The 576716-nt window shown below is 39.9% G+C and overlaps 3 long non-coding RNA genes and 1 other non-coding gene across 4 annotated transcripts; 1 reads left to right on the forward strand and 3 right to left on the reverse strand.

Moving 5' to 3' along the window:
* Window positions 1-23233: 23233 nt before the first annotated feature.
* Window positions 23234-455632, reverse strand: 6530403H02Rik (RIKEN cDNA 6530403H02 gene). The gene is made up of 19 exons (NR_130170.1): window positions 455413-455632; window positions 366492-366569; window positions 341582-341687; window positions 263320-263457; window positions 259361-259475; window positions 241640-241721; window positions 241449-241544; window positions 221800-221958; window positions 219105-219157; window positions 205543-205645; window positions 189786-189860; window positions 184137-184213; window positions 33791-33932; window positions 32659-33550; window positions 31756-31883; window positions 30906-31183; window positions 30051-30218; window positions 27200-27398; window positions 23234-24038 (listed from the first exon to the last, which is right to left on the reverse strand). It is a non-coding gene; the product is annotated as an RIKEN cDNA 6530403H02 gene (long non-coding RNA).
* Gm25013 lies at window positions 178866-178993 on the reverse strand. Its single transcript, XR_003954820.1, has one exon. It is a non-coding gene; the product is annotated as a small nucleolar RNA SNORA17 (small nucleolar RNA).
* Window positions 381282-383040, forward strand: Gm52615. Its single transcript, XR_003954547.1, has 3 exons — window positions 381282-381340; window positions 382835-382888; window positions 383010-383040. It is a non-coding gene; the product is annotated as a predicted gene, 52615 (long non-coding RNA).
* Window positions 455633-501029: 45397 nt separating the features above from the next.
* Window positions 501030-503611, reverse strand: Gm40133. The gene is made up of 2 exons (XR_867591.1): window positions 503293-503611; window positions 501030-502360 (listed from the first exon to the last, which is right to left on the reverse strand). It is a non-coding gene; the product is annotated as a predicted gene, 40133 (long non-coding RNA).
* Window positions 503612-576716: the final 73105 nt, after the last annotated feature.

Below are 576716 nucleotides of genomic sequence, written 5' to 3' on the forward strand. Positions count from 1 at the left end.
CTTCTGTTCATCTCCATAAAAAGCCAAGAAGGCACAAAGCTTATCAATTTAAAAGAAGATGAATAAGGCACTATGGCCACATGTTCTATATCTCCAAGGGAACCAATTAAATGAGGAGTGATAATTATTCATATTCAAAACATGTTATAGGATCCAAGCTGAAATTAAACTATTAGAAAAAATAATATTAGCAGGTAAATATGCTGAGTTAACAAAGGAGCCATATACTGAAAGGACAGGTAAAGACAAAACTACTAAAATATTTAAAGGGTTTTAAAGATACTAAAGAGTTGCTCTCTGAATAGTGTGATTTCGTACATGCAATTCTTTTTTATTTAAAAAGGTTAGTAATTAAAATGAATGTACATAATAAACTGGAATTTGAATCATAAAAATATCTTGAGATCCATTATTCATGCTAATATGATAAATGTGTTACAGTTACCATTGAGAAAATATAGATTTAAGAAATGCACAAAATATTAAGACAAGTCCTCTGTTTTTCCCTTTATATTGGTTTGATGGGAAAACTTCAAAGATGGGATACTCTGAGCTTCTCTGTGCTTCTCCAAAGTTCCAGGCTTTAGTGGCAGAAGAACTCAATAGCTCTGTAGTTGGGGTAATTGGAGACAAAGGCAGCGCCACTTTCTCTTTGGAGAGCATTGAAGGGTCAAATCAAAAGCATTTGATTCGTGGCTAGGAGATGCTGAGCAGCCTTCACTTGATTCAGGACTTTTGGGTGGGAATCAGGACTTGAACTTACCTTTACTGAGTTTGACAGTGAGCAGAATTGGGTAATGACCGTATGACTTGATGCAATTTACAAAATCCATTGACTTGTACATCAAAGGGGGTGAATTTTTAATGCATGCAAACTAAGAAAAAAGAAAGCAGCAACCAGGATTGGAAGGGCAAACGGATTAAACTTTTAATGTACTGCGACAGATCTGCTCTGAAAAAGTGTGGATAAAGACATCTACCCTGACTAACCTTGTAAAAAAGTGTGTTCACTGCAAAGCTAACCTTTATAGCTCAGTTAAAAGGTAAAGAAATCACAGGACTAAAGACAAAGGGAAACTGTCTATACAGCCTGTACTCCACTGTGTATTTTTTTTTCTCTCATATGGAGGCACAAAGTAGCCCTTCGGAGATGGGTGTCTGACACCTGATTTGAGATTGAAGTCACTACACTGACTAGAATTTGGTAAATAAGTTAAAGAGAACTGGGTGGTGCCAGGTTTCTCATTGTTGGAAGAAGCACACACGAGTTACACCTGAGTTTGGAGGGAAGGTTGGAATAAACTCCTGGGACGCCAGACAGGACCAGAGTTAGAACTACTTTAGCAATCCTGTACACTTTCCTATGGGTCAGGTATTTATTTCAATTTGTTGGGTTTCTAGTTCTCCATGATACATTTCATTGCCTTACTAGTATTTTTGTAATGTTCAAACCAGACTAAGCATAGCTGTCTTTTCAAATATTTGACATTCTCCTCCTGGTGAAACCATCTGAAACCCTCTCTTGGTTCCGAAATCAAACACCATATATTCTTATTTACAGACACCACACTGAGCAATAGAACACATTTCTTCTATTACTCGTTTGTCTGCTCTTGTTCCTAGCTTCACCTCATTCTCCACATTAGCATCTCGACCTCTGCTCTCAGCTTCTTTGCAGGATCCCATAGCTTTGAGATCTCGGTGGCATGTTGTTTCCTGAGTCCGACTTAGCTTTTTGTGCAATAAACTCCAGTCATTTGGTGTTGCTAGCGGCAGCATGAGTTCCTGAATGATGTCATTCTCTTTCTGGTTAGTTTTGCACTGGCTCTTTATTTTCAACCTATTTATCAACTAATGGACATAAAGGTTATTTCCAATTCTTAGTTAATTATTGTGCTGCAATAAATAGGAGGTCTGGGAGATTTGCTGTCTGGTTGTTTGTTTGTTTGGTTTGGTTTGGGATTTTTGTTTCCTTAGACACCCAGTATCATATTATAGTGTGATTTTTAATCTTTTTGTTTTCCATCATGGTTGCACTAACTTACATTCTCACCAACAAGGTATAGTTCCCCTTTCTCTGCATTGTCCCCAGCACTGAGTATCTTTTGTTTATTGGTTGGTAAGAGTGCCTTATAACTACAATGAGGCAATACTCCACGGCAGTGGGTCTCTCCTTATGTTGATATTGCTAGATTGTGTGTGCATGTTTGTATGTGTACTTCTGTACATGTGTGGGTAGAGTCCAGATATCGTTAGGTGTCTTCCTTGATCACCTTGTCCATTATACATGGAGGCAAGCTTGACCCTAGAGCTCACTGATTAGAAAGAATAGCTCTGCCTCTTGGGTGCTAGGGTTACAGGCAGACTGCCTATCTGCCTGGCATTTACATGGGTTTTGGGTAGCCAAACTTAAGTCCTTTCACTAGTTCAGCCAAACAGTCATTTTTACTCCCGAGATCTCTCCCAGTCTCTCATTATATTTTTTTTGGCTTACAGTTCTCTGATGACTATGGTGAACACTTGTTCATGTACTGATTGCATACTTTCTTTTGCAAAGTATCTGATTGGGACCATTGTAAATTTTAATTGGATTTTTATAGTTTTACTTCACTTGGTTGTTCTTGTTTTGTTATTAGATAGAGTTCCCTTTCTGTCCTGGATATTAAACTCGTACCAAATCCACAGCTTGCAATTATTGTCCATTTGTAGGTCATAACTTCATTGTATGTTACTGTTTTGGGTGTTTGTTTGTTTGTTTGTTTGTTTGCTAAGCACAGGCTTTTTGTGTTTGATGTTCTTTTTCTATTAATATGTTAGTTAGCTGTCTGTTCAATCACATTATTCTATTTGTCTATTTTTTTCTTTGTGTCTCTTTACCTCTGTGTTCTTATTTTAATATACCTCCTTGATCATTATGTATCCTGAAATATTTTCCTAGGATTTGTTTTAGTAGTTCCATGATCTTACATATGAGTCTTACATGTAAGACTAAGAGTATTTGAAAAGCCACATGGATCATAATCTTTTACATTACACTTTTTAATTCATTTTATTTGACTTTTGAAACTGAGAAGAGGACTAAGTCTGGTTACACCTTACCAGTTGTCCCAATGCTACTTCTTCAAGAGATTATATTTTTTTCAATGCATGTTCTCAAAACAATGGTTGAAGATCCATTAGCTGTTGGTGGGTAAGCATGCTTGAATGCTATTTTTATGTGCCATTATTCTGTTTCTATGTGTCTGTTTTGAATGCCTTAGCTTTGCAGTGTATTTTGAAGTTAACTAGTGTGATACTTAGAATTTTGTTCATTGCTGATAAAGATGGCTCTGGCTATTAACATTTTGTGCAATTCTACCTAGATTTTAAATTTCTCTATTTTTCTGAATCTGTGAAAGATGCCATTGGTATTTGACAGGGTTTATATTCAGGATAGATAGATAGATAGATAGATAGATAGATAGATAGATAGATAGATAGAAATAATACACATTTTTCATAGTGATTCTTCTCTATGAAGATGAAATGTTTTCTAGGTTTGATGGTGTTACTGTTGTGTACTCTTTTAAAGTTCCTTCAATCTTTTATAGTAACCATCATAGGAAGCTTTTGCTCTTCAGTTAAATTAATTTCTGTACTTCTTTTATGATACTATAATTGAGATTGTTGCCTTAATTTATTCCTTGACCAGTTCATGATTGATACTATTGATTTTGTTGCCAATTTAAAAATATTGAACATTTACTAGGCTGTGTATACATTGATGTGTGAGAGAGCATGCACATGTCACAGTGGTTGAAAGACAGCTTGCAGCTAATTGATTTTTTGCCTCTACTGTGGTGGTTATGAGGATGGAAGTCAAGTTGTCAGGCTGGGCAGCAAGCATCTTTGCCTGCAGAGATGTTTCACCAAGCCCCCTAGTAGCTGATTTTAATACCCTGAAACTTTACAGAATTTATTTATTTGTGTTAAGGGCATTCTGTCCATTCTTGGTGCATTCTTTGGTTTCTGTATTTGCCTGATTGTCCTGGTTAGGGATTCCAGTACTTTGCTGTATAGAGTGGTAGAAGTAAACGTTCTGGTCTCAGAGAGGATGGTGTCTGCTATGAGCTTACATGTGACCTTTTTTATCAGGTACATTCCTCTGAGGTGAGGCTTGCCTTCTCTCCATAATTTCAGATAGTGAGGGATATGGGATGTTAGTAAATACTTTTCTGTATCGAGATAATCATACCCTGTCATACTCCCTTCTGCTAATGTGTTTATCACATGTATTGATTTGCATATGGTAACCCATTCTTGGTTTTTTTTTTTCCATAATCAAATTCCACTTGATTATGAGGAACAGCCTTTTAAAGTGCTGCTAGATGTTGTTTGATGACTGCCAGTACAAGGTTTTATGCTTTTATTCATTAGCAGCATCGATCTGTAATTTCTTTTTTTATCGCGTTCCTTGTCTATCTGGGTTTTGGTATCAGGTATCAAGGTACCAGTGACCTTGAAGAATGAGTTTAGAAGAATTCACTTCTCCTCCCTTGGGAGGAATAGTTGGCAAAAATTGTTATGTTTCTTAGGGTCATTTTTGTATTTTAGTAGATATACTTCCATTTTTGCATAAAAATCGGCAGCAACACTCTCTGTTTCTGACTTTATCTGGTGAGAAGACTTCTATTACTGGTTCCATCTCTTTAGTGTTTCTTTTCTAGAGTGTATTATAAAGTATCTGACTAGAGCAATTCAAGAAATAGGGGGTTCATTTTGGCTCACAGTTTGAAGGGATATAGTCTATTACATCAGGAAAGATACAGTGTCAGGACCATGAGAGTGGCTAGTCACATTTTTGTCAATAATCAGGAAATGGGAAGATGAATGCTTGTTCTATGTCTTTGCTCCCTTTCATTCAACCCAAGAGCCCAGTCCATGGGATGGGGTCATTCACACAGAGGATGCTTCAATCTTTCCCAGATAAACTTCTCTGCAAATGCCCTTACACATCCATCTCAGGGCCATATCCCAGGTGCCTCTAAGTGCAAACAAGTTTGCAGCAAAAATGAGCCTCCATCATCCCCAAGCTTATTGTGGATATGTTAAGGTTGCCAATTTCTGCATTCAATCCATTACGCTGAACACCTCAAGGATTTCTTCTAGCCCATCAACATTTGATATAAATTTGCTAACGTTAGTTACTGATGCATCTTTGACTGTTGATGGGCTTTCCTTAATCAATGATGTTTTGAGTCTTCTTCTGTTTTTAAAATTTCCAGCTAACACTTTATTGATTTTAACTTCTTAAGAAGTCAAACCTTGTTTTGATGTATTTTGTAATGTTTCAATTTCTCTTTTATTAATGTTTACTCTTAATTTGGTACACCCTTTTGCATCTTCTTGGGTTGTCTGTGTCATAACAAAATGACATAATATCAACTTTTAAATTATTTGGTATTTTCTTCTTTACACTAAAGATAAAAATAAAAAAAATATTTCATATGTCATACTTGCAGCATCAGAACATGAGTTTGTCTCTATATTTATGTTACTATTAAATCTTATTATTTCTGAGATTTTCCTCTTGACTGTCAATGTCTTTTAACTCAAACAAGTTCAATTTTAGCATTTTTATAACATATGTCCTGTGATGATCATTTCTCTCAGGTTTTCCTTTTGTGTGAATGTTTTTGTCTCCCCTTTAATTTAAGACTTTTTTCTCTAAAGGCTTAAAAGCTTATTTTATTCTATGACTTTATGTGTATGGGTGTTTTGCCTACTTGTATGACTGTTCATCTCATGGGTGCCTTGTATCTAAGGAAACCAGAAGAGGATGTCAGATTCCCAGGAACTGGAGTTACAAACACTAGTGAGTCACCATGTCCGGTGCTGGAAATTGAACCTTTGTACTTTAGCAAAGCAGCCAGCACTCAGAACAGATGAGCCATCTCTCCAGGCCCTTTTCTTTAATTCTGAGGGATAACTCTTTGGAAATAGTCATCTGTTTTCCTTGTCATCTTTTCTTTTCCTTTAGCATTGTAAGTAAGGACCTCACCTCACTCTGCTTTCGCCTGTAAGCTTTTTGTTGGAACGTCTACCAAGTGAAGATTAGAAATCTTTTGTGTGTTGTTTATGTCCCCTAAAGATTTGAGGGTTCTTTTGTCTTTTAGTCTTTGATTATAGTATCTGGGAATAGTCTTTATAGAGTTTAATCTGAAAAGTAACTTAATCCTTACTGTACCTATATACTTTACCACTGAGAAATTTTATGTTATTACCTTTTAAAAAGAAAACATCTATGCCTTTAGTATACTCAAGTTCCATTTGAGCCCCGGTGCCCCATATATTTTCTGCTTTATTGCTCTTCCAAAGAACCATTTTCATTTATGTTTGCTACTTCTCTGTTTTTAGACTCCAACTTTGCATTTTCAAATATCTTCAAGCTCATGGAGTCTTAGGGTTTTGTGATCAAATCAGGTGTTACTGGTGCCTACTGTGTCTTTTCCCATTTATTACACTATTAGGCCCAAAGATTTGGCTTGTTTTTTTCATTTATTATATATTTTCTCTGTTTTTCTTTGATGAAATATCAAACTGTTTTGACGTTAAGTCAATAGAGCTCATTAAGTTTTCTTAAAATTGATATTTTAAATTCTCTTTCACAGAGATCATACATACCAGTTACTTTATGGTCATTTTCCTATACTTTAAGGTTTTTAAAATTACTGTGTGTGTGTGTGTGTGTGTGTGTGTGTGTGTGTGTGTGTGTGAAGTCTGTTCTCTTCTTCCTTGTGGGTCCTGGTAATGAGACTCAGGTTGTCAAGCTTTGTTAAAAATGCCTTTTTCCACAGAGCTTTTGCCAGCCCTTTCGTTCAAGTGTGTGGTGCTTGTAGACACACTCCAGTATCTCCACACTCAAAGCATTATCTATTCCAGATGCCATAATCTGGCTGTGTTTGCACTTGTCTTTCCAGAACTTCTAAGCAAACTACTTGCAGCTAATAGTTGGTGCTTACTCTATGCTTGTCACAAACTCATACTTTATATACTATTACTGGATACCTGTAAAAGGCTCCAAAGTCTTGTTTGAATTCCTAAGAAAAAAGGCTCCAGTATATCCCTAACATACTGCTACAAGATGGTAGGTATCTCATGTATGATCAGAGGTTATACCATGCCAGGAAACTTTCCTCTTTATGGATAGACAGGCCCTAAGTTGGTATGGCTTTATACTTCATATACTCTTCTTTCTCTGTATTATGATTTCTTCTCATGGACAATGATATCCTGGTGGAAGAAAAGCTATGGGATTTGCATTTCAGAGACCACAAATACTGTAACACGCTGTTGTATCTGAAGTTCACAACACACTCTGACCTTTGTAGCACAGGAGTAGGAGCAAAACGTGCTCTTCGTGCTCCGTAACCAGCACCACTGCAAACAACCACAGGCCCCTCTCACTGGAATAAAAACCAGGCTGTTGATCCCTGCCTATCACCAGGATGCATTTGGTAGCTTCATAAAAGGGCGTTGTTCTAAGGACAGAGAATATTGGTATCTTCTTCAGGATTTCCCACCCTGTCATCCATTTTCAAGGTAAAGTCTATGTGTATTTCATTGAACTATTCTAAAACAGATGGATTCCTTGTTTGTGTTGTGCTACCCCCTGTTGATGGACAGCTGTTGGATGCAGTTCTTTGAATGTTGAGCCAATAGGGGTCCAGAGGATTGACCCTGGACATGGAGCTCTGTTTAGTACTGGATTCCAACATGATGGGTTCAATGTCTGAGACCGAGTCTTAATTTCCTCTTTGACTCTGAAGCAAATGATATTTCTCTTCAACCTGTATTTGTATTTGTTGTTGTTGTTGGTGGTGGTGGTGGTGGTGTTGGTGGTGGTTTTTGCTTGGGGTTTTTTTTTTTGTGTGTGTGTATTTTGTTTTGTTTTAGTTGAGAGAAGAAGGGTAACTTCTGTTGCTCTTGCCTTCAAGATAGAATTCTTTATTACAGTGACAAAATGAAGTACTGCTGCTTCTTACATTCCTTTCTTAGCTCCCACAAAGGTAGTTTCTGGCATAAATTGATGTTTCAGTAGAGAGGTGACCACAAGAGGGCCTTACTCTGGTCACCTTTCTGTAATGCTCCTTTGCTTGTCTGGCCTTTGTTTGTGAATGTGTTTTTGTTTCATATAAAGAAAGATAGTTAAAAGAAAGGAATGAAAGAGGAACAGAAGTGGAGAGAAACAAGGGGCTCCAGAAAGTAGGACAAAAACGAAGAAATGTGGAATAGCCCATAAATTGTGAGGGGATGATGAAGGCTATGTTCAACCACTTTTCTCCACTAACACAGTCTTATGGCAAGAAAATAAGAGTTTGTGTGGGCTCTCTTAATGGGAGGCACAGAAAGCAGGAAGTAGGAATCTAACTTGAATCACTTCTCTTGCCCCAGTTAGCTCACATTTTAGACGTGGACACAGCTCCAGTAACAGAAATAATTCCCTCTAACTCTTCCCCATTTCTCTCTGGGACTTTCATCCAAGCTTTAGACCAATTGGGTCCTTTTGTGTTTTGGATCAACCTACTGCCATCTGGAAAGAGATTTTCGGAGCCACAATTAGTAATTCTCTGGTATGAAACCAAGTCTCCCAAATAAAAGAACGCAGCCTTCAGTCTGTTAGAGCAGATCTTCCTTAAAACAGCCAGCAGCCCTACCTTTCAGGTCTATCAAAACTAGAACCAGTGAAGAAGAAATAAAAATAAGTAAAAGAAAAAAGAAAAGGAAAAAGAAAAATTAAAAATACCTACCACTTGAGGTTCCATATCCATATTCAAACATGAGAAATCCTGGCCTTGGACATACACTTCCTTGGCATGATAACTTGGATTACTGCTTTTCTGATGTTTGTTCAGTCTTCCAGAATGACAACTATGAGAAAGCCTTGGTAAATGAGTTTATTTTGGAGATTTGTTAAGAGTCTGTTCACTGCTGGAACAGTGTACACAGGGAAAAAAAAAAAAACCTAAAATCATTAACACTTATTCCAAAAATAAGCAACTCAGCCTGACACCCTTTCGCAAAGCTACTGAAGAGACAGCAAGTGGGAAAGTTCGCCTTTTCACTATGCTCTGAGGATAGGAGATGTGGGATCTGTGGTACGAAGGAGAGCATTTCCCCAGAGCACAGAGTGACACTTGCCCTTGGGCTTGCCAGAAAGCTATGTTATAGACTTTTTTGGAAAAGTACTCTGTGAAAGTTCAGGCCCTAAGTAACTCAAGACTGTTCGGTGGTCTACTGAGTTTAACAGTGTCTAAATTAGTTCAACAACATCAGAGTGATAGTGTAGTGTAGGATCTTGGGGGATGCTATAAAAAGCACTTGAATAATGGTCACCTCCTTAACCTAAGGAGACAAGAAGAAACAGGTGGGTACCACTCTTGTTGGCTGCCTATATTACTTTATCTCACTAGAGTCTTCCTTCAATCCATTATTTTCACTCTCCTGGTCTCCTGCATGACCAACAAGGGAAAATTATGTTTTCATATGAATCCTATCACTTTCATATGTGTTAAAATAGATTCATCAATTTCTTATTAAATATATGTAAATTTTCAGATAATTTACTTAAAATGTGGCATTTGATTTTTAGACTAGCTTTAGCTCGGCAGAGAGATTGGGCAGAGGGTAGAGTTCCCACTTGCTAGTGACCCAACAACCACAGCTACCCTCATTGTCAGAGTCTTGCACTCAGAGTGGCATGTGTTACAGTCAGTATAACTACATCCACACAATATTTTCACCCATAGTTCATGTTCCACACTGGGGTTTTTATCCATATTGTCTATACCACAGATGTGCGTGAATGTTAGCAGGTTGTACTCATTCTTATGGAGGTATTCTTATGGAGAATACTGCTACTCCCCTACAGACACTCTTTGTTTATCCTTCTTCCCACCCACACCCCAAGCCTCTGGGCTTCACCTCTATTTTACTGTATCCTTGATTTTGCCTTTCCCAGAGTGTCAGTTGGAATGTGATACCACCGAGCCTTCTCACATTGGTTTTTCTTGCTTTAAGAATTTCATTTTATGTTCTGCCACCACGCTTTTTCCTGACTCCACAGCTCATTTGTTTTTAGTTCTGACCGACATTTCACTGCCTGGATGAACTATTTATGTATCCATGGATGGAAGCCTAGTGTAGTTACTTGCAAGAAGTTTCAGCTATGAATAAAGATACTATAAACACCTGTGTGCAAGCTTTTGTGTAGGTGTAAGATTTCAACATTTCTATGTTAATCTCAGTAAGTCTAACTCATGTACGGTAGGTGTGTGTTTGGTTTTATAAGGTTCTGTTGAGCTGTTTTACAGTCCTCATGCCAGTCAGCATCTCTACTGGAATGACTCATGCTTTTAAAAATCTATGGATCCGTGCTCTATCCAATGGATGACTGTGAGCATCCACTTCTGTATTTGCCAGGCACTGGCAGAGCCTCTCAGGAGACAGCTATATCAGGCTCCTGTCAGCAAGCACTTTTTGGCATCTGCCATAGTGTCTGGGTTTGGTTGTCATTTATGGGATGGATCCCTAAGTGGGGCAGTCTCTGGATGGTCATTCCTTCAGTCTCTGCTCCCAACTTTGTCTCTATAACTCCTTCCATGGGTATTTGTTCCCCCCTTCTAAGAAGGATTCTGAGCTTCTAGGCTAATATTCACTTATCAGTGAGTGCATATCATGTGTGTTCTTTTGTGATAGCTGAGGATGGCCTAGTTGGTCATCAATGGGAGGAGAGTCCCTAGGTCCTGTGAAGGTTCTATGCCCCAGTATAGGGGAATGCCAGGGACAGGAATGGGGGTGGGTAGGTTTGAGAGCAGGGGTAGGGGGTAGGAGATTTTTGGAGGGGAAACTTGCAAAGGGGATAACATTTGAAATGTAAATAAAGAAAATATCTAATAAAAAATATCTATGGACCCATATTCCCCTAGTACAGGATTTTTGCAATATTCTGTACATATTCAGACTTTAACCTGATCTAAAACCCTTGAGGTAGCTCCCTTTAAAAGCAGTCCTGAATTTCAGTAGACTCAAAATAAAACATCTTTACTCTGCCAGTGGGTGAGGTTTGGTACTTCTATTGTTCGTGGTGCTCAGAAACTAATCCAGCATCATTTTTTAAAGGTCAGTTTAAGGTCATAATGTTACTCAGTGCTTTTAATATAATTTGTTAGACTTCTGTGTGGCAAGCATTCTTTTTATCTTATTGTATTACCTACTGAGAGATTTTCTTGAACATTTTTATACTACTGAAATCCAATCCAGTTACAAATATTGCATGCTTGCTATTGACTCAAATAACTTTAAGTTTCAGTGTGTGTGTGTGGGGGGGGAGTGTTCAGCATGTTCTTTCACATACATTTAACATAGAATGTAACTAGAGATCAAGAGGACAAATTATGGAAGTAATTATTTTTATTCTTTTATTCCAATGAATTGAACTAAGTTCAACCTTGCCAGCAATTGTTCTTCTTCCCCACTAAGCCAACTTTGCCAGCCCTCAACCTAACTTTAAATGCACTAGGGAAGTCTGATGGACAGTTCATAGACCTGTGTGATATAAACCAAGTATTTGTATTCATATAATTTACTTAAAGTGGTTTCTTGAGCTAACTTCCAGGTCTTATTAGTAAACAAAGTTAACCGATCAGGTAGAGTCTAATACGTCTTCTTATCTACTATGCTATAGCTTACAACACTTCTCCCTCATAATAATAAGGGGGTACTAACAGAATAGAGGGGGTACATGTTGTACAGATTATTTACTTGTATAAAACTTAATTCAACACTGAGGCTTTCCCTGAGGAATTCAAGTGTTCTACACAGACAGAGGTTGGTGACAAGTTATTTGTGAAGTCAATAATAATAATGCGTTGGAATAACATCACTTACCATCAGTGGGGCCCAAAATATTTCAAGCAACGTATCTCATGGATATTTACAGTGCTCCCATGAGAAAAAGCAGATATTATTTCCACTTCACAGATGAAAAAAACAAATCTTGTTACAAATTTGTTGTGAAGCCAGTCAGTCAGAGACAGTGTGAACCTGTGGGTAAAGGAATGGGGCAGGCAGAGTCACTGTTCTTCCACCTACATGCTATTTTTGTGACCATTCTTTTCTGAAAAAAGGGAGTAGATTGCTTCTGCCGAAGAACTGTACAAGTAGTCTCAGCAGTCACATGACCACCACCATCTTACTTGCTCTGCTGACAATGGCTGTTTCTGAGCAACACCCTTGAAAAAAGTTGTCACAGAGGCCTTGCAGACAGACCTTTGGATCAAATATATGATAAGTTCATTGGGCTGTGAATGGCCATGCCCACTCATTCCTTCTTTACTTCATTCTCAAGTTTTGATCAACTTTTCTCTTCATTTTCGATTTTTTTTTGGGGGGGGGTTCTCATGTGTAGCTACTTCTAAAGATTTACAAGTATTTCTTCTTTGAATCTACAACCTGCCACATCATTTTGAAAAGTAAACACTTCAAGTGGATGTTACTTAAGATTGGTGTGCAAAGCAGGAAATAGCTTAGTTTCTGTTTCCATCACTGATCCCTGGCCCCGTAACTCTGACAAGGCTTTCCTATCTGTACATTTGAGACAAGGAAAATCAGAATATGCTTCTGTCCAGCACTGCTGCACTTGGTGGGAATGGAGTCGGCCATGATCAGGCCAAGGCACATCGATCCTGTTCTTAAGTTCTTCCTTGAACGTTACCAGATTTTTCTAGACATTCTGAAATGGATTCTAAAGTAAAATAGAAGACATTTATTTCAGCATCTGCAAGACATGTTTACATGGTGCCTTAAAATTCTTCCTCCCAAAGAGCTCTTTCTAGAAGAGCAGTAAGATCATTCTGTAAGAGAAGTAAGGTATAATGCCCAGCAAATAGTAGTCAGTCATTTCCCCAATGTCTCCTCTCTTGAGGGAGAAGGGTTCCTGAATTCCCTAGGGGTCTTAATTAGTTATTCAATGTGTTAGTCAAGACTTCTTTCAGAGAAAGAACCAGTAGAACGAATGTATGGAGTTAATCAAATTATAGAAAATCAGTACAAATTGATATAGATATAGGCAGATACTATCTATAGTAATTTGTAATATGTCTATCAAATTGGGAGACAGAACTCATCCACAGTGAAAACAATAGAGAGACTACAAAACAAGGACAAAAATGTTCTTTATTTCTAATATACCAAGTTTCCTCTGTATTTATCCATCTTTATTGTACTTACCTATTTACTGTGTAGGGGTAAGTGCGTGTGCCACAATACACTTAGGAAGGTTGTCTGACAATTGGGCAGTCTTTTTTTTTTTTTTAACCATGTGGATCTCAGAGGACTGAACTCAGGTCACCAGGCTAGACAGCAAGTACCTTTACCCACTGAAGCATTTTACATGCCTTATGCCTATCTCTCTTATCATGCAGCCTATTGATCATATTGATCCGTTCAATAACAAATAGAAATGCTTCAAAATATCTCTTGAACTTAGATAAGAATAAATCCACTGTAAGTTGAAAATATCCTAAGCAAAAACATACCTAATACCAAGCCTACTAAACATCATAACTTAGTGTAGCCTGTCTTTCAATAGTTGGAACACTTTGAGTAGCTCATCATGGACAAGACGGTCTAACACAAAGATGATTTCAGTACAAAAGGCTTAGTAACTTACCTACCTTATTAAATACCTGCATCCCAAACACACTACTAACATGTATGTTTGATTATCAACTGTTCATGCTTATGATCTCAAGAAAGACACATACTTTCTCTCTCTTTCATATTTAGTTCATGTGAGTATAAGTGTGTAGGGCCATCTGGAAGGCTGGAATTTATGGAGCCTATGTGGAAACCTTGAGCACTATAGCAGGCTAGACATCACCACCTCCTTTTCATTAAACCTCTGATGACCCTCTAAATGGAGACAACCCATATTATGGAGAGCAGACTGCTTTACTCAAAGTCTACTAATTTGATGGTAATTTTATACATAAAAAGATCCCCTTAAAGAAACCTTTAAATTGGTGAGCCAACATCTGGATAGTAGAGACTGAGAAGGTTACCATTAACAACTGGCCTGATAATTTAAGGAAGTTTACAATATCACTGAAAGATGTTGAGGTTGACGTGCATAACTCTTTTCTAAGGAACAAAAATCTATACCTTTCCCATGGACTAAACCACCAACCAAAAAGTACACATGGAGGGCCCCCTGGCTCCAGCTGTATATGTAGCAGAGAATGGCCTTATCTGGCATCGGTGGAAGGGGAGGCCCTTGGTCCTGGGAAGGCTTGATACCCCAGTATAGGAGAAGGCTAGGGCAGTGAGGCAGGAGTGGGTAGGTGGGTGGGCGGGTGGGAGAGCACCCTTATAGAAGCAGGGGGAGGAGAAATGGGATCTGGATTTGTGGGGGGGAAACCAGGAAAAGGAATAATCTTTGAAATATAAATGAATCAATAAAATAATCTACACCTTTCATCAAACTAAGGGAGATTTCTTTTTTTCTTTTTTTAATCAGGCTAAGATACATGACATAAAAATCAATTTACAAGCTATAAAAAAGAAAAAAAGGATTGCATCAAATGCCTACTGTATGCCAAGGATTCTACTCTCTAATATGTTGTATTGAATTCAGTCCTCACCTAAACCTTACTGATGGTTGATGGCTGTAAGGTAGTATTAGAGATTCAACTCTAACACTATACTCTCTATTCATTACATCACAGGACATAGATAAAAAAGACACAATCAGAGTTAACTCCTTTCCTACCCATGCTATGTCTCTTTAATCATCTACAAAGCAAATGATGCAGAAGATCTTGCTCAGCCCAATGCCAGAACTTAAACTTCAAAGCTGACATTCTCATGGCTAATGAAGCAGATGTGTTATCAAAAGATCCTCACATGAAATTAGAGGTGGCAACTCAACTGCAAAGGTCTGTTATGTTGTGTCACCGAAAGAAATGAAGGTGCTTCGAACATTTTCTCAGAGGCAACTGTATCCTTTGAAGGCTGCTAGTATAACTCAGGAACTGCTTCAAGTCATGGGTCTTTGGACCTGGGAGATTTAGACTCAATAAGCTAATGAGTGCCTTTGGATTTAAAGCAGTATGTTTTGTTGTTGTTGTTTGTTTGATTGCTTTTGGTTTTTGTTGTTGTTGTTTTAGAGAAAGCTATTGGTAAAATTCTCACCTGAGTGGACATTGGTATTTAATGTTGACAGCTCCTTCTCTCTAAAGGAAATCAGAACTCTCTGTGCTAAAAATACTGAAGAAATACTCCACATGACTGACATTTTACTCATGTTCAACAGTCATTCTCAAATTATTACCACACATTGCATGATGGGTATACTGGCTGGTTTTGTGTGTCAACTTGACTCAAAAAGAAAGGAGCTAATGCCTTCATGAGATCCCGCTGTAAGGCATTTTTCTTTTTCATTTTTTCTTTTTCTTTCTTTTCTTTTTTTTTTTTTTTTTTTTTGGGTTTTCGAGACAGGGTTTCTCTGTATAGCCCTTGCTGTCCTGGAACTCATTCTGTAGACCAGGTTGGCCTCGAACTCAGAAATCTGCCTGCCTTTGCCTCCCAAGTGCTGGGATTAAAGGCGTGTGCCACCACGTCCGGCAAGGCATTTTCAATTAGTGATCAATCAATCGGGGAGGACCTGGCCATCCCTGCGCTGGTGGTTCTGGGTTCTGTGAGAAAGCAGGTGGGCTGATCAAGTCATGGGAATCAGGACAGTAAGCAGAGCTCCTCCATGGCCTCTGTATCACCTGCAGCCTCCAGGTTCCAGCCCTGACTAGATTCCCTGTCTCCTGACTTCCTCCATTTATGGACTGTGATCTGGAAAGTGTGAGCTGAATAAAACTTGTCCTCTCCAACTTGCTTTTTGGGGTTTTGTCACAGTAATGGAAACCCTAACTAAGACAATGGGCCTCATCTGCCAAAGGAGCTAGACACTCCAGGTGTGGTCTCATAGCTTATAGAAGACCTTCCTATGGCTTCATTGATAATGGTTAAAACTCCCAAACCATAACCATATACAGTTAGAATTGCACATACAAAGTGCAAATATTCTTGGAAAAAGTAATGAGACACGGTGAACAGAAGTTCCACTTCATTCCCTCCATGATAATGAAGACCTGGAAGAATGTGTTGGTTACATGAACTGAGGCAGATGAGACAGAAGAGCAGCGGGTGCCTAAGGGAAGGATGAGAAACTCGGGAAATGTTCAAATCAGAATTTCTAACTTAATCTAGGGAAACATGGACACGCATGCCCACTGACTTTGGTCTCTGAAAGTAGGACAGAAGTGAGCTTCATTACTCTTTGATGCTTTGATCAGTATTTCACAGGCATGTCTCTCAGCATCTTCCACAGTTTTGTCTAATGAGTGAGTAATCCCATTTCCTCATAACAGGCAACCTGGCTTCTCTGTGACTTTAAAACATATTTTTATTTTTTGTAACTGTGTGTGTGTGAGATGTGCTATGTATGCGTGTAGTGTGTATATGCATAAGCATGTTCATATATGTAGGCATGTTTGTGTGTAATTACGTAATTGTGTGTGCATGCCATGCTATGACACATTTATGGAAAGCAGAGGACAATACTGTATGTCAGTCCTATCCTCTGCCTTCTAAATTAATCAATTAACTATCTAAGTAATTAATTAATTTTGAGATGTCTCACTGTGTATCTTGAACTGGCTTCAAATGCAAAGCAATCCTCTTCTTTCAGCCCTCTGAGAGCTAGGATTATAAGCATGAGTAACTATGGGAGACCATTCTTTCCTTGCAAAAATAAATAAATTATAAGTAAGTAAATGAATAACCAAAACAACATTTGTTTTTGTTTTTGTTTTTATGCAGTTGTGTGGGACAGGGAGCCTTTACTGATCCTCAATCCAGTTCTCTCTGATTTGCTGAACTTACCTAAGAGCTCTCTGAGGTGATACAAACTTTGCCATCCTCATTTGAATCTGCTCAGAGCACTAAATGAAGAAAGGTTTTTTAAAGAAGGATCCAATATAAAGCCATGGTCCTTGCATGTGCTCCTATTTCTCACCCCTGCCTCTCTGCACATGCTTTGATGTTGTGGTTTAGTTTGGTTGGTTGGTTGGTTTTGCCTAGAAAGTGTTTGGTCTCACCTGTTGTCAAACATCCAACTCAACATTCTCTGATCAAGTTTTCCTGGATTGAAAATGTTCCCCCTCTGGATTCCCATTCCAATCCACTTGCATTTTCTTGAAACACAACCATTTCCATCTTGTCTCAATATTAATGACACTCTTGTCTTACAACAATCTAATAAAAAGCCATGTGGGAAGCTATGTATTTCTTGGAGTGATCATTATGTGTGTGTGTGTTTTTTTAAAGTTTCAGATCCCAAGCACATAGAAGAGATTCAATAAAAGTTTATTAAAGAAGTGGAAGAAGGTGAATATGAGCTTAATTATATAATGAATCAGATACAATCTCAAGAACTATTAACTCATTCTTTGTGCTCATGTCTCTTTTTATTATTTTTTGACTAGTTCATACATGTACAAACATGTTATGCCTTGAATCACCTTTTACCCTCTCGTGCTTCTCACTGGCTCCTGGTCACCCCCTTCTTCTGCCTTAGCATCCAGGTTTCTTCTCTGTTGCCTTATTGTTCAGATAGGCTTAGCTGCTATGTGTCCATAATTGTGTTGGTCACAATGTACCCCAAAGACAGTGTTCCATAGCATCCATCCCTATCTTCTGATTCTTATCTTTGTGATCCCCTCTTCAGTTATATTCTCTGGCTGGATCCATTATTTCTTGATCAAATATAAAAATATTTGTTTTGATCTCCAACCACCCATTTCTAGAAACCCAAGTCACAACCTTGTAGATTTTGGGTTGAATCAAGGCTAACACTGCATGTACTGTCAACATAGAGATTAGTGAGACTAGATTCAAACATAAATTGCAGAAATGGCATTAGTTGATATAGTCTCCAAAGGTGTTATGATTACGAATGATGAAAATGATACTTTAGCACCTAAGTTGAATAAAAGTAAAAAGCAAGAAAGAAATCTTCACACCAAATCTGTCAGGTTTTGTCTGTGAACCGGGAGAATAATCCATGCTTGGAAACCAGGAATAAAATGCACTTTTACCAAGCCATCGGTGTTCTTGAATTTAGACAGGCATTTGGGAACTGCTGAGATGTAGAAAAAGCACCAGGACATAAACCCCCGCTCCTGATTTAAGATGTGTCAAAAGATACAGTTACCTTCAAAAGACATAGAGCATCTGTCAACGGCATTTGCTGAAACCAGCTTATAATTGCTTGCAGGGTCTGGGGGCCTGCTAAGGACAGCGACTGCCCCCCTTTCTACCTCTTCCCACTTTTCAGTTTAAGAAAGCAAGTTCTCCATGCTGCCTTAGAATTTCCTGTTTCATCCGAAACAAAAGCAAAAGCAAACGAACCAAAAAAAAAAAAAAAAAAAAAAAACCTTAATATTGCTAATGACTGTGTGCCTCAGTTTGTCAAAGGGAAACCAAAGCTGTCATCGAACCTTAGACTAATTTCTTCTTCACATGCAATTTCATTTATTTAGTTTACTGTGTGTGCTGACACACATGGATGCATGCATAGCACGGTGTACTGGTTGAGTTGTGAGGACAGCTTACAGGAGCCTGTTCTTGCCTTCCTCCACATAGACACATATGGATGCATGCATAGCATGGTATGGTGTACTGGTTGAGTTGTGAGGACAGCATACAGGAGTCTATTCTCGTCTTCCTCCACATAGGTTCAAGAGACTGAACTCAAACTATCAGCCTTGGCAGCCAGCACTTTCTTCCACTGAGCCACCACCCCATCCTAACATTAAGCCCAAATTTCTGCTGGGCATCAGAAGACTGACTCAATTAAAAAATCTTCCCTGTGCTAATCAACAGGATTCTGCAGCCCCATTCTGCAAAAGCACTCTCTCACACCTGCAGAAACTATGCATTTTGATGCTAGGGCATGATGTAATCCCGTATCCCTTTCACCCAGTGAAGTATTTAAGATGGCCTTGCTCTCATCTTCAAATAAATTATCTGCTCATTGAATGGGTCCAAATTGTCCAGACAAGCTTAAGTAGCAATAAATCCCATGAGTGACCACAGGTCAGAAAAATATTCCTGTGTGACTCCAGTTGGTAGCGACCCATAGAAAACCCCATAAAATCATGCTTCCCTCGGCATAGCTGTGTCAGATTGGGTACCCTAAAGTTGAGTTAACAAATCTTCATCATTTTCTGCTCTCAGAATCATACAAGCAATAACTATTTCAGGCATTCTACAGACAAATTAATGTAGGGAATGCACCCTTAAAAGGAAGACACACACACACACACACACACACACACACACACACACACAGAGAGAGAGAGAGAGAGAGAGAGAGAGAGAGAGAGAGAGAGAGCACATAGTTTTCTTGTTCTTCAGATAGCCAACTGAGAGTCTGTCCATTTTCATTTTAAGAATAAAAGAGTAATTCCTGGCATGACCCAGACACACCAGGAAATGAAGTATACATGCCACACATGCATTCTTAAAATGAAATATTCTATTCTTTTCAATAAAAGTATTGTATTTAAAGACCTGTGGCTTCAAGAGATATTATTCAGCCACTGTGCCTCTGCACCTAAGACAGCTTTATATTAAATTTCTATTCCATTTGTGTCTTCACCCTTTGTCAACAACACGTAGAAGAGAGAAAACCAAATAAAAGCCATACTGACCACCATGTATGACCCTCAGAATTTAATGTTGTGAATAACTTTGATTTTTTTTTCTAGCCAAAGAAAATATTCCAGCCATCAAATATTCTCGAGGCTAGATCATCACCTAAAGCAGAGAGCTCCTGACCCTGACGGTTTAGATAACTGGGCATTGATAGCAGCCAGTCTTCCTGTAGCTTATACTCAGTGAGTGGCACTCTGTTATTAAAGGATAATGTGGTAGATCATTGCTTCTTAGGTCTGTCTGGAAGGTATAAGGAACATTTCATGAGATGGGAGGCAGATTCCATCATGGCAATGACTCAGAACCCCTGGAGCTTTCAGAGGCACCATATTTAAGGAAAGAGAAGAGGCCCACGTTTACTCTCACAGAATGAGAATCAGAAAGCACGTGGCTGTAGTAATTAGCACATACTTAATAATTTCAAGATGTCTCATAACTGCCTTCTGTTCTGCATACTTGAAATTCCTGTATCTCAGAGTATACTAACCAGACAGTGTGGCCACAATCTGACCCTCTGTACCTTTGAATCTTACCTGATTGTTTACCTTCCACAGTATTAGTCATCTTTCCCTGCAACTAGCAGCTCATAGCCTTAGTTCCCCACGGATGGGCCTTTGATGCTCTCTGTCTCTGGATGTTTGGCTCTTTTAAAGAGCACGTGTCTACAAAGTTTTGTGTCCAATATCTTGCATTAATCTTGTTAGGATCTATTTACATAATCCTCTTACTTTGGTTGATGATTATGAACCCATGAGTGTACATTCCTTGGGCTCTCCAGATGACTTGTGCACGTTATTGGCTTTCCATTGCAGTGGGGTTATGTGTCAAAGGCCTTTTCCAATCATCCTTCAAGGTATTAAACAGCCATGAGAACCTAACATTTGGCCATGAACTTTGCATCACTGATGTATATGCTTTGTCTATGATTTAAGTATGAAGAACAATTCTGTATTCTGCTTCTGGCTTTGCACCTCTTCGACATGTATAGCAGTCTCTTAGCTTCCACTCTGTTCCCTCTACCACCTTTCTAAGGCCATTAACCATCTATACTTCATATCTGCTTTTCTCCATGACTGAATTTTCTGGTCTGGATTGTCATTGTAACTGCATCAATGTGCAAACTGCCAATCCGTTGCTTCTCCACCCCTTACTTGTGTTTAGCTAGGCATATCTCAAACGTGATAAAGCAAAAATGTCAACTCTGAGCATAAACTAATAGAAAGTGATTATTAGTGTGTGTGTGGGGGGGGGGATCTACAGAAAACATACTGACCACCACCATCAAGTGAGTTCCTGGCACTGCTGGGTGTCTTAGTTTGGGTTTATTGCTGTGAAGAGACACCATGACATCACCACTCTTAGAAAAGATAACATTTAATTGGCTCTGATTTACAGTTCAGAGTTTCAGTCTATTGTCATCATGGTGGGAGACATGGTAGCAAGCAGGAAGATGTGGCATTGGAGAGGTTGCTGCGAGTTCTGCATCTTGATCTGAAGGCAGCAGAAAACAACTTCTGCACTGGAAATGTGAACATCGGAGACCTCAAAGCCTATGCCCAGTGACCACTTCCTTCAATAAGGCCACACCTCCTAGTAGTGCCGCTCCAGATGGGCCTATGAGGACCATTTGTCAAACCACCACACTGAGATTCCCGCTATCTTACCGAATGTGTACTTACTTGCTAAATAGGAAAGCACTTTTTCTTTCTAGTTACTCAGGCCAAACCTCCATGGTAGCCCTGACTTATCTCTCTTTTGCATATCCTCTATTAAATCTATTACTAATCACATCAATGCTACCTTTCACCTATATTTATAGAACCCAACTATATCTCATTACTGCGGCTGCCCTGTTGTTTTGGGCCTTCACTGATATTGCAAGATCTCTCTCTCTCTTTTTAAAAATTTTTTATTAGATATTTTCTTCATTTACATTTCAAATGTTATCCCAAAAGTCCCCTATACCTTCCCACCACCCTGTTCCCTCCCAATTCTTGGCCCTGGCATTCCCCTGTACTGGTGCATATAAAGTTTGCAAGACCAAGGGGCCTCTCTTCCCAATGATGGCCGACTAGGCCATCTTCTGCTACATATGCAGCTAGAGACACGAGCTCTGGGGGTACTGATTAGTTCATATTGTTGTTCCACTTATAGGGTTGCAGACCCCTCCAGCTCCTTGGGTACTTTCTCTAGCTCCTCCATTGGGGGCCCTGTGGTCCATCTTATAGATAACTTCGGGCATCCACTTCTGTATTAGCTAGGCACTGGCATAGCATCACAAGAGATAGCTATATCAGGGTCCTTTCAGCAAAATCTTGCTGGCATATGCAATAGTGTCTGGTTTGGTGGCTGATTATGGGATGGATCCCCGGGTGGGGCAGTCTCTGGATGATCCATCCTTTTATCTCAGCTCCAAACTTTGTCTCTGTAACTCCTTCCATGGGTATTTTGTTCCCTATTCTTCCTACTTCTTGATTTTCTTGTGTTTTGCAAATTGTATCTTGGCTATTCTAGGTTTCTGGACTAATATCCACTTATCAGTGAATTCATATCAAGTGACTCCTTTTGTGATTGGATTATTCTTAACCAGTTTTTTTTTTTTTTTTTTTTTTGGTCACCTACTAAGTATTCTTGAAATACCAAGAAAGCTAACACATAAAAACAAATGAGACCCAGGGACATATTTAGTCTTCTTCAAAGCCTCACCACCTCCTACTTCGTGTGTTGTCCATATACCCTAGAGGAATTTTTTTTCCTTACTAGATTAAAATGTCTCAGGAAAATAAAATGCATATTATAGATAATAATGTATAATTATATATTAACATATCAATATATACTTATAAGTTATATATGTATATGTATATATGTATACACATATACAGCATGTGACACATAGCTGAGAACCAGGAAAATGAGAGAGGAGGAGAAAGAGGAAGTAAGGAAAATGGACCAGCAATGTTTACCAAAGATTTGTGATCTTCACTTCACATAATATACAGAACTAATTAAAATATTGGGATTATAGAATGTGTAAAACAATAAAACAGTGAAAAGAAAATGGTAGAAAATAGATGAAAAATTGAAAATGTGATGCACTCCTTGTCAATAATATTTAGAAGTATTGGGACTGGAGCGATGGCTCAGTGGTTAAGAGCACTGACTGCTCTTCCACAGGTTCTGAGTTCAATTCTCAACAACCACATGGTGGCTCACATCCATCTGTAATGGGATCGAATGCCCTCTTCTGGTGTGTCTGAAGACAGCTACAGTGTACTCATATAAATAAAATAAATAAATCTTTAGTATTATAAAAAATGAGTCCATCACAACCAAGCTGCTTAAGATAATAAAAGTGATACACATGAGTGAAAATGTTCATACCACATAGCTGTAAAAATGGACCAGCACCCAAACATATAGTGAACTGTTACAATTCTATAATTTGAAAGAAATAACATGATGACAATTGGACAGACATCTGAACAGATAAATCACAGAAAAGATGAAAAGGAGCCAATATCATAAACTGTTCAGTATCAGCTGTCATAGGTTAACATAAATGAAAACCGTATCCATTGGGATGGCTCCAGGCCAAAATAATCCAGATATACGGGAAGAACGCATTGTATAATTCTATTTTTGATGAACTCTTTACATATAAAATGTGGCTGAGTACCCTGGATTCCTGAGCCAAGAAAGATGAAAGGAACCGCCTGGGTAGAGTCACAAATGCATATGTTGGGGCAGTAAAAATAATCCTTACCTGGATTGTGATAGGAGAAGGTATACATCGGAATGTCTTTGTCAACATTTTCAGAGTGTGCAATTAGCAAAGTATATTTTACTTTTTCGGAAGTTATATCTCATGGCTCAGCAATTAAGAACATTTGCTGACCATACAAGAGAGAGAAGTTCGATTCTCAGCACCCATGTGGTGGCTTACAACCACCTGGAACTCCAGTTTCCAGGGAACCTGATACCCTCTTCTGGCTTCTGCTGGCACTAGACACACATGGTGCACAAACACACATCTAAGCAAAGCACTCGTGCACATAAAGTGAATATGAGGAGTATTTTAAAAGTCAAGTCTCTCTCAATAGAGTTGATTCAAAAGGAGCAGTATATAATCGGCTTAAGCGAAGCTCTTCCTCAGTGACCAAAGGAAGATCTCGGTACGGAGACTGGAAGATTCTTCATTTGCCTTCCATGTTGCTCCTTTTGACCACCTAGAAAACAGCCATAACAATTGTCATTAAATATGACTACCAAAAAATTGTCATCTACAATTTAGAAGATTCCCAATGTAAGACATATGTATTACCACCCCCAAATTTATCTAACTTGAGCTTCTGAAGATGTTCCTACACAGGGAATAGTAAATGTAGATACTTGCACATGTGCGTGTGAGCATTAGGTTTTAAATAAAGAGTGCAAGCTGTTGTTTTAAATACAAAGAGTAAGCTTAGGAAATACTTTCTTAATGAAATTTTGTTTCCCGAAGAAACCTATTTGGATCACGCACAATACTGGGATGACGTCACTGGGGAAAAACGTAAGCAACAGTTTGAGTCAAAGTTCAACCCTCTCTGGCTTTGGGAGGAATTGAAGAGAGCCTTGACGGAGGAAGAAAGAAGCTGGCCCATGGAATATGAGGGATAGGAAATGCTTACAGTTGTAGATTGAGTTAATGAGTGATGACTGGTCAAGTGGTAGAAAACGTGGCTGACAGCTGTATTTTGGGGACATTGAGAGGATAGATACTCCTGAGCCACATATGCTAATTTAGAAAACAATATTCAGGAGTATCAGACACAACCATCTTGTTTCTCTCTGAAGATGAATTAAGGAAAACAAATATATATTTAAATTAATGTACAAAATGTAACATGTAACGTGTAATATGTAATAATGTATTACATGTGATATGTGATATATGATTTGTGATATGATATATAACATGAAATATATAATATATAAGATGTAACATGTGGTATATAATATGTAACATGTAACATATAACATGATATATGATTGATATAAAGAATATGGTATATAATATACAAATATGTACTTGTTCTTAGAATTTATACTGAGTGGGAAATTATAGACTAGTAGTGAAATTTCCTGTGGCCCCATTGAATGAGATTTTATATAATTATATGAGGAGTATAAAAATTCTTAAAAGAAACTGATAACAATCACTAAACTAGAAGAACGATATAAGCAGGTATTGTAGAAGTAATGTGTTTGGTGACAGGTTCACAAACTATCAGGATGAGTGTCTTTTATTACTCATAGTGAAATTATATTTTATTATTATAAAGTGAGAAAACACTGTCGAAATTTCTAAATTCAAACTAATATTAAACTAGAAAGAATCCTTTCCACATGCTTGAAAACAAAATTTTATGTCACACTATGACTCAGAATTACGACTTGAAGCATCAAAAATTGATACTTTATACCTGAACTTCATTCCCCTAAAAGCAAGTAATATGAATTATTTAAGGGTAATATCTCTCCGAGAAAAATCACCCAGCATCACTTGCCTTTGAGAATACAAAACATTTGTTTGGTGACTCAATTTATAGATGCAGGGTCGGTTTTATCCTACAGTATGAACTTTTCTCTTTCTCAATTATATATATATAAATATATATATATATATATATATATATATGTGTGTGTGTGTGTGTGTGTGTGTGTGTATGTGTGTACGTACATATTTGTGATATATATATGTGTGTGTGTATGCATCTCTGTGTGTGTGTATATCACACATATATGTGCATATATATATGTGAATACATATATTATGTGCAATATGTATGCATATATATGTATATGTAATACACATATGTATATATAAACATTGCAAATATATACACAAATACTAAGTTTTAATGAAATATATTTTCATATATATGTAATATACATATATATGCAATGTAAGAATACACCACCAAACATCAATGCTAAAGACACATTCTTACTGCCACTTACAAATTACCACTTTATTTATTCAACAGTGGCAAAGTTTAATGAGAACAAAAGTAAATGTATAAGGTCACTTGAATACTCAAGAGAGCCCACTGAAAACAAGTAATGGAGAATTAAATTGATTTCAGTAAATGTCATGTTATTTTAAATTAATAGGCCAGATTAACTTTATGTCAATTGATTTTGTTTTTTTTTTAATGATACATATGTGCTATGTACATTGGTCACTGACAATTATCCTACAGCTCTATTTTTCTTTGTTTTGATAAATCCACATTTATTCAACACCTTCCATTGCACAGGAAAGCAGTTAGTAATAACTCAGCAAGGTTAGTTACTCTATCCTACCAGAAAAGAATTAAGAAAGAAAATTATTTTTAGTATTAATAGACTGAAATTTGAGGATAACATAACTGGGGAGCAAAGTAGCAAGGACTAAAACCAAAAAAATTCCCAACAGCTTGTGTTGATTTCAGTAGAAAGTGACATGGGAGGCTAACCATAGTGCATGAACCGCAGGGAAAATAGTTCCTGCATATTATTGTACTAGTGCAAATGTTACAAATGTCTAAACATTAAGCAGGAGGTTCTTGAGTTTAAGGTTAAACCTCACCGCCTGCTTTTATTCTGAAAAGCAAAAGACAGACGTATGATGGAGAGGAAAGACTTCCGTGAACCACGGTGGCAGAAGAGGAACACTTGAAGCTTCCTGTGTTTGCACTTGTCTGAGGGAGAAAAGTCCAATTTTAGGTTAGAGAGCATCAGAGAGCAAACAGGAGACGTTACACTGTGTTCTTCATGCAAGACAACAAACATAACGAGAATTGAAGGGGTTGAGGGTGAGCCCCACAAGTGTCTGTCAGTGAGAGACTCTGAAGCCCGCAGCATCAGGGCAACAAATAAGATGCTTAGAGCTGGTGTCTGCAGAAAAGTTAGCTGACTCCAGTGTTTAGCTTTGTAAGAAAACAACTTCTGCACTTTGCCCTGTTTGAAAAGTTTCTAGAATTCTAGTTTCTTTTCCAACTGACAATGGACTCACTGAACTTTAGTGGTTGTCTCTAAACGGAAATATTTTAGCTTGACTTTTATGCAATTCTCAAAATAAAATACACTTAAAGCAGGAAGTTGAAGGAGTCCGTTTTACCAACCCCTGTTCCTTGACGTACAGTTTAAAAGAATCTGAATTGCTGACAGAACTATCATGACATGGAACGGCATAGACCAAACCGGATGTGGAGGTTGCGAGGATGTTCTTTGTACTCTCTCTTGCTGGGTTCAGGTCCTTAGTCATTTGGATAGCCCTCTGCCGCAGATAACAGCAGAATAATTTATAGAACATTTCTCTCCATTTAGCATTAAGAACAGAATGTTTACAAAATGTCTCTACCTGTTTCTTTTCAGTGACTTTGCGATCCACGCCACTTATGTGAATCCCCACTTTTCTTCACCACAACCATCAATGTAAAAGCAGGTTTGGGCTCATAGTTCCAGACTTGTCGTCCATTCTTGCTTGACTCAGTGCTCTTTGGATAGTGGAAAGGCTGAACATCATCACAAGGCCTCATGTCAGAAGAGGTGTGGCTACCCTGTGACAGCAAGCAAAATGAGAAAGACGGGGAGGAGAGAGGGTCTCCGTGTCCCCTTCAAAGGTAACCTAACTTCTTCCTACTAACCTTACTTCTTAAATTTTTTTTTTGTTGCCGTTCAGCACAACCTGGCTGGAAACCAAGTCTTCAGCATAGTTCATAGACATTTCAGATAGAAATTATAGATCATAGACAAAGTAAAAATTGTCATCATCTCACGACCTTCAGGGAACCCAGGAGAACTTCACATAGAACTCACTGGCTCCAAATATCAAAAAAAAAGTTGGCTATGACACCCAACATCTGGCATGGCTGTATTTTTGTCTCCTATGAGGAAAACATAGACATGAGAGACAAGACTGATCAGAGCTTCTTATTCTGGCCTTAGAAGATGCATGCGCACAACCAAGGCATTCAACTGGGGAACAGCTTCAAAGGACAACATAGTGGTGGAAACAAAGCAAATATTCAGCGAAGTAAAGCAACGTGGTAAGAGGCAAGCATCAATTCATATTTAGAAGCTGGAGGAATGAAAAGGGCATAGAATGACCTCTCTAAAATTGCTCTGGGGCTGGAGAGATGGCCCAGCAGTGAAGAACTTTTAGTGCTCTAGTCCAAGACCAGAGCTCTCTTCCCAGCGTCCACATCATGCAACACAGCTGCCTATAACTCCAGCTCCAGGCTGACCCACTGCCTCTGGCCTCTACACGCTCCTGTTCTCACATGCATATATCCTCATGCAAACACACACGTGCACGTAATTGAATAGGTCAAGTGCAATGGATTCCTACTGAGGGTCCACTTGAGCTGTGCGAAGAGTAGCAGTGGCAGTGGTTTGGCATCACCATGAAAGATTAGATATCCTCCAAAGGTTCTTCTATATTTTCATTTTTAAATTATCCTCAAGGACTTTAAGAACTACACATGTGTATCATATTTGAGGAAAAGCTGAAATAGTTAAGGGCAAGTATATATTCCTATATTAGCTAGTTTATGAAAAACTATTTGTGAATCCATTTAAATGAAGCTGTTAGTCTATAAAATGTTACATGAGAAGATTCTCATGGAAACTTCCTGTGAACAATATAAAGTAGACACAGATATAATGCTTATGAATATAACCAAATTTATACTTTAGATATTATTCATAGCACAGAATAAAACTGGAAGTAAAAGACTTTATATAGAGGATCTTTAAATACAATTTGACAAAATAGACAATAATAAATTCAAATGTTTATGTATTATGCTAAATGAATCCCAATCTGGCAGTTATGGTTCAATTTAAACTTATCAGAATGGATAAGGTGGCTCCTTGGGTAAAGGCACTTGCTGTCAACCTGAGATTAATCTCGGGGACCCTCATGGTTGGAAGAACTTACTGCAGTAAGCCGTCCTCTGACTTCAGCACACAAAGCAGCATGATTGCACCCCAACACATACACACATAAGATAAATAAACATAATAAAAACATTTAAATTAAATATTGCTATTTTACTACAAACTTCTGTAGGGATAACATATATTAGAGCTTCTTCTTTAAAGGTAGTTGTTAAATTAGACATATAACAACATGGCAGGCATGCATAATTATGATTTGATATGTGGGAGCCAACATTTTCAGTAGAGAGCATTTTACACTAAAATAATTTGGAACTTATATCCCCATTCGAACATTCCGGGCCAAACACTAGGTAGCATCTGACTATAATCAGTGGACTATCTGGTTGTTCTCAAATTGAACATACCTCAGAGAAACAAGAAAAAACTAAAGGACAGATGTCCTCAGCGCAAAAATAATAAGAGATCACTCTTCCTAAAGCTTGTAGCAATGGACACACAGAACTAAGTTTTTAAGATGAAAATGAGAACACTTGACAACAACAGCCCTGATTTCATGATCATTTTCTTCCACATTCAGGAACAAAAACATGCCTTCAAGTGCTACTGATATGACAGCAACTCTAAGTCCAATATATGGTGAATGTATTAATTGCCAATGCTTTGCTCCATGTGGTCACATATTCATGGAAATTTAGAAGTACTCATGAATGATATACCACTTTTAGTCTTGAATATTCAATACAATGATTTGGTATGAAGTATTTCTCTCTCTCTCTCTCTCTCTCTCTCTCTCTCTCTCTCTCTCTCTCTCTCTTTCCCTCTCTCTCTTTCTCCACACACGCACAGGCACACACACACACACACACACACACACACACACACACACACACACACATATCTAGTTAACTCAGACACCACTTGTGTTTCTTCTGTTTCCACTTGGGAAACATTTTACAAAGTGTTAGAATCAATGGCACCTGGTTCTCTAGCCACCCCTAATTAGGTGTGACACTGGAAAGATTTTCTTGGCTCTTGCTTTGCTTTCATCCCTCCTCCTGGGGGTAGAGAGGAATGCAAAATCACTAAGCTCAAGGAAAATCCATGATTCCTGTGTCACTCACCAAGTATTTGGTTACATACCTCTTTGAATTATTCAGTAGACTTCCCAGCTGGGTTTTAAGTGGCCCAAATATATTTTCCATTATCTAGTGCAAGGTTGGTGATAGACTAGATATTTTAAAAACACTACTCAATGGACTGTACTCACTGGGAAAATAGTTTAGACCGCAAAAGGACCATTGGCTTACTTGAATAGGCCCTAGTCCAGAGCTGCCTTCTAGCAACGCTGTGGATGGTGGAAGAGCTTGATTGAAGAGAAAACCTTTTCATTATCACGTTAGAATGCACCGCCTTCCAGTTGTTACGATACATTATCTAAAACCTAGAGGACTTGTTCACGCATAATTTTTATGCATCTGAAAGTAAAATGAATTAACGTGTGACCTACCTACAGAAATAGCAGAAAGTCATTTTAAAACAGCTGGGGAAAGGTAGCGAACTTTTCAAAACCTTGTTCCTACATAGATGGTATTGATTGAAAACCATCTTTGAAAACCCACAAAATCAGGTGTAGGTTTAGAAGCATATATATATATATATACCCTGGATGTGTGTGTGTGTATATATATATATATATATATATATATACATATATATATGTATATTTCATAATTAGCTTCTTTCTTGAACCCAATAAAATGTATCTTTTATCAGAATGTTGTAAAAGTCCCATGTTGGGGATGGGAGTGGTACAGATTAAAGAAGTGTCAACTACTGGTGTATCACAGAAGTTCAGATATAAGCACAGGGAAGTTTTCATATACTGAAACGTTTATGTGAACACAGCAAGAGATCTGTGCATTCCCTGGGGAAAGAAGAAGTGATGACCACCAAACATGAAGAGAAAGCTGCTAACTGATGATTATTTTTGTCCTTCCCCCACTCAATTTGCTGCAACCAAGTCATATCTCGTTGTGTTGCTTCTGTCTACAAAGGTTGCTTTCATTTTTAAAGTTAAGTAAGTAATGTGATGACTCTATAAAATGTATAGTATAGCCTAATACACTTAATGGTAGAATAGCATTTTGAAATATTTCACTTACCACATTTTGTGTAATATGGAGTAGTTATAACATCTCCCTTGCTGTAACACAATGACTGACAAAAGCAACTTCAAGATAGAGGGATTATTTTGGCTCAAGGTTGGAGGGGATACAGTCCATCAGAATAGAGAAGGTTCAGCAGCTGTGATGTGATGTGCCTGATCACATTACATCTTCACTTAAGAAGCAAAGATATGTGGATGTGAGTGCTCATGCAATGATACAGCTCACTGGGTGGTGCTGTCCACATTCAGGCTGGGACTTCCATCCTTAGGTAACTGAAAATAGACAAAGTCAGAGGCATGTGTTTTCTGTGATTCCAGTTTACTCAAGCTGGTGCAGAATATCAACTTTCGTATCTGTATAAGAAGTATTGTTTTACCATCAAATCACCAAAGAACGAGTATAGGAATGGATGGTTTCATTTATTGTCAAGTCATGGAATTATGCTACCTGTGTTTGGGAGTGGATCAGTCTTCACTGGGCAAAACTGGATGTGTGTTTTTCCCTATCTTAAGAAAGTCAGGACATAAGGGAAGTATCCTTATGGATTTGTTCCCTGTGAACAGACCTCCAAAGAATTGCCAACCTTTGTATAAGTCATGCCCACTCTGTTAAAGTCACATCTATAGTTTTAATGTGCTCAGAATTCTCTTCCTTGGCTTATGTGCAAATTTCTGTAGACCGAACGTGTCACATCATTCCATGCTTAATCTATATTAAAAGTGCAACCATGAATTAAGCTTTCCATTGGCTTCGACCCAGCTTCTGTCACTATTGGGATAAAGAATTCACCCTTTACAATAAACTCTCTGACTTAGGAGATGTCTCCAATGATTAACTGACTTACCTTTTCCTAAGCAGATGAGACTTCTTTTTTGCTTGCGTATTTGATTGTGTGAGATTCCTAGGCATCCCAACCAGGAAGACACCAGTAAGGAGCATGGGATCACAAAGAAACTTCTAGCTCTGGAAAGGCTACAAAACAAATGCCTAGATACAGGTTTTGTTCTTTGCAAATTCACACATTGGTAATGTAAAGAAGAATGTGGTAAGGGTGTACACATTATGTAATAATAATAAAGATCCATAGCTACTTTTAAAGAGGAACTGCTGATAGTTAGCTGTTGTACCTGACTTACAGTATTGTTCCAAAGGCTTAAAAAGCATGAAAATAATTGAAGGCTGGAAACTCCATATACTAGCAAAGTTTCCAGGACCAGGCAATATCTTTATATATACCGAATATCTATAATTAGAAATAGATAATTCTGCTACATATGCAGCTAGAGACACGAGCTCTGGGGGTTCTGATTAGTTCATAATGTTGTTCCACCTATAGGGTTGCAGACTCCCTTCAGCTCTTGGGTACTTTCTCTAGCTCCTCCATTGGGGGCCCTGTGTTCCATCCTATAGATAACTGTGAGCATTCACTTCTGTATTTGCCAGGCACAGGCAAAGCCTCACAGGAGACATCTATATCAGGGTCCCTTCAGCAAAATCTTGCTGGCGCATGCAACAGTGTCTGCATTTGGTGGCTGATTATGGGATGGACCCCCCCGGTGGGGCAGTGTCTGGATGGTCCATCCTTTCGTCTTAGCTCCAAACTTTGTCTCTGCAACTCCTTCCATGGATATTTCATTCCTGATTTTCTTGTGTTTCAGAGGGTGTGTCTTGGGTATTCTAGGTTTCTGGGCTAATATCCACTTATCAGTGAATGCATATCAAGTGACTTCTTTTGTGATTGGTTTACCTCACTCAGGATGATATCCTCCAGATCCATCCATTTGCCCAAGAATTTCATAAATTCGTTGTTTTTAATAGCTGAGTAGTACTCCATTGTGTAAATGTACCACATTTTCTGTATCCATTCCTCTGTTGAGGGGCATCTGGGTTCTTTCCAGCTTCTGGCTATTATAAATAAGGCTGCTATGAACATAGTGGAGCATGTGTCCTTATTACCAGTTGGAACATCTTCTGGGTATATGCCCAGGAGAGAGGTATTGCTGGATCTTCTGGTAGTACTATGTCCAGTTTTCTGAGGAACCGCCAGACTGATTTCCAGAGTGGTTGTACAAGCTTGCAATCCCACCAGCAATGGAGGAGCATCTGTAATCACCTGAATTTTTGATTCTAGCCATTCTGACGGATATGAGGTGGAATCTCAGGGTTGTTTTGATTTGCATTTCCCTGATGATTAAGGATGTTGAACATTTTTTCAAGTGCTTCTCAGTCCTTTGGTATTCCTCAGTTGAGATTTCTTTGTTTAGCTCTGTACCCCATTTTTAATGGGGTTATTTGAATTTCTAAAGTTCAGCTTCTTGAGCTCTTTGTATATATTGGATATTAGTCTCCGATCATATTTAGGATTGGTAAATATTCTTTTCCAATCTGTTGGTGGCCTTTGTGTCTTAATGACAGTATCTTTTTCCCTACAGAAGCTTTGCAATTTTATGAGGTCCCATTTGTCGACTCTTGATCTTACAGCACAGGGAGGAGAGGCCCCTTGGTCTAGCAAACTTTGTATGCCCCAGTACAGGGGAGTGCCAGGGCCAGGAGATGGGAGTGAGTGGGTAGGGGAGCAGGGCAGAGGAGGGTATAGGGGACTTTTGGGATGTTGTTTGAAATGTAAATGAAGAAAATACCTAATAAAAATGTGGGAAAAAAGAGAAAGATAATTTAAAACCAATTATTATTGCTGTAAAAATAATGAAATTTTTCAGCTTGAAAAAAAAGAAATAGATAATTATATATCCTATCACAGAAGTTAGGAATTTAGGACATAGAATTCATAGTAGCAGAGGTTATACATGCACAAGAATTGAATAAGACCAAGCCAGCTAAGATTTCCAGCATGAGTAAGAAAGGAGTTTTCAAGATCTCACCCTTAGCTGAGGCTTCATTGACAGTTGATGGCTGCTGGTGGAGAGTCATTTTCTTTGGGGCAGTAGCCAGTTGTTGCTACATGTTATCCATTCTCCAGTGGATGACCCTACAACCCGGTTCACACAGACATCACTAATTGAACTTGGTGAATTATAAAAGAAAAAAAATAGGACAGGAAATTAGGGGGGAGACTAGGTGTGGAAAGTTAATGGTGAGTTGGAGGTAGGGACATATGGAATGATGTCATCAAGATACATTGTATACATGAACATAATTTTCAAAGAATAAATATAAATTATGCAAGTATTTTTGTCACAAAATAACTGAACACAGGCATTTGTATGTATCATTCTTCCTGAGTTATTGTATACCTTGTTTTGTGAGACTGGGTCTCCTACCAGCCATCAGGCTGGTTCACTAAGATTGGCTGTCTGGCCAACAACCTCTATGGATCTGGCTGTCTCTTCCTTCTCAACAGTGGGATTTATAAAGTGATTCCTTGTAGCCTAACTTTGGCTATTTTGTGAATTCTTCTTTCTTCCAACTTTCTCCAATCTTGCAACCCCCTAATACTACATAGAAGAACAAAAGCGATAGGGGGGAGAGGCTGTGACATTATCATTAGACTACTTACTGATGATTAGGGACATTGAGTTCCTTGGGGCAAGGTTGATCTTCAACTTCAGAATATCTAATTTCTTCTCTCTTCTTTGTACACAAGTACCATGACCAACAACAACTAACAGCTACCAACCAACAATCCACAACACACACTGCCTTTTGGGGCCCTAGCATTTATATACCTTCTGAAACGTCCCCAGAATTCCAAATGTCACACAAATTGCATAAACTATCTGCCCCTGGAAAAATCATGTCCCTGCTGGAGCATGAGGCAAATCATAGTCAGCTGCTGTGGATAATCTGAGGCAGCCCCCTATATCCCACACCTGGAATTAAAAGGAAAACATCTTCACAATACTTCTGCAGCTTTTTTAAAGATACCAAACTCTAAAATTGTCACTGCAGTTCCCCACCTTGGGCGAGCGACCCTTAGTTCCCGTTGGTCAGGAAAGTAAAAGTAAAATGAAGGAGAGGAACCTCAACAGAAGCAGACTGCCTTTTATTCAAAAGATGAAGGACGGCAATATCTCAGAGGGAGCCTGTGTATTAAGGCCTTAGGGTGTTATTTTTTTAGGGTGGAAGATTCCATCTGCAGATCAGCTACCCTCAGCCTCAAAGCTGTAAATACCAATGGAGGTTGGTGTGCTGACCTTCTTGCCTGAAGCTTCCTAGCTCCCCCTGCAGATGTTATCAGCCTGTCAGCTTTTCTGTAGGTAGTTTCTCAGCTACCCTGATGCTTTTAGTTCATGAACTTTTCAGGGCCCAGGGGGCCTCGGAATTGAATTAGGGTCCCCAGGTTTTTAGGGCAAGTATTTTATGAACTGAGCCATCGTTCTAGCCTAAGAATGACTCACTGCAAAAGGCAAGTTAAATCAAATTCTTCTTCTTCTCAAGTTCTTTTTCTTCTCAACAGGTCACCTTAAACTTTACATAAAAGGCTTTCGACACTCTATCAGGTTCTACCTCAATCCCTTCTAACATTATCTCCGAATACCGTTTCTCTTGGCAACACCAATTTGCTGCAGGCCATCTTAGACTTACAGAATACACAGACATTAAGGGATGTCTTACCCTGAAGTCCTCTTTTCCAGTATCTTCATATAGGGCACTATTCCTCTTCTTTTGAGAGATTTTGACAAGCATCATTGTGTCAATAAAGTTTTATTAAACTCTACATAAATTAGCCCATCATCTGAGTCACTCTCACCTGTTTCTTTACTTCTCTTCAGTGTTTCTCTCGGAAGCATCTTTACTTATATTTTCACATTCACATTTCAGTGCACCTACATATTGAATTACCTTTATTTAACCCATTTTACTGAAATCAACATTCCCTGAAGGCATGAGATTGCACTCTCTGGTCCCTACTAGCTGTTTTCTAGAGGAGTCCCTTACATCTAGTGTGAGCTCTGTAACTATTATTTGAAAAGAGAACTTGTCATCTCTTGCCTGAGCTTATTTAAGAGAACCTTCCATGGTTTACAAATCCCTTATTCTAAGCATCTTCTACAGACCTTTCTTGCCTGTAGGCTTAGTCCTACTTCTTGTGTTGTGCTGCTCTTTAAATCTTTCAAACATTTGAGGAAAGGTACAAATCACTTCCCAGAAAACCTATTGGTCCCTTTCAGTCATTACTGTATAGCAGCTTCTTCCTATTGTAACATCCTTCCATGGTTTAGAGGGCCACACAATAGACTCAGGGGAAACACAATTCAATGTTCCTGAGCACTTGGGAGGGCAGAAATTTGCAAGAATTTTAAGTTCTCCAAATCCTGCCTTGAGTTTATAAGATGTATGGGCTTAATTATAAAGGGCATAAACAGAAGTTGGTACAGGTGACTCATGTCAGATAAGCTGCCTAGAAGACATTCCTACTGGTTGCCTGCCTATTGTGTAGAGAGCTCCAGGACTGCAGATTCTGCATTGTCACCCATGTTGGGGTAGACGCCTGTTTTGTGTTATCCCTGCTCCTGTAAGCATTGCCTGATTCATACTCTAGTTGGTAATACAATACTAGTACAGCAGTTCCCTAACTTAAATTTCAATGTCTCTAGTTCTCTTTCTGGATTGAGTAGGTGTGTGTGTGTGTGTGTGTGTGTGTGTGTGTGTGTGTGTGTGCTCAGATCTGTGCACCCACTGTGTCTTCCCAGGAAAAAAACTCTGATGCATCATTCATCAAATGATGTGAACGCAAATGACATGAGTGGGTATGTACCTCTGTCGTTTTCCCCTGCATGCACTGCATTCCACTATGACTAAACACTGTAGATGATGTCCTTTGAATGGGGTCCTGATGTGCATATATTGCCTTACTTTAAAAGTCAGTGTTGTCTCATGACTATCAGATCATGCAAATTCAGTCATCCCCAATGTGAAAAATGGACAATTGACTCCACCTGCTTTACTCTGATTCCTCCTGTACAAACAGAGATAATGGTAATAGTATCTTCTTTATAGGGACTTTGTAAGAATAGACACATGAACACCAAACAGCATCTACTTCATCTTGTTCAAAGCCTTTTGTTCTGTGGGAGAAGAGGCTGGCTACAATGAGAGAAAGAAAGAGACAAAGACAGACAGAGACCCAGAGAAACAGACAGAAAATGAGACAGAGAGAGATGATAATGAAGATAGATGGATAGATAGATAGATAGATAGATAGTTGAGAGATGGATGATAGATGAATAGAGTGTGTGTGTGTGTGAGAGAGAGAGAGAATAACACAAAGATACATAGACGGAAGGATGAATCAATCCATGGATGGATGGATGGATGGATGGATGGAGTAGAGCCAGACTATAGCCAGCATCCTGGGTAAAATCTGGGCTACATCTTACTTCTTTAGGTTTAGGGGGAAAGATAAAAGCAAAATCAATTGGGTGACTTTCCACCTCAAAAACAGCAGCCACGCCTTATCACTCAGACATTGGAGAAACGAGAGACAAAAGCTATCCCCAAATAAAAGCACCAAAAAATATTTTCTTTGGACATTTTGCCATTAAGCCATGTCAAAAAGCACCACGGTCTTAAGCATTTAGTTCCATTACCACTCACATTACAAGTTATATCTGTCTAGGTCACAGACAAGATTTCTGAAGGGAAAAATATCATGTCAACACAATAATATTTTCCCTAATGCCCTTTAAAGAGATAAACTCAGGCTTCTAGAATTCAGTAACATGAAGTTGCATGTTAAAGCATTTTGGTTCCTTACAAGGGGTTTTGAAGACCCCTCCCTGCCCCAGCTTGTCATTAACCTCTCCAGTGTTGTTCTCTGTACCACACAAGAATTGCCACATGACTTGTCCATGAAGTTATAATGGTCAGAGGTGATGTGACGGGCTAGCACAGGTGCTAGTTTTCTCCATGGAGCTGAGAATTACACATTAACTCTGGTCAACTCTCTGCAGACAGAATTCTTTTCATGGCTTCCAAGTCAGCTTTGTGCTGAAGCTCTGTAAATTGAATTAAGACACAGCTTTTCTAAGAACCGGCACTCCTGGGATAAGAAACAAGGAAAGGCTCTCCCCTTTGCCAAGAGATTTACAGTCTAGTGATGAGAAAAATACACGCATGTGCTCTCAGTGGACACCAGGGCCCTCCACTCCAATCCTGATTTTCACACTTGCCAGAACAGCTGACACAGAAATTCTAGAACTATTTATTGTTTTAAACTTTGCACTCTGTTACTGTATGTTAATTGCTCAGAATATGTTGTTTCATTGTGGCAATTTCATACATATATCAACATGAGTTGCTCATGTTCAAATCCTACTACTTTGGCTTTCTTCCCTCCCCTTCCTACTGTCCCTTTCCTCATCCCAAAGATCCTCTTTCTACTTTCGTTTTATTGTATGTTTTGTTTTCCATCTATAAGAGAAAAAAGCTGATCTGTGCATTTCTGAGCCGGGTTTCTCCTAGCTTAACATGATGGTTTCCAGTTCTACCTAGGTTCCTGAATAACAGCATGACCTCACAGGGAGGATTCTTGATACTCTTGTCCTAAAGTCTTGACTGAGCTTTATATCATTCACGAGAGTTTTATCATAGCACAAGGAGAGGGCTGGGAACATGACTTAGTTTATAAAGTGCTTGCCTTGCACACACAAGGATCTGATTTCAAGTTCCAAATCCAATTAAAAAAAAAAAAAAACCTGCCAGGTGTGGGAGCACTCATTTCTAATCCAAAGGCTACAGAGTTGGAGCTTGGTGGATCCCTGATAGCCTGCACAACCAGAAAAGCTTCCTGGGTCCCAGTGAGGGACTCTGTCTCAAAACAAACACAGACAAATAGACAAAGAAGCAAATAAAAAAAAATCTGAACTGAAGAAGAGCAATAACCATGATTGACCTCTAACTTCCACATGTACAGACACATGCTACCAACACATGTGCATCTTCAACACATAAACACACACATATAAATGTGTACTCCCCCCAGGCATACACACACACACACACACACACACACACACACACACACACAAACACACACACACAGGAAAAATAAAGAATGAAATATGACATTTAATTGTAGCAGCGTTACATCATCGCTTGGACTTTTTACTATATCTTTGTATTTGAGCTTTTTGTCTGTGTTGTTTTATTCAGATATTCCAAACTGGCTATACTAACAAGGTCTCTCATTTATTCTCTGCAGGCTTTAGGGAAGTGCTCAAGCAACCATTTGCTAACCGCATCCCAGCAGATAGCATCTTTCATCCATTTCCCCTTTGCTGATTGGAAGAGACCAGGGCTACCATCTGACACAGAGCAGTCTAATTCCCCAGTACCTGTTCCTTCCTTATCCACATTGTCAGCTTCAGAAACCTGATTTTCAAGACTCTTGTGTGTTGCTTTCTTCACTTAGGCCTCCTTCCTCCAACCCACCAATTTCATCGTTGGCTTTGATTCTGCACAACTGGCAAATGCCATCTATTCCATGAACCCTTCCTTATAACTCGTTCTTGAACTTAATCCCCTCTCAAGATCAACTCCTTAGGCCTGAATTAATCTATTTCCCTGGACCTTTGCAGACCTTATCTGGTCTTCCCATAACAAGGTCACATTTTGACCTCAGGTGTATGCAGGCACCTGTTTTACCAGCTGGGGACATTATCTAACAAGAGCTTCACCTCTTGTAACTTTATTTGGTTTCACTGTATCTAACACAGTTTGGTACATAATATATTTCTTTCCTGAGAGCAGGGAGGTGTAATATGTGTTTGTGGATATATTTGTACCTGAGCTCAGATACCCTCAGAGGCCCAAAGTGGGTTCCCCCTGGAACTAGATTACAAGTAGTTGTGAGCCATCTAACTTAGGTGCTGGGAACCTAACTTGGGTCCTTTGTAAGAACATTAAGCTTTCTGAGCCCCTTAGCCATCCCTCCAACACACATAATATATTTCTTTATCTAATAAATAAATACAAATTTTGTCCATTAATGTCCAGATTATAAGCTGTTTCAAGACTGGGGAAACATGTGTATATTAATCCTCTTTATAATCAGCTCCCCAACATTGTACCTGGGACAGAATAGTACTTAATAAATCCTGGCTGACTCAAGACAAAGAACCCACACTAAGACCAACAGAAAAAAGTAAGGCCCCCATAACCCTTCTCAGTGCCCTTTTACAAAAGTATTAAGATAAGTATTTTCAATAGACAGGATTTTAAATATCAGTGCTTACTATGTCATAGAAAATCATCTACAAAATTAAAAAGTCTCCACAACAACGCTCTTGATTTCATTTTGGTTTTTTTATTATTATGATTTAGAAATAGAAGCCTTGTGGTGCATGGCTTTCAAGCTAAAGGAAATATCTCGGGCATTTTCTATTTTGCCTTTTCTAGATGCCCTGGATACACATCTTTTCATAAGCATCTCAGCCTTCAGTAAACATTTTTTGCAGATAATACAATGGTCACTTGCACACACAAAAGAGAAAAAAGATAAATAAAATGGGAAAAGGGAAGGAATATGGGAGTTTGAAAAGTTGTATTTCTTGTAGATTCTAAAGGTTTCTAGCTTCATCTCAAACAACCAAACGATGAGGCCAGGTGCCACTCAGTCACTCTCCCGGATTCTCCCTTTTCCTTTATGCTACTGAATTTTCCTAGGCTAAAGTATTTATGCTTAGTAAAAGGCCAATTCTTTCCCTTTTATTGAAAAATTATGTACAACAAATTGCAACTATAACCCAATCCACAAAGTATGATGTAGGTGGCTTTGATTTACTGTCTCATTCATAATCTGCTGCTGATTAACCTCCTTGAAAACAACCCACTCCCTTGTCTAAGTGATATCAAGGTGTTTGTTTTCAATCTGTCTAAAATCATCCTATGGACACATGTGTTATTGAAGAATTATATTTTAATTTATTTTCATGCAGTGCCTTTGATGGGCATTTGCATTAACACAATATGATTATGCCTCTTTTTTTTTTTTTGCTGGTATCTATTCAAATCGGAAATTACCTGCATACAGTCTCAGATGGTGGTCAAAAACTGTACAAAGAAGTAAGAATGGGACTCCTTAATATCACACAGCCCTGCTGCTCATCAGCAAGGCCCTTTCTGTTCCAATGCTTTTGTCATGGATATGAAAGTCATTATGTAGTTTAGAAAACAGAAGATGAAGTGAAAGAGGAGGCTCGTGGACCTAGGATGCATTAATATTCCACCAGCATCAAAGATATTTCCCTGGAGGGGCTCCTTCAGGCCACACTGTTATTACAGTGCCTATCTATTATCCTGTGCTGTTCTTAGTACTAAGACAATAATGGGGAGAATAGGATTATGCACAGATGATAGGGAATGTGAAGGCAATTCAGCAAGATAGGAAATGAATGGAGACATGATTCTTTCATCTGAGCTGGGGATGGTTTAGCATAGGGTAAGAGAGAAGAGAAATGAAGCAGAATGAAATCTTTACAGGTTAGCCGGGTTAAAGTGAGTGTTTTCATATAATCTTGTGAGTTTAACCTTCTTGATAGGAAACGCAGTGGCATCTTTCTTTAACATCTGGGTTGGTGTGCCTTAGGAGATGATCTGGTTTTGTTCTAAAAATTTCACTTCCTGGAAAGAGCTGTCCAGAGATTACATGGTCAGAAAGGTGGCCTTAAGGAGTATGGTAACCTTTTAATTCACTCCCATCTCCGAGAAATCTGGGCTATTTTTTAAGAATCCATAGTGAAAACAGAAAAACCTCCAAAGTCTCCGAGTCCCGTGCCTCGAAAACATGCCCAGTAATGAGGGAGGGTAAAGGACAGGGGCGCTGCAGTCAGGAGGGCTCCGTTATAGAAAGCATTCCTTCTGCTGGCTCGGAGCCTCCTCTTCTTTTGACACTGTCCTTCCTGGTTTGCACGCATCCTCAGATATGTCATCCGGACAGAGAGAAAAGCAAAGCCCCAGCTTTTGCAAAACATCACCTCTATTGGATGCCCAAGGCTAGTGTGACTCAAAGCCTGGCATTTCATACCGACGGTGGGGGAACAAGAGGGGCAGATTGTGTTATTTGCAGGCTGGGCACTGGCATAAACAAAGGTTTCTGTTTATATAGGAAAAAAAAAAAAGAATGTTTAATTAAATGAAAGCACACTCATCCGAAGACAATATGACAGGGCCAGAGAGGGCACATTCTGTGTTCACACACTCTGCTTACTCTTCAAACACTGCTTTTGATCCTGATTTAAATTGGATAGAAATTCAACCAAACTGAGATCAACAATATAATAACATCGTCTAACTCAGAGAGTTACCAAGGGGAATTGAAGAGAAGGCATTAGAGAAAAATCAGGGTGTAGATACACTCTCTCTGTAAGCTTGTCTAAGAATGTGAAAGCTGTGGATATGTAGGCTGCATAGGAAATGGAGATTAACATATCCAGCATGGGACTGGAGCTCTGGGAAGGCAACTTAGGTTTGCATCCAATCGCTGGAGACAGGACTGTGAACTGGCTTTAAAAAAAAAGAAAAAGAAAAAAAGAAAACATGAGTGTGGCTATGGGTGTGTACACAGTCAGGCAGACAGACACACACACTCTGACACACACACACACTTAAAAATACACTAAATAAAAACTAAGCAAGAACTGAAGGAAGAGATGAATAAAAACTAAGCAAGGAGAACCGAAGGAAAAGATATGTGGGTTTTTATCCAAAGCCTGGACCTGTTATCTCTACAGGAAAAAAGAAGCATAGATAAAGAGAATATGTAATCAAGGCCTTGGCCAGTGTTTAGTTTTTCTTTCCCCTCCCCCAGCCCTTTCTGGGCTCCTTGGCTCTCTCTTCTCTTCTTGGCTTTAAAAATGGCTCCATACTGCTCTCTGCTGCTGCTGGTTAGTCAATTTCTATTCAGAAAACTCTGAGCAATTCCTGTGTATCAGGACTTGATCCAACTTCACAGCCAGCTCAGCTCTCTTCTGCTTCCAAACAAGACAGGCTGGTGTATCCTTGGTACGGAGTTACCCAATCCTGAATCCTGGCTTTTTTTTTTTTTCTCTTTCTTTCAGGTTCTCTGGAGTCTAGCTCTTATGAAAACCTAATTCAAGCCACAGACATCAGTATGCACAGAAATGTGTCCTCTTAAGGAAAAAAAAAAATTTTTTTTTGAGAATAGCACTGTGGACTCAGAAAGTTGAATGGAAAAAAAAAAAAGACATTTTTGGAGATAAATGTAGAGATGCATTCCCAGAATTGTTTGATCGCCATACCACAAAGACTTCAGCTTCTACTTAGTAAATCAATAAAATACCACATACAAGAGAAAGTATACCAGCATAAAGTGTGTACTCAGCTAATGCAGAAGATATTTGAATCAAATTCAACCAATTGCATATCAAGGAATGGTCTTAATTTCGGAAGAAATTTGCTTTGGGTAAAATATACTTCAAGCATTAAATTATTTAAAATATGTTTCCTTGAAGCCAAAGGATTTGGTAAAGAATAATTATTGCCTTATTTGTTTTAATATAAGACACCTGAATGTTAGGATTTTTAACTCAGTCTATTTTGTTTCATGAAGGTAGTAAATTCAAGAACAACAACAACAAAAGTTACATATTCTGTGAAAAACATGTGGAAATAAAGATGATTGTGGACTACTTGCAATTGCAAGTTGGAATGTGTGGCATGCGACCCCATGACTAAAATCCTGTGTACATGATCAACTGTGTGACTCTGTATGGCAGACAGGTCTCCTTATACTCAGCTTCATTACCTTGAACTAAACCTTCTAGGCCTGCTCACCAAAAACAGAAATGAAGAAAATGACAAGAAAAATGGGAAATAATATGTGTGCTTGGTGGGACCTTTGCCCTGAAATTCACAGTTAGCTAGGGAGCACTGTTGTGTAAACACCAGGCCAGAGTCCTTCTCAGAACAAGGTTATGGTCTTGAAACTGATAGGAACACTCACATACAGAAAAGGAGCTAAGAAAATGTTTATGCCTCAAACCTTAGGGCTCTCTCCAATGTCCTAAGAATGCACTGAATTCTAGAAAAAAAAAATGGCTAGACTAAGGAAGGAAATGACTAGCATGGGATGAGATGGGTCAAGCAGATGGTTCCAATGTAGGCTTGGAAGTTCCTGCCAATGGCAGGACTCTTATCAGCTCATCCAAAGGTGGGACAGAAGAGGAGCATGGATAAGTAGGACATAGACAAAACCCAGGAAGCTGGAGTCATATCTTCTGTTAAAAACGTTCTCATTCCTGTTTCCAGAAGTTGTGACACATCTTAGCAGAAACGTTTCTAAACCAAAACTGGACAGGTAATCAACTAAAGTAAGAATATGGTCATTATGCTTCCAGGTGTTCAGGGCTTCAGATGATATATATGCATGCGTATCACACATTATACATGCTGGAACTAGCTGACAAGGTAACAGTTTACAATAGATTCTCAGGTTTGTAAGAGGGAGGGAGGCAGAGAGAGGAAGAGGGAGACAGAGAGACAGAAAGGAGAGAAACTGTTCTGTTTTCTAAGCACTGAGTGGGTTTTGGGCAATGGGCATATATATTGGAGAGCCTGTTCTGTTCCAGGTGAGGCTCATGAATAATGCACCTGTGTTGTCCTCAAGGATTTTCCAATCCACACATACAGAGCTCATCCGTAAATAAATGATGCCATTCTTGGCAGTGTGAGACAGGAAGACCAGTCAGAGCATCGTCTCTGTCCTGAGGGCTGAAGACTAAGGTTTCAAAGCAGGATGTTATCTGACAAATGCAATGCTGCCAAGCAAATACAAAAGCGAGGTATTAGAGGGAAGAAAGCAGTGTATTAATGTAAAACAGGCATAAACTCCCTAGTCATCGTTGCAGCAACTCCAGGCCTAGTGCAACGGTATTAGTGCTTTGGGAATGGCTCCCTCCGATCCCTGGATTGAGTGAACACTTCAGCAGTTTCTAACTCATTTCTTCAGGCATTACTAGTAGTAGAACAAAATGTGATTATTAGTCTCCAGTACGGACTCAAGGACTTCTTAAATGATCTCTACTTATTAATTTCATTCTCAGATATCTCAAGCCATAAATAACTCCATATACCAAGAGCATTGTTTAGGATATTTCTGAGTTGATAATTCTTAAGAACTTAAGTATAACTAAGAAATGAGAAAATGCAAATACCTAACTGGGAAGATGGCTCAGTGGTTTTAGCTCTTGTTGATGAAACAGGAGAACCCAAGTGTTGGTCCCCAAACTCAAGTAAATGCCCAGTGGCTATGGCTGCCTACCCAAAATTCCTGTGCTCCTGATGTAAATACAGACATCGTCCAGGAGTAGGCTAGTAAACTGACTGAATTGGCAACTTCTACATTAAAGTAGAGACTCCACTTTAGTATATAAAGTGGAAAAAGTCCTGGGAAAGTATCTGAGAACAGCCTCTGACTTCTAGACACATATGTGGCCAAAAGCATACAAACAGGTACACACAGGCACACACAGCTCCTGTGCTTCCATGCACAAGTGTGCACACATTCACACACACACACACACACACACACACACACACACACACACACATACACACAGAGCTAACCATAAACAGTACAGTAACTAAACATAAGATCCAGCAAACCATTGAGTAACAATTCTGAAAAGCCTGAAAATTCACTTAAAAGAGGTTTACTTATTTTTAATGACTTATTAAGCCTCCATTACTTTATCTTGCCTCCCCCAATCCCCCCCCAAACACACACACACACAGACACACACATTAAAAGAAAGCTACTTTCCTTGGTTGAGACAAAGAAAGCAGTTTTCCTTTAAGTAGTCAAAAGACTAAATTTATACAATTTGGGTATCATGACAAAAAAAAAATTCACAGTTGTTTACAATGTATGGTCAAATGGGGGTCATGTAATCCATTGCAGGGACCAGCCTCAATGCCTCACATATGGCAGGAGGCCTACAACTTAATCCATAGCTCAACATTCTTGAGTCCTTAAGTAAATCCTTCACATGGACTTGCTGGAGTGGCAGCCACATGTTCCTAACAGGGACATTCCACTTAACATCCTAAGAAAGCTTTATGCAACGGGGGAGTTCATGGTGAAAAAATACTCTGTCACCAAAATATTAAAATAAAACAAAAAAATAATCAAGTGTCCAGAATTTCCCAACTATTTACCACAGCTAAATATTTAGTAGCACAGCACAGGATTAAGACGAAAGCACAGGAAAAGGCATGTATGCGCCCGAGGTGTCATGGTGTCTGTGTGGATATCACAAGACATTACATACAACTATTCAGTTAGAATCTGGCGTCAGATAACCACTCAGGAAACTTTGCCTCCAATAACTATAACTAGTCAATAAACTATGTTGTTAAATTCATAGGTACACATGTGTAACCAAGTCTGTACACTGTGCAGACAACATGGTTAGCAGCATGTGAAGTCACACTCCATAGAGGAGACTGGCAACTAGCCCACTCTGTCGGAAGTAATCTTATAGGAGAGGATTTCTCAGGATTGAAAGGAATGCACAACAAATGCTTAAGTGCCTTTTGAAAGCAAAGCCTTCAGTGTTGGTACCTGCAGACACTGAACTTAAGGAATGCATTTCCTTCTGAACCTTCAAGCTCCCAGCTCCAGCAGAGAAATATAAGAATCCTTTAAATTAATATACACTATATTTGAGTAGGTAAATGTCAAACGTAGGGCATTTTAGTGTTTTCTTTTTTAAAAGCATTAATTTATTTTAATGAATGTCCATATTATCAATTGTTACAGTTTTCTTCTCCATTATGTAACAACAGTTGTTGACAGACATAACAAAATATGGACAAATCTTGTATGTGAAAATCTGTTTTTCTACCTGAACACAGACATACCATCCAATGATTTATTATAAAATCATTCATACTTTTCAAAGTCAAAAGCTAAAAATGACCCAGATGAATATGACACCTGAATGGGAATTAACTTAGGGCAAATGGAAAACAATTAATTTATTTTATAATTACTAGAGCATGGTCTAACATGATTCTGAGACTTTGCTGGACAGCTTTCTTCCTCAGTAACTATTCATGGCCCATGAGATTGAGATATTTCATGGCTCCATTCTGACTCATGGGCCAAGAGTGTCCAAACATGACACAAAAAGCTACTGTGAATGCAGGCTGCTGCACAGTGAGTACCCTCTGCTCACCCATTAATGGGAATGACGTCACCAGTCCAAGTCAATAGAAAACCTGTTTTATGGGAAACTACTTTTCTATTGATCAGGAGGTTATAACCTTTTGGTGCTCTTTTGATTTAACCAAGTATTCCTTCTGCTTTATTTCTACACTGAAAAGAAAAGACCTTGTAAATGAAATTACAAGCCTTGAAATCCCCTAAGATCCCTCCATTCTATTTTACAACATTGACTATATGGGCTTTTGTTTCCTGGCTTTTCCCCTGTCTTTATCTAAGTGTTTTTACATTTTTCCTTCTTTTTTTTTTTAAAGCCATACCCCACCTTTTAATACTCTCTTTTTTGACACTACTAATGTCCTCTCTCTGTGTTGCCTTTGGAGTCCCTTGTTTCCAGCTTGTCTTGTGCACATACTTGAATTGTTTTCTACCCCCACTCTGTGTGGTGAGATTTGTCCATCGAAAAGAAGCATTTTTTTAACTTCCACCCAGTCAGCTTTTCTATAGACATGGCAGTGACTGAAGGCAAGGATTGCTGAGGGGTTGCTGAATCAGCAGAACCTCCGAGATGAATCCACTATGGCAATGTCAAATGTAGAAAGCAGGAGAAGCTGAAGCCAGTGCTCCAAAGACAACAACAAAACACATCTGCCGATTCCAGGAGCACAGGCCACACAGTCTCAGTGCCGATGTCTTATTTAGAGTCATTCATTTCTAACACCATCGTGTATTATTTTATTAGATCTTGCTCTACCTTACTCCAGTATATGGATTGAAGCTGACATATTTAAAACTGTTCAACTACGGAGTGCATTAATCTTATTTCAGCTCAAGACTCTTGCATGTGTTTGAACAGAATGTTCAGAAAATAGGACATTGGTTTAAATGGGATCTTCCTAAAAGCACTTTGTCTGTTCAGTGTTGAAATAATATTTCACAAAGTCCATTTTATGCATAATAAACTAAATACAGTATATTACTTCTAGGGGATTAGTAACAAAAACTTCCTGTTTACCATCTTTATTTTAGCAATGGAACTATTGAGAAAACTACTGTACTTCTTGTAATGAAGCCATGAAGCTCTTCTCATGCAAGAACATTACAGAGGAATTATGATAAAAGTTTGAATGTGCACACTAATCTCCCTGGTCTACATCTACATCTTGGAAATGAAGTGACCCCTCAAAATGCTCATGGAATTGAAGGTTTTAACCTCAGAGCAAACAGAGTGCAAGGGTGGAACATTTAGTTGGTGATTGGACCATTGAGGTTCTGACTCCATCAGTAGATTCAAAATCCACGTAGACTGTTTCCCAGTGGTGGAATTGTGAACCTGGTCGCAAGGAGCAATCACGTGAAACTAGTCCTTGAAGCTGATATCTTCCCTTCTATTCCTGCTTCTTGGCCACCATGAAATAATCAACTCTTTATGATCATGGACCAAAATTCTCTGCCTCGCCACAGCTCAGAAAACAATGCATTAGCCAACCATGGAATGAAACCTTGAAACTATAACCGAAATAACTCCACCCTCCTTGAATTGGCACCTCAGGTACCTGTTCACAGTGATAGATGGTCTGACTATTGTTTCTAATGAGGACATCAGAGAAAGCTCTAGGTACATAAATGACTTCAGGATTTGAAATGAATCCTGAAATTCACTGGAGATGATGTATGCTCATTGAAAATAGTATAACAATGGCATTGTTTTAAATATTTCAAGTACATAACCCAATGCAATATTACCATATGCCACATCAAGTTAAATTTTACTATTCCTATGTTAATTAAGGCTCCTCGAGGTTAATTGATGTGCACAAGCCAGAATGAGCAGTAAATAATGGAACAAGAATACTAGTTTGGGTGACACTTTCTGTTAATATCTACTGTGACAAAATGCTGTCTAGCTTAGAGTCAACTTAAACATTCTTGTCTTGACATTTAATTTTAGAATCTGTGTGTTGGACTGAATTACTCATGACACATGGGTTCTGTCAAATTTGTCACCTAAATAACACAATGGGAACAGGGAGCACTATACCCACTACCCAAGAAAAGGGAATATTTTGGCAGTCCTTGACCTACCAGAACAGTAGATGTCTTAGCCAGGGTTTCTATTCCTGCACAAACATCATGACAAAGAAGCAAATTGGGAAGAAAGGGTTTATTCAGCTTACATTTCCACATTGCTATTCATCACTGAAAGAAGTCAGGACTGGAACTCAAGCAGGTCAGGGAGGGATTTTCTTTACTGGCTTGCTTCTCCTGGCTTGCTCAGCTTGCTCTCTTATAGAACCAAGACTACCAGCCCAGAGATGGTCCCACCCACAAGGGCCCTTTCCCCCTTGATCACTAATTGAGAAAATGCCTTACAGCTGGATCTCATGGAGGCATTTCCTCAACTGAAGCTCCTTTCTCTGTGATAACTCCAGCTGTGTCAAGTTGACACAAAACTAGCCAGAACAGTAGACATGTCATCAGTGGTTAAATTAAGAGGTCTGGATTCAACATGCATTTCCATGTTCTCTTCTGTGAGCTTTTGCCTATAAACGTTCATCAGGAAGTTTCATCACTTTAGCTTCTAAACTAGCTGCAACTTTAAGTGACACCCAAAGAAAATTCAAGCAAACACCTGTAAAACCTCAGTGGCTCCTGATGTCCAATGGGAAGTGAATGTCTAAGAGACTTGATTGGGTGGGCAGATATGATGCTTAATTCCAACAAGTTGATAGCACCTACAAACACTAAAGAAAATGCCCTTGGGCATGTCTCTGAGGGCTTGAAGGGGAAAAATCCACCTTACATGTGGGCAGTGCCATTTCTGTGGAATGTGTTCCTAGACTAAATAGAAAGGAGAAGCAAGCTGAGTGCTTCCTCCACTCTCTAATTGTGATCTTTGGAGACACCATAAATACCCATCTCCTGTTCCTGCTGCCATACTTTCCTGTCCTGTATCTCCTGAAGTTAGTCATTCTTTCTTCCTTAAGTTGCTTCTGTTGGATATTTTATCACAGGTAGCAAGACACACAGTTTGCGAACTTAATGATGGATTGTAACTTGCAGGACACATTAACCCTTGCCTTCCCGAGATCACTTTTGGTCAGTGTTTTGTCACAGAAATAGAATGCAAATTAAGCACATAATGCCATTTCTCCACTTGCGAGCATCTACACAGTTTTCATGGTCAATTTTAGTAACTATTTGAAGCTTATTTGTTTGTTCATTTATTTACTTTTATGGTTTTATTTATTTGAAACAGAATTTCTCTGTGTATCGCTGACTGTGCTGGAACTCACTCTGTAGACCAGGCTAGCCTTAAACTCCCTGATTCTGCTTCCTGAATGCTGAGATTAAAGGCATGTGCCACCACACCTGTGCAACTCTTTGAAAATCAACTAAACAGCCACTCAAAGTGCATTCTTCTAATGGAAGTTGTTGGACATTTGAGCACTGTTTTCTTTCCTTCCTTCCTCCTTCCTCCCTCCCTCCCTTCCTTCTTTCCTTCCTTCCTCAATGTCTCTCTCTGTCTCTCTCTCTTTGTCTCTCTCTCTTTCTCTGTCTCTCTCTCTTTCTTTCTCTCTTTTATTCTCTTCTCATATATATTATATCCTGACCTACAGCAGCTTCCCCTTCCTCATTTCCTCTCAGTCTCTCTTCCCGCTACGTCTTCTCTTCCTGAGTTCCACTCCTCCTCTACAGGTCTGCTAAGAATATCAACTAAACAGGGCGTATCCAGCTTCAATAAGACAAAGTAACTCTCAATATATATCAAAGGAAGAGGAAACCCACTAGGAGGAAAAGTGCCCCAAAAGCAGGCAAAAGAATCAGACAACTCTAGCTCCCACTGTTAGGAGTGGGACTAAACTACACAACCATAACATACAAGCAGAAGGTCTAGAGAAACAACTGAACATGGAGGGCATTTGGGTAAAAAGGTAGAAACATAGCACTGTGGAAACTCTCAGGAATATATGAAGGTGGCCTAACACTCCTACTAATGGAGAATATGGAGCCCGAACCAGCCATCTCTTGCAACTAGGCAAGGCTTCCAGTGGAGGGATTGGGACACTAACCTGGTACAATTTGTCCTGCCTGCAAGATGTTGTACTGGAGTAAAGGTGGCCTAGAAATTGTGAGAGTAGCCAACTAATGTGATAAGATGGAGCCATACCTGATGCTGTCTGGAGGACCAGGACCCAGAGGCTGGATAGCCCATTGACATAGAACAGAACTAAACACAACCTGCAAAAATAAGGCAATGAAATGATTCCTACTGATAGCCTGCTCTATGGAACTAGCATAATCACCTTCAGAGAAGCTTCATCCAGCTACTTTTCTTAAATTCCAAGCCCCCTGCTCAAGAATGGTACCACCAATGAGCTTGACCCTCCAACATTAATCAACTAAATGTTCTACAGACAGGCTCACACTCCTATCTACTAGAGGCAAGTTCTCAGTTGAGATTCTTTTCCTGGGTAACTCGTGTGTGTGTGTGTGTGTGTGTGTGTGTGTGTGTGTGTGAAGTTATGTGAAACTAGTCAATTCAGTCCTATTCAATAGAGATCATTTACAGTATGCATATTGTTTCAGTTAGGGTTTCCATTGTTTGAAGAAACACCTTGACTAAGGCAACTCTACTAAAGGACAACATTTAATTGCAAAGCAGCATCCAGGCAGACATAGTGCTAGAGGAGTGAGGAGTTCTATATCTTCGCTGAAAGGAAGCTAGGATCAAACTGTCTCACAGGCAGCTAAGAGGAGGGTCTCTTCCTCACAGGGTGGGGCCTGAGCATATGACCTCAGAGCCTGACTCACACAGAGACACATTTTCTCCAACAAGGCCACACCTATTCCAACAAGGTCACACCCTCTAATAGTACCATTTCCCAAGTGTATTCAAACCAATACACATCTTATGATCCCTTAAAAATAAGCATGATTGTGAAATGGATATTTGAGAGAAAGGAATTTTGCATGATCTGTACAAGTGCAGCAGAAAGTACCAGTGAGGAGTGAGATTATACACACTGCAATGTTTCTGTATTCTATTGTCCACATGACCAAAAGTTTGGACAATAACTACCTATAAGATTATAATAAAGTATCTTAAGAGTATGTAGTATATGTGAAAATAAAATGGCAGTATGAATTTACATGTGCACCAAACATCAATGAAAGAGTAGCTAAGATTCAGAAGTAATGAGAGGACACTATATACGGAGAGCTCTGAGTACTGATTTTCCAGCTCTATCCCAGATTTGCAAAAGAAGAAACTTACTATAAGCAAGAACTGCAAACAAGCCTTTGCAACAAATTTTCATCAATCACTGGGGGAAAGGTGATACATAAATAATCTATAACCTTACATCCCATCAGATCTATGCAGTACTTTGGATACACAAATTCAGCTAACTGTTTGTGAGCACCCACACCTTATTATACAATATACTGTGTATACTGTGATTTTGTGAAGGGACTATAGTTGAGAGACTCCCTGGCAATATGGTGTCAGCTGGGATATTGCTGTTAATCATGACAGCAGCAGTGGTATAGCAGAATCATCTTTGAATAGTTTTAAACCTCTCACTCCTAGATCCGCTGCAATGCTCAGTTGGAGTCCAAGGTCATCTGAAGTTAAAGTAGGTTTGGGAGTCACTGGGTTAATTCACTTGGGTTGTCAGTTACACAGAGAGATGTATCTCAAAGGGTAAATATTTGCAGTTATGAAGATGAGTAATTATAAAGAACTGGTGTGTTATGGGAGATCTATAACAATAACTCTGCTGCATATTGAAATTTTGCTCGAAGATTAGAGTTTAGGTGGTCATGCTACACCCACAAAGAGGTTACTCTGCAAAGTGATGCTATTCTAATTTCCTCTGTCATGACAGTTATTTCACTTATGTATGTATTTAAAAATATCTATTTGTAGTCCCTAGGTATGTACAGTGAAATAAAATTTAAAAGTAAACATTTAGAAAGATTTAAGGTATAAATCTCTATACTGATGTATCTTCCTCGTCTGAAGTGTGTTTTAAACTGCCAAGAGAAACTTGAGTTATTTTGTTGAGCCTGTACATCTCAAAGCATAAGAGTCAAAATTTTTAAGGAACATAAGATCCCTTTGCCACTGAAGGCTCAGTCCCCCTACAGAGCAGGATTTATAAGTCTCAGACATAGCTTGTCCTTGCATAACATAAAGACATTTCCAAGAAAGTCCAAGAGCCTGTTCTCTTCTTCTCCCATTCATGATTCTGGAGAAAGGCACAGATTGTTAGGATGTTCACAGTCATTGTATGGAGTGGCCCAGCAACATTTTTCAAAATTCACTGATTGATATTACTCTCAATTATGTATGTCTGTGTCTGGATGTAACATAATTTGTTTTAAATTGTCATTTTAAATGTATTTTGGCCAGAGTAGAAGGTATAATTTACTCAAACTTCTGCACTGGTTTTGACCTTAAATATTTGAATATTTAATATATAATCCATATGTAACCTTGTCTTGTAGCCACAAATGGCAGAGTGGAATTGTTTTCAATGAACCTCCAAGGCAAACCTCACTCTACTCTTGGTGTAGGCAACTGGAAATTGATTTTTTCCTACCATATCTTACTGAGCTTGTGACTGTGACACCAAGCTTTCAGATGGAACTTTCTTTAATTTTCTTACACACACACACACACACACACACACACACACACACACATTTTCTTTTATATATTTAAGAATATATTTTGACAATACTATTGGCTTATAAAACACATTGGTAATGAAAAACATATGCATTCCAATTGAAGATGGAATTTGGGTCAAATGTGTACTATATATCATTATACTTACCCCAGTATGCTTCCCTTTGTAATATTTCATTATCTCGGTTCCTATTATTCCTTTTAATTATTTATGTTCTAAAACCAATATATTTGCTTACAGATATGTATCATATTTTTGAAAAGTTATATCATAATATCAATAAATGATAAACAGCAACTCACATATAGATATAATAGAGATATGATCTTAGATATTATATTTGTCTTAACAACTATATTATATACATATATTCAATTGTAGTTATTGTGAATTAAATACAGCCATACTTGGTCTTTCAAATATTTCATTTTCACATAATTATCAAATTCATTATTTTATTCACTACTTGATTCCCTCAACGATATATTTATCAAGCAGTTTTGATTTTAGACTAAGATACAGCTCCCATTGACATTTAAATTCAAAACTTTGAAACAATATGCACATGTAGTAAATTAGAGGACACATAAATGGTTAATAGTATGGTGGGTAAAATGAATGCAGACAAATGTCAAGAGAAGATGTGTTAGCCCCGTGGCAATTACAAATTTAAATATGATGATCAGGGAACTGAAGAGATGACTCAGGAGTTAATAGCACTTATTGCTCTTCTAGAGGACTGACATTATGTTCCCAGCACTCATATGGCAACTGAAAACCACCTGTAACTTCAGTCCCAGAAGACCGTACACCTTCTTCTGGCTTCCATGTGCACCCAGCATGCACATTCCACACCTTTATATGTACAAGCAAAATACTCATTACCGTAAAGTATATAAATAAATGCATTGTTTCAAACATGGTGGTCAGGTAAGTTTAACTAACAAACAAAGAGCTTTAAAAAGAACTGAATAAGTATGATACTGTTAGAGAAGAGGACATCTGGAAGGAAACGTTTCTAGGCAGAAGCCATGGGCTGGTCCTGATGAGTAGCTGTAGATGAAGGGACATTTTAACCTCTCCTTTCTCAGTCATGTTAGATTCTTGTTAAGAAGTCTATCAGTGCTAGTATATGTTTGCAGATTAGTTGTACTTTCTGGCTTGTCATCTTAACGTAATCAAGGTAGTGTTTGCAATTATCTCCCTGTGTTGCACAGCTGGGCTTACAAGTGCCATTCTTCTAAAGACTGGTGGCTGGACAAGCCCCATGAGCTTTGCCTATATGGCACAGTTGGAGCAGTTGTCACCGTGCTGACTCAGTCTTCCAGAAGTCATTATAGCCATTGGGGTTCTTTATAGCAACAGGAGCCAGGGCTAAAGAGAGATAAATATATAAGGTGACAATTACGGGGTTTTAAATATCTACATTTTAAACGTTTACATGTGCTTTGGGAAAGCAAGTCTCCCAAAGAAAACGACTTGGAAAACTGAGTCTACCTTGAAGTTGTCCAGTACCCTCTGTTGGGTTCAGTAAGGGTGGCACTAGAAGGTCTTGCCCCAGAAACCATGAAAGTTTCTGTCTAGCTTCTTAAAATCCAGAGGCATTTTCTATTTGTATCTTTGTAGTCCATGAATTCTATGGGTCTCCAGGAACAGCATATTGGCCCAAAATACAAAAATCTCTTTTGCAATACTTTCAGAAATGCATTCATGAAATTGGGAGATGGACCTATCATTATAACAATGTTTTTATTTATTCCCATGCTGGTAAAATAGCTACACTGACAGTTTTCCCCTCTTGTTTACTCCATATCCCTTCTTGGTTGTGTAGTGGAACTGAGAGGTTTGGACTGGATATCAGCAGACTTGTTTATGGTTTCAACTGCATCGTAACTTCATTCCCTAATCTCAGACAAATTATTTAGCTTCTCTGAACTTTAGTTCCCTCCAACCAATAATAGAGATGTTAATAACCACCTCAGCAAATTGTTCTGAGTATTGCAGGAGCATTACAGGAGAGAGCTTTGAGCGTGGTTAAGTCTGCATGAGAAAGTAACTAGTTTACTTAAGACATATGAGCTTAGGAAAACACAATGGGAAGCTGGACTTTTTAAGCTCCCTGAAAAACAACTGAATCTAATCATAAAATAGCATTATTCATTGCAGTTAGATAGCAATCTTGCTCCTAGGAGGTGCTCCGTTTTGTGGAGAACAAAGGCACAATGAAGACAGGCAGTCACAAACAGGGTACCCATAAACAAGTACTATTAGTGAAACAGAACACAGAATCTGCACCCTTGGGAGTTAGTTCTGACTGTAGCATGGCTGCTGTGGAAAACCCTGCAGTCATTTCCCTCCGTCCCTCGGGCTTCTCTCCGTCTCCATTCTCAGTTCATTGTTATGTCTGGAAATAGAAATCATAGTAGAATAGTTTCTGGTGAAGAATCTTTCCGTTTTGGCATCAGTGTTGAAAAAAAAATCAGGAAGGAAAATGTCATTAAGTAATAGACCTATCACTGCTGGCCTTTGAAATTCCCCTTGGATTTATTTAAAACAACCCTCCTTTGGTTTCCACCAGCAAAGGAAGCTTTCTGGTGGGGTTTTTTTTTTTTTTCTTCATCTGTCTGGCAAGGCTTGCAAAAGCTCATAGGTATTTTCGCATCTCTGAGCCAGACAGGTGCAAATCTCTCCTCATGATAAAAAGAATGAACTGTCCATAAAGATACTGGTTTCCATCTGTTGAAACTACCAAGTGTGAGACAGAGAATCATCTATTGTTGAATTTGCAGGGGCTTTTGTTTTTATCTGGCTTCCTGTATTTCTTCAAATATAGCTTCTATAGTGAGGATTCTGAGGGGTGGGGTGGATAGAGTGGGAGGTGGGAAGGAGACAGGGGATAAGGGCATACCTAAGCCAGAAGGATAAATCTTGCAATACATCTTATAGGAAATTCACCCTTACAGCCAGACTGGGCTGATAAAACTCCAAGCTCTCTGGCTGAGGTGGGGGGGGGAGGGTAGGGGGTAGCAGGATATGTGCAGAAAGCAACAGCTCTTTCACCTCGAGAATTGCAGGTCCTGAGGCTCTCAGGTGAAAAACTAATGAGTGATTCAGGTGAGATGCATGATTGCATCCTTGAAGCTTCGAATTGAGGGCAGTTTTTATTAAATCACAAACAAGATTATTGCCCATCCCCAAGCAAAAAATAAACGGGGGGAGTGGAGTGCTGGTCCCCAAAGGAGCACAAAACCAATATAGTAACTCTTTGTGGTCAGCATAGACTGAGATTGTCTACTTCCCAAAACTGGTATTAGTATTTTAGACAGCCCTAGTATAGGGTGAATGTTCTTTCATTACAAAAAAAGAAAAAAAAAGAAAAGAAAAGAAAAGAAAAACCATCTTATATAACTATTTATACCTAGATGTGCCACACCACGTAGGGTATCTCAACAACTTTTAAATAAAAAGAGACTTCTTCTGACTCCAACACTTTCTCAATTCCCATTATATAGGATTGCATCTGTATTTGTTATATTTACATAAGTACACACATATTCATGAGACAAAGAGTTTGAAAGGACAAAGCAACAAAAGATTGCTTTTACTATTCACATCCACTCCAGAGAATTTAATTCAAGGATAAGCTATAGGACAATTGCCATCAGTGTCTACTAACTGGCAGGTGTTTTGATGGCTACCGACCCAGTAATTCAGAATTGAAGCTCCAATTCCTTCTTTGTGCTTAGGTAGATCTGAAGAGCATTCTATACAATAGAGCTGAGTTATTCTATGCAATAAAGTTATAAACACTGTTGTAGCCATACTTTGAAGTCTAACTATAGCCCTGGTTAATATGCAAATCAGTATATATTTGGTAAGTATTGTATTAATGATGACAGGTGACAAATGTGAGGTAGTCTGGTACAGAATTTAGCCATGACTATAGAGAAAAGGATGGGCATGTCTTTAGTATGCACAGAAATATTGAATCTGTCTGATCCAGCCAATCTATATGCAGTGGTCACTACACAGGAAGAGGGATGCTGAGAGGAGCTGGCATAGTTTCACTTCCGTTGTGCTTGTCTGCAAATACATGAGCAAAATAACAAACAAACAAAAAACCATATGAGATAATTTTCTGGAGTCATAATAACCTGAGTTCTATAATTGATTACAGTACTGTGTCTTGCAATTATTAAGTACTTCCTACATGTAAAACCTACTGGGGTAAACTTTTAGTATTATCTTTGTATAAAAAAATCAATATTAAAAAAAGAAAAAGTCAATATTTTTCTTCTGGTAAATTCATATCCAAATCTGATTCTCTTGATGGGCACATAGGAGACATGAAACAATTATTTTGACTGGGTTTTGACAGGAAAAACAGCTACAAATTCACGGACGTAATTTTCAATGATTACAAGGGTTTTAGCTATTGTATTTTCTTTTGAGAAAGTGTCTCAATATGTGACCAAAGCTGGCCTTGAACTTACTGTGTAGTGTGGTTAGCTTTAAACTCAGTATGTAGTTCAAACTAGCTGTGCATATCAACACTCAGCCTGTCAAGTGTCAGGATTGTAGGCATACGCTATCATGCCTGGCTGATTAGCTACAACTTTTCTAAACTCGCTCTTTCATTGAAGATAATAAACAATAATTCACACACATATACACATATATAAATACACACACACACACACACACACACACACACATATATATATATATATATATATATATATATATATATATATCCACATTGATAGATAATGACTGTATTGTCTACTTCCAAGATGTGCAACCCTGAGATTTGTGGCTCTAAAGTTAGCATGCTTGCAAAATACCACTCTTCTGGCAAAAGGTAATTAGTGATAATTTGACTCAACTCTCTCTTTCTCATATATATTATTATTGTTTTTTGTGATATATATGTAAAATGTTTATCTATTCATCACTTTCAGTCTCAGGAATTTTACTCAAGTTTAATTCCTGAAAAATGACTCAATACCTAAAGCTTTTAGAAAAGAATGACCGACTGAGACCACTTCCACCAATTAGACACAGTAAATGTTAATAGCGAGTAAAAGTAGAGATTTTGAGAGACAGTAAGAAAATGAGTCACAGGCGGCCTACCATTGTGAACAGTACTATGCAGTATTTTAATTGTGCTTTACCTCTTAGTTATTCTTGTCATCCCATCTATTGTTTTGCATTCCAGGACAGCAGAAATTAAAAGGCAGACTGCTTTAAAAAGTAGATACTGTCCCCTTGATCTTTGATACCATCTGTGCCATCAATAAAGCAGATGTTTAGAATGGCAGCTATTCCGACTGCACACAATGGGCTTCTACTCCAGCAGATCTCTCCTGAGAAAGCCCTGGACATTACTTCTTTCTGCCCTTTAGCCTGCCACAGTTTCACAAATCTGCCTTTCTGCATGAAAGCTGACTGGGAGAATCCGAGGAACAAATCAGGTTTTAAATTCAAGGAGCAGAACCACACTTTAAAAGGGAAGTTTTGTTGTGTTTCCCATCCACTCCATACTGCCAAAGAAGACATATGCAGGGTTTCCTGCATCTCAGCCTATCTCTATGCTGGAGACAAGGATATTGAAAATTACACAAAATTGAGTTTTCTTTCAACATGTGCCTGATGCATATAGCCACTGGACCATGAGACAGTAGCAATGCAGTCCTGTGAGCATCCAGATAAGAGAAATATCTTTCCACTTCTTCTGTGTATGCATGCAATGCATTGCAGTGTGGAGAGGACCCAAGTCCACGGGATTTATGCTAAAAAAAAAAAAAAAAAAAAACTTTGCACACGGGTGGGAGTGGACTTATTAGAAACGTTTTTCTTTAAGGCTCCAGAAGAAAATTCATGAGACCATTAGATGGCACCTTATGGAATAAGTCTATCTTCTGTGATTACATACATCCCTTTCAGACCAATTCTAAATACATGAACTAAGAAGTCTACTAACATAAGAAAAAAGCCAGTCTGGGCTGCTGAGATGGCTCAGCAGGTAAAGGTGCTTACTTGCAAACATGAGTTTGAACCATAGGACCTATTTATAGAAGGAGAGAACCTCTTGGCAAGCTGTCCTCTGACTTCTGTGGGTGCACACGTGAGTACACACACACACACAGAGAGAGGGGGGGGGGAGAAAGAGAGAGAGATAACAAAATGTGATAAATTTTTGAAGGTTTAGTCATAAGAATAATACACTCTATTTCAAGGACATGTGGCTTCATCATCAATGTCATCTATTTTGGAATCTCAAATTTGAGAGCCCTAAGTTCATTTAAGGACTGGAAATTCTATTGAGCACCAACTGCAAATTTTGGTATGTGTACATATATGAATGCATTACTGTACATGTATGTATACATGTAGGCTAAATAAAGTTAGACATGCCAATTAAACCAACCCTGAATCTTTCATGACTTTAAAACCAAGATTTTTAAGTTAATTCACCACCATTCTGTTGATCTGATCTTACACTTACACCTGCTGCGAGAGTGAAAAATCAGTTTTCGCCAATAGAGTGACACTGGGTTTATCAACCATTACAGGTCAGGCCTAATGCTCAGGAATAGTTGGCCAACACACACACACACACACACACACACACACACACACACACACACAAGCACACACACACAAATACAACAACAAAAACCTAGCCTTAGTACTTAATTGAGAAGAGGCTCTTTATAAACTTATGGCTATAACTTTTTACACACTTGGTGTGGATATTCATATATTTCTTTCAGAGGTATTAACACATTCTTAGTAGCAAGTGCTACCTCAGAACCTACTGAAGATGTTCTATAACACAGGATATTATGTGATATCTTCCAAAGAGAAATATCTCCTAGATTCTTCCATTTGGGATAAATATCAATAAGCAGTGATGAATTTGTACTGTTAGTAAGTAGTTTCCATACAAATACAATAGACACATTTTTTACAGAGTGCAATATTTCCCAAAGACCTTACCTAGCACAAGTAAATATTTACCTAATAGATTTAGAACTTGCCTGAATTTTTACTGAATTTGTACGAAATTCTTAATCTACGTTTGCTAAATCCAATAGCATAGCTTAACAGGTGAAATACTAGGCAAAGACCAGTTGATAAGTAATCTAAATAAATTATTAATATATAAAACACACTCATCAAAATCTTCCCAGCATCCATTTGTAAAACCCAGGAGGCCTGAACTCTTCTTAACATCCAGGATCGTTCAATGTTAACCTGCAGAGATCCTCATTTGTACACCCACACCACAGTGATGACTTTAATAGACAAAGTATTACCTGACCCAACATCTTTACCTTTGGGAGTTCAGTATGTTCTATTTTAGTTAGAAACATCCTTGGACGGAGTGTATGTGCTATGCACATTTTACTGGTGCATCTGGGGCTGGCTACATAAGGGAACTAAGGCTTTTCCTGAGGGAAATTCAATAAAATTATCTCCCATTACATTTCTCAACTACTACTCATTAAAAGCTGAAATAAACTTTGATGCTCATGGTTAACAATGCAGAAAGGAGTTGCCACCCTGCAGCTTAGCTCAATTTCAGAAAGCAGACAGGATTTCCAGATGACTCGTCGTTTGATTTGATTTTTCACCCACAATTATTACCCAGACAATCTTTCCTTCCTGGCTTGTTTTCTGGTGTTTTAAGCTTTGTTTTTAATACTCCATTTTCTGAATAAATGTGTCAAAAAATGTGATTCAGTCACTTACCACTCATGAAGTTTAGCTCTGTCTGCCATTTCATCTCTGGTAGACTTTCACAATTTAGAGTCATGCGTGCTAAAAGAGAAGGAGGGAGGGGGAAGAAAATCCCACCCCACCTCCGTGCTCCTCCATCTTCTTTCCTGCTGTTGAATTCATTGTTTTGATTTCTCCAGGAGCTGAGAAACTTTCCAGGCATGCCAGATGAGAATTTTAAAAATGAAGCTCTCATTTAGGAGTCACACAGTGGTGGTACACACGCAGAGCCTCAATTTAAACCATTATTGCATACCATCTTTCTCCTTTTATAATAATCCATTAAATGCTTTCAAGTATGGAGAAGGAATTGCAACCTGTAGCTCCAAATGGAACCCAGATGACCTATAAAGCACACACCGACTCCCTGCCTGAGTTGTTAGAGCTCTCATCTCTAATGGATGGCGTTGTTATTTTACCATCCAGACAACCGCACACATCAATTATACATTCACCAATGTCATGAATCACTTTTTGAAGGAAACCTGTCTTTCTAGTTCTATGTGTCATCTCCCCCTTAACCTCTGAAGGAAAACTTTGGTGTGTACCTGTGTATTGCAAGGGGCGATGTCCTTGTTTTAAATTTACTAATCAATAACTGGACAAGACTTTGAGAGAACATTTAATGTTTATTCTTTCAAGAAGAGACTGTACCAAGATTGTCTGGTAATTGCCTATGACAACAATAGAACACTCAAGAGTACAATGGCTGTAAGATACTTTTCAGAGTGAAATGCTCTTTGCATTATGAGGAATTTCTGTGTTGACTCTTGATTTCTCAGACACACACACATTCATAACACACTCATTCAAAGCACACACACACATGAACACACATTCATTGTCTCCATATATATATATATATATATATCTTATCAATAGAACATAATTAAGGAAAAATTATAAAAACCACTCTTAAACTTTGAAAGTGTCTTCCAACATGTGTTAAATGGCATCACACACTGAAACCTTTTAATCTTCATTTGCAGTATAGTTACCCAAAATTCTGAATGATTTCATTAGTCTAAGTCAATAGTATATCCACATAAAGAAAAATATATATAGAATGCATGTGTGAACACTGGGAAGATTACTACATGAAACAACCATTGCTTACCATGAACACCCTCAGAAAGTTTTAGAACTGTGCTAGGTGGCTCACTCCTGTAATTTACATACTTGTAAGGAAGAGTCAGGAAGACGGCTGAATGTTCAAAGTCTAGCCTGAGCTACACTGGGGGGCTTATGAAATATCTCAATTTTCTTTCACATTTCTTCTACTTTTCAATCTGTAACTCCAACTCCATGGATTCTTTATTGTATGTGGAAATGTTCTCTTTGTTTCCCTGATTATCAGACAACCACATTTTGAAGCCAGTGCAAGTCTCTTCCACAGGCTGGGGAAATGACTTGATGGTCATAGAACTTGCTGTGCGGAAGTGCGGTCCTGAGTTCAGATCCCTGGAACCCAGGAAGAGCTCCATGTGATAACACTCATCTGCAATCCCAGTGTTTCCACAGCAAGATGTAGTATGGAAATATGGGGCTATCCAGAAGCTTCCAGGGGAGCTCGCCTAGCATTAACAGTTGGAAGCAAGAGAGCCTATATCCAACAAACTAGAAGGCAAGGAGCAACACCTGAGGTCCTCAGCCTGACTGAGTGTGTTGGTACGTGGGGAACTGCACTGATGCAAACATGAACACATGTATGCTTGTACACTATACACAAACAAAGATTGTTAGGGTAAAAATAAAAAAAGAAGTTTCCTCCAATATAAGCTTCTCCAGTTATTTTCTAAGCAACATTATTGTCTTGCTGTTCCGACTTCCTCTGGAATATTGTTTTTCTTAAGATCCAGCCTCTTGTAATACAACTGGTCACACTGGACTGTTATAGCTTCTCTTTGTAGCACTGACAAGTGCTCTGTGGTAAGGATATGTACTCTATCCTTATTTGTCTTTCCTGTAGCACTTTGTCTAGTGTCTGGCACTGAGTGAACACTTAAGAATATTTCTAAAATTGTACCATAAAAAAAATCTGTACTTGCAGAAAAACTTGGAAATAAATAAGCATCATTTCTGGGGAGATCCCAGGGTCATTCACACGGTGACGTTCTCATGCAAACACTGGGATCCATATCATATCAATACTCTTCTTTGCTAAGAGCAGGGAGATAAAGAATCACAGCTTTATTTACTTCGAGGAGGCACTGGGGTGGGAAAGATTCTCATTCTCATAATGTCAGGAGAGAAACAGCTTAGACACGTCACTGGAGAACCGGGAAAGCATCATGGACTAGAACTTCAGGTCTGGATACCTTTGATTATTTCTTCTTTTCAAAAAAACTTTAATGATATGTATGCTTCAGGGTGTGGAGGCATGGATGCATGTGCATGTGTGCATGCATGTGTGATTTCCAAGGTGGGGATGTAGACATCAGAGGACATCTTTCAGCAGTCTGCTCTCTCCTTCTGCCATGTAGGTACCAGGGATGTGGTACTCTGGTCATCAGGCTTGGCAGTAAGTAGTCTTAGGCACTAAACCACTTGTTCATCCCGTGTTTTCAATGTTCTTATCTCATGTATACCTGTTCTCTGGATTATCTGAAGTATTTATTTCTCTGGGAATCATCCCTAAGGTCTGCTTTCCCTGAAGCCTACATTTCCCTCTTTTGTGAACTCCTCAGGATCTTGTACAATCATGAAAGTTTCTTTGAATAATCTTGATTTTTGAGATCACAACAATTACCCCTTAATCTTTGTATATTCAACTCTGCTCTTTGTCTGGCACAAGTAAATGTTTAGGAAATATTTATGGATTGAACTAATTGCTTAACATCACTGTTTGAGCTATCTTTTGGGCTAGTGACCCCAGATTAGTGGCTTGGTTTTGAACCTCACTTTTCAGGTCTGCAGAATGGAAACCAAGACTTAACTGAGTCCAGAGTTATAATGGAGACAAGCTAAGATAAATTGTATACAATTTATGGTGCTGTTCTTACCTATGCATTATAAACTGTTGTTAATATTATATAAATCATTAATTTTTAAATTAATGATGGCACTCTGGTCTCATTGCTAGCATATGCTTTCGGAATTTGTCCATCTACAAATCAGTCAACTCTCAACATTAGATTCAGAAGTAAATTAGAGGATTGCCCTCATATGTCCATATTTGTCCATATTATTTGATAGACATGTAATTTTTATTCTCCAGCTCATTGCTTTATGCTATTATGCAGCCGATTAAAAACTGGCACATGGATTTACACCTCTGCCATGAAGGAAGAAGAACAGAGAAAAGAAGAATGATTGATCTTTAGAGAAAGTAAACGAAGTGAGCCCCACATTTGTACCAGTTGCCTGCCAGCAGACAGGTTCCATACAGTATGCAGTAGTCCAGGTGAGTCGAGAATACAGAGATCCAAATTCATCAATCGGAGCTACTCAAACTAGCAAGTTGGAACATGAGAACGTAAGGAGGCACAATTGTGATTATCTTGGAATGTCCTTCAACTTTGAGCTGAACAAGAGGCTGGGCATAAAGGTGGGGAAATCCCAAAGACTGACAGAATAACCACAGGAGTCAACATACCACACAGACATAGAGCTCACAAAGTTTGTAATCTTGACAGGAAAGAGAGAGAGAGAGAGAGAGAGAGAGAGAGGTCAAACATGATTACTACCAGAGGGATCTTCAGCAAGGTACTGGTTTAAAAATACTATTTGAACCAGAAGTAGGGATATATGCATATAACACAAGCACTTGAGAAGCTGAGAGAGTAGAGTCAAGAGTTTCAGCCAGCAGGGACGTTATAGCAACACCTTGTCTCAAAATATTATAAGTAAATAACAATAAAATTAAAAATGGTGTTTGGAAGTATCAAAATTATGCCAGGAAATTTAACTAATAGATAATTTATTGAAGAGAAATGAAAAGATACATCAGTTCTGAGACACATTCTTGTATTATTTCAGTAACATTATGCTTAACAGCTACATTCCAGAAATAACCTAATGGCCTCAACTGTGGAATGAATACAATAATTTGTGTCCACACAGTGAAATATCACTCAGCAAACCGAAGAGAAATGAGCACACGTCCACATAGGAAAAAAAAAAAAAAAAAGGTAAAACTGTCAGGCATTGAGCTAAGGGTGAGAGAATACATTATAGAATTGTGGGGAAATTTGCATTAAAGGAATGCAGACAAGTGTGTCACAGTGGTTTGAGATGTTCAAAAAAAATCTGTGTGTGACATGAAATAACTCTCAAGGAGAATTTAGATGTTCCTTATCTCTATGGGATAATATATGAATATATGTAGTTTTCAAAACTCATGAAATCTTTGATTAAAAAGAACAAAGCTCATTTCTTATTTTTTATAGCTATAAGTATTCTTTTAAATTGGAAAAAATGCATTTTGATTTACTGTGCATGCACACACACACACACACAAAGGTATTCTGTGAACAACAAAGGTCAACAACTCATAGGAGTTAGCTCTTTCTACCATATAGAGCCAGGAGATGAGTCTCCGGTCCTCACGTTTGGCAGCAAGTCCCCTTACCCACTGAGTTGTATTGTCAGCCTGTAATAAACACTTTAAACAAACAAACAGGCAAGCAAACAAGCCCCACAAACTTACTGAAAATACATTTGCATTATAAATATATTTTTATTTCTCCACAAAAACCCTCCAACCAGTGTTGTGTGCCAATGCTTCCCACTAATTTTCAAACACAAGCCAGGATACTCGTTAATATCACAGATATTAAAGTTATCCCAACAGAACCTGTCAGACAGAATTACTGACTTAGAGGCACACTTACATCTAATTCAGCTATTCATTTGTTCATTTAAAACACTTTTTGTTTAAAGCCATGACAAGAAAAAAAAAAAACCTTACTTAGGTACCTGCATATTTTTCTCTTTTTATAAGTATAGGAAGTGCATTTTAATCTCATTCTTAATTAAGAATGGTTTCTGCAGTGCTCACATTCATAACTTTGAGCATAAACAGTGTTTGTAAAAACGGAAAGAGATGGATATAATGACTTGTTTCCATGACAGGCTGATCTTGTGAAGTCCGTTCCCTCACTTCTTCCGATAATTAATTATATTTGTATCCAGTAAATCCTTGACAGACCTTATAATGCCATAGAACATCTCATTAAAATATCTGAAATAAACGTCACATAAAACTCATCAACTCTGTTTCATTTATTTCTCTGAATAGAAAGATTATTGTAATTCACATAAAATTCTTAATCAGGATTGCCCAACACAACATGCTACTTTTGCTATAGAGATTGCATGAGCTCAGGCTAGCCTGAGGTAAGTATAGATTATTACCTAGCTGATAGCTCACTAATGACCATAAGCAATCTTTAACTGCCTCAAATCTCTGAAATCTCTTTTATGGATCCGCACTACAATGTGAAGATGTTTGTGTAAGAACCAGCATGTTTTCTGTAAGGCATCTTCCACAGTACCTCATTGAGTGTATACTTCCCACAATCCTAATTTATCTTTAACTCATTTTCACCATCATCATCATCATTCAATATTTATGTCCAGGGCCTCTAGAACTTGGATTTTGTTCATTGCAGTAATTTCCCTGGCTTCTTCATTTCTTCTTAAATTATGCATTTATTCTGTTCTAAATGGGAGGAATCTACTTAATTGTAGTTTTGATTTTAGTTGTTTTCTAGTTAATCAAAGACATATTATACTTTGGACAATAGAATCTTTTTGCTGTTTCAGTGGGGTTATGGGAGTCTAACAGAGCTACCTAAGGTGTCTCCAGCTGAAATCAATTTCGTAGTGTGAATTTAATTGTCTCTTATTCTGTGGAAAAGAAAATTCTTTGATATTATCCCCACATCCATCATAAACACCTGTAAAGATTTTAGGATGGTTGAGCTAATGGGAGGACCATAATAATGTACTATGACTATGCTGGGTCACTATAATTAAAAGTTCTATTCTGTCCACATTTTCCAGGAACAATAATAATAATAGATGGTGACAAAAATAATAAAAAGCAATCTTAATATTTTATCCTGTAAAACACTGGTTGTTTAAGGTTGTCAAGGAGCACTGTCTAAATAAATGTTTTCATAAAGCAATACACAAGCTCTCTGAACCATTCTGTAATGCCAGGGAGAAGGTCATATAACTTTCTCATAAAATCTCCTGGTTTTGCATCAGGTAAAATGTTCCACAATAATTGTATCAGCTGTCCATCACAGTACCTCAGGGAAGCATGCTGTTAACAGGGTCATTTCAACTTCACAGTTGACGGTACCAAAGCACAGCCACATTAGTGCTAACTTGTCCAAATGAACACCATGAACTAGTGAACCAAATCTCCGTGTGACAAGGACACCTCTCAGAATCAGGTGCCACACAGGAAATGGCACCATGAAGGTTAATTTCAGATTAAACTGGGGCAGCATGAACATTGGGTCATCTTGGGAAGATGTGCTAAAATGCACAGGGACAAGGTTGGTCATGGTTCATAAACCGTGCCTGGCAGTATTCTCCTCTGTGCCTTAGCACTCAACTTTATTTTCACAAAACATTTGTGCCAGGAAGACTATTTCTTTTATCATTAAAGCAGAGACAGAAAGTAATACTTTTTCTTCCTCCCGATAAGAATTAAGCACTTCACTCACATGGGCTTACCAGGGTTCTGTTTACTCTGTTTTAAGAAATAATTTTCAATTTTGGATAATTAAAGTCACACAAATAAAATAGTGCCTTCTACACAACACAACTGGTTTTCACAGGCAGACTGGTAGTAGTTAGGTTAACCTAGACAAATAAGTCAACTACTGAAAGCAAGAGAAGACTAATCGGGACATTGAATTTAACAAGTATTAGGTAGTAGTTAGTTAGGATTTTAAGGTCCATATTAATTTATACTATATTTGGAATTTTCTGAGTATAACATTCAAACGGTATCGATATGGTTTGGGGTCTCTCTAACATTATGAACATATACTCTGAGGTTGTTACCAGACATCCCTCTGCCGACCCCTGACCTCATAAGACCACAATGCTCATGTGTGGGTAAAGGGCACAGAGATAAACCACTCACATATTTTGTACATGAACAACTACTTACACAGTGCAAGCCTATCAGCTATGATCAGTTAGCACATTACCTCCAAATTGAGCAGTGAATGCTCACATCACAAAGGGCTTTATGTGGAAGATGCACATAAAAGGAGAGAGACATGGAGGGTGCTGACTGCCAGGTCATGCCTGTGTGTGTTCTCTGACACTGCTCCCTGCACAAACAGACCCAAAGTCTGGTCTGCTGTGCAACCCACTTCAATATATTTCAAACTGATCACAGACTTTATGTTGCTTGATAATGACAAGAGAGTTCCTCGAATATCATACCAAAATCTCCCTCTCTCTCCCTCTCCCTCCCCCTCTTCCTCCCCCTCTCCCTCCCCTCCCCCCCCCCCCCATCTTTCTCCTCTTCCCACTCTCTTCCTCCTTCCCTTTAAAATCACTTCCTATTTCAAAAGTGACAACTGGAATCCATTAAAGATCAGGTCTTTTCCAGTTGAAGAAATTCTTTTTCTTTCATATAATGCTGTTTAATAGTATAATTTCCTAATTCCTTCATGCCTCATCTCTGTGCTATTTTCTAATGAGGCATAATATCTATACACATATATGGGGTGCATTATAATAATTTATTATTTATCTGTAACATGAAGTAATCAAATCAGATTTTGATGTTTAGTATTAATTATCACTATGACAGGACAAATCTCCAGGCACACCTGTGAAGGGATTATTCCAGCTTTGGGCACTTCTGTGAGAAATTGTGTTGATTGGGTTAATTGAGATGGAATGACCTAAAACGGATGACTAAAAGTGAGCAGCACCATTCCCTGGATTCAGATCCTGGAGTGTAGAAAATGTGAAATGCTGGATCCTAGCATTTATCACTCCGTCCTGGGAGTGGATGCACTGTGACCGACTGCCTCCAACACCTGCTGACTTGACTTCTCCACTATGATAAACTCTGCCTTCAACAGTGGGCCAAAATAAACCCCGTCTTAAGTCCCTTTTGTCAAGATATTTTATTACAGCAACAAATATATAGAGCACTAGGTACCTGCATCTCTTCAAACATGATTTCTTTTCATACACAGGGAATTTCCTCTAGTCATTTTTTAAATACATCATAAATTATTTTAACTTATAGTCACAATGCTCTACTAGCGAAGAACCACAGATAATTCTTCTAACCTCACCTTTTCCACCAAGGCCCTTTCAAGTCTCACAACTATTATAGGATTCTAAAGTTTCTGCAAATAAATGACACTGTGGCATTTGTCTTTGTGTGACTCTTTTATTTAAGATGATGATCTCTAGTTCCAACCCCATTGCTGCAAAAGACAGTGTTCTAGTCCTTTTTCATGTGAGTTTGTATGTACACACACATATGTGTGTATGTGTATAGATGCTACATACATGTGTGTGTTTGTATATGTGTGTGTGTGTATGCAAATGCACCAGATTTTCCTTATCAGTTTATCTACCAAAGATATCTGGGTTGATCTGATATTTTTAGGTATTATGCATAGTGCTGCTCTTTTGGAATAAAATGATTTCACCTTTGACGATGCATCCAGTAGTGAAACTGCTGGATCCCATGGTCAGGCTGTTGTTAGGCCTTTACAAGAGAGAAATTTATAACTGTTAACATGTACATCTCCAGACTCCTTGCAAGTTTCAAGATATTGAGCATAGCAAATATTTCATTATGATGGGGGTTCAGGGTCTGTATTAATTTCAAGCACATTTATAATTCAGCAGCATCATTGCTTCTCGGCCTTTTGGCTAAGATTAAGTACAATTCAGCATCATAACATAGTTTTTATTTTCCTTAGCAAGTTGATAACATGATACCTGACTGAGATAATAGGTTCTGCCTCTAGTTTACATGTGATGGTTAGGATTAATTGCCAGTGTGACAGTCTAGAATTACCTGGGAGATGAGTCTCTAGACTTGCTTTTTGGGGTTATCTACATTATGTATGTTTATTGCTAGGAGAAGATCCAGTTTAATTTTGGAGTTGGGGTCACTTCTGGGCATGGAATCCTGAGCTGAATAAGACAGGGAAAGTAAGAACTTACATTTGTTCTTTTCTGCTTCCTGATTGTGCGTGAAATGTGACCAACTCTTTTTTTTCCAATTTTTTATTAGATATTTCCTTCATTTACATTTCAAATGCTATCCCAAAAGTCCCCTATACCCTCCCCCTGAAAGACCCACAACGTGAGGACTCCCTCACCACGTTCTGACTCAGGAGAGGCGACATCCCAAATCACTCACGAGAAACGGTCTTGATGCAAACTGCAAGAGGTTTTATTCGGGAAAGACCAGTGCACTGGGGACAATTCCTATCCCATGCAGGGGTAGAGGAGTCGACGACTAGCTCAAGCGGTAAGAGGTTTATAAAGACACAAAACCCACAAATACCTGGCATTGGACTATAGAAAGGCAAAAACTGCAAACACCTGGCAAAAAACACAAACAACTGGCATCCTGAAACAATGGGGCAAATTCTACTCCCTGCCGTTAGTGAGGTCTATTTTGGACACAGGTCTAGGGGCTTAAATAATTTTTCACTCTCTCTCAGAATCTTTCACACTCACCCTGCTCCTCTACCCACCCGCTCCCACTTCTTGGCCCTGCGCTCCTGTGTATACTGGGGCATAACAAGTTTGCAAGACCAAGGGGCCTCTCTTCCCAATGATGGCTCCTTGGGTGTTTTCTCTAGCTTCTCCATTGGGGGCCCTGTGTTCCACCCAATAGATGACTGTGAGCATCTACTTCTATATTTGCCAGGCACTGGCATAGCCTCACAAGAGACAGCTCTATCAGGGTCCTTTCAGCAAAATATTGCTGGTATATGCAATAGTGTCTGCGTTTGGTGGCTGATTATGGGATGGATCCCCTGGTGGGGCAGTCTCTGGATGTGACCAACTCTTTAAGCTCCTGTTATTGCTACTTTCTCGACATGACTGAATATATTTCCTTGAACAGTGAGCTAAATCAAGACCTTCCTTACTTAACATGTTTGTTTCAGTGATGGAACAGCTACTGGATTCTTGGGCTTTCCATTGGTAGATAGCCATTATTAGAAGCAACTCAATAATTCATCTCTTAGAATAAATGGTAATGATCTGTCCATTGATGAGAGTAGAGTGTTGAAGTCTCCCAATATTACTGTGTGAGGTGCAATGTGTGCTTTGAGCTTTAGTACAGCAACATAGAGCAAACCAGTAGCCAACTAAATGGATAGAAACTTCAAGCAATCCCACTAAAATCAGGGACTAGACAAGGCTGCCCACTTCTTCCCTACCTATTCATTATAGTACTTGAAGTCCTAGCCAGAGCAATTAGACAATGAAAGGAGATCAAAGGGATACAAATTGGAAAGGAAGAAATCAAACTATTACTATTTACAGATGATATGATCATATAATTAAGTGAACCTAAAAATTCCACCAGAGAACTCCTAAACCTATAATAGTAGCTGGATATAAAATTAACTCAAACAAATCAGTAGCCTTCCTCTACCCAAAGGATAAACAGGCTGAGAAAGAAATTAGGGAAAGGACACCCTTCACAATAGTCACAAACAATATAAAATATTTTGGTGTGACTCTAACCAAACAAGTTAAAGATCTGTACAACAAGAATTCAAGTCTCTGAAGAAAGAAATCGAAGAAGATCGAAAGATGTCTCACGCTTATGGATTGGTAGAATTAATATAATAAAAATGGCTATCCTGTGGAAAGTAATCTACAAATTCAATGCAATCCCCATCAAAATTCCAACTCAATTCTTCATAGAGTTGAAAGAGTAATTTGCAAATTCATCTGGAAAAAAAAAAACCTAGGATAGCGAAAACTATTCTCAACAATAAAAGATACCTCTGGTAGAACCATCCCTGACCTCAAGCTGTACTACAAAACAATTGTGATAAAAACTGCATGGTATTGGTACAATGTCAGGCAAGTAGATCAAAGGAATAGAATTGAAGACCCGGAAATGAACCCACACTTATGGTCTCTTGATCCTTGACAAAGAATCTAAAACCATCTATTGTGGATAGCCCTGGGGCTAATTGTATTTGATGTTGATTCCGTTTCCCTGTGAGGGACTGCAAACAAGGAATGAGTCAGCACTCAGATGATTTTCTGTAAACCTTCTTTCCACCCTAATTTATAAATAAAGGCTAGAGCAGGTCATTGAGCAGAGAGAGAGAGGGTGACAGAGGAGGAGGAAGAAGGAAAGTGGAACAGAAGCACTTGGCTTGGAGAAACCACAAGTTACAAGGGGTCTCTTATGTGGGAAAGATGGTCGTGTAGTGGTAGATCTGCCCCATCTAGGTGCACAGCATGAATTCATAGTAATTGAGTTGTGTTTTCATTGCCTGGCCTTATTTGAGTTGGAGATTTACACCAACCACCCTCCAGTGGGAAAAAGACATTTTCAACAAATGGTGCTGGTTCAACTTGTGGTTAGCATGTAGAAGAATGCAAATTGATCTATTGTTATTTCCTTGTACAAAGCCTGTGTCCAAGTGGATCAAAGATGTCCACATAAAACTAAATACACTGAAACTAATAGGAAAAAAAAGTGGAGAAGAGTCTTGAGCACATGGGCACAGGGGAAATTTTTCTGAACAGAACACCAATAGGTTATGCTCTATGATAAAGAATTGACAAATGGGACTGTTGTAATCCCAAATTACTGATACAAGAGAGAGACTTCAGTGTTGTACAGACAGTATGCCTCTGTGTTCCAGTACAGAGGCTCCCATCCTACATCCCCCCCAAGGCAAGCAGGATATGCATACAGCTGGAGTCTGTGCAGCATCCTCCTGAGCATCCCAGGGCTCCCTCCCCTTCCCCTAGTGTTAGAAGGGCACCTCCTCTGTGTCTCCAAAGACCAACATGCCTCCTGATAAATCTCCAGGTGCTTCTTCTTGAGACCTTAGAGAAATAACAAGCTCAAGGGAGACCATGGAAAAAGTAAAAGTTAAACAGAGGTGAGGTCACTAACAGTTACACCTGGTCATAAAATTAGTGCTTGAACCCATTAAAACCCCTCCCGCTTCAGTACTAGTCTACCCTCTACTCCCCTTTTCTGTAAATAGTCACACTATTTCTAACTATACTGTATATAAACTCAATCTTTTCTGGATTCAGGTTTGCTTGCCAGCATTCAAAGTGAGTGCTAGGTGGACAAACCAAGTTCAAACTTGAAAATAAAGACCCTTTTGCTTGCAAGTTGCAGCAGACTTCACAATTCTTGGGCTTGTCAGGGTTTCCTGTGAACTTAGGGCATAACAGGACCTCATAAAAGTACAAAGCTTCTGTAAGGCAAAGGACACTGTCAATAGGACAAAATGGCAACGAACAGATTGGGAAAAGATCTTTACCAACCCTACATCCAATAGAGGACTAATATCCAATTTATACAAAGAACTCAAGAAATTAGACTCCAGAGACCCAAATAACCCTATTAAAATGGGGTGCAGCATTGTACAAAGAATTCTCAACTGAGGAATACCAAATGGCTAGGGAGCACCTAAAGAAATGTTCAACAGCCTTAGTCATCAGGGAAATGCAAATCAAAACAACCCTGAGATTCAACCTCACACCAGTCAGAATGGCTAAGATCAAAAACTCAGGTGACAGCAGATGCTAGCAAGGATGTACAGACAGGCGAACACTCCTCCAGTGCTGGTGGGATGGCAAGCTGTTACGACCACTCTGAAAATCAGTTTGGTGGTTCCTCAGAAAATTGGACACAGTACTAACTGAGGACCCACTAATACTACTCCTAGGCATATACCCAGAAGATGCTCCAACTTGTAATAACGGCACATGCTCCACTATGTTTGTAGCAACCTTATTTATACTAGCCGGAAGCTGTAAAGAACCCAGATGTCCCTCAATAGAAGAATGGATACAGAAAATGTGGTATATTTATACAATGGAGCACTACTCAGCTATTAAAAAGAATGAATTTATGAAATTCTTAGGCAAATGGATGGAACTAGAAAATAACATCCTGAGTGAGGTAACCCAAACACAGAAGAACACACATGGTATGCACTCACTGAATAGCGGATATTATTCCAGAAGCTTGGAATATCCAAATTACAATTCACAGTCCACATGAAGCTTAAGAAGAAGGAAGACCAAAGTGTGGATACTTCGGTCCTTCTTAGAAAGAGGAACACATTTTACCCAAGGGAGGAGTTACAAAGTGTGGAGTAGAGACTGAAGGAAAGGCCATCCAGAGACTGCCCCACCCAGGGATCCATCCCATATACAGTAACCAAATCTAGACATTATTGTGGATGTCAACAAGTGCTTGCTGACAGGAGCCTGATATAGCTTCTCCTGAGAGGCTCTACCAGTGCCTGATAAATACAGAGATGGATGCTCTCAACCAACCACTGGACTGAACACAGGGTCCCCAATGGAGGATCTAGAGAAAGGACCCATGGAGCTGAAGGGGTTTTGCAGCCCCATAGGAGGAACAACAATATGAACCAACCAGTACTCCCAGAGCTCCCAGGGACTAAACCACCAACCAAAGAATACACATGGAGGGATCCATGACTCCAGCCACATATGTAGCAGAGGATGGCCTTGTCAGTCATCAATGGGAGGAGAGGTCCTTGGTCCTGTGAAGGCTCTATGCCCCAGTATAGGGGAATGTCAGGGCCAGGAAGCAGGAGTAGGTGGGTTGATGATCATGGGGAGGGGTAGAGGGTAGGGACTTTTTGGAGGGGAAAACAGGAAAGGGGATAACATTTGAAATGTAAGTAAAGAAACTATCTTATTAAAAATGTTTTTTTAATATTTTTTATTATTAAGTATTTTCCTCAATTACATTTAGAATGCTATCCCAAAAGTCCCCCATACCCTCCCCCCCACTTCCCTACCCACCCATTCCCATATTTTGGCCCTGGCATTCCCCTGTACTGGGGCATATAAAGTTTGCCTGTCCAATGGGCCTCTCTTTCCAGTGATGGCCAACTAGGCCATCTTTTGATACATATGCAGCTAGAGTCAAGAGCTCTGGGATACTGGTTAGTTCATAATGTTGTTGCACCTACAGGGTTGCAGATCTCTTTAGCTCCTTGGATACTTTCTCTAGCTCCTCCATTGGGGGCCCTGTGCTCCATCCAATAGCTGACTGTGAGCATCTACTTATGTGTTTGATAGGCCACGGCCTAGTCTCACAAGAGACAGCTATATCAGGGTCCTTTCAGCAAAATCTTGCTAGTGTATGCAATGGTGTCATCGTTTGGAGGTTAATTATGGGATGGATCTCTGGATATGGCAGTCTCTAGACGGTCCATCCTCATGTTTTTAAAAAGTAAAATGTTAATATCTATAATATAATACTTTGTGAAATAAACTACTGCTATTTTTAGCAGCAGTATTATGAGTCTCAAAAAAACATCTGCGTAAATAAAGCTAGATATGGAAGTATGTGTCTGTGTGTACCGGCATGTAGCAAAAATAGCATAGGTTTCTATGCTGATAGAAAGGAAAATATTATTGTGTTTAAGTGACATGCATTTTTGAAAGAGGCACAGAACTTTTTCAGGATGATGGAAATATTCCAGATATTTCTAGATCGCATGATATTGTGACTACTCTTGGTCATCAACTTCAGTACAGCTGGAATTAACTAAAAGCCAAGAGGCTGGGTATGCTTGTGAGAGATGTTCCTTAGTTAAATCGTTTGAAGTGGAAAAATCCATCATAAATCTAGGTCTTCTGAAGTGGGAAGATCCAGTTTATATCCGAGCCATACCTTCTGGTGACAGCCTATATAATGTGTGGAATTACTCTTGCTGACAAGCCCTTTCCATCACTGGCATTATCACCTATTTCTTCTGGATCCAGTATATACTGAAGACCAGCTGAGTCATCCAACCTCATGGATTGAACAGCTCCTGAATCCTTGAACATTTCATTGGTAGATAGCCATTGTTGGAATAGCTGGACCACAGCCAGAAAGTCATTCTAATAAATCCGCATAATATATAAATAATATACATTCATATTATAATAAAATGTGTTATATATGCTATAATATTCATTAGCATTTGTTAAAGTATGCCTTCTCCACTCCACCCCTAATCTATAGAGCAGTAGGGCTGCCTCTTTTTTCTGATGCTTGATGGTGTTTGTTTGAGAAGCTCCCACCCCTCACTGGGACCTCATATACCTCACCAGAACCTCCATTTGCCCCCTGGGTTTCCATAAGCTGCACATCTCGTGGGCTCATCACTTATTTGGTCTTTGTTGTGAAACATCTGCTTCAACCAGCTTTGTCACCCTTCTGTGATTTCCCTTTTTTTTTTTTTTTTTTTTTTTTTTTTTTGCCGGGTAATGCAATGGCTTTATTGAGGTCTTCAACATTTCGCCTTGCTCTCCAGGTATTGCATGCTTGGGGTTTTTGAATATCTGTACAACTTGGCATACTAGATTGATGGAAGTTTTCTTTTTTTTTCCCCTTTTTAACAGTCATAAATCAATAATAAAATGTCTTTTCTTTTTCTTTTCAGCTAGGGCTGCAGGACCTTAAATCAGGACAAGGAAACTTTAAGGAAGTGTTAGCCTCCAACATTTTACTAATTCACAGGCAAACTTTAAATAGAAAAGGATCATTGGTTATTACACAGTGTAGATGTAAAGCCATTGAACATGAGAATTAAGAATTTAATCATTACTAATGATTATTCATATTACATATCACATATTAAATTTACTATATATTATTTATTTAATATACTACTATATAGAATTACTATATAATATTAATAATATTATTATGAAAGTAAGCCTGAGATGGGCAGGTATCTCTTGTATCTGTGTCATTTTGTAAAGAAAAGGCTGTCATTGGTGTCCCATGATGTTGTCTTCTTTGACAAGAGAGAGACGACAGCTAAGATTCACCCCTCACTGTCGTAATACCAAGCACTTCATATGTAGTAAACATGGGCATTCTAGGTAATCTTGGTGAGAGTAGGACAGTTCTCATGGTGAGGATGACCATAGCTCTATGTGAACCTCTTCCCTGGCCTCACCATGATGTAAAAGCAGAGTGAAAAACTTTGTGACCCTGACCTTATCAGAGTAGAAACAAGGGGAAATTCCCAGGCATTTTATGAATGGTAAAATACCTGGTACTTCATAGTCTTGCCTGGAAACTCTGAATAGTTTCTGGAAAATTCTGAAAATCCTCGTCTGCAGCATGAGATTTTCTTCTACATAAAATAGTACCACCAAGTCTGCAGGCATGAGGATAGTGAACCCCACCCCGCACTTCATATATTTGGGGCCATTGTCACTTTAGCATGGCTTCTTTATATCCCACTTTATTATGACTCTATCTATGTAAATGCAAGTACGGCTTCCCTGGACATAATTTCATAAAGCAAGCTATCTCCTATCTTTAGCAGTGAAACTCAAGTGGCAAGCCTGACAAGCAAAGAAAAATGAATGCAGTTAACTTCAACCGTCCCTGTTCATCTGAAAGCTTATGTCAGTTTCTAAATAAGCTTTTCATTTTTTCTATTCAGTCTGCTGATCTTTGTTGATTTACAGCACGAATGAGCATGGCACATGGCAACTTGTAGAGTGAATTTTTCCTAAATAATAAAACATTTATTGCAGACACATCAAGCTAGCTAGTGGCTCTAAATTATTGTGGCAATGAAGTGCCATGTTAACAACTCATTTACATCCTTCCAGAGACTCTCCATTACCAAGGTAAGTAATTTAATTCCATCTGAGAAGAATGACTTAGCAAAGTATATTTACTGCAATTTGGAAAAAAAATACATACTTAGATCATATTAGAAATTATGATGAGGATCCCTCTGAACTGAGTGCAAACAAAATAAACTAGTCAGAGTGGATTGAATTATTTCATATAATTTTTGCTAAAGAGATACTAAAATAACTTCAGAAAACATTGAGATATGAAGTCAACTAGGCTTAGCGTGTGTTGGCTGGGAAAGTTTAAGCTTTAAATGTAATTTGATATTCTCTCTCGTTTATCTTTGTTTTCCACTCTTCCTTCAAGCAAGGTGCGAAGTGTGAAGTTTATCCCGTTTTCTATCATCAGTTACAAGTCATAAACTTTAGTGACTTACCGAGTACTTGAGTACTTCTGTTATTATTAAAGCAAGGGACTTGCTCGTTTAACACACCCATCAAGTTGATTCCAGATCCACTCACTAAATCCTCCTATACCTTGACCCAAGATTCTGATTTTCTACTCCAGTCTGACATTTGGCCAATTACTCATTACTCTCTGTTTCAAAATATCCTTAAATACATCAAAACTTTTATGTACATTTTAAAATTATACAAATACTGTTACTTTGTCTTTTATTTTATCTACCCCCAGTAGAATTTTTATAGACATGCACTTGGCTATATGTGTTAGGCATTAGCTTCTAATTACAGAACTATGACCAAAGCACGCATCGTGCACATACACCTATCTTCCTAAACTAGAGTGACTCCAATAGCCAGCTATAGTATCTGATAAATGCCAACATCTTAGTTCTCCTATGAACCTATATAACATATATTTCTCTTGGGTTAATTACAAGAGTTAGGCTTCCGAGTCACATGGAGAAATCACATAAACAAACTAAGCAGGAGGAAAATGTGAGAGCATGTATGAAAATATACAAACATGGCTACAAATACATCAGGAACATAATAAACTGGTGAACTGACTCGGGCATATGCAGTAAATTCATTAAGTTCTTCAAGGTTGCGCTAAACGTGGGGAGTGACAAATTTATCCTGTACAGTCACTGTGCCTACATTCACAGAAAGTTTATGCATGTACTGTGTTAAGCCTATCACAAGCTCGGCAGCTGAGTATTCAGAAGAGCTGTGATCTCAGCACAAGGGCTTCAGTGCTCCTGCCTCCACACGCTCTCTACAAATTTAGTTTAATTATTACAGATTTGCTTACCTCGAGGCTGCAAATTATCTTTATTTTAATCACCCAATTACTGAGTTGGAGTTTCTCTGAAAATTATTCATGATTGGTTTAGACTCTCCCTTCTGTGCATCGTACACACATAGCTACTTTGCACATTTTGAAATGATTTTGTGTTCCTTTGTTTTATAACTTCAGAAATTGCATGTGTATGCTATATGCTAAGCGCTGTGTACATAATTTATTTCATGTGGTCAGCTCCATTCATATTTATTTACTTTGATATTTACTTTGGAAAATTTAATGATTATCTCTATTTATGTCCCAGAGGACAATGTAATTTTTTTTCTGGTCTGCTAAAATCCCTTATTCACATTGTAATGCTTAGGACAATCAAATTCCACTTTTGTGTGTATTGTTAATTAGAAATCCATGTCTATTTTTTCCAGATGGTAAATATTTTTCATTCTTTACTTTATAATCCAAGTATACACTCATGAACTCCATTTGTCAATCATTATTCATCTATAATCATGTCTCTGAGTCTCATTCTTGGAATCTGCCTCTTAGCAAATCCTACACTGCATTCACTAAATAGCTTTGTTTAAGGAAGGACACAGTTTACACCTCTGTTTTATGGGTTCTTCATATTCTACATACAATTTGGAAAGACTTTTCAATGCATCTCAAAAATCTCTGTTTGATTGAGTTTAATAATGAATTTAATTTAGATTTGGATGTATCATGATAAACTGAGTAATCTATCAATATAGGTCTGCCTTATTCAGACTTTAACAGAAATATGATTACAAAAGCAGGGTTTATTTGGATTAGGATAATTTATAGGTTTGTGACAGAAAATAAATATAAGCATTTTTTTACCTTTACAATGGAATCTTATTTTTCTGTCATGTTTTCTCTTTGATTCTTTTTTTTTTTCAGGTAGTGAATAATTTAGGCTTTGTGGGCTAGTCAGTATATCATAACCATTCAATTCTGTCATAGTGATGAAAAAGAAGCCCCCAGACAATAAATCAACAGTTGGACATGGCTACATTCCAATAAAAGTTTATTTAGGAAACCAGTTGACAGCTGGGTTTGGCTAGCAGGCATTAGCTGGCTGAACCCTGCTATAGAGGAATAAAAGCTAACTTGTTTAAGCCATTGTGAGCATCAAATTTGTGAATTCCCTAATTAGTAGGAATAATTAGATTGCTGATTAACTGTAGGGGATTTTTATTATATAGACACATGACCTGCAAATAATGACAGTTTGTATCTTCCATTTTAATTATGGAACTTTTCCCCCAATTACCAAGTTGGCCAGAATTTTCACTTTTGTGTTAAAGATCCAGTGGCGGTGGGTAGCCTTGTCTCGATGCTCGCTTTACCAGGAAATCAGAGTCCTTTTAACAAATGCAATATTGTGCAAAGAGCTGGCTTCATTCATCTGTGATACCTGGTAAATTTGTGAAGTTTTATCTTTTATCAGGTAAAGATATATTAGTCACTGATCATCATTGTATTTTTGTAATAAGCTTCAACATAACATTTTTCTCTGGAAATTATTTTTGAATCAACATTATGTATAATGAAGGATATACAGCTTAAGCATTCAGTGCAATGAGTTGTAATAAATGTAGACACCCAAGTGTTCATCATTGCAGTAAAGACATGGATCATCTTCATTAAAAAGAAAAGGGTATTCCTGGTTTCAGTCATTTCCTCCATATTTCAAAACCTAGGATACAACAATATTTCTATTATCAAAAACAAGGCTTCCCTGTTTTAGAATGTTCTAGAAACTAAGTCCTTTCTCCGATCATGTCTTTTCTCTGCATTTATGCTACTGAGAATATAAGTTAGTCATCCTTTTTATCATTTTATCTCTATTCTATGAATCTAGAGAATTTTGTATGCCATCTGTTAAACAATAATAGGAGTAGTTCTGGATTTCAATTATTAGATTTATTATTAACAAACTTACTATGAATGTCTGCTTCCATAGTATTAGGTGCACATATGGCTTCAATTTCTTAGATACATACCTATGATAGCCTAATATTCTTAATGTGGATTTTTTTTTAGCTTTCTTATCTATAACAGTATCTAAAGCTATATATTTCCATCTAACTGTTGTTTGAACTCCATTCAACAATTCAACATTATGTTGGTATGGTCAAACAACTCCAAATATTCAATTTCATTTTTGATTTATTTATTTTTGTCACATGAGATAGGTAGAACATGTTTTTTCAAATACTCAATAATTTTCTTAATATATTATTGCTACTTATTTATAATTTACATTTTGTCACGAATAAATCATGTGTAATCACAATTTTTAGTTTTTTATTGGGTATTTTATTTATTTATATTTCAAGTGTTGTCCCCCTCCCCAGTTTCTCATTCCCCTTTCACTTTTCCTCTATGAGGATGCTCTTCCACCCAACCACCCACTCCTGCCTCACTGCTCTAGCATCCCCCTCTGCTGGGGCATCAAACCTCCACAGGACCAATTGATGCCAGATAAGGCCACCCTCTGCTACATATGTATCTGGAACCATGAATTCCCTCCATGTATACTCATTGATTGGTAGTTTAGTTCCTAGGAGTGGTTCTGGATAGTTGATAACTTTTGTTCTTTCTATGGTGTTCCAATCCCCTTCAGCTCCTTCAGTCCTTCCCCTAGCTCTTCCATTGGATTCCCTGGGCTCAGTTCACTGGGCTGCCTGTGAGTATGTGCATCTGTATTCGTTGGGTGCTGGCAGAACCTCTCAGGGAACAGCTGTACCAGGCTCCTGTCAGCAAGCACTTCTTGGCATCAGCAATAGTGTTGGGGTTTGTTGTCTGCAGATGGAATGGATCCCCAGGTGGGTTGGTCTCTGGATAGCCTTTCCTTCAGTCTCTGCTCCATTTTCTTGTCCCTGCATTTCCTTTAAATAGGAACAATTCTGTGTTAAACATTTTGAGATGGGTGAGTGGCCCCATCCCTCAACTGGGAGCCGTACCTATCTACTGGAGGTGGTCTCTACAGGTGCTCTCTCCCCTTTGTTGAGTATTTTGGCTAATGTCATCCATGAGAGATGGCTCGGCCATGAAAGGCTAGGCTTACAACTGAAAATAACATTTTTAGATGTATTGAGAATCGTTGTATTTGCTGCTATACCTTGCTAAAAGTTCCACTTTATTGAAAAACCACTGCTTTGTTTGGGGTGTGTATGGGTGAATGTGGAGGTTGTGGTGCACTGAGCATGCATGCACCTATGTACTGATTCAGAGTCACCCAATCTCAGGCTTCATTCCTCAGATGTCATCCTCCTTGTTTTTGAGAAAGGATCTTTTATTGGCTTGGGCGCTAGGCTGACTAGTCAGCAAACCCCAGCAACCAACCTGTCTCTGCCCATATACTGCTGATGTTATAAGGGTGCTGCACCATCCCTGGCAATGTGTGTGTGCGTGTGTGTGTGTGTGTGTGTGTGTGTGTGCCTGTGTGTGCCTGTGTGTGTCTTTGTATGTGTCTCTATGTGTCTCTGTATGTAGTGTGTGTCTGTGTCTGTGTCTGTGTGTGTCTCTCTGTGTGTATATGTGTGGTGTGTGTGTTTGTCTGTGTGTGGTGTTTGTGTATATGTGTTTTATATGTGTATGTTTTTATGTGTGTGTATTTGTATGTGTGCATATGTGTTTGTGTCTGTGTGTGTGTGTGTATGTGTTTATGTCTGTGTATGTTTTTGTCTGTAGGGTGTGTGTGTGTGTGTGTGTGTGTGTGTGTGTGTGTGTGTGCATGTGCATGTCTGTGTGTGTTAATTTTGTTCTGGGGATCAAACTCAGCTCTTTCTGCTCGCTTCACAATTTACTGATTGAGTCATCTCTCCAGCCTATGTTTTCTGCTATCACTTATTGTTCAAGGCAGCATTTTTATAGTATGCTACAAATTTAAGTATGTCAAGTAATTACTTTTGCTTTTCACTACACATCACTGTCTTGATTAGAAATTAATAAATGTCTTGACATTAGTTGACATTAGTTCTTCAGTTCTGATTACTTCAAAAAGTATGATAGACATTCCATGTATGTTTCAATAACCTACCTCTTAATGAAATAAAGGGTATATGGTGTGATTGCGTTGGATCTGCAAATTAATTTTAAAAGCTGATAGCATAAGAAACTTGCATTTTAAACCCATAAACTTGCCATATCTCTTCATTGTTATTAATTCTTAAGCAATTTTTAAAAATCTGCCTGAGTTCCAGGACTCAATTTGTCAAGATTACCCTAAGAATTTCACATTTTGTGCTATTTGTCTGGATGGCATTAGAACGTTCATTGCTATCAGGTAAATTATAACTAATTCCCCCATTTTGCTGAAAATTTTTACTCATATTTTTTATTCTATTTCTTCTTGATTGAGACAAAATATGCTCTTCTCTGGCTCTCTGGCTTCTTAAAGCGTTGTGATTGTGCCTCTTTCCTTAGCCTCAATTTAAACTGAACACTTCTTTACAACTTGCCATTACTCACAACTTGCTTACTACCTATATTTACATAGTGATAGCAGTGGGGTGCACAAAATGCATACGAAACTTACAGAGATGCCTTGGAATTGTGTCATACCATGTCATGACAAGCATTCGAACCTTAAAGTAATGGAATTAACTTATTTCTCCTCTCCTATTTGGGGGGTTATTGACACATACCTGCACATATTTCATAAACTATATTTACCATTGCTATCTTTTTATTTATATTGTCATTATCTGTTTAGAAGACTAAACATAGTAACATAACCACAAATTTAGATTTATATCTTTGTCATCTTAATTTCTTCACACATTTTTTTTTTCATGTGAAGTTCTATTCCTTTCTTAATTCTCATGCCAGTCCATCATGGGTGCAGTCCCTCTGTTTTTATCTAACTTTCCTTTCTAAAAGATATTTTATTGAAGTGTTCAATTCTCAATCTATGGAGCACACCCCCAGTGCTTTTCATCTTTAAAAATATTTCCTCTTGCTTCATTTTTTTCTGGTATATATAGACTTAACTAGAAATCTAATCTAATCTTTACATTTGTTCTTCCTTTCTCTAGTTTCGAAAGAAGCATAAATTTTGAGGCTGGATCTTTTCATTTAACTCTATCTCTTTATACTTTGAGCTCTTTCTCTTTAATTTAGAGAAGTATGTGTTTTCTACTTTGGGACAGTCTCTTTACATGATAGTCTGGGAAACGCCTCCAGGAAGAAAGAGAGCAAGATAACATTTTCATTCAGTCAGTAAGGACTTATCTTTATCAGAGCAGAAACTCATCACACTCTCAGGAGTGTTTTCTTCACGTAAGAGATTTAAGTGGGAAAATATTATTAAACATTCTTTGTGAAAATAAAATCAATTATTACACTGTCTATTTGACTATATCTATCAGTATTAAAATAAACTTGCCCTATGGCAGCCTATATAATTCTCCTGTATAGAAATTCATTACATAAAGCTTTATACCTTCAGGTAGGAATGTCGATGGCTACAGTATTTACACTAACAGTGACATGAAATAAACATAGGTTTGTAAATGATGGACAGGCAAATTGGGTAATTTTTTAACCTGTAACACAACAAAATTAATCCATGTGCTATTCAATATTTTCATTGGCTAAATAAATCATAGGACACATTTTTAATAATCATAAATTTGTATTAATTGCCAATGAATATTGATTGCATAAAAGCTATGCCTTATCATATGTAATTTTGTAAAAATGGAGTGTGTATTGATTTTGAGTGTTACAGTAGAAAACAGTACAGGAGAGAATGCCCAACGCAAGTACAGTTGGTATAACTCACCGATTTGAAAGGATAAACCAAAGACACATTTTTAAAAAAACATAATTTTATTTTTTAACTTATTCACTTTGCATCCTGCTCCCAGTCAGCTACTTCCAAAATCCTTCCTCCATTCCCGTCCCCTTCTTTTCTGAGTGGGTGGTGGCCACCCCTTTTTATTTCCCCCAACCCTGGCACTTCAAGTTTCTGTGAGGCTAGGCACTTCCTCTCCCACTGAGGCCAGACAAAAAAGCCCAGTTAAAAGGCATACAGGCAATAGCTTTTGGGACAGCCCCTTGCTACAGATTGGGATTTATATAAAAACCAAGCTGCACATCTGCTACATATGTGCAGGGAGGCATAGGTCCAGTTCACATATGTTAGCAAAAGAGGCTTTTCAAAATATAGCAAAATCTCTCTTTATCTTAATGTATTGCTGCACTAAGACACAGGACTCAGGCATTCTATAGAAGAAAGTGTTTAACATGGCTTACAACTTCAGAAGAGGGGGGGGGGTCGATAGCCCTTATAGTGGCAACAGGCAGGCAGGCATGATGCTGGAACAGCAGGAGAGAGATTACAAGAAACCCACAAACAGGAGGCAGAGAGACACTGGAACTGCCATGGGCTTTGGAAAACTCCAAGCCTACTCTAGTGACACAGCTCCTCCAGCAAGGTCATAGCTCCCAACCCTTCACAAACAGGTTTACTCACTGGGGATCAAGGGTTAAAATATATGAACTTATGGGGACCTTTGCCATTCAAATCACCACACTCCACATTTGCAGCAGCTCCACCTTGTGATGTAGGTGACTTTGTCATGATTCCCTATGAAACCTTCTTTGATTGTTTGTTCAAAGAACAACATGGGTTTCATGTTTCCCAGTATGTGACAACACATGATTACACTAAAGCATCAATCTGATCTACATTTAAAGTAAGAAGTTGTACACTCAACTAAAACTAAGGCAAATAGTACATCACTTGAAAACCAAGGTATATGTTGTATACATCTTAAAGGCCTTGTAGGAACAAACTCTACAAATCATATACTAGCTGAATAGATAACATTATCAGAACTGTGTGCAATTCTTATTCATTGAATAGAACCAATAAATAAACGAATTCTCCTCCATGTGAGAGAGTTTTCACCTTGAAGGCCAGGAGTGACAGTCTCAATAAACAGTGTTAAAGGAGTTCCAAGCTTATAAACATCATTTACAGTAATTGATTGCACCAAAGATTTGAAAGAAACATCATTGGAGCATGGGTCTTCATGATAAGCATATTTTTGTATAAAATGAAATTGCTTAATAATATGAAAGAGCTTCCTATCAAGCTTTCCCAATCCTCCTGTTAATAAAATTAAATACAGATTTAGATATTTTTTGGGAAAAAAAATAGTGTGTTATCCTAAATTTAATTCTACTGCTTAATGGAGTCTGTGTCTTCTGATTCTTTGAAGCAGTACAAAGAGGAGAGAGAAACAGGCAATTCAGAGATAGCACTGCCTCAAGTTTACAGCCATCCAGACTGAAAACACAATGAGGTGCACGAGATTACAGAAAACAAAACAAAACAAAACAAAACAGTTTCTTCTTATTAAAGTTTAGCTAGTAAAATCCATCCCGTAGAAAGTCCTGACACTCGTCTGTGTTTGGGGCCTCTAAGATGGATTCTGAATAAGAGGTAAGAAACAGAGCTTCAAAATCTATCTTGCTAGATAAATTACAATAGGAAACAGTTGTCTTTTAGCCCACTGCAGTTAATTCTATTCTTTTTTTTTCACTCTTAAAAGAACAACATTTAATTGGGACTAGCTTACAGGTTCAGAGGTTCAGTTCATTACCATTAAGAAAGAAGCATGGCAACATCCAGGCAGGCATGGTTCAGGAGGAGCTGAGAGTTCTACATCTTCATCTGAAGTTAATTCTATTCTTAAGGGTGAGCAATTGAAAAGCAAGACAAAGGTTTATGTCTGAGATTCCTCCTTCACTTTGTGAAAGTTACATCCACACACAGAGTACCAACCAAATCCAGCATATTCCTACTTAAAGGACATTCAAGGTTTTTGTTGCTGATGCTGGTGGTGGTGGTGGTGGTGGTGGTGTGTGTGCACCTGTGCGTGTGCGTGTGCGTGTGCATGTGTATGTTTAAGTGTGTGTGTTTTAGGACTGGATTCTCTGAAGAGGAGAAACACCTGTGGATGTGGGCAAGATGAAAACCCTCTGGAAAACAGGGTATCTCCCTTACCACATAATAAACACTCATGTGGCCAAGAAGACGTTTAAGAGCCTGAAGAGCCACTGTATCAGGATGTCCTTGAGTCTGACCCAGCTGTCTCCTGAAGCACTATCGTTTCCCAGATCATCTCTATGGAAACACCAGGGGCGCTTCCTCTGATGGGGAGCCCTCTTGTTGCTTGCTTTAGAAAGGCTTTTTCATCTGGTCCAAGAGAAAGCAATGTCTCTGACCTTTGGAATTACATCCTCTCCTCCATCTAGGCTGTGGCTCACACCAAGCCAGGACTACTAGGAAATCACATTACAGTTGCATAATCATTACTAGTCATTAGCCATTTTTTCCAGGAATGATGCACATTTTTATATTATTCACAGACTTAGATGGGTGTCTGACTAGCCACATTTAGAACAACACATTTACCCAATACAGAGACACTTTTAAAAAAAAAAGTAAAACAAGCTTAAACATTTTTATAGTTCCTTTTCTGTTGTAGTGGAGGTAATTTCTCTTTCAGTGAAAATGATTTCTAGTTTTAAGCAAAACGAATACCAAATTCACTGCTTTATATCTTAATCATTTCAAGATTCATTTTGCTATTTCTCTAATAGAGATACATTTTTCAACCACATAGAATGCAAAAATTTGAGATTATCTACCAATTAATCTTAATATCATACCACCATAAGCCCAGAAACGATATAAATGTTTAATCTGAATGTGTCTGAATGCTCCCCCTTCTTTAATAAAAAACACTTAATGAGGCTTTTGCTATATGGAAATATTCAAAAAACATAATTCACAAAGTACCCTGTTTCTGAGAATAACTTAGCTTCATTACTTGAAAGATAACAGCATCCAACAGACATTGGGAAGAGAAAAAAAAGGTTAGATACCATATTACACTTAACACCTGAGAAATGATTATTCATTAAATGCAAAAAAAGAAAACTGAGACATCAAGAGAAAGAGGTCATGGAGTAGGGGTACGGAGAGAATTGGGGGGGTTGGTTTTTGGTTGGTTGGTTGGTTGGCTGGTTGGTTGGTTTTGCTTTTTGCTTTTCAGGAATGTTTGAATTTCTTAGGCAAGATGTAAGAATCATAAGAAAATGTCTGATAAATGAGACAATGTATTGGGCAGAATAGCACAGATTGAAAATAGTTCTAGCAGCCTGATTTGCAAAGAAAGAAACCCTGTAAAGAAATAACCCACAGTGTTCTGTTCTAGAAAACAGAAAGGATTAGATTGAAAATCCCTACATAGTGATTGGAAGGCTCTCAGATAAAGTCAGCCAAAATGGGGGTATCAACAAGGCTATATTATATATTTAAAAAGTAAAGCAATACGTATACACACTTTAAGAGAGCAATGTACACCATAAACTCAGTCCTAGAGAACCAGTTTGTTACCTATACTTAACATCTTATAGACTACATTTATAAATAAATATCTGGATAAGCTAACGGAAAACATAGAAGGATCATTTCTTTTTCCTCTGCCTGAAGAAGAAACTGTTAGCCCAAATAAGATTTCAGTGGAATTACCATTGTCTTCATTATCTGGGCTCTGCCATTTAAACAGAACAAAACAAAACAAAACAAAAAATCTTCTTTACTGCCACTGGGTGAATTATGAACAGGAGAAATTAACAAAGGCAACTAAAACAAATGAAAGTGCACAACAATTGAAGCCTCGCTCACCTGTGGCCTCGGGGTGCCTGGTAATATAATGATGTCAATTAAAGAAAAGTTCCCCATTCCTGCTCAGGACTCCTGCCCATAAAATGATTAGCCTGCTCCTCAATGCTATCTTTCCAATGATTACCTGAAGTCATCTTGGCATGACAGTTGCCATTAGAGCAACTTGTTTTAAATTCTGCCTGTCATTTTCCAGCTGAGAAACAAAGCAGAGTCAAACAAAACCCTAGAGGTTTGCAGCTTTCAAATGTTTCAAATGTTGAAGCAGAAACAGTCACTGGCATCAGAGGGTTTGTCCTCTCCCCATCTTGCCCCAAAACTTCAAATTACCAAGCTTCCTAAGATTTTAATACAATAGAGGATATTTACCTCTTGGTATTTTCCCCCACTTAATTACCAGTATTTTGTAGCACTCTTTGTAAATACCCCTTGATCAATCCTTTTGGTTGAAGCCCAGCCCAAAGAAGAATAAAAAGGGAACATCACTCAGTTGGTAGAGTGTAGGAAGCCCCAGATTCACTACCCAGCACCCATAATTCTGGGCAGAGTAGAACATGCCTGTGATTCCAGCATTTGGGAGGTGGAGGCAGGAGGATTATAACTTCAAGATAATCTTTAACAACATAGTGAGTTTGAGACTAAGTTGTGCTACAAACAGCTTTATTTTGGAAAAGAAAGAATTAAATATTCATACAGATATCACAACTCATTGATATAACTTCTATATTCTAAGACTTGAGACACATTAATTGCAAGGCTTTTATTGGTGAATCTCATTATAGAGAGTTGGAGTACACGGTCTAAGTCTTTAAAATATGTAAAGCTATGTAAATAATATTATATATTAGACATTAGATGCATATCTATATATGTATATAGAATTATATAATATTATATATACTATATCTAATAGATAGATAGATATAACCTAAATATTGATGAAAACAAAATCTCTCATCCATGTAAAATAAGTGATCTAAAAGGATACATACAGATATACACATATGGGTGATTTTAATTGCAATGCAATCTGACAAACGCCATGGTAAGAGCAGGCACAGGGCACTGCATGTACCCTGAAGTGGAGAGAAGTTCAGGAAATGTTAGTCCAGTGGGTCACACCTGAGCTAGGTTTTGAAGAATGAGTGGGAAGTAGCCAGTTGGGTAGGAATGGAAGGTGAGAAAAGCATTTTTGTGCCGAGTGTGATGAGCAGAGGCAGAGGCATGAAACACCTGGGTGTGAGCACCGTGGATCTACAAGCAATTTGCTATCACTGTGCCAAAAAAATGTGGAGTAGAGAGAGGAGAGGAAAGGAGAGGAGGGGAGGGGAGGGGGCAGGAGGAGGGAGGGGAGGGAAGGGGAGGGGAGGGGAGGCTGGAGCAATAATCAGAATGGCTGTTTTACCTCACAGAGTAAGAAATCAAGAAGTTTAGTAAAAGAAATATAAGGAGGTTTTACTGTCACCGAAGCTTTTTGGAAGTTGGGTAAAGAGAGGAGACTCAGTGTGCCTGACTATATTATCATCCTCTACCCTTCAGCCACCACTTAAATAAAAGTAACAGCCATGGGCCATGTGTGAGAATTGCAGACCAAACTCCAAGAGGCATAAGAGTTACATCCCTACCCCACTGGGTCTGGCAGATGCAATAGAACAAAATCAGGGGTTACGGTATGGTATGTGTCTTTCCATGCTGAGATGTTGGGGGACGGAACAACAGGTTTTTTTTTTATTTGTTTGTTTGTTTGTTTGTTTTTAACTCTTTGAAGATTCCCTTCTATTCCATGATAATGTACCAGCTGGTCATTCTTTATTCAGTCATTTGCAGAAAGGCAAACCTGACCCAGAGTCTACAAGGGATCAAAGCTCAGATGAACTCAGACCACAGCAGATCTGAAGATTGGTGAGCACAGAATGAGTATTTCTTCAGGAATTAAAGCTTAGGGGCTTATTATTAAACACTATTGAAAGTGATTTGTTTTTTTTTAAAAAAAATACGATAAGAGTGTATAAGTACTGAGTCCTAGCCAGTTACACACTAGAGCTCCAAGGAAGAGCAAGCTACAGACAAAAACTACTGAAGAGGAAAGAAATGACCAAGTCTCAAAAATGGGAGTGACAGAGGTGTAAGAGGATGGATGTGGCTTCAAGTGATGCTCCAGAAATCATGGTTAACAATTGAATATAGGGCAGTACCAAGAGGGACAAGAATGGGAAGGTGGCTCTCAGACTTGTAGAACAGATAACTGGATGGATGATAGTGTCATTCATCCACAAAAAAAGCAGAAAATGCATCTACCTATTCAATCTTAAGGGTTTATCAGCAGACTATTTCTTTCCAACCCATAGGTGCTGACTACATGGACAACATGTCTAAAATGATCGCAGTCCTCATGGAATTTACATTCTAGTTGGGAGGATGTCACCTAGATATGTACATGAGAAGATACAAAGGTTTTTTTTGTTTTGTTTTGTTTTGTTTTGTTTTTTGTTTTGTTTTTTGTTTTTGCTTTTTTGTTTTTGTGTACATGGGAAAAAATTAAAGGAGCTAACAAACTGAGTACAAAAAGATTTTTATACATGGTGTTTGGGAAAGGACTCTTTCAGGAAATGTTCCTATAAATTAAAACTGGTGGGTGGTGATGAATTACTAACAGCAATATGTGGTGGAACTAGGAAGAAGGTAGAGAAACAAGGAAGGAATTAAATGGAGAAACGAGTTTATGTTCATTTCCGAGGTTCATTTCTAAAGGGAAGCAGGTTTGGGCTGTATGTTTTTGACTGTGAGAATCTTTGAGATGCCCACCAGTATCCAGTGGGGATTACCATTTTACTCACCATGCAAGACTCTGTAGTCCTGAGTGCAGGCACAATCAATAAGGTTCAGTAGTAAGAACCACAACCTAGGCTGGAGAGAAGGCACAGAAGTTGACTACTTGTTGCTCTTGCAGAAGACCTGAGTCTGGTTCACAGCATCCACACCAGATAGCTTAGAACCAATTGTAAATCCATGAAGGTCTAACATGTCCTGTGGCCTCTGGAGGTACCAAGCACATCAGGCACATGTGGTGCTCATTTATTCAAGCAAAACCCTCATATACATAAAATAGTAAAAAAAAAAATTATAGAACCACAACTCATTATAATGTACATGGTAGCTTTGGATGTACAGAAACATTCAGCCATTGAGTTTGGTCATGATAGAGTGAAGAGCACTATTTTTTGAGGAATAAATTTGTGAAAGAAGCAAGAGCAAAGGAGGGACTAAGAAGTAAACTTAACCTCTAGGAGAAAGCACAGCAATGCTGAAGTCTGCTCGTTAGGATCGATGGTGGGTCTGCATTCAAGGCAGCACCTGGCTTATTGATTTCAGGTTCTTCTTGCCTTTGCTTTGATGAGCAAACGTGGACAGATGACAGAAACTCACGGATGCTGAGATCTTGGCTTGAGACTGGCACATCACCACTGCACCAGTGCTGTAGTGTAGAGCAGAGCATGGGCAAACCCAGACCAATCTATATATTGGGGGTGGTGGATATTTTCTGTATTCCAGAAGGAGATGTGGCAAAGACACACATAGTGTTTGACATATGTAATTCAGTTGAAAGAAATAAGATACATGAAGTAATCTATTACATTGAGAAAGTAGTTTGGAGAAAGAGGAATACATCAGCAAGATCAACACCTTCACAGGTATGTAGACACTATCATTTTAGTCTAAAATATTTGTTGTTACTATTCCTACTGAGAGTATATACTAGAGGATGGTAGTGATGAAGGCTATGAAAAAAAATGAAGTAATTAAGAAAGGGTCATAAACTTGTAAACATGTCAACCATACTGGAACTCTGTCCTTTACATAACTTCCTGAGAGCTTTGGGGCCAGCGTATCTTCCGTACATACAAAAAGAAGAGAAATCAAAGACAAGTTAAGGGTATTTATTTATTTATAATTGTTATTTAGGTGGTTGTTTCTCAGAAAGAGAAAGAACAGATTTCATCTTCATCACTACCACCAGTGGAACCCCCTGAGGTTTATACTATGTGGCACAGAGAGATGAAGACGATGCTGTACATGGCTATACTACCAATACACCCAGCGAGCTACTAGGGGATTAATAATTTCACAGATGAGGTAAAGCTAGGACATAATGACTTAGTCTAGAGTCCGAAGTCAGAATGCTGGTAAGTTGTTACAAAGCCGTGTGACAGAGACCTAAAGCCTGAATGTCATCTGGAAGCCTCTTAGAAGTTCGCAAATCAGACCCACCTGAAGCAGAAGCAGTGGGTTTTGTAGCTGCGCTAAGACCTTAGTCACTTTCACTCATTCTGATCTGAGACATGCCCTTTAAGGGGACTTTTTTTTTCTCCTAAAATTTTTTTTACCTTGTCTTAGGGTAACAACACCCACTGAAAACTTCAATTTTTTTCCTTGATTCCTTCTCTGCAATATTAGAGAGTCGATCTCCCTTGTACTTGGACTCCATACTGGCAAAGTCATTCACTTGTTAATATTTATTTGCAATCTCAAAATAAGTGTTCACTACCCTTCATAGCTATGTGTGAAAATTCACAGAACAGCAAAAGATTTGAGTTAATGTCATGCAAATTTCCATCTAAAGTCAGACAGCAAGGCTATTCCTTGTTCAAGCCATAATTCTTTATCTTTGTATTGTTTGTTGATTTTTTTAGAAAAAAATTTACTTCTGTGAGAATTTCATATATGTTTTTGTCATGTTCATCCCTCCCCCAGTTCTTCTCACATCCACTTTGTCCCCTGTTCACTCAACTTAATGTCCTTCTAATCTTAAGGCATCAAAACCAATTTGTGATTCCCAAATATTCTTGGATGTGTGACTTTCCAATGGAGCACGTTGACTTGCCAGAGATGACTCAATATCTCTCTCTGTCTCTCTCTGTCTCTGTCTCTCTCTGTCTCTGTCTCTCTCTGTCTCTCTCTCTCTCTCTCTCTGTCTCTGTCTCTCTCTCTCTCTTCCTCTCTCTCCCTGCAGTTAACATCTGCCAATAGCCTCATGGCTAGAAAAATGATTTGGGTCAACTCAGCTCTTCATGCCTGAGTTTGGTCTGACTTGGTCTTGAACAGGGATAGTACGTGCTGTTGTGATCATTATGTGTTCAGGTGTGAAGCAGTTCTGCTGTGGACAGAAGACACTGTTACCTTCTAGTCATCAACTGCCTCTGGGTCCTCCACTTTTTCTACCTGTTTCTCTGAGACAATCCCTGGGTCTTAGGAGAAAGTGGTACTGTATAGATGTTCCATTTAGGAATCACTATTCTGCCATCTCTTATTCTCTGAACCTTAGTCAGCTGTGGATCTCTGTGTTAATCATCAATTACTGCAAATAGAAACTTTTCAGATAACACTTGAGAGATGCATTGATCCATGGGTATAAATATAAGCTATGAAGAGTCAATTTAACACTAAGTTCATTTAGCAGAATAATAGTAGTGATTTCATTGTTCAGAATGATTTTCTAATCTAATGCCAAAATTCTGTCTCTTGTTCCTAAATACAAGGACTTTATAATGTGCTTTGTAGGGAAATATGCATATCAGTGGCATTCAAGGATGTCTTATAGTGTTCCTGACCATGACATATTATTCAATAATGTATTAGATCCAAAAAGTGTCAGGGAGAATTTGAATCTCTGTATTTGAAGCCACTCCAGAAATTTCTAAAGTAGCCTTCTCATGCATGATGGAAAGCAGCTAGATTTTTGCATTTGTGGGAACATAACCAATTCCAGAAATTAATAGTGGAAAAACATTGATTTCAACACTAGAAACCAGATAAATGTATGGTCCCACTGTACACAGCAAGAAAAAAATGCTAATTCTTTACCCACCAATGTTTAATGAAAACAATATTTTCTATCATTTCTGATTAGATTTGAAGTCTGATATGTAGGGGAGAATTTAAATCTAGTGTTATAAACCAGGTCAACGGTCCATAGCTGAATATGTCAAAGGTCCCAGAATAGAACTTACTATTGTTATGTTGATAAAGGATCATATTGTCAAACTGCCTTCTAAATATTTATGTTCATACTCGAAGGCCTGGACCACGGTAAATCCAGGTCACAGAAGCATCTTTTGCCGGTGGTCAGCAGTTAATTTAGAAGTTCATAACTAGTCAGAGTTCTGAAAGCAAGTGATTTTGAAGGTTCCTTTCTAGAAGGCACATCTTTACTTCCCACTATCATGGCCTAGGTATCAATGTGAAGGAGATTTGGAGGAACAAATGTTAAGCAACGGTTTGTCTCAACATGATAAGCCTTCTGTGTTCATGACATCACAGCACCTTTGATTATATGCATGAGATCAAAACAGCCAGTACTCTTTTATAGATGGAGGAGGAGCACATGAAACACCACCTCCTAACTGAGGAGCTACAGGCAATTGATCGCTGTGGAGGGGGAAAAACATTTTAGGGTTGTATTAATGACCCCATATCCATGCACATATGGAGTGCTCTAAATGGATTTAGTCAGTTATTTAGGAGGATGAGGAGGAAGTGGAGGATGGGAAATAGAGAGATGAGGAATAAGAGGAGGAAAAGGAGAAGAGAAGGGGAAGAAGAATACAGAAGAAAGAAGAAAGAATTAAATATGAAGTTGTGAAGTAGACTTATTAAGGAAAATCCTAGAAGAGATGGAAGGGGCATTGGTGGGTAAATGTGATCAGATTTCATTACATACGTATATGAAATTCTCAGATAATAAAAAATTAAGTGTAATTTCTTATTTAAAAAAAAAAAAACCCTTACATGGAACAAGGTATCTTCAAACCAACACACCATTAAGCAGTGTGATGTACTAACTGAAGATGTGATCAAAGGCTAATTCTGCTTTCTTTCTAGGAGCAATGGCACAGTGTTCACTAATTCAGTTAGGTGCCTATATCAAATCACATGAATCAACTACACTTACTATGAGCCAGTCATGTTCCCAGGTGTTGGAGATATAATAATAAACATGCCATATGGTCCCATCTCTTTTTGTGTTTCATTGATTACTGAGTGAGATAGATATTTATTATAAAAAGATAAATTTATCAAAAAGCCTAAACAACATAAAAGAGAGAATGTAGCAAGACTTCAACATGTGAGTAAAAAGACCTGTTCTGACCTCTCTGAGATGGGCATTTGAAAAGAAAGCTCAGAGACATGCCAGCAAAACAAAATACATAGTGTTCCAGACTCAGCATGAAAGTAACTACAGACACCCAGAGATGAAACATGACTGAATATTATTCATCTTTTGCTTCCCAGACATATAACACAAAATTTGGAACCTAGTAAGCATTTGGCACTATCTTGATTGACATTCTCCTTCTTCTTGAGTACTGTAAGGTATCTGTAAGCAAGGAATCTAAGGGAAAAGAGACAGATACTTTTGTTGTGCTATGTAATGTAATAAAATCATAAACCTGAAAGTTGGATACATCTATAAACATGTCTATAGGTCAGGTGGTTGGAACATTATTTAAACAAATGTGGAGTTGGTGCCGAAGAAATTTATGTAAAGTTCAAAGATGGGAATTATTAGCGTTGTATTTGTGTTTCTAAATACTGCATTGGGTGCCTTTGTAGTTTAGACCAGGATTTCAATTGGCCATGAAATAAATCCTACCATGGGCCTACACTGTTAAGTGTGTTCTAAGGTATACTTGAGTGATCCTACTGTGAAAGTTGTTAATTTACTGTTTGTAATTTCTTCCCTGAGCATAAGTAAGATCAACTTGCTGTAAAATAATATGTTGATCAATTAGGCATAGGGCTGAGTTTTAGTTGTTCATTTATGTGTTTATTTATTCAGTCAATGGATGATTGAGTTCCTACTGTGGAACAAATACCCAATGTGATACTTACTGAGGATAAGTAGGCAATTTATGTGGTGGACAAATGCTAATAAAAGCAACAAACAATAAGCCAATAACTGCATACAAGCTAAGAATAACGATACAGTACTTTAACTGTATTTGAAATTTCACTTCATCACAGGAGGTTATAAACAAGATGATAAGTAAGAAAACAAAGTTATCAAAGATACTGGTGATCAAACACACATGGATTCTGTGGGGATTCACACTGACGAACTGATAGGATCTAGACTCAACACAGAAGGAAGCATATGAGAGAATGTTTAGATTATGCTAATTGAGATGGGAGGACCAATTCGATCTGTGGGTAGCATCACTCCATAGCTGGGGTCCTAGTCTGAACAAAAAGAAGAGACTAACTTGAAATCAGTGTTCCTCTCCTCTGTTTTCTAATTGCCAGCACAATGTGTCTAACTGCCTCAAGCCCCGGCTGCCATGACTTCTACGCCATGATAGACTGTATCCTAGAACAGTAAGCCAAATTATACCCTTCCTGATTCAAACTGTTTTTCATCAGGTATTTTGTCACAACAACAAGTTAAGTAACAAGTTCAGGTTTAAATGCATTTTCAGGATTCTCTTTTCTTGGATAATCTCATTAGAGATTCAGTTTAATTTTATCAAATTAGTATAGTTTAGAAAATTGAGAAATATACCTTGTCTACAAACATTATATCTGAACCCTAGAGACATATTGTATAATAAAAGATGTGATGCACAAGCTACATCAATATAGACTAGCATGTTTGTATCTTCTCACAATGTTGGAGTTTACTGAATAACAATAAACTCACTAGGTATAACACTTTCAATGGGAGAAATTTTTCTGGATACTTTCACTTTGCTTAGTATCCCTGGTCAAGGTGAACCCATTTTATTTCAGTAATTTACTAATACTGGTTCTCAAATCAAATCACACATTGCATGTCACAAAATAAATCTATTTACCTATTTATTTATCTATATACATATACATATACATATACATATACATATACATATACATATACATATACATATACATATACATCACATGAACATGTATATTATAGGATGGTTATGTAAGGCAGAAAGGTCATAGAAGAGCTCAAGAAGTCTCAGAGGATTGGGGTATACGAAAGATGAGTGACAGGTATCTCTGGGAGAGTCAAGAAAACCAAACACTTCTGCTATGCTTAGTCAGGCCACTGTGGGTCAGACTCACAATGAGGCTTGAGAGAAAATCATAGAGTTCAGACTTGCTGGTCAGGTGAAAAGGCTAGACTAGGTCCAGATGAAGGAATAGATAAATGGAGGGATGGCAGGTCAAGACGAGAGAGGAGGATGGGCAGATAGCAATTTGAATAGACCATGTCAGTTGCATAGACAGAGCTAAGCTGAAGACCCTGGGACAGCCATGAGATCTCTGCCCATCAGTCTGCAATGTGCATACTCAGGGATCAAATAACAGCCTGTTGGGGCCACTGCCAATCAAAACGCTGGGTGTTCACTTCTTTGGGGAGTTTAGGTGAAAGAATCATACACTCTCCTTGATCTCCTATGTCCAATAGGTCTAGTTTTCCTGATATGATTTTAACGTGTTCCTGCAGTCTTGGCTCACCCTCAGGATCTACGTATTCGCTTTCTTCCTACTCCTCAGAATGAATTGCAGAATCATCCTCCATGCTCAAAATGGATCCAAAGCTATCCTTATAGTGGAACCTCTCTAGTCAAGAAAGTCTAAGCAACCACTGCATTATGCAATGTGGACTAGCTTGTGGCAGAGCATGGCCTGGTCTTGACAAGAGCCAACACAATGCCTGCTGTAGGACAGATGCGGAACACATGATCTCTAAATACCCCATCATCTCATGTTTATCTCTCTCATTATGCTCTTACTCCAATGGGAAATACTGAGGAAACAGTTGTTGTTTTTTAACAAAATCTCAATTGCTCAATTTTACCAATGAAGATTCAGGAGCCAGATGCTGGGGTGAAAGCTTGCTAGCTCAGAGAGGCAAAGAAAGCACCCAACTGCCCTTCCTCCTTAGCCAGTGTCTCAAAAGAAACTACTCCTTCTCCATGCAATCTCCAAAAACCCTTCAAACTCAATGTCCCTTTCATCTACTTCCTGTTTGTCTCTCTATCCATCCTCCAGATTCCCTCTTACTCTGTATGCCTTTCCCCCCTGTGTTCACTCCCTGTCAACTGGTTGGTTGTTCTGCCTCTTGACCTATATTGTTGACCTTATTTAATCCTGATGACAATAAACAGAAAGCTCTTAGTCTATAGGTATGTGCTGGGGCTGAGCCACACCACTCTAGAAACAGGTGTTTTGTTTGGTTTGGTTTGGTTTGGTTTGGTTTGGTTTGGTTTGGTTTGGTTTGGATTGGTTTGGTTTGGTTTGGTTTGGAATAACACAATCTTGGGGATCACACTGTGATCAAATATCCTGCAACAAATTGTAGTAATAAAAACAGGTCTGGCTAATCCATAGAAGAGGTATGAAGCATATCTCTTCACGTCTTCATGGTTGACAACAACCAATATGGAACACCTAAATGCCATCCTTAGCAGGGAGAGACTGTTCTCTCTGTGTGTAGTTTTGAGAAACAAGTTGATCCAAATACAAACTCGCATAACAGGCTGGCAAGACAGCTCAGCAAGTCAAGGTGCCTACCACTCAGCCTGGCAAACTAAAGGACAGGTCTGGTGGAAGCAGAGAACCGATAGCCACAAGTTGTCCCTTCCCAATCATGTTATGACATGAAACATACCCCACACACACACACACACACACACAACCTGACACATACAAAATAGATAGGTAGATAGGTAGATAGATAGATAGATAGATAGATAGATAGATAGATAGATAGGTAGATAGGTAGATAGATAGATATTTTAAAGGTAGCTAAGAAAACTAACAAAGCAGTATCCATTCGGCTATACTGCCACATGTCTTCAATTTATTAGCTATAGTTCAGCATTTCCAATTATGTCCAGATATATCAAGAATGTCTCCCTTTAGAAAGCACTATCAGTGAATATTGCCATCTTCAATTGATGTTAATATACAAACCTGGAATCATTTAACTATTTTTCTGAATACATTTTTCCTTCTTATTATAAATAAATTACAAAATTATCTCAACAGTAAGGCATAAATAAATGCATTAGTGTTTGCTGGTGGAAAGGATAACCTGTTAAACATCTAGAGGGGAAGTGGAGGACAGCTAACATCCCAGCCTGCTCAATTATCACACAATGCCCACTTTGCAGGGAATTAGAGCCATTGCAATCTTCGACTAGGAATGAATGAGTATTTTAGCCCTCTCAGGGTAATACAATAGTCTTGAAAATAATCTTGTTATAAGATTGTGGCTTTATCAGTTAGTCTACAGTCAGAATAAACACTGACCATGCTTCGAATTATAATGGCTGCTGGAGGGTGCTTGCATTTGGGTTTTCAATATTGTTAATTTCGTAGTTCTTCCTCGTCTTGTCTAAAATGCTGTGCAGAATAAGTCTCAGAAAAAGAGACTCCAGCTCACTTTCAAGGCTGTCTCTCTTGGCGAATTTTTGCAGCAGATAAATTAAATTGTGAACACTGCCCAAAAGGAAATGTTTTCTGAAGTACTTGTGGCACGATGCTTTTCAATGTAAATGGACTCGTAGGACAACATGGTCTCTCTGACATGCAGCCGTGCTGAAACCACTTAGGGCCTGCTTAAGCTGAGCTCCAAAGTGGCAGAGGAACAGCGGAGAACACTCTGTGCGCTCTCAGCCTCACGCAACGCAGAGGAGCACTTTGTTTGTTTGCAGTGTTTAACAAAAATCTTCTTCCTGGGACATTTTGACCCAGTTCTTTGAATCTTTATCAACTGAGTTGCTGATTTCTTCTGCAGCTGCCAAGGTACAGAGGGATTTTTTTTTTCCTTTCTTCATTTGACCAGCAGACAAAGGAAAAACTAAATATATGATAGTGTTAGAGAAGACTTAACTACAAAAGAAAGCCTTGGAGGGCCCCAAATAGTGGACCATATGTGAAATCAAATGGGCCAGCCATTAGCATCAGCTGTGAACATATTGCACCAACTGGGAATGAAAAGAAAACATTCAACTACCAACTGTTATAATCTGTAAATAGTCAAACTAATTCCTGTGGGCTCCGCAAATACATGCAAAGGGTGCTCCTCTGGACCCCATTGTTCCAAACCCAGGTAAAGTGGCTTATTTGTTTCTTGAAAAAAAAAAAAACCAACAACAACAACAAAAAAAAACCACAAGTAGAACAGAAAGGCTGAATAAAAACCAAAAATCTACAGGGTTTTAAAAACCCAGGGATTCAGGAAACTCTATCCAAAGATTACAAACTGATGCTAATGAAAGGGTAGTGAATTTCGATGCAAACTTTTAACACAAATATCCCACGCCTAAAATTCCCTACTGTCAAAAACTGGCAGGGAACCCTCGGAAATTTATAGAACACACCAAAGCTCCTGAGAATGTAGCTTGCAGCTGGCAAGGGTTCACCTACCTTCCAGTTGCCTCTCGTTCAATAATGTATGTAAGGAACAGATGGGTAGAGCTCCTAGGTAGACCAGTCTCTCTACTATCAGTAGTAATGAAAAACTGGACTTTGAATATTTAATGGCAGAAAAGAAATGAAGTCTCAAGAAGAGAATTAGATGCCATACTTGCAATACATTGTGTTGCTTTAATGAAGGTATTAAAATATGTCATATTAATAAGAAAATTTCACAAACCTAACTATTTGAAATGCACATGTATAAATGCACACATGTATACATGCACGCACACACACACACACACACACACACACACACACACACATATTGCTTCCATACAGATCAGTACTAATTACCTCTAAGTCTTATAGTGGTAAAGTTTCTCAGAAAGTCAAAATATCCTTTGTACAGGTTAAATATCAGGTATTTATTCAGCTCCAAGTATTATTCAGCTCTGTGTATGTGATGTAGTGTGTATGTCTGTATGTGAATATGTGTGTGTGTGCACGTGCGCACGTGTGTGTGTGTGATATGTGTATAAAATGTTTATAATGTAAAATATGTGTAATATGTATGTATGCGATTTGTGTGATTTGTACATTCACGTATCACTCAGTAGCATTTCTGGGGGATTGCCAAGGCAGCCCAACTCAAGATAACAATTACAATGGTTTTTCTGAGCTGAATATTCTAAGACAAAACTTTAAACAGAGTCTGCAATGCTAATTCCTTACTAAAATGGAAGCAACAACACTCTACAGAGAAAAATAATAGAATATCAAGTCTTCACAGGGAACAAAAAAATAGAAGGTTCAGGAAGCTATCCAAAGCTACTCAACTTATGAACAACTAGGAAAATGTGCCTCATTTTTTCAAACAAAGGACAATTAACCACTGTAACCCCAAGACGATTCAGATGCTGGAATTAACAAGTAAGAATTATGACAGAGCTAGTAGAACTGTATTCATGTAAGGAAATAAAAAGATGATTGCAATGATTTGACAATAGGCTTGACCAGTCAAAATGCAGAAAGGAAAAAGGTGACCAAACAGAACTTCTAGAACTACACACTATTAAATATGAAAAAATTTAAACCCAGTGACTGAGCTTAACAGAAGCCTGGTGCCACCAGAGAAACAGGAAATCTCAAGGGCAGAGCAATCGCGAGCATCCAATGTCAGAACAGAGGAAAGGCTGAGCAGACCCTTCAAGCCCTATGGGGTGGTTTCAGAACTTCTAATTTATGTGTAATTGAAGTACCAAAAGAGGAGAGACAGATGGGATGGAAACATATTGCTGAAAGACATAAATTTACAGATCTGAGGAGCTCAGCAAACATCGGAGAGGATAAATATGTATAAATCCACAGTTAGGCACAACACATTTATGCTACTGGAAATCAAAGGGAAAATTCTTAAAAGTGGTAAAAGTAAAATGGCATTTTACACAGAATGAGCAGTGATTCGACTTTCCACTCCCCCCTTATCCTGAACCATGGAAGACGGGGGATGGCCTTGTAACATGCTCAGAGTGCTGAAATAAAAAAACTGTCGGCTCAATCCTATACTCAAGAAATAGTCTTCAATAATGAATGTGGCATAAGAAATTTAATATTTCAAAAACTGTAAGGATCTGATTCCAGTATGCATAAATGAAAAGAAATGCTAAAGGAATTTGTTTAGACTGAAAGGAAATGATACTAGATTTAAAAAAAATCAACTCCAAGAGGAAAAAAAATACAGCAATTGAAAGCTTAAATGTCTACAAGTAAACTGTTTTCCTCCAGTTCTGTAAAATGTGTGTGATCGATTACAACAAACATTCCGTTGAGTTGTATTGTGGCTTATAATTTATCTAAACATATTATAAATAATAAACACAGCATAAAGAACTGGGATGATAAATTAATCTGAAGAATACAAATTACTATAAATATAATGACACTATATCTATATTGAGAGTACAAAAAATGAATATATATTAAGATCAGATTTGATGGAAAGTCAAACATTCCAAAAGAAGGAAGAATGCATGAATATAATGAACAAAACCATAAAGAATTAATATATATGTATATATTAATGTGTGTATAATATATTTATACATATATGTACAATCACATAAAGAATTAGAAACAATATTTATGGGATAAAAATTAAATATGAAATGCCAATATTTAAAATTAAATGAAAATATAAAACCTAACTGTGTACTATCTAAGGAGATGTACTTAAATTATAAAGTTTCAGGTCAGTGGAAATGAAATAGTTAGAAAATGGTAGAAAACTCACAGAATTAACAAAATAATAAGAGTAGCTGGATACTAATATGAGATAAAAGAGACTAAGATAAAGAATATAAAAGTATATAATAATAATTTCAAAATAATTAGTGGGCTAGTTCAGCTGGAAGACTAACCTAAAACCACAATATACTGATGAAAAGTGGAGGAATTTAAAAATGAAAACGGGCAAGCAATATTAATATGATAATTGGGGATTGCAACACCATTCTCTTGTCAGTTTAAACAGTTTTAAATAAACATATAAATAATCTATAAACAATCATCAAGACTAAATTAATATTTATAGACTATTATAACCTGCAACTAGATAAAGCAGAATATTTTAATTGTGTGTATGTATGTGTGTGTGTTTGAGAGAGAGAGAGAGAGAGAGAGAGAGAGAGAGAGAGAGAGAGAGAGATCATCGTGCCTAGTAAAAGAAATGGGTAAATTCAATCTACCGTCTTTAGGCATGAGTTATAATGCTGCTCTTGATAACTTCAATATAAAGGAATCAGTAATATATAAGAAATTAGTTACATATTCATTGACTTTAAAAAGTATTGTAAACGGAGGCTCACAGAAACCAAATTCTGTCCTGAGTTGCAGTGATCCAATATCCATAAGTTCATACTGCACTAGGAATCAACTGTATGTGAATGGGCAGTCAATGCACTACAGTATACCCAACAATACAAGGGAAACACAACGTAAACCTATAATGACAAAGCAGTACAGACTCATCCAACAGGATTGGCATTGAACTGGAGTAAGTAAAGCTCATACATTGGCAGAAACTAAGCCAGGTGCAAAATGACGTGGTTGTTATAAAGTACACCATGCAGCTATGCAATTACTCATCAGTTCCACTTCTATTGATACAAGACATAGACGTATTTCATAGCAACTCTATTAACGATAGAGCAATCTGGAAACAGCACACATGTCCATTCTCAGGTGAAAGGATAAAGAAAATACATTTATAGAATGGAGCAGACTACATCTTGGATATTTGGCCATTTAAAAGGAAAATGGCTGTGCACACGACTAATAACATGAATGTCTGTATTGTTACATGGCCAGTAAAATGAACTACACAAAAATGACAAACCATATGGTCTTCTTTCAACTAAACTCTGTGGTGGAAAAATGTATCTGAAGTGTCTCTGAAAAGTGGAATAACATTGAGAGCACAGACTATCTGGAGCATTCTAGGGTCATGGTAAAACTATAGAGAAGGAGTTAGCTTATGGGAATTATTACCTTATTGGAAATACATTATTGTGTACTTTATTTCATGTAGATTATATACAGAGAAGTTGTTTTAATTCCATACAATTTTGATTAATTAATTTATTTACATCCCAAATGCCGCCACACCTCCTGGTCCCCCATCACAGAATCCCTCACCCATCCCCTCTCCCCTTATCCTCTGAGTGGGTGGGGCCCCTTGGTTATCCTCCCACCCTGATGCATCAAGTCTCTGCAGGATTAGGCGCATCTTCTCCCACTAAGGCCAGATAAGGTAGTCATGGAGACTGAGGTGCACATCTGCAACCTATGTGCCAGGGACCTCAGTCCAGCCAGTGTATGCTCTTTAAACTTCTGAATAATACACACAAATTGAATCATTTAGTAGGACTGTTATGTGACATTAACTAAATGTGTCTAAAATGCAGTTGACTTATAGATGACTTATAGGTAGATATTTAAATGAACAGGTATGTGATGAACAAATCTCAATATCATTCATCACACAGAGGTAGGAATAGAAACTTATAGGACAGTCAATGTGATGTTTTTCAAATTTTCAAATGGTTGACACCTTTTGTAATAAAGTACTGAAAGTTTAATAAAAAGAATGACAACATGCTTGTAAGTGAATATCCCTAAAACAAAGACCATGTGAATCTATGGACATTAACTCTGTACCACTTGGATTTTTTTATTATTAAAAAAAAAATGTGCCCCTTTGTAGAAAACTCTTTAGAAAAGCTCGTAGACAACTGTAGGAAAATTCGTGTTCCCACTCTGACTCCCTACCTTGCAAGTTTAAGAAAAAGACACAGAGAGAAGATCTCATGATATACTCCAGGCTGGCCTGGAACTCACCATGTAGCCCACGCTGCCTTTGAACCCTGGGCCAGCTTTGAACCCAGAGATACACCTGGCTCTGCCTTCCAAGTGCTAGGATTAAAGGCAAATGCCACCACTGCCCAGCATACTGTAGGTTCCTATGTTAGCATCAGATTGATAGCGATTTACAGTTTTGTCTCAATTCTCTAGTGACTGGAAAAAAAGGTATCTGAAAGAAATATGAAATTGAGCCGGGCGTGGTGGCACACGCCTTTAATCCCAGCACTGGAGGCAGAAGCAGGCAGATTTCTGAGTCGAGGCCAGCCTGGTCTACAAAGTGAGTGCCAAGACAGCCAGGGCTATACAGAGAAACCCTGACCCTGTCTCGAAAAACCAAAAAAAAAAAAAAAAAAAAAAGGAAAGGAAAGAGAGAGAGAGAGAGAGAGAGAGAAGAGAAGAAAAGAAAAGAAAAGAGAAATATGAAATTGATTGAAAAGGAATATTTGGGTTTTTTACCCAAATTATTTGGCTGCTAGATTGCTAGATGCATACTAAAATATTGATTAAATGTATGGTTCATGTTCATCATCCTCAATTACCAGCCATACAATAATATTGAACCTTAAAACTCATCTAAGCATGCTTGCAAATTGATAGCTTCTATTTGATTCCTGTATGCTATTGTAAAGAGTGACCTGTATGGTTCCTAAAGACTGGGCTGCAGTCAACTTTTGATTGTTACCTCCACAAACAAATCCACTCTCCAAAACTAAAACCGTTTTGCTACAGAAAACTGTTTCTGGAAGCATTTAAGTTCTGGAGACTGTTTCTAAAAATGTCCCAAAATTCTGCTTAGTTTTGTTCAAATGGTTTTCTAATGCCATGGCATAACCACTCTAAGAAGGATGAGAAGACATCACCTTTAGCCACTACTCCAGGCATTAAAGACCTCAACTGAATAGGAGCACAAAACACTCAGAAGGCAAATTACACCACCACAGTATGAATAAATACTATCTGCATGTGTAAACTCTGATTATTTAAAACCCAGTGCAGTAATTTGTAGTCAATCTGATAAATACATGTTATTGTTTAACCTTTAATATATTTAATGTTCTTTATATTTTAGTCCTAATTCATCATTATTTCTCAAGCATTCTACCTGCCAACTACCATTTGGGGAATAAAGATTAGATTTGTCTCTCCTTTTATTTTTTTCTTCAAGTTAATAAATATTCATCTTCACCTTCCCCATTATCATCACTGTGATTACTCAAATCCAGGCCTCATGTGATGCATTTCCTAGTTACATCTGCTTTATGTCTCATAATTAATTTTTGAATATGTCTAGATAATTATTTAATTATTCTTTTGACAATATGATTACAAGGCCTTAAAATATATAACAGTGTATACACATACTATTCTAAAATGAATCAATAACACAAAAAGCCAAATATTCAAACATCTGAAAATACACATATAGTCAGCTAACAATGAATGTGATAATGAGGAGCTTTATCGAAATGAAACTATAAAAGAAAATAGTGCTGTGATAAAGATGGTGGCAGTCAGTGCTCTACCAACACTGTGGAGCAGGTAAGTGAGCAAAAGACATGCTAGGCTATGTCTTACTAAAGAAACTAAAGGAGAGCCGGGAAGTTGGCCCAGTCACAGACTTCAAGCATGAGGACCTGAGCTTGGATCGATGTTTCATATTGCCCAACCAAGCCAAATCAAGGAGGTCTGAGTTCACTGAGAAACTCTGTCTCAAAAATGGAGACTGATCAAAGAACGCACTTGAGGTAGACTTTTGGAGCACACAACACACACACACACACACACACACACACGGAGAAGAAAATAAAGAATGTAAAATGGAGCAAATCTGAAAATTATTAGCAGTGGTTAATTCTGGATGTTGACAGTTTGGGTTATTTTTATTTTGTTATAGAAAATATTTAATCTCAAACTGCATTTTCTAACCCAGCATTCAGTTCCCAGATAAAAGACACACAACATTTATATTTATAATACTCTTTCATCAGCATTAGAGCTGGGCAGTAATCAACCCTCTAGACTATTAGAATAGATTTACACATCAATAACCCCAAATGACAACTTGCCATATTCCATCTGGGCAGTTCTTAGCTCCAATTGGCCAGCCCTTGTCACCATATTTTCATAACTCACGTAACCTATGGCATTTCTCCTCTCTCCATCTTCTTCTCCTTTCCTTCTTCATTATCTCTCAGACCCCAAGCCCAGGAACTGGAAAAACTCTACCTTTCTCCCTTCTGCCCACCCATTGACTGTAAGCATCTTTATTCACCAATCAGGAGAACTTGGGAGGTCAAGGTTACAAGCAGATTCTCTCATCCCTGGGGGCAACCAGACCTTGGGAACCAGTATTTAGTTTTACAATACATAGCAAAAGATCAAACCTCAACATTATTGCCTTCTTGGGGATGTTGTCCCGTTTCTTTAAAATTTCAAGGACTGTGGTGACAAAAAGAGAAGGAAGGGAGGGAGGGAGGGAGGGAGGGAGGGAGGGAGGGAGGGAGGGAGGGAGGGAGGGAAAAAAAAAAGAAGACCAGGAGAAGAAAAGCAGTAAGGAAAAGAGGAACAATGTTCAGAAGAAGGGAGAAGAGGAGGTGTTAAGGGAGGAATTCTCTCAACGATTGCTTGGATAATATATTTTAAAAATTAAGAACATTGAGAAAAGGTGGAAATTTGATGTTAACAGCAAACATGAGGACTGGTAACAGAGTTCAATAATGATGAGCTTGCCTAGTTTAATCCTCAGTACTGCAGAAAGAAACAAAGACAGTAACAATGAAGATGAGAGTATATTAAGAGGGAAAAAGAAAGGAAGGAAGGAAGGAAGGAAGGAAGGAAGGAAGGAAGGAAGGAAGGAAGGAAGAAAGAAAGGAAGGATGCCTTTAATCCCAGCACTTGGGAGGCAGAGACAGGTGGATTTCTGAGTTCGAGGCCAGCCTGGTCTACAAAGTGAGTTCCAGGACAGCCAGGGCTATACAGAGAAACTCTGTCTCCAAAAACCAAAAACCAAAAACCAAAAACAAAAAACAAAACAAACAAACAAAAAAAGGAATTGTAAACCACTCTGAGCATTTGAAGGACATAATCTCTTCCCTGAAAGAAATTCAGAGTAAAATCTACATTCAAAATTGAAAGTAAGGTTCAAAAGTTGACAGGTCTCCTAGGGACTGAACTGAGATCCATGCTAAATGTTATCAATTTAGGTTAAAATGAACATAAACAAGACTGGATGTACCAGGGAAGCTCTGAGGGACTGAACAGACATAAGAGAGGAAGGCAATGCTCCCAGGTTATTTCCCTCCATTTCCATCCTCACCCCACCCCCTTGTAAAGGAAATCAACTCCCTTGCCTAGCCTTGCTTTAAGCACGGAGCTTGTGTAAGGTCCTTCTTGCTCTCCAAGTACTCTGTCACATCCAGTGCTCCTGTCTCGGTCTCTCTACGCCTAGAAAGTCAGACCCTTTGCCCATTTGTTTCCATTTGTTTTTGAGAGTTCCTTCTGCCTATAGTTATTGCTTTCTGCAGAGTTCAGCATTCTGTGCTTCTGTGTGCCCAACCAAGGCATGTTCTTAATCTACCTGTTCCAAGAAGCAGCTCTTAATAAGCCCTAACCTTCAGTGATCACACACTTATATCTTCCTAAATTGATGGCCAGGTTTGTCTCCACTCTTTCATTTTCCATATTAGTACCTAGGAAAGAGTATTTCTCAGTGCACATCAGACACTTACCATGTCTATTTAAGCACATTTAAATAGACACTTAACCCAAGTGTGCCTAAATATGTTTTCAAATATATCTAGCAAACAGAGGTGTCACAGAGAATACAAAGCACCTTGAGGGAATCATACATCTTGTCTTTTATATAAGAAATAAAAAATATGTCAACATTCAAAGTTCTCCCTTCCTGATTGTCTTAGCCACAGCTTTTCTCCTTTAATCTGTGTCCTGCAGTCACAATACCACACTACCAAAGATCTCATTTATTTCAGGTTTAAGAAAGCCAAGTGACCTAGATACTAGAGTTTTTCTAAGGGAGCTATATCAGAACTCTTTGGCACAAAAGAACTTCCATTCTACATTGCATATGAAAAGCAAATTACCATAGCAGTTCCCCTCCAAGAGTGGATAATGAATACAATGGTCAGAATCCAGCATCAGTATCACGTGTTCCCTCCCCTTTCCTTTTTTTGCTTTCACAGTGTCACTTTTGAATCTGGCCTTTATCAAAAATGCTTATTTCAAAAGACCCAAGGTAGGCAATAAAACTGGGTTGCACACAGGATATTGTAATTCAGCTCTTACAGCCTGTCAGTGGGCACCGCGGAGCACAGTCCCTGCTCACAGTTAATATAGAAAATTATCAGAACCAACAGAGGGGAATGGAAACAGGCTACCTCAGATAACAAGTCCCGGATCTCCGTTTTTAGCGTATGTCGACTTAAAAGGGCGCACTCATACTATAGGTGTGGACGTGGGTTTCTGACAGTCTGTGGGGTTAGCACTCACTCACCCAGGACTTTTAATTAAGCAGAGTAGGTGTTTATGTCAACAGGAAATGAAAGGCAAGACTTGCCAAGCCTTCCACATTGCAGGCTTCAAGTTTTAGCCCACATCAGTGAGAATGTGACACAATCTGGGGAAGGCTTCAGTCACCATAGCCCATAAGCACATGTCCCCCAAGGAAAGAATTTTTTAAATGTTCCTTTTTTCAGCACTGACAGTGTTTTGAGACCGAGTGAAAGGAAATTAACCCCAATTCAGAATTTCCCTCCCTCCTCTGCAAATCTCCGAGCTACCAAGGAGAGATTATTTTAATGCGCTGCTCTTCCTGACTCGATCTTGATTGTTGTTCTACGATTTAATCTCAGACCCTGGCAGCCCCATCTTCCTCATCCTCCCACCAAACACCGCATACAACCAGGGAAGGCAGAACTCTTTGTTGCCTTTTCCCGTGGCCTACTTCTGCAGCTGGCACCTCATCTCCCGCTGCACTAAATCGACACTTCTGGAGGCAGCAGCTTCAGAGTGACTGACGAGAGCCATTGCTTGCACAAGTGTCAATTTAGTGCAGCAGGGGACAGAGTCGCAGCTGTAGCGGGAGAGAGGCCTATTCCAACTTAGAAAACAATTGCAAAAAATACCGGAGGGAGGGGAGCCTAGCTGAGGAAGAGAAAGGATGGGGAAAGCAAGAAAGGGATGAGGCAGAACAGAAATAAATGGAGTCGGAAAAACAAATCAGTAAATAAACACCTAAAGAAGATTGAATTAGTTTTGTCCTAGGATAAAAATATCTTGTTTCTCTAAACTTAGATATATACCTTTTACATAGCTATATTTTATATGCATTATGAAGCTACCATCGACCTGTACCTCTCAAAAGCAAAACAAATCACCAAAGGGTTGGACCAATAAATTCTAACCTAGTGTTGAGCATCATCAGATTGGTTGAGTGCTCCTAAGAAATGGTTCTGAACTGTTCCAGTAAAGACATAAGAACACGGCCAGGAAAATGGTGTGACTTTATGCACACAATAGTGTGCTATCCACACATAAAGAAAAAAATCATTAAGAGATGGAAACAAGAGAAATAGCTGCAAATAAGCTTTATTAAGAATCAGTTCTACTCTTTTGTTTTCTTCTTTAGCATTCTCTGAACATTTCTACTCAAAGTCACACCACGCAGGGACTTGTCTGTAACAGATGTTTCACACAGGTCATGTGGTATCTTAGTAGTGAATGCTGGTCTTTCCAGACATGAAGGCAGATAATTCCAACAGCTCTTTCTGAAAAGGTGATAATTTGTTGTTCACATCCACAGGAGTATAGGATATATTAATGTGTATGTATATATTAATGTACATGTATATATGGTGATATATATATATATGTATATATATATATATATATATATATAATGTTTGTTAACATGCACAGAGAAATGCATATGAACTTGCATTTGCAGACATACATATCTACACAGATATCCTGTATGAATATATATATATATATATATGTATATATGTATATATATATATATGCACACACACACACGTATATATACTCACATGTGTATATCATTTGATATCTCTCAAAATTCACATTGTGACTCCAGCATTTTAAGGAGGAGTGTGCTTCCTAACATGCTCATATAATGACATTTTTATCTATTTCAGAGATTCACAACAAATTGTCCTCACATTTACCACTCTGTCCATCTGCTCAGCTTTACTTTTGAGGAAGATAAGAGCAAATACACATATATGTGAATGCTAACTTGGTTTGGGCACTTGAGTGCATTAACTCATTGAATTCTTGTGAATTCAACACATTTCAATTTTTTCCTTGTGCTGCAGGGAGATCATCCTATTGTCAAAGATGTAGAGCGTCCTCCATGGTGGTGCAGTGCTTGGAGCCATGAGGATCGGCAGTCTGCATCCGTAGAACTGCCTTCATCTCCTATTCCCTGACTGCTTCTGTAAGAAGACAGATATTCAGCCATAGTCAACAAAAGCATCCTACACACTAGTTAGCCAATGGCCCAATGCATACAGAACTGTGCGACAAGTCAGAAGCCATTTCTACTCAACACTGGGAGCAAGACACTTGTTTGCCACAGACACCCTATGTAACTCAGTAGTGCCTCTTTGACACTTTGCTCTTCCTGCTTCCCTCTCCAATAAAACTATCCTGGAGCATACATCACCCTTCCCCAAGAAGAATGACTTCATTTCATGGTCCCAAATGAACACTTCCCATTAATTTCAACTATAACATATTGCCAAGTCCAATAGTTTGCAGTTACAACTAACAAGATAAGATGGAATCTCTCATGTGAATAATTCCGTAAAGCACCCCCTCCTCATGTAAAACCAACCTTTGGATGACGCAATAGAAAAACCAGTAGAAAGAAAGAAAGGGTTAAATTAATATAGAAATGAATTTATATGTCAATATATAACAGTGAAGTGTGAATTTACTGGATGAAAGGGTGTGGATATATGCACTTTAAGCTTTGATAAGCATTCCCAATGTGTCCTTCATACATCTTGAGCGAGTTTTCACTCCCTCCTATATTTAGATATGCCTGTTTTCCCACTCTATGGCTAACATAAACTCTGGCTCTTTGCCCATCAAAGTGGCAAAACTTATGTCTTAATTTTAGCTTTCATTTCTCCCGCATGAGTAAGTTTGAACATCTTGGAGTCTAAGAATCTGCTCTCCTGGTCTTTGAAGATATGTTCAATACTTTCCCCCAAATTCTGTTTCCTTCTTCATCTTATTCTCATTAATTGTGGGTATTCATTTGGAATCAAGGTAGTTGTAAATTATTTTAAATAAAATTAATATCTCCATGCTTTTGAATTTGCAAATCTAAAATATACTAATTTTTTCTTTTGTACCACTTACTGTGATTTTTTATAAAGCATAACTTTACGGCTAAAAATGTGTGTGGATTTTATAGCTACTTTATATTTTCCCATTGTTGCTATAAACCACATGTTTTTCTACTATATCTTCTATCTGGCTATCATTTGTATCTATGTGAGCTGTTAATTTCTGTTTATTCATTTTATGCATAGACAATTTTTTGAGTCTTTCTGAGATTTCCAAGTAATGTTAATAATTGTGATTTTAATTTCTTCTAGAATATCTATTCACTATCTATGCTATATATATATGTATCCTCTAGCATATATAAATATAATCATATAAATGATATAAGTGATAATCATATATATAATTTCTTTCTCTTTCACTTGACAGTCACAAAAGGTGGTTTGATCTCAGCCGTAAAGCATCTGCCCAGAATCTCCCAAATGATTAAAAATTAATTGATTAATTAATTTAAAAGTGTTTAAAAAGTAATTCCTCAGCCGGGATTTAATCCTCTTCCCATGTAGGGAACTGAAACTGATGCTTCATTTCTGTTGGGATAGCTGACATTACAAAAGTAGTAAGGAGAACTGTTGATGAGGAGGTGGGGAAATTAGATTCTGCAGATGTTGTTGGTCTGAAAAGATTGCAGCTGTTTTATAAAACAGTTTTGACAGCGCCTCAAATATTGAAACATGGAAGGCTTATATAACCTAGCATTTCTAAGCCTAGAAGAAATGAATACTTATATGTGGTTTGCTATTCATGATCCAAAATTTGGGCACAACACAAAGTTTATCTGGTGATGGATTAACAAATAATGTGGTATATCCATACAGCAGATAAAAATGAATGGAATCCTAATAAATGGATAAACCTAGAAAATATCATACTAAGAAAATGTGTTCACTGAACAATGATAGCATGCCTATGTTATTTTGTTATGTGAAAATATCTAAAATAGACAAATCTACAGATAAGAACATAGATTTCTGGTTGTTCAGAGCAGAAGAAGGATTGGAAGGAATGGCTTCAGGAAAAGAAAGGGGCTTTGAACAGTATAGATTTTCTTTACAGGGTAAGAAAAGTGCTATAAACTTCAATGATGTTGAAGGTTTCATGAGTCTATAAGTATACTAAAAGCATTAAATTGTACAAAATCAGGGGTGAATGCTCCTAAATAGATGCTCAATTAATACTGCAGGTGTTAATTTTTCCTTTTGTTTTCTAAACGGGAATCAATTCATTTAAATTATTCATCAATTAAACACTAATGTATTTATTCAACAATCATTTGACAAACACTATTTATCAAATGCTGAATTTGTACCAACAGGCAAATACAAGAAGACAAAGGGTTCTGAAAGAATTGGCAGAGGAGATTGAAATCAATGTAATTGAAGTCAGAAGATGATATATATCATATGAGAAGTCAATTCACAAAGGTTAAAGGTCAAGAAGGGTCATGAAGGTCAAAGAGGAAAGGACGCTAAACAGAAATGTGTGCAATTCTAGACTTGAAGTTCATAGAGGTGATGGGAGATAACTGACTCAGGTAAAGTAAGTCCCACTGTCTTCTACTTCCTTGGTCACACATAGGTCAGTTAGCATACAAAAGATTTGATGATGGATTAGCTTTCTCATTACATGGGGAAATTGAGTTTTCCAAAACAACCATTCAATTCTTTGACCTTTTGTTCTAATTCTGGTGGACTTATACAACAATCTTTTTATAGTTTGTAACTTAGACAAGACTCAATCCAGATGCTAGATGGAAGGAAAGCATTGAACGAGTAAAGTGGAGAGGCATCTAATATCCAAAGGAAGAGAATTGAATTTTTGATCTACTGGTATTCCTATTAGTGCCTATCTTATTTGACAGACCTACCCTATACTGGCTGTTTCTGGTCTCATAAAATGCAATACTTCCTCTTAAATTTTTCCTAAGAATCTAGTATCATAAGTTACTTTTGCCTATTGCTTTTGCCGATTGCTTGGGATGCATTGATTCATCTCTGCAGTACCTCAAATTTTAAGAATAGTCATATTACACATGGAAGACACCTGGAAGGGCGTTTAACATAATTCAAATGACCATTCTATTGAGAACTTCTAAATTAAAAAATAAAACTGCCTCTTTCCAAGGATGTCACACCATTGTCTCTCTTTTGTGTGCAATAGAATGGGAGAGGGGAGACAATACCTTTCAGATAGAGGGTTGATTTCTTTATAGACTCAAATGGATGTAACCCAGACCTTGGACTGGAAGCTTAATTTGGTAACAGAGATGGCCAGTTAGGGCTCTATGTCCTATTCCCCCATATTCAGTGATTTTATTTAGATCAATTTCATATTTGTATATATTTTAGAAAGCCTCTATCAGAAATTATACTTTTAGCTTCATATTACACTCAGAGTCTTGACAGATAGGGTTTCTCTTAGTCTCTCAGTCCTTATTATCTCAAAGAATTGAGAACTGACACAGTGCATAGGGAAGAAGTCAGGAGGACTTCATTTCAGCTCAGAGGAAATCACACCCTTAAGTGGCAGGAGTGGACAATGGCCAGAGAGACCATTGTGCTACCTATAGTTTGGCAGACTTAATTCTCCTTCTAGTACCCCCTGAGCACATAGCCTGTTTAATTTGACCATTTCAAGGGGAGGCAATGTTATGTCCTTATTCTTTAGCAGAAAGGTTTTTACTGGCACTAATCTTTTAAGGCTCCTGGAAATCAGGTTGATTCCTAATCAAGGCTTTTCCAGATAGGTAAAAATATTATGTCACTTCCCAGGCCCAGAGACATGACAAGCTTTGTACTTCTCAGACCAGTCATTAGAGTCCTACCAGTGAGTCTGGGTCTTACAGACTGATGGTTATGATGAAAAAGAGTCCAGCACAAATGTCCTCTAATCCTGCTAACATCTAACTAGCCATAACATCATGTCTTAGTTAGGGTTTCTATTACTGCAATGAAACATCATGACCAAAAGCAAGTCTGGTAGGAAAGAGTTTATTTGGCTTACACTCCCATTACACTGTTTATTATTGAAGGAAGTCAAGACAGGAACTTCTCAAATATAACAGGAACCTGGAGGCAGGAGCTGATGTAGAAGCTATCTATGGCTTGTTAGCCTGCTTTCTTCTTCTTCTTCTTCTTCTTCTTCTTCTTATTATTATTATTATTATTACTATTATTATTATTACTATTATTATTACTATTATTATTATTTTCATTATTATTATTCAATGTTTTATTAGATATTTTCTTCCTTTACATTTCAATGCTATCCTGAAAGTCCCCTATACCTTCCCCCCGCCCTGCTCCCCTACCCACCCACTCCCACTTCTTGGTCCTGGCATTCCCCTGTACTGGAGCATATAAAGTTTGCAAGACCAAGGGGCCTCTCTTCCCAGTTAGCCTGCTTTCTTATAAAACCCCGGATTGCTAGCCCAGGAATGGCTCTCCCCACGATGAGTTAACCCCTCCCCCATTGACAACCGATTGAGAAGATGCCTTATAGGTGACCTCATGGAGGCATTTCTGTAACTGAGGCTCCTTTCTCTCTGATGACTCTAGCTTGTGTCAAGTTGACCCAAAACCAGCCAGCACAGATCACATGCCTAGATCTTTACTTCTTAAGATGATAACAGCTATTGTTGATCTCTAAATAAATGTGAAGAGAGAACCACATTCATATTATCAACTCCACCATTTTGGCTTCTTCCTTGGCTTTGGTGTGTATTTATAGAGTATCATAGTCTATGTCAATCATTGCTCTTATTTAATGCAACTTTGAATCAAAATATTTAGCAGTTCTTTCATTATATTGCACATCTGTTTTTATTTATTTATTTATTTATTTATTTATTTATTTATTTATTTATTGAGACAGGGTTTCTTTGTGTAGCTCTGGCAGTCCTGGAACTCACTCTGCAGACCAGGCTGGCCTCGAACTCAGAAATCCGCCTGCCTCTGCCTCCCAAGTGCTGGGATTAAAGGCATGCACCACCACCGCCCTGCCCTGTTTTTATTTTTAAAATATTAATGAATTGCTGAGTTATGGAGGATGAGGTTTTTATTTTTATTTTTATTTATTTATTTATTTATTTATTTATTTATTTATTTATTTTTGACAAAAGTTTGACAGCTCAGACTGGCCTCAGTTTCAAGATCTTCCTGAATCAGCTTCCCAAGTATCTGGGATAAGAGATCCCATCTAGATTTAAAATTATATTTTTTCCTCTTCATTTTTTTAAATTAATTAATTTTTTATTTATTCACATTGCATCCTTCTCAGTGCCCCCTCCTGGTCAGCCCCTCCCACAATTTTCCCAATCCCCCATCCCTCCTCCTTTTCTCCTCTGAGAGGGTGGGGGACTCCCTGGGTATCCCCTTCCCCCTGGCATATCAAGTCTCTGCCTGGAACCTGGAGGCAGGAGCTGATGTAGAAGCTATCTATGAGGCACTGTATTCAAACCCATGCTTTAGGATCTTTTAGTTATGGAGTCTACAGTGTCCTGTTGAAGTTACTAGGCTAGGTTTTCTACAACTTTAGTAGTAGATTAATGTTACTATAAGAATCAGAACATATGAATAATAAGTGTCATCCATCATGTAAAACTATTATGAAATCTCTGTAGTCATTCTTCCTCGAGGTGAGTACTTATCCCTTCTTCCCATATATCAGCTAGTTCCTTTTCCAGTATCTCCTCCTCCTGCCATGTTGTCTCCTCTTTGTATTTTATTTAGCAGAGTCAGTAGTAGAAAGCACAAAGGAGTTTCACACCATTTCCTTCTGTCCTGAGGTGTCACTCCCTGTCATGTCCTTTTGACCTTCAGTTTCCATGCCATGTTCTTTCCTTTCATCGGTTGTTTTTATAGTTTCATGTGACTTTCTCGTTTCTTTCTCTCTCTTTCTCTCTCTCTCTCTCTCTCTCTCTTTCTTTCTTTCTGTTTGTGCTAAAGTTGCTTAATTACTTCTGAATATGCACTGTACCTCACTTCATATATTGGTTGTTTTGATCAATGAAATGAGACTTGAGTTACATCCACACAGCTTTCCCACCTCTATATAGGATGAAATTAAAGGTGACAATTTTTTTCTAGCCCAGCTAGCTCATTTGGTGGAGCATGGGACTCCAAATGACTGCAAGATTGTGTGTTTGAGCCCCACATTGGGTGCCAAACACAGTCATATTTTGGAGGAGTTACTATACCACTTTTTGCTCCGGAATAACTGCAAGGTTTTCTACACCCACTTTAACCCTTATCACTCCCGAATAAAAGACACAAAGTCCTGGTATTTTTATTGACAAGATGCTGGCACAATGCTGGGCAGGTTCTGAGCTATTCTAATTCAACTAGGCTGTTAATACCCATAGACATGTCCCAGCACTTGCCACCTGAGCTGGCTTGCTCTGCTCCATGTGCATCCCTGTGGTGAATTCTCCTGGTGTCTCCACCTTGTCTATACACACCTTTATTCTCTTTCTGCTCCTCTCTCTCTACCTGGAACCCTCTCACTGGGATCCAATGTCCAGCTTGTTCTGCCTCTCCTGCCCAGTTACAGGCTGATTATCTCCTTATTAACCAATCAAAGATGATAGAGAACAATTTTTACAGAACATGAGACAAGAGATGCTTGACTATGCCATTGTCTGGTACTGTAACCAGATAACTGGGCACAATATTCAGCATCTGAATATACAGTATGCAATCCCAACATCCAACACCTCTATGTGTTAGAAGGCTAGGGGGACAAACTGCAAGCTTATACTTTGGGGGGTTATTATATTATTGAATTGCAAAATGGTTAGGGAAGAACAAAGTGGAGTAGCATCTTGATTACCAATGCTTTCTCTTCCAAAGTTGTTGCCAACTTTTCCCTAGAGCTTTGTTGCTGCTGGAGAGGAATGGTGGAATATGGATTTAAAGGCCACGCCATTTGCTCTGATGAGAAATGTTGATCTACAGGGTTTGAATATTTTGTCTGATTTCTTCAGCTCCAGATAAAAATCCCTCAACATTTTGCTTTGTTTCTCCTTTAAAATAATATGGTACCTCATCTGTGGGAGATAAGTGAAGGTCTAAACAGCACTGCTAAGGTTAAGTGACTATTAGGAAGGTAGCATGCACAGCATGGTTGATATCAAAGTTAAATAAATGTAAATAAGATATATTAGCTAATGAAAAGCAATGAAATCAGACAAAATTCTTAAAACCATCAGATGTCACTTGAGTCATTCTCAGAACCAAAATATTCAGAAAATTTATAATAGAAATAGGAATTAATTGGAACATAGTAAACATTAACAAAATAAAGCAGTTATTAATCATGAATCAATGATATAGATAGGAACTTAGATGACCACAACAGGCTAAATAAAATAAAAAGCATAAAACATATTTCTCATGGGCCCAACAAGAAACAAGACACTGCTAGCTAATTGATAAGTATGTGAGGAGGAACTGTTGACTTGGGCTGGATAGGTGGAAACCACCAATGTGGGCAGTAAGAGCAGGAGCATCTGCAGGGAATGCAGCCCATACCCATGTGGAAAAGGGGCTCACTGAGTCAGTCACAGGGCAGTAAAAAGCGTGTTTGCAACAGGGGAATGTCTCTTCCCTCCTTACTATCTCCTTCCAGTGTTTTGCACCATTCAAACCTTAGAGAGTCAGGGCAAGGAGGAGTCACTCTCCTAAGCTGGCAAGCAGAGAAGAGTGTGTCCGTGAGGGGACACATGAAGAGCGAGCAGCCCTCCATGCCACTCCCAAAAAGACAAAGACAAAAACAGCAAAGAAAAGCATAACAAAGAAGAAAAATTAAAAGCCAGAAAGCCCTGCCATTCATTCAGTTCACCTCCCATGCTCTCTCATTTTCCCCTCTCTCATATCTTTGTGTTAATATGTTTGGCAGAGGAACAAGAATGATTGATATTTCAAACAAGAAAGAGCAGAATTTACAAGAGTTCTGGAAGTACTATAGCTTCTTATTTATTTGTGTTATTTGTTTCTCGTGCATATTTCAGTTTTATGTCTTGTAAATAAGTGAAATTCGACCACAGTATGTCAATTACCATGTGTGCTAAATTCAATTTCGCAGTCACTGTAAATGTTAACAGAAATGGCTCAGGCTTGCCCCACCCTCTTCTAGTGGATTTAGGCTTCTATGTCATATGCTTCACTTTCTCACTTATCCACTTGCTGAGCTTTCAAGGATTCGCATCCACTGCAAATATATCTGCACCAGTATCATGCACTCGGTATGGTGCTTGGGCTACATGACTGGCACCGCGGGGGGTACATTCATCATTCCTAAGTCCTTCAACATTCTATGATGTCTGCTCCAGCATTGTAGCTTATCTAACTACCATCTACCAGGACCTGCTCAATGCCACAGAAATGATAATATATTCCCTCTGTTGTATCAGTGAAGGCATGATCCAGCTTACTGCCTCCTATTTTAGTGAGAGAAAGGTTAGGCTATTTCCCCACATTTCAAAGAGGTGTAGAGAGCCATCAGTCAGTAAAGGCCTCACATGCACTTAACAAATCTTGTATCTCTGGTTTGGATCCAGTACCAACTACCATACTGAATACATGGTATTAGCATGAGTATATCTAAAGTGCCCACTCACGATCTCTAAAACCCATTCAGGGTTACACAACCTTACAAGACTAGCAATATTAGAATTCATGGAGATTTTATTAGAGTTCATGGAAATTTTCTTTATATGCTGTTAAATTTAAAATGCATCAGTAGAGAGGCTTGAGTGATAGCTCAGTTTGTAAAATGATAGTAACCATTGCCAGAACTCACATTGAAACACTTGAAATGGAGATCAGAGATTGTAATCCTAGCACTAAGGAAACAGACAAGTGGGTCCCTGGGACTCACAGGCCAATCAGGGAGTGCCACAGCAGTGACTGTCTCAAAACACAAGGTGGATAGTAGCGCCAACACACACATGCACGCACACATATGCGCGGTAAGTAAAGTGAATAGGTAGTGAGCCACGTGTGAGAGTGTACATCTGGACATGCATACACATGTATAATTTGCATATATTTCTGCATAAAATGAAATGTTGCTATGGAAATTAACGAAGAGTTCCCAATGGATTTGATTCTGCTTCCTCTCTCGACATCCATGCCTATTGTTCTCTGTAATTTCTCCCTCTATGTGTTCCTTGTCCCTCATTTTCCCAGCTTACATCGAATGTCGGAGTGCTTGCCCTCTTTGGGGACAAGAAGTGCTGGTCTGACCTGATTTCTGCTTGAGCAAGTCTGGGAGTCAGAAATGTATTTACTATAAACTCACCATTATTTTGACAATGTCATTCAATTAAAAAAAAAACCTTCAATTTTAGGATCTATTTGTTTTCAGGACATTTCATATGCCAGTAAGCATACCAAAAGTTTGTTCTCAGTCATAGTTCTCAAGTCAGATTGATTTATTTTCCTCTGGCTTTACTGCCCTTCTCCTTTAGTGTAATGATGAATACCTTTAGGCCTTCTGAAATAAGAGGTAAAAAGATCACATTCTTTATCTGATCTCTTTTGTAGGGATAAAACTCTTTGTTCTCTGAGAAGTTTTTCTGAGCCTTTGATGCTCAAAGTATTTTTCAAACTTATCTCTTACTCTCTAAGGTCTAAGGATAATTCACCTTTTCGAAGCTGTGGAATCTCCAGCTGTATAGCCACACTCTTGCCTCTGATTTCTGCTTACAAATTTGTCTATTTTTCCTTGCATTTGTCTCTTTGTTTTAATACTCAACTAAAGGCAACTGAGAGTGGCTATTATATATTATTATTTCCAATTACTTCATCCAGAACAACAGTTCCTATGAGGAGGAGATTATGACCCTTAGGGAATATTCGGCAATTTCTGAAAACACTTTTGATTGTCATAAGCTAGATGACAGAGGCAATGTCCAGTGCTAGTTGTTGTTGTTGTTGTTTTGCTTTTTTGTTTGCTTTTGGTAAGATGGCCATAGCCACTATGTTAATCCTACCAATCCATGAGCATTGGAAATCTTTCCATCTTCTGATATCCTCCTCAATTTTTTTTCTTCAGTGACTTGAATTCTTATCATAAGTCTTTCACTCATTTGGCTAGAGTTACAGCAACATACTTCATGTTATTTGTGGTTCTTTTCCTAATTTCTTTTTTGGCCTCTTTAGCATTTGTATAAAGGAAAGCTACTGATTTTTTTTTGTTAATTTTGTAGCCACTTTGTTGAAGGTGTTTATCAGCTGTAGGAGTTCTCTAGTAGAGTTTTGGGCGTCAATTGTGTATGGTATCACATTATCTGCAAAGAGCAATACATTGACTTCTTCCTCTCCATGGATATTAGTAAATAGGATTCTCTAAGACTCAGAACTGTCCCTGTGATTAAGCATAATTTACTCCCAAATATCAAGGTTAAAAAAAATACTATTGTAGAGACACAGAGTCAGGAAGTATATTGTATGGTTTTATGTTTTCAATAATTTTACATATGGTATTCATGAGTATAGTAGTCATGTGATCTACTTTCTCACTACCAACAAAGGTGTTAAATGCTGCCAAGTAAAAGGAGACACCATTTTCCCATATTCCTCCTACTGCTGTCCAATCTAAGCTAAAGACATAAAGCTCAGGAGTTTTGTTACATTAATCCCCCAATTTTAGATCATAATTTCTGCCTCAAGGATATTCCATGGAACATATAATCATATTCCCTAAATATAATAACTCACTGTGTTGGCTAATGTTCTATCAACTTAACACAATTTGGAGTTATCTGAAATGAGGGAACTTCAACTGAGAAAATACCTTCTATAAGACATTTTCTAAATTAGTGATTGATAGAGTCAGGGGGAGCACACATCCATTCTCTGTGTTGTCATCCTGGGCTGGTGGTCCTGGATTCTGTGAGAACTCAGGCTGAACAAGCCATAGGAGCAAGCTGGGAAGCAACACCCCTTTATGGCCTCTGCATCTGATCCTGCCTCCTTCGATAAGGAACAGTGATTTGGAAGTGTAATCCAAATAAACCCTTTCCTTCTTAAGTTGCTTTGGGGTCATTATGTTTCATTGGGGCAATAGAGGCCCTAACAACACTCACCAAAATTACACGTTATTAACAATGGCTGTGTGATTGTTTGTGGAGACATTACTTTCCAGGCATGCCCCCCAAAGACAGGTTTATTATCTCCCTGGTAGTTCAGAATCCTCTACTGGAAAGACAGATGACAGAGGTGAAGGAAGTCCTGAAAAGAACAAGAGAGGAGTTTTAGGCCTGAAACAGCACTGGTGACTTCCACAGACTTCTTGGCTCTGAAGTATCATCTGTCCTTGTTTTGCCTCTGAGGTCAATACTAGTGTCACCATTAAGTGCTCTCACCTCTTCAGAAAAAGATAGATACATGCTCCAAATTTCAAGGCTTTCAAAGAATGCACATTAATCCCAAAAGGAAATAACTGTGTAGCAAAGAGTGATTGTTGCCAAATTTGCAATGTGATTCCTATATATTCTTATTATCACAATTACGGTCAACTACAATATAACTCTGATCACTCTTACTAGTTGTATCTCTTTAGACAGCTCTGAGACAGTCTATTCTGTCTTATTTGTGGTTTTCAGGGGTGGATATTTAAAAAGCAAACAGTCTCTAGACCTATGAGCTCTTGCAGTTGGCTCTCTCATGACATCTTTATATTGGCAAATTTATCGTTTTCCTTTGGCTTCAAAAAGAAGGGTACAAACATTTCTAGAGAGAATTCTGCAAAAACATTAGACAATAGGCTTTGTGAGACAGCTTTACCTAGTTTACCAGATAATTTGCTTTCCATGACTGTAGATGACAGATAGATAGATAGATAGATAGATAGATAGATAGATAGATAGATAGATAGATGGATGGATGGATGGATGGATGGATAGATAGATAGATAGATAGATAGATAGAGACAAAGACAGAGACAAACAGAGAGAGCTCTAGTGATAAGGACTAATAGGGACCTCCAAAACCAACCTAGGAGAGAAAAAGCCAGCAGGATATTTGCAGACTACAGGAAACATCAACAATATAGTGCACGTTCTTCATGTCCTTACTCACACATCCACTCAATAGGGTCTTATATCCACCCATCCACTTAATAGGGTCTCCAAAGCAGAAGCCAAATATCTGACTCTATGTTAGCGAGTGAAAGAGAAAAACATTCACTCTTGGAACTTACACTCTCATAGGAGAAAAGTGGACAATGGGCATAGTAAAACTATGAATGATATATAATAGTATAAGTTGGACATAACAATTAAAAAATCTGTAAGTATCTTGACTAGAGTAAGAAGATAATTTTTGGTAGATGAAAACACAAATGCAGGGAATATTCTTTCTAGAAAGCCCTTCTGAAAGCCAGGGACATATGGTTATGAAATAAATTTCAACCTTCCATTTTATTTGTGGTGATTTGTGTAAGGCTGTATATGAACACATGCATGTGGGTATTCATGGAAAACCACTCAATGTGGGCATGTCTTCTCAGCTCAAATTAGCCTAAGCAAGATAATTTACCACAGACATAAACAGAACTACCTCATCTAGATAAATCTTCAGTGAGACTCTGTTCTCAGATGACTCTAGATTATGCCAACTTGACAATTAAAATGAACATATATATGCATATATATGAACATGTATATATACATATATGTGTTTTCAATCTGTGTGAAAGTAGGATAAAGTTGTGATCTATACAATATATCACAGGGAAATATTTTCTGAATGTAAGGTTTTTAGTATGTTTCAATTTTCTATTTGTTTTTCAGAAGTTCAGAAGCCTACTTCCTTCTGTTTTGTTTTTGTTGTTTTTTTTTTTTTGTATTTTAATATGAGTAACTTTAGAAGAGCAGGGAGTGAGAAGAGAATTTTACCAACTTATTCTAGTATCTTTTTGAATCTTGAACATAGGGCTTATCTGATCCTGCTTTTGAAAACCTAGCCCTCAGTTAAGCCTTTGTATCTGCTCTCACTACCTCATTTTCTTTTCTTTGCAAATGGCACTGATCACATGTCAGGGAATAGCAAAGGTTATCCCACTCTGCAAATAAAGTAACTCATCTAAGTCTAATAACTGTGCTCTAATCTTCACTCTTCCAATAATACTAAAATAATTGAAAACCACACCATGAACGGGTCTAAAAGCATCAGAGTGACATAAAACTAATTAATCACTATCAATTTAATATGTATCCTATTCGTTGAACCAGCTCAGCTCCTCTTGACTTTCTGGGTGATATTCATTCTGCTCAGTGTGTGTATCAGTTCTCCAGAAAACAGTGTCTGTCTCTTCTCCACTTATGAAAGTACTTTAATACAGTGAACTCTTTCTGTCATTATTCAGTAGGTCAATCCCATCATCTTTCACAGATGATCTCCTCCTCAAAGGGGCTCATGAACCCTAGGTGCAAATTTGCATCACAGACTTTTGAAAGTATTTTTGGGCTATATTCCCTTTCTAAAATAGCTCATCGTCTCTGAAGTTCACAGTGAGATCTCTTTGGTGTCATTTCTATTTCTTACAAATCACCACAAATTCAGTGGTAATTTTCCCTTTATTTGTGTGGTGTAAGTAATAGTATGCAAAAAAGTAGCCCATCTATTTGTAATAATGGGCAGCCATAGTAACTCTTTCAAAGCTATTTTTAAAGTCTAACATTGTCGCAAGTATATTTGTTATATTGTCTTCCTACCTTAAACTTAAAATCCAGAGAAGCCGTTCAGTTTTGAACTAAATAAATCCTCATTGTGATCTTAGGGAGATGCCTTAACTGTTCAAAGTATCCTCTTTTTTGTCTGTGATGAGGGAAAAACAATAGCATTTACTTCATTCAGTAAAGTGTCCAAAGTGTTAGGGGAAATATTTGTATCATTACGATTATTTCTCAGTTATTGTAAAAGCCTGTAATAATCACACCTGACTTGGGATCTAGGCTATATACTCCAGCACCAGTCTCTCCCCAGCAACAAAGCAAGACTATAGGAGAGGCTCTTACTCTCTTACCTCTCTGTCCCTTCTCTTTCCATTCCCCTCCTCCCTCTCTCTATGTGTTCCTGGCCAGCCTTTCTCTCTCTCTCTCTCTCTCTCTCTCTCTCTCTCTCTCTCTCTCTCTCTCTCTCCTTCCTACTCAAGTCGCCTTCTCATGCCCTAAATAAACTCTATTCCATACTTTAAAATAAGACTATAGGAGAGGCTGACAGTCATAGGAAAACAAGATTGTTCCAAGGGCTATAATGCTTTGGGAAGACAATTGAAGAACATGAAAAGTGAAGCACATCCTTGTGCTTTGGGGTGAGTTTCTATGTCTCCTACCCCTAAAAAAATAAAGAGCTCCATGATATTTGCACAGTTATCTAATACTGAGATTATTCAGTTGGCTATATCTTCATTGAATCAGGCTCTAAAAAGTATATCTGCCCAGCAAGTGACAGATTCCAGGCTTAAGACTTCACGCTGGAGCATCTTCAAACACATTGTACAATTTGTGCTATTAGTCTGGATATGCCAGAGCAATCACTATTTTCTGGTCGTCATGCCTGAAGCTGGTGAGATGGCTAGAAAAGTGGCTTTGTCTTCATAATGTCCATACTCTGAGAGTTTAGTTCTTGTTCATGCCCTTTGGTTCTGCTCTTGGCTGAGATAAGTTTGGTCAGGAAGATATTAGTAAACCGGACCACAGCAATGTCTTTGTGAGTGGTGCTACCTTCCTGAAGAAATATGACAGGAAACTTGATGGTCCCAGGAAAGAGGTGAGAAACAAGCAGAGAGATGCAGAGCTCCTATGATAAATAACCCAGACTAATCAGTTACCCACAGCTCTCTGAGAGTAAGGGATTGTTATTTCATTCCACTGAGCTATCATCTTCTGAGGGAGCATTTTTGATATATAGTAGCAATTGACTTCATAGTCACAACACATCACATCTTACCATGTGGTCCAACTTGTGTTAGTTTGCATATTTAATTTATTGAATATTTAGTTACACTCAGCTTGCATGCTGAAGACTGGTCGGAGGATCTACTGACAAATATAGTAAATAACACATGATATGCAGTTTGATAACTCCCATTTCCTTCTCCTATCAGAAACTCCTGTGTTGCATACTCTTCAAGATGAAAACAATACATCCAACCACTCTGATTGCCCTTGACATATTTGCTAGACACTAATTAGTGATGCACTCTTGTGCCCAAGCTCACTCTTGTGTTCAAGGACATGTCTTTAAGATTCTGTTCTGGTTGCAGACTGCGAAGGGTGAGCAAGCAGACTACAGAAGCTGCACAGCTTCTGGGACAGATCCCGTTTCAGGCTCCAGACATCAGGGCACCTTCCCCATCAGAGGAGAGGTGTCCACCCGGGAGGGCTCTGACCTCCAGAGCAGGTGAGAGAGCCATCTTGTGTCCCATGTCCCTCAGAGACCAGTCTATACAGGTGAGTGTGCAGACTGCAGAGGCAACACATCTTCTGGGACAGGCCCTGTTTCAGGCCTTCATCTTCGGCCAGGAGGCAGGTCTGAATGCCAGAACTCTGTGTACCTTCCCTGCAAGAGGAGCGATTGCCAGCAGAGAGTACTGTGACCACTGAGACTCAGAAGAGAGCTGGACTCCCAGGACTGCTGACAGAGGCTAACAGAATCACAGGAGGAACAAGCTCCAACCAGAGACAACTATAACAACTAATGCCAGAGATTACCAGATGGCAAAAGGCAAACATAAGAATCTTACTAACACAAACCAAGACAACTCACCACCATCAGAACCCAGCACTCCCACCTCAGCCAGCCCTGGATACCCCAATATACCCGAAAAGCAAGACTTGGATTTAAAATCATATCTCACGATGCTGGTAGAAGACATGAAGAAGGGCATTAATAACTCATTTAAAGAAATACAGGAGAACACTGCTAAAAGGTAAAAGTCCTTAAAGAGGAAACACAAAAATCTCTTAAAGACCTATAGGAAAACACAACCAAACAGGTGATGGAATTGAACAAAACCATACAAGACCTAAAGAGGGAAGTAGAAACAATAAAGAAAACCCAAAGTGAGACAACTCTGGAGATAGAAACCCTAGGAAAGAAATCAGGAACCATAGATGTGAGCATTAGCAACAGAATACAAGAGATGGAACAGAGAATCTCAGGTGCAGAAGATTCCATAGACAACATGGGCACAACAATCAAAGAAAATGCAAAATGCAAAAAGATCCTAACTCAAAACATCCAGGAAATCCAGGACATAATGAGAAGAGCAAACTTACAGATAATAGGAATAGATGAGAATAAAGATTTTCAAATTAAAGGGCCAGCAAATATCTTCAACAAGATTATAAAAGAAAACTTCCTAAACCTAAAGAAAGAGATGGCCATGAACATACAAGAAGCCTACAGAACTCCAAATAGACTGGACCAGAAAAGAAATTCCTCCTGACATATAATAATCAGAACAACAAATGCACTAAATAAAGATAGAATATTAAAAGCAGTAAGGGAAAAAGATCAAGTAACATATAAAGGCAGGCCTATTAAAATTACTCCAGACTTCTCACCAGAGACTATGAAAGCCAGAAGATCCTGGACAGATGTTATGCAGAGCCTAAGAGAAAACAAATGCCAACCCAGGCTACTATACCCAGCAAAACTCTCAAATACCATAGATGGAGAAACCAAAGTATTCCATATTCCATGACAAAACCAAATTCACACAATATCTTTCCACAAATCAAGCCCTTCAAAGTATAGTAACAAGAAAACAGCAACACAAGGATGGAAACTACACCCTAGAAAAAGAAGAAAGTAATCCTTCAACAAACCTAAAAGAAGACAGCTGCAAGAACAGATTACCAAATTTAACAACAAAAATAACAGGAAGCAACAATTATTTTTCTTTATTTCTCTTAATATCAATGGACTCAATTCCCCCAATAAAAAGATATAGACTAATAGACTGGCTATACAAACAGGAACCAATATTTTGCTACTTACAGGAAACCTACCTCAGGGAAAAATACAGACACTACCTCAGAGTGAAAGGCTGGAAAACAATTTTCCAAGCAAATGGTCTGAAGAAACAAGCTGGAGTAGCCATTCTAATATCGAATAAAATTCACTTCCAACCCAACCTTAACAGAAAAAGCAAGGAGGGGCACTTCACACTCATCAAAGGTAACTCTCAATTCTGAATATCTATGCTCCAAATACAAGAGCAGCCACATTCATTAAAGAAACTTTAGGAAAGCTCAAAGCACATATTGCACCTCATACAATAATAGTGGGAGACTTCAACACCCCATTTTCACCAAAGGACAGATCCTGGAAACAGAAACTAAACAGAGACACATGGGTACTAACAGAAGTTATGAGACAAATGGATTTAATAGATATCTACAGAACAATTTATCCTAAAACAAAAGGATATACCTTCTTCTCAGTGCCACATAGTACCTCCTCCAAAATTAACCATATAATTGGTCACAAAACAGGCCTCCACAGAAACAAAAATATTAAAATTATCCCATGAATCCTATCAGATCACCACGGACTAAGGCTGATCTTCCATAACAACATAAATAATAGAAAGCCAACATTCACGTGGAAACTGAACAACACTCTACTCAATGATTCCTTGGTCAAGGATGAAATAAAGAAAGAAATTAAAGACTTTTAGAATTTAATGAAAATGAAGCCACAACATACCCAAACTTATGGGAAACAATGAAGGCAGTCCTAAGAGGAAAACTCATAGCCCTGAGTGCCTCCAAAAAGAAACTAGAGAGAGCATACACTAACAGTCTGACAGCACACCTAGAGGGTCTAGAACAAAAGGAAGCAAATTCACCCAAGAGGAGTAGACAGCAGAAAATAATCAAACTCAGCCCTGATATCAACCAAGTGGAAACAAAAAGAACTATTCAAGGAATCAACCTAACCAGGAGCTGGTTCTTTGAGAAATTCAACAAGATAGATAAACCATTAGCAAGACTAACTAGAGGGCACAGGGACAGTATCCTAATTAACAAAATCAGAAATGAAAAAGGAGACATAACAACAGAACCTGAGGAAATCCAAAACATCACCAGACCCTACTACAAAATGCTATACCCAACAAAACTAGAAAACCTGGATGATATGGACAACTTCTGTCTTAATCAGGGTCTCTATTCCTGCACAAACATCATGACCAAGAAGCAAGTTGGGGAGAAAATTCAGCTTACACTTCCATACTGCTGTTCATCACCAAGGAAGTCGGGACTGGAACTCAAGCAGATCAGAAAGCAGGAGCTGATGCAGAGGCCATGGAGGGATGTTCTTTAGTGGCTTGCTTGCTTCCCCTGGCCTGCTCTCTTATAGAACCAAGACTACCAGCCCAGAGATGGTCCCACCCACAAGGGGCCTTTCCCGTTGATCACTAACTGAGAAAATGCCTTACATTTGGATCTCATGGAGGTATTTCCTCAACTGAAGCTCCTTTCTCTGTAATAACTCCAGCTGTGTCAAGTTGACACAAAACTAGCCAGTACAACATCCTAGAGAGATACCAGGTACCAAAGTTAAATCAGGATCATATTAACGTATTAACGATCTAAACAGTCCCACTTCCCCTAAAGAAATAGAAGCAGTCATCAATAGTCTCCCAACCAAAAAAAAAAAAAAAAAAAAAAAAAAAAGCTAAGGATCAGATGCATTTTGTGTAGAGTTCTATCAGACCTTCAAAGAAGACCTAATTCCAACTCTCCTCAAACTATTCCACAAAAAAGAAACAGAAAGTACTCTACCCAATTAATTCTATGAAGCCACAATTACTCTGATACCTAAACCACACAAAGATCCAAAAAAGAAAGAGAACTTCAGACCAATTTCCCTTATGAATATGGATGCAAAAATAGCCAATGAAATCCTCGCAAACCGAATCCAAGAACACATCAAAATGATCATCCATCATGACCAAGTTGGCTTCATCTCAGTTATGCAGGGATGGTTTTAATATATGGAAATCCATCAACGTAATCCACTATATAAACAAACTCAAAGACAAAAACCACGTGATCATCTCATTAGATGCTGAGAAAGCATTTGAGAAAAATCCAACACCCCTTTATGATAAATGTCTTGGAAAGAACAGGAATTCAAGGCCCATACCTAAACATAATAAAAGCAATCTACAGCAAACCAGTAGCCAACATCAAACTAAATGGAGAGAAACTAGAAGCAATTCCACTAAAATCAGGGACTAGACAAGGTTGCCCAGTTTTTCCCTACCTATTCAACATTGTACTTGAAGTCCTAGCCAGAGCAATTCAACAACAAAAGGAGATCAAGAGGATACAAATTGGAAAGGAAGAAGTCAAAATATCACTATTTGCAGATGATATGATGGTATATATAAGTGACCCTAAAAATTCCACCAGAGAACTTTTAAACTGGATAAACAGCTTCAGTGCAGTAGCTGGATATAAAATTAACTCAAACAAATCAAAGGCCTTTCTCTACACAAAAGATAAACAGGCTGAGAAAGAAATTAGGGAAACATCACCCTTCACAATAGTCACAAATAATATAAAATACCTGGGTGTGACTCTAACTAAGCAAGTGAAAGATCTGTATGATAAGAACTTCAAGTCTTGAAGAAAGAAATTGAAGAGGATCTCATAAGATGGAAAGATCTCCCACGCTCATGGATTGGCAGGATCATTATAGTAAAAATGACTATCCTGCCGAAAGCAATCTACAGATTCAATGCAATTCCCATCAAAATTCCAACTTAATTCTTCACTGAGTTAGAAATGGCAATTTTTCAAAATCATTTGGAATAATAAAAAACCTAGGATACCAAAAACTATTCTCAACAATAAAAGAACCCCTGGTGGAATCACCATGCCTGACCTCAAACTGTACTACAGAGCAATTGTGGCAAAAACTGCATAGTACTGGTACAGCAACAGACAGGTAGATCAATGGGATAGAATTGAAGACCCAGAAATGAACCCACACACCTATGGTCCCTTGATCTTTCACAAGGGAGCTAAAACCATCCAGTGGAAAAAAAGACAGCATTTTCACCAAATGGTGCTGGCTCAACTGGCGGTTATCATGTAGAAGAATGCGAATTGATCCATTCTTATCTCCTTGTACTAAAGTCAGATCTCAGTGGATCAAGGAACTTCACATAAAACCAGAGACAGTGAAACTTATAGAGGAGAAAGTGGGGAAAAGCCTCAAAGGTATGGGCACAGGGGAAAAATTCCTGGACAGAACAGCAATGGCTTGTGCTGTAAGATAGAGAATCGACAAATGGAACATCATAATATTGCAAAGTTTCTGTAAGGCAAAAGACACTGTCAATAAGACAAAAAGGCCACCAATAGATTGGGAAAGGATTTTTACCAATCATAAATCTGATTGGGGACTAATACCCAATATATACAAAGAGCTCAAGAAGCTGGACTCCAGAAATTCAAATAACCCCATTAAAAAATGGGGCTCAGAGTTAAACAAAGAATTCTCAACTGAGGAATACCGAATGGCTGAGAAGCACCTAAAAAAATGTTCAACACCCTTAATTATCAGAGAAATGAAAATCAATACAACCCTGAGATTCTACCTCACAGAAGTCAGAATGGCTAAGGTCAAAAATTCAGGTGACAACAGATGCTGGCAAGGATGTGGAGAAAGAAACACTCCTCCATTGCTGGTGGGATTGCAAGCTTGTACAACCACTCTGGAAGTCAGTCTGGCAGTTCCTTAGAAAATTGGATATAGTACTACCGAAAGATCCAGCAGTATCTCTCCTGGGCATATACCCAGAATGTGTTCCAACTGGTAATAAGGACATATGCTCCACTATGTTCATAGCAGCCTTATTTATATTAGCCAGAAGTTGGAAAGAACCCAGATGTCCCTCAACAGAAGAATGGATACAGAAAATGTGGTACATTTACACAATGGAGTACTACTCAGCTATTAAAAACAAGAATTTGTTAAATTCTTGGGCAAATGGATGTATCTGGAGGATATTATTCTTAGTGAGGTAATCCAATCACAAAAGAAGTCATTAGATATGCACTCACTGATGAGTTGATATTAACCCAGAAACTTAGAGTATCCAAGATATAATTTGCAAAACACAAGAAAATCAAGAAGACTGGGCAGTGGTGGCCAAGCCTTTGATCCCAGCACTTGGGAGGCAGAGGCTGGAGGGTTTCTGAGTTTGAAGCCAGCCAGGTCTACAAGGTGAGCTCCAGGACAGCCAGGGCTATACAGAGAAACCCTGTCTCAACAAAACAAAAACCAAAAAAACAAAACAACAAAAAAAAAAAGGAAAAAAGAAAAAGAAAATCAAGAAGAAGGAAGGCAAACCTGTGGATGCTTCATTCCTCCTTAGAATAGGGAACATAATACCCATGAAAGGAGTTACAGAGACGAAGTTTGGAGCTAAGACAAAAGGATGGACTATCCAGAGACTACCCCACCCAGGGATACATCCCATAATCAGCTACCAAACCCAGACACTATTGCATATGACAGCAAGATTTTGCTGAAGGGACCCTGATATAGCTGTCTCTTGTGAGGCTATGCCAGTGCCTGGCAAATACAGAACTGGATGCTCACAGTCATCTATAGGATGGAACACAGGGACCCCAGTGGAGAAACTAGAGAAAGCACCCAAGGATCTGAAGGGGTCTGCCACCCTATAGGTGGAACAACAATATGAACTAACTAGTACCCCCCGGAGCTCATGTCTCTAGCTGCATATGTAGCAGAAGATGGCCTAGTCGGCCATCATTGGGAAGAGAGACCCCTTGGTATTGCAAACTTTATATGCTCCAGTACAGGGGAACACCGGGGCCAAGAAGTGGGAGTGGGTGGGTATGGGAGCAGGGTGGGGGGAGGGTATAGGGAACTTTTGGGATAGCATTTGAAATGTAAATAAAGAAAATATCTAATTTAAAAAAAAAAGACTCTGTTCTGACTTATAAGATGCTTAAACCAAAATAACTTCCATAGGACTACTATGCCTAAGAAAAAATGATCTTTCAGTCACTTCCACCTTTCTGCATGGACTTTAAGTGTGTGAAACATGAGGGGAATATCCAGAGACATACAAAGTTAGTATTTCTACTGTCACTGGGCATCTAAATGAGGGGTGCCAATGCCTTGTTGTCTAAACTTCTGGTTAAATGTTAGACTCTTCCGAAGTGCCCTTGATCACCCATGAGATAGTAAGCCTTCCTAGTTACATTTTAAAGCAGTGACTTTCAATATCTTGGTCTCAACCCTTTGGGGTTACATATCAGATATTTACATTATGATTCATAACAACCACAAAATTACAGCTATAAAGTAGCAACAAAATAATTTTATAGTTGGGATCACCACAACATGAGGGCATGGATTAAAAAATTACGGCATTAGGAAGGTTGAGAACCAAGGATTTCAGACACGCTACAAGAGAATACTAAGATATACCATGGAACACACACCCATGTCAGTCTTATTAACCTAGATATTCTCAATAACCAATATCATCATCATCATAAAATACTTGTCGCTATCAAATCCTCAATACCTTTGTTACCTGAAAAAAAAAACTCATTAACACTTGAATTATATGGATTCATACCTAAAGGATTTTTTTTACTATATTTAAAGAAACAAAAGATGCTTTAAGATCAAGGTCTATACCCTCAGTGCGGGAACAAAAGAGAAGTGATTAAAGATGAACTGATTTTGAAAAGGTTATCCATATATCAAAAGCTCGAAAGATCAATATCAAAGAGTCAGTCCAATTTGGGCACACTGTAGGATACAATTAACTTGTCCTCAGAGTATTAGATATTCTCCCACAAACCTAATTGTGTAGTCTTGCCATGGCTCCTTGTAGTCGCAATAGAGATTAGGAAATCATTAGCTTAGTCGTTAATTGGTAAAGATTTCTGCCTACCAGTGAATTTTCATTGAATTTTAACACATGATAGACCACACCTGAAGTAACAAGAAAAGGCATGTGAAACCATGTAGAACCCTGGAAATTCCCTGTGCCTGTTGAAACCTATGAAATAATTCTAGGCCAGGTTTCCAGTGCTTTTCTGTATACGACATTGATGCCCTTGCATTTTATGGGAGATACACAAGCCATGCAATTCCGGAGTTTATCAATCTCTCCCTAGAAACAAATCAGTAGAAACCTACTTGAGTCCTTATTTCTTTTTTTCAAAGTACTTAAAGCAAGAGAGTCTGAGTTATATATGGCCATGTATTTTTGACTGACACCAAGAGGTTTTCATCTAAATTTCAAACCTGTCTGCTTGGATATATTTGAAAATTGTTATGTGTCTAGTCATGAGATTTAAATCCTGATAGGGTAATACTAGAATATATGATGTGGCTAGATCAAATGAGAAACCTTTGAAATTCATTTGAATCAATCGTAGTTTTCAAAGGCAGTGAAGCCAATTTTTGCTGCAATTTTGTTTTGAAATAAAAATCAAAACACTCCAAATGAAGGCTTCTTTCATCTAAAATGTAATTTGCAGTATATGCTAAATATGTAAGAGAAATAGATAGCAACTCAAATAGACAGATAAAACTAAGCGAAGATGCTAAAGGCAAAAAAAAAAAAAAAAAAAAAAAAAAAAAACAGCCATAGACACTGAATTTTGGACAGCAGGCATCCTAGCCAGCCCTGTGAGGATGTGAATAAGCATGTTTTGTAGCTATCCTTCAATCATGGACACCTGCTGTAAAGGATATTTCCTTCTCATTAAATGGCTACAAATGGAATGCTTACTTACATCGGGGAGATGTGGAGTGAGTATCTTGTCAAAGAGGTTCCTGCTCCCTCTTTAAAGAGGGTAAGACTGAGTGGTAGCAGAAAGCAAGAGCTTAGGAGGGCAGCTTGCTAGTGATTAGCCTTCCTTTTTCTGCTTCTTACACATTAAGAGGATAACAACTGGGAAGGTGAAATCTGGGGACTTACGGTTTCCAGAACTTGGACATTTTCCTAAACATCAAAATGATTTTTTTAAAAAACCCACTGGGGTAGAAGAGGTGAAGTTTGTTTTAACAAGGGGAATAAGCCAGACTTTAATGAGTTAATCATGCAAAGTCGTTTAGTTTTGTGTTTGTCATGGTAACTGGACTTCAGGGATGATCTTTCCATGGTATTGCTTTCTGTGGATGTACACACTTAAGAGTGTTTACTCAAAAGCTTCCATCCTTCTTTCTCCCTGGACACAGTATATCTATGGAAACTCTCATGCCAGAGAGATGGCTTAGCCAGTAAGTGTCCTAGCCATCTTGCCTGACAACCAGCATTTGATTCACAGATCTCACATGATAGAAGGAGAGAATAGGCTTGTCCGAGTTATCTTCTGATCTCCAAACAAGGTGTGCACATACACATTCCACCACCAACCCCAACACACAAATGGAATAAATGTAATTAAAACTTACTTTTAAAAATCACTTAAAATTCTGATTAGATAGAATTACTTCTCAAGGATGAAGGATAAATAGAAAGAGACAGAGGAAGAGAAGCAGAGAATTGGGACACAACTTTCCTTTGCTTTCTTCAACAATCCAAGATCTCTGAATGAAAAACAAAGCAATGGAGTAGGTAACCTGAGGGGAGATGTGGGCAGCCAAATATCCACAGAAGCATCTGATATTAAGCCTCAATACCTTTTAACCACTGAAAGTCCCCTCAGATTTGCTTTTCTACCTGTCATTAGTAGCCATGATGCTAGATGAACAAACTCTGTCCTTAGACATCTGCTTGCTCTCTTCTGTGATTGCTACTCTGCTAGTATATGAGATGAGTTCTCACGTTCCAGCCTGTCACACCACAGTTCTGCCCCACTGAGGAGGTCTTCAAAAGTCCCTCTGCCCAGACAAACTACATTACCCCCTGTCTCTGATACTTTTGTGCCTTAGAATGCACTGATAACAGCAATTTTATGTTTTTTTTTTACTCAACTAGTATTTTTTAAAGATTTATAGATGAATGTTTGTTTAATCAGTTATTTTTCTCCATTATGAAGAGCAAACACAATTTAGATGGTCCGAGATGTTAAAATTTTAGTGAATCCCTCTTTCTTTTATATTTTATTTGATGTCATTTCTCTTCTTTGGAGAAAGTCCTTGTTGATTAATTTCAAATGAAACAACCCATGTTTCACCCTTGACAGTAAATTCCCCACCTGTTTTCAGAATATAGAAATAGATTTTTGTGAATATTCAGAATGATATCCTGGGTGGTGAGCTTTCACGGAAAGAGTGAACAATGTATATGCTTCTCTGTAGTATTGTAATGACCTGAGCGCAGGTGCATGTGAATACCAGAAGAGGGTGTCAGACCCCCTGAAGCTGGAGTTGAAGGTGGTTGCAAACTGCCAAAAGAGAGTACTGAAACTCCAATTTCTATCCTCTGCAAGGGTCCATAACCACTGAGCCATCTCTCCAGGCCCTCTGTCTCTATTTAATTCGTGCTTCTCCCCAGTAAAAATGAGTCCTGAGTTCAGTTCAAGAATCATCAAAGTTCTTGCTCTTTAAGAACAGCACCTCCCCACCTATGGGACTGTGACCCCTTTGAGGGTTGAACATCACTTTCACAGAGGTCACCCAAGACCATGCTGCATGTCAGATATTTATATCACAATTGATAACAGCAAAATGGCAGTTATAAAGTAGGAACAAAAACAATTTTATGTTTGGGGGTTCTCCACAGTATGAGGAATTGTTCACAGATGGCACAATAGGGACCTTACTGATTCTCAGAAGTGGCATAGAATCCACAGAAGCAAATTCAACTCCCAGAGAGCAGCATGGACAGTAGCTCACTTAGTCGGGGCTTATTCAAATCAGTCTCCTCCCTTTTCTCTCTGGGATAGCTGTTCCCATTTCTAAACATCATGTCTGATATTATAGGGCTGGTAAGAAAGAGTTAGTTGGGTTTTGCTGCTTCAAATGACACGTTGTTATGAAAACAAAGGGAAAACGGTCTTAATCATGCACCTCTTTACATCATAAATACCTCTCTCATCATCCTCTCATCCTCTCTCTCTCTCTCTCTCTCTCTCTCTCTCTCTCTCTCTCTCTCTCTCTCTCTCTCTCTCTCTCTCTCTCTCTCTCTCCCTCCCTCCCTTCCTCATTTTTGGTTCATTAAACATCCTTTCTTATTCATTTGGACCAAGAAGTTACCCAGGGAAAAATAAGGATTTCCATTTATTCAAACACAGTAAGCTGAAGTGATTTTATTAAATTACTAGTTAGATTGTCCAGTTGTGTGGGTTTGGCATTGATGAGTAAGTTTCTTCAGCACAGAAATTTCATCATCACAGCTGGGAGCGATGCTGTGGTCCCATAGAATGAGGATAGATTCTTCATAAGGCAGAGGGGAATGAGAAGTCAGCGTGACTCTGGTCACTCTGGTGACATAGAGCAGTGTTTCTCAAAGTTCTGATACCCTAAAAGGCACAAATGAATATAGCTCCATAAAAATCAGTTTCCAGGGACTGAAAAGTGACTCAGTATAACATCATAGCTGTGTAAGCCTGAGTATTTATTCTCAGAACTTCAGCACCTATGCCAAAGCTAGATGTGACATGAGCATCTGTAACCCGAGTTCTGCATAGGCAGAGGCATGTGAACCCCAGAAGTTTGCTAACTAACCAGTGTAGTCAAAACAGCCAGCCCCAGGTCCAGAAAGTGACCCTATATCAAAAAACAAAGTGGAACATGATAGAGAAATATACCTGACATTGATCTCCACTCACTAGACATACACATGAGCAAGCATACTTGCCTACACATGTACATAACAGAACACACACACACACACACACACACACACACAGAGGGGGGACTGATAAAAGTGCAGTTTCCAAAGTCTCCATTGTAACATTGTCCAACTCATCCAGTTGTGGAAAATCCAACATCTCTGTACAATGGTGTGACTCACTGACACATTTGGTAGCGGGAAGATGTTGCTAGCTATCACTCTATACCCTACCAGTGTCAGAGTCACTAGGTTTTAATGATACAAAAGTAATAAGCTAGGAAGTACATCTATTGATCTGACCACGAATTACCAAAATGGGGGCGAAATAGAGAGACCTTTCAAATAAACAGCAGGAGTGGTCCTCTCAGCCTAGTGCCAGTGTTATTCAATAAGTTCACACCTTGCAGAATTCTCATTCATATTTCACAGACTTCTCTCTCTGGCCCTGTGCATCAGCAGAGCAGAATGTCTGTGGAACAGGTGGTCTCCATGTACACACCCCACTCTTAGCCCTGTGCCAGGCTTATGCTTCCCTCTCTCTCTTCATGAAAACAGGCATGCTGAAAATATGTTTGCAGATGGCACAGAAATGCTGTGCACATTATAGCCATCATGTCAAAGCAGGAGAACTTCAGCCATAACAAGTAAAAACAAAAAGCACTGAAAAGTCCACCCACCCCCCACCCCTGCCACACACACACACACACACACACACACACACTTCCACCGAACATAGTTATTCCCATGCCAAGATACGGTGAGTCACCAACACATTTTGTTCAGCTTCTTTCAAAGAGGAGAGGGGTGGGTGTGACAGGCGTGAAGACAGGAATTCTTGGACTAGGATCAGGTGTCGAATGCTGGAACAAAGGTTTTTCTGTGCCTCTTGATTTTGAAACGGGAAGCTCTTGCTTCCTCAGTAAAGGAGTAGAAGAGTGAGAAGAGGAAAACGTGGGGCGAAAGAAATGTCACCCACATTCCCACTTGGATGTCTGGTCCGTAACTGATTTTGTCTGGTTTTCATTTTAGCATTTTAAATGATTGTAATGAAGAGCCCCAAGAAGGAAGTGAAGTCCACGAGTTAAAAATAATGACATGATTCAAACAGTAAACATTAAAAACAATCAAAACAGCTGAGCATCTGTACCATTAGTTAGCTTGCCTGAACACACTACCTCTGAATCTGACTGTAGACTGCCTCCATAGATTAGATTTTGGGTTACTCTGACATTAAGGAGGCAGACAAAAAAAAAAAGGCATCCATATTCTCATACCCTACACAGTAAATACTCATGTGTACAAATCATTGTGAAAGGCATTGTACTGGTAAGTGTTTACCTATGGGTCATAAGCACCATGGATAACTAGCCCACCAAAATACTTAGTGTTGAAAAAGACCTTGATAATTCATTAATTCAGTTTCTCTCACATATGAGAATTTCTTCCATAAGAAGCAGGCTGTCCACCTAGACCATATGGTGTGATGTAATGCTTGTACAGACAATCAATATCCTTCTAACTTCTATATGTGACAGGCAATGGAGTTCACCTACCCAAGAAACCAATGAGGCTCATGATTTTTTTTTTTTTTTGAACACTGAAAAAATAGAAAAGAAAAATTCAGAAGTCCCTGACCTCAAGGATCTCAGAGCCTTGCTAGGGTGCTTCATAAGCCATTTCTGGACAATGTGCCGATTCCTGTGAGAGAGGAATCCAACGACAGCCATTTGTCAACTCACTCTTTACTTTCCCTTTTTACCTTTGCCCCAGCTTGTAATTACATATTTATCAGTATAATTATCACTTTAATTACTGCCTCCCTGGCTCAACTCTGAGCTTCATGCAAGAAAGAACTAAATATCTCCTGCCCAGCAATTATCTCCCGAACCCAGACAGTGTCAGAAACATATAATCAATAGTTGGGGAATAAATGTGAGCAAATGATTAACTGAAGAAGGGCACATTCGCCAGGTGAGACATAGATGGGCTACGGGTGTCTGAAGGGCACAAGGAATGTAGGTAAAGGCAGGAGATGAGAGGGCAAAAGGCACAAAGGGGCCCTGAATGCTTGGCTTGGCAAGAATTTAGGGTAAGACAGGAGAAGGGCAACAAAGAAGAATGTTCAGCTGACAGTGGATCATGAAGAGTATTTTATGCTGTGTTAAGAAAGAAATATGCATCTGCTCTCATGGCAGATTGCAAGCATTATGGAGAAAGTGTAACTTCACACCTTAGAGAGACTGGTCTGGCAAGACTGCATGAAGCCTGGTTTGAGGCAGAATAAAGGTTGGTGTACATGAAAGAGGCAAATGTGGAGGCCAAGAGCTTATGCTTCTAAGAGAGAAGAGAGATTATAGGGGTGGTTGTGTAAAGATGAAACTCTACCTTCAAGATTTTTGCATGAACTCCACTATGAGATTAAAGTACTAAAGGAAAAGGAAATGAATTTTTCTTGGGGGATGATATTATGTAGATGCTACAGTTGACATCCAGATGCTAGCAATTATGTAAGTCTGACTTGAATAGAAATTTCAACTACAGATGGAGCCTATGGAGGGGTCAATATATACATGATCATTAAAACTCAAGCAAGAATAATTGCTCAGAAAATAAACCATGGAGAAAGAGATGTAAAGCATGCTACAGAATGGCAGCAAAGTGGCTGTCACTAAAGAATGAAGAAAGCAGGACAAGGACTGAAAAAATCTTCGGGAAATAGTGACCTTCTGAAGACACACAGCAGTCAGCAGTCATGAGCAGTTAGCTTTGCCAATATGGCAAAGAAGGAAGACAGGGCCTGGGCTGAGAAATGTCTAAGATATATTTCAAATTTAGTCCCCAAGTGGTTTTCATAGGAATCATAGAAAATGATAAGAACTTGAAGCCAGAATACTAATTCTCACTTCAAGGTCACCTCTGGATAGTCTAATGTCAAGTCCTGTTTATTACTGTAAATTAAGCTTTTCCCTTCATATAGATGGTTAAATATCTAGGGAAGAAGGAAGTACAAATTTTGGGTTTCAATGAAGAATGGCAGTAAATACTTTACTTTGTTTCAACAAATATTTGCCAAGCATCTGCTATGTGTCAGGCTCTATTCTAGCTGTTAGAGACACAGAGATGAATAAGCCATGATCTTAGGGACTCAAAATACACTTAGGGAGACTGACATATCCACACTGTGTTGTGGTTAAGTGTCACGGTAGAGATTCATAAATGGAAGCATACACATGAAGTGAAACAGCAGGTTTTATCTTAATTAGTCAAGAACAGAGGTTACAAAGAAGGGATGCTTTGAATGGAACTTTCAAAGGCTGGAGCATAATGTGAGCATAGTGTTGTTTGGTGCAGGTTGTGCATCTAAAAATGAATGGACTGCCATTGAAGCAATACAAGCAGTATTCTCTTTAACACTATTAAAAGAATGACATCACTACGTATTTCTGTATTACAACATATATCAAAATCACTTCAAACGTCATTTTTGCTTGAACTGAATGAAAAAAATTAGTTGCGCATAAATATGTGCTCTCTGTAACTAAAGAAATATCAATAGGCGAGATTGAGATTTTAGCATTGTGTTTTATTAAGAAAAAGAAAAATCTAAAGCCTATTATGTTAATTCTACTTTCAGAAACTAATGAGCAGTTATAGAACATGAAAAATAAGCTGGAAAGATCTTATAAGAAGTTTAAAATGTGGGGATAACTGCCAGTCTTGGGGAAAACATAAGCAAATCATAATTAATAAAGACCTTGGATCTAAAACACATAAAGAACCTTCAAACTCAATATGGATTTCAACAGTCATAAGAAAAATGAATCTTTGATAAGGGCAATCTGTGGATGGTGATGAAGTACTTACAAATGCTCAGCATTTGTCACTAGGAAAGTGCAAATTAAAACCAAAGTCAAAGTGGCTTCCATGGAGCCACATGCACCTCTTCAGAAGGCATCTTTTAAGAGGCAATGTGAAAAACAAGTTGCAGGTCACCCTCAGATACGGAGTGAGTGTAAGGCCATACTAGGCTATATGAGATCCTGTATCTAAAGAAAACTAACACTAAACCAAGAAAAGGTACCATTGTGTAGCTAGTATAATGGTGACAATTAAATATATTGATCATCATATGTTCTGAAAAGATGCAGAATGATTGGAGCCCTCATAAAGGAGGGGGGATCTTATATGGTTGATAAAAGAAGTTATTCACATCTACAAATGTGTTTATATAAAATTATAAGAGTTGAAAATTATAATGATGGAATAGGCCAGTGCTATGCTTGGCTGCAGTACATAAAGGATGAACTAGAAAGGTGGAAGGAAGGGTATTGTGAAGGCACTGGGGTCCAAGGTTATGTGTATTATTTTGCCTACTAAGATAGTTTCATTACACATGTAAATATGCAGGTGTACATAAAGATGTGTTTATAAAGGTCACTTATACACCAATCCACCTAAAATCTCTCATATTTTCTATTATAAATTGGAAGCTGCCTATGAGTTTGTGCTACACATTCCTGCTTATTTGAGCCACAGGTCAGTGTGTAGTGTGATTGGAGCCTGACAGGGCTGGAAGTTTCTCCTAGACCCACATATCTCCTCTACGTCCTCTCTTTCCTCCCAATGCACTTTCTAGCTTGGTGTCTTAGCTGCAAACCTCCCACAGTGCCTCCCCCACTTAAAGCATGGTCAAGGACTAAAGTGAATGCTGTGGCTGATAAGCAACATATAAGTGAAGACTGCAATTCCAATTCATCCTTTGTGTTCCTAAGAGAAGTGTTTGTTATTTCTATGCACGCTCAAGGTAAACTTTAAAATTAAAAACAGATAAAGTGATTATAGAATTACTCATGGTGTTCCTTCTCCTGTAGTATTTATTTATTTAACAGTTTTTATTAGAAATTTTCTTTATTTACATTTCAGGTGTTATCCCCTTTCCTAATTTCCCCCCTGAAGACCCCCTATCTCATCCCCGCTGCCCCTGCTCACTAACCCACCCACTCCTGCTTCCCTGTCCAGGCATTCCACTACACTGGGGCATCAAGCCTTCTCAGGGTGAAGGGTCTCTCCTTCTATTGATATCCAACAAGGCCATTCTCTGCTACATATGCAGATGATGCCATGGGTCTCTCCATGTGTACCCATGGAGGCAGTTTAGTACCTGGGAACTCTGGGGGTACTGGTTAGTTTATATTGTTGTTCCTCCTTTGGGGTTGCAAGCTCCTTCAGCTCCTTGGGTACTTTCTCTAGCTCCTCCATTGGAGACCATGTTCTCAATAAAACAATTGGCTGTGGGCATCCACTTCTGTATTTGTCAGGCACTGGCAGAGCCTCTCAGGAGACAGCCTCTAAGGCTTCTGTCAGCAAGCACTTCTTGGCATCTGCAATAGTGTTTGGGTTTGGTGACTCTATATAGGATGGATCCCCAGGTGTGACAGTCTCTGGATGGTCTTTCCTTCAGTGTCTGCTCCAAACTTTATCTCTGTATCTTCTCCCATTGGGTATTTTGTTCCCCTTCTAAGAAGGACTAAAGTATCCATACTTTGGTCTTCCTTCTTCTTGAGCTTCATATGCTCTATGAATTGTATCTTGGGTATTTTGAGCTTCTGGGTTAATATCCACTTATCAATGAGTGCATACCATGTGTGTTCTTTTGTGATTGGGTTAACTCACTCAGCACAACATTTTCTAGTTCCATCCATTTGCTTAAGAATTTCATAAATTCATTGTTTTCAATAGCTGAGCAGTATTCCATTGTGTAAATGTATCACAATTTCTGTATCCATTCCTCTGTTGGGGGACATCTGGGTTCTTACCATCTTCTGGTTATTATAAATAAAACTGCTATGAACATAGTGGAGCATGTGTCCTTATTACATGCTGGAGCATTCTCTGGGTATATCCCCAGCAATGGCATTAGTGGATCCTCAGGTAGTACAATGCCCAATTTTCTGAAGAACCACCAAACTGATTTCTAGAGTGGTTGTACCACTTGCAATCCCACCAGCAGTGGAGGAGTGTTCCTCTTTCTCTACATCTTCAGCATCTGCTGTCACCTGAGTTTCTGATCTTAGCCATTTGACCTGTATGAAGTAGAATCTCAGGGTTGCTTTGATTTGCATTCCCCTCATGACAAAGAATGTTAAACACTTCTTTAGGTACTTCTAAGCCATTCAGTATTCCAGTTTTGAGAATTCTTTGTTTAGCTCTGTTCCCATTTTTAAATAGAGTTATTTGGTTCTCTGGAGTCTAACTTCTTGAGTTCTTTGTATATTTTGGATGTTAGCCCTCTATTGGATGTAGGATTGGTAAAGCTATTTTCCCAATCTGTTGGTTGGTATTTTGTATTATTTACAGTGTCTTTTGCCTTTAAGAAGCTTTGCAACTTTATGAGGTCCCATTCTTGATCATAGACTATAAGCCTTTGTTGTTCTGTTCAGGAAATTATACTCTGTGTCGATGTGTTAGAGCCTTTTCCCCATGTTCTCTTCTATTGGATTCAGTGTATCTGGTTTTATGTGGAAGTCTTTGATCCACTTGGACTTGACCTTTGTACGTGGAGATAAGAATTGGTCAATTTGCATTCTTCTACACATTTACTGCCAGTTGAACAAATAAGATATGTTGAAAATGCTGTCTTTTTCCCATAATAAGCCACCAAACGCAGACACTATTGCATATGCCAGCAAGATTTTGCTGAAAGGATCCTGATATAGCTGTCTCTTGTGAGGCTATGCCAGTGCCTGGCAAATACAGAAGTGGATGCTCACAGTCATCTATAGGATGGAACACAGGGCCCCCAATGGAGGAATTAGAGAAAGTATACAATGAGCTGAAGGGGTCTGCAGCCCTATAGGTGGAACAACAATATGAACTAATCAGTACCCCTGAGCTCGTGTCTCTAGCTGCATATGTAGCAGAAGATGGCCTAGTCGGCCATCATTGGGAAGAGAGGCCCCTTGGTCTTGCAAACTTTATATGCCCCAGTACAGGGGAATGCCAGGAACAAGAGGTGGGAGTGGGTGTGTAGGGGAGCAGGGCGGGGGATGGTATAGGGAACTTTTGGGATAGCATTTGAAATGTAAATGAAGAAAATATCTAATAAAAATTAAGAAAGAAAGAAATAAAATGCTGTCTTTTTTCCCCACTGGATGGTTTTAGCTACTTTGTCAAAGATCAAGTGACCATAGGTGTGTGGGTTCATTTCTGGGTCTTCACCTCTATTCCATTGATCTACCTGTCTGCCACTGTGCAATACCATGCAGTTTGTATCACTATTGCTCTGTAGTACAGCTTGAGAATGTACATCCTGGAGGATGCTGATTCCCCCAGAAGTTCTTTTATAGTTGAGAAGAGTTTTTTGCTATCCTGGGTTTTGTTATTCCAGATGAATTTGAGAATTGCTCTTTCTAACTCTATGAAGAATTGAGTTGGAATTTTGATGGAGATTGCATTGAATCTGTAGATTGCTTTCAGCAAGATGGCCATTTTTACTATATTAATCCTGCCAATTCACAAGCATGAAAGATATTTCCATCTTCTGAGGTCTTCTTTGATTTCTTTCTTCAGAGACTTGAAATTCATGTCATACAGATTTTTCACTTGTCTGGTTAGAGTCACACCAAGGTACTTTATATTATTTGTAACTATTGGGAAGAGTGTCATTTCCCTAATTTCTTTCTCAGCCTGTTTATCCTTTGAGTATAGGAAGACTACTGGTTTGTTTGAGTTAATTTTATATCCAGCCACATTGCTGAGGTTGTTTTTCAGCTTTAGGAGTTCTCTGGTGAAATTTTTGGGGTCACTTAATTATATGATCATATCATCTGCAAATAGTGATAATTTGACTTCTTCCTTTCCAATTGGTATCCCTTTGAATTCCTATTGTTGTCTAATTGCTCTGGCTTGGACTTCAAGTACTATATTATATATATATATATATATATATATATATATATATATATATATATATATATATATATATAGAGAGAGAGAGAGAGAGAGAGAGAGAGAGGGCACCCTAGTCTAGTCCCTGATTTTAGTGGGATTACTTGAAGTTTCTCTCCATTTATTTTGATGTTGGATACTAGTTTGCTATATATTGCTTTTACTATGTTTGGGTATGGGCCTTGAATTCCTGATCTTTCCAAGATTTTTAACATGAAGTTTGTTGAATTTTGTCAAATGCTTTTTCAGCATCTAATAAAATGATCATGTGGCTTTTTTCGTTGAGTTTTTGTAGTGGATGACATTGTTGAATTTCCAAATACTGAACCATCCATGCATCTCTGGGATGAAGCCTGCTTGTTCATGGTGACTAATCATTTTGATGTGTTCTTGGGTTTAGTTTGCATGAATTTTATTTAGTATTTTTGCATCAATATTCATAAGGGAAATTGGTCTTAAGTTCTCTTCCATTGTTGGGTCTTCATGTGGTTTTGATATCAGCATAATTGTTGCTTCATAGAATGAATTGGGTAGTGTTCCTTCTGTTTATATTTTGTGGAATAGTTTGAAGAGTATTGGTATTAGGTCTTCTTTGAAGGTCTGATAGAATTCTGCATTAAAACTGTCTGGTCCTGGGCTTGCTTAATTAATGAATTAATTAATTTTTGGTTGGGAGACTTTTAATGATTGCTTCTATTTCTTTAGGCGTTATGGGTCTGTTTAGATGGTTTATATGATCCTGATTTAATTTCGGTATTTGGCATCTGTCTAGAAAATTGTCCATTTCATCCAGATTTTCCAGTTGTGTTGAGTATATCTTTTTGTAGTAAGATCTGATGATTTTTTGAATTTTCTCAGTTTCTGTTGTTATATCTCTCTTTTCACTTCTGATTTTGTTAAATTGTATACTGTCTCTGTGCCCTCTGGTTAGTCTGGATAAGGGTTTATCCATCTTGTTGATTTTCTCAAAGAACCAGTTCCTAGTTTTGTTGATTCTTTGAATAGTTCTTTTTGTTTCCACTTGGTTAATTTCAGCCCTGAGTTTGATTATTTCCTCACATCTACTCCTCTTGGTTGTATTTGCTTCTTTTTGTTATAGAGCTTTCAGGTGTGCTGTTAAACTGCTAGTGTATGTTCTATCCAGTATCTCAGAGCTATAAGTTTTTCTGTTAGGACTGCTTACATTGTGTCCCATAAGTTTGGGTACATTATAGCTTCATTTTCATTAAATTATAAAAAAAAGTCTTTATGTCTTTCTTTCTTGACCAAGTTATCATTGAGTAGAGAGTTGTTCAGCTTGCACGTATATGTGGACTTTTTGTTGTTTTTGTTTCTATTGAAGACCATCCATAGTGATCTGATAGTAATCCATAGTGATCTGATAGGAGGCATGGGATTATTTCAATCTTCTTATATCTGTTGAGGCCTGTTTTGTGACAGATTATATAGTCAATTTTGAAGAAGGTACCATGAGGTGCTGAGAAGAAGGTATATTCTTTTGTTTTAGGATGAAATGTTCTATAGATATTTGATAAATCCATTTGTTCCATAACTTCTGTTATTTTCACTGTATTTCTGTTTGGTCTCTGTGTTTCCCTGATCTGTCTATTGATGAGAGTAGGGTGTTGAAGTACCTCACAATTATTTTGTGAGGTACAATGTGTGCTTTTAGCTTTAGCAAAGTTGGTTTCTTCTTCTTCTTCTTCTTCTTCTTCTTCTTCTTCTTCTTCTTCTTCTTCTTCTTTTTCTTCTTCTTTTTCTTCTTCTTTTTTTTTTTTTGAACATGGGTGCCCTGTATTTGGAGCATAGATGTTCAGAATTGAGAGTTCATCTTGGTAGATTTTTTTCCTTTGATGAGTATAAAGTGTCTTTCTCTATCATGTTTGATGCCTTTTGGTTGAAAGTCAATTTTATCTGATATTAGAGTGGCCACTAAGCTTGTTTCTTGGGAATATTTGCTTGGAAAATTGTTTTGCAGCCCTTTACTCTGAGGTAGTGTTTGTCTTTGACACTGAGGTGGTTTCCTGTATGCAGCAAAATGTTGGGTCCTGTTTACATATCCAGTCTGTTAGTCTGTGTCTTCTTATTGGGGAATTGAGCCCATTAAGAGATATTAAGGAATAGTGATTGTTGCTTCTTTTCATTTTTGATGTCATTTTTTGTGTGGATATCTTCTTTTGGGTTTGCTGGAAGATTACTTTCTTGCTTTTTCTAGGGTGTAGTTTTCCTCCTTGTGTTGGTGTTTTCCATCTATTACTTAGTTAACATTTAATTCTCACTGAATATTTTGCTCTCTTGTTGCATTGTTCTTGGAGCCTAACAATGTAATTTCTAAGAGTTCACAATACCCATGCTGTGATGAAATTATTAGAGTGTCATAACAAGTCAAGTAGAAAAATCATAAAGAGACTATTAATGATTTAATAGTTCTAGTTCATGTGGGACTGCTAATCCCACTGAAGTGAAGAAGTTATGGTTATTATAATTGAGGAAGGGGAGAAATGTAAAATATGGAATTTATGCTGAAAGTGTGATATAAAATGTAATTATTATAAACTGACTGTGACTATATAGTAAAATGTAAGCTAGCCTTTCCAGTTAAACACTACCCACTCTGATTTGGAGAGATTAAGTTATTTATGTATATGTGCCAGCATACACACACACACACACACACACATACACACACACGTGTGTATGTGTGTGTGTGTGTGTTCTAATGAGCCTACCCTCCCACTTACTGTGAAATCATGTGTGTGTGTGTGTGTGTGTGTGTGTGTGTGTGTATGTGTGTGTGTGTGTTTGTACATATGCCATTGTGATGCTTAGTGGTCATTGTCAGCTTGCTCATAAAATTTTTATAGCACAATGATAATGACTCTTAAATTTACCTTTTGATCAATAGAAGTGGTTTTTAGATTTGAGGGGTTTTTGTGGATTATCTCATAGTTGAATCTTTAGCCAATAGGAAAGAGATTGCTTTACTTTGTGAATAGAAAGAGAGAGATAGAATGAATGGAGGGAATAGATGGATGGATATAGATAGATAGATAGATAGATAGATAGATAGATAGATAGATAGATAGATGATAGATATAGACAGAGATAGATAGATTAAATATATAGGTATTATTGACAGATAAACAAAAGAAAGAAAGATAAAGACACACAGACACATAAAGACATAATATATGCAATGTATAATATATTTATAATATGTAAAAAAAGTATGATTAAAGCCATATTCAATCCACAGTATCATAAATAAGTAGCTAGATTTTCAACTTACTCTATTGAATTTTAGAACAGAAGAAATACATATTTTGTCTGAATGAGTTAAAAGCTGAGCCACTCCAAATTGTTTGAGCTGTGTTCTCAGAATGTTAATTCATTTAAGCTGTTCAGACTCCATCTCTGGTCACATCCATCATAATAATGCTGACACTTTTAGATTCAGAACACAATTTATCATTTAAAAGAAATGCATGGAAATGCTATATTTAAGACACCTTACTTTAAATCACAACAAATCTCTAAAGCAAACGTCCCCTGCCTCCAGAGCACCATGTACTAATTCTCCATTAAAATGCATCCTTTCCTCACTTACTGTTCTAATGAGCCTACCCTCCCACTTACCGTGAAATCATTATTAAATATTGATTAGAATTCTCACTCCATCCAATGCTATAGTATGTAGTTAATCATCACTTCAAACGGGAAGCATTTTGTATTTTAAACGCATTTTGGAACTTTCCAGGAAAAAAAATTGTGTAAAAACTAGATCTTTGGATTTAAACAATGCCATTAGCAAAATAAGATTTCCTTAAGAGTGATTTATTTTAACATATGAACTAAAAATTTGCAATGTTTCTTCATCAAAGCATTTGAAATAAGAATTAATTTCCCACTTCTTACACTATGTGTTCTTTTCCTTGTGTGGCTTTCTATACTTACCAAATGATAAGTAAGTTGTTCCATTGTTGATCTGATTGCACAATATCTTTATCACTATCAATCAAGAAAGTAATTCTAAGACTTGTTTGGCTGGAGTCTGTAGAATATTACCAGATGCTCAACCCACGTCCATCAATAGGAAATAGGATTATTTTAAGCTGGAACCAATGCAAGGAAGGAAAAGCAGATACAGAATAAAGTTCTCTACCCTCCTCTAACTGACTACATGGAGACTGACATTACATCTACAAAGGCTTCTTTCTTTTCACTGTAAACAAGAGTACAACTCTAGACTCTGAGTCATTTGAAATGAGTCCAGACTCTGAGCATAGAAGACAAGAAAGGGAACTGCATTGCAATCATCTCTAAGCATCCCCCTGAACTTCCAATATTTTCTGCATTTATCTCCCTCTCAGAGTTTGCCACTCTTGAACACTGTGCTGGATAGTTTTATGTCAACTTGATGCAAGCTAAAGTCACCTGAGAGGAGGGAACCTCAGTTAAGAAAATGTCTCTATAGTATCAGGTAGTAGGCAGGCATGAAAGCCATATTCTTAATTAGTAATTGATGGAGGGCTCATCCCATTGTGGGTGAAGCCAACTCTGGGCTGGTGGTCCTGGATTCTATAAGAAAGCAGGCTGAACAAGCCATGAGGACCAAGTCAACAAGCAGCATTCGTCCATGGATTCTGCATTGGCTCCTGTCTCCAGGTTCCTGTCCTGTTTGAGTTTCTGTCTTGACTTCCTTCAATAATGACTGTAACTGTGAGCTAAATAAACTCATTCCTCCCCAAATTGCTTTTCGTTGTGATGCTTCATGGCAGCAATAGAAACCCTAAGACATGTTCTCTATTCTTTCATTCTGACAAGCCTCAATGCATCTGTTATGCTTTGGTTACACTCTAAGTTGCCTTTCTGCCCCTTGTTAATCAGTTCATCCAGTGTATATGTGTAGGCTCCTTTCTTTTTAGTTTTAATTCCCAAGGTCCCCATCACAGAATCTAGAAACATGGAGATGTTTGCTTCCCCTGAGTTACCTGCACTTGTAAACAAAGACAGAGAAGTGAGTGATATAATACACGAGGGGTGTTCCCACTGTCTATCATTTTTCTCCCCACACAATGCATGGAAGAACTATGGACAAAGTTCTGTGAGATAAAGCAGAGTCACTCCATTGTTCTGTCTACTATCTGTCAGAGGCTATAAGAGCAATTGTCTAGGATGTAGAGCAAAAGGCGTTCATACCAATGAGAAGCTGGATATTATCTGTGGAGTATGAATCTCCCTGATCAGAGGGTGTGTCTAAGAAAGTGTGCTAGTACCAAGAAAACTTAAGCAATGCAGTTTTTATCTACAGACAGTGGTTTTGACATGTCTAAATATCTTTCTTCCCTGTGAAAAAAATACGTTGCCTCCATTTGCAAACTCCTTTCAGGTTTGTTTTTTTGTTTGTTTGTTTGTTTTGTTTTGTTTTGTTTTTTTTCTCTTAGAGGGCTCCGTTCTTCATACCTCTTTAAACACCTTTTTATATGTATTTCAGAGTCAGAATTAGGGATGGCAACAGCAGCCGTCTGATAGTCTTACAACAGAGCTCAACATGTCTTTACCCATCCATGGTCTGGGGTCTCACAGTAGCAGACATTCAGAATCCAAGTTCCACCCTCTACTGTGTAATTATCTTTAGCACCAGCTTTTACTTAAGTGATTCTTAACCATGTACTTTTCCTTTATGCCCTTTGTTTCGATTCACAGCTATTGCTGTTGCTGAAATGCCCATCTGTTCAAAAAGTTCTTTCTTCTCATATGTAATTGTCTGTCCAAGACATCTTATATTTGTCTTCTCAAATCACTGCTTTTTTATGATCTCTCTGAGGAAAAAAAAATGGTTTCTTGATTTCAGCTTCTACTACCTCCTACACATATCTACAGGGAGCAGTAGACTAAGGACTTAAGGAACAGGCATTGTAGCTTGGTTGTCCAAGCATACATAAAGGTTCAATTCTGAAACATCACATAGACCAGGTACATATCTGTAATCCATGCACTCAGGGAGTAGGAGGATCAAAAGAAACTCAAGTTGTCCTCAGCTTTTGGGGTTTGAGACCAGCCAGGGATACTGGAAACAATACCCGCAACAATAATCATAAAGTGAACAAAGAACAAAAATAAAACACTTTGGAAGAAGAAATTGGACTCAGTGGAGAACTCATATTAGTCCCAAATACAGAATGTATCAGGAAGGACTTATAGCCAAGAAACAAGGTGGGAGGAAGTGAAAAGAAATTTGCTGGAAGGGAGCAATACAGGTGAGGAAGGGTCATATACTGGTTGTAGCATTTTGACAAGATTATTGATGATGGTATCCACAGAGAGAGAGAGAGAGAGAGAGAGAGAGAGAGAGAGAGAGAGAGAGAGAGAGAGCGCCTGGTAAAAGGAATTTCATCTGACAACGGGACCAAGAAGATATTGAAAATGAAGATTATTGTTAAACTGGTTTAGCCAAAATTTGGCTAAGACTAAATGATACAAAGCCAGTCATATGAGTCTGAATCCTGGGACTAAGCTGAAAAGGGGCCTCAGAAGAACCTGAGGAGAATGTTTTTCAAAACTGTGGATCATGCTAGAAAATGTGTGCGAAGATCTGATAGAGTGGGAAAATGTGAGCAGATGAGATCATGGAAGGATCATAAACTGCAATAACAGGTTCAGTGTATCTGGTGGAAGGACATAAGAATCTACTCAACTCCATGTAGGTCAGAAAACAATTTGAAGATTCTTTTCTTCATGAACACACTCAAATTATTCAAGTGGGAAAAGCTCCTATTATAAGAACATGATAATGAGAGATTTGAAAACATACTTCTGAGCCAGGCATGAGAGTGTTTGTCTGTAATCTCACAACTTCACAGAGACTGTGGCAGCAGATGCATAGACCAAAGCCAGTGGGGATATGTGGAAAGCCTATCTTTAAAAAAAGAAAGGAAGGAAGGAAGGAGAGAGAGAGAGAGAGAGAGAGAGAGAGAGAGAGAGAGAGAGAGAGAGAGAGAGAAATGAAAAGAAGAGAGAAAGAAAGGAAGAAAGAAAGAAAGAAAGAAAGAAAGAAAGAAAGAAAGAAAGAAAGAAAGAAAGAAAGAAAGAAAGAGAAGAAAGAGAAGAAAGAAAGGCAGCTTGGGTTCTGAAACCACATGTATATCCTCAAACCTCAATCCTACTCCTCATGGGATGAACAATATTCACAATTCACTTGACTTCCTAGAGGCTTCATAAACTTTTGTGTCAAATGCAAACAACAATAAAAGTTTACTACATGAATAAGTATATACAATAATTTTAACAATATAGAACTCTTTTACGACCCAACTGTATCACTCTCAGGCATTTACCTACATCCTACACTTTGTCCTATACTAGATCCTACACAGGTCCTACACTAAATCCTACATTAGATCCTACACTATATCCTACCCTATGTCCTACACTAGATCCTACACCTGATCCTACACTAGATCCTACACTAGATCCTACACAGGTCCTACACTAGATCCTACACTAGGTCCTACACGAGGTCCTATACTAGGTCCTACACTAGATCCTGTGTCCTACAGTAAATCCTACAGTAGATCTTGCACCTGATCCTACACTAGATCCTACACTAGGTCCTATAGTAGGTCCTGCACTAGATCTTAAGTCATGACTCAAGATTTCTCATGGTGGGACTGTGAGAGTGAGTATGAGCTAAATTTGAAATCCTCTCTTATCCTAAATGTGTGTATTCTTCCTCAAGGCTGCTTACCATCTAATGGGCTTTGCTGTTCTTCATGTACATATTATATATGCTAAAAATCATACCTCCTTCCTCCTGTAGACTGCAGATTTTTGACAAGAAGCTCATTATCAGTTTCATCACTATTTGTCTTTTAATTTTCAGCAATTTAGCACCTCATACACAGCAGGGGCTTGGGGGTGTGTGTTTTAAATAATTGAACATTCGCTTTTGCACCCATAGGCAGGTAGTTTTTCAGAGAATTATCCTGCCTACCTGTCTTTGCCAGTGAAACCCACATGCCATGTGCCCCCAAGGGAGCCATGAGGCTGATATCTAATGCCACTTAATTCTTATGTTTATGTGTTGCTAATAGTCAATGAATTTTACAGAGTGATTCTAGGGATGTTAATTCAAAAGGATAGATCCTTCACAGGTGAGCCCAGGCTAGTTAAGCTTCAGATTCTCAAGGTTTAATTTTCTCATTTACAACTCTAATCAAATATTAGAGGGACAGTCAGTCAACATTATAGAATGCTAAGAGGGGAAATCAATAAAAACCCAGGAGTTACTATATATAATGATGAAAAAAGAGATAAATAAGCACTGACTCTTCTTCAGAAAGTATTTCTTAATAACGTAGGTTAAATTGATAATCCTCAAACTTGAGGAATCAATTAAAATGAAATGGTACATAAAAAGAGATTGGATTAAAAATGAATCCATTAGATAAACAAGAGGGTGAGTGAAAAAAAAAGTGCTAACATACCCCCCCAAAAATTTGCTAAAGGCAGATGGTTTAGCAAGGTAACAGAACATGTACTAAGGTCTGAGGGGATGCAAAGTGTACAGCCAGAATCAAACTTCAACTACAGAGCAGCTTCGCACATGCCAAGATGTTCCAGTGAGTGCTGATAAGCAGACACACACGTGGTCTTTTTTGTCCAATATGTAAGTGTTAGAGTTTCACCACTTTTACTCTGTCTGGAAAGACGTCAAATGAGACTTGTTCTACAAATGACACAGCACACTGTGGTCATACTCACTGGGACTGTGGTTCAATTGATGTGTGTGGTGCATAGCTTTTCAATTGTCATTTGTCAATCAGCCATATAGTGCATGTCTTATGAATCCCCTTCCATGCATCAAGTGCTCCCTGTTAACCATGCCTCACAAAGGTTCCCTGACCTCATCAAGCTTATAATCTACTGGGCATAATGACTGATTCCAGGAATAGAATTCACCTCCCTCATATATCTATCTGCCTATTTTAATGTTACAAAGTAGCCAGGGGGTTATATACTTGAACCAATACATCAACCTTGGATAATTCCTAAAGTCAACCTGGTTCTACTCTGTAGCATTAATGATGCTTTAAAATTCACTCAGCCAAAGCCAGATCATGGAGGTGCATTGAAACGATGGGTTGAAGTTTCCAGACCTTTGTTGAAATTATATAGGGCTTCTCAGATAGGCTGGACGAACAGTAGTAAAATTATAAGTAGTTTTTCTTTTACAACCTGTAAGTAAATACAAACTGTAGCAATGATTAACTTTTTTAATATTCTTACTGTTTCGAGACTATTATATTAATAAGGCCATCATGGATCACTGTTGTACGCCAATGAAATTATTAGTCTCTGTATCATGCTAGTGTAATTACAGACTAATGGTTTACACCATTATAAAAGCACTAAATATTTTACTAAACTGAGTACAGTATATAAAAATTAACTTGAATGGCTCCAGGCTTAAAACAATAGCATCAGTGGTGAGAAAGTCTTTCTTCTCTAATAAAGAAACAAAGCTTTCAAAGGAGAATATGTTTAAATATTTGAGTTGAAAAAAACTATAGAGCTCAACGAAATAAAAATCTGAATGGCATCTTGTTGTATGTTGATTCTATATTAGCAAATATTCTTTATATAACATGGGAAAGAGAAATGCTTTCTTTTGTTTTATATTTATTATTGTATTTATTTTACATTTATTATTACATGTGTGTGTGTGTATACATGCACACCCATGTATACTCTCAATTGCACTCTAGTGTAGAGGTCAGAGGACTATCTGTGGGAATAGATTCTGTCTTTCTACCATGTGGGGCCCAGGAATCTAATTCCAGTTGTCAGGCCTGCTGGCAAGTGCTCTTACCAGCTGAGCCCTGACCTATCTGTCAGAGATTAAAGTTTCTAAGACAGTACAGTTTAGAATCTTTTTCTTTTCATGTGGATAAGACTACTGGATTCCTAAGAGATTAGGGAAAACCACGTAATAATATAAATTTTGCCTGAAAGTTCAGTCCTCCTGAATGGCCACATCTTGATATGGGATGATACACGTTCTAAGTAAATACAGGGTTACAAGTTTAATGGTGATTTTCAGGAGACAATTTAAAGAATAGGACATTTGATTATTTTATTATAACACCAGGGCAAAATACAAGGAAGTCCCTCACATTAGCTCAAGTTCACCTTCTTTCCTTTCAGAACCTCTGTCATCACTAAACATTTGCAAAATCCCAGACAAATTTTTTTCTACTTATTGCCAGATTTTTATCCTTGACATTAGGTTTCCATCTCAAACTCAAACTCATTGAAAATCTGGTTCTTGCTTGTTTTGTATGATTTACCCAAGTCACATAGTTTATTAATTTGCAAATTATGCCCCGGTCATGGTTTGGCAGCTTTTGAATCATAGCTCCCCCCCCCCCGCCTTAATTGCTACATTTATTTCATGGAGACGATTTTATTCTTTCTAGGCATTGAACAGCAGCTCCCATAATATGGGTGGATACTAGAAGTTACTAGTTTGGTTGTCCTTTGTATGAACCTAATTTGATTGTGCCAGCCCTGTGTATTGTCGCTGGCTCCTTAGCTCAATGGGCAGCCCTGTATATTGTTGCTGCCTCTACGGCTCCTTACTGTAGAGTTAACTGCAAGCTAATGCGCATTCTTCAAAAACCAGCTTTAGTTGAAAAGCAGAATGGTGATCAGGGCCAGTGTCAGGGCATAGAAAATATATTGGTCAAGCACTCCAGTTTTAACACTTGTTCTAGAGACTCATGTACAGCGCATAGTACTTCTGGAAAATTCTTTTCTAGGTTTTACTTTTTGTCATTGTCACACATTTATAATAAATTTTACTCATGTTCATTATTGATTTTCCTCCTTTACTCCCCTTCTCTCACTTACCAGAATCCTCTCTTCAACCCTTCCCATGGTTGTGCCTTATGTGTGTGGCCCATAGAGATCAATTACAGTTTCTTGCCCAAGTATGGGTAGGAAGTGATCCAGTAGAGCAGCAGCGATTTATCTGCTATGGGACTGAAGAAATGGACACTCCACCCCCCCCCCCCAACAAGTATTAATTGCTCATAGTTCCCTGGAATGGGAGGAGCCTCATTGGTCCCCCTTTCATCCATGATGAAATGTCAACAGGCTCAACCTTGTGTGTCCATGAACTTGCTGCAGTGCTGTTGAGTGGCTGAGATGCTAATGCCTGGTGAATTCAACACCCTGAGCTCCTGCTCTTGCTGGCTCTGCCCCTAAGTAGATGCAAAGCAGAGAAGGGTGTTCTTTCACCCTGGCTGGCTCACTTGAAGTTTGGATGGATAGTCACTTGGATGGTATCTCCTCTGTCTAACACTGTGGCAAGATGGCGCATAGCTAGGATGGAACTAAGCTTTTGGGTGTAATTTTCCATTTATTTGCTCTCATTGGCATCCAGAAAACCACATTTTATCACCACATTTATCAGATATTTTCTTCATTCACTTGGGTGAAGCAGAGGGTGAATAGAAATGTTGATTTAAAATTATTTAATGATCTGAGATTTAATTGGACTGTCTTATGAGTCTTTAAAATCTAAATTACAACCAATGCAGATACGGGTTTCTAGTTGAGCCTAAACTTAGATTATCATGGAAGTGGAACTACAAAGTAAACTTTATCCTCATTTCCATTCTGGCACCTTCTTTGCTAACATTTTGCATATTAAACTCCCTTCTGTGTGGGATGGCTGGGGCAGAAATACAGAACACACTGGTGCAAATCCATCCAGGCAACATTTCAGGGCCCTGAACCAGCAACTTAATTCCATCTCTGAGAGAGACTTAGAAGCATGGAGGGAAGGGGGTTTAAACACCTGAATTCACTTCAGATCTTTACATCAGTAATCCAATCTTTAACCAAAGTCGCTATTGCACAGGTGTGGAGAGAATGTTGACTTGCAGTAAATTATTTTGTTATACATTGAGAAAATATTTAGGAATTGAAAAACAAAGAGGGTCCAGCTTCCCCAGTACAAAAATAAAAAATAAAGTAAAACAAGATTCACTACAACATACACCTTAACGTTTCAACTTACATTTTTTTTTCTCATTGAACTGTGTAAGGATGTCTATTTTATTTTGGTTTACAAAAGTAAAAATCTCCGAATGTGCATAAAATAATAAATACCCATGCTTATTTTGTAAAGAAGTAATTAAGATATTATTTGCTAACAAAAAACAAGTGTGTGCCTAATACATAAAACTAATTATTTTGTATTAAGTGAATGTTGTATGTGGTGTTTCAGGGGTTTTAGTTTTTGTTTAATTAACCACACACACACACACACACACACACACACACACACACACACACACACACACGCACGTGCACACGCATATACATATGCACATGTGCACACGTATACTATACACACACCAAATAACTTCCCCCACCGTGACTCACAAGAACCTTCATCATTCCTTCTAAAGAATTAAACAGCCTCTGCTTTGATTTTAAGGCATTCTTAAAGTATAACTCCATTTTCCTTTATTATTGCCACGGTAATGTGGTAAAAGTAAATTTCAACTTTAAAATGTATAGTGCCCATCTCCTGAGGGAGAAAAATGGAACCTATTTGTACTGTAGGCAACACGAAGTCCTTCTCCGAAGAACCACAGTGCAAAACAGTGCAGAGTCTGTGCCCAGTGATTTAAGTCAACATTTAAATAAAATCCACCCCTTTCTGCACTGCCTGGGATACTTTCCTTCATGCTAAATAACCCAAATCTCTTGAGCTTTGCCTCAAAGGACCCATTTTCTAAACTAATCATTTTCAGTCATTCTCTTTTGAGCTCTCTCCAAATTTTCCACATCTTGCTTCAAACAAAGGGCCCCAAATTGGACCCTGCACACCCATAAAAGCCTGGTGAGTGCTGATCACAGAGCAAGTTCCTCTGGGCTGCTCTTTTCTGGGTAGGGAAACGGGTAAGGAAATTCACTTCTCCGTTGTCCAACACATTACCACCCACACTCAGTCACAGGATGACAGGGAGTGTATAATCTCTTCCCCCTTTTTAAGCTCCTCAGTAATAGTGGCAATGGATACATTTATTGCTCAAACACACAGTGTTTGTTATTGCCTACACAGTCAAGCCCTGTCCTAGGCACTAGGCACTGTACTGGTTCTTGAAATAGAAAAAAGTAGCTATTTTCACTGTTATAGGAAGAGTGAACCTGTCTGGGGTCACAGTAAGGAAGAGGAGTTTAACTATAGGTATAACGGTTCTAAAGGCCATGGGCACCATAAATACTCTGTATCAATGCTTCTAAGTATAGCACACTAACGTGTGCTGTTGTGGGGTAAGGAGTGTTTTGAACAAAAGGCACCTGAGACAGAGCAGACTCAGCTGTGCTTTGTTTCCTTTTACATCAGCAAGGTCAGTATGACTTCCCATCACTACCCCAAACACCAAACCCTTATTAGCCCACAGATGGTAACCAAGAAAGCTACATGGCAAAGCTTGGAATCTAATTTCCCCCTCCTCTCTGTCAGTTACCTGTTGGGTTGACTTTCTTGCAGTTTGCTGACCCCTCGTTCAAGCTGCTTAGTCACAATGACTAATGGTTCATCCTTTTGTTCATTACATGATGTTTGCCATCCTTTGCACTTGCCCTATGATGTCACTACATCACTACAGGTTATGTTTCTTTGCTGTTCCAGTCTAAGCTCTAACCACCCATCTGAGATCACTGAGTTTGCCATGTGTGTGAATGTGTGTGTCACTGTGCTTCTGTTTGTTGATCTCTCCTCCCACTTTGTCCCCTCTCTGAGTCACTATCACAGCCTCAGCAGGAGATGTTAGACAGGTAGAAAGAAAAAAAATGCTTTTCCCCCTTTACAGCCTCCACGTTTAATAACATTACAGCAGTAAGCAATATGCTTAATGGAGATAAATTCTGAAACTCACAATGCATAATTATTTTGTAATGAGAATCCATGTTTCCTGACTTGCATACACAGGAGAGGTGACAGCAGAGAAGCAAAATGTTTGGGTCCTTATATGTGACTGTAAAGTAAGACCAAAGCATGGTCTAGCACTCTCCTCTAGGCATTATTGAAAGGGACAGTATGTATAGAGTAAGGCCACTAGTTTAGGAGAACCTCATCAAATTATTCAAACCATCTACAAGCATGTTATGAGATAACATATATTAAAACAAAAATTAGATTTAAAATGCAAAAAAATTGCAAAGCACCTGGAACAAAAGTGAACAAGTCCAAGTTTGCCTCTCTTAAATAAATAACTATTAATACTTTGTACTTTAGGCTCAACTGTAGTTTCTGGTGTTTTGAGTTGCATATGATAAGGTGAGGGATACTGACAAAAATAATAGCAGCAGAGAACTATCAGTTATTTACTTTATGAAGTGAAATAATTGAGATCGCAAACCATTATGAAGAATTTGGTTAATTGTGAATATATTTCATCACTGTTTATTTTAATATATGTCTGTATTTTTTCTCAGTAATTTAAAAACTTAGCCTACTTGTAATTACGATGATCTCTAACTCAACTTTGAGAGAAACCCAACATAATGTGTTCTTTTAATTCAATTAAGGGTATTGTTTTCATTGTAAACAAGGTGTTGAAGGTCATTCAAAGCCTTGAGTTCTTTTTTCATTATCAGATGAGTTTGAGTAACAGTAGATAGGTTCTCAGATGTCCAGCTCCTACGGATGATGGAAGAAAGAGCAACAAACCACTGTAACATACCAGTTTGGTCCACACTTATAGGAGAGTGATGTTTATTCTTGCTTATTTTAAAAGACTAAATATCATCCTTCAGATTTTTTTCTCTTGTTTATTTAGTGTGTGATGTTCGAGTTCTCCTTTTAAATTCTTAAATTCCTGGTATCCATTATCTTTCTTTCCATCTCTTGAAGTTGATGAAGTTATTCATTTATGAAAGAGGCTAAACCAAGTTTCAGATTCTGTGTTGTTTTCAGATTTGTCCTCATTTATAAAACAATCAGATACAGCCATGACCAGAGACTTTTCACTTTCTTCCAGCTCAGCTCTCTGTTCTTCCCATCAGTGGTGCCTCTGGGCCCTTGGTTCTTCACCTCCTTACAATACCTCCTGTCTATCCTTTGGGCATCGTTTTTTGGGTGGCTTCTATCCTCTCTCCAATAATGTTCTCCTCCTGAGGTATCTTAGTTCTCTTTCTTCACTGCAGCTAGTTTGGTGTGTATAAGAAGGCCTTGGGAATGGAACTGTCTGGATCTCGATCTGTGCTCATACTACTATACGGCCAATAAATCCTGTCTTTGCTTCAGTGTCAAACTTGAAAATAGCAATAACAGTACCTATCTATTGTGATGGACAACAATGACACAAGTCCGTAGAAGAGTTTTCATATAACTCATTGTTCCATAATTATCATTATTATCATTAGTTCTAATTATGCCTTCTCAATTTAATCAAGAGAAGCAAATAGTTTTGAATATAACTATTTAATTTATTTCTTTTCACCCTATCAAAGTTCTGAAACCCGAAAATAGGTAGGCTCTAAATGCTATGAATAAAAAGAATGTAATCATTTAGTAGAAGGGGGTGGCTTGGAAATATAGTTATTTTTTTCTTAGATTCTTAAAAACCACTGGATCACCTAACTTATTAGGAGTATATTACTGATGAGAAACAAAACACCGCAAAATATCTTCCTCTTGAGTTCTGCCATTCTGACTCACATTTCTCTGGAAGACAGCTGCTCCCCCAAATCTTACAAGCCATCCACATTTCCTAAGCTTAAACCTCAAAGCTTTTTCATTTCACCCATCCAGTCTCATCTCTCTTAGAGGTAAGGTTCATAGCAAGGTCCCATCTGTGTCCTAGTGATATCACTGCCACCTTCCACTCATAAGTATGAGCGTCAGAAAATGGTGAACAGCACACACTCCCTTCCACACTATTAGGAAGTACTCATCTGAGTTCTGCTTGCCAATTGAGAAATTTCCAACATCCCCTGGGTGATTCTGATGTCCAGCCAGGGTTAAGATCCAAGAGTCAAGCTCATTGTTCTTCTAGTTCTGACTCTGAGGTGGAATTTTCTTTTTCTTTTCTTTTCTTTTCTCTTCTCTTCTTTTCTTTTCTTTTCTTTTCTTTTCTTTACTTTCTTCCTTTCTTTCTTTCTTTCTTTCTTTCTTTTTTTCTTTTCTTTTGTTTTTTTGTTTGTTTGTTTGTTTTGTTTGTTTTTCGAGACAAGGTTTCTCTGTATAGCCCTGGCTGTCCTGGAACTCATTTTGTAGACCAGGCTGGCCTTGAACTCAGAAATCTGCTTGCCATTTTTCATATTTGGTGGTGTGAAGGTACATAAAAACACACACCAAACTAAAAGTAGAAAATCCATGTGAAGTTCCATAGCTTCCACTGAAATGGCTGCTCTAACTTTATATATATAAGTTTAGAAATTCATAAGGTGAATAGTCTTTGGATCACCAAAATTTGACCAATATAACATATTTAACCATATATTATACATAATACATAATCATTTTAATAATAAAATTTTAACAATTTCAATAAATTTAACATTTAATTTAATGTTCCTTAATAATTTTTATTGTTTAATATTAAATTTAATAATTTGTTTAATAATAAATCACTTTAATAAAATCATTTTAAACTTTGTGATATATATATCACAAAATTTTAAGTGATTCTTTTAAAAAAATCCTCAAGTTATTCTATTTCTCTCCTTTCCCAATGTAAACCTCTTAAATTCTTCCTTTCTTTTCACATGGGTCTCATGATAGAGACCTACAAGTACACAAGTGTTAAAAGTCTCATGCCAACTTTCCCTTAGCAGTAACAGAAAAGAAGTCTCCTCTGCATAGTATTCATGTGTGATTTTTTTGACTGTTAGACTTTCCTCTTCTTTGCTCACTGAGAATTAATGCCTTTTCTCCTGTTAGATTCCATGTCTGCAGTGCACACACAAGCAACTATACTGTAGTATTTTTTAATGTCTATTTTTTTCATTTGCCAGGAATGCTTTCATTAATCAAGAAAAAAGTTTGAGGTTCAAAGGTAATCAGATACCATCATAGTTCCGACCATAAACAATGCTGACTGGCGATGTAGTGGCATTATTCCCAAGACCCTCTGGGCAGCTTCCAGAAAACCAAAGTCTTTGGGATCTGGCGGGGGGGGGGGTACAGTTGCAAAGCTGAGACTTAAAGAAATTGACAGAAGGGCACCACCAGGAAAGGAGCCTGTGACTTAATTTGACTCGACACGAGAAACCTCACTCAGCCCAGACACAGACAGGATGGACAGATTGATAGCTCTTTCTCAATTCCGTGGGTGAGGGTACATGGCCTTTATTTAAATATTCTTAAGGAACTGCAGATAGGTGTCGATGTGGGTAAGTGCATAATGCTACTTGGACTTTGTCAAGATAGCATATTATCAATCTGTGTGATTTTGAAGTATAGCTAATGTGAAAGATTAAGTGTTTTATATTGGAGTAAGGTCAGGATAAGGACGCTTATCATCCACGAACTTGGGCATCATCTCCAGAACAGAGGTAATGGCATTTCTTCTATTATTCTGTTGTATGGTTCATGTCAATTGAATCATTTTCCTATGTACATTTATTATGTATTGCTTTATGCACAGTATGATAATTTATTGCAATAATAATTTGTTCCATAATTTAAGTTGATCATAATTTTCTAACATATTTAAGGAAAATATGGATATCAAATGGAATGCTATAGGACTTTAGTTTTTGAACTCTCAGAATAAAGCCACTCACAGGAGTCAAGAGAAAGCATGAGCTTCTAGAAACATCTGTGTCACACTGCCTTTATGTCCTTTGACTTCTTTCAGCCTTTATAGTTTTTCCTCCACTCTAGAGAGTGTCAAACATTCATGGCTTGACTGAATGTCTGTGCCTAATGCTCTCATTTAAAGAGGACTCCAACACCAGACATCAGCGACAAGGATTACTTCTCTCTCAACTCGATTCACCTATTCCAACATTGCTAATGAAATCCACCTACGACTTAGTTGAATGTTTCTAAACCCCCAACCGCACAAACCTTTTGTGAGGGTTCTGTCCATTGACAGATCAACACAGCTAAATGATAAATAATTTTTGTTTAAAAAAATAGTTTTTAAATTTCAAATGTAGCTAAGTTAGCAGCCTGCATGCTTATATTACTGACAGATACTGCACGGCTTTCCAAGAGCTTCTACTGAGATATCATGAAACTACATTTGAGCGTTCTACTACCTCGTTTTTGAACCTGGTACTCTTTCAGCTACAGAAAGTCAGCTCTATACCACTCAACCTCAGAGTGCCTGTTTTAAAAACAAACTGGTTCTTTATGAGTTTCATACCATGAACACCAGTCCCACTCATCTCTGCATCCCTTCAAATCCACCCTTCACCCTTGCAAACTCCGCCCCCAAATAAACAAAAACAAACAAGCAGCAACCACAACCACCACCACAACAACAAATTCTATGTCCTCACTTTAGACTGAATAACAGCTCCACAGCTTATTAACCATGGCCATAGGCACTGGTGTGTCACAGTGTGTCCCACAGCACAATCCTCTGTCCGCATTATGTTCACTTGCAGATGTTCACTGCAGACTCATTGCTCTGGTTTGAGATCTCTGGCTTCAATGACAGCATCAATATTGGATCCTTACCAGGAGGGTTATCCTATTGTTGCCCTGCATCATGGAGATTGTGCAGCTTTGGAATGGCTGGACTGGCCCTTTCAACACATCCCAACCATTAGCAAATGATATCGATTTGGGGGTGGGCCGATTCAAAACCCAGGATCTAGTTCTGAGAGCAGTAGCTGAGCTAGACAGCACAACCTGTCTCCTTTATCTGTACCACCAGGGTGAGTTCTCCAGCACTGCTCCTGGCTAGTGTACTCAGAGCCTCAATCTGCAGGAGGCAGGGGCAGCTCTCCTGACCTCATACCCTCGGGGCTAGCCCACCTGCACCCACACCTCCAGAGCTAGAACCACTGTGCCCAGAGTGTCTGTGGGCTATTCATGGGTGTCTAAATGACTTTGTGGAAAAAAAAAAAGAAACCCTGCACAAGATGAGAATCAAATTCGATGATTCAATGTCTATAGGAGGAACCCTGTAATCTATTACCAGCTCATCATTCACCTTCCCCTCATCTCAAATCTTACTCTGTTAGCTAGATAGTAAATTGAACATAGGCTATGTTTATCTAAATACATTTGAAATCATTTCAAATTAGTAGTCCTCAAACAAAAAAATTAAAAGTCTCAATCTTCTTTATTAAGAAATCTGAACTGGAAAGGGTCAGAGCTATTGCTTGATTTTCTGAGGTTATACTTATCATTCCTGTCTTTCCCTCTTCCTTTGTGTGTGTGTGTGTGTGTGTGTGTGTGTGTGTGTGTGTGTGTGTGTGTGTGTGTTTGAGCAAAAACAGTGGTCCTGTTTCATGTTTAGATATTTAACCTTTTGTTAGGAAGAATTCCTAACAGAATCGCTTTGTGAACTGATTAGCAAATGGTAGTTCCCATTTGTATGTGGCACCGGTTGTACTTCTAGGGTTAAATTCTGTGTTCTCACTTTAGATTGAAAGACAGTTACACATCTTTTTAACTGTGGCCATAGCAAGCATCTCAATGTCTCAAAACTGCATTTTACACACACACACACACACACACACACACACACACACACACACACCACATACACACGCACACACACACACACACACACCACATACACACGCACACATGTACATGAGTACAATAGACACTGACTTTATACCACTGTTGTAAAAGTTATAAAAATCATGTATGCAAAACAGGAAACATTATTACTATATCATGTGACTGACTCTTCCTAGGGAGACTTAACTCATACACATCTACTCACCTCCCAAAAAAGGAAGCAATTATAGACCAAATTAACAATTGGGCCACTGTCCAGCTGGGTGAATCAATGAGTTTTTATTGAAGTTTCTAGGAGTGTGGGTGAGGGATTACTTACAAGGAGCAAGAATGACCCAGAAGCATCTCATCATAGAAAACTGCACCCTGACACAGGATAACTCAGGGGAGCTGTAACCTTGAAGCTCGCTGCTCCAGTTTGCAGGCATCTCCACTGTAGTTCTGTGGTTCAAATTGTCAGAGTCTACTCCTTCAGCACTCTCCTCCTTTATCCCTTTACATACTACTGGGTGCTCCATCTGGTTCTGAGAACATTCCTTTCTGTTTTCCAGGACAGTACCCTCTGCTTGCCTCCTAAGGATCAGCGGCCTCTTCCTTCCTTGGGGAGGGAATGTTTCAATTCTGAGAAAACTGCCTTACAACATATTGACACAAAAGAAATATTTAATTTGGTTAGGTATCAATACATGTATATGATTATCATCATAACTAGTCATTATTATAACCATTATAATTCAATGTACTGGATTGGCCTTCATCTGGTGAGAGTACTGAGATACCCATTGCCCATGCTATTTTCTATGAGAAATATTCCAAGTTTAGTACTAGCAGCTGGCAGTTCCAAGTTCCACCCAATAAGACACAATGGCCAGGTCTCTTCACTCTGAGAAAACTACCTTGAGCTTATCTTTGAAACATGACAATCATTTGCCTGACTGTTCAAAGACTGGGCCCCGTGGCTATCCCAGACCCACCAGGACCTGTGAGGATAAGTGGAAGAAAGAGAAACAACAGAAGACTCCTTATCTCAAATTCCCTAACACTATTTCTTTAATACCTTTTCAGTTTATGAGATTTGACAAGGAAATGAAGGCGTTGCTTCAGGCCATTCCAATCTCACAATGTAAGGATTCCCTTAAAATTGCTACATCTAGGAAAGCCTTTATATCCATGTCATTACTCAAAAAAAATTGTGAAAATCTGGGAAGGGATGTAGAAATCTTATTAAAACATTCATACGCAAGGAAAAAGAAAGTAGCTCACACCCTTCTGTTGGAAAGATCATCTTCTACTTAGTTCATATCACTCATCAAAAATGTCATAAGAAGTTAGATGATGAGTATCCTTCCAAATGATTTGGAAAGGTGTAGTGCATAAAGAGAGGGGAAAATAGATTAGTGTGCCAGTTGTGGTGAAACAGTCATGAAGCACATGCTGATATGTGATTATATAAGAAACCCACACAAGTAGAGTAATATAAGAACAGACAGTTGAGGCATATGTGTGAATTAGAGAGAATCTGAAACCGAGAGTGGGAATAGACTCCTGGAACTGGATTTGAATCACATTAAGAGAAAACTTTATTTAACACATTGTGCTAGTAGAAAAGACAGTGTGTGTGTGTTTGTGTGTGTGTGTGTGTGTGTGTACTTGCACACACAGACATGAATATTTATATATCTTATTCAAACTCCACATAGAAAATGGTTTTCCAAAATATGCAATACAAATATACTTAAAGAACAGACAAGACAGAACCCCCTGTCTAACTATTGACAGATAATGGTGGCTGGGGTTGGGGGAGACATCTCCTTCAGTGGTGTAGCCAGTGTTCAGTTGCCTATACTTAAATAAAACCTGTCATCAATGCTGCTGTAAGAAATTCTAATACTCTAAACTCCTGTTCCCACCACAGGAAGCAAAGGAAGATTAGTTAGGAAGATGAAAGGATCAATGGGAATGGATAGAGACAGGGGAACATTAAAAAAGGAAGTGGTGGGATCAAAATATATTCTATACATGCATAATAATATAAGAAATAAAATTAAAAGGGAAAAACAAAAAATTTGCAGTAGAAACAATATTAGGATTTGGGGTAAGAAGGCAGTAGAACGAGGTTGTGTTATGAGAAATGAAGGTATCATTCTCAGACAGCTGACCAGCAATGACAAAACAATGTCTCCTAAGTTTTGGAGTGAAATGGTTTTAAATTTAGAATACATTCACATTCCAATTGACAGTTTAAAACGTAGGAGGACCACAGGAAAACAAAGATTTTCAAGGTAGTCAAAAAATGAAATGCTTATTTCTAATGTTATCTGAAGACAGACTCTGGGGAAAAAAATCTTTAAAAAAATGAAACCATGGGGATAAACATCAAAATAAAGAAGCAAGCCACCTGTGATAACAAACTCAGACTTGTGATGTATGACACTAGAACTAGAGCTGTACAGCTACCCAGAATGCATTAGGTTTGGTCAAAATGGGACAGTGACCTCTGACAATAATATCATGGGGAAATTAATGTCTTCCATTCAGTTGACAATTTCTTTACAGCTCTATAGGATAGAGTGATAAACAATGACTGTTTATTCAGAAATTCTAAAGAGAACACTTAGAAATTCTACACTAAAAATAATAGAACAAATTAATTTTCTCAAGAGAAAGCAAATACAAATATAGCATGAAATCAAATTCTGACTGAGAAGAAAAGATCTTTCATTTAATTTTGATGGTTCAGTAAGAAGAGTTCAGAACAGGCTCTTATGAGTGGTGTGCCAACTTGACAAGATCTAGATTTACCCTATAGACAACACTCTTGATGCCTTGTGGGATTATCCAGATTAGGCTAATTGGAGTGGGAAGAGCTACCTTAACTGTGGGCACCACAAATTTGTAGACTGAGGTCCTGGACTGAAAAAATAGAGAAAATGGATTATTGTATACCTCATGGAAATATGAATATAACATCCACTATGGAGAAGAATGTGGAGATTCCTCAAACAATGGAAACTAGAACCATTGTACATATTGTAGCATTACTCACGATAGCCAAGGTAAACACCAAAGTATCCATCAAATGCTGAATATCTAAAGACAACATGGTGCCTGTACACAGTAGGGTGCACATTGTCTTTCTTACAGAAGACTTGACTATCTCTGTGTACCAAATTGAATTGTATAACTTGATTTTTAGTTTAAAAGGGGGGGGGGGATTCTGTTTTTACAAAAGTTATAATCTGTAACCTTTGAGGTAATTCTGTATATCCTCTTCATTGTCTTCATCCAAATACATTAAAATTTAGTAGTTATTGACTTGAAATTTTGTTTAATGTTTATGTCTCAGGGTTCATTTACTTTGGTGTAGAGAAATCACTTTCCTGTTGTCAGCTACGTGGCTATGACTCAAGAAATTATTTTTTAAATCAATATTTTCTTTCTGAAAAGGAATCAAAGCTCAGTCATTAATGGCCCTTCACTGGGAAGCTGTTGGAAACCCAGATGTAGGTAGAAAATGTCACAGATCGCTTATGTACTGGCTGATTTTGTGTGTCAACTTGACACAAGCTAGAATTATCATAAAGAAAGGAGCCTTCCTTGAGGAAATGCCTCCATGAGATCTAGCTGTAAGGCATTTTCTCAATTAGTGATGAAGGGTGGGAGGGCCCACTGTGGGTGGTGCTGTCCCTAGGCTGGTAGTACTAGATTCTAAAAGAAAGCAAGCTGAGCAAGCCAGGGGAAGCAAGCCAGTAAGTAACATCCCTCCATGGACTCTGCATAAGGCCCTGCTTCCTGACATGCTTGAGTTCCAGTCCTGACTTCCTTTGGTGAAGAACAGCAATGTGGAAGTGTAAGCTGAACAAATCCTTTCCTCCACAGCTTGCTTCTTGATCATGATGTTGTACAGGAGTAGAAACTCCTACTAAGACAACTTATAAACATGTCCCTTCTTGTATCTTTCAGGTTCCAATAGAGTACTATCTTTGAGAAGTGTTGACTTTCAAATATTTGAATTAGGTAACAGAAATTATTCTAGGTTAGGAAGGTTGGCAACCCCTTTCTTCTCTACCAGAGGACATCACTTGTGAATATCTACCTTATTCTTTCGACCTGTTCATATTCTCACTCTATTCATTAACCAAGGAAGACAAGAGGCTCATGCACATGTGTACATGCAAGGCAGATTTTGTCTGTGAAGAAGCTTCTTGAGAAAGAGGAAATATAGAAATGTAACCTGAGAGGAGCTGAACTGTGTAGGAATTCTAGGAGAAAACCCCTAAAAGGCAGAGCCATAAACTATCAAAAAACAAAAACAAAACAAACAAAAACTAAAAACAAGGTACAGGACATTAAATTGGACTTGAGAGAAGATTGCACAGGCCATGAGACACAAGCCAAGAAGTCAGGTGACACAACACAGATTAATAATAAAAAAAAAAAATGACCAAAGTGGGGGCTGAGTGCCTGGACTTGAAGAGACGCAAGTGTGGATGGAGAGCAGGGAGGACTTTCAGGATCCAGTACAGAAGGGGATGGGAGGTTGGGATGACTCTAAAGCTTGGAGATGAGAATGGGAGAGTCAGATTCGAGTCCTAAAATGTATACTTCAATGACAGAGCTAAAGACTAAGGAAGAAGAGCTGTCAAAAGACAAGCAATAGGTTAAATGAAAGGCCCTGGACATGCATTTCCCAGAAGTTTTGCATATTTTGAGTTGGGCTTTCAAAAGAAGAAAAGAATGATTTATATATGCGGAAAACAGTTATCCTCTTGAATATTTGCGAGCGTGTCTACATACATCATTTCCCTTGCAGCAAATTAGAAAATAAGGATAATGATTCTGCAGAACTGAGAGACTGCTGGTGACTCATTATCTAATTAATAGATTTAAATAAATTGGGTGAGTCAAGCTGAAGGAGAGGAACTGCACACAAACAAGAAGGGTTATTTATTGGGCTTTGCCTTTTCATCTTGTATTGTCTGTGGGTTGGGGGAATTTTTTGTGTTTTGTTTTGTCCAAAGTAGCAAAACCATGGATCTTGTAGCTCACTGGGAAGGATCAGGCCTACTATATCCCCTGAGATCCTGACCATGAGACTAAGCATGGGGACGGAGAGTAGGATACACTGGACTGGAAACTGGTAGGAGTCCTGGAAGCCTCTTTGAGCACTTTGATCTGCCAGGCACTAAATGGCACATCTTACCTCAATGAAAAATAGCAGACTAGAAGGGAGATATAGGGTAACTAATAAGGGCACAGGGTATAGAAATGACTTCATTTTCATCACTAGGAAGATGTGTCTTAAACAGTATCTCAGTTCATTCAGGATCCTGTGACAATATACCATGAAGGAGGAGCTTATAGACAACAGATACAAATTCTTCACCTTCCTGGAAACTGGGATATTCAAACTAATAACACTGTCAGGCCCCAGGAACTTCTGTGAACTCCAGACATGTTCAATTAACTTCCACATAGTAGAAGGGGAAAGCTCTGAGTCTTCATTTAAGAGCAATAATCCCATTCTAAAAGGAGGAACTAACGTAACCTAACACAATCATTTCCCAAATTCTGTCACATTAGTTATCACATCTTCCCATATGAGTGCAGAGGGGGAAATAAACACTTATATCAAAGAATAGAGAAGTACTTGAGAATGAAGAAAGATTATACCACCGTAGTCTTTGTTTGGCAGGAAAGACGGGAAAGTCTCATGCTACTAGCCTTGATGGATAAGTGTCTATCTTCTAAGAATAGGTATGCAAACAACAAAACAGTCAATTTTGCTTCATCATCTTACTGGTTAAAACAGAGTATTAGCATCAAAATTTTTAACCAAGGAAGGAAAAGAAGTCAGGTTATCAGCCTTGAATGTTTGGTACTTGCACATTTTGAACTGGGGACCCTATCAGCATCCCTTACATTTTTGTTGCTGTTATAAAACACCACAACCATGGTAACTTGTAAAACAAATGGTTTATTTTAATTTATTCTTGAAGAGGTGTAAGAAGCATTTATGGCAGGGAGGTATGGTAGTACCCAGCATGAACACTGGCAGGGGCAGAGAGCCGAGAGATCATTCTTTCTCTAGGACAAAGCAGAGAGAAACCAAAAGCAGGATAAAGGTAGATGCATTCAGAGCTGGTTCCCAGTGATGTATTTCCTTCAGCAAGTCTGCACCCCATACAGAGTCACCATGAGGACCAAATGTTCAAATACCCGAGCAGACCTACAGGGGACATTTCTCTTTCAAACCAGAATGGTGCCATTTCTAGCCTTTTCTAAAGCCCATATTCATGGGCAAGGAGGACAGGATCTACCCTTAGATGGGAAGAGGGTCACATAATTTTTCAAACCATGCCAGTTCATCTTCAGCCAAAAACCATTTAAACTTTCCCTACAAGCTCCTCAAAGAATCATCAAGTTACAAAATCAATGCCATTCTTGAGGGGCAGGGTGGGGTCATCTAAATCAAATTGCTCCAAGTCCTTGGATTTAGTTCCATAGATACAATTCATTTTGGCTTGAAAACCTGTGAGTGGAATAGGAGGCAAGCTATTATCCCTACATGCATACCCAGTGTCCACGGAGGGAACAAGCATCAGGAAAACATAATAGACCTACTCTCTCAGGGATATGTAGAACGGACACAGTGATTGGTCCCTAGCAATTCACAGCAATGTAAGGCACATCTCATCAGTTCCTTGATTAGGGACAAGAAACTCTCTCTCGGAGTGAATCTGTCATCTAGACTTTTGACTCTGCCCTCTGGCCCATCTTTCATTTTACAGAAATAGCTTATGTTTGCAGTTGAGTGATTTTCTTTGTACTCATAGACGTTCAATGACCCAGAGGCCACTTTTTAAATTCATATTGCCTTCATCCATTTTCTGACCAAACTGTTATAATTCTTTTAAATAACTTTATGGGATCCTTGTATGCCAATTTATAGTCTGCATGAGACTAGGAAAAAATACCAGTAAGTCTTTTCAGAGTATGTCATTCCCTCCTTGGGCCTTCCTTTAAGCTATACAATGCCCCTGAGATTCCTCAAAGCGCTGATGTGATAGAGACATATACTTTATAGTCCTTAGGAGACATTTTGTATAGTGAAGAGCCTTGGAGGTGGTAGTAGAAAGCTTTTGAGGACTTAACCAAGGATTTTACAAGCTGTGTTCTTAGTGTTATGGTTTCTAGATAATGCTCTGCCTTTGACCTTGGCTGACCTTCGATGTTGAAGACCTCCCACAAGTTGGTAAGAATATCTTGAGGCTCTGTGTTTCCTGTAAATTCTCTTCTCGAATTTTTATTATGATCAGCTAAAAAAAGCCTCTGAGTGTTTCCACAACTCTTCCTATGATCCATGATACTCCGTGGGGACAGTTATTGTCCCCACCCTTGTGATTTCATGCCCTCAGTGGCAACCCTCTTGAGTTCTGACACTTTCCTCTCTACCACCAAAACACAAAATAAGTGCCATGTATATCAGGATTTATTGTGGTAACATCTTTCTTCTATAGTACAAAGAATATTTGTTTATCTATTGTGTTTAATAAACCATAAAGGAATTATTGAGAAAATTAGAACCACTTTTTACCAAATAGCTCCACCTTTTATCATCTAATTGTATCTTGTGATTCCATGAAGAGATGTGTGCTCAAGCCTGTGGGGCATTAGGGTGCTGGATATCCCATTTTATGTTTACCACATTATTCAGTCTTATTGATAAAGACTGATGATAGAGGCTCATCACTCTGCTAGGACTGACTGACATAGGTTGGTTGGGAAAACAGAGAGTCAGATTGTCCTGTCTCTTCTAATCTTGTTCAGCTTCAATGTAGCCAGCAATTGTAGAATTTGGTGGGTCTGTGATGCTTCAGTGACATCACAGACTTAGTGAAGTTTAGTCTTCACCTAGTATCCATAATCCATCCCACTCCATCGAGTCTCAGAGATGCTGTGATGGTTAATCTTCATCAGCTATTTGATGGGTTTAAAATCACCATGGAACCACAGCTTTGGGTGTGTCTCTGAGAGTATTCCTGGAAAGGTTTAGTTGAATGAGGACGATCCACCCTGTATGTGGATAGTATAGTTTCTTGAACTAATGTCTAGGAATGAATAGAAAAGGAGAATGTGATAGAATATAAGCTTTATTGGTTCGCAGATTATAATTGCAATATGAACAGCAGCCTTAAATTCCTACCACCATGCCTCTCCCAACATAATGGACTGTGTACCCTCAAGCTATAAGACAAGCTGCTTTCACTGGGTGTTTTGTCACAGCAATGAGAAAAGTAACAGCTATACATACCGTGGTGATAACTTTTGAGTGTCAACTGGGCAGAACATAGACTCAGTTGTGATTTGTCTAGATTAAGTTAACCTAGGGGCATGCCTGTGATGGATTTTCTTAATTGGGTTAGTTGAGATTCATATGCCTACCCTGATGTGGACAGTACCATTTCATGAATGAAAGAATGGAAAGGAAAGGGGAGTCAGACACAAGCATGCCTGCATTAATTCACTGATTGAATGCAATATAACGAGACACTTCATCCTTCTTTCAGCGTGACTTCCCAGCAAAGAGTGACTGTACCTAGAAGCTACCCAAATAAACCCATTCTCCCTTATGTTGCTTTTGTCAGATTATTTTTTTTAATCAGAGTAACAGGAGTGAAACCAACACAGGTGTTAAAAGGTGTTTGAAGTTGATCTCCTCACTTCTCTACCTCAGCCCCGAAGGTGAACAGAAAAGTTAGCCTTGTCTCACAGCTCCTTATTATGGGTTAGAAATTATGTACAGCCACAGTTCATGACTCTACAGTACACAGGTTCCTTTTGTCAGCAAGACAGAAGATCAGCTCTAGCATTGTCCCAGCAGGGGATGGACACACTGCCACTTCCTGCTGCCATGAGAAATGACCAGTGAAGAGACCATTTGGGCTGCTAACAAAGCGCCCAGCAGCAGAGGGATCCAAAGATAACTACTTGTTCATGACTTTTTGGGGACATAAGGATGTTGATGCTTCCTGCCCCGTCCTGTTGACTCTGAAGTGGTAAGATCATGTTGTTAAGAATGGTGATGGTGATGTCTGTTTGGCAAAAGACACATATTGCTCAAATAGCTTCCTATTGTTAGATTGCCCTCTTATTAGGCTATGGTTTAGCTATTTGTGACAGGCTTCTGTTGGAACTATATTATCAATGGCTTTTTAGGTTCCAGGCTAAATCACATGTAGATGAGGCATTTAGAGGCCAATTGATCTCTAGTAATAAGCATATGAAATCCAATGTGTGATGTATTCAAAGACTGATGGTGGAATAGCCATGGGAGAGACCATTCAATTCTGATGGGGTGGACGAAGTAACAAGTAAAATAAAAAGAGGAAATATGGGCTAAGTAAGTTGAAAATCTTAAGGCTCAAAAATAATCTTTGTTTTTTCCTTGAGAATCATTGTGATGGAGGTCCTAGCTCATCGCATCGGATTGGGGAAGGTCTTGCATGGGCTTGTCAGTTTTGCTGAGTAAGAACTAGAATCCCAGGTTCCAGAGAACTAATCCCCACTGCAGATTTCATATGCTAAGGTCTCCAGCCTGGGGCTGGAACTGTTCCTTTGTATCTGTATAAGTCTGATTACAACCCCCACAGCGTGATTCCATGTCTTCGGGGAGCCCCATTCTTTGATATCCATTGAGGCTCATACATCCCATGTGCTAGTGTCAATAGTACAGGATGAAGGTTACCAAAGTTTACATCAATGGCCTCCAGAAGGCCAGTTGCTGCAACCTGTACTGCCCCTGGGTCCTCTGGAGCTAAACACAGGGTGCTAAGAACAGTATGGGGTAAGGCGAACTGAGCATTTAGGTAGAATTGAACACTCTCTGAGGTCCTATTTGTACCTATGTCCCTTCCTTTGATGTTGTCTACCTCCCCATTCATGCCCTCTGAGTCCTTGATGGGATTGACAAGCCTAATAATCTTCAAAGTGACTTAGGGGTCAGTCTTTCCTTATCTTGATGTACACTGTGATACATATTAATTTTCTTTATGACACCTTTGTTCTCTTTCAAGCACCCTTCCTCATTTTTTTTAAAGATGACTGCTGAGAATTTTTCCAGCCTTTACCTCCTCTGATTAGAAATTTCATCTTTGTCATATTATTTTATTTCTACCTAAAACAATAGGAAATACATATAAATGTATGTGTTTACACACTCTTTCTCTGTGTCTCTGTCTCTGTGTCTCTCTGTGTCTCTGTCTCTGTCTCTCTGTCTCTGTCTCTCTGTCTCTCTCTGTCTCTCTCTGTCTCTGTCTCTGTCTCTCTCTCTCTCTCTCTCTCTCACACACACACACACACACACACACACACACACACACACACACACACTGTAAAGGAAGTTAAGCCATGTGAGCTGATGATGCTTTGCAAAAGAACTGTAGGTTGAAAAAAACCCACGCTACCAGGCGTAAGAGGCTTCCTTTGGAAAGATCCGTCAGTGTAGTATAAACCTTTGTATTGGTTCTTTGTGAATCTCACATCATGCACCCCAATCACACTCCTCTCTTCCTCCCCCTCATACTCAGTCTTGTAGCCTCCTCTCCAAGAGAGGAAAAATATATCTCGTTGTCCACATACGCCCATCTGTATTGCAAATTTGTACACCTTTTGCTTGCAATGTTCATTGCAATGAGTCACTGGTCTGGAGAGAGGCCTCTGGTTTCTTCTGATCTATCAACACTGGAACCTCACTAGAACTCCTCTCAGATATCCTGTTGTTACCCTGTGTCATGGAGATCCTGTAGCTTTCGCTCTGTAGGACCAGCACTTTCCTGCACTCCAGCAGTTCACTGATGGTGTAGATGTTGAGGTGGGTCAATTCAAAGCCCTGTATCTGGGTCTGAGAAGTATATGTGCTGGTCAGCCTGATGCTTCTCCTACTCCCAAACCCTTGTAGCTGGCTCAAAGCAACCCCTGCAACCAAAGCCAGCTCTACTCTGTTTCTCAGGCAAGGTGCTGAGTCTGCTCTCCCAAGTGCTGTAGCAGGTGAGAAGCAGGACAAGCTCTCTTGCTCTCATGATCCCAGCGCCAGCTCTCCAGACTGTTGTAGGTGACAAAGGCTAAGCGTGAGGGAAGGCATCACACCCTGCTCACTCTGGCACAGCAGACAAGTTGCTAGACAGCTCCCCCATGCTCTGACTCAAAACCTGATCTTCTGCAACGCCTACAATGTTCAGGCCCACTCTCCAGAGTACTGACCTGATGAAGGGTGCAGGCAGCTCTCCTGCCCTCATGTACCCCAAGGACAGCTATCCCTGGATGCTCAGGCAGAGCATAGAGCCAGTTCTTCACAACCTTCAGCCATCAAAATGTTCCTAGGCAGTATCCCAGACCAGAGACATCTGCCTGGCCTTTTGTGGTAACAGACCCTTGCTGCTGCAGGGCCTTGGATTCAGATGTGGTCCACAGTGGCAGCACAGGCCAGGACCCCACAGTGGTCCCAGCTGGCATCACCTGCTATTTACATCAGGCTGTTCCTCACTTTACTTGAGTCTCCAGTTCTGCCTCTCTTCAATGAGTCCACATCCTACTGTTTCTCTTTCTCTTTTATTTTTCCACTACTTACTTGCTTCTCTTAGTGGCTCCCGGGGTCACTCAGTGTCGAAGGATATCGCAGGAGTGGACTCAAGAATTCTATGACTCCCTCCTGCATTCTGGTTCCAGGTAGGGATCTTGAATATAGTGTGACATCCCCCCATCTTCCATCGGCATGGAACTAGACAGATAGTCATCTCAGGCTAGCTTTTTTCAGGGAGTGTTAGGCTGCTAATCATTCAAATATTCATAGACTAGAATGCCAAACATAGACATATCTTCTCTCTCCCCTCTGCCACCTACTGACATACATATGACACAGCAGCCACATCTGCAATCAGAGCAAGACAATCTTATTCTTATATGTACAGATAACTGTAGCTACCACCCCTTATTAATGAAGCCTCTCTTCACAGAAAAGGAAGACCCTAACTGAAAACAATGCAGAGGTCAACAGGTCTTGGGGAGCCAAGCTCCAAACCCCAATAGACAAATCTACATCCCAGTCACTAAGTCTATGGCTCAGTGAATATTGAGAGGAGACAACAAAAAGATTGTAAGAGCCAGAAAATCAAGGTATCTGCTTTCTAATGGTCTCTTCTAGAAAATGCTACATACACAAGAGCAGAACAATGGCACTATCAGTGGGCATGTTAATGAGAAAGAAGGAAATTTTCACAGAGCCTGGAGAAGGAGCTACAGGCAGCTAGTGACTGCTAGATTAAGGAGACCCAGCCTTCCCAGGGATGAGTCTCTTTATTGGCTGTCTAATGAAGGGTGGTCAGCCTTGAAATGGTATATACACACAAACAACACAAACTGACTCAGCCAGCTGTACTCACATATACTTGTAAAAACACATAGCAATGGTAATCAAGAATCCGACAACTCACAAGTGGGGTAAATCTGAAGGAGGTTAGCTGGGAGGGTCTAAAGGAAAGGAAGGGGAGAGTGGTGTAATTCTATTTCAATCACAAATGAATTCTTAAGAAATTGTATCTTTAACCTAGGCCTGTTTGTACAGACCTATAACCTCAGCTACTGAAGGGACTGGGACGTGCCTGGGATATAGAATGAGTTCAAGGCCAGCTGTGTAACTAGAAGACTCTATTTCAAAATTTAAGAAAACTGAAGGAAGGGCCACCCAGAGACTGTCCCACCTGGGGGTCCATTCCATAAACAATCAGCAAACCCAGACACTTTTGTGGATGCCAACAACTGTTTACTGATGAGAACCTGATATAGCTGTCTTGGAAGAGGCTCCACCAGTGCCTGACAAATACAGAGGTGAATACTCGCAGCCATCCATTGGACGAAGCACAGGGTCCCCAATGAAGGAGCTAAAAAAGGACCCAAGGACCTGAGGGGGTTAGCAGCCTCATAGGAGGAACAACAATATGAACTAACCAGTACCCCCAGAGCTCCCAGGGACTAAATCACTAACCAAAGAAAACACATGGTGGAACTCATGGCTCCAGCTGCATATGTAGAAGAGGATGGCCTAGTCGGTCATCAATGGGAGGAGAAGTCCTTGGTCCTGTGAAGGCTCTATGCCCCAGTATAGGGGAATGACAGGGCCAGGAAGTGGGTGTGGGTAGGTTAGTGTGCAGCGGGAGAGAGCAGGAGAGCAGGCAATGGGGGGGGGGGTGTTGGAGGGGAAATCCGGAAAGGGGACAACATTTGAAATGTAAATAAAGTAAATATCTAATAAAAAAAAGAGAGAGAGAGAAAGAAGAAGAAAGTCTGGAGCCTAGACCCATGGTCAAGCACTTTCCTGGCATATAGAAGTTCATGGGTTTAATTCCCAGTTCCATACACTAAACATTAAACAATGACATGTCTATATAATTTCTTTCCTGACATTTTGTCTTAAGCATTTGGGAAAAGTCAATCTACTTCTTAATATTTGGGTAGACAAATTTCTTCAGCTAGACATCTGATTCCAAGGTCTAGCTTCCATAAGACACAACGAAAATTCTGGCAAATTTTGTCACTTTATAATGTCTTTCCTTGAAGCAATGTCAGTTCCAATAAACTATTTCCAAATTTCTTTATGAAGTCTCACCAAGAGGGCCTTCTGCATCTGTATACCTCCCACCACGCTCCGTTCACTTCTGCTAACTTCTAGCAGAGCAGTGACTGTACAGCAGCAGAGAAGTAGCAAATTTGTTTTAATCCATTCAGACTTTAGTCTATTCACGCAATGGCCCAATCATCATACCCTGAGTGACAAACAATATGAATACAGTTCTCCTTGCTAATCCAAGAACAATGTTCTTCAGGGTTGGTACCAGACCCAGACTCATGGTCCTGTCCATAGATGTTGCCTTCTTGCTGTGCCCCTTGTGGTTGGAGAAAAAAACAATTTCTGAGATTTCCTTATAAAGGCAGCTGTTCTCAATCTGTGGGTTGCCACCCCAGGGCCTCTTGGGGGTGGGGAGGGGAGGGTGATCCTTTCAAAGGGATTGTCTAAGATCCTCAGAAAACACAAATATTTACATTATGCTTCATAATATTAGCAAAATTACAGTTAAGAGGAAGCAATAAAAATAAATTTTTGGTTGTGATTCAGCACAACATGAGGAACTGTATGAAAGAGTCTCAACATTAGGAAGGTTGAGAACAATAGTCTTAAGACTACTAACCTTCTCCAGGCGGGGAAAACTCACCTGCTAACACTATTGCTATAATGGCTGGGATTTCATTTGTATATGCTTGGGGGAAAACATAATAAATCACTCTGACCATGATAAGTGGAATTTTGCTGTAGTATTCATATATTCAAAAGAATTTATGAGCTTTATTTAAGAAACAAAGACACAAAGACACTATACTATAACACATCAGTATTCAAATTAGCTACTATGTGAGAGTAATTATGAACGTCTTCAGGATTTTGAGAGACAAGAAGTAGGTTACTTAATCTAAATACTTCATTTTCTCATTCTGTGCCTTCCTTAATTAGTTTAAAATTATGATATCAAAAAAAGAGAGAAATATTATTTGGTTAAAAGCTTAAAATTGACTATTCTAGATGAAAAGAGGGGATGTGTAGAAATTATTAGTTCCCAAGAGAAAGACTTCACAGCAGTGTCAGAATTTATGATTTCAATAAACAATTTGTCACACTGTCCTTTAATAGCTGCAAAATATGTTCCTTATGTATCTGAAGATAAAAGTGGGAAACGAACACCAGGATTCCTCAGGATGCTTTCATGGTCCACCTGCTTTATTTTATTTCTTGGGTTTCTTGCTTGTCATAGCACGATTATATTTCTATGATTCTTTATGTTTATGAGTGATAAACACCCAAATGCTTTATCTAGAAGGTCACCACCCTGCACTGAACCTCACTCTGACTGTGTCTAGGAGATTGAAAGATACCGAATGAATAGAGGCCAGGCAGCAGTGAGAGGTTTCATTCCTGCATCTGCTTTCATAGAAAATCCCCTGGCTCTGGCTTAGGGCTGCTCAAAGAGAATGATGATAGACTCGGGGTCACATCTGCCTCCAGATCTGTTCCTGATGTTCTATAAAGGGCCAAAGAGCATGTTCTTGAAGTCACCAATAGATCTGTCCTTCCTTTGCTTGTAGGAAGAGATTACAGCACAATCTATCTTCACAGAACAGTCTTTGAGGGAGGGCCCTCGAAGCGCTTGCTCTCCAACCTCAGCTTCTACAACTTTCTAATCTCCTCTACAATATGGGTCTATAAGGTCATGCTCTGCACCTTCCCACTCTCAATTTTCCATCTAATAGTGTTTGCCTCTGAAATTCTGGCTTTTAGCCTAAGAACTAATTTATATAAAGCAGAAATTCCCAAATTAAATCTTCTTAGAATAATTCTGGATTTGGCTTTTCTTTTAAAATTCTGTCTCTATTTTGTGTATAGGCTTTACAAAGCACTTCACAGTGGCCCTTTATTTAAATACCAGGGTTTAAAGCCAGAACTTCATCTGCTCTGAAGTGAGTTTAATCTTAGAAAACATTGGAGATGGTTCAGGTATCCCTTTAGTTAGAAATTAAAGGAGATTAGTCAGGAAGAGTAGGGAATAAGGTGACCAAGGTCCCACAATGGAATAAGAAGAGGAAGAAAAAGAAGAAGGAGGGGGAAAGGTGACGAAGAGGAAGAAGAGGAAGAAGAGGAGGAGGAGGAGGAGGAGGAGGAGGAGGAGGAGGAGGAGGAAGACAGTTATATTCAAGTTTCAGGTCAAGAGACTCTAAGAGAAATGCATCTAAAAGGGGGACACACTCCACTCCTTTAGTTTCACTTCCTGTTTGCCTTGACTAAGGAACTTTGAAAGCATCAGTTTTGAAAGGCACCTCCTTTCAGAAACCTCATTTTGTTTCATATTGTTTATTTTTGTGCCAGTCATAACTGCAGACCATTCCCTTCAAATGCACCTTTCAAATGAAAGATTTTGTTTAAATTAAGAGCATACCAAACCAGTATTCTACTTCTAGACTGTTATTTGTGAAATTATGCCACTGATGTGCATAAGGAAGTGAACTACAGTTCAGATAGACAGACAGATAGATAGATAGATAGATAGATAGATAGATAGATAGATAGATAGATAGATAGATAGATAGATAGATGGATGGATGGATGGATGGATGGATGGATGGATGGATGGATGGATGGATGGATGGATGGATAGATAGATAGATAGGCAGATAGGCAGGCAGGCAGGCAGGCAGGCAGGCAGATGGACAGACAGATAGATAGAAGAAAGATACAAGATTGATTCACATGATTATGAAAGTTGAGAAACCAAATATTTTTTGATACACAAAGTAGCAACCCTAGGAAATGAGCAGTAGTTCAAATTCAAATCTCTGGAAAACAGAAGAGCTGATGTTATAAGATCAGCCTTGAGTCTAAATGCCTAAAACTAGCCATGCCAAGTTTGCAAGTAGAAGATGCATGTCTAAACTCATCAAGAGAAAGGTAATTTGTTCTTCTGCCACCATTGTCCTATTAAGGTTCTCAAAAAATTGGATGAGGCTCATTCATAGAGGTTTGTCTCCTCTATACTCAGTCTATCAATTCAAATGCCAGTTCCTTCCATAAATACTCTAAAGACACATCCATATACAGTTCATATCAACAATCCTTAGCCTACTCAAGTTAATATAAAAATATCCAACCCTAAGATAGTTAGAACTTGCCTTGACTCTGGCTATAGTGTGTTAAACAAAACACACAACCAATTATCATAAGACTTCAATGAGTAACAAATGGGAATTGTCAAGAAGCTGTCAATAAGTTTTTCTGAACCCCTCAAGGGATAGTCTTATCAAACTTATCTGTTTGATGATCTTAAATAAATTCATCAGCAAGTAAGAACACAGAGACAATTTCTTTAATCATATGACAGCTTTCTCCGACCATACCATCAGAAGATTTCTATGCAAGAATTTCTTATTCCTAGGAGACATTTGGTAGTTGAAAATAAAACAAATTATAGCTCTAACTCAAAGACGTACCTTTTCAACTCATTGCAGCCAGAAAGTCTCTAGATAAGAAGCCCAGGGGATCTCCATTTCTAGTATTCCCTGAGAATCTAGACAAGAAATACCGGGGTCAGCATCAGCCTTAGCTCCTGAAACTACACATTTTATGAGATTCACGAGGATTTTTGACTGGGTCTATTCTCAAAAGATCACCACCATAACTATAACTACTGGTCCAGGAAAGCTAAATTTCTTAGTACCTTATGAAGATAAGCATTGCTTCAATAGAGACTTAGTTGTGTCTAAGCAAAGAAGGGCAAGATGATGGAATAATATTTATAAGGTTTATAGGATGGGATGACTTTAGGCAGGTCTTGCAAGGGAGAGAGTAGTTACGATTCTGCCCATCTGATGAAAGAGTAAACTTGGATTGGTGGCACAGTGAGAAGGAACCTTGAAAGGGGTCTTGATCCCTAGGCTGTCAGTCTGGATAAGTAATCTCTGCCAGATTCAAGTCTTATCTCTGAGGAGCAGGTATTTCCTGGAGCAAGGAGCTAACTTGCTGTGTCAAATCACCATTGTTTAACACAGAAGTTGAAAAGCAAGAATTGCTTGGCACAGAAGACTGAAGTTTCCATCTCAACATTCATTTGCATAGAAAAGAGTTTTAAACAGCTCACATTTTAAGATACTTTATTAATAAATGTCTTTGGCTACATATAACCCAATCTGAAACTCATTCCTTTTGCATTGTTATTAAAAAAGGATTGAAAGTCTGGGAAGTGGCCAAAACAATTGCTGAAGCTCTTTAACAATACTAACAAAGGTAAGAAAAAGAAGGTAATTCACTTATGCTTAAGAGCATGTTAAAATGGCCACTTTTACATTGGTGGCTCAAAGATAAGAAAAAAATTGTATTCAATTGACAAAAGAAGTAAGGTTGTGATTTTAAGAACCTATATTGCTCATAGTTTGATTTGGAAAGTGAGCTTCCAAATCTCTGTTCATATGGGAGAATGTGTGTGTATCTGGGTGTGTGCTATGTCCATCATGAAGAAACATATCCAGTATGGAAACCCAACCACTTTTCTGAAGGTGTGGCTGGGCTGAATGGTCACGTGCACAGGTTCTGAGGCAACCTTTTGATATGTATGGAGGGTCCTTAGTCTCAAAGATTCATAGCAGCAGAGAAGTCACACCACCACGTCAATGAGTAATCATAAGAAAAATAAGATATTGGAATCCCAGAGGGAAAAGTGAGTTTCCCTCCAAGGGACTGGGAACACTGGCATGTGGACCAACCTCTTAAAGAATTTGTAAAAATAAAATGTCCTCGCACAATATGACCTGAACGTATATAGTTTGATACCTAGTGCACTGAGAAAAGATAGTGGAAAAATATTGAGTATATTTGTATTATGTAATTAAACTACTCACTTTCTGCAAAAACAGATTACTTTGCATGTGTAACAGAAAGCCCTACGATTGATAACATATCATCATCTAAAATCTGAGCTGAGGTATTTCAGGCAGTGTTTATAGTACAATACACAGCACAGTGTTTATGTTGTATGTTCAGAACCAAAACCTCAGTGAGATATACCATGGGCAAACCCTTCCAGAAATGCTTCGGATTCATTGTTTGATTGTAAGTTAACTTTTTTGTAATGTAGTCAGAAACCATCATCTGCTGCCAAACTTTCCATGATGCCTATCTGCATCACGGAGTTATACCTCACAGGTTAAGATACTGGACCTGGATCCTGTTGATCTCCCATTTAAAATCTGGTTGATGTGTTTCTCTCCATAACACAGGAAATTGTGGGCTTTGCTCAGTTTCACATAAAGATTTTACTGTAAAACTAACTAATGATGTTCTGGAATGCCCTAGTTAGAGTTTCTATTGCTACAATGAAGCATCAAGGCTTGCTTAGCCTGCTTCCTATAGAACCCAGGACCACCAGAGCCCAGGGATGACACCAGCCAAAATGGGCTGAGCCCTCCATCATGAATCACTAATTAATAAAATCCCCCAAAGGCTACAGATCTGCCTGCAATGGAGGCGTTTGTCAATCTTATGTGGGCATTTTCTTAATCAAGGTTCCCTCCTTTCAGATGACTTAGCATGTGACAAGTTGACGTAAAACTATCCAGCACTTGTCGTATCCACCACAGAAGACTGCTAGGACATGAGTTTAAGATAATGGAAAGTCTTTATTAACTGGCTGACAACTATACTAGGTGTTTAGGATCCTAGGGTACCCCCAAGCCTTTCTTGGGGTGAGGTTTTAAGCACAAACAAACATGTTCTGGGTTGCCATACTTCAGCTATCAAGAACAGTTAGTCAGAAGCAGAACTTTATAAGCCAACAAGCAATGTAAGTCCATTCAGAGACTTTCATAAATGATGGGCTTTATGGCTTAGGTCCTTATTTTAATTTTGGTTGATGCTACTGTCTATGTGATGAGTTTTATGGCCTGAGTGGTATTTCCATCATGACATCCGTTGTGCTAAGGTCTGGGAGCCCGTTACAATGACAGGTATTGAAAGATGTGCATACCCAGAAAGCTGCCCTTCAGAGCATTCCCAAACCTCTGAGGAAATAGCCAAGACCACTGTATAATTGGATCCCTCAAGGCTTCATATCCCAAATCTTGAGCTTACTATATTTCTTTTCTGTTTCCATAGAATCTTCAGCCTTTTCCAAAGTACTTATCTCAGTTTATTTTATAAGTTAAAGCACCCTACTTTATCTTTCCTCTCTGTAAGTTGATTGTAGCATTTAGCCTACTGAAGGCATTCAGTAAATGAATTATCCAAAGGCTTTCTCTGCTTCTAGCCAGACGCCAGTATAAAAAGGTACCTCTATCAAAGGCTAAGGCCAGCTGTCTAGGATGAACTCACATGGTACCCACTTACTCACTAAATTATCTTGTGAAAGTCATTTGAACATGTCAAGCCTCAACTTCTTGTACATAAAATGGGGCTGAACATATCGAGTACCTTACAAGTTGTGGTGAAGATAAAATCACTGAGTATAAATCGAGTACTTAAAAGTGTTAAGTGCCTGGCTAGCATCCAATAAATGGCAGTTCTATCTACAACCCCCCCCCAAAAAAAAAGCTCCCTGCAATTTTCTTCCTTATATGGGAGAAACTAGACCAAATGTAAACAGTACTATTCAATATTTCTTCTCATGCAACAGTAATGAACTTTAGTTTATGGCAAATTTGTGATTAACTTGGCACTAGACTCGTTCCTAATTGAGCACACATACATAAATCGTGACGTTAGCTGCTTGTCTGTTGTGTAACTAGGGAGTATGTATATATTGCCAGTCTGTGCCACTTGGCAGCTAAAATTTTAATTTAATTTATTTAAAATGGGAGAAAGGCAGTACATGTGAGATGCGTACTGTGTAAATATGCTTAAGTCTCTTCCCATATGTTTTGTTCAAAATGTTTTACACTGCTAAGCAAAAAGAGGAAACGGATCTGATTATCCATCACTCCTGCTCAAAATGTGTCGAGATGGGTCCCACAAAAGGGGAAAGTGTTTAAATTAACAGAGCATCCCTTCATAAGAAAGGGAATGAACAAAGGGAGTGACACAGAGCTTTGAAAGTTATCAAAAGAATAAATAATCATAAAATGAAGCTTATTAGGAGTCTTAGAAAAGCAAATCAATTCATAGAACATCTACTAAAAATGAATTTCTTAAAAAAGTGAATATTCAGAGCTGGCAGAAATGTAAAGGATGCAAATTCCTATATAATGCTGCAGTGAAAGCAATTTTATCTCACTCTGAGAAATGGAAATAGATATGAAGAGCATTTGAAAAATATCATCTCATATACACTTGAAATTTATTTCTCAGAACTAATAGGAAGAAATAAACAAAAAGTTATAATTCTTCTGTACATTTTTTATATATTTCTTATAGTAAAATAGTAGAATGAGCCTAATATTTAGCAACATCAACTTATGATAATGCACACAATGATATATATGAAACTGAGGCAAATATAATGAAAACTCATGTCTGTACTCATTCTATTATAGAAAAGGTGATGTGGGAGCCAATATCCACCAGAGAGATTGTAGTGCCCAACAGGTACTTGAGTCCTTCTGTAAATAACACACTATCTGAATGTAATCTATGTCCATCTTCCTGTATGCCTTGAATCAGTGGCTCTCAACCTTCATAATGTTGCCATCTTTTAAGACAGTTCCTCATGATATAGTGACCCTCAACCATAAAATTATTTTCGTTGTCATTTCATAACTGGAAATTTTCTACTGTTATGAATCATAATGTAAATATCTGATGTAGGATTTCTGATATAGGACCCCTGTGAGAGGGTCATTCAATCCCAAAGGGGTTGCAACCCACAGGTTGAGAACCACTGCCTTACTTCTAGACTACTTCTAGTATATGTGTGTGCTACGCAGAGTTTTATCTTAAGGTTACATTTAGAGAATGATGCCCAGATAGCATCTGTGCATTTTCAATGAAGGTATTTTGTTGTTATCAATGTGGTTTTATTTAAGTTCCAAGATTATAATTTAATTACATTTTCTTCTTCCCTTTCCTCCCTCCAAATATTCCCATATACCCTCTCCACTCTCCTTCCAACTCGTGGACTCTGTCATTGCATATGCATATGTTTATGTATGTAAATATATTCTCTTAAATATAATCCGTTCAGTGCATATAATGCTAGCTATACATGTGTTTTCAGAGCAACTACATCTTTTAAACAAATCCAACCCATGGTTGGTTGAATCTGAGAAAAATTAGCCTGTAACTATGAGGAAGGATTATGTGTGTATGTATGTGTAAAACTGACAATTATATACAACATATGTGTGTGATGTTGGAAAGGAAATATTAAAAATATTTACAATGAGCAGCACATAGTTGTTAGGGTAAAAGATGTAATTTTATTGCTGCTGTTGTTGTTGCTAATGTCTTTCTTCTACATTTATAAATATTTTACCATAGACATGCTTGAGTTCCTAATCAGAAAAATAATCCCATTAAAGTTATTAAGAACAAACCCTTGACATCGCATAATAAGATTCTCAAGACTTAACACAATGTACTTGACTAGAACATGAGCCACCAGTCAACATGGAAATGGTGAGAAACACAGTGTAGAATTTAACAAAAGTTTCTACTTTCCAACAGTGCAAAAGCTTTAGTGACTTGGAAGAAGAACTGATCTTGGTTTGGGACTAGGACTCTGCTCTGTATAATTTATCTATTGGTTTTGAGTGATCAGAGTTCTAGTTCCAGTGACCCAAACTGTGCCAAACCAGTACATAGTCTCGCCACAATAAACACTTGCTAAAAAAGTAACAAATGTAACAATGATTATTCTAGTTGATTAAATTAGGGCACCATTTTTTTTAGGAACTTCATCTATGATTAAGAAAGTTTCCATCAATGGACCATTACCTAAGGCAAATTGTTGAGTCCCTAGATAGACAATCCATCAAGAGTCGTGTTACAATATACAGGCAGGCAAGTCTCTCACAAACACTAGAGAAGACGCAAGGCACTTGTCATAAAGTCCATCTTGCTCACACTAGGATTAGAGTTGGATTATGTACACCACTGATGCTGGTGGACGTGTCACATAGGATGTCCTATAGGATAGAAGGAAAACTTTAAGGTACCTTCAGGAAAATCACTCATGTCAAATACTGTGTTCTTAGAGAGGATCGATTCTGATATTCCATTTTGTCTGTGTACTGTAACAAAACAGAATAGCAAAGTTAGGCTTCAGTTTGATTCACATTTATTTTCTCAAGCATTAAAGCCAAATATGTATTTCTTAACATCCTTGAATTGAGCCTTTGATTAATAATCTCAGTAAGAATATATTCTATTTATTTATCATCTCGTGTGTCAAAATACTTTCATATAAAGTATCTTAGCTGGTTCTCATAACCACCAAGGGACATGCTGTAAGCAGCTTTTCCCCAAGGCAATGGTGTCCCACACAGTCTACTAGATCTAGCTTATATCAGCAGCTTTCCTCCAAGGCAATAGTGCCCCACACAGCATACTAGAACTAACTCATACCAGTCAGCTAAAGCAAACTGTAATTGTTTTAGAAATTTTGCAAGATGATTGTTGACCACAGGTAATATTTAAAATGACTTTATAAGAACTATATATAATAAGCTAGGTGGTTTGTGATGAAGTGATACTAAAATGGTGATCATAATACTTGAGACACTTCACTTCTTCATGATTTTATTACATTTTACTGTTGTACATGCTCATGACTCTATACCCACTGTGCCTTTGCATTGGGAAAACTTCATAATACTTTACCAACTACATGCATAATGACATTTCACTTGCAGCTTGAAGTCAGCCCTGATAGGAGTATTTATATAACTAAAATTAGCAAACATCAGAAATCAAAACTTGATTTATTGTTCCTTTGACTGTGTGGATGAAAGAACATGCTAGAAAGATGTTACCAATGATGATGAAACTTCAGTGTGTATCAATGCTTGTAACCATTCAGTGTAAATGACAAAAAGGAAAAAAAAAAGAGAAAATATACTGTTTTAATGTTAAAGCTGTCATTACATTTGTGAATGCATTTATGTTATTGATGAGGTGTGATCCTAACATACACTTTTATTGTTTCACTTTGTCATAAGCATTGGCACAAATGCTCATACAACTCAGGTTTTCTTTTTTTTTTCATTTTTGTAATTGCAAATAGATTCTCCTCCCATACAATACATCCCAACCAGTTTTCCCTCTCTGTACTTGCCTCAGATTCCCTCTCCACCTCCCCTTTCCTCTTCAGAAAAGAGTAGACCTCCAAGAGATGACATCCAAACAGGACAAAATAAGATAGAATAAGTCAAGACAAAAGCCTGGGAAAGGCAACCCAATAGGAAAAAAGAGACCCAAGAGCAGTCAAAGAGTCAAAAATATACCCACTATTCCCACTGTTAAGAGTCCCACAAAAACACCAAACTGACAACCATAACATATATGCAGAGAAGACGTTGTAGATCCATGCAGGCCCTATGCTACTTTGGTCTCTGCGAGCCCAAGTGAGTCCAGTTCAATTGATTTGGTGGGCCATATTATCCTGCTGTCCTCCATCTCCTCTGCCTCCTACTATCCTACCATCTTCCCTGCCCATCCTTTACAAGATTTCCTGATCTCCAAAGGGAGAGACCTTACGAAGACCTCCAATTTAGACTGTCTCTTCAAATAATGTCTGGCTGTGGGTCTCTGCACCTGCTCCCATCTGCAGCCAGAAGAAGCCCCTTGGGTGATGACTGGCACCAATCTATAAGTATTACAGATATCATTAGGAATTCCTTGCCAATCATGTTATGTTCTACCCTAGGTCTCTGTCCTATCCAGACTCTGGTTCCTAGACATTCAAGCTATGTAGGGCACTGGCTCCCTCTCATGATATGGGCCTCAAGCTAAATCAAACATTGATTGGCTAGTCTCACAAGTTCTATGTCCCATTGCCCCAGCATATCTTGCAAGCAAGACAGATGTAGCTAGAGTTGTATCTAGGCTTCTTTTCCTATAGCCCGCAGATTGCTTAAGAGACTAGAATATAAGGATGAAGGCCCCATGCGAACACCAGCTTGACCTTTCTACATTCAATATGCTGTCCTCAGCAACTTGGCCCTGCTGTCAGAGAGCAACATTTCATTCTAGCATCATCCTGGGTTGTTCAGGGATCTCCATGGGACCCCAGTGGCCAACAGCTTAAACAAATGCCAACCCAGTCCTACCAATGGAAGCTTTGCCTAGCTACAAAAGATGACCAGTTCAGACTCCATATCCTCTATTACTAGAAGTCCTCCCTAAGGTTGCCCTCATAGATTGCAGGAGGTTAATACTGCACTAGATTTCCACAGCCCTCACATGCCCCCTCAATCTCAGTTATGACCCTCTACACTCTCTTCCTCTATCCTTTATCCCCCAGTTGCTGGTTCCTCTGGCTCCCATCACCATTTGCGCCAAGTCTACCCACAAAAATATATTCTATTCATCCTCCATAGTCTTCTTTTTCTCTTTCTTTCTTTCTTTCTTTCTTTCTTTCTGTTCTTTACACTATGACTTTCTGGTTTTTTTTTTCTTTTTTATATTGGATATTTTATTTACATTTCAAATGTTACCCCCCTTTCCCAGTTTTCCCTCCAGAACCCTCCATCCCATCCTCTCCCCCCCTGCTTCAATGAGAGTGCTCAACCACCCGCCCACCCACCCACCCACCCACCCGCCCACCCACTCCTGCCTCCATGCCCTGGCATTCCCCTACACTGGAGCATTGAGCCTTCCCCAGACCAAGGGTCTCTCCTCAGTGGAAGTTTTCTTTTTTATCTAACCATTTCTCTGGGTCTCTGGGTTGCAGCTGGATTGTCATTTACTTAAAAGCTAATAGCTATTTATTTATAAGTGAGTACACACTATATGTGTCTTTCTGGGTCTGGGTTACCTATTCAGGATGATTTTTATTTTGAGATTTATTGCTCGGAAAATTTCATGATGTCATCTTTTTCTACAATTGAGTAGTACTCCACCATATGTATGTACCACATTTTCTTTTTCCATTCTCACTTGAAGGATATCTAGGTTGTTTCCAGTTTCTCACTATTATGAATAAAGCTGTTATGAGTGTAGTTGTGCTAACTGCTTTCGCCTTCCTTCTCCTGGAAGTATATCTAGAGAAAGATTTTATTATAGTGTATAGAAGAATTCAAAGGACTTTGTGGAGAAAGTCAAGAAAATCATATAGAATAAAAATGAAAACACTACCCTTCTGGTCCCCACCAGCACCGGGGTAGCTTGGGTGCGGAGTTTGCTGACACCCGCAAGCTACCCACAGGACCCTCCATGGGATCTTAAGACCTCTGGTGAGTGGAACACAGCTGCTGCTCCAATCCAATCGTGCGGGACCTGAGACTGCATTAATTAGGGAAGCAGAAAACCCGGCCTGATCAGGGGCACAAGTCCCTTCCAATCCCCACCAGCACCAGGGTAGCTTGGGCCTGGAGGCTGCGGACACGCCTAAAGTATACACAGGGCCCTCCACGGGATCTTAAGACCTCTGTGAGTGGATCACAACTTATGCCAGGAGGCAGGTTCAAACTCCAGATATCTGGGCACCTTCCCTGCAAGAGGAGTACTCTGAACACTAAAACTCAGGAGAGAGCTAGGTCTGCTGAGGCTAACATAAACACCTGAGGAACAATATCTAACCAGAGACAATTACAACAACTAACTCCAGAGATTACAAGATGGCGAAAGGCAAACGTAAGAATCTTACTAACAGAAACCAAGACCACTCACCATCATCAAAATGAAGCACTCCCACCCCACCCAGTCCTGGGCACCCAAACACACCAGAAAAGATAGTCCCTGATTTAAAAACATATCTCATGATGATGGTAGAGGACATCAAGAAGGACTTTAATAACTCACTTAAAGAAATACAGGAGAACACTGCTAAACAGGTAAAAGAACTTAAAGAGGAAGCACAAAAATCCCTTAAAGAATTGCAGGAAAACATGAACAAAAAGGTGATGGAATTGAATAAAACCATCCAAGACCTAAAAAGGGAAGTAGACACAATAAAGAAAACCCAAACTGAGGCAACGCTGGAGATAGAAAACCTAGGAAAGAAATCTGGAACCATAGATGCAAGCATCAGCAACAGAATACAAGAGATGAGAGAGAATCTCAGATGCAGAAGATTCCATAGAGAACATCAGCACAACAATTAAAGAAAATACAAAATGCAAAAAGATCCTAAGTCAAAACATCCAGGAAATCCAGGACACAATGAGAAGACCAAACTTACAGATAATAGGAGTAGATGAGAATGAAGATTTTCAACTTAAAAGCCCAGAAAATATCTTCAACAAGATTATAGAAGAAAACTTCTATATAGAAGAGATGCCCATGAACATACAAGAAGCCTACAGAACTCCAAATAGACTGGAACAAAAAGGAAATTCCTCCAGACACATAATAATCAGAACAACAAATGCACTAAATAAAGATATAATATTAAAAGCAGTAAGGGTAAAAGGTCAAGTAACATATAAAGGCAGGCCTATCAGAATTACAACAGACTTTTCACCAGAGAATATGAAAGCCAGAAGATCCTGGACAGATGTTATACAGACCCTAAGAGAACACAAATGCCAGCCCAGGCTACTATACCCAGCAAAACTCTCAATTACCATAGATGGAGAAATGAAAGTATTCCACGACAAAACCAGATTCACACATTATCTTTCCACGAATCCAGCCCTTTAAAGGATAATAAGAGAAAAAAAATCAATACAAGGATGGAAACCACACCCTAAAAAAAGCAAGAAAGTAATCCCTCAACAAACCAAAAAGAAGACAGCCACAAGAACAGAATGCCAACTTTATAAACAAAAATAATAGGAAGCAACAATTACTTTTCCTTAATATCTCTTAATATCAATGGACTCAATTTCCCAATAAAATGACATAGACTAACAGACTGGCTACACAAACAGGACCCAACATTCTGCTGCTTAGAGGAAATCCATCTCAGGGAAAAAGACAGACACTACCTCAGAGTGAAAGGCTGGAAAACAATTTTCCAAGCAAACGGTCTGAAGAAACAACCTGGAGTAGCCATTCTAATATCGAATAAAATCGACTTCCAACACAAAGTTATCAAAAAAGACAAGGAGGGACACTTCATACTCATCAAAAGTAAAATCCCCCAAGAGGAACTCTCAATTCTGAATATCTATGCTCCAAATGCAAGGGCAGCCACATTCATTAAACTTTAGTAAAGCTCAAAGCACACATTGCACCTCACACAATAATAGTGGGAGACTTCAACACACCACTTTCATAAATGGACAGATCATGGAAACAGAAACTAAACAGGTACACAGAGAAACTAACAGAAGTGATGAAACAAATGGACTTAACAGATATCTACTACAGAGCATTTTATCCTAAAACAAAAGGATACACCTTCTTCTCAGCACCTCATGGTACATTCTCCAAAATTGACCATATAATTGGTCACAAAACAGGCCTCAACAGATACAAAAATATTGAAATCGTCCCATGCATCCATCCTATCAGACCACAATGGACTAAGGCTGATCTTCAATAACAACATAAATAATGGAAAGCCAACATTCACGTGGAAACTGAACAACACTCTTCTCAATGATACCTTGGTCAAGGAAGGAATACTGAAAGAAATTAAAGACTTTTTAGAGTTTAATGAAAATGACGCCACAACATACCCAAATTTATGGGACACTATGAAAGCATTTCTAAGAGGGAAACTCATAGCTCTGAGTGCCTCCAAAAAGAAACTAGAGAGAGTACACACTAGCAGCTTGACAACACACCTAAAAGCTCTAGAAAAAAAGGAAGCAAATTCACCCAAGAGGAGTAGACGGCAGGAAATAATCAAACTCAGGGGTGAAATCAACCAAGTGGAAACAAGAAGAACTATTCAAAGAATCAACCAAACAAGGAGCTGGTTCTTTGAGAAAATCAACAAGATAGATAAACCCTTAGCCAGACTCACTAGAGGGCACAGGGACAGCATCCTAATTAACAAAATCAGAAATGAAAAGGGAGACATAACAATAGATCCTGAAGAAATCCAAAACACCATCAGATCCTTCTACAAAAGTATATACTCAACAAAACCGGAAAACCTGGATGAAAGGGACAAATTTCTAGAGAGATACCAGGTACCAAAGTTAAACCAGGATCAAGTTAACTATCTAAACAGTCCCATATCCCCTAAAGAAATAGAAGAAATCATTAATAATCTCCCAACCAAAAAAAGCCCAGGACAAGATGGGTTTAGTGCAGAGTCCTATCAGATATTCAAAGAAGATCTAATTCCAGTTCTGCACAAACTATTCCACAAAATAGAAGTAGAAGGTACTCTACCCAACTCATTCTATGACGCCACAATTACTCTGATACCTAATCCACAGAAAGATCCAACAAAGATAGAGTACTTCAGACCAATTTCCCTTATGAATATCGATGTAAAAATACTCAATGAAATTCTCGCTATCTGAATCCAAGAACACATTAAAACAATCAACCATCCTGACCAAGTAGGTTTTATTCCAGGGATGCAAGGGATAGTTTAATATACGGAAATTCATCAATGTAATCCATTATATAAACAAACTCAAAGACAAAAACCACATGATCATCTCCTTAGATGGGGAGAAACATTTGACAAAATCCAACACCTGTTCATGATAAAAGCCTTGGAAAGATCAGGAATTCAAGGCCCATACCTAAACACGATAAATAAGCAATCTACAGCAAACCAGTAGCCAACATCAAAGTAAATGTTGAGAAGCTGGAAGCAATCCCACTAAAATCAGGGACTACACAAGGCTGCCCACTTTTCCCTACCTATTCAACATTGTACTTGAAGTCCTAGCCAGAGCAATTCGACAACAAAAGGAGAACAAAGGGATACAAATTGGAAAAGAAGAAGTCAAAATATTACTTTTTCAGATGATATAATAATATATATAAGTAACCCTAAAAATTCCACCAGAGAACTCCTAAACCTGATAAAGAGCTTCGGTGAAGTAACTGGATATAAAATTAACTCAAACAAGTCAATGGCCTTTCTCTACACAAAGGATAAACAGGCTGAGAAAGAAATTAGGGAAACAACACCCTTCTCAATAGTCACAAATAATATAAAATACCTTGGTGTGACTCCAACTAAGGAAGTGAAAGATCTGTATGATAAGAACTTCAAGACCCTGAAGAAAGAAATTAAAGAAGATCTCAGAAGATGGAAAGATCTCCCATGCTCATGGATTGGCAGGATCAACGTTGTAAAAATGGCTATCTTGCCAAAAGCAATCTACAGATTCAATGCATGAACCAAAATTCCAACTCAATTCTTTAACGAATTAGAAAGAGCAATCTGCAAATTCATCTGGAATAACAAAAAACCTAGGATAGCAAAAACTCTTCTCAAGGATAAAAGAACCTCTGGTGGAATTACCATGCCTGATCTAAAGCTTACTACAGAGCAATTGTGATAAAAACTGCATGGTACTGGTATAGTGACAGAAAAGTAGACCAATGGAATAGAATTGAAGACCCAGAAATGAACCCACACACGTATGGTCACTCGATCTTCGACAAGGGAGCTAAAACCATCCAGTGGAAAAAAGACAGCATTTTCAACAAATGGTGCTGGCACAACTGGTGGTTATCATGTAGAAGAATGTGAATTGATCCATTCCTATCTCCTTGTACTAAGGTCAAATCTAAGTGGATCAAGGAGCTCCACATAAAACCAGAGACACTGAAACTTATAGAAGAGAAAGTGGGGAAAAGCTTCGAAGATATTGGCACAGGGGAAAAATTCCTGAATAGAACAGCAATGGCTTGTGCTGTAAGATCGAGAATTGACAAATGGGACCTCATGAAACTGCAAAGCTTCTGTAAGGCAAAAGACACGGTCAATAAGACAAAACGGCCACCAACAGATTGGGAAAGGATCTTTACCTATCCTAAATCAGATAGAGGACAATATCCAATATATATAAAGAACTCAAGAAGGCGGACTCCAGAAAATCAAATAACCCCATTAAAAAATGGGGCTCAGAGCTAAACAAAGAATTCTCAACTGAGGAATACCGAATGGCTGAGAAACACCTGAAAAAATGTTCAGCATCTTTAATCATCAGGGAAATGCAAATCAAAACAACTCATGAGATTCCATTTCATCCCAGTCAGAATGGCTAAGATCAAAAATTCAGGTGACAGCAAATGCTGGCGAGGATGTGGAGAAAGAGGAACACTCCTCCACTGTTGGTGGGATTGCAAGCTTGTACAACCACTCTGGAAATCAGTCTAGTGGTTCCTCAGAAAACTGGACATGGTACTACTGGAGGATCCCGCAATACCTCTCCTGGGCATATATTCAGATGTTCCAACTAGTAACAAAGAAACATGCTCCACTATGTTCATGGCAGCCTTAGTTATAATAGCCAGAAGCTGGAAAGAACCCAGATGCCCCTCAACAGAGGAATGGATACAAAAAATGTGGTACATTTACACAATGGAGTACTACTCAGCTATTAAAAAGAATGAATTTATGAAATTCCTATGCAAATATTTGGACCTGGATGGCATCATCCTGAGTGAGGTAACCCAATCACAAAAGAACTCAAATGATATGTTCTCACTGATAAGTGGATATTAGCCCAGAAACTTAGAATAACCAAGATATAAGTTACAATTTGCAAAACACATGAAACTCAAGAAGAATGAAGACCAAAGTGTGGATACCTTGCCCCTTCTTAGAATTGGGAACAAAACTCCCATGGAAGAAGTTACAGAGACAAAGTTTGGAGCTGAGACAAAAGGATGGACCTTCTAGAGATTGCCATATCCAGGGATCCATCCCATAATCAGCCTCCAAAGGATGACACCATTGCATACACTAGCAAGCGTTTGCTGGAAGGACCCAGATATAGCTGTCTCTTGTGAGACTGTGCTGGGGCCTAGCAAACACATAAGGGATGCTCACAGTCAGCTATTGGATGGATGATATGTCCCCCAATGGAGGGGCTAGAGAAAATACCCAAGGAGCTAAAGGGATCTGCAACCCTATAGTTGGAACAACAGTATGAACTAACCAGTACCCCAGAGCTCTTGACTCTAGCTGCATATGTATCAAAAGATGGCCTAGTCGGCCATCACTGGAAAGAGAGTCCCATTGGACTTGCAAACTTTATATACCCCAGTACAGGGGAACGCCAGGGCCAAAAAATGGGAATGGGTGAGTAGGGGAGTGGGTGGGAGGGTATGGGGGACTTCTGGGATAGCATTGGAAATGTAAATGAGGAAAATACCTAATGAAAAAAAAATGAAAACCCTACCAGTAAAGAAAATTTAATAACATCTGAAATGAAAACAGATGGAAATTCTTGGGTCAATAACATAACTGAAAGTGGGGGTGGGAAGCATATCTAGGATGGGTCAGAGACCTGGGATAGGGGAGGCTCCCAAGAATCTAGGGTGTAACCTTAGCTAAGACTCACAGCAATGGGGATATGGAATCTGAAGAGGCCACTTTCTGTAGCTAAGCCAGAACCCTAGTGGAGCAATAGGGACACCAATGTAGCCACAAAATTGTGACCCAAAATTTATCCTGCCTACAAGAAATGGCAGGGACCAGGGATAGAGCAGAGAATCAGGAGATGGTCAAGCAATGGGTCCAACTAGAGACCCATCCCATAGGCAAACACAAATCCCTAACACTATTAATGATACTTTGTTTTGCTTGCAAACAGGAGTCTAGCAAGGCTGTCCTTTGACTCACACAAATATTGGGTGGAACTTGGGGACTCTTAAGGAAGATTTGAGGGAAGGTTTGGGAGTCCCTAAGGGGGTAAGATTAACCCATTAGAGTCAATTAACCTGGACCCTCAGGAGCTCTCAGAGACTGAATCACCAACCAAAGAAGATACATGGGCTGAACCTAGTCCCCACCCCCACCCCCACCTTCCACCCACACACACATATGTAGCAGATGTACAGGTAGGCCTTCATGTGGGTCCCAAACAACTGGGGCAGAGACTATACCTAAAAGCTGTTCCCTGTCTGTAGAACTCATTCCCCTAACTTGACTATCTTGTTTGTCTTCAGTGGGAGAAGAGCCTAGCTCTGGAGATACTTGATGTGCCAGGGTTGGAGGATACTCAAGGTAGACCTCTCTCAGAAGAGATGGGGAAGGGGGATGGAAGGAGAGACTCTTGGGAGAGTGGGGACAGGGACAGTGATCAGGATTTGAAGTGAATAAAACCTGTAAAAATAAATCAGCTTAATAAAGTAATATAGCTTAAATGAAATTTGTTGGAAGGACTCAAAGACATATTTGAATAGACTGAAGAAAGAATTGGTGAAGTTGAAAACAAGATAATACGAATTTTCATTCTTACTGTGTCCTGAAGAACACAACAAAATATATATTTTTTTAAAAAAATCAGCAAACTGAGGAACCTTGGGAAAACTAGCAAGGACTGTTTTAATCTGTGGAATTTCAAGAAGAGTAAAAAACTGGATCAAAGAGAATATCTCAGAAATAATGGGTGTTACCTTTCAAAATCTGATGAAATATGAATATACTCATCCAATAAACTGAATAAAAACTACTTATTACACACTTAAAGATGCACACACTGAGACACACTGTCATTAATAATAAACAGTTTAAAATTCTTAAGTACATAAATTGTTGGAAGTATATTCTCTTCTTGTGGGTTATGATTTAATATGACATGGATAAGAACTCCTGGACAGAAGTTGTATGTCTACAAAGAAGGATTGATTGATTTGAACTGCTGTGGTATGGAGAGGTTGGAAGGTTGCATGCCCAGAGTCTAATCATTTCTGAGCTGGCTTTAGCCCTCTGAGTTGTCCTTGGTCAACTCTAAACCCAAACTAACATGCTGTAACTAATACATAAAAAACCTTTGGGAATCTGTTAAATGAGCAAATCTCCAGCTTCCATCAACCAAAAGCTAAGAATGTTATCCGGTAGCATCTTGGGATGATAGAAAATCTTCCTCCATCTTGTTGTAACCACCCTTCTAATGTATGCAACAATGCGTTGTAAACTAGCTTTGATTGGATTTTTTTTTACTTCCTTTGTTCTGTAGAACTAAAAAGCATTCATGAAACTGCTTCCACATTGGAACATGGAATTTTTGAGGTACTCTATATCTACGTTTCCAGGTTGTTGTCACTCCAATTTGGTTCTAGAAGAAACTATATTTTATTTCCTTTAAGGTGAGAGCTATGTAGGTTGATTTGTTTGTTTTTTCCATCAACGATGGTATGCCTATAGTTTCCAAAGTGATGTACAAATTTAATACCATCACTACAACAATCCTTGTATGGCTTTATAGAAACAGAAAATGGAAGCTTAAAATTGATTTGGAATCTCAAGGGATCCTGAATAGGTGAAATGACCTTGAAAAAGAGCAAAGCAGAAGTACACACATGATGTTCCTGACCTCATGATGAAGGTACAGTAATCAGGACAAACTGGTGCAGGGGAGGCTATGGCTTAGTAGGTACAGACCAATGGCATAGAAGAAAACAGCCCAGAAATGGATATTTGCAAAGGTAATTTTTTTTAAGTGGCACCAAGACCATCTGTCACTATGCAACTTCTTTGTCAACTTGACTGTATTATTTTTCCTAGGAATGTATAATGTTTGTCAGGATCTCTCCAGAGATATTTAACTGGGGAGGAAGACATATTCTATACACTTAACATCATAGACCTGCATTGTTTAGATGTTATGCTGCACGTCATACATGTGTTAATACCATCCCATGGGCTGGGGGGGGGGGGTTGTCTCTGTGTGGTTTAGGCAATGAAGGGAAAATCCAGTGGAACTCGTGTTTCTTATTTGTCTCCTGTCTTGCTGTGTTTTGAAAAATAGCTGCATTGTGTCCTCCCTACCATGATGGACAGACACTTGAAGATGTGAACCCAAATAAACCCTTCTTCTAGCACATCAGAATTTTGTGAACAGTGAAGAAAAGTAACTCACACACCATTCAGGGAAGGAATAGCTTCTCTGAGCAATAACAGTAGGAAAATTATATTCATATGCAAGAGAATGAGTTCTGAACCTGACCTAATCCAGATACAAAAAGTAGCTCAAAATGAAGCAAAGCCCTAATTTTAAAGCCTACAGTTAACTTAAAAAGAAAACTCTCTTAAAAACAGGCAGAAAATCTTTTCTAAAATGCAATAATAATATATGTTTACTATAATACAAAAGTACAAGAAACAAAAGACAAAGCAATCAAATTGTGCTTCACAAGATCTACCAAGAGTAACAGACAAGCCACAGAATGGAAGAAAGTATTTGAAAGTCAGGGGATTAAGATCCATAACATTAGAGAAGTTGTAAAACTCAACATATAAGCAAACACTATAATCTAAAAGTCAGCACATGTGTTCAAAATATATTTTGCCAAAGATCTAAAAATTACCAGTAAGTGCCTGAAAAACTGCTCAACATGAATAGTCACTATGGAAATGTAAACAACTGTGAGATACAAGCTCCACCTATTATTGTGCATCCTATCAAATATATATATATGAATGTTGCAGAGGGTGTGGAGAAAGGAGACTTCTTTAACTGAAGATAAAATATAGTCATTCTTCATGGCAGTTCAACAGTTGCTGAAAAACTAAAAATATATCATTACATCATAGAGTAGTTCCACTCCTGGATGTACACCCAATGGAACTGAAAAGCAGAATCACAAAGAGAAATCTGCACATTTGTGTTTAAAGAAACATTAGCAGGTATAACGTGTAACTCTTTTTGGATCAACAGAAAACCACAAATGTGGCATGTACACACAATAAGATATTATTCAACATTAAAATGGAGTGCAGTTGATATGTAGTCACACTTGAGACAACCAGAGAAATAGTTTCATGAAGTTATGCCACTGCAAAGTGACAAGTGTTATATGATTGCACCTGTATAAAATATTACAGAGTCAGAACATAGAATTAATGGTGTCTTCTGGCAGGGTTGGGGTGAGAGTATGGGTGGTAGGGCAGAGAATAAGAAGTCATTGTTTAATAGAAATAGTTTCAGTTTTACATGTTGAAAGTTATGGAAATGAAAGATCATATTACATTATAAATGGACTTCATGTGATTTACTTGTGTGGTTTGCAGGCCCATAGGAGGAACAACAATATGAACCAACCAGTCCCCCCAGAGCTCTCAAGTACTAAACCACCAACGAAAGAGTACACATGGAGGGACCCATGGCTCCAGCCACATATGTAGCAGAGAGTGTCCTTTTGGGACATCAATGAGAGGAGAGGCCCTTGGTCGTGTGAAGGCTCAATGCCACAGTGTAGGGGAATGCCAGGACAGGGAAGCAGGAGTGGGAGGGTTAGTGAGTAAGGGGAGCGGGAATGGGACAGGGGTACTTTTAAAGGGGAAATGAGGAAAGGGAATAATATTTGAAATGTAAATAAAGAAAATATCTAATAAAATATTTTTAAAAATGTTACGTTTCATGTCATACATATATTTAAATTATTTATAAGTTGGCATGTACATATTAATAAATATGATTCATCATGGGATCTTCATACAAATGTATCTTTCTTCTTTGTTTCACTCCTCTCCTCCTAACTACCCTTCCCCATACCTGTTTCTCACTGCCTGTTCATTCTTCTCCCTCCAGTTAGTGCCAAATTCTGTTTTGATGTGCACGTATTCCACTCTCTACCCCCCACCTCCAGTAAGGATTCTTCCTTTCCTCTCATGAGCCACTTTCTAGATTCATGACCCCTCCCCCAAACACACACAAAATGATACATGCATGACCATCATAATGATAGAATAAAGATCATACTGTTAATTTTAATGACCATACTACAACTTGAAAACATTGTGGTCAACAGAGCAAAGCAATGTACATTAGACGGTGTTCTCTATCATGTTTGAAAACATACTCAGATTTGGAAACACAAGTGTGACACGGTGTGCCCGTCACTGCCCGTGATACTCATGGAGTCCAGCAGTTTGCTCAAGGTCTCAGAGAGAGAAGACAACTTAGTACCTCAAGATGCTTGCCCACTTCCTACACCCAGCCACAATTACTGTCCTTCCAAATTAAATCCTTGAGCCTGAATGAACCGACTTCCTGCCTTTCAAATCTACACATGCCTATTGCCCTTCACTTCACACTAGTGACATATAACCCCTCTGAGAACCATGGGCATGGCTTCCTAGGCCATCAGTGAGGGAAGAATTGCTCAAGTCCACACTGTTTTACTGTTAATGGAGCTTGACCATCAGGCAACAAGTAGGGACAATAGACAGGGCAATCAACTTTTATTCCTTCTATTGGTTTTTAAATTTCATTTTGTAACACTGAGTTTGTTTTAATATTTTATTAACTCCTTGAGAATTTGATGCAATATATTTTGATCATATTCACCTTCCACAACTCTTCCCAGAACCATCCCCATCTTCTACCCAACAAGCCTTGCATGCTCCAGCCTTGAATTTCTACCCCTGGTGGCATCTCAGTTCTATGCCTTGTGGCACACTGAGTTTCAAACATTCTCTACTCAAACTTCCACACAAATTGCTGGCATGTGAGACCATTCCAGTGAGCTATGAGCACACAACAGAGATACATCAGGCTGAAATGTGAGAGCTGTCTTTAACAACTGGATCCCAAATATTAAGAAACCTCACCAAAGTATTCCAAGCACAATTTTTCTTAACCTGGCTTATACTTCCTGTAAAAGAGTCTACTATCTTCCAAGTACCTCTTTCCTAGATAATCTGAAATTTATCTATTTAGGTTGGAGAGATGGCAACACAGGTAAGAGTGCTGGCAGCTCTTGCAGAGTTTGGCTCCTAACATCAGCATCATGTGGCTCACAGTTGCCTATAACTCAAGCTTCAAAAGATATGACACCATCTTCTGACCTTTGTAGTCACATGGAAGCACATGTGCACATCAATCCACAATCAATCTCTCTCTCTCTCTCTCTCTCTCTCTCTGTGTGTGTGTGTGTGTGTGTGTGTGTGTGTGTGTGTGTGTGTGTTTGTGTGTTTGTGTGTGTGTGTGTAAGGCAGCTCTTGCAGAGTTTGGCTCCTAACATCAGCATCATGTGGCTCACAGTTGCCTATAACTCAAGCTTCAAAAGATATGACACCATCTTCTGACCTTTGTAGTCACATGGAAGCACATGTGCACATCAATCCACAATCAATCTCTCTCTCTCTCTCTCTCTCTCTCTCTCTCTCTCTCTCTCTCTCTCTCTCTCTCTCTCTCTCTGTGTGTGTGTGTGTGTGTGTGTGTGTGTGTGTGTGTGTGTGTGTGTGTGAGATTAAGGGGACTGGAGAGTTGGCTCAGTGGTTAGAACATCTGTTGCTCTTAAAGACCCAGGTTCAGTCCATAGCAGCCACATGGTAGCTTACAACCATCCCTTACTACTGTTTCAGGAGATATCACTCCCTTTTCTGAGCTCCTCAGGCATCAGGTGTGCACGTTACACATATATCGCTTGTAGCTCCATTTCTCCAATCTCTGCCTTCATGATCACATTGTCTTTTCTTCCTAAATCCCTCTGTATCTTTCCTCCTATAACATATATGAAGACATTTAAGATTCACCCAGAAAATCCAGTAGAAGGTCTTTTTCTCCAGGAAGTTAAATTAGCCCCATCCTGTTCCCTAAAAGACAGTATTCAGGGATCTCAGGCATAGGATGTGGATAAATACATCATTTGGATTGTACTGAACATCACTGGACCAGAAAAAATAATTTTATCTCATAGTCTCATATCAATCACCTGAGGAACAAGGAGAGTTTTCTGTACTAGTTAATTCGGGATATTTTTTGAAGTCTGATGCTCTTCGTGACAGTATAATTAGGTAGACATTTATTCGAACAAACTGCAAAAATCAAGCACAAGAGAAAAAGATTAAACAATGCAAGAAATTATCCTGTTATTCATCCCCTAAAACATCAGGGTCCCATCAGTGCTCCCAGCACAGCAGCCACAGCCAGGCCTTTGAGATGCAGAGTAAATGTTTTGAAGTGTTCCTGGTTAGGAGGGAGTTTCTAATTTTAAAGCAAAATCTTTTTCAAAAATAACTGCGTATGATTCGCCTTCCTCTTTATAGTGATTTTTTTTCTTTACACAAAAGATTTTGGCTTCATTTCTGCCTTTTTGAAACAAAAATGAAGGAAGCCGGTGTGAAGGGTTCGTGGAGGGAAGGAGGAGGCAGGCTCTGTGAAGCTGCAGCCGGGGTGTGGCTGATCTGAGGGTGGCTGCTAGTATTACATTGTCTAAGATCCCAGGGAGAATTCAGCTGTGATCATGTACTCTCTGCTCTTCATCTGCAGTGTGTACAAAAGAAAGACTTATCATTTGCATATTGGAATTCCACGTGCATTTTTATGCATTTGTGAGTGTCTTCCATTTTCCTTCTCCAATTTGCTTTATAAAAATAGACCCCCTTCCTTGAGCTAAGGGTGGGAAAAAATCCTTGCACAAAATAATCTGATGTGTTTATATTTGAGTTTCTAAATATAATTCATACTATGTTCATCTATCATGGGCTCATTTATCATTTATTCTTTGTAGTGTGGTTACAATTACAACATTCTGGAAGAAAGGCAGCTTTTCTGACTCCTAAATGCCCCTGGGTCTTTCATGGCTCGCTGAGCAGTTATAAATGAAATACATTTAACTCAATGGGTTGGAGATTCCCGCAATGCAATTTCAGTTTACAGGTAAAGCTGGTTATCACTACAAGCTGATAAACTGTGCTGGCAGAGTCATTTACAAGGAACTGCTTCTATTTTTCGGCGCTCTTTATATTAACTCATAATTCCATAATACGGTTTGTAATTTACGTTTCTCATATTACAAGGATGGCTGTGACTTCACCCTTTCCTCACTCCTGGGACTCAAGTAACAGCAAGTTTTGTTTTGAAACATGGAGGGGGTATTGTCCCTTCTGTTGTTGCCATATAACTGACCCACTGCATATTCACTGAGAGTGGACCTAAGTGCCCTGCACCGGGCAGACAGCCATTATGAGCATCCTCCTGCATCTCCTTTTAAGTATCTACAGTTGTCGGTCCCAGGAGACCTGGAAAGCATTATATAGCCACACTGGAGGCACTTTCCTCTTTGTAAAAAGTTATCATTTTCTTCAAGTAGTTAACAAACTTCTTTTTTTCTGCATTTTTACAAATCGATAAAATTTTAGGTGTTTATTGTATATATCATGATGTTGAATATATATTATAGAATAGAAGACAAACAGTAAATAAATATCTTTCACATGGAAAGTAATTTAAAATTTAAGTTATGAAAGATAGTTGACAATAAGCCAAGGGTTAATTTTCATGCAACTTGAGAAAAGTCAAGACTTCATGTGTGAAAGCAATTAGTAAGATCTATCACATCATTGGGCTAGAAAAGAAAGACTGTATGGTCATGTCAGAGAGGGGAGAGTGGTGTTTGAAAAATATAACAGCTTTTTACATTTAAGAGAGAACTCAGCAGTAACTAGAGAGGCTTCCTTAACTTAATAAGGAGCGTCTATCAAAATCCACAATTAATCTTATACGTGGTGACAAAACCATGGATTCTTTCATTGCCATACCAGGCATTACACAAGCATACTCTCTGTCATCACTCTTTTCAATATCTTAGTTGATGCAGAAGTATAAGAGAAGCTAATAAAACATCTATAAATTTAGAAGGAAGTAAAACAGTCTTTATGGACAGATAAAACAATTGTCTATGTAAAGAATCATAAAGAATTAATTTGAAAAGAATATTTACTCATGCCCCTGCAATGCACAATTGAAGTTTGAAATAAGAATGTGATTTTTTTTACTTCATCACCAATGGAAATGAATCAGTGAAACAATTAAATTTGCTGTGGCCAAACTATGTGGATCAAAATTTATGAAAGGATGATGACAAAACAAATGAATGAGTAAATTCAGAGGTAGTTAGTATACACTGTAGACTGTGCCAAATGCATTCGATGACCACTGTAGTCTGCTCACTGCAGTCTTTGCTCACTCTAATCTGTGCTCACTGTACTCTGTGCTCACTGTACTCTGATAGGAAAACTTTTTTTTAACAATCCTTCCAACATGTTCTATATACTCAACACTGAGATTATTTTATGGACTTTTATTAGCTATATTTTAAGTTAGCATGTGAAATAGTAGGTTTCAGCATGGCATTGTCATTCTCATTAAATTTTATATTTTATTCTTATTCTTCCTTTCCCTTAGCCATTTCTTCCTCTTCCTCTGTATTTTCTCCACTTGTACAGATGGCTCCATTTTCTCTCAGTCTGCCCCACCGTCAACTTTACTATTACATGTATTCCATTCCCTTTTTTATTTACTATGTCTCTTGACAAAATGATCTAAAATGTATATGGAACGATATAAGGTCCAGAATAGTCAGCACAATATTGAAAGAGTAGAACAATCAGAGACCCATATTCAACAGATGTTTGAACATGTAAGAATGTCATGAAATTGAAAAAGGAGAATATCTCCAATAAATGCTGCAATATTATTGATCATTCTCATGTAAAATATGAACACAGATGCCAAATATGTACCTTTCAAAAAAACTAGCTCAAAAGGGTTCACAGTCCTATGTAGAAAGACAAACAATTTTTCAGTAAAGCTACAATCTCTCCCCCAAATTAATTTCATTAGTTAAAGAAAAAGTGATAGCTGCACTAAAGAGTTAGAAGAAACATGATGTCTTAGAGTGTGGATTATTTCCATTTCAATGGTAAAATCTGAATTTAAACACCAACCATCTATTTTTAATGGTACTATTGGAATCTTTATTCCCATTCTTACAGACTACTGTCCATGTTTCTTTGCTATGAACCATTAGAAAACAAAATAAAATATAGGAAACAATTGTTTACTGATATAGGACAATATGCAGAATCAGACTATGGTCCCAGGAAGAAGGAATGCAAGAAAGGTCAGCACTCACATGGCAGAGGCAGGTGGATCTATGTGAGTTCAAGGTTAGGCCTGCTCTACAAACCAAGTTCTAAGACAGCCAGAGTATTATACACAGAAACCTTGTCTCACCTGCCAGACCAGCAAAAGAGCTAAGGATGTAACACAAGAAACATATACAGATACAGAGACACATACATTTGCTTACGTGGAAATCCCAATTCCATAAACACAAAGTTGGAAATCAAAATATATAAGCAAAAAAAGTAAAGTTGAAGAAATGCCCAGATAAAGCATTATCAGACATACACACACACACACACACACACACACACACACACAAGAAAAGAAGAGGAGAGGAAAAGAAAGGAAGGGAAGGGAAGGGAAGGGGGAGGGAAGGGAAGGGGAAAGGGAAAGGGAAAGGGAAAGGGAAAGGGAAAGGGAAGGAAAGGGAAGGAAAGGAAAGGAAAAAAAGGAAAGGAAAGGAAAGGAAAGGAAAGGAAAGGAAAGGAAAGGAAAGGAAAGGAAAGGAAAGGAAAGGAAAGGAAAGGAAAGGAAAGGAAAGGAAAAAGAAGGAAAAAGGAAAAAAGGAAAAAAGGAAGAAGGAAAGGAAAGGAAAGGAAAGGAAAGGAAAGGAAAGGAAAGGAAAGGAAAGGAAAGGAAAGGAAAGGAAAGGAAAGGGGGAAAGGGGAAAAGGGGGAAAGGGGGAAAAGGGGGAAAGGGGAAAGGGGGGAAAGGGGAAAGGGAAAGGGAAAGGGAAAGGGAAAGGGAAAGGGAAAGGGAAAGGGAAAGGGAAAGGGAAAGGGAAAGGGAAAGGGAAAGGGAAAGGGAAAGGGAAAGGGAAAAGAAACTTCAAAATTACCATGGGGTTTGATCTGTGTTGGCCTGTTAGTTTTCTAATGGAAAAAAGAAAGTGAGGTGGATGGATAGGTAGGAAGGATCTAGGAGGAGTTGTAGGAAAGTAAAGTGTGATCAAAATACATATTGTATGAAAACCAACCTGTTTTCCATAAACAAAGAACAAACATTTTCTTACCATAAAAAGATGAAGATGAAGACAAAGAAGTAGTGACAGACCACGCACGGAAAAGCAATAAGTATTAAATATCTATTATAAACATGTTCAAGTATTTACAAAAATAGAATATATTAAAATAAACTAATAATAATGAAAAGACATTATATACTACTTAATATATATTCTGATAAATATATAAGATATATTATCTGATTATATATATGTATATATATAAAATGCAAAATAAGAACAGAAAAATAGAGAGGAAGGAGAGAGAGACAGAGACAAAGACAGAGGCAGAGAGAGACACAGAGAGAGACAGGGATAGATAATAGGTAAATAAACAGGCAGGCAGAGGAGTGATTCTCAAAGAGAGCAAAGCATCCAAAACATATGGGATTGCACCAAGTATTCTATCATAGGTATTTTTAGTCCCAAAAGGAGTCAGAAAAAAATGTTGAGAAATTGAAACACAAATCTTTCAAATTTGATAATAAATATAAAACTACAGGACTCCAAGAACTACAAGAAACTCCAAGAACACTTAGCAGGATAAATATCTGAAGACTCTCAGCAAAGTGCTTCTCAATTACATAGCTGAAGTGCAATGGTAAGGCAAACGTTTATAGCAGATAAAGAAAGAAGACACACTGTGGGAGGAAACAATGAACAAAGTGAACATAGAGTTCCAAAAATGGCGCAAACTGGGATGGTTAATGTTGTCTGCACACTCCACCTTATCTAGGATCACCTAAGAGACAAGCATGGGCATGCCTGTGAGTGATCACATAAATGATGTTAGCCACTGGGTATTTGTGTGAGGTGGTAGATAAATTAGAGTAACTCAAGTGGAACCACTCAACCTAAAGGTGGGTGATAACAATACAGGAGCTGGGGATACAGGAATACGTTAAAAGTAGAAAGGAAGGTGAGAAAGGAAGGAGAAAAGGCGTTTATCTTTCCTGCTTCCTAACTGTGGGTGCAGTGTGACCAGCCACACAAGAGCCCACCACCATGCTGTCCCTATCATGATGGTCCAAAAAATGACACACAAAAAAATGACAGTTCTCGTCTTAAATCGAGTAAGACGTAGTTTATTGTGGAGCCATTTTGAGTGACAGTGGCCTGGGAACACAGATTTAGGTTATACCAAATTCCATGCTCCAACACTGAAGCAATTTCATGAAGTTTCTATAGTTTTACAAATCAAAGGAAGACATACATCAAGGCAAGTTGGAAATACGTTGGGGCTATGTCAGAGTGGCATGAACAACACTAAGATGTGTGTGTGTGTGTGGGGGGGGGGGTTCTCTTTAGTCCCAAGACGCTTTCTGCTGACATGCTTGGCTTTGGGATTGATGGTAGCCACAGGTCTGCTAAGTTAACAGATTCCATGAGAGTTATCTGTTAGCCACAGAAAGGAGCAAGGAATGACTATCCCATTATGCTAAAATTAGCCCAACCTAAGGTACTTAGCCTCTGGACCTGTAATATTCAGATCTCTTCCCACTCCTGAAGTTCTTTCTATGTAGTCAGTATCTGCAGACACTGCTTCTGTCTAGGAATTGTCATTCAATGTACACATCATAAAAATCACAAAACTAACAATTTTTAAAATAGAATATTTATTATTCAAGTTTTAGGGAACGTGGTCTAGCCACTCCTAAAACATTCCACTATAGTATTCTAACACAATTGCATCCAGGATGCTCAAATAAGGCTATTCATGCACACATTCTGCCTTTCAAAATTATTGTGATCATGTAGAAACTCTTACTACACATGGCTGAAGTCACCGTACCGCATCTTACTGTCATTTTTAGTGTTCAACAATTTAGCATAAGTGGATAATTCCTTCTTTCCAGAAAATGTATCATCATTCAGGTCCATATTTACCTTCACTCCCCTGGCCATTTTTCATAATTTTATTTGCTGGATCAATTTAATCTCCATAGATACAGTACCCTGGTTATCAGATCCTTTTTCTTTATCTAAACTCACATTGTAGATTGCCTCCTGTAAGCAATCCGAAGCATCATCAAAATATTAAATGGGTCTCAGTTTATATGAATGATCTAGACTGCCCCCTTGGGTTTTACATATTAAGATGAGTGCTTCACATGCTAATTTGTTTATTTAAAGGAGATTTTAAAGTTCTCCCAAATAATCCTGGTAACAGCTTTGCCCTCTGAACAACTTCATCCAGTTTCCCTTGTCTTAGTTAATGTCCCTTCTATCATCCTAGTTGATCGTACCAACACCTCATTTCATCCTACAATATGGTCTAAGGATATGATATTGGCTGTTATTCACCAGCATACTCTTTATCCAATAACTAACCACCTCCTTTGCTATCACATCCTATGTCACTTTAGGTGGTGACATTTAGGAGGATTGTTGCCACCACCTCTAATTAGTGTTCCTATCTATACCATTGTCGTCTCAGTCTATCATTTACAAGCACAGTGGGGAATTTGTCCACCCTCTGCCTATTTTTCTCATTTAGTCTTCTCCTTTTCTACTTGCCCTAAACTCTATTCCAGTCACACCAGCCAACATGCTGTCTTTCAAACACACTGGAGCGTCCCCTTCAGAGCTTGCTCTTCCTCCATGTCTATATGACTGCCTCCCTCCTGTCATTTCATCATCTCTCCTCAACCATGCCCGACCCCAGGCATCCCCAACCCCCAAGCACCTCTGCTCATTTGAGTAGCTTAGAAATCACTCCTCACATTCTGTATGCTGTCACCTGACTACTATGTGCTCTCACATGCCTTGCAGCTATAGAATGTTAGCTCCATTACTGAAGGGTTTTCTTGGCTTGTACCTGTGCTACTACTCACTACTGTTTCCTTGACACCTTAACGAGTATCTCATTGTACACACTCAAAAAGTGTTTTTGACTTAATGAATGATGAATGAATGAATGAATGAATGAATGAATGAGGCTATGGTCCAAAAAGAATGATACTGTGTTTTAAATAATAAATCATAAATACACCTACAAGGTCTGATTTCTTACCCAATTAAAAAGTGATTTGAAAGAGAATGAGATTTTAAAGACGGCAGGGGCTGTCCATTTTGTGATTATTAGATTTTTTAAAATATTTTTATTAGGTATTTTCCTCATTTACATTTCCAATGCTATCCCAAAAGTCCCCCATACCCTCCCCCCTACCTCCCCTACCCACCCACTCCCACTTTTTGGCCCTGGAGTTCCCCTGTACTGGGGAATATAAAGTTTGCAAGTCCAATGGGCCTCTCTTTCCAGTGATGGCCGACTAGGCCATCTTTTGATACATATGCAGCTAGAGTCAAGAGCTCTGGGATACTGGTTAGTTCATAATGTTGTTCCACCTATAGGGTTGCAGATCCCTTTAGCTCCTTGGGTACTTTCTCTAGCTCCTCCATTGGGGGCCCTGTGATCCATCCAATAGCTGACTGTGAGCATCCACTTCTGTGTTTGCTAGGCCCCGGCATAGTCTCACAAGAGACAGCTATGATTATTAGATTTTTAATAAAAGATTTATAAAGTCCCATTGCTGAGTTCAACACGTAAAAATGAAGGTTGCTTCCTAAAATGCACCATTGGTCTCCAAACCACGGGGACATGTGTTGCTTTTGATAGGATAAAACTAAATGGTAGAATAAAACAAAGCACCTATTCCTTGTCATTTCGGTCATCTAGACTGTTTTCCCTTTATTTGAAGGGAAATGCATTTTCCACAAGAACAGCAGCAGGTAAGAATACACTAAGGCAGAAAGTAGATAGATGGAGAGCAGTCAAGGGAGATGTTTCTCTTTTCCGGAGATATTGTAAGCTTCAATGTTTATTTATAGGTGTTCTTTCTAGTCTATGAAAATAAAACCTAAACAAATAAAAGTATGTATCAACATGCCACATCCATTTTATGGATTACATGGATGTGACTGTCACTGTCTTCCCCTGGACTTGCTTTGCTCATTGGGATGAATTCACTGGGAGGAGGCTGTTCTGTCTTCATGTGTTCTTAAGACCACCTTCAAGACTCAACGATGGCATTAGTGTTTCCTAGGTTGACACAAAGAAGATAAAATCCAAAACTTCCCTCTTCTCTTCCAGGACACGTTTGGTCAACATTTCTGACATAAACAGGCTGGCTACAAAAAGTGCCCTCCTTGTGCTTGCTTGGCAGTTTCCATCTCTTACATGTTCGGCTGTTTGTCACATTTATTTTCTCCCTTACCTCAATGTATATAACTGTAATCATCAAAACTTTTAATTAAAATCACTTGCCTGAAATTACCTGTTCCAATAGACATGTGTAACAGACTACATTTTAATTACTTTTCCCCACCAGAGCCAGAGATTGCTTTTGATTTATAAATATAAACCTGGATCTCTGAGGATAATAAAGAAAATTACATGTAAACAAGTAATATGCACAATCTTTTATCTTCATAAATCTAATAACTTAACCTTCCTAGCTTATTTCTACTGCTTGCGCTTCTTTGAAACTAAAGGAGTATGACAGTCATGCTTCGGCAAGCCTGGTATTGCTATCAGTGTGCTTATTTGATGTGCTATATTGAAGTATTTTCTTAAGGCTATTCATAGTTTTATATTTAACTCTCCTTTCCTTTTCTAGTGTGGTTATTAAAATTGGTTTCTCCATCAAATCTCAGGCCTCTTGGAGGTGATCAGTGGATCTGCATCAGCCTTGACTCTCTTCTTCAAAACTGAGTTATTCCAACAACTGATTTCAGTTCACTGATTGAGGGGCGAGGATGCCACACATCCTTTCAGGTTCTCCATAATTGCACATTGCTGTTATCCTTGGTTCTCTTCTGGGGCTTTGCTACTTGTGAACAACGAGTCTCACTTTAACATGTATTATATTTCCTTTTACTTTGAGATTATAATTTAACTACATTTGTGAGACCTTTCGCTCTCTTTCTTCTAAATTCTCCCATAATAGCCCTTCTTGCTCTCTTTTACATTTAAGACCTTTTTTGTTAGTTATTATTACATGAACACACACACACACACACATGCACACACACATACACACACATACACACACACGTACACGTACACACACACATACACACACACACACACATACACACACACACACACACACACACACACACACGTTCCTAAATGTAAACTGGCCAGGATGTGTACTATTACTTGTGTGTATGTTTTAAGGGCTGACCATTAATATTGTATAACCAGTAGACATGCCTTTCCCTAGAGAACCTAGAGAAAACTATTTTCCCCACTCAACCTTCTTGGGTTGCCTGTAGTTGTGTGTGGAGTTGAAATTCCATAGTTGTTTCTCCTGTCCACTCTGGCATGTCTATTGGTGTTATTCTCATTCAACTCATGCTTAAGCAATCATATAGGTGAGGCTTTATGGGTACAGCTTCTGACATTAACAGAAGATGCAGTCTGACAGCAAATTTTCTAGTCTTCCAACTCTTACAATCTTTCTGCAATGTTTCCTGAGCCTTAGGTGTTGGAGTTGTTTTGTAGATGTTTCCATTTGTTCTGTGTTCCACAAATCTTCAGTTTTATTGGTGACAGGTTTCTGTAGTCTCCATCTGTGACACTGAGAACTTTCCTTGATGAGAGGTGAGGACTCACTCTCTCTCTCTCTCTCTCTCTCTCTCTCTCTCTCTCTCATTATTTTATTTATTTACATTTCAAATGTTGTCCCCCTTCGCAGGTTCTCCTCCACAAACACCTCATCTCATTGATCCTGCCTCTTCAAGGGTGTTCCCCCATCAATTCACCCACTCCTGCCTCACCTCCCTAGCAACCCCCTATGCTGGAGCATCACACCTCCACAGGACCAAGGGCCTCCCCTCCTATTGATGCCAGATAAGTCAATTCTCTGCTACATATGCACCTGGAGCCATGGGTCCCTCCATGTCTACTCTTTGGTTGGTGGTTTAGTCCCTGTGCGTTTTGGTGGGGGTGGGTCTGATTGGTTGATATTGTTGTTCTTCTTGTGGGGTTGCAATCCCCTCATCTCCTTCAGTCTTTTCTCTAACTCCTCCATTGGGGTCCCCGTGCTCAGTCTTATGGTTGACTGTGAACATCCACATTTGTATTGGTCAGGTACTGTCAGAGCCTACTCTTATGCGTGTGTCTAAGTACAAATACTTAGATTGTAGTTAGGGATTATGCTGGTTTAGTGAACTGGTGATTGGCAGTTCTCCTCCAATTGGCTAGACTTCCAATACCAGGCATGATTTCAATCTTGATGCCTGGGTCTTATGTTCAGTTAGAAAACTGTTGAGAAATTATCACAGACGATTCTTCCTTGTATACACTTGTTTAGAGCTCCCTGTTTTCCTTTGTAGAACAGCTTGTTCTAGAAAGCTTGTTCTGTCTTCCCAATGTTTTTTTTTTTCTTGTCGTGATACTGGAGCTTATATTACTGTAATATATGATAAAAAAATGAATAATTTGACTCATGTTTCACTATTGTTTGCTAAAAATTATTAAACTTTAGTGACAGAGTAAATAATTCATAGGTGTTGTTGAGCTAAATTACAAAGAAATGAAGATACTCAGATGCTGGCATTTTCTAAATTCCCTTGAAAAATTATGAAAATATATATATTTACCAGGGTTCTGCAAAAACAAACAACTGCTCAGATATATACACATACAGAAGAAGGAGATATGTTATGGGAATTAGCTTATATCATTAAGGATGGAAAAAGTCCTGTGAATACTGGCTGTAAACTGGAGAACCACTCAAAGTCAGTGAAGGATAAAGGACTAAGGCTGTCTATGGAGCTGATGGTAACCCACTCAGTATGAGACTAAAGCTGAGCATGAAACTGAGGAATGAACGGTGATGGCAGGAGACAGTTAACATTATACATTCCAACGTTCAAACTAGGAGCTCTGACGTTTAAGAACAGGGACAGATAGATGCCGTGGTATACGAAGAGACAGGATTCATCATCCTGCCTTTTCTTTCATCCTTGTTTTCAGTAGGGAAGCTGTGAACCTACACTGGTGGGGACATATATTCTTGATTGTCTACTGATGTGTGAATACTCTTCTAGTGTATTCACACATTAAAACACATTCAAACATCAGTACAGACAAACCCAGAAATAATCTTCTAACCCACTTTCTTGATATCTTTAGCTCAGTCAAGTTGGCCCACAAATTAATCATCACTGTACACAGTTGTTCAAAAGAAGAACCAATTATTTTAAATTAACATCACAAAAGCACTACAGGCAAAATATCAACACAGAAAAAGTTTCTTGCAATGCCTTCTAAAGTATAAAAACATTCAATCATATTCTTTGTGATATTTTGGACAGCAGTGGAATTGGTTTGGCCAGCCAGCACTAATTTATCAAAATTATATTTTCATATTCCATTCTAGTAGCATGAACATTGCTTTCTTAGCTTGTAAGACACAACGAAATATTCTATTTCCAGTGGAAAACGGGAATCCAATAATAACCATGGCCTGAAGTTAATGATACAGTGGAGGACAAAAAGATATAGATTTAGACATAGTTTGATGTCTTTTTTCTAGAAAAAAAAATAGCAGCAAGTGCCACGGTTCTTATAATACTTGTACTTGTTTGTGATTTCTGAATGTCTAAGGCAAATAGATATGCATATTGGCTACAAACATGCATGAAATGATTATCATATCCTGGATGGCAGTAAGGCATGGTAGAATGAGTCACCCTAGGATGTAGGAGCTCCAGAAACCTGCTAAATATGGGTCTGAATGAGTCACTTAGTTCCTTTTAACCGCAATATTTCTAGCTGTAAAAATAAATATATTGTCACCACAGAGCTGTCTCGGTGGCTGCCGTGTTTTCCGTACAAGCATGAGGACCTGGGTTTAGATGGCCAGACCCAGTGGCACATGTCCAAAGTCACAGAGTTTCAACAGGCAGAGAGGAGGCAGAGACAGGAGAATCCATGAGAGTTCATGCTGCGCGAGCCTGGCATATGAAAGAGTGAAGAATAAAAGACCCTAAGTCAAGTAATGTGAAAGCCAAGGACTGACACCTGAGGCTGTCCTCTGATTACCACAGGCACACTGTGGCATCCATATGCCCATACATGTGGGCACACAGTATACACATCATATATTCATATAAAAGATAAGTAAACTAGAATGTTCAGCCACTTCTGCTCCTAAAACACTTGGACTCAGTGCACTGTGTGAAGAGGCTGAAGGCTCACTAGGGTGGATAAGCGTCACCTCCGCTGAAGGCATACGTGGAAGACAGACATAACCATTGTCCAAGTTATGACTGCATTCCAGGTTTCATTGCTAATAGAACGATGCGTTCTCACCAGCCAGCACCAGCATGTAATAAAGTCATTACGCAGGAAAAGTAAAAGGCCACGTGGTCTCTCCTTGCATCTTCTGTGGTTTCCTGGGGTGATGGGGATACAATACAGTGACACCGTGACCCAGAAAGGAAAGGGAACTTCAGAAAAGGGCTTTGCAGTGGACTTTCAAGTATCTGAAGCTTTGAGGCTGAGTCAAACTTCACTGGACACATTGTCCAGAAAGTCATTATCCTGGCTACATAGGTCATGGAGATTAAATAGGCTCTAGTCACCATATCACTTCCCCCTACTCAACAGACTATATGCAGCCAGGATGCGATCAGCCTTGTGAGCTGATTAAGTTGCAGTTTCTGGACTCTTGTCTCCACTCTTCCAAACTCTGTTTTACACTTGGTAATTGTAACCCTGAAAGTGAGTTAACTTGTGTTCATGTGCTAGTATTAATTTATGTGTGTGTGTGTGTGTGTGTGTGTGTGTGTGTGTGTGTGGTTCTGTAGAGTGAACAGTGCACACTCACTAAACTGTTCTCAAGGAGTTAATGCCACAACTTTCCCTAACGTTGACCCTATTGGGATTTCTGCCATGTTTTACAAGTGAGAAAACGGAGATTACAAATATTGCAGTAACTCAAGCAAGATGTCCCTTCCGAGACAACTGGATCTAATCTGTTGTCAGAAGCACTTAGATAGCTCTGTCTAGTCTGAGTCTCATAATCTCTCCATGATAGTAAATCACTTAGAAAATATTATATATGTGCTAATAATTTTAATAGTTTTAATTTAGTATATTTATTTCATTTTTTTTACTAAAAGTCGACACAACATGAGTCATCAGAAGAGTATAGTGTTCACTTAATTGTTCTATAGCAAAAACTAATAATATCATACTTAGTATAACCAATAAGAACTTACTGAAGATAGAAAGAACACCAGCTGTGTTTAAATTACCATAATGGACAATAAGGAACAAAGTTTATTCCGTGACTCTAAGAAACCATTATTAAGCAGATAAATAATGAAAGCAAACCAATTCTTACCCATTCCTTTTAGAGAATAACCTTGTCTAGCCTGGACAGTATGTTATTAGCATCTGAAAGAAAAAAAAAATCAGGATTTTGCTCGTAGCAGCAGATTCAAAGTTAATGCGCAAAGGAGACTGCTGCTTTGTGATTCATTCAATAACACAATACTTTATTCAATAAAAAGAGTCGTTTAGACTTTACATATTGAACAATTGTTCCTCATGGAGATGTCAGAATGCCGAAAAAGCAAAGGAGCAAGGTACAAAGGATTTTTAGTTTCTTAGATAAGACCTTAAAGTGATACAGTGTCATTCTTATGAGAAGTCAGACATTAATAGCAATGGTGAAGCCTTCCTGTTCCAGGCTCAATAGCAAAGGCTAAATCTGGAAGCCCCTCAGTCCCCACTTTCAGGAATTCAGTCCGACTGTTTCAAAGCAGATTCGGGTCAAGTACCTGCCACGCTGTTTGATTTCAAACCATTGTCTATTATAAGAATCAATATCAAAAGATTTTTTTTTATTATTTTAAACCTCAGTGATAGTTTAAGTAAGTGAAAAGTTAGCCCTGGACGTCTCTGGAAGCTGCAGATGCAATTGAGGATGTGAGTGGTTTGTATTTTATTCTGTTGCCCTTGGTCCCCTGAGGCAAAGTCTGTGTGATATGCATGGGATTTCCAGTCTTGGATGAATCCTGGGGTCCAACCTGATGCTTGGTTCTCACTCTTGAGTCTCTGTCCAGGGAGGGTCAGGTCTTGACACTGTATTCCTCAATCCTGTGCCACTCACTAGCCTGTTGGGCTATGCTGGTATCCCGCCCTGGATGGGAAGGTTTCCTATAAAATCTAACTTGGAATATAATTGGGAAAACCACCTTCACCTTCACATGAGCCTTACTCATTTAAAAACCTCTGGGGCCTCCCTGCTTCAAATCATGTAGCAGGGATTCTGGGATAGCTTCCATTAAATTCAAATGATTACACGTACGGATGAGACCGTAAGTGCCTTAACTCCTAGGTGAACCCACAAGATCAAGACAGCAGAGCACGGGTGTGAGGATGAAGCAAGTTGTTTGGGACTGTGGCAAGGGACTTACATGAGATAGCCCTGGAAACCCACATCTCAGGAACCCCTGCCTCCATGTCTCTGCATGACTGTGGAACTCTAGAAGATGGGCCATACTGATGCTCACTCCGCATCAAGAGGAGGCTGCAGGCCTCAGAAAATGATTCCTAACAAACAGTGCTTCGAATGCCTAAGATATAACTCGGGATGAAGCTCAGTCAAGTGCTCATTGTTGAATCCTGAGGGCCTGAGTTCTAGCCCAGCACTGCAGTCAAAAGCTGTGTGCAGCAGTCTATGTCTTAAGCCCAGCACTGGAGTGGTGCAGGCAGGTGAAGCAGGCTGACCAGGCACAGTCACTCACACACACACACACACACACACACACACACACACACACACACACACACACACAGACATACTCACAGACAGACTTACTCATACACATAGACATATTCATACACACAAAGACGGAGAGACAGACAAACACACACACACAAAGAGAGACACACACTCATACACAGAGAAACAAATAGGCAGACAGACACAAACACACACACATACACCCAGAGAGAGACATACACACAGACAGACAGATGCACACATACACACACACACACACACACACACACACACACAAAGAGAGAGAGAGAGATACACTCATACACACATATACAGAGACACACACACACAGAGGCACACGCATACATACGTGCACAGAGAGACAAATAGGCAGACAGACAGACACACACACACACAATTATTAAAGATCTAAGACACCTCTGATTTGCCCTTATTTAATCTTCTCTGAACACAGGAAGAATAAATTCTGTGTAGTTCCCAAATCTGACAAAAAGAAAGAGGATTTCCTTCCTCCATCCTCCCAAAGTTTCATTAAACTGAGAAGGATAAATAAACTCCAAGGACGAAGGGGAGATGTCTGTGCATACAGCTGAACAAAATCTCACCACATACCATTGCCCTCTATTTTGATCCTGTTTGATATTCGATAAAGAGTAGTTTACAAACCATTCCCTGTCCTAAGGCCAGACAGGCTTTTGTTTCATGTCACTGTATTTTTTCCAAGCTGATGGCATCACCCAAAAATTAATTTGCTATCTTCCTAAACATGACTTTCATCTCCACTGCCCTCTTTCATATTTAACTTGAGATGTTTGACTGTTTTTCAAATCTTGGACTGTGCGAGGCTCCATCTTTTTCGCACATTGAGACATTTGTGTCTTTTCGCCTGTTTTATTTGTGGTTATCCTTGTGAACCTTCAGAAGATAAAAAGGAAGGTTTCCTGTTGGTCCCACAGATTCAAAAACTTATGTATATGGGGGCCCCCCTTTATGTACCTGTCTGCAACTGGTGGAACCATCTGAAAACTCCAATAAATCCCCCTAAGTGGAATTAATGAGAAAAGGTGTTAGAAGGCGAAACTAACGTATTCCCTAGGAAATTTGTAAAGCAATTCTATCACTTTTTACCCACCTACTGAACACAGAACTATGGGGCAGGTTTGCCTAGGGAGCCCCTAGACCTCTAACATTAAGCCTATCTCCTCAAAGACTCAAGTCTGAGAGAACAAACATCTGGTGCAAGTTGACTGGGGAGAGCGTGTGCATATTTTAGGAACTGAACAAGTACTAGAGAGTTGGATGTACTTTCTCGTTGGCCTGGGCCCACAAGTGAAGGTAGGTACATGGAGCTTAGGTACAAGGAGCCCACAATTCCACTCCGGAATTTGCTTCTTGATGCAGCAGCTTCGTGTTTCTATCCTTGAATGAATAACTGGTTTGAAGTTTTCTGCAGAAAAAAAAAAAAAGTTTTACCAAATAAGGAAACACGAATGTAGACTATTTCCCGTTGCCAGGTCCAGAGATCCTGTAGTCGGGTCAACATGTGAGACTGGGGTGGGGGTTAAAGAATATACAAAGGCAGGGCTGGGAGCAAGGCAGGTAGCAGGAAGATCCTGGTAGTGCAGGAGAGTGAACTGAGTCTTAGCTCCCCTGTCTCAGGTTCTGGTTCCTTCCCAGGCACAGAGCCAAGGAATTCTATGTGCACATTTTAAATATCATTTAATCCTCAAAACCCTGAAAGAAGCTTTCTTTAAAAAAAAAAAAATCTCCATTTCACAGATGAGCAGACAGGGGCACGGATGCTCTGAAGCCGTGTGAACAAAGTCTCAGCCCTGAGCTTGCGCTCCCTCATCCCCACTCCCTCGTCTTCTCCTGGGCCTTCCCCAGGACTCCCCACCATCCTTGAGAGAGAATCAAGACAAAATACTGGGGGAAATGTTGCAAAAAAGAAAGCTGAGGTCCTATATGGGGTGACTAGAAGAGTTCTGACAAACTAGTAGCAAGGCCACTGGCCAAGGGATGAGAGGAGGGGAAACAGAAATGGTTATGAATCCGGTATAAAGAGGATCCCACCACATCAGTCTGCAGAGAAGAACCGAATCCCTGTTAAGCAAAGTCCAGTTTGTATATCTAGAGTGGGACCTTCCCGTTAAAGCATGTGTAATGAAGAAATATTCACAATGACCACAAATTACTATTGAAGTGTCCCCTCCAGACAGCCTCAAATCAGAAAGCAATGTCTCCAAGCCCATCAGACACCAATTTGCAAGCAATTCATTTGATTTCATGAAAAAGTCTAACCTGTTCTTATTTGTGCTTTTACACGTGCATAGGTTGTTCGAACGCTTCTGAATTGGTTGTTGTTGTTGTTCAAGGCTTTTGACACACACTTTCAGACAAAATCAAGTCACACTAGCCTCATGTCTCTGCCAGGCATTTTCTTGGTGTCATTAATGGTAGCAATTTCTCATGTTGACTAAGTTTTGTGATTTGCATACAACTAAAGTATATTCGTTGAGCCTTTTGTTTGGAAATTTTAAAATTTCATGAAAGTTTAAATATATGTATGTGTGAAACTATACGTAGTTTACCTTTGTATACATCTTTGAGATTTATTCCTGTCTCTTTAACTTTTGAAAGGAATTACCAAGGTGTTTAATGCGATCACCCATCAAAGCCAGCTACATTTTGGGGGTGGATTCAGCAAAATACTAAACTGCAAATACTAAGACTTGGAGTTTTCAAACATTACTTTTAAAAAATCTGTGTCAGAAGCTTTAGGTATTTCAGGATTAATTCCATCTATTCTTTTCTGTTGACCTGTTAGCCTCCGGCCCTGGGGCTCTGCTCGGTGAGGAAGAGCAAAGGAGAAGAAGCTACAAGTACCGTGTTCAGATGTGCTTCGCTTGGGGCATAAGGTAACATTTACTCCAGGTATTAATGGCCACAATCCACAAAAGCAAAAAAAAAAAAAAAAAAAAAAAATTGCCCTACTTTATCTCCCCTTAGATATCACATACACACGAAAATCACTTTCTTTCAAATAACAGCTTCCAGAGGTCATGGAGAGATGAAATTGTCACCATGGTCTGCCCACTGTGGGGGCAAGGCCACCCTCAAAGAGACTAGTGCTTTAGTCTTTGTATCATAATGGAAAACCTATGAGCCACCCAAACCCAACTGAAAGCTTCTCTAGGCAGGAACAATAATAATCATCAGATTCTCTGTGACCCAGAGTAAAACAAAAACGAAAACCGTGCCTGCATTGGGACACATCCTACAATTTGCCCTGGGAGAGAGGCCTTGATCAGAAGATTATCACTATCATCCAACCTATATTTTCTCTAGAATTATAATTACCTGTAGAGTTAACTGGGCTATAATTGAGATAATGACCTCTATACATTCTCTCTCTAGAACTGCTTGGGAGAATACAATGAGAAAATTAGATTAGCAACCATTTCCAACAAGTTTTAAGACCTGGTTTCCAGAATGCGTTTGTCTGTAGGAATTTTGGGTCCCTTCTAAGAAACTAAACTACAACCATGGCTCACGATCAAAGCCCTGACTGCACCAGCTTTGCACCAGCATTGCAAATCCAACTGTCAAAATAAAAATGTGGCATGATTTATTATTTATTTCTTTATGTCTAAGGGATATGTGAATAAGACTGAAGTTGAGATTGGCCTATGCCACTCAAGCTGAGAAAGAAAATTCCTGAAGGCAGTGATACCTACCCCCAGCACAGGTTAAAGGTTCCTAACGTTTTGAACAGGGGAGGAGAGCACTGTAATGGCTGGTGTGCTAACACAGCATCCAGATCATTCTGAGATATGAATTTTGGGCTATATATGAGACTTGAAAGATGGGGGAATTGTTCTGGTGCCTTGGTCTTTCAAGAGAAAATCCTGGGGATAGAGAGGAGCATATAAACAAATCAATCTCAAGGCCAAGTTCCAGAGTAGAGCTCTACACACATCTTCACAAGCTACACATACCCGAACACATATGACTTCTCTCTTTCTAATTAAAGCTCATTTTGAGAAAAGTCAGATTTACTCTCAATTAAAAGTAATATTACCTAGGATTCTTTCTCCCTCGCTGTTCTAAAGCTACAGTATTTGTAAGGGTAGCTCTATAGCTGAAACTGTAAAAGTCTTACCATAGCAGCTACAGAAATAATGCTTTTAGGGTAGAGTAAGAAAATCCACTTTTGAAAACAGAGAAGAGAAGCACTGTATGTGTTAGGGTGGAGTCCAGGAAAAGGGCGAGACAAGACCCTGAATTAACTTAGGTTATCCTTGTCTTTGAGAAATCACCTGAAAAAAAGTAACAACAGTGTTAGTTACTTCATTTTTGAGTCTCCTTCCTTCATCAAAGAAGTATCTAATTATGTTTACTTTTCTTCTACTTTGTCAAATCAATGAAGACATGGAAATGAATCTGTCACTGTATCCTTAACAGTTAGAATAATGTCGGGACCAGGACAGGACACATTAAAAACTGATTGAGTGAGTGACTAAATTTTTAATCATAAATATCTATCACCAGAAACAGTAAGAAAAATTATTACCTAACTCTGTGGACACTAAATGGTACTACATTTTTTTCTGCTTATTTGTTTTGGTTTCAAGGTATCATAGGGTCTAGTGTCTGGCCACTAGCCATCATGTAGATTGACCATCACATAAGTTGGAAGAGGTCAAACAACATTTCATGAAATATGCATGGTAGAACTAAGACGAAAGACACAAACCTGGGTGGCACTCATTTGTTTGACTGATATATGGATTTATCATTTCTGGTATCCTTTAACTGGAAAAATATCACAGAAAATAAAATTCTACATAGAGAGGCCTGAAATGTAGCTCAGTTGGCAGAGTGCTTGATTAGCAACTATAAAACCATGGGTTTTATCTCCAGCACCACAAAAATCAGATGAGTTGGCCTGTATCTGTAATGTCATGTTGATATCAGGAGGTAGTAACAGGAGAGACAGTCAGAACTTCAAGGCCATACTTGCCTACATGGCATACACAGCCTGGGCTATATGAGACTCAAAATCAAGAAAATCCAAGTAAGTATACTGCATGCATACATATGTAGAGATATCTACAATCTACTTGCAGCAACATTTTCACTTCCTTGATGAGCTGCCTGCATAAACAAACTTCTTAAAAACAAAACTATGCCAATGGAGGAGCTAGGGAAAGTACTCAAGGAGCTCAAGAGATCTGCAATCGTATAGGTGGAACAACAATATGAACTAACCAATACCCCCCCTGGAGCTCGTGTCTCTAGCTGCATATGAATCAGAAGATGGCCTAGTCGGCCATCAGTGGAAAGAGAGGCCCATTGGTCGTGCAAACTTTATATGCCTCAGTACAGGGGAATGCCAGGGCCAAGAAGTGGGAGCGGGTGAGTAGGGGAGTGGGTGGGGGGAGCATGTGGGGGACTTTTGGGATAGCATTGGAAATGGAATTGAAATAAATACCCAATTAAAAAATATGGGAAAAAAAAAACAAAACTATGGCTCAGTATGACATTAAGTAAGATAAGCTATGAGAAAAAAGGAAGCAAATTATTTAAAAGCTATTAAGAAAATGATAATATTGACTTCCACTTGAAGAACTTATTTTATCTGATTAAAAATAATATAGCAATAAAAATCAAGGACATTAGCCTGGTTAGCTCCAGAGTCTCAATTACCTGGCCTCTATGTCTGAGTTCTCACTTTCCTTTTAAGAAAATTTGAGACTTGGTGGCTTTGTTTGGTACTTCCAATGGTCAAAAGCATTTCAAAAGCTGTGAGACTTTGAAGCTTCAGTGTCAGTATCCACATCTTAAAAGAATTCATCAAGATGCTTTGTACTAACACTGAGATGCAATCATGGACTGGACACTGTCATTCATAAATGTCCCCTTTAGACAGCCACACTGATGCAAAGCATGGATCTTCCAGGGCAGACCCAACATTGCTTTGGAGGTGAGCATTGACTAGTATTGAGCAGTTTACCTGCAATAGAAGAATTTGGGAGAATCCTGCTTTCTCCTTGGGAGCAGAAATGAGCTCCCTGTCCCATGACTGCTCCTGGAGTAGAGTCAGTCCTTCTAGAAACCTTAGACACACATGTCTAAGTGCATGTCTCAGAAAGCAAACTTTGCCTCTGGAGATCCTTGGTTATGTTTCGTTAAGAAGCTAGAAGTATGAAGAGAGTCTCTCTGCTCATCTTTGTGTTGGCAGAAAATGGCTGTGTCGAAACTGTTGTACAGGGAATAAGCTAAGACATGGCAGAAGTCTTCAGGTAGTGTTCAACTCTGTCTGCAGAGGTTATGGGTTTAATAACAGTGCAAGAGTCTTGTCAACATATTTTTTCTTTGCTCAAATCCATACCATTCTGTTTTTCTTTTTCTTTATATATTGACTACATACCTCATTGGTTCAAAAATGATACTCTTCTGCCTTATTTTGTACAAGGAATGCATAGGAAGGTTTCTGTTTTCATTGACCACCAAACTTCATTTCCGTTCTTATGTACTGATGGGGAGAACTTGCAAAATTGTCAAAACAAGCCATTCTACTGACACTGGAAATGGCTTTTTCTTACTTGGTCCTAGACATTCTTAGTGATTGTCTTATGGTAACCATGAGACAGGAACCAGAATTATCTGATAGTAACATTGTGTGGATTGTTTGTGACTATACATACAGAGAGAGAGACAGAGACAAGGAGATAGATAGATAATAGACAGACAAACAGCAAACAGACAGACAGACAGATGACAGAAGTAAGTAGATAGATCTAGATGGATATTGTTTAATTAAATAGAAAATTATAGCAATGTAATGGTGACAGTGACAACTTTGTGTCTCTACCATGTGCTCTGATCACCCTACATCCTCTTGTTAATTCATAGGTTATCTAAGGCTCCACAATGAGCCCATGAAAGCCTCCTTTCCTGGAAAAGATGAAGACTCTGAGATCTCAGAATAGTAAGTGACTGGCCCAAGGTCATTCAGCAGGCAGATAGTAGATCTAACTGGGAAGAAATTATTTTAGCTATCATTAAGTTCAAGGATCAGCACAATGTATTTTTTTATAATGTATAAGTGTATAACCTCAGGCTTTGTGTTGGGTACAGTTATGAGGCTTTTAATCCAGTTATGAGGGATGTTAAAAAATGATTACCAAATATCATGTGTTCAAGTTCAGCCTAGACATATTATTTCAACAAAAGCTTAACTGTGTTGAAATGTTTTAACTCTGCTCTTGTAAGTAAAAGGAGCCATAGATATATAATATATTAGCAAATAGCATAATATATAAGCAAATCAGAATAGTAGGAATGCAATATTACAGAGTCCACATCAATCATTTATACAAAGAAACATTGATGCCCAGAAGAACAGGGAACAATTTACAGTATCAGAAAGAAGCAGAACTCACACTGGTCTCTGTTCCAGATGTTTTAATTATACCTAATTCAAAAAGCTTCACCAATCAATATGGCAACAAACTACAACATAGTGCAATAAAACAAGTATAAAATCCACTTAATAAAAGCCTTAATATTATGTGATAGGCCTGTATGGACAATGCAGGCCAATTTTGAATTGGAACTTTCCTGCCTTCGGTGTTTTGCATTGATGTTGTATGCAGAGCTCTGATACTAAGCAGAAAGATTCAGAACACATCTCATTAAGTGAAGTCAGGAATGAAAAGACACTGGAGCTCAAATTGTCACAGACAAGATGATGAAGCTACCTGAATATTCTATTACCACCAGTGAAAAATTTAATTGTGTGGATGCAAGACACAAGCCCTTGCTCCAATCCCACCACCTGCAGCTACTGTCCAGACTCTTTCTAAGGTTTCATGTAGACTCGTCCATACATTCCCTAATTGGAAAAGACACGTTTTCACTCTCTCCATCTCTGTGACCAAAATTCAAGGCCTCTGAAATCTCTCTTGAAATGTGATTGACCACAAAATTGAGTAACGAGGCTTGCAGGGTCTCACTCCTTGGAGCATTTTTCATCAAATTTCACTTAAAATTTTATCAAATAACAAAGCCACCAAGAAAAGGAAAGCTTTATGATGTGTCAAAGAAACAGCGAAGAGTTGATGGCAGAGGAAAAGAAAGTATCTAACAGCTGTCGTGATTCATAACAGAATGTTAGCAGCCAGTGTTTACTGCATATTTAATCTATGTCAGAAATTGCACTGAGGAGTTTGTAATTGATCCTCAAAAGCACAAATAGAGATGTATATGTTCCGAGAGGTGAAGTAACATACCAGAAGTTGCCCAAAGTGGAAATATCATGGCTGGAATTCCAGCAGCTGACCTGAGAGTGTGAACAATTGACCTAATTCCAGAAAGCCTAAGTCCTTAAAAGCAGACCCAGTGGCAGCCCCTGAGGTCCCCTTTCCAGATGATTTCGAATTGGATTCTGTGAGCCTGTTGCATCATTTTTAAGATGTGCCTACTATGGCATGTTCCCTATAGTATTGGTGTTTACATCGATGAGTCAGCACACTAAGTGCTTAGCAACATAATTACTATAGAATTAATATTACTAAAAGTTTAAATGTATAAAGATTCTCTGACATATACCTCTAAAACCATTTGTCTTTCTTAATTGACCAGATGTATTTTTTTTTCTTTTTACTCATTTGCTTTTAAGAAAAGGTCTCATTTCACAGCCCAAATTGGCCTAAAGCTAAGGCAATCTCCATGCTTCAGCCTCTTAACAGTTGGTACTATCGGCATGAAAGTATCATGTCTAGATAGCTATTTGATTTCAAGTTAAGTAAACATTCCTATCTTCAACCAGTTGGGATACTACTCTGACAAAGGTCATATGGTGATACAAAGAGGTACTGCCTCCAGATATCTATCCAAAGACGGCACCTTTGTCAGCCTTTTAAAATTGGAATGAAACATCCAAGGCAGAGTATATGTGAAGAAATAATGCTTATTTAGATCATGGATTTAAAGGTCAGGGAGCCTGATTCGTCCTACCGTGAGAATCACAGAGGGCAGCAATCATGATGGGCACACATATGGAAGCCAGCAACAGCATTTTCATCTAAGAAGTGAGAATGCGTGTGAGGGTAGGCTTGCTCTTTCTTGAAAACTGCCAAAGGTCAGGCAAGAATGACATCACACTTTCAGTAACTTAAGGTTCTCCCCCTCAGGACTCACACAAAGATTCTGACAACTCCACAACTGCAGGTAACCAAGACTCCAATCACATGGACTCCTGGGGGAACACTCAAATCATATTCAAACCATACAGAGAGAACCCCGAGAACCTTCTAGTCCTGCTCCAACTGTTTCAGCTGGGATAATCTCACCATGCTTCATTAGCCCTTCGTGGACGCTTCATAGAGCACTGTTCTGAGCAGCCTGTAAAATAGCTAATGGGGTCTTCACCCCTGATGGCGTGTTAAGCCTTCTTGGGGGGGAATCACTAGGAAATGACAGAACTAACACTAAAGTTGGTGCAAGAAGCCCCAGGGAAGCACTAAAGCTGGATATCAGGCTCAAGGAGTGTCTTTTAAAATCTAAGTGTTAGTTAGAACAAACAAAGCCAAACAACAACAACAACAACAAAAAAAAACTACAAAACGCAAATGTGCCAGGAAGGAATGTCATAAGATAAAACTGTGAAGTATACAAAGTAGAACTTTGAGACAGACAATGTGACTAGAACAGTCATCAAGGGGGACTAAAGAACAAAGCTGAAGAAGAAAGACCAGGAAGGGCAGTCGTTGAAAGTGTTCTAAAGGAGGTAGGATGTTCTACAGGGTAGGATGGCATCACCAGGCCATCAGATTGTCATTTTACAAAGATCTCTCTAGGTCTGAGATGCATTGCAGTAGAAGCACATCCACCCAACATATATTATAATCTATGTGCAATTCCTCGTATGAGAGAAATGAAGGGGAAGGCACTAAGAAAGACAGAAGAAAGAAGAGGAAGAGAAGACAAACAATGGGACAAGGATGGGAACACTCTGGGTGTACCTTCTTGCATCCTTTTCCATCCTATAATATTTTCTCTATATATAAAACACGCCTCTGTCCACTCAGACATTTAACAGGAAATCAGGAAAAATGGTTACTTTAATTATAACCAGCTGGTAAATATTTACAGTCTTTCACCTCCCTTTCAGGCTATTCTAATTAGTAATTGCTCAACCATTTTTGACCTGTCCTATCACTCCCTAAAACCAAGGCTGAGTCTTTAATCCTTTTACATCTTCCATGTTGGTGAGGAGAGCTGTGTATAATTAGGTAATATTGGAAAAGAAAATGACACAAATTATTCTTGTCTTTTTGTTTTCCTCATTTATAGCTCATCTTAACCCACATTGCTTTATATGGATTTAAAAATGCAATAGTACATCCAGAATAGCACAAATAAACCAGAGACAGAAACAGGCTGTTGGCACACATAGTGTCATCACTACTAGCTCAAATGATTCAGGACAATTATAAAAACACAGGACCTATAAAACCAGAAAGTGAAAAAAGGAAAGGTGAGTCAGCTGGGAATCGATGGCAGGTAGGTAGACTCCTTAACAAGGATAAAAAGTATAGCCAAACAAATACTATTGTTCTGCTAAAGGGACATAGCAATAAAATGACTCATAAGGACATTCTGCTACATCCATAGATCAGTGTCTCACTCAGCCATCATCTGCGGAGCATCCTTCTACAGTAGTTGGGAATTAATATAGAAACACACAACTTGACAATCTACTGAGGGTGAGAGACGTTGGAATACAGTCCTCACAGGGGTGTCTCTGTCAAATCCAACTCCTCAGGGATCAGGGAGCTATGTGGACGAGAAGGGAGGAAGCTTGTAAGAGCCAGAGGGGATGGAGAACACCATGGAAACTACATCAGACACTACGAGACTGACACACTTGTGAACTTACGAAGACTTTGGCAGCATTCATAAGGCCTGCATAGATCCAAACCAGGTGGAGTCACAGTGCTAAGCTGGAAGTTGACATAAGCCCCTATCCCTAACCAAGGATTTCCAGTTAACAGCTACTCACAAAGGAAAAATTAATTTTGGCAAGCAAGTCTCACTGGGTATACAACCCACACTTATGCGCAGCAGCAGATGGCCAACAAAAAAAGGAACTGAAAGGTATTTTTGGAGATTTTTTTTGTGTTATATTGTCTTGTTTGTCCATTAAAAATTTTTTACTGCTCTTTTGCTTGAATATGGTTTTTAATTTTTTTTATTTTTTGGTCTTATGGAGTGAGGGGGCATGCGAGTGCATGTCCTACCACTGCCACAGGTATATGCATTTCTTGGAATCTTTCTTTGTTTCTCTTTTTTCTTGTTTATTGGTTTCTTTGTTTTGTTTTATTCTTGCTTTTCTTTGCTTTATATTTGCCTGTTTGTTTTTTTTTAAAAAGAAAGAGAGGGGTTTTCTGGAGTAGAAAGGGTAAGGGCTCAGGGAGGAGATGGGAGAAGATGGGAGGAGATGAGGAAGCAGAAACCATGATCAGATTATATTGTATGAAAATATATTTATTGTCAATTAATTTTTTTTTTTTAGAAAATAGCTCATGTGAGGAAATCCCAGGCCATATCTGGAAGGAAGAAGCAGACTCTCTGACCTGATGGCTCAGTGCACAAAATGGCCAGTTCTGTCATTGATCAGAGAAACACTTTGCAGGCAGGCGGGTAAAAGGCAGGTCATTTGCCAGTGAAGGGTTAATTAAACAAGTCCAGGTCTCAGGGAGATGGTGGCAGCCGTGACATTGGGTCACTTGCTAGAAACAGCATAAAAACAGTGCCAAAGAAAGGCATTGCATTCACATGAGCATGTGACCTGCCCATTTCTGATGGCCTAGTGACATTTCCTATAGCGACTCAATGGAGTCCACCAAAGGGGGTGTTATTGTAACTCGGTTCCTCAATGAAGTATAAAATTCCCATTTCTCCCCAAGTAGTTCTCTGATTTAAGAGGTGACTTGAATTTCTCTTCTGTGGCTCATAACAGTATAAACACTAAGTCGCTCTGAACCTGAGATAGATAGGTAGAAGCTGAATATAAGATGAAGGGATAGAATATAAGATGGGAGGGTGGGTCTGGAGTCTGAAAGGATGGGCAGCCCAGCCACTTGGTAAGGGAGGAGAGGAAGTCAGACAATAAAAAGTCATCCCAGGTTTGTGTTAAAATAGAAAAAAAAAATCACTAAAGTCCTTCATACTGGCATTACTGTGACTGCAATGGAATTAATGTTCCTTAAGAAGAAAGAGAGTATCCATAATCTATCCATGCATGGGGCTGGAAGGATAACTTGTTCTGACAGCAACTCAGATTGGCTTCCAACACCCATACAGTGTCAAAGCCATCTGTAACTCCAGATCAAGGGATCTGATACCCTATTCTGATCTCCATGGGCAACAAGCACACGTGTGTACACTTATAGACATGGAGGCAGAACACTCATAAACATAAAATAAAGCTTTAAAATATAAAAGCAAAACCTATATTTTCTTCAGACCTTTAGCACATGGCCCTAGAGGCAACAGTTAGTGAGACCTCCAATGTTATATGTTGAAAGCTACTATTAGCACATTTTTCTGCAGGTGCATAACCTTTGTTATTGTAAACCTTTTGCAGAGTTTGAAAATGGGTTCGGTTGGAAATCATGGAATCCAGAAACAACTACTAGAAGAGAAAGAGGGTTTTTGTGTGTGTGTTTTAGATTCGAATATGAGAACATTTCTTCAGTTTTCAGTAGAGCTATATATGAGTGAAGGGTGAGAGAAAGCTTTACTGCTGCAGGCAGTGGTCTGCGGTCCTTGAATAAACCTTTGAGTACGCATCTTTTGCTGTGCCAATTAATGGAGTTGAAGGCTGAAGGATCTTGGCATGATGTCATTGATGATATGGATACTAATAAAGGTCATCATAGTCATAGCAACAGCCACCTATTGGTTTTCTTATGAGCCAGGCCCTTTGCTCCTATCATTTATGATCTTATTCTCAGGAGGACACTTAATTTCAATACTTTCATCTTCGTTGGTAGGACCAGGAATGTATCAAACACTCTTCTTGAAAAGTTTCTCCCTCAAAATATGGACTCTAAAATTTGCAAGATATTATGCAGATCTGGTAGGAACCTGTGTAGTTTCAAGCAATCCCAAACAGACTTCAATGAGATCCTTTGAGTATTGAAGGGCTTGTTGAGTCCAGAGCAGGGTGGTTTTGCATTTGTATATTAAAGGATGACAGCATGCATACACTATATCTGCCTCTGATATGTTGACAAATTGAATGCCATTTCTTTCTTTATGTCTGTCAAACGCCCAGTCCAATATAGAAACCAAATAGGAAAATGTCCAACCCCATGCTCGTTAGGACACAAACCTTTTCAGGATTCAAAGTCTGGATACCAGTAACCTCATCAAACAGCAAAGCTCATTGGATTTATTTTCATTTGAAGTCATTTGACACACAGTTCTACCTCCACGGTGACAAATCTTACCTCACCTTCAAGGTCTCTTGTATGGACTTTGATCCTTCCTTTTCTATGTGTGGTTTCACAGAGCACATTATCTATAGTCAGGTCTATCCAGTCCCAAGGAGCTATTTTCACATGGCTAAACTAGAATGATCTAGGACTGCAAAACATACACTGGGAACTGGAGGATGGCTCAGCAGTTGAGAACACATACTGCTCTTTCAGAGAGCTGAGGTTCAGTTTTCAGCACCCACCTGGTGGTTCACAACTGCCTGTAACTCCACTCCCATAGGATCCAATGACCTCTGTTAGTGTCAGTGAAAATATATATATACTCTGACATGCAAACAAAACAAAAATACATACATGTAAAACAAAAATAAATTTTAAAAAATGTATTGGGTTTTGAAGTCAAAGTAGGAAAAATATAAAATATGTTAGTAATTTATATTAGTTATTGTTTAAATGATTTTTAATATATGAAATAAATCAAAATAGAATTTTAACCTCTGTAATAGGATCACGAGAAGACTGACCTATCCTGCGACTGAATTTTGAGGTTCAAATTATATGTCTATCAGACAGTGATCGTCTGTGTGCTTCCAACGCAGTGCAGTCCACAAACATGCATCATTTTACCTGGAAACATATCAGAGATAGAAAATGGAAGCCCTGTCCCTGACTTCCAGATTCAGATCACCATTTTGATTAATTTTTTTATAATTTTGGCATATTTCTCTAATGTTGGTACTATTAGCATCTGCAGTTGTAGGTCATCTATGTCATGTATACATATGACACCTTGACCTATTTTTTAGTACAAATCATAATTTATATTTATTGTATGATTCTCATAATATCTAGGAGAAGAAATGTATACTTAATAGATGCTGATTGAAAAGATACTGACATTGTAGTATTTCACACAATTAGCATCTTTCAAATGACTGCAAGTCTTTTTCTTAACTCATTGGTACCAAGAAGACCATTTATATGTATGTATTTGTACCTAGTAGAGAATAAGATGACACCACTGGCAATTTAAAAGTTACTTATTGTGAAGTCAGATGATTCCACTTTGTGTACACATAATAATTTTTATCTGTGTTCAAGAATATTCAAATTAAGTACATGGAAAATAGTTCGGCTTAATTATCAGATTAAGCTCACTTATGTGCTTTATAGTTCTATCTCAAAATTACATTTGGAGAATTGAAGGAAGAACTTACTAAAATTGTTCATTTTCATTGTCAGTTTGAAAAGCGACATAAAGTTACATTCACAAAAAAAAGCACATCATTTCCCCCTTGGAGTTGTCATCTGTCACCAAATCTGTTCTTTCCTTTTATTAAAGACTTTTTAAACATTTTTTTGTGGGGATGGGCTGTCTGTGCATGCCACTGTGCATGAACAGAGATCAAAGGACAACTTATGGGAGCCAGTTCTCTCCTCCCACCACATGAATTCCAGCGATGGAATCATTTACCGTCAGCTTGGTAGTAAGTTTCTTTACCTGATGAGCCATGTTTTAGCTCTGCTCTCTGTTTATAAACAGGGAAATAACGCTAGAAATAGACATCCATATCAGAAGTAATTATAGTCAAGGTTTCCATCAGTTGTGTACTTTTTATGGATGAGAAAGTGAATTATGGAAGAGGGAAACTAGCAAGTTGGATACAGTCAAGGAAATTTGCCACAACATTCATATATACTGGTGTTCTGCAGAAAAATACTGTAAGCTCATTGACACTTGAGGGAAACATTGACAACAACCAACATGGGAGAGGAAAAATACTTTTTTCATCTTAGATTAGATATGAGATTCTTATTTGATCCAAACTTCCCATTAGCTTGTAGTAGTGACTGTAACTCCTACATTATTATTCTCTGTGTGTAATATACAGAAGAAATCCAACATTCCTTATTTTGTAAGGACAAAAGTCATCAGAAGATTGCCTCTTCATCAGTACCTCTGGAAGCATGAGGGTTACCCCTGAAGCTCAGCTGACCCCAAGGAAACAGATCCTGAGTGTCATAGCCCCTTCTACTATGGCACTTCTTCATTTCCCTTACCAGTACAAGAAAGAGAATGAGAAAGGTGAAGCTGTGGACAATCTGATAATTCTCTTTAAGTGGGTTTTTATAATCTTTGGAGTGTTTCTGGTACCAGAGTGCTTTACCATAAATATTTCCAAGTGGATACAAGCCTTTTCAACTCTTGGATGCCAAGAGTACCATCTTATGTGCATGTGTTTATACCTGGCAGAATAGGATGACAGAAACAATTTTATCCAGCAACTACATGACAGGCAAAGAACAGTACCCTAATCACAAGGAAAAAGCACCCTAGACCAAAGAGCTGCCTCTGTTTTAGACTATTAGGTGAAGTATAGCAGAGTTGGGACCTGCCGCAGAGCTCCATCTGCATGCCAAAATGAAATCACCAGTGCTTCCCGGTATCTAAGGTAACGGTCTGTAAGTCACACCAGTTTCACTTATACACACACATACATAAACACATACACACTTAGGACTTATGACAAAATAAAGAATGTAAATAGGAGGAAAGAGTTGTAAGGAAGACATGGGCTTGAGTTAAGCATACTAGATGGAGAAAGACAGAAGACTGGTATTGCTATCAGCTCAGGAGATGAAAGAAAGGGTCAGTAAAGGTGTTGGTAGCTTGGGCTGGAGGGGATGGGAAGTAATGAAGGGGCAGGATGGTTTATTCTAGAATATTCTAACATTGCTCCTTCCTCACGGTTCTTAGCACACTGGAACCACCAATGTTTGTAGCTTATAAACACCAACTGGCATTTTGGTAGTAAAGGAGGCAGACACAGAGCTGTAGGCAAGTATTATCTGTTTTAATGTTGACTGTAATTGTGGTCTTTGGTAATTATTGCTTTAAAAAAAACTGGTTTGTTTTTAGCAGCACTGTGCATAATTTATTGCCTGTGGCATATCAATTGGAAGAAAGCTAAAACTTTAAATACTGGCTAACAAAATGAAAGCCATTTTATTACACAAAGGAAATTAACAAAAATAAACAAATACCCACAATTTACAAAGCTAGCCTTTCCTTTTGCTCCAAACATTTGTAAACTACTTTCAACAACTCAGAAAACTCTAGCCACTTTAGAAGACCATTACACCCTCAGAATTCCTACTTCTGACCTTGGTAATAATAAATAATCCACAGGCTTTAGTCTTCTACCCTGCTAACACCTCCCAAATATATATGCCTATAAAATCCCAACCCAGCATGCATATTGCTTTCTCTACTTTTGATCTATCGAAGCCAATTAAGTAGTTAAAGATCATTTGCACAGTCAAAATCTTTGCTAAATAAACAGCATTTCCATGGCCCATTTCAGTCAGAATGTGTAAAAAGAAAATGTCCCAAGGATATTGTCTTATATTTGTATTATGAATATAGAGAAAATAGTAAGTACAATAGACAAAATTTTTTGGATGATAGCCTTGGAACTGTGCAGCTAATGTTGGGACACACACACACACACACACACACACACACACAACCCTAAGTGATCTCCAGGCATTCACTGTTGCTTTCATATCATCCTCTTCTCTAAAGAAAAGAAAAAAGAAAAAAAATCTATTTGGGAGACGAAAGATGGCTCTGCAGTTAAGAGCACTGAATGCTCTTCCAGACACCCAGGTTGGATTCCCACACTCCACATGGCCACTAACTTCTATTTGTAATTCTAGTTCCAGGGTGATTCCAGTGCCCTCTTCTGGCCTCAGTGGGCTCTGCATGTATGTGATGCACATACAGACACATACATGCAAGCAAAACACCCATACACGTAAAATGAATAAATCTAAAAATCTTCTTTTCAAAACTTTCATCTCGATATCTCAGGAGACAGTAACTCCATGCCTTTTTCATTATAACTGTCATTCAGTGACTTCCTCCCAAGTCCCCAGGCAACCCATTTCTCCTAACTTCCAAGCCTTGTCAGTCATAGCTCACACCCACCCTTATCCTGCCTGTCTTTTGGGTTCATATGCAAATTATCTTTCAAATTCATCCATCTTTCAGTGCTTTGGATTTTTTCAGGAGCTGTCCTCCACACTAACCCAGATACCTCTCTTTGGTCCCACTCTGATAAAATTCCTCTCTGATCCCAGTTCCACGCTTCCCTGGTCCCTCTAGTTCATTCCTATTAGCATCTCAACCCCAGCAGAACCTATAATCCTGACTACTCGGCCCTGTTTCGTTGGTCATCAACTCTAACATCCTCTTTACCCACTTTAAATCACCTGGTCCTTCCGAAAGAATGCAGACTCCTTTTCATACTATGATCTCTTACCAATTCTGGTGAAGGTCATCTCTCCCCTCCACTACACCCAAGTACTCATGTGACTAGACCAAAATGTGCAACCACTTTAGAGGATCCTGCTACTAATTTGTGAATTACCAGTGGTGGTTTAATGGTGCCAGACAACCCTATCCTATATAGTACATTGTATTATATATTTGCTACATGCCACATCACATAGTATAAGAATATATATTCTTATTACATATATTCTAATTATTTTCCCCTAGTTTATTCATTTTCCACTGGTCTCAAAGACTACTTTGTAACTCTCTCTTCTATCTGGAAACTCCATGCCTCCTTTATTCTCCTCATTCTGATGGCTCTCAATCTATCATCACTAAAGAGTAAAAACAGACACATTTTACAAATTCATATGTTCGACATGCCCACGATCCTAAGTGAGCTCTGCTTGTATATGAGTTCTCTACTCTGCCTATGATCTTGCATCTACTGTCTATTGGCTCATTCCTACAATATATATTTGCTACTATTATTCCCATCTTCAAAACAATTCTGATTACAAAACCCCTTTCTTCACTTCAATTTTTCTATCTGCTACTGCTCTGTGAGAAACACACACACACACACAAAACTAAAACAACAGTGTCTACTCACCTCCATTTTTCCCTCGAGCTTCTTGAGGTCACTTGAATCCTGTGTTCTACCACTTCATGAAACATATACTTATCTATCTTTGTTACCAGGGCATCTTTATTTTGTCACCAAGTAGTTAAATCTGATCTTCCCTTGTCCTTGTTCTACCTACTAAACAACGTTTAAAGAGATGATCCCTTCCTCCTCAAAACATTCCTTTCTCCTGATGTATAGAGGATCAAGGGGATCAAGGTTTCCTCAATGCTGCTCTATATTCTCATCACTCTACCTGTCTCCTCCTTCTTTTTTTTTTTCAAAATCATACCTGTGGTAATGCCACATGGCTTCTTACATTAAGAAAAAAAACATTCATGTTGAGTTTTAAAAGTGCATCTGTATCCCAAACTTCTTTAGTATTTAGGCTTGTAACTATAAACCTCCTTAACTTGTATATCATCAGGCACCTCTGAACAATAACTTGGAAAAATGATCTCTCAAAGACTAAAGTATGCACAAGAAAGAAAAGCAACAGATGGTGTGATTTAACAATATATATTTAAATATGTCCTTAGTTCAGGTTCTCAGTCCAAGAGTTCAAAAAAAAAAAAAATACTTAGAGTAAGCTGAGGACCTGCCTCAGCTTGGGAGAAGGTCCTGAGGAAGGAGTGTTTGGGAGCAGCACAGAAAGTACTTGGAGTCAGTGATGGATGTAAGCTGACAGCTCTGTGTTCTACTTGAGGTAGCTCTCTGCTCAAGTTCGTTTTCTCTCTCTCTCTCTCTCTCTCTCTCTCTCTCTCTCTCTCTCTCTCTCTTTCTCTCTCTCTCTCTCCCCAAAGCTCTCTGCTCAAGATAACTGTCTCCTGCAGACCAAATCCCAGTCTTTTATTTTATATAAGCTCCTTCCGTAGGATTTGAATATCAATTCAACCATTTAACCCAGGTTCCCATAGGTTCCCTTATGATCTTAGCCTCTTGCCTTTAAGCCAAAGCCACATGGTGGAAGCTGCTGAGTTCTGCTGCTTGTTGGGGCTGGAACATGGCCCCCTTGTTCTATTGCATGATCACCAGTTTTGTTTCCTAACTTTCACTGCCTAAGCTTGGCTGTCCTGGAACTTGCTCTGCAGACAGACCTTAAACTCAGAGATCCACATGATTCTGTCTCCCGAATGCTGGGATTAAAGGTGTGTATCACCCTGCCTGGACCTAGGCTTTTCTTCACCTAGAACTTGCTCTGCATTACAGGCTGGCTTTAAACTAAGAAATCTGCTTGCTTTTGACTCCTGGGATTAAAAGTGTGTTCTACCATGTCTGGACCTAAACTTTTCATGGTCTCGAGATCTGGATCAAAAGTTTGTGTCTTCTAGTCTCAAAATTTACATTACAAGTGTGGCCTCCATTTCTGGATTGTAGTTCATTCGAGATTAAAAGTCCAAACTATTCCTTGAGTCCTTGTTCAACTGCAAATACAAACATTAAGATTAAATGGATGGAATCTTGCCCTGAGATCACCACTCCTTAAATCTCTTTATCACCTCCCTTAATATCTTTCTAACAAAGCTGAATTATTAGTTCAGCTGCCTCTATTCTTTCAGGTCCATGAAGCCCCTCATATAATTCATATTGCATCCTTATATTTTGCATAGTTGAGAAATCCTGTAAAGAACAGTTCTTACAGTAATTTACGTATTCTTGAACTCATGTTTTCAAAATTCTTTCCCACAGCCTTAAGTGCTATCCTGAAGGTCATAACCACCATATTGTTGTGGAACACCAGACACATTCTTGCTTTCTGAAAGACCAATGCAGATCTCTGATTTCAAGGTCTGTCTACAGACCAGGTTCCAGGAATCATGCTGTTTCTGATTATCATGGAGTCATTAACCTTAGCAGGGAGGACATTCCCTGAAGGGGAAACATAAAGTAAAATATATTCATTATTATACAAACAATATGTATAACCATCAGCATTCAAGAAGCTTCACACCCTACTGGCTCTGTCACTCTGTGACACTATCCCTTCCACAGCCATGCTGGACCTGACAAGGACATCCTGAGTGATAGGAAAATTCTGTGTTAATTGAACTGAGTTCCTGTATAGTTTTAACCACTAGACCTCTTCTGGGGAGAAGAAGACTAGAGTTTGAGATTATCCATCAATCACCAGCTAAGACTGAGGAAGGAAGATCAGAAGTTCAAGGTCATTTGTGGCCACAGTTGCCAGACTGCGATACATGATATTCTGTCTCTAGCTACCTAATGAATTAAACAGAAAAGGAATTCCATTGAAACTCTTGAACCATGAAAGTGAAAGCTCTATGTTCTTGCTTTACCTCATTTCTTGCCAAATGCATCTCTTCTACTTGGAGTTCCTGAATTTAGCTTTAATTACAAATTCATAATTTTAAATATAGCACCTTTGTGAACTGTGTAAGTCATCTGGGTGAATGATCACATATGAAAATGGATCATTGCTTTAGTGAACCTTTACTTACCCAGGAAGAAGAATAGGTGGATTGCAGCTATGTGGACATCTGGCACCAGAAGTGTGGAAAGCCTTGTGATGTCAATCCCTTCACTTGTGCAGTATGCTGTAACATCAGATACTGTCAGAAGTGAATTAAACAGCAGGATACACAATTGACTTCAGCCTAGCAATGAATAACATAGGAAAATGCTCAGTTACCTTTTAGGGATCACCTCATGTAGAACTTGGGAATGAAAATACTCAAAGAGAGAGGCAATGCATTCCTGCAAAATATGTAAATGTTTACCAATAGGAAAATAATAACCACATATATGAGCCATAACAAATACATTTTATCTCAGAAAATAAAGTTTCTCACCATCTTCAAGAAGAAAGAACTGAAGGTTAAAACAGAACTGCATCCTAAGTGTTTTCAAATTTGTCATATACAATCTTTGATATATAATCTTCTTACATTTTATTCACTATGTGTTGTGGATGTGCCACAGTGTATGTGTAGAGGTAAACTTTGCAGGTCTTGGGTCTTTCCTTTTCCATGTGATTCCTGAGGAATGATGCCTGGCAATCAGTCATGATAGGCAAACACATTTACCCACTGAGTTACATTGCTGCTCCTGTTATATATAAATGTTCTCTAATTTTTCTCAGTAGTAAAATCAGATCAAGTTCCTGTATTAGGATATGAGTTTTATTGTTCTCACATCATTTCATAACTTCCACAAAGCTCCATTTTTTAGAATTAACACTACATCTGATAGATGGTAGACAGATATGGAAGAAGGAAAGGTATAGATATTAGAGAGTCAAGGGTGTGGTCTGTGAGCCAAAATGAGAATCTAAAGGAAGTCATGATCAATAGCAGGAACACTGTAGAGGCAAACAGAAATGATGGTACTTAATCACTACACAGCTCTTTTCATGAGACACCATTTTAGGGGTGGTCAATTCTTTTGTTCAAATGTAGTGCCACACATTAGCACAGTACTATAGAAACTACAGTCTCAGGACAGAGTATAGTAACTAATATGTAGTATATATGCTTTGTTGACCCTGGAGACATATTTTAATATTTAGCCTTAGAGCAAGTTTCCAGGTATGAGCCACCAGAAGGCCTTTTGAAGAGATTACCAAGCCATCGAGGAAAACAAAGGTTCAACAAAAACTATTGAGTATCCTAGAGGGAAGGGGGTCTTAATCTTGTAGTTAGTCACAGCACTAGTTTTTAATAGAGTGTCTAGTTTCAGAATCTGGTTTCCCAGGATAGGGATAGCTGCTGTGGCTGAAGTCATCAAGTGGCTCCCAGGTGAGAGGACAAAAGAGCAGAGGCAATGATGCTGAGTGACATAAAACTGATACCTTGACCTTCCTGGTTGGATTCGATGACCTTAAGTCCACTAGATTAGAAAACAGAAGTTAATAATTTCAGGCTCTACTCCATTCTGTGTCACTTTGAACAAGACATCTGACCTTTCCGCAGCTCACTTTTTCTCCTCTCTAAAATGATAATGATATTTGCCACCTGTCTCTTGGCACTTTGTGGTTCCGGATCTTTTCCTTTCTATTCTGCACTCATGCCACGTCCATGCCGCTGCATGCCATGTACTGCTCTCAGAGGTTAGCTTCCCAGGTGAGCTAATATGTGTGTCGTGAGGGGGTGTCATAGTTTTGTGTAAAGCTATTCTTATCTGCAGAATTTAGGCTCCTAGAGTCAACTCCTGATGCCCTAGTGCTGAGCACAAAAGCATGAAATGCCATGTGCAGACACAGAACTGATCGCTGATAGCCGCACATTGTAGGCTGCTTTTATTCCAGTCTTTCAGAGTAAACTTATTACTCTAAAGAAAGTAGTATTTCCTGAAAGTGATTGAAATTGAAAGTTTTTTCCTTCCTAGGAATCAGATGGCTCCTTTATTTAGTCAGCTCGGGAAGCCATAAGAAAATAATACAGACAAGAGAAATAGATTATCTCACATACTTGGAGATGGAAAGCCCAAGATCAAGGTTTGGGCCAATGCTTTTTCTGGTGATACTTCACTTCTGGCTAGAAGGTGACTAATTGTTTACTGTGCCCTCAGAGGCAGTCCTGGGTCATTCCCTCACCTCATCCCAAATCACATCCCTTCCCCACTCCCACTCTGACAGAGGAAGAAGAGAGAGATCATTTCACTAATGATTCTTCAAATAGATATAATCCTTTAAAATGACGAAATAGAGAACTGATTATACACATAAATGAAAAGGTATAAAGGGTAAAATTTGCCTTCAATTAGAAGAATATGTGTTGTTAGGGGTTCCATTCTGCACAAATAAATCAATAGATGTTATGTGAACTCTTAAAATTCCAAAGCCATTGTAAAAGAAAATAAAGGAAGTCAAAAATTAGGCTTGCTGAATACTACAGCAATCACACTTCTCAGGGGTACGTCTGAAGGAAGTAATTCAGTGTGCCAAAGATACACCTGCATTTCAATATATGCTATATTACAATTCACAATAGCCATAAGTAGCAAACAACCTCACTGCCTACAGTTAAACAAATGGATGAAGAAAATCTAATAGATGTACACAATATAATAGTACCCAGACTTTAATAAAGAAACTCTGTCACTCATGGCAACATGGATTTGGCCCGGAGGGCACTGAGTTAGGTGAAAAAAGCCAGGCATGTTGTATCTTTACTTAGATATGGAAACTAAAAATATCAAACACAAAACTTGAGACTGAAGTTGTCGTCATCAGAGCCTGGGGAAGGATAGAGAATGAAGACATGAGAACTATTAACCAAAGGACACAGAGTTTGAGTTAGGCGAGGAGGAACAAGCTTTAATGATCGAATACAGAGAATGGGAACTGTAATAAATAGTGCTGTGTTGAAGAACAAGTAGGTGTTAACTGTTCTTTGCCCCCCAAAAATTATCAGTCTGAGAGGCTGTAGACCCATTTGTAAGTTGCTTTTAATAACTTCATAATGTAAATATATATCAAAGCATTAGACTGTACATCGTAAATATTATATTAGAGCTGGGGACATGGCTCAGTAGGTAAAGTGTATGGCACTCAAGCATGGGGACCTGGGTTTGGATAATTAGCATCCATATAAAAGTCACCCACATACACAAACATGAGAGAGAGGTAAAGATCTTAGTCTATCTGACTCTAATAATATACAAACATGCCAAAGTCTGTTACTGACCATAACCTCAGAGTGCAGCTTGCAGGTATAAGATTCAGGCTCACCTCTAGCCTCAGCACTCTTGCCATCATCAGAACAGTACATGGAACATATATATATACTGTATACCTCCATTCCAGCCATCATTTCCTTAGGCCATTAGTAGTCCCAGAATTCATTTCTTGTCACCACTGGTTCCTATTAGGAAGTGTGTGTGTGTGTGTGTGTGTGTGTGTGTGTGTGTGTGTGTGTTAAATTTTACTCAAGGGCCAGGCCCTCGGCAGATTCAAAGTAAACCTGGAATGCTTGTGCGGTGGTTTTCATTAAACAGCTGACATTTGTCTTATAGAGGTGAGTTTATCTTACCACAATTCTTCATTGCAGTCATGGGAAAATAGCAGCAGTTACCCTGTGAAGGTAAATATTATGGCAAGATAAATATTAACTTTTAAAGGAACCACTATAGCTAGTTAAGAACCACAAATGGCATCAGTTGTATAAGGTTTACACTTTCATAGAGTCTCTGGATGACAGTTTTGTGAACTAAATCTGTTCTTCTCATAGATCTAATACCAGGCCAAAGGTGCTCAGTACTTTGCTCAGTACAAAGAGATGTCTCTGTAGCTATGGCGGGTATGCAGTGAGGAAGGGCTCCTACATGCTCCGCCTCACTCTATATGTCTGTTTCTCTTCTCACTGGGCTCAGGCTTTCCTTGTCTCTGAGAATTAAATCAGAGGCACACAGAAAGCCCTGCAGACCTAGTGTCTGCTCTAGCAGTGTCAGAACAAGCCAGAAACTTGCAAGGTTTTAGTCAGAATATGACTTGGAGATGCCTGCAAATTACATATCTGCTGTTTGCTCCTCCTTGTAACTGAGGGAACAGACTAGAATGAATAATTAATCGGCCCTGCCTCACTCACCACGCTGGAGGAAAGGATAGAGGGAGTTATGTTGGATTGTGCTATGTTCCCAAGAATAGCCTATGAACTATTGGGAGAAGACTTTACAAGCTGGTATCTCACTAAAGGTCCTTTCAGCTTCCTATTCACCCTCAAAAACGTAGTTTTTCCTGTCCTCAAGTTAATCACCTTTACAGGCGCTTGTAGAGTAGAATGTCTAAAAAGTTTTGCCATGCAAATGCTTAAAACAATATTGCATCTACAAAAGCAACCCTCTAATGGAAAAACATGTGCTGTGTGGCTGTTGCTTGCTTTCCCCACTCCTAGAAATTCCCTGCCAAAGGAAGGAAAGGCAAGTCTAAATAGAAGACACGGTGTTAGCCCCATGAACATGCAGACATTGGCTAATGATGCATGAGCTTGTTAATGAACAGGAATGCTTTCAAAGAGGTGTATGTGTGTGTGAGTATGTGTGTGTGTGTGTGTGTGTGTGTGTGTGTGTGTGTGTGCGCGCGCGCGCATGCGTGTGTTTAGGTGCACATGCCTGAGCATGCATGCTCATCTGGGACTGTTTAGGGAGCAAATGATTCATAGAAAATACTTCCAATGGAATGAGAAAACTATCAACCTGTAATGTCCTGACAGCTTCGGGTGCTCACTGTTTACTCGCAGGCAAAACAAATCGAAATGATCAGTCAGGGAAAAATTCTTTTATATAAATTGTAGCTCATATTTCTGAATAAAGATAAAAATTTATCTAAATAATATACGTAATTTTATGCCCTTTCCCCCCCCCCCCCCCCCAAAAAACTATTGGAGATATATTGTTCCTAGCCTGGTGGTAATCTCATAGATTCAAGATGATTTCTAGGGACTGGAAGGGGGCTCAGAAGTAAACAGCACCTGCTGCACTTGCAGTAGACCTGACTCCAGTTCTTAGCACACCTGAGAGAATCACCATCGCTTACTCAAGCTCCAGAGACTCCAGTGCCCTCTACTGGCCTCCCAAGAAAACTGCACACACACACACACACACACACACACACACACAGAGAGAGAGAGAGAGAGAGAGAGAGAGAGAGAGAGAGAGAGAGAGAGAGAGTAAAATTTTTGTTTAAAATTTAAAAAGCATTTAATCACAGAATCAAACTGCATATGGTGACAGGAATTTCTTCATTCCATTTCATCCCCCCAAGTATGGTGGTTCTTTGTCCTTCTGTAGAAGAAGGTTTTATTTACTGTTTTGAATTGAAATGTCATTGCAGTCAATTCTTATAACTAGACCATTGATAGAAAAAGGTAATAATGATGACACTTAATAACACTGTCAGCAGATAAAGTTGATTGATTATGAATTAGTAAGTTGGGAGATAAACAATGAAGTGGTTTCTCTGCATTTATATTCTGGCTCCAAAGAAAATTCAAACACAGAAGTTTAGAAAAGTTGAGGCGATGGTTAATTCTTGGAATTGGTACATAGACTTCCAAAGATACTGTATATATATGTGTGTATATATATATACACATATATATATATATATGCAATACTCACTTGTGAGGAAAATTGCTGCCTACTTAGAAGGAAGAAGGCCAGCTATAGCTTTAAGAGTTTTACAAGTAGAATAAACACAGATGAGAGCAATCATGTTTTCACAGACTGCTAAAGATGTGTTTGTAAAAAGACCTTGTGGTGATCATGTAAAACCTACCACATTGTAAAAAACTATTGTTTATGTAGAATGTTACCAAAAAAAAAAAAAATCCAACTACGAAGAGGAAAGGTATAAAAAGAAATAGTGCTGCCCTCCTCCCCAAAGCCAGGCTGCAGGAACCTGTGAACCTGTGAGCCATGAGTCTCCTGAGATGAACGAGTTCATGAGGGTTCACTTGTGTTACAAACTGCAAATCGGGTCTGCTGTAAGGTAGTTTCACGTTTGGAATTTAGGGTTCCCCAAGGGTTCTGCTTCAAAGAAAGAGCCATCTATAATGATGAGTAGTGGAAAGCCATACATCAAACAATATCTTTATGTGCTCGGTTGGGCTTTAAATCACTCTTTCACCGCAGAGAAATGACAATAAGATGGCAGACTTTAATTCAAGCACCACAGGAAGTATTTAAATAGTGATAGTGATAAAAACAGGTCAAGAGAAGGCAAAAAAAGAACCCCCTGAAGTCAGAGTCTCGCAGAAGCACACCAAGGCACTGGGCACTAGGGATTTTCTCGGGGAAAGAACCACCTTATCTGGTTTAGGTTTGTGAAAATGTTCAGAATTTTTACTTTGATGATAAGGCTTTTGGTCGGTTAATAAATCAAATAAAGCTAATGTATCAAAAGATGATGAAAACACCCATGGCTTTGAACACTCAGATGTTAGGACCAACCATAGATTGAGCCAGTGACTGTTAGCTTGGACTGTCTGAGCTGGAGGAAGCAGGCATGTGCTTGATAGCCAAATGAACATCAGGCACCTAGAGGCTAACCCTGAACACTCACAGCGCATCCTCTGAGATTCATCTTAGTTGCCCACTTCGTTTGGTGGATCCGCCCATTGAATAATTTTCTAAGCCTGCATCTTTTCATTGCTAACAGTTTTTCATCTACATTGGCACAGCTTTTCACCTATGAAAGTGAAATGCTGAGGCTTATTGGTCTTTCTGTTAAAATCTGAGAATTACCAGCAAGTTGCATTTATTTGGAATATTCTGGGGAATATTGGCTAGGGGGGAATAAAATGAAAAGAAGGGCTCTCTATATGGGTTTTTTTTTTTTTAATCAACTCTTCTCCCAAAGAAATTTGACTTCCTTTTTGAAATCTCCCCAGTAGGAACCATAGGAAACTGACAGGGAGCTTCTGGTTGGTTTTTCTTGCTGCTAAAACATATGTTGTTATGTCATGTCCTAAACAGAAAACTGAAGCATCCCTTTCAAATTCTCAGCACCACTGACACTTCCAACAAGTGCTCTCATATTGGTTTTGGTCTTATCTGTTCCTAACAGACAGCCTCATGCCTTGGAAATTTGACCTGAAATAAAAATTCAGCCCCAAGTATCTGCTGTCAATTGTGCAGAAAATAGGAGATGACAGCAAAGTCACTTCTGCATGCTGAATTAGATCTCCCTCCAACATCTTCTAATGTCATTATTAGCACTCAGATACACTGTGTCAAAATGTGTCTGTGTAGGGAGACGGACGGGGCAACTCGGAGTGTTCCTCTTAGTCGATTTGACAAGCTATTTTTAATATGCACGTCTGCATAGGGAATTATTTAGGAAAGGCTCCTAACCCGTCACAGAGATTTATAGATGAAGATATTCAAATGGAACGCAAATCATCAATAGGGAGTCAGCCTTTACAATCCAGTTTTAATTAGAGACTCGTAAATTTGGGCAAGACAACTTTCGTTTGGGTCTTACAGAATCCAGAGCCCATAGAAAGAAACTCTGCTTGAGATTTCTGTAACTTTCAGAGACTCCCAAAGCTTAGTGGTTTTGACTCAGGATATTTCAAAATTGTTCCTTTGAAGATGAATTTTCTATCTTCTGGGTGAATCTGAGCTACTTGTGTGGAATTATGCATAAGTGATGGAATGAATCTGCAAGGAGCCAGCACCCTTCCTCTGTCTATTATAGGATATTGTGTATAGGAGAACAGGTTACTTTTTCAAACCCCATCACCAAGTATTCACTGTAAAGATACGGATATGTGTCATAAGTCTAATAAAACTACCTAGAAATGTATGCAGTATATAGTATCCATACATGATGAAAACTATGTCCTTATGACTACATACAGAAAGCATATCATAAAAAGATGGAAATGTCAGTCAGCAGACTTAAATATAACATAAAAGAGAATATTTCTCATAGATTTCATTATCTTAAGAAACAAAATAGTATATTTAAAATTAGTAGTACTTATACTAATTGAATCTGAAGGTTTTGTCCTCAGAACCTTGAGACTAGTTCAATTAAAGGAAAACACATATCCTTTGAAAACATTAAAGAAAATATGTGGAGACTATAGGGAAATATCACATGACCCAGCAACCCACATTTTGGGGATCTATGCACAGGGTATGGAACGCATATCAGTGTGACGTCCACACCTATCTCAGCCCCCATTCGTTGCAGCATTATTTACAACCAAGATGTAAAATAAGTAAACCTTAATGGCCTTCAACTGATGACTTCTCCGAGAAAATGTAGTATATACTCAGGAAATGGGGCCTCAGAGGATAATTCCCTTGGTAAACTGACCACTGTACAAGCACGAGGACCTGACTGTGAATCCCCCGAGCCCACGTTCACATCGGCATGGTGAAAAACATGTCTGCAAGCCCCTCACATTGAGTGAGGATGAGTGGAGTCTGGAACTCATAGCCAGCCATTCTAGCCATTCAGTGAGTTCAATGAGAGACCCTGTCTCAAAAACTAAGATAGAGAAAGAAAAATGTCTATTATCCCCCAGCCTCCACATACACACATATACATGTATGCGCATATGCTCATGCACAAATACAGACAGATACATTACACACACACACATACACACACACATACAACACACACATACACATACACACACACATACACACACATACACACACATACACATACACACACACATACACACACACATACACACACATACACACACATACACACACATACACACACATACACACACATACACACATATACACACATACACACACATACACACACACATACACACACACATACACACACACACATACACATACACACACACACACATACACACACACATACACACACATACACACACATACACACATATACACACATATACACACATACACACACAAATACACACACACATACACACACATACACACACATATACACACACATAAACACACACACATACACACACATAAACACACACACACACACATACACACATAAACACACACACACACAGAGGAAATTCTATCATTTTTAACTTGAAGCTAGAAAGACATTGAGTTTATTAGCCAGGCTAAGAGGAAAAGGAAACATAATAAAATTTCAAAGGACTAACAATTTACCTGGGAAACTCCTTGTGCTATTTTAACAGCAATAACGATGAAGGCATGAGCTGAGAATGTACCACGGACCCCACCATTCCCCTCAGCAAACTCTGTGCTGCAACCTTGCAAGTTGGACACGGCAGAGTTTCTATCCCTACCTTCAAGGGCTACAGTCTTTACCAGGCGTCAGTGTAGGTCTGCCTTACATCACTTGGGTTTGGTGCCTTTAATTCAGAGAGACTCTCCCACAAAGAAAGGGGCGTTTCTGTCTCTGGAATCCAGCTTCTTCAGGGGTTGAGGGGCTCTTCCGATCACTGTGAATATTTCTGAGGGAACTTTTGTTTCTTCCCTGAACAGTGTTGAACAGTTTCTGATTCAGCAGCCCTTCCCCCAGGAATGGCTTTTTGTGTACTAGTTAGCTCTATTTAACATGTTCACTTAACATCTCACCTTACCCATTAAATCATCAAAGTTTCCTTAGCTGAAAGTAATTTCCACTCTCCATGTACCTTTTTGCCCCCATCAGCATGCAGTTACATCACATTTTATGTCATTAGAAGTGACCTCACATGTAGCTTTCTCTTATACAATGGTAGTGGATACTTTCTTTTATATGATTAGTTTTGCTTTGACGCATCAAGACCATATCAAGGAGAAGGAGAGAGAAAGGGGTGAGAAACAGGCACATATGTGTGGTTTGCAGTAGCTGTTCCTCTAATTGGTCTCATTGAACAAAATGATCATTTGTAGTGACTATGTAACAGAGGCAACTAAACCATGCTGCCCAATAGATTCAGCACTCGTGCCAGCTCTGCAACCTACTTTGTGTCAGGTGGATGTCTTCATGAGTGATGATACATGCTAGACCTGGAGGCTGGAGTTCAGAAGCCATATTTCAGATATGTTGAGATAGCTGAATCTCCTCCATGAGTCAGACTCAATTCACTTACACTAACATGGGGAGGTTTAACAGAAGGCAGTGACCCAGCACAAAGCATGGATTTCCATGGTGATGGCCCAGTGACATCATCAAGAAACTCCTTCTGCCCATCCAGCCTCATCGTCTCTTTCAAGCCTTAGCTTAAGAACTCTTTAAAGAAGGCTTGCCCCATCTACCATATTAAAGTGTGTCTTTCACACTTACACATTTCTCTCCTACTGCTAAGCAGTATATGGTACTCATGTCTTTTTCTTATTTTTAAAATGTATAAATATAATTGTATATAACTATAATTATACATATAAGGATCATAGTTTTCTTTCTTCACTGGGTGACCTGGTGAAACATTTCAGAGTCATGGATACAGTCTCTATATAAGGATGGTCTATCTATTAGGGGAGCACTAGCCATGGTGACTACTGAACACTGTAAATGTAGATAATATGATTAGCCAATTTTTTTATTTTATTTGGGTTTAATTAATCTCAGCTTAAGCCTCTGCATTTAGGCAGCCATCACATTGGTCCCCACAACTTTAGGGTGTACCCTAAAGCTAGGCACATGATAAATATCACATCTTAAGTATATAAGCCAGATATAGTAAATAGAACTTAGACAAATGAATGAATAAAACTAGCTCATGTATCAACGTGAGGATATTTTTATTTGAGTTTTTTTTTGTTAGTGGGTCTTTTGTTTTATTTTGTGGTTGTTTTAATTAATTTCTTATCTTCCATAGTACTGAAGCCAGAGCTCAGACATGTCATCCAAAAGTAGGTGTTTGTAACATTTTGTACTAGCATCTTGGCCTTTTTGCTATTGTTATAAATAGAGATCTATTAAGGTCAAGTCAGTTTGACTCCATCCTTGCCCTTATCAAAAGACAGTCCTCAGTGGCTCCCTCTTATTTTTATATGCTTAATGCTTCTGCCATTTGGATGGCATTTGTGTATATCAATTGTTGGTCTTTTCTCCATGTCTAGTATAAATGGTTGAACATTTAGAGTTACATGGTTAATATGCAGAGAAATGAACACATAAGAAAAAGGGAGTCTCCCTTATGCTTGGGTAATTCACCCTTGGTACACAAATGCACGTGCACACACACACACACACACACACACACACATATACACAAAGAGAGATACAGAGACACAGAAACAGAGAGAGACAGAGATAGATCTGGGGAATTCAACCCAGGGTCTTGACAAATACTATGCTGTTAAACTTCCACCCTAACCCAAGTGTCCAGTAGCCTATAAATTATTTTATTATTATACACACAATGTAATATCACCTCACTCTAATTAATGCTGAAATGTTGCATAGAATATTTCACTTTTTATGACTTATTCTAGGCCTCTCATAATCACTGTTGACCCTTATAAAGTATGGGGTGTGGATTTTATTTCTGACTCTAGAAAACAGCTAAGTAAATGATGGTAAAGATAAGGGAAAAAACAAAGACATTGTTCTGCCTTTACTGTCAAAATTCTACAGCTCAAAGTCCTAAGCCTTGCTTAATTATGTCAAAATACTAAGAGAAAAAAAAAAGATTAGGGATAATGTCTCTCTTGCTTGTTGTTGCTGGTCCCTTTCTTACTCTGAGTCACATAGGCTACATCGGGCTGTGATCAAACACTGAGATGGACATTGATTTTGTTTTGTTTAATAAGGTGCATACAAAGAATCCAGTGTGAGCTGTGCAATGTTACCCTCACACTGTAACATCTTCTCTTGGACCACAAGCATCCATAAGCTAGCCTACCTAACGAGGTAGTTTACTGCTCCCTCTGTGGACAGGTTTCTCGTTGTGGGTATGAAAGGAATGCACAGGAAGTGAATTCAAGGGAAGGCTTTACAAAGGTGGTCTTGGAAGAGGACCAAGTTTTTGTTTGGCAGCTTTCTGGAAAAACTAGCACTCTCAGTCAAACAAAGCAGAAGCATCCTAACCACTTGGCTGTGGACCACAGCTAAGAGTCTCTACATACCTCAGGTACCCACAAGCCATCGGGGCAAGCAGACAGGGCACAGAAGAGCTAAGCGAAGGCAGAGTGGGAGGTGGAGACTCCCTATAAATAGTGTCATTTTCCCTGAGCACCTTGTTTTGAAAATCTGAGATGTACTTCGCTAGACAGAAAAAGAAAAAAAAAAGTCTTTGAAACATGTACATATCCATCAAGCATCTCTGATGCTCTCTAACAACAAGCCTTCTCTGGCCATCTCTAAATAAATAACCTGCTTTATACCTGGCCTAATGTGACCAGCACTTCAGGCCTACTGAAAAGTCGAGCTAAATCAATGTCTTTACTCCCAGCAAAAAATGTGATGGAAAAATACCTCAGAAAGAAGAACAAGAGAAGGACCTACCTGACTCCAATTTCAAATGTAGTTTAATTAACACTCCCTTTACCCACGCGTGTGAATTCACAATAGCTTCCTTAATCTTCTATAAAGAGTCTTTAAAGATTTAATTTCCTTTTTCTTCCATAGACATATATATCAAACTAACTCGCCCTAAAACTAAAGCAAGCTGTGATGATATCGGAAAAGGCACACTTGATGCCCATGAGGTTCCACCTGGGAGACAGTAATACAAGCACTTAGTATAACTCCTGCTTCCTTCAACCGCCCAGAGAGACTTAAAATCCTAACTATCTATGCTACATGGCGTACTCAGATTTAGTCTGAATACTGAGTCAGCTGACAGGCACTGTGATCCATGGATGGATCGTGAGGTTTCTCTCAGCCTCTCTTACTTTATCTGTGACATGAGGAAATGCCTCGCTGAGAGGATAACAGGAAGTGAAGTTACCAAGCCTCCTTGGGGGGCAGCAAGATAATTCAGTGGCTCTAGGGCCTTCTGCCAACTCTAATGACCTGTGTTTGATTCCCCAGACTCAGGTGATGGAAGAAGAGAAAAGGCTGTAGCAAACTACCCTCTGACCTTCACACATGAAATATACTATGTGCACACCCATTCATACACTTAAGCACACAAAATACCCAAAAAAGCAAAATGTGATTTTACATTTTTTTTTTATAAACTGTGGGCAAAGGACGTAGCTCAGTGGGTAGAAGCACTCACGTAAGCACTAGACATGAGTTCAAATCCCCAGCATCCACACAAAATGCTGAGCAAACTATATGTGCTTATAGCCTTAGAGATGTGGGGAGTAGAGATAGGAAGAGCTCCCTAGCTACCAGCCTAGCTCTGGTTTCAGTGAAAGACCTTGTCTCCAAGGAATAAAGGGAGAGTGATAGAAAAGATATCCAACCTCCTCCTCTTGATTCTAAACCCTCAAAGGAGCACACACACACACAAGAGCATGTGCATGCATGCAACACACACATACAGTATACACTCAGGATAAAAATACAGAAATAGTAACATTTATACTAATAACATGTAAGAAGTACTCAAAAACAAAAACCTTAAAAACAATTCTGATCAGACCTTATTTATGCTTAAATAAATAAATAAATAAATAAGCCAAATCTTAATTTCAAATTTTTCTTTAATTTTTTTTATTTTAGCAATACATGTAAATATGAAAATCTTACTTTCTTTTGAGCATGATAAATAGCTTTAAGGGTCCATGAACTTGTCAGTATATCTGAAGCATCCATACATGTCAGAACAAAACATATCTCCCCTGTGAAGTCAACATCATTGGAAATACTTTTCATGTCTCATTTGTTTGTTTGGATGTATCTGGAATTCCATCTACAGTAGCAGGTGTGAGTCTGCCGCCAACGAAGTCGAAACAGCAGTACGAAGACTCTTAATGCGAAGCGCAAGTGTTGATAACACTATGGGATCTATATCTCAAAAACAAATTAACACGGCACGCCGCCAGGACATACAGACAGAGATCAATGCAAAGATGTTCTCACAAATAGAAGATTGAAAGGCGAGCAATCGTACACTCGTGCCCTCAGGACCTTTCCAGAGCAAAGCATGCTTCAGTACCGCAAAGGCTGCTGGGCATTCTTCCTTCGGTCTGTCCTTTCCTTTCTTGTCTTCCCTTGCTCCCTCTCTCCCCTCCCTCCCTGTCTGTCTTCTTCCTACTCCCCTCTCTGCCACATTCTTTTTGTCCCTTAACACAGGACATCTTTCAAGTATCACTAGAACCTTCCAAAAATGTACCTGTGGATGCCACAATGGGAAGGAAATTGCCTGTAGCTTATCTATCCCAATAATAAGAGGGAAACACTCTCTGAAATAGCCTGTGTGTGTGAGTGATTGTGAGTGTGTGTGTGTGTGTGTGTGTGTGTGTGTGTGTGTGTGTGTGTTCAATACATGGAAATGTGTGTGTCTGCATGAGTGTGCACCTGTGCACAAGAATCTCAAGCTGTCTGGAGGAGGAAATGTTTGAAGATTTAAGTGCTATGATATTTGCAATATATATATTACATATGTAGAGATATAGATAGATATACAGACAAAGAGTTGAGTGGGTTCTAGTAGCTACTGCTGTTCCAAAATTATATACATGTCACATGTGGCATATCCAGGGATCCAGGGTACGCTGGTGGGACTCAGGGAGGTGAGAGGGAGGAAGATGATGCTTCATGGACTGTTTGTTTTTCTTTAAATCTTCATTATGCTACAAGGGGGATTAATATCTGTCTCAGATCTGTTCATTATATGCATTCATATCCTTTACCTGTCGTCTGAAGAAATATTATGTAATTTAACATTTTCACCGGGATATCTTTTGTTTTTTTCAGCACAACACAGCTCTGCACCCTGCTCCTGCTTTGTTGCTGAATGAAGGGCTGCAGATGCAGCCACCGAGCACAAGAAAATCTGGAAATCCACAAGAGTCTCAGGGAACAAATAGGTGTAGTGGCAGGGCAATCGTCTGACAGTGACAGACGTGTCTCTGGTCTGGTTTATTGGTCCATTTTAGTATGTTGTTGTTGTTTTTTTAAATCGGTATTCTTGTGAAATGATTTCTTAAACCACATCCAATTAGCTAGAAATAGGGGAAAAAAGAAAAAACTCCATTGGATAAATTGATAAGTCACACTTTTCTAAAAATCCAAATTGCCTTTTGATTGGTTTTTCTGGTAATTGCTTCTGGATAATCAGCAGCTTTCAGCACTTTTTTTTCTCTTGTCAAACACAAAACAAAACTACAGAATGAAAGCAACCATTACAAGCAGTTTCAGAATTTTTTTTTTCAAAACCAGTTATAATTAAAGGGTTTGCAGTTGCTATTATTTTGCTTGGGTTATTACCAACATGATCAATTTTGTGATCTTCACAAAGGCCCCCACCCTGACATCAGAATAAATAATCACACGTGGTACTTACAAGTGACATGCCCTCAGGTAGGGGAAAGTTCATGAATCAAATGAAAGTAGGTCTGCAGTGTACCACCCAGCATGCAAGGCACACGGTCCATGTCTCATACATTTCCTTGAGCACATCGTCCTTGGAGCATTGTCCCCGTCCCCCCTCCCCTCCGCCCCCTGCCACTTTTTTTTAACCCACTCTGTAATCAGCCAGCATCAAAGTTTGCCTTAATTATAGAAGGTAATTACAGAAATCATTTTCTGGCTCCACACAACCTTCACAGTCTCTAACCTACAAGCTTTTGTCATTTTTGGAAGAAAAAAAAATCCCTTGAGGATACTTTAGTCAGTGACTCCAGATGCTGGATATAATCTCTCTCCTTAGAAAGATGAGTCACGCTTTGTATGGCATTGCCGTATGCGTTGCTCTCATCCTGGAGGAGATCTATACATGGTAAATAATGGTTTTGTTTTTCCAAGGGATGTGGTAAGTATGAACCAGGAAGAGGGGAATTAGCTAATGGTTGAAAGCCCTGACAGAATGTCAGCTGTGAAGGGATGGCATCCCTAACTCCTGAGTTAAGTTCTACACTTTGTGAAGGTGATGAGCTTTAAGTGATGGGAGGTGAGAAAAGGGTTTGTGATTACCAGGGTAAAGTGCTAATCTGTACCTCAGAACCTGCCGCATCCGCCCCCTAACATTTACTCTAAAATGCTTTCAGCTCTTAAGTCCTCCCTCCAAAATTAGTAGGGGGTTAAAGTAGAACCCATTGGGAGGTTACATTTATTTAATATTCAGCCCTTTCTTGGATGAAATATTGCAGTCTATCCTCATAGGTATTTGTCAAACCATTAGAGTAATGGTTTATAGCTATTAAATGAAATTGCAGTTCTGTTTGTAAGTTCCATTTACACAGGATAAGCAAAGTGCCTTCATTTAGATTTAAAATACCTGAAATCTTAGAGCAGCACATGAAGATTATGTAGAATGTTAACTAATTCATGGCCATGGTGTGTGTGGATGGATGACACACCGTGCACCAGTTGTCTCTGCCCCTGCAAAACCAGCCAGTTCCAAGGTCACACTGTGCCATTTGTTTCTTGAGGGTTAAACAAACTTGCACAATTGGTTGTGTGTGTGTGTGTGTGTGTGTGTGTGTGTGTGTGTGAGAGAGAGAGAGAGAGAGAGAGAGAGAGAGAGAGATAACAACTTGCATCCTTTTTTTGTTGTTGTTTAAGAATCAAATGAAAAGGTGCTTTTGATCATTGTTTCCAGCAAAGGAATATTTGATACACTTCCTCCTGATAAGTGGAGAGTCACACCCACAGTTGAAAACAAAGCTTTCCTCTGAAACTTTCCACATGCCTTTCCTTACTGCACTTCGCTTCAGGAGCAATTTGTAAAGATGCTGCTGAGTACACAGAAGCAAAGATAAATTAAGTCCTCAGAGTGTCACCCTTCCTGCTAGGTGATGAGTTTGGCTGCTTTTAATAAAAGAGATGCTCTTGTATTCAAATGACTAATTACAAAAACTCCCATTTTTAGTCCTAAGGGAGCCCCAGTTTGTGTCTCTCCCTCAGAGAATGAGTTGATGCATACTAATTGTCATAGTAGGCTACTCATTGATCTCAGTAGATTCTTACGGACAGCTCCTACTATTGACTATTAGAGCTATGCATGTATACATACATGCATACATATGTACACATACATGCAAACATAGAGGCTTTATGCTTAAAAATAATATGCTCTGTGTGTTGTAAGATGCCTTGGCTGGAGACCCTTACCCAGATAGACCTTCATATGGATTAGCCAAGGTGCTCTCTTCAAGTATGTGTGAACCATAAGCACATAGCTTAGCAACCAGGAAAGAACTGGATTCCAGGCATCTCTGTCCCTTGGCCACTTCTCTGGAGTGGAGCTCAATCCACAGTAATTCAAGGCATCTCTAATCCATACCGGCAGACCCGCAAATGCACTGCTCCAATCCTGCCCTGTGGGAAGTATAATTGACCGATAACCTCAGCAACTTCCCCTTTTAAATCACCACCATGTTCACATTAGAATCACATCTGCCCTAGATACTAGTAGGTACATCAGGGTTCTAATCCAAGCCCATTACAGTGGAATAGAGCCAGCTTCCAAAGCGCTGATATAACTTGTGGGCTTCTGTAGCCTAAACAAAAACAGTGGGATAGTACAGTCAGGGTTAGAGTCATCTTGTCTAAGCCATTCTCCTCCATTTCTCCTCTCTCGGGACTCAGAACAACCTTAAGAGCTGATGTCTTTCACAGCCTTCCTTTTTATTCTTCCTTCGTCCTTCACAAACACTTCTACTTAATCTTGAGTACATCTAATTCTGCCTTGAGGTTTCCTTCTTGGAAGATTAAACACAACAAATAAAAGTTCAGCCTTTCATTTTAGTGGACACTGAACAAAGCATTTCACTTTTATTTCTCAAGCCCCACCCACAACAATACTATGAGGAAAGTGTTTTCTGTATGCTCTTGATTTCACAGGCAAAGCAAATACAGGCTTAGAAAGGATATGTGATGTCCCCACCATTACAGAGATGGGGTGAAACACCACTGGGCTTTCAAAACAGTTCTTTTCCAGCTGCTGTCTTGAATTCCTCGGCCACCGTAGCCTTGTTCTATTTTCCCCCTTGACAGGACAGACAGAGAAACCATCAGCTGAGGGGAACGTTTTTCTTAGATAAGAAGTTCAAATACTCCCTTTAACTGTAGAAAGATCATCTAAATATTCCACTTAATAACTTTAGCATAATGCACTGTTTATTATTAATAATATTTTCAGATAACAATTCTGTAGTAACTCTGAACTCACAGTCAGATGTACAACTAACAGCAGAAACTAAATGTTTCATTTGATGGCAATTATCATCTGGAAAATTATTATCAGTCTGGTCCAGAAGACAAGATATTTAAGGGATGACTGTCTGCACAGGCTATCAGGGCACGCTACCCCTCCATGGCTCTCAGGTACTGGCCAAGGCCAGAAGGTTGCCTAACCAAAGGATTATTTATTCCCCACAATAAACACAAAAATGATACAAAGACCTGGACTAGCTTCTGACTTGAGACCCTTGTGAGTTCCTAAGAGGACTGAGGATCCCACAGCCTTGGAGATAAAGAACTATATTCTGAGAGTTTTGGGGTTGTGGCAGGTCTCTAGAAAACTTTTTCATCTGGAAGCAGATGAGGACACAGGAGCTGCAGGTGAAGCTGTGTGGAGGACATCCCAGAAACAATTGCAGTCTCCATCTATTGAAATCATGTATGCCAACTGCTGAATTGAATACTTTGCTTACATTAGCATGCAATAAAGCTCTTAGAAACTCTCTCAACGGCTCCCCAAGGTCAGGGTTCTTATTGTCATCCCAATGTCAAAATGAATGAAACTGAGGCTTAGGCATTTTAAACAACTTCTTCAAGGTCATCTAACTAGGAGGACATAAAATAAAACTCAGCACAAGGACTTCCTGTCGCCAGGGCTCAAGGTTACTCACTAGGAAATATTTCGATACATTTGGATTGTGAAGCATTCACCGCTGCTTGAGCAATACATTTCTAACAATGCATTCTCAAGGAGACCATGTGTTATCTTAATAACGTCAAGCAAAATGAGTACAGGATCATACAAAATAGAGTCTTTCCAAATGATTTCTCTTGTGCACAGCCAAGACCCCCCCCAACACTTAAAGGTACAACAACTACAACAAAAAAAATTTATTTTAATACAAAGGTTCGATATAGCTTGTAATGGTTTTAATGAGAATGCAGCCCATAGGCTCAAATGTTTGAATACTTGGCCCCCAGTTGGTCGACCGGTTTAGGGAGCATTTGAAGATGTGAGATTGTTAGCAGAGGTGCATCACTGGAGGCAAGCTTTGAGGGACCATTCCCCTTCTTCTATCTGCCTCCTGCTTACAGTTGGAGATGTGAGCTATCAGTTTTCCCTGTCCCTGTCCCTCTGCTCCTCCCTCATGGACCCTAAAACTGTGAAACCATGAGTATAAAAGTAACATTTATTCACCAGATATCATTGTTATCTCAGAGGCTTACTGCTGAATAAGCTCACTCTTTCTACTTCTTTCTGAACTCTGGCTGGCTCATTTAGCTCAGTTGTTCTGGCCCACACTCCTCTCTAAGCTGACTGATTCAAACTGGCTTCTCTCAGCTCCTCACTGAATTGTTCTGCTTGGAAAAAACTACCTCTGAATTCCATGTACTAAACTCACTGACCACACTCACTAAATCGACTGCATGGAACTGCACTCAGCTGAACTCTACCACATTGCCTGAATTCAAATGAACTGTTTTCACTGAATAGCCCTTCATCTGCAACCTGTGTGTATAAAACTGTCCTAGTAAAACTGTTCTCTCTCTCTCTCTCTCTCTCTCTCTCTCTCTCTCTCTCTCTCTCTCTCTCTCTCTCTCTCTCTCTCTTCTCTCTGCACTGCTCTTAAGTAGCCTCTCTTCCCAATCTGTTCTCCTAAGAGTTGGGTGACTCCTCTCTCTGACTCATTCTGTGAAATCTTTCCCTGCTTGATCACTTTGTCTGCCCCTCAATTAGATGTCACTTTCAAACATGGCTGCTTCCTTCTACAAGCTAACCTTACAAAGGAAATGTCTGTATTCCAGCCAGAGGGATTAATGGTGTGTCATTCCACTAGATCACACAGACCTTGAAGGTCTTTAGATATGGTTTCTTGCTAGAGTAGCAACAAGCTGGATTAAAATTCTTCTACACTGACCCCAATAAATGCTTTTATTTATAAATTGCCTTGGTCAGCTAATTTAGCACAGCAATAGAAACCCTAACTAATACACAGCTTAATTTTATGGCTCCTCTTGGGTTTTTCTTGTTTAACATACTTTAGAATCATTTGAAGGTTTTGAATTTTATCAGAGACTCAGTAAACTTAAAAAGCATACAGGGTTTAGGTTGGGGACTGGGGAAGGCAGGTATGGGGAGTGAGAAAGAAAGGTGACAGAGGTGACCCGCCCAGCACACACTTCAGGGAATTGTCGTTTGTTTGCCTGCGATTATGATGAGGGCAGATGCAAGTTTCAGACAAGGCTAGCTGCTGTGTTATTATGTACATGTTTGCTTGGGCAGCTGTCCCAGATTTTGTATATTAGAACAAAAGTTTCTATGAATTAGCATAACTAAAAGTAAATATTGTAAGTGAAGCCCACTTCTGAGCCATGCGGCTTCTGTCATGGGGATTTCGCCTTTAGAAGGTTACTCAAGACAGGAGCCGAGTGGCTTAGGCCGGGCCAGGAAATGTGCTATGGCGTCAGCCATCAGCATCGGGTTTTTCTTTCCATGATGGCCGTAGGAAGACCTCACTTTCATAACACGCTCCTCCTGATACTTTGTGTAAAGATACTTTTCATTAAAGATTCTCTCAGGAGGGATGTGGCTGGGAGCTGGGAGGCAAGGTGCTGGAGTCCTCATTCTCCAGTGAGCTTAGCTGTGTGACCTTGGGCAAGTCACCTAACCTCTCTGTGCTTCAGTCTCCCTCTTGTCAATGGGAGTAATACCTACCTCACAGGGTTGTTGTGGGGATTAATTAGAGAGGAAGTCTGTAAAGCATTTAAAAGGTTCTTGAAGAAGGCGCTATATAAATACAAAATAATATCTATTAAAGTTGGCTTATTTGTGCTTGTTGGTTTTTAAAAAAAAAAAAAAAAAAAAGAATCATTTGAAGGGCTTACTAAGGTGCAGGTCGGCTATTGGCTCCCAGATCTAGACTTTTCCTTTGCTAAATCAGAGAAGAGAAAATTGTAACAAGTTCTTAGGTCAGAATGAACCTGCTGGACCACAGAAAACTTTAAAACACTCATGATGGAGAGCCCTCCGTTCTCTTCCTTCACACCCACATTTCACAGTTACAGTGATGACAAAGGAGCTCAAGATTCTTAAGTAATGAGATAAAACATCAGTCCTAGAAAACAGGCTGAAGTGAAGTTGGAACCCTTGGTCTGTTGATTATCAATGCTATAGACTCCATCTAAGCACATATGCCAGAGAGAGCAGTGGATATAGTTGTGTTATACAGTAAATGAGCCTGGGGGAGAGTGTAGTCTGCCCTTCTATTAATGTTTCTTTCAAAACTTCAAACATTGAGAATAAGAAAGGTGAAGCAACTACAATACAGATTTTTCTCTCCATTAAGAAAGTCACAGCCAGGTCCCCAGCTCATCCTGCTCTACTCTCTTTAACACTGTCTGTTAAGATGTTCTCTGGGCAATTAATCTTCAGGATACCTGTCTTCTTTCAATAATTAACTTGCTAAGTACCAGATACTGTTAGCAGCTCCACCTTGCTTGTAGCCCCTTGTACCCATCTTTTCAGCTTCCCACCTTAGGCAGTGGCATGTAGTCAAGGAAGAGGGTCTAAATGGTGTCTCTGCTTGCCTGGGCAGAGTTTACCACTCTGTGGAGGCTGTAGGTAAATGTGCATAAGAAACCAAACTCACCTTGGAGTCATGTCATATGCGGTTATTCTTGAACAGAAAGGTGTTGGTCAATTTCTCTTCTCTGCACTCACTTGGAACATTGCGTAAGGGCACTGTCTCTCCTCTGGATTTCTGTTCTCAGCTCTGCCTCAGCAGTTTCTGCATTTGAAGGGAACACAGCACAGCAGACTCCCTGACTTAAGTCTCTTCCGTGTTTTCAAGAAGTTGAGGCATGGATTCTTTTTTTTTTAATATTGCTGTATTTATTTTATATGAACTACAAAAGATTTCAATCTTCTTTGCAGCTATCAAACCATTATTAATGAGCGTTATCTGAGTAGTGCCATTTCTATGCATTCCCACCATCATTTGTATTTTTTTTCAATTTTTATTAGATATTTTCTTCATTTACATTTTAAATGCTATCCCAAAAGTGCCCTATACCCTCCCCCACCCCTCCAAAATGACTTCACATTCCTACTGTTTATCCTGCTATCTGGTCACTAACTGGAACACCCTCTTCCTCTTCTGCCACAGGCTGCTTTAATAACCCATCTATAGAAATTTCTTTTCTTTTGGCTCAAAATCATATATACCAGATCCTAGATTTCAGGGGCCATTAATAAAGATTTCTAAGTAGTGTCTTTGAATATTTTCTCTTTTTTTTTCTTTAAACTTAAGTAGAAAAGAGGGCATTTAGACACTATTACATGGCCACACAAATCAAACTTATCTTCTAGGCTTTGAAGAAAGTCCTTCCTTTGCTATGGTAACAGCATTGCTTCTAACTTATGGTCGATAGAGGTATCTAGCAGTACCTTACCAGATGACTCGGGTGGGAGTGTGGAACACTGTTACAGCTGGAATCTGTTTAGACAAAGGCACAAAATGATAGTTCTGAGTGTATTCCCTAGGGATAATACCAGCCTAAAACACTAGGTAGGTCAGCAAACAACAGTTTCTACCCTTAGAATAGTTACAACAGTTTCTACCTCTACAATCTAATAAACCTTCAATGTGTGGCTATGAAGCAACCTTAATAAATAATACTTTTCTTGTGTTGCAAAGGCATGGCGGGTATGAAGTAGATGATAAAACAAGTAGTTTATAGCTGACTAGATATATATGCTCACCCCTCTGCCCTTACAAAACAACTCTCAGCAAAGTTAGAAAATAAGTATGAAAATGCATTTACATTTAATAAGCAGCCCTAGGAAGTCAAGGGACATGTGGGTTAAAGAAAAGGAAGATACCAGAAAGTCAGGATGGTGAGCAATTTTCACTTTAAAGGAGAGAAACGAGCCAAGTAGGAATAGTCTCACAACAAGAGCTGCATAGAAAGACCAGGGACTGGAGAATTGACCAGCAACTTGTAGATATTCAGATTCCACGTGGCAGAACAGTGCTTCTGTTTGAATATGGTTTCACACCAAATTCACACTGGATCTTAAGAGAGGAAACTTGATCCCACGGTGGTATTTTAAGGTGAAATCTTGGGACATGATTAAAATTAAAGTCATGGAAGTGGTACTCCCATTCGTGAAAGCTTCAGAGAATGAAGGAAAAAGTGTTCTCTCTCTCTCTCTCTCTCTCTCTCTCTCTCTCTCTCTCTCTCTCTCTCACACACACACACACACACAGAGGCACAAGCAATGCTACTTGAGGACTCTGAGGTTATGATTATCATGAGATATAGCCCCTAAACCTTGTACCTCCATAAACTGGAACCAAAAGGAGCTCTCCTTAAAACTTACATTAAATTGGTGAGATGGTTGTGTGGATAAGGGCACCAGCTATCAGCCTGATCTGAATTGCATCACTGCAACACAAATAGGAGGAGAGACCCAACTCTGGCAAGTTGGCCTCTGACTTCCGGAGGTGCACTGTGGCTTGCATGTTCACACCCATGTCCACACAACTAACAAATGTAAAAAAAATAAATAAATAAACAAATTAAAATCTTTTGCCTGATCTGGGTCTGTGGTACAGTATTGTTATCATCATCCATAAAAGATCTGATACAAAAGGCAATTGCATCTTCATTCAAACAAAGACTGTCTGTCCTGACCATACTTCCAGATACCTTCAGTGCCCATGTACTTTTCTAAAATGAGTCCTGACACCACAGACTTTTGACTAGAAACCAACAATTTACATAATTCATAACAGTAGCAAAATTACAGTTATGAAGTAGCAATGAAAATAATTTATGGGTGGGGGTCACCACAGCATGAGGAACTGTGTTAAAGGGTCACAGCATCAGGAAGGTTGAGAACCGCTCATCCAGAGAATCTCTCAGTTCATCTCTATTCAAAAATATCCCTCAATATGTTCTGATTATTTCCTTCCTTGTGCTTAATTTTTTACTGTGAGCTCTAAAACTTTACCAAGATCCTTTCTATTTCCAAATGACACCTAACCACACTTGTGTATGTGTGTGTGTGTGTGTGTGTGTGCACATGCATACATGCAAATGTCTATCTTCCCCATACTTTCCCAGTGTCATTTGTCATTCAAAGCCTTCTGAGCATCTCAGATTTACTCCTTCCTCTGGGCTCCCACATCATTATGTATCATTCTCACCTGAAAGTACTTGCTTTTGTCTTGTATTTAGGATCTAGGTTCCTTTTATAGATTAGCTATTTGTTGTTGCACTAACAACATCTGATATGACACCCAAGTTACTAAACACAACTCCTGTGAGGTGAATACACGACTCCCTAGAATCAGGAGAAAGTAAGTAAGTGTGCAGAGGATAGGTTACGCCCTGTCCACTTGACAGGAGTATAAATCACTAGCAAGTAATGAACATAAGTTGAAAAAAAAAAAGAGTAAGATGCCTCAGGTCAATCTTCAGTGCATATAGAAGTTATTTAAATTTTTTCATCCAAGTAGGAGCTTGGCAATACAGTTTCTTGTAGAAATATTTTAAAAATTAATTGGAAGGGAGAAAAGGCTGAAGTTTAAAAGGTTAGTAAGACATAAAGGTCAGAACTGGGTCCCTAAAAAAGATGGGGAAGAAGTCCCTCAAGGTAGTTAATAAACTCCAACCATCCCTGAGACTCCTCCCATAAATGCCACAGGGTACAGACACCTTTCCACCAGGCCAGTTTCACCTCAAATCTCTGGAATGTCTATACAGTCTGCCTAGAGGCTTTCAAATACAGCAGCAGCTTATAAAACAGTCATAAACAGCCACTAACCAGGAGCTCTTCTTATTCTCAGCTGTGGTTTTGTAGGGACTGCTCTTGATTCCCCATCCTGAATGACATTTATTGGGAACTCCCAATAAACTAAAATGTTTTCCTCCAACAGTGCAAAAAATACCACATTGGTTTTCTCGAAAGATAATGACCTAGCTATTGCCAGGCTGGAGCATTTGGTTCATCATCCTCTACCTAATTCCTAGATGTTCGTATTTGAAAAATACCTCTGGCTAATATGGTTATTAAAAATTCATAGGTGTCAATAAAAGTCTGTTGAATGAAGGATTCATTAATATATTTTAATGATGTTGCATGATCACAAATTTCAGGAGGAAATATTCTGGAGAATTCACCCTTTTTATTCCTTGGTATAATTTATAAACAAACTGTCTAACCACTAAATGATTGCCTCCAGTCATAAACAACCAGTTCAATTTTATATGTATATATATATATTTGTAATTTTTTTAGTACTCATAAGGCATTTATCTCACTCTGTATTCAAGTGAATTAGCAAGATCAGAAGTATCCAGTTCAGAGACTCTGGAGTGGCTAAAAATAGATATTAAATGACTTCAGAAGCAAAATAATTCAACAACCTTTATCATTTTCCTAAGTTACAAAACACAGTATGTATTAGCCTATAAATGCTCCTACATTGAAACCTTTCACACTCTGAGAGCTAGAATTTCTGGCTATTTGGCTACTCTAATTAGTGAAAACTAACAAAGCCCACCCTGTCATCAGATCAGCAGTTCTCAAAGAATAAACTATTGCTAGAAATAAGTCAGATGTCAGAGTACGACTTTACAGTACCTTCTGTTTGGTCTGTTTGTTGAAATTACTGAAAAACCATACTAGATATCAACCCCATTATATCTGCACAGAAAGATGGAGTGTATCTGATTAACTCTTAATCCACCCAAGTCAGACATCTCCCCATCTTGAGTCTGAACAGCCAACCTGAAGTGGGAGCCATGAGAGAGAATATTTTGGGGCATGAGATAAATGAAATCAAAGGGGAGTTTTTAAACATTAAAGTTCAATATCTTGTGTTTGGCAAACACAAGTGATGTTAGGAGATGTGACAAATCTCTAACAACCTTCACAATAAAGTAGTATAGCACATGTGTTCAGCCGGCTTCCCAGGGTCACCGTATTGCTAAAGTCAACCTGGTTGAGCCCTGATACTTCTAATCTTATTTTCTTGGTATTCTCTGTCTGGCACTGTCTTTCTACTTCCATGATTGGCTTTTATCTTCTTGACTCTGCTCTTCCTGGGTGGTAAACAAATCCCTGCTGAGAGGCAAACAAACCTCCAGGCTAGGTAGCCTGCTGGGAGTTGAGTTGACACAGTTATAAGAAGTCTAAACTCTTGAAGAGATGAGGAACCTTTAAAGTGAGAGCAAAACATGGGGGCTTTTTCTTCAGTTTCACCATTTGTACTCAAGATGGCTGCAAAGATGTCAATAAGAAAGATAGCTACAGGCAATGGAACTGGGAGGGGAGCTTAAGCAAAGCAATGATCTTCAAAAACAAAAACAAAAATCTTTTCTTTGAAAACAATAACAAAGCCCCAAATCAAATATTATTTCACACCATCACCACAGTCTCTAGTATTGTAATAATACTTTGCCATATACCTAGGATAGTTTGAGGCCTACAAAATTCTTTGAATCTATTATTTGATTTGATGACCACATTCCATCCCACCACTGTCTTCAAACTACCCTTCTCTCCAGCTAAACTCACAGTCCCACAGACAAACCCTACCCAACCCTATCTTTTTGTGTGCACACAATACAAATTTCTTCCTCTACTGGACTATCCAAATCTTGTTGTGTATTTAAGATCAAACTCAAAATACAATTTTCTCTGAAAAGTCTTCCCTGGTGAACCATCACGAGAAATCTAACCATCCTCTACAGACTACAACGATCAATATCCAGGTTGTTACTTGATAAAACTAACTCTGAGTCTTCTAAGATTTGTTCTATTGTAGTTTTTAAATTAGCCAGCATTTTTCCACCTTGGCTATAAAGTGATGAAAACAGGAATGAAAATATTTACGTACATAAGTTTAAATAAGCTGGGCCTGATGGATTGGATTATTATTGGTGACAATGATTTGAATGTGAACTGTCCTTCAGAAGTTCATGCAGTGAGTGAGTAACTCTTGGCTGATGTAGCTCTGTGTGGAAAGCATTGAGCTTTAGGAGACGGGAGCCTAGCTGAAGAAAGGTCAGGGTGAGTAATACCCATCCTTGAGGAACATACCTGGTCTCTGATGCCTTTCTGTCTCTCTGCTTCCTGTCAGCTGTGGCAGCAAGTGGCTTTTGAGCTAGGGTGTTCTGTCTCATCATGGCCCTAAAGGCTATGAATTGAAACCCCCAAACCAGCCAAAACATAAGACTGTCCTTCACAATTGTCTATATCTACAATTTATCACACCTACAAAATCCTAACACAACTAACTATAGTTTGTTCCTGGGATCCAACAGCGGGCAACGAGGAACTCTCCCCGCAGTGAAAGGCCCAGTGTTGACAGAACAGGAAATGGAGCTGGCTACGGCAATCCATGTCTATGGGATATAAGAATCAGAATGTAGAGTCTGTACAATCCTGGCCTACACCTGTCTCTGTTTTAAAGGTAGAGATCCTGCCTTATTAATAGAATTTACTTAAATGAATTAAATAAACAATGGAAAACTTAGGGAAGGAATCCAACCAGTAATTAAGGATCACCAGTAGATAATATAAAATTCCAAAAGGGAATTCCTGGAAGACAGAACCAAGTGAACAGAGGAAAGAAACGCTGGAAACTAACATCGGTGAGAACACCGCAGGTATATTCTGAGACCAAGTTTCCATACAGGAGGTTTTCCATGGGAAGAGGAACACAGTGATGCAAGAGCCAAGTGAATGATGGAGGTATGTCTCCAGGACTTCTTGTCTTAGATTATGGAGTAGCATAATCAAATCTTTATTTTTAATTAACTGGAATTCACAGCAGAAGGAACTGCATATAGCAAAGAACCCATGACCCCATGATATTCATTCAGCTAGACCTCCCCACCTCTCTCTCTGTGTGTGTGTGTGTGTGTGTGTGTGTGTGTGTGTGTGTGTGTGTATGTGTGTGTGTGTGTGTAAGCCAGAGGATATGCCTATCTCTATTTCTATCTACTTTAGTCCCTTAAGCTAAGATGTCTCACTGAATCTAAAGCTAGTTGTATTTCTGGTTATCATCGTGCAAGCCCCAATAGTCCTGGGTCCACCTCACCATGCAAGTGTTGGGTTACAGACAAGCTTGAGTTTTCCATGGTTGCTGGGAATCCAAACTCAGGTTCTTGTCCTTCCTGTCCTCAAAAACGAGGTATTGTATTGTGAGCAGTGGCAAAGTCTTACCCAGTCTAGCCTCAGTACTCACACTCTATCACTTTTACTTTTCCAGGAAACTATCTGTCACAAAAGCCAAGGCTGATACACTGGGAGGGAAACCACACAGGGACATCAACACTGAAAGAAGAAAATCGATGACACCTCTCTTAGAGGGTGGCTAATACAAGTGGTATATAGGCTAATCAAGTATCTCATGTTTTGGCATGCTGTGATTTTCTGAAATATTATATAAAAGGCAATGTCAGTTATATCATTAAATAATCAATACAGAATATTTTAGGCACAGAAACATGTGTGTGAACTTCTACATGTGTATGTAGGCATGTTCACATATATGTGGGTATAGTTGTATAGGGTGCTCATATACACATGCTTACTGCTCTGTATATGAAGGGTAGAATATGACATAAAATCTCTTTTTCCATCTGAGGCGGAGCCTGTCACCTGAACACAGAGCTTGCTGATCCAGCCAGTCTCTCAGGCCAGTTTATCTCGGGAATTGTTCTCTCCATCCTTTGAACCCTGGGATGATGAGAGACATCTATACTTGCCTAGCTATGGTACAGTTGCTGAAGGTCCTCACTCTTGCATAGAAATTGCCTTACCCACTGAACCATCTGCCCAGCCGCTGAGTCATTATTATTTTTAGAGGTATTTAGGAAGAACTGAGTTGTACAGATACGGTCTCATCTTAAAATGTCATGGGAAGTTGCCAGCCTTCTCATGTCAGCACCAAGAACTTCACAAACAATTATGAATCACCAATCCATTACAAACTCCCCAAATTAGAGCAATACAACATTCTACAAATGTGTGTGTGTGTGTGTGTGTGTGTGTGTCCGTGTCCATATTGGAATTCATAAGCAAATTCCTGTATTCCATATCCATTAATCACTACAAACATGTTGAAATTTAAGCAAAATATTGCATGAACATCACACATGGGCTGAGATGGGTTGAAAAATGTAATCTTTAGTGGGACCAAAGCAAACCGGAATCTCAAGGGTTAAAAATATTTTGCATTCAATTGCTAGTTCACTTCTTGCCCTCTGATAACCAGGAACAAAATTGCTTTTCTGTTGCATAAAGTATCTTTCAAATTCAATTGCTTATCTCCTCATTCATTCAAGTAAGAGAGACCTCAGATTTACAGGAACCAGAGCCCATAATACAAATATAGTATATTAACCATACAGCAGACATCTTCTGAAAAAATAACCAAAACACAGTCTATTGATTTTAACCTTCTATATCAAGGTATTCTCCAGTGGTCTCAACTGGATGCTAGCTATGAGAAATTCCAATTATTTGAATTTCTATATATAGGATAAGCATTTAGTTATCAACACACACCATAAAACATATTTTCATCTGTTATTAAAGCACTATTACTGTGTGGAATTGAATGCGTTTCTACTGTGGGCTCAACGGCCGCAAAGCCCGCAAAGCCAGCGAGGCAGTCTTTTCTATAGGAGATTCCCTTGACAGCGCTGTTTTCTGTGCACTGTCCTGTAACAACCTTTGAATTTGCTTTTGGGTAAATAAAATAAAACTCGGTGGAAATAGTTTTGACATCTCCTCCTTCACTCTCCCGAAACTCTTTCTACATAATTATTCATTGCTCTGGCTCTCATTAGCCGATCGAATGCTATAGACTGTTTCTCTACAGTAACCACCGAGCTGGTGCCTGCCTGTGAGGGCACCCAAACACATCCGGCCAGGGTGATCGCTTACAGGATTCTGAGCTCACTTAATTTTAGTAAAATATCAAACAGTGAGACTGAGATGTACCCGACTTCTTATCGCACTGATTCCAATTTTGATTAAAGCAAGTTTGCAGACTAGAAAACGGAGCCAAATGAAATGTGTTCCCATGATGGCCTGGGTGTTAGTGATACCAGCCTTTGCCAGCCATCTCCTAAAGAGCGTCGCTGCTCTTCATGGTTCACAGACTAGCAGAATTGGAGCTGGATAGAGAAGAGAGATGGCTGAGAATGCCAGAAGGAGAAAGAGGGACTGGTTTTTATCAGGAAGGAAAAATAATCTAATTCAGTATCCGCTCCCTTCGACAACTAAGTAGCTGGTTTCCAAGACTCGGTGGGTTTCTCTTTCCCTTCTGAACAACTTGAAGTGGGGAGGGTGGGAGAGCAGTAAGTTAGTGGGAAGGGCTGGAGGGAGGAAAGGGAAAGGAAAAATGCCATGATTTTCCTTTAATTTCAAAAATTATAAGCATGTTAAAAAACAAAAGAGTATTGCAAGTTCAGATATGAACCATGTGACTTTCGATTTAATATAAAATATTGTAACACTCACATAATTTATTTTTGATGATAACAGTAGAAACATAAAAAAATGTAAGAACGTGAAAGTCATGCACAATCCTAGAAGCAATAAGTGCATATTGTGAAGTTTCCTATTTAGGTATTATATTTGCATGGCTGACATAAGAACATTCCTACCATTCTATACTCTACATTATTAAATGGTGCTTATTGGTTATTAGCATTCCCTCATGATATGTCATCTAACTTGTAGCTGTGATATAATTCATGCAGGAGTGGACTGTAATTTTTCTGAGCATGTTTGTTTGTTTTTAGTATAGCTATAACTGTGATGAATAACTTTGCATGCTCTTTTTGGTTTGTACTTCTAACTGTAATATCTGAATGAATTTAAGTACTCATTCTTTTATGATTTATTTTTAATTTTGTGTCTTTGTCTCTGTGTCTCTGTGGGAGTTCAGGTAGTTGTGGGTGCAGGGCCTAGGAGAATTGAAGAAATAATCAGGTGCTCTGGGGCTGGATTTATTGGCAGTTCCTCGTGAGCCATCCAGTTGTGAGCGGTAGGAACTGAACTCAAGCCCCAAACAAGCAGTACATGTTCTTTGCTGCCGAGCTATCTTTCCAACCCCTGGACTAGAAGTTTCTAACGTTAATTTATTTCTGTTGCTATGCTCTTTGATATAATTATTTCTGGAAGAAACAATACAACAAGAAGACTGTGGAAGCTCATAAAGTTGAAAATAGACTGTGTTCCCTTTTATGCTAAAGTCCTTGGTATCTTTACTGTATTTTATAAACTTTTATAGAGTTGACATATAAAGCTCACAGACATTGAAATGCTGTTACATTTATATTTTATCAGAGTCTATGATTTTCATTTTCCAGTTATGTTCTTATGTGTAATTGTAAGCAGGTGTGTCTAATCCCAAGAAAACGCATCAGATTGTTTTTGAAAAATTATTCTTGTTAATCCTATTTCAGACATCTTTTTTACTGAGGCGGTCTGAGTAGCCTCCACCAGTTAATATGGCAGTTTAATCCCCAATATAATGGTGTTGACAATTATAGATCTTAAAAAGTAAGTCACACTATGGTTAAATAGTTTTATGATACAGCTTACCAAAGAGATTCCCATGTTTTTGTTTTGTTTTGTTTTGTTTTGTTGTTGTCATTGTTGTTGTTATTGTTATTGCTGCTGTTGCTGCTGCTGTTGCTGCTGCTGTTGCTCTTGTTGTTTGAGTTTGGGTTTTGCCCTCTCGTTTGCTGCCATGTGAGAATGTGACTAAAAGCCTCTCACCAAATACCAACCGCAAGCATCATAATCTTGACCTGATCAGTTTGCAGAACTGTGAGAAACAACTTTCTGTCCTTTGTAAGTCACCCAGGCCTGAGCATCTGCTACTGAAGTGTGAAGTCACTAAAATACCCACCCAATTACTCTCCTATAATGTAGAAGCTTTGTGATTTTAGAGTTTGTATTGAAGTCTAGGACTCATAGGGATCTCACTGTTGAGTCCAGCATGAGATACACACACAAGCTATCCACTTGGGTTGTCATGAGCTCTTGAGCCCTAAATATCTTTCCCCCACGGAATTGCTTTACCATCTCCCCTGAAAATCAGTTGTGTATTAGCATAAGTCTATTTTTGATGTCTCTGTTCCGTTCTACTGATTAACCAGGAGCAGTGTGAGGAACAGTTATATTCTTCCAAAGCCTACAATTAACTATTTGTCTTCTAGTTTCCGAATCTCTGCACCGCCACTGGCATTCCCATTTACTGACAGCCCACCCAGCTCCCATGTATCCTAGCCATCTGCTATAATAAAAGCCAGAACCACGTGACTCAGCTCCTCCAACACCATGCCTGGCTGTTTGCATCCAAGGTTCCTGCCATGCTGATAATGTAGTGAACCTCTGAAACTGTAAGCAAGCATCCATTAAATGCTTTCTTTTTATAAGAGTTTCCATGGGCATGGTGTATCTTCACAGCAATAGGGCACTGACTAAGACAGTCACTATGTAGTCACTGCCTCCGATCCAGATGTGTGTAGAGAACATTTTATGATGCTCATATGATAAAAATCAACTAGAATCTGATTTCTCATAATGAATTAAAGCAAATGAAATGTGGCTGCCTTGATCATGAGCCTCAGTTGCCAGTGCAAATCATGTAAACACCTTGGAATTCCTGACTGATCTTTAATTCTAAAGAAGCAACACTTGGTGGGCTCATGAATAGGGCCTGCTCACCAAAAGACAGGTCATTATTAGAAACTCAGACCTTCCAGTTTTAGGCCTCATTCTCTAGAAATGGGGATAAGGAATGGACATGGAGTTATCAACTCCACTAGCCTCCATGAAAGTCCCCAAACTACAGGGCTCAGGGTCCTCTTTGCTAGTAAACAAGAACACATATGTTAATGTACGTCATCTCCTAGAAGACACTAACTGATTATGTATATTTACTTTCATTCTTTGAAATAGTCCTTGTAATAAGGCAATAGTGGTAAGCAAAGTGCCTTGGGATCTTTGAACCGCTCTAGTAAACTACCAAGCCCAAGGAGAAAGCTGTGGGAATCTCCGTTCTAAGCCAATTTGAATGCAAGCTGTGCATGACCTGGGGCCTTGCAACTTGTTACTGGCATCAAGAAGTGGGTGACAACTCAAGGAACTGAGCCTCTAGCCTGTGACATCTGATGCTTTCTCAATGTAGAGAGAAAAAGAACTGAGTTAAATTTTAGAGAATCAAGATAGTGTTATGAGTTTGTGCGATGTGGGAGAAAACATATATCTGCTATTAGAAATGAAGTATTTAAGATGGTATAAGAATCCCATCTCCCGACTCTAGCAGGTACCCCTACTAAGTCACAGACCATGCCTGCCAAAAAACCAGGTAGTCTGCCCACAGAGCTAGCTCGCTCTCTCTCTCTCTCTCTCTCTCTCTCTCTCTCTCTCTCTCTCTTTCTCCCACCCACCTCAAAGGCCCAGAAAATTATCTTCAACAAAATCAGAGAAGAAATGACTTCTAACCTAAAGAAGGAGATGCCAGGCTAGTGAGAAGGCTCAGTAGTTTAGAGCCCTGGCTGCTCTTCCAGAGGTCTTGAGTTCAATTTCCAGCAACCACATAGTGGCTCACAGCCATCTAAAGGAAATCTTATGCCCTCTTCTGGCATTAGGGTGCACATGCAGCAGAGCAATCATGCATTAAATAAATAAATAAATAAATAAATAAATAAGAGGAATTTAAAAAAAAGAAGGAGGAAGAAGAGGAGGAGGAAGAGGAGCAACAGCAGTAGCAGCCTATAAAGGTACAAGAAGTATACTGACATCAAATGGATTGGACCAGAGAAGAAAGTCCCCCAGACATCAACACCTAAACCTATAATCACCTCAAACACAGATGCCTAGTCACCAGCTGACAGTGGGCCCCATTACTGAGGACAATATCCACACACCTCATTGAACATGGAGAAGTTGAGCCGGTGCCTACATTGAGCCTTCACCCCTATGTTCTAGTCTCTTTGGTGTCAGAAGGTATTATGCAGGCTACAGAGAAAGAAAAGTGAACACCAACACAGCCACAAAACTTTTGAGCTATGCTCTGTCGTACCTGCAAAATACACTAGGGCGATGGAGGTACAGAACTTGTGGGGCTAGCCAAGCAATGTCTGATTTGATTTAAGGCTCACTCCATCAGAAGGAACTCATACAAAACACTGCTTGGGTAACCACAAATCACAGACTAGATAGCCTAGAGACCTAGAGTCAAACCAAATATAAATGGTCTTTTTTAATTAAGTGATTGCTAGTGATATTCTGCTATCCTCATAGATCAGTGCCTTTATTCAGTCATCATCAGAGAAGCTTCCTAAAGCAGCAGATGGGAACAGATGCAGAGATCCATAGCCAAACACTATGCAGGGAGAGGGTCTGAATTGGAGGCCTTGATCAAATTCCTCCTCCTGTCAGAGCTCAGCGAAGCCCACAGAAGAGGAGGTGCAAATATTGTAAGAGTCAGAGGGGATAGAGGTCGCCAGGAGAGCATGGCCCTCTGAATCGACTGAGCAAGGCACCTAAGAGCTCACACAGACGAAAACAGCACAGGGTCCATATGAGTCTAAACCAGGTGTGTTGCCTATGTATTATGGATATTAGCTTAGTATTTTTACAGGAGCCTGACTATAAGAACAAGTGGGTCTCTAATTCTTTTGCCTGCTCCTGGAATTCTTTTCCTATTGGTTGGGTTGCAGTTTCCAAATTCAATATAAAAGTTTTGGCTTCATCTTATATTTTGTCATATTTGGTTGTCATCTCCTAGAAGCCTGTTCTTTTGTAAGGAGAGACACAAAGGTAGTAAATCAGAATGGGAGAGGAAGTGAGGAGGAACTGGGAGGAGTGGAGGGAGCGGAAACTATATAATCAGGACATATTGTATGAGAAAATATTATATTTTCAAATAAAAGAAAAAAGCTTAAGATCAAAAAAAGAATGTTTTGAGTAGAGAAAATAAATAGTTTATTTCCTCATATGCATGTGTTGATGTTATATTTCCCTACAAGTTACCATGGTAGGAAACTGGGACCCAGTTTTACCTGAACCCAAATGGAATGCTGTTTTGTTGGTGGAATAGAAGATGTGATCTATCACCTCTCTTCTCTCGAGACCTTGGGGTGTCCGCAGTTTCCATACTAAGATGCTGCATAAGCTTCGCTCACATAGAGGAAGACCTTGTGCTGAGCCACACAGATGCTCAAGTGTCTAAAACAGACCTAAGGGTATCATTTGGACACCGAAAGCATCTGCAGCATCTGCTCAGGTCATCAATACCACATCTTTAACCTACTGTAGAGATAAAAGGCATGGGCACAAGAGTGTAGACTGAGACACGTGACCACATAGAGGTACATCGTATTCATCACCACTGCAAGGATTTGGTGATCTGGGATAAAAGTAATTAGTGGCCATGAGTTAACCTTTTGCACAATGATTACTTCTGTGCCTCCTTCTTAGGTAAATGTTGATACCTCACACTGAAGTGATAGAAGAGTGCTGTTCTACTTTATTTATGTGGTTCTATTGGAAGTATATATTTTGCCAGTTATATAAAATAAATAATAAAAGCCGGGCGTGGTGTCGCACATCTTTAATCCTAGCACTTGGGAAGCAGAGGCAGGTGGATTTCTGAGTTCAAGGCCAGCCTGGTCTACAAAGAGAGTTCTAGGACAGCCAGGGCTATACAGAGAAACTCTATCTCGAAAAACCAAAATAAATAAATAAATAATAAAATAATAATTGACACTGTTTTTTTTCACTATAATAATATTCTAAATATATTACATGTAACAATGTAATGGATTTTCATAACACTGTGGAAATAACTATAGTGTAAATATCATCCAATGAACGGATTTGAAGCACAGAGAACATCTAAACAATTGCTGTGATACTGGTGTACAACAAACAACCCCCACAACAAAACCAGAATGCAATAATAACAACACCTATTTCTCACACTCATATGCTTGTAGCTCGGTGTGGTGAAGTAATCTGGGGTCACCTTCCTGGGTTCTAGACTATAGATGAGGATCACCCCAAGCTGCAGATTGAATTTAGCTTAACTCAAAAATTCTCACACCAGCAGCTATCTGGACCATGCTTTTCTTGTGGATAGTGAGAAATAAACACACAAGACCAAATCAAGCCAAGTCTATTTGACATTGGTGTTCTGTTTGGTAACTCTGAGCAAAGAAAATTACATAGCCAAACTCAGTACCGCTGTGATGGAAAAAATATAGCTACCATAGCAGGGGGTAAAGAAGGTGACATTTTACAGGACACAAATGGAGTGCTTGCTTTGCACTGTTAAAATATCCCAACTCCTCAGGAAGGGTTATAAGGAACTGGTGGGGATTAGAAAAGAAACTTACAACTAACTTCTTAGAAATACATTTCTGAAATCTATCTCCACTAATTACGACCTGTGGCCAAGTAAGAGAATAGAGAAAATTATTCTGCTTTTAGAGGGCATAATTCAAATCATAAACTACAAATAGCTAGGTTCTAAAATGATAGACAGAAAGAGCCAGAAAGTGTGGTTTCACATCTGGGCAGTGCCACTGGCTGGTGGCTTTACTCTGGTCTTTGGTTTTCTTGCAACCACAGCTTTGGCCATGAAAAATGAGGGAGAACTCTTGGTGAGCTTGAACTCCTTGCTTTTAATAAGTTCCCAATGATCTGAGACCATTTCCAGCTGAGGCCTCAGCCCAGGAGCAGGTAGGAGCTGACAGTGCAGAAGGTGGGTGAATATTAGCCACTGCAAACAAGAACAAATCAATCTGGGACCTACATTTCACAAGCGAAAGTGGCCACAATCTTGTTGACAACAATTAATTTCCTTTAATCTCTCCATGACTTATAAAAACTGAAGCTGAATTTCTCGCAAACACTCCGATGCCTCCTTAATCCTGAGGATGTCACTTAACAAAAAGTTAGCTGAGTCGAGAATTTCAAACACACCCTTCTAGTGATATCTGCAGTTTGCACAAAGTATTATTTGGCTTTTGTGAGCTAGTCTACCAAAGGGCAATGAAATATCATTCCAGGAACAACTCAAATATCAAAGAAGAGAGAGGGAGGCCTCGTTGACTTTTCCTCCTCTGTAGTTGATAAAGTGCTATTAGGACTATTTCACAGCAGAGGTCTTTTAAATGGAGAAGCTTGTCTAATTGCTATATGTCTACTGTTCTATAGGCAGTATGCTTAAACATAAGCTCCTTGAGGCTAGGAATATATATTCTTCCCATGTGTATCTCTTTCAATCTTGTTGGTACTTTGCATGTAGGAAGCTTCAAATAATTTTTCTTAAGTGAGTGAATGAGCATTTTACAAATGAATATCAGTGAGTGTTACTCTCATAGCCATGAGAATCCTATTGTTTAAACATATAGTGGGTATAATGTGTGGCCTAAAGATCTCAAGGAAAACTATAAAGTTCATAGCACATCAGTGATCAGCCCTCAGGAGATATGGATAATTCAAAGACTGGTTGAACACTCACTTAGGGATCACAAAATTCAATGCATAAAGGATTTACTTTCTACATTGCCAGCAGAGCCAAGGTAGATTTAAAGCTGAGAGATCCAGACAGTGCAATAAAATCCAAGTTCAAGTACTGACTAGAGACTCCTGGACCAGTGCATCCAACTTTAGGTGGAAGATAATGTGTATGGTTCTTGCTATAGCAAATATTCACTATGTAAAATCTAGTTAAGAAAAATTGATTTTAAAATGGGCCAATGAATGTAATTAATGATCCTTTTGGTCCCTTAGACTGAACCTGAACTTGGGATTTTATTGTCTAGCTATAGAGTAAGTCTTAAAGAGTAAACTATGCCAGTTGGTGTTTTGATCATAAGCTACCATTTATGTAGTGTCTGAATATGCTAAGTGTTCTGTCTCTGTCCTTTTAATCACACATTACAAATTACAACAGATGGAAGGAAGAAGGAAAGAAGGAAGGGAGGGAGGGACGAAGGGAGGGACGGAGGGAGGGAGGGAGGGAGGGAGGGAGGGAGGGAGGGAGGGAGGGAGGGAGGGAGGGAGGGACGGAGAGAGGGAGGGAGGGGAGATGAAGGAAGATAGATAGATAGATAGATAGATAGATAGATAGATAGATAGATAGATAGATAGATAGATAGATGATAGATAGATATGCACATATGTGTGTAAAACCATGCAAAATATTTTTCACAATTGCCCTGTATTATGCTTATCTTCAAACTTGAGTTTACCCACATTCAGATTAGAATCTTACCCAGGGTTGTACAACCAGGGAGTATCTAAACACTCAGTGAGATTGCTATCTGCAATGTCTTAGTTTTCTGTCCTACCTCATGTATCACAAGAGGCCAGAATACAGCAGTGCCAAATCAGAATTTGCCTGTATTTACATGGAGAAAGACCTGGCTTGCTTTCACCTCTCATTTCACCCCATTTTCTACTCCTCCACTTAGGCAGGTTTGTTTGAATTGTCTTTTCTCTTGTGTCTAAGTCCTTACTCCACTATCCTTCTTCAGGCACTCTCTGAGCACAAGCTGCTTGTTCACAATTAGTACTATCTTAGTGGATACTCATTATCTTACTATAGTGACCCCCCCCCATTTATTTCAGATCTGCCCTCTCCAACATCTGTGCCCAATGTGTGTTCAGCTAGTTGGACAAACATGGCTCACGCTGTCTCATCGCATGGGCCAAGTTGTACCTTCCATTCCATTCCCTAGCTTTGGTGGTACATATAGAGCTATGCCCATGACATTTTCCTGGTGGAGCTGCTGGCTGAATTGTGCTTTTAAAATATCTACTGGCTCTGCTTCAGTCCCAGGCATAAGAAAAACCTTGCAACTCAAATAACAATAAGATCTTGTTCTCCAGATCTAATCTGGCTTTCACCTACTTGGCAAGTCCTTTATTACCTCTGATAGAAACTCTGGGTTCCAGATGCCCCTCAACAGAGGAATGGATACAGAAAATGTGGTACATTTACACAATGGAGTACTACTCAGCTATTAAAAATAATGAATTTATGAAATTCCTAGGCAAATGGATGGACCTGGAGGGTATCATCCTGAGTGAGGTAACACATTCACAAAGAAACTCACACAATATGTACTCACTGATAAGTGGATATTAGCCCAGAAACTTAGGATACCCAAGACATAAGATACAATTTGCTAAACACATAAAACTCAAGAAGAACGAAGACCAAAGTGAGGACACTTTGCCCCTTCTTAGAATTGGGAACAAAACACCCATGGAAGGAGTTACAGAGAAAAAGTTTGGAGCTGTATCAAAAAGATGGACCATCTAGAGCCTGCCATATCCAGGGTTCCATCCCATAATCAGCTTCCAAATGCTGACACCATTGCATACACTAGCAAGATTTTGCTGAAAGGACCCAGATGTAACTGTCTCTTGTGAGACTATGCCGGGGCCTAGCAAACATAAAAGTGGATGCTCACAGTCAGCTATTGGATGGGTCACACAGCTCCCAATGGAAGAGCTAGAGAAAGAACCCAAGGAGCTAAAGAGATCTGCAACCCTATAGGTAGAACAACATTATGAACTAACCAGTACCCCGGAGCTCTTGACTCTAGCTGCATATGTATCAAAAGATGGCCTAGTCGGCCATCACTGGAAAGAGAGGCCCATTGGACACGCAAACTTTATATGCCCCAGAACATGGGAACGCCAGGGCCAAAAAGGGGGAGTGGGTGGGTAGGGGAGTGGGGGGGGTATGGGGACTTTTGGGATAGCATTGGAAATGTAAATGAGGAAAATACCTAATAAAAAGTAAAAAAAAAAAAAGAAAAAGAAAGAAAGAAAGAAAGAAAGAAAGAAACAAACAAACAAACAAACAAACAAACAAACTCTGGGTTCTCTGTGGGAGTCACAGGGGATGGAGGACATCAAGAGAACATGACCCACTGGATCAATTAAGCAGGGCTCATAGAAACTGAAATGCTAATCATGGGGGCCTGTGTGGGTCTGTACCAGGTCCACTGTTAGCTTGGTGTTTTTGTGGGACTCCTAACAGTGGGAGCTGGGGTGTCTCAGCCTCTTTTCTCTGTTCCTGGGGCTTGTTGCCTTGTCCAGCCTCAACACAAAGGCTTTGGCCTAGTTTATTGTATCTTGGTTTTTCCTGTCTTCCTGTCTTATCTCAGAGACCTGCTTTTTCTATCGAGAAAATGGAGGAGGGGTGGATCTGGGAGAGACAGGGAGAAGGATAGATTAAAGGAATGGAAGGAGGAGAGATTGCAGTTAGTATGTAAAAAAATTAAAGAAAAATATAAGTCATTTGAAACCTTAGGTAAAAAAAGAAAAAGAAAGAACTCTGCTTGCAGAAGGTGCCCCAGACCTCCTCAGACCTGAGCAACCACTTCCTTCTCATTTCTTCCACATAATCCTCAATTCTCTTCTTCCTACACAACTTCCAGTGAATTTAAGCAGATATACATTGTATTTAAACTCCAGAGAAAACAACCACATCTTCTCTTCTCATTTCACAGTTTACAGACTTTAAAATCAGCTTTTCTCTTCAAGACAAAGAACCTTGAGATCAGTGGACCTGAACACATTTCTTACCCTTATGATTTTTTTTCATTTTTTTATTAAGGTATTTTTATTAGATATTTTCTTCATTTACATTTCAAATGCTATCCCCAAAGCCCCCTGTACTCTCCTCCCATCCTACTCCCCAACCCACCCACTCCTGCTTCCTGGCCCTGGCATTCCCCTGTATTGGGGTATATGATCTTTGCAATACCAAGGGCCTCTCCCTCTCCTCCCATTGATGGCTGACTAGGCCATCCTCTGCTACATATGTTACTAGAGACACGAGCTCTTGGGGGGGGGGGGTATTGGTTAGTTCATATTGTTGTTCTTCCTATAGGGTTGCAGGCTCCTTGGGTACTTCCTCTAGCTCCTCCATTGGGGGCCCTGTGGCCCTGTGTTCCATCCAATAGATGACTGTGAGCATCTACTTCTGTATTTGCCAGGCAATGGCATAGCCTCACAGGAGAGAGCTATGTCGGGGTCCTGTCAGCAAAATCCTTCTGGCATATGGAATAGTGTCTGGGTTTGGTGGTTGTATATGGGATGGAATCCCGAGTGGGGCAGTCTATGAATGACCTTTCCTTTCATCTCAGCTCTGAACTTTGTCTCTGTAACTCCTTCCATGGGTATTTTGTTCCCCATTCTAAGAAGAGGTGAAAGATCCCCACTTTGGTCTACCTTCTTCTTGAGTATCATGTGTTTTGCAAATTGTATCTTATATCTTGGGTATTCTAAGTTTCTGGGCTGATATCAGCTTATCAGTGAGTGCATATCGTGTGTGTTCATTTGTCATTGGGTTACCTCACTCAGGATCATATCTTCCAGATGCATCCATTTGCCTAAGAATTTCATGAATTCATTGTTTTTAATTGCTGAGTAGTACTCCATTGTGTAAATGTACCACATTTTTTGTATCCATTCCTCTGTTGAGGGACATCTGGGTTCTTTGCAGCTTCTGGCTATTATAAATAAGGCTGCTATTTACATAGTGGAGCATGTGTCCTTATTACAAGTTGGAACATCTTCTGGGTATATGCCCAGGAGAGGAATTGCTGGATCTTCCCTTAGTGGAATCACCATGCCTGACCTAAAGCTGTACTACAGAGCAATCATGATAAAAACAAAAACAAAAAACAAAACATGATACTGGTACAGCGACAGACAGGTAGACCAATGGAATAGAATTGAAACCCCAGAAATGAACCCAAACACCTATGGTCACTTGATCTTTGACAAGGGAACTAAAGCCATCCAGTGGAAAAAAGACAGCAGTTTCAACAAATGGTGTTGGCACAACTGGCAATTATCATGTAGAATAATGCAAATTGATCCATTCTTATCTCCTTGTACTTTCTTATCTCCTTGTATGGTCAAGTCTAAGTGGATCAAGGAACTCCACATAAAACCAGAGACACTGAAACTTATAGAGGAGAAAGTGAGGAAAAGCCTCAAAGATATGGGCACAGGGGGAAAATTCCTGAACAGAACAGCAATGGCTTGTGCTGCAACATTGAGAATCAACAAATGGGATCTCATAAAATTGCAGAGTTTCTATAAGGTACTTTCTAGGGAGATCACCATCTCTGACCTCAAGCTATACTACAGAGCAATAGTAATAAAAACTGCATGGTTTTGTTACAGTGACAGGCAAGTAGATCAATGAAAATTCTGAATTAATATTTTTGAAGTGGGTGGGTAGCCCAATTCCTCAACTGGAGGCCTTGCCTATGCACTAGAGAAAGAGCAATTCTCAAATTTAAATGGAATAACAAAGACAAAAAAACAAAAACAAAACAAAACAACAACAAAAATAACAGAATATCAAAAACCATTCTCAACAATAAAAGTACTTCTGGGGGGATCACCATCTCTGACCTCAAGCTATACTACAGATCAATAGTGATAAAAACTGCATGGTTTTGTCACAGTGACAAGCAGGTAGGTCAATGAAATAGAACTGAAGACCCAGAAATGAACCCATGCTCCTATGGACACTTGACCTTTGACAAAGGAGACAAAACCATCCAGAGGTAAAAGGACAGCATTTTCAACAAAGGGTGCTGGTTCAAATAGTAGGCCGCATGTAGAAGAATGAAAATTGATCCAACTTTTAGTAGCATTTTTATTTTTTTAATTTTTATTAGATATTTTCTTTATTTACATTTCAAATGCTATTCCCTTTCCTCATTTCCCTTCTGAAAACCCCCCTGTCCCATCTCCTCTCCCCCTGCTCACTAACCCACCCACTCTTGCTTCCCTAACCTGGCATTCCCCTACAATGGGGCACCAATCCTTCACAGGACTAAGGGCCTCTCATGCCATTGTTGTCCCTAAAGGACATCCTCTGCTACATATGTGGCTGGAGCCATGGGTCCCCTCCATGTGTACTCTTTGGTTGGTGGTTTAGTACCTGGGAGCTCTGGGAGTACTGGTTAGCTCATATTGTTGTTCCTCCTTTGGGGCTGCAAACCCCTTCAGCTCCTTGGGTCCTTTCTCTAGCTCCTCCATTGGGGAACCTGTGCTCAGTCCAATGGTTAGCTGTGAGTATCCACTTCTGTATTTGTCAGGCACTGGCAGAGCCCCTCAGGAGACAGCTATATCATGCTCCTGTCAGCAAGCTCTTGTTGACATCCACAATAGTGTCTGGGATTTGTAACTATATATGGGATGGATCTCCAGGTGGGACAGTCACTGACTGGCCTTTCCTTCAGTTTCTGCTCCACACTTTGTATCTGTATCTCTTCCCATGGGTATTTTGATTCCCGTTCAGGAAGGACTGAAGTATCCACAATTTGCTCTTCCTTCTTCTTGAGCTTCATGTGGTCTATGAATTGTATCTTGGGTATTTTGAGCTTCTGGGCTAATATCCACTTATCAGTAAGTGCATACCATGTGTGTTCTTTTGTGATTAGGTTACCTTACTCAGGATAATATTTTCTAGTTCCATTCATTTGCCTAAGACTTTCATAAATTCATTCTTTTTAATAGCTGAGTAGTACTCCATTGTGTAGATGTACCACATTTTCTGTATCCATTCCTCTGTTGAGGGGCATCTGGGTTCTTTCCAGCTTCTGGCTATTATAAATAGGGCTTCTATGAACATAGTGGAGCATGTGTCCTTCTTACTGGTTGGAACATCTTCTGGATATATGCCCAGGAGAGGTATTGCTGGATCCTCCGGTAGTACTATGTCCAATTTTCTGAGGAACCGCCAGACTGATTTCCAGAGTGGTTGTACAAGCCTGCAATCCCACCAACAATGGAGGAGTGTTCCTCTTTCTCCACATCCTCGCCAGCATCTGCTGTCACCTGAATTTTTGATCTTAGACATTCTGACTGGTGTGAGGTGGAATCTCAGGGTTATTTTGATTTGCATTTCCCTGATGATTAAGGATGTTGAACATTTTTTCAGGTGCTTCTCTGCCATTCGGTATTCCTCCGGTGAGAATTCTTTGTTCAGTTCTGAGTCCCAGTTTTTAATGGGGTTATTTGATTTTCTGAAGTCCACCTTCTTGAGTTCTTTATATATGTTGGATATTAGTCCCCTATCTGATTTAGGATAGGTAAAGATCCTTTCCCAATCTGTTGGTGGTCTCTTTGTCTTATTGACGGTGTCTTTTGCCTTGCAGAAACTTTGGAGTTTCATTAGGTCCCATTTGTCAATTCTCGATCTTACAGCACAAGCCATTGCTGTTCTGTTCAGGAATTTTTCCCCTGTGCCCATATCTTCAAGGCTTTTCCCCACTTTCTCCTCTATAAGTTTCAGTGTCTCTGGTTTTATGTGAAGTTCTTTGATCCATTTAGATTTGACCTTAGTACAAGGAGATAAGTATGGATTGATTCGCATTCTTCTACATGATAACAACCAGTTGTGCCAGCACCAATTGTTGAAAATGCTGTCTTTCTTCCACTGGATGGTTTTAGCTCCCTTGTCGAAGATCAAGTGACCATAGGTGTGTGGGTTCCCAATCTGTTGGTGGTCTCTTTGTCTTATTGACGGTGTCTTTTGCCTTGCAGAAACTTTGGAGTTTCATTAGGTCCCATTTGTCAATTCTCGATCTTACAGCACAAGCCATTGCTGTTCTGTTCAGGAATTTTTCCCCTGTGCCCATATCTTCAAGGCTTTTCCCTACTTTCTCCTCTATAAGTTTCAGTGTCTCTGGTTTTATGTGAAGTTCTTTGATCCATTTAGATTTGACCTTAGTACAAGGAGATAAGTATGGATTGATTCGCATTCTTCTACATGGTAACAACCAGTTGTGCCAGCACCAATTGTTGAAAATGCTGTCTTTCTTCCACTGGATGGTTTTAGCTCCCTTGTCGAAGATCAAGTGACCATAGGTGTGTGGGTTCATTTCTGGGTCTTCAATTCTATTCCATTGGTCTACTTGTCTGTCTCTATACCAGTACCATGCAGTTTTTACCACAATTGCTCTGTAGTAAAGCTTTAGGTCAGGCATGGTGATTCCACCAGAGGTTCTTTTATCCTTGAGAAGAGTTTTTGCTATCCTAGGTTTTTTGTTATTCCAGATGAATTTGCAAATTGCTCCTTCTAATTCGTTGAAGAATTGAGTTGGAATTTTGATGGGGATTGCATTGAATCTGTAGATTGCTTTTGGCAAGATAGCCATTTTTACAATGTTGATCCTGCCAATCCATGAGCATGGGAGATCTTTCCATCTTCTGAGATCTTCTTTAATTTCTTTCTTCAGAGACTTGAAGTTTTTATCATACAGATCTTTCACTTCCTTAGTTAGAGTCACTCCGAGATATTTTATATTATTTGTGACTATTGAGAAGGGTGTTGTTTCCCTAATTTCTTTCTCAGCCTGTTTATTCTTTGTGTAGAGAAAGGCCATTGACTTGTTTGAGTTAATTTTATATCCAGCTACTTCAACGAAGCTGTTTATCAGGTTTAGGAGTTCTCTGGTGGAATTTTTAGGGTCACTTATATATACTATCATATCATATGCAAAAAGTGATATTTTGACTTCCTCCTTTCCAATTTGTATCCCCTTGATCTCCTTTTGTTGTCGAATTGCTCTGGCTAATACTTCAAGTACTATGTTGAAAAGGTAGGGAGAAAGTGGGCAGCCTTGTCTAGTCCCTGATTTTAGTGGGATTGCTTCCAGCTTCTCTCCATTTACTTTGATGTTGGCTCCTGGTTTGCTGTAGATTGCTTTTATCATGTTTAGGTATGGGCCTTGAATTCCTGATCTTTCCAGAACTTTTATCATGAATGGGTGTTGGATCTTGTCAAAGGAGCATATGATCTTATTACATGTTGGAGCATCTTCTGAGTATATGCCCAGGAGTGGTATTAGTGGGTCCTCAGGTAGTACTATGTCCAATTTTCGGAGGAACCGCCAAAATGATTTCCAGAGTGGTTGTACCAGCTTGCAATCCCATCAACAATGGAGGAGTGTTCCTCTTTCTCTACATCCTTGACAGCATCTGTTGTCACCTGAGTTTTTGATTTTAGCCATTCTGACTGGTATGAGGTGGAATCTCAGGGTTGTTTTGATTTGCATTTCCCTGATAATTAAGAAGGTTGAACATTTCTTTAAGTCCACTTGGACTTGAGCTTTGTACAAGGAGATAGGAATGGATTGATTCACATTTTTCTACATGCTAACTGCCAATTGAACCAGCACCATTTGTTGAAAATGCTGTCTCTTTTTCACTGCATGGTTTAGCTCCTTTGTTAAAGATCAAGAGACCATAGGTGTGTGGGTTCATTTCTGGATCTTCAATTCTATTCCATTGATCTCCCTGCCTGTCACGGTAACAAAACCATGCAGTTTTTATCAGGATTGCTCTGTAGTACAGCTTGAGGTCTGGTATGGTGATTCCCAGTTCTTTTATTTTTGAGAATAGTTTTCCCTGTCCTGTGTTTTTTGTAATTCCAGATGAATTTGCAAATTCCCCTTTCTAACTCTATGAAGAATTGAGTTGGAATTTTGATGGGGATTGCATTGAATCTGTAGATTGCTTTCAGCAAGATAGCCATTTTCACTATATTAATCATACCAATCCATGAGCATGGGAAATCTTTCCATCTTCTGAGATCTTCTTTGATTTCTTTCTTCAGAAACTTGAATTTCTTGTCATACAGATATTTCACTTGCTTAAGTAGAGTCACACCAAGATATTTTATATTATTTGTGACTATTGTGAAAGGTGTTGTTTCCATAATTTCTTTCTCAGCCTGTTTATCCTTTGACTAGAGGAAGGCCACGGATTTGGTTGAGTTAATTTTATATCCAGTGACTTTGCTGAAGCTGCTTATCAGCTTTAGAAGTTCTCTGGTGGAATTTTCGGGGTCACTTAAGTATACTATCATATCATTTGCAAATAGTGATATTTTGACTTCCAATTTGTATCCCGTAGACCTCCTTTTGTTTTTTAATTGCTCTGGCTAGGACAAGTACTATATTGAACAGGTGGAGAGAGAGTGGACAGCCTTGTCTAGTCCCTGATTTTAGTGGGATTGGTTCAAGTTTCTCCCACTTAGTTTGATGTTGGCTACTGGTTTCCTATATATTACTTTTACTATGTTAAGGTATGGGTCTTGACTTCCTGATCTTTCCAAGACTTTTATCATGAAAGGGTGTTGAATTTTGTCAACTGCTTTCTCAGCATCTAATGAAATGATCATGTGGGGTTTTTTTTCTTTGACTTTGTTTATATAGTGGATTACATTGATGGATTTCCTTATATTGAACCATCCCTGCATCCCTGGGATAAAGCCTACTTGATCATGACAGATGATCATTTTGATGTGTTATTGGATTCGGTTGGCAAGAATTTTATTGAGTATTTTTGCATTGATATTCATAAGGAAAATTGGTCTAAAGCTCTCTTTCTTTGTTGGGTCTTTGCAGGGTTTAGGTATCAGAGTAATTATAATTTCATAGTATGAATTGGGTAGTGTTCCTTCTGTTTCTATTTTTGTGAAATAGTTTGAAGAGTATTGTTATTGTCTTCTTTGAAGGTCTGACAGAATTCTGTACTAAGCCCATCTGGTCCTGGGCTTGTTTTGGTTGGGAGACTATTAATGACTGCATCTATTTCTTAAGAGGTTATGAGACTGTTTAGATCATTTATCTGATCCTGATTTAACTTTGGTACCTGGTATCTGTCTAGAAAATTGTCCATTTTATTCAGATTTTGAAGTTTTGTTGAGTACAGGCTTTGTAATAGGATATGATGATTTTTTTGGATTTCCAAGGTTTCTGTTGTTATGTCTCCCTTTTCATTTCTGATTTTGTTGATTTGGATACTGTCTCTGTGTCTTCTAGTTATTTTGGCTAAGAACCAGCTCCTGGTTTGGTTGATTCTTTGTATAGTTCTTTTTGTCTCTACTTGTTTGATTTCAGCCCTGAATTTGATTCTAATTTTCTTGAGTCTATTTGCTTCTTTTTGTTCTAGAGCTTTCAGATGTGCTGTCAAGCTGCTAGTTTATGCTCTCTCCATTTCTTTTTGGAGACACTCAGAGCTATGTGTTTTCCTCTGAGCACTGCTTTCATTGTGTCCCATAAGTTTGGGTATGTTGTGGCTTCATTTTCATTAGATTCTAAAAAGTATTTAATTTTTTTATTTCTTCCTTGACCAAGTTATCATTGAGTAGAGTGTTGTTCAGCTTCCAGGTATATGTGAGCTTTCTGTTACTTATATTATTGAAGAGCCTTAGTATGTGATGACCTGATAGGAAGCATGGGATTATTTCAACCTTATATCTGTTGAGGCCTGTTTTGTGAACAATTATATAACAATTTTGGAGAAGGTACCATGAGGTGCTGAGAAGAATGTATATTCTTTTGTTTCATGATAAAATGTTCAATAGATATCTGTTAAATCCATTTGGTTCATAACTTCTCTTAGTTTCACTGTGTCTCTGCTTAGTTTCTGTTCCCATGATCTGTCCATTGATGAGAGTGGGGTACTGAAGTCTCCCATTATTATTGTGTGAGGTACAATGTGTGCTTTGAGCTTTAGCAAAGTTTCTTTTATGAATGTGGGTGCCCTTGCATTTGGAGCATAGATGTTCAGAATTGAGAGTTCATCTTGGTAGATTTTACCTTTGATGAGTATGAAGTGTCCTTCCTTATCTTTTTTTGATAACTTTAGGTTGCAAGTTGATTTTATTTGCTATTAGAATGGCTACTCTAGCTTTTTCTTGGGAACATTTGCTTGGAAAATTGTTTTCCACCCTTTTACTCTGAGGTAGTGTCCGTCTTTGTCACTGTGGGTTTTCTGTATGCAGCAAAATGTTGGATCCTGTTTAAATATCCAGTCTGTTATTCTTTGTCTTTTTTACTGGAGAATTGAGTCCCCAGTGATATTTAGAGATATTAAGCAAAATTGATTGTTGCTTCCTGTTATTTTTGTTGTGAGAGGTAGAATTATGTTTATGTAGCCATATTCTTTTTGGTTTGTTAAAAGAATATTGTTTTCTTGCTATTTTTAGGGTGTAGTTTCTCTCCTTGTGTTGGAGTTATCCATTTATTATCCTTTGAAGGGCTAGATTTGTGGAAAGATATTGTGTAAACTTGGTTTTGGCATTGAAAATCTTGGTTTCTCCATCTATGGTAATTGAGAGTTTTGCTGGGTATAGTAGCCTGGGCTGGCATTTGTGTTCTCTTAGAGTCTGTGTGACATCTGTCCAGTATCTTTTGGCTTTCATAGTCTCTGGAAAGAAGTCTGATATAATTCTGATCTGCCTTTATACATTACTTGACCTTTTCCCCTTACTGCTTTCAATATTCTTTGTTTTGTGCATTTGCTGTTCTGATTATTATGTGATGGGAGAAATTTCTTTTCTGCTCCAAACTATTTGGAGTTCTGTGGGCTTCTTGTAGTTCATGTGCATCTCTTTCTTTAATTTAGGGGAGTTTTCTTCTATAATTTTGTTGAAGATATTTACTGGCCCTTTACGTTGGGAATCTTCACTCACTTCTATAGCTATTATCCTTAGATTTAGCCTTTTCATTTTGTCCTGGATTTCCTGGATGTTTTGGGTTAGGAAATTTTTGCATTTTACATTTTCTTTGATGGTTGTTTCAATGTTTTGGTATCTTTTGCACCTGATATTCTCTCTTCTATCTGTTGTATTCTGTTGGTGTTACTTGCATCTATGACTCCCGATCTCTTTCCTAAGTTTTCTATCTCCAGAGTTGTCTCCCTGTGTGATTTCTTTATTGTTTCTACTTCGATTTTTAGATCCTGGATAGTTTTGTTCAATTCCTTCACTGCTTGGTTGTGTTTTCCTGTAATTTTTCTAAGGGGTTTTTCTGTTTCCTCTTTAAGAGATTCTACCTGTTTATCTGTGTTCTCCTGTATTTTTTTTTTAAGGGAGTTACTTATGTCCTTCTTAAAGTCCTCTATCAGCATCATACGATGTGATATTAAATCCAAATCTTGCTTTTCCGGTGTGTTGAGGTATCTAGGACTTGCTGTTGTTGGAGAACTGGGTTTTGATGATGCCATGTAGCCTTGGTTTCTGTTGGTAAGGTTCTTGTGCTTGCCTTTCACCATCTGGTTATCTCTTGTTTCAGCTGGTCTTGCTGTCTCTGGCTTGAGCTTGTCTGTCCTATGGGCCTGTAAGCCTGTGTCAGCACTCCCTGGAGACAAGGTCTCCCCTGATAGGACCCATGCACAGAGCGTTGCAGAACAGCCCCAGATTCTACTCCACCATTCCTGCAACCTGTGTGCTCCTGGCTAGGCCCATCTTAGACAGACACCAGAGAGAAAATAGTGATCTCACCTCTGAGCCTGGGAATCAGATCACTCCCCAGAAACCAGTTCTTCCCCGACAGGACCCATGTACAAAGGGCTGTGGAATGGCCCCAGCTCCTGGGTGCCAAATTGACCCATCCTTGTACAAAGTTCAAGTCCAAGTGGATCAAGGACCGCCACATAAAACCAGATATGATGAATCTAATAGAAGAGAAAGTGGGAAAGAACCTTAAATACATTGGCACAGGGGAAGATTTCCTGAACAGAACACCAATAGCTTATGCTTTAAGATCAAGAATTGACAAATAAGGCCTCGTGAAATTTCAAAGCTTCTGTAAGGCAAAGGACACTGTCAATAGAACAAAAATGACAATCCATAGACTGGCGAAAGATCTTTACCAACCCTACATCCTATAGAGGGCTGACATCCAAAATATACAAAGAACTCAAGAAGTTATACTCCAGAGAACCAAATAACCCTGTTAAAAAATGGTGAATAGAGCTAAACAAAGAATTCTCAACTGAGGAATACCGAAGGGCTGAGAAGCACTTGAAAAAATGTTCAACATCCTTAATCATCAGGGAAATGCAAATTAAAACAACCCTGAGATTCCACCTCACACCAGTCAGAATGGTTAAGATCAAAAACTCAGGTGACAGCTGATGCTGGAAAGGATGTGGAGAAAGAAGAACACTCCTCCATTGTTGGTGGGATTGCAAGATGGTACATCCAGTCTGGAAATTAGTCTGGTGGTTCCTCAGAAAATTGGAAATAATTCTACCTGAGGACCTAGCTATACCACCCCTGAGCATATCACCCTTATGCTTTTATATTTGGGTACAAACTATCAGGTGACCTAACCATTCAGAGGGTTAGTTTCCACATCTCTAAATTAGCCCACTAAGCCTGATTAGAGAGAGCTCATTAGATTCCAACAATACACACCACACACAGTTTTAGGTAGGTACATTATTGGGATTATATTGGTCTTATCTCCATCTTCAGTGATTCTTTGTCTTGAATGCCTAGTTCAATATGGATATGCATGTGGCAAAGGAGTTAACCATCAGGAAACAAAGAGAGGAAGGGAGAGATCAGCATCCTGTTACCCACTTCAAGGGCATGCCTTCACCCGATGGCCCCACTTTCTCCCATTAGATCTTAAGAGCCACAGCTTCTAACACCCCACAAATACAAGCTGTTTAACAAGCCTTTAACACACTGTTGCTGTGGAAACAAATTTTAGGATTAAAATTTCAAGGTCAGGAACATGAAGGATGCAAAATGAAGCCATGCAGTTTGGTATGAGATAATGAAGTGGGCCAGAAGAGAGGAAAAGTGAGGCCCTTGGGAAAACAAAAAACAATAGTTGTGGCAACCTCCAAATTGCATCCACAAAGCAATGCCACATCACTTTCCCCAGGAAGGCACATAAAGCAGTGCCATTATGTATTATATCTAATGCATTTATTAACAGCAGGCTAAATTGTAAGACCGGCTTTTATGAAAGAGTCTGCCTACCCAAGGGGACCACTAGAAACTTGCCCAAAGGCAACAAATCAAATATGAGATAGCCTGGGAAAAATGCAGTTAAATATCAGTAACTACACATACTGACTATCAGAATACCTCTTATGGTTAAACATCCTTGAAATTGAAATTAAGCTGACCTCACTGTATCAGAAACTAAGGTACCAAGGCATTCTCTCAAATGCCTATACAAACAAATGGACTAAAGCTGCAGAAGACCTAATTATCATAATAACACTTGCACTGTTGGAATCATAGGAGGGAATACCTTTAAAGGAAGATCTGGCACACCACGATTTAAGACAGAAAAGGGGTCACCTGACCTCATGAATATGTCACCTGTTTCATAAGTGCTCATTCAAATTTCTTTAAAATCTGGGTTGCACAGCCCACAAGACTGCTTCCCACCTTGGGCTAGCCCACTCCAGTCTCTCTCTCTCTCTCTCTCTCTCTCTCTCTCTCTCTCTCTCTCTGAAGTGCTTACTTTCCTTGGTTTTTCTTCCGTCCCTTTGCTAAAAACATAAGAAACCCCCACAACATCTTCACCAACATGGCCCTTTGGTAGACATTCCACATCAACCTAGAACAGATCCCATGGGATGGGCTCAATGGTTGGCTCCAATAAATGTGAAAACAAATGCCCTTGACAACAAGCGTTGACTCATGGACATGATACAAACATGCTCCAATTCAGTTATAAAAAAAATAAGAAATAAAAAAATAATAATAATTCCATAATTCCTGAGATTATCCTCCACCAGAAACATGTAAGTGTGGAGTTTTCAGTGGAATATTGGCTACAGAGGGAGAGCCAAACTAGGGAATGTCTGATAGAGCAAAATACAGCTAAGAGGTTTAAACGGCACTGCTTAAATACACAAATCCCACAACCTCCGCTATTACGAGAATATCCATTCCAGTTCACCTCAGATTTGTTTGCGCTGGTTTTCTGTCACCGAAGGCTGAGACCTCTGACTACCACATTGCTGAATCCTAGAACACAGTGTGCTACGTGATATGTGTGTGGTGTGTGTCACCAGCATTCCTGGGGTCCAGATGAGATTTCCCAGAAGAATATCTCCCATCTCTCCTCACAGTTCCATCTGAGGTGTTTTCCACTCTTACCTGCAATATCTCGAGTTTCTTCACTGACCTGATGACTGCTTTCTCTTGGGCCCGATAGGACAGTGCAATACATGGTACTCTTAAACTGGGGCTGTAGATCAGGGGTAGAGGGCTTGCCTAGCCTGCATGAAACTACGAGTTCAATCTTCAGTATCATTAAACATATAAATGTAAGTCTTGGATTGTGCTTGGGAGAATGTATGATCCTCATAAACCTTGTATGTTCCATTTTAAAGGCGCAAAGTCTTTTTTAATAAAGTGGGGTCACTCATTAAGGCATGACTCTCTTGCCTTCCATGTCTCCCCTTCTTTTCCTCTCCCATACCTCTAACCTGTGCCCACCCTACCTGCATAATCACACTCATACCTCCATCTGGCCTTTCTGAAAGATTCCATCTGTCACTCCGTCACTAAATTAAGCTTTCACAATTGCAACCTTCCAGCATGCTCCTTTTCTTAAAAAACAGAATCAAAACCATTACAGGAAGTTTTTCAAATAAAAAGCAGTCCCTTCTCATTAATCTCCTATTGCCCCCAACTGATACCCCTGCATTTATCCAGTATTAAATGTGGAGCCCAACACTCTCTTACTAAAATGCATATTCTACTTCCCTTGGGGCTACAAGACTTTGGTCAATTGATTTCATGATATCCTAGCAAAGCTCCTGTAACCGTGCCAATTTCCTCTGTCCTTTACTCCTTGCATCTTTATGTGTCTAACATTTTTTAAGATTAGAATTATATATCATGAAATTCACATGCTTACACAGCATTTCATTCACTGATTTTTAATACATAAAATAAATCCTTGTTTTTGGTTTGGTTTGGTTTGGTTTGGTTTGGTTTGGTTTGGTTTGGTTTTCAGTAAGTTGTACAATCATCACCACAATCCAGGTTTAGAATATTTTCATCAACTTGAAACTGTCACCTTGGGGGCTGGAGACATTGTTCACTGGTTAAGGGCACTTCCTGTACCTCTAGAGGATTGGAGTTTAGGTCCCAGCATCCGTGTCAGATGACTTATACCAACCTGTAACTCTAGTTCCAGGACATCCAATGACCTCTTCTGTGCTCTTGGGTACCCACATCCATGTGACATTTGTATGCATGGAAACACACACACACACAAATACAGTTTTTAAAATGAGTGTGGGATGCAAAGATGAGATAGCCTGATAATTTAGCATTTAGTGTACTCTTACAGAACACCCAAGTGGTTCCTAGCACTCATATCAGGCAGTTTACAGCCACCAATAACTCCAGCTCCAGGAAGGTCCCCCAGAAGTGACCTGCACTCATACAACATACTTACAAATACATACACACAGAGGTGAAAATAATAAAACTAAACAAAGGCCTATTCTTTGTGACCATGTGCAGTTGGCCTTAATGTCCACCTTCTGCCCCCAATTTGTGATGATGCCCACTTGTAGGCTCTGCATATTCCATGGGTGAGTAATCCTAGAATACTTTGGTTTTACACATTTCACTTATTTGTCTTTATTTTTGGTACACACAGGTTCCAGCACAGTGTCCTCCCTTCTTTGACCCTAGATAGACACTACATGGCCATTGTGCATCATGGTTGTTAAAAATGCTGTTGCCTTGAGGTGCAACCTAACACAAAGCACTTTTATAAATTTCCTTGAATTCCTTCTGATCTGTGATTTTCATCTTCATTACTCAGACTCTCCAGGCGGACCTGCGGGCTTCAGCTTTTCCTTGGTTGCTTCGCACAGCTATCTTTTTTTTTTTTTCTGGCCACAAAATGATGAAAAGACTTTATGAAAAGCATTGGACACATTTGGCAAGAAAATAAATGTTCTTTGAAAATAAAATGATGGATTGGGTATGACTCCTTACACTTCTCTTTACCAAAAACAATTACCAAGAGTTGCCCTCGGGTGGGAAAGAGAGAACTGGATAGGTTGCTGATTTCCACAGATTTTATGCCAGAGTACCTAGCTGCGGGCTAACTGGACAAAGCCATACTGATTTTTAGAAAACCCACTGTCATCACAAATGGATGTTTTCAGTAACTGGATCCTTTAAGGATAGACTTGATGCCTACTAACTAAAATTTGCTCCCATCAAGGTATCTGGCTAATATTTCACAGGCAGGAGCAGCTGAATAAATTAAGTGGGTACATGATGAAGAATACAAGTATTTGGGACCCTTGCCAGAGAAATCTCAGGATAGCCAAGAGCCAAGGAGTTAATGTCAGCTTCAATCACTAATTTCAGATTGCACATAAATCAGAGAGAGAGAGAGAGAGAGAGAGAGAGAGAGAGAGAGAGAGAGAGAGAGAGAGATTTACATGCCAATTTGTTAAAACTACAAAGAACAATGATGAGAATGTGTCAGAACTCAATGTGAAGTGAGTCTCCCGTATGTACACAGGAATATGCCCTGTTTGGTCCAGGCTACCTCACTCACGTTTGAGGGCAATCTTACCTGCCACTTCTCCTTCTTCTGGCTAGCAGTTCTGTATATCCTTTGCAAATTACATACCTATTTAAGTTTATCTTATCATAAGGAATCTTTTGATAAATGCCTGCCAAGTGCAGGCCTTGTTTTAAGAAATTTGACAAAGCCAGCAAGCAAAATGGAAGAAAAACCACCCTGCATCTTTGGGCCTCCCTGTTGGATGGATCACGTGTCATGGAGTTTTGCTGTTTCAGTGTGTGAATTCCCAAATACCAGGGAGCCAAAAATCAATCCTGTTGTAGCTGCAATATCAAGATAATGAAGGAAGCATTGTTAAACTGAATGCCCACTAGTTGGATAAATGTGTCAGTAAGCCACTCTTCACCCAGAACATCAGGGGCTGCCACAGGGACTGCCCCAATAGAAACATATATATACCTAACCCTCCTATCAAAGCTGCTTTCTGCCCCAGCTCAAAGCTTAGGTTAGCTAACTTAACAAAGGTCAAGGTGCTAATAAAAATGAAGTATCCTGGGTGGGAGGAAGATGGCTAAGTAAAAACACTTATCTCCAAATAAGATCACTGGAGTTTGATTCTTAAGACCCACAAGGTGGAGAGAACCAACTCTCTGATGTCCACATGCTTGTTCATGAGCACACACACACACACACACAAACAACAGATAGATGGATAGATAGATAGATAGATAGATAGATAGATAGATAGATAGAATGCACTTTTAAATGAAATATCAAGAATTTAAATGCATTTACTTAATATAGAAATTAAAATCTCTTTCTCTGTGTGTGTGTGTCATTTAAAACATTGGAAAATTCATTTCAGAAGTGACTGTTCATGGTGAGAAAGAAAAAGACAGAAAATACACAACCAGAAACAAAAGAACGACATAGTTGTTGTCTCTGAAAATTAAGCAGATGGTGCCTAGAGAGCCATTCTTCATTATATGCTCTTTATCTTCCTAAGATGTGTAAATGTTTCCAGTCCTAAGAATAATAAGAATAGAGGGGCATAACATACTGGATGCATGATTTAACATTAACCTAAAACCATTGGAGTGATTGTATACTAACAATGAATTTTGAGTATTGTATTATACTGCTTACTAATTACTGCACAACTGAGTCACGTTCTCTCGAATGTCCACAACGTATCCAAGGCCCCGATAAGTGTAAGTGTCCTTTGTGTCACAGCATCTAACAGGAAGCAGAGCTACAGACTTCGCTTAAGGAGTGGGAATACATTTAGAAAATCTGGTCTAGAACCGAATGTTTTCCTTGTCAAATTTTCTCTTCAAGATTTTATCCTGTTAATCCATGTCACTGAGGACAGCACCTCCTTTTGTTATATTTCCGGATGATTTCAGAAGACCCCATCAGTCATTATTTATCTGATTGAAAGATGGGGAGGAAATCAGACTTCATTTGAAAAATGAGCTTTGCTGTGTTTAGTGAATGCCTGTTAGAAATTCACACTAAGAGGGAGGTCAGAGAAGAAGAGGAGAGGGGAGAGGAGGAGTGTGAAAGGGGGAGGGGGAGGAGAGGAGGGGAGGGAGGAGAGAGGAGAGGGAGGAAGTGTGTTCTCACACACGTGGGTGGGTGGGTAAGCATCTTCAGAAAGCCCCTCAGCAGCTCTGGAGTTGCTGCAGCCTGTACCATGGAAACTGCGGTTACCATGGAAAGCAAGCGCTATTGTGACGAGCTAAAGAAAAGCCTTATGTAAAATCATCTTCCCATGTAACCTTACACTTTCCAGCATTTTTTTTAAAAAAAAATGACAGGATCAGAGCGCAGTCCTCTGGGGAGTCTCAGGCCTCTCAATGATCTTCCACAACAATCTAGAAATCGAGATGATAAACTGCCGGGCAGCGTGTACCTTGCTAAAGGGCCTGACAAGCAGTTAGGTGGAGAAATTGCCCCCATCGTTTATCTATGGACTACACAGCACACTATTAAATATTTTTCTGTTAAAACCTACAAAGTATTACAAATGAAGAGCAAACATGGCTAAAATTAACTTACAGCGAATGGTTCCCGACTTCCTGAAATCAGAATTGATGAGTTTCATCTGAGTTATCTGTTAATAGGCTTTCTTGGTGCCCTGTGTTGCCATAATCTCCCAAGCTCTGGACAAACCAGTACATTTGTTTATCTTTATCACTCTTTGCTTACTAAAGAACTTGCTTTTATTAAAGAGATCAATCACCAGCCAGCTCACGGTTTAATAGCCTGTGTGTGCTGCATACAAGGTGGGGGGAAAATAAGGATAAAGGGTGAGAGACCTGTTTTAAACAAGCCCCCCCCAAAGCACTGAAAAAGTAATAAAATAAGCTTTCACTATTATATATGATGTCGAACATATACATGTATATATGAATCAGAGGCACAAAACTTGGTTCCAAAATTATTAACACAAAGTCTTTTTAAATGTGAACGTGGATCGGTATCAGTGCCTTCACCCAATTTTCCTCCTCTGGTCGCTTTAATGAACAGTCAGGAGATGCTAAGTGGAGAGACAGGAAGTACATTATATGTCTCACACGTGCCTCTCTCTCTCTCTCTCTCTCTCTCTCTCACACACACACACACACACACACACACACACACACACTTGAATCAAAAAGCCAGCTACGGGTGGGTACCTCACAGCCCAGCCATGAAGCCCACAGCTCGCCCAGGCTGAGGATGGGTGGTTAGGTCCTTCATCAGCTTGGCTCCCGAAACGCTCCCCTGTCCGCAATCTCTCATTGCCAAACACAACATCATATTTTATCTCATCTTATGGGATTAAAAATATTGATTGAAATTTTCACTGGAAGCTTTTCTTTAAAAGACACCTTCTCCGAATCCTTTTCTTTCTACTCTGGTGCGAGTCAGCTATTTTTCTTGCCAAAATGCAGGAAAGCAATTAGGCTCAAGGGTTTTAGAAGCTGTACCAGTTCAGGGCAAATCTATTGAACTTTGCTGAGAAATTCTTGTACATGCACTGTGAAATTTTTGATGGTTTTATCCTCTTTCTTGATAACGACTTAGTTTTAGAAACCTGGGCAACCTGCATGCTGCCTGCCTTCCAAAGGAGGCCATCCAATTAAAGAGCCGCCTCATTAAAGGGGAAAGCCGTGAATCTACTGTGTAAATGGCTGCCGCTTCAAGTATACACTGGGCAGAACTGGAGCTAACATGCAAAAGGCATGTAGCAGAAGCAGCACCAGCTAGTGGGAAAAGGCTGAGGCAATGTGCTCCTGTCAGCTTCTCAAGTACCCACCCACGAGAGGAAGAAACAGATCAGCTGTCCCTGTCGCAGGTGATCAAAATCACATCTCAGAGAGAACATATGGCCGTGTTTATAGCCATCGGGCAGATTTTCACAGAGCTACGACACCATGTGTCCACCAAGTAGCCTTCCTGATTGTGGCTAATTAGAGCGGAGATGAGAGGCATTTTAAAAATAGTAATAAGTCATAGGGTTGCCCAAAGTCCCCGAGCCTATTTTTTAATGATTTATTTACTTTTATTGCATATATATCTGTGAGATCCCCTGGAATTTCAGGCAGTTGTAAGCTGCCATGTGGGTGCTAGAAATTGAACCTGGGTCCATTGGAAGAGCAGTGTGCTGAACTGCTCCACATTCCCCAAGCCCATTTTTCAGAATAGGTAACAAGAATGAGTAATAAAATATTATGACCAGTCAGAGGTGGGCATTTTGCGCAAGTCTTTCTCTAAGAAGGGAGACCTAATACAATTGTTTTGCTCACCAAATAAAGAAGCAAAAGGTAAACAAATGCTAAGAAATGCAATGGAGGAGCTAGAGAAAGTACCCAAGGAGCTGAAGGGGTCGGCAACCCTATAGGAGGAACAACAATATGAACTAACCAGTACCCCCAGAGCTCATATCTCTAGCTGCATATGTATCAGAAGATGGCCTACTCGGCCATCATTGGGAGGAGAGGCCCTTGGTCTTGCAAACTTTATATGCCCCAGTACAGGGGAACTCCAGGGCCAAGAAGTGGGAGTGGGTGGGTTGGGGAGTAGGGCGGGGCAGGGTATAGGGGACTTTCAAGATAGCATTTGAAATGTAAATGAAGAAAATATCTAATAAAAAATTGAAAAAAAATGCAATCAGCAGGATGGATCAGGCAACGTGTTACCTGGGAAGCCTACAGAGGTAGGAAATTATTTGAAAATCCCTAAAGCCCCTCTTTGAGGGGAAATATTCTAAAAAAAAAAAAAAAACTATCAGAGCATCATAAGGAATCACTGAGCAGCGAGCAAGCTCAGTCGGTCATCCCGGGACGTGAGTTCTATGACACAGACCTGTACTCACAGCTACTGGAGAGAGACTGAAGCGGGACAACTGCCAACTCAAAGCCAGACTGCGCTGCAGGATGTGTTTGAGGGCCAGCCTAGGTAACTTAGTGAGTCCCTGTTTCAAAACAAAAGCAAAGAGGAGATGGAGATAGAACTTCGTGGTAGAGTATTTGCCTTGTATGTGAGAGGATTCAGCGCTCAATGCTGCAAACATAAACCCATATGCAGGTCTGTTCTGCTTTATTGACGATGTGTTTTAGCCCAGCTTATGGCCCAACAGAATTCTTTTCCTCCGAAGTGAAATACAAGAAGCATAAGTCACAGACTGTCTTCCACAGTATAGCAGAAGACCTGAGATGTCTAACACTTCCCTTTCTGGGTTTGTGGAATTTCTTCCGCAGACCTCTAGAAAAGTGAATAATAAGAATAATAAGAGCTTGGATGTAGATGAGCCTACAGAGAATGTGTCCAGGCCTCCTCCAGTTGAAACCTCAGTTTCCTGATGCCCTGTTTGTCCAGTGTGCAGTGTTCACCACCAAAGGGCGGCTCTCGGTCTCTCGGTGTGTGATTGTGTGTGCGCTCATCATCTCTTGCAGATACTCCTTCCTTCGGGCTCTTTCAAAGTCCAAGGATGCGCACGTTGGTAATTGTGTCATTTTTTCCCCCTCTATTTCTCTGCTTTGCTGAAGCCAGACTATAATGACATTAGATAGGTCGCATGATGGCCATTTAATGGCCTGAACTCAATCCACAGGTACATCACTGTGGTCGCCTTGGGATCTGTTCTCATTGCAGCGGCATGACAGAAAATGCCAGCAGAGACACAATGAATGGCTCACTGAAGTGTCAGAGACAGTGTGTCTGTGAGCACAGAGGATGCTGGCCCTGATACCCCATCAGCCAGCAGCTAGGTACTTACTCTGCTGCCCCTCTCTCTGACTCACTGATAACAAAGAGCCTTCCTATGCTGTCCCCTGTGCATGGTCGCACACACCACGAATGCACGGACATACACACTGTGCGTGGACAAACTCCACTGATGGCTTACAGTCTCTAAGGATAAGGAATATTAAATTAAATAAAATGTAAATAAATTAAATAAAATATGTCTTTTAAATTAAAAGGCGTATGTGCTGAGGTGCTTGGGATGTGGTTCAGTCAGTTAACTATTTATTGTCAAAACATGGGGACCTCAGTTTGGATGTCAAAATCCATGCAACAAAGCCAAATTTGGTGATACAATTTTATTCCTGGCACTGCAGAGCCAGAGACATGGGGAGCCCTGGTACTCACTGGACAGGCAGGCGAGCCTTGGAGGCAACCTCCAGGACAATGAAAGACTGTCTCAAAACGAATGAGGTGGATAACACACGAGCAAGGAAATTGTAAATTTACCTGTGGCCTCAGCCAGGCACGTGTACCACTGCCCACCCCCCCACATGAGAACATACACATATGCCGGAAGAAAAAAAAAAAACAACATGATTAAATTAAGGAATGCTCAAGGCATCTTGAAAAAAGACCATAGATTAAAGCATTAAGATGGTTATAAAATGAGCTACTGTTTGTGGCTGATCTTGGCTATCAACTTGACATTTACTAAAATGGATATACCTGTAGGGGATACTTGACTGGACCATCTGTAGTTGGAAGGCCCACATTAATTCTGGGCCACACCTTTTTGTGGCAGCCCACATAAAAGAACATGGAAGAAGGAAGCTCTTTGCCTTTTGCTTTGGCCTGCTTGCCCTCGCTCTGGCTAGCAAGTTCATCTCTCCTGCTGCTGAGGCAGCTCTTCACGTTGTTACAACCTATTTCTTCAGGATTCTAATATAGAGCAAAACCACTTCACATGACTAGCCTCATGACTGAAAAACTACTATTCTTGGCCTTTCCACAGGTAGACAACTGTTGTTGGACTAGTCAGACTGTAGCTGATAAGCCACTCTAATAAATCCTGTGTGTGTGTGTGTGTGTGTGTGTGTGTGTGTGTGTGTGTGTATGTATATACATTCACATTTGCAGATGTATTTATCCTATCAGCTCGCTTCTTCTGAAGAATCCTGACTAACACAGCTACAGACTGAATTATCCACAGTTATATACTTACTGTGTATCCCAGCCCTGGTTACCATTTCTATTTCTCAGGGAATTTCATAGCACGGCACTGTAGAGTTTTAAAAAACAATACAACAATGTCATTGAATCAGAAGATAACATGTGTTTGTCTATATCTGATATGTTTTATATTGTAGATATAAAATACAGAAATCCATGAATTTTTGTAAAAGGATGTCATAAAACTATCAGTAGATATTGTTATTGTTATGTTAATTTTTGTTGTGATTGACTCAAAAATTGTGGCCAACAAGTTATAGCCCATTGACAAAAATCTGTTCAATAAAAGGCCAAATGAATCCTTTATAAATTATTCTGGGCTTTAGAAATCCAACAAGAGTTGAATAAATGACAGAGACACTATATCAATCTACTTTTTTTTTTTCCATTTTTTATTAGGTATTTAGCTCATTTACATTTCCAATGCTATACCAAAAGTCCCCCTTACCCACCCACCCCCACTCCCCTACCCACCCACTCCCCCCCTTTGGCCCTGGCGTTCCCCTGTACCGGGGCACACAAAGTCTGCGTGTCCAATGGGCCTCTCTTTCCAGTGATGGCCGACTAGGCCATCTTTTGATACATATGCAGCTAGAGTCAAGAGCTCAGGGGTACTGGTTAGTTCATAATGTTGTTCCACCTATAGGGTTGAAGATCCCTTTAGCTCCTTGGGTACTTTCTCTAGCTCCTCCATTGGGAGCCCTGTGATCCATCCATTAGCTGACTGTGAGCATCCACTTCTGTGTTTGCTAGGCCCCGGCATAGTCTCACAAGAGACAGCTACATCTGGGTCCTTTCAGTAAAATCTTGCTAGTGTATGCAATGGTGTCAGCGTTTGGATGCTGATTATGGGGTGGATCCCTGGATATGGCAGTCTCTACATGGTCCATCCTTTCATCTCAGCTCCATACTTTGTTTCTGTAACTCCTTCCATGGGTGTTTTGTTCCCACTTCTAAGGAGGGGCCTAGTGTCCACACTTCAGTCTTCATTTTTCTTGAGTTTCATGTGTTTAGGAAATTGTATCTTATATCGTGGGTATCCTAGGTTTTGGGCTAGTATCCACTTATCAGTGAGTACATATTGTGTGAGTTCCTTTGTGATTGTGTTACCTCACTCAGGATGATGCTCTCCAGGTCCATCCATTTGGCTAGGAATTTCATAAATTCATTCTTTTTAATAGCTGAGTAGTACTCCATTGTGTAGATGTACCACATTTTCTGTATCCATTCCTCTGTTGAGGGGCATCTGGGTTCTTTCCAGTTTCTGGCTATTATAAATAAGGCTGCTATGAACATAGTGGAGCATGTGTCCTTCTTACCAGTTGGGGCTTCTTCTGGATATATGCCCAGGAGAGGTATTGCTGGATCCTCCGGTAGTACTATGTCCAATTTTCTGAGGAACCGCCAGACTGATTTCCAGAGTGGTTGTACAAGCCTGCAATCCCACCAACAATGGAGGAGTGTTCCTCTTTCTCCACATCCTCGCCAGCATCTGCTGTCACCTGAATTTTTGATCTTAGCCATTCTCACTGGTGTGAGGTGGAATCTCAGGGTTGTTTTGATTTGCATTTCCCTGATGATTAAGGATGTTGAACATTTTTTCAGGTGCTTCTCTGCCATTCGGTATTCCTCAGGTGAGAATTCTTTGTTCAGTTCTGAGCCCCATTTTTTAAGGGGGTTATTTGATTTTCTGAGGTCCACCTTCTTGAGTTCTTTATATATGTTGGATATTAGTCCCCTATCTGATTTAGGATAGGTAAAGATCCTTTCCCAGTCTGTTGGTGGTCTTTTTGTCTTATAGACAGTGTCTTTTGCCTTGCAGAAACTTTGGAGTTTCATTAGGTCCCATTTGTCAATTCTCGATCTTACAGCACAAGCCATTGCTGTTCTGTTCAGGAATTTTTCCCCTGTGCCCATATCTTCAAGGCTTTTCCCCACTTTCTCCTCTATAAGTTTCAGTGTCTCTGGTTTTATGTGAAGTTCCTTGATCCACTTAGATTTGACCTTAGTACAAGGAGATAAGTATGGATCGATTCGCATTCTTCTACATGATAACAACCAGTTGTGCCAGCACCAATTGTTGAAAATGCTGTCTTTCTTCCACTGGATGGTTTTGGCTCCCTTGTCGAAGATCAAGTGACCATAGGTGTGTGGGTTCATTTCTGGGTCTTCAATTCTATTCCATTGGTCCACTTGTCTGTCTCTATACCAGTACCATGCAGTTTTTATCACAATTGCTCTGTAGTAAAGCTTTAGGTCAGGCATGGTGATTCCACCAGAGGTTCTTTTATCCTTGAGAAGAGTTTTTGCTATCCTCGGTTTTTTGTTATTCCAGATGAATTTGCAAATTGCTCCTTCTAATTCGTTGAAGAATTGAGTTGGAATTTTAATGGGGATTGCATTGAATCTGTAGATTGCTTTTGGCAAGATAGCCATTTTTACAATGTTGGTCCTGCCAATCCATGAGCATGGGAGATCTTTCCATCTTCTGAGATCTTCTTTAATTTCTTTCTTCAGGGACTTGAAGTTTTTATCATACAGATCTTTCACTTCCTTCGTTAGAGTCACGCCGAGATATTTTATATTATTTGTGGCTATTGAGAAGGGTGTTGTTTCCCTAATTTCTTTCTCAGCCTGTTTATTCTTTGTGTAGAGAAAGGCCATTGACTTGTTTGAGTTAATTTTATATCCAGCTACTTCACCGAAGCTGTTTATCAGGTTTAGGAGTTCTCTGTTGGAATTTTTAGGGTCACTTATATATACTATCATATCATCTGCAAAAAGTGATATTTTGACTTCCTCTTTTCCAATTTGTATCCCCTTGATCTCCTTTTGTTGTCGAATTGCTCTGGCTAATACTTCAAGTACTATGTTGAAAAGGTAGGGAGAAAGTGGGCAGCCTTGTCTAGTCCCTGATTTTAGTGGGATTGCTTCCAGCTTCTCTCCATTTACTTTGATGTTGGCTACTGGTTTGCTGTAGATTGCTTTTATCATGTTTAGGTATTGGCCTTGAATTCCTGATCTTTCCAGAACTTTTATCATGAATGGGTGTTGGATCTTGTCAAATGCTTTTTCTGCATCTAACGAGATGATCATGTGGTTTTTGTCTTTGAGTTTGTTTATATAATGGATTACATTGATGGATTTTCGTATACTAAACCATCCCTGCATCCCTGGAATAAAACCTACTTGGTCAGGATGGATGATTGCTTTAATGTGTTCTTGGATTCGGTTAGCGAGAATTTTATTAAGAATTTTTGCATCGATGTTCATAAGAGAAATTGGTCTGAAGTTCTCTATCTTTGTTGGATCTTTCTGTGGTTTAGGTATCAGAGTAATAGTGGCTTCATAAAATGAGTTGGGTAGAATACCTTCTACTTCTATCTTGTGAAAAAGTTTGTGCAGAACTGGAGTTAGATCTTCTTTGAAGGTCTGATAGAACTCTGCACTAAACCCGTCTGGTCCTGGGCTTTTTTTGGCTGGGAGACTATTAATAACTGCTTCTATTTCTTTAGGGGATATGGGACTGTTTAGAAGGTCAACTTGATCCTGATTCAACTTTGGTACCTGGTATCTGTCCAGAAATTTGTCCATTTCGTCCAGGTTTTCCAGTTTTGTTGAGTATAGCCTTTTGTAGAAGGATCTGATGGTGTTTTGGATTTCTTCAGGATCTGTTGTTATGTCTCCCTTTTCATTTCTGATTTTGTTAATTAGGATTTTGTCCCTGTGCCCTTTAGTGAGTCTAGCTAAGGGTTTATCTATCTTGTTGATTTTCTCAAAGAACCAACTCCTCGTTTGGTTAATTCTTTGAATAGTTCTTCTTGTTTCCACTTGGTTGATTTCACCCCTGAGTTTGATTATTTCCTGCCGTCTACTCCTCTTGGGTGAATTTGCTTCCTTTTTTTCTAGAGCTTTTAGATGTGTTGTCAAGCTGCTAGTATGTGCTCTCTCCCGTTTTTTCTTGAAGGCACTCATAGCTATGAGTTTCCCTCTTAGAAATGCTTTCATTGTGTCCCAAAGGTTTGGGTACGTTGTGGCTTCATTTTCATTAAACTCTAAAAAGTCTTTAATTTCTTTCTTTATTCCTTCCTTGACCAAGGTATCATTGAGAAGAGTGTTGTTCAGTTTCCATGTGAATGTTGGCTTTCTGTTATTTATTTTGTTATTGAAGATCAGCCTTAGTGCATGGTGATCTGATAGGATACATGGGACAATTTCAATATTTTTGAATCTGTTGAGGCCTGATTTGTGACCTATTATGTGGTCAATTTTGGAGAAGGTACCATGAGGTGCTGAGAAGAAGGTATATCCTTTTGTTTTAGGATAAAATGTTCTGTAGATATCTGTCAGATCCATTTGTTTCATCACTTCTGTTAGTTTCAGTGTGTCCCTGTTTAGTTTCTGTTTCCATGATCTGTCCATTGGTGAAAGTGGTGTGTTGAAGTCTCCCACTATTATTGTGTGAGGTGCAATGTGTGCTTTGAGCTTTACTAAAGTTTCTTTAGTGAATGTGGCTGCTCTTGTATTTGGAGCATAGATATTCAGAATTGAGAGTTCCTCTTGGAGGATTTTACCTTTGATGAGAATGAAGTGTCCCTCCTTGTCTTTTTTGATGACTTTGGGTTGGAAGTCAATCTTATCAGATATTAGGATGGCTACTCCTGCTTGTTTCTTCATACCATTTGCTTGGAAAATTGTTTTCCAGCCTTTCATTCTGAGGTAGTGTCTATCTTTTTCTCTGAGATGAGTTTCCTGTAAGCAGCAAAATGTTGGGTCTTGTTTGTGTAGCCAGTTTGTTAGTCTATGTCTTTTTATTGGCGAGTTGAGACCATTGATGTTAAGAGATATTAAGGAAAAGTAATTGTTGCTTCCTGTTATTTTAGTTGTTAAAGGTGGCATTCTGTTCTTGTGGCTGTCTTCTTTTAGGTTTGTTGAGGGATTACCTTCTTGTTTTTTCTAGGGCGTTGTTCCCGTTCTTGTATTGGTTTTTTTCTGTTATTATCCTTTGAAGGGCTGGATTCGTGGAGAGATAATGCGTGAATTTGGTTTTGTCGTGGAATACTTTGGTTTCTCCCTCTATGATAATTGAGAGTTTGGCTGGGTATAGTAGCCTGGGCTGCAGTTTGTGTTCTCTTAGTGTCTGTATAACATCTGTCCAGGCTCTTCTGGCTTTCATAGTCTCTGGTGAAAAATCTGGTGTAATTCTGATAGGCTTGCCTTTATATGTTACTTGACCTTTTTCCCTTACTGCTTTTAGTATTCTATCTTTATTTAGTGCATTTGATGTTCTGATTATTATGTGTCGGGAGGAATTTCTTTTCTGGTCCAGTCTATTTGGAGTTCTGTAGGCTTCTTGTATGTTCATATGCATCTCATTCTTTAGATTTGGGAAGTTTTCTTCAATAATTTTGTTGAAGATGTTTGCTGGACCTTTGAGTTGAAAATCTTCATTCTCATCCACTCCTATTATCCGTACGTTTGGTCTTCTTATTGTGTCCTGGATTTCCTGGATATTTTGAGTTAGGATCTTTTTGCATTTTCCATTTTCTTTGATTGTTGTGCCGATGTTCTCTATGGAATCTTCTGCACCTGAGATTCTCTCTTCCATCTCTTGTATTCTGTTGCTGATGCTCAAATCTATGGTTCCAGATTTCTTTCCTAGGGTTTCTATCTCTAGTGTTGCCTCGCTTTGAGTTTTCTTTATTGTGTCTACTTCCCTTTTTAGGTCTAGTATGGTTTTGTTCATTTCCATCACCTGTTTGTATGTTTTTTCCTCTTTTTCTGTAAGGACTTCTACCTGTTTGATTGTGTTTTCCTGTTTTTCTTTAAGGACTTGTAACTCTTTAGCAGTGTTCTCCTGTATTTCTTTAAGTGATTTATTAAAGTCCTTCTTGATGTCCTCTACCATCATCATGAGATATGCTTTTAAATCTAGGTCTAGGTTCTCAGGTGTGTTGGGGTTCCCTGGACTGGGCGAAGTGGGTGTGCTGGGTTCTGGTGATGGTGAGTGGTCTTGGTTCCTGTTAGTAAGATTCCTCCGTTTACCTTTCGCCATCTGGTAATCTCTGGAGTTAGTAGTTATAGTTGACTCTGTTTAGAGATTGTTCTTCTGGTGATTCTGTTACCGTCTATCAGCAGACCTGGGAGACAGATTCTCTCCTCTGAGTTTCAGTGCTCAGAGCACTCTCTGCTGGCAAGCTCTCTTACAGGGAAGGTGCGCAGATATCTTGTATTTGGACCTCCTCCTGGCCGAAGAAGAAGGCCCAAAACAGGACCTTTCTCAGACACTGTGTTGCTTTGGCAGTTCCCAGGTGGTACAGACTCTCACCTAAGCAGACTAAATTCCTAAGTTCCTTGGAGGCCCGGGACCAAGATGGCGACCGCTGCTGCTGTGGCTTAGGCCGCCTCCCCAGCCGGGTGGGCACCTGTCCTCCGGTCCGGAAGGTGGCCGGCTGTCCCCGGCCCACACAGGGTGCTGCCTCAGCGCCTCTGTGCTTCTGCCTGTTCCAGAAGCTGTCAGGTTCTCTGGCGCACCCTCTCACCTGTTCAGACTAATTTCCTAAGTTCGGCCGGTCTCGGACCAAGATGGCGACCGCTGCTGCTGTGGCTTAGGCCGCCTCCCCAGCCGGGCGGGCACCTGTCCTCCGGTCCAGAAGGTGGCTGGCTGTCCCCGGCCCACAAAGGGTGCTGCCTCAGTGCCTCTGTGCTTCCGCCTGTTCCAGAAGCTGTCAGGTTCTCTGGCGCACCCTCTCACCTGTTCAGACTAATTTCCTAAGTTCGGCGGGTCCCGGACCAAGATGGCGACCGCTGCTGCTGTGGCTTAGGCCGCCTCCCCAGCCGGGCGGGCACCTGTCCTCCGGTCCAGAAGGTGGCTGGCTGTCCCCGGCCCACAAAGGGTGCTGCCTCAGTTCCTCTGTGCTTCCGCCTGTTCCAGAAGCTGTCAGGTTCTCTGGCGCACCCTCTCACCTGTTCAGACTAATTTCCTAAGTTCGGCGGGTCCCGGACCAAGATGGCGACCGCTGCTGCTGTGGCTTAGGCCGCCTCCCCAGCTGGGTGGGCACCTGTCCTCTGGTCCGGAAGGTGGCCGGCTGTCCCCGGCCCACACAGGGTGCTGCCTCAGCGCCTCTGTGCTTCCGCCTGTTCCAGAAGCTGTCAGGTTCTCTGGCGCACCCTCTCACCTGTTCAGACTAATTTCCTAAGTTCGGCGGGTCCCGGACCAAGATGGCGACCGCTGCTGCTGTGGCTTAGGCCGCCTCCCCAGCTGGGTGGGCACCTGTCCTCTGGTCCAGAAGGTGGCCGGCTGTCCCCGGCTCACACAGGGTGCTGCCTCAGCGCCTCTGTGCTTCCGCCTGTTCCAGAAGCTGTCAGGTTCTCTGGCGCACCCTCTCACCTGTTCAGACTAATTTCCTAAGTTCGGCGGGTCTCGGACCAAGATGGCGACCGCTGCTGCTGTGGCTTAGGCCGCCTCCCCAGCCGGGCGGGCACCTGTCCTCCGGTCCGGATGGTGGCCGGCTGTCCCCGGCCCACAAAGGGTGCTGCCTCAGCGCCTCTGTGCTTCCGCCTGTTCCAGAAGCTGTCAGGTTCTCTGGCGCACCCTCTCACCTGTTCAGACTAATTTCCTAAGTTCGGCGGGTCCCGGACCAAGATGGCGACCGCTGCTGCTGTGGCTTAGGCCGCCTCCCCAGCCGGGTGGGCACCTGTCCTCCGGTCCGGAAGGTGGCCGGCTGTCCCCGGCCCACACAGGGTGCTGCCTCAGCGCCTCTGTGCTTCTGCCTGTTCCAGAAGCTGTCAGGTTCTCTGGCGCACCCTCTCACCTGTTCAGACTAATTTCCTAAGTCCTACTTTTTTTTAAATGGTGTCATTTGATTCAAAAGGAACACCAGTTCCTGAAAAGGGGGTCTCTGTGATCTATTCAGTAGAAATACTATAATTATATTTACCTCTGGGAAATTTGTACTACACCTTTATATGAAAAACTTTGAGAAGTCTTAAATAGAAAAAAAAACTTACGTAGATTTATTTCCCAACCTTACTTGACCAAATTTTTTTCCTCTATCAAAACTTATTAACAAAAACAATCAATCAACTGAACATGCCCAGTGCCTTTAGTGGTACAGGGAAGTACAAATGCTTCACTCTGCAGCCCCCTTGTGTTCAGCCAGCCCCGTGTTACAGTGATGAGCAAGGAGGGATGGAATTCCTGGAGGTCTGTTCACTCCCAAGATAAACAAGAAAGCCCTGTGTTATCCTTTCATGACTGCCTGTTCTAGATTGGATTCTAAATATTCCCTGAAGTCTCATTGAATAAAGCACCAGTTGCCATCCTGTGGTGATGTTGGGAGGTAGTGGAGCTGGGTTCCAATGGGAGGAAGTTAGGTCATTGGGTTCTGTCCTTGGAAGGGGATGCTGGGAAAGCGGTTTCTTCCTGAGTCGTGGGTCTTTGCTTCCTAGGCACTGTGAGATGGTAACTTTGCTCTGTCTACACCCTCCTCAATCACATTCTGCCTCACATGGCCCCAAATAACAAACAGAGCAGAACGACAGTGAATGAATTAAAACCAGGGAAAGGAGAGTAAGGCAAATCATTCTTCGATTTTAAGTTGTTTATCTTAGATCTTTTCTCAGTGTTCTGGATTCTAGTATGATGTTCTAGTAACTAAATCATTACCTAACATGTTGCTTTTCCCTTCACCTTCCCTCCTAGCTACAAGTCAGTATAATAGCTACTTTGTGATTATAGGGTCAAGGAATAATGGCTTTGCCTTTTCAGTACTGTAGAGGAGAAAGGTGGACAAAAATATGGGTTTTTCAATTGAACCACTAAGACAGCTGGATTCTGACAAAATCTGAACTGTCTACTCTTGGATTTATTATTGTATTCAGTAAACAATTGCTTTCTGTTTATGGCAAGGTGTTATTTAAGCAAGTACTTCCTGGACTTCAGGGAGTGTATAAGTATCTGGGAATTTTTTTTTAATGGGAATTCTGATTAAGAACGTCTGGGATGGGACCTGAGTTTCAAAGAGGTAATGCTGATTGGTGAGTTGGACATTGAGCAGCAAGCCAAGAGCTTTCTGGTTCGCCAAACAAAACACCATCATACTCCATATAATCCTAGAAACTCATCTTCTAGAGGACCAATTCTGTCCCCTGTATATTATTCAACTGTTTTTAGATGTCAGAATCCAGGAGTAATAATATAGTGTGGATTTATTGGTCTCTCTGTGGGTCAGATTTTGCCAGGGGCCCATAACTTGTTAACTACTATCTATGAGCTAATCACGACAAAAATTCCTCTTATTGTCAAGAATCATTTTGAAGGTGGGCTTCACTTGCTGTAGCATTCAGACAGGGACTTCCTCCACTACTCTATCTTTCAAAGCATACACTGGTCATTATGGCTCCAGGCTGAATTGAAGCTATAGTAAACCGTATGGCATCAAGAAGTGGCAGTCTCCGCAGATGACCCTGCACTCATGAAGGACAAATGGGCAAAAGATGCTTCTTTTAGCATACATAGGGTGTTAAATTTCATAAAGACCTCTCCATCTTGTATACACCGCTATGGAGTAGTCTACGGCGAAAATGAGCCAATATAATGTCCAAGTCCTACAGGGAAGTGAGGGTGTGCTGAGGTAGATGGGATTAACCCAGAGTGCCCAGGTCTCCGTGCATCAGTCTGTAAAACAGGTCTCTCTTCTCTCTTGTACAGAAAATACCTTTCTGAAGAGAACATGGACTCCTCCACAACAGTGCACCTTTCACTGGATAGCCATAATCTAGCAATAAAAAGGCCAAGTTTGCACTTCTAAACTTGTCTACTGCCTGGTTTTAAGCAACGGCTTAAAATTGAAAGCAAAGTCAGCCATTTTGTTCTGATCATGATTCACACCGGTGCTGGCAAATCTTCCATCTCTGTGGAGACACTGGTCCCAGAAGAGGGCTTTCCTGACCCTTTCATTAAAATGTAGGCCATTCTGACCTACACGGGGGTTTTGAAAGATATCCATGTCTTAACTTTTTCCACCTTTCCTCAATAAAAACTGCTTTGCATGGAGCATGTGAATTTGATAGAGTATTTCCTGCATTCTTTATGGTTTAAATAAAAAAAAAAAACATTGAGAGTTTTAAGAACACGTGGAAATTGGGGAAAGAGCAGGGAAAGCGAACATGTATGTCTACAAAGTCCTAATTTTTTCCTTTGAAGTAATCATTGCTAAAGAAAGAATACAAGCATTAGATGTTAAATGCTATCATCAAACAGAAGCTGACTTTTAGACCTGCAAGAGAGGAGTTCAGAGAGCAGCCAGCAATAGCCTTTGTCCTCTTCTCAACTGCACACCCACACGTCGGCTCTGCCAGGCAGCTTTGAGCACAAGTACTGTCCATGCCTTCTGTGGCTCTCGGCTCTCATGTGGTTGATGAGGAATCTTTAATTAGTCATTAGCCAATTTCATTTAAGATTTGTATAATAATCTTCATTCAAAGCTGAGGAACTGAGGTCAAATTTAAAAGGTGATGTCCTCAAGGCCAAAAAGCCAGACCATGGGACTTGAAAAAAAAAAAAAGTCATTGAAAATTTTAAAGCTCTGTCCCGACACTGATTTCAATGACATTTCTGCAAATTTCCATTTACATTCAAGTACTCCTTCATGTGACATGAGGGTTAGCACTTACCCAAACAGATAGAAATGACATAAGACAGGAAACCAATAGACACAGACTCTGAACTCAGCTTAGACCCCAATTGTGGACACTGGCTCATCTCTTAGCTTCTGTGACACTTCATCTTATCATCTTCAATTTATAAATATGCAACAGAATGGCTCCTTGCTTCCCATCCAAGCCACTTACATTCACTAGAAGCTTGAGATTATCTCCCATGGTAGGAACTTGCATGGTCTTATGAGTTGAATTATGCCCCACCAAAGAACATATTAAAGTCCTAACCCAGTGGTGCCAATGGACCTAATACTATTGAAAGCAGGTTCCCTGCACAGATACAGAAGTAAAGATGGAGTCACTATTGTAGGCCCAGAACCAATATATATCATATTGGCTAAGATACATATTACTAATAAACACTAAGATTATATATATATATATATATATATATATATATATATATATATATATATATCATATTGGCTAAGATATATATTACTAAGAAACACTTACTAAGAATATATATATATATATATATATATATATATATATATATATATATATATATATATTCCTGCACAAAACATCATCATGACCAAGAAGCAAGTTGAGGAAGAAAGGGTTTAATCAGCTTACACTTCCACATTGCTGTTCATCACCAAAGGAAGTCAGGACAGGAACTCACACAGGGTAGGAACTTGGAGGCAGGAATAGATGCATAAACCATGGAGGAATGTTTCTTACTGACTTGCTTCCCCCTTGCTTGTTCAGCTCACTTTCTTATAGAACCCAGGACAACCAGCCCAGGCATCGCACTACTCACAATGGGCTGGGCCCTCCCGACTTGATCACTAATTGAGAAAATGCCTCACAGCTGGATCTCATGGAGGCATTTCCTCAAGGGAGGCTCCTTTCTCTGTGATAACTCCAGCTAGTGTCAAGTTGATGCACAAAACCAGCCAGTACAATATATAAGAAATATCCATGTCAGAGCAGTGATTCCCAAAGGATGTGACTGGAACAAAGTAGCTGTGAGTCCAAGGACGCCACCAAATAGAGGTACCACCAGAAGCTCTGGAGAATCAGAAAGGATTCTGACAAATCTCTTCAGAGGGAAGGTCTGATAGCTATAGTTCAAGGTAGTTGAAGGTGTAAGCATTCCTGCTTTGTTACAGCAGCCCTTGGAACAGAAAGAACAGAATTCTCCTGGTAAAAAAGATATCTTGCTGGTATAATTAAACATAGTGAGGTAGAAAGATTACTCTTAGCTATCTGGTAGGCTCGCAGTAGTCATAAGGTCCTGTGAGAGGGCAAGGCAGGAGAATCAGGATCATAAAGGACTGGCAATTCAACAATGAGAACAGAAAGCCTGAGTCTAAGAGAAATTTACCAGGTCCCCAAAGACGTGTGAGCATTAGTCCTCAAGACGGAGAAAGCCACAAACAGAGGGATATGCTAGGTCTCTGGAATCCTGACAAGACAAAGAAACATATTGGCAGTCAGAGCCCAGTGGCTGCATGGATTTGCCAATTCCTTGATTCAGGCCCAGTAAAACCTATTTTGGATGTACATTGCACGGTAAAATGTAGCCCCAGGGTAGCCTCAAATTCACTAGATAGCCAAGGATGACCTTCAACTTCTCAATTTCCCCTTTGTCCTCTTCCTAAGAACTGGGATTGCAGATGTGCATCCCCACACCTGGCTTAGAATGGTCTGAGAATTAAGCTCAGAGTTTATGCCTGCCAGACACTGTACCAATGATGATGACTGCCAGACACTGCATCAACCGAGCTACAACCTAGCCCCAATTTGGGCTCAGGACTTTGTAACCTTGATGGTTTATCATCCTGGTCAACTTATCTGGATCCAGGAAAGATTGGTTGCTGGGCACACCTATGAAGGCTGTTCTTGATCCACTTATTTGAACTGGAAAGACCTACTCTGAATTTGGACGATGCCTGTGATGTCCAGATAAAAGACACTCTGAAGAAAAGCTCTGCTTTTTGTCTACTTGCCTTCACGATGTGCTAGCAAGTGCATCAACTCCGTTGCTGCTTCTGCCCCTGCTGCTCTCATTCTCTTGTTGACTTCAGAACACAGCTTCTTCAGCCTTACAATGTAGACTGAAGACAACTGACTCTCCTACATGGTTTCTTTCCAGAATTCTCCAGGACTTCAGTACTAGCTTAGGAACACTGAGACATCCAGCAAATATTAAATATTCAATACCAAAACTTCCATTTAGTGAATAAATTAACGAATCAAATCATTTGCAATAAACAAAAGCATGGAGACTCAACGGACCCTTTAGAGGTGATGATCTTCTGCTAATAATTACCTATACAATGCACGTGTGACATGACATATGGCTCTCCATAGCAAGTCTTCACTAAATGCTTTGACTTTGATTTAAAAAGACTGTGGCTGGCGCTAAAGCAATGCCTCCATGGTTAACAGCACTTGCTGCTTTTGCAGAAGACCCAGGTTCAGTTCGCAGAACCAACATATTGGCTCACAACTGCCTGTAACTCCAGTTATAGAAAACCTGGTGCCCTCTTCTGGCCTCTGTGGGTACTGCATGGACATGATGCACAAGAGTTCACATGTTAAAAACAAACAGCACACAAAATAGAAAGAAGGAAGACGGTCATCATTTTGTTAACACCTGAGAAGATGAACTCTAAATTGAGGACCTCTATCTGATTGCCCTGTGGTCATGTCTGCTAGATTTCTTGATTGCTGATTAATGTGGGAGGGTTCCTACTATTCTGGGCAATGTCACCCCTGAGCAGAGGAACCTAGATTGTATGAAAGATAGCAAAAAGAGCCAGGGGAAGCAAGCCAGCAGGCAATGTTCCTCTCTGGTCTCTGTTCCAGACCTTGCCTCAATTTTAGCCAACCCAGTCTTCCCTAGATAATAGACTGTAACCTGTAAGCAAAATGGACACTTTCCTTTCCCCATGGTGTTATGTGAGTGTTTTATTTATTATTTATTCTGGTTTCATTTATTTATTTATTTATTTATTTATACCTCAGCAACAAATAACCAGAGTGAATCCTAGAAAATCCCATGTTGCTGCTGGGATTTGTCCATGGTTACAAAAAAAAATAAAAATAAAAATAAAGCAAAAGAAGGATGCAAAGTAAACAAGTTCTTCCTTGAAGAAGGCAGCCCCAGCATCCCCATGTCCACCCACTGGAACACTATTGAGCTCATAGGATGTGGCCAGGTTCCTTTGGGAGCAGCTCTCTTTCTTTGCATCACTCTTTTGTGACTAATTTGCAGCCCAGATGCTTTGCACAGTAGGGCATTTCCTCTTTCAGGACTGGCCACAGATGTTCCAAGGATGATCCTTGCTCACGGAGTACCATCTGGCATTTAACATCTTGCTGTGGCTGATTGCCTGATAGATCACCCCAATATGAGGTGCAACAAAACACCAGAACGGGAAGCAGTTCTGCCACACCAATGGTCCCAGTGAGATTGGAGACAGATTGTGTTTGAACAGAGAGGAGACGGGGACGGAAGGGAGTTAGAGTAAAACACCATCATGAAATTGATTTTCCATGAAACCAAACCTAAACAAGTATCAAAAAGGCTACAAGGAAGCCATTTGAGAGACACGGGAAACATAATAGGCTTGTGTTGAAAACACTCCACTGTCTGGGGGGGGGGGGGTGGTCCTAAAAACATCAAATATACCCTAGCAGATTGCAAACATACCCTACAGGTTTTGGGAGGATGGGGAGCCCCCAAAGGCAAAGTACATGCTTGTCAATATAGCCACGTACATGGAATATGACTCTGGGATAGAGATGTAACCATGGACCAAATACTTAATACTTAAACTGTAAAAATCAGGTTCATCACGATAATCACAGTTTTCTGAAATAATACATGTCAAATATGTAGCATAGTGTCTGGTACAGAATTCCACTTTAACTGGTGAGCCTGTTTGATGGATGACCATGTGGCAGTGCCTGACACGAAGTGTTTTGCTGACATTGCTGAACGCAGTGCAGTAAAGGTGGTTCTGCATACAGAATTCCTGGGTTCCGATCACAGCTCTGATGCACCTTCCCTGCCTAACCTTGGTGAAGTCACTAACCATCTGGATGCCTTGGGTCCCTCATTTTCATAGACCACGGTAGGAATTATGCAGGTGGACATATTCGCTGAACTCATTAACAGTGATCGGTACATGACAACCAAGCATTCATTGTCTCTAGAACTTTCTATCAGTGTGGACTTGGTGTATAGGGACAAAGGAATGACTGACATTGTGACACCCAAGACACTAGTGGGGAAAGAAAAACCATTGAAGGGTGAGCACAGAGTAAGCGTTATCTGTGATGGGGCGTGCAGTTTCAACAGGACTCGGGGAAAGTAGTGTTCTCTGGACCATTAGCGTAAGTCTTATCATTCTCAGTGTTCAAAATAGTACTGAGCTCATTGGCTTGCCATTAGCAATCAGTCCATGAGAAATACAAGCCTGTGCTATAGTTTGCCACAGCAACCTCAAGGAACTGATTGGAAAATGCTCATTTCTTAAGGACATCCTATCATTTAAAGTCCTTTATGTCCTTTTTAGTGTTATATATCGTTTGTCCTGGGAGAATGTGACACAGTGTCTCTTAACCCCAGCTAGGGAGCCAATGACAGACCAAAATGACAATCACAAATTCAAAGTCCCGGTCAGTGAACCAACGGATTTTATTGAAATTACTCAAAGGAGTATGGGTGAAAGGCAGGAGTCATCGCCAAAAAAAGCTCACCCTAACCCAAGTGACAACTAGCAAAGCTGTAACCCTACAGTTCTCTGTACAACTTTCAAGAAGTAGGACAAGTAAGTTAGTCTACTCCAGGCAACTGGACTGTTCAGAGAGTCTCTTCTGAGTAACTGAACTGGTCAAATCTCTTCCTCCACACAGTTGTTTTGTTTTGTTTTTGTTTTTGTTTTTTTGTTTTGTTTTGTTTTGTTTTACTGGATCTATAAGAACAGTATGAACCTTCTAAGTTCCAGCCTTTCCAAACATTCAAAGTTTATTTCCTAAGCCTCATGTTCCTCCATGCAGGATGGAATGTTTCAACTCAGAAGAAATTGCTACCCAACACACAGGTGGAAATGAACAGAGTCAATCTCTCCTTACGGGTTATCAGAATCCCCTCCAGTGTAGATGGAGCTCATCAAGTTTTGGTGAGAACTCCGCTTGTTTGAAAGTAGGAGAATATGGGATGGGTGCAACCCTCACTAACACAGAGCCTGGTTGCATCAGTGGAACCGTTCCCATGGCAACATGGAGATGCATTGGCTAAAAGTAAGAGAGATTCTTACAACAAAAAGTGGAAGGGAAGGATGCCTGTCTCACTCACAAGCAGTAGAACAAGATACATAGAAGGAAGAAAAACCTTTCTGACTACATAGAACCCATGAAATAAACACTGAGCTAAAACAGAGGAGACAATTGCTTCAGAATAAAATTCCTTTCTTTTCAGTTCCCTTATGTGAGTGGTCCAAATGATATTTTCTCTCTTTTTTTTCTTTTCCATTTTTTATTAGGTATTTAGCTCATTTACATTTCCAATGCTATACCAAAAGTCCCCCATAGCCACCCACCCCCACTCCCCTACCCACCCACTCCCCCTTTTTGGCCCTGGCGTTCCCCTGTACTGGGGCATATAAAGTTTGCGTGTCCAATGGGCCTCTCTTTCCAGTGATGGCTGACTAGGCCATCTTTTGATACATATGCAGCTAGAGTCAAGAGCTCCAGGGTACTGGTTAGTTCATAATGTTGTTCCACCTTCTTGCGTAAGTGAGAACCAGTTTCTGATTCTGTGTTATATATATTTTCTTTTTCTCTTGATCAGAGAAGTAGTGACCATGGAAGGTGGCTCAGAACAGTACATAGGTTAACAAAGGTACTATAAATAAAGAAGTCCTAAGGTAAATGGAAATTTTAACCCAGGAAAAAAGCAATTCAACACTTGGCTCATCACAAGATAACTGTCATGAGCAGAGGCCATGGAGTGCAGCATTCTTTGTCCCATACAATGTTTCTGTACAGAAATGACAACAATTTTAAATACCTTTACTTTTAATTATGTGTATGGGTAAGTGCATGTAGCTACCATGCCTGTGGGGGTCAGAAGAAGGCCTCTGAAGCCCTCAAGCTGGAGTTGAGTTGTTTATAAGCAAACCCGGTTTCTCTAGGAGAGCATGGAAATACTTTTAGCCTCTGGAGCCATCTCTCCAAGCTCCAAGAGAGTTTCAACAATTGCAAGTGCCTTATGTTAATCAAGATAACAAACAGTAAACACCTAAAAGAAGCCAGTCTTTGCGGGGGTATAGAGATTGTCCCAGGCAGGCTGTCTTCCTGAAAGGAAAACAAATAAATGAATAGCTATGGCAGTTTTGAAGTAAGGTTAACATATAGAGCTCCCAGGAACATTGAAGGTTCAGATAAACAATGAAGAATTTTAGGGCCTTTCTCATGCAGAATTTGGGGAATACTTACTCTAAGCATAATCTTTTTTAAAAATCTGATGTGCGAATTTAACTAGATATCTTTTATTCTACACCTGGAAACTTTGCTGCAAGGGCTTAAGAGAAAGTTCAAAGAGTGTGAGAAGGACCCAAATGTGAGGCTTCATCAACTGCACAGCACATCTGTCCCTGATCAGGTACTGTGAGTTGGCAAAGTTCACAGCTGTAGACATTGAGACCACACCCAACCTACAGAGTTAGAAGTGGGAAATCATACATTTGAGATACGTTTAAATTATTGTAAGATTTAAAGGCACTTGTAAAAGGGGAAATGAGAGAGAGGGGGAGAGGGAGAAGGAGAGGGAAAGAAAGGATGAAATGGAAGGAAATAGAATTGTTCTGCCTAAATAATAGTAACAGAAGCTGCTAATGCCTGGTGTCATACAAGGGAACTGAGAGGGACTTTATAATTTCCCTGTCTAGATCTAGTGCTTGGATCCCCTCAAACCATTAGCTATATGTGTTGACTGTGTTGTAGAAAAATGTAACACCATACATGAGTGTTCACAAGAAGTTTCTGTTGCCATGCTGTTGCTTGACCTAAGCGAAGTGAAATCTGACTTTGAGGCACAGACTGATTGGCCTCATCCTTACTGGGGGCCCTTTCTGTGTTCCAAGGTCACTTTTGAGTTGAAACAGATTAAGGGATGAGATCTGCTACAATCCAGTCTGTCCAAGATATCTCTTAACACCCCAGCTTCTCAAGCCGCCAGTTGTGTCCACAAAAATGATGTTCATCCCTTCTGTGCCTTTCATAGAACACAGTGACAAGACGGAAAAAAAAAAAAAACCTTTTAGAGTTAAACCTTCTTTTGTTGTGTCTTCTGTCTTGATGCTCAGCCAGGGTGTTAGCTACCACTGTGACTCAAAAAGGACCTATGTAATCTCCAGTCCAGGGGTAACACAGACCTTCCTGTCTCTCAATCATCTCTCCTTCTTTTAGTAACAAAAGCTAGGGGTGGAAAAGGAAGCATTGAAAGAAAGAGATATATTAAATTTTTAATGTGGTAAATAATGTATATCGCTGCAAATCTGTCTTGTTAGGAAAATCTTTTAAGCTTAAATGCAAGCCAGCAAGCCATTCCTTTATGGATCGACTCTGCGAGTTTTCAAAGCCAAATTTCTGTATGTTTTACTCAGGCATTTCAGTTGATGGCTAAGGAGGGGCTTCACCTGTTTGCTACATAGTAAGGCAGTACTGAATGCACTTTTTAAAAACGGGTGAGGTTGCTCCAGTGCTGGGGGAACAAGTCTCGGTTACCTATTGATGGCTATCTTCTGGAAGACATGGTCCCATGGGCATTGTCTCACTCTCTGGACCAACCCATCTTGCAAATTAAAATCCTTCCAAGGTTTAAGGTCCTGTGGCATGTCCCTTCTCCAAATCACACAGCACAAGTTCCTTCAGTCATCTCTCTTATGACTTGACTCTAAGTTCTCTCACAAATAGTTTTTCTATCTTGTGAGAAAAAAATTCACTTTTTTAACATCCTTATAGTGTAGAACCAAGAACTCATGCCTCAAATGTGCACATCTCTGGGACGAAAATGGTGACCTATATGTCTTTACCTCCAAAGATCATTCAACCCAATACACTTGTGCTGTAGAAAAACAGCCATAAAGAACAACAGTGTCATGTGGTTTACAGGGAAATAGTTACTATTGGAGATAATTGTGAATTAAGACAATCACAAAGACAAATGATAATTTCTATCATTTAAGGAATATGTTTGCCTATTTGCAATTGGCGAAGGACAATTTTGGGTTTTTTTTTTAATTTATTAATTGTTCACTTGCCCATTTGTATGCAGCTATGTGTGCATAGAAATTATCTCTGGTTACCTGAAACTAGACATGCATGTGTGGAGGTCGTTCATCACACAGATATTTGTTATATAAGCATGAGACATAATGAGAGACAAATGAGAAGAAGCCTAGTCTCAAAAAAAACAAAGAACATCATCTGAGTTGACTGATGATCTCCATACATGCATACATGCAAACATGCACATATAGCTTCACAAAAAACAAATGGAAGAGTACATACACACACACACACACACACACACACACACACACACATACACACACACATACACTTAATAACTAAAAGAACAAAATTGTTGTTTACAAATTACAGTTAGGAAGGAGACATCTTGGTTCCCGGATCCTGCCAAGACTGCTCTGCACAGGTGAGAGTGTAGTCTACAGAAGCTAACAGCTTCTGGGTCAAGCAGGAGCCACAGAGCTTCTAAGGTAGGCCCCGTTTTGGGCTCCAGACATCCGGGCACCTTCCCTGCCAGAGGAGAGGTGTCCACACAGCCCAGGAGGTCGTTGCTGCAGCATTTGCCAGAGACATCTTGGTTCCCGGAACCTGCCAAGACTAGTCTGCACAGGTGAGAGTATAGACTACAGAAGCTAACAGCTTCTGGAACAGGCCCTGTTTTGGGCCTCCATCTTCTGCCAGGAGGCAAATCCGATCAACAGATATCTGTGCACCTTCTCTGCAAGAGAAGAGCTTGCCTGCAGAGACTGCTTTGACCACTGAAACTCAGGAGAGAGCTAGTCTCCCAGGTCTGCTGGTAGAGGCTAACAGAATCACGAAAGGAACAAGCTCTAACCAGAAACAATTATAACAACTGACTCCAGAGATTACCAGATGGCAAAAGGCAGATGCAAGAATCTTACTAACAGAAATCAAGACCACTCACCATCATCAGAACGCAGCACTTCCACCTCAGCCAGTCCTGGGTGCCCCAACACACTCGAAAGCTAGACCCGGATTTAAAGGCATATCTCATAATCATGGTAGAGGACATCAAGAAGGACTTTAATAACTCACTTAAAGAAATACAGGAGAACACTGCTAAAGAGTTACAAGTCCTTAAAGAAAAACAGGAAAACACATCCAAAAAGGTCATAGAAATGAACAAAACCACACTAGACCTAAAAAGGGAAGTGGACACAATAAAGAAAACCCAAAGTGAGGCAACGCTGGAGATAGAAAACCTAGGGGAAAAAATCTGGAACCATAGATGCGAGCATCAGCAACAGAATACAAGAGATGGAAGAGAGAATCTCAGGTGCAGAAGATTCCACAGAGAACATCGGCACAACAATCAAAGACAATGCAAAATGCAAAAAGATCCTAACTCAAAACATCCAGGAAATCCAGGACACAATGAGAAGACCAAACCCACCGATAATAGGAATAGATGAGAATGAAGATTTTCAACTTAAAGGGCCAGCAAATATCTTCAACAAAATTATAGAAGACAACTTCCCAAACCTAAAGAAAGAGATACCCATGAACATACAAGAAGCCTACAAAACTCCAAATAGACTGGACCAGAAAAGAAATTCCTCCCTACACATAATAATCAGAATAACAAATGCACTAAATAAAGATAGAATATTAAAAGCAGTAAGGGAAAAAGTTCAAGTAACATATAAAGGCAGGCCTATCAGAATTAAGCCAGATTTTTCACCAGAGACTATGAAAGCCAGAAGAGCCTGGACAGATGTTATACAGACAATAAGAGAACACAAATGCCAGCCCAGGCTACTATACTCAGCCAAACTTTCAATTACCATAGATGGAGAAACCAAAGTATTCCACAACAAAACCAAATTCACACATAATCTTTCCATGAATCCAGCCCTTCAAATGATAATAACAGAAAAAAAAAAAAAAAAAAAAAAAAAAAAAAACAATCCAGGGATGGAAACCACACCCTAAAAAAAAGCAAGAAAGTCATCCTTCAACAAACCTAAAAAAAGACAGCCACAAGAACAGAATGCCAACTTTAACAACAAAAATAATAGAAAGCAACAATTACTTTTCCTTAATATCAATTGACTCAATTCCCCAATAAAAAGACATAGACAAACAGACTGCTTATACAAACAGGACCCAACATTCTGCTGCTTACAGGAAACCCATCTCAGGGGAAAAGATAGACACTACCTCAGAATGAAAGGCTGGAAAACAATTTTCCAAGCAAATGGTCTAAAGAAACAAGCTGGAGTAGCCATTCTAAAATCGGATAAAATCGACATCCAACCCAAAGTTATCAAAAAAGACAAGGAGGGACACTTCATATTCATCAAAGGTAAAATCCTCCAAGAGGAACTCTGAATTCTGAATATCTATGCTCCAAGTGCATGGGCAGCCACATTCATTAAAGACACTTTAGTAAAGCTCAAAACACACATTGCACCTCACACAATAATAGTGGGAGACTTGAACACACTACTTTCATCAATGGATAGATCATGGAAACAGAAACTAAACAGGGACACAGTGAAACTAACAGAAGTTATGAAACAAATGGATCTAGCAGATATCTACAGAACATTTTATCCTAAAACAAAAGGATATACCTTCTTCTCAGCACCTCATGGTACCTTCTCCAAAATTGACCATATAATTGGTCACAAAACAGGCCTCAACAGATACAAAAATATTGAAATTGTCCCATGCATCCTATCAGATGACCATGGACTAAGGATGATCTTCAAAAGCAACATAAATAATAGAAAGCCAACATTCATGTAGAAACTGAACAACACTCTTCTCAATGATACATCGGTCAAGTAAGAAATAAAGAAAGAAATTAAGGACTTTTTAGAGTTTAATGAAAATGAATCCACAACATACCCAAACCTATGGGACACAATGAAAGCATTTCTAAGAGGGAAACTCATAGCTCTGAGTGCCTCCAAAAAGAAACGGGAGAGAGCACACACTAGCAGCTTGACAACACACAAGCTCTAGAACAAAAGGAGGCAAATTCACTCAAGAGGAGTAGAATGCAGGAAATAATCAAACTCAGAGGTGAAATCAACCAAGTGGAAACAAGAAGAACTATTCAAAGAATCAACCAAATGAGGAGCTGGCTCTTTAAGAATATCAACAAGATAGATAAACCCTTAGCCAGACTCACTAGAGGGCACAGGGACAGCATCCTAATTTACAAAATCAGAAATGAAAAGGGAGACAAAACAACAGATCCTGAAGAAATCCAAAACACCATCAGATTGTTCTACAGAAGGCTATACTGAACAAAACTGGAAAACCTGGATTAAATGGACAAATTTCTAGACAGATACTAGGTAACAAAGTCAAATCAGGATCATGTTAATGATATAAACAGCCCTATATCCGCTAAAGAAACAGAAGCAGTCATTAATAGTCTCCCAACCAAAAAAAGCCCAGCACCACATGGGCTTAGTGCAGAGTTCTATCAGACCTTCAAAGAAGATCTAATTCCAGTTCTGCACAAACTATTCCACAAAATAGAAGCAGAAGGTAATCTACCCAATTCATTCTATGAAGCCACAATTACACTGATACCTAAACCACAGAAAGACCCAACAAAGATAGAGAACTTCAGACCAATTTCCCTGATGAATATCGATGCAAAAGTCCTCAATAAAGTTCTCGCTAATCAAATCCAAGAACTCATCAAAACAATCATCCATTCTGACCAAGTAGGTTTCATTCCAGGGATGCACGGATGGTTTAATATACGGAAATCCATCAACGTAATCCAGTATATAAACTCAAAGACAAAAACCACATGATCATCTCCTTAGATGTGGAAAAAGCTTTTGACAAAATCCAACACCCATTTATGATAAAAGTCTTGGAAAGATCAGGAATTCAAGACCCATAACTAAACATGATAAAAGCAATCTACAGCAAACCAGTAGCCAACATCAAAGTAAATGGAGAGAAGCTAGAAGCAATCCCACAAAAATCAGGGACTAGACAAGGCTGCCCACTTTCTCCCTACCTATACAACATTGTACTTGAAGTCCTAGCCAGAGCAATTCAACAAAAAAAGGAGATCAAGGGGATACAAATTGGAAAGGAAGAAGTCAAAATATCACTTTTTGCAGATGATATGATAGTATATATAAGTGACCCTAAAAATTCCACCAGAGAACTCCTAAACCTGATAAACAGGTTCAATGAAGTAGCTGGATATAAAATTAACTCAAACAAGTCAATGGCCTTTCTGTACACAAAGGATAAACAGGCTGAGAAAGAAATTAGGGAAACAACACCCTTCTCAATAGACAAATATTATAAAATACCTTGGCATGACTCTAACTAAGGAAGTGAAAGATCTGTATGATAAGAACTTCAAGTCTCTGAAGAAAGAAATTAAGGAAAATCTCAGAAGATGGAAAGATCTCCCATGCTCATGGATTGGCAGGATCAACATTGTAAAAATGGCTATCTTTCCAAAAGCAATCTACAGATTCAATGCAATCCCCATCAAAATTCCAACTCAATTCTTCAACGAATTGGAAAGGGCAATCTCCAAATTCATCTGGAATAATAAAAAACCTAGGATATCAAAAACTCTTCTCAAGGATAAAAGAACCTCTGCTGGAATCACCATGCCTGACCTAAAGCTGTACTACAGAGCAATTGCTATAAAAATTACATGGTACTGGTATAGCAACAGACAAGTAGACCAATAGAATAGAATTGAAGAGCCAGAAATGAACCCACACACCTATGGTCACTTGATCTTTGACAAGGAAGCTAAAACCATCCAGTGGAAAAAAGACAGCATTTTCAACAAATGGTGCTGGCACAACTGGTGGTTATCATGTAGAAGAATGTGAATTGATCCATTCCTATCTCCTTGTACTAAGGTCAAATCTAAGTGGATTAAGGAACTCCACATAAAACTAGAGACACTGAAACTTATAGAGGAGAAAGTGGGGAAAAGCCTCAAAGATATGGGCACAGGGGGAAAATTCCTGAACAGAACAGCAATGGCTTGTGCTGTAAGATCAAGAATTGACAAATGGGACCTCATAATATTGCAAAGCCTCTGTAAGGCAAAAGACACTGTCAATAAGACAAAAAGGCCACCAACAGTTTGGGAAAGGATCTTTACCTATCCTAAATCAGATAGGGGACTAATATCCAACACTGACTTGTCCAGCAGGTCCAGTTATTCATGGGTTTCGAGGAAACTCCTCCTGAAACCAAATGGGAGGTGAGAGAGAAACAGAGACCAAGCACAGAAATACAGGGAGCCAAATCTGAATCTTGTCAAGGTCTCATGGTATTCAACCAAACTTGTAGTTTTGATACAAAAAGATCAAAGGGGGAAATAACCCTTATGCAGAAGGGCAGGAGTGGGGGCAGTGGTAATTTTCCTTGGTGACAACAAGGGGAGGTGTGTGTGATATCTAAAAGTACATCTTGTGGTTATGACATCTGCTGTTTGTGCCAGTCAGATCTGGAGTCATCTTGTGGTAATTCTGAAACAGTCCGTTGGTGACCTTCGTCTGGACTTAGTCAGCTTGGGGAGGAGGTCCAACTTTATGTCTTAAGACTTGGTAGTTCACTTGGATTATTATAAAGAATTTAGTTTCAGCTCCCGACACAATATATATATAAAGAACCTAAGAAGGTGGACTCTAGAAAATCAAATTACCCCATTAAAAAATGGGGCTCAGAGCTAAACAAAGAATTCTCACCTGAGGAATACTGAATGTCTGAGAAGCACCTGAAAAAATGTTCAGCATCCTTTTTTTTTTTTTAAATTTTTTACTAGGTATTTTCCTCATTTACATTTCCAATGCTATCCCAAAAGTCCCCCATACCATTGCCCCCACTCCCCTACCCACCCACTCCCATTTTTTGGCCCTGGCATTCCCCTGTACTGGGGCATATAAAGTTTGCAAGTCCAATGGGCCTCTCTTTCCAGTGATGGCCGACTAGGCCATCTTTTGATACATATGCAGCTAGAGTCAAGAGCTCTGGGGTACTGGTTAGTTCATAATGTTGTTCCACCTATAGGGTTGCAGATCCCTTTAGCTCCTTGGGTACTTTCTCTAGCTCCTCCATTGGGGGCCTTGTGATCCATCCATTAGCTGACTGTGAGCATCCACTTCTGTGTTTGCTAAGCCCTGGCATAGTCTCACAAGAGACAGCTATATCTGGGTCCTTTCAGCAAAATCTTGCTAGTGATGCAATGGTGTCAGCGTTTGGAAGCTGATTATGGGATGGATCCCTAATCATCAGGGAAATGCAAATCAAAACTACCTTGAGATTCCACCTCACAACAGTCAGAATGGCTAAGATCAAAAATTCAGGTGACAGCAGATGCTGGTGAGGATGTGCAGAAAGAGAAACACTCCTCCATTTTTGGTGGGATTGCAGGCTTGTACAACCACTCTGGAAATCAGTCTGGCATTTCCTCCAAAAATTGGACATAGTACTACCCGAGGATCCCGCAAACCTCTCCTGGGCATATATCCAGAAGATATTCCAACCAGTAAGAAGGACACATGCTCCACTATGTTCATAGCAGCCTTATTTATAATAGCCAGAAGCTGGAAAGAACCCAGATGCCCCTCAACAGAGGAATGGATACAAAAAATGTGGTGCATTTACACAATGGAGTACTACTCAGCTATTAAAAAGAATGAATTTATGAAATTCCTAGGCAAATGGATGGACCTGGAGGGCATCATCCTGAGTGAGGTAACTCAACCACAAAAGAACTCACATGATATGTACTCATTGATAAGTGGGTATTAGCCCAGAAACTTAGAATACCCAAGATATAAGATACAATTTGCAAAACACTTGAAACTTGGGAAGAACGAAGACCAAGGTGTGGATATTTTGCCCCTTCTTGGAATTGGGAGCAAGGCACCCATGGAAGGAGCTACAGAGACAGAGTTTGGAGCTGAGACGAAAGGATGGACCATCTAGAGGCTGCCATACCCGGGGATCCATCCCATAATCAGCCTCCAAATGCTGACACCATTGCATACACTAGCAAGATTTTGCTGAAAGGACCCTGATATAGCTGTCTTTTTTAAGACTATGGATATAGCTGTCTTTTTTAAGACTATGCCGGAGCCTAGCAAACACAGAAGTGGATGCTCACAGTCAGCTATTGGATGGATCACAGGGCCCCCAATGGAGGAGCTGGAGGAAGTACTCAGGCAGCTGAGGGGATTTCAACCCTATAGGTAGAACAATAATATGAACTAACCAGTACCTCCCCAGAGCTCGTGTCTCTAGCTGCATATGTATCAAAAGGTGGCCTGGTCAGCCATCAGTGGAAAAAGAGGCCCATTGGTCATGCAGACTTTATATGCCTCAGTACAGGGGAATGCCAGGGCCAAGAGGTGGGAGTGGGTGGGTAGGTGAGTGGGTGGGGAAGCATGTGAGGGACTTTTGAGATAGCATTGGAAATGTAAATAAAATAAATAACCAATAATAAAAAAAGAAAAAAGAAAAAAATACAGTTAGGAGATAGATAGATAGATATTTAATTTATTGGGCTCTTTTTTAAAATAAAAACTGTATTCAACTTACTTGAGGTACGCTATAGATGACTGCTGCTCAGTTCTATTAGGACCTTTTACTCTTGGCTGTGGCTAGAAAAGAATTCACGGTAAAGGGGCCTATGGGAGTGTCTACCATTTACCCTCATGTTTTCATAAATGGAAGCAGTCAGGCAAAGAACACAGCTGTCACCATTTCTCCTAAACTGCATGAAGGGTGGGCACCATTTGAGCCAGGGCCAAGCTGACAGGCAGGTTGCCTCACAGAGCAGATCTAAATTTTGAACCATTCTGGCAGGTTCAATAGTTTGCATATGTATAAAAAGAGACCTGAGTTCACTCATCTGGTGTGCGCCTTGGCTTTTGATCAATCCTAAAAACTAACCCACAGGATGCCCACTGTCCCCTAATATTTTAAATGGTTGATGATCAAAAGGAAATTGCAGCAGACTAGATAGGATGAAAGATTCACCTGGACTGGCAATCTGAGAAGTTTTGTTTAATCTTTCTCCCCTGTGCATCTTTGCATTGCAGATTCCAGTTGGAGTGGAACTGCCTGCCTGCTCAGAGGGAAAGCTGTCCATATAATGTGTCTTGGCCAATTGGAAATTGGCAGCACTCGTGTTCTCATGAGAACAACTTCTTGCCAAGCTTCTAGGACATTTCCCAAGACCTAGAAGATTGCCCAATTGGACACCATCTCACTAAGCACACAAACTTTTCACTGCATGGGCCAGACTTTTCAGAACTCGGAATTGTTAGCAAGTAGAAACGACAACAAAGCTTCACTCTTGCCTACTCTGATTATTCTAAATGTCACCCACACGGTCCCCTTAAAAGACTGAGAAAGAACAGAAAATTCCCTCCAAGGTACAGCTAATTAGGAGAGACAGCAAAATTTAGAGGAAAAAAACAAAACAGATAAAGGCGCTTTTTACAGATTAAGCGAAAATCCAATTGCGGTCTTTACAAGAACTTAACCTTTTGCTCAGGACCAGTTCTAACGTCATTTGGTTTATCCAAAGAATTCTATTTATCCTGGGCACAGAAGAAAAGGTCAAAAGCTGGATTCCAAGGTTTTTGAAGAGAAAGATATGTCTCTAAATTACTACATAAATTCAACCTTTTGGAAGAAACATTCCGTATTCATTAAGAACCTTTTTCTAGGGGTTGGGGCAGATTTCTAAATACTTGGTTGGTATTGTATGGTAGAAATTATGTGAGTTGCCATTTCACTTGAACCCTTTTAAAATTATGGTGTTTGTTCATGTGTAATTTAAAAAAACATGCTTGGAAAATATTCAACAGTCTGAGATGGGGTCATTAGATAAAACTAGACTAATTATGATTTTTAAAATGTAATTGTAAATTAAATAAAGTATCAAAAACAAATCCAATCACAGCTGTTTGGGAGAGTTTGTTGCTTAAAACTTCACTTATCATCACATAATATAATTAAGCAATTACCCAATGACAGCTGAGTGATGACTAGAGCAGTCAGAAGCTAAAGTCTTCAACTCTGAGAAGTCACTGACAGTTCACAATAAACCAAGGAGAGTAAAGGTCCAGGGTGTTTTGTTTTTTTCCTGACATTCTGGTCATTTTGAATGTTGGGGCATTTTCTGGCATTCCTGACATAGCTTTTAGCCATCTGGTACCTAGACCCATAATCAATGCATGTATCCATTAGGCACCACTGCTCCAGCATCAGCACTCAGAGCATCGTGCACGTCGATGAAAATGGTCTAATAAAGTTATTTATTCCTGGATCAAAGAAAAATTTCATTATATACTACTGGTGTATTCACTTTAATACCAAGGTCATTGTAAACTATAGTGGTTACTTTAGCTTTTAATGGAGGATGAATTCAGCCAAAGCAGACAACCAAGACTCTTGACTTCAGTATGTGGCTCTATCTGGATCCTTTTCATGGAAATTAATGTGCATAAGCCCCTTAAGTAAATGGCAAGAGACAGCCAAATGCAAGAAACAAAAGACTTCTTTTACCAATAGGGTGGCAGTGGAATCCTAAGACTCACAAATATCAACAGTTCTATGTTCTTCACTTCTGGATGGGTAATCTTAAGTGTCAACTTGGGGGGGAGGGGGGCGTGGAGGGTTGAGAGACTCCTAGAAGATCAGTTTACCATACCTCTGTGACAGCATCTCCAGAGATGATTGGATCTCACTCTGCCAATGGTTTAGCCCATTGATGGATTCAAAACTTGAACAGATGACTGAGAAGTCTAACAATGGAACATGTTATATTTCCATAGGGCCTATGTGGAGGAAAAGTTCACTAGGAAATGCCATTCTACATGTTTGCCTTGTTGCTGGAATGTCAAAGGGCCAACACGTGGCTCAGGGAAGGTGAAAACACAGGGGCAGTAGGCTTCATTTCTTCCTAGTCGGTGAGGTACAGGGCTGCCGACTTGCTGCTCAGGGAAGGCAAAACACAGTCTGAGGGAGGAGTCCCAGCCCATGTTTCTCTGGGTGAGAAAAGGCAAGGGCTACTACAGATGTTGTGATTCTCAAACTCTTAAGTACCCAGACACTGCTGGGGACCTCAAAGAATTGAGAACCATGGTATACCCCTGTGGACCTAAAGCTGCTGAGCACCTCCAGAAGTTTGGAACAGGAGCCTGCTGGCCCGAGATAAGCCCAGGACATGGGTAGAATCTGGCTTAGCTCGGAGTGAGTCCCAAAGTATGGCGTGGAGCTGGAAGAGAAGCCTTCTAAGGGGAAACTTAGGCATGGCTCTGTATGACAAGGCCCCACCCCTGCTCCCATCCCCACCCCGGACACACACTACAGTCATTGATGAAGGAAACAGTTCTTGCTTGTCCAAATTGTTTCTCATGGAGGAGGAAGGTACATAGGTCTTACTCAGGGTGAATGAAGGATTGCATACCTTTGCAGGAAGGAATGCCCAGGAAGGGAAGCTCATTGGCTAAACATTTGGGGCTCAACTAGATACCTCATTAGCGTGGAGAACTCTAGGCTTTTATGCTAGTTGTTGTGGTCCTCTTAGTGGGGTGTCATGGTCACATGCTCCAGTGCAGGAGCCTGGTCGAGAGCTGGTTCAAACTCCTGCCATTCTCAATTAAGAGATTTATTGGGCTTCTGAACTAGCTACAACCCTATCTGTTTTTCTGTCTGGTGGCATAGTTCATTGCTCCACAGGTGAATATCCTTGAAAAGTATGGCCAGACATTTTCTGATACTACTTTTTACATCCAGTCACCACGAAGTACAAAGTTCTGTTCTGTCTCTCTTCCTGCTGTGGTGATGGCTTGCCTCACCATGGTGACAAAGCCAAAGACTTATGAACTGAACCCTCTACACTGCAGAGTCTACAATCACGTTCTCAAATCAGTCTTCACCCCTTGACTCTGTTTCTCTCAGGTGTTGGTCACAACAATAGAAATCATTCCAACACAACAACTATTTCCCTAAGTCAGGCATGGTACATGGCACATACTGAACACTCAATATTTGAGAATATATAAATGATTCTAAGGCATAATATGGAAGCTACTAGAAATCAATAAGAATGTGTGTGCCCTCTGAGCAGCTCTTTGCTCATTTTTATAACAACAGACGCTAGCTGTTCTGACTCCTCAGTGGTGTGTTTTCTTGTATGACATCTCTTTCAAGGCTTGCTGTGTCTGGAGACAAACCTACAAATAGGCACCTTGGGTGGTGAACACAAGATACTCATGGGTCCTCCATTTACCAGACCTGTAACTTTTTGAGAAAGTCTTTTTTTTTTTAACATCAGTGTAGAGAGGTATCTGTCTGAATATCAAGTGTATTATATGTTACCTGTTAAACACAATGGCTGCTGTATGACTGTGTCCTAGAGAAATGAAGTTTTGTTGTGTCATCTCCATATAAACATACTTAATATTGACTGTTCAGTTAAAGAGTGAAGATGAACAGAAGAAGGTGGACAGCTGCTTGGTGACTCAGTGGACAGTTGGCATTTTTCTATCATTGGAAAGATAAAGGGATGGAGGTGAAGTATGGTTTGTGGTTGGTAGAAGTTTGGTAGAAGAGTGTTTGTGATGAGAAGCAGAGTGACAAGGGGAAGCTGTAAGAAAACCAAGCTGGCTGCACAAACAACCATGCTGTCTTTATCAAACTGCCTCCAGAGGCAGGTGGGTCCTCAGTGATCCTGTTCAAATAACATATCTGAGACAGATGCTAAGTCTCTCACAGGCAATTTGCATAGTTATGTGGATACCCTAGGACAAGGGTTAGTGCACATCCTTAGGCAGCTAAGTCACATCTTGACAAGATCTCTCTAGTGAGATGATATACAATTTAAATCATACTCATGTTAAATGGTAAAATTTTCCTTTTAACATTTTTGGATTGTAGTTGGTCAAAGGTAACTGAAATTACAGAAATCAAAATCACAGATAAGAAAGAATTACTAGGGGCAGGGAAGATAGTCCAGTCAGTAAAGTGTCTACTTTGCAAGAATAAAGATCTGAGTTCAATTCCCAGAACCCATATAAAAATTCGAGGGATGGCTGTATGTGTTTGTAACCCCAGCCTCAGGGAAGACTAGACAGTAAGTCCCTTGGCACCAACTGAACAGCTAGTCTAGTCCAATTTGTGAGCTCCAAGCCAATGAGAACCTTGGCCTCAAAGGAAGAGAGCTGCGTACTCTGAAGTTACCTCTGGCCTCTAGGCACGGACACACACACACACACACACACAGACACACACATCACATCAACCAACAGACAGACAGAGAGACACTTCTGTACTTTCTAGTGAGTCCAGAGACAAGAACCAAGGAATAAAGAGACACATAAAGAATGCTACCAGGTGAAGAGAAGCATATTGGATAAAGGAAAGTTAAGCGAAAGTTCAGAACCACATGGGTGCTTTGAAGGCTCAGGAAAACTGGAATTGGCAAAGCAGGGGATTCTCTGCTAATCTACATCCTCTCCAGGGCCCTACTTCTGTGATATTCTTCAATGATTAAAGTTTACCTAATCTTTTACAATATGCAAAGTAGTCTCATCACTAGCTATAGAAAGCACGAGGAGGTGAATTGGCTTCCAGTTTTTGTTTGGCCGCATGTGGTCTATGACTAAGAAAAATAGTACTAGTGAGCTCAGAACAGGGCCAAACGTTAATATTTGACTCTTTAATAGCATGTGCATCAAACTTGATGCTAGCTGACCCAGAACAACAACAATTAAAGTGGAACACCTACTTAGAGAAGAAATCAATAATTATTTACATTTCATAAAGTTGTGTTTGCCTAACAGTTAATGAAGATGAAAAGTTCCAAGGAATGTCATTAAATTCTTCTACTGAGTTATGAATGATCAAACATTTGTCTCCCATCTCCCAATATCTCAGGATGCATACCATCCAAATCTTAAATATTCATCAGCTTACGTGCAATGTGTTTTCTGTTTTTTTTTTAACCATATTTATTATGGGATCATACCAGTGCATGCATGTGGAAAGACATAATGGAAGCCATGTCTTTCCTTCTACCAAGTGGATTCCAGGGAGCAAATACAGGTCTTGAGGCTTGGCAGCAAGGACCTTACTGCTGAGCCATCTTTCTGATCCCTCAAATGTCATTAGAACTCTATTTGTTTCTTAGTGTGAAATTTTGCTGGAAATTTCCTTAAACTGTTTTTTGGGGAAATGTTCCCCAACACTAAGGGATTTGCAAGTACATTATATGCAGGTGTTCCAAAACACTGATGTATAAATGGCCTGGTGTATTTAAATGAACACAATGCCATACAGTGTCTAGCAGTCCCTGGCCTCACATGTTCTTGCACCACTCTCTATTTTAACAGGTGCTATTTATACTCATTATATAATAAGCAAATGAAGGAATGTGATAAGTCATGCCTTGCTGAATTTTAAATTCGCTGGTTAATGTATGAAATTAAGGTAAATGTATTCATTTTAGAAATGGTGCTATAGTTATTATGTGCCCATTTGACCCTTTAAATTAAACTAATTAAGTGTAACTATCTGCATTATTATTTCTGTGATGGATGGATGATTGGATTTTATCAGGTTCTTCCCTAACTATCAAATCATACATGTACCGATTCATGTTTTTTTTTCTCCTTTGTTGCACATTCTGTGGCCTTCCTCACGGGCTAATAGTGGCAATCTCTCTCCAAAACACAGATGGGAAAATTGTTGTCATTAACCCAGAAATATTTCTAGTTTGGAAAACTCATACATTGTTTTTTTTTTCCTCATTCAAGCCATTTAACCCAGATGAATGGGCTTAGTCTAGTCATTTCCTGGAGAATTTTCCTCTCGGTCTTCACAGTTCAAAATCTTTACACCTTCAGCAATTAGGAGCACAGGCTGCTCTCTTAGAAGACCCTATTTCAATCCCCAACACCCATATCTGTCTGTCACTTCAGTCCCAGGGGATCCCATGCCCTTTTCTAGCCTCTAAGAGCAGTAGGCATGCATGTGGTGCACGGACATAGGACATATATGCAAGAAACACAACCATGCACATATTTTTTTTCTCAAAAATGAGGGTGTGAACCACTACATCTCAAAATTGTTCTAAATTTATTTATTTTAAGATGGCATGTCTTAGAAGCACAATCTCCCCATGTCTGTCACTCTGTTTTCAAATAGGGAATTCCAACTCTTCTTTGTTACTATCGAACCAAGTTACCCTGATTGATATTGGCCCTTCAAAGACACATACAGAATTCCTCAAAACAGAGATGGGATACCAGCAATAGCGGTTACAGCAGAATATTGCATTTACTTTTCCAACTCACTTCATTCCATCTGACCTTCTCTTCCAGCTGTCAATCCCTGTGGCTCCTCCCTTTCACCCTACTCCAGATTTTCTCTCACATGCGGTCATAGCCAACCTTTCTCTTAATGTATCCCTTGCCCTAAGCAATGTCCGATAGGTTCTCAGCTCTCTGTGAATATATTTGGAATAGCTCACTGTGTTTGGGATAATCTCCTACCCAGAATATGCACTGTCATCTTTGTGAACCTTCTGAAAGCCCATTTCCACTGGGAGCCTCCTTATGTTAATTTCCCTGCCAGGCACATTAGAGAGTCCTCATTCCTAGGACTGCTGTCCTAGCCAAATCCGAGTTGCCAGCACTTTAAGAGAGAGATGCCATTTCTGTTTCTTTTAAAGCACTGTGTCTGACTCTCAAAATAATGTCTTCCATCAAAATAATATCCCTTAACTGGATGTCAGAGCCTATGGCCCAAGCCAGGGGCCCGATCTGCCAAGTCAGCTTCAATTGTTCCTTCTGGTAAATTTCTTTCCAAGTTTTCTAGAAGTTCTAGGGCTAAAAGCCCCCAGAAGGTGGAAAAGAAAGGGAGATATTTCTTCTAATAAAAGGATGAGAAAAGCCAATGTACATTCGTCCTGTGGGTCATCTTGTGCTAGCAGCGAAAAGAGCTGACTATTCTTAAGATAGAGAAATGAAAAGAAGGGTGATTTAATAAAAAGTTCTGAGGCTTTGCTGGTCTTATCTCCCATCTCTTTCATTTTTAGAGATATTTTTAAGGGAATTCACACAACGGTAACAATCTGTCATCAGCTTGGTCCTCTGAAAACTCAAGCTATCCCAATGTTTTTGGTGAGGCTTCTTCATTAAGAGGGGCCAAGGCTTCAAATAAACACATGAGTCACTCTGTGCACTGTGTACAGCGCTGGATGCAGTATTTCCATCTGATTTAATGTATGTACACACATGCAGATTGGTCTCAACCTAGTTTCCATTCCATTTACATTCAGAGAGAAAAAGGTCTCCATATTTCCAGGGGTTGTCTATAGTATTCTGTTTTTATGGAAACATTAGAGAGAACAGCCAATTATGCAAGACTCCATTTCATTTTGATTGCCTTAAAATACAAACTGCTAAGGTTTTATAGGCCTGTACTAAAGAAAGAAAAATACTTACCACCTAATTCCGGATATCTTGTAACTTATGAACCACTAGACATAAAATCATTGAGTCTCCAGGGCAAGAAAGAGCCTAACGTGGAAACAAGGAAATCAAGCTGATCGATAACGAAGAACGAAAATGAGAACTTTCATTCCTGAAAAGGCTTTTCTTTTCTTTCTTTTTTTTCACTTTTACAATATTTGCCCTTCTTATTTATTTGATTTTGCTGTGTGCCTATGTGGTCAGAATCTATCTTGTGGCTTTCTTAACCCAACTACAGTTAAGATACATTATTTACCAAGCAATAGTAGAAACGTGATTTAAAAAAAAAATTAAAACAATTACATTGTTCACCGGAACAAAAGTCACAAACTCATATGCCTTCCAGAGCCTAACAAATAGCCTGTTACCTTGTGTGGCTCTGAGGCATCGTTCTTTCCTGCTACATTCCTCACCGTGGTAGATGGGGAATAATAAATACACGAAGCTAGGAATGCCAGTGGCACTATGCAAGAAAAGCCAGTGTGTAAAGTGGCCCTGGACAAAATAATAAGTAACCGTGGGCCTCTCATCAAACTGGAGGGCACAGGACTCTGCCAACAGAGCAGATTCATGTCTGCACGGACATTTTGCACAGCGGTTCCTGCTGCGTATGACTAACCTCTCGGAGGAGATGAGGCAATATGTCTATGGATAGCTAAATTGTGTCTCCTGGGCAGGGCATATGGCTCAGTTGATATAGCGTTTGCCTAATGTGCAGGAAGCTCAGGGATCGATCCCCAGTACAACATAAACTGACTATGCAGAGTGGTACATGCCTGCGATCTAAGCCCTTGGGAGATGGAGGTGAGGACATTCAGAAGTTCCAGGTCATCCTTGACCACACAATAGGTTTAAGGCTAGCCTGGGCTAAATGGGATCGATCTTCAAAAACACAAAATGAAAACTGACTCTTGTAGTATTAAATTATTATAGCCGACCATCCCTCATTTATAAGATCTTTTCTTCTTTCTCAAATACCTGATTTTAAGAAAAACTTTTAAAATGAAAAGAGAGAAAAGCAGGGAGGCCCATCCTCCACCCAAAGGAGTTGCATCATTACATTCTCTGTTAGGATAAGGATCTATAACAAATCTCTGTTTCCACAGTCACAACGTATAATTTTTAGGTCCATGCACTGTTTATTTAGCAAAAGGCATCTTTGCATCTCTGCCTGTCTGTTCCTGCCATGAAGCCGTCCTTTGAAATGCAGTCAAGCACAGCACATGAACAGAAGCTCTACAAGACGATATGGCCCTTAGGTACAAAATCTTAAGAGTTTAGAGAAGTAGCAAGTATGTATAGCACAGGACAACAGCAAAGGGTATGAGGAACTGCTGTACACGGTTGGTTGACCATGTCAAGATAGTACAAAGAAACGGCAGAGTCTTCAGAATAAAGAACAGCATCGAAAGCAGTCCTTAAAGCCAGCCAGTGCTACATGTGCCTATAGCAGCAGCAGTTGGGGGCAAAGATAGGTAGATCTCTCTAGCCCAGGAGATCCTTGGCCAGCCAACACAGCTAACAGACTAAGCTTCTAATTCAGTGAAAGAGCCTATCTCAAAGGATGAGGAGGGAGAGTGACAGAGAAGGATGTCTTAGTCCCCCCCCCCCCCCCGGTCTCCACATGCAAGCACACTTGTGCACATAAACACTGATGTGTGCCTGTGTGCATGTGCTCTTGTGTGCACACGTATACACACACATGCACAAAGACACACATACACACACACATACACATACACCCTTAAAGATGTACCTAAACAAAATAACATGAGAGAAAGAGATTATATTGCATTAAATTAGTGAAGATACAAATGTTAAAAAAGCTAATAACAAAAACCAAAACAGATAATCTTAGCCTGTTTAAGCTTCTCTAAGTGACCTCTATAGTTCAGGTCTTTCCTCTACTCTAAGTCTTTAAAAAGCTCCACTTTCTCATAGGAGAGCTCCACCAAGTCCTTGCAGTGGCTGTCTAAGCTTTCATTCCTTCAGTTTCAACAAGGGGTATCCCTTTGGTTCCCTGTCATTCCTGTCTGTCTACAGGCTCTGTGCTTATTATCTCATCTTAGAGGTTTTCTTCCCCTGGAGACCCAAGAGACTCCTTCTCATTCCCATGCCTTCTCTTACATGTCCTCTTCCCACTGAGGTTGTACTAGCCACTCTGCCTAGTAATATATGTAATTAGCATATATTACACATAATTAGTATATTATATACTATATAATACATATTAGTATATATACTATGATATAAAATAATATATAATATTGTCTTAGTTAGTGTTTTACTGCTGTGAACAGACAACATGACCAATGCAAGTCATATAAACAACAACATTTAATGGGGCTGGCTTTCAGGTTCAGAGGTTCAGTACACTATTATTAAGGCAGGAGCATGGCAGAGTCCAGGTAGACATGGTGCAGCAGAGCTGAGAGTTCTACATCTTCATCTGAAGGCAGCTAGGATGAGTGTCTTAAACCCCACACCCAGAGTGACATATCTATTCCAACAAGGCCACACCTCCAAAGAGTGCCTCTCCGTGGGCCAAGCATATTCAAACCATGACAAATATATATATACTAGTAGATAGATAGATAGATAGATAGATAGATAGATAGATAGACAGAGATAGATAGATAGACAGACAGACAGATAGATACACATATGTGTTTGAGTATATATATATGTATATATAGTATGTGTATAGTATAATATACTACACTCTCACTATAATCTCACTACCCTCAAGTCTCTTCCTCTCCTTAAACTTTATCCCTATCATATATATGTTAGGTAGTAATCTTGTTTAATCTCAGCTCCTTCTATTACATATGTTCTAGGAGATAGGGATGTCTATGGATTCTGTCCACTGCCACATCTGAGATACTCCCAGGCATGATTGAAAAGATAAAGAAGAGGCTCAAGCAGTTGCAAACAATGAGACATTACAGCTACATACTGAAGATAGGTGAGTTGTACCCCAGGTGTACAGAACAGAACGTCACTCAGCATTCACTCAGGATCTTTGGAATGAAAAGATTACTCTATCTTATGGGGACAATCTCTGAAAATTCCCACAGCCATACTCAAAACTGTGGCAATTCTATCTCCGTTTAGCCTGACATGATCTCATCAGGACAACCTTGGGGTAAAAGTCAAAGCTGTTGGATGTAAACCTCAGTCAAAAGTCTGGATCTTATAGTTAATGTGAGTTTCAGGCTTAAAATGGAGGCACAGTTGGCATGTTTACGGATTGTATGGATTAGTAATAATTATTAATTCTATATAAAGGTATAGACTAGATGCTTATAGAAGCTTAAGCCCTTATATTTAATAATTCATTAGAAAAGACAAAGCACCTCCAGTCTCCTAAACCAATCTGCTTATATTTACATAACTTATCCACTACACCACTTGCCAAAGCTGTAAGTTAAAACTACTAACCAACACTGGCCCAGCATGCTCAGGAGTAGAATGTGCCAACTATACAACTTACTTGTCATGCAGCATTCCTTCTTCTATGATCCAGGCTTTGAAATTCCGCCCTTGCTTTTTGATTTTTTTTCCATCAGTCTCTTCGGTTTGTTTCAGTTACCCCACCACTGAGAACAAAAGGGTTGTTTATTTATTTTTTTACTGAATTAGAGATGTATTTATTTCCTATTCTTTACTTCTGTACTGCTTCATTTTTTAAAAAAGGCACTTTGAATTTAATTTTGAAACCAAAGACACTGAGTGATCTCACACACTACTTCCAATTGTCCATAATATTTTTACAATAAGCAAGATGGACCACTTCAAGGACTCTCAAATATTTTAATCTCAAGGTCTCATTCCATTATTCAAATTCATTTAAGAGTCTCAAAATGATTTCATGTATATGGGCTGTTTCGATGAGTATTAAATGCATATAAATCACAACAAAACTCTTAAGCTCACCCGAGGACACATCCACTACTTGTGGGAGTGATGTCATTGTCACATGTTGTATATACTCTGGAAACTAGTTCAGTGTAAGGGGAGAGTTTAGAGAGGAAACAGCATTGTTTTGAAAATAGGAGTCACGTTACTCTGAATAAATGAATAGCAGGAGTTTCAGTGAAGATAACTCTCAAATAGCAAATGTCACCCAAAGGCCTGAGAAACATTTTAAAGTTACTGGGCCACACTTTGAAGAAACACTTGCCTAATCTTTACTTGATTAAAAAAAAAATTACCCAAATTCTTAGTATTTTAAGAGTGTTTTTTTTTTTTCCTTTTTGTTTCCTCACATACAAAATCCTCTGTAGCCTGTCTACATCTGTTTTATCTTTTACCCTGTAGCTATACCATCTAAAAGGTTTGGTTTTTATCTGAGAGAGAGATAGAGAGAGAGAGAGGGAGAGAGAGGGAGAGAGAGAGAGAGAGAGAGAGAGAGAGAGAGAGAGAGAGAGAAGACAAATGGGAAATATATCTAGGTGACGAAACTTCTCAGACCCAGAAGCATAGATGCCCCAACCACTCATACCTCATTTCCTCGAAAGTGGCACATGATGCTAACTCACTGTAAAAGAAGCTGGTAATAATGTTGCCTACCATACTCGCCTACTTTAAATTTTCTGAGAAACCTTCTAAATGCAGTATTTGGAATCAAAACATTTACGTTCCACTTGGTCTGTGGAGCAGAACCTAATACTGTGAGGTTCTGTAAGTCAGTGGGTCAAAGAGAAATGCCAGATAAGACAAGACCCAGAAAGTCCATTTGGAAGAAGATAGGAGTAGAGAAGGGGCTGCCTCTTAACAAGATTGTTTCCTTCTAGAGCTTTCCTAACCTAACGATCCAGAAGTTCTTTTATGGTCTCAGTTTTCCCAAAAGTCTTACACATTACATAGCATTGTTATACCAATGTTTAGGCAGGGGAAAAATAAGACAAGGCAAGATCCGTCAACTTGGCACAACCTGGAACCGCCTGGAGAGATAGTCTTCATGAGAGATTATCTATTGGTTTGTCCTAGGGACATGTCTCTTGAGAATCTTCTTAAGTAATAGGTAAGGAAACACTAGTCCAGTGTGGGTGGCACACTAATCAGGGGGTCCTTAACTGTGTAAGAGTAAAGAGATCAACAAGCATGCGAGCATCTGTGCCATTTACTTCTCTCCAGTCTTCACTGTGGATATGAGACTAGCAGCTTCAAGTTCCTGCTGTTTTGGCCCCACTGTGTAATAAAAGTCTATATGTGGGATTGTACGCTAAAGTAAACACTTTCTTTCCTAAGTCCCTTTAAGTTGGGATTCTTTATCACAGCGGTGGAAATAAAACTAGAACAAGGGCCTTGAAGGTTAGCATGGGTGGCCTTAGACTTGAGCTCAGATCTGCTGGAATCACAACTGTGCCTTAGGGTTTTTTTTTTTTTTCAGTTGGTTCGTTTTAGGTGTTGTTGGTGTTGTTTTTGGTATTGGGGTGTGTGTGTGTGTGTGTGTGTGTGTGTGTGTGTGTGTGTGTGTGTTTCTTCTTGTTTGAGACAGGCTCATGTAGTCCAAGCTGACCTCAAGTTTATGATCTTCTTGCCTCAGTCTCCTGTATTCTGTGATTAGAGATGTGAACAGTAATGGCCAGCTCAGAACTGTCCTATCAGTAGCTCAGCCTTAGGAGAATGTTTTCCAGGGATCTTCAGATAGTCTTTCTTCCAGAAAGTCTTCACTAGCACAGAATCTTTCAGAAGCTTTGTTAAGTTGACTACCCCTCAGACCACTAAGGAGGATGTGCCCTAATAGTCACCACCTACCAGTCTTAATATTACCTGGTGGATAGACTATGAATAAGGACTTAGGCTTTCTGTGTCTTCACTGTTGTCCTTGATCAATCAGGCAAGAAAAAATGCAAAGTACAGAGTACTGGATTCTCAGCATCTCTACAGCAAAAGGCTCTGCAGCCCCCATGCCCTTCTGCCTCTGCCAGTTTCTGAGGTAAGAAGCCGTTAGAGGCACCGAAGCGTAGCAGTTACACAGACCATCACCGGGAACTCTGAAACGCCACAGACTACGACTGCAACCTCAGCCAAGCTGTCTTCCATGAGCAAACTCTGATTTCTTTACAGCTAAGACAGAGAGAAAAATAAGTTTATTCAAATACCAGAGTAAGGTGGTACACAGGAGATCCTTGGCAGACTATGAGCCAGGTACCTGACCCAAAGCTACACCTAAGCTTGCCACATTGTACCACTGTGTTCCAAACACAGCCCTCAGACCTGCCCCAGTACAACCCTGGGGGCAACTGCAACCTCTTTCCAGAGCACATCCCTTCATAGACATAAGAAAAGGATGTTCCCAGTTATCATCCAATATTAATGACTTATTTTATATAAGGTTTAATACTTTCATTCTCTTCAAACAAATTGAAACATACATCAAGACAATGTCTCATCCAAGATGAGAATGCTTAACATTTAGGACGATGAAACTTCAGTTTGATTGGATTCCGTTGCCTGCTTCCTTCATTTATGAAATAAGAGTGGCATCTGAACAACACAGTGCTTCAAAAATGCCAGAACAACAACGGCCAGAGAAAACTCTCCTTAGCTGATGAAAGGAAACTTATCCAGAGTAAATATAACAAGGGCAGGTACGGGGAAACCTTTAGAGCTAAGGTTCCCACAGATTATTTCAATGAATTACAAAATTAGTGTAACCTGAATTAATGAAAATGGAGAGATGGATAAGTAAACTAAAACAGGGCAAACAGACATGCAAGCTTAGATTCAGCTCACATTTTCAAAGAACATATTAATTTTTATGAATACGAAGGAACATGTGGAATTAATTCAGCCAGTGGATGCTTCTACTTAAGCCAGCTCCTGTCTCTGCACTGGGATGGTGTCTTAGTTAGGGTTTCTATTGCTGTGAAGAGACACCACGACCGTGGCAACCCTTATAAAGGAAAACATTTAACTGGGGGCTGGCTGGCAGTTTCAGAGGTTCAGTCCATTATCATCATAGTGGAAAACATGGCAGCATGCAAGCAGACATGGTGCTGGAGAAGGAGCTGCGAGTTCTTTTTTCTTTCTTCCTTTCTCTCTATCTCTCTTTCTCTCTTTCCTTCTTTCTCTCTTTCCTTCTTTCTTTCTTTCCTTCTTTCTTTCTATTAGATATTTTCTTCATTTACATTTTAAATGCTATCCCCTTTCCCGGTTCCCCCTCAGAAAACCCTCCATCCCCCCCCCCACCAATCCACCTACTCCAGCTTCCCGGCCCTTGCACTCCCTTATATTGGGGCATAGAACGTTCACAGGACCAAGGTCCTCTCCTCCTATTGATGACCAACTAGGCCATCCTTTGTTACATATGCAGCTAGAGCCATGAGTCCCACCATATGTTTTCTTTGGTTGGTGGTTTAGTCCTAGGGAGCTCTGGGGATACTGGTTAGTTCATGTAGTTGATCCTCCTATGGAGCTGCAAACCCCTTCAGGAACTGAGAACTCTACATCTTGATGTGAAGGCAGCAGAAGGGGGAGACTAAGACATACTGGCCAGACTTGAGCATATATATATGAGAACTCAGAGCCTGTCTACACAGTGACAAGCTTCTTCCAACAAAGCCACATCTCCTAATAGTGCCAAGTACTCCCTGTGGGCTAAGCATTCAAGCACACGAGTCCATGGGGGCCTAACTATTCAAACCAGCAAACCCGGAGAAGCAGAGTCCTCCCTGTGTTCATTGCAGAAGGAAGGAGAAGGAGAAACATCCCCGTTCCCACATGCCACAGGTAAGGGTAGGAGGCACGTTAGCCATCATAGGAGTAGTAAAACATAGCTGGTATCCGGTGGGTGGTGTGTGTGTGTGCAGAGGGGTAACAATGGACATCCACCTGACTCAGGGCCTTTAGAGATCCACGTGTGAGCAACGGAGGCAAAACAGGCAGGCTCACTCACCCATTCTGTTCATTTCGCTGGGGTTTTTCCAGGTGCCAAGGAAGCCCACCAAACTCATGCATTCTTCTCTGTGACCTACTTTAGCACATTTTCATCATGGTTTAAAAATAAAAATTTCATGCTGCCTTGCCCCTTTTTAAATTCCTAGGAACCTAATAGTCTTCCATGAGGTTTGGAAAATAATTGCGAGCCAGCCTGCACTACCTCCGTCCTCTCCCTTTGTGTTCTGCAGCGATGCTGCTACTCTGGATATTCAGAGGCATATTGCTTTCCTGCACTGCCTCTCCTCACCGACTATTATTACTTTAAGTATTCATTCTGCTATTACCCTTTGTCACCAAGCCTGGCTCATAAGATGGGCCAAGCCTTCCTTCCTTTCCCATAATTCCCTATTTGCTCTTTATCCCTGTTAAAAAGCTAGTCCACCTTTATTTCCTTTTGTCATCTTTTCTTCTTTTCCTTCTGACAGACTTTCATTATCTTTTTTTTTTCTGATGTGACTTTGCCTCTTTACTAATAGCATCTATTTTATGGGCCTGCCTGTACAAACTTTGTCCTGCCTGGCTCCATTCTCTGACACAGAAATTTTGCCCAAACATCTTTTACTATGATCCATGTTCCATTTTTATGTCTTTTGAAACATCACCCTGTCTCTGCTGATGTTTTTATTAGAAATTACGAGAGCATTAAGTCATTAAAATCTGTATCACTTAGCCCTGTCACTTTACAGCCACCCTGTCAGTGACCTTTGGAATAACACTGTAATGGAAAATTACTCTTTTGTGCATACAGTGAAAAAGAGAGAAGGGAAAAGTGATGGGAAGAGAAGATGGAGTGCAGAGGCAAATCACTGGGGTCTGCAAAAGTGCCACTCATTCACTTTCTTCGATGTAAATGGCCAACTGAAATCATTCTGAGATTAGGCAGGTATTCTGGGATAAAAAGGAGGGAAAAGGACAAGAAAAGACTGGAAGAAGGAAAGAAAACTGCCCATTCCTTTTCCTCTTGGCATCATTTTCTTCCTAAATTGTTTGTCAATTTATTCTCAGGTTTATTCATCCCTTCAGTAAATAGTCATAGTGTGTTTAGTGTGCACTGGGAAGAAAGTAGGTGCACTTCTCATTTGCACAGAGCTGAGAACTACAGTGGTCTGGTGGTCTGGTGTCCCTTCTAATATCTAAAGATTCTCCATGTGGTGGGCCAACCTCCCCAAATTATTTCTCACTAGGAAAGTAGTCAGACAAAGAGACAAACTGCACATCCTTGTCAGCTCAAGTGCTTTGTTGCGTAGAGCATTAGGAGTCTGTGTTGATGGAGCAAGGGGATGCAACTTCCTGTTCTGCTGGTTAGCTACCTCAGATAAACAAGACACACCTTTACAGCAAGTCTCGTAGTATGTCTTCTTGTAGGGAAAGTGACTGTTCCATCCATCCAACCAGTGAGGCTTCTGGATCGCTTTTAGGAAGAGTGATGAGAGGGACATAGTGTATGTAATAGCAAGGACAGGAATAGAGGTGACTTAGCTCTTAAGAATTTTCTTTCCTCCCTGTTATATCCCAGGAAGACCTAAAAATATTTCAGGATAGGTGTTGGTTAGTTTGGCTTCTCAGTTGTATTTCTTTGCATGAAACAAAACACAAAGGGATTTGCATGCACTGGGTTCCAGAACTGATTTGACTCACATTTAAATCTTGTATGACTTTAAGGAAGTCACTTGCTTCCCTAAGGAAGTTTTCCCAGCTGGAAGAATAGGAACTGAGGTGATACCAGGAGACTCTGAACAGGCATCGCTTTACAGGTGGTGAAGAGAAACAGAAGGTAATGGCCTAGCTCACTAAGGCATGGGTGACATGCCCAGTTACCAGCCTTTGCTTACTTAGCCTGTTGTCTGGGCTGCACAGGCTGTGTTTTTAATATCATCCCTGCTGCTGATCATCCTTCATGTAGCCATATAAGCAGAGCAAACTCTTTGGGTAATGTAGGGAGCTATATCTGAAATTAAAGTCAAAGATTGTGATGGGTGAAAAAAAATCTCATAAAGAGAATCCTTTACACAGTCATTACAGATTTCTGGCTGGGAACTGCATGTAGCACAATAGAAACATTTATTCCTGTGTTATTTCTGGAAGTCATTTGGATGTCAGGTTCAAGGCCAAAGAGACCACAACAGGGGATCATTTGGAACAAGCAGATGGAGTTCTGCCCAGAGCTGGGGAGGAGTCCTACAGTGGGAAGGGTCTTGATTCCTTTGCTTTCAAGCCTCCTGGTGGAGAACAGAATCAGAGCATAGAGAAGAAATCCCTTATGGGACTCCTAGCATAAATCAGACAGATCAGTAGTTTAGATTAGCTTATTTTCTGTTGCTAAAAATATGATACACAGAATGGGCAACTTAGACAAGGAAAATGTATGTTTGGGCTCATGATGGTGGGCCATCAACAAATTTAACAGTCAACACAACACAGATCAAATCTTATCAAATGATTTAAAGTATTAAGTGCTATGGAAGAGACAGTGTGATTTCAAGAACAGACTAAAATTTTCAAAGGGCTAAACTGCCAAGTTGGAATTGTGCATAAGAAAGAACAAACTGCACATTCATCGACCTCTTTTTCAAGTCCAACATTCAGTTTTACATCACGAAGTTCACTTATTTACACAATGAAGAATATTGATGCTGTACTCCACGAAAAATCTGGCCTGAGATTCATAGTTTTAACACAAACAGATATTTTACAGTGAGCAATGGCTGTTTCCCAAACATCTATCGATTATTATCTTGTGATTCCTCAGAATTTTACAACCACAGATACCTCTGCCATGCCTGGAGAGAAACTGTATGAGTCTAGGCTAGAAACTGAATATATATCAGTGGCAATTTGAGTAAGAATGCATGCCATAGGTTCATTCATTAAATACTTAGGGAATGGCACTATTGGAAATAACTAGGAGGTATAACTTTGTTGGAGGAAGTATGTCAGTGGGGATGGTCTTTGAAGATTTAAAAGCCCAGGTCAGGCCAGTATCTCTCTCTCTCTCTCTCTCTCTCTCTCTCTCTCTCTCTCTCTCTCTCTCTCTCTCTCTCTCTCTCTCTCTCCCTCTCTCTCTCTCTCTCTCTCTTCCTATTGTCTGAGGATCTGGATGTCAAAATTTCAACTATTTTTCCAGCACTATGTCTGCCTGCCTGCCCCTGTGCTCTCAGCCATGATGAGAATGGACTGAACCTCTGAAACTGTAAGTTAGCCCCAATTATATGTTTCTATTTATAAGTGTTGCCTTGGTCATGTTGTCTCTTCACAGCAATAGAAAATTGACTAAGACAATATCTTAAGTTTAATGCCAATTGAAAAAACCTTCCTTGAAGGTTTTGTTTACATGCTTGGTGTGTGTGTGTGTGTGTGTGCAAGAGTGTGTGCTTGTGTGTGTGTGCATGTGTGTCTGTGTTAGTGTGTGCATGTCTTTGTCTGTTGTGACTCTGTGTAGGTATAGATAGGCAGGGGATTAACATAGGCTTGTCTACCTCAATCTTATCAATATATTATATATGATTGCTGACTATTTAAATACAGAGGTCACCTCCAGGAATCTCTTGTCTCTGTGCACAGTGGAATCATGGGCAATTCACCACACAAGCCTAACAGTTTCCCGGATGCTAGAAATATAATCTCTGGTATTCGGAGCAAGCAGTGTGCCTTCTGACCATCTCCTCAGCCCCATAAACCTATGTCTTACCAATATATAACCTTGACCCAATCAGAGTAATGGGGCACAAAATGCATTTCAGTAGGGACTCCTAGAAAAGAGCATCCTCATTTTCTTGTTTTTGTATGTCAAGCTAATGGGGTCTGAGTAACTTCTTTAGACATTTCACCAAAGATGACCTGAGGATTGTGTAGACACAGGGTCAGAGTGCAACAAATCCCAGAGGAACAAACCCACAGATAGAGCAAGCCATGTTGGACCATTCAGCTATGCAAGGCAATGAATAGACCTTCAGATATCACATTTTCCATTTTTTTAAACAAAGGAGAGCTGTGGATGGGGGATCCAGCTCCTAGTCCCTTAGTCCTATAAAATATCTTGTCTCAGCAATCCTTTCCCAAAGTAAACCTGCCTTTATTAAAGTCAACTTGTACACCAAGCCAACATTTGTATGTGTAAGTCACATAGAAGTGAGTTCTTAAATTTGAAGAGAGAGAGAGAGAGACTTTCCAGAAAACTAAAAATAGTAGAGTGTATTGAATTAGAAATGAAAGGTGCAGATGTTAAGGCAGGCTCAGGGGCATCAATTCTAAGGTAATTTAGGGGAAAGAAATGACAGACGCTCTCAACCTCCAGCATAGTAAATTGTTTCTTGATTTCATCTTAGTGAAAGTAACATGCCTTCTCTTTCCTCTTCTGCAATACAGCCAACGGGTTTCCTCATCCTCTCTTTTTTTTTTTTTTCCTCTTTTACTTTTTGCATAGATTTTGTATTTTTGTTTTTAATAAAGGTAGAAGTGGTTTTTTAGAATTTCTATTGCAACAGCAGGGCTTGAACTTCAGGTCAGCTGAAAGGAAGAGTGTGTGCCGTCTCCATGGAAACCATAGCAGTATAATGTCAGGTACTAAGAGACATCAAGAATGAAGGTATAAAAATCCCTGCATCGTTTTAATAAACACATTCTACTTACCGTTATTTAACCATACTCTGCGTACATATGCTCCATGCCTTAATAACTACTCTTCATCAATTTCCTTTGACCGTGGCTAACCTTTCTCAGTTGGTCTTGATTATGCTGCTAAGTAAATAAAGATGAAAAGAATGCCCTTCATTAAAGTATTATAAATGCCTTATTATTCTGAAATCTCATTAGACATATATATGCCTTAATTAGAAAACAATACAGCAGGGGACTCCTTCATAACGGTTAACTTAAACCCACAGAGACCAGCAGATCAATTAAGAATCAGGGCTTGCATTTCACTCATAATTCCTTATCTTATACTACAAGCTCCCTGCGTTCTGTGTGGTAGGGGAACAAACAGAATAAGATGAATTGTTTTAGCCCAACCCCTGGTTATAAGTACTAGTACCTTAAGTGATTGTTCTATCAGAAGTATCTGTGGGAGAAAGAAGGAATGCCCACATGTACTCTTGGTCTCTCAGGCATCAGCAGATGCACTCAAATGTTTGAAAACTCCATTGTACAGAAATTGTCAGGAATAGCTCAGGGGCAAGGCTGTGAACAAATGGTTGTCAGTGCCTAAGCCTTCCTTGTTTTCCTCTTGGGAAAGAGGAAAGACCCTCAACCAATGGATCTCTTATGTTCTCTTGTGATCTTCTTTCTATGCATCTCCTTGCATCAAAAAGGAAGGAGGGAGAGAGGGAGGGAGGGAGGGAGGGAGGGAGGGAGGGAGGGAGGGAGGGAGGGAGGGAGGGAGAAAAGAAAGAAGCAAGGAAGGAGCAGGGAAGCAAAGAGAGTGAAGGAGGGGGTTGGGGACAGGGATGAGGAAAGGACCCAAGTATGAGAGTTCCAGTAATCCTAGCACTTAGGAGGCATAGACAGAGCATCACTGCAAGGACAAAGGCACACTGTGTATTTCAGGCTAGACTCAATTATACAAAGAGAGACTTTGCCTCAACACACACACACACACACACACACACACACACACACACACATTGTACACATACACAGGCTTGTCTTTAAGTTATCAATGACTTGGAAACACAACCTCACTTCCTGGAGGAAACAGCTGTGAATGAAAAGTCTGGTAAGGAGATCTGCGCTGTATGGAGAATCTTCTAAAAGGCTGATTGTTAATTGCTCAGGACTTCAGAGTTGTGGAAAAATTAGAATGTTGAAAATCCAGAACTTAATTACATTTTATTTGGTGGCTATTTTTAGCCCTTTTAATACCCATTCTTTGCCCACTTCTGTATCAGACCTAATACCTTTGTGAAACTTCTTAGAATGTATTAATAGACTTTGGTGGTTTGAATATGCTTGGCCCAGGAGTGGCACAATTATGTATTGTGTATGTATGACCTTGTTTTAGTAGGTGGGGCCTCACTGGAGGAAGGGTGTCACTGTAGGGGTAGGCTCTGAGACCTTCCTCCTGCTTGCCTGGAAGCCAGTCTTATCTTATCAGCCTTCAGATGAAGATGTAGAACTCTGTGTTCCCCCTAAACCACGCCTGCCTGGACACTGCCATGTCTCCACCTTAATAATGAACTGAACCTCTCTCTGAACCCAGCCCCAGTTAAATGTTGTCTTTATAAGACATGCCTTGGTTATGGTGTCTCTTCACAGCAATGGGAACCCAAACTAAGACATAGACCAATTCACTCCTACAAACCAAGACATTGAAAATGTTCACAGGTAACATCTGAGAACCATAGCAGAGGTCTCCACTCCTCCCTATAGTTACTATCTACCTGATGTTTCCAACAATGTAATTAAAAACTATCTTGATTTATGACTTTCTTCATTCTGTGCATAGACACACACACACACACACACACACACACACATCTATACATATTATTTAAAAAAAAAACTTCAGCAAACTATTTCCACTTTGGAACATGATCACTCATATTTGGCTACAAAATAAAATATCTCATCCTGTTTGAAAAGAGAGCTGGTTTTCTTATGCTAACATGTCAGGACCCTAGGTGACATTTTTTTTTCTCATTTAGGCAACTCCTATCCATCATTTATTTGAATGTAATTGCTCCAGATTTCTGCGTTTATATACTGCATTAAACGAACATTAAATAGGGTCTGGAGGGATGACTCAGCAGGTAAAAGCACTGGCCACTCTTCCAGAAAACCTGAGTTGATTCCCAGCACCTATATGATGGCTTGTAACTATCTTTAACCTCAGTTCCAGGGGAATCCATTGCCCTCTATGGTATCTCTGAGTACTAGCTCTGCATGTGGTATATAGAAGTATATGCAGGCAAAATATCTATACACATAGAATTACTTCTTAGTTAAAAGAAAAACCATAAACAACAAAGACCTACTTTCATTCAAAAAATTTCAACTGAATTCTTGTGAAATAATTTTCATGATTAAAAAAGAAGCAATGAACCTATGCTTCATGTAATCACCTAAATTCATATACATCTTTATACACACACATGCATATATATACATATACACATCCATATATACATATACATATTTCAGACAGAGACATGGAATGACGCATTTAATAATATAGAGGCTCTTGTACCATGACCAGTAAAAGCAAAGGTCTGATCTTTGGTTTTCAATGTCATCGGATAGTGTACAATAACCCAAGTGACCTTTCTGCTCCAGTCAAAGACTCCTCTGTAGACAGAAGAATGGCAACAAAAGAATGAGGTCACCCTGCTTGAGTAAAGAGAGATAAAGGAGAGAGCCCTGGGGAAATGGAGCCTGCATCGCTACGACAATATGTGTTTTAAGTGTCAAGGCTTCATTAGAGTTGACAGTCTCAGAGGACACTTGGATTTCTCTTATCCTCATCCCAATCTATTGCGAGTCAAACACTGAGTTCAAGTACGTACCTTACTAGTTCAAGGGCATTGCTCTGGGAGAAAAAGTTTCAATCTCATTGACTCCTGAGCATGTGCAGCAAGATGGGACATGTATCTTCTTCCTGATTGTGTCCTCAGAAAGCAGTGACATAGGAGCAAAGTCATGGGGCTATCTGCAGAGTTCAATGTGGAAGGTCATCTGGAGGGCATCGGGTGTCATTGAAGTCAAGACAGAATCTTCTGGTAGTCATGTCTACGTGCAGGCTAAAAGAGCCTTTTGACTAGACTTACCTAGAATATAGTCTTACCTAGGACTACTCTATCCATTGCTATAGGACTTTAAAAAACAGAACCACTTGCCTCAGCCGTTCATTCATTTTCTGGCTGGCCTGGAATGAATTACTAGGCTTCTGAGAAAACCCAGGAAACTAAGATGTCCATTCAGCAATTCATTTAGGACCAAAGAGGGGCAGAATTCAGGAAGCATGTATTTCATTGGATAGGTATAAAGAGGATTCACTCAAATATCCCCTAGTCCACAGATGATGGGAACCAGGAAAGGTGGGGACACGGAAGTCACAACCCACGAAAGAAGCACTTGCAGTCCCCCATGTTGTCTACCTTCCATCCTCCATTACCCAAGCCAACTCACTCCCACATCCTGGAGTTTATACCACACTGAACCTCTTTGAAACCTCAAGAGGTTTACAGAAATACTGTTCTCAATATTAAGTTGGGTTTCTTTTTCCCTGAATGAGTATTTTTGAATCACAAATGTGTCTGTTCACTTCTGGACATAACTTGTTTTGCAGTGAACAAATGGAGACTTAATGAATAAAATCTTGTTCTAAGCATGGCTGTTATATTTGATCTTACAACTCAGGTGTTTTTTTTTTTTCCTCTTGCCTGCAAAATTTTCTGAATCCAAAATAATCTTACATATTTCTGAACTAAAGATGGGAGAAGACTTAAAATAAGTTTTACCATAAGTCCAAATTTAATGGAATTTGTCCTTTTGACCTTTAAAATATGAATGCAAAATTTGGCTTATCAGACTAAGTTATTATTTCTTATTCTCCATAGGCCTGTCTGCACACTAGAGTCATCTCTGTGACTGCTCTTTCAAAGGGTTCTCGAAGGTCAACAAAACCTGAGATTACAAATAAAAAATTAATTTATGAAATCAAATAACAAGAAGCACTGGGGTCAGGAGAGTCTGCATCTTCCTTTAGTGGTCGGGTCTCTCTGTGGGACAAATGACATGCAGAGCAACGGTCTCCCTTTAATATTAATTCAGGGGTGCCTGTGTGTGTGCTCTCTTGCAGACACTTGCACATGCACACATGCATGAGGCTTTATTGAAAGAGAGATTTCAATTTACCTGAAAATTGTACTATACACAAAGCTTGCTATAAAATAAGACAGCATTTGCAAGTTGCTAAGAGTAAAAAGGCTTGTCATTCAGTGTTGGAAAATGGCAAAAAGGCACTGCTGCTGGCTTTCATTAACAGTTTATCAGTATAGGTACTAAGCTGGAAGGGGTGGTGGCTAGGATCCCTCAACTCAGTCACCAGCATTCCATCAAAATGAATGACTTTATTGTGGTTGCTCCACAAAATGCTTCTATCAGAAAAAAAAAGGTGTGGGGGGAGAAGAAAAAAGAAAAAAAGCAAGCTCCATGATAAAAACCTTACTGGAGACTAAATTCAGAATGAAGGAAATCACTGCCGCGCTATGACAGCCTTTCTCTAGAATGGAAGATCTGCTCCATCCATCCTTTCTCAGATCATAGCCACCTCCTGGCACTTGTTTTCAGTTCAGCAGATGTCCAGATTCTTCTTATGTACCATTACTGATGACAACGAAAATGACAAGGAAAGTCTGCACCCTTTGAATCAGCCCAGGGCCTCCCTTGGCAGCATGCGAAATGGATGCAGTAACCCATGACAATCATATTTTGGTTCTCTTTAATGAGTGCATTGTTTAATGATCCTCGTGTCAGTACACAATTGGAACCCAAATGGAAAATTATTCTTCTGAGAATTTTTCATCACCATGAATCACGACTAGGGAAACAGGCTGAAAAGAGGCACAGGCAAAAGATGAGGAGACTCAATGACATGTCCTTGGGTCGCCCCAGCACCTGAGGTCATCACCAGCACCAGCAGACCCTCGGGTCCTTCCAGGCCTCTGGCTGTACTCAGCCCACACTGGGGCAAACATTATCGAAAATGGCACAATGTTTGCGTCAGGCATTGTGCCAGAAGGCTTCTGATATTATGACTCATACGCCAGCTGTTATTTGTGGAACACGAAGTCAGTGGCAGAATCTCAGCAAGCCTGTCTGTGAAACGCCTAACACCACCTCTCTAGTTCTGATATTGTTCTCGTCTCTATATTCATGTTTTCCTTGAAACTCAAAATTAGTGATTTTTACTGATGCTATTGTTGCTGTTGTATTGTTGTTGTTGTTGTTGTTGTTGTTGTTGTTGTTATAGATTTAGGAAAGGGGTGGGGGAGTGGCTCAGTGAGTAAAGTGCTTGTCTTGCAAGCATGAGAACATGGGTTCAGTTCCCAGAGTATGGTAATGAGAACCTTCTAATGCTCACACTGGGTGGGCATTAGCGGGGAGATCTCCCATACTCTCTGGCTAGCCAGACAAGCTTATGTGGTGAACTCCAGGCTAGTGAGAGACACTGTCTCAACCTCGTGAGAGACCCCACCCCCCAAAAAACAAAAACAAAAACAAAAACTAATATGGATAGAATCAAGCCACGGCTGAGGTTGAATCTGGCCTTCATATGCACATATACACATGTGCATACCTATGAACACACATGTGATTTAGGGGAGAGTTAGCTCTGTGACTTCAACATCAATCACAGCAGGTTTCTGCCAAACCCTGACTAGAGTGACTCCCGCTCTAAGCCGCTCTTTACTTATCTGAATAGAGGGATAACAAAATCGTTTCTTAGTAATAAAAACCTAAATATAAATATAAAGTTCAAATCTAAGGCAAAGCAGAAGGTCTCCCTGGGATGACACTCCTTGGAGGATGGTGTGGACCCAGCTTCAGGCTGAGCCTTTCTCCCTTGAGCAGCCTCCTGTTTCACTAAGGGCCATTGGAATGACACGTGGCGTTGTCAACCATTCTCAACAAGGTCTCCTGGCCCTGAAGACAATCCTACCTATTGCTCCTACGGATAGTAAAATATGAAAAATATATTGGTGTTGCATGTAATTAAAATGCCAGTGTCCTCTAGGATTCAATGTGCAAAGCAATTTTGAAGTTGTTTGACATGGCCTATTTTTAAGTAAATATAAGAATATAGAATGTCCTATAGAATATATTCATAAGTATACCATTCATGTTCAAACCTGGGGAATTTAGGTATAGGATTAAACATTGGAATTTTAAAATAGACTTCTGAACAAAATAGCAGTTAAGATTGATGAGAGAAAGAATCTGTTTATTCGAGGCACCTATAAGACCCGGTCAGCTATGAGCAAGCGGGCCTTTTCATCCTCTCTCTTTCTGAACCTTTCTTCTAAGGATGGACGTGGAGGAGGAGGAGAGGGCTGAGAATGTTTGCGAGGCCAGGCTGAGTTTAAAGTGGCCATATTTGCATTGGCATATGCAGAACAAGAAAAGAAAAATTGTGAGCCAAAGTGTTGAGACTAAGTGAAGTGACAGGAGTTGCTCGGCCCTAAATGGGACATCTTGGAGTTGGGGATTTAGGTCAGTGGTAGAGCTCTGGCCTAGGGAGACAACATTACTACAACAACAACAACAACAATAAACAAGACAGGGCTTCTTTACCATCCAAGCCTCCTACTTCACCAAGACTCAGGGAACATCAAGGAAGAGGATGAGGAAGGATGTAAGAGCTGGGGAACAGGGAGGAATGATGCTCAATGCGTCTTCCAGACGCAACAACCTGAGCTCCAGCACAGAGTAAGGAGTCCTCAAGGCCACATCCACTTCTGGGGAGCTATTGTCAGTTGATAGTTGCTGAGAGAGGGAGAACTATCCTCCTTTAACAGGGTGGCCACTGGCAAGTTATCCATGCTCCAGTGAATGGCCCATGCCCATGCACATATTGGAAGCACTGATTGAACGTAAAGTGTTATTTTTAAGTGAGACAAGATCCTGAAGTTCTAAGGAGGAAAAGGTGTTGTGTGTGTGTGTGTGTGTGTGTGTGTGTGTGTGTGTGTGTGTGTGTGTGTGTGTGTGTGGAGTGGGGGTATTGGGGTGTATCCAGGGTGAAGTTGAAAGGGAAAGATGGGAAGGAGTTATAAACACATTTTATATTATACATATATGAAATTCTTAAATAGTAATACTTTTGAAAAATATTTCCCTCTAGGTGTCAGAATTAGGAGGCCAGAGGGGTTGTCTCCAGGCCTTCTGGGATCCCTGTCATTTGGATATGCCTGTCTTACACTGTACAATCTCAGCATCTCCATCACCTTCCTGCATGCACACTAATTCCTCTAGCAACGTGACACTCTGGAGGCTAATGAAATGGACAGAGTAGCCCTGAATCCTCCCTCGAGAGCACCTTACATTGCTCAGCTAATGTTCTACATTCTGCTAATGTGAATGACAACTGTGGAATTTCCCAGTGCCCAGGAAGGCAGAGGATATCATCAAACATCCCAATAGCTCCCCATTCTCCTTCCCCAGTCAGTGCCTCTATCATTGTACAAATAGCCTCATTTTTTAACAGAATTATGACAAACACCACAATAGCCTCATTTTTACAGCAGCACTAAAGTACATTTTTAAGATGCATTTCATATCAAAGCCACTCTAATTTCAGTCTTTTTGGAGTCTTTATTCTCCTTCTCTCAAGAAGCAGACTATGTTTCTGAAAGCCACCGGGAGAGCCTAGGAATGCAGGCAGCATCTGCCTGGGACAAGATGCTGCCTCCCAAGTCTTTAGCGATTCACAGGTTGTAAATGTACTTGATGGTGTAGCTGTGCTTTTATACCAGGAGTTCTGAAAAGGCTAGCCATTTGCAACTTTCAAATGGTTAGTGGTTGACAGTACTCCATCCCTAACACAGTCACAAATGCCAACTCTTACCTACATCACTTTTGATAGCTATGATTTTAATGAATTTCTCAGGACTTCCTATTATCCAGAATATGAGAAGTGGACACCATTTCACTTATTTCTATGCAAATCCCCTCCCCACAAAAGAAACACTAAATAAGTATTTCAGTCATAAGTGGATATTTTCAGACTGTTTGAAATTACCCTCAAATACTTCTCATTTAATGGACAGAAATCTTTCACCAAACAGGTGGATTTATAGTAATTGTGCATGTGATTTAGTCTAGCAGACAGCTAGCTATGAGTACAACACTGCATGTTCCTCTCCTTATATCAAAATACCAGCTACTCACAGCCTAAAGTATCACCAGGATTGTGATGCTTGAATGGCCAGTTTCTGCTTTAAGATATCTCTGGGCAGAAAAAACAAGCTGGCCCTAATCAGGAGGCCATCTGAATAGACTTTGAGATGCAAAACAAAGCTAATGCCTGGTTGACATTCAAACACAGAGGATTTTTATTTTCATCTGTGATTAATGGACTTGACATCCACTTCCCTCTGCTTCTGCCAAACTAGTTCAGGATTTATTGTTGCATATCACTGAGATCACAGGAAACTAAACCTTTTTGGATGAAAAAATATTGCACCAGAGGCCAGAGCTTCTCCAAAGAGTTCTGGATCACCTAAGGAAGGATAAGGCAGTTCGTGTTCTTGATCCATTTAGCACCACAATGTCCACAATGTGTCAAACCTTTGAGAGTGGAAAATGGACAGCATGAGCAAGCACTGTGGTACACATGGTTGAGTGATGAGATTGAAAATAAATTTTTAAAGAGCTGTAGAACCAGGAGGGAATGAGGTGAGGAAGATGACATTCCTCTCATTTCACAAGTGAGTCATTCAGTAGCACCATGTTCACCTAAAATGGCACAGGGGAGGAGCACGAAACCAGTGTTTCTCTCGATCACTGGCTTAAGCTATTTAGAATTCTATTCATATAGACAAGAGACTGCTTCTTTGCTACTGCCAAAACAATGTTAGGGTCAAAGTCCCTACTTCCTTCTAGTCATTAGGAAGTCTTCTGGGGTGTTCACTTGAGGGTACCATTTATGTCTTTCTAGAGGGCATAAGGTACATCACAGAAAAAGATATTGGTGTTTGTGGTTAAGAGACCTGGGTATAAAACCTTCTTATTTGTGGCCTTGGGCCAGTTATCATACTTGATCTCAGACCTTTCATATATAAAATCAGGAGAGTTACAAAACATTCTTCATAGCATGTTGAAACATATTAAGAATAGCCCTCAAAAACACTGTAGTACCTTATAGAAAACAATAAAGCACTTAAAAATATTAGACACTATTTTTATCTAGAAACTGTAATTAACACTTTTTTAAAATAAAATTTGAAAATTCCTGTTCCTAAGTCTCTCTGGGTCTACATACGGATTCCCAAGTTTGACCAAAATATAAGCAATAAATCGTTGTATAACAACAATAGAAGAAGGAATCATGATGAGTTGAATAAAACTGTAGATCTCACAGTGTCATGAAAAGAAAGAGAAAAGAAGCTACACCCAGGAAGTCTTGCCAAGATGGCTGCCTAAATATGTCCTAAACATGGACAATACCAATAAAACAGAAGAAGGAACCATCATAATACCCCATGCCTGGATAAAATTTTACAGGCCACTAAGGAATGCTGAAAGTGGGAGACATAATCTTCCCCAGGAAAGAACACACTAACTGGTTATCTAACACCAAGTGGTCTGCCCTGGAAATATAATAACAGAGTGCAGACTGAGCAGGTTATATTCAGAAATATAAATGTATATACATACGCACATATGCTTGGGATAACAACTAATGAAGAAAGGGGCCATGAACTTGAAAGACTGCAAGGGGAGGTATTTGGAAGTGTTTCGAGGGAGGAAAGAGAATGAGAAAATGATGTAATTATATTATAATCTCAAACAAAATTTAAAAAATTAAAAATGGAAATGGGATGTGAAAATGTCTACATTTTTTTCCTAATTAGCTATGCTTTTTAGGCAGTAGATTTCCTAGCATAGCTAAAATATTGTTTAATGATGACAGCAGAGAAAATAATGAACCAAGCCATGAAGGAGCATTCATGTGATGCCACTATTTACAAAGGGAAATCTACTGTTGCTAAACGAACCTTCCACGTGTGAGTTCCAGGTGTCACTACCTGCTTGTGGTGACTAACTGAATCTTGGGAAATGAAACATGAAATGTGAGCGAGCATACTTTGACAACGTATTTTCATTTACTTGTGTATTCTTCCGTGAGAGCACAGCCTCTTACTCAGAGCATATAAATGATTGGTTTCGAGATTAGACATGTTCAGCAAGAGAAGAGCTCATTACCCCTCCTGTGTTGCAAAAATTATCCCTGTGGCCAGGCTCTGGCCACGGCACATACACCATACAACCTGCACACCGTGTTAGTCCTTCCATCTTCTTTGTGTGAAGCAAAGAGGGTCTAGATGGGACATGTTAGCAATTCTTAATGGAAGGTTCTAATTCTAATACTTAGAAGCAGGCAGTAAAATATGAAATCAACACAGTCTGAAAACACACAGTGTCCGTGCCATCTCCTAAGGGATGTTATTTAAACATTTCACTCCTCTTCTTTGACTGGAACATGTTTCAGACTTTAATTATGGTTTTCTGGGAGTCTGTGACAGATTGTCCCTTTTTATAAAGGTTTCTTGCCAGGATAAAACAGCACTACTTAACTCCCCCCCCCCAACACACACACACACACACACCATACACAAACACACACAACACAAATATACACACTAATCTACACTTAATTAGTGCTAAAGGAATTAACTCTTTTGGGGTTTGATTTCATTTTTCCATTAACTTTCAATTCTAGGTAGATATATCTGTTTCTGTTGCCTTTATAACAATTCTTAGAAGAGATGTTGTAGCAAGAACTTGCTATTTCCATAGCAAGACTTTGCTTTAGTTTCAAAAGCGCATGATACCTAAGGAGATAGCTTCACTGCCTTGCCAACATGAAAATATAAATTCAATCTCCCCAATTCCAAATATAAACAGAATGTGCCTGTAGTCCCAGCACTCGGCAGGCAGAGCCACCAGGGGCTTGGTGGCTAACTTGTCTAGCCAAATAAGTGAGGAACGGTTCACTAAGAGACCCTGCCTCAAAAAAAAAAAAAAAAAAAAAAAAAAAAAAAAAAAAAAAGTAGAGAATGGTAGTGGAAGATTTTTGACCTAAACCTCTTGGTTCTATACATATATACCCAAATTTGGGGGAAAACAGTTATACACACCCATAGGCACAAGCATATCATAGATAAAATTGCATGTTAGAAAGTGAATAAAAACTTATAGGAACACTCACTTGCACAGCAGCAAGAAGAGAGTGGACACCTGAGACACACACAGACCATTCATATAAAACCTTTCCAAGTTTCAGTTTCCCAACATGCACATCGGAAAAAAAGATTTGCACACATGAGATGGTAGCTGCAACTGTGCCTGACATACACCAGGTGCTCAATAATTGTGAAGCAGCTTTTCCAGTCCCCATATCTCCCACTGCAAAATGGGATACTCTGCATTTTAATTCAAGGCTGTCGAAGTGCACAGAACGCCTGTCAATCTGACGAGCTTTCAAACCTGTAGCACCCCACCACCATCCTCTCCTCAGAGAGTGTCCTTTTGGGTGACACTGTCTATTCGTAGATCTAAGAAGAAGAGATGACAGACCTGACTTGAAACGGGGAAGGCTGGGATATGAAAGGTTACACTGAGCGATACTGAATGCTAGGCATGGCTTAAGAAAAGAATTCGCTCTTCGTTAGCAAAAACCCAAATAAAACTTGATCACATTAAGCTCACCATGACAAAGAATAATTCAATCAGTAGCTTCTTTTAAGATAAAATATAAAGTTTCTTTGTGAAAGTAATCTAGAGAAAGGTGAGGAAAAAAACACTTCTTCTAGCCGAGGATGGTTCTATTCCACTGTCTGCCTGGGGTAAAAAAATAACTATAGATTTTGCTAAAGCGAAAATACATATCCTTACTTAAAAAAATAAAATCAAGCAATGAAAAATTTTAAAAATCATTCCCCAAACTAACCAGCTCAGAATAGCTCCAGATAATAGCCATAATAACCAGCCACCATTCTTTTCTGTGCTCATATTTGCAGTGCTGGTTTTTATTCTACTTGAACTAAATGGGTAAAAAAGTAGAAACAAAAGAAGGGGGAGAAAAGCCACTCAATATCAGACATTGCCTTATCAAAAGCCCACTGTTTTTGAAAAGATCTCTAAAGTAATTAAAAGTATTGTGGGAAATGTCAAAACTAAGTTGCTTGGTTTTCGATGGAATCTACCCATGTCTGCTATACTAAGTAGTATATGAATAAGTACACTATTATGTAATAGTAGTGTACTTAACTATCCCTTCACCTATGACCCCTCTACTGTCTTATTGCCTCTCTGGTAATGTTTGTAGCCATTGCATTCCACTGAGACCCTGTTTCAAGTTTCAGTTCCACATTTAAATGAATGAAATGCTCCTAACTGGTATTTCTTCTTATTTTCTCCTATTAAAAAATGTCTTACTCATTTTTGATTGACTGGATGAGGTCATCATGTTAAATTTAATTTGTTGCTCTTATAAATTCCTCAGCCAGCTGTGCTTCCAGGGCAACTTGCACCAGTGAAAATTATTGGGTCAAATGTCCTTCTAAAGTATAACTAGTATTCTTTTCTAACACCAGTTTGGTATTTTCCCTATTTTATGTGACTTAAGTTTTGTTTTGATACCGTTTATCTGTTTAGCCTTCAAGCTCAGTAACTTCATTAGAGTGCATACTGGTATTGATTACTAACAATCTGAGTGATCAATAATGTAAGATCAATTGATGTGCCAGCTCACATTTTTAGATTGATTAAAATGATTTTTTATTTTATTTCTGTATAATTATTTCTACAACAAGCATTAATATTTAGAACCATCTACAAAGCCAAAATATGTGCTAAAATGCACAACAGCTTGCCAGTGTACCATGTAAATGGGAACCAAAGAAAATGAACTTTAAAAGTCTAATAGCTGGGCTGGGGAGTTGTCAAATTCTTGTCACACAAGCAGGGAGATGCCAGTTTGGGTTATCTCTAGAATCCACATAAAAGCCAGGCAGTCATGAAGATCTGTTGAGGAGCTCAGCAGTCTGGAGACTAAAACTAGAGATCCACACAACAAGCTGTCTTAGCTAGACTGGTTGAATTGTAGTGATCCTAGTTTAGCTAAAAACATGGCCTCAATGTATAACGTAGAAGAAGACAACGTTCATGAACCTCTGACCCTCACACTTGAACACACGGGTGCACCCACCCCTGCCACACACACACACAAACCATGCCCAATAAACACTATAATATTAGACAAAGTAGATTTTAAAAGATCATTACGTAGTGTTAAATTGAAAAAGAAAGTAAACTTACTATATATATATATATATATATATACATATATATATATATGCAATTATATGGCCATATATTTAAAAATTGAAGATTTTGTATGCTTAATAAGTATACTATGCCAAGGATCAGCCCTGGCTTGGTCAGAGGTGTTTGGCCATGGTGAAAGAACAACTCAAAATCAACCATGTTCTGCCCAAGACAGCTCTCCAGATAGCTTATTTAGATAGCTTAGCTCTTGCAGACCAAAGCCCAGTCTTCTACTTTCATATCAATTCAATCTTTTTCCCAGTTTCCTTTTTTATTATCCCATGAATCAGCATTTTATGACCTTAGCCCCTCCGTTCTTAAAAAAAAGAAAACAAGTACTTTTTTTTAACAGCAATGAATTCAGAAATCTGCCTGCCTCTGTAAACTCAAACAATAAGCTAGTTGGGTGGGATCTGACTCAGAGATCACCATTCCTACCATGTCTGGGTCTAAACTAGCTCTGTTTCAGGCTGACCTTGAACTCAGGAGTCTGCCTGCCTTTGTAAGCACAAACAATAAACTTATCTGGGTGGGATTTTGCCCTATGATCACCTAAATCGTTTTGTCTCCTTCCTTAATTCTTTCTAACAAGCTGGCTCATAGTACAGCTGCCTTTGTTCTTTTAGATCCATGAAGCCTCTCATATAATTCATACTGCATCCTTATATTTTGCATAGTAAAAATTACATGTTTTTGAACTCACATTTTCAGAGCTCTTTCCCCAAGCCTTAAGGGTCATCCTGGAGGTATTAGCATTTGCCATTTTACTGAGGACATTAGACACACCCTTGCCTCCTAGACTCATGCTATCTCTGAGTATCATGGAGTCATTAACCTTTGCAGAGATTTCATCCTCCCAATTCATCAATCTAAAAGAGAGGATAAATTACAAAACTCTGGAGTGTAAACAGTGTCACTGCAAGAATCACAAACTTGGGAGTGTAAATGCCATCACTGCAGGTATCATATTTTTAAAAGAAAATATAGTGCATGGCTTCACGAAGGTTAATTTGAAAATTAAGAAGTCACTGGAAAATGTAGTTTGTCAAAAGTGGTGAAAATGGAATTCACATGATAGTGTACACCTGTTACACCTACAGTCTCAACCCTGGGATGCTGAGACAAGAGCATCTCCTGGATTATGTAAAGAAAAACCGAGAGAGAGAGAGAGAGAGAGAGAGAGAGAGAGAGAGAGAGAGAGAGAGAGAGAGAGAGAGAGAGAGAGAGAGAGGCTGACTCCACCTATTAATTAAATTGGGTCATTTAATTAAACATAACCTACCAAAAAAATCCACAGGGATTTATTGGTAAATTTTGTCAACATTTAAGGAGCACAGAACAACAATCTTTTACTTAATCTGAGAGAATGGAAAAGGAAAACCATATCTCAAAATGATTTTAATTTAGACAGCAAATTGTTTTTCAACTCATAATGGCATAAATGGCTTTTGTGTGTGTGTGTGAGAGAGAGGGTGGGGGAGAGGGAGGGAAGAGAAAGGAGAGGGAGGGGGAGAGGGAGAGGGATGGAGAAAAGAAGGAAAAGAAGGAACAAAGGAAAACATATGGAAAAGGCATCTAGGTAACTTCTAGCTTCTAAGACCCACTGAGCTGTCTGCCAAGCCTCAAAAGCAGCTATTTTAACTACCACAAATTGGAAATAATACAAATGGCTATGGAAAATTGGATGGCAGCAAGAAATCAATTGTGGTGTCTTCATGAAACTAAATGGTACGTATCCACAGGGGTGAGCAAACTCCTGCTTTACAAGGATGGCATGGATGACTCTTACGTGCACAACAGCAAGTGAATGAAACAGAGAGCTTTCTATTGCCATTTGTATAATGTTCCAAAGCCAAGAAGACTTTTATAATAAAACCACAATAGCAGGAGTTTAACTTGAAAGAGGGTTTGGATGAGGCTGGGGTGGGCATGATGATGTCCTGTAAACTTTGCTTAGAATCCTTACAATGTCCACAGATCTTCCAATAAACCCATCAAAGTAGTATCTGTACCTGGGTGCTTAGCTCCCAAGAATGTGATGGAAACTGATTCCTGATTAAGGAGGCCATTTTGTTACTTCAAATTTCTTGCAGTGGACAGACACTTCCTGTCAGAGGAGCCAAATATCAAAAGGCAAGAGGTTAACACGACTTAAAATTTAGCCATTCTTGAATCAAATGAAAATGTTACAGGCCCCAGAGACTCTTCCTAGATTTAGACTTTTTCCATGACCTAAAGGTAGCCATTTGAAATTAGTTAAATAACATTATATTCAACCTTTCGAAATGAAGGGTTTTGCCTTTTTATGAGAAATTGGCATTTTCACCATCAGGGAGGTACACAACCTTCTTGACACAGTGATTCTCCAATGAGACCATTTCTTCCCTCTTTTAAGATAATATGCTTACCAACAGTCCAGCCATGACCTGCAAAGACCCAGTAAGATATACCCAGAGGGAAAAGAGGCAGAAGTGTCAGGCTGCAACCTAGAAAACAAGAACACCACAATGAGATTCCTGCAGAAGCCCAGCTAAATCCATTGCTAGTTTGCTAGGTGGGGTTTGGGGGTTTTTTTTGTTGTTGTTGTTGTTTTATAGTATCACCAATGAGCATCTATGGCAGTAACCTTAAATAATATGGACCCTCCTACCCGAAAGAACTTCACATTATAGGGTTTCCTATGAAAATCAGATTTTCAAACTGGATTTCCTCCTTGATTCAAGTCCCATTCATGTGTCTTATATGTTATCTAACGTTGGATGAGATTGGCGTTTTGTTATGTTTTGTTTCTTGGTACCAGGGTAGAACTCGGTGCCTTTCAGACACTAGGCTAGTGTTTTACCACTGAACTATAACCCTGGCTGTGCTGAGTAATCCTCGTTGCCAAGTTAACTAAACTTGGGTGGCCTAGGAAGCACATCGCTGCACCCACCTGCGAATGTTTCCAGGGAGCTTTAAGGGAGGAAGTAGAATGTGGGTAGCGCTCTACCACAGACCTGGGTACTAGATGGAATGAATGGGGGAGGGGGAAAGGCCAGTTAAGCCCCAGCCCTTGTTTCTCTCTCTCCTCTCTCTCTCCTCTCTCTCCTCTCTCTCTCTCTCTCTCTCTCTCTCACTCTCTCTATATATACATATATACATATATACATATATACATATATACATACATACATACATATATATATATATATATATATATATATATTGGCTATAGACACAAGACTACCTCTCTGACTTCTGGCTACCACATTTTCCCTGTCATGATAGCTAGCCTGGCTCCTCAAACTGTGAGTCAAAGCAAGCATATAATGTTTGGTTTCAGGCCCAGGGACAAGAGACTAGGGTGCATATTTTACATACAAAAGCAGACTTGGCCTCCAGGTTCTTCCAGCATCCCTCAGTCCCTACCTGGCATACCCAGATCTCTCTCTCTCTCTCTCTCTCTCTCTCTCTCTCTCTCTCTCTCTCTCTCTCTCTCTCTCTCTCCTACATTGACAAGGTTGATCTTAGACTTTTTTATTCTCCTGCCTCAGCCTCCTAGGTTATCTAGGACTACTGTCCTGTGCTATTGAAAAGATAAGCTTCTCAATGTTCTTAGGTTATGCCACACATATATAAGGAGTAGTAAGTACTCAGAGCGGGCTCATGAGAAGATGAACCTAAGTCTATGTAAGCTAACCCACGGTGCTTATGCAGTAGAACTGACAGGAAGCAACCCAGATTTCATCCTGTGACCTTGGAAAAACTACTGCATTTAGTATGTATGGTCGTTTCAATAGAAATGGCCCATATCAGGCTCATAGGTTCAAATACTTGGTCACCAGGGAGTGGCACAATTTGTAAGGATTAGGAAATATAGCCCTCCTGAAGTAGGTGCAGCTTTGTTTGAGGAAGTTTGTCACTAGAAGTAAGCTTTGAAGTTTCAAAGCTTGAGCCAGGTCCAGGGTCTTTCTCTTCCTGCTGCCTGCAGATCTGAATGTAGAAAGCCCTCAACTCTCTCTCCAGCACCAAGTCTCCCTGAATGTCACCATGCTCCCAGCCATGATGAAAATGAACTACATCTCTAAACTGTAAGCTAACCCCAATTAACTTCTTTCCTTTATAAGAACTGCTGTGGTCATGATGTCTCTTCACAGCACTAAAACTCTGCCTAAAACAGTACAATTGCCTCCTGTGATTTGTACAACAACCTATCAGGTCAAGAGCAATGAGTTTCCTCCCCAAAATGCCTACCCCATAATAGGCACTTGGTAATGCTTACATAAAGAGTAAATATATTTATAAATGGACAACTCAAACAGGAAGTGAGGAATGAGTCCATTGTCCTAGCCGTTTGACAGAAACAAGGCCTGGGTTTACTTAAGGTCCCACAGCTACTAATTATAAAGCTGTGTTGAAAACCCAGTTCTTCTTCCTCTAAGCCTAAAACCGTTTCCTAGGTTCCAGTGGCACTCGTGACAATATTTACTTGCCTTACCTGGATGGGGGCATTTTATCTTCATTTTGTCTGTGTGATTTGTTCCAAGTTAGAAAGTGTCCAGATTCACTCAGCTTAGGAAGAAACCTGGTAAACAAGTTTTCACATAAATGCAGATAGAATGTGATATTTTAAATATTCCCAAAGTATGATAAAATGGAAAGCCCCTGGATTTATGTAGTATGTATGTTTAATACAAAATAAAAATATCACCACAGAAAGTACTGAGCAAATAAATCCTCCTTCCTTCTCTTTTTTTCTCCCTTGACTCTGCAGCCTTAGAAAATTAAACATAGCCAGATAAATGCCTTTCCCAAAGACATTATGGTAATACTATAAAGTAGCGTATTTGGTCATTTAACTAAGTTATAGAGAGTTTCTTAAACTAGCGAGCGTCTAAGAATTCCATGCACCTTGCTTTTGCTGATAGGTAAGTGTTCACTGTGGCTAGTATACTGTGAAACCCAAGTGCATGTCCACAGAATTAGAAAATTGCATTTTAAAATGGCACTCTGTTGCCCAATACAATATATGTAGAATTGAAATGATCCTGAAATGTGGAGAAGCAAATGAGTTCCATATTGAGTGTGAAGAACTTTAAATAGCAAGAGGATGCTGGGAATGGATCTAGCAATGCCAATATTAAAGCCGATTCAGACAGCACTGCCATTTTCAAGGAGTTGTAGGAAAACCCTGGCTGTAGGAATCCACTGAGAGGTGCTGTGCTTCCCTGCACATGACTCAGAAGCTACGGACAGGAATGGCCTCCCTTTCTGTAATTGGAGCACAAATGGACTCAGAAGCCCAGAAGGAGAGAAAACATTTCAATTAGTTGTAAACTACACAGTGAGCAAAGTATCTAGAAATACTCTGAGTACAAAGAGCCCTGGATGAAAAGACAAGTTCTACAGAATGGCTCAAAGTAAGAGCTCTGCTGCCTGATCATATGTGCTGGCTATTTGTATCCTTAGTATTATGATTGAAATCTTTTCCTCAATTCCACTTAAATGTTAGGATAGATAGATAGATAGATAGATAGATAGATAGATATAGATAGATAGATAGATAGATAGATACATATATACATACATACATACATAGATGATAGGTAGATAGATAGATAGATAGATAGATAGATAGATAGATAGATAGATAGATAGATACATACATACATACATACATACATACATACATACATACATACTGTATTAGTCAGGGTTCTCTAGAGTCACAGAACTTATGGATAGTCTCTAGATAATAAAGGAATTTATTGATGACTTACAGTCGGCAGCTCAATTCCCAACAATTGTTCAGTCGCAGCTGTGAATGGAAGTCCAAGGATCTAGCAGTTACTCAGTCTCACGCAGCAAGCAGGCGAAGGAGCAAGAGCAAGAGCTAGACTCCCTTCTTCCAATGTCCTTATATTGTCTCCAGCAGAAGGTGTAGCCCAGATTAAAGGTGTGTTCCGCCACACCTTTAATCCCAGATGAAAGGCGTAGCCCAGATTAAAGGTGTGTTCCTTAAACACGGAGATTCAATCTTCTGGAATCCATAGCCACTATGGCTCAAGATCTTCAAACCAAGATCCAGATAAGGATCTCCAAGCCTCCAGATAAGGGTCACTGGTGAGCCTTCCAATTCCGGATAGTAGTTCATTCCAAATATTGTCAAGTTGACAACCAGAAATAGCCACTACACATACATACATACATACATACATACATACATACATACATACATAGATGATAGGTAGATAGATAGATAGATAGATAGATAGATAGATAGATAGATAGATAGATAGATAGATAGATAGATGATAGATAGTGATAGATAGACAGAGAATAAATTGAGTTTTTATTCATATGTCAATAATCAGTGCTCTACCAGGTATTCAAGCTGAAGTCTGCAGGCTACATTATCCTTGGATAACTATGGATATGACTGATCCATATATATAATTGACAGAATCATATAGTAATGCCAAAAGATTGGATATCCCTGACTCTAAATATCCTTTCCAACTGCTTTTGGGAGTGTTTGATGGTTCCAAGCATGTTCTTATTTGGCACAGAGCCATCCTTTGCTGTCTTCAGCTGAAGTGTCTTCTTTGTATCTAGCTCTTGGCACATGCTTGCCTTGGATAGAGCACCCTGCTTTCATCTTCTCTCCTTTAGCATCTTCAGATAAGTCTTGAACTAATAATGCCTTCTCCTCTGGAAGGGCTTGTCAACCTTGACTCTCTACCTCTACAATCCCCACTAATAAAATCCTATCTAAGTGTCTCTACTGATGTTTCCACAGCAGCTATCTGTTAGTATTGATGCGCTGGCCTGAACTTTTTGTGAAGTGGAATGAGGCTAGATGATTTGCTTCTCTCATTCTATTATCAGTCTTTATCTGTATCTAGCATCTATTCCAATCTCTGATAGAATACAGACGGTGATGGCTAATTCTAACCGTCAGCTATACACAGATTAAAGAAACACTGATTAACAAGAGACACATCTAGGTGTGTCTGAGCATTTCCAATGAGGTCTCTGAGAAGAGAAGACCCACCACACATATGGGTAGTGCCAACCTATGAATCAGAAACCTATGCTGAATCAAAAGGGAACACGAGAAAGACAACCGAGTGCCCATATCGTCCCTCTCTGTTTCTTGATTTTACTGGATTGTGAGCAAGTTCTTGGGACCACAGATGTGGGCCACTCCTGCAGCCATACCTTCCCTATTGTGATGGACCCTTCTGAAGCGTGAGCCAGAGTAAATCTTTCTCCCCTTAAGTTGACTCTTGCCATGTGTTTGGTTAACAGCAATGAGAAAAGTATCCACTTGTACCTAAGTTACCTCAAAACTTCATGTCCAGTGGAGACAAGAGTCAGTGAATATGTTAAGCGCAAATTTCTCAATATGGCTTATGGAGCACAATATGGAATTTCAGCCTGTTAACTCCTCTGGTTCTTATCGTGGCACTGTGTACACAGCCATCTACTCGCCAGCTATTATGAATCAATTTCTAGTCTGAAAACATCATCACCTCCCCTTGTCTGTAAAAACTGGTGCATACCAATAATTTTTCTGTCTGCACTAGCTTTCCCAATTGTATTTTCCAGAAAAATACATGCTTATCATACAAGCTCCATTTAATAGGCTTTTATGTTTTCAACTCCCTCTTTTTACCTGGACTAAATTAGGTACTCTTCCAAAATATGCTTGCTCCTAGGATCCTTTCATGCCTGACCAGATGTCTCTCCTTCTAGAGTCTGGTCCTAGTCAATATATTCTTGCAAATGATAAGCTCGGAGAAGCATGGACCACATCTGCTAACTTTGTTGTTATATTTTCCACAGGGTAAACGTATGATAAGCATTTGAATGAAATAAGCATTTAAAGATATTGAAAAACACAAACAACAATGTTTGTTCATTGTACAGTACTGGCCAGGTACTGTATCCCCGATCCATTCCTTTACAGAGCTAGTGAACCTTTTAGGAAAATGTCAGTGTTATGACTCTGCCTAGACCATCTTTTTGGTTTCCACCATTTTGCTAAAACGTTCACAGTAACTGATCTGAATCTTATGCTATCAAAAATCTAGAAGACCTGTTTTCTTTCCTCAGAGATTTTAATTTCAAGTTCCAGTGTTAAAAAATCACTCAAAGTTCTCACTTGAGTTTGAGCCTTCAATAACGTAACTGTATAGCCTGGCTCATTCTCTCTTTGCTAACTAGTATCCATTTCCACCCAAGTGCTAAATACTGGCCTTGTCCTCATGCCATTCTTCTTTTTGCCTACAAATGGAGTATGCATGTTAACATCACTGCATCCCTTTCTGCTGAGTCCACCTGGTCTGCATCTTTTACAAATGAATGTGCTCAATACTCAATGAGCTCTTCAGATCCTATATTACCAGGAAGAAGAGAGCCTCATGACATTGAACACGATACTTGCTATCTCATGTTGTTGAGTTTCACACCTTGACTATAGACACTGAATGACTCCATGCCCATTATGGATGGGTACAGTGCACCTTCAGGAAATAAGCCACTAGGAAAGTGTAATCATGCAATCAGGCACCCTTCTGGAGTAGCTATCCAGCTGCACACCAACAATACGCCAGCTGTCTCATCTCTGACTCTGAGAACACATATATCCCTATGAGTCAGTTGACATCACTACTGGTTCTCATTAATCCAATCATTTGCCAGAAGGTTTTCAGATAAATTCACCCCCTTTCCTCTCCTCTTAGAATCACAGTTAACGCACATTCCCTAGACTCTTTTGGAGTTTACCAAGGAATTAGAAACTCCAAAGAAACTAGATCCCCTCAAATATTCCCTTCCTGCTGTAGTCTCAACACTCACTGGACAACCTAGCTTCTGAATTCTGATAACACCAAATTTGATTGTCCCAAACCTAGGGATGGTAGAGATGTCCTGTTCACATAGCTGCCTCTGATACCACACCATTTCTTATGGGACTTTTAAACACTTCTGTCAGCTGTAGAAAGTTTTCATTGTTTAAATGTCTCTGATGAACATCTAGACATTTTCCTAAGCGGTTTTCTAAAGGATATGTTCTGAAATCTGTAAAATAATCAATCACTAAATGTTTCATAAGAAATAATATTTTAATAACAAGATTTAAATTCTTGGACAAAAATAACTATAAACTATAATTTACTGCTATTATTGACTCTTCCTTCTGGAAACCCCAGTGTTCATTTCGCATTCCATCCTTATATTTTATTTTCTCCACATCAAATTATTAAAGGAAAGTAATATTAGTTCATATATTAATTTAAAAAAGGTCTCGCTAAAATTGAAACCTTAAAATGGTAGTCATCAAATTAAGAAGAGGGAAGAAACAAGTGCTTGCTGACAGGAGCCAGATATAGCTGTCTCCTGAGAGGCTCTCTGCCAGTGCCTGACAAATTCAGAGGTGGACGCTTGCAGTCATCCATTGAACTGAGCACAGGGTCCCCAATGAAGGAGCTAGAGAAAGGACCCAAGGAGTTGAAGGGGTTTGCAGCCCCATAGGAGGAACAACAATATGAACTAACCAGTACCCCCAGAGCTTCCTGGGACTAAACCACTAACCAAAGAGTACACATGGTGGAACTCACGGCTCCAGCTGGGGTTTTGGGAGGGAAAACCAGGAAAGGGGATAACATTCAAAATGTAAATAAAGAAAATATCTATTAAAAAAAAGAAACAAAAAAAGAGGAAGGGAGAATTTAAGGGTAAATTGGAAAACCCCTACTTAATCCAGTGTGCTTTATATCAGAAGAATTAGGAAAGCTTGGCAAGTAGAGAGCTTAGAGGTCAACCAGATGACCCGAAGCATTGCCTAAAGTTCTGAAATTCAACCAAGTACTGAAAGAAGCAGAAAAACCCCATTATTTAAGAAACATAAAACAACAACAACAACAACAACAAAAAAAAATCCCACTTTGGAGAAATTTTAGAATCAGCCCAGGTGTGGTTTTCCTCATGCTTTAAATCTAATCACATGTAAGTTTTTAAAGCTCTCCTCTAAGCAAACTGGTCTCCTAGAGCAATTTAACAATCTTTAGAGCACCATCCTTTGAGAGGAAGCTACACTTTTTTTTTTCTCTTTCTTTTCTTTTTTAGGTTAAAAATATAAACAACAACTATGGAGATTGATCAGTTAGTAAAATACTTGCCTTGCAAATACAAAATCCAGAGTTCTCTCCCCAGATTCCAGGTGTGTTGCTGCAAGCTGGGAATGCCAGGGTTGGAAACTTGAGACAGACAAATCTCTGGGGTTCACTGAGCAGCCTAGCCAGCTTAGCCTGCTTGTGAGTTCCATGCTGGTGAGAGATGTTTTCTATTTAAAAATATGGACAGTGCCTGAAAAACTATACCTGACTTGTCCTTTGATTTCCCCTCACTCCTGCACACCTATTTATGCATACATGTACACAGAGAGACACAGACACACAGAAACACACACACAAAACAACAAAAAACAAAAACAAAAAACAAACAAACAAAAAAACTGCTGCTGACATTAAGCCAGTAGCCCTATAGCTCAAAGCCTCTACTAAACTAGAGGATGCCAAGATTAGCAAATCTGTCTTGGTTGGAATTATCATTACTGAAGCAAATCCCTCTCTTTTATACCATATACAAACACCTCAAAATTATCAACAGATGCCCATATAAGGTGGACATTATCAAGTCTCCCCAAGTATCTTCTCAACCAAACCAAGCAAAGAGCTATGAGCGCACTCAAGCTCTGAGCTCTGAATGCTGTTTCTTACTGTCAAGGGCTTTTAGTCTCACCTCTCCTTGAGCCACTGCCAATGAGCTTCTCGGGCTGACTGTGGAATGGTAGCCCTTCTTAACCTCTAACAACAGAAGTCATCCCAAACTTTAGAATTACAGAAGCCAAACAGCCTTGAGGACAAAGAGAAAGAAAGATGCAGATTCCCAGTGTTCTGCATCCCCACCTCCTGCTGGACACCTAAGATATAGGGTATCATTCAAACAAACAAACAAACAAACAAACAAACAAAAATACGCACTGATTACCTCCTATCTACTGGAGGAGCAAACTCATTCCGTACTGGTTATCCGAGTCCACTAATTTCATTTATCTACCAAAAACACTTGGAACATATTTCTCTTTATTTCAGCATTTGTATTCAAAGTTTAGGTGAGAATTTCTCAGCCATTTATTTTCTATGTCAAATAATGAGAATTTCTATGGCATATAAAAATCCCACTCATGGGATTCTAGAGAAAAACCAACCCCAGCTTATTTTCAATGTCTCCAAAGACTTAGGCTCACCAGGTCCCAGAGTTGCCCATTTCAATGCTTCTCAGGGCTAATATGTAAAAGCAAGCTTATAAACTAACTTCTCCCTCTTACTTTTAATAGCAATCATTTGTAAGCACTTTTAGTTTTATTTATTTATTATGTCACCTTTGTTTTTTTGAGGCAGGGTGTGATGGTTTGTATATTCTTGGACCAGGGAGTGGCACCATCTGAAGGTGTGACCTGGTTAGAATGGGTGTGTCACTGTGGGTGTGGGCATAAGATACTCACCCTAGTTGCCTGGAAGTCAGTCTTCTACTAGCAGCCTTTGTATTAAGACATAGAACTCTCAGCTCCTCCTGCACCATGCCTGCCTGGATACTGCCATGCTCCCACCTTGATGATAATGGACTGAACCTCTGAACCTGTAAGCCAGCCCCAATTAAATGTTGTTTTTTTATAAGACTTGCCTTGGTCATGGTGTCTGTTCACAGCAGTAAAATCCTAACTAAGACACAGGGTATCCTGCACCCTCTTCGATCTTGAACTTGTTATACAGCAGATGATAACCTGTATTTCTGATCTTCTATCTCCCACGTGCTGAGATTAACACTGTACATTTCTGTATTCATTTGTGCTGTTAGGAATCAAACTCACATGGCAGAGTTCATGCTACTAGCACTCTGCCAACCGAGCTGCATAACCATGACAAAAGTGTCTGCCTGTGGATGAAGTTGTCCCTCTCAGCTACTACTCCAGCATCACACCAGATTGACATTCTCTATGATAACAACCGAAGCCTCTGAAACTGTAAAGCCTCAACTAAATGCTTCTTTTATACAGTTGCCATGGCCATGCTATGTCCTCACGGCAATAAAACAGTGACTAAGACACTACTAAACAAACCTCCCTCAAGCTCCGCATGACAGATATGCCATGACACCGCTTCCTAATTAATGAGAACAAAGCTGTGGAAAGTTGTCACCTGCTGGAGTTCAGGAGGCTGAGCTAATGGTGGCCTCACTATGGTTTCCCAAGGAAGACATACAGCTCTTGATTTCCAAAGAAATTTATATTCTTGGAAAACCCAAACATTTACTATTAAATAGCATGTCATCCTTTAAAGTGTCATACCTTCGGGGTGTTTACAAACACCTTCTCCCCAAACATCTGCAGCAGCTGCTTTTAGGCAGCAGGACAATGAATTATCTCTTCCTTTGAGAGATTCTAGATGATTTAGAAAAAAAACAACAGACAAGTTTCTGGGTACAAAGATATGTAAAGAAAAAGATGTGAGATTATGAATGAGGCCATCTGGGTCCTTCCTTTTGCTTATATACTAGCATCTGTATATACAAGTGTGTGTGTGTGTGTGTGTGTGTGTGTGTGTGTGTGTGTGTGTGTGTGTGCGCGCGCGCGTGTGTGCGCGCACACACACATACTTAGGAAGAGCTGATTTTTCAATTTCTTGGAAGAAGGCAGAATAAACTCCAAAGATGGTAGTAGATGGGAAAAGTTGGGATGGAGGGAAAACAAGGAAGGAAAGAAGGAAGGAAGGAAGGAAGGAAGGAAGGAAGGAAGGAAGGAAGGAAGGAAGGAAGGAAGGCATGGCAGCTGGGGGTGGGGGTTGTGTAACAGCCTCAGGTGGTTCCTTCAAAAGCTGGTGGCAGCCCCACTCACAAAGCCACAGGCATGGAGGGGTGACGAGCAGGGAGGGGAGAAGAGGCTAAGCTGTAGCTACCTACATTTCTATTAACTACAGAGTGGTCTCTCCAAATGATTAGAATCAAGGGCTTTGGGTTTAGAACCTGGCTTCACCCTGTGGCTATCCTTTGCTGCCACAGAGGAGAGGGGCTAACTCCATTCTGCTAGTCAATGTGTGCTCCCGAGGCTAGACCCTTCTTGAAAATGAATTCTAAATGTTAGGAATTCTAAACTCTCCTACTTGCACCCCCACAGAAAGAAAGAAAGAAAGAAAGAAAGAAAGAAAGAAAGAAAGAAAGAAAGAAAGAAAGAAAGAGTGTGCAGAAGAGACACCTCCACCTCCTTGCCCATTATTGTATTATCAAGGCCTAAATTTTTTAGTCAGCCTTGGTGTCTATGTATAAATATAATAAATCTGGCATATATACAAAATGGATTCTCATTTAGCCAGGAAAAAATGGAAAAATGATATTTGCAACAAAAAAGGATAGACCTGGGGGACATTGTTAGGTGAAACAAGTCACCCACAGAATGGTGAGAACAATGTACTCTCTCTTACAGGTGGAAACCAAAAAAAACACCAAAAATTTAAAAATGAATATGTCAACCTAAATGTAAAATAGAGATTACTAGGGACTGGACAAGGTGAAGGGAGGCGGGGCAGGAGGAGGGAGAGTGGATAAAGGATGAGTCAATATGATCTATACTTGCTGTAGATGTGCTTAGAAATACCCCAAACCCCAGTTATGTGTAAAATTATTACATTCATTGAAATTAAAAGTATATGAAAAAGAATGCCAGGACAGTAAGTGATCTCAAAATAATTTAATTATTGCTATATATTTCTTGGTCTCCCAACTCAAGTAGCTTCCAGAAATGCAGCAGTCACCTGAAACCTGTCCCCAAGTAACATGCTTCGTCCAGGAAAGCATTTTGCCCTAAAAGTTTCACCATCTCGCCCAGACAGTGCTACCATCTGCAGATGAAGTATTCAGTACTTGGGTGACATTTCCCATTTAAGCCATCAGAGTAACCAACTGCTCCTGTTTGCTCTGGGATGAGGGATTGCTCAGTGATGTGTTGAAATTCGAACCATCTTGGACAAAACAGAACATCTGGACAACGTTAGTACCACTTCTATTTAATAGCTAACTTGGACCCTCTTCTCTATGTACTGAGCGCATCTCCCACTCAATAATACTGCAGAAGATGACCAGGGAACCAATTGGTTATACTCAGAAATAACCCAACTTATCAAATAAGGAGAAATGGAGGAGAGGTGCCAAGGGACCCCTCGGAAGGAACATTTATTACTGGTGTACTCCCACACACAGAGGAGAGTGCTGTCATGGGGACTGATTGATGCAGCGACATTCCCTTAGCTTGGATATACGACCACAGTACACAGCTGCAACCTTCTCCTCTAAAAGGAAAATACAATAATAAATTACAGAAAAGTTGAGAGTATATATCATTCCAAGGCACCGATTGAAATACACCTGCTTTGTGTACGGCGAACCCTGCAAAGGGAAATTAAATAAATGTCAGAAACAACTGTACACATGTTTATTCCTTCAGCAAGATATACACCGGGGGCCTGCTACATCCAAGACTCTCGAGGACCCTCTGGAAACACAGTGATGGACTCAATTCATGTCTGGTAGGCATTCTATCTGAATCCTTTACTGTGTTTATCATGTCTGCTTCCCAATTTGGGGCTATGCTAACCTGTGTAGATGTGTTCTCCAGGGCATAGAAATCCTTAGTAACTCAATCACCTCATTTCCCATAGCTCCCTCAAGCAGAAACCATAGTTGAAGAAATTTTTAATGTGTTCTGCTTTCAGTTTTCTTTATTGAGAGCCAGCATAACTTAAGTATCAGGTGATAAAGGCATAGATTAAGGACAAATGGAGGTAGAAGCCCCAACAGGATGAAAATTATTGTTCTAGCCATTATCCAATGCTTCTTATATTGAATCAGGACTGCGACCATTTTTCCTCCTAATTCATTATCGTCACCTTAGTTCCAAGCCTTCATGGCTTTGTGCTGCACCCAGAGTCTTGAGACAGAGTGATGTGTGAGACCCAGACCCCACTGATCAGGAGAGTGTGGCCTGTCTGCCATCTGCCATCCCGCTGAACTCAGAGGCCACTCTATTGTTTTAGCTGATGACACCTGACATGAGAGATGACTGTTTCAAGTGGCAGAGTGGTTGCCGCAAAGAGAGAGAAGCCTGTTTAAGCTGGGGCCTGTCTGCTCCAGTAAATCTCGGGTTTTATCAGCCGGGTGCAACTGGTTCATTTCGAAGAGAGCAGTGGCAGTCCGTCTCTTTAGAGCCCCTTGTCAGAGAAGCCTTCAGGTGCCTCAGCATGCTAGGTTTGATACGAGGCAAGCCTGGTGTGAACAAGGATTAACCTAGAAGATGATGTGAGGCTCTCTTTAGGTTGATTCCAAGCAGAGACAGGAGAAACTCTAAACTCGATTAAACAAGGTAAACTTCCCTGGGTTGCTCTATGACATACACCTCATTTGCATTTCCTCAGCAGTTTGAATAAACATCACCATTGACCTGGGTGGCTCTAGCTGAGAGAGCCCCGAAGCACTTGGTTGCAAGGAGGAATAATTTCAATGCTGTCCTGGCAAAACTGGACAGCCTGTCAGAGACACACAAACGGCTTTTGAAATCTGCATGTCTGTGTGGAGGTATGAAATATTCATACCTGAGATTAAAATATTTTATTGAATTAATATTGATCTACGATTAATTTTTAAACAGATTCATATTTCATGAGGCCCTCACGATGAACCCACCAATTGGGCCTCCACGAGTGAAACCAATTACACAAACTGTTAAGGAAGCAAGCTGGAAAGCAAGCCCATACGCCTGAGGAGAGACAAAAAGAATGTAAAGAAGTGGCTTCATGAGGAAATCAACAATCTGTATACAATGACTGAATAAAGAAGACATTACCCTGCTCACTTTCCCACAGGTTTTTCTCTTTGGTGTGTGCCAGTGGCACATCCGTGGGCCATTTACTTATTTGTTTATCGATCAATCTATCTAATTAAAAAAAAAAAGATTTATAAAGCTCTCTCTGTTCTCTGGCCTCAAAACCTTGGTGAAGGTTTTGTCCCCTTCTAATCGCCATTAACCCTTTCCTTCCAAGAGGCGACTGTAATAGTAGAGGCTACAGTACAGTGAAGCATCCTTAAGAGAGCTTTTCTCTCCACCCAATCTCCCCATCCTCCCCACCCTCCTCACCTTCTTTACCCTCCCCACACCCCACCCCCAGTCCCACCCTCCTACCCCCCCACCCCACCCCCGGAATTGAGCCACACCTTTCTGCGGAGTGGTGGCAGTGGAAAACAAAAGACATTGATTGCAGCATTTAATTAGCATGTTCACATCCAAAGCCAAGGAGAGATAGAGGAAGACTGGGCCCAAGTGCTTTTGAACAAGTCCTTTAACAATCTGAGGCCAGAGAATTCACTCCTACTCTGTCCTCTGTGTGTTTCCCACAGTCACACCTGCATTTGTTTTTTGTTTTTGTTTTTGTTTTTGTTTTTCAACTTGTTTGTTTTTGGTTTTGTTTTTACCTGAAAACCCTGAGACAGTTGTTTCATTGAATTCTCTCTGGGTAGGAAAGCCTATTTTACACAAAGCATTTTTGCCTCCTAGGCAATAAACCCAGTTCATCCTTACAGCCAGTCTCCCCTGCTTCTGCTTCTGCTTCTCCTTCTTTTTTAACTCTTTGCACAGAACACCAGTCCAAACAGTGGAAGGACAAATGAAGAGTATTCTTCACTTTCTGATGAAGGGTTTCACTGTGAACAAGGAGATTTTAAAAGGCCTGGGAGATTGGTACAAGCTGCTAGACTGGCTTAGACTAGCCACATGGGGCTAAGATGATGCCCAGGGTCTCCTAATTAGATAAAGCCATTGTTTAGATTCAGACAATACCTGTTTACAGTTCAATAAACAACTTGTCACAGTTGCTTGCTCAAAGCAGACCTAGATGTCAATGCAAACAGTTAGTACAGAGGCACTGAAATAAATTGGTCTCCCGAGTAAATAAATTGAGCAGCATTGTGAAGCAGCCTCATCAGGAGTGAGGAAGATAATCATTTATAAAGGTTTAAAATGGCGTTTCATAAATATTGACATTTAGAGAAATGTCTTCCCCCCACCTAATGACCACCCTCCCTTTTCCTATTTCCAACAGCCACTAAAAAAGAAGACGAAGAAATTTGAAAGAGAGGATAAAGTATTTCTGGAGTCATCCCATTGAAGGTTTGCAATGCTTTGTGTCTAATATTTAATAAACTTCCCCCAAAGGATATGTCCTATGGAATATAAGTGACAGAGGGGTGTGACAGTTGCCTTCCAGGACTTTCTGTTCTGGCACTGTAGAATGGACGGGCACAAAAAGATAATCCAGTGCAAAGGTCAGGCAGCAGGATGCCCAGGTTTTGTGTTTGTGTCTTGTTGATGCTGGATGAGCCAATTAAAGAACAGACCAGAGGTGTGCTCTGTTTCCAGGGAGGTGATTCGAGGGTGGCAGGAAGAAGAAATGAGCTGATGTTGTCTGGTGCCCTTTCATGGGGACTATGCCTAACACAGATCCCAAAAGGTCTTTTCCTTTCCCAAAGACCCCTGGGGGGAGAGGGGAGTGTCTGCCCTGGGAGATGTAACTGAATAATTAATATTCAAGGTTTAGAATGAACTATTATGTGGGAGTGTGGGTGCGGGAACCAGGGCTCTTATCAGAGACTCTGGCATGTATGTAAACACCAGGAAGCACGGGGAGAAACTTGAGTTCCTAAGATGTTACAAAGGGAGACACTAGCATCTGTTTCCTGCCACCATTAACCTTTGGGATATCCAATAGACCCTTGCTCAGTAGGCTCAACGAGGGGACTCATGCCAAGGCCCACGGCTAATAGAGGGCTTACTGTTTAGGAAAAGGGGCTTGGGAGCTAAAATATGTATTTTCTAAATATCAAATATGTGTCCTGGCATTTTTTCTTTATACCTCACATAGATTCTAAATGAAGAGTCCTTTCCTGCACCCCCCCAACAGTACAAGAGATTTCCCCATCACATCCAACCCTCCTCACACCAGCATTATATTCATCCATGTGCCACTGACTTTCTAAGAACTCCACCTCCTAGCTCATTATTAAAAAGCTTACTGAATTCTGCCGTAGCAAATAACATTTATATCCCTTTAGCATGAAATTTTTAAAACTTGAACCCGGAGTTTATTTCCGCTGAAGCCTCCTTTGTGAAGCAAGGAAAATAAAATTGGCAAGCAGCGCGTCCTATTATAACCCCCAATGATCCTCTCTCCAGATGAATATTTAACATCTGCTCTGGCAACTCAGACTGCCAGCGTCCCAGTGCACCCAACCTCACCTGCATTTTCAACTGGAGTGCCCAAGTGGACCATGAGATCTCTTTCAGTGTTTATGTTGTGGTCACAGGCCTGAGAGCACGTAATGCCAGGATTACTGCTGACCTGCCTGCCCTCTTTGGAACGCTGAGAGCCCAGTGGTGTCTCTATAACATGTTAGGTTTCCAGGCTACTCTAGACAAAATTGGCAGTGGATATAGTTTTTCACCTCGATTCCCAGCTTCCCTGTGCTGGGGCAAAGTCTCATTTACTCCATAGATCTCCAAAGGGCTTAGCGCTAACTGCTGCTTCCTGTCTGTTTTCTTGGGAAGGGATGGGGAAAGGGAAGGGGAAGCCGAAGCCCATGCCTTTGCTTGTCCCTTCTCTTCCAGGCTGAGTAACCTTGCTCAAGCCATGTCATGCTTTCAGCTCATATCCCTTCTGTGGTAAGTAGAGATAATGCAATTACTTGCTTTCCACTTGTAACAATTTCAAAATAGAATGTGTTGGCGTATAAAGAGACACTCGGCCGTCACTTCCGTAAGTAATTATTCATCTTCTCCACAGTTAACTGGACATGTCTTACACGCGTTCTCACGACCAGCCAGGAAAGACGCAGCAAACCAGAATCTTCTGCGGCAAAACTTTATTGCTTACATCTTCAGGAGCAAGAGTGCAAGCCTCAAACCCAAAAACGAAAGCGAAACCCCTTCCCTCTTAAGGAGAGTTATCCTTCGCCTAGGACGTATCACTCCCTGATTGGCTGCAGCCCATGGCCGAGTTGTAGTCACGGGGAAGGCAGAGTACATGGGGTGGAGAACTACCTTTGGCACATGCGCAGATTATTTGTTTACCACTTAGAACACAGCTGTCAGCGCCATCTTGTAACGGCGAATGTGGGGGCGGCTTCCCACAGACATGGACTGTATTTGATACACAGTGCACTGACAAATAAGTGAGGTCCCCCATTCTTACTTACAGGGACAGTTAGATAAAGAATGCCATGGGATGGATTAATACTAACCACACTGAATTAGAGGCATTGAAGAGGCTTTAATAGGGTGGTGTAAGTACAGGTTTAGAAGCTGTTGTTTTGGAGGTAAGCCATTAAAACATAATGAAACCAAAATTAAGCCGTAGCACTTCACAACTGGAAGTAGATATTTTTTTTTTAACTGGCATCAGGATCTGAGGCTAAAGCAACACAAAACCTCAAACTTCAATTTTAAGTTTCAACCAGTGAAAATGGGAGAGGGCAAGGCCCAGAATAATCCTCCCAGTTCCAACCATGGGTTGCGCACCCTCCGTGGAGATGCTGATCTCAGTCAAAGCAGGCTCACCATGCTTCTTCACCCATGAAATTACAGCTCCGTCACACACCTTAGGTCATTTTACTCCACGCTCCTCCAAAGGGCTTTTGCAAAGCCCCGTTTTTTAGATCTTGACTTAAGCCTACTAACTGAAAGGTTCTATTCCAGCTGGAAGACCTCGTTCTGATTTCAGTGTCTGGGAAAACCTTCAGAGAAGGCAGCTGAACAGCGTCTGCCTTGCCCTACGCTAATATGCTCGCAGTCCTCAAACCTCTGACATGTATAAGCACCACTGGATCAGCTTCCTAGGGCCTGTGAGCTTAACTACCCAGCACTCAAGCTAACGAATGCCGCATGCAAGTCTCTAGCCTGCCCAAAAAGCCAACCCATGAACCAAATTCACACCCAAGACCAGGAATCTGCTCTCTCCCCTTCTTTGTGGTCTCTGGAGGAGACATGGAGCAGCTGGACAGAAGCTACTGAGACAGTTAGGGTCCGTGTTTTCCCTCCTTCCTCTTCATGGCTAAGTTTGAAGCATCCTGACTAGTTCCTTGAGCTTTAGATTTTTAACAGTTTGAAAGTCCATCTCCCCTACTAAGTACCAGGGTTAGATACTTTGCCTATATACATTTTAATGACAGCATCTACTCCTTTATTCAAGTCAGAAAACAAACAAAAATGAAAGCCATTTTAATCCTGTCCCATCTTAACTCCCTCTGTCTCTCAGACCCATTCACTAAGCCCTGGCCTTGTCATTTCTGGTTCTTCTCCCCTCCTCTCCTTTCCCCTTTGATAGCTGAGTTGTTAGCATCACCTTTTGTCCAAACTTGCAAGTAGCCACCTAACTGTCTCTCCAGCTCTAATCTCACTTCCTCTAATTCTTCTTCCTAGTGTCACCAAAGTGACAATGATCTTTAAAAGCCAGGAAAGCTCAAGTAACTCTCCCTCTTAAAAACCCTTCAAGTGCTTTCTATAGTTTACAGGAAAGAAAGGAGCCAGAGTCTTCAAGTGACAAAGGTTCTGCATTATATGGCCTAGCAGTTGTCCTGACCTGAAAATTCTTACAGATCTTGGCTCTTTCTTGAAGTTTCCTAACTCCCTGCCTCCACTCTTATATTCCTTGTCTCCTCTCGCTATCTGCCTGTCCTGGTAAATGACTCCTCACTTACCAAGAAGACTCCTTCCCAACGCCGTCTTTCTCTACAGATTTTGTATTCTAACAGACTCTTAGAACTACCGATGCCGTCCTTGATGTCTGCCTTCCTCATGTACTTTTCAGAAATCTGAAAAACATGCTTCCTCTCTTCTGGGAAGAAATTCCCCAAAGACAAACTCCAAAACAATTTAATTCATGAACCCAAAACATCATACAGTACCTGTATACATCTGACATTCAATCAAGGCTGACTGAGTTTGAGTAAATTTATGCAAACCATCGGATAAAACAGAATTATATGTATTAGTGATACACAGGATAGTTTCTGGACTAGAACAAGCACTCAGTAAATCTTCCTTAAATGAATGAATAGATAAAATTTATCCTTTACCAGAAAATTGAAGATCTGGTCACTATTCTTTGTGTCCTTTATGACTGCATATTTTTTCTCTAATATAACAATGTCACAGCAGGATCAGGCAGTATGTGTTATCATTCTATCAAATGCTGCTTTAGGTATGAAGCAGATCACTGGTTAATTGTTTTGCTTCTGAGAGTTCATTGAGGGCTTAGCTCTCTGTATAAATCTGCAATATACCTGATGGACAGAGAACTAACAATGGTTTTCTTTTTCCACTTCTGGACCTCAGAGAAACCAAGGTAGGAGAATGAATTCTACTAACCTTAAGAGAAAACATCATATAAAACCTATAGTTAAGATGCTTACATCACTGAGATGTATACCACGCTCAGAATTAAACATGAAAGTACAAAATGGGTACAGTCTCTAGAAGGAGGATGAATTGTCAAATATATTTTACTGCTGTCACAACTGCTCTGAGATCACTATTAGACAATGATAACCTTTGACTTGTCACACTCTATGAGAATCCTTTTAAAATGCAAATCCTTCAAGGTACAAGTTGGTATTTGGCCTATATAAATGATCAATAAGACCAGAGTGGAGCTTTATGGCTTTGTTGATTAGTATACGTTATCACATATTACCATGTGTTAAATGTATAGCCTGTTGTTGCAGCTCAGAAGGAACTTCATTTAGAGCCTCATGATCATAGAGTTAGAGGTGACAATTTGTTTATGGTCACCTAGTCTAACTGCTACACTACATTTAAGAGATCCATGTTAACGTACTTTCTTAGGGTTTCTATTCCTGCACAAACATCATGACCAAGAAGCAAATTGGGGAGGAAAGGGTTTATTCAGCTTACACGCCCATACTGTTGTTCATCACCAAGGAAGTCAGGACTGGAACTCAAGCAGGTAAGAAAGCAGGAGCTGATGCAGAGGCCATGGAGGGATGTTCTTTACTGGCTTGCTTCCCCTCAGCTTGCTCTCTTATAGAAACCAAAAACTGCCAGCCCAGAGATGGTCCCACCCACAAGGGGCCTTTCCCCCTTGATCACTAATTGAGAAAATACCCCACAGCTGGATCTCATGGAGGCACTTCTCCAACTGAAGCTCCTTTCTCTGTGATAACCCCAGCCTGTGTCAAGTTGAACCAGCCAGTACACGTACATTCGTACATTCACCCAATATCTACTGCATATTATTTGTCAAACATTCCTCTTGCAACCTGAGACATATGAAAAAAATAAAAGTTAAACACCCAAGCCTCGCTCATTGTGGTAATGTGTGGCTTTAATCTCACAGGAGACAGAAGATCTCTGTGAGTTTGAAACCAGTCATGTCTATATAGCGAGTTCCACATGGGCCAGGGCTACTTAGTGAGATCCTGTCTCAAATGTGTGTATGTGTGTGTGTGTGTGTGTGTGTGTGTGTGTGTGTGTGTGTGTGTAAACAAATCCAAGTCTTCATATAACTTAAATAATATTAGGGAGAGAAGAGCTCTTAGCAACACATAAATAAAATGTATTTTTGGCTTGTTTGCTTGGGTGTGTCAAATGTTTGGTCAGCAGTACAAATAAGAGCATCAGCAGAAAGAAAGATAAAAACTTGGCCATGGAGGCTGGTGTCTTGGAAACTGAGGCTTAGAGGTATACGTGGAAGCAATTTGAGTATCCCTGATTGGAGAAGTCTTCACTGAGGAGGTCTGACCTGAAGGAAGGCTTAAAATTGGTGCAACTGTCAGGTGTGCAGCTATCTGATTAAGGGTAGTATCCAAGGCAAAGAGAGAGGCGATTGGGAAGATCGAGAATTTGATTACTTAAAAGGAGAAGAGCAATGAGAGCATATACTTAGTTCCATGTGAGCAAAGAAAGGAGAAGCAAGAAATGAGCTTCAGTTCCAATGGGTTGCTTGGAGGTCAGGTCATCAAGCACTTGGCCTTCTGAAGACACTGTGTCACTGTGAATAAGATGGGGAGCTAATGGAAGGTTTGGAGCACAAGAAGAAAATGTTCTCATTTATTCTCAGAGAGGAGACTGTGTTGAGAATCTCCTGATGGGGAGGATAGAAGCAGGTAAGCCTGGCAGTTCTGACATTAGCCAGGAGAAGAGGTAATAGAAGCACAGACCTGCACAGCAGTGACCAAGCCAGCATGATATAGCCAGAATCTGCATGGATTTCATTTATGGAGCCAAGATAATTTGCTAATGTATTTATTATGCAGACTATAATGCATACTATGCATTATATATTATGCAGAACAACAAAGGCAATAACCGAAGGTTTGTCAGGCATGAACAACTATGACATGATGTTTTCAATGACTAATTAGGAAGGCTGAAGCAAGAGCAAACTTGGGAGGATGGAGATGATCGGAAGCCCTGCTGGGGGCATGTGAAATGTACCACTATAAGCCATCAAAAAGAAGGGAATTTCCCAGACAGTTGGCTATGCAGAGGGGAAATCGTTACTCAGGAAGGCCATGCATTATGTCAGGTGATACAATCAGTCACCTTCAGTCTGAGATATTCATCTAGAGAGTGTTCAGCTTACAACCTTCCCCAAAGCTGAAAACTTTAAGGAAGTCACTTGGTCTAGCCATTTTGCCTGCAGCAGAAGTTATTAAATAACTGTGTGTCCAGGTGTGCCAAGAGAACAGAGATTGGGGTCAACCATAATCAATGACTTGATGGAAACCTCTAGGTATCCAAGTTATATATACCCCCTTTCTTAAATAAAAAAATTAGCCACCAGGGTAATAAATAGAGCATGAAAGGCTAAGAGTACTGTCTATTCTTCCAGAGGTCCAATTCTCAGCATCCTTGGGGTGGCTCACAACCATCTATAACTACAGTTCCAGGCACTGATTCCGGGCACCAGGCATGCATATGGTGTGTAGATGTATATAAAGCCAAAAAATTCACACACATAAACTAAAGTTAACAAAGAAGGAGATGATGATCACAAATGACTTCAACTTTTTAAGCTTTTATCCCATTAAAACCCATCAATCACAAACCTGTAACTTGGGGGGGATAAAGAATCCCCACTCCATACCAGGTAGCAGTCTTATGAGAAAGGGTAATGCAGGGATCTGAAAAGGGTATGACAACCTTTGTAGCTCAGTTCATAGAGTTAAGAAGAGTGATTTGAGAAGAGTTGTCTACAAGAAAATCATAAGACAAAATTGGTGTGACAGTCACTGCCCTGCCGTCTCTCAACACCAAACCAACCCATCTGTACTGTGTTGCTTGGCACTGCTTTCTCAGTATTCCCTAGCCAGATAGATTCCTGTTAGCTTCTGTCAATGAAAGAGACTGGTGTGAAATTGGAAGGCAAGGAGGAGGGAAGACGTGCTCTTTTTCTATTTACAGTTCTTGTAAGTTTCTTCCCAGCAGCAGAGAACAGTGATAACACCAGAGATGCACAACCTTCAAGATGCTGTGCAACTTCAGGGACAGAGTATGAGCAAAAAAACGTACCAATTCCCTGGACCGCCAGGTTCACACCATTTCACCTTCAAAGATCTGAATGCCAGCCAAATGGTAGCTTCCTTAGAGATCATCCAACAGCCACACAATAGGTACCACTCAAGTATCAAAGCACTGCCACACAGGTCAATCTCCTGATCTCTGAGGGAGAACAGATTCATTGATTACTTCAGCCCCAATTTATCTGCATTCAACAGGTACTGTATGTGCCTGGAAGTTTGCTCTCAGCTTTTTCAGCCATCCAGTTGAACTCTGTGGTAGTTCTTGTAGATAACACAGACTCTTCTCTCTTCAAGGTGGATGTAATTCATTTCTCATTGAGGTTGTCTGGCTTAGGGACTTGTGTCTGATGTGTGGAATATGATAAGTATGACAAGATCATCAAATGTATTACAGAATCTTTCTGTTCACTCTTTTAGGTCATTTTCTGGGAATGCCAACTGCTATGTTATGAGAACACTCAGACAGCCCTGTGGAGATGCCTGTGTGGCAAGGAACTGAGATCCTTGGCCAACTGCTGGCAAGAAGCTAAGGCCTTCCAACTATGATTATGTGAGTGCAGGTTCACCTTAGAAGCAGGTTCTTCTCCATCAGCCAAGTTTTAAAGTGACTCTAACCCTGTCCAGTAGACTGACTGCAACCTCATGAGAAGGCACTCCTGGGTTCATGAACCTGAGGAACCATGAAATAATATATAAACTGTTTGTTGGGTCAAGTCACTACATTTTGGAGTAACTGGGGTCTACCACAACCGAAAATAATAAACCAAATGCCAACTCCTTACCCTGATGTTTCCCTCAGAACTGTCTATTATAAATGTTGCTGGACTTTGATTCATAGGGTGAAAGGAATCTAAGGACCCTGAAGATAGAATTCAGCATGGGATATACCTTTGTTAATGCCAACAGAGCCAACGGAAGATGGGTAGTCATATCCATAGAAAATAATAAATCAGGTGTAATGTTATTCACCTATAGTCCCAGAGCTTGGCAGGTAATGCAAAGTGGATCTGTAATTCAGCTTTTCTCAATACTATCAATAATATTGTGATAACATAAATCATTACCTACTTAGGATGAATTATCTATTGGATGAAAGCCTTTGTGTGACACAATTGTTGGTTGATAATTCAATAATTATCGCCCTAATTAGAACAGTAAGTAGTAAGCCCAGGAACTAGGGGTCAGCTTTTTCTAAGATCAAGTCATGGAGCATTAGAAGGTGTCACTGCTGGCTATAAAAGAAACTCTTATTTCTTGGAGTCACAAGCAGATGTGAACTGAAAAACAAACTCAAAATCCCGCTGTATGAATTATAGCAGTATTATGTAAGATAAAATTAGATGAGCCAAGCTTTAATGCAAAAGTTCAGGTGTTATTTAGAGTAAGTAGATACCTGACACTTTGAAAGTATGTATTTGTTGGGCTTGGACAAGGAAGAGTATTTTCAATCTAATATCTCTAAGCCTTAATTACTAGCAGATGAAATACCTGCATTCTGCAGATAGTGACTTTCCCTTGTATGAGTGCCTGATGGTAACTTCATGAAAATATGTCACCTTTAAACAGATGCCTGTTTCCTGCCCCAGCTAGGAACTGTCTTCTTCTTCTTTTTTGCTTTTTTTTTAATTGGTTTTATTTATTTATTTATTTATTTATTTACTGTTTTTGTTTTTTGAGACAGGGTTTCTCTGTGTAGTCTTGGCTGTCCTGGAACTCACTCTGTAGACCAGGTTGGCCTCGAACTTAGAAATCTGCCTGCCTCTGCCTCCACAGTGCTGGGATTAAAGGCATGTGCCACCACGCCCAGCTATCTTAAAATCGATATCTTAAGACTGATTACCAGCATCAGGTCTCAACATGCTCAACAGACAAAACTCATATCGCCTCTGGAGAAAGAAAACTCAAAAACTAAAAGAATAGCAAGGCTGTGAATAGATACACTGGCACAAAGTTGAAGAATAGATGCCAGGGTAGACTCTAAGTGTATCAGACCCAGAATGATTATAAACAATGTTAGACGAAATCAAATGCATTACTGTGATTTATCTTACCAAGAACAAAGTAACTATAAGGGACTCCAACCCATTAATGGTTTTCTGAAATATGGATCCCAAATTAAGAAGGTTAACTCAGAGTAAGACAGCAAAGTTTCCTTGGCACAAAACTGAAGAAAGGAACAATTGCTGAGCAAAAACAGATGTTGGAGAAGTCTTAACTCTGCAGAGATAGTGCAATGAGTGGGGAGTCACCTCCCAGAAAAGCTCGGAGTTTGGTGACTGTTCTTTGTACCCTGAGGATGATAACTGAAGTGAGTTTCTTAATTTTAGAAAGGATGATGTATTTCTGAAATATTCAGGGTCAAATAGGATTTAATTAGTATAGTCAAAGCATAATTTCCACAGTCAATCAGGATTCAGGATTGACCTGAACTTGATCTTAAGTCATGAATAATTGATCATAACATTTTGATAACATAAATCAGCACACCAAATAATCATATGTATACACATATAATTACTTATTATTATTATATATTAAGTGCCGTAGTTAACAGACTTAGGTTTTCCTAAAGTACATTCACAACAAGTTATTCCCTTTGCATAAGGCTCATTTGTCATAATCATATTCTAGAATATTTCTCAAGACTTCCATAGGATGGGTCCAACTTAATCCTCCTTTTTCAGCTTATATAAAATGCATAAAGACCATGAGTTGTTAGGAAGCTATTCAGGTGATAGTTACAATTGCAGGCACTGGTGCAGGTGTGGTGTCTTTAGTGAGATACTGGTGTGCAACCATTGCTCTGACAAACACCTTCGTTTTATCTCTAAATTACAATCTCAAATGTTTGTTGTCACCATTCAGGGACACTGGAGTATCGTCACAAACAATGATAACTCTTCCATTGTCTGGCATAATCTCGTCCAAAAGATTCTGATCATTGTGACATTTCACAGAACATTCTGATGTCAGCTACATTGGCAAAATCATGCTTAATGGGCCTTATGAGCAATAACTGGCAGAGACTTTACATACTGTAAAATAATATGCCAGCCAGAAAGTGAGAAAAATGGTCACAATTTTTCAGAGTCTGTCTTTTTATGTATCCTTGAAAGAGATGATTGTAGGTCACTCCAGTGATTCAAACTCCTGTACTATCAAAACCTTTGTCTATTCAAAGTACTTTAAAAAGTATTTTATATTGAGTAACAGATATTCATTTCTAATAGTTTCAGAGGTTAGAAAGTTGAAGCCCAGGATACAAGTAGACTTGGTGTCTTAATAACTATTACACTGGGATTTAATTCCGATGTGAATTTGATGGGGGAGATAAATATTCACAGTCCAGTAAAATCGGAGTATCACAAAGCGTCATAGCTTTGGTGCCTTCTGTATACAGAGAATGTAATTAAATCCTTCCCAGTCTCAGACATTGGTTTCTATACGGTAGCTCAATGGCCTAGGCTGAACACAGTTGGCCCTCACAATGCACTGCATAAGGTCACTTGAGACACAGTAAGTTGTGAGGATGAGGACTGTTCCCTCTTAGTGAGCCACAGTCGAAGCAGGAAGGTCCTTTTACAGTCACTACTCCTCCTACTCTGTCACACTAGCTCGTGGTAATTGTGTATCGTTCAACAGGGTCCTGTAGCTATGCAGGCAAAAGAGGTGAAGGAAAGACAAAGCGGAATGATCCACTCCAGGCACACTGGCCCCTGCTATTCTTCACACCAAGTCTACTCCTTCCAAAGACTTTTCATATTTTGTGGAGAGCCGCAATAGCTTCCGCCATTACAAGATGGCGCCGGCTTCCGCTGTGCCTGCAGGAATTTTCCAGTAAACAAGCATTGTGCGCATGTGCAAAAGAGTATTGGCGCCAAGTCACAGCCCATCAGGGGCGTATCAATGGGATCATGAGCAAGCAGCCAGTCAGGTGTGGACACGCCGCAGCGCCTCTTTGGGGCTCTGGGTCTTCCTCTTCATGCTGAAGCTAGCGTAATAAAGCATTGCTGCAGAAGGATCCGGTTGTCTGCGTGTGTTCTTGCTGGCGAGACGATAGCGGCGGGACAATATTTGTTTTCTCATTGATCTCAGATAGCCTCTCTCCAGATAGCCAAGGGCCTTGCAATCCCTTCTTTTTAGTCTTGACTTCAACTCATTTTCTCATAGAAGCCTTCTCTGGTCACCCTATTTCTTGTTTTATTTGTTTTCCTTAGCCCACATAGCTATCTAGCATAGTATATATCTTACATTTTCCTTTCCATTGTGCATCTCCATCCCTGGACTATAAACACCGTAAGGGGAGGAGTATGTTCCACATGAGTGTATCCCCATCTCTTAGAATCTGGTACACAGCCAGATTCCTAATAAATACCTGTTTTATAAATAAACAGATATCAACCACATCTAAAAAAAAAAAAACCATGAGAATAAAAAATATCAGGGACATGTTAAACAGCTTTCAAGCTTTCTCCCTTTCTTCCTGGGCCCAGGCGACATCTTATCTAGATCTTGAATAGATTCTATTTTACTATTTTATTCCAAAAATATCTAGCTGTTTGGGGAGGATGGGGAGAGACAGACAGCTCTGATAAATTATGAATGTCCTAGGAACTTTCAAAAATTCTATTCCCTGCATTCTTCATAATACATTATACTTTGACATTTATAAAAATGAAAAACAAATAGAAATTAATCTCATCTTTAAAATATGAATCCTATAAATGTTATTGAACTATATTTTTATCACATTTTCAAACTATGTGTAATACTTTGCTTTGAAATCCATTACTTCTTCACAACTTAGGATTTTTGAATTAATAGATGTTTACTTTTTATAATCATTAATATTTCTGCTGCCAATACATTTGCTAATCCTGCACTTCTCTTTTTTTGTTTCTAGCCTGTGCTATAAAACCAGTGTTAATACTTAATTTTTAACCTTCTTCCAGAAGCCAGTTTCTTAAAGTGGACCAGGAAATGAAATCATGCTGCTGGGATTGTAAGATTAGGAAAGTTGAAGCTCATAAGCAATGCAAATGGCTAAGAATGACAGAATTTCCATAAACATAGATGCTGGGTCTAAAATCATACCACATTCCTGTTAATAGGTCTTGGTGGACAGACCCAAAAAGAGACTCAATTTCCACAAGGAAGTCCAAACACAAGCCCTGTCTAGAAAGGACTCTGGAGAATAAGGTATAACAAAAAACCTATTTAAAGATATTGGATGTGTAGAGAGTGTCCAGGAGAATAAGAAAGGAGGTGCCAGAAAGCAATAATCTAACCAGATCTCAGCAAGAAATTTGGGGAATAAGTAGTCTGTATTTAAAGTCTAGGATGGATCTTGGTCCGAGACCCGCCGAACTTAGGAAATTAGTCTGAACAGGTGAGAGGGTGCGCCAGAGAACCTGACAGCTTCTGGAACAGGCAGAAGCACAGAGGCGCTGAGGCAGCACCCTGTGTGGGCCGGGGACAGCCGGCCACCTTCCGGACCGGAGGACAGGTGCCCGCCCGGCTGGGGAGGCGGCCTAAGCCACAGCAGCAGCGGTCGCCATCTTGGTCCGGGACCCGCCGAACTTAGGAAATTAGTCTGAACAGGTGAGAGGGTGCGCCAGAGAACCTGACAGCCTCTGGAACAGGCAGAAGCACAGAGGCGCTGAGGCAGCACCCTGTGTGGGCCGGGGACAGCCGGCCACCTTCCGGACCGGAGGACAGGTGCCCGCCCGGCTGGGGAGGCGGCCTAAGCCACAGCAGCAGCGGTCGCCATCTTGGTCCGGGACCCGCCGAACTTAGGAAATTAGTCTGAACAGGTGAGAGGGTGCGCCAGAGAACCTGACAGCTTCTGGAACAGGCGGAAGCACAGAGGCGCTGAGGCAACACCCTTTGTGGGCCGGGGACAGCCAGCCACCGTCCGGACCGGAGGACAGGTGCCCGCCCGGCTGGGGAGGCGGCCTAAGCCACAGCAGCAGCGGTCGCCATCTTGGTCCGAGACCCGCCGAACTTAGGAAATTAGTCTGAACAGGTGAGAGGGTGCCCCAGAGAACCTGACAGCTTCTGGAACAGGCGGAAGCACAGAGGCGCTGAGGCAACACCCTTTGTGGGCCGGGGACAGCCAGCCACCGTCCGGACCGGAGGACAGGTGCCCGCCCGGCTGGGGAGGCGACCTAAGCCACAGCAGCAGCGGTCGCCATCTTGGTCCGGGACCCGCCGAACTTAGGAAATTAGTCTGAACAGGTGAGAGGGTGCGCCAGAGAACCTGACAGCTTCTGGAACAGGCAGAAGCACAGAGGCGCTGAGGCAGCACCCTGTGTGGGCCGGGGACAGCCGGCCACCTTCCGGACCGGAGGACAGGTGCCCGCCCGGCTGGGGAGGCGGCCTAAGCCACAGCAGCAGCGGTCGCCATCTTGGTCCGGGACCCGCCGAACTTAGGAAATTAGTCTGAACAGGTGAGAGGGTGCGCCAGAGAACCTGACAGCCTCTGGAACAGGCAGAAGCACAGAGGGGCTGAGGCAGCACCCTGTGTGGGCCGGGGACAGCCGGCCACCTTCCGGACCGGAGGACAGGTGCCCACCCAGCTGGGGAGGCGGCCTAAGCCACAGCAGCAGCGGTCGCCATCTTGGTCCGGGACCCGCCGAACTTAGGAAATTAGTCTGAACAGGTGAGAGGGTGCGCCAGAGAACCTGACAGCTTCTGGAACAGGCGGAAGCACAGAGGCACTGAGGCAGCACCCTTTGTGGGCCGGGGACAGCCAACCACCTTCCGGACCGGAGGACAGGTGCCCGCCCGGCTGGGGAGGCGGCCTAAGCCACAGCAGCAGCGGTCGCCATCTTGGTCCCGGGACTCCAAGGAACTTAGGAATTTAGTCTGCTTAGGTGAGAGTCTGTACCTCCTGGGAACTGCCAAAGCAACACAGTGTCTGAGAAAGGTCCTGTTTTGGGCCTTCTTCTTCGGCCAGGAGGAGGTCCAAATACAAGATATCTGTGCACCTTCCCTGTAAGAGAGCTTGCCAGCAGAGAGTGCTCTGAGCACTGAAACTCAGAGGAGAGAATCTGTCTCCCAGGTCTGCTGATAGACGGTAACAGAATCACCAGAAGAACAATCTCTAAACAGAGTCAACTATAACTACTAACTCCAGAGATTACCAGATGGCGAAAGGTAAACGGAGGAATCTTACTAACAGGAACCAAGACCACTCACCATCACCAGAACCCAGCACACCCACTTCGCCCAGTCCAGGGAACCCCAACACACCTGAGAACCTAGACCTAGATTTAAAAGCATATCTCATGATGATGGTAGAGGACATCAAGAAGGACTTTAATAAATCACTTAAAGAAATACAGGAGAACACTGCTAAAGAGTTACAAGTCCTTAAAGAAAAACAGGAAAACACAATCAAACAGGTAGAAGTCCTTACAGAAAAAGAGGAAAAAACATACAAACAGGTGATGGAAATGAACAAAACCATACTAGACCTAAAAAGGGAAGTAGACACAATAAAGAAAACTCAAAGCGAGGCAACACTAGAGATAGAAACCCTAGGAAAGAAATCTGGAACCATAGATTTGAGCATCAGCAACAGAATACAAGAGATGGAAGAGAGAATCTCAGGTGCAGAAGATTCCATAGAGAACATCGGCACAACAATCAAAGAAAATGGAAAATGCAAAAAGATCCTAACTCAAAATATCCAGGAAATCCAGGACACAATAAGAAGACCAAACGTACGGATAATAGGAGTGGATGAGAATGAAGATTTTCAACTCAAAGGTCCAGCAAACATCTTCAACAAAATTATTGAAGAAAACTTCCCAAATCTAAAGAATGAGATGCATATGAACATACAAGAAGCCTACAGAACTCCAAATAGACTGGACCAGAAAAGAAATTCCTCCCGACACATAATAATCAGAACATCAAATGCACTAAATAAAGATAGAATACTAAAAGCAGTAAGGGAAAAAGGTCAAGTAACATATAAAGGCAAGCCTATCAGAATTACACCAGATTTTTCACCAGAGACTATGAAAGCCAGAAGAGCCTGGACAGATGTTATACAGACACTAAGAGAACACAAACTGCAGCCCAGGCTACTATACCCAGCCAAACTCTCAATTATCATAGAGGGAGAAACCAAGGTATTCCACGACAAAACCAAATTCACGCATTATCTCTCCACGAATCCAGCCCTTCAAAGGATAATAACAGAAAAAAACCAATACAAGAACGGGAACAACGCCCTAGAAAAAACAAGAAGGTAATCCCTCAACAAACCTAAAAGAAGACAGCCACAAGAACAGAATGCCACCTTTAACAACTAAAATAACAGGAAGCAACAATTACTTTTCCTTAATATCTCTTAACATCAATGGTCTCAACTCGCCAATAAAAAGACATAGACTAACAAACTGGCTACACAAACAAGACCCAACATTTTGCTGCTTACAGGAAACTCATCTCAGAGAAAAAGATAGACACTACCTCAGAATGAAAGGCTGGAAAACAATTTTCCAAGCAAATGGTATGAAGAAACAAGCAGGAGTAGCCATCCTAATATCTGATAAGATTGACTTCCAACCCAAAGTCATCAAAAAAGACAAGGAGGGACACTTCATTCTCATCAAAGGTAAAATCCTCCAAGAGGAACTCTCAATTCTGAATATCTATGCTCCAAATACAAGAGCAGCCACATTCACTAAAGAAACTTTAGTAAAGCTCAAAGCACACATTGCGCCTCACACAATAATAGTGGGAGACTTCAACACACCACTTTCACCAATGGACAGATCATGGAAACAGAAACTAAACAGGGACACACTGAAACTAACAGAAGTGATGAAACAAATGGATCTGACAGATATCTACAGAACATTTTATCCTAAAACAAAAGGATATACCTTCTTCTCAGCACCTCATGGTACCTTCTCCAAAATTGACCACATAATAGGTCACAAATCAGGCCTCAACAGATTCAAAAATATTGAAATTGTCCCATGTATCCTATCAGATCACCATGCAATAAGGCTGATCTTCAATAACAAAATAAATAACAGAAAGCCAACATTCACATGGAAACTGAACAACACTCTTCTCAATGATACCTTGGTCAAGGAAGGAATAAAGAAAGAAATTAAAGACTTTTTAGAGTTTAATGAAAATGAAGCCACAACGTACCCAAACCTTTGGGACACAATGAAAGCATTTCTAAGAGGGAAACTCATAGCTATGAGTGCCTTCAAGAAAAAACGGGAGAGAGCACATACTAGCAGCTTGACAACACATCTAAAAGCTCTAGAAAAAAAGGAAGCAAATTCACCCAAGAGGAGTAGACGGCAGGAAATAATCAAACTCAGGGGTGAAATCAACCAAGTGGAAACAAGAAGAACTATTCAAAGAATTAACCAAACGAGGAGTTGGTTCTTTGAGAAAATCAACAAGATAGATAAACCCTTAGCTAGACTCACTAAAGGGCACAGGGACAAAATCCTAATTAACAAAATCAGAAATGAAAAGGGAGACATAACAACAGATCCTGAAGAAATCCAAAACACCATCAGATCCTTCTACAAAAGGCTATACTCAACAAAACTGGAAAACCTGGACGAAATGGACAAATTTCTGGACAGATACCAGGTACCAAAGTTGAATCAGGATCAAGTTGACCTTCTAAACAGTCCCATATCCCCTAAAGAAATAGAAGCAGTTATTAATAGTCTCCCAGCCAAAAAAAGCCCAGGACCAGACGGGTTTAGTGCAGAGTTCTATCAGACCTTCAAAGAAGATCTAACTCCAGTTCTGCACAAACTTTTTCACAAGATAGAAGTAGAAGGTATTCTACCCAACTCATTTTATGAAGCCACTATTACTCTGATACCTAAACCACAGAAAGATCCAACAAAGATAGAGAACTTCAGACCAATTTCTCTTATGAACATCGATGCAAAAATCCTTAATAAAATTCTCGCTAACCGAATCCAAGAACACATTAAAGCAATCATCCATCCTGACCAAGTAGGTTTTATTCCAGGGATGCAGGGATGGTTTAATATACGAAAATCCATCAATGTAATCCATTATATAAACAAACTCAAAGACAAAAACCACATGATCATCTCGTTAGATGCAGAAAAAGCATTTGACAAGATCCAACACCCATTCATGATAAAAGTTCTGGAAAGATCAGGAATTCAAGGCCAATACCTAAACATGATAAAAGCAATCTACAGCAAACCAGTAGCCAACATCAAAGTAAATGGAGAGAAGCTGGAAGCAATCCCACTAAAATCAGGGACTAGACAAGGCTGCCCACTTTCTCCCTACCTTTTCAACATAGTACTTGAAGTATTAGCCAGAGCAATTCGACAACAAAAGGAGATCAAGGGGATACAAATTGGAAAAGAGGAAGTCAAAATATCACTTTTTGCAGATGATATGATAGTATATATAAGTGACCCTAAAAATTCCAACAGAGAACTCCTAAACCTGATAAACAGCTTCGGTGAAGTAGCTGGATATAAAATTAACTCAAACAAGTCAATGGCCTTTCTCTACACAAAGAATAAACAGGCTGAGAAAGAAATTAGGGAAACAACACCCTTCTCAATAGCCACAAATAATATAAAATATCTCGGCGTGACTCTAACGAAGGAAGTGAAAGATCTGTATGATAAAAACTTCAAATCTCTGAAGAAAGAAATTAAAGAAGATCTCAGAAGATGGAAAGATCTCCCATGCTCATGGATTGGCAGGACCAACATTGTAAAAATGGCTATCTTGCCAAAAGCAATCTACAGATTCAATGCAATCCCCATTAAAATTCCAACTCAATTCTTCAACGAATTAGAAGGAGCAATTTGCAAATTCATCTGGAATAACAAAAAACCAAGGATAGCAAAAACTCTTCTCAAGGATAAAAGAACCTCTGGTGGAATCACCATGCCTGACCTAAAGCTTTACTACAGAGCAATTGTGATAAAAACTGCATGGTACTGGTATAGAGACAGACAAGTGGACCAATGGAATAGAATTGAAGACCCAGAAATGAACCCACACACCTATGGTCACTTGATCTTCGACAAGGGAGCCAAAACCATCCAGTGGAAGAAAGACAGCATTTTCAACAATTGGTGCTGGCACAACTGGTTGTTATCATGTAGAAGAATGCGAATCGATCCATACTTATCTCCTTGTACTAAGGTCAAATCTAAGTGGATCAAGGATCTTCACATAAAACCAGAGACACTGAAACTTATAGAGGAGAAAGTGGGGAAAAGCCTTGAAGATATGGGCACAGGGGAAAAATTCCTGAACAGAACAGCAATGGCTTGTGCTGTAAGATCGAGAATTGACAAATGGGACCTAATGAAACTCCAAAGTTTCTGCAAGGCAAAAGACACTGTCTATAAGACAAAAAGACCACCAACAGACTGGGAAAGGATCTTTACCTATCCTAAATCAGATAGGGGACTAATATCCAACATATATAAAGAACTCAAGAAGGTGGACCTCAGAAAATCAAATAACCCCCTTAAAAAATGGGGCTCAGAACTGAACAAAGAATTCTCACCTGAGGAATACCGAATGGCAGAGAAGCACCTGAAAAAATGTTCAACATCCTTAATCATCAGGGAAATGCAAATCAAAACAACCCTGAGATTCCACCTCACACCAGTCAGAATGGCTAAGATCAAAAATTCAGGTGACAGCAGATGCTGGCGTGGATGTGGAGAAAGAGGAACACTCCTCCATTGTTGGTGGGATTGCAGGCTTGTACAACCACTCTGGAAATCAGTCTGGCGGTTCCTCAGAAAATTGGACATAGTACTACCGGAGGATCCAGCAATACCTCTCCTGGGCATATATCCAGAAGAAGCCCCAACTGGTAAGAAGGACACATGCTCCACTATGTTCATAGCAGCCTTATTTATAATAGCCAGAAACTGGAAAGAACCCAGATGCCCCTCAACAGAGGAATGGATACAGAAAATGTGGTACATCTACACAATGGAGTACTACTCAGCTATTAAAAAGAATGAATTTATGAAATTCCTAGCCAAATGGATGGACCTGGAGGGCATCATCCTGAGTGAGGTAACACAATCACAAAGGAACTCACACAATATGTACTCACTGATAAGTGGATACTAGCCCAAAACCTAGGATACCCACGATATATGATACAATTTCCTAAACACATGAAACTCAAGAAAAATGAAGACTGAAGTGTGGACACTATGCCCCTCCTTAGAAGTGGGAACAAAACACCCATGGAAGGAGTTACAGAAACAAAGTATGGAGCTGAGATGAAAGGATGGACCATGTAGAGACTGCCATATCCAGGGATCCACCCCATAATCAGCTTCCAAATGCTGACACCATTGCATACACTAGCAAGATTTTACTGAAAGGACCCAGATGTAGCTGTCTCTTGTGAGACTATGCCGGGGCCTAGCAAACACAGAAGTGGATGCTCACAGTCAGCTAATGGATGGATCACAGGGCTCCCAATGGAGGAGCTAGAGAAAGTACCCAAGGAGCTAAAGGGATCTTCAACCCTATAGGTGGAACAACATTATGAACTAACCAGTACCCCTGAGCTCTTGACTCTAGCTGCATATGTATCAAAAGATGGCCTAGTCGGCCATCACTGGAAAGAGAGGCCCATTGGACACGCAGACTTTGTGTGCCCCGGTACAGGGGAACGCCAGGGCCAAAGGGGGGGAGTGGGTGGGTACGGGAGTGGGGGTGGGTGGGTAAGGGGGACTTTTGGTATAGCATTGGAAATGTAAATGAGCTAAATACCTAATAAAAAATGGAAAAAAAAAAAAAAAAAATAAAGTCTAGGATGAAATTTCTTCTTTAGCAGTTTCAAGGCTGCATTAACTCGATCACCACAGCTCGTGATGAAGCACACATAAGACAGATGGCGTTAGAAGACTGAACTTATTGTTGGCTAACTGTTCCACATTGAACCGTGCCCATTTGTATCCCTTCCCTTTCAGTTCTACATACTTAGGCTTTATTGTGTGCACACAGGTGTCAGAATATCTACACAAAAGTAAGGCAGATGTTTATAAAATTTGAGAAACTAATGCTTAGAGTTTAAGCTTGTGACACATCATTTTCTCTTTCAGGCTTGAAGGTCTCACTTTACAGACAGTGCTGCCTAACGTGATAGATTTGATTTATTAAATTAATTTTTAGCTGTCAACTCTCAAAAGAATGTAGGCTCAAAAAGGTCAGAGATTCTGTTGTTGAAGTTTTCTGTTGTGGTGGTTTTTTTATACACATTCAAACCTCAGCAATTTGAAAGTAGTGCCTGGCACATACAACGCACTTAATAAATATTTATAGAATGAATGACACAGTCAAATAGCCTCTTAAATGAAGAAACACACACAGCTAATTCATAATGTTTATGTATCTACATAAAATCTGAGCCTCACAGAGTTTGTCTTAAAAGTCCGGTTGAGATCAATAGTGCTTAGAAGATACAATATAATTAATATAATTTGGCTTGGAGGAATTTATACTTTGGTTAAGGAATCAAAACTAAACCACAACAATGCTTTCCTAATATACAAATTTAAAATAAACCATCAGGTTGTCACGTGAGTGGACCATTGATAAGACAGATTCTACAGGAAGAAAAACAAAGAAAACCTTATAACGTGACCTTTATAGAGAGCTTCTTCAGGAAGATGGATTTGGAAGCAGTCTTTGAAGCAGAAGAGGAAATCCTCCAGCACGGAGGCAGGGGAAAGCAAAAAGAATACACAAGGCTTTGAAATACTCGCTTACAACAAGATATAGTAAGACAAGCTTGAAGGAAATAAACTTGATGGGAACCCACAGATTTGTGCTGCATATATTATGGGACATTTGTGACGTGCTGGGTTTCAGATACAGAATTTCTGCACTCACCGATACTCCAGAAAACATTTATGGGGTGTTTATTGCATGCTAGAAATTATATAGGTATTGAACAAAAGAAAATCAATAAAATCTTTATTCCCATAAAGCTTACACTCTAGTGGGAGAGAGAAAAAATTATGGGAATAAACACAGCTTTTCCTGTAGCTCTCAGTGTTTGAAAGACAGACAACATGACAACTCCAAGAAAGTTCCATAGATCACAGAGTCAGAGAAAGGTTTCTTAGGTAGACGTGTGTGTGGTGATGCTTTGAAGGACAGTGTCTTACTATTGTGTACCCCAAACAAGTTCAGGCCGGGTAGGCCCTGCTGTACTTTGCCCCAGAATACATTGGGACAATAAAACCTACCTACATTTGATAATTACTACAGGCAGAGAAATCTTTACTGTTGTTCAGAGTTGGAAGTGTGTGGAGCCCAATGTAAGCAGAGTGTTGAGGAAGTTCCAAGGTTTTTAGGTGCGTTGTTTGGAGAGGGATGTGTGCTCACAGTATGTGCAAGTAAAGAAACAAGTCTGCCATATTTGCCCAAGGTAGGCAAAAGATTTCAGTTAATCCCTGGATATGAACACAGAAGGGCTTGGGAAAGAAACTGCAGAGATCAGGGACAGAATAACCACAGAGGGTATACCTTACAGAAATGTAGGACACTGTCTGCCCTGCTGAGGTGCATGACACACAAACACAACAAGACAGCAAAAGACCTGAGTACTCTACATTGGACAAAAATCTATAGGGATTAAATAAATAAAATTTAAGAGACAATTACAGCTCTGCCTGCCCCAAATCTTACTGAAAATCATAGTCACGGTTTCAAGAAACTCAACAAAAACATTAAGAAAATCACACCAAGACATACCAAATTACTAAAAAAAAAAAAAAAAAAAAAAAAAAAAAAAAGGGAAAAAAGGGATAAAGACACAATCATGAAAGAACAGGAGAAAACATTCTCTGTCTTCATTGAAGGAAGACAAAGAACAGATCACTTTTTTTTGGAAGCACGTGATCTAGAAGGAAGTCTAGAGATGAAATGCTACAGAGAAAGAAATCCAATTCCGTAAGTCATAGTACTGACCAATCCAATGATGGAACTGCAAAACCATCTCACTACATGCTGTAAATGGGCTGGGCAAGATCGTCCCCCCATTTATGAGAGAAACTACAGCCAACAGGCAGAAGGAAAGTTTTGTCACTTGACAACATCAGAAAATAAAATATAAACTAAACTAAAATGTACCTCCCCGCTTACTCTGAAGGACTTAAACAGTAGTCCCTTCTATCAGAGACAGGAGAAGTGTGACCACTCTCAGTTTTATATTCTTATATTTACAGGAAGAACTGTATTTATCCTCTAAATGTCCAAGATAATAATGAAACAAGAAAAAAAGGAAAAAGTACTTAAAACTAAAGTTATTTTATACAAATATGACTACAACTGGCTACCCACATAGAAAACTCTGGCAAATAAAATAAATGAGTAGGCTTAGTATATTCTAGTTATAATATACTAATATACTAAAGTTAATGTGCAAAAAAAACCCCAAAACAAACAAACAAAAACCCAACCTATTTTCTGTATGCCAGTAGTGATTGTGAACACTGAGATTTTGAAAAGCTCAGCTGGTAATAACACTGCCATTATAATAGCTCTAGAATATGGAATACTTGGGGGATGATTTAACGAAGTATATGCAAGAAATGTCCAGTGAAAACTACTACACCTTGATAGTCCAATAGAGCATCCTAGTGCGATAGAGCAGCCCTCTTCTGTTCTAGCTCTCAGAGGCAGGCTATCACCAACCCCCATACAGCAGGATGTCGGTAATTGACTTACCTTTTATAATTTCATAATTATGTGAAATTCTTCACTTAATATTTAGTTTTAGAGTTTTATGGTGAAATCATGCTGCATTTTTTTCTTTTATGCATTTACTAAGATGGATTTGGGGGGGGGGTTGTTCTCCATTCTTTTGGTGGGGTTTTCATATTATTGACTAGTAAATCTTGAACCATCCTTGCATCCCGGAAATAAATCCCACTTGATTAGGGTAGGTGATCCTTTTAATGTGCTATTGCTTTTGGTTTGCTAGTGTTTCGCTGAGAACTTTAGTATTTGTGTTCAAATAATTTTAAAGGAAAAGTTTTGTAAGTTAGAGGTTCAATAGAAGATAAGTATACAAAATTTATCAAAATTAGTAGTCACTAGAATGTAAGTTAAAAGAATGCCATGCAAGTAAATAGCTATGAAATGTCATGGCTTAAAGTATGGAGAATATTAAGTGTCCCCTGGAATTCTCATATATTGCTGATGAGAATACAAAGTAGTTAGTACTGCTACTTTAGAGAACAATTTGACAGTTATTCATGAAGCTAAATGACAGACATTATAATCCCTAGCTAACATCCAAAAAATAAAAAAGAAAAAAGAAATTAAAACCTTTGTTCACACAGACTTGTATGTTAATGTTAGTAGCAATTTATTTGTAATAATGAAAACCAGGAACAGTTTTAGTACCCATTTCCAGCTACATTCTTTGGTATATTCATTTAAGTAGTCCTGTTCCTTAATAGAAAAGGAAAATAACCCTCTGCTATTTGCAATAAAATGGATGAATCTTAAAATATTATACTAAGTGTAAAAAGACAGACCAGAGACTATATATATGTTCTTAAGCTTATATAAAATTATAAGGAAAACAATTGGACTGTATATACACAGGATAAATGGAAGATGCGGGTGGGTGGCAACTCCACAATAGAACAAGAGAGCTCCTGATGTGACCAAACTGTGACAATATCATGGTTGATAGACACACAACTGTAGGCATTTGTACATTAAACCATATATGTAAACTGGTGAAATTTATTTTCTATAATGTTTAGAATTTTTGCTCTTAATTTGCATATAGTAGCTCCTTACATTTCTGTGATGTTTCAGTACTTAGCAATTAAGTCAGGATGATCAGCATATTTTTTCACCCCAGACATTAGCACTGATTTGTGTCTTTTCTGAAACACTCATTGCATTACTGCTCACCATCACCATCTCCCTGCTCTATATAGAATTGGGAAGTTGCTCCATCTATGCAACTCTACCCCCTAACAAAGCTCTCTCCATCCCCCTCCTCAGACCCTCTCTGATCTCTTGATAACTGCTTTTTTTACTCTCTGTTTCTGTGAAAAACAGTTTATTTAATGTTCATTTTAAAAATGTAATTCCTAAGTCTTGATTACAAGGTCTATTTAACAATGAGACCGGCTATGAACCCCAAAATATGCTTGACATTTAATAAAGAAGAAACAAGTAAATAAATTAATAAATGGATGAGTGGCAGGCAAAGAACTGAAAATCTCATAACAGAATGCTTCATACAGTGTGTTTGCCTGAAGTTCTGGATTACATCACCTACAACGAGTGTTATTGAGGTCTTTGGAAGCTCACTGCAGAGCCCTGTTTTCTGGGTGGTTGGTTACTTTACACGGTTCTTTATAAGACATTTTTACTTCCTAGCATTCTTTCTTGGCTTTTGGCTTCTAGCCAATAAAAAAAAAGCAACCCTTGCAAGATTTTTTTCCGCACAAATCTTGATGTCCTTCTTACTACTCACGACGCCTGCCATTTCGTTCCACTGACCGCTCAGTGTCCAAGTCACACTCTTCAGGAGCTTGTGCCATTGTGTTTCTTTTGCAATTTTAGACCCATGTCTGGGTGACCTGGGAATAAAGTTGGGTACCACAGTGAACCACTTCATATATAATTCAATCTTTAATAACCCCAAATTGAGTCTTTTATCTATTGTCTCCTCAAAAGAAAACTAATTTTGGTTGTCAACAAAGCCTGAGCCAGCAACATAGATTCAGCAGTCAGCCTTTACTTTGTTTCGCACTTCCCAAAACTATTTAAGCCTCTTTTCTTCACAAGAGCACTATAGAGGTTGCACATGTGCACACCACTCATAATCTCCAGGGCCAGGGAAATGGCTTCATGAATAAAAGTACCTGAGGACCTGAGATCCAGCCACAGGACTGGTGGAAAGAGAGTAGAATCTTGAGTGTTGTCCCCTGACCTCCAAAAGCACACACGCAGGCATGCACACACACACACACACACACACACACACACACACACACACACACACACACAGACAACAAAAGAAATCACGTTTTTACCAAGAAAGAAAAATTTCAGTGAGGAGTTCACTTAGTTCTGCCACATTCTGCATTGCAAAGTTAAGGGGACATCACATGAGACACTTGGCTTCTTTTAACCATTTACATCCCAGAAAGCATTAACAAAAGGCTAAGCAGTCCAAGAGACCTTCCTTTCCTTTCTTTTTTTTTTTCATTTCTCCTTTGTTTATTTACAACACAACACAACAACACAGATTGTTTCTGAGTTCTTTAACCAAAAGCAGAGACCTTCCTTTCTTAATTCCTATTTCTCTTCAGCCATCTTCAGTGTTGTGGGCTTTGGATATCTTTATTCTGTTTTTCCATGAATACATTATAACATTCTGAGCTCCTATGTTAATTTCCCATTGCTGAGTAATGAAACATCAAGACTTCAGGACTTGAGAACACTTTCACAGTGTTTCTAGGCCAGAACTCTGACCACTTGGACTATAGAGGACTTGCCTAGCCTATGCATCTCTCCCCCATCACACACACACCTGAGCTCTAGTTGTTATGAAAATTAAAGATGAAGTTGGGGGGGGGTGTCTTGATGCTGCTTTGATTGGAAGCTTGATTTGGGAAGAATCCACTTCAAGCTCATTTGCATTTCTAGAAAGTGCCTTATGGCTGGCTCCAGTGGAACAGAGTAGCACTTTCTTGCTGGCAACTGTTTCCTGCCTTTTGTGTGCTGCTGGGACTTCCTAACCTACTTAGTAGATGTTGCAGTAAGATTGCATGAGCAAGTTGACTTCTTATAGTCCAATATGGAAGTTATTACAGTAAGTTTCTGGTCTTTCTGTCTAATTTGTTTTACATATATTTTATTTACTGGGTATGTGGAAATGCAAAAAATTATTGATCCATCTAACTTGGTTTAGAAGTGTCCTGGCCCATCTATTTTGATCTCTGTGATTCTCCCATGAACTCGCTCATTGTCTCTAACTTGTATGAACCATGCTGCTGTTCTTCCATCTGCTTCCATCTGTTCCCACCAGAGTTCCCATTGTGTGTGTGTGTGTGTGTGTGTGTGTGTGTGTGTGTGCACATATCCAACTAGTTTCTTCAGATAGTATTCATGAATGCATAGGCCACAGAGAAGGTCCTATGTAAGGAGAACATGTGCCATGCATGACCTGGGAGAACAGTATGTAAATTGTAACACCTGAGCTGCCACAGAGGAAAGACATTTTACAGTGCCCATAATATTTATTTTAACCAAGATGTTAATTGGATGTCTCTTGAATAACCCAAACTATTCTACCCAAATTCAATCAGATATACTATAAAGTATATGGGCTTGCTGCTAAATTTAGGATTATCTACTTTGGAGGCCTGGTCCCATCATTTTTTGGGTGAGTCTTACAGTGTATAATGATGACTGAATGACCCATGTGAAGGTGTGTTGGCTCTCATGTCTGACTGATGCCATCTTTCTGTGAGGCACCACAAGCATGTGTTTTGTGACAACCATATATGAGTTTGTGGAGAGGACAGCTTACATCTGTGTGCACTTCCTACTTTCTCTTTAAACAAGAAATGCTATTTTTAATAGCAACCATTTCTATTTCTTTAACCATTTAAGAGCTGCCTGGTTGTCCTGGCACACACAGGGATATGACTTCAGAAAACATCTCGTATTCTTCCTGTGAGAGTTAGTTGAATTTGAAGTCAGTCACAGGCTCTGGGGAGGTTGTCAGCCTGCTTCACCTTCACACAGAAGATACGTGGGAGCAGTATTTTTGCCCAGTCACTAATTAAATGTGCTTTTATCTAGTAGAGTCACTAAAGATAGAGATATCAAGGTCTGAAGTAACTCGGACCCTCTACAATACACTCAAAACAGCAGGGGAAAAAAAAGGCCACTTCTCCCAGTCATATGGTCATTGCTGCAAGTTATCACCCAAGTCAAAAAATCCAAAAAGTAATTGATAAATGAGAAGAAGAGATTAGAATAAGATGAGTTAAAGTCTACGAATTTAGACATTGAGGCACATTTTTTTTCTCATGCTAGCTGATTGTCAAACATAAAGAATAAGGACCCATACTTACAAATACTCTACAGTAGTCTCAGACAACAAACACAAAAAGTGTGGGTACTGGAATTTTGTCAGGTTTCCTTAAACATGAATTCTAACTTCTTAAGACAATGACAAATCCTTGGAGATCTTAGAGGAAAAAAAATCATTTGAAGCCTAAGTTTCTATAACCAGTTAATTGTCAATCAAATGGAAGAATAAAATCAAGACGTTTTTGACTAGGAAGAAATTTAAAAACTACCCTCCCAGATATATTCTATTAAAAAATCTTGCATATGTACTTCTGTAAAAATATGCCACAAAGAAAACATATGTCTCTCCTGTCAGTGACAAAAAAGAAAACAGTTAGAAATTCACAAAAAGAAGCCAAATGCTTTATCACAGAGTCACTCAAGTGTGAATAAAATTATAATGTAGCATGATTTGGAGTTATTGACCAATTTTAAAAGATGCCAGTTTTCTTTGATGCTTGAAGCATTCATCATTAAATGTCATATATTTAATGACATGAGATTACATCCTCCCCCCCCCCCCACCCGCCACCGGGTAGTACCACCAAGCCTCTTAGCTTTGCAGTAAATAATTGCACACGGGAATAAACTTCCAACTTCTCTTTAAAGGCATTCGGCTTTTCAAATCGACTTATATACAGCACTCAAAGATCTAATTAGAGGCCAAAAGGCAAAGGTTTCCACATCTTAATAATATTAAAATTTATACAGAAGTCCAGATGTTATAATGGGAAATAGAATTGGCTACAGCCAGGTCAAAAAAAATTTTTTGTTTGTTTTTGTTTGTTTGCTGGCTTGTTTGTTTTTTAATTAGGCATTCTTTAAGTTATTAGTTGAAGGCTCATTAATGGCCTCTTTCTTCACAAAGAATGATGATAATCTAAAAATAGATCCAAGTCTACAGCAATCCCTGCCCCAGGTCTTTCAGAGCATTGGGAACTAGAAACATCGTCTAAGAAATCCTTTCCTCCACCTGCAGTGCCTCCACCCACTACCAGGACTCTCCTGGGGCCTCACCAGCTTTTCCTTTCCTCATAGTTCTTTAGGGAACAATCATAAGTCATTCTCAACTTTGAGGTTTCATGATAGCCTACACTTATAGAGCCAAGCCTATGATGAGCTTCCGTACTGATGTCTCAAGTATATCATGAGAATCATCTTCCCAGAAAATGAAAATACACTCTTGAATCTGACTAGCAAACTGAAAGTATAAATTCATTAGCATATTACTTTTTTTCCTTAGAATTTGTAACAGATAAGCCTTAAAATCTCATTCCCACATTCACAGTTTTTTGGTTCAACGGTTGGTAACAGGCTACTTGACATCACACAGATAAAGGTAACAGTGGCACAAACATCTTTAACATACAACTATCAGATAATCTAGGACATAGACAGCCAGGCAACAGATGACAGAAGAGAGAGAATAAAAGGTAGTATAAGGTATTATGGGATGCATCATGTCTCTCTATATGTCACTGGCCAGAATATAGTCACGGATTCACACATAGTTGCAAAAGAATCTGAAAATATTAAGTATGATCGAATTAATTTCCCAGGTGGAAGAGTGAAACCAGCTTGGCAAACAGCTACCCAGGCTGAAGAATATTATTTCAATATTATTTATTATATGCATGAAGAATATTATTTCAAGTGTTTTTAAAAACTTGAAATGCTTGCAAGATGGTTAACTGCTGATTCGGTCCTGTCTTGTCATTCAGTCTGCAAGCATCTGAAGGGTGGGAATGATTGCTTAAGCATCATCACTGCCTTCGTACCTGCACTTGCACAAGTAGGTGTTTGAGAAAATCTTGAAGGAATTAATTTTCTTGATTATGTTCTAGTAGCAGGACAAATTATTGCAGCTACCAAAGTGAAAAATAATCTCCTTTTTCAATGCAAAGATAAAGCCAAGTATTTTGAACTGATTATATTTTTATTAAAATAACCATAATACAATGAACCCATAATTGGTTATTCCAAATAATAGCTGAGCTAGTGAATCTCAATATTTGTTTTATTATTGAATGCACAAGGAATGGGAGAGACTGCAAAACGTGCCACATTCTCTCATTTTCCTTGAGAGAACAAAAACATGCAGAAAATGCTTAATGATACAATGAATTCGTAATTTTCTAATTTGCTACAAAAGCAGCAGTATTTATCAGGTGCTGCTTACATGTGTATGCGGCAACAAGCCATTAAAGTAATGGCCCTAACTCTCATAAATCAACCAAACAAACATGTCCTCCAGTGCAGCAATGGTTATAGAGGGGCCTCATGCTCCAGCACAGAGAACCCAAGGAAAGGATGGCCAAGAGACAGTAACTGATGGAAAACAGACTTCACATATAGAACCAAAAAAAAAAAAAATCACTGAAGCCAACGGACACCACTTGTGAATCACAAATACGAATGGGGTAGAACAGGTAGTAAAGATAAAAAGAAAAATCCAGAGGGCATTCATTGGCTATTCCTCTTTATGGGTCATTAGAATGGTATTTATTAAAAATAAATAGGTAACACCTAAAATACTTTAAATATGTGAGGAAGTATAAGATATAAAAGTTCTTTGACAAGCATATGAAACAAACACTCTTTATCAACAGCGATTATTTAAATATGACTATCATGAAACTACCAAAAGTGAGGACCAGAGAGTGGCCTGCTCAAAACAGTGACGGTTGGGTTACAGTTAATGAGTAAAGGCAAGGTCAATGTCTTGACCATGAGGTAAGTGGCTAATGTAGTGTTCAGGACAAGATGTGAGGGAGGACAGGAGGCAAGAAACGGGTGCATTTGATGAATATGTTCCTCAACTTACAAGATTAATTATGTTCATACAAAACCATTGAAGTCTGAAATAACTCATCAAAATTCATTTCAGGTTGGGGAAATGGCTCAATATGTAGAACACTTGCCATGCAAGCATTGGGCACTAAGTTCAAATCCCCAGAACCCACATAAATCCTGGCCTAGTAACATGTATCTGTAATCTAAGTGCTCCTATGGTGAGAAGTGAGGTAAAGACCAGAGACACTTCAGAAGTTCCAGGGCAACTAGCCAGGCACATACTGTGGGGAAAATAGGAGATTCTGCCTCAAACAAGGTTGACAGGGAGGAAAGACACTGGCAGTTGTCCTCTGACATCTACGTGTAAACCAAAGAAAATAAAACATCTCTCTCTCTCTCTCTCTCTCTCTCTCTCTCTCCATTTTAATGCCTAAGGTACTGAATGGTACAGGTTTGAAACACAATACAACACAGAGCATTTCTTGTTAACCCCATGCTCAAATGGCTGTCTGAGAAGTTCAGCTTACTCCTGCCCAGCATTAGAAAAGAACATTGAACTGCGCGTCACTAAAGCCCGACAAAAGATCCAAAGACAAAACCCATCAGAGGATGATGTCTAGCAAATTGATATCATTTTCACACCATCACAAATTTGAAACATTCTAAATGCATTAGACTAAGCCAGGAAAGAGCTGTACATATGTGCAACCCAATAGACAATAAGACAGTAAGACTGACTGAGGACTGACACTGAGCAAGGAAAAGCCACCAAGATCCCAAAGACGGGGACTCAGATGATAACTACTACACCAAGACCTTCTTCTAGTTATGTCCTCTGAAACCCAAAGTGTGGAGAACCTTTGGGGTGCTGCTTGGGAGGAATCTGACATTAGGCCATGACAAAGAATTAAGTTCAGGCAGGGACCTGACATTGTCCAAGGACAAGGAAGTAAGAATCTGATTTTAGGGTAGAACAAAGAAGTAGGCTCAGATATCTTGATCATTCTTAGAAACAGCGATCACCGGAGTGATCATGGGGCTTTGTGTTTATTGTCTTGCTTGTTCCTTGACTATTGTCTCAGAATTGACTGGGATCTTGCTACTATGTTGTCTAGCTGTCTTTTTTTCTTTTCAATCCTCACTCCTGAGCTGGAGAACCTGTTGACAGACTGAGCAGGGTTGGTCACCAAAGCTGTTTTGTTTTGTCTTTTCAATGAGGAAATGTTGGAAATGGTTTGAAAACCCAAGAAGGCTGCAAAGATACTTGAGAGAAAATAGTCTCCAAATGACATGATGTGGTTGAAGGGAAAACAGTTCCCTGAGGAAAAGCTAAGAAAGCACAAATTTTGCAGATGGTGGTCTGAGGTGTTCTGCCTCAGTGAAGAATCTTGTGAAAGCAGGAAGCATGCCTTCCGACCAGGATGCTTTAGGATGCCTTCAATGGCTGACCAGAGTTGTCAGAAGCCATGCAAGACCCCAGGAAGCTGTGAGGGGTTTTGACCTTTCTTTCATACCCCGAAGAGTGTGTCAACCTGAACATTTAAGTTTGTGAGCCCAGAGATGAAAATTATTTCAGATGACAATTGTGACATAAAAATATTTAAGTCTCACTCACAAACTTTTGTTTTATGGTTGGGAAGTCCTTCATTTAAAAAAAAATCAAAGCTTGAAGTCCCAGTAATAATGAGACCATCGAATTATGAGACCTGAGGATGTCCGTAGGGGGCTGGATCACTGGATTAAAACAGAACCAGTCTTAGATGTTCACAGGATACTCAGGGGTTTGTGTTGGCATTTGCTATATTCTGAACTGCCAGGTATGAGGGCAAAGTGGGGATAAGGAGAAAATTATCCAATGCTTATTTCTCTGTGTATGTGCATGTGAGCGGGTGTGTGCCTGTAGCGAGCAGAAGAAGCATCCAATCGCATAGAGCTGCAGTTTTAAGAGCTTGTAAGCCTCCCAGCATGGCTGCTAGAAGCTGAATCTTGGTTCCCTGGAAGAAGAAACCTTTCAACAACAGAGCTATCTCTCCAGCTTACTCCCCATTACATTTTTTTTGCACCCAGATCCCTATGTGATTGTTTCCTGTTTCTTACACCCATATATGTCAAATACACTTCATAAGGGCATTCCTCAGAAACTGTCTACAAGAGAAACTCAACCGCAGGACCATGGCTATAGGAACCCGATACTCATATACATCGATTTCGAATTATGACTTTTAGGCTTTATAACTGCAATCCAGAGTAGGAAATGTGGTTTGCATTTTAGTTTGGTATACAGACACATTATTAAAACTGAGCATATACAAAATGAAGTTTTGATGAAAATAATAGTTGTTCTTAGAATGCAAAATGTATTCAACATTTTTGTTCTATTTTGTATATGAAATGTTTGTCAAGAGTTAGTAAACTGATTTTGTAATCCATCAAGGGTTCACAAATAGCATCTTGGAAAAACCTTCTGAAAGGCAATACTCTTTTTAATTCTACTATTCAGTGTAGAATTTTAGTTCTTTAGTCTCTAAAAAAGATCTATCAAAATCCTTAAAGAAATAATAACCAGAATAAGATTTAAAATATAGTAATCATAGCAGCTAACTGTTGGCACCTGAATTAAATGTGTTGCATTCTCCCTCATATTTAACCATCAAGACTAACTACCCTCCAAGTTAGGTGCCTTTAAAGGATGCATCTCTCACTTCACAAAGAATGGGATTTCATCTTACTAACCTATTATATTGCTCACCCTTTGCCAGTTTTGTCATTGCAGTTTGCTGAGTACGAAGGGACCCAGCAGTGTACAAGACATGATAGACACCTTTGGGGACTTCTACTCCATTGCAATCACCCTCCTGCACACGTCCCGTTTCCCAGTACGGACATTTTTATGTTCGTTCTTGTAGCAAGTCAACGTCTTAAGGTAGCACAGGATAAACTTCATCAGAAAACTCACACAATAGCTTACAGAATTCTCATGCTTTTATCTGTTCCTATTTTCTACTCTCCGCTATCAGATGGCTTCTGTCACCTCAAAATGCTATTGCCAGTCATCTCATTTAACATTGTTAGTGGCAGCCAGAGAAACTTAGAGAGATCACCATTTCATCAATTATCTCCAGCAGGGAGGACTTGGTGCTTTTTAAATAGGACCACAATATCAAGTTCATCTACACTATTAGTGAAGTCTTTATCACTGTCAAGTTCAGAAAGGGCTAAAGCACTGAAGGTGGTTTTGCCTTTGCATATGGGGAAGCAGCTCATTTTCTTGTCTTTTTAGTGCTTGGGTTTCATCTCTAAGAGAACCACAACTCAAAATCAGGTCTAGGCAGAACTGTGGGGTGACTATTCTGTAGGTCAATCTAATAGTTAGTCAGCATTTACGGATTCTTCACATGTTCAAAGCCCTGCGCTGAAATAAAGTACTATATGAACCTTCAAAGGGATTAGAAGTCTTAGGTGATTGTCAGTGCTGTTCATCAAAGGTTTCCCTTCTTCCCAGGTGTACAGATATGTCACGTTGCTCCGCCTGTGGCAGATAGGTGTGGCAAAATGACCTGTTTCACTGATGAGCAGCGGTAGAGTTTTAAAAGCCAGTGAGCAAGGGACCACTTCTCTTTCCCGAAGTGGTACCAATTAGCAATGGTCTAATCAGTAGCATCCCTTTCAGTTTGGGTCCCAAAGTGAGACAAAGTAGCAAAAAACTATAACTGTCCTACAATGCATATATGATACAAGTAGTGATTTTAAAAGATTTTCTAACAAGCTTTGAGGATATTAGAGTTTTATCAGTCAGGGCACAACTCAAACGTGGCCATGTTAAGAATCTCTAGGAAGATCCGGGCAGTGGTGGCGCACACCTTTAATCCCAGCACTTGGGAGGCAGAGGCAGGTGGATTTCTGAAAAACCAAAAAAAAAAAGAAAAGAAAAAAAAAGAAGAAAATAATAAAAGGAATCTCTAGGGAGATTATAAAACATCCTTTAAAATATACCATCTCCAAATTCCAGCCCAGGCTACTATACCCAGCCAAACTCTCAATTACCATAGATGGAGAAACCAAAGTATTCCACGACAAAACCAAATTCTCACATTATCTCTCCACGAATCCAGCCCTTCAAAGGTTAATAACAGAAAAAAACCAATACAAGAACGGGAACAATGCCCTAGAAAAAACAAGAAGGTAATCCCTCAACAAACCTAAAAGAAGACAGCCACAAGAACAGAATGCCAACTTTAACAACAAAAATAACAGGAAGCAACAATTACTTTTCCTTAATATCTCTTAACATCAATGGTCTCAACTCCCCAATAAAAAGACATAGACTAACAAACTGGCTACACAAACAAGACCCAACATTTTGCTGTTTACAGGAGACACATCTCAGAGAAAAAGATAGACACTACCTCAGAATAAAAGGCTGGAAAACAATTTTCCAAGCAAATGGTATGAAGAAACAAGCTGGAGTAGCCATCCTAATATCTGATAAGATTGACTTCCAACCCAAAGTCATCAAAAAAGACAAGGAGGGGCACTTTGTTCTCATCAAAGGTAAAATCCTCCAAGAGGAACTCTCAATTCTGAATATCTATGCGCCAAATACAAGGGCAGCCACATTCATTAAAGAAACTTTAGTAAAGCTCAAAGCACACATTGCACCTCAAACAATAATAGTGGGAGACTTCAACACACCACTTTCACCAATGGACAGATCATGGAAACAGAAACTAAACAGGGACACACTGAAACTAACAGAAGTGATGAAACAAATGGATCTGACAGATATCTACAGAACATTTTATCCTAAAACAAAAGGATATACCTTCTTCTCAGCACCTCACGGGACCTTCTCCAAAATTGACCATATAATTGGTCACAAAACAGGCCTCAACAGATACAAAAATATTGAAATTGTCCCATGTATCCTATCAGACCACCATGGCCTAAGACTGATCTTCAATAACAACATAAATAATGGAAAGCCAACATTCACGTGGAAACTGAACAACACTCTTCTCAATGATACCTTGGTCAAGGAAGGAATAAAGAAAGAAATTAAAGACTTTTTAGAGTTTAATGAAAATGAAGCCACAACGTACCCAAACCTTTGGGACACAATGAAAGCATTTCTAAGAGGGAAACTCATAGCTCTGAGTGCCTCCATGAAGAAACAGGAGAGAGCACATACTAGCAGCTTGACAACACATCTAAAAGCTCTAGAAAAAAAGGAAGCAAATTCACCCAAGAGGAGTAGACGGCAGGAAATAATCAAACTCAGGGGTGAAATCAACCAAGTGGAAACAAGAAGAACTATTCAAAGAATTAACCAAACGAGGAGTTGGTTCTTTGAGAAAATCAACAAGATAGATAAACCCTTAGCTAGACTCACTAGAGGGCACAGAGACAAAATCCTAATTAACAAAATCAGAACTGAAAAGGGAGACATAACAACAGATCCTGAAGAAATCCAAAACACCATCAGATCCTTCTACAAAAGGCTATACTCAACAAAACTGGAAAACCTGGACGAAATGGACAAATTTCTGGACAGATACCAGGTACCAAAGTTGAATCAGGATCAAGTTGACCTTCTAAACAGTCCCATATCCCCTAAAGAAATAGAAGCAGTTATAAATAGTCTCCCAGCCAAAAAAAGCCCAGGACCAGACGGGTTTAGTGCAGAGTTCTATCAGACCTTCAAAGAAGATCTAATTCCAGTTCTGCACAAACTTTTTCACAAGATAGAAGTAGAAAGTACTCTACCCAACTCATTTTATGAAGCCACTATTACTCTGATACCTAAACCACAGAAAGATCCAACAAAGATAGAGAACTTCAGACCAATTTCTCTTATGAATATTGATGCAAAAATCCTCAATAAAATTCTCGCTAACCGAATCCAAGAACACATTAAAGCAATCATCCATCCTGACCAAGTAGGTTTTATTCCAGGAATGCAGGGATGGTTTAATATACGAAAATCCATCAATGTAATCGACTATATAAACAAACTCAAAGACAAAAACCACATGATCATCTCGTTGGATGCAGAAAAAGCATTTGACAAGATCCAACACCCATTCATGATAAAAGTTCTGGAAAGATCAGGAATTCAAGGCCCATACCTAAACATGATAAAAGCAATCTACAGCAAACCAGTAGCCAACATCAAAGTAAATGGAGAGAAGCTGGAAGCAATCCCACTAAAATCAGGGACTAGACAAGGCTGCCCACTTTCTCCCTACCTTTTCAACATAGTACTTGAAGTATTAGCCAGAGCAATTCGACAACAAAAGGAGATCAAGGGGATACAAATTGGAAAGGAGGAAGTCAAAATATCACTTTTTGCAGATGATATGATAGTATATATAAGTGACCCTAAAAATTCCACCAGAGAACTCCTAAACCTGATAAACAGCTTCGGTGAAGTAGCTGGATATAAAATTAACTCAAACAAGTCAATGGCCTTTCTCTACACAAAGAATAAACAGGCTGAGAAAGAAATTAGGGAAACAACACCCTTCTCAATAGTCACAAATAATATAAAATATCTCGGCGTGACTCTAACTAAGGAAGTGAAAGATCTGTATGATAAAAACTTCAAGTCTCTGAAGAAAGAAATTAAAGAAGATCTCAGAAGATGGAAAGATCTCCCATGCTCATGGATTGGCAGGATCAATATTGTAAAAATGGCTATCTTGCCAAAAGCAATCTACAGATTCAATGCAATCCCCATCAAAATTCCAACTCAATTCTTCAACGAATTAGAAGGAGCAATTTGCAAATTCATCTGGAATAACAAAAAACCTAGGATAGCAAAAACTCTTCTCAAGGATAAAAGAACCTCTGGTGGAATCACCTAAAGCTTTACTACAGAGCAATTGTGGTAAAAACTGCATGGTACTGGTATAGAGACAGACAAGTAGACCAATGGAATAGAATTGAAGACCCAGAAATGAACCCACACACCTATGGTCACTTGATCTTCGACAAGGGAGCTAAAACCATCCAGTGGAACAAAGACAGCATTTTCAACAAATGGTGCTGGCACAACTGGTTGTTATCATGTAGAAGAATGCGAATCGATCCATACTTATCTCCTTGTACTAAGGTCAAATCTAAATGGATCAAAGAACTTCACATAAAACCAGAGACACTGAAACTTATAGAGGAGAAAGTGGGGAAAAGCCTTGAAGATATGGGCACAGGGGAAAAATTCCTGAACAGAACAGCAATGGCTTGTGCTGTAAGATTGAGAATTGACAAATGGGACCTAATGAAACTCCAAAGTTTCTGCAAGGCAAAAGACACCGTCAATAAGACAAAGAGACCACCAACAGATTGGGAAAGGATCTTTACCTATCCTAAATCAGATAGGGGACTAATATCCAACATATATAAAGAACTCAAGAAGGTGGACTTCAGAAAATCAAACAACCCCATTAAAAAATGGGGCTCAGAACTGAACAAAGAATTCTCACCTGAGGAATACCGAATGGCAGAGAAGCACCTGAAAAAATGTTCAACATCCTTAATCATCAGGGAAATGCAAATCAAAACAACCCTGAGATTCCACCTCACACCAGTCAGAATGGCTAAGATCAAAAATTCAGGTGACAGCAGATGCTGGCGAGGATGTGGAGAAAGAGGAACACTCCTCCATTGTTGGTGGGATTGCAGGCTTGTACAACCACTCTGGAAATCCATCTGGCGGTTCCTCAGAAAATTGGACATAGTACTACCGGAGGATCCAGCAATACCTCTCCTGGGCATATATCCAGAAGATGCCCCAACTGGTAAGAAGGACACATGCTCCACTATGTTCATAGCAGCCTTATTTATAATAGCCAGAAGCTGGAAAGAACCCAGATGCCCCTCAACAGAGGAATGGATACAGAAAATGTGGTACATCTACACAATGGAGTACTACTCAGCTATTAAAAAAAATGAATTTATGAAATTCCTAGCCAAATGGATGGACCTGGAGGGCATCATCCTGAGTGAGGTAACACATTCACAAAGGAACTCACACAATATGTACTCACTGATTAGTGGATATTAGCCCCAAACCTAGGATACCCAAGATATAAGATACAATTTCCTAAACACATGAAACTCAAGAAAAATGAAGACTGAAGTGTGGACACTATGCCCCTCCTTAGAAGTGGGAACAAAACACCCTTGGAAGGAGTTACAGAGACAAAGTTTGGAGCTGAGATGAAAGGATGGACCATGTTGAGACTGCCTTATCCAGGGATCCACCCCATAATCAGCATCCAAACGCTGACACCATTGCATACACTAGCAAGATTTTATCGTAAGGACCCAGATGTAGCTGTCTCTTGTGAGACTATGCCGGGGCCTAGCAAACACAGAAGTGGATGCCCACAGTCAGCTAATGGATGGATCACAGGGCTCCCAATGGAGGAGCTAGAGAAAGTACCCAAGGAGCTAAAGGGATCTGCAACCCTATAGGTGGATCAACATTATGAACTAACCAGTACCCCGGAGCTCTTGACTCTAGCTGCATATGTATCAAAAGATGGCCTAGTCGGCCATCACTGGAAAGAGAGGCCCATTGGACACGCAAACTTTATATGCCCCAGTACAGGGGAACGCCAGGGCCAAAAAGGGGGAGTGGGCGGGTAGGGGAGTGGGGGTGGGTGGGTATGGGGGACTTTTGGTATAGCATTGGAAATGTAAATGAGCTAAATACCTAATAAAAAATGGAAAGAAAAAAAATAAAAAAATAAATAAATATATGCAACCATTGTTTTATATAAAAAAAAAAAAAATATATACCATCTCCCTAAAAGTAGAGAAACAAGATATTGTGGGAAAATTTTAATTCTATACGTAGAATTATAAGAAGTAAAAGAAACCATTTAATAAAGAAGTAATCCTAACAGGGGTTGATATGGGTAGGGATTTCCACTTGGGTGTGGGTATATAGGTCACGTGATAAGAAAGATTGGTGAAGTCGGATGTATGAAGGTATAAGGAAGTAAACAAATGTTACACAAGCAAGATATATTTGACTTGTTTGGTGGAGCAAAGAGCCAAACTCTGAAGTATTAAACAGGAAGAAAAAGGTAGATGGGAAGATATAAAACCCAGGAAAGGAGAGTTTAGACCTGATACTAATTCTGTTATCTCCCACTCGGTCATTCATCTGTCTACTCTGTACCTGAAGTCTATTGGAAATCTGCCCCATGGGATACATGGAAACCAAAGATGAGGTTGTGATCATTAGTCTTTGAGATTCTTATTTCACAGGGTTCATATAAAGAAATAATTTCAATAAACTACAGTAGATATTTTGGTCAATCTGTGTGTGAGGAAGAGTATACGGGAGGAGAAAGCAGGGGACTGGTAAGATTTTACATAGAATGACATCATGGCAGGTCTTTCAAGAAGGTGTACTGATCATGTTGACAAGGGAAGAAGAGAAATTTCAGACCGGGGAAGCCTGCTGATTCATTACTCATAGATCCTCTCCCGTTTAGTCATTTCCTTAGTGTGCCCTGTGAGTCTGCCTCACTTCAAAGCTGGTTTTCTATTTATCGAACCTGTACTGCCTGCCATGCAATGTACTAACCAACAATGGGCAAGACCATCTTCTTCATCTCACAGCTGGGGAAACAGGAGAAAGTCAACCAGACCAGTGATTACAGTCAACCCTGATTGGCATCTGACAGAGAATAGAGGAATGCCATGCCAGTGCCTGCCAAGGGCCCTTATATAGTAGTGGATGGAGAGAGGGGGTAATCAGGGTAGATTGCCCTGAGTGGAGACTTAAAAGTGAAATAAGAGGAAACCTGGTGAAGTGGGAAGAAAAGATGAAGGGGAGACTAACCCATATGAAGACTAGAAGTAAAACAGGAAGAGGCACGCATTGAATGACACTGAAATTAAGAGAAGTGTGGTATAGTTGAAATTTGGAAGAAGGGGAGTCAAAGATTGAGTAGAGAGGCATGCAGCTAAAGAAATGGCAAGAGCCAACTCCAGATGTCTATGTTTTACCCTGAGATGTATGGACAGCCTGTTAACTATAAAAGAGCAAAGCACAATAAATTATACATTCCAGAAGGCAGCCATATGAGACCAGAAAATGGAAAAGAATCAGGACCAGAGGGAGACCCAAAAAGAAGCTTCTACAAGAGAAAAATGGTGGTTATTTCTCAAGTTGTCAATCACAGAGATAGAAAGTTTAGAGTTACACTGGATAACATTGTGATCTGGCTTTAGGCTTATATAAACAGGAGGAGCATTAGGGACCATCTCAGGGTCTTTTGGTCTCCAGTGCAGGCAAGTAGTCACTTAGGGATGTTCTGCAGAGGAAGAACTCAGGATTTACTGAATAGAAGAAAATCTAACATGAAGGGAACCAAGCATACTCAACATAGTGAGGGGAATATGAACAAAATTGGGTTTAAGCTGAGTCTGCAAATGCCCTTCTATATCAGTGATGTGGCTGCTAAGTGAAAGGAAGCCCCTGTCAGATTCCAGAAGTCATCTGGTTTCTTATAAACAGTTAATGGTAGAGAGAATGTTGTTGAAGATTTGGAAGAGAAAATGGCTAGCAATAAAACACATGATCTCAATTGATCAAGGACCAGACAATAAGAAAATAAAATAAAGCCATATGAACCACAGTAAGGCTCAAAAAGTCATAACAGAAAAAAAATGGAAAACAAGATATTTTGATGAAATGAAGAAAGACACTACAGATGAACCTGGTTTTATTGGCTAAGCGACTAGAAGGGTAGAGATTCCATTAAAACAGGAATAGTCTTTGAGATGAGGAAAAACCTTCAGGCCACTTTGGCCTGAAAATACTGAGTGTGACAAACTCGTGAGACCTAGAACGTTTTGCACAAGATGTCTTGAAACTTGACATGGGTTGTTTAAGAGACACGATCATATGTAAACTGAAGATACAGTCTCAGGAACTGGAGATACCGTGATAGGCATTGTATATTACCACCTAGTGAATGGGTATCACCCATACATTTAGCACACGTCAAAAGACAAGAAGAGAAGGAAAATCTTTTTGTAGGAATCTCCTGTTAACTATGTTCATGGACAGAGTTAGAGGTGGTTGAGAAAGGAATCCCTTAACTTCTGGAGCTGAGACCCACTGAAAGAGAGTCCGGGATTTTCCATGTAGTTGTGTTGGACCCAGAAAGTGAGATGCTTGTGAAAGGGAGAACAACTTGATAACTGTGCCAGCAGATCAGCACTGATCACCAGTAACACTTTATACAAACAAGAACAAGGTCAGGCTTTTGATTACAATGAGTAATTTAAAGCATATGCCCCATTGAACTTATTCTTCCCTTGACAATATTTTTCCCATAAGTTGAATGGCTTTGGTTGAAATACACACACACACACACACACACACACACACACACACACACACACATACACACACACACTGGATAAAAAGTGACTGCCTTGTCACTACTACAGTCAAGAAATAACAGTAACTATTATTAGTCGGGCAAATGGGCCAGAAAGAATAGGAAAAGAACTTATAGTAAATTTGGCTGTTTGACTACTCATCTGAGAAGCTGTCATGAGGCATCAATTTAAGGGTGCCTGCAGCGGTGCTCAGTTCCAACAAGGTCAGTAAAAAATGGCAAGAACACCAGCAAAGAGACCCCGCCTGTTCATGCATAATACTCAGTCTATAGCTATTTGGAGACTGGGAGATGTTTCTGGTGGTTTACTTTTAGTCCCTGGCTAGCTTGTATGTGACATGATGACATGTCACTGCATACCAAGTGTCAGAGTAAAATATTAGTTTTGAATTTACCAAGACACCTCATTAAAATGAAAAAAATTATACTGTAAACATTTCTAAAGAAACCGAGCCTCCATCTGGTGTGTTCATAACTCAGGAAAAAGCCATAAACAGAAAGATATTTGTCTATATCCATAACCAGGACCCCATCTAAGTTCTAAAGAGCAAGATGAGTCATTTCCCTGTAAGCAATAATTTCAAATATGCTATAATTACCATCCTGCCCGTGTCACCCGAGGAGACAACAAAACATCTGAGTAACATTATAGGCTGTCAAACTCTCATCAATGATTCCATCTCACGCTGGTGATGACCATTCTCTGTCTCTCTTTTTCTTTCTACAATAATAGACCTGACAGCCTGGTCTGAAAGGAAGAGGAAAGCCGCAACGCAGAAGCACTGGGCTCATCATTAGCATCGCTGCCCCAATTCAGGGAAAGCCAGAAGCTTATATTTTAATTGGCTCACTAACATATTTGAAAACAACATTTCTAATGAGATTTTTTGGCTGTATACAATAATAACGAGAGGGAACAATTATACTTTCAAGTACCTTAATATCTAGTGTTGAGAACTTAGGAAACTATTTGTCTGTTTAGCTCAAGTATCTGTCAGCAGCACCAGAACCTGAGTTTTGCTCTGGAAAGGGTGACTGAAGGCTGAGGCACGTGTTGCTGGGCTCCCTGGATGGAAGGGAGTCTGTGCTTTCATGGCTTACGAGGGCTGTCACATGAAACAGATTCAGACCACATGATTTAACCCAGATATATCGTCGTATTTGCTTTGAAATCTAGATGTTCAAATTTAAGATGACCTCTTCCAGGACTTCTTGTCTCTTGGAAGAACATTGTGTCGCCTCATCTCCACTCACTACACGCAGGTGTCTTTGGGTCCAGATTCTCTCTCTCTCTCTCTCTCTCTCTCTCTCTCTCTCTCTCTCCCTCTCTCTCTTTCATTGCATTAGTGTCCACTCACTTCAACTTACTCATTTTGGTAAAGAATTTATCTCAAGAACTAGAAAGATGGCTCAGTGGATTTTTCATGTAGAACAAGCATGAAGACTTGAGTTCCAACCCCTAAATCCCTCATAAAGTCTAGCATGGTAGGGTATGCCTGTAATCACCGTAATTGGATGGGACACAAAGACAGGAGGCAGAAGCCCACAGACCAACTAGCCTGAAACACACAGTGGCTAGCAGCAACAAGACCCTATCTTAAACAATGTAGAAAGTAAAGAGCAACACTTGAGGTTGTCCTTTGTCACACACACACACACACACACACACACACACACACACACACACTGTTTTTGTTGTTGTTGTTGTTGTTGTTGTTTTAACAGAATCTCAATTATTGAATTTTACCAATGAAGAGTTGGGAGCCAAGTGCTGGGGTGAAAGCCTATTAGCTCACAGAGGGAGAGAACGCACCCAGCTGACCTTCCTCCTCAACTGATGTCATAGAAGGCATGCCCTCTCATGCTGTCTCAAAAAATCTCCTTCAAACTCAATGTTCCTCCCTTCTACTTACTGTGTGTCTCTCTATCCATTCTCCTGACTTCTCTTACTCTTCATGGTTTCTTCTTAATGATCCTCTGTTCACTTCCTGTCAACTTGTTTCTTGCTCTACCTCTTGCATTATGGTTGACTTTATTTCACCCTATTTACAACATTCAAACAGAAAGCTCTTAGATTAGAGGTGTGTGCTTAGGCTGAGCCACACCACAACTAAAAGCAGGTATTTTTCAGAAAACAGCACAATCTCAGAGTTCACATTGTGATCAAATATCCTACAAAACACACATACATACAGACACACACACAGCATATGCATGCACACATACACACATTAAAATATAAAATTAAAATATAAAAAACTTATCTCCAAATAAAGTCACATCCTAAGATATTGAGGATTAGGATTTCAACTTATTTGGGAGAAAATACATAATTAAATCCATAAAAAAATGATTCTAAGAATTCTTTTGAGAGAGTAAATAAATCGTTTCAGTCAGCCCCATGCAATTATTTGTTATGAACTGACAACGGCCTCGGGTAACAAAATAAAGTGGAGCCAAGGCATAGACCTATTGCTACAAGATAAAACAAAGACGGATGAGAAGTAAGTGTGCTACCCAGAGCTCATCTGGAGTGGAGCACATTCCAAAAGATCACAGACAGTTGACTGGGGGTAAATGGAGCAGGATCAGTTGTTTTGTGGACACACCCATCCCTGACACCGTCAGCTGCCGAGGGAGAGTAGCCACATGCTTATCCATCCAGGATCATTTATGACCATTACCATGCACATCATCTTACATTGTAATAACATGGAACCTGCTTATTCAGACTTTCAATGGCACACACTGCTCTTGAAGAGGACTCAAATTTTGTTCCCAGTACCCATGTTAGACACACACACACTCACACAAAAGGGAATGTAAAAAAAAGAAACAAAAATGTCCATTCTGTCACCTGTAAGATAGTTGCCAAATAATACATTTAGTTATCCATTTTTCTTTAATATTTTAAAAGATTTATATATCTTCCACTGTTTTATAACTTACAAGTCTTTCAACCAAGAGAGATGTGGATGTAAGGAATAAGAAAGTATATAATCCCCATTTCTCAAGGATGGAATGTGAAATGATTAATGAGAACTAGTAACAATAAATGGAAAATCACATCAACTTATGTGGCTTGATCCTTCTTGTCCGTGCAAGGTCTTATATCCATGAAGAAAACTCTCTGGCATCACTGAATGGAGACACACACAGACTTGTACACACTGTTTCTTCAGTTTCTACGTCAGTATTTTGAATATTCTTTGTTGTTGAAAACCTTCTTCGTTAATACAGGTAGATATTTAGTTGTAGAGAGCCTTTTTATGACACAATTTGATGCTGATTATTTCATATCCAATGAAGATAGAATCTAGTATTTCATCCACTTTTCCAGTCCATGGAAAATATATGGATTCCTCCATCAAAACAAAAACCCAAAACAAAACAAAACAAAAAATCAGGAAGAAAACCAGAACCAAATAAATCAGTGGCAAAAATCTCATAATCATGAAATAAATGTGGACTTTAGTTTTTTATTTTTTTAACTATTGTTGGGGCTGAAGAAATAGCTCAGTGGTTAAGGGCACCAGCTGCCCTTCTGAAGGACCTGAGTCTGGTTCCCAGTACCCAGGTCAGGCAGCTTACAAGAGCCTATATAATTCAGCTTCAAGAGAGTTGACTCCTTCCTGTGGTCTCGGCAGGTATGGCATATACTCACATAGGCAGACAGACAGACAGACAGACAGACAGACAATAAAAATAAATCTTTTTTAAAAAATAAATAAGTGTTGGCTATTAAATAAGTAAAATTCAAGCCTATGGATTACGACCATATTTTTCAAGTTATAAAATTTCAAAAAAATAAAAAAATAAAAATAAAAAATCCCAAGTGTCTAAGTTCAATAGCACGCTTTCTGAGACATCAGAACCGAGCAGTGGCTTCTGTCTGCTTCGACATGTGTTCTGCCGATAGCCTTTCTAGCAAGATACAGAATGCAAGCTGGAACTGGTTGCACATGGTACGCAGAGGAATTGAGACCTACAGCCACTCTAGGAAGCAGCAAACCACACCCTAGACAGAGGAAGGTAAACGAAGCCTGTGAGCCGAGCCTGTTCTGCAGAGAGTCTGAATGGCAGGGCCTGTTTGAAGCTTTTGGCCCATCCTCGGCTCCACAGAGGCCCGCGAGAGCACTGGAAGGTGAAGCCTGGGGCTGATTAAAGGGGTTGGACCGGGGAAGAAATGAACAGATTGCTGAACTTGGAATAAGAGAGAGCTCTATTTTTAAAAGGTTTCCGAGTAATGGGACCAATTAATAACACGAAAATAGAATCGGAGCTGCTTCTCATCCCCACTGTGAACAGAGTAAGGAAAAACAGGTGGGGCTGAGTATGAAGGTTCAGGCTGCCAACGGTGCAGAAGTCAGGAGCGTGTGTACTGCAGCGGGTTCTGATATTGCCGGTCTGCTCTCCGTAAAGTAGGCCAGGGTGGAGGTGAATCTGCTCACAGACACAGGATGCTAGAATGAAGGAAGGTGTTTTGGAGCGATGGAGAATGAGCCTAAAAACACAAAGCTGCACCAACACAGGCCTGGCAAATACAGAAGTGGCTGGAACACAGGGCCCCCAACAGAGGAGCTAGAGAAAGTACCCAAGCAGCCGAAGGGGTCTGCAACCCTATAGGTGGAACAACAATATGAACTAACCAGTAACCTCAGAGCTCGTGTCTCTAGCTGCATATGTAGCAGAGGATGGCCTAGTTGGCCATCATTGGGAAGAGAGGCCCCTAGGTCTTGCAAACTTTATATGCCCCAGTACAGGGGAATACCAGGGCCAAGAAGTGGGAGTGGGTGGGTAGGGGAGCAGGGCGGGGGAGAGGGTGTAGGGAACTTTCGGGATGGCATTTGAAATGTAATAAATGTAAATAAATGTAAATGTAAATAAAGAAAATATCTAATTTAAAAAGAAGAAGAATAGCCCTGGAGCCTGGCTGCTGGGCACCCCTGGACACCGCCTCTTCCATTTACTCCTAAGAGAAGGTCCTTCTGTTCTTCTGTCTCCTCCTCTGTTTCCCACTAGTGATTGCTAAGATTCGCGAGTTAAATTACACAGAGAGGAGGAGAGGTCTCACGTAGATGTTACTACTGCTTTTCAATCAGAAGAAGGAAAGTTAGACAAATCTATACAGGCGGGGATGAATTTGTCTCGCTTCACCATTCTAAACACCAGAATTCTCTGTTAGCTGGAATTGTCAGCGAGTATGTTAAATGCATACTTGGAGTAGGCTGTGCACCTACCGACACTGAAGAGGACAGCGTGGGACCCTCGGAGGGAAGCAGACAAGTCACGTGCACACTTGGCAAATACTTGCCTCCTTTCTCAAGTCCTTCGAGACTAGGAGATCATGTCTATTTGCTGATTCTTCCTTTGTGAGACACTATGCTAACCAGACATGCTATTTGCTCATCACCATAAATAACAGGCGTGCTACATCTCACGGTATTTACTCTTTCATTAGTAAAAGAACTGCTGACTCTGAGCTAACTACCCTCTGTCCCTCTTGGCAGGGTTGGGATTATGGCCAGGCTGTTTAAGGAACTGCGAAAATGGTTAAGGAAAAGGAGACACATTTTCTAAAAGGTTTAATTGATTTCAGGAAAGTTTTGATGTACCTTGTTTTAAAACCTATAGGCAGTGGTCAGAACCAGAGCTCAGTGGTAAAACATTTGCCTAGCATGATTAGAGTTATAAGTTAATGCCCAGCATCTCAGAGGAAGAAAGTTCTGAGTATCACAAATCATATTATCTATCTACCCAAAAGTATATATAATACATATAGATTTGTATTTACATATGAATATATCATCTAAATTAAATTTTCCTATCTGAGCTCACAGTGCTCCTAGCTCACAAAAAGGCCCTAGACAATCTAAGAAAAACCTCAGCACCCAGTATGAGTAGCCCCCCCCTTCTGAGTTTGTTGATCATGACTGTTCAAGGGACTCCTAGAGCATCATAGGCTATTGTTGTTGTTGCCTTTGTGTGCTTCACAGGGCTGATCTGAAAACTACCTAGATATGGCCCAGTAGTTGCATTCCTCACTTGGAACTGCAACAGTGACCAGCATGGCAAAATAGCCATTAAGGAATGTGCTGACACAAAAGGGGAAACCTTACAATGTCCCAACCCTAGACAAAGAACTACAGACAATACAGAATGTTAAGAGTAGAAGAGTCCTCCTCAGTAAAGGCACATCAACCAGTTATCCAACACGCAGAAAATGTAGATATAGGTAAGGTTGTGAAATTGTACAGGTTATATTTATATATTTAGGAACATATATGTGTGTATAAATACATACATACATATACATATACATATACATATATATATATTTCATAGTGATTAAAGAAATGGAACACATAAGTTGAAGAAAGAGAGCAAGAGTGAGACACATGAGAGGAGTTAGAAGAAGAAATGAAGAAAATAATGTAATTATAATTTAATTTAAAAAATAAAAATAAATAATAATAAAAGCTATAGGTAGGCACCAGTTTAAAGCAATGCTCTCTTGCCTCTATGTGACCATTATCTAAAAGACAATTATGTTTGTGGATAATTAAAGCTCTGTTAAAGTTTCATACTTGGAATTTTAAAAAAGAAAATACTGTGAATCAAATTCATTTGGTCTGTTGCTTTACCATGCATGTCTTATTGTGAATCTACTAAACACACAAAATTGCTTTAATTATGCCTTTAAGGTTATGAAGCAAACAAGTCCCGTTATGCACAAACACACATATGAGCACACACATGCAATTTTCTTCTTTGTACAGTTACATGAAAAAATAAAGTGAAGTGTCTTTTAATATGATTAAGAAAAAGTGTGTATCATTACAAGTAATTTCTGTAGACTGATGTTCTAAGTGTTCATGCATCTTGGTCTTTAACTACAAACTTTGGGGTTTATTTCTGCTTTCAGATTTCTGAGACATATAAATATATGCAGTGTATACACCCTTGATACCACCCATGACCTGAACAGTAAACACATCTGTCATATTCAGAAGTTTTTATGTGTACCTTTGCTTTTTTGTCTTGTGTTTATTGCTACTTAATTTTAATGAATTTATTTTTAATTGACGTATAAAAGCATTCATACCTCCAAGGAAAAGGTCATGCAACAAAGGCAGAGAGAAACTTTGGTGATGTTCTTTCGTATTCTTTAAATACTGAGATTTCTTCTTATGGAGAAGAACCTAATTTTTAATAGTGCTTTCACCCAAGTCTTCCCAGTCAAAAAGACTTGGATATATTTGTCCACTTAGAAATGACTCCTTCATACTCTTGAATACATACTTTTTTTTTCAATGAACAAAAGGTTCTATAAAGTCAAGAAACAATTGAAGAAAAAGACTTTTAACATGTAGAGTGTACAATGGATAGCATACCCAAGTGAGAAGGCAACACTGCAGAAGAGAAGGAAATGGTTATCAGATACTATGTCATATGAGGATAAAAAACAACAAATAACAGTTACGAAAAGACATTCAGTTACGAAGAAACCTAGTCATGGTGGTAACCTAGGAAACATAACACAGAGAGACAACTGGCAAGAACTCTTTGTTGAGTGTGCCCTCAATTGCCTACACCGAGGTCTAAAGTCCAGAGCTCAGCACAATAAAGCCACTGTTGGTAATATCTGCTTACAGGGACATTTGAGCTTGGGCTTCTAGTGTTTGCTTCCCTGTAACCAACTGCACATGGGTCTGAGGAAGTATCTTTCCTTCAGAACAACCCACACTCTGGAAACCAAAAAGATGGTACTGTCTAAGCTTAGTCACTAGGCTACTCGGGTTTCTGTCTTTAGCAGCTGGAGAAAAAAAAAAAAGTCCCTTAATATCACTAAAAGGAGCTTAAGACCAGAATTGATGATCAAAGAGGGAACAATGCCTGAGATGAGGCTTAAATAGAAGAGAGCAGACCTGAAGACACCATCTTGATCCTTGAATCTGATAGTAACTGAACTCCACTGGAAAACTTAATCACCCGAACCTACAGAATGGCCCTAATGACACATCCATTCTGTAAACTAGTATGTCTTTTTAAAGATAAGACAAAGAGCCATGTCATGGTTAATATTGACTGTTAACTTGACAAGACCTAGAATTATCTCGAAGACAAACCTTTGGACATTTTTATAAGGGAGTTTCTCCTGCAGGATATTTGATCAAACTGTGAGCCCCAAGATTGTGTCATCTTCTAAAAAAACAAAACAAAACAAACAAAAAAAAAACCCCAAAAAAACAAAAAAATGTGGCTCAGCCTTAGCACATGCCTTTAATCCAAGAGCTTTCTGTTTGAATATTGTAAACAGAGTTAAATAAAGTCAACCATATGTCAAGAGGTAGAGCAAGCAACCAATTGACAGGAGGGGAGTAAGGAGTCAGGAAGATGGTAGAGACACACACAGGAAGTAGAAGGGAGGGACATTGAGTTTTGTATTTTGTTTTTGTTTTTGTTTTTGTTTTGTTTTGTTTTGTTTTACTAAAAGAATAAAGACTTTTATTAAGCATTGTAAGTTGCATTCATTAACCCCTGGATAAACCACACCACAATCCATCAACAGTCAATCAGACCCAACAGCAAGTTCATTCTTCACAATCCATGAGTTAGGGCGGAACTCCCTTCAACTTACAGTGAGACCCTACTTAGCTCTTGCGGGCAGGGTCTGGGGAGTTACACCTCATTTCTGATCACTACTGTGATGAAGAGCATCGGAAGTAGATGAAACATAAGAAGTGATTCTGATTCAAAGGGCATTGTTTGGCAACAGTAACAAAACATCAAAGTGATCAAAGTCTACCTGCTTCTACTAAATTCTCGATGGGAAACTTCTCAAGAACAAGCAATTTCTTTCCTGCTACAGAAGGGGAAGGGGATGTTTTGGTTTTTTTTTTTTTTTAAGATCATAAGGGGTTTCTTTCTTTACAGAATTTCATAATTTGCTAATATGAATATGAAGGCATAAAGCAGAAACAAAGAACAATAATGCACACAGCAGTGAGTACACCAGGGTAATGTTGATATTCCAAACAGCTAGATAATTTTGGGGGGTTTAGAATAAAGGTCCAACAGAGGTTGGACATTGAGTTTTTGAAGGAGGAGGAAGGCCAGCTGGGTGCTTTCTCTGCCTCTTTTCATTAGCAGGCTTTCACCCCAGCATCTTGCTTCCTAGTAAAACTGAATGACTGCAATTTTGTTAATAATAATAATAATAATAATAATAATAATAAGCTTCTAGATTAGGCTGCCTAATTGTAGGTAGCATCAATCTGTGAGCCCAGCTCAAGTTCTAGCCTGTATAAAAAGAAAAGGTAAACTGGACAGTTGAATGAACTCTCTCTCTCTCTCTCTCTCTCTCTCTCTCTCCCTCTCTCTCTCCACCCCCCTGCTTCCTGACTGTTGATTCAGTATCACCAAGAGCCTCGCTCCATCCCCACATCTTCCCCACCATGATGTACCATAATAAATCCTTCCCTAAGTCACTTTTGTCATGTTACTCTTTTTTAATAGCAACAAGAAAAGTAACCAACAGGGAGCAACATATGACTTAAAAGATTGACAAACAATTTTCTTTAAAGGGCCAGGTAGAAAATTTTTGAGTGTGAATAAAAAAGTCATTTACAACCATTCCACTTTGCCTGAGCAGGGTAAAGCAGGTATAAAGGGTATGTTTAGCATGGCTAGGATTAAGTCCGGGGACCACAGTTAGCCTACCCTTGATTTGTACTCATGATGCATCATTAAGTGCAGAAGAAGGTAACTTCATCAAGGAAATGCTTCTAAGGGAAATCAGCATGTAAGCAGGCACCGAATGTACTGTTGAAACAACACGATGCAAGCCTTGATGTCCTTGGTGATCCTATCGCACAGAATGGCTCTACATCTCTGTGTTATTCAACTTGTTGTGCTAATATGAATGACTTAGAATTACTTATGACTTAAAAATAAAAAGAGGGATCAAATGACATGAAAGCAATGTGATCCCACAGCTGGCAAGGTGGCTCAGTGGTTAAGAGTATCCATTGCTCTTGCAAAGAACCTGGATTGAGTTCCCAGCACCTATTTAGGGCAGCTTAAAACCACCTGTGACTTCATTAGCCGATGATCCAGAACTCCCTTCCTTGCCTGGAAAAGCACCAGGCAAGCAATATATATATTTGTGTGTGTACAGATATTTATATATAATATACTATATATGTGTGTGTATACATACATATATATGTATATACATGTTCTCACACATACACATAAAATCAAAATATATCTTTTTAAAAAGAAAAAAATGTGATCCCTAAATTTGAACACTTTTGCCTCTAAATCTAGCTAGAATTAGGTGAAGGTCTAAAAATTCAACCTTACCTACAACACAAACACACACAAACACACATATACAAACACACACATACACACAAACACACACACACATTCACACACATACAAACACACATATAAACATGCATACATACATACACACATACACACATACAAACACACATACATACACATACACACAAACACACACATGCACACACATACAAACACACATACATACACAAACACACACACACAAACACCCCCCCCCCACACACACACACACACCATTCAGAAGACAGAGGCTGTTCTCAGTTTTATAGACCATTTACCCAGTTGATACATCAGGCCTAGGAAGATACTTAGCCTGGCTAAATGTCATAGAGCTAATTAGTGGCACAGCATCTCCTCCTGATTCCCAGTCTGGTCTTTTTCCCTCACATACTCCAGATCTATAGACACCATTTCGCTTTCTTATTTGAGATGAATGCACAGAAAATAAATGCCCCTCTCCAAACACAACATCGTGAATATGTTGAGAGCATGCAGCTCCGAGCAGCTCTACCTTCAAAGATTTTTACACCACAGACAGATTTTCTCTTCTGTAAATTGTTAGCACTATTTTTAGGAGCCCTTTTCTCTGGCAGATCCAGGCGTTCTCGCATCTGAGCCCTGTCATCTCCTCAGTGTGTGTTTAGTCGCTTCTGAGCTCGGCTCACTGTTTGCATATCATGACACTGGGCAGAGTTCAGCAATACAGAACGTCTTATCCATTTCCTCTTAATCCACTTTAAATTCATCCTGAGCCCATCGGAGCAGGAGATGGAATGAGAGTTTTATAATTACCTTTTGCAAACAGAACATTAAATTATTATACAGTGGAACCCTCTGCTTTCTTAGGCAGGGAGGCCTTCACTTGCTGGGGAGCAGGTCTGCCCGACTGTATAAGCACACCTAGGTACACTAGAAGTCTTCCTGTTAGCTTGGAGTTATCGATCGATTTTGGTAGATTACTGCAATAGATTCTTAAGGAGCCTTAAGATTAAGAGATGTGCTTGGCTTTCTTCTGTCATGTATCTCAAAGGAAAACCAGGAAACGAGACACACAATGAAAAACAGCAGGTAATACCATACGAGACTCCTTATTAAAAACATAAAGTGCCTTTCACTCCCGCTTTTATTAAGTCTACTTTTCAAGCTAAATGGGGTTAGGTGAGGCAATTATAATACAAGTCCCATCTAACTATTTCATTATCCATGTCCTACAGTAAGGTAGCCTCCAGAACAACTTTGAAGGCTCCAGAGTGATGGCAGCAGGTTGAATATAATGAACAGTGTTACAAATGGGGACATGAGACAGCCGGTCTGGTGGGGATGGAATCTCTCAGAAACTGCAAGGCTGTAATTACTGAATACCATCTCAGGTAGTCTCCGATGAGTTCGAACACTGATAGCCATCTATGGTGGATTATATTTTTCTCTCTTAAAATGAAGCCAATCAGAGTAACCGAAATTTATAAGGCATAACATAAACACAAAGGCACTGTCTGTCTCTATTACTCTAATTTTTTTTTCATCTGGTTTCCAAGCTCATTACACTAGGCACTGGGCAATTGAATTAAAATAGAGTAGAGGATCAGTTTGATATTATTCTGTCTGAGAGCCGACCGGCTACAAGCTATATTTAAAAAGAGCTGAGCCAAATAATTTGAATGAGACAGCAAGAAAAACGACCATAGACTTCCAGCATTCCACCCTAATAATCCTTTCTAAATGGCTTATTTGAAATGGTCACTGAGCTAAGGGTGGATCAAGGGCAAGAAGAGACACAGGGGTGAGTGGAAGAAGAGAGCGCTGGCCGCAGTGACACATGAGTCACTGTGACTGCCACAAGCAAAACCAGCTCCATTTGCTCGAATCCCCTTGGCACACTTCCCTAAAGCCACAGAAAAGACAAAAGTTGGTGACCACAACTCACCTGAAGTTGCGTTAATCCCCAGGCCAAGAATTCAAATTCTCTCCACTAGCTGACCTATGCTGCATGGGTAAGAAATAATCCACTGGACATGTCCCTGCTTTCCTGTCTGGACACACCTGAGCAGAATCAGTCCCCTTTGCTATGCCTGTCAAGGCAGGTGAAAGCAGGAGGTAAATAACAGAACAACCTCTCTCTTCACTGTCCGTTCTTGTCTTCCTCCCCCAATCCCTGCACTGAACAGAGAAAGGAAGAAGAGCCACCCCACAGTAGTACACAGATATCATGGGACACTATTCAGCTGTAACAAAAATTTAAATTATAGAATTTGAAGGTAAACAGATAAAACTAGGAATATCCTATTGAAGACTCAGAAGGCAAATGTCACCTGCTCCCTCACTTTGAGGTATCTAGTTCCACATTTTTAGGTTGAATCTTTAATCTGAAATAACTCAGTAACTAGGAAAGCAAAGAAGGACAATGGTAGGGGCTAGCAGAGCAATAGAGGGTGATACTACAGTACAAGTGACCTGAAGGAGGAAATGGGCAAACGGGGGGCCTTAAATGATAATGAGAGGAAAGGGAAATAAACACAGAAGAAAGGGAGAGGAGGAAAAAAAAAAAAGTAAGGATGTCTGAAAATGTCATCAAGAGCCATCCTAAAACCTAGATACTAGGACTTCAGTAGGAATACTCACTCTTGGACATAGACACAGACAGACATATGCACTCACAATACACTACACACCACACACACACACACACATACACACACTCACACACCACACACACACCACACACACACACACACACACACACACACACACACACACACACATACACACACTCACACACCACACACACACCACACACACACACACACACACACCACACCACACACATACCACACACACACACACACACACACACACACACACACCACACACCACACACCACACCACACACACACACACACACACCACACCACACCACACCACACACCACACACCACAAACCACACCACACACACACACACACACACACACACACACACACACACACACACGCTCCTGCCTTTAAAAGTATACATTTTATAAAAGTGGTACAGGAGATCACTCAACACACATTCAGACAACAGCAATCAAACTGTGATTAAAGATCATGACTGAGAACTTTTATTTTAAAAATATCACATATTGAAAGGTCATTGTTTTACTGTCACCTTGATTTTACAGAATTAAAACAACTTCAAATGGTTCTGTTCTATTGTCTTCAGACATCTTCTCAGGCAGTGGGTCTGAATGTCTATGAGTGGATCGGTGGAAACACACAGGGCTTATATGTGGCTTATACCTTTGGTTACAAATATAACAAGGAAACTTTCATGTTTATATACATATTTATGTAAAGCTAAAAAGTAGCTAAAGAAAACTAAAATATCACCCATAGTAAAAATTTCCCTGTTGGTTATACCATAATTTTATAAATTATTTTCCCTCTCTCTCTCTCTCTCTCTCTCTCTCTCTCTCTCTCCTTCTCTCTGTCTCTGTCTCTGTCACACACATGCACACACATACACACACACACATACCACTACCACTACCATTACCACCCACACCATCATCACCAAAACCAACAATGGACTGGTATGCTATAAACAAAGAAAGCAAAATGCATAGACAGTATGAAATGACATTAGAATACTTTATGAAGTATTACTGTATATCCTGATTTTTTTATTTAGAAAAACTGCTTGTCAAATTGGAACATCGGATTTATAAAGGAGTTTGCTCATGTGTGAGGGAACATCCCGCTAAAGTGTGCTGAGCAATCTGGCATGGTTGATGAAGAGGACATTTCAAAATTTACAAACGTTTCCTATCGTTTAAAATGAGCATGACATGGGACAATGCATCACATGTGCCTCTCCGTTAGTCTCCTTGGCTCCTGTGACTGTCAAAAGCACTCTAGAGATATCTGGCCATCCTTTTGTGAGCCATGTGGTCTACTGAGATTCTGAGGAAGGGGACTTCACTGGCTATATGTAAAGCAGTCACAAGATTTACAAGTTTGATTTTCTAAAATGGATGCTTGTATTCTGGTATGTAGAGACTGTTCACTGTTGTATTAGTAATAATAAAAGCATGCCAAATGAATAAGCAAGCATCACTATAAAGGGGGTTAGCGATTGCCATGACACTGGATAGGTGCCTTGTGGCTTGCACAATGAAGATGTAACTATTTTCATATACAAGTTATTAGCTCAAGTTGTGTTTTATTGTACCATAACTTTGCTCCTATAGCAACATGGTCCTGGCAGAAAAATAATGATGCCGGGTGTTCCGTGCCAGATGTTTTTAAAGCAAAGTTGATGACTTAATTCTAAACTAGCTTAAATGGTAGGCATAAGCAGTCCAGGAAAAATACAAATAAAGGAGCTGTAGGACTGTGATGTCTAGTTAATTAAAAGCACATATTTTTAGATATCCTTTCTCTGGTACAACACTTTTGCCACGGAAATGTCTGAAAGTGCATGCATAATTTAAATTATCCGGTAGCCACAGAAAAGGAATCTAATATCACTGAGATGATTTGACCCCAATGTTTCCAAACTGTTATGTTCCTGTGAAAGTGGCGTGAAGCTTATCAATAATTTTTTTTACATTCTTTCTCCCTACTAAGTATAATTTTTATCCAGTGTATAATTTACACGTAATAGCCTTTCTCAGTCCAAAACAGCTGACTTTCAGGTGCTTGATCACCATGAGCAGCTTTGGGGTTGTGGCAGTGCATTGCACAGTTCAGAGTTGACATTTAGCACAAGTGACTTTCCTTCCTGTGCAGCTTATGAAGGTACTCAAGAAAGATGAGTCAGAGAAGACTGTATGTGCCTCATTGGCCACTATGAAACAGCTGCATGCATTCCCTTCACAGAGATGGGTGCAGCGCCTCCATTCAATACAGATGATCTCGGGTCTAAGTTCAAGGCAGGAAACATCTTTTTAAACTTCTTTTTAAATCCCAAAGTCCAATAATTATGCCCCAGGTTACTTTGTCCTCCCATAAGAAAGAACATCCAAAAATCAGAAATGGCAGATATCTAAATAGGATATATTATATATATATATAATTGCCAGCTGTGGGAGGCTCATAGGTGATAACGATGAAAATTAAAGAAAATGATTCATATCAAATATCAGGTCTGTGTCTCAGCAGGCAATGACAAAAGGGAGATCCAGGTTCAAACAGATGGAGAAGAGGCAGTTCGGAGGCCACGTCACTAGACAGGCTCCAAGGAGAAGCATGATCAAGTCCAGGGGGATTCTGAAGGTGCATTATTTCAGAAGCAGCCAGACTCTTGTCAACTTCCAAAAGAAGAACCCAGAAAGCAAGAAGAACAGGTCATGGGTTGTTATTGTCACTTAGTTGTTGTTTAGGCAAGAGATAGTGCTATATTTCCTATATGAGTGTCTTGCTTCGCACGACAGTCATCTTTTCCCCTTTCTACTAAAGAGCTGGCAGCTCTGAGAAAAGCACGCGGCACTCAAGGACATAGCCCAGCCTGCTTACTTGTAGGTCCTTTCATGGTGGGGAAATGGAGACAGAAAGGAGCTCTTCCCAAGTTGAACAAAGATGTGGCTCAATTAATAATAAAGGGAGTAAAGAGAGGAAGTAAGGGGGTAGTAAAACCAGCAACTAGGGCAAGGCTCGTGCTTGCTAACTTCTGAAACTCTGTTTGACCCTGTGGCTTGCCTCGTGGGTTAGTTCAAAAAGAAGGACTGTTTAGCCCTCCCTGATGGGACAAAGGATGGATAAACAATTAAACCAATTCCCGTTAGGAAGAGTTGGGAAACACAGCAATACTTTAGAGTATCCACTCCCTAAGAACATAGCTCAGGCTTCCTCCCCAGAACCTCAAAAAGAGGACAGTAAGAACTTAGTGGGTATTTCAATTAAGTAAAAGAAAGAGAAAGACATCTTCCAGTTTGAAGAATCAAAGCTGTCCAGTTGAGTGATGTTTCCAGAGAAAAGTCAAAGGGCTCTCAGACCCTAAGGAGACCAAGTGTGAGAACAAATGGGAAAGCCAGGTGAGAACTGCCCAGCGACACTGGAGAACGCAAACTCAGAGTCGATCCTTCCCTGTTCCTTAAAAGATAATGAAATGAACTCATTTGATGATCAATGTCTTTACACGTTTGCGTCTATTGATTTATCACTCCTGTTAAGAGTCTGCTCTGAAACCTAATCACTTTGCTTTCGGCAGCTAATCCTCCTTTTAGCCCGGAGGTCATTTTTAGCTACTCTTATTCATACTGTCTTCTAAAAAAGTAAATAATTCCCCCTCCATCTTTGATGCTTATGCTGTTCAAATATTTGTATAGCATTACTGCATCTCCCATTAGTTGTTGCTGAGCCAAGCTTTAAGGATTAGGCACAGTTAGATCCTTTTAACCCAGTAAATACCTCTAATCAATCCTTCTATTACTCTAACTATTTTTGATGCTCTTCTTGGGAAAAATCTCCGGTGTCTTTGTCAATCTCTACAACACTGAAAAGTCTGCAGTGTATCTTGATAGTACAAAAGAACCTGGCCAAAGTCATATCTTGAAATATTTTTCTTGGGTCATGTGCATCAAAATATCCCCAAGATGATCAATCACAAAATAATTTTCTGGAAACCATACAACCAACCCCAATGAACTAAGGGTTTGTTGAGACGTAGTTCCAGGAATTCAAATTGTTAAAATATTTAGACTCTCCAGTTATTTGTAGGCATGCTAGAATTTCAAGATCACCCGTCAGATCATCATTAAGGAATCTCCAGGGCTAGAAAGATGGCTCCACAGTTGAGGGCTCTTGCTGCTCTTTCAGAGAAGGCTGGAGTTTGATCCCAAACCCCCAGGTGAACAGCTTGCAACTGCCCTGTAACTCCAGATCCAAATGTCCTCTTTTGGACTCTACAGGTACCTGTCCATATTTGTGTATAAACACACATGGGGACATATATACACAAATTTTTTAAGAATTAAAAATCACTAATAAATAGACCTTTACATGAAAGCTGAATACTTTTCTACCTAGGTATCTAGATGTGAAAAGCTAACACTTAAAATAGTACCCCACTGGGCCTAAGAAGATGGCTCAGCAGTAAAATCTGTGCCTCACAGGTCTAGGAACCTAAGTTTGGATCTCCAGAACCCAGGTTAATTCCTGTTGGGCATGGCATCACACTTATAATACATACTTCAGAAGATAAAGACAGAGGTTTCCTGGAATAAGCTGGCTAGCCACAGCAGCCATACTGACAAGCTCTGGGTTTGACTGGGAGACCCTGCCTCAGTGAATACCATGGAACAGTGATCCGTGATCGATCCCTGACATTGGCCTCAGGCCTCCACGTGCAAGTACATACTCATGCATGTACATTCTCTCTCTAACACACAGTTATGCTCACACACACTCAAACATTCACATGCAACATATGTGTGCAAAAAATGGGAAAAGAAAATATACCAACCACTATTATTCATGACTACTTCTTAAGTTATCAGAAAAACACAGCAGGAATCTCAGCCATTCAGGAGAGGTAAATGAATAGGACTACATACCTAATTATAATCTTTTGTCACATTACAGTACAACACCTAGATAGTCTTCATAAAAGACCCTTGGTTTATGGTACTTTTCGCCATTGCTCCACACGTGGCTCTCATTTGTTATATATTTGTTTGTTTGCTTTCTTGCTCATTTGTTTAAAATACACTCAGCAACAGGGATGCCTCCACCCAACATAGAAATTAGAATGTACATATTAACATCCTGTGTGATGTTTTGCCTCCTGTCCCCAAGACAGCTTTTATTACTATGCAGTCGGCAGAGTACCAACTCTGGGGTTAGCAGGGAACATGCTGGGACCTTTATAAGGTTTTTTTTTTTTTTTACTCCCACTGAAAAGAAGCATTTTGAAAACACGATAGTCCATAGGCATGGAATGAAATGAGGGCAGCAACTCCTGGGAGAACTCACTACAACACTGCTCATTCTACAATCAGACACAAAGTACCTACTATGTGCCAGGCTCTGGGGCTACAAAGATGGTTCCTGCCCTTACAGATCAAATCTTCAATTGAGATAGCAAAGGAAAATAGGCAAGAGTAATTGAATCAATGAGAGACAAAACAGAAGTGAGACCCAACAGAAGAAGAGCCAGCATCGCCCAGGAAAAGAGGAAAAGGCCAGAATGGGTTTTATGGGGAAGGAAACTCTAGAACAAAGTCCAGTCCTGAGAGATGAATTTGAAAGAATGCAAAATAAAAATCTGACTTTGAATCTCAGAAGCAAGGCTAGGGGGTAAGAACAGCCTTTAAAATTAAATTATACTTGGTGTTCACATACATATTAACATGTCCAAGGTCATACATGTGAACTTACTTAAGTCTCAGCCATGCAGACACTATGGACTACTCAACAAAACCCAATCCAACACCTGGGAAAGAAGAAAATCACTTGCTTCAGATGTCCTGAATTCACTTAAAGATAACCTATAATGCAGTTGCATGACGGTATTTATTTGTATGTATGTGCCTCATATGTGCATGTATAGTTCATGTGTGCATGGATAGTTCATGAATGTGGGTTTGGGTGTACACATCTGGCTGAAGAGCAGAGACTGATATTAGGAGTCTTCCTTGACTCCTCGCCACATATATATTGATGCCAGGCCCCTCACTTGACCCCAGAGCTTGCAGATTGACTAGTACAGCTAGTCAACTTCCCACTAGGATCCTGTCTCTGCCTCCTGAGGGCTGTGATGGCAGCTGGCTACCCACTGTTGAGTAGGTGAGAAGGATCAAAATTTTAGTCCTCACACTCGCAGAGCAAGTGCCTTACATATTGAGTCATCTCCCCAGTCTTTCATGCTTTCTAAAACTTACATTTCTTCAAAATATAGGATACTCCTAATGATGCTCTCAAAAAAAATTTTTTTTAATTCTAAAAGAATTTCTTCCTCTTCTAGGTCATCGAAAACTATCACCTGAGCTAAAATAGTGGATTATCAAAGTTTCATAGAATGTGTGACTTCTGAACAACCTACACTCTGAGAAGTTACAATGGGTGGAGAATCAGCTGAGGATCAGAAGGTAGGATCCCAACTGAAGAAAGGTTGTTTCTGTCAGTTTGAGAAGCTGCCAAGAAGTGTCTTAGACTTGAGAGTGTAAATAACACCAAGTCTTTGTTTAAAGAGACTTGAAAATCCAAAATCAAGGTGCCAGTCATCTGTGGGAAGCAAGGACTGGCTTTCTACCTTCTCGATCCACCTCCTATAGTTACCATTTTGTATGCAGAACCTCAGTGTCATACATGTGGCGTACTTGTGTTTCTAGCTGCATTGCCATGTGGCTGAATGACTAAACAAATTCCCTCTAGATTCTTTCATATGAGCACTTACTCCCACATATAAGGTCATTTCTGACCCATCATATTCCAGGCCCACACCTTAATACATTTATGAAATGGAAGTTTCTGATTGTATCACGTGATATTTTGCTGAGGCAAGACCCAGGGGAGCACATGTGATGTTTGGGGAGACTCAAATGGAGAGTGACAGGGCACTTGCATAGTTGGTCTTGAGTCTTTGCTGATCATAGAGAGAGGCATGGCAGAGAACTCCTGGCATACTGATTGGTCCTGGTTGCTCCCACTGATTATGTCTATTTGGTGAAGGCCTGTTGGTTTCTGCTGGATTGTGCCATTGCTGCTAATTTGGGTTTGGTGACACTTTTGAAGTGGGCTGTTGGTATCCTGACACTACTGAATTGGGCTGCTACTATCCTGATGAACAGATTGTTCACCCCAAAGAACTACGTCTAGACAGGTCCATATCCCCTTGTCATATTTACCATCTTTTCTCCCTTACCTTTGGATGGTGGATTAGAAGGGGTGTTTGAAGTGTTTGAGACTCCTTACTAAGTAGGATTTGAAAATTCTAAGCCTACACAATTATAACAGGTATTGAATTTCAGCGTATGAACTTTGGGGGAACACAAACGTTCAGATGAGAGACATCTACCCCTGACTTCCTAAAAATCCATAGCCTCACACACAAACCACACGCATACAATCTCAATAGTTCCATGTGTATGAGAAGGATATATAGCATAGTTGTATGGCACTTACTGGTGCACATAAGGCCCTAGGTTCAAGCCTTAGCACTACAAAAATAAAAAAGGAAAGGAAAAGATAGCAGGTCCTAAGGAAGTCCTCCAAATCTCATTAAATGTTTTGGGTACAGATCTCTTTGACTCCACTTGCTGCCTTCTGGATACATTGGGATAGAGATGAATCCTGCCCCAAATCTCTGGGACGCCATTTCTGTATGGCTGTGCAGGGTACACCAGCACAACTCTTTGGAAGTTAGATTAACATGTCTATGGCTTTCCTAGGTTGGAGTTGCATGCTTGTGGCCAAACTATACTATTATCACAGCAATGGAAGCATCTCATGTCCTCCTGGGCTGCTGCTGCCGTCATAAGCCTAGACTGGCCCAGCCTTACGAATGCTTTGGAAGGAAACTACTGAGACCTCAGACACTGCTGCTTAGCAACCTCTCACAGCTCTGCCACACATTCTATCACACTTCTCCTTGACCATCCCAGGTTCAGCGCCACTGGTTTCAGAGAACACAAACAATACACTGTCTGCTGATGTCTGCCTGGTGACATCATCATCTGCATCTTGGAGTGTTCAAGTTGGGAGGGAATGGATGAGAGCTCTGCTTATCTATTTCAGAGGATGACACAAAAGCCTGCCAGCTAAGACAGAGAACTGTCATGGGGCCAAGGCCACTTCTGTAGGAATAGGGGTACTTGAAGCAGGTGCCACATGCCCTTTCCAGCATGGAGGTTGGCTTCTCTATGTCTATCCACACATGGCAGTCTCCTTGGGCCTGTCTCTTTTAGACACTCCAGCAGGAGCTGGAAGTGAAAAGACTGACTTTTCTTGACTTCACTGTTACTTACTCTGTGATAAAGAGCAATTCCTTTGACACATACAAGTATTTCCTCACTTCTGTGTTCTCTCAGAATGGAGCTTTAATGCTTGCTTTTTACAAAGTTTCCTTCTGATCTATAGATTAAAATTCATAAAATATGCTCAAATTAGTGTTAATCAAAATAAATAGGTAAGTAAACAAACAGTGAAACATTATTAATTGTTTTTTCTTTTGTTTAGTCTTCTAGTGGCTCCCAATAAAGATTAATGAGTTAATTCTTGAAACCCCTTGAAAGTATTAGGATATTACATATTACTAAGAGGAAAGAGCTGTATGTTAAAAATTAATTGGAAGAAACCGCTCGCAGATTGTAATAAGAAAGCATCCCAAGTTCCAAGGGCACTGGGGACCTCCAGTAAACAAGCCCTCATTAATTTGGCTAATTAGCCACTTGCTGAATTTGCTGGTTTGTAAGTGGCACCCTTTTAAGCAGAAAATTGAGTTGTAAAGTTCCAGGAGCCATCTGTGTGGTGAAGATGGCATCAGTACCCTATACTTTGGATTTCAAAGCAAATCTTACACGTTCAAAAAATTTCTTAGGATATTTGGGCATCTCAGACTCCTCTGTGTAATGTGGATGGACAGAGAAATGGCACAAAACAGGAGGATGGAATAGGAGAAAATCACAGAAGCCATTTCATGTATGTGTGTGTGTGTATGCATGTGTGTATATATGCATGCATGTGTGTGCATGTATGTATGCATTGTATGTGTATATGTATGTATTTATGCATGTGTGTATGTATGTGTATATGCATGTGTGTATGTATGCATGTGTGTGTGCATGTATGTATGTATTGTATGTGTATATGCATGTATGTACGCATGTGTGTGCATGTATGTATGTATTGTATGTGTATATGCATGTATTATGCATGTGTGTATATATGTGTGTATATGCATGTATGTGAGTGTGCATGTGTGTATAAATGCATGCATGTGTGTGTGTGTTTGTGTGGGAGTGGTGAGTGGCATTTGTACACATTTAATCATGTGGAACAAGAGAAAGGGAAGAAGCAATAAACTTGACTTCCATGACTAGCCAGTGCAAAGCTCCATATGTCCTTAATGAAGTGGAAGATATAAGGTAGGTCCCATATACTGTGGGGAGGGGAGCATTCAAAACTACCCTGCCCTCAAAAAGCCCTCGTCTTACTGCCCAAACGCAGCCTACGACTGTGCCAAAAAAATACTAAGAGCATCTAACTTTCCATTTCCTCTTCATACTCATTTACCACATCACCATCACATCTCATGGCTTTCTTATTGGCAGGTGGAAATTTCCTGTGACAGACAGCACTACACTGAAATACTATCTTCCAGGGTGTCAGGCCTAGAGGTAGTGCAAGCCACCCATTATGTGATGAAGTTGCTTAGGTTTGATCACAGAAAAGTTGTCTTGATTGTGTCTTGAATTCCATCAATCAAAGTCCAACTCAAAATTATAAAACCTGTGCAGAAAAGTACTAAATGGTACAATAAAGACCACTAGTGTGGCTAAATTTCTTTCTTGTCTTTAAGAAGATTTACTGTTTGCCTCTGGCCAGGTCTGGTGCCACATACCTGTAAGTCCAGCACTAGAGAGCTGAAGTGTCACTATCAGTAGTTCACAGTTACAGAGAAGAACCCTGCCTCAAATAATTGCATATTTTGATTTTGCTTGTTTTGTTTTCTTTTGCTTTGCATTTGAGGTGGGTTTGGTTTGGTTTGGTTTGGTTTGGTTTGGTTTGGTTTGGTTTGGTTTGGTTTGGTTTTGGCTTTTGGTTTTGTTGTAGTTGTGTTTCCTCAACAATAACTAATTCCCCTGAAAAACAAAAAGCATGTGACTGGTGGTAGAATACAATATTATTTTAAAACTGAGGTCATTCCGATTTCTAGACTCTGTCAGAAGAAATCCATACTTTCAAGAGCACTAATTAAATGAATTCTCACATAATATTCACACTTCCCACGGCTGTGTGTATCCCTGAACATCTCTCCCCCGCCATGCTTTCCCAACACAGTTCAGGTAGACCAGAAGTACAGAGAAGCTGTGGGCACAGACAGGGTTTGCTCAGTTGGTACACAGAGAATACATAAATATCCTTACTCACAGGCAAAAGGAAGATATCTCTGAATGTTGCTAATGAGTGGAAGGAGCAAGCTTTTTATCATGCAGTGGTGCAAATTAGATATTTATGGGTATCCTGTGGTGTTTAAGGTGTTGCTCCTTTCCAGTAATTGAGGATAGAAAGCTTTATATTCTAAGAATCTCCTCCTTGATGATCTTTTCTGGGGTACAAAAATATTCAAATCTAGAGATTGCACATTTTGACTAAAGAGCCTTTGAGCCCTCTGTCAATGCAAAGCATACCCCTAGGCTTTGGGGGATTTTTCAGTGGATTTAAAAAAAAACAGTTTTATTAAAACATAACCCACAGGTCACAGGGGGTGCTTTTATCAGGTAAACAATTCGGTTGGTGTGAGTATGTGCAGCCATCTCCATAGTCACCTTTAGAACATTATTACCTCAGAAAGAAATCTTGTACCCTTTAAATATCAGCCCTTATCTTCCCACTCCCCTGTCTTCTGAGAGCACTATCTTTTCTTTCTCTCCAAATTTCCCTGGTCCAGAAATTCAATATTGATTCAGTTTCATTGAGCCTATCATGAATGGCTTCTGACACTTAGCATCGTTTCAAGGTTCGTCCGTGTCGTAGTGTGAGCCAATAGTTCATCGTTCTCATGTAAAATTCGATTGGATGTATTTACCACAATGCATCCATTTGTCACTCTGTGTATGTTTAGGTTGGTTCTACCTCATCCCTGTTGGGACCTGTACTGCATATGTGCAAGTTTTAGGTTGCACTTGTTAAGGAATATTATCATTCTCAGAAGTGTATGAGAATCTCTGTGTTTCACATCCTTACCAGCACTTGTTATTGTTTGGCCTTTATTGCTCCAGTCATCTTGGTGAAGATGAAAGGGCATCTCATGATTTTTTAGTTGTAAGTCTCTGAATACCAGTGGAGAGGACTGAGACAGGCTATCTATGACAGGCTTCAAACTGGCAGTTCAGGAGACCAGGCCTTAATATCTATTTGCCAGAACTGGGCAAGTCATTTACTGTAAAAACTACAGGCCGAGGGCAGCCAATCAGAAGCTGCCCCACCACCTGACCTGAACCAAGAGCACTAAGTCAGCAACAGTTTCCAGACTTCCCAGCAGCAGTTTCCAGGACCCTCAGCAATAGTTCTGGACTGTCCCCAGAGCCTTAGCCAATCCCAAAGGCCCCCACACCCTAGAGACAAAGCCAACCAAAGAAGATAAAGGTCACCTACCCCTCCCAGGAATTCCCCTAATTTGCTATAAATTGGGCTTTTGAGCTCACCTAGGAATCTTCATCTTGGTAAATGGTGGAATACTTCGTAATAAAACACTCTTTGCTTTTGCATACTATTTGAGTCTTAGGTATCATTCTTCGGCAAGTCCCTGAGCCTTACACAGTGACAAAGAGAGTCTTTTTTTTTTTTTTTTTGTTTATTGGCCATGGCTAGCTTTTCCTTGGAGAAACATCTGTCCAGATACTTCCCCCATTTTTACATTTAATCATCTTTTTATTATTGAACTGTAAGGATTTTTTTACATATTCTGTACAAAAGAATCAGGCACGTGATATGTCAGCCTTCTCTCTCATCCTATGGGTTGTCTCTTCATGTGTGTTCCTTTAACAGCTTTAATTTTGAGGGAAGTTTTTAGTAATTCCAGTTGTATAGTATTTTCATATCCTAGCAATGTTGTAGAAGGCATAGCTCACAAAAAGCACTAGAAATTCCAGAATCGTTAAGCACACAGGCGTTTTCCTTCATGGGAAAGAAATGGCAGACACCTGTTCACCCAGAGACTGGAATGGATGCTGTCCAGCATCCTGGTGATGCTTTGCTATTCTATGGAGCCAGCCTTCACCTGAATCCTGCACAAATCCCCAGCATTGTTTAGGTCCTAATCCTGAGCTTTGTCTCTCAGTGAATAGAACACATCCTTCGAAAGAGTCCCCTTGTACTTTGTATCCTCCATCAATAGAATCCATCCTTATGCTGATTACAAATCCTTCCTCCCTAGGCCCTTGCTCTGAGCACCATTTGTCAAGCAATGGAACTCCTTCTTATCATGAGGTTTTCAGGGGCTTTGCTACAGAGATGTACTCTGCAAGGGAGCTTGGAGGTAGCCATCCCCAAGCTTTGTTTTGATAATCATCACATGGAAATCCCCCCCCCCCACACACACACACACCCAAGTTTCACTGTGTTTAAATGGGTATGAAAACAAACGGCTGAGCGAGACTCTGGAAGTTTTTGACTCAGGGCCTGCTGACATTCTTCACCTCATTCAGATAGTTTTTCCTTCCTTCCAGCGGTGATGTTTGCTGGGACCCCAACAAAATGGGGGCTAAATTAGACACTGCCCTCATCCCACCCTAGGACATGACCATCTCTGCTCATCTCTGCCCCAACCCTGCACGTGCTTACCAGGCCTTGACTCAACTGGTTTTCTGTCTCCTTTTGTTTTCTATTTTGCAAGCACAGCAAGTTTTTCTGTTTGAACTTTTTTGTTGCTTCTTTTTAAATTTATTTGTTTGTTTTTTACTCAACCAACAATTCTTATTATAATTTTGTCATAGGGATGAACCCATTTACTGTAGGCCAGGGCTGCTCAAAAGGTAGCACGTCTACTGGTCTTTCATTTCCTTCGGTCTCCTGATGGCAGGTTTCACTGTGACAGCGGAAATGGTGTTATAAATCTAGGTCCTACCAGCCATTGTTGCTATGAAGGAACCACACTGCCAGATGTCAGTGGCCCACATTATTATCTCAGTCTTGCCCCAGAGGATCCTGGTGTCCTGGTTATCTCTGTGTGTGTATGCAAGTGAGTGGTGTGTGTGTGTGTGTGTGTGTGTGTGTGTGTGTGTGTGTGTGTATGTGTTATGTGTGTATGTGGGCTCACCACCCACTCATCCATTGGCAGCACTGGGCATTTATTATAGTTCTTTGATGCAGGGCTCAGTCCTGTGAGCTATGTATGCATGCCTTCTAGCTAAAGTTCTGTAACTAATGAAGAAGATTTAATGAGTGTGAATTTTCCTGTATATCCTTTTTCTCTGAGTGTGTACTAAAATCCAGACACGTATGAGAAAGGTTGGAAGACAACCTCAGCTTTTAATCCGTGCCTTTCCTTTTCCTTGCCACTGCCTTTGCCAAGCTGGCTCTCCCACGAGCCTTCAGGGATTGTCCTGTCTTACCCTGCATCTCACTGTAAGAGCCCAAAGAATACAAGACACACACTGATGCCTCGGGCTCTCCGTGGGTTCTATGGATCAAATTGAGCTTCTCACCCTTGCATAGCAAGCTCTTTACTCACTGAGCCATCTCTCCAGACCAACATAGTAGAACTATGCAAATCTCAGCTTGAATAGACTCAGAATGTCCCCCTTGATACCTTTCAAAACATCTATACAGTCCTTACCACAATCCATCTTTAATTTTCTCCAAATACATACATATATGTGTATATATAATTTTGAGTATATATATATTAACATATATATAATTTTGGTTGGTTTCTCACATGTCTAATGGAATCTTCCAAAATACAAGCTGTCCTAGTACTTGTAACTATTTTCTTTATCAACATGAGCATACACGAAATAACCAGAGAAATGCTGTCACATAGTAGGTACTTAATAAATATTTGCTGAATTCAGAATTAATCTTCTAGCCCAGGCACTGCGCTAGAGATGAAAGATCACAAGAATAACTAAGACAGATGCCCAAAGTTGACTAAAATCACTTTAGAAATGTAAGCTGTACCTGCTATTCTTGAGGAAGGTTTATGGATATTAGAGAAGAAAAGGAGGAAGTAAATTTCTCAACTGTTCATTTTTACATTTGCTGCTTTGACAACACTGTTAAGACAGACGAGGCCAAATTTGCTCTGCAGACACTCTCCAGTCCTTGCCTTAACTGTTTTATGCTCATGAACATATTCATTGGTTTTCATATTTGCTAACCCACCTTGCAAAACATTTTCGTGTTTCCACTACCAACGCAGAGACATACTACCTATGAAGTAAACATATGGGCCGATGCAATACCTTTTCTTCATGTGTGCTTGTCCAACCAGGAAGGAAAGGATAATGACTCTCATCTCACCCCAGATGCTGGAGGTCTGGGCTACATCGATGTCCTCAGTCTTACGTGCTTTTTAAGACTCTAGCATCTGCCTTGATGCCTTTCACTTGAAAAGCTCTCCCTTACCTAATATAACAAGTTTGTTTGAGGGTCAAATGGGGTAGATGTAAAACTACTTGCATCTCCTGCGGGGTAAGGAGAGTGCCACTGTCAGCTGCCCTTGTCCAGGAACCCCTATGTGGAGATGGGACTGAACAGATCCTCACAGCCTCCTGCTCTCAACTCGGTCACCTTCACAGCCTTGCCTCAAACTTTCTGAAATGAACTAAGCCCCACCCACCTCACCCCCACACATCCCTGTCAGGCCTGCCTCCATGTTCCTATAAAATCCTTTCTCTCCAGGAAATGATGGGTTTGAATATGCTGGGCTCCAGAGTCTTCACTAAAAATGCTTAGCTAGGGGCCTAACAACCAACATCTCTACCAACAGTGACTGGTGGGAACAGCGCACATGCCCTCAGTGACAGCTCTGTCCTCTGTTCTCACTACCTTGCTAGCTGGTGTGTATTTCCAGCATCCTGTCATCGAGCTCAAATGGCAAGTGCTGGCTTAAGGGCCCTTCCTACCTTGAAGACACTTCCATCAAGTCAATGCTGATCACCTGCTCTGTTCCTGCCAATTACGAAGCCAGCCTCTGCTTCTGAGTTTCCTTGGAGGGTAGCTGAAGTTGGCTTATGTGTGTTTCACACAGTGTGCAGCCAAGAGGATCAAACAAACACCAAGGAAACACAGGGGAAGGGAGACGCTGCCAACCTGCTTTTTGCTGGCTATTCCAAGTAAGTACCTCTTTGTCAAGATCTACCCAAACAAAGTGGCATGTTGTGATTTCCAGTACAACAGTTGTTTTCTTCTCAAAATTCCAATTCAAGAATCAACTCTTCATCCATTAGTTTCTCAGAAGACTGCATCCCTGCAACCCTAAGAAAGGGGCGTGAGAGCTCTGGACTGGCTCCATCACTCTCTAGGGTCAATGTTGCTGGTCCAGGACTCATAGTATCTGGTGTGCTAGGTTCTCTTGCCACTTGACAGACAAGTGCTAAGCATCTTCTAAATCTTTTGGAGAAAAACCCACTACTTCACTAGAGTCTGAACTGAGCATTCTTCATCGGGGTCCCCCAGTCACTCAGCCCTGGGGTGTTAACCACAGCTCTGTAGTACACAGTGATCTGTGAACTACACATGCCTTGCTGCCCAAATTCCACATGCAATGAAGAAGGACACTGGATCTGTGAATTTTGTCCCTATTTCCTTTTCTCTGAAATGTACATTTAAAAAAATATATTATATAATAATGCATGAGAAACAAGATAACTTTCAAATATCTGACTGAATGAATATCAAAGAGAGCATAATTGCAATTTTTCCCACTTGTAATTTTAAAAAATATATATACATCTCTGACTTTCATTGAATGTTATGTTTCAAGGAACTCCACACAATTTAACGATATATGTTGTCCTATAAGAAAATTCTCATAGAAGCCAAAGACTCCATCACCATCAAAGCCAGTGTGCTGTTTGTTTATCTCTTAAATGCCCCCAAATCTGAAAATATTGCTTAAATCAAGTCCAGAGCACCACAAAGAGAGGAAGAGGTAATTGTTGAAAAGATTTCATGATGAAAACTGATAGAATTGTTTTCTATCCATCATTCTTTGTGTTTCTCTGTCATTAATGAAAGCAGAAACACTGACAAACAAAAGTTTAATAAGAAAAAAAAATACATGTTAAGTGAAAAAGCCATGATTAACTTATTAAGAGCCATTAAGTTTATAATTACAAGGGTTCTATTACGTTAAGATACTGATTTTTTTTAAAGCCAGAAATAATACCTACTGAAACTCTAATTATTTAAATGAGAAGAGAAAGAAGCACGCTATCTACTCTGACAAAGATTAAAATCAATTTAATTGCTTCTCTGCTGCCTTGACATGGTTCTCGCTGTGAGTCAAGCAACCAAAAAGAGAAATTAATACGGGAGCTGTTAATCAGGTCGTGTCTGCACACTCTGCCTTGATTACATCGGGGAGAAAGCCTGCTGCCCTCTTCCTGTGGTACTGGGGTTAGCTGTGAGGGATGCTAAATTTTTGGAGCTTGCAATAGGGGCTAGGAGAGGCTGGGCCTCTGGAAATTGCAGGTGGCTGTGCTTGAGTGTGGGTAAAGGCAGTTCTCTCAAGACAGAGTTCTATTGAAAATTAAAATCACCCTTTGATGCCTGCTCCCAGCATCCATGGGGTGAAGTACAAAGAAACACAAGGACATTGGCGGGGTAAGAGAATGAGAAGAAATTGGAGTCTGTGGCTAAGATTGATGACCCCCCCACCCCCACCCCCTCAAGAAGTCTATCAATATATTTCTTCAAGTAGACAGCAGCCGTTTCCAGAGGTGAAATGCCAACTCCTTTGCCAGAATTAGAGCATGCGTTTGAAAGCCAGGTAGAGTGGCCAGCAAGCCAGAGGCACACTCAGTCTCACCCACCCCTGTGTCTGCTGCCTTCCAAAGGCTTTTGTTAAACACCAGCACTGCTCGAACATCCAGCCGCATCTACGCTTGGCAAACTAACGTATCTGATTGTAAGAAAATGGTATTGTGAAATATTTATGAGTCTGGAAACACAAACCAGTACCCTGCCTCATCACCGCTTATCAGCCGTTGCTCGCTTCACAGATGACGAGAGACATTGGACTAACTGGGGTTGTCAAGACTAATAGATCTCGGGCACTTTTCCCCAGTGGAGGAGTTCAGTTTCTTCTAATGACCTCTTTTGTTTCCCCCAGGAAACTTTAGCCTTCCCCCTTCTTATTTGCCTTCGAGTGTCAGACCCATGGATGAGTAATAATATTTCACAAGTGTGTGCATTCAGGAGCGTAGTCTTATGTGACCCTATCTGCTCCCTCAATAGGTGAGGATAAAAGCTTGGTGTAGTGACTGAAAAATTTGTTTCATAGCAGGGAAGAAATTGTCTCTGGTCTTTTAACAAAACTCCTTCCTAAAGCACAAGGCAAAAAAAAAAAAAAAAAGTCCACCCAGACAGGTAGAGAAAACGCTTACGACAACAGGAAAACAGACAAAACATCCCACTCTCCAAAGATAACTTGACGTGCTTTTTACATTTCAAAAATTAAAAATAATCACCAGCTCAGGTCAGCCCACAGGATGGTTGAGCCCAGGTCATGTATCCTCAGGACCTATAGATGGCTATGCCTGGCTCTTTTCATCAAAGGCAACTCCTCCTCCTCCTATATTGGATCACCTTGCTGTTAGCCTGGCACCATCCCTCCCCATTTCAATTTGACCAAATTGAAACAGATGCCCAGAGGCCGTGGAGATCAAGACTGGTATAACAAAATTTGGAGCCAGTTTCCCAGCTTAAATCAATATTTAACGGTAAGCATCCTTTTATTTATTTATTTTTTGGCAGGCTTTTACTGGCAAATATCACTTTAAACTGAAAGCCAGGAGTCTTAATTATAAAGGATGCTATTCGGGCTACATTTTGAAAAAAAATAACTCATTGAACAAGACATCCTGGTGGTCTAAGGGTTTGCACTCCCTGGAAGAAGTCAAGACGCAAGGTGTTGCTGTTTTCTGTCTCCTTCAAGGATGTATTTAATTATCACATCTTCATGAGCGCAGAAACAGTTCTAATAGGGAGAGGGAGGGGAGAATGGCTGAGAGCTCCTCACTGTCTAGTCAAATCAAGTAGAAGCCCAGGCCACCTGCAGTAGAGACACGCTCTGAGGTTGTGCAGGACTCTGAGGAGAGGGGACAGAAGGACATGCCAATTCTACCCCATAGCTCAGAGCGATGATAAACATCTCCCAGAGAAGAGAAAGGTCACCCTGGGAACTGGCCAGTGTGAATGCTATTCCTTGGTGACCTTTATCTTGCTCTGACATATGTGGTGAAGATTCTCTGGACGGAACGAACATTACAACAACTAAGGAAGGAGTAACATCAGGTCAGAGCCAGAAGCTACATCTAGTCTGAAAGACCAGAAGAAAGCTTTTATATCTTCGGTGTGATTTTTGTAATGAATAAAAAAGGAGACATTCCCCTCACCTATATCCAACAGTCAGAGGAAAATGTAAACAGGTGATTTGTGCGTGGTGCTAATAAAAACTTAACAAAGCTTAAAAAGTGAATCCCCATACAACATATCTGGTAAGCACTCACTAATCTCAAGGCATCGGTTTCACGATGTACACTCAAAAATTAGCAAGGCGTACCATATGTTTTGAATGCACAGACCCCACTAGCCTGTCTTGAAAAGCCCCTGTTCACGCTCAAAGGAAACTTGCAAGTTTGAAAAGCAGGAAGTAGCCCCTAGCCTAGATATACAGACTGTAGGATGGGAAAGGCCGCTGGGATGCAGCTCCCTGCGAAGCAGAAGGGACTCCAAACAACCCTAGTAGTGTAAAGAAGAGAAGAAGCCGGTCCAGCAGCAGCTCAGGCACAGAGCCTGTTCCCAGTCTCCCACCTGCCAGAACACATAGCCAGAGTGGTGGTATCCCTATAAGGCACTCCGCTCCACATGCTGGTAAGTTGTTTCTGTGGACTCTGGGTCACTTCTAGGTACCACGCCCTTTTCCCTACACAGTCAAAACCCCTGAAGACTTCTCCTAAACTCTCAGCTCACCCACCACCACCCCCCTCTGTCACCCAACCCGGGCCTTGCAACAGACGAATTGTAACTTGCCTTCTGCTTCGCCTCCAGCTTCTGCAAAATACAGTGACTTCCACGGGCTCTCTTCCAGACAGTCCTGTGGGATCTCACACCCACCTTCATCAAGCCGAGGGAGGGAGGGAGGGACGCCCCATCCGCAGCACCACGAGCCGTGGTTGGGAGGCTTTAATTTGACTCTGCTTCCCTTTGCAGCTTGCGTGTCTCTCCCATGTCTGCCACCGCAGCAGGAGCTTAAAAGAACAGAGGAGGAGGAAGGAGCTCTCGTGAGAACCCCGGGAGTTTTGGCAGAACCTTTGTGGGAACCATATGGCGGCAACTTTACAGTACATGAAACATTTTGAAGTGAGGAAGACACCACTATTTCCCAAAGAATGTCCCTTGTGTGTCTCAGTCGGATTGAGGACCTCTGCCAAAGGACAAGAATAAGACTTTCTGGAAACTTAGTGCGAACATAGATGATATCTAACTTTGATATATCACAGGTCAGCATTATAGCCAGAATAGATCTTACTAATTTAAATTAATGAAAAAAGAATGTGCAATATTTCTCATACTCCCTAGTTATGAAGCACCACCCACCACCCCTCCACCCCGCAAAAACACAGTTTACTCGTCTTAATGAGGAGTGGCCAAATAGATGGTTTGCAATATTTTTATTTGTGGAAGATTGTTTCTGCCAATGAGCAGCACTGGCTGGAACAATGGCAGCAATTTGGGGTATTCTTTCTCCTCAGTTTGCTTTCTTTTCTCTTACTTCACTTTACAGCCTGTCCCAAGATTCACTTTGTCAGTGTGGAGAGATATTTACTCCTTTCAGTTCTACTTGGCTGGCTGTCTCACTCTAAAGTCACACAAGCCAGTTTGTCATCAGCGCGGCCATGACTAACCAGGCAGCACACGGCTCTGTGGACTTCTCACAGAACCATCCCCACGGCCCAGGAGTCCACTAAAAACAAGGAGCAACACCCCTGAAGAAGGTCCCAGAGCAGAAGGCTTCCAGGGCTGGGAGAGTACCTGGGTAGGAGAGGAAGTGAAGCCAAGAGGGACAGAGTGACAGTGTGTAGGGAAAACTCACACACTAAGCTCTAAGAACACATTTTCCTGCACAACTTGGACCCTGAAGAAAAGTCCCAGGGAAGTCAGTCTCACTCTGTACACCTCTGTGCACTAGGATTTAGGCACAAAAATAATAAGAAAAAGTGCTGTAGAATAGTTAAACTATATGTTATGATTTTGCTTAAGAGAGGTAAGAAATAGAAAGGGAAGCCAAGAAGTGATGGTGCACGCCATTAATCCCAGCACTTGGGAGGCAGAGGCAGGTGGATTTCTGAGTTTGAGGCCAGCCTGGTCTACAGAGTGAGTTCTAGGACAACCAGGTCTACACAGAGAAACCCTGTCTTGAAAAACGAGAGAGAGAGAGAGAGAGAGAGAGAGAGAGAGAGAGAGAGAGAGAGAAGAGAAGAGAAGAGAAGAGAAGAGAAGAGAAGAGAAGAGAAGAGAAGAGAAGAGAAGAGAAGAGAAGAGAAGAGAAGAGAAGAGAAAGGAAAAGAAATAAAACAAAGAAAGAACTGGTAATGGAATAGCAAAATAGAAGTGGGGCCCAGAGAGACGACTCTGCAGTTAAGAGCCCTGGCTGCTCTTGCAGAAGACCCAGGTACAGTTCCCAGCACACACACACGGCAGCTCACAACCTCTGTGACTCCAGTTCCAGGGGACCTGATGCCTTCTTCTGGCTTTGCGAGCCCTCCATCCACATGGTACACATAACCTCATGCAGGAATATATATATATATATATATATATATATATATATATATATATATATATATATATACATACACATACACATAAAAATAAGGAAGTTTTAAGATGAAAGAGAAAAAAGAGAAAGGGAGGGTGAAAGGGGAGGGAGGGAGAGAGGGAAGAAGGAAAGAAGGGGAGAGACAGAGAGAAATAGATGTTGGGACTGACTGGGAAACAAACCTTAAAAGATGGACAGAGGAGTGGGTAGAGGGCAAAGGGGAGAGGGATGAACAGTGACAGAAGAAGGGCAATGACACACATAAGGAGATGTCATGGAGAGACCTTTCACTTTGTACGCTGACTTAAAATTTAGTGAAAGGATCTTTAGGAAGAAAATTAACTTGAACTGGAAAAGTGAACAATTCTCTTCAGACAAACCAGGTTAACAAAAGAAGAGAGCTAGAGTATGGCTACGACATCGCCACTCCCAAATCTGTTGAATTAGGACTCGGAGAGTATCTATCCTTTTTGCTACTCTGATACCCTACAGATAGTTTGAAATTTTATTTGGTAACCTTTAACCTAAGTATCCTTTTTATGTGGCATATGGAAATGGTTTGCTTCCTGTGTTACCCTGACTTCCTCTCCCCTAAACTTCTGAAGAGCTCATAAAACTCCCAGCAAAAAAATAATAACCAAACCAAACCAAACCAAACCAAACCAACCAAACAAACAAAAACCTGTCTAGAGGCTTTTAGCAGAAATGCTCCTGGTCAAGGGACCAAATGTGTGTCTAGCTAGAGGCACAGTGGAAAATCCATGATAAGAAAGAATGGGAAAGCATCTTCTTTTGGGGGGGAGGGTAATTCAAGACAGGGTTTCTCTGTGTAGCCCTGGCTGTCCTGGAACTCACTCTGTAGACCAGGCTGGCCTTAAACTTAGAAATCCACCTGCCTCTGCCTCCCAAGTGCTGGGATTAAAGGCATGTGCCACCACTGCCCATCCGGGAAAGCATGTTCTAACAGCAGCCACTAAAGACATTTGTTAGTCATGGAGAATGCATGGCAGAATGGGGGTAAGTACTAATATCGTTTGTTTCCTCCAGGTAGTGCTTTTAAGCACTAAGCATCCCCAAAGCAATAGTTAGTGAGCCGGGGGACTCCTCTGAGAGAAGTGTACAGGGCTAGATCAGTTCTCATCTTCTAAAACCACTGTTAGGTTTTTGAAATAGGGTTAGTTTTCTTGTTGAAAGACTGCTATGAAGGAATGTGTCAAGGTGATATTTCAGAAGCCATCAAGGACATCAAGGTGTCCTAGATCAACAGCCTTGGTATTTCACTTAACCTATCAGAAATCCTCACCTGAAAATGTGATCCGCCAATAACGATGACAGCGGTGAGACTTACTTCTAGTCAAAAGCCAGTTCTCAGGAGGAGAACGAGCAAGTGTTTGAGCGTCAGCCAGAAACGCTAGTTGCAGCCTCTATGTCCTGTGGCTGGCAAGCTCAGGGTCAGACGGAGACTAATTGCAACAACCTGGCGTTTTATAAGGAAACGGTATCTTCATTTTGTTTATTAAATAATTGCTCAGCATTATCTGCAGGAACTGTTGAGTACAAAAATGGGAAGTGCACTTTATGCTATGGGCCTCCAGGTTATATCTTCTTCCCTCTTCTCTTTGCAATTTAGATCTTGCCCAGGGAATTGCTGCTATTCAGGAATCCACCTAGGCTTCATTTCCTACTCTACTCCAAAGTAATTTAATTGCGTTATTCTTGCACTATAAGAAGTGTATCAACAGATGAATGGCGATGTGTATACACACACAAAATCAGCTGTAAAGAAGAAGGAAATTATATATTTTTGCAGGAAAACATGTCACTGGGGATCACTCTACTAAGCAGAATGAATCAGACTTGAGAAGACAAATGCTCCATAGATTCTCTGGTGTTTGAGGATCTCGGGCTTTATTTAGATGCACAAAATCATATAAGTATACGTGAATAGGGTGAGAAAGAGAAAGATGTGAGTGTAGGATGAGGAGACAAAAGTGAAAATGGGGGAAGAGGGAGAGAGACTAGCACAGAGGATGGGGAGGAGAGGATGGCCAAGTGAACATAGCCAAAAGGTGTGGTACACCTGAGAGAAATGCACAAGGGACACACACTAATAAAAATGTTAATCTCCTAACACGAGTCTGCAAGGAACACTTTTCTCCTTGTTTCATATTTCTAGAATTTAGAGCCTACCCTCTAAACTATAGCCTCATTAGCACTAATGGAGAACACCCAGCTGATTTGCCCATTTAAACTAAATCTCAGAAGGTTTTCCTCCCTGCTACCTGCACACCTGGGCTGGCCTTCCAATTTAATTTGGTTCTGAGTGGACTGTCCTGTTAGACCAGTTAAATAACATGAGACTGCTGGGTAGCCAAAGTCTTTTGACACAGTGGTTCTGACTAGGAGGGGTGTGGAGTGGCAGTTAACAAATAAGCAAATAAGAAAGAGAGAGAGAGAGAGAGAGAGAGAGAGAGAGAGAGAGAGAGAGAGAGAGAGAGAGAGAGAGAAAGAAAGAAAGAAAGGAGAGAGAGAAGGAGGAGGAGGAGGAGGGGGAGGAGGAGAGAGAGACGGGAGAGGGGAGAGGGAGAAGAGGAAGAGGAAGAGAAGAGAAGAGGAGAGGAGAGGAGAGGAGAGGAGAGGAGAGGAGAGGAGAGGAGAGGAGAGGAGAGGAGAGGAGAGGAGAGGAGAGGAGTGGAGAGGAGAGGAGAGGAGAGGAGAGAAGAGGAGAGAAGAGAAGAGGAGAGAAGAGGAGAGAAGAGGAGAGAAGAGGAGAAAAGAGGAGAAAAGAGGAGAAAAGAGGAGAAAAGAGGAGAAAAGAGGAGAACAGAGGAGAAAAGAGGAGAAAAGAGGAGAAAAGAGAAGTTGGATTTGATTCTAGGACTAAGGAACCAGATCCAAGCAGACACCTGCCAGGAACAAAGATTGCTCGCTGTGCAGTAGATGGCTACAAGTGCTCTGGCCTTATCTATATTGACTGGTGACAATGGTATGAATGACAGGGCTAGTGTATTTTAAAAACTGAAGAAGAGACATTCCAAGTTGTGAGAAGTTAAATTGTGTCGAAAAAGTTTCTTGCCATTCTCCACTTAACCCCAGCCATGATTACCACGTGACTGCCCTTTAATTACAAGTACCTCATAACTACCTTGGCTCAGCTCTCTCACTTCCCTCAGAGATTACAATTAAGTCTGGAGGAAGGTACGGAACGAGGGCAATGGGATCAGACATCAGAAATGAGTTCAGATCCCAGCTGCATTGCTCAGCGAACTCTGTATGTTTGGTTAAGTCCCTCAATGCCAAGCCTTGATTGTTCTGTTCTCTAAGAGGGGAAAATAAGAATAGCTTGAAAGGATGTGGTGATACTGAAGGCAGAATTTATAAAAGACCTGGACCAGAGACAGTGAATAAAGGCCATTTTTACTGACATTGTTTTTCAGTCCTGAGCTGTTACCTTGGGGCTTTGTGAAGGAGACTGCCTACTAGGAATCACGTCTTTCGCATAGAAAATGATTTTTTAACATTGAAATCCAGCAACATATAATTTGAAACTATTATGATGGTAGCCAGTAAATGCCAGGGTCACCACTAGAATGTAGCTTCAATTCACTTGTACTGTGTTTTCATGCCCACAAAGAGGCTAGAATACAGAAAGAAGTCGTTCAATTTTGTCTGGTTTTAGTTTTGTTTTTTGGTTTTTTTTAAGTAGACTAAATAAATAATAAATAAATGAACCATCCTCATGAGAAATATCCATTTTCAGTGTTGGGCTGATAAGTCTCTAGAAAACAACATAGTTGAGAAAAATCTTTTTAATGCTAGGAATATAGATAGACATCTGGGCCACTCACATGCTAAATACATGCTGTAAAAATGAGCTATGCATATGGTGCCTAACAAGATAATAATTAATTAATTAAAAATTAATTCTCTTTAAGGGTATATTTGAAAATATGAAGTGTATACATGCTTCTTAAAATGGAAATATTTAATATTCTAGTGACTTGAATTGTTAAAATCATGTGACCTCGCAGAAAACTGAGTAGTTAAAATTCCATACTCCCCATATATTAGAAAAAGACTAGGTTATTATAATCTAAAACTCCTAGTAAGTTTACACAAGCTATTCAAAAGCAAGCAGCCATTTTGATGCAACGATATCGTTCAACAATATCACCTGCTTTGAGAGTCTAAAACAGATTTTTTAAATATTATTTACAAAGTAAATTCTTTTTTGTTTCAATATACAAAGATTAGGTTCTCTGATGAGTATGGGTTTCAATCTTAAAATATTGTCTTATTTGTTGGCATTTTGTCTAGGCTCCACTTCACAGTTAGCTTGCAACAGCCAGGTGTGCCTGACTCACTATAAAAGAGGCTGCTTACCCCATCCTCTCTCTCTTGCTCTCTTTCTCTGTTCCCTTGCTCTTGCTCTCCTCTCTCCCCATCCCCATCTCTCTCTCTTTCTCCACTTGCTCATGGCCAACCTCTACTCCTCTACTTTCTCTCTCTCTCTCTCTCTCTCTCTCTCTCTCTCTCTCTCTCTCTCTCTCTCTCTCTCTCTCTCTCTCTCTCTTTCTGTCTCTCTCTTTCTCTCTCTCTCTCTGGCATTTCTCTGTTTCTGCTCCCTCAACACCCCTCCCAATGCCCTGAATAAACTCTATCCTATACTATATTGTCCTGTGGCTGTTCCCTCAGAGGAAAGGGATGCCTCAGCTTGGGCCCACAGAGGCACCCCTTCCCCACACCTGACTGCACCTCTACCAAACATAGTCCTTCTCTCTCCTCATTATTTTTTTAAAGCACAATATTTTTACTCGCTTTTCTTTTATTGAATACATATTTTTTTCATATAATTTATTCTGATTACAATTTATTCTCCCTTAACTCCTCTGAGACCCTCCCCATCTCTCCTCCCATCTGAATCCACTCCCTTTCTGTCTCTCTTAAGAAAACAAAGAGGCATTTAAAGAAGAAGAATGAAAAAAAAAATAAGATGGAAGAAAAACAAGCAAACCAGCACAGGTCAAAGCAAACAAGAAAGAAAAAAAGAGTCCAGGAAAAAGCCCAAGAAACAGGTAGAGAAGCAGAGACACACACACTCTCATTACAGGAAGCCCATAAAGCACAAAACCAGAAGCCATAATATGTACACAAAGGACCTGTAAGAGTTTTTTTAAAAAGGAGGTGGGGCTGGAGAGGCCAAGATGAAGAACCTATAAAGATGCCACTGATTATATTTTGTGTTGGCAGTCAACTGCTAGGCCTGGAACCTACACTAAAGAGTAGTCTGCACCTATACTGAGACTTTTGGAGAAAACTAATTTTTCATTTGTTAGAGGTTATTAATAAGTACAGCTTCTGTGTTACAGATCGGGGTGCCTGTCCACTTCCACTCTCAGCACTGGAACCCCGTCTTAGTTACTGTTCTATCACTGTGACAAGACATCATGACCAAAGCAAGTTTTATAAGAGAACGCATTTAATTGGGAGCTTGGTTAGTTTTAGAGGTTTTAGTTCACTACCCTCTCGGCAGGGAGCATGGCAACATGCAGGCATACATGATACTGGAGACAATTGGCAGCTACATCCTGATCTGCAGAGGAGTAAGTGGCAGGTGGATTTCTGAGTTCGAGACCAGCCTGGTCTATCGAGTGAGTTCCAGGACAACCAGGGCTACACAGAGAAACCCTGTCTCAAAAAACCAAAAAAAAAAAAAAAAAAAAAAAAAAAAAAAAAAAAAAAAAAAAGAAAGAAAAGAAAAGAAAAGAAAAGAAAAGAAAAGAAAAGAAATGGCAATAGAATAGTAAAATAGAAGTGGGGCCCAGAGAGATGACTCTGCAGTTAAGAGCCCTGGCTGCTCTTGCAGCAGACCCAGGTACAGTTCCTAGCACACACACAGCAGCTCACAACCTCTGTGACTCCAGTTCCCTAGAACCTGATGACTTCTGGCCTTGCAAGCCCTCCATCCACATGGTACACATAACCTCATGCAGGAATACATAAAAACACACAAAACTAAAGAAGTTTTAAAATAAAAGAGAAAAAAAGAGAAAGGGAGGTTGAAAGGGGAGGGGGGGAAGGAAGAAGGAAAGAAGGGGAGAGACAGAGAGAGAAGAAACAGAGCAAGTGAAGGGGCAGGGGTTGGAGAGAGACAGAGACGGGGGGGGGGTGGGTTGGGGCTGGCATGGACTTTTGAAACCTCAATGCCTACCCCAGTAAACACATCTCCTCCAACAAGACCACACTTCCTAATCCTTTTCTACTAATGCCACTCCCTGGTGACTAATCATTCAAATATATGAGCCTATGAGGACCATTCTTATTCAAACCACTACAGACTCCCATCTGACACAGGCTCACATAGGCCCTCTGAATGTTGGGTGTTGTTTCAAGAAGGCTTTGATTTCTTACTGTCCTCCATCTCCTCCGGCTCTTACAAGCTTTCTGAGTCCTCATCCACAGGGTTCCTTGAGCCTCAAGGGGAGGGGTTTGATGGAAACATCCTATTTAGAATTGAGTCTCCCAAAGTCTCTCACTCTCTGCACACTGTCTGGCTGTGGGTCTCTTTATTTCTTCCCATCTACTGCAGGAGGGAAACCTCTCTAATGATGGTTGCACAAGGAACTGATCTGTGAGTATAGCAGAATGTTAAGAGTCTTTTTCATTAGCAGAACAGTAGGTATCTGGGTTTCCCCTTGGTCCCTGACCTATCTGGATTCAGGTTCTTGGTCACCTAAGCAGTGTCAGGGATGGGGGTTCCATCTTACGGAGTAAGCCTTAAGTCTAATCAGATATTAACTAGTTAGTCCCAAGAGCTTTGTGTCAGTATCGTACTAATTCATATTGCAGGCATGTCATCATTATAGAAAGAATTTGTAGCTGGATTGGTGTTTACATTTGGTAGTGTACAGGGTACCTTCCCGTACCATGAACATGAGTCTAAAGGAATAAAGGCTCTGGGAAGGCACCAGCATCTGAGTTCAATGACTTGTGTAGTTGTTGTCCTCAGCAATAGAGCCTAACCATCAGTTTTAGGAGAGCAAAAGGTTGGCAATAGCTTAGGTTGTTTAAGGGTGCCCATTAGTCCCATTGACCAACACCCTGATTAGATTCACCCATTCCCAGTACTGAAAGTGCCATTAGATGGTGAGAGGTATTCAGTAGGGGTTCCATCTTCCCCACTCTTCAGCACTTTCATTCATACCACCTTCATACATGTATATGTTTTAGGAAGCTTCTACTACCGTTAGTTTCCATATAACCTTTCAAAGAGCCTTTAGCTTTACCTCTCCCTACCGGTGTGTCCTCCCTTACCTGCCTCTTTGTTCCCCAATCTCTCTTCCCATTCCCACCCTCCTTCTGTCTGTAGCCATCCATTCTATTTCCCCTTCCTGGGGATACTCATCTCTCATCACTTTTCCCTTACTCCACACCTAACCCTAGTGGTTATACAGATGGTAGCCTGCTTACTAAAGACTTAACAGCTAACATCCACATATCAGCTAATACATGCTACATTTGTGTTTCTAGGTTTGGGTTTCCTCACTTTTTTCTAGCCATATTCCATCTAATTTCATAATTGGTTCTTTCTAAAAGACTAGAAAAATTCCATTGTAACAACAAATGGAAAATACAAACATTTTCTTAATCCATTTATCTGACAGACATCTAGGCTGTTTCTAAATTGTAGCTACTATGAACAAAGCAGCAATAAACAGAGTTGAGCAAGGGTCTCTGTAGAAGAAGGCATGAACTCCTAGGGTATAGACTCAAGAGTGCTATAGCTGGATCTCAAAGTGGTTCTCCTCCCAACTTTCTGAGGAACCACCATACTGATTTCCATGGAGGCTGTACAAGTTTGCATTTCCACCAGCAATGGAGTTACCCACATCCTTGCAAGCATGATCTGCCATTTGTTTTTACTGATCTTAGCTATTCTGAGGGGTGTAAGTTGAAACTCTCAAAGTAGTTTTGATTTGCATTTCCCTGGTGGCCAAGGGTATTGAACATTTCTTCAAGTGTTTCTCGGCCACTTGTGCTTCCTCTTTTAAGAATTCTCAGTTTAGATCTGTAACCCATTTTTAATTGGGTTATTTGTTTTCTTGTTGTTCAGTGTTCAAGGATTGTTGGTGGTGGTGGTGGTAGTGGTGGTGGTTGTGTTTCTTCTTCTTCTTCTTCTTCTTCTTCTTCTTCTTCTTCTTCTTCTTCTTCTTCTTCTTCATATATTTTGGATATCAGCCATCTATCAGATGTGTGGTTGGTAAAAAAAAAAATATTTTTCCATCCTGTAGGCTGCTATATTGTCTGAATGACTATACCCTTTGCCACTAAGAAACATGTTTTATGAGGTCCCACTTATTAATAGTTAGTTGATCTTAATTTCTGTGCTTACATTGTTTTATTCAGAAAGGCTTTTCCTATACCAATGTGTTCAAGGCTTACCCCCACTGTATCTTCTATCAGGTTCAGTGTATCTGGTTTTATGTTGAAGTCTTTGATCCATTTGAAGATGAGTTTTATATGGGTGATAAATATGGTTCTATTTGGATTCTATATGCAGCCTTCCATTTTGATGAGTACCACTTGTTGAAGATGGTATTTTTTCTTTCACTGTGTATTTCTGGCTTCCTTATCAAAAATCAGGTGGCCATAGGTGTGTGGACTAATGTCTGGGTCTTTGGTTCTATTTCATTGTCTGGTTTTTGTGCCAGCACCATGCTGAGTTTATTTTATTTTGCTATTTAGTAGAAGAAAGACTTGCCTATTAACTTCAAGTTTGAGAATTTCAAAGTTCTAAATTCAGTATCTGTGTCTTCAAAGTTGAGAAGATTTGAACATCCCAGATTTTGTAAGAAGGGGTGAGAGTATTTCACACGTCTGTGGGAAAAGCTAAGGAAGAAAGTCCCAGTGAAGACTCCCTCCTGAGAGACAGAACTCGCACGGAAAATCTGGATGAAGTTAGCAGATTTGCACAGCACAGACTCCGGAAGGTTCTAGGAAAACAGAAGGTCCGCACCTTGGGGGCAGGGATCTCTGGATTCTAGTCATAATATGCCCTGTGGAGCGGCTGGAGTGTGCATGAGTCAAAAGCCTAGAAACTTCACAGGAAAGCCAAACCCAGGATCTCGCAGGGATGCTGCGTGCACCGAAGTTAACAGCAAGGCTTGTTATGCAGACCACGGCACAGATGTCTGTTAGTCAGCGCTGACATTCTGTTCCGACAATTAGGTACACCCTCACCACGTGTCCATGCCACAGATGCATCTCTACTCTCAGGCTTGCCTCTCAGAAAGAATAAATATTTGGTGAATTTATGTAAATTAACCTTCCCCATGTAGCCCTCTATAGTCTGCCAGTCATAACTTTAAATCATGTTTCTCAAACATTTCACTTCTCTTAGGGGTGAGGAAGAGGCTACATTGTGCTAAGGAAGATACTAGCCATTACCTAACGGTTCCCTGTTCCAGATTGCCTGGAAACCCAAGGTTATTAGTCAGCCCTCCTTTTGCAGCAGTGAGACCAATACCTCCTCAACCCTCCCTACTCAAAACCTAGAGCACTGTATCTCAGAAAGAGATTAAAGTAGTAGCTGGAAGTATACCCAAGCTGGGGGTTTACAGATGTTCAATAAAACCTATAGACAGCACACCAAAACCCCTGCGCCGAGCTGAAGAGGCTCTCATCCGGCTCGGCTGGAAATGGGTCCATAGTGAGGAGAGAAACAAGAATCGTGGCTGCTCCAGATGTGTTGGTTACAAAGAACGCTGAGCGCCTCAAATGGCATCTTTCAAGAATAGTAACTTTTCAATCCATCACGGGCCGTTTTTTGAACTACAGAATCCTCATGGTGCCATTAAAACATTCGCTTTTGTAAGAGCACTTAGGAGCTATCTTACTGCCAAAAATATAAAAAACAAAAACCCCAAAACCAGTAAGATACACAAGTGGAGACAGGCTTGATGTGAGGCAGGGAACACGAATATCCCAAGAAGCCGCTGAGTCGCAGACCAGAACGCCAGGCTCCAAGCAGGCATTCCCATCTTATTACCATTCCGTTGATTGCCCTATTTGGACACATTTGTAAAACGCATTACTCACCCCACCCTGAATTCCCCAAATGCAGCAGATGGCTCAGCCTAGTGTTTCAAATCAGATGTTAGTTAGCGAGCTAGCCCGATCACAGAGCATCTGGATTTTTCAACAAGCAGAAAGCAAAGCGGGTGAGTGGTTTGGGGAGAGCTAAGGGGAGCCAGAACTCAGGTTTTTCTCCAGACCCTTTTATCCAAAGGGGAAAATTATTCCCACCCCACACCATGTGACTTGACTTTCTTGCATCCAAGTGAGAAGTAACAACAAGGGGCTCACAAAGAATCGAGAATCTCGATAAATGCACTAGGTTTTTACAGGAGCTAGGAGTTTCCAGTGAATTTCTCTCTTCAACTCCCACAGACAAAATACTATCGCAACTATTATATCTAAGTTCTTAGGGCATTATAAATGCCTTATAAATGGCAACAAAATAGAGGAGAGGGAGTAATTTCGTTCATTGTAGTAGTCATGTTTTTCCAAAAACCTCAGTAGTATGTGTTCATAAAACAGAGATGCATTCTGTGTTTTAGAAAGTATACTTTCTCTTGTGTTTAATGGTTTTCAGGTACAGGGCTGTTCAATGGCCAGGCAAAGGCACAGGCATAGAAATTACTTGTTTTTCTCAATAGCTGAAGAAGATTGAGGGGCTTGAGTAATTTCATAGTGTCCACTTGGATTCCTGTCAGCCTTATCAGGCTGCCAGCATGTGGGTGACAACTCGATGCCCTGAGATCTTGGGCATGCCGCCCAGTCGTCACAGCTTCAGCTCGCTGCTTTGTCAAATGAAAGAATGAGCACTCTTTGACTCAGAGGCCCCTTCTTGCTCTGAAAGTCTACTATGTAAGAAGCCCACCTCCTCAGACATATAAACCACTTAGTATGATGTCAGACACATGAGTGGTGAGTACGCACTGGAGATTATTATATATCATATATATAATACTACATATGTATGTATGTGTGTATGTATATAAACATCCCGGATCTGGTATTAATGTTAGGCAAGAATTCTTTAAACCATTGTCTGAAGTGCAGTGTCTCTAAACCCATCCCCAGAATTTGAGCCAGCAGTGGTCCCTGGAGAAGCAGGAGCACCTGCTCGCATCCTTAGAAAGCAGGACAAGTTGTCACTGTCATACTGGCTGCATGTCCTGATTCCAGCATGTTCCTTCAGGAACTGTTTGGAACAGTAATTTGGACCCATTAATGACTACGATCTCAGAAGCCCTTTTCTGATCTTAAGATCTGCTCTTCTTGGCTCTTGAAGCAATAAAAATAATGCACAATTGGGGACTACACATTTTCAGAAGCAAAGGCTCCTTGAGATAGCCTAAAATTAAACCAATGGCCATTTCGCATAAACTCAAGCACATAAGTGTCTAATCTGGCTTCTTACACTGTTTTCGTTTTGTGCAGTGTTCACCTCAGAGAAATGATTCGCCCTCAGCTTCCCTTTCCCAACTTTGTCCCTCCTTCATCGTTCTCTCCCTCGAACCTCACTGAACAGCTATTACGGTACTCTGTCTACTTGTACCCAGGTCATGAGTTTTGTTTGAAAAACATCAATAACGAACATCTACCAACAAATGATTACTATATCCCAAACTCTTTTCAACATTTCCTATGCACGAGTAGTATTCATCAATATTAATAGGCCTTGTGTTGCTATGATAAAATGCCAGAAACTGCATCATTTATAAAGAGCAAAAGCTTATTTCTTAATAGTTCTAGTGGCTAGGAAGCCCACTGAAGGGTTGGAATCTGCCCAGTACCTCTTTGTTCTATTATCCCATCAGAAGATCAGTGAGCAGAAGGCCTTTTCAATGGTGATGATCCCACTGACCCCTTAAAGGGCTCATGTTTCACCCTGAGTTCATGAAACATTCAAGACCCAAAACAGTGCCATCATTCCAATTAACTGGTTAAGAAACTGAGACACAAAAAGATGAAGCAACTTGCTCACAGTCCCAAGGCTAGTGAAGGACCAATAGCTTCTCAGAGCTAAGCCATTTGGTGCAGAGGCCAGTACTCAGAAGCTATGCTGTCTTCTGGAGCCAGGGTATGTTCGTCGCATGTTGGATGAAGTGGGCCATATATCACTCCCACTTTGCTTTGAGTTGTTTCCTTAGTTAGTCCTACAAATATTCATATGTTTTGTTTTTAATTGTCTCACCTCCCCAATCTAAGCATTCCTTGACATTTTAGAGCGAGCAGGACGTACTCCCTAGAGAAGTCTGAGGTAACTCTCCTGCTCTTCTGTGGCAGCCGAAGGGCAGCCCAGTTCCCTGCATGCTTCAGTGTTAACAGGAGGGGACTGTTGGAGAAAAGATTGGAGGACTGGTTCTAGGCAGCATCCAAGAGCAAGAATCACAAAGTTGATTACGTTACAGCGGAGCAGAATCAGAAGTTCATACACAGGGTGGCAGATGATTCCAGCTGTGTCTGGGAAAGGCTGTGTTTCCCTCTTGTTTTGATATGGGATGGAAGCAGGGACAAGAACTTGTCGATAGCACCCTGGTCGTGCTGAGTCACCAGGGGTACCTCAGTTGAGCAATGGAATGGAAACAAGTTGACAGATTGACAGATTGGAAATTAATCAGCCCTTAGATCTGGTTAGATGAGAATCCATGAAGAAAGGAGACAAAGTCTCTCCAGAATGTATAGACAGGCAAGAGGATAGCATTATTGCCATGTGAACATGATGGACATAATGGAAATGGGCCTTACCTCCCTGCAGCATAAATTCTAAAAAATAAAAATAAAAAACATAATTAGAAAGCAAGCTCACATCATCTGTCAAGGCCTAAAGAAGGAATTTTGCTCAAAGTCTTTCAAATATCTGTGGGAAATGACCTTATATAGCTCAGTGGATTAAAAGAATAAAATAGAAACCAATGCCTAAAAATAGAAAGTGAAGAAAGTAAGTCTCCTTAGATATAGGAAAAGATACAATAGAATCTTTAACCACAGAAATCTGAGGAACCAATGAATTTCCTTAAACATGAGCTCAGAATGTCAGACTCCAAGGCACTGTGTGGGTTACCCTAGACTCTATGAGTTAGCCTAGGCTCTGTGTCAGTTAGCCTAGGCTCTATGTGAGTTAGCCGAGGCTCTGTGTGAATTCGCCTAGGCACTGAGGTAAGCTGAGGCCCCATCTAAGTTAGCCTAGGCAGTGTGTACTGGCTAGTTTTGTGTCAACTTGACACAGCTGGAGTTATCACAGAGAAAGGAGCTTCAGTTGAGGAAATGCCTCCATGAGATCCAACTGTAAGGCATTTTCTCAATTAGTGATCAAGGGGGAAAGGCCCCTTGTGGGTGGGACCATCTCTGGGATGATAGTCTTGGATTCTACAAGAGAGCAGGCTGAGCAAGCCAGGTGAAGCAAGCCAGTAAAGAACATCCCTCCATGGCCTCTGCATCAGCTCCTGCTTTCTGACCTGCTTGAGTTCCAGTCCTGCATCCTTCGGTGATCAACAGCAGTATGGAAATGTAAGCCAAATAAACCCTTTCCTCCCCAACTTGCTTCTTGGTCATGATGTTTGTGCAGGAATAGAAACCCTGACTAAGACGCAGTGTGAGTGTGCCTACACACTGGGCGTGAGTCGAGAGGCTGTGTGGGTTAGCCTACAGATGACTACTGATACCTTCAAAAATCAAACTCTGTAGCCACAGCAAGGTGAGCTAGGTCAAGAGAGAATTCGGTCAGGAAAGCTGTGAAAATCAACCCAGACCAACCTTTTCAAAAATTGGAAAGGAAGAAAAGTAATTAGAAATCAGCTTGGAAAGGCATTTTTGAGAAGGCAACGTGTAACTTCTTTGTGGACTGAGGTAGAGAAACGATTGTAGGCAAAGGTTAAGGACGCAGCAAGGGAAGGGCACTGCTGATGGACACAGCCTCGGGAAAGAGACAGAGAAGGGACAGCAGAGGTGGGCAGAGCTCAGGAGGACACAAAGGGTGCTGCATCTAGAGCAGAGGGTGGGGGGTGTGGGACCGGGCAGGGAGAGTGGCCAGGTGCTACTTATAAATATGATCAGGTCAGGAAGCAGCTCAGACAACAATCGAGTGCATCTGAACCTGATGCCACCCCATCATCACCAGTGTCTCTGCCACATCACCACCACTCCCACTGCCGCCACCACCGCTACCATCACCTTTCAGAGAGACCTGTATACCAACAAAACCTCCCGAAATTTGCCGTTATCACAAATGCGACACACAAATGCTATTTGCAAAGTCATACCCACATTGATCTCAAGAAATCAATTGGAAGTATTAGGTGATTCTGATTTCCCTTTTACCCTCAGAAATAGGAAAATTTTAGTAACCTGGTGGAGAGACATCACATCAATTGCCCGAAGTCAATCCTATTTACTCTGAGGCAAAACAAAGCAGGAAACCATTTTAATTGCTTCTCTTTTAAGGATATGTTTCTGTGGCAGTCAACTCATTAGATGGGGAGAAAGTAAAGAGAAGCAGTGGTGTTTATTGAATACCTACTATGTTCCAAGTACCTTAGATCTATAGCACAATGCTTTTTTATTATAGAATTCTAATCCTACAAAGTCAGCCTTACCACCTTGTTCTGGAAGTGACTGGGCTGAGACTCAACATGGTCTCCTTAGTGAGTCCTCTTCGGTATTACTCCCTAGGTTGTTCATATCAAGAGGCAAGCTTGACAGTCTCTTAAGTAGCCCTGACACCACAAATGCTCTGGGCACAAGGCTGACTAGAGCACCCGTTGCCCAGGATTGATTTTCAGAAGGATCTTGGTGTTTCATCATTCACACATAGCATCCGAAGCAGACATGATCTCAGATGCTCTTCTTGCACAGTCTTGCGTACAGCTATCTGGCCCTGAGCCCCTGCTGAGGGAGCAGGCCTAAGTGGCCTGATGTCATCAATCTGTCCATTAATCATAGCTCAACAGATGTCCCAGGGTGACCAGTTAGCTAGGATGTAACAAAAACGCCAGATAAAACACAGGTAGTATATACCACTCCAGTGGACTCTGCAACAAAAGCCACCGGCTTGGATCTGGTGTAGAGTCAGAGGCATGAGAACAGGAGGCACAAACAGGGACAGGAAAACAAAAAATCCACAAAGCAGAGAGAGAACAGAAACAGAGAAACAGTTCATAGGGACCTGAGAAAAGAAACCATCTCCGGTCCTGCTTCCTCTGGCTACCGTCTCCGTTCCCGCTTCCGGCTACCATCTCCGTTCCTCTTCCGGCTACCTGTACTTCATCAGGGACTCTCCTTGTCCTGGACACTGTCGTTACAATGTAGTCTTTGAAAAGGTATCTGGCTGTCTACAGGTGTCCTGCTTCATCACTTACCTAGCACAAAACAATGTTTAAACAGTAAGGCAGCAGTGAGCACCCAGCGCTAAACACTTCAAGGTCCTTGTTCCCTTAAGTCATTTGATTCACGCACTAAGGTGTCAATTTCTCATTTCACCAAAAAAGAAATCAAGGTGCAGAGAAGCTAGCCTGGGAATGTCTTCAAGCCCCAAAGTCAATTCATCCCCTAGCACACCACACCACCCCTTCAGCCCTGTAGAAACTCCACTTTGCCTATGTTGCAACTCCGAGTTAACTCAGGTCTTAGATCCAAGAGGGTTTTCTAATCCGTTTAATTGGTGGGTTGGGAATACTTCATTCCTTTTTCAACTGTAGAAACAAGTTGAAAATAGCTACAGAAAACAAAATTTATTCCTGAACCAGAAATTAAAACTTAATAATGTGCAGGCAAACTGCATTGAGCTTTTATCACATTTTGCCCTTGCTGAACATTTTTGGCTCCAGCAGCTGCTCCGTGAAATGTAACTGTCACTACAGTGAATAAATAAGCAACTATTGCTGTAATACAGCTGCCCTCATAACAGTATTAGGGTAAAGCCTTTAGTGGGGACTCAGCTCGGAAGAGATCTCCACTCTTGTTGCCACCACCAGCCATCATTCCAGTCCAGGCAGAATGGCAACTGAGCTGCGTGCTACACAGCTCCAGTCCTTCCCTCCCAGCAGGCTCTAGCCCAGGAAGGTTCTCTCACCCTAACTTTGCTCTCATTCCTCTGGGGAAGTTGCTACCTCTCTATGTCATCCTGAATATTTGTCGGGGCTCTCTAGAGCAGTGGTTCTCAACCTGTGGGTGGCAATGACTTTGCAAATCTCTATCTCCAAAGAATATTTACATTGTGATTCTTCATAACAGCAGCAAATTTACAGTGAGGAAGGGGCAATGAAGTAATTTTGTGGTTGCAGGTCATCACAACGTGAGGAACTATATTAAAGGGTTACAGTATGAGGAAGGCTGAGAACCACTGCTCTAGAGGAACAGATCTGAGAGAATGAGCATATACTACAAAGGAGGATTAGGTTGTGAAGGCTTAGATTTTTAAAAACCTACTTTTAATAAGAGTTCTCACTTTGACCCACATTGTAGCCTACACTCCAAAGGTAGGGGAGAAAAGATGGTAAATTGGACAAGGGGATGTGGACCTGTTTAGAAGTAGTTCTTTGGGGCAATTCCCATCTCCATTGTCAGCATACCAACAGTCCAGTTTAGTTGTGTCAAGATACCAAACAGGAATCAGCAGTGGTGGCACAATTCAGCAGAAACTTCCAGGCCTCCACCAAATCTGCATGAGTCACGGGGTGTGACCAGGACCAGCTGGGACACCAGGAGAAGTTCTCTGCTATGCCTCTCTCAATGAAATGAAGATCATGGAGGACTCAAAATCAATGAAGCATTGCAAGACTATGAAAGAATGCCATCATTGAGAGCATGACACTGTTGAGTCCTATTTATATTCTATCTAAACAGTACATTTCCTCCCGTGAGTCTTGTCTGCATCACCAAACACATCACATGACATATCCAGAATTTTCCACTTTGAGGGTCCCTTACATAACAGGGACTGGGGAGTCCAATAGCTGGCTGTATGATGAAGAGGCTGAGAATCTTGTAGCTACTTTGTCCAAGCAACTGGAGGTATGGCAGTCTCAATCAGGTGCTGAACTTTTGCAAGACTCATGCTGATCTGTAAACATTGTTAGAATAAAGATGCTGAGCTCTGATGTCAGAAAATGATAGCAACAGCAATGGCAGGATAGATGCATTTACCAGCAAGAAGCAAAGGCAGGCAGCTAGGCAGCAGGACTTTCCCTCAGACCTCTGTGGGAAGGTGCCTCATACCCTGCACAAGGACCCCACCCATTAATCCTTCCTGAAAACTCCCCTCAAACACCTGCATAGAGGCATGCCTCTTAGTTGAATTTAAATTCGATGAAACTGACAAGCAAGATTTACTATCAAGTCCTGCTTCTCTGGCAGACCAACTAAAGCCTTCTCTCAGGATTTTGCACACTGCAACCAAAAAAAAAAAAAAAACCACAGCATTTAGGACTGAAAGACTAAAACAAATTAAGAGTTCACAGTAGACCTTGCTCCCTGACACAGGGAAGAGAGCAGCTTTCAAGAGAAAGATGCTACACCAAGAGAGACAAAAGCATACAGTCTTCCTGACAGTGGCCTCTGGCCTCAGCCCTGTCACCATCCTCTCCTAATCCTCTCTTGGACTTCCTCCGCCAATAAACTTCATTTGTCTGATTTGATTGCTGTTTCTGTCATTTTCATCTAAAAGTCCTAATAGAATCTTATTATTTACCTCCAGTGTCTTGACCATTTTGCCCAAAAACTGACATTATTATGGTGTGTTTCTTCTTTTCCCGTTGTCTTTTTTACTGACCAATATCTGTCTCCTTACTATGAAGATTAGCATGTCAACCTTACAACTTTTGCAAATGACTTAGAATCAGACCCAACAAATGCACATGTGATCTATACTCCTTGGACTCACAACAGAAATACCCAGTCCCTCTGCTGATAACCAATAAGGACTTTTTGAGGCTGATGAACTGTCTTTTAAGAGTAATCTCATGTTTATGAATGAAAAAAAATGACACAAGTGGTCTGCATATGAACCAGTGTTGACATAGAAAAACAGAAAGTTGTAATGCATGACCACAGACTTATATGACACTGGGTGTGACATTGCCAGCTATGTCAACAATGGGATGTCAGAGACAAAAAAGAAAGCACTGACCACGCCTGTGAGAAAAAGAAGAAAACTCTACAGCAGGAAGAGGTTAGCAGGTTGCTGAAGTTCTCATGCTTGTAGTCAGGGGTGTCTATGAAATAGAGATAAGCCTTTGTCTTTGTTCTACATGTTTGCATGGTAATCTACATAATATTCTAGATACTTCCATCACGGACACTTACTGGGAAAGTATGGTCAGTCCAATTGAAAGGGAAATGGCACTAGACTTTCTGCCATCATTGGAAAACCTTTTAGGTTCTTTGCAAGTCTCACCTTACACTTGACTAGAACAGCATACTTGCTGAAATACAGTATGGCAACAGACATGCCTGAAGGACTCTGTTTTGTTTGTTTGTTTTTTATTTTGTTTTTGCTGTTGTTGTTGTTGCTGTTATTGTTGGATTTTATGTTTGTTTGTTTGTCAGTCTGTCTTACCCTCTAGGATTCTTTTCCTTTTTTAAAGATTTATTTACGTGTGTGTGTGTGTGTGTGTGTGTGTGTGCATGTCTGTGTCTATGTCTGTGTGTCTGTGTGCCTGTATCTCTGTACACACATACACAAGCACCTTTAAAGGCCAGATGTTGAAACTCTCAGCACTACAGTTCTAGTCAATGGTGAGCAACCGATCATTAGTACTAGGAACCAAATTTGGGTCCTCTGCATAAACAGAAGGTGTTCTAATCCATTGAGCCATCTGTCCAGCTTTCAGTCCCACCTTGGAACTCTTCTTAAAAAGAAAATCTCTCTATCCCCATGGCCCTATCCAAGTCAAACTCAATGGATCTTGTGTTTGAGGAACAACAGCAGCAGTCTGCAGAACGAAAGTCAGGTGCAGCCTCTGACCAGCCATCTCATTACCATATTTGCTTGTTCCAAATGAACACTGCCACCTCCACCCCAGACCTACTGAAGCAGCACCTGATGCCCACATGCTTGACAAGTAGATCACAGGTGATGAAGAACTCATTAGCATATTTATTGAAAAGAAAGATTCCCAGACAAGGCCTCTGAAGACTTGGATTTTTCAAGTCTGAAATGGGCTCAGGAATCTACAAACTTCCCAGGCACGTTTGACCATTTTGATTCAGTGGGCTGCAGAATCACAACTTAAAATACTGAGGGGTGATGACAAACCACAGAGTTCCTTCGGTAGCTCTCACACTGTTTCTTATCTTCAAAAGTGTTTGAGGCAGTAGGGAAAGGAAACAGAGGGAAAGACTATTTCTGTCTCTCATAAGGATGAGATGGATGGATGACGGTCAAAGAAAAACAGCCATCAACTTATCTGTCTTTCCACCCCTGGCATGTTCTGAGCAGAGCAGGACAGGAGAGCAAGGAGCATGGAGCCAAAAGTGAAGGAGATGGCACGGAAAGGGAGCGTCTGATCATGGCCACAAGTCCTCCCCGTAGCTGTGTTGATGAGTATAGGCCAAACAAGACAGCAACCACACTGCATGAAAGGACCTTCACACTCCCCCAAGAGACCAGAAGATTCTGGTAGGTAGAAATTACACGCTCTTTAATAATGCTTGACTAGGAAGTCCACCTTACAATAATATTGGCTGTTCCTAGGTTATTCCAGAGATGTTTTGAAATTTGCAAAATGATTCGTAAGTTTATATGGAGAAAGCAAACAAACAAACAAACAAAATAAAAAAAAAAAAAAAAAAAAAACAAAAACCATGACAGTCTGCAGAGGTAATCATCTAAAAGGACTGTTGCTCAATCAGATAATCAGATATGAAGGCACAACATCTAGGCGATAATTTAAATAATTATTTAAACTTCTGTTACTGATACCTATATAATGGTATCCTAACAAGCACAGATATATAGACATTAGGCATTTTTAAGGTAAATAATAATATATTGGATAAATATGTTTATTGTGTAAATAAATGTTTAGAAAGTATTTAATAGGGTTGAACCATCTGAATAACAATTAGCACCAAAAGAAAAACTCTGCTAAGGTAAAACTAAACTTAAATGACACAAAATTGAAAAAAAATTACTAGTAGTGAGCAGATCAGTGTACTGTGTAATTATCAAGTAAGAATGGAAAGGGCTTCTCTAAAGATGAAGCAAAGCCCAATAGCCACAAAGGGATTTCAAAATTTGAATACATAAAAACCCATTTCTTTTGACAAAGATAACAATAGAATTAGACAGGCGTGGTGGCACACACCTTTAATCCCAGCACTCGGGAGGCAGAGTCAGGCAGATTTCTGAGTTCGAGGCCAGCCTGGTCTACAAAGTGAGTTCCAGGACAGCCAGGGCTACACAGACAAACCCTGTCTCGAAAAAAAAAAAACAAAAAACAAAAAACAAACAAAACAAAACAAAACAAAAATTACATTGGAAAAAATGTTTGGCATAGAACAAGCTTAAAAATGAAAAAGAAAGAGCTGCAAAAAAAAATGAGAAAGACGATAGATACCATAACCATTTATCTTAAAGCAACTATAAATTATAAAGTACTTAATATTGCCAATAATTAAATACTAATATAAAAGAATAGAATGGATACTTTTAGAAACTAGCAATATATTTAATGGACTCATATTATTCAATCCCATATGTTGTTTGGTGATATTACAAATTAACACAAATCTTTGGTTATTGCTCCCTTAGTATAACTCAAGTGAGATATTCTATGCCCTTTGACCACTAGATTACAGATCAGTATTTTTCATCCAAACCTATTTCATTATTTGTATAGGGTATTTGTAGCAACATTTTAATGTCAAAAATTTAACTACAACCTTTAATAGAAAGCCAGTTAAATGATTTACCACCTGTCTTAGTTAGAGTTTCTATTGATTTGATGAAAACGCCAGTTGGAGAAGAAAGAATTTATTTAGCTTAGACTTTGACATCCATGCTCATTACCAAAGGAAATCAGGACAGGAACTCAAGCAGAGCAGGAACCTGGAGGCAGGAGTTGATGCAGAGGCCATGGAGGGTGCTGCTTACTGGCTTGCTTCCCCTGGCTTTCTCAGCCTGCTTTCTTATAGAACCTAGGACCACCAGTCCAGGAATGGCACTACCCACATTGGGCTGGGCCCTTCCCCATTGATCTCTAATTGAGAAATATGCCTTTCAGCTGGATCTCATGGAGGCATCTCCTCAACTGAGAGGTTCCTTCCTCTCTGCTGACTATAGTTGTTTCAAGTTGACACAAAAAGCCAGCCAGCACACCATCCATACAATAAATGATAGTACAATTTTGAGAAAGAACAGAGTAGATCCACATGCAGATGGAGAGCATCCATTGTGGATAGATGGATGGATGCACACTGTCTCGATAGAAGAAGCTAATTTCTGACCAGGATAGTCAGCATCCTTCTGGATGGATATAAAGCATGGCATCCAAAAATGTCCTGCCTCCGTTGACAGCCTACTCCCCTACTAATGAACTACATGATCTTCCATGAAGTCCTTCACCTCTTCGTGCCTGTTTCTGCATACATACAATGAGAGTGACAATAGCATATGCTATGTGGTTCCTGTGTGGATTAAATACAATAGTCTATAAAACCCTACTCAGTGCCTGATTCACCATAAGGGCACAATCGCACCCACAGCGTGTGTCTCTGGGAAGCAGAGCAGAGACTACAGCTCAGCTCAAACTCATTTTACACTTTTCCATGCCGTTTGATTTTCAGCTCAAGCACATTATTACTCCTTCAATAAAAAATTTCTCAGTTTAAACTTAAAGAGTCATATCAAAGACTGATTTAAAAAGACTCTCCCCTGAGTATTTGTCATATTCTCTAAGTTAAATTCCCCTCTAGATAAATGCCTGGAGTCTTTCCTCAAATAATAAAACCAGACTGCAGCTCCCAGCATCTGTAAATCCTGTACCACCCATGCAGGCAGCAGGGTTGAATTTGCCTGCCGAAGGATAACCGCGATGATGTGCGAGGCTTTAGTTGTCTTATTTGTTGTTATAATAAAGCATTATTCATTCATTCTCTCAAGTGTATAAGGCAGGACTGACCTTGGTACCATTCTTTAGGAGGGAGAAGACTATAAGCCAAATATCTAATCATCAGAATCAAAATCTGATTTCTGGATCATCGGGAAAACTGGCCTCTTCTGCTGCCGAATGATCCTCCTGCTGACCACATTTTCAGTCAATCAGAATATAATCCTATCACGGGCAGTGGGGGATCGTGTTGACCGCGTTTCGTTTCATAGCTGGTCTGAACATGATTAGTGCTTGAAAGACTTCCTAGCCCTACCTTCCCTGTTGTGCTAAGTAATTCCAGGCTGCTACACAAAACCCAGCTCTGCAGAGAATAGACTAGAATCTGTTCACCTTCGCTTGTTCAGGAAAACAAAACAAAACAACAACAACAACAAAACAGTTTTACCAACGCTCACCAGCCAGGTGGATGTTTCTCTTAGTCTAAACACAAGAAAACTTACTGGTGCTAATTGTACTTAGAAATGGTCTTCAAAAACTGAGCCTTCAAGTCTCCACTACCACTGCAGGCATGAATACTGAGAGAATCACAATCCCCCACACTGGTCTTTGTCTAGTCCCACATTTCTTTACAATACTTGGAACAGCTTCCCTTGGCAAGCCCAGAATTCCTGGACAAAATAACCATTAGCTCATCAGGGGCTTATGGGCAAAATCAAGCAAACTTCAACTATCAAAATATTTTTCCAACCCCAAGTTTTAGCTTGGTCCCTGAAAGACTGTACGTCTTACTTTCCCCAAAGCCTCAGGACTTTGGGACTGGCTGTGAAGACAAGAGCTAACATTGCAGAGAATGGTTCCTTGTTAAGACTGAGCCCAAGTCATGTGACGTATAAATGGTCTTAAGCATTTCTAGAATGAGACAATGTGTAGTCACTTGAGAAATAGGTAATCACTTTTTTGTGTTTGCTTGTCTGTTTGTTTGTTTGCTTGATTGGTTTTTGATTTGGTATTTTTTGGGGGGGGGATTGTTTGTTTGTTTGTTCGTTTGTTTTTCAAGATAGGGTTTCTCCATGTAGCCCTGGCTGTTCTGGAACTCACTCTCTAGACCAATCTGGCCTTGAACTCCGCCTGCCTCTGTCTCCCCTAATTGCTTTCTAATCCAGCAATAAAACATACCTCAGAGGAGCAGATAACATAGATATGTCGAATGGTTTTTATATTCTGTTGCTTCAACAAAGCACTTAGAGACTAATTTCTAGGAAGTGACTTTAGCCCATGGCTCCTGAAAGCTGGGACATCCATGAAGGTCATTCTGGTGAGGGCCTTGGGCCTCTTCAAGCCATAGCAGAAGCTGAGGGCAAGTGTGAAGGCAGACTCACTTTAAAATATCGTGCTCAGTAGTGACAAATCCAGCTCAAAAACAAAAACAAAAACAAACAAACAAACAAACAAACAAAAACCCAGAAGTTCACTGCTGTGGGAAGGGTAAAAAAATCTCTCTTTGGGGCTCTACCTCCCCATATAGCCACAGTAACAAATCAAACTCCCATATAAGCTTTGGAAAACATAGGAAATATTCAAACCATAACAGGTGCTGCCTTAAGAACTGCTTTCCTTGATAAATAACTCAGAAGGAAAACAATGCAAATGTCCATATGAAACCTTCTTTTCTTCTTCTTCTTCTTCTTCTTCTTCTTCTTCTTCTTCTTCTTCTTCTTCTTCTTCTTCTTCTTCTTCTTCTTCTTCTCCTCCTCCTCCTCCTCCTCCTCCTCCTCCTCCTCCTCCTCCTCCTTCTCCTTCTCCTTCTCCTTTCTTCTCCATCTTCACCATCATCATCATCATCAGTTGCCTCTCACTGATTCCAAGAGTCTGGCCAGCCATTGCCCTCATTGCACACTCAAACAGCTAGAAAGTTGGCACTCGCCACCCTTTCCCTTTCTTCATCTCCCACTCTCTAACCTGACTTTTCTTCCTTCTATATTCATGGTAACTACTCAGGTCAAAGTCACCAGTGAACTCCCTGCTATCAAATGCATCCCTCATTTCTCTGACTTCCTTCAACTCAATTCTTTTTTTGTTGTTGTTCCTCATTTTTCATATATATGCATATATGTACATGTTCACATGCATGAGGGGGTTCATGTGCACAGGGGTGCATTTATGGGGATCATATGTTTATTTAAACTCAGAGCTGCCATTTGTATGAAGCAGAAGTCTCCCCTCATTGTATCAGTTATCTGCAGCCAACCACGGTAAAAATATTATGAGGAGCTGGTTGCTGGTGGTGCATGCTTTTAATCCCAGCACTTGAGAGGTGGCTCTCTCTAAGTTTGTGGCCAGCCTGGTCTACAAAGCAAGTTCCAGGACAACCAGGGCTGCATGGAAAAACCCTGTCTCAGAGAAAGAAAGAAGGAAAGAAAGAGAGAGAGAGAGAGAGAGAGAGAGAGAGAGAGAGAGAGAGAGAGAGAGAGAGAGGGGAAGGAAGGAAGGAAGGAAGGAAGGAAGGAAGGAAGGAAGGAAGGAAGGAAGGAAGGAAGGAAGGAAGGAAGGAAGGAAGGAAGGAAGAGATAAACATTAAAATTTTGAATGAGAATCATTGCTGAATGGTGTAAGAAAATCTGCTGCTGCTCCTCCCCTTCCCTCCCAGGATGTCAATCATCCATGTGACTAGTGAAGCCATGCTTTATATGCTCCTTGCCCAATAGTCGTTTAGCTTCCATCTTGGTTATCAGCTCAACTGTAACAGTGCTTGTTCAAATAATCCTCTTTTACTCAATAGTTATCTCAGGGAGTAGGAGTAGCATGGTAGTTATCAGTTTGACAGCATCTAGAATCACCTAGGAAACAAAGTTCTTGGCGTGTCCTCTTCCTTCCTACCTTAAGCTTCCTTTGCTGGGTATTTTATCACAGCAGTCAAGAAAGGAGAATGTCTGTACATTGCTCTTCTGGAAAGGAGTATAAGCCTGAAATGGGTACTCTGCTAAACCTAGACTTTAAGAAGACAACAAGTACAACACCCTGTCTCCCCATCTGTCTGAGTCAGGGTTTCTGTTCCTGCACAAATATCATGACCAAGAAGCAAGTTGGAGAGGAAAGGGTTTATTCAGCTTACACTTCCAAATTGTTGTTCTCAGGTCACACATGGCAGCAGACAATGGTTCATACCTCCAGTGCACTTTTCTGGCCTTTGTCAGCATTAGGCTTACACATGATGCACAGATATACATGCAGGCAAAACACTGTTTGACTTCTAGCTATGATGCAAAAGTTATAGTAACAAACAGTTGGTTTTGAACATATCCATAAACGAAGGAAGGAAGGAAGGAAGGAAGGAAGGAAGGAAGGAAGGAAGGAAGGAAGACAGGGAAGGAGGGAGGGAGGGAGGAGAGAAAAGAAGAGCAGAAGAAGGGAGGGGAGGGAAGGAAAGGGGAGAGAAGGAAGGAAGGGGAGAAGGGGGAAAGGAAAGAGAAAGAAGAGGAGAGGGGAAGGGAGAAGAACAGAGGGTAAGGGAGGGTAAGGGAGGGGAGGGGGAGAGAAGGAGGTAAAGGGAGAGAGGGAAGGGAAGAAAAAGGAAGAGAAGAGAAGAGAAGAGAAGAGAAGAGAAGAGAAGAGAAGAGAAGAGAAGAGAAGAGAAGAGAAGAGAAGAGAAGAGAAGAGAGGTCTAGAGAAAGTACTAGTGCTTTCACGGTCTGTCACAAAAGGGGAACAAACTTACCTTACATGATAAAGAAGTGAAGGGATATGAATAGAGAACCTAGATGGGAGTAACAGTTTACATGCAGAAGTCACACTTTTTCAAGGCATTGTTAAAGCCAGCACAGGGACTGCTACAAAAGCTGTCCCATATGCTTTTGATCCATGTAAACAAAGTCATATCAAACTGTGGGTGGCCCTGGTGCTGCTTGTATTTTGATGTTAATTCTGCTTTCCCAGGAGGGGTTGTCTGGAGCAAGGAATGAGTCACTACTCAGGTGACTTCTTGTGAACCATCCCCTAATCAATAAAGGAACCAATCACTGGGCAACTTCCCGGTTGGAGAGAAGAGAGGAAGCAGGAGAGAGATTGGGGCTTTGGACAGGGAGAAGGAGAGAAGAGGGTGTAGCTGCTGGTATTTCTCAGTTTAGATGGTGAATCCACGAGGATTCGCCACCAGAGGATGTAGGTTTAATATGGCTTCCAAGATTAGGATTCTAGTTGATGTGCCCAGTGATTGATTCTGAACCAAGTTTGTGTGGTGTTTTCTTTCACATGATGGCTCTACTGGGTTCCAGAGAGACCAGTATGGCTGCAAAGCATGGTTTTGCCTTATGTGCACCACAAAAGGCCATGGGAGTTTTGAAGCATGAAGCTGGCATGGTAGTAACCCGCCAGTGGGAACTTAGCGAACTGGATGGAGAGATTTTGAAGCTATGAGTCAGAGAATCTCCACAAGATAAGAACAGGCCAGTCATTGCTCACCAGTGCATGGCTGGCCAGCCCACCAGGGCAGAGACTAGCTGGGTATAACATAGGATGGTGCCAATTTTTAAATATTTCCCACAGCATCAAAATACCATCTAATGTTAGATACGCTATTTAACATGTATCACTTTCCACACATTTTATGTTCCATTTAATGTTTTAACAGCTCAGAGATATAAGAACTGTCATTTTCTTTGCTTTATAGATCTAGGCATTGAACTGAGACACTAGACACTGTGTGTCCAGAAGGAACCAAACACAGCTAGGAAGGAAGAAAGCCAGAGTTCATGCCCTGTCAGCCAGGCTCTGAAAAAGAAGCCCTTCCCTCTATGGTTCTGACCCTATCAAAATAGTAAGAATTTATTGAACATCTACTATACCCCTGATGCTAGGTATCCAGCAACAGGTAAGCTAGATAACATCTTACTGTCCTACTGCTCTCAGTTCTAAGAGTTTACATACTATAGAGGAAATATAATAGAATAAACATAAACAAATAGACACCAGACTCATGAAAGGAGAAAGTACAAACAAGGACAATTTGAGGTAGGGAGTTGGGGACAATCTCTCTGAGGAGGTGACATTCAAGCAGACTTTAGGTGTAAAAAGGGGCAATCCATACACAGCAAGGGGAATTTTAAAAGTCAAGAACAATATCAGTCATGTCACTGATCTTATAAAATGTGCTTTAGACGGAAACAGGATTTACAGAGGTGAAAATGTAAGGCCCTTTATGTCCTACATGTCATGAAAAATGTCAACACTTAAGTACCTGGCAAAATGAACCTCTAGTCACACACGTTGCTTCCTGGAGTAGAGACAAAGATATAGGTGTTTCTTGCTCTTAAGAATTTAGTAAACCCCCTAGACAACTCAAGAAAGTCTTTGTATTTTTATGGGAGGTATGTGGCTCAGGGGTGACTCTGTCTTCTATTCACTTGAGACTTAAGTAAATACAATTTGACTTGATGGCAAGAGGAGAGGAAGAGAGACAAGTGAAACTACATTTAAAAGGGAAGGACAAGGACAAGCTAGATGACTAAGAATATAAAGACATTTGCCTCCAAGCCCAAGCACCAGAGTTCTATCCCTGGTACCCACGTAACAGAAGGAAAGAACTGATTGCCACATGTTGTCTCTGTCACACACACACACACACACACACACACACACACACACACACACGCCTCTCCTGTGCACACACAGAAATGCAACATAGAATAATATTTTTATATGAAAGACAACACCATGGAAACAAATGGAGTGTTTGAAAAAAATGGTTTTCACTAAAACATTAAATTTGCCTATCTCTAGAAATTAATATTGTGTTTGGAATCAGAGTGAGAGGGAGATTGGTGGAGAAGGAGAATCAAAAGGATAGAAGAAAGGGGACAGGGAAGGAAAAAGTAAAACAGGAAGAAAAGCTTATAAGTATTTTGAATTTTTGGAAAAATATGTAAATATGTATGCCTACCACTTACACAGGTGCATCTCTCCCATACCAGTCTTTGTGTCCATGTTCATCCTAAATTATTCTACAAGGATCATTGTTTTCTGTGAATCTGAAGCCAGGAGTAGGAGAACAGTTGTTCAGGACCCACATGAAGACCAACCTGCATAGCTGCTACATACATGTAGGGAGGCCTAAGTACAGCCCATGAATGTTCTTTGGTTGTGGTTCAGTCTCTGAGAGCCCCAAGGGTCCAGGTTAGTTGACTCTGTTGGTCTTCCAGTGGAGTTCCATCACTCTTTCACTGGGTCTTTGAAGTCAGATATAGGGTTGATAATTCATTGCTTTCCACTATGTGTGTGTGTATGTGTGTGTGTGTGTGTGTGTGTGTGAGAGAGAGAGAGAGAGAGAGAGAGAGAGAGAGAGAGAGAGAGAGAGGTAGGGAGAGAGAGTTGTCTGATGCCTTTTCCTTTTAAGACTTTAAAGGACACAATCCAGACACTTGGGGTTGAATGACCTATCACTGTCAGTAATGTACACATATGTCAAGATTTGCCAATGATGCTATAAATACACCTATGTCTAACTGTCCTGTGAATCCCCCCTCAAAGAAGCATATTAACCAAGGAAAGGAATCATGCATGGGGCCTATCAACAGACTCCAAATAGCCCACAAGCTGAGCAAATGGAGATGTCTTTGTGGAAGAATTCTTTCTTTTACTAGAAAGGATTGATTTATATGTTCCGGAAGTTTACCAAGTATACATAGAGTCCCTTATGCCCAATCAAATCTTATCAGATTCTTCCTAAAGCACTATATGCCTCAGCTTAACTTGGCCTCTGCGTCCTCATATGCCCCTTACAGTGTCAAGGCCTCTGCTGGCACTGATTAAAGACATCCAAGTCTTACAGGTGTTACATCTTCATTGCATCACATTGGACTCTGACCTGCCCTCTACCTTGATGATGAACTGGAGAAAACCTAATTATGTGTCCAACATTCCTTCCTCTAGGGACTTTGGTTGTGGTCAAGTCAAAACCCACAGTGCTTCCTGGATTTATATAACCATCACCCTCTTTAAGCATAAGCTAAAATAATATCCTTAATCAAAATCTGGAAAAGTTGGCTTGTTGTGAGTGGAAAAGGGGGAATCTATTGGATTGTTATTAGAATTGTCTCTGTAGGTTTCACCTCCATTATGAGATCAGAAAGTTGAGCCACTCATGTAATCAAGGGCGTCTGAAACGTGTGACCATTTGCCCCAGTCTTCTAAAATGTCACTTTTGTTTTTACAAGACAAACCCTTCAGCTAGTGGAAAGTAAGTAAAGTGCTTATTTGATTGGCTGGGTATCATGGCACTGTTGAGAAAGGTACTCAAAAGTACACATGAACACATTTGGCAAGCTGAAAGTAGTGGGGCCCATTAGGATACCATTATGTTAATTGAAGTTTCCGTATACGTAGGGACCCCTCAGGGAGAAATTTCTTACAAAGGTGAGAACAGCTGGACATGTGGAACCTAGGGACAATGTAATAGGCTGCGTGCTAGATGCTCAGCTCCTGTGTCTGCCTGTTCAAGGGATGAAAGAAGATACCCGGTCCCCTCTTGCTGTTTCATTGAATCCAGCAGCCTTGTACACTGAGCAAATGGGGAAACAAGGTAATGAATGGGCTCTGTCTCCTCTCACCATTAACTCCCTGCTACTCTACCTTACCACTCAGCACAACCAGTACAGTGAAAACGAAGGTCCCGTGCTTCTTGGCATCAGGTTTCTGGAACAGATTTTTTGCAAAGAGACAGCATCATCAGAGATTAAAGACAAACACTAGTGTCCCCAACCAGGAATTTTAATAGCAACAGAGGAATAGCAACAGTAATGACAAATCCTTGCCAAATGTTCGCAGGCATTTCACTGCCCTGCTACCTCATTTAACAGATTGGATTGACTGTCAGAGTGTTCCAGATGAGATCCTATGAGTTTGAAATCCATGATCCTCCAACAAAGGTTGGAGCCAAGAAGTCTGCTTATATAGATGAGGAAAAACGTTAATGGGAGTCTTGCCATCCTGTTCAGCAATGCAAAGACTCTCCCTTCCCCTTGCTCTTATTGGGTGTAAGGTGTCTGTCTCTTCTGTTTCTAGAGAGGTCAAAATGCAGGAAGGAAGCAAGTCGAGGAAGGATTATCATAGATACAAACCCCTTCTCTGGAATATGAGATAATCAGTGGTGTGAACTGATGTGAGATAGCTAAACAACAGTGCAGCTCTTCTTTGGGGCCCTGTGAGTGAATTAGGAAAACTAAAGCACAAAGCCCCAGCAGGATAAAGTGCAGACAATTTTCAACTCAGCATTTGCACACGGGACAGAGCTCAGCTGAACTTACCTGAGAAGCAATTACGAGTCCAAGGACCTTCTCCATAGTAAAGATTTATTTTAACCAGGAAACATTCAGATAGGGAGTTTAGTTTAGTTTAGTTTAGTGTAATGTAGTGTAGTGTAGTGTAGTTTAGCTTTACCAAAAAGCTGAAAAATCTCCACAACCAAGTCTCTCCATAGATTCTTAATGGATAGATCAGATACATTTACAAAACTGGAGAAGAGGAGAGCTTTAGAATCTACTAGATCTAGGGCAAGGGAAACCCCCAGCTGAAGTTGAAACTGTGTTTTGGTGAGGGCTGCCTTCTCTGACGGCCTGAATCAGGGCAGTCTCATGAGCACAGAGGCTGTCTGCTTCAAAGTCAGAAAAATATCAATTTAAAATAGGTGTCTTCTACTTTCCAGTACAAGGATAAGAGGCAAGATTTTAACCTTCCTGGGCCTCAGGTTCTTCCTTTGTAAAACAAGAGCATGGTCCTGTCTCCATCTTGGAGTCACTCTCTAGTGCATAATACATACTTTAAAATGTACAATTACAGGCCTAAAAGATAAACAGTAAAATTTTCCATCATGTAGAAAAGATAGTGCAGGTTGAAAACAAATTAGAACACATCATTAATGAAAAATGTACCACTGAAGACAAGAGACCTGAGCTCAGCTCCCAGATCTGTGGCATCTACCTCTCTGGCTGTTTTCCTTCCCTCCGGAACTTTTGTTCCTTAGGCTTTCTCTGATTTTGAAATCCTTGACTCCTTTGATGATTGCTATTATTATTGGTAAGGTCTGTAACAATGAGTACGCAGCTATTTAGAGTCCAGTCCTTGGGTGCTAAAAGCAAGAGTCTGTGATGGTAACAAAACAGGGTTCTCTAGGTGGACTATTTGGGGTCTGACTTTCAGATTTGGCACTTGCTAGCTCAGGGAACTAGAAAGGTAAGTTCCCTATGCATCAGCCATCTCTCTATAAAATGGAGACGGCCAAGTGTGTTCCCTCATATCCTGGGCTTGATGATTCAGAGACTTTATTGTGGAAAGTGTCAGAACATTATCTGACAATAAAAACAAAAAAAAAATGACAGATGCTCTTTTTGTTTCAGTTATCTTTTTAACAAAAATGCAATAATGATTAAATGCAGCAGTTTTGCCAGTTCTGGATTTAAAAGTATCATGGCTTTGTCTTTGCACAAATGGGTGTGCAATCAGCTGTTTTCATGTGTATTCAGTCCTTGCTCTGCAGTAAACATGCAAGGTACTGGCTCTCCTGATGCCTATGATAACCCAAGAAGACAGACCCAAGGGTGGTACCAAACATGATGCTAATCTCTCCTTTCAAAAATAAAACCAACTAAACAAACAAACAAAGCTCTGCCAAAACTTATCAAAAGGACAAACAGTTACTCAAGCATTCTGTCGAGACCTGAGAAAACCAAACAAAGTGTAAAAGTTTATGTGATGTTGCAGGAAGAGATGCTTGGAGAATGTTTTTACAGTCACTTTCTGAATGCTTCATAACTGAAGAAAACCTGCATCAACACATCATAACAGAAAAGGAATATTGCCCAAACAGTTCAAATCAGAGCACATTTTCATACCAACTAATCTAATCTGTGTTGACAGCAGATGCCTTCTGGAAGTTCTCTGTACTTCTGATAGGCACTTAATGACATTTTTATTCCCAAATATCTATGCAACTCTGACCTCATAAGCCATGATCAACCACCATGCAGAGAGGCAAGCAGGACACTTGAAATGGTTTCTGCCCCAGACTCGGCATCTGGCCTCAAGGAAACTGTCCATGGGCTTTAGAACTCAGCACAACGTGCATCAGGAGTGAGCACTCAGGTCATGGGCATTGTGCTCTTAGTGACTGTGTCTGGTGCTGACTCATCAGCCAGGTCTCTCCTTTTAGTTTTTCCTCAGCTTGCCCACTGGTTGCTTCACTTAGTTGACTCAACAGATTCTGCCAGCCAAGGCTGGAAATCTGTACAGAACAGTAGTTTGCTATTGATTCTAAAAACTCATTTCAACTCTCCCACACCTTTTCATTGACCTTAATTTTTGTGAGTTCATCTGTTTAGACCATTATAGCTTAAAACAGTTGCCAAAGTAGTCTTCGCTAGATTACTAATAAAAAAATTCATGAAACTGCAAAAGCAAATCCAAACAATAACAGAAGGATGTAGAAAAATCACACATATGAAAAGGCAGCAGGCAGGCGATAGGAGAAGTGGCTAAGACAGAAATCAGAGGGCACATACTAGAACGGACTCAGATACTCCTCTAAATAAAGGAAAAAAGAAAAATGTGCAAGCTAGACAACCGAACTAAAAACTATGACAAACGTTTTAAAAAGAAAAAATATGAAATAGAGAGATAATAAGACTACAAAGAAGATTTAATGCCAATACTTCTCAAATTATTCTACAAAATAGTAACTGAAGGAACATTTCCTAGTTCTTTATATGAATCCACTTTCATCCTAAAATCACACAAAAAGATCCAACAAAAATTATAGAACAATATCCTTTATGAACATATATGCAAAATTTTTCAAAAAAAATACCTGCAAACTGAATCCAAGAACACATCAAAAAGATTGCCCACTCTGATCAAGTTGACTTTATCCTGAAGATTCAGGGATGAGTCAATAAATATGAATACATTAATAAATACAATCTACCACATAAACAAACTGAAAGACAAAAGCCACATTGATAATCTCATTAGTATTAGTATTATTTTTTTAAAAAGGCCATCATACCAAAAGCAAGCTACACATTTAATGCAATCCCAATAAAATTCTAACACAATTTTCAAAAAAAAATTTTTTTTTAAATCTTCAACTTTATATGGAAACACAAAAAATCCAGTGTCTTACTCAGGGTTTTTTTTTTTTTTTTTTTATATATATATATATATATGGAAATTTGTCCTAATATTTTCTTTTTTTTTTTTCCATTTTTTATTAGGTATTTAACTCATTTACATTTCCAATGCTATACCAAAAGTCCCCCATATCCACCCACCCCCACTCCCCTGCCCACCCACTCCCCCTTTTTGGCCCTGGTATTCCCCTGTACTGGGGCATATAAAGTTTGCAAGTCCAATGGGCCTCTCTTTCCAGTGATGGCCGACTAGGCCATCTTTTGATATATATGCAGCTAGAGTCAAGAGCTCCGGGGTACTGGTTAACTCATAATGTTGTTCCACCTATAGGGTTGCAGATCCCTTTAGCTCCTTGGCTACTTTCTCTAGCTCCTCCATTGGGAGCCCTATGATCCATCCATTAGCTGACTGTGAGCATCCACTTCTGTGTTTGCTGGGCCCCGGCATAGTCTCACAAGAGACAGCTACATCTGCGTCCTTTCAATAAAATCTTGCTAGTGTATGCAATGGTGTCAGCGTTTGGATGCTGATTATGGGGTGGATCCCTGGCTATGGCAGTCTCTACATGGTCCATCCTTTCATCTCAGCTCCAAACTCCGTCTCTGTAACTCCTTCCATGGGTGTTTTGTTCCCAAATCTAAGGAGGGGCATAGTGTCCACACTTCAGTCTTCATTCTCCTTGAGTTTCATGTGTTTAGCAAATTATATCTTATATCTTGGGTATCCTAGGTTTGGGGCTAATATCCACTTATCAGTGAATACATATTGTGTGAGTTTCTTTGTGAATGTGTTACCTCACTCAGGATGATGCCCTCCAGGTCCATCCATTTGGCTAGGAATTTCATAAATTCATTCTTTTTAATAGCTGAGTAGTACTCCATTGTGTAGATGTACCACATTTTCTGTATCCATTCCTCTGTTGAGGGGCATCTAGGTTCTTTCCAGCTTCTGGCTATTATAAATAAGGCTGCTATGAACATAGTGGAGCATGTGTCCTTCTTACCTGTTGGGGCATCTTCTGGATATATGCCCAGGAGAGGTATTGCTGGATCCTCCGGTAGTACTATGTCCAGTTTTCTGAGGAACCGCCAGACTGATTTCCAGAGTGGTTGTACAAGCCTGCACTCCCACCAACAATGGAGGAGTGTTCCTCTTTCTCCACATCCTCGCCAGCATCTGCTGTCACCTGAATTTTTGATCTTAGCCATTCTGACTGGTGTGAGGTGGAATCTCAGGGTTGTTTTGATTTGCATTTCCCTGATGATTAAGGATGTTGAACATTTTTTCAAGTGCTTCTCTGCCATTCGGTATTCCTCAGGTGAGAATTCTTTGTTCAGTTCTGAGCCCCATTTTTTAATGGGGTTATTTGATTTTCTGAAGTCCACCTTCTTGAGTTCTTTATATATGTTGGATATTAGTCCCCTATCTGATTTAGGATAGGTAAAGATCCTTTCCCAATCTGTTGGTGGTCTTTTTGTCTTATTGACGGTGTCTTTTGCCTTGCAGAAACTTTGGAGTTTCATTAGGTCCCATTTGTCGATTCTCGATCTTACAGCACAAGCCATTGCTGTTCTGTTCAGGAATTTTTCCCCTGTGCCCATATCTTCAAGGCTTTTCCCCACTTTCTCCTCTATAAGTTTCAGTGTCTCTGGTTTTATGTGAAGTTCCTTGATCCACTTAGATTTGACCTTAGTACAAGGAGATAAGTATGGATCGATTCGCATTCTTCTACACGATAACAACCAGTTGTGCCAGCACCAATTGTTGAAAATGCTGTCTTTCTTCCACTGGATGGTTTTAGCTCCCTTGTCGAAGATCAAGTGACCATAGGTGTGTGGGTTCATTTCTGGATCTTCAATTCTATTCCATTGGTCTACTTGTCTGTCTCTATACCAGTACCATGCAGTTTTTATCACAATTGCTCTGTAGTAAAGCTTTAGGTCTGGCATGGTGATTCCGCCAGAAGTTCTTTTATCCTTGAGAAGACTTTTTGCTATCCTAGGTTTTTTGTTATTCCAGACAAATTTGCAAATTGCTCCTTCCAATTCGTTGAAGAATTGAGTTGGAATTTTGATGGGGATTGCATTGAATCTGTAGATTGCTTTTGGCAAGATAGCCATTTTTACAATGTTGATCCTGCCAATCCATGAGCATGGGAGATCTTTCCATCTTCTGAGATCTTCTTTAATTTCTTTCTTCAGAGATTTGAAGTTTTTATCATACAGATCTTTCACCTCCTTAGTTAGAGTCACGCCAAGATATTTTATATTATTTGTGACTATTGAGAAGGGTGTTGTTTCCCTAATTTCTTTCTCAGCCTGTTTATTCTTTGTATAGAGAAAGGCCATTGACTTGTTTGAGTTTATTTTATATCCAGCTACTTCACCGAAGCTGTTTATCAGGTTTAGGAGTTCTCTGGTAGAATTTTTAGGGTCACTTATATATACTATCATATCATCTGCAAAAAGTGATATTTTGACTTCCTCTTTTCCAATTTGTATCCCCTTGATCTCCTTTTGTTGTCGAATTGCTCTGGCTAATACTTCAAGTACTATGTTGAAAAGGTAGGGAGAAAGTGGGCAGCCTTGTCTAGTCCCTGATTTTAGTGGGATTGCTTCCAGCTTCTCTCCATTTACTTTGATGTTGGCTACTGGTTTGCTGTAGATTGCTTTTATCATGTTTAGGTATGGGCCTTGAATTCCTGATCTTTCCAAAACTTTTATCATGAATGGGTGTTGGATCTTGTCAAATGCTTTTTCTGCATCTAACGAGATGATCGTGTGGTTTTTGTCTTTGAGTTTGTTTATATAATGGATTACATTGATGGATTTTCGTATATTAAACCATCCCTGCATCCCTGGAATAAAACCTACTTGGTCAGGATGGATGATTGCTTTAATGTGTTCTTGGATTCGGTTAGCGAGAATTTTATTGAGGATTTTTGCATTGATATTCATAAGAGAAATTGGTCTGAAGTTCTCTATCTTTGTTGGATCTTTCTGTGGTTTAGGTATCAGAGTAATAGTGGCTTCATAAAATGAGTTGGGTAGAGTACCTTCTACTTCTATTTTGTGAAATAGTTTGTGCAGAATTGGAATTAGATCTTCTTTGAAGGTCTGATAGAACTCTGCACTAAACCCATCTGGTCCTGGGCTTTTTTTGGTTGGGAGACTATTAATAACTGCTTCTATTTCTTTAGGTGATATGGGACTGTTTAGATGGTCAACTTGATCCTGATTCAACTTTGGTACCTGGTATCTGTCCAGAAATTTGTCCATTTCGTCCAGGTTTTCCAGTTTTGTTGAGTATAGCCTTTTGTAGAAGGATCTGATGGTGTTTTGGATTTCTTCAGGATCTGTTGTTATGTCTCCCTTTTCATTTCTGATTTTGTTAATTAGGATTTTGTCCCTGTGCCCTTTAGTGAGTCTAGCTAAGGGTTTATCTATCTTGTTGATTTTCTCAAAGAACCAACTCCTCGTTTGGTTAATTCTTTGAATAGTTCTTCTTGTTTCCACTTGGTTGATTTCACCCCTGAGTTTGATTATTTCCTGCCGTCTACTCCTCTTGGGTGAATTTGCTTCCTTTTTTTCTAGGGCTTTTAGATGTGTTGTCAAGCTGCTAGTATGTGCTGTCTCCCGTTTCTTCTTGGAGGCACTCAGCGCTATGAGTTTCCCTCTTAGAAATGCTTTCATTGTGTCCCATAGGTTTGGGTACGTTGTGCCTTCATTTTCATTAAACTCTAAAAAGTCTTTAATTTCTTTCTTTATTCCTTCCTTGACCAAGGTATCATTGAGAAGAGTGTTATTCAGTTTCCACGTGAATGTTGGCTTTCCATTATTTATGTTGTTATTGAAGATCAGTCTTAGGCCATGGTGGTCTGATAGGATACATGGGACAATTTCAATATTTTTGTATCTATTGAGGCCTGTTTTGTGACCAATTATATGGTCAATTTTGGAGAAGGTCCCGTGAGGTGCTGAGAAGAAGGTATATCCTTTTGTTTTAGGATAAAATGTTCTGTAGATATCTGTCAGGTCCATTTGTTTCATAACTTCTGTTAGTTTCACTGTGTCCCTGTTTAGTTTCTGTTTCCACGATCTGTCCTTTGAAGAAAGTGGTGTGTTGAAGTCTCCCACTATTATTGTGTGAGGTGCAATGTATGCTTTGAGCTTTACTAAAGTGTCTCTAATGAATGTGGCTGCCCTTGCATTTGGTGCGTAGATATTCAGAATTGAGAGTTCCTCTTGGAGGATTTTACCTTTGATGAATATGAAGTGTCCCTCCTTGTCTTTTTTGATAACTTTGGGTTGGAAGTCGATTTTATCCGATATTAAAATGGCTACTCCAGCTTGTTTCTTCAGTCCATTTGCTTGGAAAATTGTTTTCCAGCCTTTCACTCTGAGGTAGTGTCTGTCTTTTTCCCTGAGATGGGTTTCCTGTAAGCAGCAGAATGTTGGGTCCTGTTTGTGTAGCCAGTCTGTTAGTCTATGTCTTTTTATTGGGGAATTGAGTCCATTGATATTAAGAGATATTAAGGAAAAGTAATTGTTGCTCCCTTTTATTTTTGTTGTTAGAGTTGGCATTCTGTTCTTGTGGCTGTCTTCTTTTTGGTTTGTTGAATGATTACTTTCTTGGTTGTTCTAGGGCGTGATTTCCGTCCTTGTATTGCTTCTTTTCTGTTATTATCCTTTGAAGGGCTGGATTCGTGGAAAGATATTGTGTGAACTTGGTTTTGTCGTGGAATACTTTGGTTTCTCCATCTATGGTAATTGAGAGTTTGGCCGGGTATAGTAACCTGGGCTGGCATTTGTGTTCTCTTAGTGTCTGTATAACATCTGCCCAGGCTCTTCTGGCTTTCATAGTCTCTGGTGAAAAGTCTGGTGTAATTCTGATAGGCCTTCCTTTATATGTTACTTGACCTTTCTCCCTTACTGCTTTTAATATTCTATCTTTATTTAGTGCATTTGTTGTTCTGATTATTATGTGTCGGGAGGAATTTCTTTTCTGGTCCAGTCTATTTGGAGTTCTGTATGCTTCTTGTATGATCATGGGCATCTCTTTTTTTATGTTTGGGAAGTTTTCTTCTATTATTTTGTTGAAGATATTAGCTGGCCCTTTAAGTTGAAAATCTTCATTCTCATCAATTCCTATTATCCGTAGGTTTGGTCTTCTCATTGTGTCCTGGATTACCTGGATGTTTTGAGTTAGGATCCTTTTGCATTTTGTATTTTCTTTGACTGCTGTGTCGATGTTCTCTATGGAATCTTCTGCACCTGAGATTCTCTCTTCCATTTCTTGTATTCTGTTGCTGATGCTCGCATCTATGGTTCCAGATCTCTTTCCTAGGGTTTCTATCTCCAGCGTTGCCTCGCTTTGGGTTTTCTTTATTGTGTCTACTTCCCCTTTTAGTTCTAGTATGGTTTTGTTCATTTCCATCACCTGTTTGGCTGTGTTTTCCTGCTTTTCTTTAAGAGCCTGTAACTCTTTAGCAGTGCTCTCCTGTAAATCTTTAAGTGACTTATGAAAGTCCTTCTTGATGTCCTCTATCATCATCATGAGAAATGTTTTTAAATCTGGGTCTAGATTTTCGGTTGTGTTGGGGTGCCCAGGACTAGGTGGGGTGGGAGTGCTGCGTTCTGATGATGGTGAGTGGTCTTGATTTCTGTTAGCAGGATTCTTACGTTTGCCTTTCGCCATCTGGTAATCTCTGAAGCTAGCTGTTTTAGTTGTCACTGTTAAGAGCTTGTTCTTCAGGTGACTCTGTTAGCCTCTATGAGCAGACCTGGAGGGTAGCACTCTCCTTAGTTTCAGTGGGCAGAGTATTCTCTGCAGGCAAGCTCTCTTCTTGCAAGGCAGGTACCCAGATATCTGGTGTACGAACCAGACTCCTGGCAGAAGTTGTGTTCCACTCACTAGAGGTCTTAGGATCACGTGTGGAATCCTGTGTGGGCCCTTGGGGGTGTCAGGCGACTCAGCTGGCAAGGTAGCCGGGGCTCGAGTGGAGTGGAAGGGGTTTGTGCCCCAGATCAAGCCCGGGTAGCCTGCTTCCCTATGTACCGCAGTCTCAAGTTCCACGCGATTGGATTGGGGTAGGCGCTGTGTTCCACTCACCAGAGGTCTTAGGGTCCCGTGGGGAGTCCCGTGTGGGCCCTTGCGGGTGTTGGGCAAGACTCTGCTGTCAAGGTAGCCCGGGGCTCGAGTCTCGAGTCGAGCGGAAGGGACTTGTGCCCCAGATCAGGCCCGGGTAGCCTGCTTCCCTATGTACCGCAGTCTCAAGTTCCGCGCGATTGGATTGGGGCAGGCACTGTGATCCACTCACCAGAGGTCTTAGGGTCCCGTGGGGAGTCCCGTGTGGACCCTTGCGGGTGTTGGGCAAGACTCTGCTGGCAAGGTAGCCCGGGGCTCGAGTCTCGAGTCGAGCGGAAGGGACTTGTGCCCCAGATCAGGCCCGGGTAGCCTGCTTCCCTATGTACCGCAGTCTCGAGTTCCGCGCGATTGGATTGGGGCAGGCACTGTGATCCACTCACCAGAGGTCTTAGGGTCCCGTGGGGAGTCCCGTGTGGACCCTTGCGGGTGTTGGGCAAGACTCTGCTGGCAAGGTAACCCGGGGCTCGAGTCACGAGTCGAGCGGAAGGGACTTGTGCCCCAGATCAGGCCCGGGTAGCCTGCTTCCCTATGTACCGCAGTCTCAAGTTCTGCGCGATTGGATTGGGGCAGGCACTGTGGTCCACTCACCAGAGGTCTTAGGGTCCCGTGGGGAGTCCCGTGTGGGCCCTTGCGGGTGTTGGGCAAGACTCTGCTGGCAAGGTAGCCCGGGGCTCGAGTCTCGAGTCGAGCGGAAGGCTTACTCAGGGTTTTTATTGCTGTGACAAAACACCATGATTAAAAAGCAAATTGGGGAGGAAAGGATTTATTTGGCATATACTTCCACATTGCTGCTCACCACTAGAGCAAGTTAGGACAGGACCTCAAAGAGGCCAGTACCCTGGAAGCAGGACTTGAGCAGAGGCTATGGAAGAATGCTGCTTGCTGGCTTGTATCCCATGGCTTGCTCAGCTGCTTTCTTATAGAGCCCATGACCATCAGCCCAGGGATGGCACCACACACCATGGACTGGGCCCTCCCTCACTGATCAATAATCGAGAAAATGTCTTGCATCTCATGAAGGCATTTTCTCAACTGAAGTTATTTCTTCCCTGATGACTCTAACTTGTGTCGAGTTGACTCACAAAACGAGCCAGTACACCCAGTATAGCTAAGAATAATCCTGAATAATAAAAGAAATGCTGGAAATAACATCATTATTGATTTTAAGTTGTATTGTGGAGTTATAATGATCAAAAACAACATAGTATTATCATAGAAATACATACATTGAGTCATGGAATCAAAATGAAGACTCAGACATAAGTCCACACATGTATGGGTACCTGAGTTTTGCCAAAGAAGCCAAACACATACACTAGAGAGAAGATAACATGTTAAATAAATGGTCCTGATAAAACTGGATGCCTGTGGGTAGAGGATGAAGATAGACTCAGGCTTATAACCATGAACAAAATTCAACTCTAAATGGATCCAAGATCTCAACATTAGACCACGGACCATGAATTTGATAGAAGAGACAGTAGGGAACAGGCTTCAACTCATTAGCACAGGGAAAGAGTTTCTGAACAGAACAGCAATAGGATAAGCACTGAAAAACAACAATTAATAAATGAGACTTTTCACAAAGCTGAAAAGTTTCTATATATCAAAGGACATCATCATTCAGACAGAGCAGCAGCCTACAGAATGAGAAAAGTTCTCTATCAATTACTTACCTGATAGTGGATTAATATCTAGATTATATACAGAACATTTTAAAAACTGAGTATCAAGGAAACAACTCAATTTGTGGAACTAAACAGGGAGTTCACAAATAATGAGGCACAAATGGCTGAAAAATGCTCAAATCCTTATCCATACAGGAAATGCAAATTAAAACTACTTTGAAATTACATCTTACACCAGTCAGAATGGCCAATGTCAATTAAAAAAAAATGACAGCTCATGCGGCAGACTGTGGGTTATGGAACCACTCATCCATTGCTGGTGGGAATAAAAACTGGTGTCACCACTATAGAAAAGCACTGTGGTGGTCGTTGGGAAACTGGGAATGGATCTACCTCAATATTCAGCTGTATTACTCTTGTGCATATACCTAACTCACAGACACTTGCTCATCGATGTTCATCTCTGCTCTATTTATAATAGCCAGAAGTTGGAAATGGCATATATAGCTACCAGCTGATGAATGGAAGGTGAGATGTGGTACAGTTTCAAAATGGAATATTATGAAATTAGAAGTTAAATGGACAAAACTAGAAAAAAAACATCCTGGATAAGGTAACCTGTGGAGAGCCGGTAATCTCTGAGGAGAGCCGTGTGTGCCGCAAGCAATCGCCATTATAAGATGGCGCTGTGCCTAACTAGTAAACAAGCCTTGTACGCAGGTGCAAGAGTGAATTCACTCCTAGTCACTCCCATTCTTGGGGTGTAATAGTGGGGTGATGGGCAAGCAACGAACCAGGAGCTGTCACGCCATATCAGGTGCTGAAACGTCTCGCTGCGGGTTATAAAAGCAGCGCCATTTTCCCGGTTTGGGATCTTCCTGAGAAGCAAGCAATAAAGCTTTTGCCGCGGAAGATTCTGGTTTGTTGCGTCTTTCTTGCCGGTCGAGCGGGACGCAATAGTAACCCAGATATATTAGTATCGTAAAAAATGGCAAATGCTGTATTTTTTTCTCTTGTATGTAGTTGTTAGCATCTAAGGTTTCAAAATGTGTGCTACAGCCCGAGTAACCACAGAGATTCAGTGCCTAGTAAGAGACTAGAGGCAGGAGATGGTCTCCCAAGGAGTGTGTTAAGCTTGTGTGTGTGTGTGTGTGTGTGTGTGTGTGTGTGTGTGTGTGTGTGGGTGTGTGGGTGTGTGTATGTATATATGTATGTATGTGTATTGTGTATTGTGCGTTTTATCGGTTCTTTTCCTTACTTGTTTTAGTTTTCATTTTCGTGTTGAGAAATGTTTTTGAGTTTTTTGTTTGTTAAATTTTGGTTTTGATTCTTGTTTGTTTGTTTTTGAAAGAGAAAGCATAAAGTGGAATAGGTAGGGAGATAAAGAGCGCCTTGGAGGTATTAGGGGAGAGGGAAAGTATCATCAAAATATAAAAAACATTTTCACAAAAATAAATAATAAATAATTTAAATTCTAATGTAGAGAATCAGAAAGGTGAATGAAATAACTTATCTTCAAAGAAAATTTGATGAGTCATAATAGGCCTTTCTCAGTTTTATAGAATTTTCTAGGAAAAAATGATTTATTAAGGCAACCTTGATGGCCTGAAAGAATGAGAAAGTTGATTCATGACCCATGAAGTTTGGTGACCAGCTACTTTAAGTCAAAACAGCAAGCATCAAGTTTAGTGAGAAATTCTGCCTCAAAAACTAAGGTTGAAATCTCTAGAGGAAGACACCCACTGTAAACCTCTGCATGAGAAAGTATATACACACACAAACACAAAAAGACAAAATTTCTGCACCAAAATACAAGTCACGGGTACTAGACAGTTGGCTCAGAGGTTAAGAACACTAGCACTGGCTGCTATTACAGAGGAACTGAATTTGATTCTTAGCACCTACATCACAGCTGACAATCATCTAGAACTCCAGTTCCAGGGGTACCCAACACCCTGTTCTTGCTTTTATGTATACTACATTCACATAATACCTATACATAGGAAATATTAAAACAATAATTTTTTAGTGCAAGTCACCACTCATTTTTCTAACATAGAATAAACACAGAGAGCATTTACTTCCCTGTCAAGAGCTGACATTTTCTCTAATGAAACTGAACACTTGAGAACAACCAATGCTTATAGTATATTTGTTGGAGTCCTCAAGATAAGATTTTCTTACTCTGGTGGTTAGACACACAGTGTATGATCTGAATTATCTGGCTCTCTATAGAGTGAATGCTGGTATGTTCTACCTTTCCCTAATTATGCTTGTAGAACACCCTTGAAAGGTGTAGTTGTTAACTTCTAAGGTTTCAAAATGTGTGCTACAGCCCGAGTAACCACAGAGATTCAGTGCCTAGTAAGAGACTAGAGGCAGGAGATGGTCTCCCAAGGAGTGTGTTAACAACTACAAGGTTATTCAAAGAACCTTGGAGAAAATATTCCCACTTCTACAAAACTAGGGGAAATCCATAACAGTAGAGGACCCTGCTTTCTTAGATATGATGAGATTAGCATTGGAGACTAGAAAAATGAAGATAATGAGAAATGCAGAGTATAAATCAGAAAAACAAAAAATAACACCACAAAATAAGTACCAAGGGGAAAAAAGACATTTTTAAAAGGTGAATTTATTGTATTCATAAGACAAAATGGAGTGCTATGAAAGAGGATTAATAGAAGCTTGAAATGAAGAAGTTAGAATGCATAAATTGTTAGGGCCCAAGAATTACTGAAGGAAGACCCCAGACTCAAATAGTATCAAAAGCAAAGAGCATTTATTCTGTAGGAGTTACCACCATACAGAGGTTAAGCATTCAGCAAAAGGGTGACCTCACAGGCACGCAAGCCGATTTTATAGGAAACTAGGGAAATTTTAGCAAAAGTTAGATAATTTAAAACTTCACTGGTGGGTGCCAGGGAAGTTACATAGATCAATTTCTGATTGGCTGCAATGTTAGATTCACTAATTTAGTGAGGCCTTGAAGAAATTCCAGGAACCAACTGAGCTCTGAGTTTGTCCTTCCTTTGTCAGAGCCATCCATGATTAACAGTCCATTGTCAGTATCATCCTCTGAGGAGCCAGTCTGCTTCCCTGGGAAACTCATACTTCTCCATTCCAAGATGTTTTATCTCTTAGGGGACCTCTCAAAAACAAAATAAGATAATTAGAAGGAAACAAAAATAAGGTCAAAGAAATTTTCTAGAATAAAAACAAAGAAGCAAAGAAATGAAACATGAATAGAAGAAATAAAATATGCTAACACTGAGTTAATACAAGCTGCAAAACAAAACTTAAAAAATGAAAATGCAAGTTATTAAAGAAACAATATAAGAAAAATTCCCAGAAAGTAAGGCAAATGCCTTCACACAAAAAAGTATAACACCAAGTTTTTAGCATGATAACTTTAAAAGAAATGGGAAATTAAAAATAACATGAATATTTTATTGCAAAATGTTAAAACCTTGAACATAATTTAAAATTCTTAAAAGTACCTCAAATCACAAGCTATTTCACCAGCATAATAGATGTGAGACACCAGCAAAACCCTGCTTTCAAAGTTCTGAAGAAAAATCATTTTTAGCACAATTCCAAACTCAACAAAATTATCAACGAAATGTAAAAGTAAAAATATTTTAGCCTCATAGGAACTCGAAAGGCTTATCTCTTTTTTTTTTCAGTACAATAACAAACAAAATACCTGCTTAGATTTTTATGAGGTATTTAATAAATATAAACAATATTTTATAGTAAAAGATAATTGTTCATAAATAATAGATTCAACCTTAACAAAATAGAAAAGGTAATGAAAATTGTTGGGTTTTGTCCAGAACAAAGGAAGATTAATAAAATAACAAAAAAGGAAGTATGTGAGTTTCTGTTGGTTCAGTAGATGCACTGTGAAAACTTGCTCATTATGAAGAAGCAATTGTTGATCCCCACCTAAAACCCCAAAAGCAATCTACCCGGATGAACTAGAGATATAAAAGTGAAGTTGAAATCCAGAAACTCGGATGACAAAAATGTGAGACAACCTTCAGAGCCTGAAGAGGAGACAGTAATAACTGGAAGCTTTCCTTAACCATCTGGAAAGTAGAACATAGAATTAAATTAATTAATAGCTTGATTATGTAATTCTGATTCAACTCATCGCCTTTCCAAACCACTTAAAGTAAAGAGGCACAGGAAGGACTGAGATGACTTGCTGTGTATCTACATCTAACCTACACACCACATAGAATATTTAAGAAAATCCTGAAAGACAAAAAACAAAACAAAACAAAACAAAACAAAACAAAACAAAACAAAAAACAAGACAGGAAATGGTCTCACAAGGAAAATGGGCAACAATAAGAAAAGGAAATTTACAAAAGAGAAAAGCCAAAGACAACAGATAATATGAGGGTTTTTATTTGTTTGTTTGTGTTTATGGGTGCGAGTACTTTGCCTGCATGTATGTCTGTGCACCACATGCATGCCTGGTGCCCACAGAGGTCAGAAAAGGGCATGAGATTGTCTGTAACAGAAGGTTGTGAGCCACCGTATGAGTGCTAGGAATTGAACCTGGGTTCTCTGGAAGAGTCAATACTTTTAACCACTGAGCTATCTTCTAGTCCACAAAGTAGTGGTGGTGGTGGTGGTTGTTTTTAATAATTGACACAGATTCATATTAAATATAAAGACAAATAATTGTTGCTAAGTGCTTATTAGACTTGAAAAAACCCACAAATTGGTGAGAGTATAGGTTGATTCAGCATCTCTGGAGAACATTCTGGCAATTAAAACAATTTATATAACCTACCCACAAATCCTATTCCTGAATCTACACTTCAAAGCAAATTCTACATAAGGCCTTAGAGATATATACACAAGTGTCCATGTTACCGCTTGTTTTGTGGAAGGAAAGGGGAAGTGGAGGCCGTCTGACTGTCCGGAAGAGAGAGGTTATGTTGGATGTGGCCAGGGTACACCAGAAACAAACCACAACAGAGAAAAAAGATACAAGTTGGGTACTTACATACTGTTGGGATTCTACTGTGAACAAACAAGAATAAAGCTCTGACTCCAGATCCTCAGAGTTGCCACAGAAGGTCCCGTGTGATATGACCACGAACAACTGAGCCAGCATCAGGTCTTGTCTACAGCCCGTCTAAAGGCATTCAAGTCTCCAAACACAGATGCTGTTGTTTCCTGCCTCTCTGTAGAGGATTCTACCTCTACCTTGAATTGTCCTAAGACTTGCTGGCTGCCCAAGGATTCTACCTAACACACCCTCCTCACTGAGGCCATCACATCCAAGAGATGAACAATCCTACTACCTCCGATCCATCTGCTCAAGGACTCACCATATGGCCTGGTATTTATTTTCAGGTCTCCTTTTTTTTTTTCAAAGCATTGAATTTATTCATTGTTGTATATTGAAAAACAATCAGACTACCTAACACATATTAAATGTTCAATAAATGCTTACTTATTGAATACTTATAGGTAGGTGCCTAACATGAGCATGAAATTAATAAAATATTTTGGATGAACAAATGTTATGGTATTTTATATTAATTTTATAATATATAATTCTATATCTGAATGTAACCCAAATATTTCATAGGCTATATTAATTTATTATATTCACGTGTATTCAATTATAACCTCTTTTACCAAAAGAATAATTTGAGCTACATTGAGCTATACAATTCATACATATTTTAATAGAAAGAGTTCTTAACTGAATATTTTACATAAAGATCATGCTTATCAGTAAAATTCCTCATTTCCAAGGATTTGACTTATTTCAAAAACAAGTAGAAAAAATTTTAAAGCTTGACATATTGAGTATCTTAGTGTGCTAATTCTTTTAGAAGAAAGGTCCAAGTGGAAAGAATACTAAAAAGCTCAATGGCTGGGCAGGGAAGGTGACCCTCCCTTCCTGGACTCCAATTTTCTCTCTGAGTGGCACTTCTTTTCCCCAGTACCAGGAGGCTGCAATGGTGGCTTCAGGAGGGGGCTGGGAAACAGATGTCAGTCATTGACTCTAGGTAATGAGATTTCATATTCCGTCAAAATCCTGAATAGGACAGGAGAGGCCTCATTAGCAGCTTCACGACTGAGCAGGTGTAGAGGTCCCATGCGCACAGTGGGTAAAAAGAGGCCATTTCAAACCATGTGTGGATGTATCTGAGAAATTGGAAAGAGGGGGAAAATGCTCTACCACAGCCACTACCAGAAAGAACACTTGGCTTTTAGGAGCTGAAACGGTATTCAAACCACTGGCACCGACCTCAGCCAGGGGGCAGGTAAATGGCTGAAGAAAGAGACAGGTGACATGTGCCCTAATGATACTACGCAAAGGGGGTCACCTCATTTCTTTCATTCCATATGCTGTGTTGTAAAATTTTAGTGCTCTTTAGCCAACAACATAATTACTCTCTTAAGGCCACAAGTCCAAAAATGGCACTGTGGGGTGGCATGAAATCCTAGCTCCAAAACTAATGACAGAATCCTCTTTAGAAGATGAGCTACTTTGGAAACAAGATGTGAATAAAATGGTCTGGAGTATAGATAAACCTTGCCAGCAATTTGGCAGCTGTCACCTGCACAAGAGCCCTTCTCTAGAGACAACCATCAAGAAGCCAACCATGCTGCCTATCTGTTGCGAGAAATCCACACCAACACAACAGACAGGCCACTCTGAGGTTGTGTCCCAACAGGGACTGCCACTTTGCAAGCAAGATGCTGACAAATTGTTCAACATGTCTAAATGTGAGAATGTGCTTTCAGGGCCTTTTGGTGAGTTGAAGACACTCAAGGTCTTTATATGGATGTTTAAGATCTTTCTAAATAACTGCCCAGTCCAGAATCATGATAGTGTTGATATCACTGCTAATTCTCTAGTCAACTTCACAGAACTTGGATCTTTAATACAATCCCAACTATTTGTAGGCAGCCCACAATTAGAACTATATGTCCTTCTGTTATATTTCCTATTGACTCTAGTCTGGCAGGCCTACCTTTTAACAGAGCATTGTTCTTCCAGTTTTTGTAAGTGGTCACATATCTATTATGAAACCATATGACAGTATCCCTCCAAGGCATCTGATGTGGATGGCCCTGTTGCAAAACAGAGTTACAAACTTCTGATTCTTAGAAACGCAGAGCCATGCAATGGAGGTCACAGGATAGATAGGTGCTTTGTGTGGTGTTTGCTGCCTCAGATGGTCACAGAGAAGTGGCTCAAATGGATTTAATATATCCAGATAGCCTCAGGCAAAAATTACAATAGGCTTGGTATAATAAGTGACAAAGACAGATTACAATAATTGGCAGTACATTCTTGCCATAGAAGTGGTTGATACTAATTGGTTGAAAAAATACTGGGACCCTCTCACACCTGTAAATAGATAATATATGCCTACCCATAAGCAGGCTGATGCTTTTCTATGCTGTCTTTTTATTACCAAAGTATTAAGGGATATTATATACAACCCACTCTAAGAGCATGTGATATCAAGGTCTGTGTGGCTGGAGTAATAACTATATTTGATTTTATATTATTTGGTTGTGCATTACTATCTTGTGATTAGTGTGTTATTACTACAGAAATAACTTGAGCCATTTTGTATGCATTCTGTCTTCTGAGCAGGACATAGGTACCTGAAAAACCTGTGTGAGACTTCCTCACCAGTAGCATCTCTTCATGCTTCCTTTCCTCAACTTACTGTACCACCTGACCAGCGAGACACCTGGGTAGAAGAGGAACTTTCAACAAACTGTAAATGAAATGTGAGTCTCTGGACTATGAAGGTCAATGAAACTATACTGTATTCTAGAAAATGTATCACTGAGAAGCAGAATATGAATAGTAGCTGCACATGTAATACATATCATATATCACATATTAAACATCATATATTATGTATGAAGAAAATATGTGCCATATCTTTTGTAGATGGTTTCCAAGCAAAGGGTTTCTAATTTATTGCTCCTCAATGAAGACAGGCTCTCAACCCCATTAGCATAAACAGCTAGTGCACCATAATAAGATAATCCTATAGCAAGTAGACCTGAGAAAGAACAACTACATTTGGGGGGCTACTATAAACACTGTGCTATGAGCTTTCCACTTTATATTGTGGCTAACGCACCCAATCAGAGTGAGTACTCAGTGCAAGCAGGGATAGAAACAGGCCATTCTGTTCCATGACCATCATGAAACATGGAATTAGTGAGGCTCCAGGCTCCAGAAGCAAAGAAGCAAGTACTCTAGTGTGTTTAAAGGCTGCAACTAATATCTTAGTAGAAGAGAGGGGACATGTATTTGTGTCTACTCTTTTGCTTGTTTGTTTGTTTGGGGGGTTGGGTTTTTTGTTTTTGGTTTTTGGGGTTTTTTTGACATTTTTTAATTAGATATTTTCTTCAGTTACATTTCAAATGCTATCCCTAAAGTCCCCTATACCCTTCCCCAGTCTTGCTCCCCAATCCATCCACTCCCACTTCCTGGCCCTGGCATTCCCCTGTACTGGGGCATATAATCTTAGCAAGACCAAGGGGCCTCTCCTCCCATTGATGGCCTACTAGGCCAAACTCTGCTACATATTCAACTAGAGACACAAGCTCTTGGGGGTACTGGTTAGCTCATATTGTTGTTCCTCCTATAGGGTTGCAGATACCTTCAGCTCCTTGGGTACTTTCTCTAGCTCCTCCATTGGGGGCCCTGTGTTCCATCCAATAGATGACTGTGAGCATCCACTTCAAAATTCAGAAAATTATAAAGCACCTGATAACAGTTTAACCAATTGTAAGGGGTCTTGGGGTAGCAGGTAAGATGGAAATGGAAGAAAAAATCTTCACAGTCACAAGTTCAAAGACCAATGTCATACCTACCCTTCAAGAATAGATATGTGGGCTGAAAAGATGGCTCATCATTTAAGAGATATAGATGCTCTTGCAGAAGACCTGGGTATCATTCCCAGCACTCACATGGCAGCTTACAAGCATCCTTCATTCCAGTTCCAAGATGTCCAGCACCCTCTTCTTGTACACCCTTGTTGTATACCAAGAGTATGCACAGCATACACATACGCATGTATACAAAACACATAAATATAAAATAAAATAAATAAATATAAAAATCATTACATAATACACAAAATAGTTCAGAGTCTGGATTAAATGCACTTAGAATCCAATAAGCAAATTAGTCTGAACAGGTGAGAGGGTGCGCCAGAGAACCTGACAGCTTCTGGAACAGGCGGAAGCACAGAGGCGCTGAGGCAGCACCCTGTGTGGGCCGGGGACAGCCGGCCACCTTCCGGACCAGAGGACAGGTGCCCGCCCGGCTGGGGAGGCGGCCTAAGCCACAGCAGCAGCGGTCGCCATCTTGGTCCGGGACCCGCCGAACTTAGGAAATTAGTCTGAACAGGTGAGAGGGTGCGCCAGAGAACCTGACAGCTTCTGGAACAGGCAGAAGCACAGAGGCGCTGAGGCAGCACCCTTTGTGGGCCGGGGACAGCCAGCCACCGTCCGGACCGGAGGACAGGTGCCCGCCCGGCTGGGGAGGCGACCTAAGCCACAGCAGCAGCGGTCGCCATCTTGGTCCGGGACCCGCCGAACTTAGGAAATTAGTCTGAACAGGTGAGAGGGTGCGCCAGAGAACCTGACAGCTTCTGGAACAGGCAGAAGCACAGAGGCGCTGAGGCAGCACCCTGTGTGGGCCGGGGACAGCCGGCCACCTTCCGGACCAGAGGACAGGTGCCCGCCCGGCTGGGGAGGCGACCTAAGCCACAGCAGCAGCGGTCGCCATCTTGGTCCCGGGACTCCAAGGAACTTAGGAATTTAGTCTGCTTAGGTGAGAGTCTGTACCACCTGGGAACTGCCAAAGCAACACAGTGTCTGAGAAAGGTCCTGTTTTGGGCCTTCTTCTTCGGCCAGGAGGAGGTCCAAATACAAGATATCTGCGCACCTTCCCTGTAAGAGAGCTTGCCAGCAGAGAGTGCTCTGAGCACTGAAACTCAGAGGAGAGAATCTGTCTCCCAGGTCTGCTGATAGACGGTAACAGAATCACCAGAAGAACAATCTCTAAACAGAGTCAACTATAACTACTAACTCCAGAGATTACCAGATGGCGAAAGGTAAACGGAGGAATCTTACTAACAGGAACCAAGACCACTCACCATCACCAGAACCCAGCACACCCACTTCGCCCAGTCCAGGGAACCCCAACACACCTGAGAACCTAGACCTAGATTTAAAAGCATATCTCATGATGATGGTAGAGGACATCAAGAAGGACTTTAATAAATCACTTAAAGAAATACAGGAGAACACTGCTAAAGAGTTACAAGTCCTTAAAGAAAAACAGGAAAACACAATCAAACAGGTAGAAGTCCTTACAGAAAAAGAGGAAAAAACATACAAACAGGTGATGGAAATGAACAAAACCATACTAGACCTAAAAAGGGAAGTAGACACAATAAAGAAAACTCAAAGCGAGGCAACACTAGAGATAGAAACCCTAGGAAAGAAATCTGGAACCATAGATTTGAGCATCAGCAACAGAATACAAGAGATGGAAGAGAGAATCTCAGGTGCAGAAGATTCCATAGAGAACATCGGCACAACAATCAAAGAAAATGGAAAATGCAAAAAGATCCTAACTCAAAATATCCAGGAAATCCAGGACACAATAAGAAGACCAAACGTACGGATAATAGGAGTGGATGAGAATGAAGATTTTCAACTCAAAGGTCCAGCAAACATCTTCAACAAAATTATTGAAGAAAACTTCCCAAATCTAAAGAATGAGATGCATATGAACATACAAGAAGCCTACAGAACTCCAAATAGACTGGACCAGAAAAGAAATTCCTCCCGACACATAATAATCAGAACATCAAATGCACTAAATAAAGATAGAATACTAAAAGCAGTAAGGGAAAAAGGTCAAGTAACATATAAAGGCAAGCCTATCAGAATTACACCAGATTTTTCACCAGAGACTATGAAAGCCAGAAGAGCCTGGACAGATGTTATACAGACACTAAGAGAACACAAACTGCAGCCCAGGCTACTATACCCAGCCAAACTCTCAATTATCATAGAGGGAGAAACCAAAGTATTCCACGACAAAACCAAATTCACGCATTATCTCTCCACGAATCCAGCCCTTCAAAGGATAATAACAGAAAAAAACCAATACAAGAACGGGAACAACGCCCTAGAAAAAACAAGAAGGTAATCCCTCAACAAACCTAAAAGAAGACAGCCACAAGAACAGAATGCCACCTTTAACAACTAAAATAACAGGAAGCAACAATTACTTTTCCTTAATATCTCTTAACATCAATGGTCTCAACTCGCCAATAAAAAGACATAGACTAACAAACTGGCTACACAAACAAGACCCAACATTTTGCTGCTTACAGGAAACTCATCTCAGAGAAAAAGATAGACACTACCTCAGAATGAAAGGCTGGAAAACAATTTTCCAAGCAAATGGTATGAAGAAACAAGCAGGAGTAGCCATCCTAATATCTGATAAGATTGACTTCCAACCCAAAGTCATCAAAAAAGACAAGGAGGGACACTTCATTCTCATCAAAGGTAAAATCCTCCAAGAGGAACTCTCAATTCTGAATATCTATGCTCCAAATACAAGAGCAGCCACATTCACTAAAGAAACTTTAGTAAAGCTCAAAGCACACATTGCGCCTCACACAATAATAGTGGGAGACTTCAACACACCACTTTCACCAATGGACAGATCATGGAAACAGAAACTAAACAGGGACACACTGAAACTAACAGAAGTGATGAAACAAATGGATCTGACAGATATCTACAGAACATTTTACCCTAAAACAAAAGGATATACCTTCTTCTCAGCACCTCATGGTACCTTCTCCAAAATTGACCACATAATAGGTCACAAATCAGGCCTCAACAGATTCAAAAATATTGAAATTGTCCCATGTATCCTATCAGATCACCATGCACTAAGGCTGATCTTCAATAACAAAATAAATAACAGAAAGCCAACATTCACATGGAAACTGAACAACACTCTTCTCAATGATACCTTGGTCAAGGAAGGAATAAAGAAAGAAATTAAAGACTTTTTAGAGTTTAATGAAAATGAAGCCACAACGTACCCAAACCTTTGGGACACAATGAAAGCATTTCTAAGAGGGAAACTCATAGCTATGAGTGCCTTCAAGAAAAAACGGGAGAGAGCACATACTAGCAGCTTGACAACACATCTAAAAGCTCTAGAAAAAAAGGAAGCAAATTCACCCAAGAGGAGTAGACGGCAGGAAATAATCAAACTCAGGGGTGAAATCAACCAAGTGGAAACAAGAAGAACTATTCAAAGAATTAACCAAACGAGGAGTTGGTTCTTTGAGAAAATCAACAAGATAGATAAACCCTTAGCTAGACTCACTAAAGGGCACAGGGACAAAATCCTAATTAACAAAATCAGAAATGAAAAGGGAGACATAACAACAGATCCTGAAGAAATCCAAAACACCATCAGATCCTTCTACAAAAGGCTATACTCAACAAAACTGGAAAACCTGGACGAAATGGACAAATTTCTGGACAGATACCAGGTACCAAAGTTGAATCAGGATCAAGTTGACCTTCTAAACAGTCCCATATCCCCTAAAGAAATAGAAGCAGTTATTAATAGTCTCCCAGCCAAAAAAAGCCCAGGACCAGACAGGTTTAGTGCAGAGTTCTATCAGACCTTCAAAGAAGATCTAACTCCAGTTCTGCACAAACTTTTTCACAAGATAGAAGTAGAAGGTATTCTACCCAACTCATTTTATGAAGCCACTATTACTCTGATACCTAAACCACAGAAAGATCCAACAAAGATAGAGAACTTCAGACCAATTTCTCTTATGAACATCGATGCAAAAATCCTTAATAAAATTCTCGCTAACCGAATCCAAGAACACATTAAAGCAATCATCCATCCTGACCAAGTAGGTTTTATTCCAGGGATGCAGGGATGGTTTAATATACGAAAATCCATCAATGTAATCCATTATATAAACAAACTCAAAGACAAAAACCACATGATCATCTCGTTAGATGCAGAAAAAGCATTTGACAAGATCCAACACCCATTCATGATAAAAGTTCTGGAAAGATCAGGAATTCAAGGCCAATACCTAAACATGATAAAAGCAATCTACAGCAAACCAGTAGCCAACATCAAAGTAAATGGAGAGAAGCTGGAAGCAATCCCACTAAAATCAGGGACTAGACAAGGCTGCCCACTTTCTCCCTACCTTTTCAACATAGTACTTGAAGTATTAGCCAGAGCAATTCGACAACAAAAGGAGATCAAGGGGATACAAATTGGAAAAGAGGAAGTCAAAATATCACTTTTTGCAGATGATATGATAGTATATATAAGTGACCCTAAAAATTCCAACAGAGAACTCCTAAACCTGATAAACAGCTTCGGTGAAGTAGCTGGATATAAAATTAACTCAAACAAGTCAATGGCCTTTCTCTACACAAAGAATAAACAGGCTGAGAAAGAAATTAGGGAAACAACACCCTTCTCAATAGCCACAAATAATATAAAATATCTCGGCGTGACTCTAACGAAGGAAGTGAAAGATCTGTATGATAAAAACTTCAAGTCCCTGAAGAAAGAAATTAAAGAAGATCTCAGAAGATGGAAAGATCTCCCATGCTCATGGATTGGCAGGACCAACATTGTAAAAATGGCTATCTTGCCAAAAGCAATCTACAGATTCAATGCAATCCCCATTAAAATTCCAACTCAATTCTTCAACGAATTAGAAGGAGCAATTTGCAAATTCATCTGGAATAACAAAAAACCGAGGATAGCAAAAACTCTTCTCAAGGATAAAAGAACCTCTGGTGGAATCACCATGCCTGACCTAAAGCTTTACTACAGAGCAATTGTGATAAAAACTGCATGGTACTGGTATAGAGACAGACAAGTGGACCAATGGAATAGAATTGAAGACCCAGAAATGAACCCACACACCTATGGTCACTTGATCTTTGACAAGGGAGCCAAAACCATCCAGTGGAAGAAAGACAGCATTTTCAACAATTGGTGCTGGCACAACTGGTTGTTATCATGTAGAAGAATGCGAATCGATCCATACTTATCTCCTTGTACTAAGGTCAAATCTAAGTGGATCAAGGAACTTCACATAAAACCAGAGACACTGAAACTTATAGAGGAGAAAGTGGGGAAAAGCCTTGAAGATATGGGCACAGGGGAAAAATTCCTGAACAGAACAGCAATGGCTTGTGCTGTAAGATCGAGAATTGACAAATGGGACCTAATGAAACTCCAAAGTTTCTGCAAGGCAAAAGACACTGTCTATAAGACAAAAAGAACACCAACAGACTGGGAAAGGATCTTTACCTATCCTAAATCAGATAGGGGACTAATATCCAACATATATAAAGAACTCAAGAAGGTGGACCTCAGAAAATCAAATAACCCCCTTAAAAAATGGGGCTCAGAACTGAACAAAGAATTCTCACCTGAGGAATACCGAATGGCAGAGAAGCACCTGAAAAAATGTTCAACATCCTTAATCATCAGGGAAATGCAAATCAAAACAACCCTGAGATTCCACCTCACACCAGTGAGAATGGCTAAGATCAAAAATTCAGGTGACAGCAGATGCTGGCGAGGATGTGGAGAAAGAGGAACACTCCTCCATTGTTGGTGGGATTGCAGGCTTGTACAACCACTCTGGAAATCAGTCTGGCGGTTCCTCAGAAAATTGGACATAGTACTACCGGAGGATCCAGCAATACCTCTCCTGGGCATATATCCAGAAGAAGCCCCAACTGGTAAGAAGGACACATGCTCCACTATGTTCATAGCAGCCTTATTTATAATAGCCAGAAACTGGAAAGAACCCAGATGCCCCTCAACAGAGGAATGGATACAGAAAATGTGGTACATCTACACAATGGAGTACTACTCAGCTATTAAAAAGAATGAATTTATGAAATTCCTAGCCAAATGGATGGACCTGGAGAGCATCATCCTGAGTGAGGTAACACAATCACAAAGGAACTCACACAATATGTACTCACTGATAAGTGGATACTAGCCCAAAACCTAGGATACCCACGATATAAGATACAATTTCCTAAACACATGAAACTCAAGAAAAATGAAGACTGAAGTGTGGACACTATGCCCCTCCTTAGAAGTGGGAACAAAACACCCATGGAAGGAGTTACAGAAACAAAGTTTGGAGCTGAGATGAAAGGATGGACCATGTAGAGACTGCCATATCCAGGGATCCACCCCATAATCAGCATCCAAACGCTGACACCATTGCATATACTAGCAAGATTTTATCGAAAGGACCCAGATGTAGCTGTCTCTTGTGAGACTATGCCGGGGCCTAGCAAACACAGAAGTGGATGCTCACAGTCAGCTAATGGATGGATCACAGGGCTCCCAATGGAGGAGCTAGAGAAAGTACCCAAGGAGCTAAAGGGATCTTCAACCCTATAGGTGGAACAACATTATGAACTAACCAGTACCCCTGAGCTCTTGACTCTAGCTGCATATGTATCAAAAGATGGCCTAGTCGGCCATCACTGGAAAGAGAGGCCCATTGGACACGCAGACTTTGTGTGCCCCGGTACAGGGGAACGCCAGGGCCAAAGGGGGGGAGTGGGTGGGTAGGGGAGTGGGGGTGGGTGGGTAAGGGGGACTTTTGGTATAGCATTGGAAATGTAAATGAGCTAAATACCTAATAAAAAATGGAAAAAAAAAAAAAAAGAATCCAATAAGCACTGAGAACCTGTGTCACAAACAATAATTGACTTCTTCACTCACCACTGCACACATAAGCATAGTACTTCTATTCACAAAGTAACCTTGAAGACTAGACAGTATGTCTATAATATGCACGGCACATATAAAAAGCACTTAATAAACCTTGGCTATTACTATTTTTTGCTATAGACATACTATATATGATGGCTACCTTTAATTGTCAACATAATATACAATCACCTGGGAAGAGAATCTTGATGAGGAGTTGTCTACATTACATTGGCCTGGAGATGTTCTTATAAGGAATTTTCTTTTTCATTCTTTAATTCTTTTTGAGATATTTCTACATGTGACTACTTTATTTATACCATTGCTCCTCCCTCCCACTTTCCAATGTTTCCCGTTCTCTTCCTATTTTCCACTGAAATTCAATACCTTTCTTCTGTAATTATTGTTACACACACACATACACACACACACACACATAGATATATCGATATATAGATATAATCTTTCTAGTCCATCTAGTGTCCCTTATTTTGTACATAGTTTAAGAATAATCCTCTGAGATCAGAGAACCTATCAGAGAGCTCATTCTTGGAGAAAGCCAATTCTCCCTCTCTCAGTAGCCACTGATTGTCTATAGCCCTTCATCTAGGGATGGGATCTTGTGAAATTTCCCCCACCCACATTGATAAGCTGTCTGATGTAGTCAAGGTGAGGGTCCTGATTATGGAAACTCACTGTTGAGATCCTGAGGATGTAACTTCTCTCTAGAAGACACTGCCTGGTAGCAGGCATTCTGGCCCTCAAAATCTCTCTGTCCCCTCTTCTGCAATGTCTTCTGAGGATAGGTTGCAGAGTAATATTCTTAATTGGGTTCATTGAGGGAGGAAGATGCACCCTGGAGATGGTTTGCACCATTCCATGGGTTGGGCCTTGGAGTGAATGAAATGGAGAGAGCAAGCTGAACACAGGCAAATGTGCATGCATGCATGCAAGCAAGCAAGCATGCATTCTCTCTCTCCTTTACTGTGGCTGTGCTTCAAGCTCCTGCTGCCTTGGCTTCCCTGTAATAATCTGTAACCTGGAACTGTGAGCTGACATCAACCCTAAGTTGCTTTTGCCAGGGTATTCAACAGACATGAAACTAAGCATGTCTAGCATATAGCATATAGCAACAGACATGAAACTAAGACACTGAATATCACAAATGCTCAGAAAACTAATGTAAGAGAAATTCCTTCTGTGTTCAAATTCTTGACATCTCCTTCCACTAATCTTCTACTTTTGGAGCTTTACTCTCATACTAGCTAAGATCTATCAATGGGACATAAGCGTACAACCCTCCAGCAGTGTATGCATATCAATAATAAATGTTAACAACATCAATTTATTAAGAATAATACCAAAGAAACTCCAATGTCAAGTCCTAAGTCTTTGAAAAATGTATACTTCATTTTTCTTTGCCTTGGAGAAAATATAGGCAAAAAGGGAATAAGGTCAAGTGCATTGTTTTTGAGAAAAATTTGGAGAGAACTTGGTAAATGCATTTACTAAGTGACAATGTTGAAGCCATAGAAAATATTCTCTGGATTGGTTCAGTTAGGAGGGCTTTTATCAGAGGTCAAAGCTAGGGAACCATTAACCAAGGAAACAAACAAAGACTACATGGTAAATAATAAGCAAAACAAGAAAGCCTGAAATCCCGTAAGGAATATTGAACATAACATATAAGATGAAGTGTTCAAATATATTATTCAGTAGTTCGAGGTTTTCGCATCGCTTTGGTAAAGCTCCATATGGCGTTCCTCATTTACTTAACAACATAGGCTTTGGATTTAAACTTCCACAATCTAGCAGTGTCTTGTGAAAACAGAAGGTAGATTCGCAGTGATGTCATCTCAGCATGGAGTTGCCCAGTTACAAGGGGCCAAGCTGTTTCCGTATGTCAGCCAGTCAAGCCAGACGGAGGTGAAGCAGATTCCTTCAGAAATGATTTTCAAGGCTCACAAGTAGCTGCCTCCAGCCCCGTTTCCTCCCAATGCACCAAATGGCATCAGGTCTAACCTATAATCTGCCATACTGTAGTAGTAATACATGAAATAAGATGGAATGAGGGGTCTAGTTGTCCAAGGACTAGCAGAGAACATGTTTAATTTTGCACAATGAGCCATCATTTGGAAACCTTTCAGGGATCACCCATATCTATCCTTCTTGCCACAGAAAATAAAAACATGCCTTGCTGAGTAAGTGGTTGAATATTATTAGAGAAATGAACCAAACCAATGGTGATCATTATTTGACTAAAGACCACAAGTCCATCTTCAACAAGGAATAAGATGTGCATGACTGCAAACAGCTGAGCTACAAAAGGTGAATCCAAGCAACCACTGAGACTTCTCCCAGGTTTTAGACTCCTAGAGACACATTTTGAGAATAATGCTAGATTTGCTGCTTTTTCTGGTTGTTTTGCAATTAGTTTACAAGATTAGTTTTACTGTTTAATGAGAAAATTTTTTTCTAACAACCTGATTGGCACTCTAATAATCTTTTTTTGAGACAATCAAATTTTATAATTTTAATATAAAAGATTTAATTCCAGAGGTTATAATCAAATCACATAGAATCTTAATTGACTATAATCAAATTGTACAACAAGCAATGTTTAAGGTACACTATGGAATATTAGTCATCCTTTGAAGAAATAGCTCCTCAGGAACTTTGCAAACCTCACTGGGGTTATTTAAAGTTCCCAGGGTAAGATCAAGAGTTGCCTAAAAGAAGCTAAGTTTGGTTGGTAAGAAATCTCAGTGGATAGGGTCTCTTACATGCAAGACTGACTAACAGTTTAATTTCCAGAACTCACAATGAAAGAACAGAAACCATACCCAAAAGTTGTCCTCTGCCTTCTTCATCCAATAGGACTCACCTACGCCTCCTTATACACGCACACCATACATAAACATGCAAAATAGTATGAAGAAGTAAAATTAAAAAGAAACTGAGACACTAACACCAATCTAAAGGATTTTTAAAATGAGGTCAAAGATATGAACAGAGGTAAGGTGGAAATACCATCTATATACATGTGTGTGTATATGTGTGTATATGTGTGTTCTGTATATGTGTGTTCTGTATGTGTGTATATGGAAAAGCTAAGAAATAGAACAATTAACTACTCTGGGACTTGTCTAGGCCTCCCTTCCTTGTACTGATAAAGAACTGAAATATCAAATACTCTGTTCTTAGGCAAAAATAGAATTTATTTAGGGTCAAGCATCATTCTTTCTGTAAATACAATCCCCTTCAACTAATTACATCAAAAGCCACATGATTCCAATCTCCATGCAAACAATAATTAATAAATAAATGGTCTACGGGCATTGATTCATTTAAAAATTATCTGATGACACACTCTTCAGATCTTTGCTGTCCTGTGGTCCCCTTCTTGACTCTATTTCATTAAGACCTTGCTGTGACACAGTCACGTCCCTTGGCTTCAGATTTACGGCTCTCTCTAGGTCCAAAATGAAGGCTAAACTTTTAAAAAAACGGTGATAGGAATTTACGAGAAAATGTCTAGTTTCTCAGCCCAGTGGGGGGGGGGGGATTGTTACTCATCTGTACAAGTCAAATGAAGTCACTATACATGACCCTGCTCCTCCTCAGACGGCACACGTTAACAGGGACTTTCACATAAATTTTTAACAAATCCAATCTCACAGTTTATCTTCCACCAAAACTGTGACCAATTAAAAACTGGCCTGTGTTCTGATAATAATAGTCAGAATTAGACTTAACTAAGAACCTTTGGCACTTTCCATATGGCACAAAATATCTGCTTGCCCTCTCTTTCTTTCTCTCTCTCCCTCTCTCTTACTCCCACAGAATTCTACCTCCTCTGTGTTTGAACTAAGAACTTCTACAGCTTTCTGAGGAAACTTTTAAGGAGTCTCAAATACACACGGAGCCTGCTCAAATTGACCTCACTTATGAGTCTGCATTTGTGGGTGACAAATGCTTTCCTCAGTGACAGTTCGGCTCTTGCCATGAAAAGGAAGCAGGGCACACATCTCTTCTTGTAAGGAGTAAACAAAATAAAACGCCAAATGATCCTTTAACCCGAAGCTCCTGGTGGAAAAAGGGAAAGGAAATCAAACTTCAAATTCAAAGACCCATGGCTATAAACCTCCCTACAACTCTCATCCCTGAAAAAAAAAAAAATTAAAAAAAAAAAAAAAAACGACAGAATGTGAGGGACTCCGAAATGGACAGCACTTCAGAAGAGCATATTGATTTTCAATAAAGCCATTTACACATTTTTGCTTGGGCTACACGTGGCATGCTGCCTTCCCAGTCTTGCCACTGGATTAACAACTGTGGACAACGTGCCCACTATCACTCCCCACATAAAGTTGTCCCTGGAAAGACTCCTAATAAGGATGGGATTCCAACAAGGGTCAGACAGAGAACAAGACAGAAAGCTGGACAAAATGGCATCTTCTTGTTCTCTCCTTCCTGACCTGATTACTTGGCCAAATGGAAAGAATACACACTTCTCCGGAGGAAAAACACGTTTGTTTGAAATATAGCATAGCTTATATGGGCTGTGGACCAGTGAGCCTTCCTTCAGAAACAGCACAGGAAATTGGACAGAGACTGCCTTGGGAAAGTATTTAACAGCCTAGGTGGATGGTGATTTTACTTTTTATTGCAGTTCTCCGGAGTAACACCTCAGTATCCATTTTAAGGCTAGATTTTTTTTTTTTAATGAAGAAATTAAACTGGAAAAAAATAAGAAAGCCAATACGGGCCACTTTGTTCTGGCCTACTTTCTATCATCTTACCCCAGCTTTAACACCAAAAATAATCATTGACTCTTGAATGCAAAAAAAAAAAAATGATAATGATAATGATCAAGTGGGGAATAAATAAGAATATAGAAAAGGGAAAAGGGAGTTTGGATGACACAAAACCAACTTCTGCTGATTTCCAGATGCTGCAGAGGTGCTTTGTATGAGGAGCCATGGCAGTGGGAGGACCTAAGATGAAGCCAGCAATAAGAGCAAGCAGGTTGATTACATATTAACAGCTTTCTAATTAAACATTGTGAGAAACAGAAAGAAGCAACATGGATTAATTGTGAAAACATGAAAGAAGTCAGTCACTAGGGACGGTATACTCTATGATTTCAAATACATGAAGGGTGCAGAACAAACTTTTATATGTGTACACTGTAGCTGTCTTCAGACACACTGAAAAAGGGCATCAGATCCCATTACAGATGGTTGTGAGCCACCATGTGGTGGCTGGGAATTGAACTCAGGACCTCTGGAAGAACAGTCAGTGCTCTTAACCACTGTGCCATCTCTCCAGTCCCAGAGCAAACACTTAAAGAGACAGAATTAAGATGGGGCACAGGGGTCTGCTCAGAGATGGCTGATGGGGCTGTTGGAGGCAGTGACTGAAGGGTAGGGAGTTTCTTTGGTGGCCAAAGGAAGTATTTTTTTTTAATTTTTTATTAGATATTTTCATCATTTACATTTCAAATGCTATCCCAAAAGTCCCTTATACCCCCCCTGTCCTGCTCTCCTACCCACCCACTCCCACTTCTTGGCCCTGGCGTTCCCCTGTACTGGGGTATATAAAGTTTGCAAGACAGGGGGTCTCTCTTCCCAATGATGGCTGACTAGGCCATCTTCTGATACATATGCAACTAGAGATACGAGTTCTGGGTATACTGATAAGTTCATATTGTTGTTCCACCTATAGGGTTGCAGACCCCTTCAGCTCCTGGGGTACTTTCTCTAGCTCCTCCATTGGGGGCATTGGGGGTCCTGTGATCCATCCAATAGATGACTGTGAGCACCCACTTCTGTATTTGCCAGGAAGTATTTTCAAAGTGAGCATGGTGATAGGTGTACATCCCGTAAAGATCCAAAAAAAAAAAAAAAAAAAAAAAAAAACCCTACAAATTGCTTACTTCAAATGGCTGGATAGGATGGTGCAGATATTACATTTCAATAAAGTTCAGAACCAAAAAGAGCCTAAACCCACAATTCTATGCAATCCCCTTGCTGTGCCCCGGGCCCCCATGTACTTCTTTGCCTTCATTAGGCAATTTCTAAGGAAACATCCTGTTCTGAGTCAAGCGCCCTTGGAGATCCAGCAGGAAACCAAACAGTAAAACCTCTACATGAGTGATTATGGAAGATAAGTCAAGCAAAGAAGTAATAGCATACATAGCCAGCGAGGTGACTGTCCCTGAGCTTGAGACAAATTGAAACTGGGAAGCTGGAGTTGTGACTTTAGACAGGGCTGTTAGGGAAAGACACCCTTCATGAGTGAGGGCCTGAGATTCAAAGAAGAACGTAATTTTTGTTGTTTGCTTGGAAAAAATTCGATAGATAGATAGATAGATAGATAGATAGATAGATAGATAGATAGATAGATAGATAGATAGATAGACAGACAGACAGGTAGATACATAGATAGATAGATAGATAGATAGATAGATAGATAGATAGATAGATAGATAGATAGATAGATAGATAGATAGACAGACAGACAGGTAGATACATAGATAGATAGATAGATAGATAGATAGATAGATAGATAGATAGATAGATAGATAGATAGATAGATAGATAGATAGATATAGATACATACATACATACATACATATTCCTCCCTTTTCTTCCTCTTCTTTTCTACCTCTCTTCATCTCTCTCTACTAAATGAGAAAGATGAAAGGATAATATACCTAGTCCTTGAAACCTGTTATGAAAACAACAACAACAAAAAAATGTCTTTCCATGAGGCAAGGCCATTGGGGAACATCAATAAAGAGACACAGAAGGCGTGTGGACGTTCAGCACCTTACTGATGGGTGACAACCAGCCCACATCCATTTCCATTCACTTCCACGCTCACATCCCACAAATTTTAGCATGCAGATCACTTTAAATGTGCTTACAAATCCTCTAATACATCAACATTCCCTTTCAGAATGTTCCTCATGCCTTCTTCTCCTGCTGTGGAGAATGTAAGACAGCCTCAGGCAGGAACAGCATGTGACCTTACAGCACTCACCAGACACAGTGGAAAAAGGGAAGAGTGAGGGGCCAAGAGAAGAGAGTTTCTGAATTTCCACAGTCTCTTTCCTCTTTGCCAGTAAAGTGAACCGAAGCCTGCTGCATGTGTCCCCTTGAAGAGCAGTAGCCATAAGGCAAGAACACAGCAGGTTACACCTTCGTGGCATTTAGAATTAAAAGAATGATAAACCAGAGACTGGTTGAACAGACAAACTCCTAACTGCTGTTAAAGTTCGTTAAGGAAAGAAACTTGGATCTGGGAGGCCGAAGGGTAAGGCAAGGCTTGCAGAACAGGACTAGGGAAGGCACCTCTGAGGGTCCTGTTATCTGTGGCCTGATTGGTGTCTTTGTTCCTGGAGGACTCCAACACAGATGTGAGAAAATAAGACCGACCACCAGAGTGAGCAAGCTGCAAGGTGCTGCTGCTGCAGTCCCCTCCAGGATGCTCCAAAAAACACATCACAGAATTAAGCTCTCTCTTTGTTTCTCTTTAACTTAGCTCCAGCTTTGCCAAAGAAACAAATTTCTTATTACAAAAGCAAGGCTAATTTCTTCTATGATCCTTTGCCAAATGTCAGGGCAAAAGAGTTAACTCAGGGAGGCCTATGAACACAGGGAAAACAGATACTTGGCTGTCCCTAAAAAGACATAAAATTCAGATAATGTTGACAAATACTCTGTGAGCCAATAAAATATTATCTGCAGCTGACCTGGCATAAGGAGACAGTGGGAGACTTGGTCTTCTAAGAGTTGCCTGCAATAATGTGGGCATGGTATTTCTTTGGGAAACATCTAAAACAATAAAAATCGACATTTTCAAGATTGAAAGGCGAAGATGTGGAGCTGCAGTGTGGGATATTGTGAGGAAAAAAGAATGAGAAGAGTGAAATCTGTGCCTGAAGTTGAGAAAAATACTAAGGGTCCAGCATGAATGTATTGGAACCATTGCCTCAGCAGAGAAGAGGCACAAAGAGGACCAGCCATGATGATGCTTTGCTTGCTCTGGGTAACAGAAGGGTCCAGGAGGTGCTGACGGACAGCTCATCAAGCTCACCTTGTGTCTGACCTGTGGAGTGCCCTGGCCTCAACAGGATCTCTCCTGTTGTTGAGCACTTAGGAAACAAGCTGCTAACACTGTAGCATGCACAAAGAAAGCAGAAATACATCTCAGCAGTTATTCACCCAGTTTCTTTCTTTTTTTTTTTAATACTCTGCTGTCAATGTCATCATGCCTTTATTCCATTTCAGCAACAGAATGGAGGGTTTTAAGCATGAGGGAAGAATAGAACAGGAATTAGGTTGCTAGATAGGAAATGTCTCAAGGGAGATACAATGCACACAACGCATCCTTAGTCTGTATATCGTGATGAGCCCTAAACCCATGACAGAACACTGGTTTATTAAGGCTACAATTGAGTAGGTACAGTGAGCCCTTTGGGGGATCATTCTGAGCCTACCTTCTATGTAAGTCAACCCCAGTAGCAGCAGTATGTCCAGAGACCCTAGGAATAGAGAATAAGCCTCCTAACCAAAGCTACCATTTTTCTATCACATATCAATAACTAGGTATTTTTGGGTTCTGACATATCGAGACAAAGGAATAGAAGAAGATAGAAATATAAGGTGGGATTAAAGCACAGAGAGCACGTGGGCCATGCCTTACTCAATTCAGGCAACAGTGAACGGGTGGCTTATGAACAGCAGATATGGATTTTCTCACCGTGCTAGAAGCTAGAATCAAAGATCACAGTGTCAGTATAGTCATGCTTTGACAAGGGATCTCTTCTCATTAATTTTCAATATGTTCTCCCAAATAGTACTGAGAACCAGCTGACTCTATGGTCTCTTTTATAATGTTCCATGTCGGAAGGTTCCACCTTCATAAGCCAACCATTGGCCAAAAGCTCGTTGACCTTAGCCACACTGGGGCTATAGTTTCAAGAAATAAGGGGACAGAAACATTTAGTCTATTGCAAGAACCAAAACCCCATGAAGGTATGATCTGGGCGCACTGCCTTTACTAAGCATATGCAGATAAAATCAGCTGGTGGGTTAAGAGGGTTTTTTTTTGTTGTTGTTGTTTGTTTTTTTTCTGAGTAACAGTCAGCACTCACTCAAAAACATAGGGGATATGAGGAAACTAGATATACCAGACAAAACTCACAAATATGATTGGTGGTAGTTAATCTCAACTGTCAACTTATTAAGATTTAGAATCACTTGAGAGAAGAGCCCCTAGGCATGACTTTAGGACATTATCTTTAGATGGGAAGATCCTTCCACTGTGGGTGGCACCATCCCCTGGCAGGGACTATGAGCCGCAAAAATGGAGAAAGTGAGCTGGACGTTCATTCATTGCTCTCTATGTCCTGATTGTTAATGAGATGTGACCATTAATCAAATTGACTTCAAATCCTTCCACCTTGACTTCTCATTATGATTAAATGATGCATTGTATTATGAGCCAGAATATGTCCTGAAATCCTTAAGTTGCTTTCATAAGTGTTTGATTATGGCAACAGGAAAAGAAAGATTAGGTTCCAGATCACGAAGTAAACACAGACTTCAGTCGTGCTTGTCACATTCCAGGAGACAAGCTAGATAGATGTCCAGTACAGAACTAGGACCCACATCAAAAGATTAAAATTAAAATTCTATGGTTAAAAGATTCAATGACCAAAAGTAAGATGTGAACAGACAAATCAGCTGCAGCTGAAAGGGTAAAGACGGGTCGGAGGAGAGCATGCAGACTCAAGCATAGGGCAAAGAAAGAATGGGAGAGCAAAGTAGGGGGAAGCAAGAAGAAATGAGTTAACAATTCCAAAGTGTAGACTTACCTAATCAAAGATATTATAGAAGACTTAAAAGAATACCCTCAGCAAGCCACAAAACCTGAGAAACCATCAAAAGCATTCTCTGTGCTGAAGAAGATGATCCCAGAGAGAAAGTGAGACACAGGAAACTGTCAATGTACCTGCTAACTCTAAATGAATATGTAGATAGAATAGTGTTAATAGAGTTTAAAAATCTGTAAAATATCTGATACCCTCTTCTGTCCTCTGTAAACAGCAAGAAAGCACATGGCGCATGTACCTGCATGCAAGCAAAACACTCATGAAATAAAACAGCTTATGAAAATGGTGATGTTTATGGAACTAAAGTGCTCAATGGCTATATCTTTCAAATCTTAATGTGTATATGAATCATCTGAAAGGTCTTGTTTAAACTTAGGTTGTCAGGTCTTCTAGTATAAAATTCCGCATTTTTGAAGCATTTCTAGGTAATGCTGAAGGGGCTTGGGGTCAGGCAGCATGTTCAGTAACAAAATTTTAATAGATAGATAGAGCCAAAGTAAGGCCATGGTGAGTTGGAATGTATGCTGCCATCCCTAAGGCAGCCAAGATTAAGGAAAAGCATCATATTAATGGGGAAGGAATTAGTATACCAAAAATTCAAGAGAAGTATGTTTATAAAATTAAACATCTGAAGGAGCCATCTTGTGTCCCGGGTCCCTCAGAGACCAGTCTGCACAGGTGAGCGCACGGACTGCAGAAGCGACACAGATTCTGGGACAGGCCCTGTTTTGGGCTCCATACATCTGGGCACTTTCCTGGCCAGAGGAGAAGTGGCCGCCTAGGAGGACTCTGACCGCTGGAGCAGGTGAGAGAGCCATCTTGTGTTCCGGGTCCCTTGGAGACCAGTCTGCACAGGTGAGCACACAGACTGCAGAGACAACACATCTTCTGGGACAGGCCCTGTTTCGGGCCTTCATCTTCAGCCAGGAGGCATGTCTGAACACCAGACCTGGGTTCACATTGCCTGCAGAGAGTACTCTGACCACTGAGACTCAGGAAAGAGCTGGACTCCCAGGACTTCTGACAGAGGCTAAGAGAATCACAGGAGGAACAAGCTCCAGCCAGAGACAATTACAACAACTGACTCCAGAGATTACCAGATGGCAAAAGGCAAACATAAGAATCTTTTTATTTATTTTTTATTTATTTATTTTTCTATTTAGGTTTTTTCCAGACAGGGTTTCTCTGTATCGCCCTGGCTGTCCTGGAACTCACTTTGTAGACCAGGCTGGCCTCAAACTCAGAAACTCTGGCTCTAGAGTGCTGGGATTAAAGGCGTACGCCACCACACCCTGCCAAATGTAAGAATCTTATTAACAGAAACCAAGACCGCTCACCATCATCAGAACCCAGCACTCACACGTCAGCCAGTCCTGGAGACCCCAACACACCCAAAAAGCAAGACTCGGATTTAAAATCATATCTCATGATGCTGGTAGAGGATTTTAAGAAGGGCATTATTAACTCACTTAAGAAAATACAGGAGAACAGTGCTAAAGAGGTAGAAGCCCTTAAAGAGGAAACACAAAATTCCCTTAAAGAATTACAGGAAAACACAACCAAACAGGTGATGGAATTGAACAAAACCATCCAAGACCTAAAAAGGAAAGTAGAAACAACAAAGAAAACTCAAAGTGAGACAACTCTGGAGATAGAAACCCTAGGAAAGAAATCAGGAACCATAGATGCGAGCATCAGCAACAGAATACAAGAGATGGAAGAGAGAATCTCAGGTGCAGAAGATTCCATAGAGAACATGGGGACAACAATCAAAGAAAATGCAAAATGCAAAAATATCCTAACTCAAAACATCCAGGAAATCCAGGACACAATGAGAAGACCAAACCTACAGATAATAGGAGTAGATGAGAATGAAGATTTTCAACTTAAAGGGCCAGAAAATATCTTCAACAAAATTATCGAAGAAAACTTCCCAAACCTAAAGAAAGAGATGCCCATGAACATACAAAAAGCCTACAGAACTCCAAATAGACTGAACCAAAAAGAAATTCTTCCTGACACATAATAATCAGAACAACAAATGTACTAAATAAAGATAGAATATCAAAATCAGTAAGGAAAAAAGGTCAAGTAACATATAAAGGCAGGCCTATTAGAATTACAACAGACTTCTCATGAGAGACTATGAAAGCCAGAAGATCCTGGACAGATGTTATGCCGACCCTAAGAGAACACAAATGCCAGCCCAGGCTACTATACCCAGCAAAATTCTTAATTATCATAGATGGAGAAACCAAAGTATTCCATGATAAAACCAAATTCACACAATATGTTTCCAAGAATCCAGCCCTTCAAAGGATAATAAAGGGAAAACACCAACAGAAGGACAGAAACTACACCCTAGAAAAAGCAAGAAAGTAATCCTTCAACAAACCTAAAAGAAGACAGCCGCAAGAACAGAATCCCAACTTTAACAACAAAAATAACAGGAAGCAACAATTACTTTTCTTTAATTTCTCTTAACATCAATGGACTGAATTCCCCCAATAAAAAGACATAGGCTAATAGACTGGCTACACAAACAGGACCTGACATTTTGCTGCTTACAGGAAACACACCTCAGGGACAAAGAAAGATACTACCTCAGAGTGAAAGGCTGGAAAACAATCTCCCAAGCAAATCGTCTGAAGAAACAAGCTGGTTTAGCCATTCTAATATCGAATAAAATTGACTTCCAACCCAAAGTTATCAAAAGAGACAAGGAGGGGCACTTCATACTCATCAAAGGTAAAAATCTATCAAGATGAACTCTCAATTCTAAATATCTATGCTCCAAATGCAAGGGCAGCCACATTCATTAAAGAAACTTTGATAAAGCTCAAAGCACATATTGCACCTCACACAATAATAGTGGGAGACGTCAACACCCTACTCTCACCAATGGACAGATCCTGGAAACAGAAACTAAACAGAGACCCATGGACACTAACAGAAGTTATGAAACAAATGGATTTAATAGATATCTACAGAATATTTTATCCTAAAACAAAAGGATATATCTTCTTCTCAGAACCACATGGTACCTCCTCCAAAATTGACCATATAATCGATATATCCCATGCATCCTATCAGATCACCTCAGAATAAGGCTGATCTTCAATAACAGCATAAATAATAGAAAGCCAACATTCACGTGGAAACTGAACAACACTCTACTCAATGATACCTTGGTTAAGGATGAAATAAAGAAAGAAATTAAAGACTTTTTACAGTTTAATGAAAATGAAGCCACAACATACCCAAACCTATGGGACACAATGAAGGTAGTCCTAACAGGAAAGCTCATAGCCCTGAGTGCCTCCCAAAAGAAAGTAAAGGAGCATACACTAGCAGCCTGGGTTTAGTACAGAGTTCAATCAGACCTTAAAAAAAAAACATAATTCCAACTCTACTCAAACAATTCCACAAAATAGGAACAGAAGCTACTCTACTCAGTTCATTCTATGAAGGCACAATTACTCTGACACCTAAACCACAAAAAGATCCAACAAAGAAAGAAAACTTCAGACCAATTGCCCTTATGAATATAGATGCAAAAATACTCAATAAAAACCCTCGAAAAATGAACCCTAGAACACATCAAAACAATCATTCATCATGACAAAGAAGGCTTCATCCGAGGACTCCAAGGATAGTTTAATATATGGAAATCCATCAACGTAATCCACTATATAAACATACGCAAAGACAAAAATTACATGATCATCTCGTTAGATGCTGAGAAAGCATTTGACAAAATCCAACACCCCTTCATGATAAAAGTCATGGAAAGTTCAGGAATTCAAGGCACATACCTAAACATAATAAAAGCAATATACAGCAAACCAGTAGCCAACATCAAAGTAAATGGAGAGAAGCTGGAAGCAATCCCACTAAAATCAGGGACTAGACAAGGATGCCCACTTTCTTCCTACCTATTCAATATAGTACTTGAAGTCTTTTTTTTTAATTAGGTATTTTCCTCGTTTACATTTTCAATGCTATCCCAAAGGTCCCCCATACCCACCCACCCCCAATCCCCTACCCACCCACTCCCCCTTTTTGGCCCTGGCGTTCCCCTGTACTGGGGCATATAAAGTTTGCAAGTCCAATGGGCCTCTCTTTGCAGTGATGGCCGACTAGGCCATCTTTTGATACATATGCAGCTAGAGACAAGAGCTCTGGGGTACTGGTTAGTTCATATTGTTGTTCGACCTATAGGGTTGCAGTTCCCTTTAGCTCCTTGGGTAATTTCTCTAGCTCCTCCATTGGGGGCCGTGTGACCCATCCAATAGCTGACTGTGATCATCCACTTCTGTGTTTGCTAGGCCCCTGCATAGTCACACAAGAGACAGCTATATCTGGGTCCTTTCAGCAAAATCTTGCTAGTGTATGCAATGGTGTCAGCATTTGGAAGCTGATTATGGGATGGATCCCTGCATATGGCAATCACTAGATGGTCCATCCTTTCGTCACAGCTCCAAATTTTGTCTCTGTAACTCCTTCCATGGGTGTTTTGTTCCCATTTCTAAGAAAGGGTAAAGTGTCCACACTTTGGTCTTTGTTCTTCTTGCATTTCATGCGTTTGGCAAGTTGTATCTTATATCTTGGGTATCCTAAGTTTCTGGGCTAATATCCACTTATCAGTGAGTACATATTGTGCGAGTTCCTTTGTGATTGTAACCAGAGCAATTCGACAACAAAAGAAGATCAAGGGGATACAAATTGGAAAGGAGGAAGTCAAAATATCACTATTTGTAGATGATATGATAGTATATATAAGTGACCCCAAAAATTCCACCAGAGAACTCCTAAACCTGATAAACAGCTTCAGTGCAGTAGCTGGATATAAAATTAACTCAAACAAATCAATGACCTTTCTCTACACAAAGGATAAACGAGCTGAGAAAGACATTAGGGAAACAACACCTTTCACAATAGTCACAAAAAAAATACAAAATACCTTCATGTGACTCTAACTAAGGAAGTGAAAGATCTGTATGACAAGAACTTCAAGTCTCTGAAGAAAGAAATTAAAGAAGATCTCAGAAGATGGAAAGATCTCCCATGCTCATGGATTGACAGGATTAATATAGTCAAAATGGCTATCTTGACGAAAGTAATCTACAGATGCAATGCAATCCCCATCAAAATTCTAACTCAATTCTTCACTGAGTTAGAAAGGGCAATTTGCAAATTCATCTGGAATAATAAAAAACCTAGGATAGCAAAAACTATTCTCAAAAATAAAAGAAACTCTGGGGGAATCACCATACCTGACCTCAAGTCGTACTACAGAACAATTGTGGTAAAAACTGTATGGTACTGGTACAGCGACAGACAGGTAGATCAATGGAGTAGAATTGAAGACCCAGAAATGAATCCAAACACCTATGGTCACTTGATCTTTGACAAGGGAGCTAAAAACATCCAGTAGAAAAATGACAGTATTTTCAACAAATGGTGCTGGCACAACTGGCAGTTATCATGCAGAAGAATGCGAATTGATCCATTCTTATATCCTTGTACAAAGCTCAAGCCTAAAGTGGATGAAAGACCTCCACATAAAACCAGAGACACTGAAATTTATAGAGGAGAAAGTGGGGAAACGCCTCAAAGATATGGGCACAGGGGAAAAATTCCTAAACAGAACAGCAATGGCTTGTGCTACAAGATCAAGAATTCACAAATGGGACCTCATAAAATTGCAAAGCTTCTGTAAGGCAAAAGACACTGTCAATAAGACAAAAAGGCTACCAAACAGATAGGGAAAGGATTTTTACCAATCCTAAATATGATAGGGGACTAATATCCAATATATACAAAGAGCTCAAGAAGCTGGACTCCAGAAATTCAAATAACCCCATTAAAATGGGGTACAGAGCTAAACAAATAATTCTTAACTGAGGAATACTGAAGGGCTGAGAAGCACTTGAAAAAATGTTCAACATCCTTAATCATCAGGGAAATGCAAATCAAAACAACCTTGATATTCCATCTCATACCAGTCAGAATGGCTAAGATCAAAAATTCAGATGACAGAAGATACTGGCAAGGATGTGGAGAAAGAGGAACACTCCTCCATTTCTGATGAGACTGCAAACTTGTACAACCACTCTGGAAGGCATTCTGGTGGTTCCTCAGAAAATTGGACCTTGTAGTACCAGAAGATCCAGCAATACCTCTCCTGGGCATATACTCAGAAGATGTTCCAACTGGTAATAAGGACACATGCTCTACTGTGTTCATAGCAGCCTTATTTATAATAGCCAGAAGCTGGAAAAAAAAAACCAGATGTCCCTCAACAGAGGAATAGATACATAAAATGTGGTACATTTACACAATGGAATACTACTCAGCTATTAAAAACAATGCATTTATGAAATTCTTGGGCAAATGGAGAATATCATCCTTAGTGAGGTAATCTAAATCACAAAAGAAGTCACTAGAAATGCACTCACTGATAAGTGGATATTAGCCCGGAAACTTGGAATACCCAAGATACAATTTGCAAAACACAAGAAAATCAAGAAGAAGGAAGACCAACGTGTGGATACTTCATTCCTCCTTAGAATAGGAAACAAAATACCCATGGAAGGAGCTACAGAGACAAAGTTTGGAGCTAAGACGAAAGGATGGACCATCCAGAGACTACCCCACCCGGGGGTCCATCCCATAATCAACCTCCAAACGCAGACACTATTGCATATGCCAGCAAGATTTTGCTGAAGGGACTCTGTTAGTCTGTTAGTCTCATGTGAGGCTAGGCCAGTGCCTGGCAAATACCGAAGTGGATGCTCACAGTCATCTATAGGATGGAACACAGGGCCCCCAATGGAGGAGCTAGAGAAAGTACCCAAGCAGCCAAAGGGGTCTGCAACCCTACAGGTGGAACAACAATATGAACTAACCAGTATGCCCTGAGCTCATGTCTCTAGCTGCATATGTAGCAGAAGATGGCCTAGTTGGCTATCATTGGGAAGAGAGGCCCCTAGGTCTTGCACTTTATATGCCCCAGTACAGGGGAATAACAGGGCCAAGAAGTGGGAGTGGGTGGGTAAGGGAGCAGGGAGGGGGAGGGTATAGAGGACTTTTGGGATAACATTTGAAATGTAAATAAAGAAAATATCTAATAAAAAAATCTCTTCACTGTTTTGTTTAAAGAGTTCTCAGTCAAAAGTAAAAATAGAAGGAAACTTTCTCTCCACAATGAACATACAACTAGCGTGATGCTTAAATGCTGAGTTTAAAATATCTCCTGATAGTAAGAATGAAACCTGATGGACTGGTGAGATGGTTCAATAGTTAAGAGTACTTAGTGCTTTTACAGAGGATTCAAGTTTAGTTTCCAGCACCCACATGGTGGCTCAAAAATGCGTGTGACACCAATCCCCTCTTCTAGACTGAGGGCACTGTACACACTTGTCACACATAAATACATGCAGGTAAAACATTCACACATAAAATAAAACTATATCTTCCAAGCCTCTAGCATCACTTCTCAATATAGTTTTGTATGTCTATCAGGGCAAAAAAGATGCTTTATGAATCATATAATCCTATCTGTTGAAAAAGAAGGTCCCCAAGCAAACAAAACCAAAGCCAACACAGTGACTCTTGCCTATAGTAAGGACTCTTAGGAACTGGTGAATGGATGATCAGGAGTTCAAAGCCAGCTTCAGATATATAGTGAGTCTGAGGCCAGGCTGGGATATATGAGACTATGTTAAAACAAAACAATATGAAAGAGTAATGATATTAACCAGACCCCAGTACTTTATTTCCTTCAGACAAAGATAAAAAGAAATATTAATAATGCAATAAAAATATACCATGAACTGAATCCCATCCAGAGATATTCTTCACTGGGCCGAATCATAACTCTTAAAAAGAAAAAATAATCCACGGAACTTTTAATGTCCAGAGAATTCCTTGATTTCTTTCTCAGGGAACAAGATGGGTTCTCTCAAGTCAGGACTCTTCCTCTAGCTGATATTTCTGACTGCATCTGTTTTGCCCCAGTGTCTATGGAGACAACTCAGTTGTCTCTGGATTTTAGCTGCTTTCCCACCTCAGACACTACCCTTGCTCCAGAATCGCTGTGTTGAGCTGAGAATGATAAAATTAATAAAGAACTGTTCACTGTTAAAGCTTGTCATCCCTTTTCTGCCCGCTAAACTGAAAGACTACTTCCTCAGTTATTAGAAAGACGGGTGTTTTATTGATGTTCTTCCCCATCCATTATTTCTAGAAACTTCTATTTATCCTATTTAACATAACTGCCCTAACAAGAATGAACCACTGGAGGCTTAGGAGATTCATTCAGGAACAAAAACCTGTTCCTGGGTGATTTCATGTCAAAGTCTCTAAAGAAGAGATTTTGACTCATCTTCACAATGAAGCAAGAATTTTCCAGACTATGTTAATGCACAGCTACATGGATAGAGATGGTACGTAGGATTTAGAAAAGCAATATATGCAAATAGACTTTGAATTAAATGTGAGAATGTGTTAATTTAAGTTGCCTAGTAATTTACTGATAGAAATCGAAGAGGCTGGACAGTTTCTGAAGCAACATTCAGCTTATGGTCAGCAAATCAATACACTATAGCACTGTGTGATTTAGAAACGATTGAATTTACTCTGCTTAATGCAAGGGAAAGGCTCATAGCCCTCATCCCAGTTTGCCCAGGGCCCCAGGACAAACATCCCCCTGCTAATGGCTAGGCAGTGATTCAGAAAAGAGAAAGGAAATAGGAACCTTTAGGCTGTACTAAAACACAACACAATTTCAGAAACAGGCAATCAAGGCCTAAGTCCAAGAAAAACTTACAGAGCCAGCTGGCTTCCTTGGCTTTGCTCTTTTATATCCCCCCCACTGAAATCCCCAGATCAGTCCTTGATAAACTTGATGTTTTCTTTGATCTAGAGAATGTTCCAGAGGATCTTTGATATCCCAACATTTTGTAACGAAAAATAAGTGCATAAACATGTTAAGTGAGGAATCAAATATTCATAATTGCAGCTAATGCGTTTTAAATCGTTCTGTCTTAGGGTTTCTATTGCTACAACAAAACATCATGATCAAAAGCCATGAGGGTCGCTACTTACTGGCTTGTTCCCATGTCTTGCTCAGTCAGCTTTCTTATAGAGCCTAGGACTACAAGTCTAGGGATGGCACCACCCACAATGGGCTGTACCCACCCTCACCGATAACTAGTTGAGAAAAGTTACACTAAAGCAGACATGATTAGGTATGTAGTGCTGTTAGTGGACTGCTTGCCTAAGCATGCAGAAGGTCCTACTGCTGGATCTCACAGAGGCATTTCCTCCACTGAATCTAGTTCTTCTCTGATGACTCTACATATGTCAAGTTGACACACAAAAGCAGCCAGTACAGGTAACTTTACAAGAACCAAATAAAGAAATCTACCTCCCCCACAAGTCTCTGACATTTCTCTTTTGCTTATTGGGTTGATTTTTAAATAATACCTCTGATAACAATGAAGCGTCTGAAACATGCAGATTTGTGTGGAAGTTAAGTACCTGGCCTTTACTTTTGACTCCCCTGAGACAAATAACCCAATTGTTCAGTGTTGCAGTTCAACTCAGTGTGAATACATTCAAGTGTTTATTCTCTATATCCTTTGCAGAAAGATTGTTGTTGACCAAAGCTATTACTATGAAAGGAAATAATCCATTTATCAGAAGGGACTGACACTCACTATAGCACCCATGGTTGTGAATATTCAATGAATATGGTCTATGGGAACAGTCTGCCATCCACAAAAGATGTCCCACCCCCCTCTGCTGGCCATGGTCAGTTCTCTATGCTACCCAACTGAGTAGATATCCTGTTCCTTCCTCAAAATTCCTGGGGCTATAAGGTATAGCCAAAAAAAAAAAAAAAAAGACTTTCCAAGTAGAGCAAAAGTGTCTCTCCAAAAATTATTTTAAAATTACTGTACATTCTCCTTCTCCATCATAAAGACTCAATATTGCATTGAAAAAAGTGTATGTATACTGATAGCACACACTAGCACAAGTTACACTAAAGCAGACATGATTAGGTATGTAGTTTTGTTAGTGGACTGCTTGCCTAAACATGCAGAAGGCCCTAAGTTCCATCCCCAGCATCACATAAACTGGAAGATTTGGTCTTAGAACCAAACATAGGAAATGGCATGCCATCATTGCCACCATCACTTAGCCTTTTCTGTGTTGCCATGCTTTACCGGTCACACAAAGCCGTTAACAGATGTGGGAGGTTATTTTATATGGGTATCCATATTAGACAGAAGACAGAGAACACTGGGCCTCTTCAGGAAACTGGCTACCCCAAATATTTATGCGCAGAGCTATGTTAACTTGTCAAATAAATTTTTCCTGGAGAAATCAAGATTTAAGTCCAAGAGTTAGGATTTACCCCGAAGCTCTCATTCTTCAGAAATACCAATCTATCAGAGCCTAAACCAGGGAAGAAGTTAGGCATGGAGATCTAGCATCCCTCCCACACACAACCATCCAAATGAAGACCCATCCTTCCATGGCTCTCACCTAAGAACTCTCAGTCCACCTGACTCCAAAAGGCTGTGAAATCACATCAGGACCACAGTACCCTAGTGCAGGTCCCTTTTCCTGTTTATTCTTCTTCCTTCCCTTACTATCAAGATTCTAAGAGGTTGATCCACTTGCAAGTTTTTCTCTAAGAACAAAAGCTTGGGAAAGAGCATAGAACATAGCACACACTTTTTATTAACTTGGTAGATTTAAATAGCAAGGAAGAATATTGTTTTCTTTCTTTCCTAATTACCCTTCCATGAGAATAAATCCCCATGCTTTCTTCGGTTAAGCACTGGAAAGATGTCAGTTGATCTAAACAAAGAGAAGAAGTATGTTTCTGTAGCTTTTGCAAAAAAAAAAAAAAAATAGTAGCCATATTTCTTTAAAGACTCTCATTTCCTGGATTGGCCACTGAGGATCACAAGCAGCTATTCTATTTTATTTATCTTAGGCATCTTGGATTGTAGACCAGATCATGTTCTGTATAAAGCTTTGGAAGGACCCTTCAGAGAAAGAACAAGATGAATTTTCCTCTCTATTCTTAATATTCCCCCTCCTGAATGCAGCAAGAGGGAAACTCAAAGCTATTATTTTTAATGTCAAATGCCTTACCAGTCCAATAAAGAGGGGAAAGATATTAAACTTTTCATACAACAAGGACCAGATAGCACCTATCTTCAAGAAACACATCTTAATCAAATTGAACGTAGGAAATTAAAAAGAAGATGGATGAGTGAAGGTATCCATCCTCACTTAATTAAAAATGAAAAAAAAATGCCCTGGCAATTTTTTATCAATTTTATGAACAAGAGAACTCGTCCTTTTTTGCTCCCTTTGTTCTCTTTGAAGGAATGGTTTGGATTAATTTTAGTTCAGAAGGTTCTGTGAGGAACACCAGAGAAAATGTTGAGCTCATTGTCATCTGCTGAAAAGGAAACAACCCTTCTTTACCCAACCCCTTGGGCTCTGGGAGGCAATTATCCAGGAGGTGAGCTGTGAATTCCAAACCAGCATCCACTCTTGACCAGACAATATGTTCCTCCCCAATGAACACCCACCTAGAATGTTTATGTTTAAATACTGTGAGAAGTAGGCAGACAGGCAGAAAGACAGAAAGACAAGAACCGAGAGACACTGGCCAGGGGAGGGCCGCAAGTGAGGGCAGGTGTATTCAAGGAGACAAAGGGGGTATTGGCTCTCCTGGAGTTGTGTACAGCCCAATTTGGATACTAGGAAGAAAACTGGGGTCCTCTGAAAGAGCACTCAGTGCGTGCTCTTCTCCTCTGGGTCATCTCTGTAGCTTCTTTCACTAGTTTCTTAAGAACAAGACAGCTGTGATTTCTTTCTTTGGTCTTATTTGGATGTAGAAAGCCTATTTTAGGGCTTCTTAGCTGCTTCCTACTTCCTATTCCTTTTGTATGACCCAGGTAGGAAGCTGTATGAAATAGGTATGCAAGTCAAGGGATTACTGATAGCAAATCATCTTTAAAACAATTCTTTAAAACGTTTTTAAAAACAAACATATCATTCCAACCATTTATTTTTAAAAGGAAGCAAAGTGACATTGTAAGGATAATGGAAGCCCCTGTTCATTTTCACATAAAGAATTAAATCTTAGCTGAATGTTTGATACTGTGGAATGTAGCACATCTTCAGCATTTACATTTATAACAGTGTAGTTGTGTCTTTCTGACTAGACCCTGTCTTGGTAGCAAAACTTGAAGTCAGCCAGTGAAAGAGAGCTGTGGAGCGAGAAAGCTCACCTGAGGGCCATGCCACCCAGAGTATGCCTGGCCCTGGAAGCCAAGCAGGGTTAGATCTGGAGCCCATGGATAGCAGAATGGTCTCCGTGTATTGCCGTACCACTCTGAGTATGACTGGTCCTAGAAGCTGAGCAGGTTTGCACCTGGATAGTACTTAGATAGCAGAGTGGCCTTTGGAGAAAGGAAGGAAGGGAAGGAGGGAAGGAAGGAAGGAAGGAAGGAAGGAAGGAAGGAAGGAAGGAAGGAAGGAGGGAGAGAAGGAAGGAAGGAAGGAAGGAAGGAAGGAAGGAAGGAAGGAAGGAAGGAAGGAAGGAAGGAAGGAGAGAGAGAAAGAGAGAGAGAGAAAAGAAGGAAGAAAGAAAGAAAGAAAGAAAGAAAGAAAGAAAGAAAGAAAGAAAGAAAGAAGGAAAGAAAGAAGGAAAGAAAGAAGGAAAGAAAGAGAAGGGGAGAAGGAGAAAGAGGTTGCTGAGTGAGCCTGGGCACATGTGTCTTGCTTGGACACCAGCTTTACCTTGGTCACATTATTAGCCTCCAGCCTATTTAGTGCCACTACAGATTTAGGTGTCACTTTAGGATTAGAAGGTAACCAACCATACTAGCTTACTGAGGCCTGAGGAATTCCTTCAGGGAACTACTATCACTAAACTACACAGTCCTAGGCAAAGTAGTGTGTCTGGTCACTTTATAAAACAACTAATATAAGGCCCAACCTAAAGGTGATATGCTCTGGTATGTGGCTATTTCTGTTCACCCCAAATAGAGAGGTCAACAATACACCAAAGAAACCTGAGTGTCCAGCCTGGTTTGGTGAACCACTGAGTTTAACCAGGGTTACTTACAGGAGTGTGGGCATCATACCACCAGCTCTGCTGTAGCAGATGGGTCCCCTCCCAGTTCCATTAGGGAATGTGAGCAGGCTCAACTGTGAGAGTCTCATGTGGGTAGTCAGAACTCCTTTCATTTCAGGATGGAAATGTTATTCCTAGGAGGAGAGTGTTCCATAGTAGATGTCACAGTTTGGATCAGAAACATTCTCTTAAAAGGCTCATGGGTTGGAATCTTGGTCCCCTAGTGGTAGATTCAATCACTGAGAAGTAACTGGGCTATTTTTTAGGGCTCTGAGCCTATGGGTAGATTAATCCACTCATGGAGCTATAAATTGGTAGCATGGCTGGAAAGTTTCAGGGGTATAGCCTTATTAGAAGAAGGAGATCACTGAAGCAGTCCTTGAGTGAACTGCCCCCCCTCTCTCTCTAGCTCTCTCGCTCTCTCACTCTCTCTGTGTCTCTCTGTCTCTGTCTCTCTGTCTCTGTCTCTCTCTCTCTCTGTCTCTCTCCTCCACCCCCCTTCACTCCCACCTTCCTTCCCTCCTTGTCATTCTCAAGTCACCATGAAAGAAACAGCAACTTTGTTCTGCCATGTCCTTCCACCACGATGCTGCCTGACCATGGCCCGCAAATGAAGGAGAAGAGCAACTATGGACTGAAGATCCTGAAACACTGAGCCAGCAGAGAGCCCTCCTCTCTGAGCTTGTTCGGGTATTTGTCACAGAAAAATAGAAATAAAAAGAATCTAATGCAAGGAAGAAAGATCAGGTAAGTCAGTAGATTTGTTTGTTTGTTTGTTTTGTTTCATTTTGTTTTTCTCCAGAGAATGAAAAATTATACATCAGAAGCCCACACTTCCAGGATCAAGGACAGGGTCATAGCAGGTGACCAGTGTCTGAACAGCACACCACAGAATCTGTAACAGGCCCTGCTGACACCATTTCCTTCAGTCCCACACAAGAGCTGTTTTATCTGAACACTCAATCAGTGTGTTTACAGAAAAGAAGGGAAAAAAAAGCTACATGGATTTCTTCATTCAAATTAAAAGTCTAAATTATCATTAATGATTCATCACTTGGTTTCTTGATCATGACCTAGTTTTGGTTTTGTTTGTTTTTTGTTTTTTGTTTGTTTTTTTCCTTTTTCTTCTCATATTGTAAGACAGCCAGAAGAGACTTTAAAGAATGAAATGAAATCTGGTGGTTCGCAATATTTCTGAGCCTCTAGGTAGCATAAACTAGCCAAATGAAAATCTCAGTCAACATCATCCGACCCAGAAGCAATGCCTTTTAATGATTAAAGATGCAGGCTCTGGGATCTAGACTTGTTCTCTTTTTACCACCTAGTTGTTCTGAGCCACGCTATTCTCTTAGAGAAAGACAATCTGGGCTTCATCCTCACAAGATAGTGGGGAGAACTAAGTCTATCAATGCAAAGTAGCACCCATAAAATGAAGGATCCAGGAGTGGAGTTTTCACCTAGCTGTTGAACACAATCTAAAGGCTTGATTTCCAAGCAAATCAGCATTGTAAAGTCACACTATCAGCCTCTCACTAATTACAATCTAGAGCTTGTCCATAAACAGGCTTCCCATCAACAGAAACTACAGGGATTCATAGCCATCCTAGAATGCATTTGAACTCCCACTTACCAAAAGATTTATATCTTGGATTTTTATCAAAGTATTCTAAGATATTGACTAGAGAAATTACTTTAGAAAAAGTCAAAGAATATTAAACAATTTTTAAAAAAAAACTTAAGGCAAAAGCTAAGTCATGTGCCTTTATTGTTAATTGGGAGAGTGTGTGGTTTTGCTGGCTACTTTTATGTCAACTTGACCCTAAGCTAGTTATCCGATATGGGAGACCACAATTGAGAAAATGCCTCCTGATAACTGGCCTGTAGACAAGTCTGTAGGCTGTTTAGTTGATGGATGTGGTAAGGCCCATCCCACATTGGGTGGGGTAATCTCTGGGCTGGTGGTTTTGTGTGCTATAAGAAAGCAGGCTGAGTAAACTATGAGAAGCAAGCCAGTAAGCAGCACTCTTCCATGGCCTCTGCATCAAGTCCAGGCTCCTGCTCTGTTTGAGTCTCTGTATTGACTTTCCTCAGCAATGGAGTTTGGCCTGAGAGTTATAGTCTGAAATTAACTCTTTCCTCCCCAAGTGGCCATGGTGTTTCATCACAATAATAAAAATGTAACTAAGATAGTATTTAGATAAGGTTAATATTGTTCAGTTTGGGAGCAGAAGCAATGTAGCTAAATGTATCCTAGCTGAATATCAGCCAAGTTCTTTATGTGGTAAGCACAATTCAATAACTTTCCTTACACGTATTTGAGTTTATTCCTATAACTCAAATAATTGCTTTAGTACTTTCAGCATCGGCCTTATATTAAGGTTTTTTTTTTTTTTAAATAGAAGCAATAGAAATTCCTCCCACAGATTACCTTTAAACCTCTATTCTATCCCAGCTTATTTGTTGCATATAAGGACAAAAATAAACCGGTGTGCTAAACAATACCCATTTCAAAGTCTTCGGCAAGGTGGATAGGTTATTTTAAATATACGATTTACCATCACAGATTCCGAAATTTAAGCTGCATTACGTATGCACTCAGAGACACACAAGTACCAAGTCCAAATGCATGCCCTCCAGGAGTTGGGGGTGGGGCTGGGGAAGAGTGTGGGGAGGAGCAGGGGGAGGTTGGTTCCTGTCAATTTTTCTTTTATAAGAAGGCAAATTTCCTTTCCCGTAATAAACTCTGCCTGTGATAGAACAGAAAATATTTGGCAAATGCAAATAACCGCTGGTAACTAGAAGTGAGTTATACACAATGCATACTCAGGGCCGTGAGCATTAATGGGGTTAAGTGGAATTTCACACTTGAGAAATTTCATATGCTCAGTCTTGACCCAACTTCAGAAAATATGTGGCTTTACTGTAAAATGCCCTAGAGACACAAGAGGCATGCTGTTAGTTTGTGGCCAACAAGCAGCCGAATTTAAATCAGGGTAGAAAATTAAACACATGGCACTCTCCCCTGGCCTTCTGTTTCTCTCTGGGTGGGAACAAATCTTACAAGACTCCTCCGTAATCCTAACCCTCACATCTAATTAGTCGCTAGCCTGGTCCCACATCACCGTATTCCTATGACCACACCGTTCCCACGTTGTCCACCACCTCAAAATCAGCACCTGGGTACTAGGCTGCACGTCTTCATTCTCAGACCGAGCCCTAGAGAATCCCCCTAGCCTTGCAACTTGGTTTTCTCTCTGTTACCAAAGCAGTTCTCCTGAGATAGAGGTTCCCAAGGCTGAGAATAGAGCTCAGCTAAAGTAATTGTCTGCTGTCCACAAGGACCCAGGTTCAGTTCCCAGGACTACTGAAAAGGGAAAGACAGCTGAAATAGGAGTTCCAAAGAATTTTCCCCCCAAACCCGAAGCGACAAATGCCGCTGCTTACACCTTGATTTTGTCTTTTTAGCAAATGAAATATCTTCAAAAGTTCTGCAGTAAACACCTGCCACACTTCGACCCTGTCCTGCACACCTATCACACTTTGACCCTGCTCTACATACTTGCCTCACTTCAACCCTGAAATAATCCCTGCTAAACTCTGACCCTGCAGTAGACACCCGTTTAACGTTGAGACTGCTGAGGATGCGTGCTAAACTCAGACTCTTCTTTAGATAGAAACTTCTCTAACCATACAACAGAAACCCCACTTTCCAAACATAATAACCATAGACAATCTCTTCTATAAGGCAAGCTACTATTACCATCTTAAAGACAAAGAAATTGAATCTTTGCATCCTCAAGGCTCCCTCAGACTGAACGGGACATTTCTCTCACAGTCCTCCAGTGTCCCAAACTCTCCAGATAACCTGTATCAATCAGAATTGTATTTAACTATTAACTTGTGTGTTCAATATAAGTAATTTTTACAAGTGCCAGGGTGGTAGCAATCATACTTGTTTATTTACTATTACAGCAGTGCATGGTACATGTGCCCGGCATGCAGTAGTAGGTGCCAAACCAGTGGTTTTGGAAGGAAGGGAGACAAGGAATCAGGAAAGAAAGGAGAAGCAGAAAGAGGGAGAGAACAAAGAGAAAAGAGAACGATTATTTTCCAGGTATTTTAGGCAATCAAGAATAAGATGTTTTCCCCACAAAACTCCTCAAAAGAGTACCATCCGACAACTTAAAGTGTCAACTAACTTTGTTTGGCATTATATGCTCACATGATATGACACAAATAAACATAATTCCAAAAAGACAAAGATCAACAGGTGTCTGCCTCCTAACTCTGCGAGCAATGTTCCTCATCTAGCACTTGCCTCTCATATTCAGGCAAATGAAGAAAAGTCACATCAAGCAAGGATGCTCAAAACTGGCCCTCACATCAATTTATCAGACCAAAGACTGTGGATTGCCTCTCCATCTACTTCAGAAATCTCTATGTAACTATATGTAATGAATATACTGTGAGTGAGTGTGTGAGTGTGTGAGTGAGTGTGTGTGTGTGTGTGTGTGTGTGTGTGTGTGTGTGTATCAGGAATTTTGTCAATAAAAAAAATAATACATATACTTAAAGTATTCTATTTTTCTTCTTTTGAACATTATCTCAATGACTTTTAAGTAGGAAAGTGACACCTCACATCTGTGTGGCTTATGTTTTAGAACAGTCCCTTGTACATTGACAGGCTCCAGGGGATACTTGATGATCGCTCTGAAGACTAGCACAGCACAAAGGCCCAAAGCCAAAACCACACCATATTCCTTCTGACTTCCCTTCCTGCTCCAAGGGCTGAAATTAATTGGACGTTCAACTTTTGTCCAATAATGAGTCCTACCTGATCTGCCGCCTTTACCCAGTGAGATGTAAATGAACAGAAAACCGTCAGCTAACAACACCAGCAACACAGAGAGAATGCAGAAAGATGCCAGGCAACCCAGCCCTCAGAAAGAGGACTCTGCAGAGGCAATTGGTCAAATCTGTCAGGTTGAAGCATGTTGTCCTCCCACTGGGAGCAAGCCTTGCTAACTATTCTCTTGCTGAATTTCTTACCAAACTTCAATATCATAAATGTATCCAAGTCCTTTGAAAACTTTACCTTGCTCAATGTTGCAAGGCTGTGTCTCTGCTACAGTTATGGAGTTTAACCCAACTTTCCTAGAAACGAGCTCAGGTATTACTTCTTCAAAACCAGGGATGGAGCCTGAGGCCAACTAGTACTTTATAATGTAACATATAAAAAGTATAGATAATAAATATGTATTGGTGTATGTATATTCTTGTTGTTTTATTTTCATGTTCTGCTGTAAATATGTAACGCAAATAATCACACACCACTTGTCTTTAACACCTCCAGGTCTAATCACACACTATCTGGCCTAGGGTTAGAGCTCAATAAAAGTTAGTTGAATTGAACTAAACCAGGAGTAGCTGTCTACTCTGCTACAGATGTTTGCACAATGATGCCTTTGAAGACAGCATTTAGGAGTCATAACTTGCCTTAGATCTAAACTCTAGCTGTCTTCTTACACATCTGAGGTAATGAATAAATCTCCCTCCTTCAAAAGCTTTGTACGTGATGACGAATAGAGGGAAGGTGCCATATAGAGACACCTCCTGACTTGGGAAGATGATCAAACCATTAAGCTTTATTTCAGATTGAAATGAATCAGAATATCAAACACTTATGGCTCATAAAGTGTTCTGATGACACCATAAATGCATATGTTCTGGTGTTTTGGCTTTTTTTTAAGTCTATAAAGAATTTGCAATAACTGTAGCAGAGTGGTTGGTTCCAGAGAAAGATAAAAATACAACCGATCCAAAGTTGTGTAGCAAAGTTGTGCAAAAGAACTATCTGGATTTACAAGTTAATGGGGAAATAGCAAGCCAATGAGATTGCTTTAAAGAATACCGAGGAGCTGGAGATATATATGAAATGCAATAAAAGAATGGGAAAACACACTTGCTAAATTAGATACAAAACTATTAGTGTATTATACGGAATTAAGCCATAACCATTAGCATTAATTTACCTGAAATGCAGAAACAATTTCCATCAAAGTTAAGTAAAAATTCACAAATTACTAGCATGTAACTTAAAGAGGTCCAAGCCATAACTAAGATGAATTACAAAGCCCACAAGTGGTACATCCTCTCAGCACTAAACACTGAGTAGATGGGTGGTGCGCTAACTAGCCTGACCTATAGATTTTCAATTATTATTTCTTAACAACGCCTTTTGAAGGCCAAGATGGCATCCAACTAAGCCTACAAACTTTAAGAGGAGCATAGATCACTTGGGACATTTGGAGATACATATGAGCCTAAGTTTTAGAAGACGAAAAGGCTAAGGGCATACCCACAGTCTTGGAGTATCCTTTCCTAATGCATGGAGCCATTTTTCCTAAAGAAAAGGCTCCAATATTTTCCATTAGAACCAACTGAGAGAGATTTTATTCCTTTTTTCATTTCTAGCACTATGCCCCCAGATGAAGGTAGAGCTCCTGGTCTCATAGTGTGGTTTCAAAATTCTCCTTCAGTTCCTTTGTGGTTCCAGTATAATATTTGCATATTCTACTTTCTCTTTTCTCTCTGCCATTCATATGAGATGCAGATTCTCTTCACTTCTTTGATGATAGAATCAAGTGTGTGTGTGTGTATGTATGTGCGTATGTGTGTGTGTCTATACACAAAAGTCCAAGTACATGCCAACTTATTGAAAGACACTCTAGAACTTAACATAGTAGGAACAATCAAATATACTTCAATAGACAGAAGAAACTAAGGAATGATTGACATGGAGGGAGAACCATGTAAAATACTAAAAGATGATAATTCAAATAGATGTATAGAATACAAATCCTGGCTCCTTAAAACTGAGGTGGGACTCCATAGGTCACGGCATAGCTAATATTGGGAGATAATAAAATTCGGAAACAACAAAGGGTACCTAAAATGGGCAACAGCCAGAAATTAATTCAAGTATCAAATACATAATAAATCCCAGGTGCTTCTGCAGTGATCACTCATGTTGCTTCCCACAACTTCTCTTGGTTCTGAAGTCTCAAGATGGCATCACGCACGTTCCTGCACCACACACCAGTAAACTCTGCCTGGACCACAGCAGCTCAGCTCTGGGACTCTCCCAGCTTAGGAACTGCAGTGTCTTCCCCCAACATGCAAAGTTCTCTCTTCTCACAGAATCAGTGGTTTAATTTCAGAAAACAGAAACTTTAAATAATGTTCTATTCTCATTCCTCAGCATGCAAGTATCAGAGAAGAATGCCTTTAGATTGAATTGTGTTGAAATGTTCTGTTGCAAAAGTTGCTGCTTTCAGTTGCTGGTTTGAGTTTCTTTAAAAAAAAAAAAAAAGTTAAATGAATCCTAGTGTGAGATTAGGACAGAATATCTGACAATTTGTGAACTAACCTTAAACATACTTGTGATATGGCTGCTGCTTTTTTGTCTCGTTATTCAAAAGTTACTCTCTTTGATTATAAAATAAAGACATCCACCAGCTCTGAAAAGCATTGAAGACACTCTACAACCTGCAAAATCAAAATAATCCACCAAGATTTAATTCTTTATGTGGAAAAAGCAACAAGTACATGCTAATTTGAGTGAGATGGTCCCTCTAGGCCCATACACATATTCACATGCTTCAACTGTCAGAGAAAGATTAAGAAGTGTGGCCTTTTGGGAAGAAAACACTGAGGGTTATCTTTGAGGTTTCAAAAGTCCATGCCACACCCATTCTCTCTCTCTCTCTCTCTCTCTCTCTCTCTCTCTCTCTCTCTCTCTCTCTCTCTCTCTCTGTGTGTGTGTGTGTGTGTGTGTGTGTGTGTGTGTGTGTGTGTGTGTGTGTGTGTGCGTGTGTGTATGCGCGCGTGAGCATATGCCACCCGGAATCGCGATGTAAAGCTCTATCTACTTCTCCAGCACCATGGCTGTTTGACTGCCACAGCGTCCCTCCCCATGATGATCATGGACTAATCTGTGGGCCTGGGTACCAGAGGTTTTCCATGGAGATCTCTGGCCAGGCCTGGTGCGAGGGTTCCAATGAAGGGAAGCGTGTGCAGGCAAGGAGACGAAGTCTCTGCCGTGCTTTCCAGGTTGCTTGGTAACTCTGAGCAGAGCCACTCTGCACTGTGTCAGGTCAGGCTGGCCTGTGGAGAAGCTGACTATCCAGTGAGGAGTGCCGTGGGACCTCAGGTGGTTGCTCCGGGAAAAGATTTCTTCCCAAGAGTTACAGCTCTTGGAACAAAAGACTCAGAGGACAGAGTAGTTCTCATGCACCTTTACTTCCCTGGATATTTATATACAGTTGTGGGCGTGATTCAGGGTTCGACAGCAGATACCTCTCATTGGCTTGGACTTAGAGTTTGGGGGAAACCTTATTTGCATGTGGGAAGGATTGGTGCTGCTCCTATGTGACTGATAGACACACACCTCTCCTGGGGGGGGGGGGGGGGTCTGTGGGAGTGGTAACTTCGACAGGAGCCCGGGGTCCAGGAGATATGATTGACTGTCTCCCATCCGTCCCATGTAGGTGGAAATCACCACCCACCCGGAACCCCCCCCACACCGGGGTTCAAAACCCATGCTCAACTGGAGACCAGGCTGTCTGTGCGCAGCCCACTGCCCCACACTAATCCTCTGAAACTCTAAGTGTTTTCTTTTATAAGCATTGCCTTGGTCATGGTGTCTCTCCTCAGCAATAAAACAGCGATGAAACAAAGCACATTGGGGGGTTGTGTAGAAACTTTCTTGGGTGAAAAGAGAACATGAATGGAGACTGTTTAAGAAGCCCTGGTGGAATTGCATATACTAGCAAGCGTTTGCTGAAAGGACCCTGATATAACTGTCTCTTATGTGAGATTAGGCCGGGGCCTAGCAAACACATAAGTGGATGCTCACAGTCAGCTATTGGATGGATCACAGGGCCCCCAATGGAGGAGCTAGAGAAAGTACCCAAGGAGCTAAAGAGATCTGCAACCCTGTAGGTACAACAACATTATGAACTAACCAGTACCCCGGAGCTCTTGACTCTAGCTGCATATGTATCAAAAGATGGCCTAGTCGGCCATCACTGCAAAGAGAGGCCCATTGGACATGCAAACTTTATATGCCCCAGTACAGGGGAACGCCAGGGCCAAAAAGTGGGAATGGGTGGGTAGGGGAGTGGGAGTAGGGTATGGAGGACTTTTGGGATAGCATTGGAAATGTAATTGAGGAAAATACGTAATTAAAAAAAATTAAAAAAAAAAAAAAAGAAGCCCTGGTGGAAGAAGTTGGCAGCTGCCATGAACTTGAAGAACATAGGATAGGAAGAAGGCATATTCACCATGAATTTGGATGCTGGCTTCATAGCCATCTGCTCACCCATTTACATATCTCATGCTTTTTTTAATTATGAAAAGGTAGTTCTCAACTTGGTTGACCTTTCCGTAACTCTTGGAGAGTCCTTGCTTTTATCTTCTGAAAACTCTGTCTATGGACAGCAATTCATGCCCCTCTTACAGATGCATTCAAATTTGTTTCTTTAAGTGTGAATTTGGAAAAGAGAATGTGAACTATATTTATAATTAACTACATAAATAAAGTACATCAATGTTTCATAAGGACTACTATGATCTGGCAGAAGGACAAAATTATATTAACTGGGAACATTGCTACTTTCTGCATTCATGTTTGCTGTCTCTGCCATACAAGCTTGACAGTATGGAGGTTTCGTACTCCACTTTGTAGACTCCACTCTGGACAACAATGTGTGACATAAAGTGGGAATATGACTATGGGTAGATGGAGCGATTTTTAAATAACAAGATAAATAAGAGAGTCTAGGTGAGCCAAACCTTCTATAAACAAATATGTTATGACTTTGAGTCACTGTGCTTAGAAATAAGAACATGTTATATCTTAGAAAAAACCAGGTGTAAAAGAATGGAAAACAAAGTTGGTAGAGAAGAAGAAAAATTTACATCAGTAAATCAAGTTTGGAATGATATAATAAACACAATATCATGGTGTTGGTGTGTAAAAACACTGACAAAAAACAAAAATTGGGTCCCCAGTTAAGGAGTTAGAGAAAGGACTGAGGAGCTCAAGGGGCTTGCACCCCGTAGGAAGAACAATATCAACCAACCAGACCCTGCCCCAGAGCTCCCAGGGACTAAACCACCAACCGAAGAGTGCACATGGAGGAACCCATGGCTCCAGCCACATATGTAGCAGAGAACGGCCTTGTTGGGCATCAATGGCAGGAGAGGCCCTTGGTCCTGTAAAGACTTGATGCCCCATTGTAGGGGAATTTGAGGGCAGGGAGGTGGGAGTGGTGGGTGGATAGGGGACACCCTCAAAAAAGCAGGGGGGATGGAATGGGGGTTCAGAGGGAACTGAGAAAGGGGATAACATTTGAACTGTAAATAAAATAGTATCCAATAAAAAAATTTGTTTAAAGGACATAAAAATGTTGCAAACATATAAGTATCAAAATCTACAATGAAATTCACTGATCACAATTCCATATGACTAAAAGAGAAACAGAACACTTGTTTTTTCCAAACATTCTTTCAGCATAGCCTATGTACAAAGAAACATGTTAGATGCTGAAGGAACTATTAAAAACATAAAAGCTAAGATTATGAAGCGCTGATGCTAGAATTCAGCCCTGCTGTTTCTTATATTACAGTTCACTGAAAGATTGCTTTTTAAGACCCAATTGCTGTACTGTAGAATGGAACCATCCATAATAAAGGTAGCAGACTTGACCTCAGGCAGGAGGAAATAAGAGTTGAGTGTAGATCAGGTTCTCTGGCTGGAAACAGGCTGTGCCAACCTAAATAATGTTCTGAGTTGAAAAGAAGCATTCAAGTTTTTATTAAACGGTTAATTATCTGATTTGCCTCATTTGCTAAAAAGCTGGATTTAAATGTCCAAAGGCAAAATCTCCCTGCCAGTTGTCTTTGACAGGAATGACATAAGCTGGTTTCTAAAGATGGTTTACTATCCAGACAGCAGCAAGCAAAGGAATCTGCCCAGCCGACTCACCAGCCCTCTGCCTTTTCTCTGACTAAAGCAACTTGAGAGGAGAAGGATTTGGTCTTGGAGTCCAGCCCCTTGATATAGTCCATCGTGGTGGGAGAAGGTCTAGCAAGCAGGAGCATGAGACAGCTGGTCACATTTCATCCACAATCAGGAAGTAGAGGGTGGCCTGGAAAGCAAGGTGGGGCTATATACCCTCCAAGAATGCTCCTAGAGACCCATTTTCTCCAGCAAGGCTTCAGTTCCTCAAGATTACACAACTTTCCAAAATGGTACCTCCAGCTGGGGACCAACTAATCAAACACATAGCCTATAGGATTTCCTAATCCCTATTTATTTTTTTTATTCAAACTATACCATCCTTTTCTACTTATTTGCCTCCCTGCAATTTGACGTCCCTAGAACCTCAAAATGCTCTCCCTTGGCACTGTCACTTCTTGGAAACTGATCTGTTCCTTGCTGAAGGCATTGCATAAGCCTCTATTCAAAAACACTCTATAAAGTTTACATTTCCCAAGCATCTCCCACCTATTCGTGATACATACACGTGAAAGAATGTTTATGGTTTTCCCTTTCTTTTTAATCATCTTTTGCTGCAGAGATCTGGCATAGTAAGAATTGGGGAAGCTTAAAAATTATTTTCTTTGCCTCTATGAATAAACAGAACATCAACCAACACCAACTTGAAGGGTCAGAGGAGGCACCACAGAAAATGGTGTGTGTGAACAGTGCTGAAGGACAGAGTATGCCCAATGACCCCTGTCTCAACAGAACAGCAATGTGACCCGACTTCATATGACCTGGGAATGTAGACCATAGCAGGCTAGAAGGAGTACACAGGGTCTCCTACCGAACAAGGCACCAAGTCTCCTCCTTGCTCAGAGCCAATGCTGCATGTAGACACACTGGAACATGGGCACCGCCTGTAAGCGCTGGCTAAGGGATGGCCAGTGAAGTGTATTCTAAACTTTTCAAGCTTTTGTTTTTTGAAGAGTGGAATTGACAGAACATAGGAATATCTATGCCAGCATGATATTGATAACAGCCCTTCCAAGGTAGACAGAAGATGCCTCTCCCATGTTGGGGAGCCTCCTTGGAACATATAAATACCAGCATGGGTGTCAATGGCTAATGGTAAGTAACCCTTTGACAAACATCTTGGTAGGTGACTGACATATGTTTTGATGTAGTCAGCAGGTGCTTCCTTCACTGAGCCAAAGCCAGTGACCTCCTGAGATGAGGAGAGAGTCCCTGTCTTACCACTTTAAGACTACCCCAAAGTGAAAACGTAAGGGAGTGAGTGTGTGTGTGTGTGTGTGTGTGTGTGTGTGTGTGTGTGTGTGCTCGTGTGTGTGTGTGTGTGTGTGTGTGTGTGCTCGTGTGTGTGTGTGTGTGTGTGTGTGTGTGTGTGTGTGTGTGTGTGTTGACTGATAATTGAAATATGAGCCTTGCTCACTCACTGTGGGTATTGCCATCTCTGAGATAGAACTCTTGAGTTCTATAAGAAAGAATGTTGAGTAATGCAGAGCAAACCAGTGAGCAGCAGCACCCCACCCCACCCTGATGCCATGGCCTCTGCATCAGTTTCTGTCTCCATGTTCCTGTCCTACTTGAGTTCCTGCTTTGATTACCCTCAATAATGGACTGTCACTGGGAGTGTAAAATGAAATAAGCCTTGCCCTCCTCAAGTGATGTTTGGTCTTTTTCACAGCAATAGAAACTCTAACATATATCTAAAGGCACAGTAAGAAAGTGGTAGATCTGGGCATGGTGGTGAACACCCTTAATCTCAGCACTCAGAAGGCAGAGGCAGGCGGATCTCCAAGCTCGAGGCCAACCTGGTCTACAGAGAAAGTCCTAGGACAGCCAAGATTAGAGAAGAGTTCTAGGACAGCCAAGGCTATACAGAGAAGCCCTCCCTGTCTGGAAAAAATAAAAACAAACAAAAAGTAGAAGAAACAGATAATGAGACATGTGCTTATTATGGATGTCGCTAAAAGTCCTTCACTCAATGTGGTTTTCTGCAGAGTCACTGCTAAACCTGCCTGCTTTCTAACTCATTATAAACTTCCTTACTTTATCTTCTCACCTCTTTTTCTGAACATCAGCGAACTCCTAAGCCTGCCTTAGGAGAATCAGTGCTAGTTTCCTCTCCCTCCCTCTCCCTCTCCCTCTCACCCTCTCTCCCCCTCTCCCTCTCTCCCTCTCTCCCTCTCTCCCTCTCTCCCTCTCTCCCTCTCTCCTCCTCTCCCTCCTCTCCCCCTCTCCCTCTCTCCCCCTCTCCCTCTCCCCCTCTCCCCCCTCCCCTCTCCTCTCTCTTACTCTCTCCTTCTCTTGCTCTCTTACTGTGTTTATCTCTGTTTCTGCGTGTGTTGAGAGAAAGAGAGAAAGAGAGAGAGAGAGAGAGAGAGAGAGAGAGAGAGAGAGAGAGAGAGAATGTGAAACTGGAATATCTAAGAGAACTGGAACCACAGTGCAACCATAGAAAGCCTCCCCATCTAGTAATCTCTCCACCTTCTATCACCTTGACCTATAAAGAAAATGGCATTGTGCACATCTTGACATGCCAATGTAGAAAGTGACAGAAAAGAGACAGACAGACACACTCCTCACACACCGGAGGTGGGGAGGGGGGGGGGAATGAAGGAGAATGAAGATTGTTTGATTTTTCATCTTTTTTTTTCCCTTTCATAAAAACTTTTAAGAAAGTTGAGCAAGGCTATAGAGCATTTCAAATATTGTTTGCCAGGTCTGTGATCTCTCTTGAAAATGAGCCAGAAGTTGTCAATCACTTTGGAAGTGAAAAGTTCAACTAGATAGCACATTATGGATTCTTCTCCCTCCACCGCATCTTTTTAGTCAATGGAAAGCTCTGGAAGCCATCCTTCTCCTACACGCGCATCTGTGATGGAGCCAAAGTACTGACTTCTTCCTGTCAAGTTCACAGGAAAAAGAAACGCACAGAAGTCAGCACTTGCACTCTATGCAAATGATCCTGATGGAGAACTTGACTGGATTCACAGGACTTCCTCTTGTCAGGCCAGAGGAGGCTGAGGCTCTGCCAGTCTGTCATTAAACCAACCAGGGGGACAGGGGACTGGAGGAGAGGGCACAGCCTGCGGGAGCTGGAGGTGTGTTGGGGGAGGGGGGCTTCAAGAGCAGGAGCAGGAAGAAAAAGAAGTTTAAGACAGGCTAAAAGAGCAATTTAAAAATCATTATTTTTTTTAACAAGGAACACAGCCATTATTCTGAACCCCAAATCAAGGATGTAATAGTCAAAAAGACAAAGGAATAGCAGGGTAAATTGTTAAAACAAATCTCTTTGTAGTCGATAGTGAAAATCTCATTGCAATTCAAAAGACAATCAGCAATTAAGTCGTTTCTGTTAAGTGTTTATTGTTCACCTTGTATGTGGGTGGCCTTTTAAGGGATTTTTTTTTTCTCTTTGAAGGAATGGAGAAAGTTTGTTCTCTTCAGCATTTGAACTAAACAGGATGCAAATTCGTGCAGCCGTCAATTTAAAAATAATAATCATCTTGATTTTCTAAGCCGATAAGCCAACTCCTATACACCACTTCCCCTTCAGTCTGTTGTTCCCTCAGCTTATCTCGGTTAACTAGGGCTCTGCGATTCTGCACGGAGACTGTAATGTAATTAAATCCTATTAACACATCAGGAATAAAGGCCTCTAATGGGCAACCAGGCTTTGAGAGGCAGCTCCTTCCTGGGCAGATTTAATATCCTTAAATTAAGCAAGTGTGGATGGGAAGATGAATCTTATTAAAAACTTAAATCTGATTACATTTGAAAATTATTGGTTCCTTAATGTAATAAATTATCCAATACAGATTAGAACAAATAATATGCCCTAGCTTCACGTAACTTCACTCTGTAACGAGTGACAAAAGAAATTATATGTGACTGTGGGGCAAAAAGAAAGGTCTTTTTATAAAAGTCGTTTTGCATAATGAACTACCTGAATCATTTTAATAAACATTTGAGGGGAGTGCAAATGACACAGTTGGAGAAGAGATCTTTTACCCTATTCAGAAAGGGGATGGCGTGGAAGTGGTGAAGCTGATAGCTGATGGGGTTTTTTTTTTTTTTTTCTTTCCTTCCTTTCTTTTTTTTTTTTTTTTTTTTTTTTTTTTTAATTGCCATTCTGGCCAATTTGTTGTAAATTCTGAAAAGGAAAAGCTGCAGCTTATGTTGTTGGTAGCAGATTCGTTCTCCAGGAGGCTAATGCAAATGTAAGCCATCTGCCGCGTGTTCTGCTGAGAAGGCTGGAGTCACAAACAATGGGCCAACAGGCTCTGAATACTAACGCACACACGCTCTACCGCTCTACCGCAAGAAAAGTTTGCATTTTCCCCAAAGGTACACTTGAGGTGCCTCCTTTCCCACCCTCCCTGGGACCACCAAGCCTCCACTACTCTGTCCCCAGCCAGCTGGCTCCAAGTGGGTCATCACAGGATTAGCCTGGTGATGTTCACAAGGAGAACCCTCCGGAGAAGCATTTCGGTTGAAATTGACTGAAGCGGGGACGTAAGACCTGTTAAATTATTTAAACCAGACAAATGCTTCACAGTGTGTGTTTTTTAACTTAAGCCTATTTTAGAAAAAAAGAAGGAAAAAAAAAAGTCCTGGCGTCTCCTACTGCACTGCTATGCATGAAGACACTGCATAGGTTTTATCCGTTTATGACTGGACACTTTCAGAGGCTCGGGGACGATGTCCTCAGCTATTCTGAAAGCCAACTTCCCACCAGCAGATGGATATGATATATTAAACAGAATGCACCAGGCAAGCAGGCATTGCCGGCAACCATCAGATCTGCAACCTGGGTTTGTTCGCATGATTTCAAGCAGTGCTTTGCCACCATTCAAGGAAATTTGAATGCTCAGTTATCTGGCAAGTGTACTCACATGGCTGGTGTAACAACAAGATGAAACATGTAAATATTGTTCGGTGTTTGATGATGAGACCTGAGAAGAGGCAACCTTCGTAGAGAAGCCACCCTAAGAATTCCAAGTTTTTGCTCAGATTTGGCCCTGCTGGCTTTCGTGCCCAGTCTCAATGGCTCTGACTACCATGCTCCCTCAGGCCTCTTGTGGGAGACTTACCAGACTGTATTTTATCTGTCTTGTGTGCAGTGGTTTTCCCTGATACCCATCTGCCTACCTAGCAGCTAAGCAGGCATCTAGAGTACGCAAGGGAATCTGACTCCCTGGGTTCAGGTCCCACCTCTTTTTGTTGCTAGTATTGTATACAAAGTCAGCTATTGACTTCCCCATGATTGAGAATGAACATAATAACACAGGTCACAACAAAGTTTGACTAGACAAGACATACTTAGCACAGTCTCTCACTGTTGTCTCAATCTCTAATATTAATTCTAAAATTACATATAGTTAAAAGCACCATTTCTGGACACATCAATGCTCATGTCATTATATAGACCAGATACCTTAGCTATGGTTCTCTTTGTCTTTTCAGGTGCATGGGACATTCTCTGGTAGCTCACCTTTGCCTCCACCAGACTTATCCAGAACCTATACATAATAGTTGCTTAATAAATATGTGTCAACTAAAGAAAAGGATTCATTCATTCATTTAACAGGCACTCAATCAAGCATATAAACAAAAGTAAGGAGGAGTTTAAAATGCTCATTGGGTGGTCACAGACAGCTAGGAAGGGGCAGGCAAGTAGCAAAGATAGGAGATAGAGCCACAGAAACATTTGGGTAAGTTGCTGGTGGAGTGTGACTTGCCTCAATAACTATGGCGTATCTACCAAGTTAAAAGCACACCTTCTCTGGGCCTCACAGTTCTCCTGTTTAATATATGTGTGTGTGTGTGTGTGTGTGTGTGTGTGTATGTATGTATATGTGTGTGTGTGTGTGTGTGTGTGTGTGTGTGTGTGTATATATATATATATATATATATATATATATATACAGCAAAATTGACCAAATACAAAAAAGACAGATGAGAGAATGTTCATAGGAACTTGATTCACAATGACCTTAAATTAAAAACAAATTGAGACCATCAGCCAGAGGACGGATTATAAATAATGTAAATTACATTAATTTACCATTAATGTAAAGTAACAATATAGAAGAAGCCCCCAAAATATTCTGTTAAGGTAAAGGTACCAGATACATGCTGTGATTTTATTCATACGAAGTTCAAGAGCAAAGCTAACCTACTGTGCAAAATTTAGAATAGTTGATATCCTAAGGAGTAATTTTCTAGTACATCAGATATCATCTATGTCTTAATCTAGATGATATATGTATTTGCAGTGCTCAATGAGAAAACAACTTTATATTTGTACCCTTTGCTTTGTATAAATTATTCTTCCCCCTAAAACACTGCAGCAAGATCTCTGGCAAAAATGTAAATTGGTACAACCTGTTCAGTGTCTCCTGGCAACGTACGTCAAGTATCTTAAAACTATTTACTTGAAAATTCCATATCCAGGAGATTACCCAAAGACAAACTTTGAATTTATACACCAAGCTATATAGGTAAGGATTACTGAACCCAGATCTTTTTACCACTGGAAAGCTAATCATTACAAAGCAAAATATCAAGTTTACTCAAAGACCAGCATCCTGAGGAGATGGGAGCAGAGCCACTGTCCTCAAGAGAAAGTATCCAAGGAGCTAAAGAGATCTGCAACCCTATCGGAGGAGCAACATTATGAACTAACCAGTACCCCAGAGCTCTTGACTCTAGCTGCATATATATCAAAAAATGACCTAATCGGCCATCACTGGAAAGAGAGGCCCATTGGTCAGGCAAATGTTATATGCCCTAGTACAGGGGAATGCCAGGGCCAAAAAAATGGGAATGGGTGGGTAGGGGAGTGGGGGGGGGGGACTTTTGGGATAGCATTGGAAATGTAATTGAAGAAAATACGTAATAAAAAAAAGAAAAAAATAAGTCAAAACAAACAAAAGAGCTATCTTGCAAAATTTGGGTGCTATTCAGAGCTCTAAGACAGAACAAAAGGAGATACAACAGCAGACTCGACAGGAAGACTACAGGCAGAGTAGGCTGTTGTCTAACTGGCTATGTACCTATCAGTTGACCTCAGGCTCCTAGGAGTAGCTATTTCCTGCAAGTCTCAAATAAGCATACTACTCTTCTGCAAACTAAGCAGAATCTTAGCATCCTAATACAACATGAAGGTCACCAAATCATGCCCTGTAAAGCTAAGCAAATATTATTTAGCAATTAGCCTTAACCACATAGGTGCAAACTTAAGAGTCCTATGTAAAGACTGGGGAAGTAACTACAAAAAACAATCCACAAGTGATTTGGAGAGGTTGTTGCTGATCCATGGGCTAATTGCCTTAGCTTAGCTAGCGTTAGCCTTCTGCTAGTGATCTGCAAGGTAAATAGATTCTAACCTTGACCACCTCTGTGTCAGAATGGCCCTCGACAAATAGATCAGAATCTTTTAGAATCTATTAACTTAGCAGACCACTAGCTTCCACCAACCCAAAAAGCCAAGAATGCCATCAGATCATATCTGAGGCCTATAGAAAAGCGTCCCCCATCTTGTATCCAATTCTCTGGTGTGCCCACCAATGTATTTTAAACTTGCCTTAACTAATAACTTTATTATGTAAAAACTATAAAACTTCCCCAAACAGGAGCTACATCTGCTGCCACTAGTGCCACCACCAACCACCATACTTTCTCTACCATGAAACCATGAGCCAAAATATATATTTCTTCCCTTATCTTGCTTCTGTCAGGTATTTTGACACATTGTGGCAAGAAAGCTCTTAAGTTCTACAGCTCTCCTAATAGATTTGTGCTACTGCTATTACAGTAGGAGTGGGGTATCATGGGAGGGGTATCTATCTCTATGAAAGTTACAGTCCTCTACCCCCTCTTCCCTCCCTTCCTTTGACCTTCTACCAAGAGATATCAGAAAACCTCTGCCAAATATGACTCATTAATCTTGGTCTTCTCTACCTTCAGAATCATTGGGTTCTGTTTACTTAAAAGTTATTCAATGTGTTGCTTTGTAGCAGCAGAAAACAAACTCAGGAAGGCTCAAATGGACGTCTCGGTGTGTGACCCTCCGTAGGTAGCATGCTTAAGTGACGGATGACCTTCCAGAATCCAAAACAGAACATCCTCCTTTCAACACTTTCATTTTAAGTGAAGAATTATCCAAACCTACCCAGGTGAAGACTTTGGTTTTACATACATGGTGAAGGATTTTGGTTGATTAGTTCTTTACCTCAAATATTAAATGGAAAGGCTTGAGGAGGGGGAACACAAACACGGATGTAAAGATGGGGTGGTTAAGAGATAGGGATAGAGAAGACAGAAATAGAGATGTTCATTTTCAGTCTTTGATATGGAAACACCAAGCCTCATTTGTTCCATTGACATTTGATCATTCTTTTCATTGTTTCTTCCTTCTCTTTTATTTTCTATGGAATCTCAGTGGTGAGTATAGAGCCACCAAGATTCTGCCTATATTTTTCTCAAAGACTGGGTATTTATTCAGCCTTGTGTCTTAGTGGGAGTTTGTATTGCTGAGACAAACACCATGGCCAAAAAGTAAGTTTGGGAGGAAAGAGTTTATTCAGCTTACAGTTCCACATCACTCTTCATCACTAAAGAAAGTCAGGACAGGAACTCAAACAGGGCAAAAACTTGGAGGCAGGAGATGTGGAAGAGCCCATGGAAGAATGCTGCCTACTGGCTTGCTTCCCATGGCTTGCTCAGCCTGCTTTCTTATAGAACTCAGGACTACCAGCACAGGGATGGCACCACACACAATGGACTGTGCCTTCCCCCACAGATCACTAATTTAGAAAATGTCTTACAGGTGGATCATATGGAGGCATTTCCTCAACTGAAGCTCCTTCCTCTGTAATTACTCTAAGCTGTGTCAAGTTGACACAAAAGCAGCCAGTACACCTTATTTACCCACCTAAACAGCCATACCCTTCCTATATGACTCCACTACATAAAATCACCTCAACAATCAACAATGATTATATTTTTATAGGACTTTTTTTTTTTTTTAGTTTGAGACCTAAAAGGAAATTATAAAGAAGATACAAGTACAGAGAACCTTTTCTTGAATGACTGATAGGGTAAGTAGTTGAGTTGCTGCCTGATCAGAAGTGTTGCTTCTGATAAGCACATTCCTCTACACAACCACAAAATCAAAAGTACTATCCATAGACCACTACTAACTACCCATCCATCAGGTCTACCAGTTGGCTCAGAAGGATGAGGCTGAGACTCCTACAGAAGAACATCTACTTGTTAGACTTCACATGTTGCCTTTGGTCTGCAAAAGTTACCACCAGTCGTTCTTGATGCTTACAAACCCAGCATGTTAAAGGATTACATACAAGCGGACAGAAAGCATCTCAGTTTGGATGTTTCCGGTGTTGTTTGTGACACAACTTGTGAAGCTTTGGCAGAGCATCACAGAAGTGAGCCTGGGTTCTCAGGCTTCCCATAAGGCACTATACACTCAGAATTGCATCCTTAATGAGGCCCACCTTGATCTCTTGATTAAGGTAGTATCTTCTAGGCTTTTCTATATAAGTTACTCTTTTTCCTTTTCTAATTAATAATATTCTGTGAAGACATACTTTGAGGCTGTAAAAAAACATACATCCTCTCATTAATTTTTATCATTAATCCCATTTCTACTTGTATAGATCCATGCTCATCTATTTTATTTGATGAGTTCTAATCTTTTACTGTACTACTATAATTTTAATGCTTGATGCCCTTAAATCAGTCAGTAGGAGCTCCTACTAGCTTCTGTTCACTTCTGACATTCTTTGATCACTTCTTTGCTTTCTGGCACATGATCAATATTTGTTCATCTTATATTTTTCTTGCCCTAGTCCTGGAGTCAGCTACTCCTCTAAGGTGAGCCTGATTCCGTTTATAATAGAATGATATTTAGCATGCAAGATCTGGCCACTAGATGTGCTCACCTGACTTGGGAAAAGCTTCTGCTCTAAGTTCATTAGATATACAGAGGTAGGAAATATATAAAAATATATGGATACATATGGAAATATTATAAATATGGATATGAAAGAAGAGAAAAATAGAGAATGAAATGGTTAATATCACAACTCGTAATCTCCCTTTCATGCTCATCAATTCATACACAGCACAGAAATATAACAACGTTCTTCCCTTCTTCCTCTGGGGTCTTTTGTCTTTGTTGCTTCTCTGTATTGAGGGGTTAATTCTTGCTTAATGCTTTGGGATCTTTTGTTTTGTTTTGTTTTTTGTTTTTTGAGACAGTCTCACTATCAGCCCTGGGTGATGTGCCAGAGTAGCCTCAAACTCATAGAGATCTACTTGCCTTCCAGTTCAAAAGCACTAGGATTACAGGTATGTGCCAACATGCCTGGCAAGAATTTTCATTCTTTAATATTTCATTTGTTCTTATGCTCACTGTTTTAGTTACTGTCCTAATGCTGTGAAGACACCACAACCAAGGCAATTGTTAAAAAAAAAAAGAGAGACATGGACCATCTTGTTAAAATAACGAGACATCCCGGCACTCGGAAGATAGAGGCAGTTGGATCTTTGTGAGTTCCAAGCTGGTCTGGTCTATGTAGTAAGTCCCAGAATAGCCAGGACTACATCATAAGACTCTGTCTCAATATATATATATATATATATATATATATATATATATATATATATATAATTAATTAAGAAGCTCTCAGGTTCTAGTAGGCAAGAGATGTCTGCATGATTGCCTCCTGTTGGGGACACTTCACATTCAAACCACAGAAGTAAGCCTGCTAACCCAAGTGTATGAGATCCTCTCAAGGTTTCCCATACTTTAGGATATTTGGAATCTATTTTCTCATGTTTTTGTTTTTTCTTTCCAAAGTTTCTGAGTAAGAAGAGACAACTTCTAAAGGTTGAGTATCAGGGACAATATAGCCCTCTGTATTACTGCCTACATAAGTATTCAAGCTTTAAATGCCCTTTACTTTATTGAGATCATAATCTGTGTACATGTATGTCTACCTGTGATTAGTAGAGAGACTAGATCCTTACAACATTGTAAATCCACTGGTGTTTATTTCCTTTTCAGGTTGCTCCATAGGCATTGATATATAAGTGGTCTGGACATGCGTGCACGTATGCTTATGTACATGTGTGTAGATGTATATGTGTGTTGTATCATCCTTCACAGGACTGCTGATGGATTTCTGTTGTTTCTGTCACAATGAACCATCTGCCTACCGACCTTGTATATTCATAAGCAGTTAAGGAGCCAGGAATGGGAGGAAGATTGACGAAGTCAGTTGGTAATTAAAACCATAATCTAAACACTCAGTGCCTTGACCACACTGTCTGAACAGTCAGTTACAAGCATTCAAACTCAGCCCTAGGAAGGACAAACTGCGGCACAGCCTTTAAGTAGTTCCCAAAAGTGTCTAGTAAGCCTTACCCTCACATAACTATTTCTATGTCCACTGCCAAGGTAAGAAACTATTGGAAATCTTCATGTGCATTAGACTCCTCTCTGGGACATGGCTATCATTCTCAGTGACACGACACCTTGTCTAAGGCACAGATCATTTATTTGTAGCAGAGACTCAAATTTTTATGGGAAAACCGGCCAGAAAATGAGCTTTGGAACTCAGTAATTTGCACATACATCATCACGGCAGAGCACAAACTTACTCTATGGGAAGCTTCAGGCCTCCAGCCTTTAATAAAACAAATAAGTTTTATATGAAAAATATTCTGTTCTTAAAATGTCGATGGGGGGCGAGAGCAGAGCACAGAGGTGGCTGTACGCAGAGGTGCTCACAGCATCCACGCTGCTGAGCTGTGTCTGCAAGGTTTCTCTTAGCTATGTTGCGCATTGGGAATTAAAATCCATTGGGCCATGAAGCTTGCTCCCATCATAGCCAACCACACAGTCACTAATTAGTATTAGTTTAGCTTCAAGAAACAAGTATCCAAGGCAAAAACAGACCCAGTTTCCCAGTTCCAAAAGATGCAACACAGAGAACATCCTTTGATGATGGTAAGAGAAAATTTCACATGAACACACACATAAACACATGACCATCTCCAACATTTCAAATAGATGTGTGCACACATTTTCCACTGTAAGGTTCCATCCCACCAAGGCTGTCTCCTACCCCAGTGTTTCTAATATAGTCCTGTATATTTCTAATATATTCTAATACAGTATATTCTGCTTTCTTCCTCCTACTGCCCTGTCCAGCAGCAAACTGAGAACTGACATAAGGTTTTGTGTTAGTGGCACAGATCCACAGTATTAATAAAATTTTAAATACCTACTCTAACTCAAAAAGGGGAGATAAAATTCATGAGCATAAGGAAAAAAATGAAATCCTAAAGAATAAAAAAATTCTAACCAGGTATAAAGGCACATACCTCTAATCCCAGCATTCAGAGCCAAAGCCAGGAGGAACTCTATGAGTGTGAGGTCAGCCTGTTCTACAAAGTGAATTCTAGGCTAGCCAGGGCTAATAGTGAGACCTTGTCTTAAACAAATAAAACAAACAAACAAAAAATCAGAGCATTAAGCTAGAATTAATCCCTCTCTACATAGAAGAAACAAAGACAAAAGACCTCAGAGGGAGAAGTGAATAGCAGTGTTGTGAGAGCACTGGGCTGTTTGTGAGCTTGTTTGAGTTTGTGTAGCATACTTTAAAGGTGGTCCATGAGTCTCTGTCTCTGTCTCTCTGTCTCTCTCCCTGTCTCTATCTCTGTCTCTCTCTGTCTCTCTCTGTGTCTCTGTCTCTGTCTCTGTTTCTCTCTCTCTCTCTCTCTTCCTCTCTCTCTCTCTCCCTCCCCCCCCCCAGTCTTGCTTTTGCCTGGCCTAGGAGAATTGAAGATAGCCTTTCACAATGAAACTCGAGAACCAGAAAGTTCCGTTAATGAATTACACTCACCATTCAGGCTCAGCAATGCCAATTCTATAGCAATGTCTGCAGAGCTCTAGAAAGGAGAAAGTACTTCTCAGCTCAGTGATCTTATCCTGGTAACTAAACAAGTGGCGGGGACAGGGAGACACCACTTAGTATTTCTCGAAGACAAGTTAATTTCATAACAAATTTTGAAATCAGCAACATTTTCACGTGATAATAAATTAGAAGTGTAATTTATCTCATATATGCGTGGTTTGTTTAACATGGAAACATCTATTAATGTGATTCATCAGCTCAACAAACTGAAGGAAAGTAAGGATCCAGGGAGATGGTTCAAGAGTTAAGGCTTTTGCTGCACAAGCAAGAGAACTGGAGTTCAGATTCCCAGAATCCATATAGATGCTGGCTGGGCAGGGAAGCCTGCCTGTAATTCTAGCTTAGGAAGGTAGAGAGACAATGGATTCCTCATTCTTCCATGCCAAACTCATCAGGAAACTGAATACTGGTGGGCTCAGTGAGCATTGGTAGGCTCTGTGGGCATTGGTGTGCTCTGTGGGCATTGGTGGGCTCTGTGGGCATTGGTGGGCTCAGTGAGCATTGGTAGGCTCTGTGAGCATTGGTGCGCTCTGTGAGCACTGGTGGGCTTTGTGGGCATTGGTGGGCTCTGTGAGCATTGGTGCACTCTGTGAGCATTGGTGAGCTCTATGAGCACTGGTGGGCTCTGTGGGCATTGGTGGGCTCAGTGAGCATTGGAAGGCTCTGTGAGCATTGGTGGACTTTGTGGGCATTGGTGGGCTCTGTGAGCATTGGTGGGCTCTAGTTTGATTAAGAGACCCTCGATCAAAAGAATAATGCAGGGAAAGACACTAGAGAAGATTCCCAACTCATATACTCATCCACACACATGCAAGTGCATGTCCACAAATGTGTGGGTACCACATATACATCCACATAAAAGGCAGGGAGAGAAACTATACAATCACCTAGATAATCAAAGAAAATATGTTTAACAAAATCCAATATTCATTCTTGATTCTAAAAAGTAAACTTTTTAATAAATTGTGGAGACAGAGAATTTCTTCAACCCAGTACAGAGAATATCTATAGAAAAAGTGATGTAGTTCTATTATTTCTAGTAAGGAAGAAAGAAAGAAAGAAAGAAAGAAAGAAAGAAAGAAAGAAAGAAAGAAAGAAAGAAAGAAAGAAAGAAAGAAAGAGAAAGAGAGAGAGAGAGAGAGAGGAAGGAAGGAAGGAAGGAAGGAAGGAAGGAAGGAAGGAAGGAAGGAAGGAAGGAAGGAAGAGAGGAAGGAAGAAAAGGTTTTGCCCTGAAATCACCATCAAGGTGTATTCTCTTCTATTTTCTATTCAAAATAATATTTAATGCTATTTGAATTAGTACAAAAAGAGACCTTTATAAATTTAAGAAAACAACAAAAAAAGAGAGATAGAAAAAACTGGAGATTGAAGCTGTCTTTATTATCAAAGACCAAGTATGTAAAATCAATCTAAAAATAAATTGTACATATGATCACAAAAATCCATTCATTCATGTCCAGGGAGGGGGCTCAGTAAATAAAGAAGTTGCCAGGAAAGACTGAAGACTAAGGTTCACATCTCTAGAGTCTCTGTGCAAGCTGGGCAGTTATGGTGGGTATCCGTAGAATCCCTAGTGCAAGCTGGGCAGTTGTGGTGGCTACCTATAGGATCCCTGTTGCAAGCCTCTCAGTTAGACTATGATGACTAGTGAGCTCTGGGATCAGCGAGAGACTCTGCTTCAATACATAAAGTAGAGAGAGACTATGTACAGACCTATATATACATGTACACCAATATCCTAAGCAATGCACACACACACACACACACACACACACACACACACACACATCAAAAAAAAACCATCATACATGAATATTTATAGAAAATGTAATTCTTGGCCTAGTCGGCCATCACGGCAAAGAGAGGCCCATTGGACTTGCAAACTTTATATGCCCCAGTACAGGGCCAAAAAGGGGGAGTGGGTGGGTAGGGAATTGGGGGTGGTGGGTATGGGGGACCTTTGGGATAGCATTGAAAATGTAAACGAGGAAAATACCTAATTAAAAAAAAAAAGAAAAAAAAAGAAAATGTAATTCTATTATCTCTAAGTTGGTTACAATCTAAGTTGGATAAATAAACTTACAGCATAACTATATCTTTGCCATAAATAATTTTTGTTCTTTGTTACAAATGAGATAATAAAATAATATTTTATACAATCAAAACATAATTTCATGATAATTTTTCTAAGAGAAGAAAATTAAAAGAGTATGCATTACATTTGTATAATTCTAGTCATATAAAACTAGATGATGTGGAATGTACTCTGTAAGACAAAAGACAAATTGGTACACCTCTTTACAGGTGACAGAGGGATGGTGAAGAGAGATGAGGGAGAAAGGAAAGAATTACAAAGAATTAAGGATACTTTTGAAGACAATGAATGTATCACTTTTCTTGAGTATAGCAACTGTTTGCTGGGTATATATATCCATCAAATTTTACTAAAATAGTTTGTGTGTGTGCAGTTTTGTGACAGATGAATTAAACCTCAAGTAAAACTATAAAAAGAATCATCAAAATAAGGGAGAACATGGTGCTTTAAAAGTCAGTTAATTTTTTAAAAACCCTCACATAAACAAGTATCAAATTTGTAAAAAATGAACACCATTGTCCCCAAATTTTAAAACCTAATGGATGAGTTATAAAGCAGGCTATACACATCAGAAAGTAATGCTGAACTGTTTTAAGGGGCAAAAGATTCTTACCTAAGGGTCCACCAAAGTAACTGAAGCCAGGAAAGGTATAAAAGAGTAGCGAGACAGCACAAGCATGGGATGAGGAGCTGTGAGATTCAGGGGGAACAATGAGACGTAATAGGTAATGATAACATTTGAAGATATAATGGCTGAAATTTCCCAAGATTAAAGAAATAAGTGAATCTAAAATTGAAGAATAACACCAATAACAAGAAGTGTTATCAAGAGAAAATAACAGTCAATTTGGAAAATCCTGTATTGAATAGCTATAATCCATTGTGGAATGCACCCAAAGGCCCATGAGCTCAAGGCTTGTTCCCTTGCCCATGACCCTATCAGAAGGCAATGGAAACCATTAGAATATGGGACCTACTGAAGGGTTTAGATCACTGGGACCTGCCTTACAAGGGAATTCTGGAATTCTGGTCTCTCTCTCTTTTTGCTTCCCAGCTACCATGAGGACATGAGTTTTACCTGCTATGTCTTCTTCCCATGATGCACTGCATTGCCATAAGATCAAAAGCAATGGGACCAGCCTACCAAGAACCAAAATCTCCAGACTGTGAGCCCAAAGGAGCCTTCCCTCTTTTTTAGTTTAATTAGCTCAGTTGCTTTGTTATAGTGCCACAATCCTAGCACAGTAACCAATTAAGCACTTAAAAATCAAATTTAAGGAAAACCTTCTACAAGAAGGGAACAAAATATCTTTGGTAGAAGATAACTACAGAAAAATGTGGTATATTTACACAATGGAGTACTACTCAGCTATTAAAAACAATGACTTCATTAAATTCTTATGCAAGTGGATAGAACTAGAAAATACCATCCTGCGTGAGGATGTTCACAAAAGAACACACACGGTATGCACTCACTGATAAGGGGGTATTAGCCCAAAAGCTCCAAATACCCAAGATACAATTCACAGATTACATGAAGCTCAAGAACAAGGAAGACCAAAGTGTGGATGCTTCAGTTCTTCTTAGAAGAGGGAACAAAATACTCAAGGGAGGTAATACGGAGTCAAAGTGTGGAGCAGAGACTGAAGGAAAGGCCATCTAGAGACTGTCCCACCTGGGGATCCGTCCCATATACAGTCACCAAACACAGACACTATTACAGATGCCAAGAAGTGCTTGCTGACAGGAGCCTGATATATCTTTCTCCTGAGAAGCTCTGCCAGAGCCTGACAAATACAGAAGCAGATGCTCACAGCTAACAATTGGTCTGAACACGGAGTCCCTAATGGAGGAGTTAGAGAAAGGACTCAAGGAGCTGATGGGGTTTGCAATCCCATAGGAGGAACAACAATATCAACCAACCAGACCCCTTAGAACTCCCAGGAACTAAACAACTAACCAAAGAGTACACATGGAGGGACCAATAGCTCCAACTGCATAAGTAGAAGAGGATGGCCTTGTTGGGCATCAATGGAAGGAGAGGCCCATGGTCCTGTGAAGGCTCAATGCCCCAGTGTAGGGAAATGCCAAGGCCAGTAGGAGGGAGTGGGTGGACAAGTGGGGGAGCACGCTCATAGAAGCAGGGGGAGGGGGAGTTTCCAGAGGGGAAACCAGAAAAGGGGATAACTTGAAATGTAAATAAAGAAAATATCCAATAAAAGAGAAGGAAAAAAAGAATGTCCTTCAATAAGAAGAAAGAGGAGTAAGATTCAAGAAACAATAGTGGCAAAAGAAATTAGTAAACAAGAGAGTTTTTCCAAAAAAGCATAAACTAAGAGTGGAGGGGAAAGGCAAACAATAGCCACCATTGAAAGAGTCAAGAGCATGATACCTAAGTACAAGGTAATAGTAAATGAGACTAAGACAACAGAAGCCACCAGCAAAGTGGTATAAATTTCATGGGTTTATGGAAGAAGAAGAAGCACAAATATATTGATGAGTTTAGAGACTTTGTTGTCAGGCACTCATTTTAAAGTTCTAAAATAACTCCCAAAGGCATAAGCACACAGAAGCAAAGCCTCTAACCTAAACACACACACTCACAGGCACACATGCGCACACACACACACAAACACACACATACTGCACATACTTACATACATACAAATTCACTTTGGACAAGGAAGATATAACCAAAAGTTTCGAGGAACTCAAACTACTCAATGACAAGAAAACAAGCCATCCATTTAAGTGAGGGAAGGATCTGAGCAGCTCTCAAGAGAAGACGTGCAAATAGCCAACAAATATACTTTTAAAAAGTTTTCAAGTCTAATCATCTCTGGAAGGTCAGTTAAAACCAGTGAGATACCATCTCACCTGTGTTAGATGAAGTACTACAGAAAAGAGACAAAGGTAACACATGTCCAATGTTGTCCCAGAGCACCTTGTACACTGTTGGTAGAAATGTATATAATATAAGCCATTTGAGAAAAGAATGTTCAATCTATTTTTAAAAAAATATGGGAACAGAACCAGAAGAGATTCCAATAATCAAACCAAAGGAATTGAAATATATATGTCTAGACTCCCCTGTTTATTGAAGCACTACTCACAACTGCCAGAACATGGAAGCAGCAGAAATGTCTACTATGAAAATTAGAATACTACTCAACATTAAAAAAATAAATTGATGTTCAAGGTAGGATAGGTGGCTAGAAGCTGTCTTCATGTAGTACAGTGAATGTAAACAACTGGGACAGCAAAAGACTGAATTTCAAACAGCAGGAAGACAAAGGAGAAGAAGGAAGAGGAGAGAAAAGGAGAAGGAGGAGAAAAGGAGAAGAAGAAGGAGGGGGAAGAAGAAGAAAGAGAAGAGGAGGAGGAGGAGGAAGAGGAGGAAGAAGAAGAAGAAGAAGAAGAAGAAGAAGAAGAAGAAGAAGAAGAAGAAGAAGAAGAAGAAGAAGAAGAAGAAGAAGAAGAAGAACAACAACAACAACAACAACAACAACAACAACAACAACAACTAAAAAATATGGAGAAAAGGAGTTGCAAAGCTAAAAGGGCCAGGTATCTCAGGGCTCTAGCCATGTGCACAGAGAGAAAGTGGAAATGGAAGTGGACCCCATGACCCCATGCCCAAACTAAACAAGGAGGCTCTGGTGAAAACAGACCATCAGTTCTACCCAAAGGACAAGCCTGCAATTCCTATGAACATCAAACATAATTGACAGCTTCTGTGAACTAATGAGTCCTCTCGCAGATGAAAATGGCCTTTACTAGTCCTTTACAGGAACAGAGCAGACAAATGAATGCATGCTTTTAAAGAGGAATTATGTGAGGGAGAAGGGAGAAAAGACTTGGGGAGACAACTGGAATTGCAGGGGGTGGGTACATCTCTGGAATGATCTAGAAACCTATGGCAGTGTCAACTTGCAGGAATCTACAAGGGTAATCCTAGCTAAGACTCCTAACCATGGGTATATGGAACCTCAACCGAATATCTCCTTTAGCCAGGCAAGACTTCCAATGGAGGGATTGGGGCACTAATGCAGTCACAAAACTTATGACCTGCAGTTTTCCCTACATACAAGATGTGCATGGGTAGCCAGTCTGTTAGTTAGGATCTGCAAATTCATCTGGAATAACAAAAAACCTAGGATAGCAAAAGCTCTTCTCAAGGATAAAAGTACCTCTGGTGGAATCACCATGCCTGACCTAAAGCTTTACTACAGAGCAATTGTTATAAAATAATTATAATTAGCCTCCAAACGATGACACCATTGCATAAACTAGCAAGCCTTTGTTGCAAGGACGGTGATATAGCTGTCCCTTGTGAGACTAGGCCGGGGCCTAGCAAACACAGAAGTGGATGCTCACAGTCAACTATTGGATGGATCACAGGGCCCCCAATGGAGGAGCTAGAGAAAGTATCCAAGGAGGTAAAGAGATCTGCAACCCTATCGGTGGAACAACATTATGAACTAACCAGTACCCCGGAACTCTTGACTCTAGCTGCATATGTATCAAAAGATGACCTAGTTGGCCATCACTGGAAAGAGAGGCCCATTGGTCAGGCAAACTTTATATGCCCCAGTACAGGGGAACACCAGGGCCAAAAAATGGGAATGGGTGGGTAGGGGAGTGGGGGGGGGGGACTTTTGGGATAGCATTGGAAATGTAATTGAAGAAAATACGTAATAAAAAAAAAAGATGTGCATGGGTGTTGGGCGGTGGTGGCACACGCCTTTAATCCCAGCACTTGGGAGGCAGAGGCAGGCAGATTTCTGAGTTCAAGGCCAGCCTGGTCTACAAAGTGAGTTCAGAAAAACACTGTCTCAAAAAAAAAAAAAAAAAAACAAAAAACAAAAAACAAACAAAAAAGATGTGCATGGGTAAATATGGGGCAGAAATTGAAGAAATAGCCAACCAATGACTGATCCAGCCTGAGAACCATGCCATGAGAGGGAGTCCACCCCTGATGCTATTCATGATACTCTGCTATATTTGTAGACAGGAGCCTAACATAGCTGTCATCAGAGAGACTTCACCCAGCAACTGATGGAAACAGATTTAGAGACCCACAGCCAAATATTAGGCAGATTTTGAGGAATCCTGTGGAAGAAGGGGTGGAAAGGGGGTCAAGGATACCACAAGAAAACCTACAGAATCAACTAACCTGGGCCCATAGTGGCTCACAGGGACTGATCCAACAAGTAGAGAGTGTTCATGGGACTGACCTAGGCTTTCTGCACATATTTAACAAATGTGCAGCTTGGTCTTCATGTGGGACTCGTAACAGTGGGAGCAGGGGCTGTCTCTGACTCTATTGCCTGCCTTCAGGACCCTTTTGCCCTACTGGGATGCCTTGTCTAGCTAGCCTCAACAGGAAAAGGTGCACCTAGTCCTACTGCAATTTGACAAGCCAAGACTGGCTGATATCCATGAGAGGCCTTCCCTTTTCTGAAGAGAAAGGAAGAGGAGTTGATGGGGTAGAAGGAGCTATAGGGTAAGGACTAGGAAGAGAGGAGGGCAGGAGAAACTGCAGTAGGGATATAAAGTAACCTAATTAATTAATTAATTTTAAAAGGGGAATTGTTAGACTGGCTTATACGGTATAGACTAGGTAATCCAACACAGGCTGTCTGCAAACAAGAGAGGTTAAAATCCCATTAGATGTTCAGCCCACGAAGCAGGATCCCTCAGCAGTCCCAGTGTGATACTCAAGGCTTAGAAAATTCCTGGGTTTGGTGACTGATTATGGGATGGACCCCCAGATGGGGCAGTCTCTGGATGGTCCATCCTTTCATCTTTGCTCCAAACTTTGTCTCTGCAACTCCTTCCATGAATATTTTATTCCGTATACTAGGGAGGAACGAAGTATCCACACGTTGGTCTTCCCTCTTGATTTTCTTGTGTTTTGCAAATTGTATCTTGGCTATTCTAAGTTTCTGGGCTAATATCCACTTATCAGTGAGTGCATATCTAGTGACTTCTTTTGTGATTCGGTTACCTCACTAAGGATAATATCATGCAGATCCATCCATTTGCCCGAGAATTTCATAAATGCATTGTTTTTAATAGCTGGGTAGTACTGCATTGTGTAAATGTACCACATTTTCTGTATCCATTCCTCTGTTGAGGGACATCTGGGTTCTTTCCAGTTTCTGGCTATTATAAATAGGACTGCTATGAACATAGTGGAGCATGTGTCCTTATTACAAGTTGGAACATCTTCTGGATATATGCCCAGGAGAGGTATTGCAGGATCCTCTGGTAGTACTATGTCCAGTTTTCTGAGGAACCGCCAGACTGATTTCCAGAGTGGTTGTACAAGCTTGCAATCCCACCAGCAATGGAGGAGTGTTCCTCTTTCTCCACATTCTCGCCAGCATCTGCTGTCACCTAAATTTTTGATCCTAGCCATTCTGACTGGTGTGAGGTGGAATCTCAGGATTGTTTTGATTTACATTTCCCTGATGACTAAGGATGTTGAACATTTTTTCAAGTGCTTCTCAGCCCTTCGGTATTCCTCAGTTGAGAATTCTTTGTTTAGCTCTGTACCTCATTTTTAATGGGGTTATTTGAATTTCTGGAGTTCAGCTTCTTGAGCTCTTTGTATATATTGGATATTAGTCCACTATCAGATTTAGGATTGGTAAAAATTCTTTCCCAATCTGTTGGTGGCCTTTTGTCTTATTGACAGTATCTTTAGCCCTATAGAAGCTTTGCAATTTTATGAAGTTCCTTTGTCGACTCTTGATCTTACAGCACAGGCCATTGCTGTTCTGTTTAGGAACCAAACACAGACACTATTGCATACACCAGCAAGATTTTGCTGAAGGGACCCTGATATAGCTGTCTCTTGTGAAGCTTTGCCAGTACCTGGCAAATACAGAAGTGGATGCTCATAGTCATCTATAGGATGGAGCGCAAGGTCCCCAGTGGAGGAGCTAGAGAAAGTACTCAAGGAGCTGAAGGGGTCTGCAACCCTATAGGTGGAACAACAATATGAACTAACCAGTACCCCCAGAGCTCGTGTCTCTAGCTGCATATGTAGCAGAAGATGGCCTAGTCGGCCATCATTGGGAAGAAAGGCTCCTTGGTCTAGCAAACTTTATATGCCCCAGTACAGGGGAACGTCAGGGCCAAGAAGTGAGAGTGAATGGGTAGGGGAGCAGGGTGTGGGGGAGGGTATAAGGGACTTTTGGATTGGTAAAAATAGCATTTGAAATGTAAATGAAGAAAATATCTAATAAAAAATGTAGGAAAACAAAAAACAAAAAAAGAAAATTCCTGGGGAACCACTGGTCTTTAGTCTATCCTGGAAGGCCAAAGAAACTGAGTTCTGGGGTCGGCAATGAATGGTAATGGCAGTAGCATCAACAGGTAAATGCACTCACCCACAAGGGGTAAAGGTGAGCAGGCAAAAGGCAACAGTGAATCTCCTTGTATGCGGGCTGCATGGGAAGGTATGCCCCACTCTTGGGAAAGTCGCTCTGTTAGGCCTTCTATGGAATGGCCCTCACAGATCCATCCAGAGGTTTGTCTCCTGGTTAACTATAGATCCAGCCAAGTTAACAACCAATGTGGACCATCATACGGCCTTTTTAACTTCTTTCTTTACTTTTATTTTCCATCTTACATTTATGTAATTTTACTGCATTTTTAGTTTTTGGGCATGCAGGATTTTGATCTTTTGATCTTTCCTTCTCAGTTGATAACATTTGTCTCCATTCTTTCTCTTTTCTTTTATTCAACTTCTTTCCCCCTTACTGCATCTACATTTATCCTAAATAGTTTTTAAAGTCATAGCACATTCTTCATTGTGTTTGCCATATTCAGTTCTATAGCCTTCAATGAGTATAACTAGTAAATAATTTTAAGCACATTTCTATGTCTTGTTCATTTTAAAGTTATTGTTACTACATTGTGCTTTCTCCTCTTTAACCTGTGTTGGATATTGACCTCTCGAGAGAAGACTGCTGCTTCTGACTAAGAAAAATCAACAATAACCAGAAGAGAGTCAAACTAAATAGATAAACAAATTGCACCATAGAAACATAAAAAGGCAAAACAGCAGACTTCTATGACATCATAATAGATGATGTCACATTCTAGTAGAAGTCCACTTCTAAAAATAAACAGGGGGAAACAGACAGATGAATAAAGTAAAGAAATTGATTCAAGACATAGAAATGAAAGTCAGAAATGTAGAAAAAAAGTAATAAAATTTAGCAAGGAAAATAAGGTCTTGGGAAAAGAAAAACCAAGAATATTATTGAAAAATGAAAAATAAAAATCCAGAGACTAGATCAAGCAAAAGAAAAAGTATTATGAATGGACGATAAGCCTCAGGAAATACTACATACAGACCTCAAAGAATCCAAATACATATATACATATATACATACATACATACATACATATATTACATTGAATGCATATATACATAAACAGATAAGAAACAAACACACAAACAAGCATAAGCACAGCATCCAAGATTTCAGAGACATTTCAGCAAGATGAAGAGATGACTTAGTGGTTAAGAGCACTTGCTACTTTCCAAATTCAGTTCACAGCACCCATATTGAACAGCTCACAATTACTTGTACCTCCAGCTCCAGGGGATCCAACACCCACTTCTGGCCTCCACAGGCATCCACACACAGATCAATACTCCCACACAGGCACACATACATGTGAATGAAAAGAAGATATTTAAAGACAAGGACAGCTAAAACAGTTCGTGACCAGCAAAGCCAAGATTACAGAAGGTATGTACAGAAATGCTACACCAAGAAAAGTCTCAATTCTGAGAGTATGGAAGAGAACAAACTTCATGAAAGGAAAGATATAGAGCGATTTCTGTGATTAATGCATGCAAAAATTTCTGAACAAAATAAATATCAAATTCAGTACCACAATCAAAAGATCCTACAGCCATGAGCAATTTGGCTTCATCCCAGGGATATAAGGATAGTTCAACACACATGAATCAATAAGTATAATTAGCATGTAAATGGACTCACATTAATCATGTGATCATCACAATAGATAAACACAAGGCTTTTGATAAGGTTCGGGATGTTTTTTATGAAAATAGCTCTTCAAAAACAAGGAATGAAACAAAAAACATGCCAGCACAATAAAGGTTGTTCACAACAGACCTATGACCAACATGCTAAATGAGGAAACTGGAAAGTTTTTTCTAAATGTCAGAAATGTCCACTCTCTCAACTTTTGTTCAATATAGCCCTTGAGGTACTATCAAAGGCAATAAGAGAAGGTAAAGAATAAATAGAGATACAAATAGGAAACGGGGAGGTCAAAGTATAGCTGTTGGTAAATGATCTTATATATAAAATATCCTCAAGACTCTATCAAAACAAAAACGCTAAGAACTGATACACACAGCAAGAAAATAGGATATAAAGTCAACATGCAAAAATCAGTAGCTTTTTGCATACCACTAATAAACTCTATGAGATAAAATTTTAAAAAGTCATGCTTAGAATGCCTCAAAGAGAATAGCTAAGGATAAGGATAGGCAAGGAGGAGAAAGAGTCAACAATGAAACTTTAAAAAAAAAACAATTTTTATTAGATATTTTCTTCATTTACATTTCAAAGGCTACCCCAAAAGTCCCCTATACTCTCCCCCTCCCTGCTCCCCAACCCACCTACTCCTGCTTCCTGGCCCTGGCATTCCCCTGTACTGGGGCATATAATCTTTGCAAGACCAAGGGCCTCTCCTCCCAATGATGGCCGACTAGGCCATCTTCTGCTACATATGCAGTTAGAGACATGAGCTTTGGGGGTACTGGTTAGTTGATATTGTTGTTCCACCTATACGGTTACCCCTTCAGCTCTTGGGTACTTTCTCTAACTCCTCCATTGGGGGCCCTGTGTTCCATCCAATAGATGACTGTGAGCATCCACTTCTGTATTAGCCAGGCACTGGCATAGCCTCACACGAGACAGCTATATCAGGGTCCTTTCAGCAAAATCTTGTTGGCATGTGCAATAGTGTCTGCATTTGGTGGCTGATTATGGGATGGATCCCTGGGTGGGGTAGTCTCTGGATAGTCCATCCTTTCATCTTAGCTCCAAACTTTGTCTCTATAACTCCTTCCATGGGTATTTTGTTCCCAATTCTAAGGAGGAATGAAGTATCCACACGTTGGTCTTCCTTCTTCTTGAGTTTCATGTGTTTTGCAAATTGTATCTTGGGTATTCTATGTTATTGGGCTAATATCCACTTATCAGTGAGTACATATCAAGTGACTTCTTTTGTGATTGGGTTACTTCACACAGGATGATATCCTCCAGATACATCCATTTGCCCAAGAATTTCATAAATTCATTGCTTTTTAATAGCTGAGTAGTACTCCATTGTATAAATGTATCACATTTTCTGTATCCATTCCTCAGTTGAGGGACATCTGGGTTCTTTCCAGTTTCTGGCTATTATAAATAAGGATGTTATGAACATAGTGGAGTATGTGTCCTTATTACCAGTTGGAACACCTTCTGTGTATATGCCCAGTAGAGGTATTGTTGGATCCTCTGGTAGTACTATGTCCAATTTTCTAAGGAACCGCTAGACTGATTCCAGAGTGGTTGTACAAGCTTGCAATCCCACCAACAATGGAGGAGTGTTCCTCTTTCTCCACATCCTCGCCAGCATCTATTGTCACCTGAATTTTTGATCTTAGCCATTCTGACTGGTGTGAGGTGGAATCTCAGGGTTGTCTCAATTTACATTTCCCTAATGATTAAGTATATTGAACATTTTTTCAGGTGCTTCTCAGCCATTCAGTGTTCCTCAGTTGAGAATTCTTTGTTTAGCTCTCTGCCCCATTTTTAATGGGTTTATTTGATTTTCTGGAGTCTAGCTTCTTGAGTTCTTTATATATATTGGGTATTAGTCCCCTATAGGATTTAGGAGTGATAAAAATTCTTTCCCAATCTGGTGGTGGCCTTTTTGTCTTATTGACAGTGCCTTTTACTTTACAGAAGCTTTTCAATTTTATGAGGTCCCTTTTGTCAATTCTTGATCTTACAGCACAAACCATTGCTATTCTGTCCAGGAATTTTTCCCCTGTGCCTATATCTTTGAGGCTTTTTCACACTTTCTCCTCTATAAAATTCAGTATCTCTGGTTTTATGTGGAGTTCCTTGATCCACTTAGACTTGAGCTTTGTACAAGCTTTGTATAAGAATGGATCAATTTGCATTCTTCTACATGATAACCGCCAGTTAAGCCAGCACCATTTGTTGAAAATGCTGTCTTTTTCCACTGGATGGTTTTAGCTCCTTTGTCAAAGATCAAGTGACCATAGGTATGTGGGTCCATTTCTGGGTCTTCAATTCTATTTCATTGATCCACCTGTCTGTCATTGTACCAGTACCATGCAGTTTTTTTTATCACAATTGCTCTGTAGTACAGCTTGAGGTCAGGAATGGTGATTCCCCCAGAGGTTCTTTTATTGTTGAGAATAGTTTTTGCTATCTTAGGGTTTTTTGTTATTCCAGATGAATTTGCAAATGGCCCTTTCTAGCTCAGTGAAGAATTGAGTTGGAATTTTGATGGGGATTGCATTGAATCTGTAGATTACTTTCGGCAAGATATCCATTTTGACTATATTAATCTGGCCAATCCATGAGCATAGGAGATCTTTCCATCTTCTGAGATCTTCTTCAATTTCTTTCTTCAGAGACTTGAAGTTCTTGAAATACAGATCTTTCACTTCCTTAGTTAGAGTCACACCAAGGTATTTTATATTTTTTGTGACTACTGTGAAGGGTGTTGTTTGCCTAATTTCTTTCTTAGCCTGTTTATCCTTTGTGTAGAGAAAGGCCACTGGTTTGTTTGAGTTAATTTTATATCCAGCTACTGCACTGAATCTGTTTATCAGGTTTAGGAGTTCTTTAGTGGAATTTTTAGAGTCACTTATATATACTACCATATCATCTAAATAGTGATATTTTGCCTTCTTCCTTTCCAATTTGTATCACCTTGATCTCCTTTTGTTGTCTAATTGCTCTGGCTAGGACTTTAAGTACTATATTGAATAAGTAGGGAGAAAGTGGGCAGTCTTGTCTAGTCCCTGATTTTAGTGGGATTGCTTCAAGTTTCTCTACACTTCTTTTGATGTTGGCTACTGGTTCGCTGTATATTGCTTTTATGTTTAGGTATGGGCCTTGATTTCCTGATCTTTCTAAGACTTTTATCATGAATGGGTGTTGGATTTTGTCAAATGCTTTCTCAGCATCTAACGAGATGATCATGTGGTTTTTGTCTTTGAGTTTGTTTATATAGTGGATTACATTGATGGATTTCCATGTGGATTTCTTGCTTTTTGGGTGTGTTGGGTATCCAGGACTCACTGTGGTAGGTATACTGGGTTCTGATGATGCTAATGCTCTTGGTTTCTGTTAGTAAGAATCTTACATTTGCCTTTTGTCATCTGGTACTCTCTGGTGTTAGATGTTCTAGCTGTCTCTGGCTGGAGCTTGTTCCTCCTGTGATTCTGTTAGCCTCTGTCAGCACTCCTGGGAGTCCAACTCTCTCCTGAGTCCCAGTGGTCAGAACACTCTCTGCAGGCAAGCTCTCCTCCTGCAGGAAAGGTGCCCAGAAGTCTGGAGCTCAGATCCACCTTCTGATTTCTGGGTTCAAAGCCCTCCCTAGAGGCTGACTCTCCTCTGGCAAGGAGGGTGCCTAGGGTTCTGGGTCTCGGCTCTCCCTCCTGGCTGAGGATGAAGGCCCGAAGAAACCCTGTCCAAGAAGCTCTGTTGCTTCTTCCGGCCATGTGCTCCCCTATGTAGACTGGAATCCATGATCCCAAGATCCTGGGTGTGCTAGGGCCTGCCAAGTTCATGCCCAAGATGTCGCATGGCTGGGGCCACCAGAAGGAATCCCAGCCACAGATTGGGTAGGGTTCCTTTATCCCTGTTCCTGCTGGCACAAGACCCTCTGGGATTCTTTGGAACAGATGTTGAGTTCCACTCACTAGTGATCCCAAGATCCTGGGTGTGCTAGGGCGCCTGTGGTGGGGAGAGTCCTCTGGTGACCTTGGGACCCACCACTGTGTTCACACTCAAGATGGCACAGGGCTGGTGCCAACCTGAATGAATCCCACAAGGAAACTTTTAAAACAATGAAGAGAGAGAGAGAGAGAGAGAGAGAGAGGGAGGGAGGGAGGGAGGGAGGGAGGGAGGGAGGTAGGAAGGAAGGAAGGAAGGAAGGAAGGAAGGAAGGAAGACTAACACTGGAGACTGTCATGTGACATGAAATAAGTCAGAAACACAAGTCATGTTTCCTCTCATATGTAAAAT

Source organism: Mus musculus, chromosome 3 (assembly GCF_000001635.26).
Source record: "Mus musculus strain C57BL/6J chromosome 3, GRCm38.p6 C57BL/6J".
Lineage (NCBI taxonomy): Eukaryota > Metazoa > Chordata > Mammalia > Rodentia > Muridae > Mus > Mus musculus.